Source organism: Rhipicephalus sanguineus, chromosome 9 (assembly GCF_013339695.2).
Source record: "Rhipicephalus sanguineus isolate Rsan-2018 chromosome 9, BIME_Rsan_1.4, whole genome shotgun sequence".
NCBI lineage: Eukaryota > Metazoa > Arthropoda > Arachnida > Ixodida > Ixodidae > Rhipicephalus > Rhipicephalus sanguineus.
In genome coordinates, this window is record NC_051184.2 from 119,173,280 (window position 1) to 119,742,605 (window position 569,326).

General features: G+C 48.0%; 6 protein-coding genes and 1 long non-coding RNA gene across 10 annotated transcripts; 5 read left to right on the forward strand and 2 right to left on the reverse strand.

Annotated features, from left to right (window-relative positions):
- Window positions 1-175,325: 175,325 nt before the first annotated feature.
- Window positions 175,326-177,780, forward strand: LOC119405829 (uncharacterized). The gene is made up of 3 exons (XM_037672658.1): window positions 175,326-176,688; window positions 176,745-177,061; window positions 177,103-177,780. The coding sequence occupies exons 1-3, from the start codon at window positions 175,326-175,328 to the stop codon at window positions 177,778-177,780; spliced, it is 2,358 nt and encodes a 785-aa protein (XP_037528586.1).
- A 21,365-nt stretch (window positions 177,781-199,145) lies between these two features.
- Window positions 199,146-201,826, forward strand: LOC125759769 (uncharacterized). Its single transcript, XR_007417404.1, has 4 exons — window positions 199,146-199,194; window positions 199,291-199,410; window positions 200,459-200,536; window positions 201,676-201,826. It is a non-coding gene; the product is annotated as an uncharacterized LOC125759769 (long non-coding RNA).
- Window positions 201,827-217,712: 15,886 nt separating this feature from the next.
- Window positions 217,713-438,577, reverse strand: LOC119406069 (DNA-directed RNA polymerase I subunit RPA1). Of its 3 annotated transcripts, none has more exons than XM_049419296.1 (31): window positions 438,289-438,577; window positions 431,056-431,183; window positions 415,200-415,476; window positions 406,438-406,633; window positions 404,939-405,221; window positions 395,700-395,864; window positions 368,977-369,120; window positions 363,228-363,448; window positions 354,370-354,589; window positions 349,676-349,929; window positions 343,196-343,304; window positions 337,871-337,954; window positions 327,840-327,980; window positions 326,867-326,986; window positions 319,908-320,125; window positions 317,583-317,667; window positions 311,868-312,068; window positions 311,282-311,410; window positions 300,604-300,768; window positions 293,225-293,424; window positions 281,686-281,956; window positions 274,272-274,496; window positions 271,533-271,582; window positions 269,164-269,331; window positions 264,625-264,848; window positions 257,118-257,269; window positions 240,745-240,825; window positions 237,616-237,783; window positions 229,560-229,670; window positions 221,957-222,149; window positions 217,713-217,934 (listed from the first exon to the last, which is right to left on the reverse strand). In XM_049419296.1, the coding sequence occupies exons 1-31, from the start codon at window positions 438,449-438,451 to the stop codon at window positions 217,810-217,812; spliced, it is 5,271 nt and encodes a 1,756-aa protein (XP_049275253.1). In that variant the 5' UTR covers window positions 438,452-438,577; the 3' UTR covers window positions 217,713-217,809. The 3 variants fall into 3 exon arrangements, with proteins under 3 accessions (XP_049275253.1, XP_049275252.1, XP_037528855.1); XM_049419295.1 differs by lacking the exon at window positions 368,977-369,120 and adding an exon at window positions 388,875-389,018; XM_037672927.2 differs by lacking the exons at window positions 363,228-363,448; window positions 368,977-369,120 and adding exons at window positions 383,147-383,367; window positions 388,875-389,018.
- Window positions 438,578-438,892: 315 nt separating this feature from the next.
- Window positions 438,893-457,197, forward strand: LOC119406071 (2-(3-amino-3-carboxypropyl)histidine synthase subunit 2). The gene is made up of 6 exons (XM_037672928.2): window positions 438,893-439,159; window positions 444,548-444,660; window positions 447,084-447,304; window positions 450,215-450,868; window positions 452,759-452,947; window positions 456,707-457,197. Exons 1-6 carry the CDS (start codon window positions 439,001-439,003, stop codon window positions 456,844-456,846), a joined length of 1,476 nt encoding a protein of 491 aa, XP_037528856.1. The 5' UTR covers window positions 438,893-439,000; the 3' UTR covers window positions 456,847-457,197.
- A 17,002-nt stretch (window positions 457,198-474,199) lies between these two features.
- Window positions 474,200-510,224, reverse strand: LOC119406072 (NAD kinase 2, mitochondrial). 2 transcript variants are annotated; one of them, XM_037672930.2, is made up of 9 exons: window positions 509,571-510,224; window positions 507,397-507,485; window positions 504,533-504,703; window positions 502,139-502,222; window positions 498,305-498,547; window positions 483,343-483,494; window positions 478,435-478,575; window positions 475,166-475,205; window positions 474,200-475,081 (listed from the first exon to the last, which is right to left on the reverse strand). In XM_037672930.2, exons 1-9 carry the CDS (start codon window positions 510,093-510,095, stop codon window positions 474,943-474,945), a joined length of 1,584 nt encoding a protein of 527 aa, XP_037528858.1. In that variant the 5' UTR covers window positions 510,096-510,224; the 3' UTR covers window positions 474,200-474,942. The 2 variants fall into 2 exon arrangements, with proteins under 2 accessions (XP_037528858.1, XP_049275254.1); XM_049419297.1 differs by having other exon boundaries at window positions 504,533-504,699; window positions 507,393-507,485; window positions 509,571-510,223.
- An 8,295-nt stretch (window positions 510,225-518,519) lies between these two features.
- Window positions 518,520-557,784, forward strand: LOC119406073 (zinc transporter 7). Its single transcript, XM_037672932.1, has 11 exons — window positions 518,520-518,781; window positions 524,344-524,445; window positions 530,280-530,393; window positions 533,649-533,736; window positions 536,915-537,029; window positions 539,302-539,433; window positions 542,823-542,885; window positions 547,540-547,675; window positions 548,960-549,050; window positions 553,999-554,148; window positions 556,488-557,784. Exons 1-11 carry the CDS (start codon window positions 518,699-518,701, stop codon window positions 556,533-556,535), a joined length of 1,122 nt encoding a protein of 373 aa, XP_037528860.1. The 5' UTR covers window positions 518,520-518,698; the 3' UTR covers window positions 556,536-557,784.
- Window positions 557,785-562,141: 4,357 nt separating this feature from the next.
- On the forward strand, window positions 562,142-564,500 carry LOC119406074 (nucleolar complex protein 2 homolog). The gene has a single exon (XM_037672933.2). The coding sequence runs from the start codon at window positions 562,205-562,207 to the stop codon at window positions 564,461-564,463; it is 2,259 nt and encodes a 752-aa protein (XP_037528861.1). The 5' UTR covers window positions 562,142-562,204; the 3' UTR covers window positions 564,464-564,500.
- The last annotated feature ends 4,826 nt before the right edge of the window (window positions 564,501-569,326 follow it).

The following is a 569,326-nucleotide window of genomic DNA, read 5'->3' on the forward strand; positions in this document are numbered from 1 at the left end:
AACAGGTGTGACACCAAGACAAACCATAACTCTGGTTAATATCCGCAAAGCAATAATGTAGAAAGGTTCATTTGTTAATGAAGCACGCGTTCTGGCCTTTTTGTTGCGACCGCAAAAAGTAATGGATGCTCCGTTGCCAGCTATGCCATTTGCTTTACATTCTGTGGCCCATGAATGAACGTGTATAATTCCAGCAGAGCTCCTGTACGGCAGGCATTGAGCTCACCGCCTAAGCTCTTAAGCTAGTTAGTGAGAACAGTGTTGAGAAGGCGTGAAGAATGACTGGCTCGCCACGTATGCGTGTGTGTGGTTCGCAGAATAAACGACAGAACATGCACTGGCTCGTGTGACGCAAGATTTGAAGGGAACCTGAAGCATTTCAAAAACTGACTACACTCACTGAAAAGATCGAGTAAAAACGGCGTCTTTTTATCTAGCAACAATATTCGTCATTTATTTTCCTTTCCTTTCCTTGCATTGTCGCCGCGCGTCCGGCTCTTTCTGGTCACGAATGACATGTGCGCTATCAGCGTGACGTAGCATTATTGGCAGAAAAGTGGCCAACGCTGAGCTTTCAAGAAAGAAAACGCAAGCAAGCCAGATGACGATTATTGTTGCCGGACAAAAAAAAGGACCTTTTCACTCGATATTTCCTGTGAGTGTAGGGGCCATTTATTGACAGCTTGATCCCTGCTGAGTTCGAAAAACGACGCGAGAGTTCTCAAGAGTGAACGTAAGCAGTATTTCTTGTCGCAAAATAGCTGCTGCGGCCGCAGGGCTTCTTTAAATGCTGATGGTAGCTCTATTGTTCCGCCAGATACAAGGGCTACCCGTCATTAATTAACTGATCAGCGCAAAACTTTAAACACAATACACACAGAAAGATGAGAACCAGCGCAGCTTTCAACTGATTTTTATTACAATGACGCACAAATATATAGGCTACAGACAAAGATAAGATCACATGCTTATCCAAGAACACAAAACCAAACAAACTAAAAGGCAAGAAGGAACCTCCCAAAAAAAAACCAAGAGATCACCCTGGAATACCAACTATCCCAATCCCACGCTTTATTTGACTACCAGTCCCCGGCACAGAGGCCTAGGTGACAGAGGCCAGCACCTCCGCAATTAAAGGGACACTAAAGGCAAATAAGAATTTATGTCAGAGTGAAAGCTAAGTGTATCACAACTTCTAAAACAGCAATATTATCAACAGCAGTGCCCTACTTACCGAGAAATTAAGCTAAATGTATCACATGATGAGCGCCACGAGTGCGACATTTTCGAAGTGATCCCGATGACGTATGAGAGTCTGCCTACAATAAATCACTAGTAATCAAACTAGCAGCTATAAAAAAATGCCCCCACCTCCCCGAAGGGAATCGTGAGGAAATGCGAATGCATTTCTTGCGCCGAGAGTACACGGCGTAGCAATTAGAGACTTTGAGAATTGGGGCCCCTAGGAGCTTGGGGACCCAAGAAGCTTGCTAGCCACCAGGGCGCATGCGCAGAACCCAAGCCACTATTGGGCTCTTGCGCTCGCGTTGACCCGAGACGCAAAAAATTGAAAACCAGCGTGGGGCCCCAAGGCGTCTTTGGTCACCAGCGAGAAGACACAGACGCAGCGCGGGCCACGGCGCAGTATGGTCCGCGTCTCGCATGATTTCAAGTTTCGTCACTCGTGGCGCTCCGTGCGCTTGGCCCAACGCAGCCTGCATTGGCCCAATTCTCAAACTCTGCTGATCATCCGAACGCAAGAGTACGCTGCCCAACGCAGCTTGGGAACCCAGCGTCTTGGGTCCCCAATTCTCAAACTCTCTATTGTAATGGCGTAAATTATTGAGAGGCGCCCAGCCAGCGAACGGTCGAGAGTGAGGCGCGAGCAGACGGGAGAGTGGGGCGCCAGCGTTCTCGGCTCGGCGTTGGCGATTCACAGCGGCGTCTCGAGCACACATTTCCGAATGTTCTTGAGAGGCGCCCAGCCAGCGAGCGGTCGAGAGTGAGGCGCGAGCGGGCGGGAGAGTGGGGCGCAGTGAGGCGAGAGAGTGAACGGCGAGAAAAGGAGCGGCGAAGCACTGCGCCTACCCTCTCCTACACTCTCTCGCACCACATGCTCCGGTGGCTAGGGCCGAGGATAAGTGCGCGCGTCCGCAGCTGTTGCTAGGAGAGAGGGAGTGAGAGCGGAGAGATAACACCTGCCGGCGCGCGGACAACGCCGGATGCCTCACCAAGCCCGACTAAGAAATGCATTCGCATTTAAAAGAACCTTCCGTGCATCAAACGACGTAATAAAATGTTGTTTATTCGTTTCCGTTTGAATAATTTTAAAAAGAATCTCTGTGGCGTTGCCATGGGGAACGGCGCGCGTGGTTCAAAAGTTCCGTTTTCGCCGAACTGCGCTTTGCCCGGCGCCATGCTTCGCTCACGCCGTCGCGTCTCAGTGGTAGTTTCCGAATCGCGTGCTGCCGCGTGTGTTTTGCGCGCTCGTGAAAGTCGCTCTCACAGAATGTTCGACAAAGTGCTGAAATGCAACGACGCCGGCACTACGAGCCCTCAGCAGCATACAGCGTTCATCGGGGCTCAAGTCGCTGAATTGGAGCCCAGCGTCGTGAGCCATTGTCTCGTTGTCAAGTTCTCCGTCGACATCCATTGCGGCGATTGAGGCAAGCTTTCATGGCTTCGATGGCCGTTGTTGCTGCTGTGGGTCCCGCTACTTTCGTTCTGCTGCTACTAGTTTCGGCGGCCGCGCAGTAAAGGCGGGCAACGTTGGGCACGGCAGCAGTGACGCATGAAAGTCGGATTTCAGGCGGGTGATTTGAAGTGCGCTAACGCGATGCGGACCACTAAAACGTGATTTTATTTCAAAATAAGCACTTCCTTGGCATAAAAGCAGCACTACGAGGTTTCTGGACCGCTATTTCAACAATCAACATCGACTTAATATTTGCCTTTAGTGCCCCTTTAAAAGGAAACAAAGAGGTGGAAAAATCCCAGCACACATCTCCATTCCTGGCGCCGAGGTGGTTCACGTGTTCGCCCGAGCTCTCTACTGCCGGGTGACTGTGGAGCAGCCCGATGTTCGGAACATGGACGAGCGTCTGCAAAAATTTCAGAAGATCGTCCAAAATTATCGGTTATGCAGGAGACTGGTGACACCAGCGGCTAAAAATCTAAACAACACAGAGGCAGTCGCAAGGCGGCGCTACAATCTGTGAATATTTAGAGTTACTGTATATGCTATCTTTAGGTAGCAGAGTTGCGCATCTGTTTTCCAACGCCGCTAGCAACCATGCATTGCGGAGAAGCTGACGCTCGGGCGAATTTTTGTATTTCTCGACGCCGCCGCTGCAGCTCACTCAATTAACACTAGTCATCGACAGCCAATGTTTATCGTCGGCCTTCGACACGCCAGAAATGTTTATCGGCGACGCGATAGGCATGTCGCCTGCAAAAATGCAGTGCGACTTCACTGCAGAGCTGCGGTTGCTAGCTGGACCTATGCGCTACTCTGCTACCTAAAGGTAGCATATACAGTGACTCTAGGAATATTGTGAGTCTAGTCTGGGCATATCGTGTTCAGATAAATACTACAAAAAACAATAACTGCAAGCACTGCAGGGGGAGAGGGACCCTGGACCACATAATCTGGGAGTCCGATAGCTCCCCAGGCGCCAAAGCAAATATAAATTGTAGAGAGGCCTGGCAAACCCTCTTAGGAGCTACGACCCTGCTCATGAGATGCTGAGCTAACATGGTGCGTGATCTTCGGAATGCCGCGTCACCTGCAACAGCAGCACTATTGATGCGTTGCCTCCGCGATTAGCTCCGGCAACGGCACCCATCCGGAATCAGTCACGGAGGCCAGGGTTGAAGATACGAGAGACTTCAAAAACATTTGCTGGCAGGCTAGTTGGTGATGCATAGTTCATGGGTAAAATACAGCACAAACCAGACGATTAACACAAGGAAGACACGGGACAGAGTGCTGACTTCAACTAACAGTTTATTCTTGGGCGAGCTTGCCTATTTATGAAAAACGATCAAAATCGGACAAGATATCTCCCAAAAATAACAGATCAAGAAAAACAAAAAGGCCCTTACCACAAACACGTGCGCCACTGCGTCATCTCTTCCAGAACATAAAATTCATCCCCTACGAGCTGACAAAAATTCAAGTTCTTTTTTTGATAATAAGATCGAAGGAGCGCTTACGCACAACGAACCTGCCTTGTCAATTTCCCGAGCCTCAATTATTTCGCGCGCTGTCTTATCCCGGCATCTGCGCACCACGGAAGTCTGCTCAAAGATAGGTTTGCAGCGACAATCCCGGCAGTGTATAGCCAAATGCCCTGCCAGCAGTCTCGTCACGTTATAGTGATGCTCCTTAAGCCTCTCATTCAGGCACCTGCCCGTCTGGCCGATATATCTTTTTCCACAGGTCAGCGGAACGGAGTAAACCACTTCATCCACGCATTCCACAAATTGCGAACGGTGTTTTGTCGTGCACCTAGGTGCAGGTTCAGCAGCGTTTACTACCTTGCATATCCGAGACAGTTTTTGGGGCACGGAAAAAACCACTTGTACACCTGCGCGATTACCCACTTTTTTCAGGTTGTGGGAAATCATGTGGCAATATGGAATGACGGACACATTCCTCGTCCCTTTCACTGGGGATTCGGCCTCGGAACACCTAGCTTTCTTAAACTTCTTCAGAAGGCTTTCAGCCACTGCTGACAGAAGAGGCGTAGGGTAACCGGCATTTGTGAGACGTTGTACTTGGGCACCGAGACTGCTCTCTAATCTATGAACACACGACTTACTCAGTGCGCAGGACAGGGATGACTGAACGATGGCCCTCTTGACCAGTTTTGAATGAGCCGATTTAAAAGGAAGTAACGGCTTCCCAGCGCGTGGCTGAAATTCCCAGCAAACGTGTTCGTCGGCAAAAAGCACAGCTAAATCAAGAAACTTTATGCTGTTGTCAACTGGTACCTCATGCGTGACTACCAAAGGATGTAATGAGCTCGAGAACACTGACAAGGCAGAGGCTAGGTTTTTGGTGACATCATCTTTAGGACACTCTAGAAAAACCATGAAATCATCAACATATCTGAAAACTTTCACGACACAGGTGTCTTTAAGGCGTTCACAAACACGCCTGTCAACTTTTGAAAGGTAAATGTCGCTGAGCACTGGGGCGATTGAAGAACCTATACAAATCCCGTTCTTTTGTAGAAGGACATATTCATTCCATTTAGCATAGGTAGACTTCAAATAGGAAGAAAGCAATTCTAGAAAATCTGCAGAGCGCATTCCGGTCTCATTCTGAAAGCGAACTTCACCATAGGCTTCAATACATTCCTGTACACTTGTCATTAGGCCATCCTGTGGTAAAGAATAATAAAGATCTTTTATGTCAACTGAAAAGGCTGACGTCAGACGGGTCTGTTTAGTTTCTAAGAACTGCATCACTTCTTCGGAATTTTTTACCCTGAAGGGGTCGTCGATCTTTAGAATGGATAACTTAGTAAGAACTTGGAAACGAGCTGTTGCCAAGTTCCCCTTTCCGAAACTATTACCCTGAGAGGGCAGTCAGGTTTATGAGTCTTAGCGGTAAAAAACATATCTAAAGTCAACTTTTTTGTTTTTTTCTATGGCACGGGCGAGCTTGTCCAAGCCGAGATCATTGCAAAGTTGTTTTGCCCTGTTTTTTACCTTTGTTAGGTTTACACTGTTGGGCTTGTCGAAAATTAAACTAACAGCTTCAAGGCCTCTTCGAACTAACTCGCCTTTAGTCAAAATAGTAAAGCCACCTTCTTTATCTGTGGCCAAGATAGCTAACTTGTTCTCCTTTAGGTACGCTATGGTGCTTCTGACTGGAATTTTTTCACGCGACCTATTGTATCTTAGCAGAACGTCCACACCTTCCGAGATGCACTTTTCGGTTTCTGAATCGGGCGCACGAGCCGAAACTTGCCTCACCATGGCGAGTAGTTCAGCCGGAGAGTTTTGAGGCTCGGTGGCAAACTTGGGCCCGTTGCTCAGAACCTTTTTGACGACATCGGGTACCGACACGTCACCTAGCACATGAACCCGGTTCCCTTGAGTAGAAGTCTTTGTCGGAACACGCTGCCGAAGTAGCGGAAGCGCTTGTGTCCAAAGGAAATCCGTGGTTTGGTTGATCATCTTGGAGAACGATTGCCACTGTTTGGCGACGTTCCGGTGAGAAGGCTGGGCGCGTAGGAACAGCCACAGGTAGTCCTTGTAGAGGCGACTCTGTCGTTGCCATTCAGAACGAAGTAACTTGCATAACCTGGCTGCATGACCAGGTGTAGGTCCGAACCCTCCGAACAAAACTTCTAAATCGGGAGGTAGCACTTTTTTTCTGATACAAAATGCTAATGTTCTGGCTTTGAAATTTGCAATGGCGATCACGGGAACCAAGCGGAGCGGGTCACACAGAAGATAGGACGGACAGCCTGCAGAACTGGATACGAACTTCAATAACATTTGCTGGCAGGCTAGTTGGTGATGCATAGTTCATGGGTAAAATACAGCACAAACCAGACGGTTAACACAAGGAAGACACGGGACAGAGTGCTGACTTAAACTAACAGTTTATTCTTGGGCGAGCTTGCCTATTTATGAAAAACGATCAAAATCGGACAAGATATCTCCCAAAAATAACAGATCAAGAAAAACAAAAAGGCCCTTACCACAAACACGTGCGCCACTGCGTCATCTCTTCCAGAACATAAAATTCATCCCCTACGAGCTGACAAAAATTCAAGTTCTTTTTTGATAATAAGATCGAAGGAGCGCTTACGCACAACGAACCTGCCTTGTCAATTTCCCGAGCCTCAATTATTTCGCGCGCTGTCTTATCCCGGCATCTGCGCACCACGGAAGTCTGCTCAAAGATAGGTTTGCAGCGACAATCCCGGCAGTGTATAGCCAAATGCCCTGCCAGCAGTCTCGTCACGTTATAGTGATGCTCCTTAAGCCTCTCATTCAGGCACCTGCCCGTCTGGCCGATATATCTTTTTCCACAGGTCAGCGGAACGGAGTAAACCACTTCATCCACGCATTCCACAAATTGCGAACGGTGTTTTGTCGTGCACCTAGGTGCAGGTTCAGCAGCGTTTACTACCTTGCATATCCGAGACAGTTTTTGGGGCACGGAAAAAACCACTTGTACACCTGCGCGATTACCCACTTTATTCAGGTTGTGGGAAATCATGTGGCAATATGGAATGACGGACACATTCCTCGTCCCTTTCACTGGGGATTCGGCCTCGGAACACCTAGCTTTCTTAAACTTCTTCAGAAGGCTTTCAGCCACTGCTGACAGAAGAGGCGTAGGGTAACCGGCATTTGTGAGACGTTGTACTTGGGCACCGAGACTGCTCTCTAATCTATGAACACACGACTTACTCAGTGCGCAGGACAGGGATGACTGAACGATGGCCCTCTTGACCAGTTTTGAATGAGCCGATTTAAAAGGAAGTAACGGCTTCCCAGCGCGTGGCTGAAATTCCCAGCAAACGTGTTCGTCGGCAAAAAGCACAGCTAAATCAAGAAACTTTATGCTGTTGTCAACTGGTACCTCATGCGTGACTACCAAAGGATGTAATGAGCTCGAGAACACTGACAAGGCAGAGGCTAGGTTTTTGGTGACATCATCTTTAGGACACTCTAGAAAAACCATGAAATCATCAACATATCTGAAAACTTTCACGACACAGGTGTCTTTAAGGCGTTCACAAACACGCCTGTCAACTTTTGAAAGGTAAATGTCGCTGAGCACTGGGGCGATTGAAGAACCTATACAAATCCCGTTCTTTTGTAGAAGGACATATTCATTCCATTTAGCATAGGTAGACTTCAAATAGGAAGAAAGCAATTCTAGAAAATCTGCAGAGCGCATTCCGGTCTCATTCTGAAAGCGAACTTCACCATAGGCTTCAATACATTCCTGTACACTTGTCATTAGGCCATCCTGTGGTAAAGAATAATAAAGATCTTTTATGTCAACTGAAAAGGCTGACGTGAGACGGGTCTGTTTAGTTTCTAAGAACTGCGTCACTTCTTCGGAATTTTTTACCCTGAAGGGGTCGTCGATCTTTAGAATGGATAACTTAGTTAGTAAGAACTTGGAAACGAGCTGTTGCCAAGTTCCCCTTTCCGAAACTATTACCCTGAGAGGGCAGTCAGGTTTATGAGTCTTAGCGGTAAAAAACATATCTAAAGTCAACTTTTTTGTTTTTTCTATGGCACGGGCGAGCTTGTCCAAGCCGAGATCATTGCAAAGTTGTTTTGCCCTGTTTTTTACCTTTGTTAGGTTTACACTGTTGGGCTTGTCGAAAATTAAACTAACAGCTTCAAGGCCTCTTCGAACTACCTCGCCTTTAGTCGAAATAGTAAAGCCACCTTCTTTATCTGTGGCCAAGATAGCTAACTTGTTCTCCTTTAGGTACGCTATGGTGCTTCTGACTGGAATTTTTTCACGCGACCTATTGTATCTTAGCAGAACGTCCACACCTTCCGAGATGCACTTTTCGGTTTCTGAATCGGGCGCACGAGCCGAAACTTGCCTCACCATGGCGAGAAGTTCAGCCGGAGAGTTTTGAGGCTCGGTGGCAAACTTGGGCCCGTTGCTCAGAACCTTTTTGACGACATCGGGTACCGACACGTCACCTAGCACATGAACCCGGTTCCCTTGAGTAGAAGTCTTTGTCGGAACACGCTGCCGAAGTAGCGGAAGCGCTTGTTGCCAAAGGAAATCCGTGGTTTGGTTGATCATCTTGGAGAACGATTGCCACTGTTTGGCGACGTTCCGGTGAGAAGGCTGGGCGCGTAGGAACAGCCACAGGTAGTCCTTGTAGAGGCGACTCTGTCGTTGCCATTCAGAACGAAGTAACTTGCATAACCTGGCTGCATGACCAGGTGTAGGTCCGAACCCTCCGAACAAAACTTCTAAATCGGGAGGTAGCACTTTTTTTCTGATACAAAATGCTAATGTTCTGGCTTTGAAATTTGCAATGGCGATCACGGGAACCAAGCGGAGCGGGTCACACAGAAGATAGGACGGACAGCCTGCAGAACTGGATACGAACTTCAATAACATTTGCTGGCAGGCTAGTTGGTGATGCATAGTTCATGGGTAAAATACAGCACAAACCAGACGATTAACACAAGGAAGACACGGGACAGAGTGCTGACTTCAACTAACAGTTTATTCTTGGGCGAGCTTGCCTATTTATGAAAAACGATCAAAATCAGAAAAAAAGTGGTATCAGAAAAAAAGTGCTACCTCCCGATTTAGAAGTTTTGTTCGGAGGGTTCGGACCTACACCTGGTCATGCAGCCAGGTTATGCAAGTTACTTCGTTCTGAATGGCAACGACAGAGTCGCCTCTACAAGGACTACCTGTGGCTGTTCCTACGCGCCCAGCCTTCTCACCGGAACGTCGCCAAACAGTGGCAATCGTTCTCCAAGATGATCAACCAAACCACGGATTTCCTTTGGCAACAAGCGCTTCCGCTACTTCGGCAGCGTGTTCCGACAAAGACTTCTACTCAAGGGAACCGGGTTCATGTGCTAGGTGACGTGTCGGTACCCGATGTCGTCAAAAAGGTTCTGAGCAACGGGCCCAAGTTTGCCACCGAGCCTCAAAACTCTCCGGCTGAACTTCTCGCCATGGTGAGGCAAGTTTCGGCTCGTGCGCCCGATTCAGAAACCGAAAAGTGCATCTCGGAAGGTGTGGACGTTCTGCTAAGATACAATAGGTCGCGTGAAAAAATTCCAGTCAGAAGCACCATAGCGTACCTAAAGGAGAACAAGTTAGCTATCTTGGCCACAGATAAAGAAGGTGGCTTTACTATTTTGACTAAAGGCGAGTTAGTTCGAAGAGGCCTTGAAGCTGTTAGTTTAATTTTCGACAAGCCCAACAGTGTAAACCTAACAAAGGTAAAAAACAGGGCAAAACAACTTTGCAATGATCTCGGCTTGGACAAGCTCGCCCGTGCCATAGAAAAAACAAAAAAGTTGACTTTAGATATGTTTTTTACCGCTAAGACTCATAAACCTGACTGCCCTCTCAGGGTAATAGTTTCGGAAAGGGGAACTTGGCAACAGCTCGTTTCCAAGTTCTTACTAACTAAGTTATCCATTCTAAAGATCGACGACCCCTTCAGGGTAAAAAATTCCGAAGAAGTGACGCAGTTCTTAGAAACTAAACAGACCCGTCTCACGTCAGCCTTTTCAGTTGACATAAAAGATCTTTATTATTCTTTACCACAGGATGGCCTAATGACAAGTGTACAGGAATGTATTGAAGCCTATGGTGAAGTTCGCTTTCAGAATGAGACCGGAATGCGCTCTGCAGATTTTCTAGAATTGCTTTCTTCCTATTTGAAGTCTACCTATGCTAAATGGAATGAATATGTCCTTCTACAAAAGAACGGGATTTGTATAGGTTCTTCAATCGCCCCAGTGCTCAGCGACATTTACCTTTCAAAAGTTGACAGGCGTGTTTGTGAACGCCTTAAAGACACCTGTGTCGTGAAAGTTTTCAGATATGTTGATGATTTCATGGTTTTTCTAGAGTGTCCTAAAGATGATGTCACCAAAAACCTAGCCTCTGCCTTGTCAGTGTTCTCGAGCTCATTACATCCTTTGGTAGTCACGCATGAGGTACCAGTTGACAACAGCATAAAGTTTCTTGATTTAGCTGTGCTTTTTGCCGACGAACACGTTTGCTGGGAATTTCAGCCACGCGCTGGGAAGCCGTTACTTCCTTTTAAATCGGCTCATTCAAAAACTGGTCAAGAGGGCCATCGTTCAGTCATCCCTGTCCTGCGCACTGAGTAAGTCGTGTGTTCATAGATTAGAGAGCAGTCTCGGTGCCCAAGTACAACGTCTCACAAATGCCGGTTACCCTACGCCTCTTCTGTCAGCAGTGGCTGAAAGCCTTCTGAAGAAGTTTAAGAAAGCTAGGTGTTCCGAGGCCGAATCCCCAGTGAAAGGGACGAGGAATGTGTCCGCCATTCCATATTGCCACATGATTTCCCACAACCTGAAAAAAGTGGGTAATCGCGCAGGTGTACAAGTGGTTTTTTCCGTGCCCCAAAAACTGTCTCGGATATGCAAGGTAGTAAACGCTGCTGAACCTGCACCTAGGTGCACGACAAAACACCGTTCGCAATTTGTGGAATGCGTGGATGAAGTGGTTTACTCCGTTCCGCTGACCTGTGGAAAAAGATATATCGGCCAGACGGGCAGGTGCCTGAATGAGAGGCTTAAGGAGCATCACTATAACGTGACGAGACTGCTGGCAGGGCATTTGGCTATACACTGCCGGGATTGTCGCTGCAAACCTATCTTTGAGCAGACTTCCGTGGTGCGCAGATGCCGGGATAAGACAGCGCGCGAAATAATTGAGGCTCGGGAAATTGACAAGGCAGGTTCGTTGTGCGTGAGCGCTCCTTCGATCTTATTATCAAAAAAAGAACTTGAATTTTTGTCAGCTCGTAGGGGATGAATTTTATGTTCTGGAAGAGATGACGCAGTGGCGCACGTGTTTGTGGTAAGGGCCTTTTTGTTTTTCTTGATCTGTTATTTTTGGGAGATATCTTGTCCGATTTTGATCGTTTTTCATAAATAGGCAAGCTCGCCCAAGAATAAACTGTTAGTTTAAGTCAGCACTCTGTCCCGTGTCTTCCTTGTGTTAATCGTCTGGTTTGTGCTGTATTTTACCCATGAACTATACGAGAGACGCTTCTCCACGTTGCGCTCGGCTCTTTTAAAGACGATAGTCTTTCTTGGGGAACTTAAACGCAGAAATTTTGGTCTGTCTCTCTGTGTTTCTGTTTGTCTGTCTGTCACCCGATTTAGCCACCCGGCCAAAGTTGAACCACTTTCCGAACGCCCAGCCATCTTGAACTGGTGGCTAGGTTCATACTTGTGTACATTGTCGACCAAAAAGCAACCATTACGCATATCTGAGGCGCAACATCACTAGGTAAGTAATAGGTGGTGTGTTCCTTTAATAGAAAATACATAGATACGTAATTCTAAAGACCCTAGTTTCTTAAGCTGCGCTGTAAATGCGGCTGCGCTGAAAATGCTCCGCTTTGCGCGCCGACGAAAGCCATCTGCCACGGAGAAAGGAAAGAACCTCCTTCGTGCCCTCTGCACAACATGGCCTCCGAGATGGCGGGCGTGAAATCCGCCACGCGCCCGCCATATCGGAGGCCATGTGCACAAACACATGTTTCCCGACGTATTGCCAGACGGCGCCCATATATCACGCAGTGCTAATCTATCGTCTTTCGGCAACATTTGCAGCGAAGGACGCAGATACGCGGCCAATTGTTCCGGTATGCCAGATATACAGGGTGTTTTTAATACATATTTTTAATCAAATTTCTATGACAACTAGGCTCCTCTTGCTTTCGGGAATAAACTCTATGTCGAGGCGGAAATACTTTCGCGCAGCTACAATGACATTCACACGACTAATTAACAAAAAGTCGTAAATTAACTTTTTTTATTATTGATTAAAAGGCAGTGGTTTATATTAAAACTCACGCCATATCAACGAAGTGAATAACGGTAGAGGAGCTTGCTCGGAGATGATCGAGTAACCCGTGAATCCTCCGTTAAAATTTCTCTATCGTCACAGCTGTTCCAACGTTTCGAGAAGTCGGTCCCACTGCAGTTCCGCGGCAGAAATCATCAAGAACGCGTGGGGCTTACCCAACTGGCGAATCATAGCGAAGAGTTCTTTTCGACGGTCTTGCCAGTATTGAATCGTGTTGGGTATGCCCCACATGAACGTCAGGTTTCTGTTAGTACGTTGTCGAGGAACTCGCGTCCGCCCGTCTCGAACTGCTGCCGCGTGAATGCACTGGTGGCTGCGTTAGTTTTAAACGTCATGGTCTTCTCGGAAACGTTGTGCCTCATTACTTTTATGGCCATGGAGAGCACGTGCTCCAGTCCCACTCCATGCCGATCGGTCCGACGGATGCCGCTGCTCGCCTTGGTGAATGGTGTTGGTCGAGGCCCGTGAATTAGACGAGGTACGCCCAAATAGATTTGTGGGAAGGACAGTTCTTCGGTGTACTCGTCAAAGAGCAGCGACATTGGCGTTTGACCTTCGCCGGGTGCCAGATGGAAACCGTGAGTGCCTGTCATTAACCCGCGCAGTTGTTGTTGTTCGTCTTCGACGCCAGGAGCACGCGCCGAGCGTGCAGCGGTGTGTGCCTCTAGCGGGAGCAATGAGAACTAGCGGATACGGCGCCATGGACAAGGCGCGAACATAAGGAGCAAGCTTCTAAAAGCAGTAGTGCGTGCCAACTTATTGCATCCCCGTTTTTGTAGAAATAGCGAACGTTGCACGTCATTCGAGACATTCATCATCAAATTTCTAGCCCGATACCGAAGCTGACCGCGCTCGGGGCGCAGGAGACGCAACCGTTCCGTCACGTCAGACCGGAACTACCCGCGACAATGAAGTTACTAAATTTAAATCAAGACATAACGAAGCAGAATCTCTTCAGGAAAATCAGCAAGTGTAGTGTATCAGTGGCGCCATCCTTCGGAGCGAACGCTCACTGGGTGCGCCTGCGTGTTTAGAGTGTATTATAGATATCGTTAATGAGCAACACACGTGATTGGAGTCAGCCAATCCCGTGTGCACGCGTGTCTTCGTGTGTTATCGAGAACAAGCGGCCACTCGTCGGCTCAGTCATTGTTTGGGCTTCAGTGGGTCACGACTCGCACTCTCTCTACCCGTATCGCGAGCCGTGCCAGCGCCCGTCGCGTGTCGCGCCAGTTGCCGGGCCCTTGCCCTCGGCTACCGCCCGCCGACAAAACAGCAAGCATTCTGAAATACACGAGCAAACATCTTATTCTTGCGGCGCCATGTGTGGTGCTTATCTGTTTCCTTCTTAAACTACAACCAGGTGCGAGAAACTATTTCGCCTGGCTGCACGACGCGTTGCAGCGGCTTCCCCTGAATTTTATGCTTCAAAGGGAAATAAAAGGTTTATGTAACTGCTGTTTTTTTGCGCATTGCTCGAAAGAAACAGATAACCCCCATACACCATACGCAATGATAAGGCGATCCACTGGCGCAACAGAGATAACTTCCTGCTTTTCACGAAAAGATACGGCCGGGACGCGCCTTCATTTAAATTTCATTACTTTTTTGTCACGTGTACTTGCGGTCTGACGTAACATAGTGGTCGCGTGCCTCGCGCACCGGGCACGGTAAGCTGCGGTGACAGGGCGCGGTCGATCACATGCGATTTCTAAAATATGGATGTCCCTTAAAATAACACGCACTGCAACTTTCATATATGAGCAACTGCCTTCAAGCCAATACTTAAAAAGCTAATCAACAAGTTTCCGCTTAATGATTAGGTCAGTGTTATTTTTGCGGCAGAAAAGTACTATCGCCTCCACACAGAGTTCAGGTGCCAAACGAAATGAGCCTGGTTGCCATAGAGCTTTCCATAAAAAATATGTGTTGTCTAAAAACAAACACCTTGTAGTAGTCCAGCTGCAGACCTTTCAGCTTCTCTATACGTTCCTGAGCCTCCGGTACATGAACAGCGCTCTCTCAGTTCAGATCAGCGAGCGGCGAGAACCTTCCATCGCAGTGCCACACGGCTCCGCCAAAGGAACCGAAGATGACGCAAGTTTTCACGCTCACACCTACCGTACGCTCGAGTGGACAGAGCAAGAAAAACTTTTCATTCGCGTGTTCTATAGCTCCTCCTGCAACAACCACGCAAAATACTACGGCATCGTCGGCAGTAATGTCGGTCCGTGCTAACCACGAAATTTTACCGAATTCGAAAATTCTTCAGATTCTCTTTAGCGTGACGAAGGGCGGGACACTACATTTGTGAGCTGCACGACATAAAAAATTGAAGGACACTTCGTAAATTCCAGAGGCCACAGCTGGCGCCATGCTACGGCACGGGCGGACACCGCCGGACACCGCGAGTATAAGACATTTACGGCTTTCGCCTTAAAGCATACACAAAGCTTAATACGCATAAACTACACACGAAGTCCCAGCGGCGGAGTGTTCGAGAAGGAGGAAAACAACGTCTGATAGGTTCGACGGTGATGACGTCTTCAGCAGACGCGAATCTTGAGGAGCCGCGATGATTCTCGCAGGCAAGCCAAGGCACGCAGGCGACACTCGTCCTACGTGTGACCTTTCCACAAAGGGAAGGCCTCGGTTAGCTCTGGTACCCGTCACTGCATTACACCGTCCCAGGAGGCGGCAACGATCGGGAACCGATCGTCTCTGCTCCTCACGTCCTCACAGCACTAGCCAAACCCAGAGTCTGCAACACCAGGCAGGCACCTCGGCCCCTGGGCCTTGCCAGTAACCACCCGCAAGAGATCCAGGGACCGCACAGTATTTATGCCTCTGTTACGTTGTCAAGCTTGTCCAGCTCCTTTGTGTGATCCACACGCGCCTCTCTCCTTGTATTTCTTTGTTTTGTGTTTCTTTTCTATGTTTCGCTCTTACCGCGGCCGCGCGTGCCACCTGCCCCGGGCTGGCTTTTGTTTGTCTCCTTTTTCTTCGTTCTTCATCCCACCTGCACAAAACTCATCAAGTGGCCTCAAAAAACTGACAGAAACGCCAATTATCCTCATGAATTACGTTCATGCACTACAATTATCTACTCACTCAAGTTGGTCCGACAACTTCATGCATGAAGCCAAAAACAGAAATTTGTACAGTTTACATGGTTTAGGACGCATTTCTCTGTAGTTCACTGTTTGCTCTATGGTACAGCACAATGCAAAGGTTCCACAAGATACCTATGGGTGAACGCTCACACGTGCCAAAGGTAATCAGAGCCATGTTGTGAGACCCTTTTACAGCGAAAGCTGTTATGAGATCATTTCACCGGCCGTTTTTGGCGCCGTAGTTGTCCGCCGCCGCCGCCGCCGCTGCCGCCGCCGCCGCCGCCGCTGCCGCCGCCGCCGCCGCCGCCGCCGGTGTCCGTAACCAGTATCGCTCGAAATAAGAAAAAAAACTAAATATGAAAAAAATTCCAGGATGGAACGAGGTTCGAACCTGGGTCCTCTGCGTGGGAGCCCAGTATTCAACCTCTGAGCCATGCCGGTGCTTGAAACTGCTTTGCTAAAAGGTCCTATACAGGCTTCATGTCGGGAAGGAACCACATTAGCATATGCAATATAGCGTGGTAGAAGAGTAAAATAAGCACCAAGCGTAGCACAACGCGAATTCTGTAACCAGGCGTCACACAATGCGAATTGCGCAACGAGCAGGTTGTTGAATGCTTCCAACCCATTACAAAGGACCCTGCCATAATTCTTCATCATCAGGCACAGCATCAACAAAGTGCGCATAATGCCTTACATGGGTTTAGCAGGTACCAACGCTCTCCGTAGAATGACAAAAAATGTCAGAGTGCCTGCTGGCCTACTTCTCAAAAGTTACAATTATTTATAGCGTAGTGGGTTCCTCGCAAGTGCACTTGGATTGGTTGCCAAGGAAGCCCATAAGCGCATGATACACTTCCTCTGGGTCTCAGTAAAATTACAATGATTTATAGCGTAGTGGGTTCCTCGCAAGGCACTTGTATTGGTTGCCAAGGAAGCCCATAAGCGTATGATCCATTTCCTCGGGGTCTCAGTAAAGTTCTTCGCTCCCCCCCCCGTCCTTTCCCACGTCAACGTATGTTATACAGCATGACGGGAGAGGGAAATAGCGACCGGGCGTCACCCAATGCAAATTACATAACTGGTGGGCCGTTTAAACATTCCAACCCATTACAAAGGGCTGAGCCATAATTCTTCATCGTCATCAGTCGTCGCGTGAACAAAGTGCACATAATGCCTTACAGACGTGTAGCTGGTGCCTCGCTTCTCCGCAGAATGACGAATAATGGCTTAGTAGGTGCTTCGAAACTTCACAAAAGTTGTGATTTATGGCGTAGTGGGTACCTTTCTAGTGTACTTGTATTGTAGCCCCAAGAGAGCTTAACAGGCTCTAGAAACGCCGCTCTTCCAGCTTTCGCTGTGACTGTGCTGCGGTTTTAGCGCAGGCCTGGCGTTTTTTGCGTATTTGGCCATGAAGTCATAGTGGGTAAGTAACAACCTGCAACTCGACTCTTGATACGTTTAGCAGAGTTTATGGAGGCGAGAGGCTGGTATTCAATCTGCAGCACGAAACGTTAACCAAAGAGGTAAACGTGAAACTTTTCAATAACCTATACAAGGGCAAGTGTTTCTCTATCAACAGTTGAGTACCGGATTTCACGTGGCAGCCGTTTAGGGCTCACTTAGGTCACTGAAAGTAGCACGCCGTCTTGTCGCTGCAATAACACAACTCCAACGCTCAACGAGGAGTCGTCTGATCGCAAAATAAAACTCTCTTGCAAGTCCGGAGCTCGTAAGACCAGAAGGGAGGACAAGGGTGTCAAGGCATTTCAAAAGATTGAAATTCAACACCAGGTCACCTTTTTGACGTCATCTTCCTAGCAAGTTCAGTCACGGCCGGACTGGAGAGACGCTCGCTTACAGCCTTTGCAATGCGTCTGTTTCCACCTCCCGTCACAACACCATGTTGTTGCGGCGACCCTGCCGTTGTGGTCGAGACTGAGGTCCATGCAAAAGTGGACGCGAGCGTGCGCTCGCGTGCTGCTCAGCAAGCAAAAAATTTAAGGGCACTTTGTAAATTTGAATGTTTGTTCGGCGAAAGCCTGTGGCCATTCGACTCATTACGCCATAGTATTGGGGTAATCCACATTCTTGGGCCGCTTCTTGGAACCGCTTGCCTTGGAATCACCACTGGGCCGCTTGGGAGCCATCCGACTAACTTCAGTGGACGCCGCCGCCATGATGCGCACGAGTTGCGCAACGCGCGTTGGAAGGAGCAACGCGCAACTCTTGCTCTTTGCCGCTGTGTCATCACGTGATTGCTGAGAGAGTGTGAAGCGAAAAGGCCACAGCTGACATCGTGCCAGGGCACGGATGGACACCGCGAGTATGAGACATTAGAGGATTTCGCCTTAAAATGCCCATAACTGCGACAGGGTCGCTGCGCAATGCGTCTGTTTCCAGCACAGACTTTCCTACAGTACTTACTGAAGGGAACTCTGGCGCTAATGTCTATGGGCGCTGCAACGCATGGCTCTTCAGCCAGCATGGGAATGATGGGTAGTACACAGATTTGTCTAAACTTCGTTCTTTCGGATCTGTATCGCCTGCATCTGCTTTGTGTCGCAAAACGAAGTTCAGCAAAAGTCAGCAGTTCCATTTCACCACTTTAACTTTTTTAGGCTCACCAATTCAAATCTGGTCATATAGTTCACAACGGCCCATTCTTTTATTCGAAAGGAACGCCAAAACACAGCAATAAACAAAGCCACAAGTGAGTTCGAAGCCGCAAGCACGAAGATTAGGCAAATCCGTGTACTACCCATCATTCCCATGGTGGCTGAACGCTCGCAGCGCTAGGGGTGCTATTCTGTAAGCATTCTGTCACAAAACGGAGGCGGGACCGAACGGAAGAACGAGAGAGAGCAAGCAGCCAATAGCTAGCTAAGGAATTTGGAAATGTTTTCAGCGCACGAAAAAATATGAAATTGGTATAGCTGAACAATAATATTGTCTGACATTGTTTTTCAAAGCTTTCAACTGACGAACGCGATTACTTCAACAATTTGTTAAAGACGATAGTCTTTCTTGGGGAACTTAAACGCAGAAATGTTGGCCTGTCTGTCTCTCTGTCTTTCTGTTTGTCTGTCTGTCACCCGATTTAGCCATCCGTCCAAAGTTGAACCACTTGCCAAACGCCTAGCCATCTTCAACTGGTGGCTAGGTTCATACTTGTGTACATTGTCGATCAAAAAGCAAACATTACGCATATCTGAGGCGCAACGTTACTAGGTAATTAGGAGGTGGTGTGTTCCTTTACTAAAAAATACATAGATACGTAATTCTAAAGTCCCTGGTTTCTTAAGCTGCGGTGAAAATGCGGCTGCGCTTAAAATCCGACGCTATCCACGCCGACGAAAGGCCTCTGCCACGGAGGAAGGAAGAGAAGCACGCAGATACGCGGCCTATTTTTTGTGTTAGCATCTTGACATCGCGCTAGGTGGTGTCACAGTTTCCAGAGACGGTCGATAGTGGCGCTGGCTACCACGCTGTTCCAACCAATGCTTCTAGTATTTGTTCACTTGTAGTAATATTTGAACAGCGCCAGCACTCGAACCGTTATTCAGACGAACGTGCCACCGGAACTCCTATTCAGTCATCACCTCAAGCGCATCTTCTACCTCGCGGCTTCGTTTCTGCGTGACTGTAGCAGCCACGCAGGCGACACGAAATGGCATGAACGAGAACGGAGACACCATTTTCGCAACCTGCCGCGAAAGGGAGATGGCTGAATACCAGTCAGCGCGTAAAGCCGCTCTTCCTCTCCTCAGCCCACGCGCATACGTTTCGATCCAATCCAAGTCGCCACACGAACCAACTCATGGCTGTCCAGAGGGCCCGTGTGGCGGCAGAGGGGTTTGGCCTCTCTGTCCCAATATGGGAGCGGCCCACATCAGTCCCGGACTGAATCCTCAGGACATCAATAAGGTTACTCATACCACACGGCTAAAGGCCCTGAATGAAATAAAAGTAACGTCATCTATTGCTATTTACTCCCGTCTTATCCTGCGCGTTCCCTCGATGATCAATGCTGCCATTGGCCGAACGCCGTCACGTGCCCTTCACACGCGTTTTCTTTTGCTTGTTTTTTGTTTCTCTATGGCTCGACTTCCATAGCGGTGCATAACACGGGCAGTTGCGCACGTGTGCACCACGTTTCGCGCCTGTTTTTGCACTTTTACGGCGTGGTTTCAGTCGTTTTGTGTTTGCGGTTCCCCTTTGGTACTGACGGCAAGCGACTTTTTTGGATTCCGTCTGAGAAGCGAGACGAGCCACAGAGGAAGATCTGGCTTTATAGAATCTGCTGGGCTGACTTCAAACTGACGAAATGGTCTCGGCTAACTAACATCGCTAACTTCGTTAGGTTTTTATCCTTCTAGGTGCCGCATATTCGTTTTCCGTTTATTTGTAACGTTCCTCCCCGGCTTCCTTGAAGTAGGTTCCCAACGCGCCTGCTTTCTATCAACCACGGTGTAAGATGCATTCTCTTTACGTGGGGACACTTCTCGGCTTGCATGCAAGGCGCGTTCGATTTGAACGCCGGCGTCCGCCGCATGCCACGTTTTTCGTCAGCGAAAAACACGGCATGCGTTTTCATCTTTAGTATGTCCTCTCGTTATGTTTCGGCTGTCAGTAGTTACGCATCATGAAAATATCTGATCCACCAGCTGACGAGCGCGAGCGATTTGCGGCAACAGCGCTTGTTGCGGAGGGTATGTGCTAGCCAGGCGCCGCGTATCATCCCCCGCGCATCGTATTTTTTGCCCGCGGGTAAAAGCGCGCTCGCGGGGACGACGAACGCGGCTGAAGAAGAGATGAAACGAGCCGACCCACTCCGTAGCATGGAGGGCGCATGCCATAACATCACCCTGCGTACCAGGCTTGCCGTCGATTGCTACTCAAGCAGACGGTGGAGGAGGAGAAAGACTTTATTTATCCCAAGAGGGAAGGGTGCGGTGGTGGAGGGAGCAGAGGAGCCTACCCGGCCTAGGTCTCCGCTACCCTCTTGGCCCAATCCAGGATCTGGTCCTGGACCTCGGGCGCCGAGCTGCACATAGCAGCCTCCCACAGCTCCTTACTACTAATGTGTAGTGAGTTAGGTGGTGGGCTCAGAGTACAACCCCACATGATATGATCGAGATTGGCTCTTTGTTGGCAGAAAATGCATAAAGGGGAGGGATATATCGCAGGGTGTATAAGATGGCGAAAAGAGGGGGAGGGAACGTAGGGATCTGTAACTGGCGCCAAAGTATTTCGTGGTGGCGAGTAGCTCCCCGCTGTAAGGGGGGGGGGGGTATACTGTGCGCTGAAGCCAGTAGTGTTTTGTTATGTCGTGGAAGGTCAAAAGACGATCCCTCGCACTGAAGCGCGCCGCGTGGTCTAAGGCGCCGTCGGTGGCCTGCGCCCGGCCTGTCATTCCTCGAGCACAGGCATGAGCCGCCGCATTGCTACACAGCCCCGCATGCACGGGCGTCCATATGAGAGCAACGTCTTGCGTGGGAGAATGTTTATTAAGAATTGAAAGGGCAGTTTGTGAGATGCAACCTGCACTGAAGTTACGTATGGCAGTTTTAGAGTCACTAACAATTATAGTGATATTAAAACCTAATTATAAACCTAATGCGATGGCAGCCTCCTCTGCCTCCTCCGAGGAGTTGACAGTGACGGATGCCGTTGTGATCGCCTTGCCGTTGGTATCCACAGCAGAAAGGGCATAGGACGAGGAAGGTGGGTATTCTGCCGCATCGACACGTCATTGGCTCCTTGTAAGTTTTTCTGAAGGGCCTTTGCTCTTTGTATTCGACGTTTAGTATAAGTAGGGTGCATGTTTTTAGGAAGGGGCGGTATGAGTAATTGGCTGTGTATGTGGTGGGGAATGTTATGCTTAGCATTGGTGATAGAGGTGAAGTTATTGCGGGTAGTAGCTAAAATGTGACGGCCTGCGCTAGTGGTCGCGAGCCTAGCGTATTGAGCTGTTAAATGGGCTTCAGTAATTTCTGAAAGGGTATTTATGACCCCTGTCTGATGGAGTCGTGCGTTAGAGGCATTGCACGCAATTCCTAGAGCGTATTTGTAAACTCGGCGAAGGAGGGTGTTGACGAAGCCCTCCTCTGCTGGTTTAAGGTGAAGGTAGGGGAGAGTATATGTGATTTTACTAATCACAAAAGCCTGTACGAGACGAAGTAGCTCTGACTCCCGTGGCCCTCCGTTTTTACCCAAGATTGTTCCTGTCAGTGTTAGGGTGTTTTAAATGGTATTGCGTAAAGTTTCGAGTGTGTGCGTATTAAGCCGATTGTTTTGAATAAATAAACCTAGTACACGAATGCGTGAGACTTTAGGAATCAGGCACCCATTTATGTGCACTTCGATCATTGGAACGTGTTTGTTTCGACGGTGAGTTGGTAGAAGGAGTAATTCTGATTTGTTGGGGCTGCAATAAAGATTCATCTGAGATGTGTGTGCAGCTATGACGTCTACAGCTGCTTGTAGTGTGTCTTGAATGTGTCCATCTGAGGCTCCTCTCAACCATAAAGTGATATCATCGGCATAGATGGAAAAGTTTAGGTCAGGGATATGTTGAAGAGCGGTGGCTATAGGTAGCATAGCCAGGTTAAATAGGATGTGAGAGAGCACCGACGCCTGAGGCGTTCCGAAGCTGCCCAGTGTGTAAGTTGGGGAGTGTTCTGGTCCTAATGTTCATGTTGCTATGCGGTCTGTGAGGAAGCTGCTGATGTAAGAGTACATTTTAGAGCCACAAGAAGTGTGGTTTAGGCCAGCATATATAGCTGAGTGGGCTACGTTATTGAATGCTCCATGTATGTCCAGGCCGAGGATCGCCTGAGTATCCTCGCTATGATTAGGAATTATGATGTCGTGTTGAAGTCGAAGCATTGCGTCTTGCGCCGAGAGGGAAGTTCTAAAGCCAATCATTTGTGGAGGGAGTAGCCCATTATCCTGCACATGCCTCCGGAGGCGTGCAAGTATAACATGCTACCATTTCCGAGGCACGATGTTAGGGAAATGGGCCTAAGATTTTGTATTTGGTGAACTTTGTTTGGTTTGGGTACAAATATGACTCTGGCGTCTTTCCACGAAGGTGGAACGGTGCCCGTGTAGAAACAGTGGTTAAAGTATTCAGTCAATGTTTTAATTGAAATGGGGTCAAGATTTCTAAGGAGTTTGTTGCTAACGCGGTGGGGGCCGGTGGCCGACGTGGTACGGAGTGTTGCGAGGGCGTGCCTAACTTCTGCGTCCGTAATTGGTCATCTATAAAGAGGTTTATTAGCGGCGACGATACTCAACAGCGACAGTCAAGGCGGGGCCGACTCTCAGCGCGAGTTGCGTTCTCTTCGAAAGGAGCTCTTCAAGGACGACAACCAGCATAGCGCATGATGGTCGGTGACGACATCAAATGGGCGACCATACAAATAAGGTCGGAACTTCGTAAGGGCCCAAATGATTGCCAGGCATTCTTTCTCCGTAACGGTATAGTTGCTCTCAGTTTTAGTAAGCGTATGACTTGCATATGCCACGACGTATTCTGGGAACCCAGGTTTGCGCTGCGCAAGGACAGCGCCGAGGCCAACACCGCTGGCGTCCGTGTGTACTTCTGTAGGGGCCGTGGGGTCGTAGTGGCGTAGTATCGGAGGAGACGTCAACAAATTACGGAGCTTTGCGAAAGCGTCATCGCACTCTGACGACTACGAATTGAGGGGCCCGTTGCTGCCAAGGAGCTTCGTCAGCGGCGATATAATAGTCGCGAAGTTGCGGATGAAGCGCCGAAAGTAGGAGCATAGGCCTACGAAACTGCGCAGTTCTTTGACCGACGTAGGTTTGGGGAACTCTGACACGGCCCGAAGCTTGGCTGGATCGGGGAGAATTCCGTCCTTGGACACGACGTAGCCCAGTATTGTCAGCTGCCGTGCTGCAAATCGGCACTTCTTTAGATTCAGTTGTAGCCCGGCGTCGCTCAAACGCGTCAACACATCCCGTGGGCGTTGAAGATGCGTGGAGAAGTCCGGGGCGAAAACTACCACGTCGTCGAGGTAACACAGGCACGTGTACCATTTCAAGTTGCGCAGAACGGTATCCATCATGCGCTCCAAGGTCGCGGGCGCATTACACAGCCCAAACGGCATGACGTCGAATTCGTACAAGCCATCCGGCGTGACAAAGGCTGTTTTCGGTCGAGCGTCATCAGCCATGGGGACTTGCCAGTACCCTGAGCGCAAATCAAGTGATGAAAAGAATTCTGCTCCTTGCAGGCTGTCAATGGCGTCGTCTATTCCAGGTAGAGGATAAACGTCCTTACGGGTGATCTTATTTAGCCGTCGGTAGTCCACACAGAACCGCAGAGCCGTCCTTCTTCGCAACAAGAACGACCGGAGACGCCCACGGGCTGTTTGAGGGTCGAATAACGTCGCGGCGAAGCATGTCGTCGACTTCCTCGTTAATTACACGACGCTCTGCTGGAGATACGCGATATGGACGTTGCCGCAGTGGTGGTTGAGCGCCAGTGTCGATGCAATGGGTGACAGCAGGCGTGCGGCCGAGAGGAGTTTGCGCGACATCGAACGAAGAACGAAATTCTTCCAACAGGCATAGAAGCTGGGAACGCTCGACCGACGTAAGGTTGTCAGCAATCGAGGAACGAAATACATCAGCGGATGACGAATCACATGTGGAAACAGCACTGAGCGTACGGGAGCTGGCGCAGTGCGTGTCACCCGGTGCGTCCATAAGTTGTGCGTCTTCGAGGTGTTCCGCTCTGCTGAGACATTCCCCTCGCACCAACGTAACCATGAAAGGGGATGGGTTTGTCACAAAAATATCCGTGTCGCCCTGAGTGATTTCCACGGTCGCAAATGGCACCAGCAAGCCTTTCCTAGTGAAAACGCGGCCACATGGAGAAAGAAGTGCAACGGCGTCGCAGAGACCGGTGCAATAGACTGACACCGCCGTTGACGAATTCGCAGGAACTGTGATGTCGTCTTTGACGAATACCTTGGTCGCAGCCGATGAACTGTCTGCCAGCGTCAAATGTGAGAATGGTGAGAGCTCTAATTCGGCTGGTGCGCAATGAATGACGGCGTCGTGGCGGGCGAGAAAATCCCATCCCAGGATGAAGTCGTGAGAGCATGAAGAAATTATGATGAACTCGACGGCGTACAGAGCGTCCTGAATGATGACACGGGCTGTGCATACCGCCGTCGGGTGAATACTTTGGGTGCTGGCTGTACGGAGGGAGAGCCCGGAAAGCGGCGTCGTCACTTTTCGTAGCAGGCGGCTTAGTTTAGCGTCCATAACGCATACGGCGGCTTCAGTATCGATAACGGCAGATGCGCGAACACCGTCCACAAAAACGTCTATCACGTTCGATGGTCTTCGCTGAGGGCTTTCGCAGTTCGACAGTATCGCAGCCCTTGCCTCGTGGACTGTGACGACTAGTTTTCCTGGTCTCGTGGGACCAGAGGTGGCCGCATCGGTGACAGCGAGCGGCGTCGTGGTGACGGTGAACGGCGGGTAGATGCAGCTGGGCGAGACGGCGGCGATGGAGGCGTAGGTGGGTCGTAATACGGCCGGTTCGACTGGATGGTGGCAGGCGACACGTCTCTAGGCGGCTGCACGCGATTGCAATAGCGCGCCACGTGGCCGGCGTAACCGCATGCGAAGCATATGGGGCGGTTGTCAGGTGTGCGCCATCGGTTCGCTGGGGCAGGGCCCGCCCATGGTGCAGGACGGGATCGACGGGGCGGCAACTGATAGGACTGCATGGTGGGCTGCAGTCGTGGCCTCTGCGTGACGTCGGCGTAGGCTACTGGTACATCAGCTTCGAAAGAGTGAGGTCGAGTGGAGGCTTCGGCGTAGATGTGTGGGGCAGCCGTAGCGATTGATGGGGGCGGTCTTGCGACAACTTGGGCGTAACTCAAAGCTGCAGGTACCGGATGGTGCTGGTGGTACTCGGGCATGACCTCCGCAATTTCCTGCTCAATTGCTCAAAGGAAGGGAGGCAGAAAGGTGGTCGACGGCTGTTGAGCGTACCGAGGGCGAGCAAAGTCCAGCAGAGAGAACTGGCGCGCGATTTCCTCGCGCACGAAGGTCTTTATCTCTGCGAGCAACGCGGAGTGGTCGGGTATGGTCGACAAGCCAGCAAGCTCGGCGTCGCGTGATGGAGAGCGACGGGTCATCGATCGCTGCCGGCGCAGCTCCTCATAGCTTTGGCAGAGCGTTATGACCTCTTCCACTGCGCTGGGGTTCTTGGCGAGCAGCATGGTGAATGCGTCGTCGTCGATGCCTTTCATGATATGCCGGATCTTGTCAGATTCGGACATGGTGGCGTCGGCTTTCTTACAGAAATCGAGGACGTCTTCAATGTAACTACGAAAAACTGCGCAAAATAAACAGGGACAAGTGAGACACACGCACAAGCGCAGACTAGCAACTGGAAGTTTATTGAAGGAAGCACAAAAATATAAGTAACAAGAAAAACCACGTGAACGATTAGAGGTTGGCGGTTAGATAGTCTATCTCTAGTTTGTGTAACGTAAGCGAAGGCCTTGCAACGCACATGCTGCCATACTTGTGGATGTAGAATGCCTTAGCCACTTCTCGCGCTGTCCTATCTTTATGCCTTGACAACACCTTTGTTTCCTGCAACAACGGGTGACATTTGCAAACTTTGCAATGCAAGCACAAATTTGATGAAGGCTGAGCTTTCAGCGAAGCCCTGTGATCCATTAGACGATTGTTCACACACCTCCCGGTTTGTCCGATATAGCATTTTCCGCAAGACAAGGAGATGTGATAGACAACACCCTTGCCGCATGCAACTAACGCCTACCGATGATTAACTTCACATTCATTCCACTTCTTTCCTTTGCCTTCGACTTTCCTATCTACTGCTGCGCAGACTCGGCCCAACTTGTTCCTAGAAGAAAAAACCACCTTAACACCATACCGGTTTCCCACCTTTTTCATACGGTGGGAGAAAGCATGAAGATACGGGATGCAGGCGATGGGCATATCTTGATCAGTGGCCACCCTGTCGCCACCGCCCGTTCCTTCCTGTTTGAATTTATTCAATAATCTTTCACTTATACAGGCTAAGTTTCCTTCCGGAAAGTTTGATAGCTTAAGTCTTTTGATCTGGTTATCGAAAGTAATGGAGTACCAACTCGCGCAACACTCAGTCCTTCAATGTAACTGGTGAATGATTCACCGGTCTGCTGAGCGCGTTCACGTAAGCGCTGTTCGGCCTGGAGCTTACGAATGGCAGGTCGGCCGAACACGTTGATAATGGCGGTCTTGAAGTCGGACCACGTCGTAAAATCGGATGCGTGGTTGTTGTACCACAGGCCCGCCACACCCGCGACGTAGAAAACCAGGTTAGACAATTTTCCGGCCTCGTCCCATTTATTGGGGACACTCACGCGCTCGTAAATCGCGAGCCAGTCCTCGACGTCGGTGCCATCTGCGCCAGTGAAGACCGGAGGGTCGCGGATACGAGGGACACCTGGACATGAGGTCGGTGTAGGGAGGCGTCTTGAGGCATCGTAGGCGGCAGGGTACGCGATCGAAGAGCCAGGGGCATCGTATGAGGGCCGAAGTTGTTGTGAAGGCTCAGCACCTCCACCAAATTATAAAGAGGTTTATTAGCGGCGACGATACTGAACAGCGACAGTCAAGGCGGGGCCGACTCTCAGCGCGAGTTGCGTTCTCTTCGAAAGGAGCCGAAGAGGGCGACCCACCAGGAGGTGTTCGAGAGGACGACCCATTACCAAGTTCGATCGCTTCGCTACACATCTAATGACTCATTAGGTTCCCCTGTATAAGAGGGTACAATATCCTTGCGAAATTGGGGTCAGTGCAACGTGCGGAGGTTATCGAAGAGCTGTCCTAAATTGTCACAGTGCTCGTGTAGCAGTTTGGTGATGGCGTGGCAGTGTCGTGTGCGAGAAGTCGTGGGGTCGAGCAGATGCCTAAGGAGTTGCCAAGTTCGTTTATTACTGAGGCTGTCGTGCATTCCTGCACAAAGCTGACCCCATTGTTGCGCAGCCAATTGAGTCGCGTATCGCTCGATTTGTTTGTCTAGCTTCGCTATCCTTATGCGGAGTTTCCTGTTGTGGCGCTGGTGTTTCCATCGTCGCAATAGCGATTGTTTTGCTTCCCACATATGGAGAAGCGTAGAGTCCAGAGTAGTTATTGGGGTATCTGGGGGTACAGGTTTGGTGTGGATTTCGACGTCTTTTTGAAGCTATTGAGTCCACTCCGTAAGGTCTGCAATGCGTGAGGGGCGGTGCTGTTGCGGGTCTCTCTAAACTTGTCGCAATTTGTGAGCGTCAGTGGTTTGGGTGCAATGGGTATGTGTTTTAGTTTCAGAGTGATACTAATAATCTAATGATCGCTCCCAAGGTTGGTTTGGGTGTTAGTCCAAACCACCGGGGGAGCATTGTGAGTCAGGGTGAGATCGGAGGACGTAACTTTGTTTACATTATTTCCCTAACGAGTAGGCATCTCCGGGTCGTTGTGCAGTGCAAAAAGGTGTGCCTGGATATGGGACCAAAGGGCTCTCCCTTTCGGTGTAGATGTGGTGTAACCCCACGCTGGGTGGGAGGCGTTGAAATCCCCTACTATGAGAAGGGTGTGTTTGCCTGCCGAGGATGTAGCTCGGAAGAATGGGGTATCGAAACGATGGCTTTTATGTTGTGGTCGACTGTATACGTTACGAATGTAAAGAGTGGCGAGTTAAGTTTGTGAGGTAGTATTTGGAGAAAGTCGTGCTGAATGTCGATGTCGGCAAATTTCGAATATGTAACTGTAAGGTGCTTCTGAGTTAAGACGGCGGTGTTAGGTTTGTCATCGGCCGGGTTTTGACGCGTTCTATGGCCTGGCATCTGTACACCACCATTTGTTTCTTGTAGCGCAATGATTGGGGGAGGGGTAGTTTGTGATTTGATATACTGCAGGAGGTTTGCCTTTTTTCGGCGAAACCCCTGCAGTTCCATCGCCATACACAGAGTTCAGTGCGGTTACGAGGTGCCATTTTCAGTAGGTGAATTTGGCTTGGGTTGGGCAAGCTCTGGATGGTTAGCGTGGACCGTGTCGATCCACTGCGTAACTCTAAGGTTTGCTGCATTGGTAATAAGGCTTGTTGCATCCAGGCTACGAATTCATGGAGTTTCTGCAAAGAGGCTGTGGAAAAGGCAATAAAATTGTCTAGTTTTTCCTCGAGATTGCTTACTTTTTCTTCGACTTTGCCAACCCTCTCCATTTTTGCTTCGACTTGATCGACTCGCTCTTCGAATGACACTGTGGAAGTCGAGGCTTTGCGCTTTTGCGCAGGTGGTTGAGCGGGGTCCCTGGGTATAGGGGTGGTAGAGGGAGGAGCTGGTAGTGGTGAGATTGGTGTGGGGTTGGGAGGTGAGGATGGGGGGTGTGTGGAAGTGGATTGTCACAAACGAGCGTGTTATAAAGCGCGCGCGCGGCCGCTTTCAAACAGCTACGAGACAGAACGGCGCGAACCGCTCGCCCAAGAAGCGCAAAAGACGAAAAAACAAGCATCAAAACACGCCGGCGCGCCGCATTCTCCTCCCCACCCGAGCCAGACGCAGTCAACACGATCGAACGCCCGGCAAAGCCTGGATCTTTCTAGAAGGAAAGGGTGACGCATCCGCGAGCGATGCCGCCGCGATTCGAACCTACGAGAAAGCTCTCGCCCTTTCTCTAGTCTCAGCTGTATTGCACGCCGACGAAACCTCCCGACGCTTCTAGAAACCGGGGAAGAAGGGATAAAAGCGTGCAAACGACGAGGGTCGGACGGTCAGTGAGTGAAGTCAGTGAAGGAGTGAGTCAGTCGGCCCGGTGATGGTGAAGTTATGCTACGTGTGGCTCCGTTGGCCAAGGAAGACGTGTTTATGATGGTGTGCGGTCAGTCGATTGTCGATTTGGAAGAATCCGATGACGACACCGTGTGAGCCGTGACAAGTCACGACGACGGTTGAGCTACGACGATCAACGCTGGAGCTGGCGTGAGTGTTTCCTTGAAGAGAAGCATTCGATTACCGTCCAAGTATTGTGGACTGGATACGCTATTATCTATTCAGGACTTTAACTGTCGTTGAATGGTTGTAATGCATGCGATTGCATTCGTAGCGTGTGATCTGTTTGTTTAGCTCCCGTTGTGTAAACACTATCTGAATTATATTGTGAAGTTGTAACTGGTACCAGCCGAGTGTGCATGTGTTTGTATTATTTGCATTGCCTTAACTGAGAATATATTTCGTTTTCGTTTGTGTTATCGACTCTAGGCTCTGACTTGGTCTTTGGACCATAACCGGCGTTCGCTGGCGCACCAAGGGACCAATTCTAAATTGTCCGCGCTTTCGTGGTGCGTTTTCGGAGGGCCTTGACGCCAGCCCTTGGAATCCGCCCGGCGATTGCCGAACCCGATTAACGGGACAAGTGACAATTATTCTGGCGTCCGCGACACAGGACCTTTTTGGTGCAAAAGTGTGTCCAAAGTAGGGAGAAAGAGCCTTGAGACGTTGATAGTGCTTGCGAACGATTTTTGTGTGTTGCACCGCGTTCTCGCTAACCTGTGTGCAGAGAGTGGTTGGTATTCGAAGTTAGGCAGATATTTTGTGCACGCGGCTAGGTTTTGTTAGACGGGCATCATGGATCTTGAGAAGTTAGTTGCCCTTGGTGAGAAGATGGGTTTGTCTGGGGCCGAACTACGGAAGTGGGTCAGCCAAAAGGAAAAAGAAGAAACAGAAAGAGCTAAGGAAGAAAGAGAGATGAAGGAACAACAGCTGAAAGCAGAGCTCGAACGAGAGAGGCTAGCAGCTGAGAGGGAGAAAGAAGAAAGAGAGGCGCAGATGGCTGAGAGAGAAAGGCAACGACAGCACGAATTGGAACTTGAACGGATCCGTTTGCAGCAGCGCATAGAGACTCCCGTGCAAGCTAGAGTGGAGAGCAGTGAAAGGGAAGATCATAACTTCCGATTGAACCCAAGCAAACTGCTTGTGGCGTTTGATGAGAGGAAAGATGACCTTGATGCATACCTGCACAGGTTTGAGACAATAGCTAGAAGCCAAAATTGGCCCGAGCAGCAATGGGCAACAGCTTTGAGCACTTGTTTGAGTGGCGAAGCGCTCAGTGTGTATGGTAGGATGACACCTACCGATGCAGCTAATTACACGAAAGTGAAAGCTGCTTTGCTGAAGCGATTTCGATTCACCGTGGAAGGCTTCCGCGATCGGTTCCGTACGGGAAAGCCAGCCGATGGCGAGACGGCAACGCAGTATGCCGCGCGACTCAGCCATTATTTTGACAGGTGGATCGAACTTTCAGAGACGGCGCAGGAGTACGGTGAGCTTAGAGAGCTTTTAATCAGAGAGCAATTTCTCACCAGTTGCCACCCGAGCCTGTCGCTGTATCTGAAAGAGAGGAAAGCTAAATCGCTTGAGGACATGCTTGAATTGGCCGATCAATTCTTGGAAGCGCAAGGTGGCACGAATTTGGCCAAAGTCAAAAAGGTGGCTCACGAGGAGTCGAAGAAATCGGCACCTGAAGAAAACAAGCGTGCACCGGAGAGTGTTCCGCGATGCTTTCTGTGTAACCGGGTAGGTCATCGCGCCAACAGTTGTCGGACCAACTTCTCACGCCCCAGTATGATGAAGTGTTTTAAATGTGGTCAGACTGGGCACAAAGCAGACGCATGTCGAAACGATGCAAGTAAGGCCCACCAAGCAGCTTGTGCGTATGCCCCGCCAAAAGAGGAAGCGGAAGGGACCAATGATGAATTAGCCGAGCTGAAAAGTGGGAAGAAGATGCATTTCATTGGTGCTGCGGTGACAACAACGAAAGGAATGCCGACACTTAAGGGGAAAGTTGGTGGAAAGGAAGTCACAGTACTAAGAGATAGTGGATGCACCACGGTTATCGTACGAAAGAAATTGGTCCGAGAGAGTGATTTCACAGGCAATACCCAACCGGTTCGCCTGCTTGATAGTTCGATTCTAATGCTTCCTGAAGCCACGATTGAGGTTGAGACCCCTTACTTCAGCGGGAGAGTTACTGCCCTGTGCATGAATAACCCCCTGATTGACCTAATCATTGGAAACATCGCCGGAGCGCGAGGGCAGGACGATCCTGAACGTTTGGGAGAAGCCCCGAAGATAGAGCCCTCGTCCGCTCGGGAACCGCGAAGAGAAGTAACCGCGGAAGAGAATCACAGGAAAGATGTCGCCCGAGCTCCAATTCATGCCGAGGCGTCAGAGAATGGCAACCATGGAGCACCAACGGTCGCTGTACCGCCAGTGAAGACGCGCCGAGCATGTGACATTGCAACTGAGCGGCCACCGTCATCTGCGGCTCAAAAGATGACGAAGGTGGTCTTGCAATCAAAACACCACGACGCGCAGAAGTCGGCGAAGCACCGCGAACGTTCTAACGAACGCGACCACGCCTTGCTAGCGTCGAATGTGTCGACGGCAGCAGAGACGCCCCCTCCGGCACCGTCAAATGGAACGGCTCGCAAGAAAAAGAAGAGAAACAAAAAGAGAACGAGCGAGCACCGAAAGAAGGGGCGCAAGCGCGAGTCTGAACAGGACAGGGTGTTGGGATTGAATTTGTTTGAAGTGTTTTGAGGTTGAGTGAGTTGTGTTATTATATCCTGCGGGAAGTGTGTATGGCTAGTGAGCCCAAGTGTCGTTTGCGCAACCTTATGTGTACAATGTTATGGATATAATTGTATAAGCGCTGTAAACGAGGAGCTTTGTTTTGTGCTTTTGCATTGTTGATATGAAATATATGATACTGTGTTGTACTTATGTACTTGTGTTTATATTGTGATATTGAAATGCCCTGTGAATTATATTAGGAGCTCTATTGTGAATGTGACGCGCATTTTGTGTGGACTGAGTTATGGACTCTGTATCTGGGACATTTTTGGATGTGTATGTGCGCGCTCGTTTGTGTTGTTTGAATATTGTGTGATAATATTCTTGAAGTGGGGGGCAGTGTCACAAACGAGCGTGTTATAAAGCGCGCGCGCGGCCGCTTTCAAACAGCTACGAGACAGAACGGCGCGAACCGCTCGCCCAAGAAGCGCAAAAGACGAAAAAACAAGCATCTAAAGACGCCGGCGCGCCGCATTCTCCTCACCCACTCGAGCCAGACGCAGTCAACACGATCGAACGCCCGGCAAAGCCTGGATCTTTCTAGAAGGAAAGGGTGACGCATCCGCGAGCGATGCCGCCGCGATTCGAACCTACGAGAAAGCTCTCGCTCTTTCTCTAGTCTCAGCTGTATTGCACGCCGAAGAAACCTCCCGACGCTTCTAGAAACCGGGGAAGAAGGGATAAAAGCGTGCAAACGACGAGGGTCGGACGGTCAGTGAGTGAAGTCAGTGAAGGAGTGAGTCAGTCGGCCCGGTGATGGTGAAGTTATGCTACGTGTGGCTCCGTTGGCCAAGGAAGACGTGTTTATGATGGTGTGCGGTCAGTCGATCGTCGATTTGGAAGAATCCGATGACGACACCGTGTGAGCCGTGACAAGTCACGACGACGGTTGAGCTACGACGATCAACGCTGGAGCTGGCGTGAGTGTTTCCTTGAAGAGAAGCATTCAATTACCGTCCAAGTATTGTGGACTGGATAAGCTATTATCTATTCAGGACTTTAACTGTCGTTGAATGGTTGCAATGCATGCGATTGCATTCGTAGCGTGTGATCTGTTTGTTTAGCTCCCGTTGTGTAAACACCATCTGAATTATATTGTGAAGTTGTAACTGGTACCAGCCGAGTGTGCATGTGTTTGTATTATTTGTATTGCCTTAACTGAGAATATATTTCGTTTTCGTTTGTGTCATCGAATCTCGGCTCTGACTCGGTCTTTGGACCATAACCGGCGTTCGCTGGCGCACCAAGGGACCAATTCTAAATTGTCCGCGCTTTCGTGGTGCGTTTTCGCAGGGCCTTGACGCCAGCCCTTAGAATCCGCCCGGCGATTGCCGAACCCGATTAACGGGACAAGTGACATGGATGGTTGTTTAAAGAACTGGAGCTCTAGACGTAGCTTTGCATTTTCTGCCCTCAATTTAGCCATCTCATCCTGCATTTGTTTGAGCTGCTTTTGAATGAAGGTTTCAAGAGAGGCTGCATCAGCCCAGACTACCTAATGTCCAGGGCCAGTCCGGGGGGCGGGGTCTTGATGAATGCTTTTGCTTCGGCTTCGGCTGCGGCTTCGGCGTTTTTGTCTTGTGAGACTGGGTAAGCGTCCTCTTTGGGTGTTCTTGAAAGATGTGCTTGGGTCGGAGAATGGAGCGGTATCTGGGCTGAACGGTGAGGGTGGATGCTTTGGTTTGGGCTTGTAGCGTTGCGGGCGCTGGGGTGAGCCGGTGCGGTGGTCATTATGGCACACCACACACTTAGGTTGACAGTCGTGATCTAGTAGTGGGTTCGGAATTTCACACATTGGACACAAAGACTGAGGGGCACCTGGGCAGACGTCTAGGCTGTGTCCAAGTTTGCGGCAGAGAGTACAGGCTTCCGTCTTTTGACGATAGGGTACGCGTCGGGTGATGCCACCCTGGTAGCTTATGCAAAAAGGCACACGGGTACCCCTGAAGGTGACTAAGATGGAGGTTGTGGCACCCATGCGACGTCCGGTCAGAATGAGGCCTAGTCTGTCACAGTCCAACAGACTTGACAAGATGGTTTCAGCTGTGTGTTCCATAGGAATATTACGAATGACCCCTCTGCAGGCATTTGAGGGATCCGTGATGTGGGTCACTACTTCAAAGCTGCGCTCGTCCATCTTGATGGTCTTGATTCGAAGGTACGCTTCTGTGCGTGCCGAGTCCGGCGTGCTAATGAGCAGAATGTTGCTTACGGAGTTGACACGGTATTGGTCATGTAGAGAGCTTGTGAGCGCTGCCGCTTGAAGGACTGCATATAGAGCTTCGGAAGTGGAATGTCAACACAACTCAGGCCTCCACGTATTCGCAGGACTATCTTATAGTCATCCGCTGGAAATGGAGGCGGTCTGGGGGCATTGCGACGAGCCGACGGGAGGGTTTTCTGTGGTTGTTCTTTGGAAGCGTTGACGTCAGGTGTCGTTTTCTGCGGGGATGAAGCGGGCTTTCTGGCCCTGGCATAGACTTGACGCCAGCTGCCTTCACCATCTTCGAGAATTTCGGCAGGGGGCAGCTCCTGTCCTTCTACTTCGTGGATGATCATGTCGGTAGGCCTAGCCGCTAGGCCCACTGAGAACTAGTGGAACGGTGCCAGTAAGTCGATCTTCGTGGACGAAAAATGCGAACGACTCACTTGAAATCACTTCGGATGATGTAGATGATTCCGTAGGAAACTCCGCATTCATTTGCGTGGCCATTGATAGACTTGTGCAGTCAGAAACAAGAGATTTGCCGGAGTGCTTGGAAAACGCGTCCGCTCCCGGTGGCGTCTACGGCGCGTCTCCCTCCAAGCAAACGGTACACGTCCCGCGCGTCTTGAAGGAGCCTGAAGGAACGCGAGGAGGGGAGGGACGAGATGTGTCGCTCGTGCAGCAATTGTGAACTTTGATTTCAAAGGCGAGTTGCAACACTTTTGCAGCGTGGTCAGAAAACACTGCTGATTGGTAATCGAGGCACCTGAGAACACGCGAGCCAAACATCATAGCGCAGCAGGTGGCCTGGAATTTACAATTATTTCTGAAAGTCAGCTAGAAATCGTTCCTTCTTCTTTCTGCAAATCATGCCATATACCCAATGTACTCCCAAGTTCATGGCCATATGATGCTTTGAGCATCGTGGGTGGCACAGTTACCGTGGCCGCCGCGGAAGGCCGCCACGCGCCCGCGCACTGAAAGTAAGCCGCGCGGGAACGTGGTGGACTGAAATTAAGTTGCTAGTTCGAAGGAAAAAAAGAAATGCTCAAGGTCATCGAGAGCCCGTGACGTAACTTCTTTCCCCCGCGCCACCCCTCCCTGCTTAGCTCCAGTGCGCTCGTAGGGACGCGAGAAGATAGAAAGCAATTACAGCGCGCGACAAATCTCTCTAACTCCGCTCCTGCTTGACGGATTCTAAAAAATTTTTGCGGTAGTTGGTTCGCGACGCTATAAACTCCTTTAACGAAGCCCATTCGATGATTACTTGGAATCGTATACTCTTCCACGTGCTGTGCTCTCAACGCGAAGAGACTCTGCGAAAAGTGATTCTCCCCCTGGAGCGGCCGTACTCTCTTACACCAGCGTTTTGTGCAGTTCCGCGAGATCGGATTAAAAAGAGTTAGCTGTCATCCTTACTTCGCAACATATCACAATCTGTCGCTATCGCATTCATTGGTTCACCCTTGCGGTGACCCTGTGATTTTTTTTATTTTTATACACGGTTAAGAGGGCGTCTTAGAGCGCTACGTATAGGTAGGCCGCGAGTGCCTGCCAAGAGCTCTTGGATTACCGGAAGTTAATTTTGGAAATGGTAAGCTCAGTCCCTTAACTTCCCGAGGGGTTTGATTCACGTGTGTCATATCACACGGACCTACTCAATCCTGCGCACAGCACTTCATGATGTTGAAAAAAAATTACAGCATATCCACGTGGTGAATGATGATGAGTGGGGCGAAGCGAACTCGTGCTGCAGCATGGCGATGGCATTGGCGCGAGCGTGGTCCTTCTTGATGGAAGATATTGTGACTAGATTGTTTGAGAACCACAATCCAACTATGGCCGAAACACCCGCAACTATGGCCGAAACTGTTATCAAGGAAGTCCCGCTGGAAGCGCGCGTCGGCGTCTTCGGGCAGAGCCCGCCTGACGCGTTTTGCAGCCACTTCACGTGCTCGCACAGCCTCGGGCTCTGCCCGCCGGCACGCGCGCTTTCTCGCCGCTTCACGGTCATTCACATTTTGAAGATCCGATTCGCGCCGCAGCCGTGCAGCTTCGGCCTCGCGGGCTCGAACGGTGGGGTCTTCGCCCCGCAGCTGTGCAGCTTGTCGAGCAGCTTCGGCCTCGCGGGGTCGAACGGCGGGGTCTTCCAGCGCCCTCTAGAATATTTTCAGGCCTGCTCACTACTCCGGGCATGGCCTCTGACCTCAGTCATTTTTGACCCTCGTCTCCGGCCGAGTAGACGTGCGCATGCATGCTCACGCCGTTCGAGAGAGAACGATTGCTAGGCCTGACGAAGCCTGCCGTGGTATACTGTGGTCTGCGTTTGTGAAGTGCTGCGTGGTGATGTCATGCGCTTCGTTCACGGAATGTTGTACACCTGCAAGCTCTCCCAATGGAGCAGTGCTGTGGACCCAAGTGTCGCCGATATTGGCGATGTACCGAAGGTTCCAGTGGTTTCGTTCTCCCAAGGCGACCAAAAAGAGAAATGAGAGCGTGCCGTTCATCGGGATGACATCGACATGCATTCTCTCCGTGATTCAAAGGTATGTGTAGTCTATGCTACTTGCTTTTCAGATGTTTTAAAGGCACCACCTCTAACACGTTCAGTTATTTCGATAAAATAATGTCGTGTGCACTTCTGGCTTGTTAGCGTAAGCCTTTACATCAGGCACATTTAGCTAAGCGTCGCAGACACTCACCTCCGCGATGATTTAGCGTCTCTAGAGAGTGCATAGATTTCCCGTTTTTGACGAGCGCGTCTTGCCGAGACGCGGTGAGCTTGGCTGCAAAACGACGGCGAAACGAAGTAGACGCACCTTCATGCTCCAATCAAGCGACTTTTTTTTATTGGCGCCAGTATGCCCTACGGCATAAGTTAAATAAAAGGAAAGAGTTCAGATTCGCTGATAAAGGCCAGGAGCGGTCGATGCAACGGCCCGTGCGTCCAGCGCGTTAAGTCGGGTGGTCGACCGGGGCGGTAGTCAAGGCCTCGTAGGTGGCGGGTGCGAGCCTTGTGAAGGCCCGGACAGGTCCCAAGTAGGTGATCGATCGTTGCCTCTGTGGCTGGAGCAACGCAGAAGGGGCATGTCGTTGGGGGAGGCTGTGCACCGGATGTCCATGCAGCCCGGATGGCAGGAGTCAACGCGGCGCCCACACGAATCCTCCTGAGCGCAACCTCCTCTCGGCGAGTTAAGCCGCCGGGAAGGTCCGATCCACGCGGAGGAATGAGTGCACGCGTGGAGCGCCGGAGGGTTTCTTTGTGCAGGAGCAAGCTGTCCTTTGGGGACAAACGAAATAGAGGCAGCGGGTGTTGAACTTCCGCTGGATGGCAAGCGGCATCTGCGGCCATTTGAGCCAGTGTAGACCGACGGGTCCACAATACGCGGACAGGGCAGGCGCACGAGTAAATTAGTCGGTGCACATCGGAAGCTATATCGAGGGAGCTGCTCACTTTTCGCAACTCTCGAACTGCCTGCGTGGAGTCCGTATAGACGAGCAGCCTATTGAGTGACAAGCAATCCACCTTGGGTATCATGAGTGTTAAGCCGTCCCGTATAGCTGCGAGCTCCGCCAACACTGATGGAAATGGTGCCTCTGTAACATAGGAGCATGTATGTTGCGTTTCAGGTAACGTGGGGCATACGAGGCTGGTGTGCAAAACGCAGCTATCGATAGCTGCATCTACGTATACCGCTAGTAAGTCGTCGATGGTAGTGACGACGGCTTCCTGTTCCACTTGTCGGTTGGATTGTCGCAGGCGAGTCAGTGGTCGGTTGTCGCTGGCCTGTGCCTTGAGCCATGGTGGAATTTCTGGAAAGGGTGCAGCAGGCTGTGGCAGCGTTGAATTATAGTAGTGAGCTAGAGCCGCCGCCGCAGGAACAGCTTGACTTTTTAGGTGGCGAGCCATTCGACGCTGGTGTACGATTTCGTCGGTGGTATTGAGCTGCGCTTCCGACTGGAGGGTCGCGATAGGTGTTATCCGAGGAAGGCATATGATCGCCCTCATGGCATCTCGGTTGGCAGTTTCGACCAAGTCCCAATCTCTCAATGTGAGGCGTTGAAACTGAGCTTGATAAACAAGCCGAGGTTGCAGGATCGACCGCACTAAAACACGGGCCATTCGAGAGCAAGCACCTCCGGTTTTTTTAGAAATACGTCGAATGAGATGGAGGGTATTAGCACTCTTTCGACGAGCAGAGCGAACCCATGCACTCGCGGAGCAAGATGCGTCCAGTTCGACTCCGAGCACACGGATAGTGGATACAGTGCTGAGGGCTTGGCCATTTAGGCTCAAATAGGCGTCTGCAGAAGGCGACGGCGACCTCGTCTGTTGGTGATAGACATGAATGCCGTCTTCGTGGCCGATAGTGCGAGTTCTATGCGCGCACACCAGTCCGAGGCCTTGTCCAGAGCACTCTGGAGTGCATGCTGCTGGCGTTGCAGGTCTGGATGTAGTGTCCACACAGTCAAATCGTCCGCATACAGGAGGAAGAAGGCATCTGGAATGCTTGCTAGTTGCCACGCGAGGGGCAATAGGGCAATATTAAAGAGTATCGGAGCCAGCACCGAGCCCTGCGGCACACCCCTTTTCGTGACAAAGTGCCCGGTTCTTTCCTTGCCGACTCGGATGCAGAAGGTATGGTGTGCCAGAAAAGACACCACGAAGTCGCACACACGAGGCGGAAGTTGAAGCCATTGCATTACGCGAATGATGGCAGAGTGGCTGACGTTGTCGTAGGCCTTATGAACGTCCATTGCGAGAAGGGTTCGAATGCTGCTTGTTCTCCCTCCCACGAGCACCATTGACGTCATATTGTCACGTGGTCGTGACGTCGACGAAGACAGCAGTCGGCGTTTGCAGGATGAAACTGTTTATTTGGCCGAACTTGTGGCCGGAAAATGAGAACTAGAACTACAGCAATACACGCTGTACAAAGATAGCGGCGAACAGGGCGTCGTCCGTCGACCAACTGACAAGTGGTGAAGCGCGTCGGCTTTTATACAGGCGCTATCGAACTTTCCAGCGATATCGCTGCTTGTTGCGCAGGTTCTAGAATAAGCTCGGGCGTTCGCATCTTGCGCGCAATCTTAACAAAACGATCTACTAATCTCGCGAAGCTTCTCGAACACTGAGGCGTGGTTCGCGCTGAGCGTTGTTGGCAGTCTTTCTGGGCGAAAACGGAATAAAACAAAAGTGATAATAAGGAACGCGCGTGGCAATGCCCCCCACTGAAAAAGCATCGTCCCGATGCTTAAAACAGAACATGGGGGGGTGGGGGTATGGTCAATGCATGCAATAACAATAAAAAAAGAAAGTACAATAAACAATAATCGCAAGCGAGAAAGTACAACAATAAAGGAAAAGTACAGCCTTCAGATCACTAACGCGCGTAATATGGCTTGAGGCACACGACATGGACGACTTCAGGTCGTGCACGGCGCCGCTGAGAGTTCGTAATGCCGTCAGGGACCCTCGTAGTCGAGTGCGCCGAGGCGTCGAAGTACCCTGTACGGTCCGAAGTATCGTCGAAGAAGCTTCTCACTAAGTCCCCGTCGGCGTATTGGCGTCCATACCCACACACGGTCACCGGGTTGGTATTCCATGTGGCGTCGTCGAAGGTTGTAGCGGCGGCTGTCAGTCGTCTGCTGATTCTTAATCCGCAGGCGGGCGAGCTGTCGTGCTTCTTCGGCGCGCTGTAGGTAGGTGGTCACGTCGATGTTTTCCTCGTCGGTCACGTTTGGTAGCATGGCGTCGAGCGTCGTTGCCGGGCTCCGTCCGTAGACCAACTTGTATGGCGTCATCTGCGTCGTTTCCTGTACGGCCGTGTTGTACGCGAAGGTCACGTACGGAAGGATGGCGTCCCACGTCTTGTGTTCGACGTCGACGTACATGGCCAGCATGTCGGCGATGGTCTTATTTAGACGCTCGGTGAGGCCGTTGGTCTGTGGGTGGTACGCGGTGGTGCGGCGGTGGCTTGTGTGGCTGTATTCCAAGATCGCCTGAGTTAGGTCAGCCGTGAACGCCGTACCTCTGTCGGTGATGAGAACCTCTGGGGCGCCGTGCCGAAGGACGATGTTCTCAACGAAGAACTTGGCTACCTCAGCGGCACTGCCTTTGGGCAGGGCTTTTGTTTCGGCGTAGCGGGCGAGGTAGTCTGTAGCCACGACGATCCACTTATTTCCGCAAGTCGACGTTGGGAACGGCCCCAGGAGGTCCATCCCGATCTGCTGGACTGGTCGCCGAGGAGGCTCGATCGGCTGAAGGAAGCCTGTTGGTCTTGTGGGCGGTGTCTTTCGTCGCTGACAGTCTCGGCACGTCCTTACGTAGCGAGTGACGTCGGCGGCAAGGCGCAGCCAGTAGTACTTTTCCTGTACTCGTGCGAGCGTGCGGGAAAGTTCGAGGTGTCCAGCCGTCGGGTCGTCGTGCAGGGCATGCAGAATTTCTGGTCGCAGTCCTGAAGGTACAACGACAAGGTAGCTGGCTCGGGCAGGAGAGAAGTTCTTCTTTACGAGGACGTTGTTTTTCAAGGAAAATGATGCCAACCCTCGCCTGAATACTTTTGGGACAACGATGGTCCTGCCCTCCAGGTATTCAACTAGACTCTTCAACTCCGAGTCGGCTCGCTGTTGTTAGGCGAAGTCGTCGATACTTATGGCTCCCAAGAAGCTGTCATCATCGTGGTCGTCGGGCGGTGGTGGGTCGACGGGGGCACGAGACAAGCAGTCGGCGTCGGAGTGTTTCTTTCCGCACCTGTAAACGACGGTAATGTCGAATTCTTGCAGTCGTAGGCTGCAAGAATTCGACATTACCGTCGTTTACAAGGGTATTAGTTACTTTCTTTGGCAATGAATTCTTGTGCTCAAGAAGCCTCACATTAATGCACCGCCATGTTTGCTCTATGTATGTACGGCCGCATGACAAGGGTATCTGGTACACAACGGCGATTTTGCACGGAACAAACTTGTTAACATGTTTTATTGGGCAGCCTGAGCTGTCACAGATCTTCGGACAACAGCTGGCCAGAAAGAACGCACGAGGCGACAGCGTTACACATAACTATTTTAATTACACACAAAAAGATAAAACACACGTTATCCCAAACCACTGCAAACCTTAAAAAAGAACACACAAAAATAAAACTAGCGCTAAACACAGTTATCAGTTGAGTAATGGAAATAAACAGTTAAAAGTACGAAGCGTTCATCGTTTACACCACTCACGGCGTTCTATCCCGTTGGAAACGCCAGGCGTTGCGGGGGCACAGGCGTTGAAGTCGGCGTCCGAGTCGATGCCGCAGGCTTTAACTGTGGCAGAATGCGGACTGGTGTTGTAGTTGTGGGTGGGCAGCACAGGGTTCAGTGACCTGGTCGTCGCAGGTCCTTGAGATGGCCAGCGTCTCCCGTGAAGAGAAACTGGCTCGGGGGAAGCCTACGGAGCGGTGCCGTAGGTCGGTGCGCTCGGGCCAACAGCCGATGGCGCGTCCTGGGCGTTGCTGGTAGTCCCAGGTCCAGGTCCGTAGACGTGTCCTCGAACAGGCGGTGACTACGGTACAATGCCGTAGCACGAGGAAGAGCCGGAGCGCCCGGAACACAGCCCGCGAAGCTCGTCCCCAGCTTTTCAAGCTCACGCGCTGCCGTTCGAGCACTCACGAGCCCCTCTGGCCACTTCACCTTTTTTATATCGCCCACTTCGTTCTCCTCTTCTTCCATCCTCTTCGTTCGACGTCACTCTACGCTTGATGTCTTCCTCTTCTTTTCCTGCGTCTTTGCTGCCACCTCTTGCATTTGATATCCCGATGCCTCTATCTTCCTTTGAAGTGCGGCTCCCACCTTGCCCAGTTAATACGAGCAGAGAACAGCACATTAACACCATATTTGGCGCCTACTTTCCGAAACTAATGGGAAAGAGAATGCACATAAGGCATTACGGCTACATTTCGATCACGGTCATTCATATTACTGAGCTTCTTTAGGTCGCGTTTCGACGGTTTCAATGTTCTCATTAATTTACTCACACATTATACAAAACCGAGTCTTTGAATCCGGCTTCCTTGCAGCGACGCACCTGGGTCTCTAGACTAGCAATCATCTTGTGAGCACAAGACTTCTTTACTGCCATTCCTAGGCAGCCCGAGACCACGCCGTTTTTCACAAGTTTGGAGTGACATGACTTGTAGCTCAGCAGAGGCTTCTCACCCCTGAGGGCATACAGCCAGCATAGGTGGTCTTGTTGAAAAGTTAGTTCCAGATCTACATAACGCAGTCTATGATGCTCCGGTAGTTCATGCGTGAAATTGAGTCCGGATCCATTTTTTTCTGAAGATATCAAGCACAGATTGCACTGCTTCTGGGCCGGGGGACTTGACAATGTGGAGGAGATCATCAACGTACCTAAATATGCGGATACGATTACCAGCTAATTCATGCTCTACTCTCTTGTCAACCTTGCTACGAAAAATGTTACTCAGCACGGGAGCCACCTTTGCACCAATACAAATGCCTTTCTTTTGCATGAATGTTTGTCCTTCCGAGACAACCTATGTATCATTTAGGTAGAAAGACAGGAGTTCCAGAAATGACCCAGTAGGGATACCAGAAACATCTTGAAAAAGGCGCTGAAAAAGACACATGCTGCATGAGTGTACCCTGCGAAAGAGAAAAAAACAAATCTTCAACATCAACGCTGAACCCGGAACGTGTTCCTGGGTTATCAATCAATAGGTACCTAGTGATTTGATCTGAGTTTGGAACAATATACGGATCTGTCACAATTAGTGCAGGCAAATGTTTGTTAAGGTACGTGGAAACAACCAGTTGCCACGTGTTGTGCTCGGACACAATTGCCCTGAAGGGAACACCAGGTTTGTGGTTTTTGGCCGCAAAGAAGATCTCACGTACCGATAGCTCAGAACTTTTCGCCTTCTTCGCAGGGCCTTCGAAATTCGATTCTAACAGCAACGACACTGCGTTTCGTTTAACTAGGGACGGATTCACTTTGACAGGCCGAAAATTCTTCAAAACTCAATCTAGGTCTTTCTCGGCGTAGAGTTCCTCAGGCAAGACAACAAAGAAGCCTTCTTTGTCCGACTGGACTGCGCGTAAACGTTTGTCACATAAATATTTAACCAGGGAATGGAACCGTTTTCTCTGTCCTTTAGACGACCCACTACTAGCAAATAAATCGACGCAGTCTGACACACATCGCGACTTTTCCTCTTCTCAAAGTTTGGCAGACACAACCCGAGCGTAAACAAGTTTGTCCACTGTCTTCACACTTGTTTTCAGGCAGAACTTTGGTCCTAAACGCAGTGTCTTTTCCTGTTGGGCATCCACGTTGACGTGCCTTGGACCAAGAGCTTCCCTTCGGCAGGCTGTCGCTTTTCTCCTTTTGGGAGCGAACGGCGAACAATATTCCACAAGAAATCCGTGGTTTGGTCTGTCGTTCTACACCACTCACGAAACGTGCGCTGGTTGGGGCGTGTATTGCCGTCACAGCACTTGGTCCGAAGAATATCTTTGAACAGACTGGCCTGGCGCCACCATTCACTTTGAACTATCTTGCAGATTCTCTTGGTGTGGCCCTCGGAGGGGCGCACAAATTTGCAGAGGGCTTGTAGTTCCGCAGGGCAGGTTCCGTGTCGGCAGTACCAAGAGGCAATGTGAGCTCGGCAGATGCTCACAGCAATGAGAGACAATACCGCTGGGTTTGACAAGTCGAGGTTGGCACACATAAAAGACGCCCAAGTAGTAGAAATAAACTTAAGAAGACACGCAAGTTGGGCGAGTTGGTGAGGTTCCATGGTAAAAATGTAAAACAGCGCTTACTTAAACACAAGACGAAGGAAGAAGAGACACACACGGCGCTGAACTTGCAACTGGTTTAATGAAAAAACAAGACGCACTTTTCAAGGCGAGCGCGCATGCTCATTGTAAAAGATAAAAATACGCGTCAAACCATAGGGCAAAGCTTCATGTGAGCTCCCTAGTCACCCCTGGTTAACAGGCACATTTCCTTCGAAGATAACGCCAGGGAAGGTTGGCTAACGCAATCACTTGGCTTCCTTGACATGTGAAATGCCTCAGCTACTTCTCTAGTGTAGGCTGCCCAATGAAACATGTTAACAAGTTTGTTCTGCGCAAAATCGCTGTTGTGTACCAGATACCTTTGTCATGCGGCCGTTCATACATAGGGGCAAACAGGGCGGTACATTATTGTGAGGGTTTTTGAGCACAAGAATTCATTACCAAAGAAAGTAACTAACTTGTTCAAGTACTGTTTTGAGTGTCAGTGTGTACCGTTTTTTGTTGACCCAAAAATCTTGTTTGTTCATAATGACAGCTACACTAGAGGAGTAGCTGAGGCATTTCACATATCAAGGAAGGTAAGTGATTGCGTTAGCCAACCTTCCCTGGCGTTATCTTCGAAGGAAATGTGCCTGTTAACCAGGGGTGACTAGGGAGCTCACACGAGGCTTTGCCCTATGGTTTGACAAGTGATTTATCTTTGACAATGAACATGCCCGCTCGCCTTGAAAAGTGCGTCTTGTTTTTTCATTAAACCAGTTGCAAGTTCAGCGCCGTGTGTGTCTCTTTTTCCTTCGTCTTGTGTTTAAGTAAGCGCTGTTTAACATTTTTATAGGGGTGTGCGAATATCAAATTTTTCGAATACGAATCGAATACGAATATCGAATCGAATATCAAAGGAAAAATGCCTCCACAGTAACAATATTTTATTTAATATGTAGCTATTTGAAAAAAAAAGACATTAACAGCCTGACTGGCAACACAACATACACTGCTATCTCCAGAACAATGTCCAGGCTAGCACAATGCACATCACAACACAAGCAAATATCACGGCACAATGAAAGTAATGACTAGATGTTATCATGAAGAAATATGAGTTGCTCCACATGATCAGGCAGCAGGCGCTCCCTTCTAACAAAGACAACTACCCCCCCTGCCACTGCAAAGGCACGCTCACTTGGAACAGAAGTGGCTGGTATAGGAAGGTACTTACATGGGGCAAAGCTTTGCCAGACTGGGGTGTCTGAAGGTGCCTACAGTCCGCCACCAAGTGGTCCCGCACAGTGAACGAGTGGTAGTGCGGCACGTTACGGCCGCATAATATTGAAAATGTGTGGTTACATGATCGCCAACAGCGCTGCACGTCGGAGATGCACCAGCAATAAATCATACATATTAGGACGCTCGTCGCAGGCAGATATCGTGCCTCCGTGTACTTACGATGTTTATCGCTCCTCTCGGCAACGTATTTAGCTATACTAACGCAGCAGAAATGTGGAACACGAGTTATTTTATGCATGATACTCGAATCGCATATTCGAAGTTATCGAATATTCGAAACTTTTCGAAATTCACGATTTTCGAATCGAATACGATTATTTCGAATGTAATATTCGACGAATATTCGGAGCTTTCGAGTAATCGCACACCCCTACATTTTTACCATGGAACCTCACCAACTCGCCCAACTTGCGTGTCTTCTGTTCTAGCCCACCGGTCTCCTCTCGTGAAATCAATGTTTTCAGAGTTAGAGGCCGCCCTGGAGTTGAACGCCATATGGCTCCAGGAATGGAAATGCGATATCCTGTGTAGCGGCATCATCATCATCATCATCATCCTTTTTAACACTTACGCGCCGCGCCTCTCGCACAGCCCATGCTGGGCTCTCGAGGCGCGAGCAATTAGAACGAGTGGTCGCTCCTGGCGGTCTGGACGCCTGCAGCCGCCGCCGCTCTGCTAGAATCGTTCGCCTCCCAAATAAAGTGGCGAGATCCCGGCACGGCCACGTCGGCCGCTGTCACGACGTCTTTCTCGTCTCCTCTCTCTCCCTACAGCTGTGACCCGGAACTGCCACGCCCTTCCACGAGCTCCCTGCTGCAATGCTGTCGCGACTGTGCCCGCCGGTGAAGCCGTTTGCCCCTGGCTACCCACGAGCGTGGTTCGTACAGCTCGACGCCACACTCGCGGTGAATGGCGTCACCGCGCAGCCACTGCTGCACGACATCCTGTTTTGCGCCCTCTCGGCTGAGCTGCTTCATGTCTCCGCCGCATCGCCCTCCAGCGCACAGCCATATTACGACCTCTGCGCTGTGGTGCTGGCCCGCTACGGCGAAACGTACCGCCTGCTACCGGGGACCGGTGAGTCGCGAGTTTCCCCTGCGCCAACGTGAGCGGTACCAACCGGCACGCGGCCCTCCTTTGGCAACGACCGACCTGCGCCGGCTACGTCTCTTTCCACCTCTCGTACGGCCACCAGCGCAGCGGTTCCCGCACCCGACGACCCGCCCGGCGATGTTCAGGTTCCGACGCCCGAGGTTCCAGCGCCCGACGACGTTGCTGCTGCCATCCACCAGTCCTCCACGAGGTGCGTTTCTTCGGCGCCCTCGGCAGACGGTCCAGCTGGCTTGCCCGCCAACCGCCCGTCGTCCCTGCCCGCGCCGTCTCACGACACGTCTCTAACCTCAGCTTCCACGCCGGCTACCTTGCCGCACGACCTGAAATCTGGCACGGACATCATCTCGTCCACCATTCGCCCCTCGCTCGCGGAGGTTTCGCCGTCGACGATATCCGAGCGCGACCTTCCATCGACCTCAAAGCTTTGCTTTTCTTGCCAGCAGCGACCAGCACCTTCCTCGACGTCTCCCGCAGCAGCAGTTCATGCCCCTCTCAACTTCGGCCGAACGTGCGGGACGCGGCAACGAAGACGGAATCGCCTGAGGACGACATGCCTGTTTCTCCAAAGGCAGCACAGCAAGCAAATGTCACACCTCCCACGACGGCAGCCGTACATCATCCCGACCTGTGCACGGGCCCTCATGTGCCGTCTACCGTAGATGCTTCACCGAGTGCAGGTGCATCATCAGAACCTGCAGAGACTACGGGTTTCCTACGGAGCGCTTGACGCAGGACGCCGCCCATGCGACATCTGAGCACCATCCAGGCGTGCTGATCACAGCGCCGACGACGACCAATCGCACTACAGGCCGGTCATAGTCTACCACTCGACCACCTCATAGGCCGGTCATAGCCATTCCGGCGCCTTTCTCCCCAACATCCACAGTCAGCGACACTGATGACGCCGCAGGTGCAACACCGGATACTGCAACCCGCGGCCTTGTGTTTGCTGCAGTCATCTGTTCTCTAACGCCGGCTAACATGAGCGCGTTAACGGCTACAGTCGCGCCATCCGATCCGCCTGCAGTGTCTGCGCCTTTCTCGACACTGTCAGCGGCCCTCGACACCACTGAGGCCACGGACCCGGCGCCTACCCTCGCGCCGTATGCCACGGGTCAGTGTCGGCCACCTTGTCTTCCTGCCCCAGAGCTGGCGTTTCGAGGTCTGAGACTGGGATACCAACTAGTCAGTCAGCCGAGGCCTATGGTTGCATCGCACGGCACAGACCGGCAGTGCCTGTTAACCATTTGACTTTGCATGCTGCCTGCTCTGCTGCTTATTCTAGTTCCCAGCACAGCGAGTGATAGAAACGTGCGTTGCGTCGCCGATTCGTCAGGCCCTCTTGCACTCTTGACGACCTCTTGGCGACCTCTTGTTTTAACTGCGTCGTCGAACACCCGTATCGGCGTTCCGTTGCTATCACCATCGCGACCGCTGCCAGGAGCATGCCTTCGTCGGGGCCTCCGCCCGCCAGAACTGTTCAACACCGTTACGCGTTGGATCTGGATGACTCGGACTGCCCCACGGGCATATGAACTGCCGCTCATGTATATAGTGTCTGTTTGCTTTACGCACCTCTTGTGTCTATATATTTTAAATCCCGCAACGCGCTGTGGGGGGTGGGGAGGTGGCGTGTAGCGCCGCAGCCAGTGGTGGCAAGCCGGCCCGAGCAAAAGATGTGTGCAGCGTGGCTTCATGCGTGAGACAGTTGCAATGCTCGGGCTTCAGCTGGATCGACGCCACGACTGTCGCTCCACTTTCGTCTCTCGGCCTAAATAAAGCAGTCACGAAGTCACGGTCTCGTCGGCCGCCGTTACGTGGCCTCCTCACCTGGAGATCTTCATGTGCTATTTTACAGGTGTTTTGTAATCTCTCTTGTAGCTCGAGGACATATCCGCGTGTAGTCATGGTCTCTGCATCCAGGTTGTCATTTGTCCACAATTCGTTGAGAATACATATCCGTCCAAGCATGAAGCATCCGTACATGAGATCAAATGGTGAAAATCCGAGACTTGCTTGTGGGACCTCCAAAGAGGCAAAAAGTAACGGATCCTAGGGCATTCCTGACGCGTTCTTGATATAATTTGTCGAGCGTTCTACAGAACTACTTAGCAAGCCCATTGGCCATGAAATTGCAAAGCGTAGAGCGCAGTTGTTGAAATACAGTAGCCATGCCAATTCTTCGATGAGTCTGGATGTGAGACCTACCATGGTCACTCACTAGTTCCAGAGGGTCCTCAACGCGAGAGAAAATTTCTAGTAGCGTTTCCGCTACCCACACCATTTCAGTACTTGGCAAGCTTACCGCATCTAGGTAGCGCATAGCAGCCTGTCATCGTCAAGACATATCTATTTCCTTTTAATTGGTTGGGGACAGCGGACCGATAATATAGACCGCAGCTCGGTAGAATGGTGTTCCGATGAAGGGCATATTCATCAAAGGCACGCGACCTACGATGTGCTTCGGTACCGTTCTTTGACATATGTCACACGATTTTAGATACAATGTGAAATCCGCTAATACCCCAGGCCAATAAAATTCATCAAGGACACGGTCGATTGTCCTCTTAGGAGCCCTTAATGCGCAGCGACTAATTTCTCGTGTGTCATTTTCATTACTATGTCCCGTAGCTTCTTCGGAACCACCAGTTGTTCAAGCTCTCGCCGTTCTGCAGTCCGATAGCACCGGAAGACGATGAAGGGATGATCACGAACTCGTTACGTCTCGTTTCGTGCACATGGTTACTTTGTGCAAAAAAAATTGGGGCAGCCATGCACCAGCAGCGTGAGGATTAGGGAAACAGCGGAGATGGTGGCTTTCCCCTCCTCCTTTCCATCTTTCTCATCCTCACATCACTTCTCATCGTCACTTTCATTTTCCAACCCTTGCTGTAATGTACTCTGCATAGCTATGCTTTACCATCTCCCGTCCTACTTATTCTCAATTCCCTTTCCCCACCACTTGCTGTGCCATAACATACAAGCCATGCTATGATATACCTTCCTGCTCCTCCTAATCCTCGCTGCCCTTTCCCACCCCTTCCTAAAGTATACTTGCAAAGCTGTATGCAAAGCTGTAGCCCCTCCTCTCTATTCTCTCCTCCTCACCCTCGCATCAATCCTCCTCTCTCTCACTACTGTTAGTGACGTTGAAGAAGGGAGCAGTCGACATGTTTAAGACGAAACACTTTATACGGGTAAACTTGTGCCCAGAAAGAAAATGAAGTGACACGCTCCGTGCAACGAGAGCTTCGAGCACAATCGTCGGTCGTAGGTTAGCGAATAATCTGTCATCGGCGGAACGCGTCCCTCTTTTATACATTAATCATTGAACCTTGTAGTGTTATCGCTGGTGCTCCCGTAAGGTGTTATAAACTTGACTCTTCGCGTCCTGCGCGTAATCTCAACGGATTGATCTCAAACAACCGCCAAGCTTCCCGAACACTGCTGCGCGCTCTGCGCCGAGCGTTGCAAACAGTTTTTGTGGGTAAAACCCTTACACATCAAAATAAAGCAACAACGCTCGTGGAACGCCCCCTCTGAAAAAGCATCACCCCGAAGCTCAACACAGAGCATGAACATGGAAAAATGCATCCAACTCGAAAAAGCAGTGATAAAGCAAGCAAGAATGAGAATACCCAAGTTCGTTAACACTTTTGTGACCACGCCTCTTCTCATCGATAGTAGGTTATCAATGACTTCGTGTTGAAATTTCGGCACTCTCTGCGCGCTTCTGTACAGCTAACGCCATTTAAAAGGTAAAAGAGGCAGTGTTTTATCATTTTCCCTTTTGAGTTTCATTTTTTCCACCGCGGGGGTGGGGGGGGGCGGATTTTTAAGCTGCTTTGCAGTCGGAGAGGTGAGCACTCGTGGTTTCGGTTATGGCGTCGACGTCGCTCGCGGATGCTCCATGAAAACGGCAAATTTCCACGGATTCCGGTGAATCTGAGCGTCAGTCTCGGGATGAGATTAGAAGCACAGACGCAGAAGACGACTTCAGTTCGTCAGACTTTTGTACGGACGGTGATAGTGCGTGAAACTGCCCCCGAACATCACCATGTGGCATAGGTCGGCAAAAAAGTTTGAGCTCACTCAGACTCACTCAACAAATATATTCTACTCTGAGGGCTTACTCGGACAAAGGCTCACCAAAATTTTCCTCAACCGGACTCCCTGGGACTCAAACTCACCAACATATTACTCAGCCGCACTCACTCAGACTCAGACTCATGGTTCCACTTGAGTCTCAGTGAGTCTGAGTGAGCCTGAGTGAGTCGACTCATGATTCCGCGAGCGTAAAACTACCTTTTTTCGATCTTAATGTCAATGCTCTTCAATGCCAATATTTCACATAATCGGAGTTCTTCGATACGCCTCTTGATCTTATACCTTCAAATACGAGTTATCAATAATCCAGTAAGGACATTTTTATGAAATGCCCGGTTCAAACGAGATATTTGCATCAAGAACTTTCTGTGAAAAAGCTTACAGGGGGAAGTCATGGCACCCCTTCCAATTCACGTCTCTGACCAATAAATATTAAGGTGGCGCGTGAACGTCAGTGCGTTGAGATATGTGTGAATAGATTTGAGTATAAACGTAAGGCGATATGATTGTGACAGTAATGCTGAAGATGAGTAGATAGGGCCATACGTCGGCAATAAAAGGTGGAGCTCATTCAGACTCACTCAAGATATATAATTTGCGCTTTCGGCTAACTTGGACTCAGACTCACCAATATTTTCCTAAACCGGACTCACTCCGACTCAGACTCAATAAAAATTTCCTCAACCGGACTCACTCGCACTCAAACTCACCAAACGATAATTCACGCGGACTCACTCAAACTCAGACTCACGGGCCGATATGAGTCTGAGTGAGTCTGAGTGAGTTTGCCGACCTATGTCCCTGCGGTGAAGTGTAGGGACGCGGTGGTTTCAGTGAAGTGTGCCGGGTGGCCCCGTGTGCATTGTGAGACGCGTTGGGAGGGAACGACACCGATGCCTCGTGATCGTGCGGAGAAGAGGAGGCAAGTGTGACTTTTGACGACGTTGTCGTCAAAAGTCACACTTGAAACTAAGGCCCGCCAAAAGAACAGAAAGTTCGCGGGAAAAGGAATGGCCGCGGGAAAAGGAATGGTTTCGCGGACCTGAACGCGAGAAGTCCGACAAGGTCAGGACGCTCCAGCTGCTCCTGATGCACTCGGAGGTACGTGGCATCAAGGTGTGCCGGCCGTGAGAGTCTTAGGTCGTGTCCACGCTTCTCGGGCCACGGCTCCGGACCTAAACCGCCTGGGGAAGGCGGGACTTCCTGAGTGGCTTTTCCTGCTGGGAACGAGTCATTGCGAAGCTTCAATTAGAGCTTAGGACCAGCCGCAGTTATTGCGTGAGCAAGGAGCCTACTGTGTCTTCCATTGTGCTCCGACGTGCTGGTGGGCACGTTACGCCGACGAATGTGACTTCGTCAGCATCGCCGCCTCGTCTCACAGCAGCCTACGGAGCCATCACTGTCATCAACACTGCCAGAGACCGTTTCTTTTTGCGATAAGTTATAGCGGCACCTTATAAGAATTACTGTAGTTTCTAACTTAAGGTAGATTTTGTAGCTTGTAATTCGTTTGTTTTCTTTTTCGTTTTTACTTAAGGTTTCTTAATTTTTTTTGTATCTTTAAACCGGCTTCGTCATTTCTTTTCCTGAGGCTTTGCCTCAGGGCATCAACATAGAGTACCTTAAACCTTCATGACCTTAAACGTGCATGATCTTAAACCTGCTTAAGCCTGTCCAACCAGTAATCAAAGTTGCCTTTCTTCCCTGTGACCATGAAGGGTCCCTTCCAGGGCATCAGTAACTTGTTTTCTGTATTTGGAAGCAGCATGATGGCCCGATCGCCAATGTTCAGCCGGTGGGTTTTACTTCCTATGTGATAATAGTTCTTCTGGGTCGCTTTAGCGCGTGACAAGTATTTTTGTGCCAACAATAATGTCTCCTCCAGACGACCTCCGAGGTCGAAGACGTATGCATACGTGGTCTTTATTTCTTCGCATATGTGATCTCTCTCCAGTCCATAACTCTGAGTATGCTGAGCGGCCCTCGAACATGTCTACCGTACAACTCGAACGGCGACCACCCCATGCTTGCTTGCGCTCTTGGCGGTGCGCAAATAGAAGGGGTGCCAACAATAGATCCCATGACTTGGGTTCTGCTTGACGCAATTTCCGTAGCATTTGCTTCAACGTGCCATTGAATCGCTCCACCCATTACACCATTACACATGGGATGGCAAGGCGTCGAGCTGAGATTTTTGATGGCTAGCAAATCATTCACCTCTCCTATTAGTTCAGATGTGAACCACGACGCCCGATCGCAGCGTTTCTCGCGCGGGAACCCAATGCGAAAGAACATCTCTATTTTTCCTACTGCGGTGGTAGCGGAATAGATTGGCGGCAGAGCTACCGTATCTGGGTATCGAGTGGCGAAGCCTACAAGAGTCAGTATGTACCGGTTCCCCATATGTGTTGTGGGCTTTAAAGGGCCCCTCACCAGGCCACATAGCAAATTTTATTTAGGCGCTGGAAGTTGTTGTGTGCCAAATGAAGAGCAGTATGCCGCAAGAATTTTTCAAGTCGGTTGATTACAAGCTGAGAAAAACAATAATTTGTAGCGGCGCGAAACCATGACGCGAGGAGGCGAGCTTCAAACCCTTGCCACTCGCCCCGTGTAGCCTTCGCAAGCCTTCGCAAGCCTACCCTGCCCCCTTCACTTAACACATATGCATGAACACGTCATGCGCATGCATGGTCACGTGCGCATGACGTGCCCGAGCCAGCCCGAGCACGCGAGCGGCGTTGCACGGCCGCTACCTTCTTTTTATGTAGCGGCCATGGGCGTTTTGTCGGCGTTCTCTGTGGTGTACTGCCTATTTCTGCGGGACGGGCATGGAAGTTGAGACATTTGTACGGGCACGAGAGTGGCGTTATCATCAACCAGTGCCGCATTAAAGTTTACTTGGACGCGGCAGAATAAACGAGCATAATGAGTGCTCGAACGCGCCAGAACATTACTTTCGTTTCCAGGGCTGGCGTCTGCTCGATGCGCTAACCGCGGAGACATGAAAGCATGGGAAAGGGAGGCACATTAGCCCCGCCACTCGCTGCAATTCACGAAAAAAGAATGAAAAAGACGCACACATTCCCTTTGTGTGTCTCATTATTTCTCTCAAGTTTTATTAATCTATTCAAGCAACAAATTGCACAAACTACACATGTGTCAAATAATTATCGCAGCGTCACGTGCTACTGTTGGCGACATCAGAGCACAGTCGTCTACGTATAGGAGCGACGTCACAGCACTACCATCTACGTAGGGTCATTTTCTCGTGTACGTCAGCCCTTCATTCTCTAAAGCGCGCGCCCGCGAGAGGAAGGGCAAGCAGCGTTCACCTTGAAATTTGAGCCGTTTCCGCGGCGCGTAGCGTTGCAAATTTTGGCAGACGTGATCGTGAACGCTCAGTGTATGCATTGCGCTCGTTAGCTCAAAATTGTCAAACCTGGTGAGGGGCCCTTTAAAGGTCCGATGATGTCCACCGCCACTCTTTGAAGTGGAGTGTCAATTCAAGGCATGCGACTGAGCGTTGCCTTTCAACTCTTGTTTTCAGGATAAGTCCGCTTGCATATACCGCACGAGCGCACACATCTTTTCACTGCCTCTTTGACCCCAGGCCAGCAGAAAGCTCCTAGAGCCCCATCGATTGTTGTTTTCATTCGCTGACGCGCCGGCATAAAGTTTTCGTGAGTCAAAGCGAGCACTTGACCATGCTATTGTTTGGGTAGCACCGCTTTTTGGGTCATCTTGTCTGGGGGTCCCCGGTACTAGCGGTATAGAACTCGCTTTTCTATCTTGAACGAATGAGAGGCTAATCTTCCTCAAAACTCTTGGCCCACTTTCTTCCTACGTGAATCCAAAGTCTTGTCTTCTTTTTGAGCTTTACTGAGATCTTCTTTGGTCATATTCAAGGTGCTCACATCGGCCTTGCATAAGCTCGACCGTTCTCGGCCCTTCATGCCGAACACCGCAGAATCTGGTGCCCTTTCTTCTCCATTCGTTTCTCTTTCACGGGCTAAATTGTCCGGTTTGGAATTACCTACCATACCTCCTCTCTCTTTCCACTTATCATCGGGGTTTTCAACTTCCCGTGCTCCTAGGCCACTACCGACGATAACGTCGTAGAAAGGTCTTAATATACATTTGACCGCTGAAATTTCCGAGAAATAAGGTGAATTAATTTCAACGATTGCCTCCGGAACGGTAATGCTACTGCCATCGGCCAGGAACAAGGTAGCTGTAGTACCTGTAAGAGCTCGACCCGGCACCAGGAATCGACGGACTACTAGCGGGCTGCTTTCTGCGCATCGCAGGACTGAAAAAGTCTGGCCGAATACTAGGCCCTGCAAGACAGTCATCTGTCGTGTCGCAGCTTTTGGGTGAGTTTTCACCGCGCTAGCAATGTTTTCCTTTTCGTTGGATGGTGTATTGGCACATTCCGATGGGTGCTCTTCCGGAGACAACAAGCAAGACGTTTTCTTTGTCGAGCCGTCTCTTTTTGTGCAGACCTTAGTCTGCACACCTGGCTTGTGGCAATATCCACAGTAAGGTTTTTTTTTAAGGTTGGTTCGGCAATCTAACGCGCTGTGACGTAATTTGCCACATACAAAACACCTTACTGCCGTTTTTACGGACAAACTTCCGCTTTTCTCCGTGCACTAGTGTTCTCCGTTTTCTCACAGAACAGTAGGAAGTTAGGCTGTCTTGGTGCCTCTAAAAAATTGTCTACGGCTTCTGTCTTATCATCAAGCTTGCTGTGTTTCTGTTCACGAAAGAACAGTGCTACCCGGTGATGACAGTTGCTCACAAATTGTTCCGGCCCTATTAGATCGCGTATGGCCAAATACTTCTTGTTGGTCATTAACATTGCAACCCATCGATCAATGAAACTCAAGAGCCTCGTCATGTACTGTTGGAACTTCGTGTTCATCAATCTAGCAGACGCCGTTTATCATCATCGCGATTGCTCCTCACGAGCTCCGGCTCACTCGAGAGCACGAAGCCATCTGTTCTTTTTTATTAATGTTCCATTAAAAGTGTTCGTTCGGACGCGCCGCCTGTTTTTCTACACGACAGTCTCGTAGCCGGCAGACCTTGAGGTCTACCACATGGTGCCGAAACCCAGCGGGAACTTCTTAACGACGCCTCATCGATTCAAGGTGTCGCATTGCGACCCCTGAGCCTTGGCGAAGAGTTCCCGGCTGCCGACTGACCCATGGAACGGCTACTCCGACGACACAAATGCCTGCGCTCGCAACTAGATGGTATCGTCCAAGAAGCCGAAGGCCTCCTACGAGAACAGGAGCTGTCATCACCACAGGTCAGCGTTTCAATTGACCGAATCAACGCGATCTACGCACAGATAACGAAGGTAGATGAAAGCCTAATACACGAGACGCCTGACGAGCTGATCGAGGCAGAGATTATAGACGCGAGCAAATGTGGGGACAAGATTTTCACATTGACGGCAAAGCTTCCTTTTGCGATTTTCGACAACCAGGCGTCTCAATCCTCGCGCTCGACGACGAGCCAAGCTTCCGTCAGTTTCACGTCGAGACTGCCGCAACTAGAACTGCAGAAATTCGACGGCAATCGACAAAAATTGCTTTGATTTTGGATGCAGTTCTAGACGGCAGTGCACAACAACGACGACCTCAGCGCTACCGAGAAGTTCAACTACTTGAGCACGCTTGTCACTGGAGCTGCCGCTGCAGCCATATCCGGACTCCAGGCAAAGGAAGAGTGCTATGAAGGCGCAATAGATATCCTCAAGAAACGCTTCGGGGACGAGAGGATTATCGTTCAGGAACATCTTCGAAGCCTCTTAGATGTCAGGCCAATCTTGTCGTTTTTTAGCACCACCGAACTTCGAGACCTCTACGACGAAGTACAAGTACATTGGAGGAGTCTCAAAGCGCTTGGAACAAGCCCCAATACATACTGCTTCATGCTACGGGAGATTCTCTTGCGAGTCATACCATCCGACTTGGTGCTTAAGTATCGTGAACTTCACAAGCCGACGACAACTGTCGTATCAACGATGCAAGCGCAAAGGGACCCACAGAACAGGACGACCGAGATCGACAAAGAGCTGCAAGATCTTCTGGGCTTCTTCGAACATCACCTTCATTGCAGAAAAACTCTGGCGGTGTGTGCGTCCCGAAGAAGACCTGAAATCCGTAAACCAACTGGAGAGATGCCGCGACGAATTGGGCATCGTACCATGTAGTCAGCAGCGCCTCTGCAAAGCGTGCTGGGGAAGCCTGATTCATGTCTATTTTGTAAGTCGACGAAGCATCGTGCCAAGTCTGCGACGACGAAACGAATTTGGCAGTCAAGAAGCAGATTCTTGCCAAGGTCGGGCGATGCTTTCGTTGTCTCAAGCGAGGTCACATGGCAAGAGACTGCAGGGGAAGAAAAAATTGGCCGCGTATATGCGTGCTTCGCTGCAAATGTCGTCTAAAGACGATAGAAGAGGCGCTGCGTGAGATATGGACGCCATCTGGCAATACGTCGGGAAACATGAGTGCTGTGTGGCGGGCTGGTTGTCCCGGCGCAGCAGCAGGCGAAGACCAGCGGTGACCAACGCGACCGGTGGGGACACCGACCAGCCCGAACACGTGGTTTTGCGCGTTGCGCTGAAGCAGAAGAAACGTCCGCACTCAACGAGTACTCTCCACACACTCTTTTATTTACACGTCGCCTGCGTAAAACAGGAATGCCAGAGCGGCGCCCCATGGCATTCGTACAGGACCTAAACCGAAACACAACAATGAGCTCGTGCAGAGGGCACGGAGAAAGGCAAGTTTCAGCGCAGCTCAAGAATGTAGGGTCTTTGGAATTACGTATGTATGCATTTTCTATTAAAGGAACACACCACCTAATACTTACCTAGTGATGTTGCGCCTCAGATATGCGTGATATTTACTTTTTGATCGACAACGTTCACAAGCATGAACAGCCGTACCAGTTCAAGATAGCTGGCCCTTGGGCAAGTGGTTCAACTTTGACAAAGTGGCTGAATCGAGTGACGTGCCGACAAACAGAAAGACAGACAGACCAAAATTTCTCCGTTTAAGTATGCCAAGAAAGACTATCGTCTTTAAAAGATGGTTGATCCCTCCGGCATAGGAAGCGGAATAACACAAAAGTAAAGCGTGCCCTTACAGAAGTAACTGAATGTTTACTGTACATTGATATAAGAGAGTTTGCACAATGTATACTGATGTCTGGCAGCTATAGCACCGTTTAACGTGGATGCACCCACTTTGATGATTGGTGATACATCTTCGTCCCGACGACTAACGTCCATGTTGAATGATTAAACAAACCCTTGTGGTAGCTGTAGTAGTTAACGGTGAAAGCGTAATCAGAGAACGAGGTGTAACAGCCAGTAGAGCGTCCCATGTTGGACGCAGAACTTTGTCGCGATTTCGCGGCATGTGAAAATGTGATTGAACACCACGGCTGGACTACAGGGAAGCGCAAAGCGCGTCGTGCCGCCCCGGTAGCCCGGCCGCGATTGTTCTCGGGGCGAGCGCCAGGTGAGCCAGGTGACGCCGGCGCGCGTCGCAGAGCTATTTTTGGCTTGTATTAGCGTGATGTTATGAGCGAGGCCGACGCTTTTACGACGCTAGGGCGAAGATCGCCACCGCGCGGTGTATTAAGGCATTGACCAAATTGAACTTCTATTGAAAACGCGCCGAATGAGACGGACGTGTAACGCGTTGCAGGTGCGAATCACGGAGGCCGCATTAATGAATCACTTTACCGCTCCTAGAGGGCAACACCAACCCACCGACCGGGAGAGTGGTAGATATAAAAGGCGCGTTTGTAAAGCCTCTACAGTCTGTGAAAAAATAAAGTGACTGTGGCGCAGTGGATAGCGTGCCCGGCATCTGTTGCGGCCCGAGCGGTCGTGGGTTCAATGCCCACTGGCGGAACTTTCTTTCTTTGCCATCTGATCGTGTAACTTTTTAGACGTCATTTCCGTGACGGAAATGCGTCACTGAAATGCTGCTGGGCCCCGGCATAAAACACTTTCGTGGTAAAAATGCGACAGATGCTCTCGACGACATGTAACATCCACGTGTGACCCAGACTTCCGCTAGAAAGCAAACGAGGCTTCTGCGACAGCATCTCGGAACAAGCGAGCCCTGTTGTATTATTACAGTCTTTGACAGCCAAGATAGCAGGCACGATGTCTTCAAGGTGGAGGGAGTCAGCGGAGCTTCATCACCATCAAAGCATCTCGCCAACTTGGCTGCCAGCTGTTGCAAGAAGAAACGGTGCCAGTTGGAGTTTTCGGAGGTCACAAGATGCAGAAAACAATGAGAAGAGTCCGTGTCAGACTTTTCAAAGAAGCCACGAAGGGACCGATAACAATCGACGCTTTAGAAGTAGAGGGCACCTGTAGCGAGCACATTTCAATTCCAGGCGAAGAAGTCACAAAGAAGATGGAGGAAACTGGATTGGACACGCGAGCCCCTTGTCTAAAAGGAAAACCGAAAACTCCATTTCCTTGCTCGTGGGGTCAGACTACTACTGGCGTTTTGTGACCATTGACGCGAGAAGCGTGTGCAACAGATGGAAAGATCTGAAGGCTGTGCACACTAAACTAGGATGGACTGTTCAAGGGACAATTCCTTTGGCAAGCAACACCGCTAACTGTTCCATAGTCATTGTACTTCAGGCATGTGTAAAACAGGACTGTGCTTCTGACGCTCTCACATATTTGGGATCCGGAAAGTTTACGTGGTGAAGCTGATGAAAAAAACTGTTTGACAACGAACTGAGGGCACAACAGTTCGCTAGAAATCACACGAAAGAGGACGGCTGCTATAAACTTTGAAGTTTGATGCGCAAGTTTGACAACGGCCACTGTCACTTTGAAACGAAGAACAAAATCATTCGTATATACGTGGATGAAGGACCAGCTGACAGATTCCACAACTACAGGACACATCAAGCATTGAACAAGAAAGACCTTCTTCGGGAACCGCGTGGCCAAAATCTACAAGCCAACGGAGCCTTGTTGCGGCGCTTCCACCGAGGCGAAGAAAATTCGAGAGTCTTACAGACAAGAGACATATCAGCAGACAAGCTACAGCAGAGAGGACTGTGGTGGCATGAACAAAAATTGATGAGCAATTCTTCAAGGTGACCAGAAGACTGGTCAAGACATGCGAGCAGAAGTACCAGAATGTGCCACTACATTAACTCACGCTGTCAGCACGGAACCACCATTAGAACGTCTAATTGACACGGAGTTGTTCAGTTCTCGTATGAATGTTCTACGATTCACCTGGTGCCTAATGAGATGCAAGAAAGCTGACAAGAGAGCCGACGTCGTCACAGGGGCGTTTTAATGAACTTCAAGAGACTCAATGCTACCCAATACATCTCAAACTAAAGACACCTCGTCCACAACCTCACGTGCCTTCAAGAAAGAAGGCCTATTCATGTGATGACCCAGGTTAAGTTCATCTCGACAAGGGCAGACGAATTTGTGTAAAAGGTTTGCTCCTGTTCTATTCATCTGCCTGACCGCCAGTCAACCGCCCTGTTCAGCTGCTATACCCATTCTTAGTCGAGGTCGAGTAATGCCATCTGCTGGGCGCGGGAAGATGCTGGAACTATCATCAACCTATCAGACGCCGTTTATCATGATCGTGATTGCTCCTCACGAGCTCCGGCTCGCTCGAGGGCACGAAGCCATCTGTTCTTTTTCATTAATGTTCCATTAAAAGTGCTCGTTAGGCAGTGCCGTCTATTTTCTACACGACAGTCTGGTAGCCGGCGCACCTTGAGGTCCACCACATGCACTGTTTTCCAGGCTCGCCATCTTGGGATTTGCTTTGGCGGAACTTTTCCCTGTAGCCCTCCGCGGTAAACCTAAAACGCTGACGCAACGCTAACTTGGCCTTATCGTAGTCAAGGGAATCTTCAGGAGACAACCATCCGAAGACCTTTAAGGCCTCTCCGCTCAAACACAGCCTTAAAGCTGTGGCCCATTTTACTTTCCACCATTCTTGTCCGCTGGCGACGTTCTCGAACCTCTTTAGGGTGGCATCCATGTCGTCCTGGTTTTCATTTAATCCTAGAATTAGACAGTCACGGTTCACGTGGGAAACAGCGCTCCCTCCAGATCCTCGGTCAGCCATTCTCGCCTCTCCATGATCGCCTTCCGATTGAGCAACCCTTAGCTGCAAATGCAAATTACTCTTCCTTCTTTCTTCCAGTTCGAGTAGCTCCTTTCTCGCTTCTCGTTCTGCAGCCCGTTCCTCTCGCGCCCATGCCTCCTGCTCCTCTAACCATGCTTTCAGCTCTGCGCACACGAGCCCCATGCGTTCTGCCAAAGCCATTATATCTGCTCTTAGGCTCGCTATATTATTAAAGGGCCCCTCACCAGGCCACATAGCAAATTTTAGTTAGACGCTGGAAGTTGTTGTGTGCCGAATGAAGAGCAGTATGCCGCAAGAATTTTTCAAATCTGTTCATTACGAGCTGAGAAAAACAATAATTTGTAGCGGCACGAAACCATGATCCGAGGAGGCGAGTTTCAAACCCTTGCCACTCACCCCGTGTAGCCTTAGCAAGCCAAATCCCTTCCCTGCCCTCTTCACTTGACATATACGCATGAACACGTCATGCGCATGCATGGTCACGTGCGCATGACGTGACCGAGCCAGCCCGAGCACGCGAGCGGCGTTGCACGGCCGCTACCTTTTTTTATGTAGCGGCCGTGGGCGTTTTGTCGGCGTTCTCTGTGGTGTACTGCCTATTTCTGCGGGACGGGCATGAAAGTTGAGACATTTGTACGGGCACGGGAGTGGCGGTATCATGAGCCAGTGCCGCACCATGGATGAAGGAATACTAAGGAGAGGCCCTGACGTCACATTCATGAAGCCCCCACATCGCAAACACCCGCATCGCCTCCTAGCGAAGGCGCAGCGAAACATTTCGCGATTTCCGTTGCGACGCTTGCAAGCGCATGCGCGCATCGCGAAACTTTGCAGCCTTTTTTTGTTTGTTTGTTTTTTGCCGTGCAAACGGTGTAGTCGATTCACGCATGCTGCTCTTTGTGTGTGTTCTTTAGGAAAGCTACGCAATGCCCAGCTGTTGCGTATACCCAGTGCAAATCGCGTGCACTGCGGACAGTACCGGGTGTCACTTTTCATGTGTACGTATACGTTCGCTTCATTGCTGATCACTAAGGCGCGGTATTTGCGTGCGAAGCTCTCGGATGTGCGCTCTGTTGCTTGTTACTCACTCTGTCAACTCGGAACTCATGTGAACTTTTGTTTTTGGCGTCTGACGCGCCGTACATAACATGCGCTGAAGGCATCGTACGTTTTAGAGGCTGTGTCGTTCAACGAAAGGGCAATAAACTTTTGTTGTTATTATCAAACTACGTGATGTATGTATTGTGCGGGGTGCGCTCGCTGCGTGCTTGTGTTGTGTGCGCACAGGTATTACAAACTTTATATGCACGATCGCCTATACAACACAGCGGGGTCCTCTTTTCGACGTGAAGTTACGTCAACGCTCATTCCATATACACGAGCAAAGAACCGCTAATCGGGCAATAGATCGGAAAATCGGGCTACGAGAAAGGAAAAGAAAGATCTAACGCCCAGCAGAACGCGTAAGTCACTGCTAGGTGAGTTCGCATACGGTGATGTAGGGGCTGAATGTTTTTGATTACGGCACGTACCGGTACTTTCTGTACTGCTGCACAAAAACGCTCCACGAAGAATTTCAGCACACAGTGCTCGGGCCTGTCACGCACGAACAGCCTGGTAAACGTTTGCTTGCAACGTTTTACTACGTGCGAACCGCACAATACGCGCTAAGTTTACGCCGGGACTACAAATCTGAGCAGAAGCGAACCACCGCGGAGAGCACGCCGAGGGGCGTCTGCTGTTTTGTTTGCCCCATACCGGTTTGTTTGCCCCATAAATCTGACGTCACTTCCGCTACACTTTTCGCAATGCATTGGGATACGATAGGGCCTCTCCTTAGTTTTTCCTTCCCCCATGTGCCGCACTAACGTTTACTTGGACGCGGTAGAATAAATGAGCATAATGAGCGCTCGAACGCGCCAGAACATCACTTTCGTTTCCAGGGCTGGCGTCTGCTCGATGCGCTAACCGCGGGGACACGAACGCATGGGAAAGGGAGGCACATTAGCCCCGCATCTCGCTGCAATACACGAAAAAAAAATGAAAAAGATGCACACTTTCCCTTTGTCAAGCAACAAAGGGCCCCTCACCAGGTTTGACAATTTTGAGCTGACGAGCGCAATGCATACACTGGGCGTTCACGATCACATCTGCCAACATTTGCAACGCTACGCGCCGCGGAAATGGGCCAAATTTCAAGGTGAACGCTGCTTGCCCGTCCTCTCGCGGGCGCGCGCTTTAGAGAATGAGGGGATGACGTACATGAGAAAATGGCCCTACGTAGATGGTAGTGCTGTGACGTCGCTCCTCTACGTAGACGACTCTGCTCTGACGTCGCCAACAGTAGCACATGACACTGCGATAATTATTTGACACGACATGTTAGCTTGTGTAATTTGTTGCTTGAATAGATTAATAACACTAGAAATAATGGGACACACAAAGAGAATGTGTGCATCTTGTTCATTTTTTTTTGTGTATTGCAGCGAGATATGGGGCTAATGTGCCTCCCTTTCCCATGCGTTCGTGTCTTCGCGGTTAGCGCATCGAGCAGACGCCAGCCCTGGAAACGAAAGTAATGTTCTGGCGCGTTCGAGCACTCATTATGCTCATTTATTCTACCGCGTCCAAGTAAACGTTAATGCGGCAGTGGCTCATGATACCGCCACTCTCGTGCCCTTACTAATGTCTCAACTTTCATGCCCGTCCCGCCGAAATAGGCAGTACACCACAGAGAACGCCGACAAAACGCCCACGGCCGCTACATTAAAAAAAGGTAGCGGCCGTGCAACGCCGCTCGCGTGCTCGGGCTGGCTCGGGCACGTCATGCGCACGTGACCATGCATGCGCATGACGTGTTCATGCGTGTGTGTAAAGTGAAGAGGGCAGGAAAGGAATTTGGTTTGCTAAGGCTAGACGGGGTGAGTGGCAAGGGTTTGAAGCTCGCCTCCTCGCATCATGGTTTCGCGCCGCTAGAAATTATTGTTTTGCTCAGCTCGTAATGAACCGATTTGAAAAATGCTTGCGGCATGCTGCTCTTCATTCGGCACACAACAACTTCTAGCGTCTAACTAAAATTTACTATGTGGCCTGGTGAGGGGCCCTTTAACACTCCTAACACCACTATAACGCTACCGGCTTCCACCTGTCGTGGACGCCAATTTGTCATGCAGGTTTAAGGAACTCTATGTTGTTGCCCTGAGACAGAGCCTCAGGAAAAGAAATGACGAAGCCGGTTTAAAGAGAGACAAGAAAAGTACGAAAATTTAAGCCGCAACGAAAAACAAAACAAAGGAATTACAAGCGACAAAATCTACCATAAGTTACAAACTACAATAAGTCTTATAAGGTACCGCTATAACTTTTGCAAAAAGAAACGGTCCCTGGTAGTGTTGATGGCGGCGATGGCTCCGTAGGCTGCTGTCAGACGAAGCTGCGATGCTGACGAAGTCACATTTGTCGCGACAACGTGCCCACCAGCCTGTCGGAGCACAATGGAAGACACAGTAGGCTCTTTGCTCACGCGAGAACTGCGACTGCTCCTAATAGAGAGTTTGAAAACTGGGGACCCAAGACGCTGGGCCCCCAAGCTGTGTTGGGCAGCCTGCTCTTGCGTTCGGATGATCAGCAGAGTTTGAGAATTGGGCCAACGCAGGCTGCCTTGAGTCAAGCGCACGGAGCGCCATGCGTGATGAAATTTAAAATTATGCGAGACGCGGGTCATACTGCGCCGTGACCCGGCTGCGTCTGTGTCTTCTCGCTGGTGACCCAAGACGCCTTGGGGCCCCACGCTAGTTTACGATTTTTGCGTCTCAGGTCAACGCGAGCGCAAGAGCCCAAGAGTGGCTTGGGTTCCGCGCATGCGCCCTGGCGGCTCGCAAGCTTCTTTGGTCCCCAAGCTCCTTGGGGCCCCAATTCTCAAACTCTCTAATCTCTACCCAAACCTTCGCAATGGCTCGTTCCCTGCAGGAAAAGCCACTCAGGAAGTCTCGCCTTCCCCGGGCGGTTTAGTTCCGGAGTCATGGCCCGAGCAGCGTGGACACGACCTGGGACAGTCACCGCCGGCACACCTTGAGGCCACGTACCTCCGAGTGCATCAGGAGCAGCTGGAGCGTCCTGACCTTGACGGATGTCTTGCGTTCGGGTCCGCAACCCGACATAACGGTCACGCGACGCCACCGACCGTCACTCTAGAATTTCCCAACGCCTTCTGCCCTCGACTCTTTGCCGAACGTGTCTCCTTCTTTATTTCTTTTAGCGGCGAAGCTCCTTAAGGCGCCACCCGTTCGTCCCTCGTAGTCGTAGTAGTGCGTAACCAGTCGTAACGCTAGTACCAGATCTTGACCTCCAAGGTGGTGCCGGTGGGAGATTTTTCCTGTGCGTTGTAGAACAATAAAAAATTCGCAGCGTGCGCGTTAACTAAAAGCCGAATTCTTCTGTCTCTCATTCCCCATTAGCAGCCATTGGCATGTTCCAGTAGGAATCGTTAGTAGAAGTAGAAGTGTAAGTGTTAGCTAAAAGCCGACTTCTTCTGTCTCTCATTCCCATCAGCAGCCATTGTTTACCTCCAAGGTAGTGCCTGGTGAGATTTCTCCTGTGCGGAAGGTACCTCGCGTCGTGGAACGCTGTACGGACGTGCCTCGCATGGGCGCCGTACTTTTTCGCCCGTTTCACCGCAACTCTTCGCCCTTTCTTCGCGAAGCTTCTCCAGCGCATCCGTGAAGGTGAGCCGATCCGTTTGACACCTTCGGAGCCCAATTACGTCCATTTTCGACCACTTTGAACCGTTTTTGTGCTCTGCCACGCCGCCGATGCGCTGAGGCTCTCGTGCGACGCTCGACTACGCGCCCCTGCGCAACGCGCAGCTGCGTTCCAAGCCATACAGGCGGCTGACGCCGCTCGCGTTTCGTCGCCTCCGCCGAAACTGCTCGCAATTCTCCAAGCCGCCGACATGGCGTACCAAGTCGAAGGCGAATTGATCACCCCTGCTGAGTTTGAAGATGACTCACGCTGGATCCGTGCCGTGAAAGCACACCGTGCAGCCGCGGCCCACCAGCCCATCACCTCGACGCCGCCTGCCTCGACCCTATCGAACACGCCTGCTCTACCGCCGAACACCACCCCCACTACTACCACGCTTCGTCGTCACGCTCCTCTTCCTCGACTCCCAGCGGAGGACTTCAAGATCGTCTTCAGACCGGGAGGGGGGTTTGACCTCCGCACTACAACTAACGGTGCCCTGCTCCAAACACTCTGCACTCTTGCCACCATCGACTACGCCACCGCCCGAGCCGCTGACCGTGTACGAATCAATCCGTACAACAACTCACTTACTGTCAGCACCCCATCTGAGTCACACGCACGCCTCTACCTCCGTGTATCGGAACTCCGCCTGGGTTCCATCTCTTACCCCCTACGTGCCTACATGGAGGCACCAGACAACGCCCTCCGCGGCATCATCTAAAACGCCGTGGACTCCCAGACCCAGGAAGAGATCATCCAAGATCTCCAGTCCATGAATGTCAACACCCCCTACGCCATCGCCGATGCGCGCCAGATGGGGCACTCCAAATCCATCCTCATCACCTTCGTTGCCACCCTCCCCTCCTCGATCGTCTTCAATTGCGGAGTCTACCGCTGCCACCCGTTCCGCCCGAAAGCCGAGGCCTGCACGAACTGCTGGACTCCTGGCCACCGCGCGGACGTCTGCATCAAGCCCAAGTCCGCCCTCTGCTGCCGCTGCGGCCAAGCCCACAATACAGTTGAGCCCCCGACCTGCGTCCCATGCTGCATCCTTTGCAAGGAAGCCCATCTCACAGGCTCGCATCCGTGCAAGCTCCGGTTCGACCGGACCGGCCCGTCACCCTCGACCCACTCTAAGCCCCAGCCTCCCCCACCAGCGCCACCCACCGGGCCCATCCTCAAGAGCTCCCGGCCTTCCCGCCCCCGCCGCCGATCTACATCCCGTGGTGCCCGTTCTACCAGCCGCCACGGCTCCGTCTCTTTCCCGCCCCTGCCCAGGCCGGAGGCGTCCACCACCCCCACCATCGCTACCAACACCACAGCCAAACCACCGGTAAGCTCGATAACGCAGCCTCACACGTCGGACTCCAAAATCGCGGCTCTCGAGGCCACTATTGCTGCCCAGCAGCTCCAAATTCAAGAGCTGTCGCTCCAGCTGCAGGCCGCGCTGGCGCGTCTGTCCTCTCCCGCTCCTCCTCCTCCTTCACCAGCCCCCGCACCTACACGAACGCCATCTCCGCCGGCGCCAGCTGAGGAGTCCATGAACACGGCACCCTCGGCTGCGTCCTCGCGCGCGTCCTCCCCCACCCGTCGTCCACCGCACAAACGCCGATCACCCTCCTCCGACGCCATCGCGCCACACGAGCGTGACGTCGTTCGCGAAACAGCCTCCTTCTTGGAGGCGTTCGAACAGCGCTTCATGGCCCGCTTCGCACGACTTGAGGAGCGCGTCGTCGCTATCGACACGCGCGTGGCCGCCATCGAATCCCACCTTACTAGACACCAGAGTTGCTGCCTTAGAAGCCCGCCAGAGCGCGACTGAGGCCACCCTCGCGCACCTTTCGCTCCCCGCCCCACTCACACTGGCACCTACTCCAACTCCGCCCGGTGTCCCTGCCATTCATCATGGCCAGGCACTACCCGAACCTTAATCTCTGGCAGTGGAACTGTCGGGGGTTCCGCGGCAAGCGGAGCACCCTGCAGCTCCACCTCCAGGATATCCCCCCCCCGACACTATTCCCTCTATCCTAGCACTCCAGGAACCCCTAGCTCCCGTAAAACTGCGCGATTACACCTCCTTTCATCCGTCTTCTGAGGCCCACCCAAACGTTGCGACGTTGGTGCACCGCAACCTTACTGCCGTGCTGCACCAGCTGAACGTTTCGGACTGTGCACATCTGCTCCTCGAAATCCTTCCCCGCCGTCGCACTGAGGCAAGCCTCTTTGTTCTCAATGTGTACAGCCCTCCAAGCCGCTTCAGCCCCTCTACTCCTCGTCCTACGCAAAGCGCTTTCCTGCGCTGGCCGCAACGCCCTAGTCATTCTAGGCGACTTCAACGCACCCCATACCAGCTGGGGCTACCCCCAGAACACCCGCAAAGGCCACTCACTCTGGAATTTCATCCAAAACGAGTGTATTTCAGTCCTTAATGACTTCGCTCGCCCTACCAGAATCGGATCTAGTGTCCAGCGAGACACCAATCCGGACCTTGCCCTCGCCAAAAATGTAGCCGATCCAGTCTGGACTAATACGGGTGTCTCCCTCGGTAGCGACCGCTACGTTCTCTGCACCACTTTCCCACTCCCCTCCCTTGCTCGCACCTCTACTCGTCTTACCCAGATAGTGGACTGGGACCGCTTCCGCTCCATTCGTCTCACTCATTCCTCTTCTTCTGTTATCACCGACCTCTCTGCCTGGACTGAGAGGTCGGTGATAGCAGACCCTTTTGGCGGACGTCCGCACTGCCACATCCACAATCCCTGCAGCGCCCCACTCCTCTACGGCAGACAGCCGTCTGCTGCACCTCTGGGAGGCCTATCACGCTGTCCACCGCCGGTGGCAGACCCAGAAGCACAATCGCCGTCTACGCCTCCGTTTGGCTCGGCTCGCGTCGGAAATGGAGGAGCACTGCTCCTCTCTTCTACGACAACAGTGGGGTCAGACCTGCGACCGTATGGCTGGCAACCTGGGCCTCCGCTACACGTGGTCGCTTCTCAGGGTGCTGTTAGACCCCACACTTTTTTTTTCTTTATTGCTGTTAGACCCCACACACACCAAAGCTTCCCAGCGCAAGTATATCTCCCATCTCCTTCACTCTTCCCCGCTCACCGATACTGAGTTCCTGGCGGCTCTCCGGGACCGCTACCTCTGTACCGACCCCCCTATTCCTCTTCCCGCTTACACTGGCTCCCCCAACCCCGACCTTGATGCGGACATCTCCTTGGGCGAGGTTCGTGCTGCGCTACTCACGCTCCGCACGACCTCGGCCCCCGGGGCGGACCGCATCACCAACAAGGCACTCCGCAACCTGGATACCCCCTCCCTTGAAGCCCTTACTGACCTTCTCAACACAAATTGGCAGGCTGGTACTTTTCCCTTGTCCTGGACCCATGCACGTGTCTCTTTCATCCCCAAACCTGGCAAACCTATTTCCCTCGAGCACCTCCGCCCCATCTCTCTCACCTCTTGCCTCGGCAAGCTGTTCGAGCACGTAATCCTGGCTCGCCTCCAAACCTATTTGGATGACCATGACCTATATCCGGACTTCATGTTCGGCTTTCGTCTCCAGTTGTCGACCCAGGACGTCATGCTCCAGCTCTCCGAGGACGTCCTACACCCCTCCCACCACAAACGCACTCGAGCTATCCTGGCGCTGGACCTCACCAAAGCATTCGACAATGTACACCACACCGCAATTCTGGACGCTCTCTCTTCCCTTGACGTCGGACCCCGTGTACATGCTTACATCACCGCTTTCCTCGCCCACCGCACAGCCGAAATCTCATACGGCCCACTTTCTTCTCCTTCTTTCTCCCTTGGCAACAAGGGTACTCCCCAAGGCTCTGTCCTGTCACCTATTCTTTTCAACATTACCCTCTTCCCACTCGCACGTGCCCTAAGCACTATTCCCGCTCTGTCACATGCTTTCTATGCCGATGACATCACCCTTTGGGTGACCACCGGCAATATTGGCGACATAGAGGCCACCCTCCAGGCGGGTGTGGACGCGGTGACGACTCACGCCCGAGCTATCGGGTTGAGCTGCTCCCCGACCAAATCGGGGCTTTTGGTCCTTCTGCCTCGGGGGATGGCCCCCCTGTCGCCTTTTCCACTCACCGTCTTCGTTGACGGCACACCCCTTCCTCTCGTCTCTATCCTACGGATCCTCGGCCTCTTTCTTCAGTCCAATGGCAAGCACACTACCCTCATCACTCAACTCAGCAACACGGTACACCAGACCATGCGCCTCATACGCCGCATTACCAACCGTCACCACGGCATGCGCGAGCACGACCTCCGCCGCTTGGTCCAGGCCTTTGTTCTCAGCCGCTTCGTCTATTCTCTTCCATATCTCTTTCTTTCTCGCACCGAGGAAGACAAAGTTAACAGCCTTATTCGCCAGGCGTATAAGTCGGCCCTGTCCCTTCCCACATCTACCTCAACGGCTCGGCTACTGTCGATGGGCGTCCACAACTCCCTCACGGAGCTGACGGAGGCCCATCGCACGGCCCAGCTCCTTCGTCTCTCCCGCACCCGGCCTGGTCGCGCACTTCTTTCCACCCTTAAACTCTCCCCTCTTATGCCTCTTCCCACCTCCCTGCCCATCCCTTCCCACATCTCCTCCCTCCTAACCGTTGATCTCCTCCCTAAGAATATGCATCCTGAGCACCACCCTTCCCGTAGAGCCGCGCGAGCCTCCGCGCTCTGGCGTAGGTTCGGACGGCAACCTGCCGTGGCTTATGTGGATGCCGCCCCGTACCGCCACTACACAGCCCACGCTCTTGCAGTCACCGACAACTCCCTCCGACCCACTATTACGGCCTCCGTCTGCACTTCCACCTCTGTCGAGGCCGAAGAGGCAGCTATCGCCTTGCCATCACACAAGCTTCCGCGGAATACATTTTCTGTGACTCTAAGCCTGCGGTATACAACTACGCAGTTGGACGGGTGGCACCCCCGGCCGCCGGTATCTTGCGTTCTGGCACCACTCCCTCTCGCCCCATTTATATCATCTGGGTACCTGCTCACGCGGGTCATCCTGGCAACGAGGCGGCCAATTCCATCGCTCGCGATTCGACTGACCGAGCAAGCCCGCCCCCGCCGGGAATGAACACGCGCGACGCGCTCCTCACGTACCACGACATCACGCTGCACTACCGCCTCTCTCGCCTCACTTTGCCCCCACCGCACAAATCCCTTTCCCAGCATCACCAACACTTGTGGCGCCAACTGCAGGCCCACACCTTCCTTACTCCCGCACGTCTTGCCCTCTTCCACCCCGGGACGTACTCGCCGGCCTGCCGCTTATGTGGCAGCTCCAACGCCAATTATGATCATATTGTAGAGAAGCAGCCAAAGAGGACGACCTACTAGAAGGCGCTGGAGAGGGTAACCCATTACCATGTCCAATATCTTTTTCTCATGTCCGGCACACTTGCCCCCTGCCTCTTGGCACTTAAGAAGTCCGCAGCAGTGGGAGGCTGCTTTGTCCAGCACCAGTCCGGATCTCGAACTTCGGCTGGTGACTTGGGCGGAGGACGTCGCGGCTAGGCACTACCTGGACGCCACAACCGGCAGCCTGAAGGCCGCCCACAACGCTGCTTTTTAATTTTTTAAATGTATCTTTTTACCTTTTGGCCTTCTCAAAAATAAAGTTTTTCACCACCAGAACCTGTGCGTGATTAAACAATAAAAATTTTGTTCAAGACGCCGTTGATTGATGAAATAAACCAACGAAAGACGCCAGATGTTTTCTAAAAGCAAAACGAAAGAACGCCAGATGTTTCTAAAGCAAAACGAAAAGACGCCAGCTGCTTAACGAAAGACGGCAGGTGTTTTCTAAAGCAATGGTTTTCTGAACAATGAAAATTCACAGCGTACATGTAAAATTAAAGTGAGCTGCAAGTCGTCATAACTCATCGAACCTTTAGTATAAACGCGCCCGATCTCACGTCGGTGATGATGTACTGGGTAGAATTCACGGAAGATTCACGGTTTACCGATGAACCTCCGCAGCTTCGCCCAATCATCATCATTCACTCCGTGGATATGCTGTGATTTTTTTCTTCCGTGTTCTCTTCTCACTGCTCGTCTTTTGGGTTGGTTGGTTGGGGGGATCGGCCACGAATCGTGCGGCAGTAGAATTTGTGAATAAAAAAAAGATAATTCTAAAGAGATAACTTGTAGGTAAGCGAAAATAATATTTGTGTTTGCGGTTTCCCAATTTAATGCTAAAGAGACAGAAAAAAGGAAGAGAAAGAGTGAGTTAAATAAGAGAATTAAATAAAAAATACCGATAAATGAAATAAATAAAATAAATATGTACTAGAAATATTAGCGTGGCAGACTTTTTGATTCTTTTATATAGTTAAATACCGCCTCACATATGTCCCTGTCTTTTGGGCCTCGATCATGCCTTTTCCCGTGAACATTCTCTTCTTTTGGCGGGCCCTTCTTTCACGCGTGACTTTTGACGCCAACATCTTTGTCTTCTCTTTTCGGCACGATCACGAAGCATCGCTGTCGTTGCCTCGAAACGCGTATCACAACACGCGAAGCAATTCAGTGAAACCCCCACGTCACTGCACTTCACCACACACCCCCAAATACTTCGGCCGGCAAGTTTCGCTCTCTGCTCGGGCCGTTTTATTGTGGCCTTTTAACGCGCGTAGATGTTAGCGTCTCCGTGGTGTACTAAAGGTCTGGAAGGTGTCAACTTCGTTCGGGAGCATTTGGCACCGGCTGCAGAAAGAGCGGAGTTCTCTCCGCGAAGACGGCGTAGAGTGAACCTTCACCTAGCGCTCCGGAGTGCCGCCCAGTGACTTTTTCGTGTTCACGGCAGAAATCGTCAGGGAGATATGCAGACCACACAAATAAATGCGTGATTGTATATTGTGGGAGTGCTATCACCCCCTCTGAAGCCGTCTGCGCCTCATGGCGCACGTGCATCTCGCGGATTAGCCGCGGTTAGCATTAACAGCCGCCGAGCGAGGGATGGCGCTGCGCTCGCGCGATGTAGGCTTAAAGCGGTGGGGCTGTTATCGCCGCCGAGGAGGTGGGGCCGGCGTACAGAAAACAGCTGCCACTCTCTTCGGGGTTTGGTACCTGGCGTAGATGGACGTGTCTCCGGCGGGGGCTCCGTGGGGGACGATAGACGGTGGCGCCAGATTTCTTTCTAGGTTATTGTAATAAACCCTATCGTTGACGCCCCACGTGCATATCCCCGGCGTACTTCGTCGCGGCGTCCATCGCCAGCGCTACTTTCACGACGTCGTCCAGTGAGGTGTCGGGAAATTTCAGGAGTTCTGTCTTCATTGCGGGGTTGTTTATGGCTCAGACGCAATGGTCCCGGAGCATCGAGTCCATCTGGTCTCGCTAAACGTTGTGGCGCAGCGACGAACTGCCTGAGGGTGATACCACTCCGTTAGCGCTGGCGATACCGGGCTGAAGTGCGAGCGCAGCATGGGGAGCAGCTCGTGGGCGGTGTGACCGGCTTTAGGAGGTCGAGCTGGAAACTGAGTACTTCGGTCCCGCAGCTAGCCAGGAAAATATCCCGCTGTTTCTCCTGAGGTGGGTTCTTTGCCCGTAAAAACACGTGAACTTTCTTCTCGTAAATTGGTCAGGCGGACTCATCGCCTTTCTTCTTGCACTTCCCGCATGGGGACGTCTTCGGTGCGCTGGATCTGGCCCAGTAGTCGCAAGCTCTGTATCCCAGCTTTTCGCAAACGAAGCAGAGCGGTATTTGCCTATTTGTTTTATTTCAGAATACTGCAGGCAAGCACGGCCCAGGCAGCAGTAGGAAATACAATGTAGTGAGAATTGAGAAGGCACAGAAATAATTTCTAACAATATATGTACCACGTACAATGCGGCAGTTTCGCTAGGAAAATAGTTACCAAAAGGACTAAAGACGTCACACGTTGATATAGTGGCGATTATGGTCAAGTTGTTGTCGAACCACGAACGGTCGCCGACCTTGCAGCTGTGGCCGAACGTGTGGTCGTTGAAATCGCGGTTGAAGCACACGTCGGCGCCACCAACTTAAGGTAACGACCGCTTTCGGCGCTTGGCTGCTGCATCCCGCGCCCGTACCTCTTCGACGCTCCCTTCCCGCCGCTTTTGCGCTGCTTCGGTTTCGCAATGCTCCTGCCTTGCGAGCCCTCCGCTCCGCCGCCTTGTCTTCTTTTATGTTATTAGTATCGAAGCGCTCTGCCGGAGTGGAGCGCGCGCCCCAAGCTACAATTGGCTATGCTATATGTGGTTTCGCCTGCGTTAATATCATCATCAAATCTCTCGAAGAACAAGAGGAAGATGACTTCTCTTTCGCGCGAGCGTGCGCATGGCACAGTTGGCTATGCTATATGTGGTTTTGCTTGCGTTAATAACATCATCAAGGCGCTCGCAGAAGAGTTCTATTTCGCACGAGCTGCGCCGTAGCGGTCACCTCTGCAGTTAAGGTCACGCTTACGGCGCGGGACTTTGCCCCAGCATAGGAACCTGGCAAGCCAGCGCCTAAAAAGATAATGGATGACGATGGCCAGTTAGGGAGGTGATTACATACAGACCCGTCAAGTTGGCGAAATGTTATCACCGTATATCAGCAAGGGCCACATCATCCCATCGACGGTGATCACAATCACAGATGCCTTTGCAAGCTTTCGTTTTCAAAGCAGTTTCAAAAATGCCTATGTGAGAATTTACGATATGTGTGCCCCCGATCTGGTATCACCAGAAAGGGTAATTCCTAAACACTGATACTGTGTCACTTATTCAATGTGGAAGCCATGGATATAGTAGGTAAGCACACTAGGATTAGTTTTCAGCGTTATATTTAAGAGCACTATTTTTATCAGCGTTCCACTCCATGTCGTATGCTGCGCGCCAGCATTAAATGTGGCAAACAGTTTGCTGTAATATGTTATTGTCTTCAGGGCAGGTTATTTCTTCAAAAACCACACAATCATCCGCAAAAAATTTAATAGACAATGAGTCAAGGATGGTTCGCACTATATCATTTACATATTGTCACGTGGTCGTGACGTCGACGAAGGCAGCGTCGGCGTGTCGAAGATGAAAACTTTATTTGGCCGAACTTGTGGCCGGAAAACGCAAAGTCTAACTACAACAATACACACTGTACACTGATAGCGGCGAACAGAGAATCGGCCGTCAAACTGATCATGGCTGGGGCACACCGTCTTTTATACATCACGCATCGAACTTTCCAGGCTTATCACTGGTGGTTGCACAAGCTCTGAAATAATCTTGACTATTCGCGTCATAGTGCGCAATCTTGACAAAATGATTCACTACAACCTAGAATGTTCCCAGACATTTTGGCGCGGCCTGCGCAAGACAGCGATCACATGTGCAACGGACCAGTTAAAAAAACAGTAAAAGAAAGCGCGTGGCATTCCCCCCCCCCCCCTGAAAAATCATCGTCCCGATGCTCGTAACAGGATATCGAAGGAGAAAGAAGTGCATACACAAGTAAAGTACAATGATAAAGAAAAAAGCAGTCCAAGGTTCGTTAACGCGTATAAAAAGGCCTAAGGCGCACAACGTGGGCGGCTTCAGGTCGTGCGCGGCGCCGCTGAGAGTTAGTGATGCCGTCCGGCATGGCCTCGTAGTTCATAGCGCCGAGGCGTCAAAGAACCTTGTATGGCCCGAAGTATCGCCGAAAGAGTTTTTCGCTAAGCCCACGTCGGCGTATCGGCGTCCAGACCCAAACATGGTCGCCGGGCTGGTATTCCACGAAGCGTCGTCGAAGCTTGTAACGGCGGCTGTCGGTGGTCAGCTGATTCTTGATGCGTAGGCGGGCGAGTTGTCGGGCTTCGTCAGCGCGCTGAAGGAAGACCGTCACGTCGAGGTTTTCTTGGTCGGTGACGTTGGGTAGCATGGCATCGAGCGTCGTTGCGGCGTTTCTTCCGTATTACAACTTGTATGACGTCATTTGCATCCTTTCTTGCACAGCCGTGTTCTATGCGAAGGTCACGTACAGAAGGATGGCATCCCACGTCTTGTGTTCGACGCCGACGTACATGGCCAACATGTCGGCGATGGTCCTATTTAGACGCTGGGCGAGGCCATGGTCTGTGGGTGGTAGGCTGCGGTCCGGCAGTGGCTTGTTTCGCTGTATTTCAAGATCGCTCGAATAAGGTCAGCAGTAAAGGCCGTACCTCTGTCGTTGATGAGGACTTCTGTGGCGCCATGGCGCAGGACGATGTTCTCAACGAACTTGGCTACCTTGGTGGCACTGCCTTTAGGCAGGGCCCTTGTTTCGGCGTAGCGCGTGAGGTAGACGGTAGCTTCGACGATTCATTTGCTTCCGGAAGTCGACGGCTGAAGAAGTCCGGCTGGCCTTGTCGGCGGTGTCTTCCGTCGCCGGCAGCCTCGGCAAGACTTTACGTAGTTAGTGATGTCGGCAGTGAGGCGAGGCCAGTAGTACATTTCTTGTATTCTTGCGAGCCTGCGGGAAACACGGAGGTGTCCAGCCGTCGGGTCGTCGTGTAAAGCTTCCAGAATCTCTGGACGTAATGCTGGAGCTACTACAAGTAGGTAGTTGATCCGGAGTAAGGAGTTTTCCTTTAGGAGCACGCCATTCTACAAGAAAAGCGACGCCAGTCCACGCTCGAATACCATTGGAACAACGGTGGCCATGTCCTCGAGGTATTCCACAAGAACCTTGAGTTCCGGGTCGGCTCACTGATGTTCGGCGAAGTCATCAGCACTTAAGGTTTCCAAGAAGTAGTCACCATACTGATCGTCGTGTGGAGGTGGGTCAACGAGGGCATGGGACAGGCAGTCGGCGTCGGAGTGCTTTCGTCCGGACTTGTAAACGACGGCAATGTAAGCGACCTGAGGGGTCCTTCAAGTTAGCCAGCCAACACAAGGTGTGGTGGTCGCTCACAACTTTGAAAGGCCTGCCGTAAAGAAGGGGCGAAACTTTGATGTAGCCCAGATGATGGCAAGGCACTCCTTTTGTGTCGTGGATAGCTGGCTTCCGCCTTCGATAGCGACCGGATAGCATAACTGACAATCCTTTCTAGTCCTTCAGTGCTCTGCACTAGGGCGGTTCCAAGCTCTACGCTGCTTGCGTCGGTGTGGATTTCCGTGTCGGCGTATTTGTCGAAGTGAGCAAGTATCGGCGGCGTCTGCAGGCGTGCTTTCAATTCTTGAAATGCTTCGACTTGTGCCGTTCCCCACTTGAATTCCACGTCGGTTTTCTTAGGGTGCTTTAGCGGCTCGGCGATCCTTGAAAATCATTTGACAAAACGCCTGCAATAGGCGCACAAGCCCAGAAATCCACGTACGGCCTTCTTGTCGGTGGGCGGTGGAAAGGCAGCGATGGCAGCTGTTTTACGCGGGTCCGGGTGAACTTCAGACTTGCTCATCACGTGGCGCAAGAACAAGAACTCCTCGTACGCGAACCAGCACTTTTCTGATTTTAGGGTGAGTCCAGAGGTTTTGATTGCTTGAAGTACAGCCTCAAGGTGCCGGAGATGCTCGTCGAAGGTTGAGGCAAACTCAACGATGTCGTCCAAGTACACGAGGCAAGTTTGCCACTTCAAGCCTTCCAGTACTGCATCCATAACGCGTTGGAAAGTCGCAGGCGCCGAGCAAAGACCGAAGGGCATGACTTTGAACTCGAATAGGCCGCCTGGTGATATAAAGGCGGTCTTCTCTCGGTCTCTCTCGTCGACTTCGATTTACCAGTAGCTGGTCTTGAGGTCCATCGACGAAAAGTACTTCGCTTTGTCGAGTCGATCGAAGGCGTCGTCTATACGTTTGAGAGGATACACGTCCTTCGTTGTGACTTTGGTCAGGTGACAATAATCGATGCAGAAACGTAGGGTTCCATCCTGCTTTTTCACTAACACCACGGGTGACGCCCACGAACTCTTGGACGGTTGGATGATGTCGTCGCGTAGCATTTCGTCTACTTCTTTCTTTACGGCCTCGCGTTCTCGCGTCGAAACTCTGTAAGGGCTCTGACGGAGTGGTCTGGCACTTTCCTCTGTAATGATGCGATGTTTTGCGACTGGGGTCTGCCGAATTCCTTACGACGATGAAAAGCAGTCCTTGTATTGTGAGAGAAAGGTTTTGAGCCGTTCTTCCTTATGCTTCGGAAGGCTAGAATTGACGTCGAAAGCTGGTTGAGGAGCTTGGTTTCCTGTATTAGGCTCGGAAGAATTGGCGAAGGTGAAAGCATTCGTCGCTTCCACAATTTCTTCGATGTAGGCGACCGTTGTGCCTTTGTTCGCGTGCTAATACTCGTTGCTGAAATTTGTGAGCATCACTGTTGCTTTCTATCCCCGCAACTCGGCTACTCTCTGGCGACGCAAATCTCGCGGTTAATCAACTGGTGCTGGTCGCCTTCAATGACGACTTCCAAATCTGCTGATTTCTGCGTGCCGACGGAAACGATGACGCTGGAGCGAGGGGGAATCGTGACCTGGTCTTCCAACACATTCAAGGCATGCTTTCCTGGCGGAGTGCGCGGCCGTAATACTTTTTCTATGGATAGTGTTATCGACTTGAATCTCAGGTCGTAGCCGATCCACTATCTATATTCATTTTATCGCATCAACAGTTCCGCAGCACCCATCGGCGGATCTCGACCGACCGCTTCACATTACATATATACATAAGCTGTGCTACAGCTGGCAGTCACGTACTCTGTCTCTATCATTCTTCCCAATTTCCGAACATAGCCCCCTATTTCAACCTTCTCTCCGACAAGCAACGAAGTCATGACAACCCTGCCTGTACTGACACCACACTCCTCCACCATCATCGGACGTTAACTAAGCTCGGCCGGCACAACTCGCACAGTTATCAACTTCAAAAACCAGGCGGAACCCTAAACCACAATAATGAAGCCGACTATTCACCTCAATTAAAAAAGAAATCTCTAAAACAAGTCAAGTCTAAAGGTCAAAGCAAAAACAAAACCGACAAGAGCCAAATACTTCGACACAATGTCTTCTCACAAAAGAACTAAAAGTAATATATGAGAAAAAATCATGGAAGACAACATGACGGCCAACACTATGGGCATTCATGTCCCCGACATAGCACGTAACCAGCGGACCCAGCGCTTCTCGTCACGAAAGTCTTCTAATTACCTGTGCGTCTGTCCTCTGGTTGGGCTACCGCTACACTCTAACAAGTAAAGGAGGAAAAGGGGTATCGATATTGCTGCTTTAGTGGAGCAACTGCTCTGCCACACCTATTCCTCCTTTTTGGGGGTAACTGCGAACGGACGAACTGTTACACCCCAGCGCGGCTACTCCTTTCCAGTTGCTCCTTCCCGATACTCCTCAAGAGAGCAACGGATGCTCCCTTCCAATACTCTTCAAGGGAGCAACAGCTACTTTTCGGCGCAAAAAGAAACAGTTTATTGTTCATTTATCGAGATATTTGATGTTTATACAGGCACGTTATTAGATGTACGAACGATATACAGATATCACATTCAGAAATAAGTTCAAGAAAATTTGCAGCAAACACAGGATTCGAGCTATGATAAGCGCGTATGATAACCACTACACCACGGCACGCTATGGTACCTTGTGAACGGAAACGGGGTTATATAGGTACCAATGGGTCGTTGCGCGTTCTGAAAGGTGTAACGAGCATAGGCGTGCACACAGGGGAGACAGGTTGGGGGTGGGGAGCTTGCTTCCCTAGTGATCTACAAGGGGGCGCCAATTCTGCCCCACACCTTTTCTCACTTAGACCTGCCACGTCATTGTTTAATGTTCAGGGTTATGGCAACGCAAGTTTTTTGACGATAAGGGCGGCCGAAGAACATTGATGTTGCATTCCACGGCAGTGGCGTAGCCAGGGAGTGGCACACCGAGCCCGTGCCCCCCCCCCCTCCCCCCCACAATTTTTTTTCTCCCGTGAGGTACAGAGCACGAAATGACACTCGACCACACTTACTTGCCAGGAGCCCATGCGGGATCATGGGCGCGCACCGCCCCTCACCTTCCCACCCGAAACAAATTTCTACCTACGCCACTGTTCCAAGGGCTGTTTACTTCGAACGTTTACGCCCAGAAAGTCGGGGACCGATGACACGCCGCTGTGAAAAGCACGTTATCACTTCATTTATTTTTTTTAATTCATTCGGGACCTCGTTTTCTTTCGGACTCGACCAACATAGGAGGGGGGAGTGCGCTGCGGTAAACCTTGTCTCCCCCCCTCTTCCGCAGAACACTACGCATGCCTATGGTAACAAGATATTACACGCCAGCCTTTACTGATTCACAATTAAGTGTTTTTCATGAGGTTCATGAAAAGCTGCTAAAGTTCAAATTCATGCAGCAGGCTTTCAGAAGTGGTGTGCCGTCGTTGTATTCGATATTTGGTCTTACTCCATAATTACAGTCATTATGCTTGCATGAGATCTGTGTGTAATAGGCCCAAGTAATCATGCAGAGGGAGAGCTACGGTGTCCTCACATCCGCAGATTCAACCACAGCGTACATGTCAATATGTAGACATGTAGTAAATGTTTATACAATCATATGTCGGCGATATGCTCGGTTCACATGCGAAAATAATTAGTGAATAGAAATATTTCAAAATGCCCGCGTGGTTGTCTCTATCAGACCTCTCCGGAAATTAGTTGCTGCTTCTTGCTGCCTACACCCCCCTCCCCAACCACACTTGGACCCGCCCAACTCTTCGATCGCTTTACCCGTTCCTCTTTTTACGACGTGGGACAAAGGATCCACCAACGAAAATTTGCACACGGCACGTACATTTCTGCAGTTCACCCGAAAAAGGGCGCTTTACTCCCCACAAGGGAGGAAAGCGCCCTTGTTGCTGTGCCGTGTGCAAACGTTTGAACACAGTTCGTGCCTTTCAGGTGGAAAACGCCCTTTTCGGGTTAACTGTGCAGTTACTCCCGAAAACTTTTTAAAGTGACGTATCAACCTAAGGCGGGTCAGGCACGAGCCCGCGTCGTGCCCTTGGCTCTAGCTAATCCCCGAGCGGTCTGCGTCTACCTTGATCTAGACCTCTTCCCCGACTCTGAGTTTTGGGTCTTCGTTGAAGGACGCAAACCCCCACTTACCTAACTCAGCTGCGGAGTGAAGCGCGGGCGAAGCTACTTTGAGGCCGCTGTTGCCTTTGCGTGAGCTCGGCGCGGTGTTCGTCGAGTCTGCTGCAGTTACCCCTTGGTTCCACAAAAACCACCCCATCTTGGCATTGTTCCGTCATATCTACCCTCGCTACCGTTTGTCATACTTCCGTGTACACCAACGCGCCGACCACTTTGTCCTCAGTAAACTGGATCTTCTTTAACTTCAAATCTGCCATTCCGACTGGTAATGCCACATCATCTCGAGGAACCATCAAGGTAGGAACTGCAGCCAACCCGTTTGTCTCCAAGCTACCGAACTCGACGCTCCCTGTCTCGACCGCGGGCACAGGCACGCAAGCTTTCCCAACGAACACGCAATCGCTCAACGGCAGAACGACAGCCTCCTCGGTCACGGAAATCACATTGATCTCATTTGCTCCCCGGCGATCTGTTATTCATTTTTAGGGAGCTCCTTTCCTCACGAATATCTGCCACTGATATTGTCACGGTGTCATGACCTCTACGGAGGCAGTAGTTGGCATGTCCAAGATAAAACTCTTTATTCGGCCGAACGTGGGGCCGGGAAACTGGAAGTCAAACTCCAGCAATACACACAGTACACTGATAGCGGCGAAAAGAGTGTCGGCCGTCGAGAAAACTGCTCAGCGGTAAGGCGTGTCGGCATTTTTACGTGTGGCATTGAACCTTCGATCCTTATCGCTGGTGGCCGCATTGGTTCCAGAATGAACTCAACTGTTCGCGTTTGCGCGCTCAATCATATAGGAAGATTCTGAAATAATCTGGACGGTTCCCAGACATTCGGGTGCGGTTCGCGCAAGACAGCGATTATACGGGTAACGGGCCAGTTACATAAACATAGCAAAAGAAGCATGCGTGGCATTGCCCCCCTCTGAATAAAGCATCGTCCCGATGCTCGTGACAGAACACAGAAGGAAAAAAAAACAAGTGCATACACAAATAAAATAACAAAGGAAAAAGTAGAGTCCACAGGTTCTCTAACGCGTAAAAATGGCTTGAGGCGCACGACATGGATGACTTCAGGTCATGCGCGGCGTCGCTGGGAGTTCGTAATGCCATCCGGCATGACCTCGTAGTCAAGAGCGCCGAGTCGTCGAAGCGCCTTGTATGGCGCGAAGTATGGCCGAATAAGTTTTTCACTCATACTACGTCGGCGTATTGGCGTCCAGACCAAAACGCGGTCGCCGGGCTGGTATTCCACGAAGCGTCGTCAAAGATTATAAGGGCGGCTATCGGTCATCTGCTTATCCTCTTGAGTCCCGGCTATGGGGTATTGTCCAATATATTGGACAACTCAATGTCGTCTGCTCCAACCCCAGCACCCAATATTTGCCGTCGAAAACTATTTTTTTTAGTTTTTTTCAACGTCTACTAGCGCCCTCTGACAAGTGTGGGCAAAATCGATGCAGCGGCGCGCCTGGAATACTAGTCCAAAATGGCAGCGGTCAGCAGGCGTGCTCTACGGCCGCACTCGTCAAACTACCTAATTTGACTTGCCTTTCTGAAGTTTGTTTGCTTGCTTATCATTCTTAAGTACCTTATCATTTTTAAAGTACCTTTTAAGTACGTTATTTTCGCCGTGTTATTTGGTCCCGATCTCCAATATATCGGACATCAGGATCAATTCAAGCTCTGGTGTCCAAAATATTCGACATTACACCACATACAAACCTCAATTTTTACTAAACTAAGCTTTAACACTTTTTCCCTACGGGGTCTGTTCGAGCTATACTGAACTTTCTGAAAAACATTTGTGCACCTAACTTTAACCCGGGACTCGGGTGCATTATTGATGCGTTGGCGGGCGAGCTGTCGGGCTTCTTCAGCCAGTAGTACTTTTCCTGTATTGTTGACATAATTCGGGAAACACCGAGATTTCCCGCTGTCGGGTCTTCGTGCAGGGCCTGGAGGACTTCTGGTCGCGATTCTGAAGGTACCACGAGAAGGTACTTGGCTCGAGGTGGTCAGCATATGTCAGCATAAGTCGGGACGTCACATAAGTGCGCCCAACTTGCGGCTCTCAGAGAATGGTACATTTTATAAAAAAAAACATTCAACGCGGCTCTCAGAGATTTAGGTTCCTTTTCGCTATTTATAGCTACCTGCTAAGTAAGGAATCAAGCACGCGCATGCAGTGCACTCCTTCAGTGAAGCTTCCAAAGAATATAGGCTTTACTGAAGCGACAGCTGCTGTTCACGAATGCCTCCCTGTGGATATTCCACTGCGCTTATTAAAGAAACACAGATGAATGAATATAAAGCTACAAAATAATTTATCTGGAGTCCTAAGTGATTTCTGAAACAAGCGCTATAACATTTCATGCAAGTTAACTGGCCTCTGAAAAAATAGGTGCTGGTACACTATCGGATGGAATATTACCGCATCAGTATTTTTTCCACCCTTTTTAAGCATTATTCTGTGAACCAGACCAGTGAGCGGTTCTGTGCACAGTGGCGAATCTGACCGTGAAAACTGTCTTTCTCGGTTGGTAAAATGTATTCGCTATAACGTGCCCACGAACCAAAATGTGCGCGCTAGAGAGCTAAAATCACACATGAAGCTATGCATTTTACGGCCCGAAGTCTTTCATCCGCGCATGCTGGGTGGAGAGACCGACTACTTACGTTTAAAATCGTAGACAATGCAGACCACTTTGCAAACGTATCACCCGCATCAATGCCTCGCCGCACGCGGCAAAAACAAAACGAATGTGGCGTCATGGGTTATAGCTAAGGCTCCGTGATTTCGGATAAATTCAAAAAAAAAGATCCGATAAACACTCGTTGGTAAGATTTTTGACAATTCAGGTTTATCCGATAAACTCCGATTTTGACGACCAATATTACTCTGTTCTGATCTTTATAGAAAGGGCATGTTCTAAGCGGTCATTGATACATCGACCAGTGTGGCCGATATAAACTTTACCTCACGTCAAGACCACTTCGCAGGCCGCACCCATCGCACATTCAGCTAAGGACTTTTAACGCACGGAGCGAGACATGTAGCGCATGTAGTGCCCCCAGGAGCGCGAGACGGCATCTTGATATACGGTCCCCTCGCGCCACTGGGGAACGCGAGACGACATCGAATATGCGGACCTTGTAAAGTACGTTTCCGTCTGTTACAACAAGCTTTAAGATTGCAATGCGCACAAACGTAAGTGTTTTGTATTCAAGTATATGTGCGCATGTGTATATGTGTTTATGCGCTCAAACCTTCCAGACAGTAACGTAGCCAGAAATTGTCTGCGGTGAGGTTTCAACCATACATTGTATATGTTCGCGCGCACCTTTGCATGTGGATATATACACATGCAAAGCCGAAAAATTTCGGGGGAAGCGATTTTGAAAAGTCCAACCGCCCTTGGCTACGCCACTACTTCCGAACAACTAAAATACGCTTCGTGTATTTTTATGTTTTCTCTTCAGATATAATTTGATGCACGATATTGGAATGCTGAGAATAGTGGAAAATTGGACTCCAACTTGCGGCGAATAAGGAATTTCCGAGAAATAAGCTCCGACAAACGCCGCATTTCCGCCCGGAAAATAAGCTGCGAAAAACACCCTCCCAAATTCAAGATAAATAATTTCCGAGAACACGGCGGCCTAGTTATAGCGGACGTGACATCATGGGTTGCTCGAACTTTTTCAGGCTTCACTGTCTCCTCCGACTAAGGCGCACGAGAGAGTGCCAATTCAGTGACTCTGGTATTTCGGGCCAAAATCGACCAGTTGTGGTAAGGTGCATTTTGTTGCCTCGAGCGCCCTCATGGCAGGGTTGCTAGGTCGAAAAGAGCAAAAATAGCTAAATTTAAGGAAAACTAGCTAAAAAGTGGCCAACCTTAGCCAATGGCTGCAAAAGTAGCCAAAAATAGCAATGCTGTGTTAAAACTCTTGCAATGTTTTTATTTAAGTGAGTAAATGCAGAGCCCTTTTGGCGAATATATTATGAGTACAGCCTGAACTTTTCGCAATTAGGATTTCTGATATTCAAGCATAATTTTTTTACTTTAGCGACCCTTTCGCCTAGGACGACGAAGTCTCTTACGTTGTTGTAAAAATGACAATCTGAACGTGTTTTGCGTGATCTTTCACAAAATGACTAGAGGTATCAGCCATATTGCGACAACAAAATGAATTGGGCATGACTGTGCTCAAAATCACAGTTGCGGAGTTCTAATCATAAATTGCTGTGATTTTCACAATCATTTTTTGCGAGATGCCGAAGTACGAGCCGTTTATATTCCTGAGTCACAGGCCGTACTAGATATTAAGAAATGACATTTGGATGTTTAATGACATTGAGGGCAGAGAGCCCAGGATACGGAGCGCTTTCAATTACCCTGTTCACGTCATATTACCGTTTAAAGTCGCTTTCAGCAATATGCGAGGTCTACAAACCTTGGCTGTGTGCAACAGTTTTCCTCGAGTCCCCGCCACGTATTCAAACGTCTTTTTTATGTATGGATATAATGCGAGCATCGAGGAATAAAAAACCTCGGAGGGAGCGGCACGTAAAAATTTTGAAGCCCAGCCATTAAAAAAAATGAAACAGGAGCATGTTGGGAATTGTGACCAGCGCATGGAGAACGAGGGGGGAGCGGCGTCCGAGAAGGTTTGCTTGTGAACGCTAGGCGCGCTCGCTCGTCAATTTTTGTTTTTGTTCATGATCCTACCAAAAAAAACAAATGAAACAGGAGCATCATGGGAAATGCGACACGGAAGCGAGGAGCAAGCGGCTTCAGAGGAGGTTGCGAGCGCCGAAATAAATTTTGATAGCTGGAACCACGCCTTCGCCGCCTTGTTCGACACCGCATTCTCGAACGTCAGCGGCTGCGAAATCACAGGATACTAACAGTTTAGTTAAAACAATAAAGTAGCCAAGAAGTAGCCAACTTGTAACCCCGCAAAGTAGCCAAACCTTGTAACCCTGCCTGGTGGGAATCTATTTGATTGGATCTGTTCAATGTGAGTCACACAACCTTCAGTGGAGAGGGAGCGTCGTCCGCCTGTGTTAAAACGGGCTCCGTGTTGACGTGAACTGCGCGACAAGGTTTACCTCGAGCTTTATTTTCTCGGACAACATGAGCTACCCTAGCTGCGTTGCATGCTGCAAATCTAGCGACTGGTGACTTGTAAAGCTGCTAGATCAAGTGAGGCATGTAAGGCAACCGGCGAGCGCAGACGCTTGAGCTCCTCGCCATCAGATCAACGCCAGCATCCACGCGTCTCCGGCTGTAACTTCACCCCTGAAGACACAACCACATGTCTGAGTTTACGCTTACTGGTAATACATTTTACCTACGGAGCTGTTTAAGCTTGCCAAAACTCCGTTGTTAATGAGCAAAGAAGAGCCACGTCAAGCGAGGAGGAGCCCAGTCTATCTGTGCCAACGCACGCAATGCCAAGGACCATAGCAAAATATAACAAGCGGTGGGAAAAGTCAGCTAGGGTAAGGAGAAATGATGTGAGGGTGAGAAGCAAGGAAAACAGCAGGGTGAAGCATAGCGTAGTTTCGTATGCTATGCCTCACCCTCACCCCTCCTGTTTTCCTTACAAGGTGGTGAAAAAGGGGAGCAGTGATGTGAGGGCCAGGAAGGGGGAAAGGAGGAGGGCAGAAGGTAAAGCGTAGCACGCTTATGTCTAGCAGGCCCACGATGCGGCCGAGAGTCTTGGCCTTCCATTGCCTACGTGAGAGTGGCGCACTGCGCGTTTAGACACGCTCTGCAGGAGCCCAATAAAGTTTTTGATACCATACCATAACAAAATTCCATGATGGCAATAGGTCTCGTAGTCTGTTATAATACGTCCCTATCGAAAGTCATATGTAAAATCCATATTGCTTCCTGTGCGTTCAATTGTTTTCTTACGCATCCTCGAGTGTTCTGCTACCGGGTATCTACCGTTTGTATACACTGTGAATGGGGATACGTGCGTGTTCACTTTCGTGGGTACAACCACAGGCCAAACAAACCTGAGGGGGTGACGACCAACATTTCGCGGTTTACTTGTGTGACGCACGTGTTAGCATCTGCTAGTAAAAACGAACGCTCCAGAGTCAAGGTTTCCACGGTTATCCGTCAGGGCTACGGAAATAAACAGCACCAGGGCCAGATTATCACGTTTTCTCATGCGACCGGCTATGTCGAATGCGCGTAATTCGCTTACCCAACACGTTCAACGGCTCTTATTCAGCGCTGTCGTCTTTCTTCTTACGACAGCTATAGGAACCTGCAAAACTGAACGTTGTTATTTTGTCATTTATGTCGGTGGCAATACAAAAAGTAGATTGCGGCTGTTCTTCGTAGCGTGCGGAGCTGTCGCGTTTACTTTTTTTTCGGCATCGCTCTGGTGTCTGATTGAACAAGCAATTCACGGCGGCTCGTGGGCGCGTCCGACTCATGGAAAGAAATTCATAGCTATCTTTCTTAGCGTTAAATACTCAACAAATAATAATAATCATCATCATCATCATCAGCCTGTCTACGCCCACTGCAGGGCAAAGGCCTCTCCCATGTTCCGCCAATCAACCCGGTCCTGTGCTTTCTGCTGCCACGTAATACCTGCAAACTTCTTAATCTCATCTACCCACCTAATTTTCTGTCTCCCCCTCACGCGTTTACCACCTCTTGGAATCCAGTGAGTTACCCTTAATGACCACCGGTTATTCTGCCGACGTGCTACGTGCCCGGCCCATATCCATTTCTTCTTCTTGATTTCAACTATGATGTCCTTAACCCCCGTCTGTTCCCTGACCCACTCTGCTCTCTTCCTGTCTCTTAAGGTTACACCTATCATTTTCCTTTCCATCGCTCGCTGCGTCATCCTCAATTTAAGTTGAACCCTCTTTGTAAGTCTCCAGGTTTCTGCTCCGTAGGTAAGTACCGGTAAGATGCAGCTGTTATATACCTTCCTCTTGAGGGATAGTGGTAGTGGATTATCAAATCATGAATGGTAATCTACCACTGAACAAATATGTAATATTAACTTAAATCGTTGTTTCGCACTGGCTACTTGCACCTGGTTCCACAGCAACCTTAGGAAGGGAGTCGGACTTCGCACTACTCAATTCCTTCTTTCTCGCTCCGACAGGTGGCGCCACACATCTTGCGAAACTCCAGAGTCTGACATGTATGGGAGAGTAATCGGAATGTTCTCCCGATTCAAATGTCCCGAAATAAATCTTTGATTTTTGCCGTGTGCAATAGGCGCTACTGGTTTCAGAGGCAAAAAGAATGAGTTGCCTGTGCTCGATATAACTAGATTCTTCAGCAAAGATAGGGCGTCCTAGAGGGCGCAGAGGAACTGTATTGAATGACACTCACTCGCGTTCTAATAGTCATGATGTCACCAGAGCATCATTAGCAATGACAGCGAGCTGACGGTATTCGGGCGCACAAACAACAAAGATGACCTCCAGCTGCTTTCCAATATGCGTATCAACAAAGTATACGAGCAACAGTTATGTGACAAAAAAGCAAGGACACCCACAAGGAACGAGCAAGACAGCACGGGCGCATTTTTTCTCGCAGTTTCAACCTCAGTCAAAGTATGAACGAACTAGCACGGAAGAACGTCCTTCTAAAATCAGTGTATACTTAAGTATGTTTCCGCTCAAACAATTCTTTAATAATGGTTTTGGGCCTGTTTTCATGTTCCTATTTAGAAGGCGGGAGATTTATTAATGCACACTTCGCCTATCTCTCTCTTCGCAGCCAGAACATTTCGACATACCCGATTCTCAACAACCTCCAGGATCCAGCATGATTAGCAAACTTGAGCTCAAAGACGAGAATGCGGCGTGAGTGTTTACATTATGTAAAAATTATAATTTCTAATGGTGACAAAGAAAAGACCTCGGTCGCAATACAATCCTCACACAGAGGCTTTCAGAGTTGTTTTATTGGTAATGTTTTAAAATGCACGTTTTATTGCGATAGCAATTATATGGACAGTCTCGCTGGTTTTTGCCGTCGCCGTCGCCATCGCCGCCTTCATGCTGCGTATATATATATATATATATATATATATATATATATATATATATATATATATATATAGATGTATATATATGTCCCAAAGGAAAATAATTCCGAAAAAAAATTCCGAAGCGCGGAATCGAACCAGCGGTTTCTCGATCCGCAGCGCGTGGCTCTAACCACTATGCCACAAAGCGCAGTTCGTCGTCCAGGTGGCTAACGGCGAGTGTTATATACACACCCTTTACAGCAGCACTCAGAGACGGCAGGCGCTTATAAGCGTTTCTTCATTACCAGCGACATGGCGCTGGGAGCTCAACGGGCGCAGAGCCGTATATGGGGAGAGTCTGGCGAATGGGTGGGGCAGTGACGTCGCGGCGCGGCGACGACGCCGTTCAAGTCACCGCCACGCCTCCGCTCCGGCGCCGATCGCCATATATAGTCTTTCCGCGCGACGGGCGCACGGCTGTGGCTGTGTACGCGCTGTTCATTCGTGAAATATAGCGCTGCTAAACAAATTGCGAAAGCGAAATTGTCAAAGCACATTGTTACACAAGTTTAATGGCGAATATGGAGGTAATTAGATGTGTCGAAATCATCGAGAAACTGATTTCTAGAGTTGTGTACGCCGATTCGAGTCCACGACGTTCAACGATACGCACTGTGCTTCCTGCGTTGTCCGGCATAGCCGTTGGCGTCGTAGGCGTAACCGATAAAGCGAATGAGGATGAAAGACAGCGAACGCGGAGTCTGTCGATATCACGAGCCACTGGCCTCTAACATCGCTTTCTTCCTCTGTCACGCCGCTCGCCCTTCGGGCGGAGCTCGTGCGCATGAAGGGCTGGCGGGTGCAGTACGACTGTCTCGCTTGTCGTGACGGGGACGTCGATGTCAGCGTTTCGCTTGCTTCGCGACGCCTGCAATGCACAGAGTGGTGTGCGTAGCACTCGAGCACTGGCAGTTTCTGTGGCAATATGTAAAGAATCTTCCAATGCGGATAGCCAGAACTTCAAAGACAGTTGGCGTTGCCTCGACACAAAGCAGCACTCAGAATTCGCGTGAGGGAGTATTTTTATCATCGGTGAGTTTACGTGCTATGAAGACCTGTGGATTTGCGTCTATTCTGGTTCGTTTTCTTGATTATTTTCTTTGAAGCTTAGGTTCATTAATAACGACGCTTGGCAATGTTTCTGACGCTGAAGATGTTTAGTACAGTTCGGCTGGTGCTTCTATGCACAGTGATCTTGTGAGAAGTTTTTCGACCCTGCGATGATGGTCGCTCCGAACTTGGAGTGGAACCGTTGAGTGTACTATATATAACATTGATTTCTTTATTTGCTTCGTGAGCGGAGTACCGGCGAGTGCGCAAGATCACTACAGTAAGAAATCGGATCTCCCATACTAGCGCTTTCAACAGTATGGAGGTGTTCATGCAAGCAGAATTTGTGCTGTCGAATGTCATGGACATTAAAACATTGCTTTAGGGCGAACGCCTTAGATGCCTCATGAAACGCGCGAATTGACTGGAGTCCCCAGGCTTCACCGCCAACGCGAGTGAGGCAAAAATCATGTGATGACGTCACCAGGACGACATAGATAGCAGGTACCAGGGCTCTAGGGCGGAGGCCCTAGAGCCCTGGTACCCGCTAAACACCTGTAAGGCATTATGTGCACTCTGATGATGCTGCGGGTGATGACGATCAATTATTATGGCAGAGCCCTTTGTAATGAGTTGGAAGCATTCAACAATCCACTCGTTGCGCAATTCGCATTGTATGACGCCTGGTTAGAGAATTCACGTTGTGTGACGCCTGGTTGTTATTTTACTATTCTATGACACTACATTACGTATGTTAATGTGGTTACTTCCCGACAATAAGCCTGTATAGAGTCTTTTTGCAAAGCAGTTTCAAGCAAGGTATTGGCTTATGCAGATGACGTAGTTTTCTTTTGCTCAGACAAACGAAGTGTTGAGAATGTGGTATCTACAATGTGGCATCTACCGGTATGGCTCTGAGGTAGAATACTAGGCTTGCACGCAGAGGGCCCTGGTTCGAACCTCGTTCCATCTCTGATATTTTTTTCTTATTTAGTTTTTTTTTTATTTCGCGCGATAGTGGTTACGGATACCGGCAGCAGTGGCGGACAACTACGGCGCCAAAAAGTGCCTTTGTTGTGATCTCATAACAGCTTTCGCTGTAAAAAGAAATTATACGGCCATGGCACTTTTTCCTTAGACGTTTAGAGTCAAGTCCACCATGCCGCTGGAGCATCACCCGCCGATTAAGAGGCGAGGCAGCTAGCTGAGCTTCAACCACTGTGAAGCAAGCTGAACTGCTCGCTTTGTTTTTTCGGCTCTCGCGTCATGCTTGCATGCTTGTACTTTCATTCTGTGAGGATATCGACTTTACAGAACCTGCTGCGCGAACGTGGCTAGAAAATCGCAAAAAGTCAGAAGGTGGCTACTACAAGGTGGCAATTGCAAAGCATCTGTTAAGTGCCAGTTATATTTACCTGCTTAAATACATACCACCCTAATAAAGTGACAAAAACAAGGCAAGCCAGCAGAACGATGTCAATGTTTGCTGAAAATGCACAGACCTCCGCTCCGGCGTAATAAAGCAGCCTTGCCGACGTTTAAATTGCAGGCGCCGAACTTTCGACAATGAGCCGAGTTCAGTTGAATTCAACCAACCGTGCAACGCTAACGGTATAACGCTAGCCTGAACGTTCAGCAACGACGGGTAGGTCTCACGAACACGGGGAATCAAAACATAAAGTTGTTTCACTTACAACCGTAACTGGACTTTCACAATGCGAGAAGACAGCGTGTAATCATTACTGTAGTCACTGCGTGCATGCGCCGCGTTACCTACTGATTCAGGTAGTCGAAACGAACGAAAGCGATGAATTCAGACAGCCAAAACAGAAGGCGAGACAGGGCTGTCAGCTAGAACATACTTGATTTTCCTTACTGCGATGATCCGCGCTTGTTGCCTTTATTTCTCGTGCGACATGCCCGGGAACCGATACAGCTTCACACGTGAATCACGTGTCTTGGTGTTGTCTGCACTGTTGTGACAGTCCACGATACAGCAGTACTTCGGACCTCGCTTCCGCTTCCGTGGGTTCGCTTCTTCCAACGCGGAAATGCAGCTTCGCACAGCAAGCATCTCGGTTCAGCTTGCCAAGCTGTCGGCACGGTGCCCCAGTTCCCCGCATCGACACAGCAACGCGCGCGCGCGCGCGTTCCCGCTGCCGACAAACAGGCTGAGTCGGCTGCGCCTGCCCCCAATTTAGCCAGAGCTTCTCTCCAGAGCCACAGCGCCGCGCGGTCGTCGCGCCGTAAGCTTGAACTTGGGCTCCCTATATTCGTCGAACCGTCTTACACCGCCATACCAATTTCGGTGTACACCAAGTTAAGGAGGCGATCACAAGAGCAACCGACCAACCACACGTACGCGGCTAGAGTAGATAGATAGATAGATAGATAGATAGATAGATAGATAGATAGATAGATAGATAGATAGATAGATAGATAGATAGATAGATAGATAGATAGATAGATAGATAGATAGATAGATAGATAGATAGATAGATAGATAGATAGATAGATAGATAGATAGATAGATAGATAGATAGATAGATAGATAGATAGATAGATAGATAGATAGATAGATAGATACGCTCAAAGTGCCTTTGGTTCGCTAAGAAATGCTTCACATATAAAAGTATATCACGCCATTTGGTACTGAAATCCTGTTTCATTTGTAGGATTCATACTTCCTGTGTGCGTTCACCCTGTGTGAGTGTTCCTTCTTAGTCTCTCTCTTTTAGCGTTGCATCAGGAATGCATTTTTACCAACTAGCCCAACTTTCTATCCTGTAGTTGGATTCATAGCCTGTAAACTTTCAATAAATGCCTGAAAACAGCTTATTTTGACTGATTATATTGGCCAGGAGAAAACTTTTTAATATTGCCTTACTATTTTTATTGCGAACAGTCTCGGCTGGTTTTTGCCGTCGCCATCGCCGCCGTCATGCACCGTATATGTATAAGTATGTGTATAGATATAAAAGTCCCAAAGAAGTATAGTTCAGAAAAAAGCTTCCTAACCAGCGACCGCTCGCTCCGCAGCGCGTGGCGCTAACCACTACGCCACAAAACGCAGATCCTCCAGGTTTGTAACGGCGAGCGTTATATACACACCCTTTAGCGCTGGCAGGACTCAGAGACGGCAGGCGCTTATAAGCATTTCTTCATTACCAGTGAGATGGCGGGAGGAGCGCAACGGTCGCATTTAAAATTCGTCGGACAGCTCGCTCGCTTCTTCTAATATTTGCGCAGGGAGAACCTTGTCCTTCCGTTGCCTGCTGTCGCGGTAGTTGCTGCCGGGGGGGGGGGGCAGATTTTTCTGCAGCGTAGCAGCACGTCCATCACGGGCCGTTTTTCTTGCTATCGCATTCATTGCTTCGCCCTTGCGGCGAAACTGTGACTTTTTTAAAATGATGAGCGCATCTTGGTACAGCAGTTATATTCATAGCACAGGACGTTTTTGCATTTGAGGCGGCGGACGTACTTCAGTAACCTTGACCGAAAGATATGGGGAGATTGATCGAGGGTTTGTTCCTTTTTGTTAGACACAACCCGATGAAAACAACAGACAATGAAGCTAAGGAAGGTATAGGCGATGTAGGCAATAGAGTGCGACACTCAATCACACTACATAGTAATTTAAATTTTCTACTCAGACTTGTGACAACATGGCGATCGGCGAGAACGGCACACTTCGCGCGCACCCCACTTCGATGTCCCCCTCTTCTTTCTTCGAGGCGACGCACAGGAAGAAGTAGTCGCTACAGTGCCCTCCGCCTAGTGAGGAAGCCGTGAGGCTTCTGAGCGGTACTAAGAAATCAAGGCCGTATCTGTAGCGAAACGCAGTCTGGGACGGCGATACGTGGGTTCGAAAGCGTTTGCGGTTGTGTTTGGGCTGGTCGACTCGTTTTTCAAATGAGCCGGTTTAAGACGGTCAATGGACACAGTGTATTCGCTCCCGTTGGTCAACACTGTAAAATGCTTCGGTGTTCGGTGGAGTACCCAGAAGAGGCCATCCTATGGTGGTTGTAGTGCAGCACGGACTGCGTCGCGGCGTACGAAGACGTGTGTGCAGACGCTCAGGTACGGGCGGACAAGCGTGTTCTGACGAGTCGGACGAACAGGTGGTGAAACAATGGAGTCCATCAATGCTCGAAGCCGACTTGCGTAGTTGGTGGTTTCAAAGGGGGAAGGTGATGACTTGGTACAAAAGAACTCTTCGGGCACGCCGAGAGTTTTACCAAAAACAACTTCTGCCGTAGTGCACTGTATGTCACTCTGCACTGGAGTTTGGAAGCCGAGGAGGAGAAGAGGAAGTCCTTCCGTCCAGGGTACGGTGCTGTCAGAGACCTCTAGCTGTCTGTGAAAACGTTCTACCATTCCGTTGGATGCTGAATGGTAGGCACTTGTCTTAATGTACGTGATGACTAGCGTTTTGGAGATATTGTGGAAGATCGCCGACTCAAACTGACTACCGCGGTCGGTTGTTGTAGTAGACGGCACGCCATATCTACTGACCTAAACTTCGGCAACAGCCTGAGTGACTGCGTCTACGTAGCATTCATAAGTAGAGCAGTACAGGACCAACAAGTAAAGCGGTCTCTTGCACAGGTGGCAAAGGGCCGACGATGTCTATGTGCATATGGCCGAAACGAGCATCAGGAGGGGCAAAACTTCCCTTTGGGTCGATTGTGTGCCTAGAAAGTTTGACCTGCTGGGATTTCAAGTAAGTCCACTTCTGAACATCGGCTTTCATATAGGGCCACACTTATTTAGAGGTTAGTAGTCGTTGTGTAGCTCTCGTTCCCAGGTGTCACAGGGAGTGTAGGGCCTCAAAAACGGCTCGGCGAGATGCTGGTGGCACGCATGAACGACAGCGGCCATTTCAAGTATCACAGATAATGTAAGCGTCACTGCCAGGCATTCAAACTTCTTCAAGCACGATTGAAGTACTTGTTGTGCGGAGCTTGCGGAGATCGTGGTCATCATGCCAAACGCGTGAAATCCACGTGGGGCCTGGTGATGGAGGTCGAGTCGACGTGCTGCCGAGATAGTGTATCGGCGACAGCGTTGTCCTTTCAGTTGACGTGATGAATGTCGCTGGTAAACTCTGGTATGTACGCTAGGTGTCGAAGTTCCCGGGGAGTGTATGAGGTACCGTTCGAATTCCGAACGTGCTTGAGTGGCCTGTGATCAGTCAGAATGAAGACCTGACGACCTTCGAAGTAGTTGCGGAAGTGTTTGACGGCAAGGTATAAAGTCAGCAGCTTACGGCCAAAGGTGCTGTAGCGTCTCTCTTCTGGTGTCATCTTCTTAGCGAAGAAAGAGAGAGGTTGCCAAGTGCCAGAGACAAACTGTTGAAGGATAGCCCCAACAGCCGCATCTGAAGCATCGACTATAACGGAGGTGAGACTGTTGGGTATAGGTTGAACCAGGAGCGTCGCTTTGGCGAGTTCCTCTTTTATGACATCGAAAGATTTGGTGGCAGCTTCTATCAAGGTAAGGCAACACTTGGTCTCATGTGGGTACCCAACAAGTCATGAAGTACCTGCAAGATTGTGGCGTACAGTGGCAAGAACCTTCGGTAATAATTTACGAGTTCAAAAATCTCGCGAAGTTTCCGCACTGTTGTCGGTCTTGGAAATTCGGAGATGGCAGTGAATCGGCTAGGAAGTGGTCGGATACCATGATGGTCGACACGAAGGCCAAGGAAATCTAACTCTGGTACGCCGAATTTGTTTTTTGTGGCGCAGTCGCTTAAAAACTTGGCGCAGGTGATTCTTGTATCCGAGTGCACTGCAGCTGAAGACAAGGATGTCATCTAAATAGACGAAGCAACAGCTGAGGCCGCCAAGTACTCCGTGAACAAAATGCTGAGATATCTGGGCCGCGTTGCGTAGTCCGAACGACATACCAAGGTACTCGAACATGCCAAAAGGAGTGATCATAGCAGTCTTCGGTAAGTCTGATGGCTCGAGCAGGATCTTTGTTCATACGCTTTTACCAAGTCAATTTTGCTGAAAATTGTATAGCCGTGAAGTGCTGCAGTAAAATCCTGTATATGTGGGATAAGGTATCGGTCTGCAATGGTTACTCTATTCAGAGCGCGATAGTCACCGCAAGGTCCCCAATCACCTCTTTTTTGGGGCACCATATGGAGCGCTGAGGACCACGGGCTGGATGAAGGCCGCACAAAACCAAGTTCAAGCATGTACTCAAAATCTTGGCGAGCAATACTGAGGCGGTCTGGTTCTAGGCGACGAGGTCGCGCGGAAACCGGCAGGCCTTTCGTGACGATGTGATGTGTCACTTTATGTACAACAGGTGCGTCGTTGGAGTGCAGAAGAAAAAGGTCCAGAAATTCCGCAAGAACTGCTGACCGAGATGTTCGGACACTGGAGTGCGAGTGGAGGAGCTTCAGTGGTGGAATGTTTGATAAGATGCCTTGGACACTCGAGTGGGCTTCTGCGTTGATGAGACGATGTTGTCTGACGTCAACGAGCAGCTCGAAATGCAACAAAAATTCAGCTCCAATGATAGGAATGTGAACGTCAGCTACAAGAAAACACTAGCAAAGTTTCTGTGTCAGTCTGATGCCCAGTGTGACCGATCGTTGACCCTAAGTTTTAGTGGTTGATAGGACTTTTGGGGGGCCTAGTTGGTGCATACTGACAAAAATTACTTAGGTCTTGTCCCGTGTGTACCTTCCTTGTGTGCCGCGTTTTTTATTGCGCTAAGTAATTTTTGTAAGTTTAATGGTTGAGCCATTGACGGTGGTGAGAGAAGGCGTAGAATGGTCACGTCGTTGACGGTTCGTCGACGTAGGCGGAATGACGCGAATTTCCGCGCCGGTGTCAACGAGGTAGCGAACCTTGGTCACGCGATCGGTCACGTGCAAGAGACTGCTGGTTCTGGGGCCGACAACACTGGCCGTCCTCAGTGCTCGTCCCGGTAGTATCCCGTGAAATTGCAAGGCGGACGGCACTGTACCGTAACGTGCGTGGTACCAGCAGATTGAAGTCGACCTAGGCCGTGAACGCGGAACTCGGCGGTTGCGCCCATTAACTCATGGCTCGGGTAGTGAACGACGTGCGTGCCACCCATTTCGGTGGCAAGCTTCTCGACATGTTTCGCAAGGCTTGCACTCGACTCAATGATTCGCTTGAGGCGGGCTTGAAGAGATGGCGTATCAGTGGCAACAGCATGACCACGGCGGACAGCAGCAGTGCCTGGGACGCCAACTTCCATATTCTGTCTGCCTTCTCAGTTAACCTTCAAGCGAGTCGGTAGACGATACACTTAGAATCATGCGTACCTGGTGAGGCAGTCACCGAAGAAACAGCTCTCTGAAAATGGCAGTGTCCGCCGACGCTATCATTGCCAAGAAGGTGTCGCATACGATGAAGCAACTGCGTTGGCTTTTGATCGGCGAGTTCTGCCGAGGTGAGAAGAAGTTGCATGCGATGTTGGTCAGATTCTGTCGTGCGGCGAAGAAGTGCTGCCTTCAAGGCGTCGTACGGATTCTCGGCCGGTGGCTGCACAAGGATGTCACGCACCACGGAGGCGTGCGAAGTTGTGAGAGCGCCGATAACGCAGTCGTACTTTGACTGCTGCGAGACGATACGATTTCGCCGGAAAAGGCACTCGATGATGGCGAACCAAAGAGCAGGGTCTGCCAGTCAAAAGTCCGGAAGCTTCATGGTTGCGACGTCAGAAGCGGCGGCGTCTCGTGGATGCGGCGTAACTTGCCTCCATGAATGAAGAGTGTTACAGAGGAATTGAAGTGCGCGGTGCGGTCGCGTGGCAGGTTGCAGTTAGAAAACGTCCGAGGTCACCACTTGTAGGTGATTGAGCTACACACTCAGTCACACTACACAGTAATATATATTTTCCACGCAGTTTTGTCAAAACAGCGATCGGCGAGAACGGCACACTTCGCGCGCACCCCACTTCGTCGTCCCCCTCTTTTTCCTTGTAGCCGACGCACAGAAAGAAGTAGGCGCTTCAGGGACATTACTACCACGTTTCAACGAACCAGTACACATAGCGTACTGTACAGTTATTATGACATAAGTGGAAAGGGATTTAAGCGGATAAAAAATGAACTTAACGCAGTTAGGGAGCGAACCTACAACCTTCGCATAACCCGTCCGATGCTCGACCGATTGAGCTACAGTGGCGGTCGTTTTCCCACTCACTTTATTGGACATTTATGTTTGTGTAGTCCTGGGAGTGTTAGCTAGCGCCACTCGCAGCCATGATGGCGAGTGTGGAATACTATTTTGCTGTCAGCTGGTGTCACGTAGCAAGCAATCATACTGTGAGCTAGAAGCTGACCAATGACCCACACGTACTACCTAAGGCGTCAAGTCTGCGAGTCACCTTAAGTTGCTTGTTCGACTGAAGCTGCAGTATAAATGATCGTTAGTTGGGCTCTCGTTAATACCGACAATGAGGTAATTCTGACGTGTTTTGTCGTCCCAGCAAGCTTGTGCATTGTTCAATCACATCAAGCTTTCGTTAATTTGGCCATATTTGTCTGCAACGCGGTTAATTCGAATGATTTATGGAGCGCGCCGAGCGCCCCTGGTATGCGACGCAGAAGAGCCAGAACGGCGTTCACGGACGAACTATACGAGACGGCGCAGTCCGCATCACCATCGTCATCTGCGCGAACCGCACGGTAACGACAGCAAAGCCACTATGCTTCATGCCTATTTCTGTTTACCACTGCATGTGACACCGCGCTGGCCGCGGCCTTCAGAAACGCGTAGTTGCCGTCCACACTGCTGATGACGAACGCTTCAGAGGCTGCGGCAAACTTGTTTCGTTTTCGTTTTTACTCGGCGCACGTGGACTGTGCGCAAAACGAGTATGCTTACGTCGATAGCAACTGCGCTATCGTACTCAGCGGCTGGTACATGTAGGAGTTTGGCTTTCACCGCGTGCCTTCGCAACTGCTTGGTCGCCATCCACGACCGCATAAGCAAGCCGAGCTTTCTTTTTAGGGGCGAAGCTCCTTAAGGCGGCACCCGTTCGTCCCTCGTAGTCGTAGTCGTAGTAGTCGTAGTGCGTAACCAGTCTTACGCTTTGACCTCCAAGGTGGTGCCGGTGGGAGATTTTTCCTGCGCGTTGTTGAACAATAAAAAATTCGCAGCGTGCGCGTTAACTAAAAGCCGAATCCTTCTGTCACTCATTCCCCATTAGCAGCCTTTGGCATGTTCCAGTAGGAAACGTTAGTAGAAGTAGAAGTGTAAGTGTTAGCTAAAAGCCCACTTCTTCTGTCTCTCATTCCCATTAGCAGTCATTGTTTACCTCCAAGGTAGTGCCTGGTGAGATTTCTCCTGTGTGTGTTTAAACAATAAAAATTTTGTTCAAAACGCCGTTGATTGATGAAATAAACCAACGAAAGACGCCAGATGTTTTGTAAAAGCAAAACGAAAGAACGCCAGATGTTTCTAAAGCAAAACGAAAAGACGCCAGCTGCTAAACGAAAGACGCCAGATGTTTTCTAAAGCAATGGTTTTCTAAACAATGAAAATTCACAGCGTAGATGTAAAATTAAAGTGAGCTGCAAGTCGTCATAACTCATCGAACCTTTAGTATAAACGCGCCCGATCTCACGTCGGTGATGACGTACTGGGCAGAATTCACAGAAGATTCACGGTTTACCGATGAACCTCCGCAGCTTCGCCCATTCATCATCATTCACTCCGTGGATATTTCTTTTTTTTTGCGCCGTGGTCAAATTGCGCCGTGGTCAAATTGTATACAAAGCCAGAAGATGAAGAAAAATGCGCTTTTTACACTGCTTTTATGCCAAATAAGTACCGTATTTGCGTATTCATGAAGAAAATTATATTTCATTTGCGTAATATAGACAATTTTTTATTGTTTTCTTGATAATTTTAATATTTCGACATTCGGTCAATTTGGGCATTTTTCCGGTCCATTGAAATTCGAATTAACGATATTTTACTGAATGACGCATGAAAATGACTAAATTAAAATCTTAACTCGTAGTACATGTCGATAGCCCTTTTTTCCTTTGCCTGCTTATGAAATAACGACCAAATGACATAAGCTCTAAACCAATTTTCTAATTCTTTTTCTCAGCATAGAGGTTGGCATAAACCCTGGAAACGGTAAAAAATGGGAGAACTACGGAATAAGAAAAGATCTGCAAACGTATGCTTTAATTTATGTGTATATCCGGAACTTGCCAGATCGTTACATGATAACGACGAACTTCGACCCGCAGCCGAGAACGATACTGCACCAGGAATACGGGAAAAGAAATATCTGGTTTCACCGAGGAGGGAACTTGATAACTTTAAGTACTACACACGTGAGTAATTTCTAATGTGCGGTCCAACTTAAAACGTACTATATGCAGTACTATTTCAAATAGTAAGCTTGACAACTGAGCCATTTTCCCTAAATGTTCTGAGAGCTTCAAATTTCCCTTGTTCTCTTTAGATAGAAGAAATTAAATATATTTCCTGCTCAGTTAACAATAATGAATGAAAGTATGTGTCCATCATTACAAGGAGACGGTCCCCCTTCGCGGCCGTTAGGGAATAGGTGAGAAAGGCGTCTTGATTAGGGGAATGTTGATTAAAGGGCAACTTCATATCAGTAATTTTTCCTTCTTACTCTAATGGCCTATGTAGACTTCGGCTGCGCAAATTCATAATTATGGTTATTATGCACGAGACACTTGACATACCCTCAAAGGTCAAGAAAGGGCACTCTGACTACCGTAAGTTACGAGGGCTTTGTGTTCCTAGTTATCAGATCGTGTGCAAAGCTCGCAGCGTTATCATGCCATCATGTGGCAGATGATAGATGTGGATCTCTTTTTATACAAAGCGACGCAGCCCTAAATTCGTGTCCTAACTCAGCTCGGCATGACGCCTGACATCATGTGCATCTGGTCGAAGGACTTGCAGTCATAGGTTTGCTTACTATGTGCCGTTGATCAGGTATGCCTGGGCAGTGGCTTGGTCCAGAAAGATGGCTTGTCGCGTCGTCAACCCACCCTTTCTTTCAACAACGGAACGTTGTTCGCGACAAGGGGGGGGGGGGGGGGGAGGGCAGGTCCCGTCCCGCCACGCTGTAGGCCATATATATATTGCCACGCCCACTTCTTGTTTTATTTTGATGTATTCCTTTTTGACCAGCAGGGACGTTTATCAGCGATCGACGCTGTCCGCAAAGCAGTCTTCGAGAAGCTTCGCGATTGTAGTAGATCGTTTTGTTAAGATTGCGCGCCGCCCGTGAATGTTCCAGCATTGTCGAGAGATAATGCCGCCTCCAGCGATATTGCTGGAAAGTTCGATAGCACCTGTATAAAAGCCGACGCGCTTGACCGCTTGTCAGTTGATCGACGGTCGACGCTCTGTCCGCCGCTATCATTGTATTGCTTTTGAGTTTCCTGGCCACAAGTTCGGCCAAATAAAGAGTTTCATCTCGGATACGCTGTCTGCTGCCTTCGTCGACGTCACGACCACGTGACATCTGGTGGAGGTGCTCCCCGGTCCATGTACCGAACGCCCCCATCCAGCCGTGAGCCGAGCCCTCGCCGCGAAGAAGACACCGACAACATAAGCGACAGTCGAGCCAGCCGCAGACTGAAAGGACTACCCCCCAATACGGACCCCTACCGGACAAGACAAAAGCCACGGCGACAAGAACAACAGGCACGATGACGGCCGCAGCGAACCCTGCCGCGATAGTGATGCAGCCGCCCTGGGAGCCGCCGATATTTCGTGGTTCGCCATGTGAAGACCCCGAAACCTGGCTGGAGACGTTCGAAAGGGTCGCAACATTTAACAACTGGAACGCCGACGACAAGCTGTGCCACGTGTACTTCTACCTGGAAGAAGCAGCAAGGACGTGGCTCGAGAACCGGGAGTCCACACTTCGAACCTGGGATCTCTTTCGCAGTGCTTTTTTGGAGACGTTCACGAGCGTCGTCCGAAAGGAAAGGGCCGCAACCTTGCTGGAGACACGGGTTCAGCTCCCGAACGAAAACGTGACCATCTTCGCGGAAGAAATGACCAGGCTGTTCCGCCACGCTGACTCCAACATGCCTGAAGAAAAGAAGGTTCGTTTCCTCATGCGTGGAGTAAAGGAACAGCTCTTCGCTGGACTTATGGGGAATCCGCCGAATACCGTCCAAGAATTTGTCTCCGAAGCAACAACAATCGAGAAAACGCTTGAGATGCGAACACGGCAATACAACCGCAGCTTCTCGACCACAAGCTACGCCGACGCTCAAGCACTAGGATCCGACGACCTGCGTGAGACGATTCGAGCAATCGTGCAAGAGGAGCTGCGAAAACATCTACCTTCGTCGCAACCTCAAGTAGATTCCATCGCCGACGTCGTGCGCCAGGAGATCCAGAATTCACTCGGTGCGCCTCAACTAGTAGAGCCGCAGCCGCAAGCTATGAGCTATGCTGCTGCAGCCCGCCGTCATGCTCCTCCTCCACGCCCACGCCTAGACGACACACCGCCGCAGTACCGTCGCCAGACGCCGCCGCCGACGCCCTACCGTCCACCTGTCGGCCAGACGCCGCCGCCGCCACCGGCGCCCTACCGCCCACCTGTCGGCCAGCGCTACATTCCGAGGAAGACCTATGTCTGGCGCGCCCCTGACAATGGGCCGTTCGCAGCACAGTTGAAGAAAGTTAGGACTGCTTGGGAAGGCCCCGAGATCCGGACCTCTGGAGGAAATCTGCTAACGCCGATTGGTGTTTGCACGGCGCGAGTCACCATCTATAACCGGACTTATCCTGCGAGCTTCGTAATCCTACAAAACTGCTCCAGGGATGTGATACTTGGAATGAACTTCCTAAGTAACCGCGGCGCCGTCATCGACCTGAGGTCTGAGTCGATAACACTGACCTCAGACAAAGCGCTCCCACCCCATGCGATGCCAGGCAACCATGCATTGAATGTGATAGAATAGCAGATGACCATTCCGCCGCGCTCCAGCGTCATTATTTCCGTCGGCACCGAAAAACCTGCGAACCTTGAAGGCGTCATCGAGGGCGATCAGCACCTACTCCTGAACCGTCAAATTTGCGTCGCACGAGGTATAGCCGAGCTGCGTGACGGTAAAGCAAAGGTAGTGCTGACAAACTTCAGCCACGAATATAGGCACCTCAACTTTGGTACGACGGTTGCCTACATCGACGAATGTGTAGCCGCCAGCGATGCTTTCGCCCTCTTCGATGCTGCCGAACCTGCTTCGACGAATAGAGGTCCCGAACCGGATTTTGACATCAACCCGAGCCTTCCGAAGGCCAAGCAAGACCAGCTCAAAACCCTGCTCCTGCAATACAAGGACTGTTTCTCGTCGTCATCGCGGGTCCGACAAACGCCCCTTGCGAAGCACCGCATTATAACAGAAGAAAATTCTCGACCACTCCGTCAGAGCCCCTACAGAGTTTCTACTCGAGAGCGCGACGCAATAAAGAAACAAGTCGACGAGATGCTACGCGACAACATCATCCAGCCGTCCCAGAGTCCGTGGGCGTCACGTGTGGTGTTAGTGAAGAAGAAGGACGGGACACTGCGCTTCTGCGTTGATTATCGGCGCCTGAACAAAATCACGAAGAAGGATGTGTACCCCCTCCCACGAATAGACGACACCCTGGATCGACTTCACAACGCGACGTACTTTTCCTCGATGGACCTCAAGACCGGCTACTGGCAAATCGAAGTTGACGAGAGAGACCGAGAAAAGACTGCCTTTATAACACCAGACGGCCTGTTTGAGTTCAAGGTCATGCCTTTCGGTCTTTGCTCGCCACCTGCGACGTTCCAGCGTGTCATGGACACCGTACTGGCCGGATTGAAGTGGCAGACGTGCCTTGTGTATTTGGACGACGTCGTCGTGTTTTCCTCGACCTTCGACGAGCATCTCCGGCGGCTTGCGGCAGTACTCCAAGCAATCAAGGCCTCTGGACTGACCCTAAAGCCAGAAAAGTGCCGATTCGCGTACGACGAGCTCTTGTTTCTGGGTCATGGGATCAGCAAGTCTGGAGTGCGCCCAGACCCGCGGACAACAGCTGCCATCGCCGACTTCGCGCCACCCACCGACAAGAAGGCCGTGCGCCGATTTCTCGGCTTATTCTCGGCCGTGCGCCGATTTCTCGGCACTCACTTCGACGGACTGCTGGTGGGGCGTGACATCGCTGCCGACATGTGCTTACCTCGCCTTTTCGTGCAGGTCCTTTTCGGGACCCTGCTGCTACCGTTTCCTGGATTCTTCACTGTGAGCGGAGGCGCGTCATCGCAGTCTGATTCTACGCCGAATAATGCGTGTGAACCCATACCGACGTCGTTTCTTCCGGAAAACAACGGTCGAATTCCAACGTTGGATTCTTCAAGCATTTGGCCTGGCAACCACCTTCGTCAACTGATACTGCTGGGGCGGATGCGCTATTTAAACATCACTTCGACGGACTGCTGGTGGGGCGTGACATCGCTGCCGACATGTGCTTACCTCGCCTTTTTGTGCAGGTCCTTTTCGGGACCCTGCTGCTACCGTTTCCTGGATTCTTCACTGTGAGCGGAGGCGCGTCATCGCAGTCTGATTCTACGCCGAATAATGCGTGTGAACCCATACCGACGTCGTTTCTTCCGGAAAACAACGGTCGAATTCCAACGTTGGATTCTTCAAGCATTTGGCCTGGCAACCACCTTCGTCAACTGATACTGCTGGGGCGGATGCGCTATTTAAACATCACTTCGACGGACTGCTGGTGGGGCGTGACATCGCTGCCGACATGTGCTTACCTCGCCTTTTCGTGCAGGTCCTTTTCGGGACCCTGCTGCTTCCGTTTCCTGGATTCTTCGCTGTGAGCGGAGGCGCGTCATCGCAGTCTGATTCTACGCCGAATATTGCGTGTGAACCCATACCGACGTCGTTTCTTCCGGAAAACAACGGTCGAATTCCAAAGTTGGATTCTTTCAAGCATTTGGCCTGGCAACCACCTTCGTCAACTGATACTGCGGGGGCGGATGCGCTATTTAAACATCACTTCGACGGACTGCTGGTGGGACGTGACATCGCTGCCGACATGTGCTTACCTCGCCTTTTCGTGCAGGTTAGTTACCGAAATCCTGCGTCTTGTTACCGATGTTCTAATCGATGCTTGATAGCGGTGTCGTGCCCCGACTGCCTATTTGAGTGCTTGAAAAAGTGCATGTGTTTGCGTGCGTTCACAACTCGTGTCTTTGATGTATTGCTCTTACTACTCTCCGGAGACGTGGAACTAAACCCTGGCCCTGGTTCGGCTACCAGAAGCAAAAGCGAAAGTGCTAGTCTCGAAGGCATCTATGATATCGTTCGCAGACTAGAGCAGGGTCAGACACGTTTGTTCACTGAGCTAGAAGAAGTAAAGAAACAACAGTCTGCTTTTGCTACTTCGCTTCAGGAACTGCAGAGTACCGTTGCTGCTCTTCAGGGTGATCTTCTTGCAGTGAAAGAGAGCTCATATGAAAATCGACAGAGATTGGATGACGTTAGGGCGTCACTCGAAGATAGCAGCAACAGGTGCCGCAGGAACAACTTGCTAGTCTTTGGATTGCCTGACCATGCAAATGAAAGCTGGCGAGAATCCGAAGAAACTGCTCTCGCGTTTTTTAAGGGAGAGCTTGATCAGCAAGTCACAACGCAAGATATTGAACGCGCCCACAGATTGGCAAAAACCGACCGATTATCATCTCATTTTCGAGATTTAAAGTTAAAGAACAAATTTTGTATTCCAGATTTAAGTTGAAGGATAAAGACTATGTAATTCGCGAGGACTTCTGTCCCGCTACTAGGCGTGCGCGCTCTAAACTGACTGAGTATGCTCAAGGTTTGAAACTTCCTTTCAAACTGCGCTTAGATAAACTTCATGTGGGAAATAAAACGCTTGTTTATGACAGAGCTGAAGACAAGGTGACGGAACTCAAGAGATAGCTACGCAGCAAGCAACTTGTTAACCAAAGAGGCGCAAGTGCGAGTCTTAAATGTGTATCTTCTCGTAGTCTCTCCTTAACTATATTGTTGGTTAACTGTCGCAGCCTGAAAAATAAGGTGGACGAATTTGCTGCTTTGCTGTCTGCAACACAACCTTCCATTGTAGTTGGAACTGAATCTTGGTTACATGAATCCATTGATAATTTTGAAGTTTTTCCACGTGGTTATGATGTTTACCGATCTCATAGAAACACACAAGGTGGCGGAGTTTTCATTCTTATTAATGAACTTCTCCAGAGCGGCGAAATATCCGCTACTTTTCATCATTCTGAGTCCGTTTGGTGCAAGGTCCGACTGAGCAATGGAAAGTGCTTTGCAGTTGGCTCGTTCTACCGACCTCCCGGCTCAACTAACCCTGAATCCTTCGACGAGTTATCACAATTTCTAAATACTATAAACTGCGACTTTATTTTTGGAGGAGACTTTAATATGCCTCTAGTAGCCTGGAAGAATGGCAAACCCGAGTTCTCCGGCTCCGGTTCACTATCCTGTTCCTTCTCGGAGCTTGTCATGACTAATGATCTCACCCAATTTGTTTCTGAGGGCACGAGATGAGGTCATTCTTCTGCCAGCATTCTGGATTTGGTTTTTGCTAACTCTGAGTCGTTGCTCCGTGATGTAGTTGTAATCCCAGGTATTAGTGATCATGACTGCGTCGTTGGTACTTGCAATATTACATCACTAAGAGCAGCTCACAAACAACCCCGAAAAGTATCCTATTATGACCGAGGTGACTATGCCTCGTTATCTCAAGAACTTTGTCGTTTTTATCCAGATTTCTGTAATCTCTCCGAGTCGCTAAACATTGATGAATTGTGGTCTGCCTTTGCAGATAAACTGATGACCTTAGTTGAAGAATACATTCCTTCCAAACTCCTGACCAGTCGTCGCCGTAATTACAAACCATGGATAAACAAGGAAATTCGAACTTTGATTAGCAGAAAACGCCGCCTATATGCCGCGTATTTAAAACATCGCAGTCAGACTGTTTATGAAGAAATGCGTAACTTAGGCTACACAATAAAGCATGCGATTAAAGTGAAAAAACAGATATACATCGCTTCGCTCGATGTAAGGCTCAAAGAAAATCCCAAAGACTTCTGGAAATTTATTAAAGTTAACAGCAAGGAGGTCAGCGCGATACCCAATCTATTAGTCGGCATCAAGCAGTCTTTGATGATTACGAGAAGGCTTGCGCTTTTAATTCCTACTTTAAATCGGTATTTTCCAACATGTCCACTAATCTACCTCCTGCAACGCCAGATTTACACTAGAGAATATGCCCATGGTTACTGCAACGTATAATGGTATTCTTAAACTGCTTAATAACCTAAAAAACAATTCATCTGGAGGCCCAGATGGCATACCAACCAAGGTAATTAAGGCATGCACTGAGGAAATTCCCAATTTCTTAGTCATCTTGTGTAACAAGTCTCTACACAGCAGTTCAGTCCCAACCCAATGGAAAGCAGCAGCTGTTGTTCCCATTCACAAAAGTAGTCTCAAACATTTATACAGAACTACAGACCAATCTCGCTTACTTCTGTTTGCTGCAAAACATTAGAACACATAATTTACAGTGCTGTGATGAAACACCTCCAAAACAATAGTTTCTTTTCATACGCTCAACATGGTTTTAGGGCTGGCTTGTCCTGTACAACGCAATTGGTTGAATTCTGCCATGATCTGTTTTACTCCTACGACTCTGGTTTTCAAGTAGACTGCATTTTTTTAGATTTCAAAAAGGCTTTCGATACTGTTCCCCATGATTTGTTATTGTATAAATTATCATCTCTTTGTATTCATCCTACTATAGTAGCTTGGATTAGAAATTACCTTTCCGGAAGGACACAGCATGTGTTGATAATTGGTGTTAAATCAACTGAAACAACCGTTACCTCTGGCGTGCCACAGGGATTCGTTTTAGGACCTCTGTTATTTCTGGTTTACATTAACGATATCGTACAGGGTCTACAATGCAGTGTCAGATTATATGCAGATGACTACGTCATTTACAGGAATATAACAAACGAACATGATGTTAATAGTCTGCAAATCGATTTAAACACAATTCAAAATTGGTGCGGCAAATGGTGTATGTCTTTGAACAGTGCTAAATGTCAATTTATATCTTTCACCCGCAAACGTTCCCCTGTGAGATCTGTCTATTATTTGGATCATATATCACTTGAACGGGTGCAACACTATAAATATCTTGGGGTTTATTTTTCAGAAAATCTGACCTGGACTAGACACATTGAACATGTCGCTTTAAAATCTTCTAGGATGCTTAACCTCATTAGACGCAATTTTTACAATGCCCCTAACAGTGTTAAAGAACAACTATATAATATGTATGTTCGTCCAATTCTTGAGTATGCTTGCGCAGCATGGGACCCCGACACCTCATGTCTTATTGATAAACTTGAGCGTATCCAAAATCGCGCAGCCAGGTTTGTCACTGGTAATTTCACCTATAAAAGCAGCATTTCATTAATTAAAGACAACCTTTGTTGGAAAACCCTATCTCGACGCCGCCTAACCATTAAATTGGAACTTTTTTTCCAAATTTACTTTGATCTCACAGGAGTGAATAAAAACTTGTATATTCCCCCCCTCACTTCATCTCTACACGTAGTGATCATGAATGTAAGGTTTTGGAAATGCGCTGCCGCACGAATGCGTTTCAATGTTCTTTTTTTCCTCACACCTCCATGTACTGGAACAGACTTCCAAAGGGTATATCTCATTGTAAAACATTATCCGAATTCCAATCGTTTTTACATTCTGATCTCCCGTGAGATATTAATTACCTGTCTCCCTGCTTTTGCTGATGCTTTTTTTTCGTTTGCATGTGTTGCCAATTTTTCACGCGGAGTCCATCGCTTGCTCACATTTTCATGTCTGTATGTGAATTTACATATATTTTGCTATTGTATCTATTTTTTCCTGAATTGCCCCCCTGCAATAATGCCCTCGTGGCACTGCAGGTACTTGTATAAATAAAAAAAAATGCGCCTATTACAGACGCTTCGTCAAAAGCTTTTCACGGATCGCCGAACCACTGACGCTTCTCATGATGAATAACGTGGAATTCAGGTGGGAAACGGCGCAAGTGCAAGCCTTTCAAGAACTTAAACGACGCCTGAAGACGCCACCCATACTTGCGCATTTCGAGGATTGCGCCGATACGGAAATACACACCGACGCAAGCAGCGTAGGATTCGGTGCCGTCCTTGTGCAAAAGACTGACGGGCTCGAAAGGGTTATCAGTTATGCTAGCCGGTCACTATCCAAGGCAGAAGCAAACTATTCCACAACAGAAAAGGAATGCCTTGCCATGCTCTGGGCTACGTCAAAGTTTCGCCCCTACCTCTATGGCAGGCCCTTCAAAGTTGTCACTGACGATCACGCCTTATGTTGGCTAGCTAACTTGAAGGACCCTTCAGGTCGTCTCGCACGATGGAGTCTGAGGCTTCAAGAATTCGATATTACCGTCATGTACAAGTCCGGACAAAAACACTCTGACGCCGACTGCCTGTCTCGTGCCCCCGTCGACGCGCCGCCGCAAGACGACGACGATGACTGCTTCCTCGGAACTATAAGTGCCGATGACTTCGCCGAAAGGCAACGGGCCGACGCGGAACTGGGGGGCCTTATTGAGTACCTCGAGTGCAAGACCGCCGTTGTTCCGAAGGTATTCAAGCGAGGACCGCCATCGTTTTTCTTACGGAACGGGGTTCTCCTGAAGAAGAACTTCTCGCCACTTCGAACCGACTACCTTCTCGTCGTGCCCTCATCATTGCGACCAGAAGTCCTACAGGCCCTACACGACGACCCGACGGCTGGAGACCTCGGTGTTTCCCGCACGCTCGCCAGAATACAGGAAAAATGCTACTGGCCACGCCTTGCTGCCGACGTCACCCACTACGTTAAGACTTGCCGAGATTGCCAGCGATGGAAGACACCGCCGACTAGGCCAGCGGGACTTCTGCAGCCAATCGAACCACTTCACCGGCCGTTCCAGCAAATCGGGATGGACCTACTGGGGCCGTTCCCGACGTCGACTTCCGGCAACAAGTGGATCGTCGTAGCAACTGACTACCTCACCCGCTACGCCGAGAGAAAGGCCTTGCCCAAAGGCAGTGCCGCCGAGGTAGCCAAGTTCTTCGTGGAGAACATCGTCTTACGTCATGGCGCCCCAGAGGTCCTCATCACAGACAGACGTACCGCCTTTACTGCGGACTTAACTCAGGCGATCTTCATATACAGCGAGACGAGCCACCGCCGCACCACCGCCTACCACCCGCAGACCAATGGCCTCACCGAACGTCTAAATAAGACCATCGCCGACATGCTGGTCAGGTACGTCGACGTTGAGCACAAGACGTGGGACGCCGTCCTTCCGTACGTGACCTTTGCCTACAACACGGCAGTTCAAGAAACAACGCAGATGACGCCCTACAAGTTGGTCTACGGAAAGAGCCCGGCGACGACGCTCGACGCCATGCTACCGAACGTCACCGACGAAGAAAACCTTGATGCCGCCGCTTATTTACAACGTGCCGAAGAAGCTCGACAGCTCGCCCGCCTGCTCATCAAGACCCAGCAGAACGCCGACAGCCGTAGCTACAATCTTCGAGGACGCTTCGTGGAATACCAGCCCGGCGACCGTGTTTAGGTCTGGACGCCGATACGCCGACGTGGGCTTAGCGAAAAACTCCTTCGGCGGTACTTCGGGCCATACAAGGTTCTTCGACGTCTCGGCGCTCTTGACTACGAGGTCATCCCGGACGTCGTTACGAACTCCCAGCGACGCCGCGCACGACCTGAAGTCGCCCATGTCGTGCTACTTAAGCCGTTTTTTGCGCGTTAGCAAACCTGGGCACTCTACTTTTCCTTTGTTATTGTAATTTGTTTATGTATGCACTTGTTTTTTTTCTCTTTTCTTTGTTCTTTCACAAGCATCGGGACGATGCTTTTTCAGACGGGGCAATGCCACGCCCACTTCTTGTTTTATTTTGATGTATTCGTTTTTGACCAGCAGGGACGTTAATCAACGATCGACGCTGTCCGCAAAGCAGTCTTCGAGAAGCTTCGCGATTGTAGTAGATCGTTTTGTTAAGATTGCGCGCCGCCCGTGAATGTTCCAGCTTTGTCGAGAGATAATGCCGCCACCAGCGATATTGCTGGAAAGTTCCATGGCGCCTGTATAAAAGCCGACGCGCTTGACCGCTTGTCCGGTGATCGACGCTCTGTCCGCCGCTATCAATGTATTGCTTTTGAGTTTCCCGGCCACAAGTTCGGCCAAATAAAGAGTTTCATCTCGGATACGCTGTCTGCTGCCTTCGTCGACGTCACGACCACATGACAAATATATATATATATATATATATATATATATATATATATATATATATATATATATATATATATATGTGTGTGTGTGTGTAATAACAATAATAATATCTGGCGTTTAACGTCCCAAAAACACGATATGATTATGATTATGAGTAGTGGAGGGCTCCGGAAATATCGACCACCTGGGGTTCTTTAACGTGCACCTAAATCTAAGTACACGGGCCTCAAACATTTGCGCCTCCATCGAAAATGCAGCCGCCGCGGTCGGGATTCGATCCCGCGACCTTCGGGTCAGCAGTCGAGCGCCATAACCACTAGACCACCGTGGCGGGGCTGCGTGTGTGTGTGTGTGTGTTTAGGTCGACAAACGTGCACAACACAAGTTTTCCTAACGTATCGGCAGGCGGGCCTGCTTTCGTCAGAGTGAAGTTGTATATATTATAAAGGCGTTTATTGACGGCACTAGTCGACGAAGCACAACGGCGACAGTCAAGACAGAGCGCAGACTCTGAGCGCGAGGAGCGTGCTGTCAGAAAAGAGCCGAAGGGGACGACCCACTAGAAAGCGCTCGAGAGGGCGACCCATTACAGACTTCAAACGCTTCGCTACAATTACCCCGGGTACGAAAAAGGGAGCCGCCTGGCGACCTAACTGCTTGTCACTATGAGCGGGTCATGATAGGGCTTCAGACGCTCCACGTTGACAATGTCGCGCCCTCGACGGCGCATGTCCGAAGATGGTTCAGTGGGCTCGATCAGGTAGTTGACCGGGGATGTGCGTTCGACGACACGGTAGGGGCCGTCGTACTTGGGCAGCAGTTTGGAAGAGAGGCCAGGTGCAGTAGTAGGGACTGAGAGCCATACGAGTGCTCCAGGGCGGAACGTGGGCGCAGAAGTGGTGGTGTCACCGCGAATGCTCTTTTGCCGCTCTTGGTCATGCGTAGTAAACGTCTTGGCAAGCTCCCGACACTCCTCAGCAAGTATGGCTGTGGCAGAAATAGGCGCACACTCAGACGGATCCGGCTTGTATAGAAGGATTGTGTCGATTGTGTGCGACGGGTGTCTGCCTACAGTAGGAAAAAGGGGGAGAAACCAGTAGTGCTCTGAGGGGCGGTATTATAGGCGTAGGTGACGAAAGGCAGAATCGCATCCCAATTGGTGTGATCGGCGGCGACGTACATCGAGAGCATCTCGCCGAGCGTGCGGTTAAAGCGTTCGGTGAGACCATTCGTCTGCGGGTGGTAAGCAGTAGTTTTCCGGTGAACAACGTTGCACTCTTTCAGGATGGCTTCGACGACTTCCGACAAGAAGACACGACCTCGATCGCTGAGCAGCTCCTGGGGTGGACCGTGGCGCAGCATGAATCGGTGCAGCAGGAAGGAAGCAACATCGCGCGCTGTAGCCGCTGAGAGGGCGGCAGTTTCGGCGTATCGCGTAAGGTGGTCAACAGCTACGATGGCCCAGCGGTCCAGCTACGATGACCCAGCGGCCCAGCGGCAAGGCAGAGGTTGCAGACCTGCCGGTGACAGGTGCGTTGATGTTTTGCGGCGCTGACAATCGATGCAGGAGCGAACGAACTTCTGCACGTAGCGGTACATCCCTCGCCAAAAGTACCGTTGGCGAATGCGGTGGTAGGTTTTCGATACCCCAGAGTGTGCGCACTGCGGATCAGAGTGGAACGAGTCGCATATGTCAGAACGCAGACTGCGGGGTATTACGAGTAGCCACTGGCGGCCGTCGCCGTAATTGCGTCTGTGGAGGAGGTCCTCGCGAACGGCGAAATGGTGGGCTTGACGACGCAACGCGCGAGTGGATGGTGTTGCCGATGGATCAGTCAGCAAGTCTATCAATGAGGCGATCCAGTGATCCTTGCGCTGTTCAGTAGCGATGGTGTGAATGTCGATAGACGAAACGGCATTGTGAGCCGCTGAGCTATGGGTATTGTCGTCAGGCAAGGGGGAGCGCGAGAGTGCGTCGGCGTCAGCATGCTGACGTCCATTGCGGTACAGCACGCGGATATCGTAGTCCTGTAGGCGAAGTGCCCAGCGGGCGAGGCGACCTGAGGGATCTTTCAGTGACGACAACCAGCATAGTGCATGATGGTCGGTGATCACATCAAATGGGCGACCATACAAATAAGGTCGGAATTTCGTGAGGGCCCAGATGATCGCCAGGCATTCCTTTTCGGTTACGGTGTAATTGGTCTCGGCTTTAGTAAGCGTACGACTTGCATATGCCACGACATATGCAGGTTTGCGCTGCGCAAGGACAGCGCCAAGGCCAACACCGCTAGCGTCTTTGTGTACCTCTGTAGGAGCCGTAGGGTCGTAGTGGCGTAGTATGGGAGGCGACGTCAACAAACGGCGGAGCTTTTCGAAAGCGTCGTCGCACTCGGACGACCATGAATGGAGGGGCCCGTTACTTCCGAGGAGCTTCGTCAGAGGCGATATGATAGTCGCGAAATTTTTAATGAAGCCCCGGAAGTAGGAACACAGGCCTACGAAACTGCGCAGTTCTTTGACGGACGTAGGTTTCCGGAACTCGGTCACGGCGCGAAGATTGCCTGGATCGGGGAGAATTCCGTCCTTCGACACGACATAGCCGAGGATTGTCAGCTGCCGTGCTGCAAATCGGCACTTCTTTAGATTCAGTTGCAGACCGGCATCGCTCAAACGCGTCAAAACATGCCGTAGGCGTTGAAGATGGGTGTAAAAGTCCGGAGCAAAAACGACGACGTCGTCGAGGTAGCACAAGCACGTGTGCCATTTCAGGTTGCGCAGAACGGTTTCCATCATGCGCTCAAAGGTGGCGGGCGCATTACACAGCCCAAACGGTATGACGTTGAATTCGTACAGGCCGTCGGGCGTGACAAAGGCGGTCTTCGGTCGAGCATCGTCAGCCATAGGTACTTGCCAGTACCCTGAGCGCAAATCGAGAGATGAAAAGAATTCGGCGCCTTGCAGGCTGTCAATCGCATCGTCTATTCGCGTCAGTGGATACACGTCCATACGAGTGATCTTGTTGAGTCGTCTGTAGTCGACACAGAACCGCACAGAACCGCCCTTCTTCGCAACAAGAACGACAGGAGACGCCCAGGGGCTGTTGGAGGGACGAATAACATCGCGTCGAAGCATGTCGTCTACTTGCTCGGTGATTACACGGCGTTCTGTGGGAGATACGCGATATGGACGTTGCCGCAGTGGCAGGTGGGCGCCAGTATCGATGCCGTGCGTGACGGCCGACGTGCGGCCGAGAGACGTTTGAGCGACATCGAAAGAAGAGCGAAATTCCTCCAACAGGTCCAGAAGCTGGGAACGCTGGACCTGCGTAAGGTTGTCAGCTATGGTGGAACCAAACACGTCAGCGGGTGATGAACCAGACATCGAAACAGCACTGAGCGTACTGGAACTGCGGCCGTACGTGTCATCGGGTTCGTCCATAACTTGTGCGTCTTCGAGGGGTTCCACGCTGCCGAGACATTCACCTCGCACCAACGTAACACTGTACGGGGAGGGGTTGATTACAAAAATAGAGGTGCTTCCCTGAGTGATTTGAACGGTCGCGAAAGGCACCAGCAAGCCTTTCCTCGTGCAAATACGGTCATATGGCGAGAGGAGTGCAATGGTGTCGGATAGACTGGGCCAGTAGACGGACACCGCCATTGACGAGTTTGCAGGCAATTTGATGTCGTCTTTGACGAGTACCTTGATCGCAGCCGATGGACTGTCTTCCGGCGTCAAATTAGAGAATGGTGACAGCTCTATTTCGGCTGGTGCGCAATGAATGACGGCGTCGTGGCGGGAGAGAAAATCCCATCCGAGGATGACGTCGTGAGAGCAGGCAGGAATTATGATCAGTTCGACGGCGTACATAGCGTCCTTAATCATGACGCGAGCTGTGCACACCGCTGTAGGGTGAATACGTTGGGCGCTGGCTGTACGGAGGGAGAGCCCGGAAAGTGGCGTCGTCACTTTGCGCAGTATCGGCTAAGCTTTGCGTCCATAACGGATACAGCGGCTCCAGTGTCGATAAGGGCAGATGCACGAACACCGTCTACAAACACGTCTATCACGTTCGATGGGCTTCGCTGAGGGCTTTCGCAGTTCGATCGCGTCGCAGCCCTTGCCTCGTGGACTGCGACGACTAGTTTTCCTGGTCGCGTGGGACCAGACGTGGCCGCATCGGGGACAGTGAGCGGCGTCGTGGTGACGGAGAACGGCGGGTAGAGGGCGCTGGGCGAGACGGCGGTGACATAGGCTGCGGTGAATCGTAATACGGGCGGCTCGACTGGCTTGGCATGGTTGAGGCGACTGGAGGCGACTGCACGCGATTGCAATAGCGGGCGACGTGACCGGCGCAACCGCACGCAAAACAGATGGGGCGGTTGTCGGAAGTGCGCCATCGGTTCGCCGGGGTGGGTCCCATCCATGGCCCAAGACGCGGTGGACGGGGCGGCGGCTGATAGGACTGCATGGTGGGCTGCAGTCGTGGCCTAGGAATGACGTCGGCGTACGCAGCCGGCACACTCGCCTGGAATGCCTGTGGTCTGGCGACGACTTCGGCGAAAGGATGTGGGGCAGACACAGGGATTGCTGGGGGTGGCCTGGCTACAACTTGCGCGTAACTGAGTGGCGCAAGCGCCGGAGGTGTCTGGTGGTATTCCGGCATGACCTCCGCGATTTCCTGTTGAATAGCGCGGCGTAAGGGAGGCAGCAGTGTGGTCCAACGTTACTAGAACAAACTCAGTTTAAAAGCTCCGCCGGAGAGGTGGTCCGCGTGGCGGTCATGAGAACTAGTGGCGCTGCAGTCACGTCTAGCTCCCGCGGCTGGCGCTTGTTGTGATCTGCGCCGCGGATGTACGAGCGCACGTGGGTTACAGCGTCGTCTGCGCTTTGTTAGCTCGTCATTTTTGAGACTGTTCTTGACCAGGCTTAGCGTCTTGTACGAAGACACGTGCCTGATGTACGAAGCGTAACGAGGGCGAACAGATTAACAGTGCGGTATGCCGACTTGCTTTGCGCCGGGCTGCACGACGACTCCGCTTCACGACACTTCTGCGGACCTCCAAAAGACCCTACGCCAATCAAGCTTCGCATCGCAAAGATAGAAAGCTTACTGCGAAATGCAAGGTCTGTGACGTTCATTTTGAGAGTGACGACATTGTAAAGCACTATCGTCGTGTCGTTGCGGGACAAGAAGTTTTGATCCCACATGGAAAGTGGGAACTCGCGCCCGGTGCCGTGCCCATAGGCGTGCGCAGGGTCGCCCATTATGGGGGGCAAAGGTTCATCGCAGCGCCCCCCCCCCACCCTACTAAGTCAATGTATGGGGCAGATTTTGCGCCCCCCCCCCCTCTTAGGTGACTAGAAGGATCAATGTACGGAGCAGATTTTGCGCCTTCCTCTTAGGTGATTAGGGGGGGCGGCCGCCCCCCCCCCCTGCTCCCCCTGTGCGCACGCCTATGGCCGTGCCGCGCTTGTTCCCAGCACTTCCACCCCACATTTCAAAGCCAAAATGTTCGGGGTTTAGGCGTAAATCCCCCCCCAAAACGCACCGTGTCCCGCGAAAGCCCAGTGCCCAGTTTGGAGGAGCCGCCAGAAATAGAACAGCAAAACGAAAGGCAGGCTATTACCTATATACGCTACCGAGACTTAGAGTTGTATCACACTTACATTCGATCAGTTGTCAGCTGTCGCTATGCCTTCAAAGCAGTGGATTTTCGAGATATTTTACGACGAGGTATTGAACAAGATGTGCGGAATATTTTGCACTCGCCGGCGTGAGAACGGGCTGATCAGCGCAAACATTTGACACGGTCCGAGGTACCTGCCTGAGGCTACCGGTACAGGGCGCGGCTCCTGCTGTGTCGGCGGGCAGGCGTCACGAGTTCCAGAACACCGTCGCCACCTGGGACGGCGCAAGGCCGTGATCAAACGGGATGCCTTGCGCTTCTTTAAAGACGAGGACCAGCGCTGGTCCTCGTCTTTTTATGTGTACCGTGTCAAATTTTTCGCGCTGAGCAGTTTAATAATGGAATACCAATTAGCCCAATCCCACACTTTGCTTCGGGAACAGAGACTTACTTGTGCAAAAGATAATTGTGCAAAAGATAAGGCGAGCAGTTTAACTGCGTAGTGAACGGCTACAGCACGAAACCATCGTCTTCGACTGAACGTGGCATACGCGAACAGTTATTTGTACCGCATAGGGCGCACCACTAGTCCCTGCTGTGATAACTGTGGCAGCATAGAGACAGTAGAGCACATATTACTGGACTGCTCCGCGTACCGCGATGACAGAGCATTGTTTGAGAGACAAATGGACATGATTTGTCACGATCAATTAACGTTGCCCAACATATTAGGCCCAGTGCCCGGCCCTTCTAAACAGCGACGGGTTTTACAGTCCCTGTTTAATTACTTGTCAAACATTGGCCTAGTAGGAAAGCTTTAATGATCGCATGATTATTTCATACAGCAAAGGCTTCACTTACCTGACCCACTCGATGTAAATATTTTGTATCAGGTTCACTTGCGCATTTCATTTTTTTATATTCTTTCTTTTTATTATTATTTCCTTCCCTCTCTTCTTTAGTCTCTCAATCCCCTTCCCCATCCCTACACAGAGTAGCATGTCAGCGGTTATATACTGACGCCGGCAAAAATCTCTGTTTTTCCAATAAAGAGTATCTCTCTCTCTCTCTCTCGCAAACGGCTGTCGTACAGTGTAAGAAGTGCTGCTGGCATGGAACACCTGCTTGGTGAAGTTGAAAAACTGAAGTTGAATACTGACGACTCTTCTAGCGACAGAGTACGCGCGAATAACTGCTCGGTGCTCACATCACGGTCGATCTGTTCGAATTGTTAAAGGCACCGTAGAAGGATGCGACGTAGAAAGATGAGACACCGAAAATGCAACTATCCGCTGAAAAAATTGCTCAGAGACGACATCTATTCGATGTAAGCGCACACTGAGATTTCATTTACCGAGTTCTCGTAAAATTTACGAGTTCTCGTAAAACAAGAAGTGGGCGTGGCAATATAGACCGAACATCGATTCTTAGCCAATCAATGAACAACGCACGCGGGCCAATGCATACAGACGACCTTATGCATATCCGCCTAAGTATCCACCTAACTAGCAGAATAAGAAAGTTGCCTCACAATTGCCGCGAGCAACTGCGCGGCGGACCGCAGCGTTATGCCGTGGCAGCAGACGACGCGCCGATAGTGGCGCAAGACGGAACTGCAGCGCCGCTAGTTCTCGCGACCGCCGTTCGGACCACCCTCCTCCGCTGGCGGAGATACGGAGCTTTGAAACTGAGTTTGTTCTAGTAACGTTGGTGTGGTCGACGGCTGTTCAACATGCTGCGACTGAGGCAAGGTCAGTAGAGAAAACTGGCGAGCAATTTCCTCGCGCACAAACGACTTGACCTCGGCGAGCAAGCCCGAGTGATCAGAAATGGCCGACAAGCCAGCGAGGTCGGCGTCGCGTGATGGAGGTCGACGGGTCAGCAACCGCTGCCGGCGCAGCTCCTCGTAGCTTTGGCAGAGCGTGATCACCTCTGTTACGGTACGAGGGTTCTTGGCGAGCAGCATGGTGAAGGCATCGTCGTCGATGCCTTTCATAACGTGTCGGATCTTGTGAGACTCAGACATGGTTACGTCGGCCTTCTTGCACAAGTCGAGGACGTCTTCGATGTAGCTGGTAAACGACTCACCTGTCTGCTGAGCTCGTTCACGTAAACGCTGTTCGGCTTGCAGTTTACGTACGGCAGGTCGGCCAAACACGTTGATGATGGCGGTCTTGAAATCAGACCACGCGAGGAAATCGGTTGCGTGGTTGTTGTACCACAGGCTGGCCACACCCGCGAGGTAGAAAACCAGGTTGCTCAGCTTCCCTGCCTCGTCCCATTTGTTGGGTATCCTTACGCGCTCGTATATCGCGAGCCAGTCCTCCACGTCAGTGCCATCCGCGCCGGTGAATATAGGAGGGTCGCGGATGCGGGGGGAACCGGAGCATGGTGTCGGTTCAGGGGGAAGCGTTTGCTGGGCGGCGTCTTGAGGCATGGTAGAGGGCACAGTACGGGATCGAAGCGCCAGGGGCATCGAACGGACCGAAGCTGGTTGGACGGCGCAGCGCTCTCCACCAAATTATAAAGGCGTTTATTGACGGCACTAGTCGACGAAGCACAACGGCGACAGTCAAGACAGAGCGCGGACTCTGAGCGCGAGGAGCGTGCTGTCAGAGAAGAGCCGAAGGGGACGACCCACTAGAAAGCGCTCGAGAGGGCGACCCATTACAGGTATCAAACGCTTCGCTACTATATATATATATATATATATATATATATATATATATATATATATATATATATATATATATATATATATATATATATATATATATGTATATTGTCACGTCGCTTCAGAGGTCCAGGCAGCGTTTATTTAACGTAGAGTAACAGGGCTCTTGCCAGACGCGTCGGTTGAGCTTGTCCGCCAAAAGGGACATCGCGCGCACTTCCTTTCGTGGCCTGTGCCTCTGCCTCTGCATATAACCCACTACTACAGGTGGCATTATTCCCTCCTCCGCGAAAAAGAGCATCGGCTCGATGCTGCAAGGTAGTTGTAAGAGAAAAAAAACAAAGCAGCTTACACAACGCGAATGGACAATGGTGAAATGTTACGCGCGCAGTCAATGAACGGTGAGGCGATGCTAGTGGCACAAATAAAGGAAACAAAACAAATGAACGGTAGAAAAATTATGAACGCGCAAAATAAGGCTTCATGCGCACGACATGAACTATGTCGGAGCTCGGTTGTCTTTGTTGTGTTCCAGTTGACGACGCAGTGTCCGGAACCACTTCGTAGTTTACGTCGCTCACGCGGCGTAGCACTATACGGACCGAACTATCTGCTCAGCAACTTTTCGGAGAGGCCACGGCGACGAACAGGGGTCCACACCCCAACTTTGTCTCCTGGACTGTTGGATACGTCTCTGTGGCGGACGTTGTAGCGTCGTGCATCTGCCTGTTGCTGCAGACCGATGTGCAGTCGCGCGAGCTGGCGAGCTTCCTCTGCACGCTCTGCAAATTCTTCGGCGTCAGTTGTTAAATGATCAGCGTCTTGACAAGGAAGCATAGCGTCCAACATCGTCTGAACCTCACGGCCGTAGAGAAGGCGAAATGGTGTGAATCGCGTTGTCTCTTGCACGGCGGTGTTATAAGCGAACGTCACGTAAGGTAAAATCCGATCCCATGTTTTGTGCTTGACGTCGATGTACATGGAGATCATGTCTGTGACGGTCTTATTTAACCGCTCGGTAAGACCGTTCCTCTGCGGATGGTAGGCAGTCGTCTTTCGATGTTTAGTGTTGCTTAATCGAAAAACTTCATCCATGAGCTGCGCAGTGAACGCTGTGCCTCTATCGGTTATGACTGCAGAGGGAGCACCGTGACGCAGTACGACGTGGCACATGAAGAACTGTGCTACCTCGGAAACCGTGGCTCGTGGGACCGCCTCCGTCTCGGCATACCGTGTCAGATGGTCAGTTGCGACAACCACCCATTTGTTGCCGTCGGTAGACAGAGGAAAAGGGCCGAGAAGGTCCATGCCAACTTGGTCAAATGGCTTATGAGGAAGGTCAATTGGTTGAAGTAGTCCAGCCGGCTTACGGGATGGTGTCTTCCGGCGCTGGCATTCACGACAGCCTTGGACGTACTGCTTGACGCTTGCCGAAAGTCCGGGCCAATAGTAAGTCTCGCCTACTCTAGCGAGTCTTCGTGAGTAGCCTAGGTGGCCAGATGTGGGCTCGTCATGACAAGCGAAGAGGACGTCGTCCCGCATGTCCCTTGGAACCACGAGGACGTAAGCGCGGCTCGTAGAACGAGTGTTTTTCTTGTACAGGACATTGTCTCGGAGGCAGAATGATGTCAACACGCGGGATAGATGGCGTGGTATAACTGCGCTACGACCCTCTAAATAATCGATGACCGGTCGAATTTCCTCATCGTCTCGCTGCCGTCTGCTCAAGTCCGATGAGCTAAGGGCGCCCAGGAAACCGTCATCGTCCTCTGCTTCTTGGTTGACGAGATGAATGGGTGCACGCGACAGTGTATCAGCGTCTTCGTGCTTCCGGCCAGACTTATAGACGATGGTTACATCAAATTCCTGTAGGCGCAAGCTCCACCGGGCCAGTCGTCCTGAGGGATCACGTATGTTTGCCAACCAGCACAGGGCATGGTGGTCTGTCACCACATTGAATGGACGACCATAGAGGTAAGGGCGAAACTTGGTGATCGCCCATACGACTGCGAGGCATTCTTTCTCTGTGGTCGAGTAATTCGCCTCGGCACGGGACAGGGAGCGGCTGGCATAGGCTATTACTCTTTCCTCTCCGTGTTGATGCTGGACGAGCACTGCGCCGAGGCCGATGTTGCTGGCGTCAGTATGCACCTCGGTGTCAGCATCATCGTCAAAATGTGCAAGAACGGGTGCTGATTGCATGCGCTGTCGTAGTTCGGCAAAAGCAGCCTGTTGCTCGTTATCCCAAACAAATGGCGTGTGGTCTCTTGTAAGGCGAGTCAAGGGTTCCGCTATCTTGGAAAAGCCTTTAATAAACCGTCGATAATAGGCGCACAAGCCCAGGAAGCGTCAGACAGCCTTCTTGTCGGTAGGAGCCGGAAATGTTGCTACAGCGGTAAGCTTGTCAGGAGCGGGTCGGACTCCTCTGGCGCTCACTACATGGCCGAGGAACTTGAGCTCTTCATAACCAAAGTGACACTTTTCTGGTTTGAGTGTGAGATCTGCCGATCGAATAGCCTCTAGGACACTACGCAGGCGGTGGAGATGTTGCTCGAACGTTTCAGAAAAGACGACTACATCATCAGGTACACGAGACAAGTCCGCCACTTCAGTCCAGAGAGTACAGTGTCCATCATTCGCTGGAATGTTGCCGGTGCTGAACACAAACGGAAAGGAAGTACTCGAAATTCATAGAGGCTGTCGGGGGTCACAAATGCCGTCTCTCTCGTCTACCTCGATCTGCCAATACCCGCTTTTTAAATCCAGGGAGGAAAAATACTGGGCACGGCGTAGCCTATCTAATGAGTCGTCGATACGTGGCAGCGGGTACACGTCTTTTTTAGTCACGTTGTTCAACTTCCGGTAGTCGACGCAAAAACGTAGCGTTCCGTCTTTCTTTTTGACTAGGACGACCGGAGATGACCACGCGCTGTTGGAAGGTTCGATGATGCCGTCGTCAAGCATTTCTCGGACTTGCGTTCGAATCGCTTCGCGTTCTTTTGTTGACACGCGGTAAGGTTGCTGGTGTATCGGGCGTGCGTCGTCGTAAGTAATTATCCTGTGCCGAGTGATGGAAGTCTGGCGCACCTTAGAAGAACTGGCGAAGCATGACTGGAATTCAAGCAAGAGCCTCCGCAGTGCTGTCTGATTATCGGACGACAGGTCAGAATTTATATCGATATTGGCCAGTGACGTATCTGCGGGCTCGACTGCCTCAGATGTGAAGCAGTTCCGAACGTTTGCTATTTCGTCTGCAAAACGCTAACGAAGTGCCGCGCAAAAGGTGTCGATGTTCGTTACTGAAATTCGTAACAAGCAGTTGAGATCGGCCATTACGAAGCCATATGATACTCCGAGCCGCACAAACACCTTTTGTCAGCAGGTGTTCGAGGTTACTTTCTGCGAGCGCTTCACCATTTCGTAATCCACAGCATGCGACGTCGACTATGACACTGGCTCGTGGCGGGAGCGTTACACTGTCGGCAGAAACGCGAAGAACGTCGGCACGCCGTTGATCGTCCTGCCCGTCGATTGCTCGGTCGACTGAGAAAGTGATACGACACTCTTGGAGATCAATAACAGCCCCATACTCCTGCAGGAAGTCGACACCAAGAATGACGTCGCGGGAACATTCGCGTAGCACAAGGCAACTTGCTACGAAGGTAGAACCGCAAATCCGAACTCTACTCGTGCAGGTTCCCAGCGGAGTGACGACGTGGCCACCAGCCGTTCGGATCTGCGAGCCATGCCAGGGCGTCATTACCTTCTTCAAAAGTGTGGCCATTTTCCCGCTTAATATCGAATAGTCAGCCCCCGTATCCACTAAAGCATTAACCGCATAACCGTCAATCAGCACCGGTATATCGAGAGAACGCCGGCCATCCCGTTGAATCGTATCTGCACCCTTTCTTGTTTGCGTCGATCGGAGGTCTTCAGCACGTCGACTGCCAGCGACCTCGCCTCCAAAGGTCGCTTTAGTTAGTTTTCCCGGCGGGGACTGGGGGACCGAGCGCCAGCATATCGCTGGGGCGGAGATGAAAATCGCCTCGGCGACGGTGAGCGCGACTGCCGCCCGGCAGGCGGTGGCACGCGCTGCTGAGCCAGGTAGTCCTCAATGTCCCGGGGTCGCTGGCCATACCGGGGAGAAGGCGAATATGCAGAAAAGCCCCGCAGTCCGAGGCGCCGGTATGGGCACTGGCGGTACAAATGATCTGCTTCACCGCAGTGGAAGCACAGAGGCCGGTGATCTGGAGTGCGCCAAACATCGGATTTCCGAGGGGACGGGCGTCTATCGTCGATGTAATGTACTGGTTGTTCCGAACGATGTGCAGCAGGACCGGCGTAAACGAAAGGTGGCGATGTACGTGTATCTTCGCAGTACTGTAGCTGCTGCGCCGACTGGATAAAAACTGTGGGAGGTGCATGTACGAATAGCGGTGGAGAGGAAGCAGGGCGCTTCAAGGCTTCCGCGTAGGTCGCACGGCGGTATTCAGTCGGCACTGCCGTGGTGTTATCGAGCGTCACAGGATCCCGGAGGGCCTGGTGTAACTCGTCCTTTATGATGCTTGCAATGGAGCTCACCGTAGGTGGGGGTGGTGCGGCAGCCTTTTGCAGCTCCTCGCGTACTACAGAGCGAATGAGTTCTCGCAGATACTCGGTGTTGCTCCCGATAGCCGTGAAAACCTCAGCACCGGACGTACTGTTGACTTGCCGCTCGTACACGGTGGACCGATGCTGAAGCATCTCTTCCATTGTGACGGCCTCGGATAAGAACTCGGCGACCGTCTTCGGAGGGCTCCGTACTAGACCAGCGAAAAGCTGCTCCTTGACTCCTCGCATCAGATGCCGCAACTTCTTCTCCTCCGCCATTCTTGGATCAGCTCGTCTGAACAGGCGCGTCATATCTTCGACATAGGTCGTCACAGTTTCGTTGGGCATCTGGATGCGGGCCTGCATCGCTCGTTCCGCTCGCTCGTGGCGATCAGCACTGGTGTAAGTGTCTAGCAGCCGACGGCAGAATTCGCGCCACGACGTCAGCTGTTCCTCGCGGTTCTGGTACCACGTACGTGCTCCGTCCTCCAAGTAGAAGTACACACGTCGTAGTTTCGCTGCGTCGTCCCATTCGTTCAAGGCAGCCACGCGCTCGAAGTCGACCAACCAGTGTTCGACGTCTTCGAGCACGGTGCCATGGAATGGCGTCGGAACTTGTGGGCTCTCAAGTGTGTAGCGATTCACCATCGTGCTTTCCGTACCGCTTGGGGTGGTTTGAACGGAAGTGCTGGTCATACCGCTCGAAGTGGTACGCACCGTAACGTCCGCTTCGGCTTCGGGAGGCAATCCCCTGATCCTGCGGCTGGCCCGATGCACGGGAGTGTTGACTGGCACTGGGCTTGTGGTGCGACTTCCAGGAGGGGTCTGCAACATTCGTGAGGGCTACCCAGCACCTCCACCACTTGTCACGTCGCTTCAGAGGTCCAGGCAGGGTTTATTTAACGTAGAGTAACAGGGCTCTTGCCAGACGCGTCGGTTGAGCTTGTTCGCCAAAAGGGACAGCGCGCGCACTTCCTTTCGTGGCCTGTGTCTCTGCCTCTGCGTATAACCCACTACTACAGGTGGCAATATATATATATTGTCAAGACGTTTATTAGCGGGCACTCGGTGACGGCGACAGTCAAAAGCGGGGCCGACTCTCTGCACGAGGAGCGTGCTCTCAGAGAAGAGGCGACCCACTAGAAGGCGCTCGAGAGGACGACCCATTACCGACTACGAACGCTTCGCTACAATTACCCCGGGTACGAAAAGGGAGCCGCCTGGCGACCTAGCAGCTTGTCAATATGAGCGGGTCATGGTAGGGCTTCAGGCGCTCCACGTTGACAATGTCGCGCCCTCGACGGCGCATGTCCGAAGATGGTTCGATGGGTTCGATCAGGTAGTTGACCGGGGATGTGCGTTCCACGACACGGTAGGGGCCTTCGTATTTGGGCAGTAGTTTGGAAGAGAGGCGGGTTGCAGTGGTCGGGACCGAGAGCCACACGAGCGCTCCAGGGAGGAACGTGGACTCAGAAGTGGTGGTGTCACCGCGAATGCTCTTCTGCCGCTCTTGTTCGTGCGTTGTAAAATTCTTCGCAAGCTCGCGACATTCTTCAGCAAGCCTAGCTGTGTCCGAAATAGGCGCACATTCAGATTGATCTGGCTTGTAGGGAAGGATGGTGTCGATTGTGTGCGACGGGTGCCTGCCGTACAATAAGAAAAATGGTGAGAAACCAGTAGTGCTCTGAGAGGCGGTATTGTAGGCGTACGTGACGAAGGGCAGAATGGCATCCCAATTTGTGTGGTCGGCGGCGACGTGCATCGAGAGCATGTCGCCGAGCGTGCGGTTAAAGCGTTCGGTGAGGCCATTCGTCTGCGGGTGGTAAGCAGTAGTTTTGCGGTGAACAACGTTGCACTCTTTGAGAATGGCTTCCACGACTTCCGACAAGAAGACACGGCCTCGATCACTGAGCAGCTCCTGGGGCGGACCGTTGCGCAGCATGAATCGGTGCAGCAGGAAGGAGGCAACATCGCGCTACTGACGGATCAGTCAGTAAGTCTATCTGTGAGGCAATCCATTGGTCCTTGCGCTGTTCGGTAGCAATGGTGTGAATGTCGATGGAAGAAACGGCAAAGTGAGACACTGAGCTGTGGGCATTTTCGTCAGGCAAGGGAGAGCGCGACAGGGCGTCGGCGTCAGCATGCTGGCGTCCGTTGCGGTACAGCACGCGGATGTCGTAGTCTTGCAGGCGAAGTGCCCAACGGGCGAGACGGCCTGAGGGATCCTTCAACGACGACAACCAGCACAGTGCATGATGGTCGGTGACAACATCAAATGGGCGACCATACAAATAAGGCCGAAACTTCGCAAGGGCCCAGATGATTGCCAGGCATTCTTTCTCCGTGACGGTGTAGTTGGTCTCGGCTTTAGTAAGCGTACGGCTTGCATATGCCACCACATATTCTGGGAACCCGGGTTTGCGCTGCGCAAGGACAGCGCCGAGGCCAACACCGCTGGCGTCCGTGTGTACCTCTGTAGGGGCCGTTGGGTCGTAGTGGCGTAGTATGGGAGGAGACGTCAACAAACGACGGAGCTTTGCGAAAGCGTCGTCGCACTGTGACGACCACGAATTGAGGGGCCCGTTGCTGCCAAGGAGCTTCGTCAGCGGCGATATGATAGTCGCGAAGTTTCGGATAAAGCGCCGAAAGTAGGAGCATAATCCTACGAAACTGCGCAGTTCCTTGACGGACGTAGGCTTGGGGAACTCTGTCACGGCCCGAAGCTTGGCTGGATCAGGGAGAATTCCGTCCTTGGACACGACGTATCCTAGTATCGTCAGCTGCCGTGCTGCAAATCGGCACTTCTTTAGATTCAGTTGTAGCCCGGCCTCGCTCAAACGCGTCAAAACATGCCGCAGGCGTTGAAGATGCGTGGAGAAGTCCGGGGCGAAAACGACGACGTCATCTAGGTAGCACAGGCACGTGTGCCATTTCAAGTTGCGCAGAACGGTATCCATCATGCGCTCAAAGGTCGCGGGCGCATTGCACAGCCCAAACGGCATGACGTTAAACTCGTACAAGCCGTCGGGTGTGACAAACGCTGTCTTCGGTCGAGCGTCATCAGCCATGGGGTCTTGCCAGTACCCTGAGCGCAAATCGAGCGATGAAAAAAATTCTGCTCCTTGCAGGCTGTCAATGGCGTCGTCTATTCGAGGTAGGGGATAAACGTCCTTACGGGTAATCTTATTGAGTCGTCGGTAGTCCACACAGAACCGCACAGAGCCGTCCTTCTTCGCAACGAGAACGACAGGAGAAGCCCACGGGCTGTTGGAGGGTCGAATAACATCGCGGCGAAGCATGTCTTCGACTTGCTCGTTAATTACACGACGCTCTGCTGGCGATACGCGATAAGGACGTTGCCGCAGTGGTGGTTGGGTGCCAGTGTCGATGTGATGCGTGACAGCAGACGTGCGGCCGAGAGAAGTTTGCGCGACATCGAACGAAGAACGAAATTCTTCCAACAGGCATAGAAGCTGGGAACGCTCGACCGATGTAAGGTTGTCAGCAATCGAGGAACCAAATACATCAGCGCGTGACGAATCAGATGTGGAAACAGCACTGAGCGAACGGGAGCTGGCGCAGTGCGTGTCACCCGGTGCGTCCATAACTTGTGCGTCTTCGAGGGCTTCCGCTCTGCCGAGACATTCCCCTCGCACCAATGTAACAATGAACGGTGATGGGTTCGTAACAAAAATATCGGTGTCGCCCTGAGTGACTTGCACGGTCGCAAATGGCACCAGCAAGCCTTTCCTGTTGAAAACGTGGTCTGATGGAGAAAGGAGTGCAACGGTGTCAGCGAGACCGGCGCAATAGACTGACACAGCCGTTGACGAGTTTGCAGGAAGTGTGGTGTCGTCTTTGACGAGTACCTTGGTCGCAGCCGGTAGACTGTCCGCCGGCGTCAAATCTGGGAATGGTGAGAGCTCTATTTCGGCTGGTGCGCACCGAATTACGGCGTCATGACGTGCGAGAAAATCCCATCCCAGGATGACGTCGTGGGAGCATGAACAAATTATGATGAATTCGATGGCGTACAGAGCGTCCTGAATCATGACACGGGCGGTGCACACCGCTGTCGGGTGAATACTTTGGGCGCTGGCTGTACGGAGGGAGAGCCCGGAAAGTGGCGTCGTCACTTTTCGTAATAGTCGGCTAAATTTAGCGTCCATAACGGATACAGCAGCTCCAGTGTCTACAAGGGCCGATGTGCGCACACCATCTACAAACACGTCTACTACGTTTGATGGGCTTTGCTGAGGGCTTTGGCAGTTCGATAGCGTCGCAGCCCTTGCCTCTTGGACTGCGACGACTAGTTTTCCTGTTCTCGTGCGACCGGACGAGGCCGCATTGGCGACAGTGATCGGCGTCGTGGGGATGGTGAACGGCGGGTAGATGAAGCTGAGCGTGACGTCGGCGACATAGGCGGCGGCGGGTCGTAATACGGGCGGCTGGACTGGTTGGTGACGGTTGATCCGACTCGAGGCGGCTGCACGCGGTTGCAATAGCGGGCGACGTGACCGGCCCAACCGCACGCAAAGCAGAAGGGGCGGTTGTCGGCAGTGCGCCATCGGCTTGCCGCGCTAGGTCCCATCCATGTCGCAGGACGCGAGGGACGGGGCGGCGGCTGATACGACTGCATGGTGGTCTGCAGTCGAGGCGTATGAATGACGTCGGCGTACGCAGCCGGCACACTCGCTTCGAAGGCCTGTGGCCTGGCGACGGCTCCGGCGTAAGTTAGCGGGGGCACCACAGGGAGCGCTGGGGGCGGCCTGGCTACAACATGCGCGTAACTGAGAGGCGCAGGCGCTGGAGGGGCCTGGTGGTATTCCGGCATGACCTCCGCGATTTCCTGCTCGATTGCCCGGCGTAGGGGAGGCAGCAGTGTTGTCGACGGCTGCTCAACATGCTGCGGGTGAGCGAAGGCCAGTAGAGAAAACTGGCGGGCAATTTCCTCGCGCACGAAGGACTTGATCTCGGCGAGTAAGAGGGAGTGGTCCGACGTGGCCGACAAGCCAGCGAGATCGGCGTCGCGTGAAGGAGGTCGACGCGTCATCAGCCGCTGCCGGCGCAGCTCCTCGTAGCTTTGGCACAGCGTGATGACCTCTGCCACAGTGCGAGGGTTTTTGGCGAGCAGCATGGTGAAGGCATCGTCGTCGATGCCTTTCATAACGTTCCGGATCTTGTCGGACTCAGACATTGTCGCATTGGCTTTCTTGCACAGGTCGAGCACGTCTTCAATGTAGCTCGTGAAAGACTCGCCGGCCTGCTGGGCTCGTTCACGTAAACGCTGTTCGGCTTGCAGCTTGCGAACGGCAGGGCGGCCAAACACGTCGATGATGGCGGTCTTGAAAGCCGACCACGTAGCGAAATCGGATGCGTGGTTGTTGTACCATAGGCCGGCAACACCCGCGAGGTAGAAAACGAGGTTGCTCAGTTTGCCTGCCTCGTCCCATTTATTGGGGACGCTCACACGCTCGTAGATCGCGAGCCAGTCCTCGACGTCGGTGCCATCCGCGCCGGTGAAGACAGGAGGGTCGCGGATGCGGGGGACACCTGGACATGGCGTCGGTGCAAGAGGAGGCGTTTGCTGGGCGGCGTCTTGAGTCATGGTAGCAGGCACGGTACGGGATCGAAGCTCCAAGGGCATCGAATGCGGACCGTAGTTGTTGAAAGGGCACAGCACCCTCCACCAAATTGTCAAGACGTTTATTAGCGGGCACTCGGTGACGGCGACAGTCAAAAGCGGGGCCGACTCTCTGCACGAGGAGCGTGCTCTCAGAGAAGAGGCGACCCACTAGAAGGCGCTCGAGAGGACGACCCATTACCGACTACGAACGCTTCGCTACAATATATATATATATATATATATATATATATATATATATATATATATATATATATATATATATATATATATATATATATATATATATATATATATATATTATATATTTATAATATATATATATATATTATAAAAACGTTTATTAGCGGGCACTCGGCGACGATACACGACTGCGACAGTCAAGGCGGGGGCCGACTCTGAGCGCGAGGAGCGTGCTGTCCGAGAAGAGCGGAAGAGGACGACCCACTAGTAAGCGCTCGAGAGGACGACCCATTACAGGCTTCCAACGCTTCGCTACAATTATCCCGGGTACGAAAAGGGAGCCGCCTGACGACCTAACTGCTTGTCACTATGACCGGGTCATGGTAGGGTTTCAGGCGCTCCACGCTGACAATCTCGCGTCCTCGACGGCGCATGTCCCAAGATGGTTCAAGGGGTTTGATCACGTAGTTGACCGGGGACGTGCGTTCGACGACACGGTAGGGGCCGTCGTATTTCGGCAGTAGTTTTGAAGAGAGGCCAGGTGCAGTGGTAGGGACCGAGAGCCATACGAGTGCTCCAGGGAGGAACGAGGGCGGAGTAGTGGTGGTGTCACCGCGAATGCTCTTCTGCCGCTCTTGGTCATGCGTAGTAAATGTCTTGGCAAGCTCCCGACACTCCTCAGCAAGTCTTGCTTTGGCAGAAATAGGCGCACACTCAGACAGGTCCGGCTTGTATGGAAGGATTGTGTTGATTGTGTGCGACGGGTGCCTGCCGTACAATAAGAAAAAGGGCGAGAAACCAGTAGTGCTCTGCGGGGCGGTATTATAGGCGTAGGCGACGAAGGGCAGAATGGCATCCCAATTTGTGTGATCGGCGGCGACGTACATTGAGAGCATGTCGCCGAGCGTGCGGTTAAGGCGTTCGGTTAGGCCATTCGTCTGCGGGTGGTAAGCAGTAGTTTTGCGGTGAACAGCATGGCACTCTTTGAGAATGGCTTCGACGACTTCCGACAAGAAGACACGGCCTCGATCGCTGAGAAGCTCCTGGGGTGGACCGTGACGCAGCATTAATCGGTGTAGCAGGAAGGAGGCAACGTCGCGTGCTGTAGCCGCTGGGAGGGCGGCGGTTTCGGCGTATCGCCTTAGATGGTCAACAGCGACGATGGCCCAGCGGTTACCAGCCGACGTTAGAGGAAGTGGTCCATACAAATCGATGCCAACGCGCCCAAACGGCCGGTCAGGGCAAGGTAGAGGTTGCAGACCTGCTGGCGACAGGTGCGTTGAAGTTTTGCGGCGCTGAATATCGATGCAGGAGCGAACGAACTTCTGCACGTAACGGTACATCCCTCGCCAAAAGTACCATTGGCGAATGCGGTCGTAGGTTTTCGATACCCCAGAGTGTGCACACTGCGGATCAGAGTGGAACGACTCGCACATGTCAGAACGCAGACTGCGAGGTATTACGAGTAGCCACTGGCGGCCGTCGCCGTAATTGCGTCGGTGGAGGAGGTCGTCGCGAACGGCGAAATGGTGCACTTGACGACGCAACGCGCCAGTGGATGGTGTCGCCTATGGATCAGTCAGCAAGGCTATCAGTGAGGCAATCCAGTGATTCTTGCGCTGTTCAGTGGCGATGGTGTGAATGTCGATAGACGAAACGGCATTGTGAGACACTGAGCTGGAAGTATTGTCGTCAGGCAAGGGGGAGCGCGAGAGTGCGTCGGCGTCAGCATGCTGGCGTCCGTTGCGGTACAGCACGCGGATATCGTAGTCCTGTAGGCGAAGTGCCCAGCGAGCGAGGCGGCCTGAGGGATCCTTCAATGACGACAACCAGCATAGTGCATGATGGTCGGTGATGACATCAAATGGGCGATCATACAAATATGGTCGGAATTTCGTAAGGGCCCAGAATCATCGCCAGGCATTCCTTTTCCGTGACGGTGTAATTAGTCTCGGCTTTAGTAAGCGTACGACTTGCATATGCCACGACATATTCAGGGAACTCTGGTTTGCGCTGCGCAAGAACAGCGCCAAGGCCAACACCGCTAGCGTCTGTGTGTACCTCTGTAGGGGCCGCAGGGTCGTAGTGGCGTAGTATGGGAGGCGACGTCAACAAACGACGGAGCTTTGCGAAAGCGTCGTCGCACTCTGGCGACCACGAATGGAGGGGCCCGTTACTTCCGAGGAGCTTCGTCAGTGGTGATATGACAGTCGCGAAATTTCGAATGAAGCGCCGAAAGTACGAACACAGTCCTACGAAACTGCGCAATTCTTTGACGGACGTAGGTTTGGGGAACTCGGTCACGGCCCGAAGCTTGGCTGGATCAGGAAGAATTCCGTCCTTGGACACGACGTAGCCGAGGATTGTCAGCTGCCGTGCTGCAAATCGGCACTTCTTTAGGTTCCGTTGCAGACCGGCGTCGCTCAAACGCGTCAAAACATGCCGTTGGCGTTGAAGATGCGTGGAGAAGTCCGGAGCAAACGACAACGTCGTCGAGGTAGCACAAGCACGTGTGCCAATTCAGGTTGCGCAGAACGGTATCCATCATGCGCTCGAAGGTCGCGGGCGCATTACACAGACCAAACGGCATGACGTTGAACTCGTACAAGCCGTCAGGCGTGACAAAGGCTGTCTTCGGTCGAGCGTCATCCGCCATGGGTACTTGCCAGTACCCCGACCGCAAATCAAGAGACGAAAAGAATTCGGCTCCTTGCAGGCTGTCAACTGCGTCGTCGATTCGCGGCAGCGGATAAACATCCTTGCGAGTGATCTTGTTGAGCCGTCGGTAGTCCACATAGAACCGCACGGAACCGTCCTTCTTCGCAACGAGAACAACGGGAGACGCCCATGGGCTGTCCGAGGGTCGAATAACGTCGCGTCGAAGCATATCGTCGACTTGCTCATTAATGACCCGCCGTTCTGCGGGAGACACGCGATATGGACGTTGCCGCAGTGGTGGTTGGGCGCCGGTGTCGATGCGATGCGTAACAGCGGAAGTGCGGCCTAGAGAAGTTTGCCCGACATCGAAAGAAGAACGAAATTCGTCCAGCAGGCACAGAAGTTGGGAACGCTGGACCGATGTGAGGTCGTCAGCAATGGAGGACCTAAACACATCAGCAGGTGACGAATCGGACGCGGAAACAGCACTGAGCGTACCGGAACTGGGACAGTGCGTGTCATCGGGTGCGTCCATAACTTGTGCGTCTTCGAGGGGTTCCACTCTGCCAAGACATTCCCCTCGCACCAACGTAACAATGTATGGAGATGGGTTGTCAACAAAAATAGCCGTAATGCCCTGAGTGACCTGGACGGTCGCGAAAGGTACCAGCAAGCCTCTCCTTGTGCAAACATGGTCCGATGGCGAAATGAGTGCAATGGTGTCGGAGAGACCGGCGCAGTCGACTGACACAGCCGTCGACGAGTTTGGAGGCACTTTGGTATCGTCTTTGACGAGGATCTTGCTCGATACCGATGAAGTGTCTGCCGGCGTCAGATCTGAGAACGGGGAGAGTTCGATTTCGGCTTGTGCGCAATGAATTACGGCGTCGTGGCGGGAGAGAAAATCCCATCCCAGGATGACGTCGTGAGAGCATGCAGCAATTATAATGAACTCGACATCGTACAGAACGTCCTGAATGACGACGCGAGCTGTGCATATTGCTGTAGGATGAATACTCTGGGAGCTGGCTGTACGGAGAGACATCCCAGAAAGTGGCGTCCTCACTTTTCGTAGTAATCGGCTCAATTTTTGGTCCATAACGGATACGGCGGCTCCAGTGTCGACAAGGGCAGATGCGGGAACACCGTCGACAAACACGTCTATCACGTTCGATGGGCTTCGCTGAGGGCTTTCGCAGTTCGATAGGGTCGCAGCCCTTGCCTCCCGGACTGCGACGACTAGTTTTCCTGGTCGCGTGCGACCGGACGTGGGCGCATCGGCGACAGTGAGCGACGTCGTGGAGACGGAGAGCGCCGAGTAGATGGAGCCTGGCGTGACGTCGGCGACAGAGGCGTAGGTGGGGCGTAAAATGTGCGGTTTGACTGGCTGGTGGCGGGCGACACGACTTGAAGCGGTTGGACGCGGTTGCAGTAACGCGCCACGTGGCCGGCGTAACCGCATGCGAAGCATATGGGGCGGTTTTCAGGTGTGCGCCATCGGTTTGCTGGAGCAGGGCCCGCCCATGGCGCAGGACGTGATTGACGGGGTGGCGACTGGTATGGCTGCATCGATGGCTGCAGTCGTGGCCTCTGCATGACGTCGGCGTAGGTAGCCGGCACAGCCGCTTCGAAGGACTGATGTCTAGCGGCGGCTTCGGCGTAACTGTGTGGGGCAGCCGTAGGTATTACTGGGGACGTCCTGGCGACAACTTGGGCGTAACTGAGTGGTGCAGGGGCTGGATGGTGCTGGTGGTACTCAGCCATGACCTCCGCGATTTCCTGCTCAATCGCTCGACGGAGGGGAGGGAGAAGAGTGGTTGACGGCTGTTGAACGTACTGAGGTTGAGCAAAGTCCAGCAGAGAGAACTGGCGCGCAATTTCCTCGCGCACTAATGACTTCACCTCCGCGAGCAAGGCGGAGTGGTCGGATATGGTCGACAAGCCAGCGAGCTCGGCGTCGCGGGATGGAGAGCGACGGGTCATCGACCGCTGCCGGCGCAGCTCCTCGTAGCTCTGGCAGAGGGTGATGACCTCGGCCACTGTGCTGGGGTTTTTGGCGAGCAGCATCGTGAAGGCATCGTCGTCGATGCCTTTCATAATGTGCCTCATCTTGTCAGATTCCGACATGGTCGCGTCGGCTTTCTTACACAAATCGAGGATGTCTTCAATGTAGCTACTAGCTGGTAAAGGTTTCGCCGGCCTGCTGAGCTCGTTCTCGCAAACGCTGTTCGGCCTGCAGCTTACGAACTGCAGGGCGGCCAAACACGTTGATGATGGCGGTCTTGAAGTCGGACCACGTCGTGGTCCGACTTCAAGACTGGATGCGTGGTTGTTGTACCACAGGCCGGCCACACCCGCGAGGTAGAAAACCAAGTTGGTCAATTTTCCCGCCTCGTCCCATTTATTGGGGACACTCACGCGTTCATAGATCGCGAGCCAGTCCTCCACGTCGGTCCCATCTGCGCCAGTGAAGACTGGGGGGTCGCGGATACGAGGGACACCGGGACATGAGGTCGGTGTAGGCGGAGGCGTCTGCTGGGCGGCGTCTTGAGGCATGGTAGCTGGCAGGGTACGGGATCGAAGCTCCAGAGGCATCGAATGGGAGCACAGCACTCTCCACCAATTTGTTAAGCGGTTTTTTGGACGGGACTCGGCGACAATTCGCTATGGCGACAGTCAGGGCAAGAGCACGGGCTCCGAGAGCGAGCGGCGTTTATAAGAGGACGACCCACTAGGAGCCGCTGGAGAACGCAACCGTTAAACAGTACGAATTGCTTCGCCACAACGGAAATAACGGTACTGTTCATTCTAAAAAGACAGGGCGTGCAAACACGGACACAAGAAAGAAGTCAGGACACCACAAACGCCGACTAACAACTGAAGAGACGCACAACGGCTGAAAAGAAAGAAGGCACGAAAACTTATCTGCGCATGCCCGTGCAACAGGCGAACCTATCGATCCGGCACGCGTGACGGTCTACGTGGAAGATAACTGTTAAGGCATTTGATTTCATCTTTATGCAAGTTAATCGACGGTTGGCTCACGCATGCGCTACCACTATTCTCGATATGCCATGCTTCAATCATCAGGCGCGTTTCTTCATTTCTATGACGGTACAACACTGCGCATTCATCGAATTTTCGCGTGCACTTACAATCTCGACAATGTAAAAATAGATTAGAAGGTGAGCCTCCTGTTAGCGATCTCTTATGTTCCAACAATCTCTGGTTAATGCATCGGCCCGTTTGTCCTACGTAGAAACGGCCGCAGCTGAAAGGGACCTTATACACCACACTCGTACGGCAATCAGTGAATTTGTTGGTGTGTTTTACGAAACAAATATCGGTCCGCTTCTTGTCTTTTACTCGCTCATTCTTCCTTTGCACAGCGGCACAAATCTTACCTAGCTTATTGGCCGCCGTGAAAACAACATTAACGCCGTATCTACTTCCTACTTTCTTTAGCCTGTGAGATACGCAATGAATGTACGGTATACCTACGACACGTTTCTTCCTATCGCTAAGTTTTCGTGCCTTCTTTCTTTTCAGCCGTTGTGCGTCTCTTCAGTTGTTAGTCGGCGTTTGTGGTGTCCTGACTTCTTTCTTGTGTCCGTGTTTGCACGCCCTGTCTTTTTAGAATGAATACTTACCAACTAGCTCAGCTCTCTGTTATTCTAACAGTACTGTATTGAGGGAGAAACACTTAACGTATCACTTGCTGCGATGCCAGGTGCGTCTGTCCAAGTGGTCTGTCCCCAACGCATCTCTCGCTTTGTTCTGAAGTCAAGTCAGAGGAGCGTGACGGTTCATTGCCTTAGCAGCCGATCTGAACGAGTTTTGGCAAGAGGCTCTTACCCGAGAAAATATGAACTCTATGCGATTTTCTGCACTGGCATGCGATGCTACATCTATCCGTAGCGGTGAGTGCACGACGCTCTGCTAAAGCTGTCAAATACAAGCTGTGAAGCTGCAACGTCGCAGCAAACCAAGAGCTCTAGCGGCCTTCAGCCTCTTGAAACAACAAGGGCACTGCTTGAGTGCTTTGCAACGCACCCCACTGCCCACGCCTCTCGAAGAACGAAACGGAAACTGTAGAAAAAGATCCGTAGACAGTTCGCTAGCTATCGCTATTCAATCCGAAGCCTGTACTTCCCATGATTCCCATGGTGGTTTAACGATCGCAGCGCCAGTTTGCTCCCTAGGTTATGGTATGTGTAAAGGTGTCATGTAAGCAATTTAGCCTTCTTGACATTACAAGCTATTCTCTCAAGGTTATGGCTTAACAAAAGGTCGACAGCACGTTGGCTAACTACCGATGGTTTAAGTTTTACCGTCCTATAATTCTTTTTCATGGCTGTTAATGCTTTTTCTGAGAACATATCGTCCGGCGTAATTACAAAATACCCTTCCTTATGTGAAGTTACTGGAGTGTCCTGATCCTATTTGGCCATTGGTTAAGTGTTGTGCGGAGAAGAAACTCAGGCCAGTGATTTTCGATGAATGCGCAGATTTGCACCGGCATAGGAATGAAAAGCGCGCCTCATGATTCAGCCATGGCATATCGAGAATAGTGGTAGTGCGTGTGTGAGCCAACCGTCGATTAACTTGCATAAAGCTGAAATCAAATGCCTTAACAGTTATATTTCACGTAGACCCCCACGCGTGCCGGATTGATAGGTTCGCCTATTTCATTGGCATGCGCAGATAAGTTTTCGTGCCTTTTTTTCGCCGTTGTGCGTCTTTTCGCTTAGTCGGCGTTTGCGATGTCCTGACTTCTTTCTTGCGTCCACGTTTGCACGCCCTGTCTTTTTACTGTCAAAACTTACCAACTAGCTCAGCTTTCTGTTATTCTAATCTGACATCATGTCATCTGCTTCAGCTGTCGAAGCTCCAATCGTCTCTCACGGCAACGGGCGGTCTGTCTTCGCAAACTGCGTCACACAGCAATACAAGGGTTCCTTCCAAAGCCCACCTACCTTCGACGGCACAACGTCGTGGTCTGCTTTTCGCGTTCAGTTTTTGTGCCGCTGCACTCCGCTCCTAGTTACCGCATCACAAAGCCCAAATCCTCGTGGCTCAGCTTCGTTCGGCAGCTGCGGAACTTCTCGAGTCCCTTTCAGGCTCCGATCGTTCCAACTACGAACGTCTAGACTCGGCACTCGAGTGGCGCTATGGTCAAATCAGTGCTGGGCAGTATCGAAGATACAGGTATCTTAGATACAATATTAGATACCCCTTGGGTGTCTTGTATCTGTATCATGATACGTCTCGTAATACGTGTATCAGTCAGTGCTGGGCAGTATTGAAGATACATGTATCTTAGATACTGTTGTGGCGGCGTCACGGTCGTACAACAGCAGCCAGACACTCTTTACCATCTTTGAATGTCGGTAAAACCTTATCGCGTTGTGTGCGAGAAAGGTAAATGGTGCGAGGGTGCGCAATCGAGCAGCAGAGCTGTACGATCACGGAAATAAACTTAGGTGTTCTTTGTTCCTAAGGGACCCACTACTCCCTTCTATCTGCTGATTCCCAGCCGCGCTCGCGTCCCGCACAAGAAGTTGTGACCCGGACGAAATTCGAGACCTGTTGCTTTCCCCACCAGCAGACAACGTTTACGAGGCGTTCAAGGCAACCCTCGTTCGCAGGGTTACGCCCCCCGAAAGCCAACGCCTGCGACTTCTTCATAAAGCCAACCTCGGGGACAGAACGCGAAGCCAGCTGCTGCGACATATGCAGCAATTATTGGGCAACAAAGCGGATGGTCTTGACAGCGTGCTGCTCCGACAAATATTTCTACAGAAAACTCCCCCGAACGTCAGAATGGTCATGACGTCCTCAAATGCAAACGATCTATCCAAACTGGCCCAGTTAGCCGACAAGCTCATGGCGGTAGCTCCCACATCTGTCGCGGCCGTCACAAGCGAACCCTCTCTATTTGAGCAGCTTCAAGAGATGAAGGACGAAACCTCGCGTCTCGTGGCTGCCCTCTATACCGCGTCACGGTCAACCAGTCAGAGCGCTCCGCAGTCACCTATGAAATGCCGAGAGCTCTGTTGGTACCATCGCAGGTTCGGCAATCATGCACGCAAATGCGTACCACCGTGCGAGCTCTCGAGAAACGCCCCGGGCAGGCGCTGAGGGCGACCAGGGCAGCCGCCATAGAAGAAAGTCGCTCATCAGTCTGCTTCCTAACCGACCGTAATAGCGGCTTGCGCTTCCTCGTCGACACAGGCGGCTAAGTGGGCGTTCTCGCAGCATCGCCCGTGGGCCGCAAGCGCCAATACACATCGCCTCTGCACGCAATCGACAACAAGGTCATTGCCATGTACGGAAACCGCTCTCTAACCGTCAGTTTGGGCCTGCAGGGAACGCTACGATGCATCTTCATAGTAGCTGACGTGAATTTCGCCATTCTCGGGGCAGAATTTCTGCGCCGCTTCGGACTGCTAGTTGACGTGCGTAACCGCAGGCTAAAGGACCCTGCGTCACAAAGCGATGTAAAAGGCAAGCCTTCAAGACATACGCCGCTAAGCACTGCGTTGATCAAGCCAGCAGACCCGTTTCGTTTAACCTCCATACACAGCTAATTTTCTGACATGAGACATCAGCGCCAAGTGGGATCCCTAGTAAAACACGACGTGTTTCATCACACCACCACTACTGGACCACCGGTTCACGCTCGACCACATCGATTGACGCCTGAAAAACTGGTGGTGGCACGGCAAGCATTCGACTATATGATGGAGTTGGGCATCATCCGACCGTCTCCCAGTCTTCGGGCATCTCCCCTGCTCATGGTCCCAAGCGGTCATCGGGCGACTTGCGCCTTTGCGGGGACTATCGAGTGCTCGACAGTGTCACAACGCCCGACAGGTACACCGTGCCACATATTCACGACATATTGGCAGAGCTGCATGGAGCCACATTTTTTTTGAAAATTGATCTCGTGCAGGCATACCACCAGATACCTGTGTCACCGGAAGACGTTTCCAAGACTGTTATCGCTGTACCTTTTGGTTTATTCGATTTCCTGCGCATGCCATTGGGCCTTCGTAACGCACGTTAAACGTTCGGAACGTTTATTGACGGTGTTCTACGGGGCCTCAATTATTGTGACGCCTACCTGGACGGCTTGCTTATAGCGAGAACCACCCCAGAAGAGCAGGAAGAGCACCTGCGGATTGTTTTTCGGCGTCTATCTGAGCACGGCGTTATCTGTCAACGCGGCCAAGCGTGAACTCTGCGTGCCCTAGTGTTGGAAATCCGGGACTCACAAGTCACAGGATAGCTTGGTAATATAAAAATGGTTTTAATAAGTTGAAAAAAAATGCTCACACGAAGGAACACACGTACTGAAATTCTTCGCACGGGGGGACACACATAGCGTCCGTCGAACTCACACTCACGGTCTCGCGCTCACATACGCACAACCACGCCGTCGCACGAACGCGCACACTCTCAAAAGACAATCCCACCACCAGGCTAGTCTCAAGCCACACCGCTGATCATGGCGCACAGGATAGATGGCGCTAGCTGCCCGCTAGTAAAATAGCTAACACTCGGCCGTCCTGAAACCTTAACGTCCTCGTTAAGGTGGTTGCAAATGAAAAAAAGCGATAGCTGTTTTACAGCACACAGTCGCGTAGTCTGGCAGGTAGTACCCGTTGCCTGCGTGGGCATCTAACGGCCAAGGGTTCTTCGCACTGATCCTGATCCGGTTGGTGCTCAGATTCTTCGTCGTCGTCTACATGAGACGCATCATTTGTTGCCGACCACACCTTCAACCGTGAGATGTGCTTTCGCACGTAGTTGCGCATCCTAGGGAACCAGAAAGTCTCCTGGATCCTTGCCACAGTTCGGTTCACAGAAAAATGACCAAGCAGATCATGACATCAGACCACAACTGCTTTCCTCATGCACTTCGGTAGCACAAGCCTCATTACCGTCTCTTTGTCAGAGTTGACGATCCGCATGAGTCGACCATCCTTGAGTACATAGTCCTTTCTTCTGTTCTTGTCTTCTCTCGAGCGGTCACGTTCCGGCTGTTCAAGTATTCGTACAAGTTCTCGTAACTCTTCGTCTCCTCTTTGAGTGGCAACTATCTGGTCTTCCAGACTACAGGTCAGGCACGCCTCACCGCGTCTCTCCAAAAGATCATCCATAGTATCAGTCGGACACTCCACTGGTTCTCGACTCAGAGTCGACATGCTCCATCCGTGTACCCGGCCGATGCCTTACTGTGAAGTCAAATTCCTGAATGAGGTCATACCATCGTGCAATCTGCGGTTTCTGTGTTCGCTGTGCATTCAAATAGATGAGGGCCTGGCAGTCTGTAACCACCGTGAAATGTATGCCCAAGAGTAGGAACCGCAGTCGATCAACACACCACACAATGGCCATCAGTTCCAATCTTGTGGAATGATATCTGCTTTCTGATTCAGTTGTCTTCTTGCTTACACAGTACACAAGGTGCCAATTGTTACCCTTTTTCTGGAGCAACATTCCTGCTAACCCTTTGGAACTGGCGTCAGTGTGCAATTCGGTTTCTGCCTTTGGATCAAACAGCTGCAACACTGGCTTTGACGTAAGTTTTTCCTTCAGATCTTGGAAACTGCTCTCTTGGTCCGACTTCCATTCAAATACTGCATTTTTCTTGGTTAGTCTTGTGAGTGGCTCAGCAACCAAGGCGTACTTGTGAATTAACTTCCTGAAGAATCCACTCAATCCGAGGAAACGCCTCACCTCATGCACATTCCTTGGCCTTGGGAACTCGGATATTGCCTTTGTTTTGACCTCGCCTGGCTGTACTAGTCCTCCCATCAGATGGAAACCCAGGAAGTCCACATGGTCGTTCGCAAATGAGTACTTGCTGAGTCTGAGTGTCAAACCCGCATCTCTGAATGCCTGCAGGACTCAACGCAATCGCACGACCATTTCACTCCAATCTTTTGCCGGTATGACGATGTCGTCTATGTAGCACCGCACGATTTCACCCCTCAGTGGTACGAGCACTCCATTCATAAGCCGTTGGAACACGGCAGGCGCATTTGTAAGACCAAAAATCACTGTGCACCTTGAAGTGCCGGGGATATCTAAAAAGGCAAGCCTGTCATCTGCAGCCCTCAAGCAGATCTCACTGGACCTTTTGCATTTGTCGTATGCTAACCGAATACATATTTACACAGACGGTTCGGTTTCGGGAAGTTCGACAGGTGCATTTGTGATACCATCTCGATCAATCACCGTCAAGTTCAAGACATCACACGTCACGACATCTACGGGCTCCGAGCTCGCCGCTCTTCGAGCCGCTATAGAGTTTGTTATGCAAGAATCCCCTAGTAGATGGGCCATATTCTGCGACTCCAAGGCAGCCCTTCAATGCGTGCGAAGTCTACGACGTGGAAACTACCACCAGTTGGTGTCTGATATCAATGCAATTTGTCATCACGCCGCTAATCAAGGACACGACATTGTTTTACAATGGCTGCCGGGTCACTGTGGCATCAGTGGTAACCACCTCGCTGACGACGCTGCCCGATGTGCCCACGATGGAGCGCCCACACTGTTCATACCCTTGTCGAGAGTAGATGCAGCTAGAGAACTTCGTCGCATCGCGCATAATACCACGCTTGCGCACTGGAATTCTCCGCTTAACTCCAATCCTCGCCCTAAGAACCTTGAATCATTACTCCAGCTACAACTGCCATCCAAGATTTCTCGACGTGACGCTACAATGCTGTGCCGGTTGTGGATCGGTGTAGCGTTTACTAACTCATTCAGCCATCGCATTGGCATGGCCGATTCATCCATGTGCGAAAGCTGCAATTGTATAGAGACTACTGAACATCTCTTGTGCCACTGCGCCCAATTTGATGAAGATCGCCGGACTCTCCAGTGTGCCTTGGATAGACGGATGACCGTCCCTTTAATGAAGCAAAGATCTTAGGAGCCTGGTCGCGCAGCATATCAGCCCAGAAAGCCACACGAGCCCTACTGCGGTACTTGAAAAGAACCCTATTGAGCGACCGCCTGTGAAACTCGGCACTGTGTGTGTGATGTGACATGTGTCTATCCTTCTCTCTCTCTCTTTTACTCCCCTATTCCCCCTCCCTATGTGTAGGGTAGCAAACTGGACGCATTGTCTAGTTAACCTCCCTGCCTTTCCTACATTCCTTCTCTCTCTCTCTCTCTCTCTCTCATTCTTTCGAATTGACCACTTTCGTCTGGAGTGAGGAACACCGTTTTCTTCTTGGCTTCTGTCAAGTGCACTTGCAAGTAGCCTTGAGCCAAATCCAGAACTGTGTAGTAGGTAGCTCCCGCGAGGCCTTCGAACTGATCATCTATGTTGGGAAGGGGATACTTCTCCTTCATGGTTTGCGCGTTAAGCCTTCGGTAGTCGATAACAAGGCGCTTTTCCCCATTCTTTTTGTCTACTACGAGCACAGGGGTGGCATAATTGGAGTTCGTCTCGGTCACTATGCCGAGGTCCTTCCATTCCTTCACAATTCTTCAGATTGTTTTTCGCCCTTCGGCGTTTGTCCGATGTGGACGCAGTGCAACAGGGGTGCTACCCGGCACTTCTACAATCTCCATCTTCAGCACACTTGTGCAGCCCAATTCTGCTGGGGTCATTACAAAGCATTCTCGGAATTTGTTCAAAACATCTACGAGTTCTAAATACTGGGACTCTCTCACAGAGGGTCCAACGTTCACGTCTCAGCGTCGTATCGGCTATCGTTTAGTTGGCACAGGCGCCTCTTTCACCGCTTTCTTTCCCTGCTCCGCGTCATCCAAAATGGACCTTCGTGCAGAAACATGTAGTACCTCTACTGGTGTAGCTCGTCCAAGCGGTTGACTCTTTTGTATGAAGGCCTGTCCGTCACCCACTGGGTGCATAGGAACAGTAACTTCTCCGAGCGTCATGTCGAGCAGGACATCTTGATCACGGTGTCTGTATACGACGGGAGTGCTGATCGTTTGCTCCGTGCACAGTGTAACCCAGTTTACGGCGTCCCTCTGGAGTACGCATTCCTCCTTGGCTCTCAATGGCAGTCTTTGGTGACTTTCATTAGGCTCCAGATGAGCAAACGGACAGTCACTACAATGCCAAAACCGCAGAGAACCTCCCATTCTTGCATACGTAATGTAAGGCAACTCTGTGAATGTCCTTCCGACCAATAAATCGACAGATTGAGCTTCATCTGGGACTACGAGGATGGGTATGTCCTTTGCCAAAACACCATCGATGCATAAATCGGCCTTGCATCTTCCAATAGTTTTTGCCGCAGGCAAGGTGCTATTTCCAAAACCATACAGGGCTGTTGTCTCGGGAACGATTTCGAAGCCACATCGCGCTGCTGCGGAGGCACGCAGGAGACAGCCAGAACTGCCTGTGTCAATGAGCCCAACGACAGTGAACCTTCCATTCATAGTGACTTCCTTCAGCAACACGCTTGGGCTCTTCATTTCACATACTGGCTCAGTTACTGTGTTTGCTTCATTGCGCTGCAGTACCACATTGCAGTGACGCTGTGTGTGGTCTGTTCCATTGCAGCCAAGACACTTCATCGGCCGTTTTGGTTGCGGACAGTCTCTCGCTATATGGCCGTTGTAGCACTTTCGTTCTCCCTTTTCATTAGACAGAGGGGGTCGCCTGTCCTTGGTACTTCCCTCGTCGACTGATTTTCTTGCATGCAACACGCTGGCATTCTGAGCACGTGTTTCGTCGCTCGCCGCTTTACGGTCACGTGTTCAACCGAAAAACTCTTGCCTTTCACGCTCAATCCTTTCGAACTCTTGAATGTCGTGCAAGATGTCGTCGTCTTCATGACTTTTTCCGAGCAACATCGTGCTGAGTTGTTTCGAACGTAGTCCTGTGATTATCTGCTCACGGGTGTCCCAGAAATCCAAGTTCGCCTCCTTGCACAACCGCACCTTGGCCTGGAAATAGACCACTGAGCTTTCGTTGCGCTGTTGCACGCGCTCGTGCATTTTGCGCCAGCGTTCCGCCGCGCGCGTATGGCTCACAAAGGTACGCCGAAAGCGCTCTTCAAAATCCTTCCAAGTTTTCATTGCGGACCTCCTCGAACGCAGCCAGTCTCTTGCCGGTCCGGTCAAACGGGACTTGGCGGTCTCAAGCATGAAAGACTCAGGCCAGCTGTGTAGCGTCGCAGTTGTACGGAGACGTTCAATCCAATCCCTTGCTGAGGGTGCGTCCTCGCAACCTTCGAAGCTTGGTATGTTGTTGCTGAGGTCGGGCATTACCTGGAACGCAGCGATTCCACCGGGCGTTCCCACGGACGCGGGCTGTGGCGTCGCTGACGGAGCCAAGCGCTCGAGCAACGCCGTTAAGACGCGGTCCTTTTCCATAAGAGCGTTCAACAGTTCGCGCACGGTAACACCATCACTTTGGCCGGCACCCACGGGAGAATGCGCTTCAAGCACAGTCTCACCAGTAACACCACTCTCGTTGTCGCTGTCGACTCGGGCGTCTCCACTTCGAACGTCCTTGTTGTTCATGGTGCCGCTCAGTTCGTTAGGCCTTGTAAACCAATCCCACTTCTGAGATGTTGGAAATCCGGGACTCACAAATCACAGGATGGCTTGGTAAAATATAAACGGTTTTAATAAGTTGAAAAAAAAGAAATGCTCACACGAAGGAACACACGTACTGAAATTCTTCGCACGGGGGGACACACATAGCGTCCGTCGAACTCACACTCACGGTCTCTCGCGCTCACATACGCACAACCGCGCCGTCGCACGAACGTGCACACTATAATGTACTAGAATTATTCTAGTACACTATAGTGCACACTCTCAAAAGACAATCCCACCACCAGGCTAGTAGTCTCAAGCCACACCGCTAATCATGGCGCACAGGATAGATGGCGCTAGCTGCCCGCTAGTAAAATAGCTAACACTAGTTATCATTTCTGGGCCACATTATTTCGAACTCGGGAGTACGACCTCACCCATCTAAAGTGCAGGCCATGCAAGACTTCCCACTGCCATCCACGAAGCATCAACTACGTGAATGTCTCGGATTGCTAAGTTCCTATCGCCTCTTAGTGTCTAAATGCGCCCATATTATACAACCGCTTCACGGATTGCTCGAGGCAACGCGAGGATCTTCAAATGACCTGCCTTGGTGCGAAGAAACGAAAATGGCTTTCAACCAAAGCAAGCAGGCCTTGGCAAGTGCTGCTCTCCTGGCATACCCACGGCCAGGAATTCCCCAGTGTTGAATGGTCGATGCCTCAAACATAGCTATCGGTGCCGTGTTGCAACAGCTGAGAGACAGTACAGCACCTTCGGGCGCGAACTGTTAGCCGTCTACTCAAGTATACGCAACTTCCGGCAGTTCTTGGAAGGCGTCGAATTCTTCATTTTAACCGACCATAAGCCGCTCACCTATGCTCTTCGCTCTGTGCGTTCGGACGGTGGCACGCATATGGCCCGCGAAATTTGGCAACTGGCGTATATATCCGAGTTCACGACAGACATCCGCCACGTAAAAGGGAGCGACAACGTCGTTGCCAACGCCCTGTCGCGGAGCGCTATAAACGCCGTCAACGATCCAGACGGAGTTAACTTCGACGCGCTGGCAGCAGCCCAAAGAGACGAAGCGCTAAAAAGCCTTCTAACAACAAAAACGGCCCTCAAGCTACAGTGGACGCATATTCCGGGATCAGGCGACCAGATTTGCTGTGACACCTCCACAGGCAACCCACGCGCCTTCATGCCTGCCAATCTTCGTCACCGCATTTTTCTTTCTGTTCACAAGCTATCGCATCCTGAAATCAAAGCACGCAAAAGTTGCTCACAGCAAGGTTCATCTGGCCAGGTATCAACCGAGTCGTGCGTTGCTGGGCAAGAGGATGTATACCGTGTGTGAAATATTAGAAGAAAAGGACGACGATGGGACTAGCGCATTTTCGAGCGAGTGGCTTGTGTCTCGCGCGGAACTGAATTTGGAACGGCCTAGAATGGACGTGTTTCAAATGTGCTACGGGCAATAAAGTCGCCCCTTTTTTCACTTTTCTACGACCAAGCTTCCTTTCTTCTACATTTTATGGTGCCGAAACTCGGGACCTAAAAAAAGATTTGTGAAAGATTTCAGTGGCGTTAAGGTGTACATAGCGTTCTTCTAAACATGAAATCCCTGTTGGAGCTTCTCAAAGAAAGGAACGACGCAAATAAATGTGTCCTCCAGACGACCGCGCGGTTTTTCGACCCATTAGGTTGGCTATCACCGTTCATCATTAGGATGAAAGTGCTCTTTCAAAGATGGTGGAAGCACGGCACAGCGTGGGAAGAAGATATGCCTGAGCCACTAAAAATGAGTGGGAAACTAGGACCAACGAACTGAAAGGATCTCAAACCTTCTCACTTCCCAGGTGTGATCTCAAGTTATTACTTAACAGGCCTACAATCTCACAGCTTCATGTATTTGTGGATCCCAGCTCTTGTGCTTACGGTGCCGTCGCTTATTTGAGACTTGAAGATCGATGCGGTAACGTGGGCGTTCAGCTTCTCTTTTCGAAGTGTAGAGTGGCTCCAATCAAACGAATCACGTTACCACGTTTGGAACTGGTAGCCGCTGTTCTGGCTTCTAGAGTCCTAAAGTTCTTGCAGGAAGCTCTAAAATCGAGGCACTGGGAGATGGCAGAGCACATGTGGACGGACTCTACTGTAACGCTTTGTTGGGCCCAAAGCTCAGCAACCAAGTGGAAGCAATTTGTTTCTAATTTGTTTCACTGTCCGAGAACACAAAACCCAGCCGATCTGCTGACGCGGGGACTTTCAATAACAGACCTTCGCAATAGCCAGCTCTGGTGGGAAGGACCAGACTGGCTTCGACGTCCGGCATTTAGTTGGCCAAGACCGCCTGACAATCGAGATTCTGGAGCTGTAGACGAACAAGTTGCGTTCAAGTTAAAGACAAGCGTCCCAATACTATTGAGCGTCACAACAAAGCCACTTTTCAATGTCGACAGATTTAGTTCTTGGTTGCGGATCACAAGAGTCACCGCATGGATAAAGCGCTTCGTGTACAACTGTCGATCGCCCATGTCTCATAGGGAAGGAGGGCTTACAGCTACTGAACTTCAAGAAGCAGAGAACATCTGGTTCAGGCAAGCGCAGACAGAAACTTATGCCAAGGAGAGAGCCCAACTTGAAGTTGGGCAAGACCTCGACAAGACGTCCTCAATAAGAGACCTGAATCCCTTCATCGATGAGAAGGGCGTCATGAGGATCACAACTCGCCTTCAGAACGCCGACGTCACGTACAACGAGATGACGCTGGTGCTACTGCCTTGCAACCACGCGGTCACGCGCCTCATCATTTTAGGGGCGAAGCTCCTTAAGGCGGCACCCGTTCGTCCCTCGTAGTCGTAGTAGTGCGTAACCAGTCGTAACGTTAGTACCAGATCTTGACCTCCAAGGTGGTGCCGGTGGGAGATTTTTCCTGTGCGTTGTTGAACAATAAAAAATTCGCAGCGTGCGCGTTAACTAAAAGCCGAATTCTTCTGTCTCTCATTCCCCATTAGCAGCCATTGGCATGTTCCAGTAGGAAACGTTAGTAGAAGTAGAAGTGTAAGTGTTAGCTAAAAGCCGACTTCTTCTGTCTCTCATTCCCATTAGCAGCCATTGTTTACCTCCAAGGTAGTGCCTGGTGAGATTTCTCCTGTGCGTGATTAAACAATAAAAATTTTGTTCAAAACGCCGTTGATTGATGAAATAAACCAACGAAAGACGCCAGATGTTTTCTAAAGCAATGGTTTCTAAACAATGAAAATTCACAGCGTACATGTAAAATTAAAGTGAGCTGCAAGTCGTCATAACTCATCGAACCTTTAGTATAAACGCGCCCGATCTCACGTCGGTGATGATGTACTGGGCAGAATTCACGGAAGATTCACGGTTTACCGATGAACCTCCGCAGCTTCGCCCACTCATCATCATTCACTCCGTGGATATGCTGTGATTTTTTTCAAGCGCATAGAACTGTGCTCCATAGGTCGGCGATACCTTAACTGAGCTCCGCACCCGGTTCTGGGTGCCCAGAGCGCGACAAGCAGTGAAGCGCGTGCTACGAAAGTGCGTGATTTGTGCGCGGTTCCGAATCAAGGCTGCGAGTGCACCGGTAGCCCCACTTCCCGGTGATCGTGTGTGCTATTCGCGCCCTTTTCAATTTACGGGAGTTGACTTTGCAGGGCCAGTGTTCGTGAAAGATTTCACTGGCGTTAAGGTGTACATAGCGTTGTTCGCCTGTGCAGTTGTCAGAGCAATCCATCTTGAGTATGTTGTTGGACTTACCGCAAACGCTTTCGTCATGACATTTAAGAGTTTGTGCAAGGCGGGGAATACAGCGAATAGTGTACTCTGACACCGCTACCACATTTAAGAGAACTGCACGTGAATTAGCTTACATGCACCAGTCATTGAGGAAAGATGAAGTCAGCCAGTTTTGCTCCACCCACAGCATAACGTGGAAATGTATTGCAGAGACAGCTCCTTGGTGGGGTGGCTTTTGGGAGCGGTTAGTTCGTATTGTAAAAATGTGTGGAAATGTATTGCAGAGAGAGCTCCTTGGTGGGGTGGCTTTTGGGAGCGGTTAGTTCGTATTGTAAAAGTTCGTATTGTAAAAATATTGTCTTCGCAAGTCGTTGGGAAAGGCGTCTGTTGATGTACAGCAACTGAGCACTTTGCTGTTCGAAACTGAAGCTGTTGTCAATTCCAAACCAATATCTTACATTTACTCTTCCTCTAGCGAGCCAGAAATCCTGACTCCGTCTCATTTTTTATTAGGTAGCCGTCTCTTCTCAAAACCTAAAGCTTCAGACGAACGGGGAAAACGAATACTGAGCTGCGCAGTTTGTGGGTCCACAGGCAGCTAATAATGGAACAACTGTGGAAGCGATGGCTTTGTGAATATCTACTCACACTCCGAAGCGTTCATTCGAGGAAACCGTCAAAGATTCACAGCATAAACAAAGGGGACGTGGTGATTCTTCACGAGGACAATGCTCCCAGACTGTTCTGGAAAACTGGTGTAGTAAGTGAATGCGTTCAAAGTAAAGACGGCATAGTTCGTGCGTGTAAAATTAAAAATTACACCATCTCCCGCTAAAGGGGACCACGAGGCGATGCGAAGCCGGAGCACTTGCACGATCGCGTTCCGTTGGCGTTCGTTGGGCATGCTACCGACCTCGCGTCGTGGAACGCGAAGAGGGACGCTACGCGCGTCCTATCTTCCATCTAGCCTGGCCGTTAAAGGGCCCCTCACCAGGTTTGACAATTTTGAACTGACGAGCGCAATCCATGCACTAGGCGTTCACTATTACGTCTGCCAAAATTTGCAACGCTACGCGCCGCGTAAATGGGTCAAATTTCAAGCTGAACGCTGCTTGCCCTTCTTCTCGCGTCCACGCGCCCAGAGAATGAGGGGATGACGTGCATGAGAGAATGGCCCTACGTAGATAGTAGTGCTGTGACGTCGCTCCTCTACGTAGACGAGTGTGCTCTGACGTCGCCAACAGTAGCACGTGACACTGCGATAATTATTTGACACGACGCGTAGTTTTTGTAATTTGTTGCTTGAATGGATGAATAAAACTTGAGAGCAATAATAAAACACACAAACGGAATGTGTGCGTTTTCTTTTTTTAATTTTTACTGCGAATCGCAGCGAGATTCGAGACTAATCTACCTCCGTTTCGCACGCGTTCGTGTTCTCGCGCTTTGCGCATCGTGCAGACGCCACCCTTTACAACGAAACTAATTTTCTGCTGCGTTGCAGCGCTCATTAGGCTCATTTATCCTCCCGCGTCTAACTAGATGTTCATGCGGCACACCGCTAGTCTCGCGTCCGTACAAATGTTGCAGCTTTCGTGCTCAGTAATAGGTTGAAAGCCAAGTGATCGGCGAGGGCGCATTCGGCATAACTTGCAGCGATGAAGCGCAAAGAACGCCGCCACAACACCGCTCGCGTCTCGGGGGCTCGGGCTGGTTCGGGCGCGTCATGCGCTCGTGACATTCTGCGCGTATGACGTGTTCATGCGTATGCGTTATGTGATCCTTCCGCTCGCGTGCCGAAGAGGGCAGGGAAGGAATTTGGCTTGCGAAGGCTACGCGGGGCGAGCGGCGAGGGTTTGCAGCTCGCCTCCTCGCATCATGGTTTCGCGCCACTACAAATTATTGTTTTTCTCAGCTTCTAACCGACCGATTAGAAAAATTCTTGCGGCATAATGCTCTTTATTGGGCTCGCAACAACTTGCAATGTATAACTAAAATTCGTTAGGTCACCTGGTGAGGGGCCCTTTAATTCTCACAGGGCGAGCGGGGAACGCGGTCGACAGGGGGGCAGCGTAGGAAAGGAGAGAGAAGGGGAGAGGACGCGTATGCGCTCGAGCTCATCGCGGCGTTACGCAGGAGAGAACTTCGGCATGTCTAGCCCGCGTTTCAGAGGAAGAGTGGAAAGGGGGAGGGGAGAGGGGTATGGGAGAGGGGGAGAGGAGAGGGAAAGTGAAAGAGGGAAAGTGGAAAGAGAAAGTGGAGAGGGAAAGGGGAGAGAAAAAGTGGAGAGGGGAAGGGGAGAGGGTGAGTGGAGAGGGTATGCGCATGCGCAGTAAGGGTGGTCACGCCGCACACCACCACCACCGGATTGAGCTCGGCCTTAAGATACTTCGCATCTAAAATACCCAATGGCTCGCAGCTGTTCAGGCCTGTGCTAAAATTGTATCCTCTAGAACTCGCCACCTCAGGCCCCGGAGTGTGAAATATTAGAAGAAAAGGACGACGATGCGACTAGCGCATTTTCGAGCGAGCGGCTAGTGTCTCGCGCGGAACTGAATTTGGAACGGCCTAGGATGGACGCGATGCAAATATGCTACGGGCAATAAATTCGCCCCTTTTTCCACTTTACTACGACGAAGCTTCCTTTCTTCTACACCGTGTCAGCGTGCCAAAATTCGTCGGCATACTGTGACCCCGTTGGCAAAGTTCGCGCCTCCAGACGTGCGCTTCGACCACGTACACCTCGACATTGTCGGAGTTCTGCCGCCTTGCCAAGAACATGCCTACCTACTAACGCGCATTGACAGATTCACGCGCTGTGTGGAGGCCATACCTATAGCGGACATCACTGCTGACACGGTTGCCCGCGCTTTTTTGCACCGCTGCGTTGCTCGTTTCAGTGCACCATCCATAATAACAGCGAACCGTGGAAGGCAGTTCGAATTGTCACTTTTCGCCAGCATTACACGTTTCCTTGGTGCTTCTCGCATCAGAACAACCACCTACCACCCGACTATCAACGGCATGGTGGACGTTTCCACCGCCAGCTGAAGTCTGCGGTCACCGCAACAGAAGAGCGCAGATTGATGGAGACACTGCCACTTATTCTCTTGGGAATCATGACAGCTGTCAAGACCGACATCGGCTGCAGTGCGGCTGAACTGGTCTACGGAACGACACTACGCCTTCCAGGAGAATCGCTTTGACCCCATATTCACCAGCATCATCGCTCCTTTGACCAAGCTCCTCGCTGGCATAGTCTTCCCCTTGTGACGACGCTTTCAACAAACTGCGCCGCCTCCTATTTTGCGACACTTTGACCCGTCTGCACCCACTGAGATCCACACTGACGCTAGCGGTGTCGCGCTAAGCGCTATTCTTGCGCAACGGAAACATGGAGTCCAAGAGTACGTCGTTGCCTACGCAAGCCGAACTCTTAGCAAAGCCGAAAGTAGCTATCCTGTTATTGAAAAGGAATGTCTTTCCATCGTTTGGGCTACCGAGAAATTTTGGCCTTACGTGTACGGGTGCCCATTGACTTAGTGACTGACTGACCACCAGCCCATCACTGCCCAGAGTTATTCACTACGTATTTTCCCGAATACTTCGCCTATCACAACAAAAAATCCTATTCATCTTGTCACGGAGGGTCCGGCATCAGCACGAAACACGCAAAGTCGCAGCGATTCTTTGGCTGCACTCTGTCGTCTGCTAACCCTTTTCCAGGGGGTTCTCCTGACATCTCCTTGGTAGCATGACAGACCACGGGCACTGCTAAAGGAAGAGCATTGACTCACGGTAGAAACGAATCCTAATACGCGCAGGGCACCAAATTCTGGTGGACGTGAGTGAGCGGCGTGCTTATCGCCAGAGATTAATGACGATTGACGTGATGTTGGAGGTTGGTGCTTTCTGCTAGATATCGCGTGGCCACGTGGCCGTGACGGTGCAGTATACAGAACTTGAGCCGAATGAACTTGAACTATTTATTGGACAAACTTGTGTCCAGAAAAAGAAGTAACAACCGAAGTGTACGCCGCCGCGGCTGTGGTCACTGCTGCGGATCGGCTGCGTCGGCTTCGCTGCCGCTGGGCGGCGGCACTCACCAGCGACAAGCTGACCGACCAACTTTCGGCCGTCCGGCACGCCGAAGATGCTGCCCGGGTCCAAGGGCTTCAAGCCGTCAACTGACGGCATCATCATCGTCATCATCGACGGAGAGTGGGACGGGACAGGGCTTAATCCCCTCTTCCCCCCGCCTCGCCCGGACTTTTAATAAAGTTTATTCATTCATTCAACCGAAGTGTAACGATACCGGCAATCACAATCCTCAATCGTCCAGAATCGATCAGCGGCTAAGGCAGGTGTCGAAATCTGGACCAGTTGGTTCATGTTACTTGCTACTTGTTACAGCGTGGTGGGCGTTTGCTTCTTTCTCATGTCCCATGAATTTCCGGCTTTTCTTCAAGAAAATTGCTTGTCTTCCGGCTAAGGCACGTCGGCGTTTTTACATGTGGCATCGAAGATTCTAGCCTAATAAGGTGAACTTCTTGGCTAGTTTCTTTAGCATCCTGAGTCTGAAAACAGCACGCTAAAGATGAAGACGAAACAGAGGCACGACCAACACGGCGGTCGTAACACACCACGGCGTTTCACGTGGTGAGTTGTTGGTTCCATTGCTTAGTCTTCGTCTTTACCGCGCTGTTCTTTGATTCAAGATTCCAGCGTTATCGCTGGTGGCAGCTAGTTCCAATGTAAACTCGACTGTTATTGTGCGCGCAAGCTCATCAGAACGGTGTAAAATAGTCGAGTAGGTTCCCAGTCATGCCCGCGCGAGATGTGCTGAGCGGTGGTTGCACGCGTAACAGGCCAGTTACATAACAACAGAAAAAAAGCGTACGTGGCAGTATGCACCGTAACCGACAGCGACATAGGCAGCGGGAAATTGCTTGTCTGCCGTAATGGCTGCCTTTCGGGAAAGCAAGAGATTGAGTTAATTCATGGTGTTTTTATGAAGCTCCGGAGCACATACGACGGTTGACCCACCGTGGCTATGTACAGGTAGCATGAAATTCTTCTCAAATAGGAACTTGCCCCAAGGAGCTCTCATTCGTACAGATTGCCCAAACGCTTGCAAAAGGAATCAAAGAGATACGTAGACGAGCTTCTTGAGATGCAAGTGATCTTTTCAGGCGAGAGCCCTTGTGCACACTGCTGTGCGGCCCAGAAGAAGACAGGAGCGTGCGCCTCTGCGAATATTTTCGGTCGCAGGGTGCGGGAGTAGTGCCTGACCCGTACCGAATAGTCCTTCATCAGGGAATAATCGTGAATGTAGAAAAGGGGAAGTATGCCGCGCTTGTAGATCTTGCCCAAACGCTTGCAAATGTGGTCATCGGCAGGTGCCGCGGGATGTACCTGCTAGGAAACTGACCCCGTTTGCATGCACTGCAGATGTTTCGCCTCGACAGCAAACAGTTTGGGTCATATGTAGATAGATATATTGCTGCCCACAATATGTGTTTCTGCGCCTAATTCCATCTAAAATGTTTCGAAAAAGCGTAGCATGAAGTAGAATTTATCAAAGGTGTGGTGTTGAAGTTGAATTGCAGTGTAATTATGGATTATATAAATGCGGAAACCAGTGAGGCTGCTCCCGCTGTGTGCACATGAAACAATAGCACAGAAGACATACAAACATGCCATTTTAATGCACACAAAAGCACATGTTAATTCACGTTGCAACAAAGTGAGGGTCTATTCTTTGTTTCCAGATCATCAGAGCTATGAGTTCTTATTGTGCAACTGGTCATGGTATAGTGGTTGAACAATACCAACGATGCGTTATTTTTTTTTCAATGGATCCGACGTCAGAAAGCGGATATGGCACATTTATAAGCCCTCTATATGTTTTCTTCTAGCGCAAGGTTAGCGCAAGGTTAGCGCAAGGTTTTGTTCAGATCGACTTTTTAGGATCTGCTCTACGTTATAATCTGTTCGCGTTTGTAACGCTCTAAAATTATCTTCGAGAAATAAACAGCAGTGCCCTGACTCGTTGTTTTTAATATTTCAGTATATTTTATGGGACCAGTAAACTCAAATCGTGCCACAGTAAACGATACACTCAATCGAAACTCCGTGCTTTTGGATTTTCTTCAATAAACTATATTGAACACAGGCAATTTCTGCTAAATACAAAGCATTCCTTGGCGAACCAGACACACTTTACCTGTGTCTGTCTGTCCGTCCGTCCGTCCGTCCTTACGCCCTCCTCTCCGTCCGTTCGTCCGTGTCTGTCCATCCGTCAGTCTGTCTGTCCATACATCCCTACAATGGAAAGCTGAACACACCCGCGATTGAAATAAGTAAGAGACGGTTAGAGTTGTAGCGAGCGTTGATGCCGGTGACTACAGTGCAGATGCCGGAATTTTATTTTCTTTTACTAGGTCTTCTAAAGTTTCTTTTATCTTGGTCTTGAACTCTTCGGTCGGGTCGTAGCTCAAATGTTTGTAAAATGCATGGTCATTCAGTTGTCTATAGGCCTCACGAAGGTAATTAGTTTTGTCCATTGTCTATAGACAACTGAATGACCATGCATTTTACAAACATTTGAGCTACGACCCGACTGAAGAGTTCAAGACCAAGATAAAAGAAACTTTAGAAGACCTAGTAAAGGAAAAAATAAAATTCCGGCATCTGCACTAAAATCCCTAGTCCCCTTGAGCCCGGTAGCTGGCCGATTTTATCTGCTCCCTAAAATTCATAAAACAAATAATCCTGGCCGACCAATAGTTTCAGGAATAGGAACTGTCACGGAAAACCTGTCCCGCTACGTACATACCATAATCAGTTCCATTCCTCCTAAGTTTTGTACATATATCAAGGATACTAACCACTTTCTGTCCGACATAGCTGATTTGCATGTTCCAGATGGTGCTCTTCTGGTCACACTGGACGTGGCGTCACTGTACACGAACATTCCCCATGCAGATGGGATTCAGTCTGTACTCCATGATTATAACGACTCCGTAGATGACAAACCCATCGACGATACCACCCTAGGCATTATTTTAGCACTAATCCTCGAGCTTAACAACTTTAAATTCGACGGCGAACATTACGTTCAAACCAGCGGCACCTCGATGGGCACAAAAATAGGTCCAAACTATGCGAACATTTTCATGGGCGTGCTAGAAAACGATTTCCTCGCCACTCGTGATCTTAACCCGCTTTATTACAGACGCTTCATCGACGATATTTTCTTAATTTGGCACCACGGTGAAGCTGCATTACTGTCTTTCATTTCTGACTTCAATGACGTAGAACCATCAAATTCCTTTTCCCATTCTTATTCACCACTCAGCATAAACTTCCTTGACGTCACTGTCTCTTTGTGCAATGGTGAACTGACTACGAATCTTTACAGAAAGCCCACTGACCGACAGCGATATCTCCATTTTAAAAGCAGTCATGTCAAACATTGCCAAACGAGTATCCCTCATAGCCAAGCTATCCATTTCAAAAGAATTTGTTCGGACGACAGTAAATACACTCGTAACTGTGACCAGCTACGTAAAGCACTAACAGAGCAGCACTATCCTTCACGTATAATTGACGGCGCTCTCGAGCGGACCGATTCCCTAGACCGTAAAGATCTCATCAGCACTGAAAAGCGATTAGCGCCGACCTCACGAACTAACCTCATCCTAACGCATTCCGCATCTATTCCTAACGTGTCGCGCATTCTCAGTAAGCACTACAACTTACTGACACAGAGCGATCGGCTTAAGAACATTTTTCACGGAATCACCAAGGGTGGTTTATCGCCGATCAAGGAACCTGCGCGATATCGTAACTTCATCCAAGACTAAAGCGATAGCTCCTGTTGGTTGTCATCCTTGTAACTAACCACGGTGTAAAGTTTGTACGCATATGACCACTGCAAGGACTGCTAAAAGCACAGCATCTAATTTTTCAGTTAAGATTAACGGAGACTTCAGCTGCGACAGCACTAACGTGATCTACTTACTTGAATGCTCAGTGTGTCACATGCAATACATCGGTGAGGCCGAAACATCATTTCGTATCTATTTCAACAATCACAGAGCGCACGCCAACAGTTTGCCACATCTTCCATTGTCTAAACATGTTCGGCTGCCAAGTCATTCATATGACAAAGTCATGGTGACGCTATTACAATCAGGATTCAAATCGCACAATGATCGCGAAGTTCGAGAATCCTTTCTGATCCATAAATTTAACACTGCATTGTCCGGCATTAACGAGAGCGTAGGAAGAGTGTCGTGTCTTTTTGTGATGTCTTGATGTTCGAATTTTTGTCATAACTTCAATGAAACACGCCTAACGCAGCTGCAAAAAAAAAAGTTTCATTATTGAACAATCGCTATCGTCTTGTCTCTTCACGTGCAACTATCGAGACTAGTGCGGTCAATGGCTCATGGTTATAAGCGCTTGTTCATGGCCTTGATGCAGCTTGATGTACCACATTTGTTTTATCATTGTTTTGTAAATTTTGTACATTCACTTCACCCACGTGTTGATGCCCCTGTACGCTTGTACTTGAGTTCATTCTGAAGGAGGCTGTGCCACGGCCGAAACGTAAATGAGTAAAAATAAGCAATTTTCGTAATACTATGTGCTCCTTCATTTCTTCAGCTATATATATATATATATATATATATATTGTTAAGCTGTTTATTGGACAGCACTCGGCGACAATGAGCTATGGCGACAGTCAAGGCAAAAACACGGGCTCCGAGCGCGAGCGGCGTTTAGAAGAGGACGACCCACTAGGAGCCGCTGGAGAGCGCAACCGTTAAACAGTACCAATTGCTTCGCCACAGTTACCCCGGGTACGAAAAGGGGAGCCGTCCGGCGACCTAACAGCTCGTCACTATGAGTGGGTCATAGTAGGCCTTGAGGCGCTCCACGTTGACTATGTCGCGCCCTCGACGGCGCATGTCCGAAGCTGGTTCGATGGGTTCGATCAGGTAGTTGACCGGGGATGTTCGCTCGACGACCCGGTAGGGGCCTTCGTATTTTGGCAGTAGCTTTGACGAGAGACCAGTTGCAGTGGTAGGGACCGAGAGCCATACGAGCGCTCCGGGGAGGAACGTGGACTCAGAAGTGGTGGTGCCACCGTGAAGGCTCTTCTGCCGCTCTTGCTCGTGCGTTGTGAAGGACTTTGCAAGCTCGCGACACTCTTCAGCAAGCCTGGCTGTGTCAGAAATTGGCGCACAATCAGATGAATCCGGCTTGTAGGGTAGTATCGTGTCAATAGTGTGCGACGGGTGCCTTCCGTACAACAGGAAGAAGGGTGAAAAACCAGTAGTGCTTTGAGGGGCGGTATTATAGGCGTAGGTGACGAAGGGCAGAATGGCATCCCAATTTGTGTGATCGGCGGCGACGTACATTGAGAGCATGTCGCCGAGCGTGCGGTTAAAGCGTTCGGTTAGGCCATTCGTCTGCGGGTGGTAAGCAGTAGTTTTGCGGTGAACAGCATGGCACTCTTTGAGAATGGCTTCGACGACCTCCGAAAGGAATACACGGCCTCGATCGCTGAGAAGCTCCTGGGGTGGACCGTGACGCAGCATGAATCGGTGTAGCAGGAAGGAGGCAACATCGCGCGCTGTAGCCGCTGGGAGGGCTGCCGTTTCGGCGTATCGCGTTAGATGGTCGACAGCGACGATGGCCCAACGGTTACCAGCCGACGTCAGAGGAAGTGGTCCATACAAATCGATGCCCACGCGCCCAAACGGACGGTTAGGGCAAGGTAATGGTTGTAGACCGACTGGTGACACGTGCGTTGAAGGTTTTCGGCGTTGGCAATCGAGGCAGGAGCGGACGAATTTCTGCACGTAGCGGTACATCCCTCGCCAGAAGTATCGTTGTCGAATGCGCTGGTAGGTTTTGGATACCCCAGAGTGCGCGCATTGCGGATCAGAGTGGAAGGACTCGCATATTTCAGCACGGAGACTTCGGGGTATTACAAGTAGCCACTGGCGGCCGTCGGCGTTGTAATTGCGTCGGTGCAGTAGGTCGTCACGAACTGCGAAATGGTGGGCTTGACGCCGCAACGCGCGAGTGGCTGGTGTTGCCGACGGATCAGTGAGCAAGTCTATCAGCGAGGCGATCCATTTATCTTTGCGCTGCTCGGTAGTGATGGTGTGAACATCGATAGAAGAAACAGCAATGTGAGATACTGAGCAGGAGGCATTGTCGTCAGGCAAGGGGGAGCGCGAGAGGGCGTCGGCGTCAGCATGCTGGCGTCCGTTGCGGTACAGCACGCGGATGTCGTAGTCTTGCAGGCGAAGTGCCCAGCGGGCGAGACGGCCTGAGGGATCCTTCAATGACGACAGCCAGCATAGTGCATGATGATCGGTGACGACATCAAATGGGCGACCATACAAATAAGGTCGAAATTTTGTAAGAGCCCAGATGATCGCCAGGCACTCTTTTTCCGTGACGGTGTAATTGGTCTCGGCTCTAGTAAGCGTACGACTTGCGTATGCTACGACATATTCGGGGAACCCTGGTTTGCGCTGCGCAAGAACAGCGCCGAGGCCTACACCGCTCGCGTCCGTGTGTACCTCCGTTGGGGCCGCAGGGTCGTAGTGACGTAGTATGGGAGGAGACGTCAATAAACGACGGAGCTCGGCGAACGCGTCGTCGCATTCGGACGACCACGAATGTAGGGGCCCGTTACTCCCAAGGAGCTTCGTCAGCGGCGATATAATGGTGGCAAAGTTGCGTATGAAACGTCGAAAATATGAGCACAGTCCGACGAAACTGCGCAGTTCTTTGACGGACGTAGGTTTGGGAAATTCGGCCACGGCCCGAAGCTTGGCCGGATCGGGAAGGATTCCGTCCTTGGACACGACGTAGCCTAGGATTGTCAGCTACCGTGCTGCAAATCGGCACTTCCAGCACCTCCACCAATTTGTTAAGCTGTTTATTGGACAGCACTCGGCGACAATGAGCTATGGCGACAGTCAAGGCAAAAACACGGGCTCCGAGCGCGAGCGGCGTTTAGAAGAGGACGACCCACTAGGAGCTGCTGGAGAGCGCAACCGTTAAACAGTACCAATTGCTTCGCCACAATATATATATATATATATATATATATATAAATCACAAAAAAAATATTTCAGAGAAACATTCCGACGCGCGGAAACGAACGAGCGACCTGTCGGTTTGCAGAGCACGGCGTGGACGGTTAGGCCACCAACAGCTCCGTCTTTCAGCCTGCTAACGGCGAGATATTTATATACACCATTTACTTGAGCATGCTTTAGTCACCACATAGATGGCGCGATGTCTGCGCATGGCGTAGAGTGCCTCGATGCGCACGCGGAGCGCGCGGGCATCAAGGCACCCTACACTCTAAGAAAAAAAAGAGTATGCGTGACTCTTTTCGGAGAGTTCTGGCTTGCCACGTATAGGACTCTCTTGGTCGGTCAGGGTCGGCTCGCTCTAAGAGAGTCCCCTGACCCTCTAGGAAGAGTGCAAAGACTCTCATCGGAAGGATCACGTTACCACTCACAGGGAGTCAGACGACTCTTGCCGGTAACGCTCCTAGGGGGGGTCAAGGGACCCACACCGAAGCATCAAGCGACTCCACAAGTATTTTAAGCTACTCATTTGATCCTTGCTCTACTTTTGCGCGACTACTGTAGAAAATAGTGGAGTATTCGTTTTAAGCATGTCCAATAATACTTGCCGTTCTGCCCAGCGACTGTAAAAAAAGAATAGTTCAGTTTTAGCATTACTTTAATAAAACTCGTCAAAACAACACATATTTTCCAGCAAAGTTATATAGAAAGCGCGAAAAGATGGTCTGTGATTTCCAATTAAAAAGTTTGGGTATTCCTCATTTACATGCTTTTATGAGTATAGCCAACTAAAATGTGTGACTCTGATGTGCACAGTGTCATATGGTGCTAAATGAACAGCAGAAATCGCCATGATGTTTCCATATTTATTCCTTGTGATTAAGAATAAATCGATAAGTGGTGACGGCTTGAGGCATCAGACTTGTGGCTTGCTAGGTTGTCGCTCCTGTCCAGCGTGAGCACATGAAAAACGGTATCTGAAAAGCAGAACGTGATATTATGATGAGAAAATGAAATTGCAGTGAAGGTTTGCAAAACCTACACAATAAGTGGTTCACACAGACATAATAAAGGCTAACAACAAAACAACAAAGCACATCCTCCGGCAGCCAGGGGCATACCGTGAGCGGTTATTGACCGCATGTTTTACAAACGTAACCCCTCCTTAAATACTCAGATAAATAGATGCGAGTACTAGGGCCCGAACGACACCCAGCGCGTGCGTACGCCGTCTACGTCGAGATCAGACATGTCATATGCTAGAATTAGCGCACATAACTCCAACAATCACGTACACTCACTCGATTCTGTTATAGCGCCCAACGTCATCGCAGTATATGCAAACCACGAAAACAGCAAACAGAAACGAGGGAAAAGACTGCACACCGGCGGCCGCAACAACGCGCGCCGTCGAAATTCTAGAGCTTTTTCACTTGACCGGCGAGGCGTGTCCAACTTGAATGACTACCGCGTACGTTCTGGAAGCCACCGTACTATATCTGCACCTCAAACTACCGTCTTTAAGCCAACAAAAACCATTACATATAGTGCGTCTGAGCGTTCTGTACACAGGCTTTTTTTCACGTTCCCACGTGTGGAAGCACGCTGCACACTCAAGGTCGATGGAAATGTTATTATGAAGAGACTAAAGTGCATCTCAAAACGACATCTTGCACCTTCAGTAGTGCAGACACGACGTGCGATCAGCAAGAAATGACCCTCGATTATTGTTTCCATCGCTCACTTTATGGGAGCTTGTACAGCAACGCGCATAACGTGGCAACTCGTTAACTGGCAGCTTTAGTTGGGCATCCGCAACAGCCCCGCGGATACAGGCTACTGTTGGAAATGGCTGGCAGGTTCCACAGAGCTGCTGCAGACGCCCAGCTAAAGCTGTATAATTAGTACCTACGAAAGCAGTACACTCACCGTTAACTGGCGCCCGTTGTCGGTGTCCGCAGCTCCATGAATATTCCGCCCTCCAAGCGTCACTTTGTGCACGGCTCGAGCCGGCGTCAACACCACCGAAGACGCGCAACCTACGCAACCACGCAGCGCATTCCAATAGACCAGGAGACTGAGACGACTGAGAGAGGAGAGCGGAGCGCCACCCCGGCGCCAACCCCGTCTACGTTGCCGAGCAAGGCTCCACTACGGCGCCAAAGGGCGAGCGTGCGATATGTATGGCGTATACGGCGGCTCTTCCGTATACCGAAGCCAATCGAAACGCGCTTCAGGAGGGTCCAGTGACTCCTTCCCAAATGCGAACTCTTTTTCTCTGCCTGTACCTTCCAAAAGGGGTCAGATGAACACTGGAAGAGAATCACGGTTCCATGACCCTCTTTTGACTATCTTTTTTCTTAGAGTGTAGCGTGGCGCGCTTTAAAGATCGTCGCCCCCTCCTGCGAACGCCGTTGCTCTTCGCCCTACAGGGCGTGGTCGCCTTCGTGCACTTACCTCGAGCAAAGAAAGGGGGGGGGGTGTATGCGAGGTGTTGTATGCCTTGTGCTTGCCCCGCGATGTGCGCGCTGAATTAAAGGGGCCCTGCAACGCCTTTCTCAGTTATATTGGAATAGTCTCATTATTGACGTATGACTCTTCACGAGTCATATGCCGCAAAAATTTTTTGAATCCGTCAAGTCTAACTGGTGTTACCAAATTATACGCCTTGTGCACCGCCTATTGAGGCGCCACTGAGAGCCACCTAGCGGGCGCCGTCGACAGTACGTGCGGGAAGCCGAGCAGACGACAGCGCTTTGCTCAGCTTTGTTGTGAGGAGATGAATGAAGTTCGCGGCTGCTATTTCCCCTTCGTGCGGGCGCCAGACAACTAATTCTGCACTGGCAGCTGCAGGAAAGGCGCGCGCCTTTACGAAAGTGGACTTGTGCATGATGTTTGTCACGAACGAGCGCTTAACTAAGCGCACGTCGCCGATTTCGAACGACGGCATCAAAGCGTGGCGCTGACGGTTCGTGCGCGACAGAGCGCGCGCATCGAAAAAAGACGTATAAAAAGGCGCCGGGAGCGCGCCCACGCGCCTCTTACCCTCTCCGCAGAAGACCCCACCGACACAGCCAACGAACGCGAAAGATCGGGATATTAGAGAAAGCAAAGCCGAACCAGCGGCGCCGTCTGATTCCGCAGACGAATCGGTGAGAGGATCTCGCCCTTTCCCTAGCTTTCGCTGTGCTACACACAGACGAATCATTCGCACTTTCCCGAACCCAGGCTCGAGCCGATACAGGCAATGCAAGCGCAGCAAGCGCGCGGGGGCAGAGTTAGTCAGTGAGGAGTTAGTCGGCGAAGAAATTATGTCGTTCTAGTGATAGCATCGTTCGCTCGATCGCAGAAGACGTGTTGTTTGATGTTCTAGTGCTGTGAGTTACGTATCAAGAGATGACCATGAATACCATAGCCGACAAGTTCGGCGTCAGTAAATCGACGGTGCACGCCGCGATTCGCCGCGTTTTGGACTTTCTGCTGTCCATCAGCGAAAGGGAAATCCGCTGGCCTGACCGCGAAGAGGCTGCTCGAAACAAGCGCGCGTTTCGCGCGCTTGGTCGTTGTGATGGAGTCTAGGCTGGCCTGCCAGATGTCGTCGGTGCCATTGATGGCTGCCACGTTCGCATCACACGACCTGCCGAGTGTGAGGAAGACTACTACAACAGGAAGAAGTTTCATTCCATCATCCTGCAGGGAGTCACTGATGCGGACATGATCTTCATGGATGTCTTCGTGGGCTTCCCAGGCAGAGTGCACGACGCCCGGGTACTGCGGGTGAGCTTCCTCTTCGAAGAGGCAGCGTCGAAGTTTAAAGGTGAGCAAATTACTGATATTCACTTAAATGAGATCTCAACTTCGGTCAGTTTTTGTAGTTAACAATTACCTTGGTTATATTTTGTTGAGCTGGACTTGCACATTCAACATTATAGTGCTGTTGTAAAGTGTAGGCATTACAATAATGTCAAGAGTGCACACTTTCTGTATGCCTAATAAGTAAATACAATTGGCACTTCGAAGTACACTCATAATTATAATGGCCATGTACACTTGCAGGTGGGTATCTTTTGGGCGATGCCGCCTATCCTCTGCTCCCGTGGCTGCTGCCACCTTACCGACATGTGACAAGCACCTGGCAGCCATGGATGAGCACCTTCAACCGTGTCCACTGCAAACAGCGCGTTGTCGTTGAAATTGCCTTTGGCCTGCTCAAGGGGCGTTTTCGGCGACTCGAGAAGATCGACGTGAACAGCATTCCACAAGCTGTGGAAATCGTGATGGCAACCTGTGTGCTGCATAACCTTGCACGGAGGCATGCTGACATCCTGGACGATATGGACACAGCAAATGGCGATATCGGTGTCTTCTCCAGCGAGCCAGTTGAAACCGATGAGCCGTCCGCCATGGCAGCGACACTGCGGGATCGTGTGGCACAGAGCATACCACTGTGAATGTGTGAAGATCTGCTGCCTCTAATGAACATTTATTTTTTTTCGCGTGGCCCGTAGGCAGCAGCTTATTCATTTGGTTACTGTTTTTGGTATGTTTTGATGAGGACATCTGCTGTTTTTGCATCAACCTTGGCAGTGATGCTGCGGGATTGTGTGGTGCAGAGTTGGCCGTTGTGAATGTGTGCACTGCTGCCTTTAATGAAAATTTCATTAACTTTTTTCATGTGACCCGTTGGAATACATGTCAGCAGCTTATTATTTTGGTTACTGTTTTTGGTACGTATTGATGAGGACATCTGCTGTTTTTTCGCGATGAAATGTTCACTTCTGAAACGTATTCTACTAGAGCAGCGATTGCAAGCACAGGAGATCGCTGCGCAGAATTTAATGTCCAGTTTTACGAACATTCAAGATCTTCCCTATGTCTCACTTTTGACAGGCGTATTGCTTGCCATATTTATTTTAATAAGACGCACTGCAGGTCAACGTTTATCTATTGATAATGTGAATCTGAAGCAGGTTATTGTATAATCCTGCTATGTGCATGGGGTCTATAAGCATGTCTATGTTTTAGAGAAACTGTGCTGTTTATGCTTCAGAGGACATTTTTATTGAATGTGGGCTTTCGCGTGTAATACTTTCAGCCACACCATTCCCGTATGAGAATTTTCGTTTTTGCATACTCGCTCTGACACCGGACAACTTACTTTGTTTTTATGTTTTCTGCTAGTGCCCTTCTGGTTGGCTACATGATAGCGGAAGGCACATTATAAATAACTTGCAAGTGACGTCAGTTCCTGTCTTCTGTCCGCCATCACCGAGCACATACGTCTCAGTGACTGCGTTGTGTTGACGTTCGTGCGCGGATCGTTCGGCGTAGTGCGCGTGTTTTGATCGTTTGCCTTGCGCTTATGACGAACGAGAATCGTTCAGGGCATTATGCAACCTGCAGTGTCGTCAGAGGTGTCGCACGTAATGGTTGAAACAACTTCGCACGAGTCACCTACAGCAGCGCTCTTCACCGCCTGCAGTTTTGCGGCGCTCAAACTGCACAGATTTCTTCGCTGATTGCTGCATAAAACCGTGGCCTAATAACATGCTTGGCGCCCAGTCGGGGTTCGTTTCACCGAACAGCTAAGAGGGCCTCCTGAAAACCAAGGCGCGATCGCTGTGTTCAGTTCGGTGCTTCACGTTTCGACAAAAATTGACCTCGCGCATAACTCGTCGTGATACACTCGGCGAAAAGGTGAGGAGATTCGGAAGCATAACTTGCCTGTTATGAAGTGACACCCGCACAGACAAACGTTGTGCAACGTCTGAGGTCCTTCCTGTTTACACGTGCATAAACCATGTGCTCCGCTTCTCGGACAGCTCTTTCGTGCGGTCGCACGAGTTTGTGATCACGTTTGGCAAACAGTACGTGCCCGCGTCTGGTCTTTTTTTTAATGATTTAAACTTCTCGTGCAGCAGCCAAATATCGCACAAGTCGCCGTTGCGATGTGCAGCGTTGACGGGAAATGCGAGAGCCGCACAGCTTGAATCGGTGTTGTCTGCTGCATTGTGCTCGTTAATGGCGGCGCATGCCGCGAAATCGTATCCCAGAGTCTCGCGGTGTGACGTAGTTGCAAGTTATGTATAGTGTAATATCAAACTCACTTTATGTGGGCTCCACAGTGAGCTGCAGTAATACCGTGGCTATGTTAATTCCAGTAAAGTTTAGGCAGTGGACTAAGGAGCACACATGATATTCAGGAATGTTAGCTATGTTCAGGTTTGAATCTCTTATTATTTTTGTGGATGTGGTTTGAACTACTTACAGCAGCTTGGTTCACCAATGCAAGATTGCATTTTTAGTAATAATATTGATCACATGTGGATTACTTGTAAGTGGCGCTATGGAGTGCTGATTTCGTTTGTATTTTTTTCATATTGCTGTTTAGCATTATATGTATTTTTGGTCACATTTTCTTGCCCAAAAGCAGCCCTTTTTGAATGTGTTGGTCTCATGTAAGAGATGCGAACTACTGCGAATGTGCTTTAGTTCAACTTGCCCCTAGGGATTTTTGATGACCCCCCTAAGCAATGCCTTTTAGGGTCTGCAAATTGCTCAAAAATAAATGCGATCTTTGTTTCTACTTTTGCCAAAGTTCGTTGGGGCCACCCTGTGTATATAACAGGGTGGCCCCAACGACGTCACAACCACGTGACACCCTGTGTCACGTGGTTGTGACGTCGACGAAGACAACAGTCAGCACGTCCGAGATGAAACTGTTTATTTGGCCGAACTTGCGGCCGAGAAACTGAGAACTAGAACTACAGCAATACACGCTGTACAATGACAGCGGCGAACAGGGCGTCGTCCGTCGATCAACTGACACGCGGTGAAGCGCGTCGGCATTTAAACATGTGCCGTCTATGTGCCGTCTAAGCAGCGCCAGTCTATGTCGTTTGTGTGTCTTCTCTTGTCTTCGTACCATTGCGCTGCACATACTCAGTATATTTCAAGACATGTACCAAATCGCACATCAACGGATCCTTCATGTGCCGTCGAATATTCCAGCGTTATCGCTGGCTGTCGCGCAAATTCTAGAATGAGCTCGAGTGTGCGCGTCTTGCGCGCAATCTTAACAAAACGATCTACAATGATCGGGAAGCTTCTCGAATAATGAGGCGCAGTTCGCGCTGAGCGTTGCTGACAGTCTTTGTGGGCGAGAACCGAATACAGCAAAAGTGATAAAGAAACGCACGTGGCAATGCCCCCCTCTGAAAAAGCACCGTCCCGATGCTTAAAACAGAACAGGCCAATGCATGCAACAATAAATAACAAGAATAAAGCAACAAAGTACAATAAACAATAAGCACAAGAAAGAAAGCACAATAATAAAGCAAAGTGACAGTCCTCAGATTCGCTAACGCGCGTAATATGGTTTGAGGCGCACGACATGGACGACTTCAGGTCGTGCACGGCGCTGCTGAGAGTTCGTAATGCCGTCAGGGACAACCGCGTAGTCGAGTGCGCCGAGGCGTCGAAGTACCCTGTACGGTCCGAAGTATCGTCGAAGAAGCTTCTCACTGAGTCCCCGTCGGCGTATTGGCGTCCATACCCATACACGGTCACCGGGTTGGTATTCCATGTGGCGTCGTCGAAGGTTGTAGCGTCGGCTGTCAGTCGCCTGCTGGTTCTTGATCCGTAGGCGGGCGAGCTGTCGTGCTTCTTCGGCGCGCTGTAAGTAAGCGGCGGCGTCGAGATATTCTTCGTCGGTGACGTTCGGTAGCATGGCGTCGAGCATCGTCGCCGGGCTTCTTCCGTAGACCAACTTGTACGGCGTCATCTGCGTCGTTTCTTGGACGGCCGTGTTGTATGCGAAGGTCACGTACGGAAGGATGGCGTCCCACGTCTTGTGCTCAACGTCGACGTACATGGCCCGCATGTCGGCGATGGTCTTATTTAGACGCTCTCTGAGGCCATTGGTCTGTGGGTGGTAGGCGGTGGCGCGGCGGTGGCTCGTCTCGCTGTATTTGAAGATCGCCTGAATTAGGTCCGCCGTAAAGGCGGTACCTCTGTCTGTTATGAGGACCTCTGGGGCGCTATGACGCAATACGATGTGCTCCACGAAGAACTTGGCTACCTCGGCGGCACTACCTTTGGGCAAGGCCTTTGTCTCGGCGTAACGGGTAAGGTAGTCAGTTGCTACGACGATCCACTTCTTGCCGGAAGTCGACGTCGGGAACGGCCCCAGTAGGACCATCCCGATTTGCTGGAACGGCCAGTGAGGTGGTTCGATTGGCTGCAGAAGCCCCGCTGGCCTAGTCGGCGGTGTCTTCCGTCGCTGGCAATCTCGGCAAGTCTTAACGTAGTGGGCGACGTCGGCAGGAAGGCGTGGCCAGTAGTATTCTTCCTGTATCTTCGCGAGCGTGCGGGAAAAGCCGAGGTGGCCCGCCGTCGGGTCGTCGTGCAGGGCCTGCAGAACCTCTGGTCGCAGTGCCGAAGGTACAACAATGAGGTAGCCGGCCCGGACCGGAGAGAAGTTCTCCTTTACGAGGACGTCGTTTTTCAAGAGAAATGACTCCAATCCCCGCCTGAATACTTTTTGAACAACGGTGGTCCTGCCCTTGAGGTAGTCCACAAGGTCCCCGAGTTCCGGGTCGGCTTGCTGTCGTTCAGCGAAGTCATCGGCACTTATGGTTCCCAAGAAGCAGTCATCATCGTGGTCGTCCTGCGGCGGTGCGTCGACGGGGGCACGAAACAAGCAGTCGGCATCGGAGTGTTTTCTTCCGGACTTGTAAACGACTGTAATGTCGAATTCTTGAAGTCTTAGGCTCCACCGTGCGAGGCGACCTGAAGGGTCCTTCAAGTTGGCTAGCCAACACAAGGCGTGGTGGTCGCTCACAACTTTGAAGGGCCGGCCGTAGATGTAGGGGCGAAACTTTGATGTAGCCCAGATGATGGCCAGACACTCCTTTTCTGTTGTGGAATAGTTTATTTCTGCCTTTGATAGCGACAGGAAGGCATAACTGATGACCCTTTCCAATCCGTCGGTCTTCTGCACAAGGACGGCGCCGAGTCCTACGCTGCTTGCGTCGGTGTGGATTTACGTATCGGCGTGCTCGTCGAAATGCGCAAGTATCGGAGGCGTCTGCAGGCGTCGTTTCAATTCTTGAAATGCCTGAACTTGCGACGTTTCCCACCTGAATTCTACGTCGGCCTTCGTGAGTTGCGTCAGTGGCTTGGCGATCCGTGAAAATTCCTTGACGAAACGTCTGTAATAGGCGCACAAGCCGAGAAAACGGCGTACGGCCTTCTTGTCGGTGGGCGTCGGGAAGTCAGCGATGGCAGCTGTTTTCCGCGGATCCGGGCGAACACCATCCTTGCTGATCACATGACCCAAGAACAAGAGCTCCTCGTACGCGAAGCGGCACTTTTCAGGCTTCAAAGTGAGTCCGGAGGTCTTGATTGCTTGAAGTACAGCTCCAAGGCGCCGAAGGTGTTCGTCGAAGTTTGAGGAAAACACAACGACGTAGTCCATGTACACGAGGCACGTCTGACACTTCAAGCCGGCCAGTGCTGTATCCATAACCCATTGAAAAGTCGCAGGTGCCGAGCAAAGACCAAAAGGCATGACCTTGAACTCAAACAGGCCATCTGGCGTTATAAAGGCAGTCTTTTCCCGGTCTCTCTCGTCGACTTCTGTTTGCCAGTAACCGGTCTTGAGGTCCATCGACGAAAAGTACTTTGCGTTGTGTAATCGATCCAGGGTGTCGTCAATCCGGGGAAGGGGATACACGTCCTTCTTCGTGACTTTGTTCAGGCGACGATAATCGACGCAAAAACGGAGAGTCCCATCCTTCTTCTTCACTAGCACCACGGGGGATGCCCACGGACTCTTCGACGGCTGGATGATGTCGTCGCGTAGCATTTCGTCGACCTGTTTCTTCACGGCCTCCCGTTCCCGCGTCGAAACCCGGTAGGGACTCTGACGGAGTGGTCGAGCATTTTGTTCTGTTATAATGCGGTGCTTAGCAAGGGGCGTTTGTCGGACTCGCGATGACGACGAGAAACAGTCCTTGTTTTTCTGCAGAAGGCATCGAAGCTGTTGCTGTTGGCGAGCGGGAAGATTTGGGTTTACGTCGAAGGGTGGCTCAGCTGTTGGGGTAGCCATCGTAGCTTCGTCGTAATACGAAAAGGCAAATGCATCTCTGACGGCCAAGATTTCTTCGATGTATGCAATCGTCGTGCCCCTGCTCAGGTGTCTGTATTCTTGGCTGAAGTTCGTTAGCATCACGCTTCCCTTTCCTTCGTGCAACCGAGCAATGCCACTTGCAACGCAGATATCACGGTCTAGTAGCATACGCTGATCGCTCTCGATGACAGCTTCGATGTCTTCAGCTTTTTCGGTGCTGACGGGAATTATGACGCTGGAGCGTGGCGGGATAGTAACTTGATCCTCGAGCACGTTCAGGGCATGGTGACATGGATTCGTATCCGGCGGTGTCGTTTTGTCCGACGATAGGGTTATCGACTTGGTTCTTAAGTCAATGACGGCGCCATGATGGTTTAAGAAATCCCTGCCAAGTATGACGTCCCTGGAGCAGTGTTGGAAGATTACGAAACTCGCAGGATACGTGCGATTATTGATTGTTACTCTTGCTGTGCAGACTCCAGACGGCGTTATTAGATGGCCTCCAGCGGTACGGATTTCGGGGCCTTCCCAAGCAGTCTTAACTTCAACTTCGTGGCGAAAGGCCCACTGATGACGCAATAGTCGGCTCCAGTGTCGACGAGAGCGGTGACGTTGTGGCCGTCAATGAGAACGTCGAGGTCGCTAGTTCGTCGTCTTGCGTTGCGGTTGGGTCGCGGCGTCGGGTCACGGCTACGTCGGTTTGTTCCGCTGCTTCGACGTGGCGTCGTCAGGTCTTCCTCAGGCCGTGAAGTTTTGACGTCAGGGCTTCGTTCGGTCGTCGGCGGCGGAGGATCTTCGGTAGTTCGTCGTACAGCAACCGCACCTCCATCGATTGCTGCCATTAGTTTCCCGGATACATGCTAGGCGACCGGCCCCGATTTGGGCCAGTGTACTGCCGGCGGTGCGGTGACATGTAGCGGCCCGGCGAAGGCGAGCGGGAAGGTCGTCGTTCTTGCCACTCTGTTACGGTGAGGTAGTCGTCGATGTCGCGAGGCCGTTCGCCTGGCTATGGGCGCGGCGCGTTGACGGCGAATCCTCGAAGCCCCATCTGTCGGTACTGACAGCGGCGGTACGTGTGGCCGGCCTCCCCGCAGTGGTAGCAGAGCGGGCGGTTGTCAGGGGCGCGCCAAACGTCGGTCTTCCTTAGCGTGTATCGCTGGCCGGCTGGTGGGCGGTATGAAGTCGGTGGCGGCGGCGGTGGTGCCTGACGGCGGGACTGCTGGGGCGGCGCGGCGTCTTGACGTGGGCGAGGAGGGGGGGCGTTGCGTCGGGCTGCAGCAGCGTAGTTCATGGCTTGCGGCTGGGGCAGTGGCGCTTCAAGGTTGCCCAGCGACTGCTGGATTTCTGATCGAACGACCTTTGCGATCGAGTCCACTTGAGGCTGTGGTGAGGGTAATAGCTTGCGCAGTTCCTCCCGAACGATCGCTCGGATCGTTTCGTGCAGGTCGTCGGAGGCGAGGGCATGAACAGCTGGGCTGTCTTCAATCGTACGGCGATTGTACTGGCGGGTTCGTATTTCCATCGTCTTCTCAATCGTCGTCGCTTCTGAGACGAATTCTTGGACTGTCGAAGGTGGGTTCCGCATCAGACCAGCGAAGAGCTCTTGCTTTACCCCTCGCATGAGGAAGCGGACTTTCTTGTCCTCGGGCATGGCGAAATAGCGTGGCGAAATAGCCGGGTCATTTCCTCTGCAAAGATCGCCACGCTTTCATTTGGAAGTTGGACCCGTGTCTCCAGCAAGGCCGCGGCCCTTTCCTTTCGGACGAAGCTTGTGAACGTCTCCAGGAAAGCGCTGCGAAAGGCGTCCCAGGTTCGAAGAATGGACTCCCGATTCTCGAACCAGGTCCTTGCTGCATCTTCCAGGTAAAATTAGACGTGGCGCAGCTTGTCCTCGGAGTCCCAGTTGTTGAACGCTGAGACCCTTTCGAAGGTCTCGAGCCAGATTTCCGGGTCTTCGACTGACGACCCGCGGAAAGTTGGCGGCTCCTTGGGCTGCCGGAGAAGTATCGGCGCAGGCTGCACGGGGTCGGTCATCGTCGCTGTGGTCGGTGTTGGAACCTGGGGCTGCCTGGTGTTTTCGGGAAGGAGCCCGTGCTCTGGCTGCAGTCCCTTCTGCCTGCGGCTTGTTCGACGATCCGGGTTTTCTTTGCCGTCCTCCTCCTCGCGGCTTGGGCTTGGGTCAGCGCTTCGCGGGGGCGTCCGGATCATAGAAGAAGCAGCACCTCCACAAGATGTCACGTGGTCGTGACGTCGACGAACACAGCAGTCGGCGTTTGTAGGATGAAATTGTTTATTTGGCCGAACTTGTGGCCGGAAAATGAGAACTAGAACTACAGCAATGCACGCTGTACAATGATAGCGGCGAACAGGGCGTCGTCCGTCGATCAACTGACAAGCGGTGAAGCGCGTCGGCATTTAAACATGTGCCGTCGAATATTCCAGCGTTATCGCTGGCTGTTGTGCACATTCTAGAATAAGCTCGAGTGTGCGCGTCTTGCGCGCAATCTTAACAAAACGGTCTACAATGATCGCGAAGGTTCTCGAACAACGAGGCGCGGTTCGCGCTGAGCGTTGCTGACAGTCTTTGTGGCCGAAAACCGAATACAGCAAAAGTGATAAAGAAACGCACGTGGCAATATCAAAGGTGCGTCGCGCAGACCAGCGTAACAAGATCCAGCTATGAGGTGCAGCTCGTGGTGAACATCCGCTTTGTTTTGTTAACAAAGGTGACGTCTCAATCACTTCTTTCTGAAGTCAACAATTGCTGCATTTCTGTTTCTGTAAATAATAAATATATAACTTAGCTTGTAATAGCGCGGTACATGTACCGCGCTAGTGCAAGCTAAGTTCATGGATGACCAAGTCGCCCGAACTACAACACTTCTGAAATATAGAACGTTTGAGCGAAGTGCCCTGCACGGCGGTCGAAGAGAACCAACGCATGCTCAGGCTGATAATTTTGGTCGTCTACCAGTGTCAACATGATCGAGTGCATCCAGCGAGCACCAATATGACAGAACGAAAGCATTAGAACAAGAAGCGACGTGTTAACCCGCACAATGACGAAGCGGCTCGTCTTTGCCAACGAACAGCGGCGATCCATTGCTTCCGTCGCTCTTGCTCAGGAGGCCTTGCGGTGAGTGAGTAAAACCATGTTCCGGGCGCGTTTTTGAAGGTTTTTGAGCACTCCACTCCACAGCAATTGTTATTCGACATCCCTTGAAGTTTCAACCACCACACATACGACGAACGTTGCTTATTTCTCTACGGAAACGTGAACAACGCGGAAACACACGTACAACGACGTAGGAAACCACGGCGGCAGTCTGCTTGCTTTCCCGAGAGCAATGATTGAGCTCGCCGCCTATGACGCTTCCGTCGGCGCGCACTAGGCGTATAGAAATCACGTTCCGCAGTTTTCTCCCTCTGCTCAACGCCGCCAGCGCGCGGAAAGCTGCGCGGGGCGTGGAGGGAGGGAGCGCGGAGGTGCGAGGGTGCGAGGCTCCGCCCAAGAGTTACGTTAGCACCGGCGGTATTTTTTTTCTTCATTTTTTTCTCTGTGGCGTCTGGGCGCATCCACGTGGTCTGTGGCGCCAGTTCCGGTCGGCTTGCGTGGTCCTCGTCGAGCGGAGCCCATCGCACCGTGTATCGCGCGTGCTTGAAAACTGCGAGTCGGTTTGGTAATGTTCGGTGTGCACCTCGAACTGCCGTAGTGTTTTCATCGCTCTGCCAACCATGGACGCAAACCTGCGTGCGCGTTTGGAACGAATGACAGCTGCGATGGGTTTCGACCCATACTCCGATACACCACCTCGTCGCACTGCTCGCGCTTCAATCGTATTCAACACGGCAAAGCTGCGTGCACCCTTGTCCCAGTGGTTGTACTGGATTGACAGCATTTAAGCCGGTGGGTGGGCACTTCGATGACCCTTCGAGTGCTGTGCCGTCCGCATACGCCTCGACGGAGAGGACACCACTGTGGCCAGCGTATACATCCGACCCTGCCAACCCTGGGACCCCAGCTGTCTCCGACAGCTTGCGCACCGACTCGGAAAGGAATTCCTGCTTTGCGGCGACGTCAACGCCCATCACCCGGCCTGGGGCGGACGCAGGACTGACCCACGAGGCAGAGAGGTCCGGGACATACTGCTGCAGCTGGGACTGGTGATACTCAACACCGGGGCCGTCACCTATCTCCGTCGCGGAGCCCGGGCCACCAGCACAGCCATCGACCTCAGCGTGGCCACGGAGGGTTGCCGGTACGCCTGGAAGCCGTTCACAGACACTTGGGGCTCGGACCACCTACCCATCCTGCTGACCCCTTTTCGAGGCAAGGCCCCTCGGGACCGGGAGTACCGTGTGGTGGACTGGCGGGTCTACCGACACCTGTTCAGGCAGGACACAGGCAGCAGGGACCTCTTGCAACAGGTGGCCGACAACGCAAGGGCGGCAGCGGTCATCGCCAAGGTCCAGCAGGGGCAGCCTGCCCCAGTTATCCAGCACCTAGCCTTGAGGGCAGCGCGGAGGCGAGCGGAACGTCAGGCCCTGAGCAAGGCCCAACCGGAGCTGTGGACAGTGTTCCGGAGGGTCGACGCCCTCTGCAGACGCCACGCACGCCGACGCAGGAACCAGGGCTGTGTGAGCATCTGCGTCACCATCGACCGATCACGTGACGGGACCCGAGCCTGGCGCCTGCTGAAGTGCCTGCTGATGGTGCCTCGGGCATTCAACCAAGTGCTGTCCTTGGCTGTTCACCTCACCATCGAGGCTGCGGACCTGGCGGACCAGCTGGCCGACCAGTTTGCGGCCAGGGACATCACCCAGCTGCCCGCTGCGCCACCACCTGCCGCCCTCAGTGCCCTGCCTCCTGCCACCATCCCGGGTGGATAGCCGCGCAGGTACAGGAACTGTGCAGCGAGCCCATCGGGATGCACGAGCTGGAGGCTGCCCTCGAGGGATCCAAGCGACGAAGTGCTTCAGGAGCCGACGGCGTCTCCTTCCAGATGCTCCGCAACCTGGTTGGCACCAGCCGTCAACGACTGCTGGAGTACTACAACGTCTGGAACACCGGGGTCCTACCGGAGTCCTGGCGGACTGCGGTCGTCGCGCCAATCCTGAAGACCCGGAAGAAAGCCATGACCCTCTCCTCGTACAGGCCAGTCTTTCTCACCTCTGCACCCTGCAAGGTAATGGAGCAGGTGGCCCTGAAGCGACTGGAGTGGATTGCCGACCAACTGTACTTCTTCCCCGTACAGCAGACAGGCTTCAGACGCCACCGGTGCACAGCTGACTCCATCTCGGACGTCGTCGTCACCCTCGAGGATGCGAGGAGCTGCGGGGACGTGGCCATGCTCCTCCTGCTGGACGTGGAGAGCGCCTTCGACGGTCTACCACACGAGGTCGTCGAGGGAGCCCTGGACCGACTTGGCATCAGCGGGAGCCTCCGAAGCTTCGTGACCGCCTTCCTGTCCGGGAGGACCTTCTGCGTCCGTGTTGGAAGGGAGACCAGCCGACCCAGGCACATCACCGCAGGTGTACCACAGGGCTCCGTGCTGAGCCCCTTCCTCTTCAACATGGCGATGGCGGGACTCCCTGCTTCTCTCCCGACAGGCACCAGGTTCCCGACCCGCTGCTCCGTCTACGCTGACGACGTGGCACTCTGGGCCCGGGGACCAAGCCAGTCCATACCAGCCATCAGGAGGTCACTGCAGGCGGCCCTGGATGTTGTGATTAACTACCTCAGAGGCACCGGACTCAAGGTCTCCGCCACCAAGACCGAGGCCCTGCTGATCCACCCGCTGGCGGCGGCACGCGCGTACGTGAAACGGCTGAGGGTCGGCAACCGCAGCCTGCCATGGAAGCAGACGGTGAAGTACTTGGGGCTCACCATCGACCACCGGCTCACCTGGATACCAGCTGCCAAGGCCGCCGCCACCCAGGTCACACGTGTCCAGGGAGCCATCAACAAGCTGCAGCAACGTGGCCGGGGGCTGTTCCACCAAGTGGGCACTACGGCTCAACCAGTCAACCAGGCTTCGGCGTCCTCGGTCCTGCTGTACGCATTCCCACTGGTGACCCTGACCCTGGCCAGGAGACTCCACGTGGAGGGATTTCACAGGAAAGCGCTGAGGGCCATCCTGGGGCTCCCCAAGTGCTCCCCCGTGACAGCGACTCTAGCCGAGGCAGGAGAGTGGCCCCTGTCCCTACGAAGCGTGCATTGGGGCACATCGACCGCCTTCACCGTGCAGCCGACGGCAAGACCCTCCTGGAGCGCCTTCGCAGCCAGCCAAGGTCACGGATGGGCGGAATCTGTCAACTCTACCACCACATGGTCCCGGGTCCGCCAGTTCCGGTTGCCCGTCCGCCGCCCCATCACCGGCCACCCGAGGTCCACCTGTCCTTGGATGGGTCCACCAAGCGCCGCACAACTGCGGCAGCACTGCAGCAGGCTGCCACCTCCAAGCACCAGGAGCAACTGGAAGGGCGGCTACAGGTCTTCACCGACGGATCCGCCATTCCAGACGGGACTGCAGCGGCGGCGTGCGTCATCCCGTCCAAGGCCGCCAGCAGGCAGTGCCGGCTGCCCTTCCCGGCGAGCTCCACGGCAGCGGAGTTGGCCGGACTTCACCTGGCGGCGGACCTGCTGGCCGAGGACATACCAGCCGTACCGATTGCGGTCCTCTCGACAGCAAGGCGGCACTGCAGACGCTGGCCAACCATCGCCGTGCCGGGCTCACTGGAAACCTCGTGGCAACCAAGTTTCGGGCCCTTGCGGCATCCGAGGCATCCGTCTCCTTCCACTGGCTGCCCTCTCACGTCGGCATAGCTCGCAACGAGGAGGCGGACAGACTGGCCAAGGCAGCACACCAGCCAGGCATCCCCATCACCCAGGCCGTGGCGGCAAGGGACTACTCGCAGGCCCGCCTCAAGAAGCTCCTCGTCACAGTGCACCAGGACCGGAGGGTAGCCAACGGGCGGGAACCAAAGCTTCTCCCAGAGACGGGCCTCACCAGGAGGAAACGAGCCTCCGTGCTGCGACTGCGGACCGGCTGTGTGTGGACCGCGGCCCGCGGCCCGCCGCTACCTGAAGGGTCGCTGCGCCTCCCCAGCCTGCAGCCGCTGCGGCGACCCCGAGACCCTCGAGCACCTCCTTTGTACCTGCCCCGGATTGGCAAAGGAACGCTCGACAGTCACCACAGCCTACCGGAGGCAGGGCCTTCCTGCCACTGCCCTGGAGCACCTCCTCTTCCCATTCCGTCCCCATCTACCAGCGCTCCGGAGCCTGGCGGGTTTCCTCGGGGAGACGGGAATCGCGGCCTACCACTGAGACCGGGGCTCTTGCCACCCCTATCCTTGCTGCCGGCCTGCTGCTCTTCGTACTGATGACCTCTGTGCCTCCATTCGCAATGCCCACGGACTATAGGTGGCGCGCCGTGCTTTTCAAGATGGCGCCAGGAGGAGGGTCAACCCGTTTATTAGCATAGGAACAGATAGGACGTGCGAACGTACGGCCCGTGCCACTTTCACCGGATGAAGTCATGAGCCGCGCTGAATTGGATATGAGACTAAAATACTTTTCCAAAAACCATGGAAAGTGCAAAGTACCCCCCACCTAATTATTTGCTGCGGTGTGAAAGGTTATATTTCAGCTCCGTTACCGTGCATAACGATGGTTTGCGATATCCTGTGCGTGCTACATAAAACTGCATGAACTAAAATTGACGTATGAGCTGAACGGCACACCGAGGTAGTACGTACCGAACCTGCCTGACGGATTTGCCGCAGTAGTAGGCCGCCAGCGAGTAGCGTCATCGCGGCAGCACGGGACCGCACGTCGTCATTACTTGCGCAGTCGGGAACGCGGTATTACGTCTTCAACGTAACGCGAGCATTTAACATCCCATTCAGTAGCGCTTGTGTCACAGCCATGCTGAGACTCTAGCCGTGTGCAGTTCACTTCACTCGCATGTTGCAGATTCGATCAGCCCGATCCAAACATGAATATGGAAAAGAATGCACACGTATGCTTTTCGCGGCGTCGAAGAAGTTAGCCGAGAGGCGTAGATTGTGGCCGTGACTGCACGTTCCATCGCTCTAACCATTTCGCTTCGCTGGTCGAGCTCGAGCGTGTTGGCGGCATGCGGCGCTCCGTAATATCCACAATAATTGTGATACATGCAATGCACAAGAGGAACTACGCTTTTATTCTGATCTCACTCAAGGATATTATACGTTAAATACAATCAAAGTGACTTACGAGCGTGAAAGAACATTAACGCACGAGGGGACGTGAAGTGCAACTCGCTCCTGGTGAGTTCAGCTGATCGTTAATCGTCGCTGTCACAGCTGTCACTCTCGGTGCTTTCACAGTCTTCAATCTCAAGTGAAAAATCCTCGTCGTCAAGATGGTTTCTTTCAACATCACTGCTGAAAGCAATCCGAAGAAATTCCTCCGCCGAACGACTGCGACCACTCCGCGTCACCACGTTTACAATTAGAGAGACGTCTGGGCGCGAAGAACATTATGCTCTCGGATCGGTCAATGAGCAAATCGCTTGCAGTGTGCTGCCACCTATCAACAAACGTACAAAAACAAACGGCGCAGCGCTGGCTATGAAACCAACACCAACACACTGGCGAAGGACGGTGTGGAAAGCGTTCGCTCCACGAAAGGCGTGGAGCAGACGCGTCCTCGAATGATTGAAACGTCGCTCGCACGATTAGTAACAGCGCTTTGCTGACAAAGGATAGAGGCCCTATTTTAATGTATCGACAACTTGAGATCGCTGAGTTTTACAAGAGCACATCGCGAGCCCGCGCGACTTCCCGCGTAGTGTTGGATTCATGCTCTACAAGGAACACTGACCGATGCTATATGCAAGTAAAACAGGGTGAGATTCAACTGAATATGTCAGACGATAACATTTAACTAACCTACGTGGCTACGGAAAGCCTCGCGAAGCTGATAGTATGCGTACGCTGTGGGCTAGCATTGAAAGCGCGAGTTGCCACGTATTTTCACGAAAACTTCGCGTCTCGCAAGAACGAATCAGATTTCTCATGTCACGGAGGGCCCGGTTTGTTCACTGATGCAGGGAACGAGCAAAGTCGTAGTGTACCTTCCTTGCCAATGCGTTAACACTGAGGTTAGCAGCACAGCCGAACAAGGGAGAGACTGCGTAGTGCTGCCATTTTATCGTCTACTAACCCTCCTCGAGAGGACGCTCCTGAATTCCGCTTGGCGGCGCGACAGTCTATGGGCATTGCGAATACCTTCTCTCTCCTATCCACTATCATCCCATCTCCCTTTCCCGCAGGCTTAGAATAACAGAGAGCTGAGCTAGTTGGTAAGTATTCATTCTAAAAAGACAGGGCGTGCAAACACGGACACAAGAAAGAAGTCAGGACTTCTTTCTTGTGTCCTGACTTCTTTCTTGTGTCCGTGTTTGCACGCCCTGTCTTTTTAGATTGAATTCCCGCAGGCGCTGCGCCGTGCTCCCGACCGGGCTGCAGAAATTAGGCGCCTTTTATTGCGATAGCAATTATATAGACAGTCTCGGCTGATTTTTGCCGTCGCCGTCGCCGTCGCCGCCGTCATGCTGCGTATATGTATAAGTATGTATATATACATCAATATCCCAAAGAAAAATAAATCAGAAAAATGCTTCCGAAGCGCGGAATCGAGCCAGCGACCTCTGAATTCGCAGCGTGGTGCGCTAAGCACTACTCCACAAAGGGTACATACCTTTGGCAGCTAACGGCGAGCGTTATATACACACCCTTTACCGTTTGCAGTCCTCCGAGACGGAGGCGCTTACAAGCGTTTCTTCATTACCAGCGAGATGGCGCTAGGAGCGCGCGGGCGCACTTAAAGGCGTCGGCCAGCTCTCTCGCTTCGTATATTTGCGCAGCGAGAACCTTGCCCTTCCGCTGTCTGCTCGCGCGGGCGCTCGAACAAACTACCGCAGTGTTCATGATTCTCAGCAGATCGAGCTACCTGGTAGCTCTCACCGCGCGTCGCGTGCGTGTAGCTAAAAGCGTTTCAGATGTCGTGCACGTAACGTACGTGTACTTTTCACGTTTGCGTATGAGAAGTCCCTACGTACGTGAAATTAGTAAAACTGTCTAGTAGCTGCCGGGTAGTGATGGACGCACGGTAGTCGCAGCGCGTCCATCACGGGCCGCTTTTCTTGCTATCGCATTCATTGCTTCGCCCTTGCGGCGAAACTGTGACTTTTTCTTCTTCAAACCACTACCACCACCACCACCACTTCTATGCTGTTTGCTCTTCGAATGCAGGCGCACAGCGAGTGCGGGCTGACAACAAAGAACTAAAGACTAGAAGAAAGGATCGTGAGGCATCGGGCCGGCGCGGACCCATCCCTCGGCTGTCTGCAGCTACCGTGAATGCGAGTCTGCTTGGTTGCTGTGTCGCTGTTTCTCGGGAACGTGAGACTACGGGGAGGATACGCCGAGGTACGACTCGATGACATACTGAACAGACAACGAACGGGACTCTAGCCATACAGCGAACACAGGTATCCTAAGCTAGCCGGTGCCAGCATTGTTATCGCAGAAATCCTGCACCCCTGCCTCGGTCGGTCGTGAGAACGTGCCGACGATGCAGTTTCCAGCTGACGAGGCAACACTCGAACGGCTACCACTCTCAACGGCAACCGGCGATGGTCAAAAGCACAGAAATATTCACGATTTCAGCACTGCGCATGGTGAAGAAAACGCAACCACGCAACTACGAGCAGACGAGCTGTCGGTGAGACCGGAAGTGCTAATATTAATATTTGTTCGGTGTTTTAACGGCATAACACAATATAAACATACATATTATCTGCTTATTGAACTCAAAATTAACAATGAAGGTAATAATGAGGGTGTTATAGTGATTATAACATCAGCCAATGGTGGAACTGCCGACAATCGCGTCATATATTGCGGACTAATTAATAAATACATCATTTGTCGAGAGAAGAGGGAGCGATTTTCAGCTGACTTTGAGAATTTGTTGTAAATTCCAGGCCTCGCGTTTCGCTATAATATTTGGCTCGCGTGTTCTCGGGAGCCGCGACTACCGATTGGCAGCGCTTTTTGACCCTGCTCAAAAAGTGTTGCAGGGCCCCTTTAAGTCACAGAGCGCACGAAGGTCGCTTCGCTCGCTGCAGCGGCCGCGTTTGCGAAAGGAGCGCGCTGTTCAAACTGAAATAACTAACTGTGACAGTTCGCGCTCGTCCTGTGTGTACCTGTTCGTTCGTTTCGTGCGTCCTGCTTTATGTTTGAGCAGTGCGCTTCAAGTATTGAGCTGTGACGCATGATAGTTCGCGCTCGTCCTGTGTGCGTTCTTTTCGTGCGTCCTTTGGGCTCGAGCGACGCGCTGGCAATTTCGAGCTGCTTTCCATTCTTCACGTTACATTCCAATTTATTGCTATCGCATTCATTGCTTCGCCGTTCCGGCGAAACTGTGACTTTTTGCATAAGGTCTATACATGACATCACCCTGTGGGCCACGCGGGGTCTCTGGCCAGCAAGGAGCAGACTCTGCAGGAGTCTGCACTGGCCGTAGAAAACTTTGCCAGAACCAGCGGTCTCAATTGCGCCCCCGAAAAGTCGGAGGCGATTCGAATACATAGCAAACGCTATAAAAGGAACGGTAAAACAGACATTGAAATCGAAAATAAGAAAATTAAAGAGGTCACCGTCGCTCGTATACTGGGCTACTGGGTTCAGAGCAGCGGTAGGGCAAATCACACCCCAGGTACCACAAAACGGATAATTGACGTTTTATAAACGTTTATCCGAGACGATAAAAACGTTTAGAAAACGTCAAGGAATAGAAGCTAAAGGTCTAGAAAACGTTTTATATCTCGTCTAATGTCCGGCTAGAATCCGTCTTTAAGACCATCTAGAAAACGTTTTCAAGACGATCTAAAAAACGTTTTTAAGACGATCTAGAAAACGTTTTAAAAACGTTTTGAAAACGTCGCAAAAATCACATTTTTAAAACAGATAAAAATATTCCATTGCATCGTCTTTGAAAAGACGTTTTCTAAACGTTTTTAAGACGATCTAGAAAACGTTTTAAAAACGTCGCAAAACATCCCATTTTTAAAATAAAAATATCTCATTGCATCATCTTTGAAAAGACGTTTTCTAAACGTTTTTAAGACGTCATGCAGGATCTCTTTTATTTTAGCTGTTTTGTTTTTGCGCATGCAATTATAATAGTGCACGTTTTTAGGAAGCCCTCTCTGTTATAGTGATTACAGTTACTTTATTCTGTAATTACTATTACAGACTGAGAGCTCAGTAGATTCACAAACCACGAAATGAGATATAGCATGCGACTATATAACATTATTCAGAAGCGGCAAAAGAACGCAAAATATCGCGGTAATTAAAATGCAGCTATATAGTATTAAACCTTCAAGAACACTTTTTGTTGCACGATTCATCATTCGCAAAATTGTCAAACACAGTGTAATATGACAAAATTTAGGATCTGGTACAGCCATTCTGCAATATATAAGCGTCGTCTATATAGCTTTACTTAATCAAACGCAAGGATGAAGTGAAGAGAAATTGTCGAAAAGGGAATGTCGCTGAAGCCAACGACTCGACAAGGGGACTAGTTTCCGTCAGGCAGGGGCGTAGCCAGAAATTTTTTTCGGGGGGAGAGGGTTCAACCATACTTTATGTATGTTCGTGCGTGCGTTTGTATGTGTGCGTGCATATAAACGCGAGCACAACTGAACATTTTCGAGGGGGTTTGAACACTCCCCCCCTTGGCTACGCCCCTGCCGTCAGGGCCCCGACGAAGACAAGCATTCAGGATGAAACGTTTCCTCAACTGCTTCATCTTCCGCTAAACTTTTTATTCGTAGGAAGGAGAGAGAGAGAGAGAGAAGGAACAGAGGATAGGCAGGGAGGTTAACTAGCGTCCAGTTTGCTACCCTACTCATGGGAGGAGAATGAGGGAGTAAAAATAGAGAGAGACACGTACATTTCACAACACACACACAGCGGAGTGTATCACAGGTGGTCACTCAATTTTGTTGCCTTGAAGTACTGCAGGAGGGCTCGTGTGGTTTTTTGGGCTGATGTGCTATGAAGACAGACTCCCAAGATCTTTCCTTTGGGAAAAGGCCGACCGTCAAGTCTCCTGAAGGCACACTGGCACACTGGAGAGTCCGGCGATGTGTTTGAAATAGCATACAGCGGAACAAATGATGATCGATAATCTCTACACAGTTGCAGTCATCGCACATTGATGAATTTGCCCTACCAATCCGATAGGTGAATGAGTTAGAAGGCGCTACACCGAGCCACAGCCAACACAGCAACAGAGCAAAAAGACGTGGACAGTAGAAGTGGACAGGACAGCGCTTACACCTGTCCACTTCTACTGTCCACGTTTTATTTTTTTTCAGTGTGCTTCAACCTAATTTTCCAAACATGAACGTAAACCAACAGGCCCAACTCGCCATTTTGCTCCAACACAGCATTCTTAGCAGGAAAGGAGCGAGTGTCCTGTCCTTCCTGTTTCTTTTGTCCCCGTCCAAAGTGCGCTACCTAACCATATAGGTTAGGTAGCGCACTTAACCATATAGTGCGCTACCTAACCATATACCTAACCATATAGGAAAGGAGGCATGCATCAAGCACCTGGTGTGTGTCTCCCTTCGTTTGAAAACAATCGTTCAGTAGCGCTACTTAAGACCACAGTTAGTGGAAATCGACTCCAATGTGTTGAAATCACTAATAACAAAACAAAACTGCAAAATAATATTTGGCCCACCCAGCCAAGAATGCGTAATGAAAAAAGAACGTAAATTGCTTGCAAAATCACTGTTGCTGAAGTTTATTGCTCACAAAATGAAACTTTTAGGAACGTTCTTACAACATGCCTCTGTTGGAACATTTCTCACTGAAAAAATGTTGGAAAAAAGCTCTGGCATCATTACAGAAGTAAGGCTAGACGTTGGGAACAAAAGGCGCCATTTTAGACGTTAGCTAAAAATATTTGTGGATGCAGCATCCGTGTTTCAAACGGCACCCACTAAAGAAGTAACGGTTTCAGGCTTCAAAATGCAGCGTACAAAACTTGTCACAGAAATTATGGTCTGACATCCCTAGAGAGCACACAGTTAAGCTTAAATGTGTCATGCCTAGCAGAAAATATGAACACTGTTATATGTCGCTGAAATTACAGCGACATATAACAAAAAGTACAACTAAACCAACTGTAGCGCGAAAACAAAATGTATGAACAGAAAACTAATCGAAACGCCCACAAAAATTACAATGAATGAGCCACTTACTAAAATGAATAAATAAAAATTAGGAATATGAAAATACCAGCCTGATAAAAAAAAACATCTTTCTTTTATGATGCCCAGTATTAGAAAATGTCAGGCCAAAAGAACAAATAATATAATAATAACACACATCAGCTAAAGAAATTGGGACTCTTCCCCATTTTTTACTCAATAAGCACACAGCTGTAAACTCAGGATTGTCAGAGCCAGATCAGGGTATTGCACTTAGTAAATCACATTGCTCAGTGTCAAAATATCACAATGTGTGGCAACTCAGTCTGAGCACATGGCTTCATGACAGGTACTTGATAGAAATCACTAGGCACATCCGGAAGTCTGCAACGAACGCTACAAATAGCATACACACGAAAGTTGTGCAATTAGCAGCATAAGGCCGCATTCCACGTCAAATATATATTAGCACAATAGCCCTAGTGCGGTTTCTTGAAGATGCCGACAAACAAAGACGCTCAAAAAAGTTAACTGCTTTACAAACTGTGACTTTTTGTTTTTGAAAGTTTCCAAGGAAAAGAGAAAAATGTCAATCTCTTGACATCCATCCATCCGTATACTAAAACCTGTCAGTCAGCCCATCAAAAAGAAGAAAGTAATAATTTAGTTGGTGTAGCCTTTGTTTCTAAACACCTAGGGCAAGTACCATCTGCAATAAATAGGAGAAAAGATCGTTTCATTATTTCTTATTATACCTATTGGCCTCGAGATCTTGGAGTGGCGCCCTCTCGCGTGTGACGTGAGAGCGGGGACTCCGCTCTTAACCGCGCTGCAGCATCCGCTGCTCCTGTATGCGGATCGTCTGCTTCAGTCGGGAACTTTGTCGAACGAACAGCCTCGCGACGGTCACCTAACGCCTGCGACGAATGTTTTCGAGTGTAATCTTGAACTTGTTTTAGTTGCGGCCTAATCGACAGGGCAAGAAATCCTCCGGATGGCCGACGAGTGCGCCGATGCCACCGACCGCACTGCTGGTAAGAAAGTGAAACTATGTGTGAGTGTTCTCGCTCGTTATCTTGTTTCCGCCGTACGATACTAATTAGTTTCAGTGTCTCTTTCGATATTTCAGTAAGCGTGACGTTCTCCAGCATCTACAAGTATGTAGATGAAGCTTGTGAAAGGTCGCGGTGCCTCATCGAAGGCGAGGCGGTGTACGACGCAGACAACGTTGTTGAATGCGCGGTCGAGGCCGTCGACGGCGATCGCATCACCGTCGCAGCTCTCGTGCAAACAAGTGCGCAAGTGCGGCCTTGTTGCACACCCTCCTGCTGATGCCCATGATCGCAGTTTGTCCCGTAATGTTGGTTCAGTGAGAACGATATTACGTCGTAGTTCATATTAACACCACACAGGGTCGTCGCATGGGTATTAGAATATAACAAATAGTTAATCGCTGATTATACCACGCACTGGGCTATAGGCGTGCGCAGGGTTCCCCATCAGGGGGGGGGCGAAGGTTAATCGCAGCGCCCCCCCCCCCCCACCCTACTATGTCAATGTACGGGGCAGATTTTGCGCGCCCCTCCTCTTAGGTGATTAGGGGAGGCGGCGCCCCCCCCCTGCCTCCCCCCCCCGGGCGCACGCCTATGCACAGGGCCACAGAGATTAACGTGGCAAAAGCAATCTGGGTCGAGCTTCACGCCGCGCAGCCTAACGAAAAGCTTAAAGAGCTCCGCTTTTCAAAAAGTGTCTGCACTGTCTCAGGTGAATACTTTTAGAGAATGTGCACTAAACAGCGCCAACAGGTTCCGCTTATGAATTTATGATAAACAGTCCGCTAGGCGCGCGATTGCCTTCATAAGTAAAATACGTATGTACACCATCCAAATGCAGCCGTAGCCTCAGATATCCTGCGCCGCTCAGCTGAGCTCACGAGGCGCGCTTTCCTGCGAGGCGATTCGGAGGCCGCGTCGTCGGCTCCTTGTCTAGGGGCCTTCGCGGCAGGTTGTGGGACGGCACCGCACCTGGTGTAAGTCGCCTATGCTTATAGCCTACGTGCAATAAACGGCTTAAGTATTGGCGAGGCGCTTAAACGCGGTCACAAGCTTACGTAAGAGTGGCGCGCACGGTGGGTACCAGAAGTCATTGTCCGCGAAGTGCTTGCTGCACACGGTCGATGAAGGCGTGGGGCGCTTTCCCATTCTGAGCTTGACTATCCACTTCTTCTTCAGCTTTGGGTCCTTATGATAGTTGTGAAAGCTTTTCACGAGAGGATGAACTACACTGAGGCACAGAGCAGTACTTCACCATTGCGCAGCACTCGCCGCGGAGACAAGCGGCCGCAGTTTTAAGAAACAAAGAGCCGTAGTTCTAAATGAACGTTAAAAGCAGACCCACGGTTGTTTGAATAGCGTCAGAGGCCACCATACGCCAGATAACCAATTGAAATGTTTTTTTGTTGAAATTTACCACAACGGTGTTTTCAACACGGCGCTGGGCCTAGGTAGCAGACGAAAGCGCGCGAATCCCCGCTCTGACGTCATACAGGCGCCGTTCGCAGCGCCGCCATCGGTCGCACACCAGGCCAATAGGACGGTGTGAAAAGTTGAAAACTCGATAACACCGTACGGCGACAGAGAGCGAGCCTGCTATATTTAACCAGGCACAAGAGACGCGCAAGATAACCTCTTGGTTCTGCTAAGAGCTGCAAGCTTTACCGAGAAAGGAGGAGGCTAAAAGAGTAGAGGAAACATAAATCACAAGTCCGAAAGCGCATCGAGATAGTCAAGGCAGCACTGAGAAAAAATGCCGAACTCCTCCCCGTGAAACGCGTCTTTGACTCTCATGCCCTCAGAAATTCGCAACTAACAGAAAAGCGTGCCCAGCCCACGGAGCAAGAATTCTTGAGGAGGCGAAACTGCGCTCGCTCGGGCGTCCTAATAAAGTCACGAAATCGGGCACAGCGCTCACGCGCCCTCTGTCGTGAGAGTCCGCCAGCAGAGAAGGAAAAATGCGCGCGTCCCTCTCACCGCGCTCTCCGACGAAGCTCGTCGGTTCAAGGCCATTCGTCGCCGATTCGCCGTTCGCGCCCGAATGGATGTGTTTTTGTGCGTCCTCGCCGGCTCCATATTTTAACGCGACAGCGTTAAAGAGCCCGTTTCGCAGAAATACCGGTGTCGGCGTCCTTGTCGGTGAGGCTAGCAATTGAGAAGGCGATGCGCACGGGGCCCGATTACGCTATCGCGTTCTACTCTTAAAGGCGAAGCTCAAGCGCACTCCAAGTTTTTTCAGTAAATTAACGAGAAAAATGGCGTCACATACAGGAAAATTAGCAGCGTGATATTTTTTGTACAACGCGAAATCTATAATTTTTGATAACGTCAACTCAATGATTAAGTATAATTTATTTCAACGAATGATGGGACTTACCCTACATGCCATCAATTCAGGTTTAGGTTGTTGCGGCGGCCGCATTTAGATGGGGGCGAAATGCTAAAGGCCCGTGTGCTTACATTTAGGTGCACGTTACAAAACTCCAGGTGGTCGAAATTTCACGTTGTATTTTTTTGAGAACAGCAGACAAGCATCTGGGACAGCGCGCGGAAAGATTGAAGGCACGGCGTCTCGTAACAACACTGGCCGTTTCGGTTGGTCAAGGATAACTTCGCCACCAAGTTCGCCATAATAGCGCCGCCTGCCTATGTCACTGACCGAGAAGTGCTTCTCGCAAACGTAGTCACGAGGTGTCAGCTGTCGGTCTTTTCTTGGTATGGCGCGAGCCCACGCTTCCAACCTCACTGGGTCACTAGGAACTTCGATGGTAATTACCTTCTCCTTGCAGGACGCGTACCCGCTGCTGCAGTTCGGCACGACACATTTCCGTCCCATCCTGGAGAAGCACTGGTCGAAATCTGCAAAGCACTCTCTGTCGCGGCGTGAAAAGCGCGCGCAAACATCGAGGAGTCGGCGCCGCCGGCGCAACGCGCGGAACCCACTCAGAGCGCTAAAGAGAAAGAAACCAGCAAATCGCGAAGGGAACTTTCCGTCCCAAGGCCACCTACGCATGCGCGCGCACAACATGCGAGCGAAGAGCGAGGGGAGCGTGCATGCGGCGGCAGACGTCGTCTGCTCAGGGGCCACTACTAGCAGTTCGTTTCAAGCGCTATACGGCCTATAATTCTGGCAGTATCGATTAGGAACTGCAACTAAAATATATGTCCTATCTACCGATTGATGTTACAGACAGAAATCTTAGAAATTTTACAATGTACGAGGCGCTATCACGATTTTTATGCGTCGCGTCCATAGAAGAGCATGTAAAAGATGGCAACAGGCCGAAAGCGTCATCTGTCGGGCTTCGGCGTAACCGCATTGCGCCGTGACGCTATCGCGCCGCCCTCGCGCGCTTCCGCGGCCGAGAGATTCTCCTCCTCAAATACTTCTTTCTCCGTGGCCCAGCCTCTCGTTAAATGCAGCTAGTACTGTGGAAGAAACCATGAACCAGTACGCTGTCGCTGCAAAGATTCTCTCATCCACAAACTTCAGTGACACAATAAAACAGATGACACATGCCGTAACTTCCAACAATGCAGTTTTAAAATTGGGCGCGCGAAGCTTTGCGTTCGTTCATCGCCATTGCGCATGCATTATAGGCTACGTACGCAACAAACGCTACTTGCGTATCCCATTGTAAAACTGGCTACTCCGCATGTGTACGTCGTACGCCATCCTCTTGCGTACTCACGTTAAGTGGCGGAAATAGCATATGCGCCCAATGAACGCTATCTTTGCGTACCCTATTCTAAAACTGCTTCTTACGCGGCACACGTAGCTTAAGCTAATGTGTATCTTGAAACTACCTCATCAAGCGGCCAAGAAAAGACAGTAATTTTACTGAAATTAGGTTAACAAATATAAATATGGTTTTCGCTCATGTTCGTTCGAGCATAAACGGAAACTATGACGTGTATTTACGTTTAGACAGCTTTATCATGTATGCTGAATAAATTCCGCAGTAACGTACTGCTGAAACATGTCGCACATGCAGCCCGTGATGCAATGGAACACGCTTTTTCATTTGCCATAGTTATCAAATACTGAGCGCAAATGCAGTAAAAATGAACTTACCTTCAAAAATGACAGAAGCCCATGGTTTACAGTATCCGTAAATTCACATAAAACTAATCGCACATCAAAGTAACCACGCCCGTCCCTCGAGCATAGAAGAAAGGAAGTTTCGAGAGCGTCCCGCGCAAGCTGATGAGTGAATTTTTCCGCAGAGAATCTTACGGGACTCTAAGCGTCAGTCAGTCAGCGAAACAGTCGCTCCACAGAGACATACTTACATTCGGGTCCACAAGTTTAACACGCAGCGAAGTATAGTTTCTTCACAGCTGCGTTTATAGCCTCCACGAACCACTACACAAGCACGAAATATAGCAAAAGAGTGCATGACCGGTGAGCTCGACCGCCCATGCGAAATCGGCGAGCTTAACTGACATTGCAGAAGCAACGGCCGCGCGGATGGATACCGTCAGCGCTAAGGCCTTGGTGCGGAAGATAGACGGTTATCGCTGCGAGTAAATTACAGTAAATTACGTAAAGTTAACTGGTTAACGAACTTTGAAGTCTTCATTATTGCTGATGCAATGAAGACACCATACGCCTTGATTCTTTTGCGCGTTAATTTCTTTATCGCAATGAGAGATGGCGTGCGCAGGCTCGAGTTCAAATTTCAATTCGCGGTGGTTCAGGCATGCCCATGCATGCAATGGCCACGCGGCGCGCGGTCCGCTGCTGGGCGACAAAACGTCTTATAAAGTGCGTCTTCTAGACGTCACGAACAAGACGTTTTTAAAACGTCGAAATTGGTTTAGGATCGAACAAACGTCTTGAAATATACGTTTCAGACCAAAATGGTCTTTAAAAATGCGTTTTCTGGATGTTATCAAAAACGGATATAATACGGATTTTCTGTGACGTTTTTAAAACGTCGAGATTGGTTTAGAATCGAACAAACGTCTTGAAATATACGTTCCAGACCAAAATGGTCTTAAAAAATACGTTTTCTCGACGTTATCAAAAACGGATATAATACGGATTTTCTGTGACGTTTTTAAAACGTCGAAATTGGTTTAGAATAGGACAAACGTCTTGAAATATACATTGCAGACCAAAATGGTCTTAAAAATGCGTTTTCAAGACGTTATCAAAAACGGATATAATACGGATTTTCTGTGACGTTTTTAAAACGTCGAAATTGGTTTAGAATCGAACAAACGTCTTGAAATATACGTTCTAGACCAAAATGGTCTTAAAAATACGTTTTCTAGACGTTATCAAAAACGGATATAATACGGATTTTCTGTGACGTTTTTAAAACGTCGAAATTGGTTTAGAATCCGTTTTATCCTATTTATCCCTAGAAAAACGTTTTCTAGACCATGTGTGCTACCTGGGACTATCGGTCTCCTTAAATCGGCAGCCAAACAAGTGGCTAGGATGATTCAGAGGATCACCTTCCACAAAAAGGGCATGAAAGTAAGCGACACTGTGCGTTTAGTGCAGACGCTCGTAATGAGCAAGTGGTTACAATGAGCAAGTGGTTACGCTCGTAATGAGCAAGTGGTTACGTTTTGTTTACTAAACCGGCATAGAGCAGTGGTAAATCAGCGGGCATGAAAACTGTGTCACATGATCGCCGGCGCGCTACGAGCCACGAATAAAGCGCCGAGGTGCCCGTTAATGTCGTTTGAACTGGTTTGAACGCTCACGAGCATGAATTAATTACCAGCGCTCCGCGCATTCTGTCACCACGGGTCTGCATATCGTGCCAGTTTCATGGTGCGCACTAGAAGACGAGTCTTTAGTGCTGCTACCACTTGGGTCTCTCGCTGTCTCGCGGACACCCGATGAGTGGATGCGGCGTGCGATGGCTTCGTTAAATGCAAAACGCCATGCAAATTTGCTTGTCTACAATAAATAAATTAGTTACTAATAGGGGTAGAACGGCAGCGGGTTGCATTCGTTCTGGCCGCTCGCGGAACCCTGAGATGTCCTTCACGGAATCCCAGTTTCAGAACACATGCGCTAGAGCAGCGCGAAGACGCGTCGCATGCAGGAAGCTAGTTGACGCAAGAAAGTACTCTCCCACGGCAAACGCGCGTGTATGTGACCACACGCATCAGCGTCGACGTGAAAACCGCAACGACCGGAGCAACACGTTACGCACAACAAACAACGTGAGAGTCAACCCCACTACGCCTGTCACTCGATAGTTTTTACAATAGCGCCGGAGCACACAGCTATAGCGAGTAGAAGCAGCACGCTTGGGGCACGGCAGCACATTTCTGCAGGGCCACGCATATTTACAGCAGTCCAGATGAAATTATGGCGGCACCATATGGGAGCCTTCATTAGAAAGGTGCATAGAAGAAACACGCTTGGACGCGTCTATGTCGGCGAGCGTCTTATTTTCATGGTATTCCTGGCGCTGCTTGGACAATCCTGTTGTCAACTCAGCCTTTTTAGATGCGAAGCATCTCTAGCTCGGGGGTGTGTCGCGGCGTTGGCCTGGTAGTCGGCACTCACACTACGCATGTACAACTCTGCTCCTTCCCTCTCTCCAACAGCTGCGCGTTACTCTCTCCACTTCCCTACCAGCATCTGCTTGCGCTTCTCCTGCGTTCTCGCTTCTGCTCTCGCGGTGCATGCGCTACTCTCATCCTCTAGTCTCCTCTCCTTCAAGTGGTAGAGCTCTGCGCGCGTTTAGTCAACACCCTCTAAAAATTCTTCAGGCCTCTTCACATCCTCCTTTCCCCGCGTGCTACGTCACGCCAAGTGTCCGACAGAAAAACCGGAAAAACGTCTGGTTACACTGAGTCTGGCTGCACGTGTGTTCTCGGCGTGCTTGCCCAGGCAGGTCACTGCGTGTGCGCCAAGCTGCTGCACATTTTGTTTTCTTCATGCCGTGTTTTCTCGCTCAATTCGGTGTTCCTCGTGTCCGTGTGAGTGTTCTTTTTCGGCGTACACGTGTTAATGCACGATGTGACGTTTGGTGCGAATTGCGTAGCATCGCATTGACTGCAAGTTCGTGCAACATGGGCCGGTGTTGTGTTCCTGGGTGCCGCGGAAACTATGACAATGGGCCAAAAGTGCACGTGTATTCATTCCCAAGTGATGACGCGCAGAAGAAAAGCGTGGCTTCGAGCTATCCCACGGAAGGATTTCACGCCAACAGTGCATTCGAAGGTAAGGAATTGTAACATTGCTTTATCGGGCGTGCGCATCTTCGTTCTTAGCTGCAACAGCTGTAATTGTCGAAAGGGAATACTCTTTTCGTACATAATGAGCATACTTCAACACAACGATGAAGAAGCATGCATTTCTCGTGAATATTCATTGAGCAGTGGGGTGCATTTGTAAATGAACAGTGCTAAGAAAGATATCCTTGTCACAGTATAGTTAAAATAACTTCTATTTTGCTCTTACAGCCATAAACTACGCCTGGTTTGGTCTCTGTGTTTTGTTTTCTGCATGTTGATGTGTGCAACCATCCTCCGATGCCAAGCGTGTTATGTAGCAAGTTATTGCGACAATAAAAATGGCATTCCCGTGATGCGATGCAAGAAATAAAACATTAGTCAAAAACAATAATGTAACTTCCTTTCATTGCAGATGTAAAAACCCTCCTGTGAAGGTGGTTTTATTTTTCCTTTTCTTGCTTTCTTTATTTTTTTAATGGAGAATCGTAGGCGCAGTACTTGCCCGGCCCATGGATCACAAACTATATAGTGTCGCGTTAAAAAAAAAGCTACGTTTGATCGCTACGCTACGCGTATCACTGTGGCGTTTCTTTTTTTTTTTTCTTTCTGAAGAAAAAGTTATGTTCTAACGAAATAAAGCTTAGCTGGTGTCGTATGGCTTCTTCTTACGAGAGTAAAACTACGTGTAGAATGCTTCACTTGTGCCCGAGAAAGCTTCTCAAAGACATGACATAGTATTTTGCACCCATCACATACTCTTACAACACCAGTAGAAGCGAGCGCGACGCTCCGGAATACCGGAACGCAGCACCCGCGCAGACACATGGGGTGACGTCACGCAATCATCGGAAAGGAATCTAAGGGGTGTTGGTTCAGTCGAGCGCTTGCTTCGGTTGACTCCTCTGAAATGCAGGCATGCAGGCTCGACATGCCGAAATTCTCTCCTGCGCAGCGCCGCGATGAGCGCCAGCGCATGCGCGTCCCCTCCCCCTCTCTCTCTTCTCCTACGCTGCCTCCCTCTTGCGCGCCTGTTGACCGCGTTCCCCGCTCGCCATGTGAGAATTAACGGCCAGGCTAGAGGAAAGACACGACGCGCGTGTTCTTCGCGTTCCACGACGCGAGGTCGGTAGCATGCCCAACGAACGCCAACGGAACGCGATCGTGCAAGTGCTCCGGCTTCGCATCGCCTCATGGTCCCCTTTAGCGGGAGATGTAATTTTTTTTCGCTACTGAAGCTGACGCAGGCATTAAAATTCTTCCTTTTGAGGCTGTCTTGGAGCAGTGCAGAGCAATTTCCGCGATTTTTATGCTTTAGGAGCAGCCAAATTGTGTTTGCAGGCGCGTCAAGCCTTCCGTAAAGGCGCCTATAGTCGGATGAAACATAAGAAGTCAGAGGCCCCGCCCAGACAACCGAAGCGCGGCAGCCGATCGCCTCCGCGACTGCACGCGCCGATCTTCTCCGAAGGCGGAGCCACCGCGGCCCTCCCGCTCATGACGTCGGTCCCGAGTGCGCGCCTATTGGTGCAGGCTTGTGTTCATCCGCCTTTGAGAAGGAAATGCCGCCGACTTCTAAAGTTGTATCCGACTATAGACCAGGGTTACCAGATTGGGCTATTAATAGCCAAATTGGGCTACTTTTTGTTCGAGTTGGCGTCGAATTTTTCTCTTTGGCTATGTGGCTATTTTTGGGCTACATTGCTATCGACTAGGCAAGAATTCCAAAAAGCTACAAAATGTAGATAATTTTAGTATCGGGGACCCCAAATGGCTTACGCACACACGCTCTTGCGGTCATTTGTACCTCCAGCTGCTGGAGACCCCCCAGCAGCTGCACCCACGGAGAATACAAAGAATACAAAGGAAAGCAGGAGCGTGCGTACGCGAGCGTCTGGGGGTCCCCAGCACTAAAACTCTCTAGTAACTCTAATGCACCTTGTCATCGAAGGCCCCCTGGCTGCCGCCATAAGGACCTTTGGGCTGTTGTTAACATGCATGACCCCCCAGAAATGCAGTACCGAGGCGCGACGTCAGTTTTTGTACTCCACTGCAGAAGCCAAGAAAGGTGGTGATCGTTCTCTCTGTTAAAAAGCTCTATACAAAGAACGCCAAGGCTTACATGCGCATGCCGCTAATGCCATCAAAACCTTCCAGTGTGTTGAACAATCCCTCCAAGGGCGTAGCCCTTGCAGGGATTGTTCAACACACTGGAATGGGGGGGGGGGGGTTTCAACCCCCCCCCCCCGAAATTTTTCAAGTTTGCTTGCATATATATACATGCACACGTACAAACACACGCACGAACATACATAATGTATGGTTGAACCCCCCCCCCCCGAAAAAATTTTCTGGTTACGCCCCTGAATCCCTGCACCTGGAGACGTAGCCCAACAAAGGGTTTCACGTGTCGTCAGTTTGAAACCGTGTTGAGGGCTCACGTTTTCTCTAGACTTTCTTGGCTTCTACTACCGTAAAATGCCGAGCAAGCACCCCCCCTTCCCCCCACCACACAGTGAAAAATAATAAAATATGTGGAGGGGGCCCTCTTGCTCAGTCCCAGACCAAAATCCAAGATAGCAGCGGAAGTGCCTCTAAGTTGTGGGGATCGAGAGCGTCCTCCTACCTGGCGCCTCGTTCCCCAGCTGCCGCCCGCGGGCCGGCCGCGTAGCCCGGGCGCACTTAGGCACCGGCAATCGCCAAGATGGCGGCCAGGGCGCCTCTTTGTCTGGGCGAGCCAAGCGTCGGCTCCGTCCCGCGCTGGCATGTCCGGGCACGCTACGCTGGCGCGCTGCGCGGGCCTACGTCACAACGCAGCGCCATTCCCCATTGGGCCGCTGGTGACATCCTCCTCTCCTACGAGCTAAGATGCGCCCGACGATTCGCTCGTGGCGGCAGATGCTCCCAGGCTCAGGGTTGCCAGGTTGGGCTATAAATAGCCAAATTGGGCTACTTTTTTTTCGAGTTGGTGGGATTTTTCATCTTTGGCTATTTGGCTATATTTGGGCTATTTTCTGGCTTCGTTCAAAAAACTCGTATTTCATTGTCTTTTCTACCCCTTGGTGGTTGATGACCGGCAGAGCGATATAAGCAAGAAAAAAAGCAATGCGTGTTTTACACCTAAAGAAAAAAAGGAAGAAAAGGGCGAGGGGAGGGGGGTGCTGGGGTCGTTGTGCATCTTGTCCCTCTCTCGGAAAGGATGAAGCGGGAACGAAATGTGCGACCGCGGGCTTTCAGTAGTCGTGTTGTGTGTCTCTCTGAGCCGTGCCCCCACAACGAGAAGCACTTCCTTTTTTTTTCTTATCTTTACTGAACCATAGTAGCGACGGCCCCACGACATAGTTACGGGGGGTGCGGGTGCAAGGGAGGGAAGCGTGAGTCCTTTTGTCGATGCATCGGGACAGCGCACAGCTTGCTCCTCGCTGGGGAGGGAACAAGAGGGCCTTTTCGAGCGTGCGTGAGTGTCAAATCCTAGTTTTGTGGACAACAAAAAGGAAGGACTTTCTTTACCGGAAACTGACTATGACATTGTGGCCCCAGTTAAAAGAAAACAAATAAATCAACAAACACTACCAACAACAAGACAGAAGACACGAATACCCGTGCATTCTCAAGCAAGCAGCGTGTGTAATTGCGTGCAAATGGGCGGCTCACTGCAAAAGAGCGCCTTTTCTCTGCCCACGCCTTTTGTATCTTTTGACCATCGCCGACGCCGCGGAAGGACGACAATGCAAGACCGTGCAACCTGTTGCGGGCTGGGTAAACTTAAGTGCCACCTTCCTAGCCGACAGCACGCATACAACTTTAGAGGCATGCACACATGTTGGAACATTTGTGTAGTGCACAAGCGACGGTTCTTTTACTTGCGCTTAGAAGAAGTGTTAGCATATGTGTGGCCACCCACAGAGGATGGAAGCGAGACCATTTCTATGTGTGTGTATGGGGCGGTCTGCCTCTGCTTGTAATTAAACGACTCTCAATGGCCGCACCGTCTTCCGATAGCTCCACCTTTCTAGCCGAAAGCGTGCATACGAGGCATGCACACATGTTGGAACATTTGTGTAGTGCACAAGCGACGGTTCTTTCACTTGCGCTTAGAAGTGTTAGCGTATGTGTGGCCACCCAGAGAGGATAGAAGCGAGACCATTTCTATGTGTGCACATGGGGGGGGGGGGGTCTTAACTAAAGCAACGTTTAAGTGCCTCCATATTCGCACCACCTCTGTAGAGTGTACTAGAACTTCTAGTACACTCTAACCTCTGCTTGTAATTAAACGACTCTCAATGGCCGCACCGTCTTCCGATAGCGCCACCTTTCTAGCCGAAAGCGTGCATACGAGGCATGCGCACATATTGAAACATTTGTGTAGTGCACAAGCGACGCGGTTCTTTCTCTAGCGCTTGGAAGAAGTGTTTGCATATGTGTGGCCACCCAGAAAGGATGGAAGTGAGACCATTTCGACGTGTGGGTGGGGTGTCCTAACCAAAGCAACGTTTAAATGCCACTCGACAAGTTTTTCATGTAACCATATTTTTTTCCCTTGCACTTGTTTTACATGCTTGATCTCTTTCTTAATACATTGTACATTCAGTTTTTTCATGTACAAACTCGCTCTGTGTCAGTAAATAATAAATAAAGACGTTTTGTCTGGATTTATTGTCTTTGGCTATTTTGGGCTATTTTTATGGGCTACGTTTGGCTACTTTTGGGCTATTAATGCGCCATAATTTGGCGGGTTGTTCTTCGAGTACCTGGCAACCCTGCCCAGGCTAGCACGAGAGGTTGACGCGCTGCTCTAGCAGGCGGCTTCTCGTTCGTGTGCTCGACTGCTGCCCTTTGTGTGATAGTCGTAGCGCCGCTGGCAAGCGTACTCGATCGGTCTTGCGGAGTTCCCTTCACGGCCTGCAAGCCCGTGACTGTCGTACTGTGCTGCATCTTGGGTTAATAAACCCGTGTTGTTTGTTGACCTCCTGCCTCGAGTGCCTTTTTCTGCGCCGTGCCGGAGAATCGACGAACCCGGCCGTAGCGTCTTTGTTCGCTGCGGCAGTGGAGAACGTCGCGTCCGTTGCCGGTCGCCTCGTAGGGTAAGCGTCTCGCAAACCTATCTCCACAAAGTAGAATGCGCACCTGTGTTTCTTATGAAATGCTTTGTTGAATACGCGTGCATTTACAGTTTTTACTCAATCGGAGAGTGCCCGTCTGACATTTCGCGTGTTATGACAAGAGTGGAATGGCGTTCTTCAAGTGCCCCAACAATTTGCGACAACCCGGAATGCAACCCCATTTGTATGTTATCAAGTGGCAATAAACTTTTTTCTACCCAGACAACACACTACATCCCAGGGACTTCCCAAAAAAGTCCAAACGTCCCACATCCCAACAAGGTGGTTTTTAGGATGTCCTTTAGACATGTGCATAGGGATCATTCCTAAAACATCCCTTCTAGGATCTGATTGGGACTTCAAGTTAGCGGTGAAATAAGCTACTGTGTTGAAAATTGGCGATCCTAAAGAATCGGAAACAGCAACTCCGCCGAAGAGCATGGTTGGCGCGCGTGCACAATTGCATCTACATGCACATGAAAAACAATATATCCGCGTTTTTTGTGAAAGTGTTCGTTTCTTTTTTTGTTTCTTTCTAAATGTCGCGCCGTTATGAGGACGAGGGATCGATTGCTGTCTGCGTGAGCAAGTATTGCACTTGGTAAAGGCGGTACGACACACGTACTCGCGCCACTGTGCTCACTGCTCACGCACGCCGTGCTTTGCCGCACTGCACGAGCGGTGGTGTGGTGGTGTCGTATTTATAAAAACACCGACATATTAACTTTAGAAGAATTGAATGAAATATTGTATTTTATTGTTTTATTCTTAGGTTTAATACGCAATTGTTCTTTAATTGCGCTTACTGCGAGCCAACACCTGCTCAAATAATTTGCTGCGAGCACTGCGCAGACATTGCCATCGCCATCATGGCGCCCGGCGTGTTTGGAGTTCGGACAGATCAGACTCTTCGTTGGCCTCGTTTTTAGGTGTTTGATCCGTGACGTTTCGTCGAAAAATCACAAGCGCGCATGCCGTAGGTGTTTGCCTGGTTGCAAGATCTTGCCGATTTCAACGTTTTTTCCACCTCTTCGGTAAGTACTTGACATGCCTGGATTACTGCAATCAGCACGTTCTTAGCACTTTCTTCTTGGCTCCCACCGCGCGCAGGTTGGCGTACGCTGAGCTGGACCCTCGCAGCAAGAATGGCACGTGGGAGTAAGTTTTTATTTGTGACGCGATTTGGTTTATCTTCCGCAGAAAACTGTTGAGCTCACAATGCTGATATGTTGTTGTTCTCGGCCACGTGTGTAGATTGACACCGCGATCGTGGAACACATGGCTGATCTGCCTCGAATAACTGCAAGCCGGCGCGTGCGTAGTGCCGTGGAGAACGATCAGAAGTCCTGGACGACAAAGAAAAAAACTTCAAAGGTTTGTTGTACATGTTTTCCACGGCAACTGACATAAACGTAAAAAAAAATTGGAATGGTCAAATGCATGTGTCACGTTTATCCATTTGTAGTGGGCTGTGGACATGAATTAAGCATTGCTGCACACAAGACTGGCTTGCCCTCAGTTTATGCCCAGCACCAAATTTTTTGCTCTCATTATGACACCATTTGTAAGAAAGCCAGAACTTATGTTCAAACCAGCGCATATTCATGCTATTCTTTTATTCAGTTGCATGTGTGAGTCCTGCTGCTGGCCATCAGTTAGCCGGTTATCAGAAGAAAAGGGCACAGCCCAGTTTGTATTGGTACATACCGTATCGTTTGTGATTATGATCATGATTTTTGTCTTACTGAAACAAGAAACTGAAAATGTATGTTGGTGTTTCTGCTACATCTCTATGAAGCAGCAGAACCTGTTGCTCAGTCACTTGGTGCATATTAGCAACTGGCACCTTGTCTGGCTTCCCTATACCTCCGCCTTTTTTCAGTGCATGTTGTTTTCATCCTTTACCAGCAGTCAAGTAGTTTCACACAACCGAAATGACCAACTAGCCCACTTTGTTTGTCAAGTAGATTTGTGATATGCACTGTTGCTCAATGATATTCTTTTTGCATGTGCTATCTGTGTACACATATTACATGATCTTTTTTTCTTTTTTCAGCTGGTTCTAGTAGTGGTGCCCCTGGTGTGCACCTTTACCCCAAATGTCTGCACCTTTGCCTACCGGTAATGACATAGAAAGTGCTCAGCTTCCTGGACATAGGCATGCAGGTTACGAGACGGAAAACGTGCAGCTTAGACTTAATGCTTGTAAATGCGAAAATCGTAACTGACATAATTAGAGTAAGCTAAAAGGAGAAATTTCTGCTTATGAGCAAGTAATTATGAAGCAGGTTTTACTCCTCTTAAACTAGCAGACATGCAACAACACTGTTGTGCTATGTTTGTTTTGTGCGCCATTTTCATGCACATTTGTGCTTGCAGTGGATATGCATATACATGAAGGATTTGTTTTTGTTTTCCTCAGCTGCCTCTGCGAACCCCGCTCCTGGACAACAGCTGGGAGGCTCTGTGTTTAAACGCGTGCACCTTAGACGTCATGCTCGTAAATACCAATTCCTTTGTCATTCCTGGCATGAATTTTGTTGGTAAAGCAATAGGTAAAATTGTGCATTGTTGTTTACAATCACTTCAGTATGAACCAGGCTTAAAGGAGAAGGGACCGACAACTGGCCAGAACTTGATTAGATCCTGTCAGAAATGAAAATACCGCGCTCTATGCTGACATATTCCAGCATCCTTTTCGCGCTGTGAGTAGGATTTATATCTCTAAATTGTGTTTAAAGTAACAAAAAAAGGTATGTTGTGCAACCTATCGCAAGAGCCTTGAAGCTAGATTGCCGAGTTGATCACTTTGCTGTACAAAGTCACGTAGTCTGATACCGTCATGTGTGCCATTATTGGTCCTAAAAATATTAGTATGTATATTACTATCCATCCCCGCTCTATTCTGTGCTGCTTATGAGGTAAAAGGAGTTGCATGGTGACAAGAAACGGCGCTGCCTTCGCGGTAGCCAGTGGACCATGTCGAGCCGCAGCACATGCGCGCGAGTACACACACACGCAGTAAACCGCCGCGCTCGAACACGAACCGCTGTCACGCTCACTGTTTGCAGCATGCCTTGTTACGTGTGTATACAACTTCATATCCGTCGCAGATAGAAAAATTCGAATTACAAATGTTTCACGGCATTTTCCACATCACCATTCCTTGATTATACACTCTTGACTGGTAAGCTTTCTGTCGCGCTAAAGAAAATAGGTACCATAAAAGTTGGTTGTCGGTCCCTTTAACCTCTTAACACACACAGGTCAAAATAGGCATGCTATATCCCCGTTGTGCACCATCTTTGTGCGTTGTGTGTGCAGTATGGACATGTACATTAAGGCTTTGTTTTGTTCTCAGCTGCCTCTGCAAGCCCTGCTGTTGGACGCCAGCTGGAATGCTCTGCGTTTGAAAGCGTGCGCCCCAGATGTCATACTCATAAATACAGAGTTCTCATGATTCTAGTGTTGAAAAAGCAATAAGTAAAAGCAGGCACTTGTGCATCTGGAATGAGGTTTAACCCTGTCTCAGGAGACATAAGACAATATAGTCATGCTATGTTCCTGTGTTCACCATTTTCATGCATGTTGTGTGCAGTACGTATACATACATGCAGGCTTTGTTTTTGTTGCCCTCAGCTGCCTCTGCAAGCCCTTTTGCTGGACGCCATGGAAGGCCCTCCACTCGAAAGTGTGCACCTTAGACTACACGCTCATCAATACCAAGTTCTTTGTCCTTCTCGGCATGATTGTAGTGCCATATAATAGTGAGGCAATAAATCATTTTTGCTGGTCACTTGATGTTCCATGCATGTTGCTTGGTTTCTGAACACTTGACTTGGTTTTAAGTTATCTAGTTATCTATGTGAAAAAAAAGTGGGTTGGTTGGACGAGGAATATGCTTTCCTGGAGAGGCAACTGGCTCTCTCAGTTAGGGGGTGGTCGAGCGCGATAAAGCAACTTAACATGTTATGGGAGCAGATGTTCCACCCTTTTGAAATAATCCTGCAGTAAAAAGTGGCCACATGTCCCAATAACATCCCACACGCATGCAGTTTTGGGACATCCCAAAAAGGTCTTTTTTTGTATCACTTGGGATGTTTTTCCACCTTGTGTGGGACGTCTTTTGGATGTCCCGAACTCCCAAAAGGGATGTCATTTGGATGTCCCTAGGATGCCTTTGCGTTGTCTGGGTAGATTCTGCAGCCATTGCTCAATTATGAATTGAATAGCAAAAAAAAATATGCAATACAACGGATTCACGCATACATTTGCTGATTTTGGCTATTTTTGGGCTACTTCAAATTTTCGCGTTGGGCTATGTTTGGGCTACCTCGGAGTCCAATTTGGCGGTTTGAGGCTCGCACCATCTGGTAACCCTGCTATAGACGGAGTTGCTCGGAGGATTTCACGCGAGATGGATGTGTCGCCCGCGATGCCCCGCTCGCCCGTTCAGGACGCGCTCGTGGCTCTCGCCGTTGACGCTCTGTGACGGCTGCCTCGACCGCCATGCCGTGCGCCTCTCATCGGCGGGGCCTTCGCCGCCTCGTCACCGACGTTCATCGTGCCCCTGGCTGAATCGTGGTCCCATCCGTGAACTCCTGTGACCGGCCCCCCAATCTTTCCTGTCCTCTTCTCTCTTCGTCGCGCCTGTCGAGTGTCGACTTCCGATCACTTCCTTTCCTATTTCTTTCTACTTTTCTTTTATGCCCCCTTACCCCCCCCCCCTATAAGGCACTGCGCCGTGTCGCCTATAGGCAGACAAATTAGGTGACTTTTTCCTTTTCCTCCCGAACCACCAAGAAGAAGACTATAGACGATTTTCCACAGCGGCGCACGGGCGCTGCGGTGTTTGATCACGTGATCGTAACTGGCCTTCCCCCTGCCATTTGCCCCAGCCACAGTCTCCTAGATTTCCCTTGCCTGCCGGATTATCGGCGGTCACGTGGGAAGCGGCCGTCGTCGGAATTGCGGTGGTGGCGCCACTTACGTAGGGTTGTCTTCAAATAAGTTTTTAGGCTTTTGGATCTTATATGCAACAAAAATAACCTAAAATGTTTTAAAAAGGCGTAAACGCAATTATAATTTACTGTATTATTAATTCAGGGAAAACAGTAAAACATTCACAACGTCGTTTCATCGCTTCTGCGGTTTTCAAAAAAATCGTCTGCTACTTCAGTCGTCTGCTGCGGCTGAACCATAGAGTTTCCTACACTTACCTAGAGGGAAAAGTGGCGCTGCGAGCTGTTGGACGCATGGGAATGCCGGGATATGTGAGCTTCGAACTTGACTCGGATTCGTATCCGTCACGTAGAACCCAGAAACCTCGAAGACGCGTCTGGCTTCAACGCGTTCCTTGCGTCGAAATGGTTGATTTCTTACTGAAGGAGCACGTAGTGAGCTATTTGTTTTTTATTATTGCAGAAAAACAAGTTTTATTTAACATTGGAAACTTCTGCGTCGATGTATAGGTTTACGAGGCGTAAAAAGTAACCAACGGCCGCTAAACTTGGCAGGCAGACGACAAAGGCAGCGTTCTCTCTGCCACTGTTCGTCGTCTGTTTCTTTCTTTCGCCGTTTGGTTATGCCATCAAGGTGAGTGGACGTTTATCTTAAAATATAATACGCGTAAATAACATCCGCTTATAAAAGTTTTGTTTTAGAGAAGCTTTATTTGCGCAGTCGTATCCGCTTTTGAGTCGAAGCCTCGCACAACACCAGCCAACACAAGCCTCGCAGGCACATATACCGTCATTCCCAGCGCTCCAACGGCGGCCCTTAAGAAATTCGCATAGACGGTGGCGCCAGATTTCCCTCTAGGTATTCTTGTAAGAAACTCTATGGGCTGAACTGCTCCGTGGCATGGCTGCCGTAGCGCCAGGTGGCGATTGTCGCTTCCCTTCAATACAAGGCATGGCCTCCGAGATTAGCAAACGCCGCGGTTGCTAATCTCAAAGGCCAAGTACAAGGACCCTAACCCTACATAAGTGGCACCGCCATATACGACGGGCGTTTCGCGCTCATCCGGCAGGCAAGGAAAATATAGGAGACCGTGCCCCAGCCAACGCATTGGGCCAGCGAAGCGGCCGTACCGCACAAGCTGGTTGCAGCAGGGTGTAGGCAAGTCACATGCTTGCGCAGTAAAACATAGTTCTACATGTAATCGCCTCAAAGTTGGAAAGGTTGAGACATTTGCGTTTGTTTGGTACGTGCTACGCCACAGCGATAAGCGATATGTTTAATCTACTTCGTATTTATGGTGTATGCCTTTAATTGTTCAACCGCCAGTAGCTGGGGTTACAAACCAACATGGCAGCACCATGGCAGCATGGGTGCTGCTTCGATCCGAACTCGCGCTTGCTACTTGCCCACTGTCCTCACAGCAATAAATAAATGGCAAAATCGGCCATCGCTTTATGTCAGCTCACGCTGGAGAAAAAGCGTCAGGTATGCTTTGTCTTTATTATTGCGATCAGCAGTGTTTATTTAGCCATGCCTGCTAAGCCTTATCTCCGACAATATGAGAATGAATCTTGGAAACACTGCAAAATACCGACGAGTATACATTGCTCTCGAAGCTTCAGGACGCGAATATAAAGCAAATAAATACGTAGGTTTTGAACTTACGGGCCACACAGCGCAGGACGACGACGTCATAAATTCGAGGCGGAAGGAAACTGCATCCACAGGTGCCGCCATGTTTACTTTTCCGACGCTGCCGTCTGCTCGCTTCTACTCGCGTGCGCGCGGACGCTATGACAGCTATGGGAACGCCGAGAAGACGACGTGACGCGGATGGAGACATATTGAGCAGCGCTGCCAAAGGCCACGGCAGGGGGATGGCCATGGAGACGGCCACGGTGCGGTGGCGCCATCAAGTTTTTATTGAACCAGCTGCGGAAAATATTATAGATGCGCGCCAGCCTGCTGGTGGGTGGAGGACGCGCGCGCGCATCAGCTGAAATGACAGAAAAGGTTAAAAACATGTATTTTATCTGCAAATATTGAGAAAAATGGCTGCTTAATGTGCCAAATGAGAAGTTTAAAAGATAGCCATGGAACCAAGTGGAAATTTTCGTTGCCAAACGGGGTCATAAAGTAGCAACCAACGGCAACCCTGGTACACTCAAGATCACAGTAGCTGGGATCGAAGCTTTTCTTATTATAAACACAATCCTAATATCCCACGCATCAGCAAACAAATATCTAAGCATTAATCTTACATCAAGCCTTTCTAGGTCCTCTCATATGACAACCATTTGTACCAAAATTTCCAATCGCTAAGGTACATTTGTTGAAACTTACGTAACTCCCTGTCTAAGATTAGAAAAACAGCGCGAAAACAGGACACACAGGAAGGAACGCACACAGCGCTGACCCTGTCTAACGTCCGCAAATTAGCAGTCTAAACATTGTTGAGCTCGAGTTTGCAACCTCAACACCGTCTTCCCATCACGAGTTCTTAATCCACTTGTTAGAAATGGATGTTAGAAGTGACTTTTGTAGGAAGTGCACGTTTTCAGTAGCCATGCGGTGTATTTCCAAGTACTCCGTGCCGCAGCGTATTGTGGTTGTATGTAGGCGCTCGCCTGTGTAAATATGCCGCCCAATCGGGCATAGTACGCATTTCCTGCCGAAGGCACACGCAGCCCCCATCTCCGGCTCCTCTCTCTATGCACCTTTCACACGTGGAGGCAGCCGGCTCGTTCTGATCCGCGTTGGCCAGCAGCACTTGCACGCTTCACTCACACAAAGAACATACAGTGATGCTACTGGCTTAGGCCACTTTGGAGCAGCTTTTGGAGCAGGCAAAATTGCGTTTTGGAGCAGCAAAACCAGCTTTTGGAGCAGGTGCTCTGCCTTCAACAATTCATTCTGAGCCGAAGAATTCTTAAAAAAGTAATAAACATCGACCACAGCAGCGTCGGCATCCGAGCCAACAGCACTCAAGCCGCCGGCAAATGAGTTGTGCACTTTGTGCAAGCAGCACTCTCCTACATCTATGATGTCAGGGTATGCTTCTCGCATCTTTTTTCTGTATCTTTTCATTGCATTAGGGCCATCCGTAGAAAAGCAAATGACATTTTTCTGCGGCAGGTCCATCATTGCTCTCCGCACTTCACTAGCCAAAATTTCCGAAGTCGCAGAGCCCAGCCGGAAAGACTGCAGGTGTTCCACAACTCGCATCATGTTGTTGGAGAAATGCCTAACTACAACATCAAGTTGTTGGCACCTCTGTTCAGGAAGAGGGGGTCTCGTCAATGCTAACAGATAAAACCACATCCGGCTTGTTCAGCTCGTCAAGCACAAGTTTCTTGAAATACGGCCCGAGGCCATCACTAACTATGTAGGATGCCTTGAACCTCTTACAATTAAACTGCGATCGCTGTTTCGGAATCTCCAAATAACTTGGGAAACAAGACAGTTGCTGTGTCGGCCAGAGTTGCCAATGGTGGCTACTTTTCGCCAAATTGGCGAATTTGAGAGGTCCGTGGCGACCTAAAATTATGAATGGCGACATGGCGAATTTTTGGCGATTTTCGGCTAAGGTCTCCACTGAGTTATGCATCCTAAGCTCAGTGTCTTCCCAATGAATGAGCGGCAACATTTTCTGTATTTTTCTTGGTTTTAGACCCACGAGTAGGATGTGCACATTACGCGTCATTCGTTATGTCCGTCCTGTAACTCCTGTGTGTCTCCTCAATTAGATGCAGGAGGTACTGAAATGTCCCCCAGCGACATCCTAGCAAAATGTAAGTCAGCGGACTGCCTTGCAAACCGCTCGGGGGGCAATGTTTGACTAAGTTTATGGCTTTAGGTGCTTTAAGCTTCTCTAAAGTTTTGCTTCTGAAGGGGCTAGACGACGGGTTGGCCGCGTGTTCCGACCATTTGTCCCGCCAAAGCTCCAACTGTTCTGAATAGCTTGGCTACCTATTCACTGTTGCAGTACCCCCAATTGAGCTCGTAAAGACTGTTTTGGAATAGCGAAGAGAGGCGGATACGCGGCTATTCATGCAATAAAAATATTCATTGAGGCATTTTCCACTGTTCTCGGTGAGCGTGTGCAATGAAAACAATTGCTATATCACATTCTACATTGTCTATCTGATCATTAATAACGCATCCGATTGACGCGTGTAGATACCCTAGCAAAAATGCCAATAGAATTTTCTATTGGTCTTATAGAAAAATCTTATTTGTTGTATAAGTGCTCTATTGGAGCTTTATAGGTCTGATTAGAATTCTATTGTCACCAATAGAGACCAATTGACGACATCTATTTGTCACCGATAGGACCAATAAATTTTTTATTGGTGCCTATAGCTGGCAGCTATTTGTCACTTATAGAACCAATTGACACGTATTGGCACCAATAGGGTTTAATAGGAGACATCTATTTGTCACCAATGGAACCAATAGGTATATGTTAGTACCAATAGGTGGCAGCTATTTGTCACTTATAGAACCAGTAGGCACCAATAGGCTTTATAATAGGCGACGTCTATTTGTCACCTATAGAACCAATAAATAGCAGCTATTTGACATTTATAGAACTAGCAGGTGTGAATTGCCACCAAAGTCACAGGGTTATGCATGGTATTAAAAGGCCACCTATATGTATTTAATTCACTTACAGGGTCATGCAGTAGCGAATTCAGCCAAAAGGCAGTTTTTGATTTGTTCAGTATTTGAGCAAAGTGGCAGCTGTTTTACATAACAGTGTTCCGAAATATCGCAGCCATATTTTTCATAAATCTCACCAAAATAATTACACAGACGCCGTAGCCAGGGGGGGGAGGGGCGCCCCCCTTCCAAAATTTTTATGATACATGGTGTTTTACCGAAAATAAATATTGAAAATAGGCGTTTTTCTCAAATAGTCAAGGCTTTCAGCAAGTGCCCCCCCCCCCCCCCGCGAAAAAATACCTGGCTACGGGCCTGCAGACGCCTGTATATTTGTGCAATTTCATTCTATACTCAAGGTTATGGCTATGCATTATATTTGTGGGATAAACCCGCAAAAAGACAGGTTTCCAGAAAGAGAAAGTGATCATAGTTGAAAAGGGAACGCGAGAACATTGAGTACCCAGTTTTGGGTACTCAATGTTCTTGTAAAGGCAGCAATTTGTACTCTGCTATCCTTGCATGGTGCAAACGGGGTGGGAAAATAAGCTGCTAATAAAATAAGCGAAGTGAACATGTAAGGTAGAAGTCGTCACTTCCTGCTTGAATGTGTGCACATAATGTATACATCGTTCTTTTCAGCCGGTGGGCTATTGCGATTCCATAGCGTGCTGTAACAGCACGCTGAGCAGTACGGCATCTACCAGCTCCGCTGGTCGCATTACTTTTCGAAACAGTTGTAGCCTGGCTGGTAATAAGACAAGTTATCTATGATAAATTCACGAGACTAGCGTCTTTTTATTGTCGCCAAGCTAAGAGCGCGGAGAAGACAAATGCGAACAGCGCTGTTCGCGTTTTTTTCGTCGCCTTTGTAAGTAGTAGCTAGGTGGTAGGTTGCAAGTGCAAGCTCGCTCGAGCGCTTGCACTTCTTACGACGGTGAACATCGCGTTCGCTGCCGCAGGTTACTGTACCTGCGGGGTCACCCTTAATGCGCATCAAATAAAAACGAGAAATATTTGAAGTTCGGAACATGCAGAAACACGATAACGACAACAAAATCACGAGCAACCAACCAAAGTGATACAGGCTTGCCAAAAAAGCTCATTGAAGATAACAGCTGTCGCGAGAGGGCGCTGTATGTCTTCTATTGGACTGTGAATTTATATTTTTGTTATAATAACATAGATTTAATCAATGTAGATAAGGCATTAGGACAACATGAAACAAGGAAGTTTTTTTTTCTTTTTTTTCTTTTTTTATCCTTCGAGCCTGGTGGCAGACATGTCACCGCCCCGTTATAAAGGGGACGCTCATAGCATCCATCCATCCATCTATTTTTATTTTTGCAGCTGAAATTTCGGTTCGCGCTTTCCATAACCTTCCTTCCAATGTGTCAGCAGCTGAATATTTTCGAGGGGTTGGAAATAGAGCAATATATTGCAATACAGTAGAAAAAATTAAAATCTTGTTTTTGTGGTATGGCCACGGCACGAGCGCCAGCCAGCAAGCGAGCCGACTACAGCCAGCCACAGCCGCAGCGGATGTTTTCGGCATGGAGGAAGGAAAAACTAAGGAGAGGCCCTATCGTATCCCAATGCATTGCGAAAAGTGTGGCGGAAGTGACGTCAGATTTATGGGGCAAACAAACCGGTATGGGGCAAACAAAACAGCAGACGCCCCGCGGCGTGCTCTCCGCGGTGGTTCGCTTCTGCTCGAATCTGTAGTCCCGGCGTAAACTTAGCGCGTATTGTGCGGTTCGCACGCAGTAAAATGTTGCAAGCAGACGTTTACCAGGCTGTTCGTACGTGGCAGGCCCGAGCGCTGCGTGCTGAAATCCTTCGTGGAGCGTTTTTGTGCAACAGTACAGAAAGTACCGGTACGTGCCGTATTCAAAAACATTCAGCCTCTGCCTTATCGTATTCGAACTCACCTAGCAGTGTCTTACGCGTTCTGCTGGGCGTTAGGCCTTTCTTTTCCTTTCTCGTAGCCCGATTTCCAGATCTATTGCCCGATTAGCGGTTCTTTGTTCGTGCATATGGAGTAAGCGTAGTAGCTATTCGGCGCAACGCCAACCTAGTTGAACTAACTTCACGTCGAAAAGAGGACGCCGCTGTATTGTATACGCGACCGTGCATGTAAAGTTTGTAATTCTAGTGTGCACACAACACAAGCACGCAGCGAGCGCACACCGCACAATACATACATTATGTAGTCCGATAACAGCAACAAAAGTTTATTGCCCTTTCGTTTGAACGACACAGCCTCTAAAACGTACGATGCCTTCAGCGCATGGTATGTACGGCGCATCAGACGCCAAAAACAAAATTTCACGTGTGTTCCGAGTTGACAGAATGAGTAACAAGCAACAGAGCGCACATCCGAGAGCTTCGCACGCAAATACCATGCCTTAGTGATCAATAATGAAGCGAACGTATACGTACACATGAAAAGTGACACCCGGTACTGTCCGCAGTGCACGCGATTTGCACAGGGTATACGCAACAGCTGGGCATTGCGAAGCTTTCCTAAAGAACACACACAAAGAGCAACAAGCGTGAATCGACTACACCGCTTGCACGGCGAAAAACAAACAAACAAAAAAAGGCTGCAAAGTTTCGCGATGCGCGCATGCGCTTGCAAACGTCGCGACGGAAATCGCGTAATGTTTCGCTGCGCTTTCGCTAGGAGGCGATGCGGGTGTTTGCGATGTGGAGGCTTCACGAATGTGACGTCAGGGCCTCTCCTTAGTATTCCTTCCTCCATGGTTTTCGGCATGGTTTTCGGCCGAGGTTAAAGTGTTCTAGAAAGGGGTAGTGGGCTGACTGGAGGCCGTGCACTGACGCACTTTATGTCTCACCTGGTAGATGGCGCCACCACCACCTGCAATGTAAGCGACGCGTTGCTGCCCTCAGCGCGAAGGTTAGTTTGCCAGCGCTTCAAGCACAAACTACTCTTGTGCAACCCCTGTACATAGCCATTTTCGTTGCTTTTTTTTCTTTTGCGTGAGCATATTCTTGCTTTGGCCGTTGTTCTGGCGCATGAAGTATCGCTAAACATGTGCGCGTCATCAGCGGGCGCCGGATGCAATATATGCTGTAAACCGCCAGTTTTGTATTGCAGTAGCGAGCTCTCGCTTTAAAAAAAAAAGATCTCGCAGTTTTATTGCGTTTAGATAATTAATTAATTTATGGGGTTTTACGTGCCAGAACCACTTTCTGATTATGAAGCACGCCGTAGTGGAGGACTGCGGAAATTTGCGTGAGCATATTCTTGCTTTGGCCGTTGTTCTGGCGCATGAAGTATCGCTAAACATGTGCGCGTCATCAGCGGGCGCCGGATGCAATATATGCTGTAAACCGCCAGTTTTGTATTGCAGTAGCGAGCTCTCGCTTTAAAAAAAAAAAAGATCTCGCAGTTTTATTGCGTTTAGATAATTAATTAATTTATGGGGTTTTACGTGCCAGAACCACTTTCTGATTATGAAGCACGCCGTAGTGGAGGACTGCGGAAATTTCGACCACCTGGGGTTCTTTAACGTGCACTTTGGTGAATCTTGACTGTTTGCGCTAGCTTTGCAGTCGGTGTTCAGGTTCACTGCGCTCGATAACGTTATCGAACAACATCGAGAACATTCAACATTGCGTCCTTCGACTGATCGCTGACACATAGCTTGCTTGCGCACCGTGCTTGCTGTTCAACTGGTTGATGTGTGTAATAGAAGTTGTGTGTGTGTGCGGTAATTGGAAGTTGTGCGCGACGTCTTGATTCGGAACGCCAGCAGCCGAACGCACGGGCGAATCGACGTGCGGTAGGTAAGGTGCATCTTATCTTGCGATACGTAGAAAATAGGCCATCAAGAATGAATGACATCACTACTTAATTGTTTCATTTCCTATTTCTTGTCGCCTAAATACTCCTAACGTTGCAATGAATTTGCAAATATTTTGCTATGTTCCGACAAACAGTTCATTTTTTTTTTCTTTTTGGCATTGCCAGCGCGTAAACAGCTGGTGTTCGGTTTCTGTACTGCTGCACTTTTTCTTTCATAATGCACTCTTATTAAAACTTCCTCGGCATGGTGCTTTATGTTCTTTCGATCAGAAATAGCACATCCCGGAATTTTTCAAGCGCATACTACTGCAACACAGTATGTATATAGACCTAGGGCTCGCATAAAATCGACTCCCTCGATGCGTGCGAACTGCTTTTTTTTTTTTTTTGCTGTGACCATTTCTCATTAACTATACAGTATTTTAAGGGTACGCTCGGAGCAATGCAGCATTAGCAGCATTTTTTTGCAACAAATTTAAAAATACGCTTGATAACATTGCCTCAGGGCTGGGCAGTATCGCGATACAAGAGTATCGCGATAGTATTTCAGAGATACTTTTGAGTATCTGTATTTCTGTATCGAGATACATTTGAAAAAATGTATTTGTATCTCAGTAGTGAAATACATTTACGATGTATCGCCTGTATCGCGATACTATGCAGGACACGGGTATCTCGTTACATTTTTTTGTGTGTCGGAAATGAGTTGAGGCGTGTTTCCAATGGGGAAATGAAGTTTTTTTTTTCTTTTTTGTGCCAAGACGAGCAAAGGCGCGCCGCCGGTCGCCGATAGATAGGGCGGCGATGGTTTCCCCTCAAGCACAGAATGGTCCATGTGGTAAAGCGCGACAACGCAGACGGCAGAATCGCGGGGGCAGTGTTGTCGGCCTCTGCCGACGAAAGTCGCTGTCTCTCAAGGTCAGTGCAGCAGGCCTAATTTTTTTCGGGTGGCAAGCCATTACTTCGCGACCCCCCGCGCGGATACCGCCTTGGAACAGGCTTTGCAATGCTTCGCGGGCGTTCAGTTCTCAAAGCGGCGACACTTCCAAAAGCAGTTCCCGTAGTCGCGGCGGAAGTGATTAGAAGATGGCTATCTCTGACGCGCTTACAGCCACCTCTCCAATGTCAGGGTGCGTTCCTAATTGATGACATGCGTGAAACGGTCTTTGTGGTAGCAGGCTCCCCCACCGCCGGAGCCGACTTCGCCTGTTGCGGCTTTCTAAAATGTGTGCTGGTAGCGTCGGTGGTGGTGACAGCTTCATTGAAGCCGACAGGGTCAGACGGCTGAGGATTCCGAAGATGGGGACCGACTTCGGATTCTGAACAGTCCGAACAACCTAAGTGAGGGCGGAAGTGTTTCGGTATCTAGATGACCCGAGAAGAGATATCGCCACGCAGGAGGGCAATCCGGTTATGAAGGCGGTATTTATTCACTATAACACGAATGTGTGCTCGCCTTCAGCGGTAGACACACTTTTTTTTTCGTGAGTATTGTGCTGAGACTGAACCGACGCTGTTAAAAGACAGCCTATTTGAGAAGCCTACACAGCAACCTTCTTAGCAAAGCAGATCTTGAAAATAAATGTGTGCTTTTTCTCAATTCACTGAGGTTCATTAGTGCACTAGAAGAGATTCATTAGTGATTCGAGTGATCTGCTTAAAGTGTGCTATTTCTAGCATAGCTTAGTTTGTTCGCCAAGTATGTCGATTTCGGTGTCCAATCCTTGTTACTGTTGCTGTGAAATAGTGTATTTTTATTGCAATTGATACTCGTAATTATGTCATTATTACTAATTATGTACTTTGACCGCCCCTCCCCTGCAATGTCTTAATGGCGCTGAGGGTACTGTAATAAATAAATAAATGAACTGAACGTTTCTATTGTAAAGGCGTTTATTGACGGCGGCGATGCGCAGCGACGACAGTAACGACAGAGCGCAGACTCTCACGAGCAAGAGCACGAGGGGCGTGCTCTCCGAGAAGAGGCGAAGAGGGCGACCCACTAGAAGGCGCTCAAGAGGACGGCCCATTGCAGCGTTCTAATGCTTCTGTACACTATGAACTTTAATTACAACATCATGCTGCACTAATAAGTGTCTTTGCGTAGTATGAGCATCCTTGAAAAAAAAAAGAGTATTCTGGTATCTGTATCGCTGTAACTGTATTCCGGAATACTTTTTTCGTCTTATTGCAAAAGTATCTCCGAAATATCCCGTTACGTTAAAGGCAAATGTATCTCAGTATCTGTATTTTAGGCTTCCAGTTCATGTATTTCGATATCCGTATTCCGGAATACTTTTCTGAGTATCTCTGCCCAGCCCTGCATTGCCTTATACGAAGTTTATCAACAGAGTTCCACGCTTCTGTTTTGTGCAATGTCAAATGATCATGCCACAATTGCCTTCAAAGTATATCAGTAAACAGTTAAATAAATCTTCGATTTCGCTCTCGTGCGTGACATGCTTATAACTCGGATGGCATGCGTAATCTGTTCAACAGATCGAGATATAAACAGCCGAGCAAATAAAGAGGTATGTAGTTTTCAATATCGCTGGCCATAGCGAACCGAAAAGGTGAAGTATCCTGTCGCATAAGATCTTTTCCAGCAAAGTTAGTGTAGTTCACTGCAGGAAGGAGTGTTATTCGAGGGGGGTGAATTCGTTCGGGCCCACTATGCAGCCACGTAGAACGGCGCTCTTTGACACTAATTTTTCCCACACAGCAAACGAGATTCCCAGAGTAGCTCACCAGTAATGTTCAATTGATGGTGAGCTACTCTCTTCTGACATCTGCATGCAGTGGCGTAGCCAGGGGGTGGCACACCGGGCCCGTGCCCCCCCCCCCTCCCCCCGAAAATAATGTCTGCTTACGCCCCTGTATGCATGATGTGTTTAAAAAAGCGACGAAGTACTTCTGGGGAGCGTGGTACTGCTAAATGTCCGGCCACGCTTGAACGCGCCTGCACCCAAAGCGCTTGGAAGGGATATGGCGGCGAGAGGTCACGTGATGCAAGTAAGCCAATCGCGTCGGCGGCGGCGCGCGGAAAACAGATGCGATACTCTGAAATTTTTCAAGTGACTCTAGGGTCGAATAGACCAGCACGCCACCTATAGACCCATACGATACCAATAGACCAATATGTTCAATAATCCGATAGGCTATTGGTTTTTCTATGGGTGATTTTTGCTAGGGTATAGGTGACTATAAGAAAGGTTCGGTGGTGTCCGTTATCATATTAGTTCACAATGAAAAGTTGTCAGACTCACTAGTGATCGGTTCCTGTAAGAATTCTGTCGTGTTACCTTCAATAAACCTTTCAATCTTTTTAATTCATATAAGGGTACGTAAAGCTGTCTGCATACAACGCTTTCACGGTTTTCGCCCAAGGTTTACCGCACTTTTACCTTTGAAACGAGTGGACAGGGATGGAAGGATGTCATGAGCGTTTCATTCATTCACCCTTGCGCCACCACACACATGTTGCGGATAGTCGGAGAAGCTGCACCATGCACTCCCATGGCGAAGTGGCCGATGCCACTCGTATTGAGAAACGTGAGTATAATTTCAGGGTCTTGGATGGTACTGTATTCTACGGGGCTACACGTGAGAGCAAATTTTTATTACTAGGTATGCCGCACATATATAGAATGGCGACTTTTTTGGCGATATTTGTAAAAAAAAATGGCGACTTTTGGCGACTTTTTGCTCGTCGTTTGGCGACATTTACTCGGAAGTCAGTGGCAACCCTGGTGTCGGCCCACGAGTAGGGGATGCCCTTGAGAGTCATGCCAAGCACAAACAGTCTCTGCGTTTGTCACGCAGTCACACTGCAAAACGTTCCATGCACTGCCGAATTCCAAAGTCGGCTGGATCGTTTTCGGCCGCTGCAGTCCACCTGAAGCGTCTCAATGACGACTGGTTGCATCAATGTGCCGTTTCATGGCTGCATGTCGCTTGACTGCTGCTACGCCGTCTTGCCTACAGTTGATGCTTTGATTACAAAAAAAAAAACGCAGTTCCTTCGTCCGCTTGACAACACCATATTGATACAGTATAACCTCATTACAACAGACCTTCATATAGTGAAGAGGATTTTGGTCTGAATTGTAAAGGGAGTATGTAAAATCCAAGTACTGTTACAACAATTTCATGTAAACACTGAATGGGTCTGTTATAACCGGAGAGAATTACGAGTCACAAACATGGTCTTATTTTTAACGGGGGACCAAAAAAAATGCGATTTTTGGAAAATCGCATTTTCAGTTTCTGTAGCCCATTTCTATCCGATTCCAAAATATCTTCAATAAAAACTACGCAGAAGTGCTATAAAAATTTGTTTTGCGTCTGCCGACTTGGCGAAAATTGCGGAAATATAAAAGAAAGCGTTTTTTCAAAATTATAGCTCGGCAACGGCGCAACTGGGCGCCACCATTTTGGGCTCGTCGTAAAGAGCATTTCTCCGCGTTCAAGTTCTCCGTTTCAGCTGGCTCCTCCATTCAGTAAAAAAAGCGTACGAAAAACACGTTTTGGCTGCTTCTGCGGTATTACCGCAGAAGCAGCCAAAACGTGTTAATGCTCGCTTCGGGATCGTTGTCTGCTGCTTGTGCGTCGCGAGGTCGTGGCTGTCGAAAATTGCACTACTTAGTGACGCGTTCGCACTCGTTCTGTGTTTACGGGTCGACGATAATTTGGAACGCTTTAGTTGGGCAGCTGCAAGCGGAAGCTCAATCATCAGATTACGATAGCGCGCCGCACTCGTCGCGAACATCGCAGACGTGCGACTAATAGCGTTGACTCGTTGGACCCGCTGTTCGAGGGTCTTCTTATCAGCACTTCGAAGCTTATGACGAAGACCACCGCGGGACAACTCCTTGTACTCGCAATCGAGCATGACGTACTTTGAAACATCGCACACCGCGGCCACGCATATCGCAACCGAGCTTTCTACTAGATGTCGTGGTTAGGCCTAACTCCGTTCACGGTGCCGATGTTCGAGCCAAATCCGAACTTTGCGGGCAAGAACATCGCGCTGGCGGACATGCTAAAGCGAAGAAGCCGTAATGTCCTTCGTCTCAAGCAACGAATCGCATCGCCCGCTGGCTCCTCAGAACCGCGGATGGGCATTTTGTGCATCGGCAGCGGACCCCCCGGCCAAGCTCGCCGCGCAGCGACCGCGCGCAGAAGCGGTGGCAGCGGCTCGCAATTTCGCGTGCCAGCGTCCCAAAACGCAACACCAAGCACGCTGCGCGCCGTTTTTTTGTCGCTACAGCTAGGCATAGCTGATCATTGACAGACCGGGGATCGGCGGCCTTCGTTCTTAAATCGGTACGTCGATATCCGCGGTGCGCTGCTCCCGTCCCGAAAGTATGCTAAGCGATGTTTCAAGTCGGAAGTTAATGACCGTGGTAGAAAAGTCCGCTCTAAAGGAGTCCTGACCACCTTGCTGGCCTGAAATTTTAGTCAATTATATCCGAATGTCCGTTGTACCAGAATCCGTTGTAAACGAAGCTCAATCAATGGAACTAATACGGAGGTCGGCATAACGCCGCAAATTGGTATGTAATATCCGAATGTCTGTTGTAAACAGATCCGTTGTAACGAGGTTATACTGTATTTTGTCTCCATTTTCATCACTCTCATGGAGAACGTCCGCGCACAGCGCGATGTCGCTCTCAATAGGGGAACTTCATGTAGTTAGTTTCATTTCTGAAAGTCAGAGTACACCCCTTTGGCGCAGGCTTGGCGCAGAATCGCCAAATTTTGAGGAAATGTAGCAGGTTGTAGCAGCCAGGGCACTTTGGCGCAATTGGCGCAGCGGTAGCATCACTGAACATAGGACGCGCGAGGCGATGTTGTCCATTCGGACTTTATAGGGAACATGACGGCGACATCGACGGCAAAAATGCACATGAAGTGTCCACATAATCGCTATCAGAATAATACTGAAAGCAAGAAAGGACAGGCTTGCACCTCTCTCAGTTGAGGTAGCAAGTGTCACGATCTGCCCCAGGATCGCGGACAAGGTGGGGGCAGAGGCACCCGCGTTTAGGAACTTTTGGAGGGGCGCCACATGCTCGTAACAGCAGTTGCTGACGATTTCCTATCTGTGCACAGGCTGTGAAAGACAGCGCTTCTGTGTTCACATGGTACAGGTGGTGAGCAGCCATCACTGACCACTAACAGTGAATTGAATGGAAGAAGCAAGTAATAACACAGGAGGGACTGCAAATAAACAAGCAAACCAGTTTATTAAAACAAAGTGTGAACCCGATGCAGACACCATTTTCTGCAATCGCCCTACCAGTCCAGCGAAGTGTCTAACGAGAGCGCAGCTTGAAGTTCGGAGTCTGGGGCTGCCGCAGCTGCATGCAACCTGTGCCCAGAGGCACCACCCGGCCCACCACAAGACGAGCGGATGGGGAGTTGAGGTGGTCTTCCGTACCTGAAATGATAGAATTAGTGCAGATGTTGTTCTATCCAGCCCAATGTACAATATATCTAAGGTTGAGCCACACAATAGCGCATTCAAGCTGAAAAGAGAACGCAATTTAAGCCAAGTGTAGCAAGGCATTTGTGACTTCTTCCCATGTCGTGCTCAAACGAAGCGTGCATAAATCATTGGCCTGCTTACTCCTTTTTCTTTCTTTATACAAACGAGCTAATGTAATGCACTATCCTTTCATGCATGCCAGTGCAGTTCTGAAAGGTTTCAACTGCAATGTGTGCTGGTGCAGTTCCATCCTGTCAACTGCACCACTCTAGTTTTCAGTTCATTACTAACTTGTATATTTGCGTGACTGGGTTAGCTCTTTCAGAATCAGATTCCTTTGACCAGAACAACTATTTACTTTACAGAGCTTGTTACATGTACATTTTATAACTTATTGTTTCAAACTGCACTTGAAATGACACCGAAAGTGGTTTGTCACCATTCTTACACTGCATTAACTCCTCCATTGTAGTCGCCATTTTGTGATCGCAATGTCAGCCTAGCTCTGATGTCAGTGCAAACGCAGTTTTACTTTTGTGTCAAATTGCATCGCCCTTGAAATTTTCGAATAACTTTCTCAAGAAATAAATGCTGCAATAATTCATTCCAAGTTACAGTTCTTGTGTTTATACATCGCTGCGGCAGATCAAAATTGCTGAATTAGACAGGAGTTGGATGCATCCACTGTAATCTAGGTGCCGCAATGTGGGATGGTACTGCTGTGCTGGAACCATTATTGCTATCACTTTATGGTCAGGCACATGCAGCGCGTTTTGTAACATTTGAGTTATACGGTAAAGGCTAATTTCAGGATTGAAAACGGGAACGTTTGATCCCATATACAGTAGACTCTCAGTAAACGGAAATCTCTTAAACCGAACTGCTGCTTAAAAGGAACAACTGCATCTAACACGATTGGTTTCATACTTGGATTCTGTCCCCCTGTTCATCTCTCAGTAAACGGAACTCCTGTTAAACGGAATACATTTTCCTGGTCCCTTCAGGTTCCGTTTAATGAGAGTCTACTGTACATGCATGGGGCGCTGGCCAGCACATTAAGTCGAGATCAACAACTGAAAAATTTAAATAACCAGAATTGCACTAACAAAAGTCTACTGTACCACAGGACTCTCTCAAGAATGGCATCAATTCCCAATGAAAGCAATAGGAACTAATGGCCACTTTTACGATAAATGAGTCTTTATTGCTCAGTGAATTCACTGCATTGACATTTAGTAGTTCACCGATTTCTTGGAGCTGCTCACATTAACTCGTTGCACTGTTATTAACAGAACTTCCATTGAACTGATGCATAGCAGGGACCGAAATTCGCAACACCATACCGGCTATTGTTCAATTCTCCCGACACCGCACGCACACAGTGTCGTAAAATAGAAGTGGCCACCATGACATAAGGTAATTCAGGTTGTTGCCTTACTTCCATACCAACTTAAACTGCAGAAGTGCACCTAACTGGGCCAGTTGGCACATCACTAAGACAGGAACAAACAGCACCGTACACAGGACGGTACTAGAACGACAGTGCCCTGTTTTGTCACCGTCCGGTGTCTAGCACTGTTTGTACCAGTCTTACTTAGACCGAAGCTGTTGTTTATATGCAGCACAATGGTTTTCAATGCTACGTGTTCATCATACTGGGTGGAAAGCAAGGGGCTCAGATCAGTGTCATAACACTCTGCACAACAATTTAAACTTTTTTAGCGTGCACAAAAGACAAGGACAAGAAAGAGACACACAAGCGCTAACTCTCAACTGTTTATTTTTTCAAAGGAACGATACATATAAATACCCAAAAACCAGCGTAGAGCATGTGCGGCGCAAGTCATGTGACACACTGTCAGTGCTCGTGTGTCTCTTTCTTGTCCTTGTCTTTTGTGCGCGCTAAAAAAGTTTAAATATGGATACATACCAACTTGCCCAGTTATCTGTCTTACTACTCTGCACAACACCCAAGGATTTGACATAAAGCTGCGGCAGCAGAATAGGTGCAATACCTTCACTTACAATAGTTACATGCATCACTAATATGCATATGACCTTTGTGAAAAAGACTGCTTGTGCAGCATCAAGTCGTGGTCACCACATCTCGGGTTCATCAAAATTGATTTTTAATGTTATTCAAATTAGTTTATGAATGACTCAACAGTCGAATTTCTTCATGTCCGCCGACAGGAATCCCCTAGTGCCCCTAGGAAGCAGTGAAAGAACTAATGTATAAGAACATTTAATTCCGTGGCTACGCAGTAACTGCCACGTCTGCACTCTGCGAGGACGTGTGCCTTCGGGCACCAGCAAAAAATTAATAAAATAATAAAGAGAAAGTTCTGGGGCCTCCGCATTCCGGTATAAGACGGCTTATACGCCCCTGGTAAAATGTCCTCCCAGCACTGCATCTGTGTTTAAAAGTGAAGCAGACTTTAGGAGATCAGTGTAAGCTGGGCCTTTGTAAGCTGGCTTTCCTAAATTGCATGTTGCAGTGAAGCCTACTCACATCGATGCATCTGGAGCGACTTTCAGATAACAAAAAAAAGAGTCGTTTTTGAGCAGGCTTGGAAGAGAAACAAATGGAATTTGGGATCACTTGGAGCAGTACAACAGTATAGAACTGCAACTTTTCAGTGCACATTCTTATTAATTTGCAAAGAGGAACTGCTGCTCTAATGTAGGCAAGAAGAGAATACCAACAGAGAGCAGCAATTAATCAGGCTGTTCACAAGTAATAATTAGGGGAGTGCAAATATTTGAAAATTTCCAATAACGAATCCAAGAGCGCATATTCGAACTATAAAATATTTTTCTAATACTTTTCGAATAATTAGCACCGACGGGAAAACCTCAACGGAAGAAAAAGTTGGAAAAGCGAAGGATCGTATTTCTTGCTTTAATTACTGCACTATGAAGATGCATGCAATTCAAGCTTGTAAGGGACTATCGAAACTTTACTTTCTGCTTTAAACTCCCATTTCGCTGAGGCGAATGTGTCCTCAGTCCACCATCATTAGCATGGGATTAATGATGATGTTCAGTCATGAAACATTAGTGTATATAACTTTTGGTCTTAGTGTTATTTAAAAGCTGATGACAAAGCACAACCTCGAATACTGATGTAACCGCTGTATTCACGCTACAGCTAGTGATACCTCAAAGGCTCTGGCTGCTACTGTATACGAGCTTACCTCAGTTTACAGCAGTGTGGTATCTTTTGTAGGTTAGATGTAACGGCAATGTTGGCAATCATGCTTTGTTGAAGTTTATGAGAATGTTTGTTTGGAATAAAAAGTCGTAGAGTTCTAGGCCTGTCTTGAAAATGGTTGCCTTACTATTCGAAAACTATTCAAATAGTATTCGATACGCATTCATATTCGATTCGGTATGATCAATATTTGATTCGTATTTGATTTGGTTCTAACTTTTGCTATTCGCACGCCCCCTGTAATAATGTCATATGCTGGTCGCACCGCAAAATACAAGGTGTGCATTACAGTGACACATTAGTGACATGGCGAGCATGGCACATACTGCTCATGCGAATAACAGGTGTCAAAATGTCATTCCCTCACAGTGTATGAAAGGGGGGGCGTGGTCGCCCCTACAGACACCACCTCAGTGTTCTCAAACAGGGTTCCATAAAAGAGTATTAGGGCTTTGCGAGTGCTGAGAACCTGTTAAACTATATACCATTTATTCCCCACTATTTACACAGTTTATTAATTTAGCAAAATAATTCTGCATTGCAATTTTGGAATTAAGAAAGATACTGCATACAGCATTCGCACTTATGTAGTTTGTGAACAGCAAGAAACCCCAAGCCGCAGCAGCGCTCAAGATTTGCCACTGTGCGATTTGCGGACATGCGATGGCTGCGCTTAGCACGCCCGCAAGCGCAGTTTACAACAACTGGTTGGTAAACGGGTGGGAAGTTTTGCAAGCTGAGAGTGACTTGTATACAGTACCGGCCAGGGTAGCCGACTTGAGAAAGTTCATGGTCGTCTCGAAGGTCATCTGCTGCAGGGGCGAGGCGTTGTTCTCCATGGCAATGCGGTTGCACGCACGGTAGCTGCCGTCAAACGTCATGTAGTCTGCGACAAGCAGCAGGTGCCTCGGATCTACCTCAATGCCATACACGGCAAACACGTTGGCCACCTCCTGTGCAGAGTTTGTGAAAGCCATTTCTCACAGACTGCATGGTTCATACTGGCACTCTAGTGAAAGACATCTCTAAGCGTAAAAAGCAGTGGTGAAAAATCAACGAACAGGACATGTCACCGGAGCCGATATTTCAACGAGTGGACTTGTCTCCGTCAGGGCCACAACCGCCTTTCTTCGTAGCAGCGTGTTAATGTGCGCTATGCTCACTCAACCTCAAAAGTGGGAAGGAGGAGGGGACTAGAGAGGTTAGTGTGTCAAATGGAGGTGGTTCACTATTGTACAGTAAGAGAGGAAAAGATAAGGAATAAAAATCGAGAAGGATAACTTGGCCAAGGTGGCCATGGCCCAGTTGACAGGCGAGGCGTTGCCCCGAGTCATGATTCCACTGGGGTTGAAGAAAATGGTGCCGCTGCACATTCTCCGAGAAATACATCACAGAGCAGGCAGCTGCTGAAAATGAGAATTCCACAGCAAGATGAACTCAAACTTTATATACTTCGGTCAAATTTTCGGCCTGCCAGAGAAAGAAAATATAGTCATGTAGTCATATCATAGGAAGAACTAACAGACAAGGAAGTCCAGGAAAGAATAGGGGATGTTATCTGTAGTAATTATGATGTAAGTGTGAAGAAAGTAAAGTGGACGAAAAGATGACTTGCCGCCGGCAGGGACCAAACCTGCGATCTTCAGATAACGCATCCGATGCTCTACCAATTGAGCTACGGTGGTGGTCATCCCCCCGTCCACTTTATTCGGTATATATGTGCATTTAAACCTGGGAGAGTTAGTCAGCACCGCTCGTTAGCCATGACGGCGAGCAAGCTAACAAAGCAAAAACGAGCCCACAGATTTCTTCTTTCATTCATATCATAGGGAGCCGTATATAAAAGTTCAATAACATCAAAAACTAAATTTTCTGAAAATTTCCTCTTTTTTTAATATAAGAAGGTTTTACCTTAATCCGTTCAACAATTATCAGCACCTTTTCATCCCCACTCCCCCCCAAATGCATCCAAAACCGGAACTAAAAGCTTAAATTCAATAATGCATACAACTCATCAGAAATTCCGTGACATGTGGAGATTATGTTATGACATTTTCAGTGATGCTACCGAGGACTTCTGATTTGGAGCAATTTTTGGAGCAGCAAAATTTCCGTTTTGGAGCACTTTGGAGCAGCAAAATTTTCATCTTGGAACACTTTGGAGCAGATAATTTTGTATCTGGGAGCACTCTGGAGCAGCAAATTTTGCATCCTGGAGTGCACTACAGAAGCATATTGCAATAAATTCAAGCACCGGAATATTACTATGGGGCTCTTATGAAGGCTAGAAATATTTCGATTCATTGCAAATCTCATGGAAAAAGTCATCTCAGGAGAACACCATACTTCACTCGCTAATGAAAAAATAAGGGCTCATGCAGTTGAGTGTTCTGAATTAACCTCTTCGGCGATTATTTTCGACACTAGCAAATAAACAGAATACCAGATCAATAAAATTGCACTTCAAGAAATAACACTCTAAATACATCTATGTGATTATCAGCAGACATTGTAGACAAACGCCGTGACGTACAGCAGTGCCTCAATGCCAAAGAGCCACACTGTCCCTAATGCATTCCCCTAAGAAAACTCCAAGGCGAAAGCCAGGTTCTTTTTCTTCTCGATCGACGGGTTGATCCTCCCCCTCCTTCTCTGCAAGCTTTCTGCACCTCACCTGGTTTTGCGCTAGCTCCATGATTGGCGCACCGATTACGGAAGCAGTGTAAAGCGACGATGTCGGGATGGCGTCATCACGTGACATCACGATATATGACGCCATGATGACGTCACAAGTTTTGACGATCTATGACGTCGTGATGGCGTCATCACATGATTATTTTTTGCATCGATCGATTGACGCCGCCGACGGTCAACTTTCGTGTTTGATAAAGCATCTGATGCTTTCGCATTAATATTGCGTATTGAACGTTAACAGCCTGGCCTTACATACCAAACTGTCCTCCACCATGTCACCTCCTTGCCATGCGCGAAACAGCTTCGCTTATCATCCACTTCACAGAGTGAAATGGCTCCTCAACTTTTTTAAAATGTTTATTGTGATAACAATTATATGGACGCTCTCCGCGGATTTTTGTCGTCGCCATTGCCGTAATTTTCTGTATAAAGATCAAATTAATAACATCACCGCGCGCATTCTAGCCGCGGGTAAAAGCTCGCGAGCGCTGGTGACGAACGCGGCTGAAGCGGAGATTAAGCTAGCCGGCCGTCTGTCTCCGTCGCACGGACAGCGCATGAGATAACATCTTCCCGGGTGCGGGCCTGCCGTCGATTGCTCATCAAACAGAGAGGAAACGCCCCGCCCGTCTTTCGTAAGGAGCATGAAAGGACGCCAGAGGAGCGCGGGGGGGGGGGGGGCACATCGTTCAAAGGGCGCAGTCGCTTGCGCGCGCGCCATCTCGAGGCATCAGGAGACGGCTCGTAAACTTGCTGTGCTCTCAACGCTTACTTCGTGTTTAGAGAACTCAGAGCAAGAAAACGCTTCGGTTCCTGGAGCGGCCATATTCTCTTAAACCAGTGTTTTGTTGAGTTACGCGAGATCGGATCCAAAATAGTTAGCTGCTAGCCTTACTTCGTTTAACAATACAATTTGTTGGTATCGCATTCATTGCTTCGCCCTTAAGCGAAACTGAGTTTTTTTACCCGTCATCTATTGACGCCTGAAAGCGAGGGGCGGACGTGTAACATGGGGTAGCCGCTTCACTGTGGGCCGTCAGTGACGGGCCCGCTACTGACAGCTGCGTATTTGCGGCTGCTCCGACCAGGATATATGCTTTTATTAATGACATGACATTTTTAAAAAGCAAGCAACAAATTCGAATTGGAACCCTAGCACGTGAGCTCGAAAGGGCAGGGCCTTTTAGGGGGTATTCACCGCAGAGTGATTAAACTCGAACGTGCTGGTATAAGCAATTACGAAAAAGCTCTTCCTAATGAAGATCCATGGACAAAGTATATCCTAGGAAAAGTGTGAACGCGTTTCCACCTTTCGCGTGCTCTTCCATAAACGCGAAGCAAGGAAAATTCGATATTGTTCCATATATATACTGCTAGCGATCCCAGATTTCATTCCGCGATGTCCGGAAACAGAAGTGACAGACATTTTAGCAGCACACATGTAGTTATTACTGAACATTGCTTTCCTTACGTGCCGTGCGACGCTTGAAACGAGCTATCAGCAGCGTTTCTAGAACAGACGACGTCCGCCAATGAATCGCCATCGCACTTTCTCGCTACCGAGAGGCCTAGACGTCACGAGCCTCTGCGGAGAGCGCGTTTTGCTGTCGAGCCGACTTGCAGAACAGAAGCTGCGTCGGCACCGTGCTTGGCATCGTGGCTTATGCGGGACGCACGCGCGAGCGCTATTTATTCAGCGGAATAATTCTTGGTCCATGGTTGCGACTTTGGCAGCCCCAAGATCAAGCTGCATATGTTCTGACGCGCCGGCCGTGCGATTGCCGGTGATAGACGCCCCCAAACCTAAGAATTTGGCGCAGTTTGGCGCAATTTTCGTCGATATTATCAGGATGGCGCAGTAAATACAATTTGGCGCACTTTGGCGCAGTTGGCGCAGGAGTGGAATCACTGCATTTTGTTGTAGTAACTTATAAACTCTAAGAGAAGCATTAAAGCCTGATGTGCTTAAATTCAATAAAACTCCCAGGGTCCCTTATGCATTCGCCTAAGATGACTCAAAGGCAAAAGCCACCTTTTTCTTAGTTGATGCAGTGATCCTCCCCTGGCCCCCTCCAAATGCTTTCCACATCTAACGTGGTTTTGCATTGCCTCCAGGATCAGAGGCGTTGCAAGCTATCTGCAGCTAATCGGATTTCACGCTGCCTCCATGATCGCCACACCTCTGCCCAAGTGACGATGTCATGTGATGGCGTCATCTTGCGACGCCACGTGATGACGACTTTCTGCATGACTTGTGTTGATGACGTCCGTCAATTTCCATGTTTGATGAGGCATCTAAGGCTTTTGTTCTAATAAAACATTCTATTAGAGGGTTATGGGTTGGCCCAGTGTATCGTTAATGCTAAAATCTGTATATTTAACCGTACCAATTTGTTTATTTTAATATTAGAATGCTGTAAACTAAGTTCAATGATGGAAACAGAGGCATACTTGACTTTTTGTATCAGGCAGGCATCAAGTCTCGCTGCGACACAGCTGAAGTCTGCGTGCTAAACCATTACAGGACGCTAAACAGGTGAGCTTTAAAAAAGTGTGCTTCAGCTCACATACGAACAGAATGTACTGCTTCCAAAAAGGGCCCTACTTAAGATTTTGATCTATTTTAGATGTACTGAGTGTGTTTTATTACCAGCACATTCACTCACAAATCTTTAAACCCATTTTTCTCAAAACCTGATTTTCTACGCTTTTTTAGGACCCTGTTTTATTCTATGCCGCATGATGAATTGTTTGCATGTGTCAAGAATTGCATAGAAGAGAGTGGTGCTGTTGCCTTTCAGAATGCCGCGGGCATGACCATAGAAGCTTTTATGTCCCTTCTCGAGTTTTATCTTAAAGTCACCTTCATCAGTTTTAAAGGAGATTTTTATATACAAATACAAGGCATTTGCATTGGCTCCTGTGTCGCTCCTGTGTTGTGTAATTTGTTTTTGTGTTCTAGTGACCATGCCTTGCACCAACATTTTAAAGGGGGGGGAGGTTTTGAAAGTTTTTAGATATGTTGATGACTTTTTGATCATTTTAGAGACTCTAACCACCACTTCATATCAGCCCATCATTAACAACGTTTTAGCGGCCTTTTGCCGTCTCGGGAAGGGTTTGGTGTTTACGCACGAGTTGCCGACCGATGCTGCCTTGCAGTTTCTGGATTTGAGTATCAACCTGCAGGAGCGCCACGCCTGTTGGCTTTATTCGCCTAGGTCTAAAAAAGAATTGCTGCCATTCGAGTCGGCGCATTCCAAGACCGTGAAAAGGGCCATAGCCAAACACTGTCTAGAGTCTGCACTAACCAGGTCGTGCCCACACGTCATGCAGAAGGGCTTTCAAAACCAATTGGATCGCTTGATCTTGGCTGGTTTCCCTCGCACGCTCATTAACGCCGTCGCCGAGTCGCTCCTCCAGAAGTTCAAACGTGAACACCACAGTGCTGGGGTTGAGCAAGAGCGAGGAACGGTGAGACCTGAGGTCGTCCCGTATATGCGCCGGATCTCACACAACCTCAAGAAGGTTGCAAACAGGCACGGCGTGCCAATTGTTTTTTTCCACGCCACGCAAGCTATCTCAGCTTTGCCCGCGTATTCTAAATGGCAGGAACAAGAAAAGTGGCTGTGGCAAGAAGCACGCAAACTCATACACAACATGTGCCACCGGTGTTGTTTACGAATTTCCGCTCTCCTGCGGCAAGACATGTCGGCCAGACGGGAAGGTGCGTGAATGAGCGTGCGCGGGAACACGAGCTGTCACTAAAAGGTAAAGATGGGGCACATTTGCCGGCCCACTGCAATTCCCACAAGTGTGAGCCGTATCTGCATAAAATTCAGATTCTTGGGAGAAGCAGTGACAGCACTGCTCGGAGCTGTTGGAAGCTTTTCACATAAAAGCACGAGGTTTATTATGCATTAGTGACACTTCATTGTTCCTTTCGCAGGCAGAGAGCACGTTCTTGCATCGCAGGTTGTGATTAAGATGGTATCTGATTGTTGTGAGCCTGCCCTTTTGCGCATGTCTATACCTCTGTATTGCATTGCACAAAACGTTATCTGTTCGTTGTTTGCCTCGCTTTCTGCGCATGCGTTTGCATATAGATATACTACTGCAGTAAATTTGGAATAAACAGTCGAAAGTTTGTGCTCCCCTTAACCCTCCCCTTGTGTCTTCTTTGCGCGAAATAGCCACTTCCGTGGCTTCCGAAAGAACATGAACCGACTAGCCCAACAACATGTGCTTTCTCTATTACAACTGTCAACAAGCTTCCGGCTTCTTACTTTTACTATAATTATATTTCAGGCCAAGGCTTAGCTACAAATCTAAATCTGGCCTGTTGTTTAGCAAGACACACTTACCACTCATGCATGCTGCAAGCCCATGCAATTTATAGCTTGTAACTAGAGCTGTGCGAATAGCAATATTTTGAGTGCGAAGCGAATTCGAATATTGAGGTGTGAGTGCGAATCGAATCGAATACTTTTCGAATATTTCTCGAGTATTTCTAGAATATTGTTCAAATACTTCGAATCGAAATTGAAGAAAAAAAAGTTACGAGGATTCCTAAGCATATTCTTATGAGATAGCAACATGAAAGCGTTTCTTTTCGCTAGGTTGATGAAGCACTGGCGGGGTGATGTTTCATAGTTTTCTTATCAAGAATGAGGCAATGTAGAGGCCGAATTCTATTTATGTACATGATTTGGTGCAACCAAAGTGGTGCCGACAACACTTTACACGTGATAGGCAAAGATGCCATTTCCTCAGCCTCTCCTCCTCTTTCAACTTCTGTGGAAGCCCAACTGATGTGGCGGAGAAGGGTGTGCTCCCTTCAAGTCCGGGGTTCCAAATCTGCCTCGTAGACGTCAATATATAAGAACATCTAAAATTATGGATGCTAAAAAGCTTCAGCGTCCGATTTTTCAGACTTTCTGCCCAAAACAGCATTAATTTAGCCCCCAACTCTGCCACATCTTTCATCTCCATGTTAGAACCAGCGTTTTCTTGAGTTAATACATTTGCGACCGTAGCGAGGCTTGAAAGGCAGCTTTGCCGCAATACCGGGGTGTGATGAGGTGAAGCATATTGAAAATCTAGGGACCACTTCCAATCGGACGTTGACTCTCTCTTGACAAAGTTCGACTGTAACGGATCTTGAAAGGCAGCTTTGCCGCAATACAAAGTGTAATGAGGTGAAGCATATTGAAAATCTGAAGGGGTCACTTTCAATCGGACGGTGACTGTACTCGTTTTTGGGAAGTTCGAATAATTCGAATAGTAAAATTCCAGTGCGAATTGAATCGAATAGCAAACACTATTCGAAAAATATTCAAAATTTCGAATATTCGCACACCCCTACTTGTAACCGTTGTAATATTCTCTCCACAGCATATTAAAATGGTTCAAAGAGCCCCTAAACCACCCCGTGGAGGTTGCAAGGCTCTTTGAATCTGAACCAAGGGGCAAAGGGTGATCTGTACAAGTAACATCAGCTCGCCTTCATGAGTTTGAATGACTGGGTATTTTCAAAAAGTACAAATGATAAAACCACATCCTCTATCCTAATTAACAGGTAGTTAAAATGAAACGAGAATGACTCAACGGGATTCCCCTGTACAAGAGCAGCCAGATATAAATGTAGGTAGTTGTAAGGTTAAACTTACCCGAGCTATTGCTGTTCTTGCAGCTTCAATTCCAAATGTGTTGGCAATGGCATGAATGTCGTTGCTGTAGATGCGCTTCAGATCAATTATTTCGCCATATCGGAACATCTCCTGCAAGACACAATGCACCACTATTACGTTTAGTTCCAGTGATGGAAGGTGCTCCGGAACTGCTCCGGGAGCAGTAAAATTGCTACTTTGGAGATGACAAGCATTTTGGAGCAGCTCCGTAAAGCTAAACATGAATGAGATGCATGATGATTAAGAAAGGGCATCCTTTACTTGACATTGCAGAACACTATACAGTCAAACCCCGCTACAACGAAATTGACGGTGCTCGGAAAAATGTTCATTGAAGCGAACATTTTGTTGTAGTGAAATCGAACAAAATATGGCTGACCTGAGCTAGTAGAACAGTGAAACTTTTATTTCCAAAATTCAAAAAGTGTCTGCTGCTTCCTTTGCGTCCCCAGCAGCGTCACGATGCGATTCTCATATATGCATAGCGACGCCACTTTGAAAAGCACGCAGAAACAATGCACACGGCTTCCGCGAATGAACCAAACAGAGGCACGGGCGCGCAACACGAACTGCACAGTTGAACTAATACGCTAATACAAGCTATTCGCCGACAACGGCGAGATGCAGGAGTGCTATCGCGGAGCAATGACTTACGCCTTATTCTATGCTATCCTTATCCACCACTCGCGGCTAGCTGATCCTGTTGATAACATGGACGAATTGTTGCTCCGACCACCAGTCACACTGGCCAAGCGCGAAAAGCACGAAAAGCATTGGCATTGGAAAAGGCATCGTTCCGCGACTGCACCCCAGGGCTGCTCGCGTTGATAACGCGGATGTACTGTCGCTTTGACCACTAGCGAAGCACGAAAAGCATTGGAAAGGCATCGGAAAAGGAATCCTTCCACGATTACACCTCAGTGTGGACAACTGAGCTTTGGCTTTGGATTGTCTGCGACTAAGAAGCAACTCAAACCAGTTGCGAAAGCAGGGCAGTCCGATCGCCGTCACGTGCGTTTCTTTATCACTTTTGGTGTATTCGGTTCTCGGCCACAAAGACTGTCAGCAACGCTCAGCGGGAACCACACCTCATTGTTCAAGAACCTTCGCAATCATTGTAGATCGTTTTGTTAAGATTGCGCGCAAGACGCGCACACTCGAGCTTATTCTAGAATTTGCACGACAGCCAGCGATAATGCTGGAATATTCAACGGCACATGTTTAAAAGCCGACGCACTTGACTGCTTGTGAGTTGATCGACGGTCGATGCTCTGTCCGCCGCTATCAGTGTATTGCTGTAGATTGACTTTCAGTTCGACGGGTTTCGACGCGGGAACGGGAGGCCGTGAAGAAAGAGGTCGACGAAATGCTACGCGACGACATCATCCAGCCGTCGAAGAGTCCGTGGGCATCCCCGGTGGTGCTAGTGAAGAAGAAGGATAGGACTCTACGTTTTTGCGTCAATTATCGTCGCCTGAACAAAGTCACGAAGAAGGACGTGTATCCTCTTCCCCGGATAGACGACACCCTTGATCGATTACACAACACAAAGTACTTTTCGTCAATGGACCTCAAGACCGGTTACTGGCAAATAGAAGTCGACGAGAGAGACCAAGAAAAGACTGCCTTTATAACACCAGACGGCCTGTTTGAGTTCAAGGTCATCATGCCTTTTGGTCTTTGCTCGGCACCTGCGACTTTTCAACGGGTTATGGATACAGTTCTGGCCGGCTTGAAGTGGCAGACGTGCCTCGTGTACTTGGACGACGTCGTGGTGTTTTCCTCAAACTTCGACGAACACCTTCGGCGCCTTGAAGCTGTACTTCAAGCAATCAAGGCCTCCGGACTCACCTTGAAGCCTGAAAAGTGCCACTTCGCGTACGAGAAGCTCTTGTTCTTGGGTCATGTGATCAGCAAGGATGGTGTTCGCCCGGACCCGCGGAAAACAGCTGCCATCGCTGACTTCCCGACGCCCACCGACAAGAAGGCCGTACGCCGTTTTCTCGGCTTGTGCGCCTACCGTATATTGCCGCATATAAGTCGACTTTTTTTTTAAAAATCAGAGCGCCAAGTTTAGGGGGGTAGGCTTATATGCGGATTCCTACATGAAAAGGGGGGGAGGGTAAAAAAAAAAAAAAACGTAAGGTGACCAGCGTTTATCAAGGTTATTACTATTACTTTACGCCTTTTTTATATTCATATTATAGCAAAACCAATTAGAAGAAATATATTTTACCCATTTTCTACGTACGGTACTAAATGCTCTGTTACGGTACGGTGGATCAACACGGCGAATGCAGCCTCCAAAGATCCGATCTTGCACGTGCGAATCTCGGAGGCCGGACGGAGAGCTTCGGCTTCGGCATGGGCTTTGGATCGGCTCGTGACCTGCGTCGGAGTGCATTGTGGGCCTGCGCCCCTGCGCGTTGATTCGATCTGCTCAGGCGTAGCTCAGGCTTAGCAAGCTCTCTGCTCCTCTTTCGGTGGTTTTCGCCCTCGTCGACAGATCCGCGCACCGAAATGGCACCTGCTCATCGGCGCAGCTATAATGCCGCATTCAAGCGAAAAGTGATTCTTCACGCCGAATCGTCGAGCAACCTGTCAGCGGAACGTGAATTCGGCGTCTCGGAAAAATGTGTGCGATGCTGGCGCCAACAAAGAGATAAACTTTTCGCGTGCGCTGGATTGCGTAAATCGTTCGGGGACCGAAGGAAGGGAAGTACCCTGCCATCGAAGAGGCTGTCGAAAAATGGGTCAGCGAACAGCGAGACAAAGGCCTGAGTGTGTCCTACGAGGACATTCAGGTGAAGGCGCGTAGTGTTGCGAGCGGTCTGGAGATCGCCCGCAGTGAATTTAAGATTTCTAAGAAGTGGGTGACAAATTTTATGAGTAGGAACGGGCTGAGCCTAAGGCGGCGCACGACTGTCTGTCAAAAGCCACCCGAGGAGTTTGAAGAAAAAAAAGAAGCCTTTTTGAACTTCGTGAGTGAACGGAAGGCGCAACACGCCTTCACGCTCGGCCAGATCGGCAACGCCGATCAGACACCTGTCTGGTTCGATATGCCGAGCAAACGGACCGTGTCGGCTAAAGGTGAGCGGCAAGTGCGCCTGATGACGACGGGCAACGAGCACAACCGTTTTACGGTGATGCTGTGTTGCACCGCCGACGGCCACAAACTGCCACCTTTTATCGTCTTTAAGCGGAAGACGATGCCCAAGGAGAAATTCCCCCCAAAAGTCATCGTTCGCGTCAACGAGAAGGGGTTTTTCACCGAGGAGACGGTGCTTGAATGGTTCCGCCTCGTCTGGCTCCGGCGCCCAGGCGGTCTTCTCAGGCCCAAGAGCATGCTTGTGCTTGACTCGTTCCGGGGTCACATCACGGAATGTGTGAAGAGAGCCGTGGCTAACGCGGATTGCCAGTTGGCAATCATCCCGGGTGGCTTGACTCCTGTGCTCCAGCCGCTCGACGTGGCACTGAACAAGCCATTTAAGGATCGGGTGGCGTCACTCTACAAAGACTGGATGGACCAGGACGACAAGCCCCAGACGCCGACGGGGCGTGTGAGGCGGGCTCCTTTGAGCACTGTGGCACAGTGGGTGTCCGACGCTTGGTATGGGCTGCCAGACAGCATGGTGCGCGAAGCTTTCGTGAAGTGCGCGATCACGACTGCCACATGAAGGCTTAAACTTGTAATTTGCTGGCAATAAGTTTTTTCTTTGTCAATGTGGCCAATTTTTCAAATAATTCATTTGCAGTTTTTTTCCGGATTTCGGGGTCAAAAGTTGGGGGGTTCGTCTTATATTCGGAGTCGACTTATACGCGGCAATATACGGTATTACAGACGTTTCGTCAAGGAATTTTCACGGATCGCCAAGCCACTGACGCAACTCACGAAGGCCGACGTAGAATTCAGGTGGGAAACGTCGCAAGTTCAGGCATTTCAAGAATTTAAACGACGCCTGCAGACGCCTCCGATACTTGCGCATTTCGACGAGCACGCCGATACGTAAATCCACATAGACGCAAGCAGCGTAGGACTCGGCGCCGTCCTTGTGCAGAAGACCGACGGATTGGAAAGGGTCATCAGTTATGCCTTCCTGTCGCTATCAAAGGCAGAAATAAACTATTCCACAACAGAAAAGGAGTGCCTGGCCATCACCTGGGCTACATCGAAGTTTCGCCCCTACATCTATGGCCGGCCCTTCAAAGTTGTGAGCGACCACCACGCCTTGTGTCGGCTAGCCAACTTGAAGGACCCTTCAGGTCGCCTCGCACGGTGGATAAGACTTCAAGAATTCGACATTACCGTCGTTTACAAGTCCAGAAGAAAACACTCCGATGCCGACTGCTTGTCCCGTGCCCCCGTCGACGCACCGCCGCAGGACGACCACGATGATGACTGCTTCCTGGGAACCATAAGTGCCGACGACTTCGCTGAACGACAGCAAGCCGACCCGGAACTCGGGGGCCTTGTGGAATACCTCAAGGGCAGGACCGCCGTTGTTCCAAAAGCATTCAGGCGGGGATTGGCGTCATTTCTCTTGCAAAACGACATCCTCGTAAAGAACTTCTCTTCGGCCCAGGCCAACTACTTCATCGTTGTACCTTCGGCACTGCAACCAGAGGTTCTGCAGGCTCTGCACGACGACCCGACGGCTGGCCACCTCGGCTTTTCCCGCACGCTCGCGAGGATACAGGAAAAGTACTACTGGCCACGCCTTCCTGCCGACGTCGCCCACTACGTAAAGACTTGCCGAGATTGCCAGCGATGGAAGACACCGCCGACTAGGCCAGCGGGACTTCTGCAGCCAATCGAACCACCTCACCGGCCATTCCAGCAAATCGGGATGGACCTACTGGGGCCGTTCCCGACGTCGACTTCCGGCAACAAGTGGATCGTCGTAGCAACTGACTACCTCACCCGCTACGCCGAGACAAAGGCCTTGCCCAAAGGCAGTGCCGCCGAGGTAGCCAAGTTCTTCGTGGAGAACATCGTCTTGCGTCATGGCGCCCCAGAGGTCCTCATCACAGACAGAGGTACCGCCTTTACTGCGGACTTAACTCAGGCGATCTTCAAATACAGCGAGACGAGCCACCGCCGCACCACCGCCTACCACCCACAGACCAATGGCCTCACCGAACGTCTAAATAAGACCATCGCCAACATGCTGGCCATGTACGTCGACGTCGAACACAAGACATGGGACGCCATCCTTCCGTACGTGACCTTCGCGTACAATACGGCCGTACAAGAAAGGACACAGATGACGCCATACAAGTTGGTCTACGGACAGAGTCCGGCAACGACGCTTAACGCCATGTTACCAAACGTGACCGACGAGGAAAACATCGACGTGACCACCTACCTACAGCGCGCCGAAGGAGCACGACAGCTCGCCCGCCTACGGATCAAGAACCAGCAGACGACTGACAGCCGCCGCTACAACCTTCGACGACGCCACATGGAATACCAACCCAGTGACCGTGTATGGGTATGGACGCCAATACGCCGACGGGGACTCAGTGAGAAGCTTCTTCGACGATACTTCGGACCGTACAGGGTACTTCGACGCCTCGGCGCACTCGACTACGCGGTTGTCCCTGACGGCATTACGAACTCTCAGCAGCGCCGTGCACGACCTGAAGTCGTCCATGTCGTGCGCCTCAAACCATATTACGCGCGTTAGCGAATCTGAGGACTGTCACTTTGCTTTATTATTGTGCTTTCTTTCTTGTGCTTATTGTTTATTGTACTTTGTTGCTTTATTCTTGTTATTTATTGTTGCATGCATTGGCCTGTTCTGTTTTAAGCATCGGGACGGTGCTTTTTCAGAGGGGGGCATTGCCACGTGCGTTTCTTTATCACTTTTGCTGTATTCGGTTCTCGCCCCAAAAAGACTGTCAGCAACGCTCAGCGTAAACCGCGCCTCATTGTTCGGGAACCTTCGCGATCATTGTAGATCGTTTTGTTAAGATTGCGCGCAAGACGCGCACACTCGAGCTTATTCTAGAATTTGCACGACAGCCAGCGATAACGCTGGAATATTCGACGGCACATGTTTAAAAGCCTACGCGCTTGACTGCTTGTGAGTTGACCGACGGTCGATGCTCTGTCCGCCGCTATCAGTGTATTGCCGTAGATTGACTTTCAGTTTCCCGGCCACAAGTTCGGCCAAATAAAGTTTCATCTCGGACGTGCTGACTGCTGTCTTCGTCGACGTCACGACCACGTGACACTATCAAGGAATGGCGGCCCCCATACTCAATCAAGAGCGGCGGTTTCTGGAGGTGCCAACATGCGATTTAGACTTTGAATTCATATTTTTATGTTCTAAAATGCATCAAAATGTACGAGATTGTGTTTATGGCACAGTAAATTACATTTTTGATCCCGGAATGGCATGGTAAATTTCGTTGAAGCGGAACGGCAGCAGAAAAAATGTTCGTTGTGGCGAGCATATTTATGCATTGACTCCTATGGACTGTTGACGGGGAACCGAGAATTTTTCGTTGTACCGGAAATTTCGTTGAAGCAGAGTTCGACTGTAGTGTTTCAAAGCAACAGTGTTCTCACTAAATATAGCCATAAAATTTTGAAAAAACAAACCGAGAGCTTAATATGAACGGTGGAACTTTCATGTTGATAGGCGCATGAGATTATTTTGTTTCTTTGTTGCTATAGTGTTCAGGTAACCACAATATTCAAATTTAATTAGCAAACTTTTCATAACAGAATCATTACACAGGCAATGGAGAGGTTGCAGAGAACAGCGATAAATAATAGATGACAATGTTTAAAGCTACCGCGGTCTTGTGTTGTCGTTCATTCTGAAAAAAAAAACATCGAGCATTTTATTGATTTCTTGTTGATTGATTTCTTGTTGAGGATGGCAGCGAAGATAATGCCAGCAGAGCCAGCATACGCCACAGCCCCAGACAGAGTCCAGATACTCCAATGTAGAGATGGTGGCTGTCCGAACTATTGGTTGTCTTAACGCATTTTAAGCCGTTACATTAAAGTGGGTACATACAGTAGAACCCCGCTGTTACGTTCCTCACTGCTGCGTTTTCCCCGCTGTTACGTCGTAACTGTCGGACCGTTCCCGTATGATACGTCGCGAAGTGCGCTCGGAGCTGATCGAGTGGCTACCAAAGAGAGCGGCCATGGTGCATTTTCACGCAGCTTGGCCTCGTTTGACCGTAATATTAGCCGCATGAGAGGCGCAAGCAACAGAATCTTTCAATTGATGCAAACAAAAGCATGGCCTTCGAGATTCAAATGGCAAAGATGGCGTCTATGACGTAACTGCTCGCGAAAGCAAGGCCTTCGAGATCGGCATTTACTATTGACAAAAGCATAGCCTTTGAGATTTGTATTGCACAAACATGGCGTGTATGACGTAATTGCTTGCGAAAGCAAGGCCTTCGAGATTGGCATTCACTTCTGCCATCGCGTTGGCGTAGACTCATCATCATCGTTATTTGTCGGAGAACGGGAGGAGTTCGAGCAGTTCGAGCTGGTTGGAGCTCGCATGGTCGTGCGTGCGGTTCGCGGTCGGACTCGCCGCGCCGGTCGTGATTGCGTGTGCTTAGTTCTTTCATGCCTACAGCTGTTGGTGTTAAAAAAATCACATCCGTTGATTACATTTCTGTGGATGAGGCCGTCCTAAGCTCCACGTTTCTATCCATCGACTAGATCGCGGCTGAGCGCGCCAATTTTCGTGCTGCTCGTAAGAATTGAAATAAAATTCTGTACCACTAAATATTTTGCCGTTTTTCCTGTTTTTCGGCTCTTACGTTTCCCGTCTCTTACGTTTATTTCCTACAGTCCCTTCAAAAACGTATCAGCGGGGTTCTACTGTATTAATGAGGTTTTACTATGTGGCAACCAAGAATAATGCTTGTGTTATACCCCATTATGGCCAGCACATATGGTTCAAAGTGCAATTGCAGGAGCATGTCGTGTATACTGCAATTTCTTCAACATGGCTGTCTTCTTCCACAAATGAACACAAGTGAAAGGAGAGAGACCCACCACAAAGTTGACACCTTCCGTCTGGAGCATCTTCCCGCACCCCGACTTGTCCTTGGTGTCCTTGACTAGGAAGGCCCGTGCAATGTTAGGCACGGAATGGAAGACTGCCTTCGCAGACTCTTCTTCCACCAGTGAGGCAAAGTCAAACTTGCTTCCTTTCAGCTCAAGCTGCGCCAGAAGGACAAAAAGCGTCTGAACTCGGTTCCTTACAACAGATGCACTGAACATACTACAGTAAAAGCTCGTTAATTCGACACCCGTTAATTCGGAAATTCGGATAATTCGGACGGCTCTATTGGTCCCGGCCAAAGTGCATGTTAATCTATGGGACCAAACCTTCGTTAATTCGTCAGAATTGGGCTTCGCACCGCTTAATTCGGACGAATGCTGACGGCTGCCGCTACACAAAAGTGTGGTAAAGCAGCGCTGGACCACTGGAGCGAAACCGAAACCTGAGTGACATCGCCATCGTCATCAACTAGTGGGGGCGATCGCAGCGTCACCGAACGTCGGCGTCTCCTTTCTTCGCTCCACTGCGCCTCCGACGCCATTTTCCCTTGTGATGTGTCGGCACCGTCGCTTCATGCGGAGTTCTTTTTTTTTGCCCGTTGTGACCGTGTTTACATGTGAGGCTCGAGCATGCAGCAGTAGCTGACGATGGCATCGACGATGTGTCAGCCGAGTCCACCGACGATGGCTGCCCGACCTTCGATGCTGTCCTTCCCACAGATATGACCCTCTAGGACTACATCGTGATTCATGATTGTGTCGCCACGACTGGTCTCCTGCCCGATCAAGAAATTAATGATGTCGCGATCTCATCGCACCTCACGGGAAGTCTCGGAGGCGCTTTTGATATTAGAGGACGTTTGCCTGAGCACTTCCGACAGTTTGCGTGCTGTTGGCCATTTGGAAGAGTTAAGAAACATTGTAATGTAAGCCGGAATCTGTGCGAAAACGCAGACGACCATTACAAAATACTTAAGCAAATAAAGGTATGCTTCTCCAACTTGATTTTAATGTTGTTTTTCCTGTTCATTCGTTAATTCGGCATTCGGTTAATTCGGACATTTTTTCCGGTCCCGTGAAATCCGAATTAACAAGCTTTTACTGTATGTGCAGACAGAGTTTACATTCCCTTTATTTCATTGCCCGTAATACACTCAGGCATGCAGTACACCCAGCGGGAAGTTGCAAATTCGATGAGTGTAAGGGCAAGACACTGACCTCCTCTAAACACTAACAATGACAGAAGACAATTTCACAGCTGGTAGAGTGTTTTATTGTTAAAACACTCGGTTGCCAGATTTAATTGTCACGACCAATAGTAATGCAACACTGGAACTTTTTATAGTACACTCTCGATAATTCAAACTCAAGCATACCCTAGGATTTTGTTTGAATTATCAGAAGTTTGAATTATCAAAAGTTCTCATCCATATGACTCAGGCCAACATACCAACTAGCGTAGTGGTGTTTATTGTTTCTCAGGGCTGCAGCAACATCTAGACAGCTGTGCATGATTGCCAGTAAAGTTTTTTACACGTCAGCGATCATACTAATTATACTTATTATGGTACTCATTATACAGCGCATGCACACACATGTAATTAAGGGGCAAAATGTGATGTGTCTCGTGACAGCTGGTAGCCCCTTCCCAATCGCACGCTTTTCCTCATTGCACCAATGTACAGCAGCAGCAGCAGCAGCAAAAGTGACTTGAGAAGTGTTCCGCACACGATAGACCAAGATTAGACCATCTCAAGGTTCTTTTTCTTTAATTTTTAAAAAATGCCACTAGGAAGTGTCTAGTGCCACCTCCTAGTGGCACTACATGTGCAGGTATGCACAAGCCAAAACAGTGCAGGGAACTCTCGCAGTAGTGATTGCATTTCCAATATTGAAAAGTTGGAGGACGCTTGAGCTTGTCCTCAAGAGTAGAACGCGATAGAGCAATTGGGCCCAGTTCGCATAGCCTTTTCAATCGCTAACCTGGCTTCGCTTCTCGATGGACACCTCAACCGTGCCACAAGGAGAGGAGCGTCTGTGCGACGTACATTGGCCGTTTAAAACTACACTCAAACCTCGATATAACGAACACAGATATAACGAATTATCGGTTATAACGAAGTAAATTAAGAATAGTCTTGTCATAGATACAGTGTTAAAATAAACGTTTATAACGAATTTTCGGATATAACGAAGTTATCTTCATGGCAGATGTGTCTTTGTTATAATGAGGTTTGAGTGTATCCTATGATGCCTACTGCAAGTATAGTTGTAAAGTGCCCACCGCGCCATAATTCTTCCTTGCGCAAATTCACAAAGTACCACTATGCATCCATAACGCAACACGCACACCTGTGCACTTTGTTGATGCTGTTGCTGCTGCTGACAAATAATTAATTAATTATGCCTGAGTGCATTGTGATGGGTGGGCTTCTAAACCACCAAATCATTGCGCAATTCACATGTTTTGATGCCTGATGCGATTGTATGCTTGTGCTACGCAATATTACATGTGTTAAGGAAACTCCTCACACTACATGACATTCGTATATAGTAGGGTTTTTTTTCTGAAACGCTTTCAAGCAATGGCGTTGCTCTGTGGTAGAATGCATGCTTGCCATGCAGAACACCTGGGTTCGATTCCCACTCAAGCTGAACATTTTTATTTGTTTGCATCTATTTCAATTTCTCACTCACAGACAATGTCAATTTTTTTTTGCTCACAATGCCAACATTGACACTGGAATTTCGCAGAAACTAGCTTTTTAATGCTATCACGTTAATGCTGGGCTGTTTGGTATGGATAGAGCATGACGTACTGCAATGCAGCAGACACAAAAGACAAGGGTAAAGCACCCAAACAAGGCACTCTGCCTTGTGTAATGTCTGTTGCATCGTAGTACACTGTGTGCACAATCAGCTATCATAACAGCGTGCAAGCCACCAGACAGGATGAAAAAAGAAGCCTGCGCATGTCCACCCACGGACGGACCACCCTGAATGCTCGACCAAAGAAAACTTGTTATTTGAGTTCTGTGGCCTTAATTCACCATAAACTGAAATGAGAAAGACGGCAGACCGAGGCAAAGTGAATGCCCGTAGCATTAAAACCTGGCTCACCTGAAATGTAAACGTACACCACTCTTCCTTGGCATCGTCATAGTCGTACTCCAGGACCCAGGTGTTGTACTTCACCACTGACTGTTACCAGGGCAACGTGTAAGAAAGAGAAGAAACTGGCGTTTAAAGAACTTGCTCATATGATATCAACGACAATTTTGTATGCATGTTAAGTGAACATCTAAACATGACAAACACTACAGAAAAAAAAATGAAACACCAGCAAGCATCAGTGTTTATTGATTCATTTACTATAACACCTGTTCTTACAAATCCATTCCCAATCAGAGACGCTTACCAGCAGCTGGTGCTCCAGGAGGCCTCACGGAAGTATGTCACGATATCGACAACTATGGGGCTTTTCCAGTATACGCGTTTACCATTCGGCGTGGCCTCGGCACCAGCCATGTTTCAGAGAGAGATGGACAACCTCTTCAGGGGCATGAGGCACGTGGCAGTGTACTTGGACGACATCCTCGTCACCGGTATTGATGACAGAGACCACATGCAGAACCTGCACAACATTCTGGCCCGACTTCAGGATGCTGGTCTCAAGCTCAAGCGGGGAAAGTGCGTGTTCATGGTTCCCAGTGTAGAATACCTGGGACACGTCATCTCCCAGGCCAGCCTGACTCCGGCCCCCCGCAATGTTGAGGATGTTCTGATGGCGCCAAGGCCCCGAAACAAGAAACAGTTGCAAAGCTACCTTGGTCTCATCAATTTCTACAGGAGGTTCCTGCCCAGCCTGTCTGCACATCTAGAACCACTGCACATTCTGGTTCTAGATGGTCAGCATTGGGCGTGGAAGAAGGAGCAGGACATGGCCTTTCAGCACAGTAAGCAGCTAATCACCAAGGCACCGGTGCTGGTGCACTTCGATCCAGCCAAGCCTGTCGTCCTCACTGTAGATGCATCACCATACGGTGTAAAAGCCGTCCTAGCGCACAGAGACAAGGATGGTCAGGAACGCCCGGTGTCGTTTGCTTCTCATCGTCTTCACACAGCAGAGCAGCATTACAGCCAGCTGGACAAGCAAGGCCTCGCCCTCATGTTTGGCGTCGAGCGTTTTCACCAGTACCTGTGGGGCCGAAAGTTCGAGGCAGTCACGGATCACAAACCACTTCTGGGGCTACTGGGGCCAGACAAGGCGGTCCCCGTGCAGGCATCACCTCGAGTGGTACGATGGGCCTTGAAGCTGGCGGCCTACAGCTACCAGTTGGTGTACTGTCCAGGAAAAGACCTAGGGCCTGCCAATGCCCTGAGCCGGTTGCCGCTGCCAGAGGTGCCTGCTGCTGTTCCAGAGCCAGCTGAAGTGCTCATGCTCCTGGAGCATGCGTACCCAGAGGTACTCTCCAGGTCTGCTGTGTCGCAGGCGACCAGTCGAGACCCGGTCCTGTCCCAGGTGGTGAAGGCAGTATCCCGAGGGGTTGGTGCAGCAGCCCTACGCTGAGCTGAGCCTGGAGCAGGGCTGCCTACTTTGGGGTTCCAGGGTGGTGATCCCACAAAGTCTCTGGTCCAGGGTCCTGCAGTTGCTGCACGCAGCGCATCCCGGTGCGGAAAAGACAAAGATGGTGGCCCGGTCCCACGTTTGGTGGCCTGGACTGGACCAGGACATCACTCACATGGTGCAGAGCTGCCAAGTCTGCCAGGAACATCAACGGGCCTCGCGTCATGTGGAGATCACCCCATGGCCATTCCCACAGAGCCCCTGGTCCCGCCTTCACGTGGATTTTGGGGCCCCTTCAAAGGCCACTACTTCCTGGTGGTGGTCGACGCATTTTAAAAGTGGGTGGAAGTTCTACCTGTCGCCACTCCATCAGCAGGTGTGACCATTGCAGCACTGTGGCAGGTCTTTGCTGCCCAGGGGCTGCCGGACATCATAGTCTCCAATAATAGGCCCGCTTTCGCCAGCGCAGAGTATCTGGCCTGGCTGACAAAGAACGGAATCTGCCAAATGATGGTTCCTCCGTACCACCCTGCTTCAAACGGTGCAGCTGAGTGAGTGGTACAGACTATTAAGGACAAACTTAAGAAGAGCCAGGCTGGGGATTTCCATGCGCAGGTTGCCCGCGTACTTTTCCAATACCGGACTACACCCCGTGATGTCACCGGCCATGCCCCCTGTGAGCTCCTGCTGGGACGGATGGCGAAGACACTGTTGGACATTTTGCATCCAGACTTCCGGTCCACAGCGCTCCTCAAACAGCTGAAGCAGAAGCTGGCTGCTGACAAAGGGTGCCGTCCTGGGCCGTTGCCGGAGCCTGGAGTGCCAGTATTCGCCAGGAATTTCCGTTCTGGCCCACCTTGGTCTGCTGGACAAGTGGTCTCGCATGCAAGCTCCTCCTCTCTGCTTGTACAAATGCAGGATGGAACCACATGGCACCGGCATGCTGACCATGTGAGGGCTAACCGCGGGACCCGGCTTGCATCCACAGCAGCACCAGCTGCGGCCAGTGAGACAACCACTTCGCAAGGGACAGGTGCCTCCGGTTGTGCGCCACTAGTTGGGCCACCGCCAAGTTCAGTGCCATCTCTGTCAACCACGGCAGAGCCTCAGGATGAATCAAGCACGGCTCAGGCAGCACCTGGTGCTACCACACCTAGTCCCTCAACACCTGTACCCAGGCGGAGCACTCAACGACAAAGGGCACCACACCGCTTTTCGCCTACCTAAGCCAACGTCGAACCGGCTGGGACTTGTATTTTTTTATTTTGTGTGCAATAACTGGGGGTGAGGGATGTAACAAGCGCGTGGCGCCCTGCCTAGCTTAGTTTCGTTACCTCGCCAGGTTCGGCAGGCAACCTTGGTCGCGTGTGAATAATAAACACTCACGAGTGCACCTCGGCAGTCAGTAGCTGGTCACCCCGCCATGCGTTTGGGTCGTCCTTGTTAGAGCGCGGGTGCCTCGGCCCCCCCTCGTCCACGGTCCCCGGGGCAGATCATGACACCTACTAAGCTCACGGCGTCACTGTAAGGGCGCTTGCTGTACCGTACGCACGTGTTTGCTATGAGTGTTCATTGTGCTAACTCAGTTCCTGATCACAGAGGGGCGTGGCGATGGCAAGCTGCTTTCACTTTTGAAAGGAACGGGTCTCTGCGGCACACTTTGTGGCCTCCTACAAAGAGGCAGCAATGAACAGCAGTGCAGCGCGTTAGGGTTGTCGCCTATGCATTATGCTTACAACTGCTCTAGGCCTCATGCCCTACTGAGCAGTTAGCTGAAGATGCTTATCGCAATAGGGTTTTCAGCAATTAAATCGTACTGGTGTGATTGCTGCCTGCCACCATCACGTCTCCGTGCATTTCCAGTGCTTATTCATAAAGGCAGTGCTGCACTACGCAGTAAAAGTGGTGCCTCCAGATTCTCGGTATGCTTCACCCCATAACCCCTTGGCATTGCAGCAAGGCTAACTTTCAGGACCTCACAGCCTGCAAGAAAACTCGCGCTGTGTGTGTTGCGTAAACAAAATAAAAACTGAGATCACACTTCCAACAGATGTCCGACGGCAAACAAAACGAACTGTGTCAAGCATGCTATTTTGCAGGGCGTGCCTCCACACACGTCTACCATGTCACATAATGTGCCACACGGCTGGCTTGAGAACGTTATTATGCCACTGAGTTTTGACTTCACATTCGGGGATAGCATACGCTTTGTAGGCGCGGCAGCCTCGCGCAAAGCTTGTGACACAGTCCAGTAGTGAAATTTTTATTCTACTCACAGTCATGATTTTGAGATATCTGAAATGTGGTCTGAAAATACTTCCGCGATAGTGGGCAATAAATACGTGGGACATAACAAAAACAGTTCAATGCCGCGACAAATTTCGACTTAGCCGATTTTTTTACCATGTGCGAGTTTGAGTTAATGAGGCATCACTGTAACTGCAATTTCCCTTGATACAGCAAAACCTCATTAATACGTACACGCTTTAAAGATACCAACGGTTAAAACATAGTTGTGGCGAATCCCCGACCGAGTCTCATAAAGGCTAATGCATTTGCTGACCGTTTAAGCTGTAGTGGTTCGTCATATGCCTACCGGTTAGTGTGTACTCTGCTTACGATGACTTTTTGTGCCATAAATGTTTACTGTGACGCTTAACTTGCTGACTCCACCATGTGCCACTGTCACATGTAAGAGGTGGCAGGAAAAATGTGATAGAAGAAGAGGAACACATCAAGCGTAGAATGACGTTGAATAAATAGGATAGAAGAAGAGGAGAACGAAGTGGGAGGTATAAAAAAGAAGGTAACGTGGGCATAGGGGCCCTGGGTGTTCGATAGTGAGCGCATGAGCTGGGTACGAGCATCGCCGGCTTTTGTTCCGGGCGCTCCAGCTCCTTCTCTTCGACAGCATCACACCGTAGTCTATGGCTTTCCAAGGACACTTCCAAGCAACCGGATGGCAGGCACGGAAACCTGCAGCGGCCAGGGAGCGTCATCGGCTCGAGTTCCGAGTGCACCGATCTGTGGCACCGCTCCATAGCCTGTGCCAGAGCCAGTCCCTAATTCTGGGAAACTCCATCCGCCTCAAGTACCTGAGACGCCCAGGTCAATTGAGACGTCCCCCCCTTGCTCTCGACCGCCAAAGAGGGGGAAGTCACTAAATCCCTTTACTCGACCAACGCTAAAGTCGCCAGTATCTACTCTCGCTCACCCCTCTTGGCCACGCATCTCAACAACTTCTCCTCGAAAGGATTCGTGCTGGGGCCGGGAGGGAAGAGAGGCAACGAGCTTTCCTTGTTTACTAACAAATTATTTATATTACTCATAAATGACATAGGCACATGCTCTCCGCACACAATACACGCTACACAAAATCACAACAAAAGAATACGACACTCGCGACAAAAATTGCAGAATACAGGATAGACATCAATGACAATAAAACCACACAATTAGCACGAGAGGGCGAAGATAATAATTAGTCAAACTGCGCAACGTCCCAACTCGCTGCTTCCCGCTTCGCAAAGTTCGTGAATATAGAAAGGGGTGTAGCTCATCTCACGAGTAAGTCCATGATGTCGCAGGCCTAGGGGCTCGTTGTTCGGGTCGAGGCTCATGAGTTGTCTTCCGGGTCACTGTCCCATTCATCCAGCTACTCGCGACTCTCGATCTCTTCGGTCCTCATCGTCTCCATCATCCCCTTCATCGCCTCCCTCAGTCATCATCTCGTCGTCTCTACTCTCTATCTCATTCCATCCTCTGCCTTGGTCCTCATCTCATCGTCTCTCATCTTGATCTCATCTCCTCGCATTCCATTCCGTCCTGATCGTGGTCCCGCGGCCGCTTTTCGTAGAGCCTGACTCCACCCCTCCGTGACACCCAACCAATTGTCACCCGTTGCGCAAAATATTTCCTTGTCGGTCAGCTTGTATCAGCCCGACAACAGCCCCCATAGCCCACAGCCACGCAAAACCCTCTCCTGAGGCAAAACAGAGCAAAAAATGCACAAGCGCAAAACTTGGAAAGGGCAACTGGAAAGCTTTCCATAGATGCGGGGGCGTCCAGGAATTTCAAAGTCCAAACAAAGCGCACCGCCTCTTATGTCCAACTCGCAGTGTTCTGAGTGCCGTGCACAAAAGCCTCTGGCCGTTCCCATCGCTCCAGTTTCCCCCGCGCCAGACGACCAGATGTCAAGGTCGTGTTCCAACGCTTGTAACAGGCATCTTCAGTACGGTTGCCGCTTCTTCTCCACGAGTGTCGCAGGCGGTCATTCACGGAAGACACGGTAATGAGCCCCGGGAGCAGTGGAAGGATGGCTGGCCTGGCCCGGCAGGCCCGGCACAGGGCTACGCGAAGTCGCATGAATTAAATCAACAATAGGTGCTCCGCTTTTCCCACGCCATAAAACTGAGGGGCGCGCATGGCACCTCGCCGCCGCAGTGACCGCTGCCCGAGGACGCTGCCACCTATCCTGGTATTTTGCGTGGTGGGCCCCACGAGGACCATTGATAAAAGCTTTCAAGAACCCCGCTTTGTCGCCTCCGATGAGAAGGGTAAGGGGTCTTCTTTTCTTCGAGGCGTCGGTTAAGAGAATGGGTGTAAGCACTTTACGAGGCCGGGGGTCCGGTCAGCCCAAGTCGGACGTCACACAATGAACCCTGTGCCTCCCAGCGTCAACCACAATGCCAGCTCGTGTTCTGCAACAGATCGAACACCCAGGGCCCCTATGCCCATGTCACCTTTTTTTTTATATCGCCCACTTCGTTCTCCTCTTCTGTGTTCCTTTTCATGTCGTTCTAAGGATAATGTGTGCTTTTCTTTTGTGTGTAATTAAAATCAGTGTATCTAATGCTCTCGCCTTGTCCGTTCCTTCTGGCCGACGGTTGTCCGGAGATCCGCTGCAGGTTTCCGTGCCTGCCATCCGGTTGCTTGGAAGTGTCCTTGGAAAGCCGCAGCCTATGGTGCGATGCCGTAGAACAAAAGGAGCCGGAGCGCCAGGAACAAAAGCCGGCGACGCTCGTACCCAGCTCACTGTCGAACACCCAAGGCTCCTACACCCACGTCACCTTCTTTTTTATATCTCCCGCTTCGTTCTCCTCTTCTTCTATCCTCATCGTTCAACATCACGCTACGCTTGATGTCTTCCTCTTCTTCTATCACATTTTAAAGACAATAGTCTTTCTTGGGATACTTAAACGGAGAAATTTTGGTCTGTCTGTCTGTCTTTCTGTTTGTCGGCACGTCACTCGATTCAAGTTGAACCACTTGCCCAAGGGCCAGCCATCTTGAACGGCTGACTAGGTTCATACTTGTGTACATTGACGATCAGAAAGCAAACATTACACATATCTGAGGCGCAACATCACTAGGTAAGTATTAGGTGGTAAGTTCCTTTAATAGAGAATGCAAACATACGCAATTCTAAAGACCCTAGTTTCTTAAGCTGCGCTGAAAATGTGACTGCGCTGAAACCTGCCTTCCTCCGTGCCCTCTGCACGAGCTCATTGTTGTGTTTCGGTTTCGGTTCTGTATTGCACTGTACAAATGCCACAGGGCGCCGCTCTGTCATTCCTGTTTTACCCAGGCGACGTGTAAATAAAAGTGTGTGGAGAGTACTCATTGAGTGCGGACGTTTCTTCTGCTTCAGCGCTTCGCGCCAAATTTGCGTGTTCGGGCTGGCTGGCGTCCCCGCCGGTCACGTTGGTCACCGCCGGTCTTCGCCTGCTGCTGCGCCGGGACTACCAGCCCGCAACACAACACTCATGTTTCCTGACGTATTGCCAGATGGCGTCCATATCTCACGCAGCGCCTCTTCTATCGTCTTTAGACAACATTTTCAGCGAACCATGCAGATCACTGCCACCTCTTACGTGTAACAACCACAAAAGGTCTTCCACCTTACTAGACGTGCAGAGATCAGTTGATCTCTAGCGGCCATCGTCGTCTGCATCGGCTGACTATTAATTATGGCGCGCACAGGCGCATGTGCATGCGCACGCTCCTCGTTCCTCGTGCTGCGGGCTGCGAGAAAAAGAAAACGAAAAATAAAGAATAGTCTTCTTCTGCTCCTGCCATCGGTCTGAACGGTTCCCTGGTTTTTACGCTCACCGCCACACGCATTGTTATAGTGGACCCAACCTCAGTCCCTATAACGTGGTGACCCGGACGTGATCGCAGGGCAAGCACTACATCATGGACGGGACCACAAGCGACAGACCGACGATCGGCGCAGAGGGCATCGCCACGGTGCAGATTCACCTGCCGTCGTTTTGGCCCCAGAATCCTGCAGCCTGGTTCACGCACGTGGAGGCCATCTTTGCCCTTCGGCGCATTACCTCGCAACAAGCGAAGTATTGCCACGCTGTCTCCGCGCTCTCAACGGAAGTGGTTGCAGAGTTTCACGACCTTGTGTGCACGCCCCATGAAACCACACCTTATGACCACTTTAAAACGACGGTGCTGCAACGCAAGTCTGTGTCTGTGCGCAGGCGTCTCCAGCAGCTTCTCAACGAAGAGGAGCTCGGCGACCGGCGACCGTCAGAACTGCTACATCGCATGCAGCAGCTTCTCAGTGGCTGTAAGTTGGATGTAAACAGCCCGCTGCTGCGAGAACTGTTTTTCCAGCGCCTGCCACAGAATGTAGTCCTTGCCTTGGCTACCGCACCTGACGACCTGCCCCTCGACAAGCTGGCGGAGCAGGCCGATCGCGTCGCTGACTATGCAGTAGGAGGTACTGTGGCTACTGCATCTAGCGTTCCGTTGTGCAACTCGAGGACCGGCAGTCTCGCCTGGAGCAACCGATCGACGACCTCGCCGAGACGGTTAATGCCCTACGACCACCGTCTCACCCCCGTCGACGAGACCGCGATTACCGTCCCAGATTGTCTCCGAGGTCTAGTTCCCGTTCCGGTCCTCGTCGACGCGTCTACTGCTGGTATCACAGCAACTTCGGTGCCAGCGCGCGTCAGTGTCGTCCTCCTTGCAGCTGGCAGGGAAACGTACCGCAGAGCCACTGATGGCGGCCAGTGACTCTTGCCATACGACAAGCCGCCTGTTCTACGTCACTGACAGGATTGCCGGACATCGATTTCTCATGGACACAGGTGCAGAGGTCAGTGTCGTTCCTGCCACACGACTCGACCGGCAGCGCTCTCCGCAGACTGCTCCCCTTCAAGCAGCCAACAACTCTGCCATCAATACATATGGTCAGCGCTCTCTCACCATCGATTTGGGTCTCCGACGCACCTTCCGATGGGTATTCGTTGTTGCAGATGTACGCATGGCCATATTGGGTGCTGATTTTCTGACCCACTTCGCCCTCAGCGTTGACCTCCGGGCACGTCGACTCGTCGACACAACGACCAGGATGTCCATACAAGGCATCCTCGCACCTCCAACATATACCACTGGAACGGCGCCACAGATACCGGCATCTATGTTCGCCTCAATTCTAGCAGACTTTCCAGCCATCACGAAGCCTTCCAACCTTGAGCTGCCTGTACGTCACAACGTCACGCATCATGTTGTCACTACTGGCCCTCCAGTATTTTGCCGACCCAGGCGCCTCGCTGGGGACCGCCTTGCCATCGCGAAAAGAGAATTCGACCACATGCTGCAACTGGGCATCATCCGCCCTTCGTCGAGCAGTTGGTCGTCAGCTCTCCACATGGTCCCAAAGCGTGATCCAGGGGATTGGCGCCCCTGTGGTGACTATCGAGCCCTCAACGCGCGCACCGTACCTGATCGCTATCCCCTCCCTCACATTCACGACTTCTCTGCCAACCTCGCGGGAGCGGTGATATTCAGCAAAATAGACTTGGTAAAGGCCTACCACCAGATTCCGGTCGAGCCAGCGGACATCCCGAAGACTGCAATTGTGACACCATTCGGACTTTTCGAGTATGTTCGCATGCCGTTCGGATTGCGAAACGCTGCTCAGACGTTCCAGAGGTTTATAAACGAAGTAACTCGTGGACTTCCCTTCGTATTTGCATATCTCGACGACCTCCTGGTGGCTAGTGTTTCCCCCGAACAGCATTGCACCCATCTGCGTCTGCTATTTTCTCGACTCCAGGAACATGGCCTCCTCATCAACCCCGCAAAGTGTGTCTTTGGTGTCGACGACATTGAGTTCCTCGGACACCGTGTGACAAAAGAGGGAATCAGGCCGTTGGACAAGAAAGTTCAAGCCTTGCGCGACTTCCCTCGCCCAACATCACGTCCGGGTCACCACGTTATAGGGACTGAGGTTGGGTCCACTATAACAATGCGTGTGGCGGCGAGCGTAAAAACCAGGGAACCGTTCAGACCGATGGCAGGAGCAGAAGAAGACTATTCTTTATTTTTCGTTTTCTTTTTCTCGCAGCCCGCAGCACGAGGAACGAGGAGCGTGCGCATGCACATGCGCCTGTGCGCGCCATAATTAATAGTCAGCCGATGCAGACGACGATGGCCGCTAGAGATCAAAGATTCTGACTTTCACGCAATTGTGGTGACGTCTTTGCAGGAAAGAAGGAAAGCGAGATGGCGGCCGCTGACAAACGCGCCAGTATGACTTATCACCAACAATCTTATCACCTTCAGCTACATGCTGAGGCACGCATGTGTTGTGTCGCGCGACCCCTGGTGACATGCTAAGACACCAGTGCTGTTGTGCTCTCTATTCATGCTACTGGGTGGAGCTGGGTCTCTTCCATGCCTCTTTGCTACCACCAATCCGGCGTGGCCATGCCGGTCATGTGACCCGTGCCTCGCGGACCAATAGCCATTCTTCCCCCTCCTTAAAACCACCTGCAATAAACGCGGGAGAGCAGTCTCCCGTCAGTCTCGCCGAAGCTTGGTCTCTGCGTCGTCACTTTACGCGCCCTCCCGTCGTTCGGCCTCTCCGTCGGCCCGCCGCGGGTTACCCCGCGCTCCTGCCCTACACAACACATGGCGACGAGGTAGTTGAACCGCTACGCTACTACGACAGGTGACGCCAGGAAGAGCACGATGTACGTGACACTATGCTACGAGTCAATTTTTCTGCTGCGCATCGGTGCTTTGGCTTCCTGCACGCTACAAGCGCGTCGACCTGACTTTTCTTTGTTCCGGCTCCCTCTATAACGCCACCTTCCTGCTTGAGCCTACTGCCTACGTCCTGCACACATGGCAGCCCTTTTTGCAAACCTTCCTCCGTTCCTCAACTTTCCCAGCAAGCCCCCCATTCCTGGCATATATGGCAAAAGATTTTCCAGGTACACCTGAAGGCGGCCGGCGGAAGCGGCTGGGAGGACGAAAGACGTGTGTCAGCGCTCCTCTGTGCACTCAGCATCAAGGACCTACGCAAATACTTCGCCGCGCAAGAGCAGCTTGAAGCGGAGCCGGATGGCGCAGTTACGGCATCGGGTTCGGGCATGGTGCCAAAGACAGAAGCGGCGACGGCAACGGCGTACGACACGGTGCTCCAGTTTTTAGACGGGCTTTTTGCCGAGACAACGAACATGCTAGCCGAGCGGCACCTTTTCACGAGCCACAAACAACTGCCCGGCGAAACGTTTCTCGACTTCGCCACCGCGCTGAAAGAAAAGGCCCTGTCATGCAAGTTCGGAGCTACCTACGACGACAGAATGTGTGACCAGATAATTCATGGGGTCGCCAATGCACATGTACGGGCCAAACTTCTGTCCTACGGGGAAGCCCTTACGCTGCAAAAGGCAGAAGAAGTTGGACACGACTTGGAGGCGCTCAACAAAGCCAACGCCAACGTTACTAGAACAAACTCAGTTTAAAAGCTCCGCCGGAGAGGCAGTCCGCGTGGCGGTCGTGAGAACTAGTGGCGCTGCAGTCACGTCTAGCTCCCGCGGCTGGCGCTTGTTGTGATCTGCGCCGCCAATGTATACGAGCGCACGTGGGTTAGAGCGTCGCCTGCGCTCTGTTAGCTCGTCATTTTTGCGACTGTTCTTGACCAGGCTTAGTGTCTTGTACGAAGACACGTGCATGATGTACGAAGCGTAACGAGGGCGAACAGATTCACAGTGCGGTATGCCGACTTGATTTGCGCCGGGCTGCAAGAGCGGCTACCGCAACGACGACTCCGCTTCACGACACTTCTTCGGACCTCCAAAAGACCCAACGCCATTCAAGCTCCGCATCGCAAAGATAGAAAGCTTACTGCGAAATGCAAGGTCTGTGACGTTCATTTTGAGAGTGACGACATTGTAAAGCACTATCGTCGTGTCGTTGCGGGACAAGAAGTTTTGATATCCCACGTGGAAAGTGGGAACTCGCGCCCGGTGCCGTGCCGCGTTTGTTCGCAGCACTTCCACCCCACATTTCAAAGCCAAAATGTTCGGGGTTTAGGCGCAAATCCCCCCCAAAACGCACGGCGTCCCGCGAAAGCCCAGTGCCCAATTCGGAGGAGCCGCCAGAAATAGAATAGCAAAACGAAAGGCAGGCGATTACCTATGTACCCTACCGAGACAGAGTTGCACCACACCGACATTCGATCAGTTGTCAGCTGTCGCTATGTCTTCAAAGCAGTGCATTTTCGAGAGATTTTACGACGAGGTATCGAACAAGATGTGCGGAATATTTTACACTCGCCGGCTCGGGAACGGGCTGCTCAGCGCAAAAATTTTCACGGTACACATAGAAAAGGCGAGGACCAGCGCTGGTCTTCGTCTTTTCTATGTGTACTGTGTCAAATTTTTTGCGCTGAGCAATTTAATAATGGAATACCAACTAGCCCAATCCCACACTTTGCTTCGGGAACGGAGACTTACTTGTGCAAAAGATAGTTGTAGTTGACGAGCAGTTTAACTGCGTAGTGAACGGCTACAGCACGAAATGCAAACGGCTGTCGTACAGTGTAAGAAGTGCTGCGGGCATGGAACATCTGCTCGGTGAAGTTGAAAAACTGAAGTTGAATACTGACGACTCTTCTAGCGACAGAGTACGCGCGAATAACTACTCGGTGCTCACATCACGGCCGATCTGTTCGAATTGTTTAAGGCACCGTAGAAGGATGCGACGTAGAAAGATGAGACACCGAAAATACAACTATCCACTGAAAGAAATTGCTCAGAGACGACATCTATTCGATGTAATCGCACACTAAGATTTCATTTACCTAGTTCTCGTAATATTTTCCAATTTTGGGTCAGTATCCCTTTAACCGCCGCGAAAACGTGTCTTGTAAACATTGCAAAGCATTGGTGATGTTTTTCGAGAAAGTTTTTTTCAATAAATTGTAGAAACATGATTACTGTTTTTCTAGAACGTTTTTGTATCTCGAGTAAGTACGCTTCCTTGTACACTATAAAGGATTTCACAAACGGGTTGGGTTGTTCTTGGTCTACATAAGACGGCAGCGGCTAAAATTGTGGTGGTAGTTATAAAAATTACGCTGAAAATCCTCATTCGCTTAGAAACACCTATATTGTCACAGGGTCGTGACGTCGTCGAAGGCAGCAGTCAGCAGGTCCGAGATGAAACTCTTTATTTGGCCAAACTTGTGGCCGGGAAACTGAAAGTGAAACTACAGCAATACACTGATAGCGGCGAACAGAGCGTCGACCGTCGATCAACTAACAAGCGATCAAGCGCGTCGGCTTTTATACAGGCGCTATCGAACTTTCCAGCGATATCGCTGGTGGCGGCGTTATCTCTCGACAAAGCTAGAACATTTGCGTGCGGCGTGCAATCTTAACAAAACGATCTACTACAATCGCGAAGCTTCTCGAACACTGCTTCGAGGACAGCGTCGAGCGTTGATAACCGTCCTTGCTGGTCAAAGCCGAATACATCAAAATAAAACAAGAACTGGGCGTGCCAATATAGACCGAACATCGATTCTTAGCCAATCAATGAACAACGCACGCGGGCCAATGTATACAGACGACCTTATGCATATCCACCTAAGTATCCACCTAACTAGTACAATAAGAAAGTTGCCGCGCAGTTGCCGCGAGCAACTGCGCGGCGGACCGCAGCGTTATGCCGTGGCAGCAGACGACGTGCCGATAGTGGCGCAAGACGGAACTGCAGCGCCGCTAGTTCTCGCGACCGCCGTTCGGACCACCCTCCTCCGCTGGCGGAGATACGGAGCTTTGAAACTGAGTTTGTTCTAGTAACATTGGCCAACGCGGCGTTCAGAGAAAATGAGCGGCTACTCGGCTCGCACTCCGGTTACGGCGGCAGCATCCAGTGCGTCACAGCAGCGGCTCAATATGGTGGGTCGGCTGCTTCGCTGGCCCCGCATCTGACTCAACATGGCGGCGGCTTCCCCCCCAAGTCGGGCGGCCGCATCCAATATGGCTGTGCGCGGGCTCGACGGCACTGGTTCAAGACTGCGTTCGCTGCCAGCAAGTGCAACAGCTTGCGCCCAAGTCTCAAGTCGGCCCCTGTTTTCGCTGCGGCAAGTTAGGACGTTTGGCGACTTCAAGAAATTGTCCGGCCAGAAAGAAAATTTGCCAATTTTGCCGTATCAAAGGGCATTTGGTGGCAGTCTGCCGTAAGTGACAAGCGTCGGTACAGGAAGTTACCCCCGTTCAAGATGCTGACTCCGGCACTGCCACAGTCCTATCCGTGCAAGCTGCGCCAACTAGCCCAAGGGACATGCGCATCCCTGTTGTCGTCGGAGGACATAGCCACATGGCATTGTTGGTGGACACCGGAGCCACAGCATCGTTGATGACGAAGAGAGACTTCGACGCGCTTTTCGCTTCGAAGCATCGCCTGCTGCGAGCGTCAGTTCACTTGAAGAATTTTAAGCACCGCATACCGGTCCTGGGCTATTTCCGCACGGACTCGCAGCACCATGGCAAGCGCGCCTTTGTCACCTTCTACGTGACAGCACATGGCACTTCACTGCTGGGGCTCAACGCCATCCAGCAGTTGGGACTCCTGATCGATGGCGCAACATTGACATGTCGTCTGGCTACACCAGTTTCCTCACAGCTTCCTCCAGGTGTACCTCCGGGGTTCGAGCACCTGCCTGGCCGGGCCAAGAGGCGGCAGCACATCGTGCCAGTGTCTGCCAAGCTGCGTCGGCTGCCTCTGGCGCTACAGCAGCAGCACGCCAGCAAGCTGCGCCGGCTCCAGGACGACGACGTCATCATCGGCGGCCGTGTTCAAGATTGCACATCAACAACCAGGTGTTGCCTGCGCAGGCCATTCGCGGTGGCCCTGCTGTCCAGTGCCATCTCTGCATCTGCTGAAGCACAGCTTCAATTGCCTGCGGCCCAGGATCACCCGTTGGCACTTCAGGAGGAAAGTCCTGCGTATTCCTCCCCACCTACAGTAAATGCACCAAATTCCAACTCGGGGGAGGGAAGTGATGCGGATGGGTTTCGAAGTCGGCTCACAGCAGCCGCAATCCGCCAGGTTCTTCTAGGAGACATGGGTATGGGTCTTCGAAGTCGGCTCCCGACAGCCGCCATGCGCAAAGTCCTCCCGCAGGGCCTGGGTCACGTCGCCCACAGCAGACGCGTAAGCCCCCAGCCACTTCAAGGACTACATCACAGACTAAGAGGTCTAGTGCGCGTGTGTGAATGCTCAGTGAACAGTGCAAGCTGGCACTTGTGGTAGGTGTCGGTGAACGTAATTTTCTTTTCTTTCTCTATCATAGGTTGTGATGTGTGACGTGCCTCTAGGACTGAAGTGCGTTATTGCAGGCCTCATCTCGATCTGAACTCCAATGTGGTTTTTTTTGTGTTTACGGATGTACAACATTTGTATAAGGATGCAATTCTTCCCAGGGCGGGACGACGTTGTGTCGCACGACCGCTGGTGACATGCTAAGACACCAGTGCTGTTGTGCTCTCTATTCATGCTACTGGGTGGAGCTGGGTCTCTTCCATGCCTCTTTGCTACCACCAATCCGGCGTGGCCATGCCGGTCATGTGACCCGTGCCTCGCAGACCAATAGCCATTCTTCCCCCTCCTTAAAACCACCTGCAATAAACGCGGGAGAGCAGTCTCCCGTCAGTCTCGCCGAAGCTTGGTCTCTGCGTCGTCACTTTACGCACCCTCCCGTTGTTCGGCCTCTCCATCGGCCCGCCGCGGGTTACGCCGCGCTCCTGCCCTACACAACAGCGTGTGGTGTAGCGATACTTTAAACCTAGTGCACAGTTTTCATAGGCAACAGCCTGAGCGCACTGGGTCACCAATCGCTGCCACTTTCTTGTGTGGGACCGCATTCATGTGCGCACCACTTTGTAGAAATGAAGGAAGCTTGCTGTTGCTGAGTTAAGTGTCGCGGGCACCGAGAAACCTCGTTGCACTGACACTGTCACACCAACTGCACATGTACAGTACAGGAAGCACAGTGCTATTGTAACCATACTGCGCTCTTTTATTAGGGGCAGCCCAAACACGCCTCTGCCCACTGCCAGGACCACTAGAACATCACGGGTACGAGTTACATCGCCTGTAGGAAGCTCATTGTCGCCGCAATAACACAACTAGCTAATCGCCGCATCTGTGCACAATCTAGAGCAAAGTGGGTACTAAGAACACTCCCACGGCAAATGCACACATATGGTGCAGCAAGCGACCCAGCAGCGACGGCGTGAGCTGAGAAGGCGACGCAGTCGTCAGAATCTTTTCAGTACTTCAGCAAAAAGAAAGAAAAGGTTTTGTGATGGGTGCTTATTATATATTACTTATATTTGTTTTAAAGAGATTTCACTACATTTCCACAGCGAGAAACGCAGTACGTGAAGGTGCATTTTACCAAAGTAAGGTGATCAAGTCACTAGATATGATGAACTAAATTCATTTCTGAAAGCCCAAAATGCTCTTGATCCTTTTTGCCAAGCAATTAGGACAGGAAGAACAGAAAATGTCTACAACGAAGTAAGTCCGACTCCCTGTTCAACATCGTGATCCGAAGGCGAAACAGTAGCTTGACCAATTAATAATCAAAGAGTTTGGGACTTACAAAAATCCTGGCTTGCTTCAGCTTCTCGGCCTTCTCATCACGAACCGTCTCTTGGAGCGAGACAAAGATGTCATCGGAAGTGGCTCCTTCTTCGGCTGACAGCAGAGAAGACTCAGCAGGGGGCACAGTCTCGCCATCAAGCATCTCTTCATCTGCAACACCCAAAAAAAAAAAAAAAAGATCACTCAGGCTATTCATTACGATACAACAATATATTCGAAAAGTACACACCGGGACAGGGGAAAAGCCACATGAACACGCACAGTTGTCAGCCATTGTTTGAGAGATGCCGAAATACTCGCAGATACAAGAATCCACATACAAGGAAGATTATCTATGCTAAAGGGATTGAAAAGGTTGGCGACTTGCATGTAAGCATGTCCTGTATCATGCTAAAAGAAAAAAGAAGCTATTTTTCCAAGTGTGTTTGTCATGAGTAAGGGGCACGAGACATGTGCCAGCCGACGAAGAAGAAGCGATGATGATTGGAAGGGATAAGTACTCACTGGTGTGCAATAGAGTGGAAAAATAGTGAATGGTGTGCACAACGCATACATGCGCCCGAGGGCGGAGAGATAGCTCCTTGCACACGATCCGAGCTGTGATCAAGAACTTGACAAGAAGCAGCTGGCATTTTCTGCAGAGCACCGGTCGACAAAGGTGGTCAAGCCAGCATCGCACTGGTGACAAGAGCAGCGGGTGCTGGGTCTGAAGGATGCTGTGCTAGGTGTCCGTGATGTGGACGTTGAACTCTGCAACAGCCGCATGAAGCTCCTTGGACTCACAGTAGCCTTGTTACAGCAGTTCCCAGTGCACCTGCGATGCTCCGCTTTTGACGACAGAACAGGATCGACCCGCAGGACAATCCCCAGATACCTCGTCGTCATTTGGGCCAGGATGTCACTGGGAAGCAGTGGCCGAGTGTGAGCCTAGGCATAACCTCCAAGCTTCAGTGACGGCTATGACGGAAACCGGGAAACAGGCAGCGGAAACAGGAGGAGTTCTTAGCAGCTATATGTGGATCGTCAACGATGAGAGGTCGAGCTTCGACAATCTTTTCAGCAGTCGCAAAAAAAAAAAGGCAATTGTCAGCCTGGAAAGTGGCCAAACTAGCCAAACCGCGTGCACTAACAATTGCGTATTGACTGAGAAAAAATTTTAAAAAATTTGGGGAGGGGTGAAGCATGTAGGGAAGGGTGTTTCAGCTCAACTGACGTGAAACCTGTGGAGAGGCAAAGCATGCAGTGTGTGCTGATGTTTCCCACAGCAAAATCACTGCTGATGGGCAATGAGAGACAGAAAAAAGATTAGATACAGAGACCCGCAGTCCGCTTTTAGTTAACGTGCACGCTGTTGTGTCATGCGACCCCTGGTGACATGCGAAATCACCGGTGCAGTGAAGGTCCCTGTTCATGCCACTGGGTGGAGCTGGGTCTCCCCCATGCCTGTTTTCTGCCACCAACCCAGTGTGGCCACGCTGGTCATATGACCCGTGCCTCGCTGACCAATAGCCCTTCTTCCCCCTCCATAAAACCACCTGCAATAAATGTGGGAGAGCAGTCTCCCGTCAGTCTCACCGAAGCTTGGTCTACGTGTCGTCACTTTACGCGCCCTCCCGTCGTTTGGCCTCTCCGTCGACCCGCCACAGGTTACGCCGCACTCCTGCCCTACACAACACACGCTGCAAATCTTTATTGTAGAGCTGTGCAAATAGCAAAATTTTGGGTGCGAAGTGAATTCGAATATTGAAGTGTGAGTGCGAATTGAATCGAATATTTTTCTAATATTTCTCGAATATTTCTAGACTATTTTTTGAATACTTTGAAGCGAAATTGCAGAAAAAAATCTTGGAGAGGATTCCTAAGCATATTCTTATGAGATAGCAACATGACAGTGTTTCTTTTCGCTAGGTTGATGAAGCACTGGCAGGGTGGTGTTTCAGAGTTGTCCTATCAAGAATGAGGCAATGTAGAGGCCGAATTCTATTTATGTAAATGATTTGGTTCAACCAAAGTGTTGCTCACAACACTTTACACGTGATAGGCAAAGATGCCATTTCCTCAGCCTCTCTTCCTCTTTAAACTTCTGTGGAAGCCCAACTGATGTGGCGGAGAAGGGTGTGCTCCCTTCAAGTGCGAAGTTCCAAGTCTGCCTCGTAGACGTGATATATAAGAACATCTGAAATATTGGATGCTAAAAAGCTTCGGCTTTCAATTTTTCGGACTTCCTGCCCAAATTTCAGGCCCAAAACAGCATTAACTCAGCCCCCAACTCTGCCACATCGCTGATCTCTATGTTCGAACCAGCGTTAATACATCTACGACCGTAGTGGAGCTTAAAAGGCAGCTTTGCCGCAATACGGGGGTGTGATGAGGTGAAGCATATTGAAAATCTAGGGACCACTTCCAATCGGACGTTGTGTCTTGGCAAAGTTCGACCGTGACGGAGCTTGAAAGGCAGCTTTGCCGCAATACCGGGGTGTGATGAGGTGAAGCATATTGAAAATCTAGGGACCACTTCTAATCGGATGTTGACTGTGTCTTGGCAAAGTTCGACTGTACCGGAGCTTGAAAGGCAGCTTTGCCGCAATACCGGCCGGGGTGTGATGAGGTGAAGCATACTGAAAATCTAGGGACCACTTCCAATCGGGCGCTGATTGTGTTTTGGCTAAGGTCGACCGTAACGCAGCTTGAAAGGCAGCTTTGCCGCAATATGAGAGTGTAATGAGGTGAAGCATACTGAAAATCTGAAGGGGTCAATTTCAATCGGACGTTGACTGTATTTGTTTTGGGGAAGTTCGAATAGTTCGAATAGTAAAATTCCAGTGCGAATCGAATCAAATAGCAAACACAATTCGAAAAATATTCGAAATTTCGAATATTCGCACACCCCTACTTTATTGTTCAACTACACACAAGAGAAATCTCCCAGCGGCACTACACTGCAGGTCAAGATCCAGTGCCTAGAAATACGGGGTGCCCGGTGAACGGTTGTGCAGCACAAGCAGTCGGTTTTTTCAATCAAGGAACTCGCTAGCAGACACTGCCTGCGTCAGCGTTGCCTCTTGCAGGTGCATTCTCGTTCATCACGAGCTGGTAGTTCAGTGTTCATCAGTGAAAGAGCGTTTCCATTGTCAATGCGTGCCGTTCGCTCTCTCTCGCCACACAGCGAGAGCTGAGGCAGTGGCGCCCTCTCTTGCGCTCAAGCAAATGGACAGGACATGACGATGCAAGCAAGCAAATGGGTCACGACGATGCACGCAGCAACAGCAGACGACGATGCACCGCCGACAAGCCGAGACCCTAAGGTGCTTCGCCCCTAAAAAACGAGGCAGTTTGGCATTGGTAGATAGCGTGCCAAACACTTCTTAAGGCACTTTTGCCACAGTACACTAGTGTCATGCGGAAAAGCGTACTCGAATTGGGAAGGGGCAATCTGCTGCCACGGGACACAGCCCATTCTGCCCTTAAATTACACACATCTGCAGGCTCAAGATGCCAGATGCAATTCCCACAATTTTAGGCAGTGCCAGAGAGCAAAAAGACAAATGGTATACAGACATTATCACAGCATCATCGAAGCAACATGAATAGTGAATGAACTGGAATAGTATGACTCACATTTTAGACATTGTCTATAAGCTTTTAAAGGGGCAGTCTTTGGAAGCGAAAAATGGCAAAAAAATCCTTTTTTTTTTCAGCAAGCATTTTTCTATCAGTCTCAAAATTTTCACGCTCGAGGAAGCCGTAACTTTTTTGTAATATCATTTTGACTGCCCAAAATCTTGGTGTCGCCAATATGCAGCAGCATCTTTATGATTTGCCAGCACATGTATCCAGAGCTCTGGTACCAATTTATGAGCACCTTGTCAGAAATGTCAATTTATGAGCACATTACCAGAGATGTGCCAACAGGGTTAATGACAGCTTTCATTGACTTATTTGAGCTTTGGCATCTAAGAAACAACTATTTATGGTTGAAACTGCAGATGCCGATGCAGTAATGAAGTTAAAATGCGGCAATTTGAGAACCGCATTAGATATCTTCGTGGAACCCAATCCAAGACCCAGCCTCCCAAGCATCAGATTGATAAGTGAAAAGGATAAGCACTGAGCGGCTGAGTCCAATCGCAATCATGACGCAGCCAAGAGGGTTCAGCTGGCACTAAATAAGGGCCAGTACAACGCTAACCAGCAGTGAGATTATATTCCTGGTGTCTCTTGGTGTCAGCTTTACAAAATATGCACATTATACTCGTCATTTTTAAAATAAACAACATGCTATTTCTTGTATTGCGATAGCAATTATATGAACAGTCTAGATGGGTTTTTGCCATTGACGTCATGTCCCGTGTAAAGACCAAATTGATAAGATCCCCCCGCGCATCGTATGTTCTACCGCGGGTAAAAGCACATGAGCGAGGGCGACGAATGCGGCTGAAGCAGAGATCAAACGAGCCGGCCCATTTCCGTCGCTCGGAGGGCGCAAGCGATAACATTACCCCGCTCGGGAGGCCTGCCGTCGAAGCAGACAGGAAACGCCCCGCCCGTCTTTAAAGAGCATGAAAAGACACGAGGGGGGGGGGTGTCGCTCGAGCAGCAACATTGAACTTTGATTCTAAGAGTGCTGGTGCTATCTCAGGAGCCATTCGCTGGAGGCTAGTGTACCCCTTCTATGTGCTGCGCTCTCAACGCAAAGTGACTATGCGGAAAGTGCATCTCTCCCTGGAGCGGGCGTATTCTCTTACACCAGCGTCTTGTAGTTACGCGAGATCGGATACAAAAAAGTTAGCTGCCAGCCTCACTTCGTATAACACTACAATTTGTTGCCATCGCATTCATTGTTTCGCCCTTGCGGTGAAACTGTGACATTTTTTTTTTTACTTTTCTCAAATGACTGTTCAATTTTGAAGCCCATATCTATAGCATCTAGAGCAGGTACATAAATAATTCTTCTTGCCATGGAAATGTAAATAGAGTCAAACCTCGTTAATACGTACCCGCTTTAAACGTACTAACGGTTAAAACGCAGTTGCGACGAATCCCCGACCGAGTCCCATAGAGCGCAATGCATTTGCTGACCGCTTAAGCCTTAGTGGTTCGCCCTATGCCTACCGATTAGTGCGTACCCTGCGTACCGCGATAACTTTTTGTGCCATAAAATTTTACTGCGCCGCTCAACTTCCACACGCCACAATGTGCCACCAAAGGTCTTCCGCCTTTTTGAGAAGTGCGGAGATCAGTCGATCCCCGATTCCGACTTCCACGCGATTGTGGCGACGCCTTTGCGGGCAGCATCGGGAAAGAACGAAGGCGTGCAGCGCAGCGCTACTTTTTAAGCCTACTGCACGCTTTTATTAGGCGACAATCTGAACGCGCTGGGCCGCCGATCGCTGTCGCCTCGCTGTGCGGGGCAGTCTTCAAGGCTGAAGTTGAATTAATGGTGCAAATGCTCGGACAGGGACGAAGAACTTCAGCCATGTACCAACTAGCCCGACAGCAAACGCTACTAAGCCGTCATCAGGCGCGCACCGCTTTGTAGAAACGAAAGCAGATCGCTGTTGCGTAGTTAGCGTTGCGGGTCGCGGGCACCGAGAAACCTCGCTGCATTGACGCTATCACACTAAATGCACGTGTACAGTACAGCAGTAATGTAGAGAGGTGGGCAAGTTGGAACTGATGCATTTTGAAAACTTTTCAGTGCGAACTGGACGGAGCACAAAGAAGAGGACACAAGACGAGCGCTGTCTAACAACTGAAGTTTATTCAAAGAAAATTCGCTCGTCTTGTGTCCTCTTGGTGCTCCATCCAGTTCGCGCTGAAAAGTTTTCAAAATGCACGGTGCAGCAAGCGTAGCGCGGTTGTAACCATACTGCACGCTTTTATTAGGCGACCACCCAACGCGCCTCTGTCCGCTGCCAGGACCGCTAGAGCATCGCGGAGTGCGCATCGCTTGCATGAAGCTCGTCATCGCTGCGTTAACTGAACAAGCTACTCGCCGCATCTGTGCACGATCTGGAGCGAAGTGGGTACGAACAACATTCCCACGATAAATGCGCGCGTGCTGCACAGAAGCGGCCTGGTAGTGACAGCGTGAGCCGAGTAGGCGACGCGCTGCACGCAACTAGCCGGGAGACGATCAGCTCCACGCGGCCGTGCCGCGTTTCACTGGAACTGTGTCAGTTTTCGTTTAGTAGCAGACCGCGGTTAGACGCACACACATATACCGCGGAAAGCAGACACTGTCCATTCTGTCGTTATGTCAGTCACTGTGTTGACCACATATCCCGGACCCTGCAAGTTTCAAAATACTCTTCAGCATCGTCATTACGCGCCATCGGGCGGTCGTGCGAGTGTGCCAGGATCTTTTCTCCACTTTGGCAAAAAGAAAGAAAAGGCTTTGCAGTGGGTACTTTAGGCAATATTTGCTGTGGCACTCTATTTATTTGCTGGCGGCGATGGCGTACGCTAGGAGATGCAAATTTGTACTTGGTGTTTAATGCATACTACCGTTTAGTGCGTAGTTATGCCACGTTTCCGGCAGGCACGTATTAACGAGGTTTAACTGTATGTAGAGAATCTAAGTATGGGAGCAGAATTTTGAGCACAAACCTTTTTAATTAATGAATCATCAAAATTGTAACAGAATGCCAAGTGCTTTTCAGAATGTAAAGTTCATTCTGCTGTAAAATATTTAAGGTAAAGAAATACTGCTTGCATTCTTTCAATCCATAGTAATTAGTGAATGTTGCCACATCTTAAACATTGCTTTTAATTCAGCACTTTAATTTCTATCAAGGCCTTAAATTGCAGGGAGTGGACCTAAGTTATCTCAGGAACTAGATGAGTTAGAGGAAAATTAATTACATATATGAGCTCAGCAGAAAAAGCTGCACAAACCTGTGCAGGTTCATAAAAATTTATGAAAAATTAACAAAAAAAATGTCTAAGATGAATGCCCCCTTAGAAAACGAGCTAAACAAATTTGTTGGAGATGAAAGTTAGCCATCAACTCTAAGCCATTTTGCTTGGACGTAAGTTACTGAGGAATAATGTATACAGTTTAACCCTTTTCTAAGAGACATGCACTGGGGAACTGTTCTTATTCCTCAGATGAAGGGTCTCTTATAAGCAGAGTACCACATTATCATTTTCTGAACGTAGGCACACTGGGGTCTCGTATACCCAACTGTCTCTTATCAGTGTCTCTTATAAAGGGGTTCAGCTGTAGTTCACTCCGCATAGCTTCAGATGCTTGTTTTTTTTGTTGTTCTTTTTTTCCTTTTTCCCCTCCTTTAACTACAACAGTAAAACCTCGTTTATTTGGATTTCATGGGAATGCAAGAAAAAGGTCTGAACAAACCGAATGTCAAGTTATGCAGTGTACCAAGAAGACAATAAACAAATGCTTGCCACAACTTATTTTCAATGCTGTAGGGCTCTTATAAAGAATGCCTTTAACAGTTCACGAAGTTCCAAGGGGGTCAATCAGAGGGCCCAGTACCCACCGGATAGGGCAGCGACGCGCTCTTCCTCTTCGGCCTCCTCGTACTCCCTCTCCTGGGTGTGGCGGGCAGCAGCCTGTCGGGCCACCGTGTCGCCGTCCCCTTCGCCCTCGTCCGAACTCTCACCTCCCTCGTCTGCATCTGGACACGGTGGCGCCATGCCAGCGTCCTCCGCCAAGCCGGCCTCCTCACCCCGACGTTCTCGAGCTTTGGTCGTGCGTGTCACCCTGGTATGGTGGCAATCGCAGTCACGCTTTACTCATCTCTTATTGTATTTACATTGATGTGCAACCACCACTGCAAAAAAGTCCCAGAGCGCATAAGTGAAACGGGAGCTCTTGTCATCTATTATGTGAAACATGACAACCTTAATCCTTCGACTCTAGGGTCGTTTTGTAAAAAGAAAAGGCAGATGATATTCACTGTATTGTTTTACTGTGGCAATATACAGCATGTTAAACTTCAATGTTGCAAGGTTGATGATGTAATAAACGTTTTTTTGCTACAGTTTCTTGGCTCCTTTGAAATGCATGCATTTTCCCCCTCAATTTAATTGCACCACAGTTTCAATAAAACAGAGTTCTGGTGAGCACAAAACGAAGATTTGGACAAATATTTCTCGTTTAAATAGCCAAAAAATCATGTACTTATCCGAACACACAAAATAAATCTCTGTTATGAAGATAGTATATAGTGGTCCTTTGCCGGAAGGCACAAGGAAAACATTTCAACATGCTGGTACAATGCAGAAACCACACCTTCTGAGATGAGATGGTCATAAGCGTGACTGTGACAATGCCAATTTGCTTTGGGAAACAAGAGACATGATAGTTAAGCTTTATCACTTTCGGTAACATTAACCCCCTCATATAGCAACCCAGCATTAATCACGCATTCAACGGCAAGTCACAGTCAAGTATATTGTGTTGTTTTTTTTTTCCCACACACACTATCCAGTCCTGTCAGCCTGCAAGGAGGACATGACAATTCACATGGTTGCTTGAAGCAATCAGCAGACAGCATTGCTGGACTACGGTTTTGCATTCGGTAACAGTGCAGACACCGTGGCAATCACTGCAGCATCACGATACTCCCCTGTGGCTATGCACCACTGACTAAGCATATCAAAAGATACTGAGATACAGCACAATTTCGTCAGAAAGTTCGAGATGAATAATAATACCGTATTTACTTGTGTAATGATAACACTTTTTTTCTAAAAAAAATTGACTGTGAAGTGGGAGTGTGATCATTATGTGGGGTAAAATTTTCGCAAAAAGAATCAAGCTGCAGCTTCGAATTTTTTCTATGCCTACTGTAAGCAGAACGAGAGAATCAGGCTGAAGAATGCCTATATGCATTAAAAACACACGTTCACTTCACTTTGCATGAATTGCTGCACAGAGAGCACGCGAAAATCGCAAGAAGGTAGGGGGTGGGTTGGGGGTAACAAGAACCCCCCCCCTTCTTTTTCCCCCCCCATTAGGCTTCAACACACAGGAGGTGCGGTGCCAGTGATGCTTTCCACTCCCGCACGCGAAGCTCACACCTTGCCCCACACCCTTCTGCCCACTTTTAGCTTTGCTCGTCTTGGGAGTTTGATCTGCCCATCACCCATACGTCGCAAATGTCTCTTTCATTCAGGGGGAAGTTTGATGTCCCCCTGAATGAAACGAAGTGACCTCGCCAAGGAGTCAGGTTTCACACCTTCCACTCTGTGCAGGATTAACCACCAGTGTGACCAGATAATGAAAAGCATGCAATGTTAAAGAAGCAAGAAGTGCACATAACATGCAGCTTCTGCTATGCGAGATCAGAGCAAAGCACCGGCTGCTGAACAAACACGGGTGATAACAGAAAGAAGGGACAAGCGAGAAGCACAATTTGGCCCTGCATCTGGCTGCCGGCATGTCAAAAGCCAATGCTACCAACACAAACTGTATGCAGTAAGCCTAGAGGTACTGGTATCCAGACAGGCCCCACTGACCCCAGATGCGTGGATGCACAGGTGCACCGTGAACTTTCGCAGAAGTCATGCATCATGGTTCATCTTGTTTATGAGGCAAACAAGGGTCGCTCTCTCTGAAATCAAATTATAGTCAGAACAATGCAAAGTGTAATGCAATTACGGCATCTTAGCTCGTGATAGCCACATTGTCCGTCTTGAAAGAGCACTAGTACATTAACTCTAAGGATCGAGGAAGACCAGGTAAGGCATTGTGAATTTCAATCAACGCTATGCATTGGTTCAACAAAAGGATTGCAAAATGGCTTTGCCACAAAACACCCTTAATTATGCATAGAGCTGGTAGCAGTGCAGCGGGTAAGAGCAAGCAGCACAAAAAAAAGGCTAACAACTTGGAAACTTTTTCTAGCAGCGTGCTTGCAAAAACAAATTAAAAAATGCGGAAAGTTAGCACCAAGTTGCACAAAGCTTGGCACAGCGAAGCTTGGTAGATCCTCAGCTCACCATGCTGCAGCACGGGAATCGAAACGCCAGTGGCGATTGGGTCCGGTGTGCTTGGCCGAAGAAGTGGCAGCCAAGAGACAGCGATGGGGGATCCGAAATACACGCAAAGCATTCCACTCTGAATGTGTTGAAATTGCTGTCCCTGAGCCACGGTGTAAGAAATTGTGGCAATTGCTATGGTGACGGCTCGGCGGCGACTGCTGCTGCTTGGCGCGACGGCGTCTTGGCTATTTTTAGCACAGGTGGGACGCAGCTGTGGAGGTTGCTATGGCAACGGCACAGCAGGGTTTTTTTGCTAACGGATGTCTTACTGCCAGCTTTAACAGCTTCGCCAATAAAACAACGTTCACTAATGATAAAATAATCTGTTTTAATTGGTTTTGCTGGAAATTCTTCCTTTTCTTCAGCAAGTAAAGAATGGCTCTTTTCAACCTTGGTATCCTGTAGAGTAAGCTGTGCAATATCTCGAAATAAGTGGTGACATCTTTTTTTCTCTATCACTGAGATCGCATGCAAGAGGATAGCCTTGATGGCCACATTCACTTACTGAACGATCACGACTACCTGCAAGATAAGTGAGAAAGCTCAGTAGAAACAAAAAGTGCTGTATCAAAGAATTGGACGAGAAGACAGTGATGTTCGAGTGAGCCTTCGAAGTTCAAGTCGGTCTCCTGCATTTTCAATAAGCTCGTTATGGTACTACCAGCCCTACAGTTACTCATGCCTCTCACCTGACACATGGTGAAATACCAAATTGGTGCTTACACAAGATACGGGAGGAGGAGATTGAATACACAAATATGGCAGTTGAGTGCAAAATATTATGAGAGAGGGTACACATGTTCATGCTGTCTGTCTACTTCACTTCAGAGGCAATGAGGCAACAATTAAGGTTAACCCTTGTCCAAAAATGTTCTCTGTCTACTTCACTTCGGAGGCAATGAGGCAACAATTCAGGTTAACCCTTGTCCCCCAAACCATTGCCGGAAAAGACACTGTTCTACTTTGATGGCTGCCCTACGTCGTGCGGCATGCAGTTTGATGAACACATTTGCAGAAGCAGCTTTTAGTTTAGCCAGCTGACCACTGGCAATAAACAGAAGATCAAATTTCTTGCCTCAATGTTCCTTTGCGAGAACGGTGAAACTTCTTGGTATTGATATCGTGGATTACCATGTTTTGTTATAGTGAGGTTAAAAATATGGGGTCTTTTGTAGACATAAAGTTTCATAAAGTTAAATACTTAGTTATGAAAAGAATGTTATTATACTGAAATTTCTTATATCGAGTATCAAAGGTGAATAAACATATCAAAACCTTTCTTTTTTTTTGTAACCCCAAAGAAGTGTGGTTACATTAAAATACGATAAGACAAGCAATACATAAGTGTGTTTCAAAACAACAACAAACAAACCTTCTTTCTGTTTTTCTATGTGTGTGCGGTAACTGACATAACCATTCACGCACGCTTCATTTTTTTGCCTTGTAGGCATACGCGTTGCGTTCTTTAACTTAGCCATAGCAGCACCGTAATCACGCAGGTAGTGCAATGTTGACTTCTACTTCAATTCAGCCGCATACAACCATTCAGTTTAATTATAAACCCGGTGATATCAGCTCACGAGACAAACGATACAAGGTGCCAGAAGCAAACGGCAACAAAACGTCTGATGCACTACATATTAACCATTCAACGCAGAAATTCAGGCTAGTTGGTGGGTGTGGAACTTGTGCATGAAAAGACAGTGATGTTCGAGTGGGCCTTCGGAGTTCAAGTCGGTCTCCTGCATTTTCAATAAGCTCGTTATGGTACTACCAGCCCCACAGTTACTCGTGCCTTAGCAAGTGCAATGGGACAAACACAGAAGAAAGAGACACGTAAACAGGAGGGATGCTTTCTTCTGTGTTTGTTCCGTTGCGCTTACCAAAATGCACAAGTTCTACATATTACAAACACCGCATGCTGAATCTGTGCGTGCTCCTCATGCAAGCATTTTCTGCAGCCCCTGTAATATTAACAATTATGTAATATGAACAAACACAACTATGCCTGGTGCCATAAAGAAACTCACCTCTCTGAAGAGACTTGCTCCATTTTGCGCTTGATGGCATCGATGAGCCGTCTGAGGAAAGTGGTCTCCATGTAGCGTAGGATGCGAGCTGGCGTAGCCTGCAGCTTCTTGCGGTATGCTCGCCGGGGCAAAAATTTAAAGTGGACCCGGTACCTACGGTACCGTTCCCTGCAGGGAGGCAAGAAAAGCACAAAGCCATAACACGGTGGTGTCCCATGCAAACACTGCAGCCAAATTCAAATATGCAAACATGGCTTTCACTGCTTCCATGACACTAGCTTTGGCTTACAAGTGTTGCACAGGAATTTGATTCACTGCAAGAAATGAAAACTATCTGAACACAAACAATCAAAGAATCGTTGACAGGTGAAGTGTCATTTAACGTTTCAACGTTGCGTCGCTATTGCAAGTGTCCTCCAAACTGTCGAAACTGTGAAGTTCTGGACACATGAATAAAGTGTGTCTTATCAACATAGGTCTCATTAAGCACTAATAGCAGTAGCAAATGCGTAAGTCATCCCTTGATTATTTTGATAGCGTGACAGACTGCAGACCCCCAATTCCATCCTTGTAGAAAAGGCACTCACATAGTGCACAAGGCAAATATTACTATCCAAAAAGACAAAAGAAAAAATATGCAAAGCGACTATTACAAAAATATGCAAATAATACACATAGAAAACACTTCATAAGGCTGCATAATCTTAAGTCATCTTGCATAAAGAGGAACCATTATGTCTAAACTGTGGCTGTGTCACTGGCTTATAGGCTGGTGCTGCCTTTCCCCTTTTCAATTCAATTCAATTTCCGTCACACAGTAAGAGGCAGTGTTCAATGAATACTGCAGTGAAACCTCAACGAACAATAACATGTTCTGTATTGAATGTCGTAAGGATTCCTTGAAAATCCTACCACTACGCATACACCAAACTGCCATTCACCTCCTAACTGAATACACTCAACATTATAACGAAGTTACATCTAACACGAAAATAACTTTGTTATATCCGAAAATTTGTTATAAACGCATATTCCTAACACTGTATATATAGCAAGACTATTTTTCATTTACTTCGTTATAACCGATGTTTCGTTAAATCTGTGTTCGTTATGTCGAGGTTTCAATGTATAAAGAACACTGCACTGTGCTCCCACTAGAGTGCTTCTTCTAACCACCTTAGGATCACTTGCGTCATGGGAAATACTCGAGCCAACAATATGACCGCGTTTAGGAAGATGCTTCGAAACAAGACACTGATTCCGAAGGAAATTACATGCCTTGAAAGAAAAATAGTCCAGCCTTGTGTCTCAACATAAGGATGGGTCATTCAACGAGGATTTTATTTGACCTCCATAATGACAAATTCGCTTTAATAAGATTCACCGCAGTAGTCGTATTCTTTTCCCAGTGTGCATGTTTTATGTGCCTGCCTAACTTCCCAAAGCAATTGGAGGGCTTTGATGTCATCTCAAAGGGCGTCAGGTACTTTCCACCACATGGTTTCTTTTGCGTACACAAAATGTATGATGTGCAAGAATGTTATTGCAGTGCTTCATCAGACTGCAGCTCTTTTGGTGAAGAACCAACATTGTACAGCAGCTAAATGTCCCAGCCATTGAGCTACTGCTGCAGGTAAAACAGGAATCATTCTAAAAGTTTCATAAAAGTTACTTCAGGGTCCCATAGGCTTGTCTGCGAGAGCAACATATCTGCGCATAGCGGGGCGCACATTTGCGGCCCTGAAAACCTTAAAATTTGGAATTTATTGCAATCATCACAGCAGAAAAAACACAGAAACATTGTGAGAGCAATTCAAGATTATTAACTTAAGACACTTGATTGCTACTAAAAAAGCTTTCCGGCTTTCTTTTGTAAAAATGGCTGTCAACAGACCTTCAGCTCGTTGTTGCCGGGATCAAGCAAGCCACAAAAAAAAAAAAAAAGCAGGTATGTTTACAATATTTATATAACATAACAGTTGCAATCGGATCTTCTTATGAGGCTCTTTCTGCATTTAGGCTCAAAATACAGGGCTTTGAAATATAGTTCCATAGGTATCCTTACAAAATAATTTCTGCCATAAACTACCATGCCAAAATAAAAATCGCAAAATCATACATGTTGATACGACAACTGTTAAAAACATCTCAAATTCTGTCATTTAGCAATAAGATCATAAGAGTTGGCAAGCACGAGAGGGTGCGCAGTCCATTGATTTGGTTATGCCTTTCTCTAGAAGACGCACACTGTTCATGACAACCATGCCTCAGCTGTACGAGTGAAATTGGATCCCTACTACTGTTGGGTGGGTGCCCGAGGAGGATAGCAGGACTTCATCAAAAAGATAACATCAAAGAAAATTACTCACGACCGTCCCTTGACGTGCAGCATCTCCTTGACGGACACTTCCTCGAGCACCTGCAAAAGGGGCATTGCCAAAGAGAAGGAAAAGCCTGAACACACAGCGGAAGAGTTATGGCAGAGAAAACAGCACACCACACAGTCAACACCACTGAAAGCAGCACTACCGGTGTCCCCTCAACTAGTGGGTCGTTTAAAGCTTCCAACCCATTACAAAGGGCTCAGCCATAATTCTTCATCGTCTCAACCGTCGCACCAACAAAGTGCAAATAATGCCTTACAGATGGTACCTCACTTCTCCGCAGAATGACGAATAATGTCGTGGTGGATGCTTCCCAACTTCGCAAAAATTATGATTTGTGGCATAGTGGGTACGTTGCTGTGTACTTGTATTAGTAAACACAATAGAGTTAATAACGGGCTCTAGAAATGCCGCTCTTCCAGCTTTCGCTGTGACTGTGATGCGCTTTCCGCGCAGGCCTAGCTTTTTTTTTGTTGTTGTTGTTCTTTTCTTTTCATGGTGCTAGCACCTAGTGACATTAGGTTCCTTGCTCAGTGACTACTAGTCCACTTCTTGTCAACAAGTTGAGATTTTCTACACTGTGCCTCAAAACCGCGAATAAAATAAAACTCATATAAAAAGAAGTTCATGGTTCACAGTCACAAGTGGTATAGGATCGATATATATCGTACTCGTTCTCCCCTCCCTCCTCCTAAGCCTCACTTCCCTTTCCCACCCCCAATTGCTATACTATACTATACAAGGCTATGCTATGCTCTGCTAGCGTGCCTCAATAGCCGAGTGGTTAGGACGCTCTTCTTCCGATCGTGGGTACGCGGGTTCGAATCCCGCCTCGCCAACAAATTTTTCGCCAAGAATCTCTCTCTGTCCCTTTCTTTCCCGATTTCTTTCTCTCTCTCAGTGCTGGTTCTCTCGCCCACCAGAGTTCTTGCGTCCCACATTGGACAAATCGGCGCATGTGTTCATGATGATGATAATTTCCTGTCGACGACACACATGGCAAACCTTAAGCCTAACAGCTCTGCTGTAAAACTATAACGAACTCCATGCACCACATGTACTTTTCGAAATGCATATTAAACAGCCGAAAGCAAGAAAGAAACCATTTGTTATAGTAGCATTATTTCCATATATCAGACCACTGTTTGTATACACAGTCTATAGTGCCGAAGAACTTTTATATTTATTAATTTTTTGCTGTGTTTCTTCTTTGCTTTTACTTTTATTATTTACTCACTTCCCTCTGTAATACTTTTGGCCTTGAGGGTATTAATAAATGAAAATGAAATAAGTTTTTTGTGGCATAGTTTAAGCTCATTTCTTCACATTATTGTGCGAAAAGTCAAATTATCAAGAGATTCCGACTGTAAGCATGCCATGCTCTGTTGCAGATGATATCCTGCCGCGCTACAGTTTCTTGAACTGCTTGCACTAGCCGCAGGGGAAGCACACAACCTGCCGTGCGAATTGTGAAAGCATCGGCAGTAGTAGTTCTCAGACTTCCACCACTGGAACAAATTCGGGCGTCTCTGCGGACTTCTGCAGAATGAACATAGTTGTCCAGCTCGTCGCTTCATTTCTCTTGTTCCCAAACGTCGTGCCACTCTTCAATATAATCTATAGAACTCCTCATTGAGGGCTTCTCCTTGCAGGTTTCTGCAGGGTATTATATTACGGTGTGTGCCTTGATAACGATGTTGAACTGGTAGAAGGTAGCGATTGGACTAGGCATGTAGGACTTGCAGGAGGTGGACGAAGAGATTTGGATCTATTTTCGGGGTTCGTTCCAGTTTGGTAATAACGGCGTGAAGAAGGGTACATCACCTGGCACGGGATTCGCAACTGTATTTTTTCAAGCTAGGTATAGTTAAGTGAATATGGTTTGCCCCGCACCTTGTTTCTTGGACCTATGCTATTCTTGCACATTCCAACGCTGTTCTGGCAGTATCACGTAGCTCTCGCACCATATTGCGGAACATGACGAAAGCTCAGACGTTAACAATGTGGCCACACAAAACAGGCTGCACGTCCACGTCGCGTCACATGACCACTGGGAGCCATGACGTAGCCACTGAAAAAAAAACACGTCTTTATAGTGATTCTACGTAACGAGACTCCGCGCAGACCTTTCGTATTAGTGGACTGCGGGAACTTTCAAGAATGTTGCCCTGCTTTGGACCTCTGTGATCGCTCTTCCGATGATAAATTATAGATGTCACTTTAGTATATAAATTTATGATATTACATTTATGGCTGCGATTACAAAATAACATTTCGGATATAAAATAAAAGCGAATGCAATTAATAAAGCACAGAATATTTTGATCTGGAAAATCTTTATTACACGAAATAGGGAGATGTTAACTATATAAGCGCCTAGTCTATCAAGTACATATGCAAGTAGCAAAAGGAATTCAGTACTTGTTTCTCATAAAACTTCAAATAGTTTTCCCTACATAAAAGAAAAAGCTTTTTCGAGATTCAATATGTGGAACATGCACAACGAATGTGGAACCATCTTAAAACTGAGCAACGTCCAAGCCCGGCCCGACCCGAGCCCGCCACCTCAAACCCGGGCCCGACCTTAAGTTCGGATCTTCAAGCCCGAGCCCAGCTCCGGCCTGCCGTGAAAACTATAGTACCTGGCCCTGCCCGGGCCTGGGTTTTCGGGTAGGCCCAAGCTTGTGCAGTGCTCTAATTTGCACCACGTAGCTTCCTGGGTACCTGTGAGAGGTTGACAGCGGTGATCTTGACCCGAAGCTCTTCAGCGCGCTGCTCAATGTCTGGCTGCTGTAGCAAATGTAGATCCATGGTTGGCGTGGCAATGTTGGCACTGGCTACCATGAGGATTTCCCTCATCCGTGGGATCCCCAGAGTCACGTTCATCTCGCCTCGACCCGCAAAGTGAAACGTGTTCAGCGTCATCTGTGTCGAGGGCTCACCAATGCTCTGCACAAGCAAGGTTCACAACAACCATTACAAAAAACAATCTGGGTGTCTTTTAAGAACTTAACCCCTTCATGCAAAGTGCCTGCATACGTGCAAACAACATGCTTTTGCCACCTCCTTTGGCTAGTGGACAAGACAGAGAAAGATACATAGCGCATAGGACGAAATGAACCTGCTACGAAGTCATTGCGTCTTCATTAACTTCAATGTGCTTCTCATGACTGGAGCTGACCACAGTGGTGAAGGTACTAAAATGTTCAATGGATTGTTCAATGTGCTGCATTCCAGGAGCAACACCAAAGTACAATTTTTCTTTGCACATGCATTCTGAGCCTTCGATTTGATTATATTTACACAAAAATTAAACATGATTGAATGAGTTATTAAATGAACATTTAATTACAAGCTAATAAAAATTATTTACTGAAACTTGCACAGATCCACACAATACCTCCCTTTCTTCCTTGAAATATAATATCGAGTGCCTAGAAATACAGTAGAACCCCGCTGATACGTTTTTGAAGGGACCGTAGGAAATAAACGTAAGAGACGGGAAACGTAAGAGCCGAAAAACAGGAAAAACGGCAAAATATTTAGTGGTACAGAATTTTATTTCAATTCTTACGAGCAGCACGAAAATTGGCGCGCTCAGCCGCGATCTAGTCGATGGATAGAAACGCGGAGCTTAGGACGGCCTCATCCACAGAAATGTAATCAACGGATGTGATATTTTTAACACCAACAGCTGTAGGCATGAAAGAACTAAGCACACGCAATCACGACCGGCGCGGCGAGTCCGACCGCGAACCGCACGCACGACCATGCGAGCTCCAACCAGCTCGAACTGCTCGAACTCCTCCCGTTCTCCGACAAATAACGATGATGATGAGTCTACGCCAACGCGATGGCAGAAGTGAATGCCAATCTCGAAGGCCTTGCTTTCGCAAGCAATTACGTCATACACGCCATGTTTGTGCAATACAAATCTCAAAGGCTATGCTTTTGTCAATAGTAAATGCCGATCTCGAAGGCCTTGCTTTCGCGAGCAGTTACGTCATAGACGCCATCTTTGCCATTTGAATCTCGAAGGCCATGCTTTTGTTTGCATCAATTGAAAGATTCTGTTGCTTGCGCCTCTCATGCGGCTAATATTACGGTCAAACGAGGCCAAGCTGCGTGAAAATGCACCATGGCCGCTCTCTTTGGTAGTCACTCGATCGGCTCCGAGCGCACTTCGCGACGTATCATACGGGAACGGTCCGACAGTTACGACGTAACAGCGGGCTTCCCAATACATTGTATCCTATGGGAGCTATGCCGGGACCGGCGGAAAACGACGTAACAGCCGGGAAAACGCAGCAGTGAGGAACGTAACAGCGGGGTTCTACTGTACTGTTGTATGAATTTGACACGTATCCAGACAGTCCATCATAATTTGTGCCTAAAGCGGTTACTAAGGCCCAGCAAAGCATTTCCAAGGACCGAAGCAACGTTACATCAGACACAGTCCAAAACACAAACAGTGTCGGGCATCACGCAAACAACATCAAGTGAGCAAGTTAGGCTTTAAAAATTAGACTACTTAGCAAACACCCATCACATAAGTTAATTAGGTTTGATTCAACACTTAGATATAAATTTCAATTTTGCCACAGAGAAATGGCAGCATCTTCTGTAACCTCTACAGTGGCAGGCATGCTTCCCTGTAGCGCTACCGGATGCAAATAAGACACTTTTGGTGAGTTGTTGCCACAGGCAAACCACACTTGGGCTTTCTGGTAAATATGACAGGCAAGCAATGGTCACAAGTAAGTCAAAGCATCAAACTTCACCTATAGCAAAATGCTAACTCTGCACTCAATTAGAAAAAAAAAAACACCAACCATAAGTTTACCAAGAAGTTTGCCATGCATGCCTGGGGCTCTTACTAAATCTAGACAAAACAAAGTGAAAAAAATCAGCAGTTTATCCCTCCACCAAAGTTTCATTATATTGAAGTTTGGCCTTTCATACAATGTATAGTCACCAATGCATTGTTCTTTACAAGAAAGGTGCTGCAAAGATGTTCGAATAACAGGACAGCACAAAGGAAAAAAGGGACTAATTTCAAAGAGATCTAAAAAATCAATTTTGACAAAACCGAGATCAGGCTACCAAACTTGATGCCACGGAGACTAAGTCCTCTTCACAGCAGTCACACATCACACATGCAACCGAAAGGAACATGTGACTAACACACTGCGGTAATCAGCGTAAACAAAGCTATCCCACCTATTCTGCCACTGTGAATTGCCATCAAAACCAGAGGTGCTGCCCAGGGTTGTACAACACCAATCCAAACCACCCGCTCCACATTTAACACGCAACATCGAAAGCCACTGCACCCCAAAAAAGCAAGAGCTTCAGTCTAAAACTGCATCAATGAAAGACGAGAACCTGAGTTATAGAGCCTCTGTTTACGATGGTAACATTTTCTCTTTTGCGACATCATGTGTACGATATGTCAGAAAAAATCAAAAAAGATCAAGTACGATGTGAATTACGATTGCCACTATACACCGATTCAACGGAAGTCTTGCACCAGGGCGTTATCACAAAACACCTACAGAATTTAATACAACTGACAGCAGTGCAGGGGGCCACTGTAACTATGAACAATTCCAAAAGTTGCTTGCAGAAGCGCATTCATTGCCAAAACTACAACTGCTTTTGCTATGAATTAACCCCTTTCCTTCAGCAAGTGAAGAACAGGTTCTTCTTACTTCTGGATGACGGAGGGAGAGCTCTGCGATAAACCAAAACAAGCGGCCTCATCTTCTTTCTTGACGACTGAGACCACTTAACTGACCAGCCTTGTGAGCCAGATCCTTCGGGTGAAGAATCTAGCTAGACTGCACGGTAATTGAGAGCTCCTCACGTTTAGGTCTACTACCTGCCATGCTTGTCAGTTGACACACGGCCCTAACAAAAATATTAAATCGGTTGCCGACGCAAGGCACCTGTGGAGCGAAATAGAGAACTACATGGTAGCAGAGTGCAAAGTATGATGCACTAGCACAGGGGTTCTCAATCTTGCCAGCCTTGAGGAATCTTCACAGATATTCTAGAGTGCCTCGGAACTGCTCCCTTCTTTCTACCAACGTGCTTTTTTTTGGAATATGAAGAATGAAAGAAGATCGGGGTAGAATGACAACGCTGCTTTTACAGGGACCCTGCAACACATTTTTAACATGGTCGGGAAATGCTGCCGCTCGGTAATCGAGGCTCCTGCGAACACGTTAGCCAACCTTTATAGCGCAGCAGGCACCATGGAATTTACAATTAAATTTCAATGTCAGCTACCAAATTGCTTGCTCTTCTCTCGACAAATGATGCCATGTACCTATAATGAAGTGCATCCTCCACCCAAAAAGCCCATGCAGACGGCCATAGGCTGATTTGAGCATCGCATAGTTACCGCCGCCGCTGTGGTGTGCCCCGACGTGCTCGTGCACAGTGTTAGCATTACACAATAGAATTAACACCAGTGCGCTTGTGATCCCACTGAAAGTGAGCGCAGATCACTTTCAGTGTCTCATTTCCTTTCTACATCTTTTTTTCTCCCTCTCACCCATCAGAGTTATTGCACGCCAGGCCAGACAAATCCTGCCTCGTCCATGGTCAGGGAGCGAAGTAGGAGTTATGATAGTTTTCAGGCCACGCCATGCAGTATAACGAAAAGCTTAAAGGGCCCTGCAACACTCGTCCAAGTAATCATCAAATGGCTTCATTAAAAGGGCTTACTGCCTCACGAATTGACTGCCGCAAAAAGTTTTAGAATCCGTCAAATACGAGCAGAGTTACAGTAATTTGCCGTACGCTTTAAGGACCTTCTTTCTCCTTTCGTAAAGCGTGTGTGCTGAAAGGTACGCACAAAAACGAGGCAAGAAGGTACGTCCATTCGTCATGACCTTGTGCATGTTTTTTTTTTTCTTTTTTTTTTCTTCAAATGCACGGCTAACTTTATTGTGAGCACGTGCGTGGGCACGTCGCGGCATACCGTAGCGATCACGGTAACTACGCAGCTCACGATGCTCAAATCAGCCAATGGCCATGAACATTGGGTTTATGGCACCATCACTTGGGTTTATGGCATCATTTGTCGAGAGAACAGGGATGTGATTTCTAGCCGACTTTGAGAATTCATTGGAAATTCTATGCTGCGTGTTGCGCTATAATGTTGGCTACGTGTTCTCGGGAGCCTCAACTACCGATCAGCAGCATTTTCTGACCGTGCCCAAAAAGTGTTGCAGGGTCCCTTTAACAGCTCTGCCGTAAAAGTCAGTCCGAGAGTGATTTTCCCGCAACACGGTAGCAGAACGCCTTTCCGCTTAATGGGAAGCCGTACCGGCCGTATTTCAGCAACACCTTCTCCATAGGAGGTGTTGTCTTCGGCTGCACTAGCATGTAGATCAAGTGATGTAAACATCCTGCCGCAAATTCAATACGGCGGCCAAGGAGTCGGCGGTGATGATGGTGGTGACTCTCATCGGTGCAATCACAAACTACCAAACTACCTGTGCTGCGCGTCAAAACTCACGGCCTCCATACCAACACATTCCTCAAGATTCTCATTTAGATTAAGATAACAGAGAAGACTGGAATCAGCAGAAGGTGCAGCAGCAACGATTCGGTGTGCCTCAACTAGGGATGAGCAAATATTCAGGTACTTCGAACATTCGAACGATTATTACAGTATTCGAATTCACTTCGACAAGAATGTATATTATTCGAGCGCATATGTCACCCCTGTAAAGGTGGTTTCACTGCAGCTGTGAAACCATGTCCTGTCTCTCGTTCTGGTGAATTGCCTTGTTTTTGCGCGCAAAATTTCTCATCAACTATGCACCATCTCGCCCAATTTCAAGTTTTGTGAAATCAACCCTCCAGGGGAAATCCGCACTGTTGCAATGCTACACTTTAAGGTTAAACGTACATATTACCTCCAGCTCAATTAATTATTTTTTAAATTTAAAAGTGTGTTATGCAGGCTTATATGTACTAAGCATAGGATTTTTAGAACGTAACGTATTGTACCAGTTATTGCACCCTACTGCTATACAAATCTTCCTACTATTCAAAGTTGCTTCCACTTCGCTTCGAATCAAAAAAGTGACATTCACCATTCACACATGCCTAGTTCCAATTCTTTAAAATATTGTGCAAGTTCGATGGGCCATGACAAAAATGCTAATTTTTCTTAATATGTGATACACACTATTTCAACTAAGTTAAACCTGGATATAACGAAATTGATAAATTCCCGAAAAAATTTGTTATAAACAGGTTTTCGTTATATCCAGTTTCAGCACAAAAATTCGGAAAAGGAACGCACAAATGAAACATAATGGGAATTGAAGGCAGAGCTCACCCAAAACATTTATTTAGAGGCAAAAACTGTGTTATTTCGCTCTATTGCTTGTTTGTGATTTTCGCTGCCGACAACCTATGAAATTTTGTCCCAAATTTTGTTGTTTTGGCCCGAGCAGGCGATACTGAACGTTTGTAGGACATCAATACAACGCTGCTCCGTCGTCGTCTAGCCATGGCCTCCGAGATTGGCTCCGGCAACACGCCGTCGCATTGCCGAAGCCAATCTCGGAGGCCACGGTCTTGCGAACCCGTGGCGCAAAACTGCAAAGCGCGTGACGACCGTGACGAGTCGACCTCCGAAGATCCTTTGTTATCACCGTGGTCGCGGACAGTTTCCACCAGCGCCTAACCTGACATCTCCTCCGTAGTGGTGACATAGTTGTCGGCATTAAAAAAATCGCAAAGCTGCACGTTGTCAGGGGCTGCTCCATGCGTGCGCAGTTAAACTACACACGCGCGCACGGTGTCAAAAACGAAGAGCGAACTCCATATGTGATGCGAACTCGAAGCGTAACGACACAGAGCACGGATATTTTTTTTAGTGGCATCACTTATTGTCACGTCAACGAAGTACAGTTCAGAGACTGTTTAACTGTTTGTTTCATTGTACCCACGCACTTGTTGCAAATAATGCTCACAAGCGCGAATCAAAAGTGTTTGGCAAGCAGCCACTACAAGTTTCTTAACTGCAGAAATTTCAAGCTGCACATTACAACATCAAGCCTGGACATCACCTCCCCGTGAAAGATTTAATTTCACCCTTGACAATGCTGCTGCATGGTCGTTTGCTGCTCAAAGATTCCCGATGAGTGGATACCGCATGTGAAAGTGCAAAGCAAATTTGCTTCTCTAAATCAAGAAATTGTGTTTTAATGGGGTCAAATGGGATTGGTTCGTATTCATGGTGACCGCTGTAAAGTAGACTCTCGTCTGTACAGTGGACTCTCCTCAAACGAAACCTGAAGGGACTGGGAAATTATATTACATTTTACAGGAGTTCCGTTTACTGACAAATGAACAGGGGAGAAGAACTGTAGCATGAAACAAGTCATATTAGAAGCAGTTCTTCCATTATTATTATTATTACTGTTATTAACACTGTAGCCACAGCACGAAAGGCATTACAAAGGGGGGAGGGGTTTGCAATCAGCTTGAACAGTTGTATTTTTATACACAAAGCGTGAGAAAAAAAAGAAACGGCGAGAACAACAATAGCTACAGCAGATTGACAGCAAGATAAGTTATGCAAGAGATATTACAATAAATATACCGAAGAACACTAGAAAGTTGAATCACCTCAACAGGGCTTAAGATAAGTGACCTGATACGGGAGTAGCCACACTTTTCCTCTGCATAACATGTGAGGCAGGAAAAAAAAACGATAACAACAACAGATGCAGCAGTTTCAAAAACGTGATAAGTACACATGGGTCATGAAGAAAGAGAAAGATCAAAGAAACAAAAGTCACTTTAACAGGCACTTTGAGCAGCAATTCCGTTTAGGACATTTCCATTTACTGAGAGTCTACTGTACATACAAATCTTGCCTTGCAGTGGTGAAAAGTATTCTCTGGGAGACTTTTATTACTCAACCACAAAGCAAGAGAGCAGAACGAAGTCATTGGTCTCACCCCAATCGATGCCAAGCCCCAAAAGATTCCGGCCAATGGTTAGGGGAATGAATGGGGGGCTGAGCCTTCTCATCTGTCATTTTTGACGGGTACGAACAAAAGTTATTTCTCCCAATGCCCCTGGTCATGCCCAGTATCAGACTCACCTGAGCAGCCAGCAGGCCCACCGGTTCACCCGGGTCACAGATGGCTTTCATGTTCCGCATGTAGACCAGTTTCCGGAACTCATCCGCGGTGACAGTCTTCTTCTCCATGCCTTGCCCTTCTGATTCATCTGCCAAGAGCAGGCCATGAGGATTTCTCTCAACGTAGTCTTCGATTAATGTGTCCAGCCGTTCAGACACAGCCCCAAGATGAACGTCGCTCCTCAGCTTGGAACAGACCGGGTCTGCACGCTTCACAATGGATTTGTTGAGCCTGGAACAAATTGTTCTCGATCTTCAGTTCTGTCCATAGATTTGCATGGAAAGCTTGTAGAGATCCTACACAGAAATCAAATGGACAATGCATTTGAATCTAAATGTTCAAAAGAACATTCAGACATGAAGCCATCAGTAGTGGTCATTCAAACAATGTTGCTGGAGCCAATGTTTCCACAAGTAGTCCTGTTTCAACAAGGGTTCCTGACAAAGGTAAATGACCCCCCCGCCCCTTCTTTTTCTTCGCTTATTTCATTTTATGACTCTTGAGACAAATCAAAGTCCAAAATCATGGGTTTAGGAACTGAACAAGACAAAAACAAATCATATTATATGTATGCACAAAAAGAAATATTCCAACACCTCTCAAAATGCTTGTACACATTGTTAATGGCATCTCTCGTGACTCCAACGTTATATTTTGTCTTTTGTGATAAACCGAAGAATTGCATTTAACACACTTCATTTCCCCTACTTGCACAGATTTCCTTGTGAGGTTTATAAACAGGTTTACTGTATAACTTTCTGTATATCTATATCTTGCATTCCAATAGTATCTAAGTTATCTTGTTCAATGCTAATGAGCACTAACAGACAATAATGCCAAGGAAAGTATAGGGGATGTTTTTAGTAGTAAATGTAAGGTAAATGTGAAGAAAGAAAAGTGGACGAAAAGATAGCTTGCCGCGGGCAGGGACCGAACCTGCGACCTTCGAATAACGCATCCGATGCTCTACCAACTGAGCTACCGCGGCGGCCATCCCCCCGTCCACTTTATAGGGTACATATGTACATTTGAACGTGGGAGCGTCAGTCAGCGCCGCCAGTAGCCATGACGGCGAGTGTGGAACACTCTTTTTTTGCCTGTTGGCGTCACGTAACACGTGAGCTTATTACGAGCTGGCAGCTGACCAATAATCCCTCGCATACCACCTGAAAGCATCAAGTCTGCCAGAACGAGACCCTCGCTATGAATGAAGGAAAGAAGTGTTAATTTCTAAGGGCTCGTTTTCTTTGTTATACACAATATTAATGAGCACTAACAGACAATAATGCCAAGGAAAGTATAGGGGATGTTTTTAGTAGTAAATGTAAGGTAAATGTGAAGAAAGAAAAGTGGACGAAAAGATAGCTTGCCGCGGGCAGGGACCGAACCTGCGACCTTCGAATAACGCGTCCGATGCTCTACCAACTGAGCTACCGCGGCGGCCATCCCCCCGTCCACTTTATAGGGTATATATGTACATTTAAACGTGGGAGCGTCAGTCAGCGCCGCCAGTAGCCAGGACGGCGAATGCGGAACACTCTTTTTTTGCCTGTTGGCGTCACGTAACACGTGAGCTTCTTACGAGCTGGCAGCTGACCAATAATCCCTCGCATACCACCTGAAAGCATCAAGTCTGCCAGAACGAGACCCTCGCTATGACTGGCGGAAAAGTCATAGCCGGCCGCCTTCAACCGAGCGATTTGCGAACGGAAACTTAAATCAATTGAATGATGACAGGATTTTACCAAAGCATTATGCAAGCCACCATAGGCAATTCCTCTTTTGATTAGTTTCGAATGGGCCGACGCATATGATAACAGAGGCTTGTGTGCACGTGGCTCATACATCCAGCATGCATGATGCTGCAAAAGGATAGCTTCAAATCTAAGAACCTAAGCACACCATTCGTCGGTAGTTCATGTGTAATTAAAAAAGGGTTGAGGCATTCCTGAAATAAAGCCAATGTCTGATGAACGGAGGTTTCAAGAGAACGGTCACCACAATCAAACAGAATTAAGTAGTCGTCTACGAAACGAAAGCATTTCACAATTTTTGTATCGCACAACCGAGAGTCGATGTTTCTGTTGACATGCGCCAAAAACAAATCACTCAACACGGGAGCGATGCAAGACCCGATACTTATACCACTTTTTTGAAGAAAGAACATGTCATTCCACTCGGCGAAGTTTGAGGTGAGGTAAAACTGAAGCACTTTTATAAAGTCCGACGTAGAAACACCGCACTCGTTTTGAAACGCTACAGCGTCAAACCTTAAGATCGCTTCTTCCACAATTTGCAACAGTTCCTGATGTGGTATAGAATAATATAGATCTTTGATATCTATGGACATAGCGTGAAATGTGACATTGGAATTTTGAGACAGGTATTGAGGTCGATGACCCATTTCTAGTCAAAGGTTCTTCCGATGTCATTGAATACCTGTCTCAAAATAGCGAGGGTCTCGGTCATAGCGAGGGTCTCGTTCTGGCAGACTTGATGCTTTCAGGTGGTATGCGAGGGATTATTGGTCAGCTGCCAGCTCGTAAGAAGCTCACGTGTTACGTGACGCCAACAGGCAAAAAAAGAGTGTTCCGCATTCGCAGTCCTGGCTACTGGCGGCGCTGACTGACGCTCCCACGTTTAAATGTACATATATACCCTATAAAGTGGACGGGGGGATGGCCGCCGCGGTAGCTCAGTTGGTAGAGCATCGGACGCGTTATTCGAAGGTCGCAGGTTCGGTCCCTGCCCGCGGCAAGCTATCTTTTCGTCCACTTTTCTTTCTTCACATTTACCTTACAGTTACTACTAAAAACATCCCCTATACTTTCCTTGGCATTATTGTCTGTTAGTGCTCATTAATATTGTGTATAACAAAGAAAACGAGCCCTTAGAAATTAACACTTCTTTCCTTCATTCATAGCGAGGGTCTCATTCTGGCAGACTTGATGCTTTCAGGTGGTATGCGAGGGATTATTGGTCAGCTGCCAGCTCGTAATAAGCTCACGTGTTACGTGACGCCAACAGGCAAAAAAAGAGTGTTCCACACTCGCCGTCATGGCTACTGGCGGCGCTGACTGACGCTCCCACGTTCAAATGTACATATATACCCTATAAAGTGGACGGGGGGATGGCCGCCACGGTAGCTCAGTTGGTAGAGCATCGGACGCGTTTTTTCGAAGGTCGCAGGTTCAGTCCCTGCCCGCGGCAAGCTATCTTTTCGTCCACTTTTCTTTCTTCACAATTACCTTACATTTACTACTAAAAACATCCCCTATACTTTCCTTGGCATTATTGTCTGTTAGTGCTCATTAATATTGTGTATAACAAAGAAAACGAGCCCTTAGAAATTAACACTTCTTTCCTTCATTCATAGCGAGGGTCTCGTTCTGGCAGACTTGATGCTTTCAGGTGGTATGCGAGGGATTATTGGTCAGCTGCCAGCTCGTAATAAGCTCACGTGTTACGTGACGCCAACAGGCAAAAAAAGAGTGTTCCACACTCGCCGTCATGGCTACTGGCGGCGCTGACTGACACTCCCACGTTCAAATGTACATATGTACCCTATAAAGTGGACGGGGGGATGGCCGCCGCGGTAGCTCAGTTGGTAGAGCATCGGACGCGTTATTCGAAGGTCGCAGGTTCAGTCCCTGCCCGCGGCAAGCTATCTTTTCGTCCACTTTTCTTTCTTCACATTTACCTTACATTTACTACTAAAAACATTCCCTATACTTTCCTTGGCATTATTGTCTGTTAGTGCTCATTAATATTGTGTATAACAAAGAAAACGAGCCCTTAGAAATTAACACTTCTTTCCTTGTTCAATGCTGAAATTTGTCTTATATGATGCTATTACTGTACAAGTTCCTGATCTCTTTCCTCTACTAGTATACATGTAGCACATTGTGCTAGGGAACTATTCAAGTGGCTCATGTTGTCACCTTTAACAGCAGAGACCACTTATAATGCAAGTCGCCAGAGTCACGAAAATCCACACTATAAGTGGTACTGCATTATAACCAGAACAACATTTTTCAAAGGCTGCAGATATGCAATACATGTTGAGCAAGCAGCCCCGCGTATTCAAGAATTGAGGTTTGCAACTGAGGTGTCCGTATCCGTAGAAATTTATACATGTTAAAGTGTTAACATCTGAGGACCCGCAGTGCCAACAAAACAAATGCCCAAAAATAACAATGCAGGGATAAATCGGCAGCTAATTTTTCAGACCTCCGCGATTAAGCAGACTTTCTCGTGGAACCGCACAACGTAGAAATTATTTCAATGGTAAATGATATTTCACACACCATACGGTACCTAATTTGATTTCTCTGGCACAAGAGTGAAGTCAAAAACATGGCGACTGCAAATTGCCATTTGAGTGCTGTACATGCCATCTATGCTCTCACTTCTGTTGACAAAGTAATTCTGCCTTTCCCAATGCAGCCATTGCAAAGCGTTTTGTTGACTCTAAGAAACTTGTCCTAGACAACATGGAGATCAAGCATACAAGAAATTACGCTCAAGGGCTGAACCATGCATAAAAGCATCATCAAAGTATGGGTTCGCGGTTGAGATCACTCGTGGCAACAATCCTGCAAAAGCCTACCAAGCCTCTAAGTTTGCATACTGGTAGCAAAGACGAACACTATGGTCATAAAGCGGTAAAGTATATGAATTTGTGAAACAATGCTTGTACTGACCGTGGAGTCAAGACTGCCCACACTATATCCGTACTATATGATGATGCAACTATCAATTTTCCGGAGAACAAACTTAACAGCCAGACAGCGATACTGTTCCCTTGATGCAGACTAGCATTTGGTGCGAAACGCGCTGCCAGCAAGTGGCCAGAGCAGAGGCTTCTCTGTCGCCTAGGCAACAGCCCCCTCACTCCCTCCCCGTGCTCGTGATGCACTGCTGCTGCGGCCTTTGAAGCACAATGGCATTAAAGGGCCTGTGTCGCAGAAAAATGCCATATTGGTGACGGCATCAATGGTGTTGTGCATGAGCGAAAAATCTCAAAAGATGGATGGATGGATGGATGGATGGAAGAACTTTATTGAGGTCCAATTGGTCGCACTAGTTTCCTATCCCGAAGCAGGCTGCTCCCGCAAGAATAAAAATCAGAGTTGAAGCCAGAATCAAATCCAGACATTCTGCATGGCAGTCAAGTGTTCTACCACATAGACGCGCCAGTGCTTCAAACTGCTTTGGAAAAAGACCCTATACAGTCATTAAGTCAGGCAAGTAATCATTTTAGCAGACATAATATTGTGAGCCAGAAGTGTAGAATCACACAGGGCATCACACCATAACAATCATGAGCCTCAAGCATTTTTGCCTCCATCAAAAATGCGGCCAGGATTCAATCCCGCGACCTTCGGGTCAGCAGTCGAGCACCATAACCGCTAGACCACCGTGGCGGGTAGGCGTCACGCCATGTAAATAGCACAAGGTGCTCGCCCATTACAAACGACTCGGCAATAATTCATCATTGTTGTCCAGCACAGCATCAACAAAATGTGCAGCTACGTAGGTGCACGTATTGCCTTACAGACACATAGCGGGTACTTTGCTACTTCACAAAACGGTGAATAATGGTGCAGCGGATACTTCGCAACTGTACTTGCAGTAGGTGTCATGCGAGACTTTACAAATGCCACGCGCACAGACGTTCCTCACAGCACAGCTGAAGTATCCACCAAAAAATTAAGCATGGCAAGCAAATGAGAAGGTGATATGAACGGGACCTGAAAAGCTATTGTGCTCTGCCACCTTAAGGGGTATTGACACAAAAATTTTGGCCTCACGTTTTCTTGCTGCAATGTGTTGCTGGGGGGCCTGTTAGTCATAACACGGCACATCGTTTGCTGCAGCGCGCAACAGATAATTAATTACAGGCTCCTCATTATTGGCCAGTGTCAGTTTCGGTTCCAAAAACAAAAAGAAAACGCCACGCCTGCGTGGAAAGCGCAGCACAGTCACAGCGAAAGCTGGAAGAGCGGCATTTCTAGAGCCTGTTATAACCTCTCCTGTGGCTACTAATGCAGGTACATTAGCAACGTACCCACTACGCAACAAAGCGTAATTTTTGGGAAGTTGGGAAGCACCCAGCACGACATTATTCGTTGTTCTGCGGAGAAGCAAGGTGCCATCTGTGAGGCATTATGTGCACGTTGTTATTGCGGTGGTTGATGACGATGAAGAATTATGGCTGAGCCCTTTGTAATGGGTTGGAAGCTTTAAACGACCCACTAGTTACGTAATTCATATTGTGTGACGCCCGGTCATTATTTAACTGTCCCACCACGCTTTATAACATACGTTAACCGGAGAAACGGAGAGCAAGAGAGAGAAGGAATTAACTTAATTGAGAGCCTGAGGAAATGGATCATGGGAGCCTTATGGGCTTCCTTGGCAATCAATAGAAGTGCACTTGCCAGGAACCCACTACGCTATAAATCATCATAATTTTTGTGAAGTAGGGAAGCAGCCACTATGCAATTTTTCGTCATTCTGCGGAGAACCGTGGTACTCGCTAAACACCTGTAAGGCATCATGTGCACTTTGTTGATGCTGTGGCTTCTGACGATGAAGAATTATCGCAGACACCTTTGTAATGGGTTGGAAGCACTCAACAACCCACTCGTTGCGCAATTTGCATTGTGTGACGCCCGGTTACAGAATTCGCATTTGTGTGACGCCTGGTTGTTATTTTACTCTTCTACCACACTACATTACATATGTTAATGTGGTTCCTTCCCGACATGAAGCCTGTATAGGGTATTTTTGCAACGCAGTTTCAAGCACCGGCATGGCCCCGAGGTAGAACACTGGGCTCCCACACAGAGGGCCCAGGTTCGAACCTCGTTCCATCCTGGAAATTTTTTCTTATTACAGCGAAAGCTGTTATGAGATCATTTCACCGGCCGTTTTTGGCGCCGTAGTTGTCCGCCGCCGCCGCCGCCGGTGTCCGTAACCAGTATCGCTCGAAATAAGAAAAAAAACTAAATAAGACAAAAATTCCAGGATGGAACGAGGTTCGAACCTGGGCCCTCTGCGTGGGAGCCCAGTATTCAACCTCTGAGCCATGCCGGTGCTTGAAACTGCTTTGCAAAAAGGTCCTATACAGGCTTCATGTCGGGAAGGAACCACATTAGCATATGCAATATAGCGTGATAGAAGAGTAAAATAAGCACCAAGCGTCGCACAACGTGAATTCTGCAACCAGGCGTCACACAATGCGAATTGCGCAACGAGTAGGTTGTTGAATGCTTCCAACCCATTACAAAGGGTTGGAAGCATTCCCATAATTCTTCGTCGTCATCAGGCACAGCATCAACAAAGTGCGCATAATGCCTTACATGTGTTTAGCAGGTACCACGGCTCTCCGTAGAATGACGAAAAATGGCACAGTGCCTGCTGCCCTACTTCTCAAAAACTACAATGATTTATAGCGTAGTGGGTTCCTCGCAAGTGCACTTGTATTGGTTGCCAAGGAAGCCCATAAGCGCATGATCCATAACCTCGGGGTCTCAGTAAAATTACAATGATTTATAGTGTAGTGGGTTCCTCGCAAGTGCACTTGTATTGGTTGCCAAGGAAGCCCATAAGCGCATGATCCATTTCCTCGGGGTCTCAGTAAAGGTCGTCGCCCCCCCCCCCCGTCTCTCTTCCACGTCAACGTATGTTATACAGCATGACGGGAGAGGGAAATAGCGACCGGGCGTCACCCAATGCAAATTGCATAACTGGTGGGCCGTTTAAAGCTTCCAACCCATTACAAAGGGCTGAGCCATAATTCTTCATTGTCATCAGTCGTCGCGTCAACAAAGTGCACATAATGCCTTACAGACGTGTAGCTGGTGCCTCGCTTCTCCGCAGAATGACGAATAATGTCTCAGTAGGTGCTTCCCAACTTCACAAAAATTGTGATTTATGGCGTAGTGGGTACCATTCTAGTGTACTTCTATTGTAGCCCCAAGAGAGCTTACAACGGGCTCTAGAAACGCCGCTCTTCCAGCTTTCGCTGTGACTGTGCTGCGATTTCAGCGCAGGCCTGGCGTTTTTTTCCTTTTTTTTTCTTATTTCGTGCGATAGTGGTTACGGACATCGACGGCGGACAACTACGGCGCCAAAAACGGCCATTGAAATGATCTCATAACAGCTTTCGCTGTAAAAGCCTCCAGGTGCAACTATCCCCACCTAGCGGGTGCAGCGCTCGATCACGTCAGCACACAGAACTGTGACGCACTTTCGCACGGTTCACGAGCAGCTTCAGAGAAGTAGGCTGCTGCAGCGAACGCGGCAAAAAAAAAAATTGGACCATCTCCCCGAAGGGAACGCTGATGGGATGCGAAGCAGCAGCGTTGCGCACTGGTGGCGTCACGGGTTGAACGGCGCTAACGCGGGTGCTGCGGTGAGCGCTGGAAGATTCGTTTGAAGCGAAACTCGGTGTAGCGTTTACTGGTGTAAACGTTTGTTTGAAACGCAGACACTTGAGGCGAGCGGGCGTTGGAGCCGGCAGCTGCGGGCGCTCCGGCGGGTGAGGGAGAGAGTGACATACGCGTGCACCTGCGAGGGAAGCGTGCGAGGGGTGCGTGACGTCAACGCCCAGCTGCGGCGTGACCTACTTGGCACCACTCCAACCCCTGCGCCGAGGGAAGCGCGTTGCCTCGCGTTTGTGCGGACAGAGGGACAGCGTTACACAGGCTAGTGAAAGAGCTGCTTCGCATCTAAAAACATGGCGACTATGACGTCATCATAACTTGTTGCAGCGTGGTCACGTGAGGGAAGTAAGGGGTTCCCAAGGGTCCCCTTTGAGGGTGTCAGTAGCGCGAGGATGTCCATCGCTCATGCAAACTTCAAAATTCATTTAAAATAACTTCCAAGCTATATTCACTGTTGGTATTGTGCAGATGATATACGCATGTTCACTGGAATATTGTGTCAATACCCCTTTAAGGCCAAGACATAGTACAAGGTGTTCGGCACACCAGGCCATACACGGTGAGGACTGATATGCACAGCCAGCGAAAGCAGCCACTCAGTTTGGCACACGCAGGCGCGCATGGGGCGAGACAGGTATGTAATAAATAAATAAATAAAAAACCATGACAGCACTTTCTGAGCACGTGCCACGCGCCGCCATTTTGCCAACTGCCGCTGCAGCACACATTGCATTGTGGTCTAGCAGCGGCAGTGTGGAGCAGGTGAAACAAGAAATGTTCTAGGTTCACGCCAGCAACGCAAAGCACGCCCAATGCCACCGGGTTCCACAGGAAGTAAACAGATAATGAAGCCAAGAAAGCCTTAGAGGAGAAGTCATGCATAACTTCAATGATACATGTGACACGTGGGAAATGCAGTCACTGATGTGTAAAAGTGAACAAGGGTTTGATGTGTAGTGATGCAACGATAGCTGGAAAAACAATGCACCACCCAAATTATGGACACATACACCGGTTGGCTCAATAACAACCTGAACAAGCTGCACTGAAACCTGCATGCAATACTTATCCGAACATGATGCAACACAAACAATTGAAAGACATGAAGGAAACCCCTTGTCAATGCATAGTAAAACTACTACAGTCGAACACGGATATATCGAACTCGAAGGGGATCGCGAATTAGTTGGATATATGAAAAATACGATATAAAAAAATACAGGTCCCAAGACCTTACCAGTGGCGGACGATCACCTACAATCAGCGCATTCAAGAATGACAACTAATTCCGCACACACGATGCAAAAATTATTTGCGTGAAAAAAATCGCTTATCTTGGCCTGCTTCTTTGTCTTCGAAATGAAGTTGAAGACACTGGCCTCGATCTTTTCGAGGCTGTCCAGGTGCGACAGCCCGGTCCCCTCCATGTCGCCGCAACCATGGCGAATCAAGCCGAACGCTGCTGCCACTTCAGCGGCGGAGTACGCGCGTGCAGCCGCCGCCTCGTCCGGACGATCTTCATCGCCACTTGAGCTGTCGGCCTAGGCATCCTGGGTCCCTGCGACCGCAGCTACAATGTCCTCATCAGCGAGGCTCGCGACAGCCTGAACATTGGAGTCCGCTTCCACGAAATAGTCCGCAGACACTTCGGGCAGTACGGCAGCCGTGAAGAGGGACGACAACTCGCGAAACGCGTCGTCTATGCGCTCGTCGTCTGCCTGCCTTCCGGAAGCAGCTGGCCACAGTGTCCGTCTTCACGTCTTGCCAGGCGCCCGTCATGATTTGAATGACACCAAGCAGGTCAACCTTCAGCTCGGTGCCCATGCATAGAGTGCCTGTTCAAGAACCAGGCAGAGAGTGCCTGTTCTACTTTCCCATGGGCAGGAGCGCGCACACGACAGGCTCCCGACGTTCGCTGCTCTGCCGCCTTTGCTTTGATATCTGCCTTGTTCTTCAACAAGGTGCTCAGCGTGCTCCGTGGTATCCCGATGTCGTCCGCCACCGCCGAACTTTTTTCGCCCGCATCAACACGCTGTATGGCTTTCAACTTCGTCGCAAGGTCAAGGTTCTTGTGCTTCTTGACCCTGGCCATTGCTACACGAGAAGTCGAAAATTCAAGTACATAGTCCGCAGTGCCTTTGCACGGCTCGCACAGCACGCATGCAAAAGAGGAATGCGGTGGTATGCAACAACTACGGAAGTGGACTTCGCCAACAAAGCGCTCGCGATCTGTCGCGATGGCGGCGATGGCTACCCGGGCGCCCGGGCTACTGCGAGGGCAGCAGCGATGTACGAAAGGCGCGAGCTGTGGTTGGCTGAGCAAATACGAAAGGCGCGGGCTGTGGTTGGCTGATCAAAACTCGCAAAACACCAACAAAAAAAAAGGCGAAAGGAGGAAGCCGCCGGCAACACGGAGAAAGCATGAGAAAGAGAAAAAAAAAGAAAAAAAGCCGTTCCGCAAGTTGGAGAATGCGCCCAATAGGAGTACAGTCTGAGCCCTCTCGCCCTCACGTTTTTCGAGCGTATCGGGTGTCGGCGGAGGCGCGGTGCCGTGAAGGTTGCGGGGCGCAGCGAGTACCGACGCGCGCCTTCCAGCTCGCGCGGTGATCGATATATACGATGGCGGATAAAAATGCTGTTCGATATAAACGTGCCAATTCCTATACTTTTACAGAGGATTTTCAAGGGGATAATTTACGAGTTCGATATAGCCAAAAATTCGATATATGTGGGTTCGATATATCCTTTGTCGACTGTATAAAAACAAGAATACAAGTTATTTCCAAATAAAAGTTGGAAATATCTCATTTCATATACTGGTCTTATAGACAATGCAAGACAAGACAAAAGAGGTGGGAGAATATATCACCATTATTGTTGTTATTGTTAAAAATGCACAAGCTTTTGAGACAATGTGCAAACGTGCCTTTCTACTGTCTAGAGCTGCAAAATTAGTAGGCTGCGATTTGACATAATTGCTGCATTCAATTTTCTTGTTGTTGTTTTATTGAAAAATATTCTCCCACAAGTAGACATAGAACCTTACTTGTGATGTGTCCTTTCGTCAAGGTTGAAGTAGGCCTCCAAGATGGCCTGACGAGCAGTCTCGGAAGTTGCATTGTGGAAGCGGCTCAAGTGCTCGTCACGCACTAACGACCCTTGGGTTTTAGAGAAGAGGGTGAAAGCACTCTGCCTGCGCGATTCGCTTTCAGCGTCTTCGTCCACTTTCTTTCTCCATTTGCGCACCTAGAAGAGGACACGTCTCTCGCTTTAAACATGGCAACCGGTGCAAAAACAAAGCTTTCTTTTAAAGAACCCCCGACACTAAACTTTCAAATTCACAATGTTAGTCCTGTTTCATTCTCTTGCTTCATACAACTTATGAAAAAGATGGCAGCTCGGTGCGCCTGCCCTTCACCTGTGAAAAGACAGTCCTGCTAGCTGGTTTCCACTCGAACCGTAAGTACTCTTTCTCGGTTAAGGTAAATACAACGCATATTAAGACTTAAAGGTTTGTCATTACTGCCTAAAAAAATTACGTTTGGCTAAGAGTCCCTGACGAAATCTATCGGGACATTCAAGTTTCCAAACTAAAATCTGCGACACAGACGTGGGTGTGTAATGGGAAAGTCAGCTATCTGAAATGCTAGAGAAGTGCTTGACGTCACAAAAACAAGTATGCACTATCGGACGGAGCACTTATGCAAATTCTCTGTTGGAGAGACAGCGACGGCTGTGGGCAGAGCTGGCTTTTTTTTTTTTTTCTTGACTGAGTAGTGGCAAACGTAGCCTCAAACATAACTTAATATGGTTGTAAAGCAAGCACAAGTGCTTAGCTGAGTTGGCAGCACCTCGCAACATGATCAGCAAAGCAACATGTTTAGCGGCTCTTCGGGCTCCCTGCGACCTTTCACAAGTTCTGCAAGCATTGTTGATGTCACAGACAGACGAGTTTTCAGGTCACACACAACACCACCTAGTGTGGCGCTTAACAGCGGCTATCATCCCTCGCCTCCTTCGCTCTACTGTTGAGCTAGGGTGGTTCTGGCTGCTTACCACAGCAGCATTTGAAGTAGCACGTGAAAGAGGTACAACCTTCTTCACTGTGGAGTGAGTGCTGGGCAGCCAGGTGTGCTGAGTGTTGTTTTATTATTGGTGTCCTATAGTAGACACAAATTTTGCCAGGAGAACATTCCTGGTGTGTTAACACCCTGGCTGATCTGCAGCATCCACGTCATCTAATTCTTTCTCGCACATGGGGCCCTGATCCACAAGATACACTCACTCTCAACATCACTGAAGTTCAAGTGCATGTGACCTGACAGCACTCCACCACTGTGGGGCAGTAGTTTCTTATATAATTTCTGGTGGGCGTGTTGAAGTGACTGCGAACTCCATCGTAATTAACAATCCTAGCAATAATTGTATGCTACTCTAGAACACTTTTGATTCAATTTTATGGTTATCAGACCACAGAAGGACTCATTAAATCCCAATGGTCACAAGCACAAATTTGACAGCCCAGGGTCCTTTAAAAATTAAATAGCCACATTCATAGTGATGCTACTGAAGTTTAGAATTACCAATGGGAAACATAATCCCGTTACATTTTTATGTCCTTGTTGCATGGTTATCTGGAGCTTGCCTGGTCATTCCCGACTGTGATATAGTGCAAGCAAAAACCAGTGATTTAATTTTCTTTTCATGCGCATCATAATCCTAGATTGTTATGCAGTGACCTTCCAAAATTTGTTCCCAACAACTTCTAATATATGATGGCCAATGAACGCATTCGTATGACAATTTTTTGTGCTTACAAAATGACCTGGTTGGCAGCAAACTTCCCGGTTCATCATGATGCAAGTGAAGCATGTGAGTACAGGGCTACAAGCATGGAGACAAGAGAATAAACAACTTTCTTTTGTGAATGAAGTTTCAGAGAGGCATCCTTAATCCAGGATTATGTCGAGCTCGGTCTGCATCCTGGGCTATCGTGGCCATTGAATATTCACCCTTTACCACATATGCTGACCGCCACGGTGGTACTACAGTGGTTACGGTGCTCGGCTGCTGACCCGAAATTTGCGAGTTCAGTCCGTGCCTTGGTGGTCACATTTTGACAGAGACGAAATGTAAGAGGCCCGTGCACTGTGCAAGACAGTGCACGGTGAAGAACATCAACGTATGCAACAGTGCACAAAAGTGGAAAGGACGACGACAGAGACAGAGCGCTGACTTCCAACTGTTTATGTACACTGCAGTGATGTGATTGACTGAAGCTGTTTTGGAGCAGGTTTTTGGAGCAGCAAAAAGTGCGTTTTGGAGCAGGAAAAAGGACTTTTGGAGCAGCCAAGAACGCGTTTTGGAGCAGGGAAAACAGCTTTTGGAGCAGCTAAAAACTCACTGCCAAGTGGAAAAATGGACCGTGTGAAGCAAAACAGTCAAATAAGGAGGAACGCTTTTGAAATAAAGTGTTCTGTCCAATAATGGGTGTTTGCATAACACCGCTGGATCACCGAACAGCCCCGTAAGCGTAAACATTGGCGTTGCAGTCTTACAATGGCTTAGAGTGGCCGAACTAACAACGCAGGTAGGGTTTCCCAGCTAAAGTTGAATTTCGGTGATACGAATCTGAAGGGGGAGCAATCCTATTGCCCAAACTTTCGTATCACCAAAAAACTAGCAAAACCTGTTTTCAAACCACGATATACGCACAAAACATTTATTTCCGTCAAAAGAAGTCGCGTACGACTTTGTGGGACACACGTGAACGGACCAATAAAGGACGGCGCAGCTGGCTGCCGCGAAAGCGCGCGTCAAAGCTTTGCTTGAGGCCAATTGAAAACTATAAGTGCCAAAGTCCGCTCCACCATAGTGACAAGCGAAGATCGACACGAACGCCGAAAGGCTTTGTGCCTTTTTTTACGACTATATTGCCTTTAATCTACCGCTGCGTTAGCCGCGTACCTTCGGAGCTCATAGTCGCTATCTATGATCGCGTTGATAGCGACCGTGGTTTCGTGCGCGGCAGTTGCGGCAAACGGTAGTTCCGTTTTCAATCCGCGTGAGCTGGCCGCGCACGTGCCTTCAAAACTACGTCGTTTGTTGCTATCTATGATCGCATCTGCCGCGGTTTTGTCCGCGGTGTTTGCGGAAAGGAGCGTCGCTTTGACTGGGTGAGCGTTGGATGCGCGTGCACTTTCGGAGTTCCGTCAGTTTCGTCGTCCCCATACATGATCGTGTCAAGAGCGACCGCGGTTTCGTCCACAGCGGTTGTGGCAAACGATAACCACAGTTCTCACAGCGTACGCGGTGGCCGCGCACGTACTTCCGAAGCTTCCAGCATTCTGCTCTCGGCCGTCGCTCGACGGATTCTGTACCAAAGTTCGTATCACCCGCCGCGACGCGGAAAGGTGTTCGGACCATCCGAATTTCGGCCCATTCGACACAGTGGAATTCCGCTGGGGAATTTCACGAATTCGTATCAGCCGCTTACGTTTACATCAACCCCTCCTTAATTGGTTTACTATGGGTTCGCAAAAAGCCTGGATCGGATTGGGTTGCAATTTTTGTCAATGTGGCTAGATCACGCACAGAAATTTTGATTTGCAGATTTTCCCGCCACCGTACAAACGTAAGAATTGGCCGAAATCCGGGAGACTTGGTAGATATGCACTATGTAGGAGACTTCCGTTCGTTTGCAGGAAAACTGTTTACGATTTCGGAGTCCGTGAACATCCTCGGAAATAAAGATGTGGCCGTATCTGCCCAAGAGAAAAATTCTCATAACGAAGAGTCTCTGCACGAACCACGCGGTCGCCTGAGAACGTAGCTGAACACTGCGAGAAGCCCAAACACGTCTGACATGCAGGTCTTCCACTGCCATCGCTGCCTTGGCGACACCATCTTCGTCCATCTTGTTCAGGATGTCGACATTGAACTTGGTGGAACAACCTGAGGCTCTGAGACGGCGACACATGCACGAATAATGCGAAAAGCAATTCCCCTCAAGAAACGTGTAGCGATATACGCTTTTTGCTAATCCCGCCGAGGACGGAATCGTCTTTGTTGCTAGCCGTTCCACGGCGAACCTAGTTTTCCACGAGTTTTGCTCCCCTACTGGAGTCGCGTTCCGTGAAAATCCTCAAACAACACGAAGCTGCCAATTAACTGCGCCAGTTCACGGCTGGTGTGATGCTTGTCCGCCACCTTTCCAGCTTCTCGGTTTGCGATAACCGCGGTTAGGAGGCTAAAGGGCGAGACAGACGGTACGATTTTTCATGCGATTCGACGTCCGACACGGCGGAGGGGAAACCGGAATGGTGACCTTTCGTAGCATCGTACAGCCACCATTCCCTCTCTCCCACCGCCGCGTCGGCCGTCGGATCGCATGGAAAATCGGACCGTCTGTCCCCCGCTTAAAGCGCGAGACAGACGGTACGATTTTCCATGCGATGTGACGGCCGACGCGGCGGTGGGGAAGGGGGAATGGTGGCTGTCCGATGCTATGAAAGGTCACCAATCCGGTTACCCCACCGCCATGTCGGACGTCGCATCGCATGGAAAATCATACCGTTTGTCTCGGCCTTAACTGCTGTTATGTCTGCTGTGTAGCTACCCCTAACCGAGGTTAGCCGTAACGGTAGTCAGCTTAACCACGGTTGTCCGTGTGACAAGGGTGTAACACTGGTTCGAGCAACGGAACTTAAACAGTGAGGCATAAACAAGACACACAAGGACGTCGCTGTACTAACAACTGAAATTTTATTTCTATGCTGCTGCGGTGGTCACACCAACTCGCGGCGAGCCACTCCTTCCAAGGTGCATTTTTGGGGGGTCACGCCAATTTACAACAGTCTGGAGAGGATTCTGTCGGCCCCCAAAAGCCTGAGCAAGCCAAACCAGTGCTTAACGAGCCTTCCCATGAATCTGCGTCCGGTCAGGTACCCCAGAAAGCGCCGGGCGGCGTGCCACGAAAAATGATGCACGAACCCAGTGCTCTTGCGGCAGGAAAATTTTGCCGCGCGACAGCTTTGGAGTGTCGTGTTTTGCCGCCGGCGGCACGCTGCGTACGTTTTTACGCTAGTGTGCTTATAGTTTGGCGCAGTTTTGGCGCAGAACAGTGGAGATGTAGCAGGATGTAGCAGGTTTCACGTCTTGGCGCAGTTTGGCGCAATTGGCGCAGCTATCACATCACTGACACTGAAACCTCATTATAACAAAGTCGCAATAACTTCGCTATATCCGAAAATTCGTTATAAGCGTACATTCGAACCACTGTATCTATTACCAAGGCTATCATTCATTTACTTCGTTATAAATGATAATTCGTTATATCTATGTTCGTTATATCAAGGTTTGAGTATTCTGCTGACTCCGCACTGTCGTCGTCCTTTCCAGTTTTGCGCACTGTTACATACGTTGCAATGAACCAAGTAGCCCAGCAAACAACCATTCTTGAAGAACATCAGATGGTCGAAATTATCCAGAGCCCTCCAGTACAGCATGCTTCATAATCATATCATGGTTTTTCCACATAAAACCCCAGATTATTACCACATATGATGTGTTTGCAACTTTGCACATGCACTGTGCCTAGTGAAAAGTAAACTACTGCTTAGGCAACTGCTATGGCTGAAACTGTGGTCACCATGGCAACTGCCCAGCTCTGTAGTCACGTGGACACCATGCCATCATGCATGGCGCTAAACGCCCAATAAAATGTTTTTAAACACTCAAAAGGCGCAAACAGGCATGAGGCATCCCAGCACTCTCTGTACTCCTTTATGGTATCCACAAACAACTTCAGCAATGTGGACTCAGCCATTTAATTTCAGCTGAACACTAACGTAATAATTGTTCAGGTTTTGCCTCCCAAAACCACGACATGATTATGAGGGATGACGTGGTGGAGGGCTCCAGAAATTTTGACCATCCGGTGTTCTTTAACCTGTTTTGTTTAGGTACAAACAATTGTAACAGCAAATTAGTGCTGTGATAATGGCAGCTTTTTCTGTGGCCATAGCCTTCACGGCCTCCACACTGACTGAACGAAAGTAGCCGATATCTGAGGCCCTGGTCACTCCACTGTTGTGACAAGATTAAATTTCATTTTACGAATGCTGATGCGCACAGTTTATCGTACTCGAGGATAAAATATGCACACATTGGTCACGCAATATACCATAAAAACCGGAATATAGGTCGAATTTTTTTTCAAAAAACAGCCCTAAAATGTCGACCCCCATCTTATATACTGGTCACCGGCAAAAAAACTTCGCAAGTCTGTCCACTATGGGCAACTAAAGTCAACACCTCCATCGCAATCATCGGCGTTGCTTTGTTTACTACCAGCCTTGTGCCGGTGGGCGGTCTCATTTTGCGCTTTTGTTGTTGTCTTGTGAATGTATTTGGGCTGCGAGGTGCTTTTTTTTCTTTTTCTCGACTGGTGGCCGATGACAGTTCACCGTAACGTTCAAGAAAACAGCGATCAAGTTCATGAAGGCACGAAGGAATCTGGTCTTAAGTGTGTGAAAGGTGTGCTGGGATGCTAGCGCACCTGAACGCGAGCGGGAGCCGTGAGTCACAAACAATAACTGAAAGTTTATCTTTGTACGGGAATTCTCGCTGCTCCAATCTCGTCGGATACTGTTTCTTGGTTGCTTCCTGTGATGCCGGCAGCTCTGATTAAAGCGGCATGTATGGTTATGATCCAGTGCACCACAGAAGCATTCTCTACGGGTGGACGCTGAAGGATCACATCACGACACGCAGCGATCAGAGGAAAACTTTATTTCGGCACCAGACTGCAGCGTATCTAGAGCTGAAGACGAAGGTTGCACAGTTTGACTGGGAGCCATGCTCACGTCGTGATTGCTACAGGAGACCTCAAAGTGCATCCAAATTAATGCTGTCAAGACGGCTGTGGCGTTTTACGAAGATAATGCTTGAGCCCATCTTTTGGTTTTCAGCCATGTGGAACATAAGTGTAAACACAAGTGTAAATCAATGGTATTTCCACTGTGCACCATTTGAAATTGTGCTAGTTTCATGGTAAAGGTGCCTTCTGATACTTTGGCTGCTCCGTTACATTTTTTTTTTTTTTCAATTTTCAGTAATTAGAATTGAGGGGGAGGGGAGCTATATTCCGGTTTTACGGTAGCATTACTTTTTGCATATATGATGCACCAGCAAAAATTTAGACAAAAAGGTGCATGTCATACACTGAAAAATGCGGTATTTGTTTTTTCTACCACAACATCATTACACAGGCAAGGCAGAAAAGAAGCAACACTGACACAGTTATTCAGCACCATTCTCATTTTCTTTCTCTTGTCCCTGTGTAATGTGATGGTGGCCAAGCCAGGTGCATGCGCGCACCTTGCACTTGGCACAAGCAAAGTGACAACAGACTGTGATCCTTACCGCTCTCTTCAACCTGCGCAGTTCGTCATGGTCAGTGGCACGTTCGCATTGCTCAATGTCGTCCCTGTTGATGACCGCTTGGCTATTCTTGATGAGCACGGGAAACTGGCTTGGCTTGAGCATCTGCATTTTGAGCACATCCAGGCCGTCTTCTCCGTATTGGAACTGCAGCAGAGGTAGAAAAGACGGCCACACGTCGTATGAATGGAAGTTCGTCAAAGTGTGGTGGCACGTGTCTCATCACAAAGGTCCGGCTAGCACGTTGCTATTTCAGCAAAACTATTCTAGAGTAATCACTTTTAACAGGGCAGTAACCACAAGCATATCTTGTCAATGCTTACAATCACTCTTTACAGTAGAACCCTGCTGTTATGTTCCACGGTGCTATGTTTTCCTGGCTGTTATGTCGTTTTCCACTTTTCACAAAAGAATAAGAACAGCACTTAGGGCAGACCTTCCCGAAACACGACAGACAGTTAGTTTACTGCTGTTCTGAAGCGAAAAGTATGGGATCACTGCATGCTGCTAGTTCTAACATACAGGGCTGAAACTTGGAGGATAATAAAGAAACTCGAGTTAAGAACCATGCAACATGCGATGGAGCGAAAATGATAGAAGTAACATCATTGGGTTGGGAACAAAGCAGAGTGAATCGGAGACAAAGGGAGGTAGCCTACATTCCAGCTGACAATAAGAACAAGTAGACCTGGGAAGTTCATGTAATGTGAAGGACAGATACCCCATGGCCTGTTAGAGCAATGCAGTAGATACCGAGAGATGGGAGATGTAGCCTACGATGGCAGAGGGTCAAATGGAGTGAAGAAATTAAGAAGTTTGCAGGCATAAAATGGAATCTACTCGGACAACATATCGTAAATTTAAGATCATTGGGAGAGGCCTTCGTCCTGCAAGAGAGATAGAATTCAAAAAATAAATTGAGCCGATATGTCACCTAGCGAAGAGTGCACAATACAGGCTATCGAGGTCTATGTAGCAGACGACATTCCCATTTGCATGTGCAGTAGTGGTTCTGGCGGATGGATTCGATGTGAGTAAAGAAAAAAAACTCATTGAGAAGCAGTTTTTCTGTGTTTGGCTATGCACTTCAGCGAGGCAAAAAGATGGAATAGTATCTTTTCACAAGTTTCCGTTTTCTGAGTGAACGGCTAAGAATGGCTTAAAAAACCAACCTCCACATCGGCAAAGTTAATCCAATGATGGTTGTTTCTTCTCTGCATTTCAGGAACAAGTAATATGTTGCTGTGCTAAAAATTTGTTGCGCTCTCGAATGACATCAACGAATCCTATAGATAACACAGCTGGAATGAATTAGAATCAGTTTATGGGAGCGACCCGAAGCGGCTTGAGCTATGAGAGACAGCGTAAATACTGGAGGGCTCCAGATAATCTCGACCAGCTGGGCGTTCTGACATCGTACAGTACGCAAGCATCTATCATTTCGCCTCCATCAAGATGCAATCTCCGCAACTGCGTCTTTCGGGCCAGCCGTAAAACACCTCAAGTTACATTGTGGTGCTTTAAGCGAAAAAAACCGAAATCTTCGTAGTTTTTATGTCAGCGTGCTTGCTGAGTGGCGTCAAATGTCTCATACTTGCACTGGGGATGGCATCAAGGCAAAAGATGGTTGCTATATTAGGATGTATAACAGCTACAGTACTACGCGTATTTGGAATTAAACTGCCCGTATCTGTTCATCTTATGCATACAGCGTTCACGTGAGTGGCCCAAAACCCCCAGACAATGAGCTTGCCCCGACAAATGACATGGACTCTGAAACTGTCATGCTTGACGGTTTGCAAGCTTGAAATCTTCTCTCGAGGTCTTTTCTTCAGAGATGCCAAAAGCCCACACACACATTCCACCCTTAATGTGTCAATGGTACGGGGAGATACAGTCGAACCCGGGTATATCGAACTTGCCAAAAAACGTTTATTAGTTCGATATATGGCATAATTCAATGTAGGCCCGCTATAGGATTTGATGACACAGGGGCACATACCAATAAGAAAAGTACTTTATTAATATGGTGGCTTACTTGCGTGCCCTACTTTGGAACAAAATAGTCCGGGATTTTCTTTTGTTTCAACGACTTCACTGCCTACGACAGCACGCACGCCTTCACGTTGTCCAACGAGTCGGAGCAGCTGAGGCCGCAACCTTCCACATTCACGCAATAGCGCCGGACCAACGCAAGTGCACTAATCACTTCGGAGGATGTAGGCAATGGGCCATCGTCAATTTCCTTATTGCTGTCGCTTTGGCTCGTGGTCGGCACGACGTCTGCAATGTAGTCCTCATCTTGCAGCTGGCCCATGATGGCAACATCATCTTCCGCACTGACGAACTCGTCGGATGTCGGTCCGTCGATAGCACCTGGGAGCTCTGCCAGCTCGCTCCAAACTTCGGCGGAAACACCTGCGGTGTCTTCCGTGCTGTCATCGGAATTTGGGGTGTCATCACCAGGCATGCGGAAGCTGGCATGCCAAAAGCCGTTCTGGATTGTCTCCTTCATGACATCTGCCCACGATCTACTCAGCATAGAAAGAGCTCCGAGCAAGTTGATCTTAAGCTCCCTGCTTAAGATCGACTTGTAAACGGCCACTTCGACATCTTCGTACACAGCAGTGTGCACACGTCGGGTGCCACGGGCACCTGGCATTTTGTCCGACTTGGCCCTGATGTCTGCCTTGTCCTTCAGAATAGTACTCAAGGTGCTCCTTGGAATCTTGTACGCGGCGGCGACGTCGGACTTCTTCTGACCGCGCTCGACTCTATTTATGATTTCGAGTTTCGCGGCGAATGGCAAATTCTGCCTCTTTGCACAAGCCATGACGACAGCGCGCCAAGAAAGTTCACAGAGCGCCAACAGGCAACACCACCAGCACGAACCATGCTGAATGAGGACTCGAGGAAAAGAGGCAGCAGCAGGCACTCAAGCATAAAGAAAGAAAAAATGGCACTCACTTGTACCGCCTCCGCGCCTCGGAGAAAGCACGACGGCCTCTGATTGGCTGTAAGCGCTGCGAGCAGGCCAGGATGATCATTTTTTGAGGCGGAAGGGGGGGGGGTGTTTGTCCGTGCACAGTCGGGTCTACACCACTTTTCCTAGGGTGACACCGGCAGTTTTCCCCGCCACCACGAGGGAAAGTCAACTTGCTGGTGCACTTTTGAGGCACACAGAGTTTGATACAGTCGATCCCGGATATATCGAACTCGGATATATCGAATTATTGGCTATATCGAACAGTTGAGAAATCCCCTTGAATTTCCCATGCAAAAGTATAGGGCTGGTGCACACGTATATCGAACTCCCGCACAGCGAAACATCCGCTATATCGAACGCTGCCCCGCGCCGAAGCCCAGATAGTGCATTTTTTCTAACAAATATTCATCATTTTTCGGCCGCATTCTTATAAGTTCCAGTCCCTCGTCGCGCACAGGTGACGAAATTGCGTTGCTCTAGTTCGTTGCGCAGCGCTTGTCAGTTCACCTGTATATTTGACGCGCGATCCGCAGGTTTTAATGCATGGGCTAGTGTTTTTCAAAGAGGCTGATTGCCGAGGGCACCAAAATGAGAATTTGAAGTAACTTGGCAGCCTTGTTGTAATGTTTGCATTCCCTTCCTTGTCCGCGCACGATGGCATGCAGGCCCGCAAAGCATGGCCTTCTAGATCCGCAACCTCGTGACGTATTTCTAGTGTTTTTGGTTTTAAAATACAGATCGCAGAGGCTACGCTTTTTTTTCGCATTTCTCGCCAAAGTAGCGGCTGCCTTCTACAAAGCCACAAGTGCCATCGGTATCGCCAACATGTCGACGGTGGAGAAATGTTTCTTCGTGCAGCGTTGTTAGCGTTGTCTCTTGTGGCATGTGTACTTCTCGCTCCGTTCTTGATAAATCGTCATTCGGGAGTTGAACTAAACATTGTCCCACTCGTAGCGATAAAAATGATGACCTATGCTTGGAACAGCGTCAAGTAAAGCACCGTCGTGCACTGTGTCCTTACGGGCCTTGGTGCCAGGTGACGACTTTGGGCGCGTCATGCCCGCCGACTACGGCGTACGGTGCGTCAGTGAATTTTGCGACTTATTAGCGTTTCCGGGCGCCGTATCGGACGGGAACACAGCAAGTGACTTTATCGGTGCAGATAATGATGTAGCTGTTTCTGATTGCATCGATGCCGAGATCATAGCTGACGTTGCCGGTGCTGTGGAAATAGACCCGTGCGGCTGGAAGATGCCAGCTGCCGCTGCCACCGCTAAACCCTTTACCGCGCTACAGAGCTCGCATCAGCGTTCAGCGTCGATCACCGCTGTTGTGGCCGAAGGTGTTGAATTTACTTATCTCGAAAGCTTCAATGATATTGACAATGACTTGATAAATTCACGGCGTGCAAGAAGCAAGACAAGTTTATAGACTATTTGCATGCGAAATAAAGTGCGCTAACTTGCAAAAGAAGTTCTCGCCTTGTTCTTTAGCATATGTGAGTGAATCGTTATTCGCACTTTTTACGATTTAGGAAAACTGTGTCAAGGCCTGCAGTGCTTTAATTAAAGCCCTAAATACGCATATTTTGTATTTCGAATTATCGATATATCGAACTATTTCGCGGTCCCCTTCGAGTTCGATATATCCGGGATCGACTGTATATCAGTTGTCGTTGCTATTTTCATTCGATGTAGCAGTAACTTTCGCTATATATTCTCAATGTAAATTTACCGTGTTTAGAAATTGTTCGATATACGGGATAATTTGATATAAACGGGTTCGATATAGTCGGGCTCGACTGTACTCCGATGTGATTGCTCGCAACACTCAGTACCTTCCAGACAGACTTTGCCGGGAAACGCATCCTGGTATGGGGTTGCACATTTGCAATTACTTGCTTAGCATGCCTCGACAACTTTGATGAACAAACCTTCGAAAAAATGCACACAGAATGCATGCCCAAGGACGCTGAGCTGGAAGCCATTTCCTCAAAATTGAATATTAGGTGGAAAAAAAGGACGACAAAATACAATCTTCAAGATTTTCATTGTTTTGCCAACAATGAGAGCACTTTTTGCCCAGCTGGTGAGGAATGTATTATCCATTAAGCCTGCTGGCAGAGCATTTATCATTTCTCAATCACCACAGGTAATGCACTACTTTTTGGTCGCGGAATTAGACAGCACAAACAGGGGCATTAGCTTTCAGTGTTGAACCTCATGTATAAAACAGAGTGTAAGTGACTTGTGTTGTTACGTTTCATGTGTTGTATTCCTTTTTTAATATTTTTTTTTCGCCCCGTATCTTGAGCATGTGTGTATATATGCCTGCTCTTTCAGATAAGTCCTCAGTTGACAAATTGCACTGCATCTGAGTAATTGTTTTTCTTAGTCTGTTATATTGCGCTGCCTCCTTCAAGGTCAAAGTACAGGCTACAGTCAAATCCCACTACAGGTCAAAGTACAGGCTACAGTCAAATCCCACTACAGGTCAAAGTACAGGCTACAGTCAAATCCCACTACAACAAAATTTATAATATTCGCAAATAAGTTCATTGTCATGAAATTTTGTTGCAGCAAAATTTAACGTATGGCCACAAGTTAGAAAAATCTGTTGATTGCAAGTACTCCTTCGGTCCTGGCAATGTACGCATTATTTTCAGACATATTTGGCCACACACGAAGGTGCCATATCTTGTCATGTATAATATCCACATAATATTGTTACGGGGAAAATACAATACTGAGTCAGTAGCAAGCCACGGCACAGCTCACAACACAACGTCGACTTCTTCACCTCTTTTCCAGCTGCCTTTTCAGGGTACACTCAAACCTCGTTATAACGAACACGGATATAACAAATTATCGGTTATAACGAAGTAAATTAAGAATAGTCTTGTAATAGCTACAGTGTTACAAATAAACGTGTATAACGAATTTTCGGATATAACGAAGTTATTTTTGTTGCAGATGCGACTTTGTTATACTGAGGTTTGAGTGTATAATCCCACTATGCCCTATTAGCGTAGGTAAAAACCACGCAACACAACCCCCGGCAGCAAAAGCGCCGACCCGGCGCGTCTATGGGGCCACAGCAGAAGGAGGGTGGTAACACTTGAGCCCGGATACGTGGACGACGTCAACGGATAACAGAGCAGAAGAGTTTGTGGGATTAGCCGGGACAATTTCGTATGTAATGTCTGTCACTTGTCGAAGCACGCAGTATGGGCACGTGTATCGAGAAAGCAGCTTCTCAGAGAAGCCGGCACGTCGCGTTGGGGACCAGAGAAGAAAGAGGAAACCCATTGGAAAACATTCGTCAGGATGCCGCTCGTCGTAACGGTGCTTTCGTGTTTCTTGAAAAGCCGTCAATCTGTTGCGGGCAAGCTGACGGCGTGGTCAGCGTGGGCAATAGCGTCGCATGCGTATTTCGTGGTCGACTCTGCAGCAGCCGGAAGGAAGGTATCCAATGGCAACGTTGGTTCGCGTCCAAACAAAAGGTAAAACGGTGAGTATCCAGTGGTGTCGTGCCGGGAGGAATTGTACGCGAACGTCACGTAGGGCAGTGCAAGGTCCCAGTCACGATGGTTGGTCGACACGTATTTCGAAAGCATGTCTGTCAGGGTCCGGTTTAAGCGCTCTGTCAGCCCGTCTGTCTGGGGTTGGTAAGAGGTCGTGAGCTTATGCTGGGTGGAACAGGAATGCAGGATATCGTCAATCACTTGAGAAAGGAAAGTACGGCCTCGGTCTGTCAACAGTTGTCGTGGGGCACCGTGCACTAAAATAAGATCCCGAAGTAGCGCAGCTGGTTGGCAGGGCTCGCGTGATTGCGTAGCGGGTCAAGTAATCGGTAGCAACGGCAACGTACTTGTTTCCTGAAGTGGATGTTGGAAAGGGACCGAGAAGGTCCAAACCAACTCGGAAGAAGGGCTCCAGTGGGATGTCGATAGGCTGAAGATACCCAGCAGGAAGTCCCGACGGCTTCTTGCGGCACTGACAATCTTTGCAGGCGTTGACATAACGCCGCACAGAGTGTGCAAGGCCAGGCCAGTAGAAGCGGCGGCGCACACGGTCATACGTGCGAGAAACGCCAAGGTGACCAGCGGTTGGGGCATCATGAAGCTTGTGGAGGACTGTGGAACGCAGGTGCTTTGGTACGGCCGGCAGAAGATCGGGTCCGGTGGGTGACAAATTACGCCGATATAAGGTGTCATCTTTGAAGGCAAACATGCGTACAGAGGCGTCGTGCGGGGAGGATCGCAGCCGTTGCATTATTTGACTGATATGCGGATCCCGATGCTGCTCGTCACTGAGGCAAAGCAGCTGGGAGAGGGAAAATATGCAGTCGGTCGAGGCAGTGCTCGTAGAGTGCCGGTCAGCCACAGGGTAGCGTGATAGGCAATTCGCATCTTGGTGCAGTTTGCCACTCTTGTACACGACTGTGTAGGCATACTCCTGCAAACGGAGTGCCCAGCGAGCGAGACGACCTGTGGGATCTTTCAAAGAGGCGAGCCAAAAAGGGCATGATGGTCGGTGAGTACTGTAAACTATCGGCCGTATAAATAAGGGCGAAATTTCGCAACTGCCCACACCAGAGCGAGGCATTCGCACTCCGTGATTGAATAATTGCGCTCCAAAGTGGACAGCAGCCTGCTGGCATAAGCTATCACGTGATTCTGCCCACGTTGTTGCTGGGCCAACACAGCGCCGATTCCGTAACCACTGGCGTCAGTGCGGACATCGGTTGGTGCGGAAGTGTCAAAGTGGGCCAAAACAGGGGAAGATGTGAGCAGTGTTGCAAGCTTGGAGAAAGCTGCTGCTTGCGAGGGACCCCAGTTAAAGGGCGTGTCTTGTTTGAGCAGGTCCGTGAGAGGTCTAGCAATTCGGCGAAGTCTTTGACAAACCGCCAAAAGTAGGAGCAGAGTCCCGAAAAATTACCCTGCACCTCCACCAAAAATGTTACGGGGAAAATACAATACTGAGTCAGTAGCAAGCCACAGCACAGCTCACAACACAACGTCGACTTCTTCACCTCTTTTCCAGCTGCCTTTTCGGGGTATATCCCACTATGCCCTATTAGCGTAAGTAAAAACCACGCAACAATATACAGAAAATTCAGAGCTAACATTGGAATGCGGGCTACATGCGAATTTTAGTGCGCAAGCTAGCTTCACAGCATGGCTTCATGATAAAGCAAAGAAGGTACTAGCTTCACATCAATATGCAGGGATTTTCTTTTTTTCCTGCGGTTTATAGGGGGGGTGCAGGTAATACGAAGTGCAGGATATAGACGAGAAAATACGGTATTCAGATAACCCTTGCAGTGTGCCAAGCCAAGAACAGAACAAGAAGTAAAACTAAGTGCAGAGAAAGCAGTGAGCAAAGACACTGGTTGTCGGTAATCTGATGGTTGGCAGAACGCATCATCTTTTATACATGAGTGATCAAAGATTCCATCATTATCACTGGTGTCCTGCACTCGTGTCCTGCACGTGATCTTATCAGAACAGTCTAATACAATCGAGACGTTTTCCAATTATTGCGACGCAGCCTGCACTGAGTGTTTGTAACAGTTTTTGTGGTTAAAGCCCAATCACACTAAAATAGAAAAATAAGCATGCATGGCAATGCCCCCCTCCTATATAAGTAGTCGACGTCCGATTTCCCGGACGCCTGAAATTCCGGACATGCCTGATTTCCCGGACTCATCTGTGGCACCGTCAAGTTCCCCGTAGAGTCAATGTATTAAAAAGTCCGAAATTCCGGACGCTTATAGCCTTCGCCATCCGATTTCCCGGACTTTTTACTGTTAACCGCCGACCCAAAGTCACCAACGACGCCGCCATTTTGGTTGTTTTCATTTTCATATCCTTGAACCCGCGCATCAGCAGCAACGCCGCACCGCGCCGCGGCTGCCGTAACCTCGAAACCGCACGTGTCAATCCGTTGCCAGCCGTAGCTTAGCCAAGCCAAACCTCACTGTGTTCGTTCACGTGTTTTGTCAGCTGTGCCAGCTCTGCGGTCGTGTCTGTGGTTGATCGTTTGCTGCTGCGCGCTACCTTCCGTGATCACGTTTCCCGACCTTCAGCATCCACCGAGTTCCTAGCTGTTTCGTGCTGCGCTTTTCGTCGAGCGGATTCGCCGTTTACAGCAATGGCACCGACTGCTCCTTCGTCTTTGTCCGCGCCTTCGAAGCGCACAAAGCCACCTCGTAGGCTCACGATGACGAACTGCCATCCGCGGACGTTGCCTTCGACGATCTGCGCGCTGGCGGCGTGTTGATTCCAGCCGAGATAACCCTTGAGGGCTTCGCCGACGCTGACAAAGACCTCGAGCTATGTGCGGAGTTGACCGATGACGAAATCATTCATCAAGTTACGGAGGATTCCGATGCCGACACCGAGAACGAAGAGCCAGCTCCTACACAGCCAACGAACACGGAGTTGACGCGAGCACTGATGACACTGTCATTGGTGTACAGCGGAAACATGACGTTGACTGAAATTGAGGCAGACATAATCGCGGGCAAGTGGACCGTGCAAAAGAAAATAAGCGACTTCTTTGCGCCCAAGTGCTGACCTATGAGGTAGTGCCGGCCACGTCGTATTTTTTTTTTATAAACGGCTCTTTTCAGAGCCACCTAAACAATGCATTGGCTGAATTGCTATGGGAATCTTGTACTCCGGCTGTGACCCTCTCCGTCAGCGAAAAATACCTACCAAAAATGTGCGTTTTCACGTGCATTCGTTTTTCCGGACTGCCCGATTTTCCGGACGTTTTCGCGGTCCCTTGAGGGTCCGGGAAATTGGACGTCGACTGTAGCACTCCAATGCTGCAAACACAACATGTTAGTATGAAACAAAGATCCACAGTCCATCAGCATGCACAGTATACTGTTTGAAATGCAGTTGTATGTGCACGATTTTGGGTCGTGCATGGCGCCATTGGGAGTTCATGATGCTGTCAGGGACAACCTCACAGTCCAGTGCGCCAAGGCATCGAAGTACTTTGCATGGCCCGAAGAAGCATTTCGCTGAGGCCATGTTGGTGTATCAGTGTCCAGACCCAAACGTGGTTGCAGGGCTGGTATTCTACATAGCGTCATTGAATGTTGTGACGACAACTGTCTGCTAATTCTTGATGCATAGATGGGCGAGTTGTTGGGCTTCTGCAGCACGCTGAAGGTACAGTGCAACTTCTGCAACGTCCTCGTCTGTCACGATCAGCAAAATGTCCTCAAGCATCGTTGTGAGGCTCCTTCTGAAAACCAGTTTGAATGGCATCATGCGTGTCGCCGTGTTGCAAGCGAAGGATATGTACGGAAGCATGACATCCCAGGTCTTGTGTTCGACGTTTATGTACAAAGCCAGCATATTAGCGAGGGTTTCGTTCAGACACTCGGTGAAGCCATTCGTCTGCGGGTGGCAGGCAGCTGTCCATCGGTGACTAGTCTGGCTGTATTGCAGGATCTCTTGCATTAGGTCTGCCCTAAAAGCCGCACCTCTGTCGGTGATAAGGACTTCTGGAGGTGTCCGTTATAGTGGGATTTGACCATAGTGAGAATTGTTTGGCAGGGGTGCGCAAAAAGCAGTTCTGTGACAGAATTACACTGGGCATAACAAAACACTCTAAGACACTCAATGTTCCACTTTATGACAAACATGCCATGTACCTGTATGACACTTCCATCACTGTCCCTGACCGTCTGATCATAGCAGACCATAAGCCCCTCGAGGTGCTTAATGAGGCAGCGTTGCAGGTAGCCACTGCGGCTGGTCTTCACAGCCGTGTCCACCAAACCCTGCATAACACAGCACGGCATCACTACAACTGATATGGCCTTTGTCATTCGACTTGCTGATGCGTTCATTGTGCCCTTAGCAAACGAAGCATTCTTGTGCAACTGCTACCGTTGCTAATCACACACTATCTCTGATGGTTATATTGCACTTGTATCACACACTTCAAGCACCTAATACTGCAGGGCATTTTCAAAGAAGCACTGCTTGCACACCGTGCAACACAACAAAACTAGCACTTTTGATATTTTTGAAAACCCCACACGTTAAAATTATGGGCTGCCAAGTTGAGGGTACTTTCTTTTCACATTCCTGAAACACTTCTTTATGGCTTTCTGACAGTCATCCCAAAGACATCACCTAGGCATACGATTTGTGCAGCCAGTACATGCCACACGAGAGTGCTTGAAAACAACACAGCCAACAGGCATGCATGGCAATGACAGCAGATGGGCTCACCTCACGTCCGGCCATGCAGTGGAAGAAATACTCCTGTGGCCGGATGCCCGTCAGAAAACGGCCGTCCACGAAGCCACCTGCCCGTGGTGATGTGTCGTAGTGCAGAAAGGACGGCAACGTGCGTCCACTGAGCATAAGTGGCACTCGGCGCCCTTCCAGTTCAATCTGGCCCAGCAAGCACGAGATCTGCATGCAGTTCACCTGCAACGACACCAGAGGGCACACCTCACACTCTCACTCGTTTCCATTAGGCTTGTGCGAATAGTAAATTTTAGGTTCGAAGCGAATTCGAAGTAATGATTTTGGTCGAATAATTTCAAATCGAATTCGAATAGTATATATCACATGTTATAAAGAAAAGTGAGCATATTTGTCATGACCCAACCAACCTGCACAACATTTTTTTTTTAATTGTAACAAGGCATGTGCAAATGTCATTCTCTTTGGTTCAAGGGAAGTGCAAGCAAAGTTTAATAGTAGCAGGATTTGGCTTTCAGTAGAATGCAAATGATGTTACGTTTTAAAATTTACTATACTTGGAGCATATAAGCCGTTATAACAAGTTTTTAAACTTAAAAAATGATGAATCGATGTGAGGGAATATGTTCATTTAACCTTAAAATGGAGCTTCGCTGCAGTGCGGATTTTTCCTGGAAAGGTGTATTCACTGTACAGCACCCCTCCACTGCAATGAAACTACCTTTACAGGAGATTACAAGCGAACAGCGCGGATTTTCCTTGGAAAGGTGTATTCACGGTATAGCACCCCCTTCACTGCAGTGAAACCACCTTTACAGGGGGGTTATTAGCGGACTAATATACACCTATTCGTTCATTTCGAATACTTCGAAATTTTCAATAATTTAAATTCGACTCGAAGCGAATTCGAATACTGTATTATTCGTTTGAATATTCGAAGTGCTCGAATATTTGCACAAGCCTAGTTTCCATACTATTTTCTTGGTTGAGGCAAACCATACTTTCAGCATAAAGGTTTGGCTGCTGCCGTCATGCTGTCGGCACGTTTACGTGCATTCTGGCTAACACTCCCAGTGCTCAATTTTGCAACCTTTGGGCAGCTTTGGGTTGTCTCAGCACTACAGCACAGTGGAACGTGAAGGTGTTTCCGATCCGTATGATAACTAAAGAAATTGAAGAGGCCCAGCACAACACTGCACTACTGTTTACTGCTAACTATACCCAAGAGCAGGCATTACATTTTATTATTATTATTATTGTTGTTGTTGCTGTTGTCGTTCCTATGTGTGCATTAGAAAACGCACAATACCACATGGACACTGCAGTTTCTGCTGCTTGCAGTTAGTACGAGCTTTGTGAGGCAGCAAAACAAGCAAAGCAGTAGTCTTGTATGGAAAAAGGTCATGCCGCAAAGGCAAAGCAATGAATGCAATAGCACCGAATTGGAATGTTGTATGAAGCATGGCTAGCAGCTAACTCCTTCAGGAAACGCAGCCACTTCAGCAAGTGAAGTGACTTATGCATTGCCTATGGCTTCAACGCAAACTTTGCAATGACAACGCAACATCTACAAAGCTATGAGCCATCTGCTAATCATCTCTAAAAATACGACAACACATGCAACTGCGGGCAACCACGCCCAGTGGTACAAAGTACACATTTCCTGCCAGACACGTAAAGCCCCCCTCTTGGCTACTGTCTCCGTGCGCCTTTGGCACGACAAAGACAGTCAGCTCGTTTCATCTCTGCATGAGGTACCCACATAGAACATATGGCATGCAGGGTGATATTATCAAATTGCACTTTATACGGAACATGACAATGGCAGTGACATCAACAGGGATGGCAATGGCAAAGACGCACCTGGAGTGTCCATATAATTGATATCACAATAAAACAACTATTATATATGGTTAGTGCTTTAAACTGAAAAGGATTTTTTCGAAAACTCCACTTCCATCAATTTCGCAAATAACTAGACGCTCGTTGCACTCAATTTTGATTTCGTAACGCTTACAGCAAAACTCCAACATCTTCTATGTGCTAAACGCTCAAAAGAAATTTTCTGCACCAACAAGGCCAGAAGACAAGCCTTGTTCATTTCATTTCTGCCTATGGCATGTCAGTGTGGCATTGCAAATTCGAAAGTGTCTTTTCAGAAGGTTGGGCTAGTGCAGTGCCGTAAATATTTTCGAAACTCGCAAAGTTCAATCTTTCATCATCATTAATGAAATGCGACATAGCTCAACAAAAATATTTCAGCTTAGGCCAGGTGGTAGCTACTGTAAATGTGGGAACTTGAAGGTAACCACTTCCAGACCTCTTCTATTTATTTGTATGACTTTTTTCGCTTATGGTAAGCATAATTACAGCTCAGCCCTTCCTGGTCAACTAGACCCTGTATGTACAAATCAAAATGCCACATTCCACTGGAAAGACTTCTTTCAAGGCATACTGAGAAGCAGCAAGCAGGCACAGCTCCACTGCGTCCTTAACTAGACTGCATGAGAAACAAGGGTCAGCGGCAACAACATATAGCATGAACGGCAACAACATATGGCATGAACGTAAGCTAACAAAGGGGGTTCTATTATCATGAATGCAAAATATGAAGCCTAACACCACTGCAAGAAACCTAAAAATCCGCAGCCACATAAACAATTAGCAAATCATGCGGCAACACAGAAGGCCTCGAAACACAAAACTGACCAGACTTTTTAATGAAGAATGATGCGGTGGCTTCCCGAACAGTTTTATCTTTGTGCTTCAATAATATCTTTTTACTATCGGACAGCACCAGCTCACACTTGCATTTTTTGCAATGCAGTGAAAAGTTAGTTCCTATATACAGAATTAAAGGTGAACATTTGACGGAGTTCTGTCTGGTTGGGAAGCAAATATCATTGGAAAAGTGACACCAACCAACGTATTCATTAAAAGTAAAAACTTCTTTTACTTAAAAAGCCCGACGTTTTGGGTCTGACTCGGACCCTTCTTCAGGGGTGACTGTGGGGCACCAGAGAGCATCAGAGTTTATAAAGCCTTCTTCTCTTCAAGTCGGGGGTCACGCTTGTTTTGAGTGACGTGCCGTAGTCCATCGAAATAGACACTCGGTAGTGCACCTGCAGACTACTCTAATGAATACGTTGGTTGGTGTCACGTTTCCACTGCTACATACAGAAGGTCAGCGTTCTCATAAAGGCCTCTGATCAATTAAGATGGTTATTAAGAGACCTTCCTGTCTGGCCAATGTACATACAACATCGCACATGACAAGGGGACTACCTTACGCTCCACACCCTTCCCTCACTTAACCAACTTATCACAGTGATTAACCTTGCATGCCAGTAAGTTTAGCCTTCAATATTTCGAGATACTTCGGTGGAGTAGATAGAAAAATAGAAAAAATTTCACAGGTGTTCTTAATACAGTAGAGTTTTGGTGATACAATCACAGCTCATATGAATCTTGGGGTAATCCAAGTTGCAGCAATCATAGACGGGCGCGAGAAACACTAGCACAAGCTAAGTGCGGGCGTGCATGCCGCAACACCGGTTTTGGCTGGCTGTCAGCATCGCCCATCAAGTGCATGTCATAACCTCAGAGGGTAAAGCATAGCATAGCCACGTATAGTATAGTATAGCAAGGAGTGTGAAAGGCAGGTGAGGGTAAGGTGCAATAATATGAGGGTGAGGAGAAAGGAGGGTATACAGGGGTGCGACAGCTGAAACTGAAGTGGGAGCAGTCTTTGGAGCAGCAAAATTTCAATTTTGGAGCAGAAGAACCTTGATTTGGAGCAGTTAGCGGCATCTAATATGTCACCTTAGGAGCTTGAAAAAACAAATTTGTCGCAACTTGGAGGGACAAGCACATATTTTAATCTGTTTAGAATACACATAATACTGAAACAGCCTTTGTAAGAAAGTTTTTTTCACAGATTATCACCAAGCATGAACTGCACTACTTTTTTACATACCTCGCAACCTATCTAGCCTGTGTAACAAACATATGAAATAATTGAAAAAAGGTTCTGAAAACTAGGTTCACCTCAAACATTTGGAAAAAAAGAAAACGAAAAAGCATCACACTTGTCAAAAATTTTAAAAAAATGTGATTACACAAGAACTGTAGTTACATAGCAGTAGGCTTCTGCTTAAGATCAGTGATATGACTTAGGTCTGCATATTTAGGTTTTCAAGCTTCCCCAGAGCTTCCTGCAGGTCAGTATTACTCTTTGTCAGGAGAAGATCACAATAAGCGTGCCTTCAGCTATATGCTCGGCCACGCAGCTGGTGCAGCATCAAGTGTACTGCACACTTTTAACTGGCAACAACAAAAGCGCACAGCACCGCAGTTCACTGCTACCTCGTGCGGCACCGTTTTCAAGAGTGTGGCACGGGCCTCGCCACACTGACTTTCTCAACAAGCGTGTGCTACTGCAAGCGTAGTGCCATTGTAAGCGTACTGCACGCTTTTATTAAGGGACGGCACAAAACACACTTTGCATTAGTCCGCTGCCACCTTCTCGTGCAAAACCAGTACAGCATCGCAGAGACGCACCGCATGCAGCAAGCTAGTTGTCGCCGCATTGATGCAACAAGGTACTCGCCTCACCCTTGCATGAGATGGGGCGTAATGGTACGAGCACTCCCACGACAAAGGCATGCATAGGAGACCACACGCAGCAGCATCGACACAGCAACCGCAGCGACCGGAGGAATACATTACGTGCAGCAAAGAACCTGAGAGTCAAACCCACTACACATGCCACTCGATAGTTTTCGCTAAGCGACAGTAGCGCCACAGCACACAGCCAAGCGAGTAGAAGCAGCACGCTTGGGGCACGGCAGCACATCTTCGCATGGGTCACGCATATTTACAACAACCCAGAGAAGATTATGACAGCACCATGAGAGCCTTCATTAGAAAGGTGCATAGAAGAGACCCGCTTGGGTGCGTCCATGTGTTCTGCAAACGTCTCATTAACTTGGTATCACTAGCAGTCCCTGGGCACTCACTGCTTGGAAAATCATGTTGTCAACTCAGCGCTCAGCCCTTTTTCTCTCGCAGAAGCTGACGTGGGAATCAAAATTCTTGCTTTTGAGGCTGTTTTGGAGCAGTTTGGCACAATTTCTACAATTTTTATGCTTTTGAAGCAGCTTGGCATAGGAAAACGGAATCGCATCAAAAATGGGCAATAAGCACAGCTGTCTCGCCCCTGGGTATATCATCTTTTAGCGGAGGCGAGTGGAGTAGGGAGGCAACTTGGAGGTTGCAGACAAGCTAGGGAAAGCTACCAACTCTGCTGTTTCCACAGTGTTTGCACCACTAGTAATATTTTTCGCGACCCTGTGAGAGTCGTATCATAGAGATTCTACTGTAATTTTAATCAGACAATGTGCATGATGCAAATTCTGGAATCATTCACGAATGAATGCAAAAAATGGATATAACATGCTGCAATGCACCGTGACTCCTATATACGAAATAACGAACATGTTACATCCAAAGATCACATTTCATTGATCCATAACTGTGCTCATCACTACTGTTTTACTCTGAGTGTTACTTGCACAAGTTTCCTCAAGAAAGGGTTTGCTCTTATGCTTTGTAATCGCATTATTCATAACCACAGCAACAACATGACAATGCACTATTAAGAAGAACATCTCGATATGGTGCCTGGTTCTAAGTGATGTATTTGAGTGATGCTCAATGTGAGGAGAGACACCGTACCATTCCTCCCTTGGCCCCAGACTGCACCATCAGCTGTAGGTTGTTACTGGGAAACTTTTTCAGCAGGCCATCTGGAATGCAGGCCCTAAGAAAAGAACAAGACAGAACAGCCTGCCACATGAGTGAACCAAAATGAACCAGCCAGGCATTGGTTGGCCACTTAGAGGAATACTGATAGTGTTTCTGCCATGATGGAAGCCCACATTATGTGCCCATTACAGGGGTTCAATGAAAATGAGGCCCACGATGATGCAACAATCATATTCTTTTCCTTTCTACCCCAGTTAACCTTTTTCTTCTAGTAAACGTTCTTTCCTAGTTCAACATGCTGTGTCAAACAGAATCAGGTGAAAGTACACTTGAGTAGCATTGAATCCATTAACCCTAAGTATAAAGGAAATGCAGATGAGTGAGGCAACTAGCTGTTTGCGCAGGGCCGCAATCTTGTGTGTGCCAATTATAATAGACTGTGTGAATGCGACTCGTACATTGCTATTAATCTTAAAATATTAAAAATAAAGTCACACTATGATAACCCAAATGCAACAAGAACTGTCACAAGAAAGTAAAAAAAAAATTTGAGTCTGAAAGTCAAAAGTCTGAAACATTACGCTAGCACATGAAATCATCATCACATGAAACATGAGCATTAGCAAATGCAAGCCATTTTTCTTAAATCGTCTCTTTCAGGGGATAACATTCAATCACAAGCAATAGGCACAACAAGCATCAACATTCAGGAACAACAGCATTGTTGGCGTAGCGCCAATTGCACTCTTGTATCTTATCACAGTGCAGAATGCACAGCTGCCCATCGATGGTTCCACTGCTAGTCAGACCAAATATCACAAAAGAAGAGTGTGCCTTCAGAACTGACTGTCTTGGAACACCACGTTCATCGAAGCATTGCCGCATCAATTTACCCTAAACATTCTGTAGCGATGCATTGTTTGACACTATTCCCTCCTATGCTTTCTTCATCTATGCTTCCTCTGTGGCCACAGTGAGATTCCACCCATGTGATCAACAGAATCAGTCAGCCATGAATCAGTGGCAGAGGATGGAGCAGCAGGCATCCCTACAAAATCATGGCCCATATCTTGGCCACGATGATGCTGGCGCAGGCACACACACACCAAGCTTCGCTTGGTGTGTGTGCCTGCGCTACTATTCGTCACATTCCTTCTATCACATTGCGCAATGCTCCCTCCTGTCTTTTTCTTTCCTCGACGCTGGGAAGTGGACCTTCACCCACATGCTTAGCAGTGCGACACTTCAGTTGCTACAAGCAACAAAGATGGTCAAGCGCTCACATCCAGGCAACAATGAAATGTGGCACCGTGAAATGACAAGCGACGTCAATAAAAGATCAGATTGCCATATCAGAAACAGATTATCGCTGACAAGCCCATGATCAAGAGAACATCAATTATTGGAAAACGGCGCTCACAAATATGCACATGACTGGCGCACGTTCGAAGGCCGCATTTCTATACACCCACTAGCGCCAGTTTTTTGATGTGCAATACTGCCACCACCGAAATCCTTAACTCATAACAAGCTTTACTTGAAAAAGTTAAAAAATACAGCTACTTAATTATCACTGCTGGATGAGGTCTGACATATGCCAGCAATTCCCTGTCTCCACTGTAACACAAAAACATGATTTTCTTAAAATACACTTGAGATGGTCACCAGAAATGGCTGGCACATTTGGCACTTATGAACCTGCACTATAAGCCAATGAAAAAACTCCATTTGCCACAGTCGCTGTGGACAACACCATAGTCACAAACAAAACTTCTCTTTTCTGGGATCGCTGCTGATGTGCCCTAGGTCACTAAGAATGTCCGAGATCATGGAAGGCAACCATTCTGAAGACACACGACCAATGCCATGCAGCATATGGTGGTAAACGTAAATAAGCACAAAATGTTCCAATTTCCCATGTGGGTCTTGGCCTGTACGGTTTATACTGATAAATATAGCGATGCGGACTGCATTGCTTCATTTTGGTGGAAGCTAGTTACAATTTTCACTCCTTTGCAAAGCACATTTGTGGTGCTTCGCTCTCGGTGCACAGGAAGGATTGTATGAATTAAACAAGGTGTGGCCAAACATAACCAAACTAATGAGAGTTTGATGCCATTGAAAAACACTCAAGCCTGCTGGGACCAGATGAGAAATCTCAATTAAGTTCTCCAAGTTAATGGAGTTTAGACTAAAGAAGTTTTATTGTAATGAGGTTACAGCATACAGTTTGTTATGTCCATGTTCTGTCAAGGTTTCACAGCATAGCTATCCCAAAAAGGAAGGGCCACCGACCTGTTGATCTGATTGTTGACATCGTCGGTGACCGACTTCATGCTGGAGTCGAGCTGCTTCATTTGTCGGTCATTGCGCGCCACGTGCGCCGCCCTCAGCCTGTCCTCCAGCTGGATGGCATCCAGCTCATCCTCGTTCTCAAGTCCAAGGGCCTTGATAGCCACCTCATCGCCTTGTGTCTTGGCCTTCTTCATGATGCGCTTGCGCTTCCTGTCAGCCTGCACAGGTCACCAAGAAGAGATAACATAGACAACTCAAATGGTCCTCCTCATTTCAAGGGACTGACAACCAGCTAGAAGGTGTGATTAGATCACAGTGGAAGTAGAAAGACTCAATTATGGTGGCAGAATCAAGCATTCGTTTTGCTATTTGATATGACTGATATTTGATATTTAATATGATTTCTATTTTTAAATTGCATTTGAAAGTCAGAAAGACCAATATGTCGTGCAGCATGGTGACAAGCCTTGGAACTCCACAGAGGAGTTGTTCGGATTGCTCAATGTAGTGTGTTGTTGTTTAAGCGCACCATAATTCAGTGCTTAAATTTACAGTCTGTATACTGTTACACATCCCCCGCTTTGTTCTCTGCTTACAAAGAGGGAAAAGGAGAAGCCCCTCTGCCTTCACAGCAACTAGTGGAACCGAAAGCCTATGACGAGCTGCGGCGCGGCATGCCACAGCATGCTAACACAAGCTGCCTCAACATAAGCTTCAGTGACGCAGCCTGACTTGTTTGCCAGCATATAATCGTTATCGCGCTCACCTAATATTGCAGCATGCGTTGCATGCTTCTTCAGTGCTGCAGCTCAATACATTTGGATAAAAAATATTTCATAGAATTTTCCGCGTTACCATCTCACGATTAAACACCCCGGCCGGTAAGCCTTCCGCTGCCCTAAAGACAGGTACCGTAAAAAGTGGTAGTCACTCCCTTCAGGTCCTCACAAGCTTTCCAGAAGTGCCTTGTCGTGCCTAGGTATGCACACCCTGGCATATCTAGTATGTGGTACAGTTGAAACCCGCAATAACGAAATCGGCGGGGAAAGCACAAAATTTCGCTCTTGCGGGAATTTCGTTGGCGCGAGAATGCGGCAGAAAAGACATGGAATTTACAAAAAACACACATTTTATTTCCAAAAGTCAGTAAGTTTGCTTTGGCGGGCCTTAACATGCAGCAGTTTCATGCCTCTCGATCGGGAATCTCGTTTGCCACGGCACAAAGTTCACCCCATGCACTGGTCAGTGGCGGAGGCACTGCGCTGTCACCAGTACCGTCATCAAGTGCGCCTACAGGCGAACCTTCTTCCGGCTCCGCTGGATCAGCGCGGATCAGCACAGAATCGTGCACAGCGAGCTGCACACAACGGCGAATTCTTCGGCGATGTCCATTTTTTTCCTGCCCTTTTCCACTTCACTGATGACTGCAGCCTTATCTTCCAGCGTGATGAACTTCCGCTTTTTCGTTGGAGGTGGCATCTTCGCAGGCAGCGAAATCGGACGAAGCAATCGCAACACACAGTTCACGTTGCACTAAGCGACCAAGCAAACGCTCCACAAATGGCACCACACACGCGACCATGTGCGCGCAAAGCCGACAAAGCCAAGCACAGAGCCAAGCCAACGAACGAAACTCCATGAGGAATGTGGATTTGCCTACGTAGTTCGCGATAACGAGCAGGCGTTTCGGCAAGCCATCATCATCATCATTGTCGCCAGCTTTATGTTTTTTTGTAAACAATGATGGCAGCTGCTTCTCAAATGCACTGTAGCGGTAGTTTTGCACAAGTTAAGTGTATCATAAATGCATTTCAGCAGTTTTCGAATGTAGTTAATGTTGCGAGAGTAGACTATTTTCGCACTCGTGTTTCAAAAATTTCGTTAATGAGGGACTGCGGTATGAATATCTTTCGTAGTCGCGAGTTACGAAATGCATTGACTCCTATGGGTGTTCGCCGGTGCTCCGAAAATATTTCGTTGCGGTGAGAATTTCGTTCCCTCGGGATTTCGTTATCGCGGGTTTCGACTGTAGTACTTTACGTGGTTTGATGAGGGCCATAAATTTCTTCAATGACCTCAAATGGCAACATGCACACCTTCATGCAATACATGAGTGCACCACTGACAAGGATCCTGAGGTGTGTGCTGTTGGTTTTAAAACATTACAGAGCGTAAATCACAAAAGAGTAATAATAACAGCAATAGAAATGACAATGACATTTATTATGCATCATTTAAGGTTGGCCAATATGTGACACCCAAAAAGTGAGAAATATTTCACATGGATCCCATCTTCTTTACAGCAAGAAATGGCAAGGAATGCCATATGTACAGTAAAACCTCGTTAGGTCACTATGACTGCAAAAAATATTCGAATTAGCAGATCATACTAGGTCAAGAGAACATTATAGTATTACTGAAAGTAATAAAAGACAGCCATTTGTCATGTTCACTAGTTTGGGCTCCAAAGGCCATGTCTTTTAGCAATAGGCGATGCTGCCACAAACCCAAGGAAATGAAAATTCTTTGGAGCCGCAAGGCAATGGCAGATAGCAATGCTAATGAGAGCGGCGCAATGCTAACGACAAAAAAAAACTGCGTATGTTTTCATTGTTTCTCAGGGCCACAGAAACTTCATCGACATTTTTGAATAACGTCATACTGGTACTCACAATTACACAGCGTGTGCACTTATGTAAGAAACAAAATTTTCTGTGTCCTGTGACAACAAGTGGCCCCTCAGCCGTATCAGACACTTTACCGTGCGACAATAATGCATCGCGGCAAAGTTTATTTAAACACCGTTCCAATGGGCGATATACGATGCAAAAGATACACGTTTTTGCTTACAACAGTTTATTTGCATGAAGACACTACTTACATTGTTCAGCGCCCAAAACACCTGCCGTAGAGCAGGCATGCACTGCAGTACACCGTGGAAAAATATTGTTTGCCTCTTTAAGTGTTACTGCAAGTTCCTCAATGAGGTTAAATGCACCAAACCGTAATTAACAAGGCCATATGCAAACGCAGCGGCAGAACCAAAGGCGCCCTTCTGCCATCAATGAGAAGAATCCTGCAGCCCCTCATAAGGCTGTTGAGGTTCCTTACGCAAAAAAAATTTTGAACCACTGTCCTTTATTATCATTCTTTTTGCGGTGAGGTTAGGGCCATTCTTAGGAAGATTTATGGCTGTGCCTGAACAATCAAGATGATTCGGCAGAATTCAGGAGTAACCCGTGCAAACCTAGAGAGCTGGTAGGTATGCAGATCATCTCATTATGAAGTTCTGACACTGTGTGCAGGGAACACGGGACACGCTGCTTACGCATGACCGCCACGTTGCCGTGAAGCACGTCTTCTCCTCCACAGGTGCATATTTCCACTGCACGCGAGGCGTACCATAAACCCTTCTCTTTTATTTTTGGTTTCTGTTTGTTTGTTTTCGTTTTTTCGTTCGCTGGCAGCAATGAGGCCGGGATGTTTCACCTATCAATCAGCATCGCTATGTGGCATTGCCTTGTGGGTCCATAGTGCTGTTGATTTCTCAGATTTTTGGCAAAACTTGGATTGCACATTTCCACATAGCACCCAAAATATTCGAAACATGAACATGGCTGATGCAGTTTGCCATTTCAAATTATCAAATCAAGTCTACCTTAGAAAATACGGGGCCGCAGATAGTCTTCTAATTAGGGAGGATATCAAAATAACCAAATTCGAATTATAGAAGTTTGACTGTATTGTACGAACGCGACAATAAGCAAACATTCCTCAAAAATAATATGAAGAAAACCAAAGGAGGTACAGTTACAGCCACTTATAGCAACCTTTAAGGGGGGACGCGGGTCTTAGAATAGTAAAAAATGGACAGAAAATCAGTTTTGAGAAAAACGCATTTTAGGCATGTTTGCACCCCTAAGCAGCTGCCCTCAAAATATTATCGCCGATTTCACCCGGGAAATGGGTTAAAACTTATTTTTAAGACGCCACGGGAGCCGCAAAATGCATCTCAACAGGCAAAATTTGTTCAAACTTCCCGCGCGCGCCGCGGGCGCAGCAGCTGGCTGATCGCCGCCATCTTTGGCTTGTTTTGAAGCTGTTTTCTTTGTGTACATTTTGCGGCGTTTCAAAATGGCGTCGCTGCAACAGAACGGCCGCTATCGGCGCTTTTCCGAAGGGTGGTTGTAGAACGCTCATTGGCCAGAGCGCGCGCGCGCGAGGCGAGCCCCTTCTCTCGCGCCTCCCATTGGCTGGCGCAACCCGAGGCGGCCATTTTGTTTTTGTATTTTTGTTCTGCGCTCACGGCTGCCGTGTTGCCGGTGTCGTGTGCTCGTGTGTTGTTACAAGTGTCATCTTCCTCTGCTGTCATCTTCCACGGAAACTAGCCAACCGGAACTAAGTCATCCTCAATCCGTTAGCGAAGCCATGAAGCACTCAAAAAGAAGGTTCCCACCACTGACTCATCCAAACTGACTGCAAGAGTGCCGTTTACGTAAGCAGGTAGAGAGAGGCTCACAGTTCTGCAGCTGGATTACAATATCTGCCATAACTACAAACAGTCAAGCGCAATGTGAACAAGTGCCCTTCGCATCTTCAACTGTGACCTCTGCAATTAGCTCTGGCAGAGGAGCGCAGCTGGAGCTAATTGCAGAGGCTACACTTCAGGAATGCGCAGGTTGCTGAAGACACGGCATAACTGAGGTGATGTCACCGTGATCGCTCAGTCTCAAGACACGCCACAGCCACTGTTTTTTGCCAAAAAACGCCATATGCAATCACTTTTGAGAACTCTCACATTCAAGTTCAGCAGTCAACGAACTGTGATTACACACTCTAAAATCTTTCTTCTTTTTTTAAGTACTTTGTGTTTGTCAACTATACTCATGCTCTCATCATGAGCGGCAAGCAGTGACTGCATTTTTAAAAGCTGGAATACATGGCTCATCCAGCCTCTATATTCCCCACAGATTAGCGCTTTCTCTTCCACTACAGTAGACTCTCGATAACGCAAACTTTTGGTTAATTCAAACACATCTGAAAGTTCTGGTTGGTCCCATTATATTTTCAATGTATTTTAAAGCCACATAATTCAAACTGCTCCACTAGGTATGAATTCGGTTAATTCATACTTGTGCTTGTCTGTGCTGGAAAATATCTGCTGCCTTTGTCACTTCAAGCTGAACATTAGCATTCTTATATCCCTAACAGTCGCAAATAGAACCGATTGCCTCAGCTTGGCGAATTGACCCGGCTTCCCGAGCTCGCAGTTCGGAGTCAACTTCACGAGCTTGCAGTATGGAGTGACATTAGCACGATGATGACGTTAGCACTGCGAGTCAAACTCAATGACACCCATCCGATTGATTATGGATGAAAAAAACACTCTCTGAACATGAGTACTAGTAGCATAGCTACAAGTAAAACGAGGTAATGTGCAGCCAGCTTCATCAGCCGCTGTTTATTCTGATGTTCTACAGTATGGCTGCAGAACATCAGAATAAATGTGTTCAGCAAATGTGTTCCCACAATTCCTGACACGACATGCTTCTCTTTACACACGCCCAGATATGCTGTTTCAATGCTAAACCATCCCTGCTTTGGGCATAAAGCCGTGTTCAGGCTAAGTCTGCAACGTACGGATCATCGGTAAGGATCGTGACCGTAAATGCAACCAACGTAGTGAGCTTGTTCAGACATTGTTGTATTTAGCGTAAAGTATGTATCGTTTGGGGCATAAATGTTGGCGGGCCCGCGACTGTTACGACAACTACTGATGCGACCGTTACGTACGACCAAGGGGCAAAGCAGTTTCTGTTTTGATTTTCCGATCACGGAGCTTCCGTCCTCCCCAGATTCCGCGTCTTTATGCACGTCTTGAAAGTCATGCAGTAGCGTGTCTGTGCAGTTGGTTTGCCGGTGTTTATTGTGTTGTGTGCCCGCGGCCACTAACCATGACCCCTGCGGAAGCGTCTTGGCTGTGAAGCGATGAAATACTCATAGAAGTGCAGCAAGGCCCGCACTGTATGACCAGCGTCTGAAATCGTACCGTGACAAGCAGCTGCAGAACGACATCTATCTGGAATTTTGAGAGGTATGTTACAAGTTGCTTCATGAAGGCAGAACAGGCGTTCATAGCAGCCAAACTGGCCGCCCTAACCACACCTCGGCCAGACTAGAGGGCAGACGCGACATGCATTAATGAGAGCGCACGTCCCGTATTCCCTTTAGTCCAGCCAGCCCATCCAAGGCCAAACGCGCGAACCTTGCTAGGCTGCAAGAATTGTACCGAGGACACAACACACTTTCAGAACGGGGATTGGCACGTCGTAAAACACTTACCTTACCGAAAAGCTCAATGTGAACATACTAGGTCGTTAGCAATGCAAACGGACGATGCAGCTGTTACGTGATACGACACTTGTGACAGATGTGACTGTAGTCTGAACCCGGCTTAAGTGCATTATGCGTTCCAAGCAAATTACATGGTACCTCATTACATGAAATGTGGTATGCTCGAAAGTTGATTTGATAGACCTACGTTGCATTTATGTAAGTGCTGCTAGTAAGCAAGAATATGTAAACCAATTTTCTGTGCTGCTACAGCTGTAATAAATGTTGAACTTGCATTTCTGCATTAGAAATAGCTGTATGGCAGCACTTAGAAAATGCACCAACTAGAGAGGCTATAGTTTTCTTTTTGGCACAAAAGAAGCAATAAATTTTAAGTTTGCCAGCATCTCGCACTACTGTCAAGGTTTTATGCAAATTCCACTAGTCAAACCGTTCACTTCAAGATTATTCTATACCAGTTTACTTTGCACTTTGAATTTGCTTTGTACCAATAAACATATTTGCACAAGCCTAAAGAAACCCTGGGGCAAATGAGAAGCCTCTGTCAATGCATGTACTAAATGGCAGTGAACGCTAGCACAAACGAAGGAAGAGTCGTGACACACTTTGTCGGTGACCAGGATGTCTTCAATCCCGAGGGTGAAGCCAGAAAAAATTTGCAGGTAGTGCGTGAACAGCCTTGCAAAAGCACTCAGCACCAAGCTGGATACCGCACCTCCGTACAGCTGAAAAGAAAAAAAGCAAGGCATCTGCGATGGAAACATGGGCTTGCACTACACCTTCACATGACAGCGTACTATTTAAAGGGACCAATTTCTGTAGCTATGCAGCCAAGGCTACAGCAAAAGCGCACATGTGTCTTGTCCACAAGTGCCGCGCCACAGCATTTTAACATATGACCTGGCACTGATAGCTATGCCATTCTTGCATTCATTATTGTGAACTTTACAGTTTGATAATGGGCCTTGCAAACTTCAGCTACGGCTCTCAAGGCCTTTTGCAAGCCAGTCTACACTGATTGCCTTAACAAAATATTTGTGGCAGAACTGAGAACGAGGAAGAAAAATGAGAAAATACAGGATAGGGTGCCATTTTTATTCCCCGTTCTCAGTTGTGCCACAAATATTTCATTACGGCAATCAACTCACCCAATGTTACACTCTGCTGATTGCCTTACATGCCGACTTCCTATTGACTGTCTGCATGTTGCCATGCGTGCTTCTTTTGTTATTTTTACATAACTAGTTCGTTGCACGCGTAGCCGCTGCCTTGCGCAAGCCGCGCCCTAATGTCCAGGAAACTTCCAGATTATTTTGTAATCTTCCGATAGGCTTGAGCGCGCAAAAACGAACTGTTGAGCTTATTCCGGAACTCCCACGGCCACCAGCGATAAGGTGCAAACGTTCGATGCCGCATGCATAAATGCTGACGCGCCTTACCGCAGATCAGATCAACGACGGCCGACACTCTGTTCGCCGCTATCAGTGTAAGCGTGTATTGCTTGTAGTTTGACTTCTCGTTTACCAGGCACGTCATGACGCCATGACAATATTGAGCAGAAATGTGCGCTACACTTACCTCGTAGCAGACATGCACCAGACCGAACTGGGTTGGACCGTAGTGAGCCTTGTCGAGGATGCCGCAGAGAAGCTCGCCATCTCGAATGACCACGTCACCTTCGTTCATGTTGGCCTCAGCTTCGCCACCTTTCGGCCATGCCTGGAAGGAGAGAGCCCAAAAATTAACTTCAACATTCTATGACTCAAATGGTGAGTAGCACAAATGGGGTGTGTATACATATGAATACCGGAAGACATAAACTAGAATTGGCACGTTTACTCGATCGTAATGTGACCGCAATCGTAACACGTGGACTGATAATTGAGTCAGATCACAACAAAAAGATATCATTTGAAACGTAACGAGAAATCATCAGCAGAAAGATGTTGCTTTTATGTACGAAATACCACAGCCGAAACGCGTGCTTTCTGAGCAGTGAGATCGCTTCACTCGCCTTCATTGGAGTAAGTGCCCACTGGTTCTACCACCCAGGAACTGTGAATTCATTTTATCAAGACACTTTGCAGCTTCACAATTTCAGAGCTTTTATACCATCAAAATGGCTTTCTGTTGGAAACGGGTATTGTTCTGGGTGCAACACAAAGCCAATATTCTAGAGCTGTGCGAATAGCAAAATTTTGGGTGCGAAGCGAATTCAAATAATAAAGATTGAGTGCGAATCGAATCGAATAATTTCGAATAATTTTCGAATATTTCTCAAAAAATTTTCGAATAATTCGAAGTGAAATTACAGAAAAAGTTGCAGAGAATCCCTAAGTATGTTCTTGTGAGATAGCAACATGAAAGTGTTTCTTTTCGCTAGGTTGATGAAGCACTGGTGGGGTCATATTGCATAGTTGTCTTTCTTATCAAGAGTGAGGCAATGTAGAGGCCGAATTGTATTTATGTACATGATTTGGTGCAACCAAAGTGCTGCCGACAACACTTTACATGTGATAGGCAAAGATGCCATTTCCTCAGCCTCTCCTCCTCTTTCAACTGCTGTGGAAGCCCAACTGATGTGGCGGACAAGGGTGTGCTCCCTTCAAGTCCGGAGTTCCAAATCTGCCTCGTAGACGTCGATATATAAGAACATCTGAAATTTTGGATGCTAAAAAGCTTCGGCGTCCGATTTTTCGGACTTCCTGCCCAAATTTCAGTCCAAAACAGCATTAAATGAGCCCCGAACTCTGCCACATCTTTCATCTCCATATTGGAACCAGCATTTTCTAGTGTTAATACATTTGCAACCGCAGCAGAGCTTGAAAGGCAGCTTTACCGCAATACGGGGTTGTGATGAGGTGAAGCATATTGAAAATTTAGGGACCACTTCCAAACGAACGTTGACTGTCTCTTGGCTAAGTTCGACCGTAACGGACCTTGAAAGGCAGCTTTGCCGCAATATGGGGGTGTGAGGAGGTGAAGCACATTGAAAATCTAGGGACCACTTCCAATCAGACGTTGACTGTCTCTTGCCTAAGTTCGACCGTAACGGAGTTTGAAAGGCAGCTTTGTCGCAATACGAGAGTGTAATGAGGTGAAGCATATTGAGAATCTGAAGGGGTCACCAAAGGAGAGGGACACAAGGCCCTGGAGCGATTACTACACACCTACCCAGGCAGCCAACAAGACCTCGTCGACGCCATCAAGGCCAAATGCTATGGAGATCCTGCTCCCTCAGAGCCATGCACAACATCATACGTGGGACAACCGAACCCAACAATGGATGAACCTATAACTGAAAATGAAATGAGAGCGGCCATCGCAGCTACTACCCGTAACACGGCAGCGGGCACAGACCGCATCACAAACGCCATGATAAGAAATCTCAGCGACAAGTCTATCTCTGCACTCACGGCCTTCATCAACCAACACTGGGAACAAGGCACGGTGCCAGCGATGTGGAAACACGCAAGAATAATGATGATCCCCAAACCAGGCAAGAAGTTGGCAATCGAAAACCTCAGACCCATTTCGCTGACATCCTGCCTCGGCAAGGTGTACGAAAGAATCATAAACACAAGAAAGCACTTGGAAGATAATAAGCACCTGCCCGACACCATGTTCGGTTTCCGTGCTGGCCTGTCGTCACAGGACGTACTACTACAACTCAAGGAAGAGGTTCTCAGCAACGTTCCCCGCAACGGTGAACACGTCCTCTTAGCCATCGACATTAAAGGGGCTTTCGACAACATCAGCCACCAAGGAATACTGGAGGGGCTCGCAAACACCAACTGTGGTGAAAGAACGTACAAGTACATTCAGAGCTTCTTAAGCCAACGCACAGCGGAGTTGAAGATCGGAGAGCTCCAGACTCCTGCATACCAACCTCCCAACAAGGGCACGCCGCAAGGAGCAGTAATATCACCCACACTCTTCAACGTAGCCATGGTCGGCCTTGCCAGAAAACTGCAGGAGGTAGAAGGACTCCGACACGCCTTGTATGCAGACGACATGACACTCTGCACCACAAAAGGATCACTCGCTGAAAAGGAAGAGCGCGTGCAAACTGCAGCTCACATCATCCAAGAATATGTCAGCCAGCGGGGTCTACAGTGCTCCCCAGAGAAATCTGAAATCTTACGTGTATGGCGAAGCAGACGTAACCACGCAACCTCCACAGACCCATCACAAAAACTTGAGGTATACCTCAATGGAAACCTCATACCAGAGAAACCATTGATCAGGATCCTGGGCATGTGGCTGCAGAGAAACCAACGAGCCAGCCACACCCTTATGCTCCTCCAAACCAGCGTCAAGGCTATATCATGCATGATATCTCGGGTGACATCTAAGAAAAGAGGGATGAAGGAAGGAGACACCCTTTGACTTGTTCGAAGCCTGGTGGTAAGCCGAATAACATATAGCCTACCTTATTATAATCTCACACAATCTGAGACCAGAAGGGCCGACACCCTCTTGAGAATGGCATTCAAGACTGCTCTCCGTCTGCCAACGAGTACATCCACTGAGAAATTGATGGCACTGGGGCTTCATAACACCCTCAGCGAACTTGTTGAAGCCCTTCACGTCTCACAACAACAGACTTGAGCGTACTCGCACGGGCCAGCAGGTCCTAAAAACCCTAGGATACCAAGCCTCGACAACGAGAGCCCAGGAAACCTGCGAGATACCTCGTCATGTCCGGGAGGGCTATCACGTTGCCCCAATTCCACGCAACATGGACCCCAACCTACACAGCGGCAGAAGGAGAGCAAGGGCCCAATACTTCCAGAAAACCTATCGATTCCAAACTACAGCCCGCTTTACGGACGCGGCCATGTATGGGACGACGACTAAAGGAGCAGTGGCAGTGGTATGCGACCGCCGAGGCCACATAACCTCTGGAGCATCTGTCCGCCCTTGCAAGATCACAGAAGCCGAAGAGCTGGCCATCGCACTTGCCATCCGCGAAGGCCTGCATGCAAACAAGCTGCTGACAATACTCACAGACTCCCAGCAGGCCTGCAGGAACTTCCTACAGGGCAGAATTGGTGTGCCTGCGGCACATGTCCTTGCACAAATACCAAGGGAAGGCAAGGACGACTCCTACATACAGACCGTCATATGGATACCAGGCCACTCTGGCATCACGGGTAACCTGCACGCCGACCGGGCAGCTCGAGGCTTCGTACACAACCGAGCGCTCCTTACGTCGACTGCAGCGGACCCGGAGCCAGTTGACCTCCAGTATGCCACAATACTGAATTACCACAGAGGGCGACGCCTACGGTATCCACCACCTCATCAAAAGCTTGCGACAAAGGAGGCCACTGCATGGCGTAGACTCCAAACCGGAACCTACAAAAACCTACACACACTACACCGCATGCACCCCACATCTTACAGGGATGAATGCCCATGGTGCACTCCCACGTAATGTGGTACAGGGGCCACACCAACCCTGTACCACATTACGTGGGAGTGCACACTACACGACCTCGAACACCACAACATGAACACCTCATGTGAGCAATGGGAGGCACTGCTGTCCAGCCCGGCCCTCGACGACCAGATCAGGCTCGTTCAGAGAGCAGAGCGGATGGCAAGAGCCAGCGGAGCCCTGGACTAAGGGCCCCGACCATCAGCAAGGCCCCTACGGGGCAATCCACAGAAGCTTTGCCTGTACATAAATAAAGTTTGTCATCATCATCATCATTTCAACCGGACGTTGACTGCATTTGTTTTTGGGAAGTTCGAATAGTAAAATTTCAGTGCGAATCGAATCGAATAGCAAACACTATTCGAAAAATATTCTAAACTTCGAATATTCGCACACCCCTACAATATTCTCAAAATAACGAGCGAATACCAACAGCACCTCTAGAACACACACCAAAGGAATCTACAAAGATACAGTTCCCAAAAGACAACAAAAAAAGGATCACTCGTGATGGGTTCTCATAAGAATATTCAGACTACAATGCACGTGCACATGTCGACATGTTCAAGGTCTTGATTCCAATTAAATGCAGTGTGCCATACTTTTTTGGGGGCTAGTACTCGATTGTAACATGACATGATTTCAAGTGACAAAAATTTGGAGCAGACATGCTATATCGAGTAAATACAGTCAACGTCCGATTTTTCGGACTCCCTAGGGACCACGAAATCGTCCGAAAAATCGGGCAGTCCGAAAAAACAAATTCATGCTTTTTTATTCTGCTCAAGCGGTCAAATCGCCACATCTACGTACAAAATAGCTTTAATGCCTCCCAGTACACTTATCAGGCATTTTGGTGTGTGCCCAGGCTCTCGCAAATACATTCGGTACCTGCCGCGAACCCCGCTTAACTACACGCCAACTGCCACTTGCAAATTTGCATTTCGTGATGAGCACCGCAGATACCAGCAAAGCGCGGAATAGATTGCAGCTCACTCGCATGGAAAGTTTGGAAACGATGACACAGAACACAAAGACTGTGGCGGAAGAGCGATGACTCGTCCGGCTTTCCCGAATGCGTGTGCGCACGTAAACGATGCGCACACACATCGCCGAATCTCCACCGATACGCAGCATTTGCTGCCGTGTGAAGCCGATTATTTCTAGTTTTGTGCAGCACATCGCCAACTAAGCTGACGCCGTCACTGTACTGTGCGTGTACCATACGCATGCATTTGTGATGACGCGTCTGTGCGGCGCACTTAACGGTCTCGCACAAAGCGGCAGCATGAATGGCGGTGCGGCGAGTTTGGGTTCTCACCTACTAAATGCGTGCAGTACGCATGCAACTGCGCTAGGCCACATGCACTACTGAGCAGTTAACTGAAGATGCTTATCAAAAGGGTTGTCAGCGATTAAGCCGTACTGGCATGTTTGCCACCTGCCGCCATCACGCCTACGTGCATTTCCGCTGCTTATCCGTAAGGACATCGCCGCACGGTGCCGTGATGGCGGCCCCTGTGAATTTCTGGTCTGCTTCACCCCACAACACTTTGGCATTGAGGCGAAGCCGACTTTCGGACTCTGGTACTGTCGCAAACAGATTGACTCGCGAAAGCGCTGGTTCGAACCTACAAGATGATAGATGCAGCAGAGGTGGGGGCTCCAATTATAGCCTTTCGGACCTGCAATATGGGCAGAAAGTCTGAAAAATCCGACGCCGAAGAGTTTCAGCATCCGAAATTTCGGACGTTCTTATATATAGACGTCTATGGGGCTGGTGACGGCGCCGCGAAAACGTCTGAATTTTCGAACATGTCCGGAAAATCGGACGTCCGAAAAATCGGCAGTTGACTGCACGCTGTATGAGCCCACACATAGAAGTACAGACAGTTATAAGGGGTTGTAATCCCATAGCACATGCCTGTGCTGATTATCTCTCCCTTTCCTGTTCAGTCTGCAGACTGTCTGCGCATCATTTAGTTAGCACCTTTGGAGGGGCCCTGCAATACTTTTTGAACATGGCCAGAAAATGTTGCCGATCACTAGTCGAGGCTCCTGTGAACATGTGGGCCAAACGTTAGAGCGCAGCACGTGGCAGGCAACTTACAATTAAGTTTCAAGGTCCACTAGATATAGCTCGCACTTCTCTCAACAAATGATGCCGTAGACTCAAGCCCAACTGCATGTAGTAAGAGACTGTTACCCACAACTGAAAGAGAAAACAGAACCGAAGAAGCCATAAGGAGTGCACGAGAGAGAGAGACGAACGTGAAGCGCGTGAGCTTCGGAAGGTCAACGGGCTGAGCGAGAATGCAGCCAGCTTGCAAGAGAGCAGTACGTTTAGCCTGAGGGACCAAAACAGACTGAGCTGGTGCCACCAGACGAGCTGGGACGAGCTTGGCGTGTCCCTCAGGCGAGTGAGTGCTCTGGAGCAAGCCTAGCGTGCTGTTCCTGTGGTGGACGAGTGTGCGGGCCAGGGCGAGCAGCTGATCCTGTTCCAGATTCGGGTTCAGCACAACCAGTTGCTGCGATCGTGGTCATGGTGCCACGTCTGAGTGGGTCCAGCACAACCAGTTGCTGAGGGCGTGGCCTTGGTGCTATGTCGAGCACAGCGTGAGCCTGTGCGTTCTTTAACAAGCAGTTCCTGGCCTGCTTGTGCGTTCTCGCACAACTTGATCGTGCACTTTCCCTGACAAGTTTGCACCTAGCCACGGTACTGTGCGTGACGTCCAACTGTGAGAACGCACCGAGTACTCGCATGTGCATAGTTGGGGGACTGTAAGGTTTAGGACTTTAAGTAGAGTAATTGTATTGTTTGACTTTTCAGAGAGAGAATTTAACTGTTATTTGTGACGTCGATAAATGTTTTTCTTGTCCTTGACTTGGCTGTTCATGTCTGAGGGCCCAAGAACCACTACACTGCATCATAAGCGCGCGCACAAGGCCACTGGCTGATTTAAGCATTCGTGTGCTGCATAGTAACCGCAATCGCAGCAAAGTGCCACCACATAGCCACGCCACGCTTTATAGTGCCAGTATTACATGTGATTACACACAATTATACACAATTTAATTAGCTTCTGTTACAAGTTCCTTTAATGCAAAAGAAATGCGTTCCAGTTCAGTTCAACCATGGATGAACCCCCCCCCCCCCCCCCCCCCCCCCCCCCCCCCCCCGAAAAAGAATTTCTGGCTACGCCCCTGGCGCGCCGCACTCATTGCTAACATCGCAGACGTGCGTAGAACATCGCAGACGTGCGACTGTAATAGCGTTGACTCGTTGCACCCGCTGTTAGAGGTTCTTATTCTTATCAGCACTTCGGAGCTTATGACTAAGACCACCGCGGGACAACTGTTTGTACTTGCAATCGAGCATGACGTACTTTGAAACATCGGGACCGCGGCCACGCACATCGCAACCGAGCTTTCTACTCGATGTCGTGGCTAGGCCTAACTCCGCTCATGGTGCCGATGTACGAGACAAATCCGAACTTTGCGGGCAAGAACATCGCACTAGCAGACATGCGAAAGCAAAGAAGCCGCAATCGCAATGTCCTTCGTCGCAAGCAACGAATTGCATCGCCCGCTGGCTCCTCAGAACCGCGCAATGGGCACTTTGCACATCGGCAGCGGACCCCCCGGCCAAGCTCGCCGCGCAGCGACTGCTCAGAGAAGCGGTGGCAGCGGCTAGCAATTTCGCGCGTCAGCGTCCCAAAACGCAACACCAAGCACGCTGCACGCCGATTTTTTATCGCTACAGCTAGGCATAGCTGATCATTGTCAGGCCACCTTGCTGGCCTGACATTTTAGTCAATTATATCCGAATGTCCGTTGTACCGGAATTCGTTGTAAACGAAGCTCAATCAATGGAACTAATACGGAGGTCGGCATAATTCCGCAAATTGGCATGTAATATCCGAATCTCTGTTGTAAACAGATCCATTGTAACGAGATTATACTGTATGTAGAACACCTTGCTAACAAGCCTCAAGCAGGTCCATGTTTCTGGTGCGTCCAGTTAGGCCATTTAGCTTCGGCGAGAAATTGTCGGGCCAAGAACAAGATGCCTATGCTATTTCTGCAATATCAAAGGGCACTTCGCGGCTTCGCCGCAAACAACAAGCATCGGTCCATGACATTGCCCCATTTCATGACGCAGGCTTCCGACGTGCCACAGTTCTGTCCATGCAAGTTTCACCTACAAGCCCAAAGGACTTACACATCCCTGTTGTCATCAAAGGACACATTCACATGCCACTGTTGGTGGATACTGGAGCCACTGCATCATTAATGACGAATAAAAACTTCGACAGGCTCTTCACTTCGAAGCATCAACTGCTCCAAACGTCCATTCACCTGCAGAATTTTTCCAAGCATCGCATACCAGTCCTAGGCTGCTTCCACACGGACATGCAGCATCGCGGAAAGCAAGCTCACATCACATTTTACGTGATAGTGTACGAGACTGCGCTGCTAGGGCTCAAAGCCATCCAGCAAACGGCACTCCCGATCGACGGCGCAACTCTGACGTGTCGTCTTGCTACACCACTTTCTTCGCAGCTTCCTGCAGGTGTACTTCCAGGATTCGAGCACCTGGCTGGTGGGGCCCTGGGTCGCGTCAAAGACTACGTCCACTGGGTCAAGAGGCGGCAGGACATTGTGCCAGTGTCCGCCAAGCTTTGTCAGCTGCCTCTGGCGCTATGGCAAAACAGGTCGCCAGCGAGCTGCGCCGGCTCAAGAACGACGACGTTATCGTCGACAACATTGATGGCCCTGCTGTCCCGTGCGACTCGGAACCTGCTGAAGCACAGCTTCAATGGCCTGCAGCCCAGGATTGTCACTGGGGACCTCAAGAGGAGAGTCCTGGGCATTCTTCCTCCCCGCTGGTAAATGTGCAAAATTCCAACACAGGGGAAGGAACACATGGGTATGGGACTTCTAAGTCGGCTTCCGACAGCTGCAACGCTCAAAGTTTTTCTTCACGGTCTGGGTCAAACCGTCCACGGAAGGCACGTAAACCCAACCCCACCTGGACTATGTCATAGACTGAAGTAGTCCGTGTCTTCTGGTGCTGTACTGCTTTAGAGGTCCGCAGTGTAGCCACAGAGGACTTAGTGTGTGTGTGCGTGTTGAGTGGGACAGTGCAAGTGAGCACTTTTCTTTGTGTACTGTATTCTTACTTACTCGTACTTTTTTTGTTAGATTCACAGTTATGTTACTCTAGTCCCATTTAAATGCAGGCTGTTCGTACACTAAAACATACAATTAATTGCAGGTGTAAATACTTATAACATAGTCTTGGTACATATTTCAAGGTTTCATTTATAAATACATAAGCATGTAAATTCTCCCAGGGGGAGACGATGTTGTGTCGTGCGACCTCACATCAACACACCAGCTTGCACTGTGTTTCCTGTCAGTGCCGCAGGATGGAGCCAGGTCTCCGCTAGTGTTTGCTTTTCTGAATTCTGTAGCCAACCCGGCGTGGCCACGTAAGTCATGTGACCCGTGTCACGCCAGCCAATCACCCCCTTTCCCATTCCTTAAAGTGTGATGTAATAAACTTTGGGCTCCGTGTCCGTGTCACCTCTCTGCGCGCACCCCCACCCCCCGTTGCTAGGCCTCTCCGTCAGCCGACCGTGGGCTACAATGCACGCTCCTGCTTATGCAAGACACGGCGCCGATATAAGACTACAGAGTGCTGTATCCGCTGTGGATGAAACAGCAGTCACTAATGACACAATCACAGGCAGCGTCCACGCAGTTCTGAAGGCACATGCGTGGCCTACGCATACAAGTGAAAAAAACACTACTGAGCGCCACATCTGCAGTGGACGGAATCGTAATCACTAACAATGCGATCATAGCATCCACACAGTTCCGGAGGCATGCGTGCAGCCTACATACACAAGTCAAAATGAAACTGAGCACTGCAGGCGGAACCGTGATCGCCAGTGACGCTGTCATAGCATCCACTCATTTCCGAAAGCATGCATGCGGCCTACGCACACGAGTCGAAATGAAACTGCTGAGCACCACACCTGCCCAACATTTTCACGCCCACACTTACCTTTAAGTTGACTGTTGGGCGAGTTGGTGTTTTGACATAGAAACCATAGTAAGTAGCGCAACTAGACAGGACACAGAGCAAGGACACACTTACCTTGGCTGGAATTTTGGCCTTGCCTTCAACTGTAGGAGGTGGCTTGCCATGTGGTATGCAGTTGAGCAGCACAGTTGACAGCACCTGGCCAAGCAAACAAACAAATAAAATGTCTTGAAAACATGGACCCAGTCAAAGGTGTGGCACTGTGAATAGGACTTAGATCTATTAGCCTCGAATACAGCCAATGGTGGCATGAAAAGCGGCACTTTGGTGGCATGAACAAGAAGGCTAGCATTTGTCATCTGCTACTCTGTGGGTCAAACTGCTCCTGTTCTAGTCACCTGCTCCCGTGCTTAATATCAACACTGGCACTCTCAAAGTACTAGCCACTTTTTTTCGTCACGTGTCAACTTTTCAAAGTATGCACCAGTATCAGGCCAACAAAAGTTCGATTTTGATATCTTACTTCCAAGAGCTATCACAACCAATAAGGCCAACGACAATATTATTCAACTTGGGTGCAACATCCTGCAAAACGAGTCACGAGAATAATGCAATCCAGAGAGCTAGCTTTTTTTACTTGTCGCAGTGATGCGGTCGATGAAAGCCACTTTGGCGCAACTTCTATAGCAGCTAAAACCTCATTTTGGAGCAGCATAACAACTTTCTGGGGCAGTTACCAAGCACACATTTTCAAACGCAAATATTTGTCTCTAAGCTGGAACAGTTGTACCACACGTTTAACTCTAAGCTGGAACAGTTGTACCACACGTTTAACAAAATCGATTTATGCACAAATACATCCATGTTTACTTAGAATGTCCCTAAAGATAAAATTAAGTTACTGCTCTTCGTTTTTCTGAAGACAGCCATAAGTTTCCTTAGTCCCGTGACCTAGGCCACCTAACATTTTCCCAGAACCCACTTCATACTTGTACAGTCGCCGACCGATAAATCGGACACCGATAATTCGGACATGCTCGGTAATTCGGACAGTCGCGCGGCACCGCCGATGATCCCATAGAAGTAATGTATAAAGACGACCGATATTTCGGACAGCTGCGAGATCTACATTCGATAATCCGGACCCTGTCCGAGACTGTCGCGCACGCCGAATCGCCAGCCATTATCTCCTCCGGCACCCGTACCATACAAAGTATGGCCTCAGAGATCAAAACGAAAGCTAATTGGGGATCTATGAGGCTCTATTTCGATCGCTACTTTATGCCTCAGATTTGGGATTGGAAATGCTGATCTTGGAGGCACTGGTCAACTGTGGGAAATCGTATCAACATCGCGAACATCCTACATTCCGGTTCCTGTATCCCCGCGCTGCGCTGCTATCGCCGCCATTTTGTCGAATGCGTCTGCAGTAAAGCGTTCTGGGCGCGCGTTCATTTTTATCTTGAGACTTGCTTTATTTTTCGCTCTGTTGTCTCAAAAGATCTGAGTTAAATGGTGCCAACGGTGCCCTCACAGCCAGCGCCGAAGGCCGCGCCGACGACAACGAAAGGCGACAGATACATTCAACTGCCAATTTTTCGGACGCCCGATTTTCCGGACATGCTCGAAAATTCGGACGCTTTCGCGGCACCGTCACCAGCCTTATAGACGTCAGTGGTCAAGAACGTCGGAAATTTCGGACGCTAAAACTCTTCGGCGTCCGATTTTTTGGACTTTCTGCCCAAATTACAGGTTCGAAAGGCAATAATTGAAGCCCCCATCTCTGCCGCGTCTATCATCTCGTAGGTTCGAACCAGCGCTTTCGCGAGTCGACCTGTTTGCGACAGTAGCAGAGTCCGAAAGTCAGCTTTGTCGCGATGCCGAAGTGTTATGGGGTGAAGCGGACCGGAAATTCAAAGGGGCCGCTATCACGGCGCCGTGCGGCGATGTCTTTACGGATAAGCAGTGGAAATGCACGGAGGCGTGATGGCGGCAGGTGGCAAACATGCCAGTACGGCTTAATCGCTGACAACCCTTTTGATAAGCATCTTCAGTTAACTGCTCAGTAGTGCATGTGGCCTAGCGCAGTTGCATGCGTACTGCACGCATTTAGTAGGTGAGAAACCAAACTCGCCGCACCGCCATTCATGCTGCCGCTTTGTGGGACCGCTAGGTGCGCTGCACAGACGCGTTGCCTTCACGAATGAAACCAGCTCGTCATCGTACAGCGATCACATTACACTGGCGGAGATACAGGCGGACTTGGTTGCACGTAAGCGGAAGTGCGGGCAGCAACGCATTGACAACTTTTTTCGGCCACCGGGACATTGAAGTGTCAATAAAAGTATTTTTTTTCTGGCACATTCGTGCGCATTCGTTTTTTCGGACATTCGATAATTCGGACTTATTTACGTTCCCCGTGGAGTCCGAATTATCGGTCGTCGACTGTAAATGAATATGACTTTCCCTCATGCTTTAGTTACAGTACTGCAAGCACAAGCTGTGTAAATTTTCCACGCATTATGTTTACTATACAGAAGAACTATTCTGATTACGTTTGTGCTTCCAGAACAACCTAGACTTTCGCTGGGTGGTGAAATGCCTGCTGTTGTGCTTTATGAACAGAATCATTAGGGTTCTGGTTCATAGGAAGTTGATAAAATACAGGGTTTAATAATTGGTCCTTTGTGCCTGAAATCTAATTTGTGTTCCATGAAATTTGCAGTAATGGAAGGCTTCTTATACCCCTGCCACACAGCACATGCAATGTCATTCGCAGTAAATGATATTCAAACTGAATGTTATCGTGACCTTTCATTCTTCGTCTACACGGATGTACAAAAATGGCATGCGCCATCGCTATCGATGTTTGTCGCCAGTCCAATGCGCTTTCCGCTTGTTATTCTCCGCTGATGAAACTGAAGAGTTTGCTTCTATGGCTGGCGAATAAATAGACACCGCGTGTGGAATTCTGACCTTGATACTGCGACGCCACTTTACCAAAACAATGCGGAGGAATCGAAAAAGAAGAAAGAACAGAAGAGCATTTGTAAACGTGGCCAACACAAGGCACTGGCGACAAGATGGAGTCTGGGAACGAGAATATAGCTGCACAAGTTGCTTCAACTATTGTGCTGTATGTCAGAAAGGTATCAAAAAGTTAACAGCCATTAACTCTTTCATTACTGAGGGAAATGGCTAACTTACAGTTTCCACAAAAATGTTTTTTTTTTCTTGAACAAATGTAAGCATTTAGCATTGCCATACATCAGATCGTGGCTTCTTCATTTGGCTTTCCTTATGTAAAGTGCAGTGAGGGTTACAATAAGTGAAAGTCTATTTGTCAATTAAAGAAAGAATTGCAAAAAAAGTGCAAACACAACAAAAGTGAGTGAGTATGCTAACCAGAAGATTATTTTTGGAATTCTCAAATATACAAATTGTTCCCCATTCCCACAGCTATCAGTATATATATGCATATCAACCCGGTGCTCCAAGTACTGCATTCTTGGCCTTGACTGCTGTGCCACTCGGCAAAGCAGTCACGCAAAGGCACAAAACAAAGGTAAGTTTTGCAGGTGGAGCAGTAGACACTTGTTCTGTGCTTTTGTTTTCTCATAGTAAATCTTACAGTTTCTTCTTTTGTCCATTCTTTTTAGAGCTGTGCGAATAGCAAAATATTGGGTGTGAAGCGAATTCGAATATTGAAGTGTGAGTGCGAATCGAATCGAATATTTTTCGAATATTTCTCGAATACTTCGAAGTGAAATTGCAGAAAAGAAAGTTAGAGAGGATTCCTAAGCATATTCTTATGAGACAGCAACATGAAAGTGTTTCTTTTTGCTAGGTTGATGAAGCGCTGGCGGGGTGGTGTTTCATAGTTGCCTTATCAAGAATGAGGCAATGTAGAGGCCAAATTGTATTTATGTACATGATTTGGTGCAACCAAAGTGTTGCCAACAACACTTCACACGTGATGGGCAGAGATGCCGTTTCCTCAGCCTCTCCTCCTCTTTTAACCTCTGTGGAAACCCAGCTGATGTGGCGGACAAGGGTCTGCTCTTTTCAAGTCCAGAGTTCCAAATCTGCCTCGTAGACGTCGACATATAAGAACATCTGAAATTTTGGATGCTAAAAACCTTCGGCTTCCAATTTTTCGGACTTCCTGCCCCAATTTCAGGTCCAAAACAGCATTAATTGAGCCCCCACCTCTGCTACATCTTTCATCTCTATGTTGAAACCAGCGTTTCTTGAGTTAATACATTCGCGACCGTAGCGGAGCTTACAAGGCAGCTTTGGCGCAGTACCGGGGTGTGATGAGGTGAAGCATATTGAAAATCTAGGGACCACTCCCAATCGGATGTTGACTGTCTCTTGGCCAAGTTCTACTGTAACGGAGCTTGAAAGGCAGCTTTGCCGCAATACCGGCCGGGGTGTGATGAGGTGAAGCATATTGAAAAATCAAGGGACCACTTACAATCGGACGTTGACTGTGTCTTGGCTAAGTTCGACCGTAACGGAGCATGAAAGGCAGCTTTGCCGCAATACGAGAGTGTAATGAGGTGAAGCATATTGAAAACCTGAAGGGGTCACTTTTAATTGGACGTTGACTGTATTCGTTTTTGGGAAGTTCGAATAGTTCGAATAGTAAAATTCCAGTGCGAATCGAATCGAATAGCAAACACTATTAGAAAAATGTTCGAAATTTCGAATATTCGCACTCCCCTAGTTCTTTTTGGTTGGTGCCGCTGCGGGAAACATCAGCTATCCTTCCTTGATCTCGGAAACCTTTTACAACTTGCGTCACTGCCAATTTAGAAGTGCCGTCCGGCAGCATATCTCCTTCTAGAATACGCCTTCCACAACGAGGCAAGCTATCCTCTTTGGTTCTCCGGATCGCAAGCTGGCATGGTCAGAGAACACGCACAAACATCAATTCTGGTCTAAACAGCCAAGTGCGGCAAGCCCCAATTGAGTCGCAATAGCAGCTTCACAGTGCTTGTCTTATCAATTTGAAATATAATCCAAGCTCGACAAGTACATCCTTAGACATTTATTCAGATAGTGCGCCAAAGACGCTCTGGAGCTCCACTATCCATCGAACATCCAAGCAGACAAGCGGCGATGGTGACAAGGCGCTTCGGCGGCTGCCACAAGTGTCAAAAACGCATAAGGGGAAATGGAGCAGCGAGACATGTCCGATAGTGAAGATAGGACATGCATGTGCAAAGCGCACTAGCCACGGAAGCCTTGACACCATGCTGCCCGACGGCAGGTGGCACGGCAATGCAGTTTTACGTCGCTCCGCCACGCGCTGGAGACATTTTTGCGGCCGACAGTACATTCCATAGCTAGAAATAAGTGTGAGCAAATATTTCCTTGATGTGGATAGAATAGTGCTCAGGGTCTGTGCCCTACACGGACCAGAGCGATGCTTACCTGCTTGCCTGTCCACAGCATCTCTGGCTTTTGGATGGCCGGTGGCAGGAGCTTGATGCCTATCTTGACAAAAGTCAGGGCTCCAAACACAAGCTGGTTGTAGTCCTCTCTGCCACAAACACATACACACACCATTACGTGTTACGTCAATGAGCACATCTATGCAAAATGCACACACACAAGCTTAAATAACCTAAATTCCGGGTGTACACTAATTTCTTCCATGTAGAGCTGTGCGAGTAGCAAAATTTTGGGTGCAAAGCAAATTCGAATACTAAAGTGTGAGTGTGAATCAAATCGAATATTTTTCGAATACTCTTTGAATACTTCTCCAGTGATGCTACCGAGGACTTCTGATTTGGAGCAATTTTTGGAGCAGCAAAATTTCCGTTTCGGAGCACTTTGGAGCAGCAAAATTTTCATCTTGGAGCACTTTGGAGCAGATAATTTTGCATCTGGGAGCACTCTGGAGCAGCGAATTTTACATCCTGGGGTGCACTACAGAAGCATATTGCAATAACATTCAAGCACCGGAATATTACTATGGGGCCCTTATGAAGGCTAGAAATATTTCGATTCATTGCAAATCTCAAGGAAAAAATCATCTCAGGAGAACTCCATACTTCACTCGCTAATGAAAAAATAAGGGCTCATGCAGTTGAGTGTTCTGAATTAACCTCTTCGGCGATTATTTTCGACACTAGCAAATAAACAGAATACCAGATCAATAAAATTGCACTTCAAGAAATAACACTCTAAATACATCTATGTGATTATCAGCAGACATTGTAGACAAACGCCGTGACGTACAGCAGTGCCTCAATGCCAAAGAGCCACACTGTCCCTAATGCATTCCCCTAAGAAAACTCCAAGGCGAAAGCCAGGTTCTTTTTCTTCTCGATCGACGGGTTGATCCTCCCCCTCCTTCTCTGCAAGCTATCTGCATCTCACCTGGTTTTGCGCTAGCTCCATGATCGGCGCACCGATTATGGAAGCAGTGTAAAGCGACGATGTCGTGATGGCGTCATCACGTGACATCACGATATATGACGCCATGATGACGTCACAAGTTTTGACGATCTATGACGTGATGATGACGCCATCACATGATTATTTTTTGCATCAATCGATTGACGCCGCCGATGGTCAATTTTCGTGTTTGATAAAGCATCTGATACTTTCGCATTAATATTGCGTATCGAACGTTAACAACCTGGCCTTACGTACCAAACTGTCCTCCACCATGTCACCTCCTTGCCATGCGCGAAACAGCTTCGCTTATCATCCACTTTATAGAGTGAAATGGCTCCTCAACTTTTTTTAAATGTTTATTGTGATAACAATTATATGGGCGCTCTCCGCGGATTTTTGCCGTCGCCATTGCCGTAATTTTCTGTATAAAGACCAAATTAATAACATCACCACGCGCATTCTAGCCGTGGGTAAAAACTCGCGAGCGCTGGCGACGAACGCAGCTGAAGCGGAGATTAAGCTAGCCGGCCGTCTGTCTCCGTCGCACGGACAGCGCATGAGATAACATCTTCCCGCGTGCGGGCCTGCCGTCGATTGCTCATCAAACAGAGCGGAAACTCCCCGCCCGTCTTTCGTAAGGAGCATGAAAGGACGCCAGGGGAGCGGGGAGGGGGGGGGGACCGCATCGTTCGAAGGGTGCAGTCGCTTGCGCGCGCGCCATCTCGAGGCATCAGGAGACGGCTCGTAAACTTGCTGTGCTCTCAACGCTTACTTCATGTTTAGAGAACTCAGAGCAAGAAAACGCTTCAGTTCCTGGAGCGGCCATATTCCCTTAAACCAGTGTTTTGTTGAGTTACGCGAGATCGAATCCAAAAGAGTTAGCTGCTGGCCTTACTTCGTTTAACAATACAATTTGTTGGTATCGCATTCATTGCTTCGCCCGCGAAACTGAGTTTTTTTACCCGTCAGCTATTGACCCCCCGAAAGCGAGGGGCAGACGTGTAACATGGGGTAGCCGCTTCACTGTGGGCCGTCAGCGACGGGCCCGCTACTGACAGCTGCGTATTTGCGGCTGCTCCGACCAGGATATATGCTTTTATTAATGAGGTGACATTTTTAAAAAGCAAGCAAAAAATTCGAATTGGAGCCCTAGCACGTGAGCTCGAAAGGGCAGGGCCTTTTAGGGGGTATTTACCGCAGAGTGATTTAACTCGGACGTGCTGGTATAAGCAATTACGAAAAAGCTCTTCCGAATGAAGATCCATGGATAAAGTATATCTGAGGAAAAGTGTGAACGCCTTTGCACCGTTCGCGCGCTCTTCCATAAATGCGAAGCAAGGAAAATTCGATATTGTTCCATATATATACTGCTAGCGATCCCAGATTTCATTTCGCGATGTCCGGAAACAGAAGTGACAGACATTTTAGCAGCACACATGTAGTTATTACTAAACATTGCTTTCCTTACGTGCCGTGCGACGCTTGAAACGAGCTATCAGCAGCGTTTCTAGAACAGACGACGTCCGCCGATGAATCGCCGTCGCACTTTCTCGCTACCGAAAGGCCTAGACGTCACGAGCCTCTGCATGCGGAGAGCGCGTTTGCTGTCGAGCCGACTTGCAGAACAGAAGCTGCGTCGGCACCGTGCATGGCATCGTGGCTTATTCGGGACGCACGCGCGAGCGCTATTTATTCAGCGGAATAATTCTTGGTCCATGGTTGCGACTTTGGCAGCCCCAAGATCAAGCTGCACATGTTCTGACGCGTCGGCCATGCGATTGCCGGTGATGGACGCCCCCAAACCCGAGACTTTGGCGCAGTTTGGCGCAATTTTCGTCGATATTATCAGGATGGCACAGTAAATACAATTTGGCGCACTTTGGCAAAGTTGGCGCAGGAGTGGAATCACTGCTTCTCTAACACTTCCAAGCGAAGTGAAGGAAAAAATGTTGCAGGGGATCCCCAACCATATTTTTATAAACTGCCCATTCAGAGGAAATATACACTGCCACAAAGCCACATTTGAAGGTCAAATGTACCCCGACTGAAGGAAAATACTGAAAATCCCACAAAAACACCGAAGTTCAAAAAAGTGGCGGCTGGAAAGACGACAGACAAGTGCTCCCATCTTGATGTGCTTTGCAAACTCATTGTTTCGCCTTCCAACCTTCCTTATGTGCAATTGTTACATATGAATACAAAAAATGAAAAAAAAAAATGACAAGGTCAGTATGATGTAGTCTGCTATGAATACCGACCGGATTTTAGGTAAATGCCTATTTTGTTCCTTGCATTCCTATCGCCTACCGGCGGCAAGTTATCTTTTCGTCCACTTTACTTTCTTCACATTTATATTCTAAATACTACAGATAACACCCCCTATACTTTCCTTAGCGTTATTGTCGGTTAGTTCTCATTAATATTGTGTCTAACAAAGAAAACGAGCCCTTAAAAGTCATCTCCTTTCCTTCATTTATAGCGAGGGTCTCGCTCTGGCAGAATTGATGCCTTCAGGTAGTATGCAAGGGATTATTGGTCAGCTACCAGCTCGTAAAAAGATCACGTGCTACGTGATGCCAACAGGTGAAAAAAGAGTGTTCCACACTCACCACCATGGCTGCGATTGGCGCTGACTAACACTCCAAGGTTTAAATGCACATATATACCCCATAAAGTGGACGGGAGGATGACCGCCGCCGTAGCACAGTGGTGGAGCATCGGACGCGTTATTCGAAGGTCGCAGGTTCGGTCCCTGCCGGCGGCAAGTTATCTTTTCATCCACTTTACTTTCTTCACATTTATATTCTAAATACTACAGATAACACCCCCTATACTTTCCTAGGCGTTATTGTCGGTTAGTTCTCATTAATACCGCCTCACTTTGATATACAGTCAATGTCCGATTTTTCGGACGATTTTTCGGACTCCCTAGGGACCGCGAAATCGTTAGAAAAATCAGGCAGTCCGAAAAAAGCAATTCATGCTTTTTTTTATTCCACTCAAGCGGTTAAATCACCACAGCCAAGTCCGAAATAGCTTTAATGCCTCCCAGTACACTTATCAGGCATTTTGGTGCATGCACAGGCTCTCACAAATACATTCGGTACCTGCCGCGAACCCCGCTTAACTACATGCCAACCGCCAATTGCAAATTTGCGTCTCGTGATGAGCGCTGCTGATACTAGCAAAGCACAGAATAGATTACAGCTCTCTCACATGGAGCATTTGAAAAGGATCACGCGGAACAGAGACTGTGGCACAAGAGCGGACGACTCGTCCGGCTTTCCCCCGATGCATGTGCACACGAAACCATGTGCACACACATCGCCAAATCTTTGCCGATACGCAGCATTTGCTGCCGTGTGATGCCGATCGTTTCTAGTTGTGTGCAGCACATCACCAACTAAGCTGACACCGTCACTGTACTGTTGTTGTACCGTATGCACGCATTTGTCATGAAAGGGTTCGTGATGCCTACTTCGTTCCTAACCGCACGCGGGCGCGAAAATGGCGAGCTGGTTTCGTTCATGAAGGCAACGCGTCAATGCAGAACAATTGGCGGTCTCACACAAAGAGGCAGCATGAATGGCAGCACGACGCGTTTGGTTTCTCGCCTATTAAATGCGTGCAGTACGCATGCAACTGCACTAGGCCACATGCACTACCAAGCAGTTAACTGAAGATGCTTATCGTAAGGGTTGTCAGCGATTAAGCCGCACTGGCGCGTTTGCCACCTGCCACCATCACGCCTACGTGCATTACCGCTGCTTAAGAGTAAAGACATCGCCGCACGGCACCGTGATAGCGGCCCCTTTTAATTTCTAGTCTTCTTCACCACATGACACTTCGGCACTGCGGCAAAGCTGACTTTCGAGCTCTGCAACTGTCGCAAACGGATCGACTAACGAAAGCGCTGGTTCGAACCTACCACATGATAGACGCAGCAGAAGTGGGGACTTCAATTGATGCCTTTCGGACTTGCAACTTGGGCAGAAAGTCCGAAAAATCGAACGCCGAAGAGTTTGAGCGTCCGAAATTTCAGACGTTCTTATACATTGCCATCTATGGGGCTGGTGACGGTGCCGCGAAAGTGTCCGAATTTTCGAGCATGTTCGGAAAACCGGGCTTCCGAAAAATCGGCAGTTGACTGTATGAGCATGAATTAGAGGTTAAGAAAGGCTTTTATAGTGTTTTTAAAGTGCCTATAAATGCCTATTTTTGGCGTTGCATGTAAATACAGTACTTCTCAGCGCCTCATGCAACAGCCTTTTTGATTGCATCCTTCCGTCCAAATGTGCTTGGCTTGTTCATTTTCCTACAAAACTGAACACAGCATTACCAGCATCCCTTCCACTCTGATTTTGTTCCCATTTCTCAAAATTTCTCAAAGAGTTCAAAACTTAGTTGCTTGAAACCACACAATATGGTTCTTGCAAACACAATGCCTATTCAAAATGACAGCAGGCACATACTTCCCTTAAGCCAATTTGAAAACCCCCACTTTAGTAATGTTCTTCAAGTAAAAAGTAACCTACAGAACTATCCAGTGTACATCATTTCTGTAGCAGAACAAAGAGTGCAAAGAGATGTAATGAAGACACAAGCCCAGTTCAGTATTCTCCTGAGAAGCCTTTCTTGTAGCTCTTTCTTGTAGCTCTCACATTGCAGAAGGGCTTTGGGATTGCAAAAACTGATAATTCTGCAAATACAATATCTGAGCCAGTTTTCAATCACCCTAATTAGAAGTACAATGAGTCTGATGAACGTAAAGAGTCATGTAACACAAAATGGAACATCTTGCAAAACACTCAAATGCAAGTTACATTCCAGCATTTCCAGCGCACTGCAACACACTGGCCAAAGCTAGCTTCAGTGACAGGGAGCAGGGAAAAAATTGGACGCCCTACACAAAAACCAGCTGCAAGAGCACTGACAATGCACACTGGCAAGCAAAAGCCTGGTGCATGCGTATGAAGGTGCTGCGAAAAGCAGGTGCGGAGATTGCAACTAATAATAATAACTGTTGGGGTTTTATGTCCCAAAACCACAATGTGATTATGTGAGATGCCATAGTGAAGGGCTCCAGAAAGTTCGACCACTTGGGGTTCTTTAACGTGCACCTAAATCTAATAGCATGGGCCTTACCATTATGCCCCCGTGGAAATGCAGCCGCCGCGGCCGGGATTCGATCCCATGATCTTCAGGTCCGCAGTCGCGCATCATAACCACTGGAGCACCTTGGCCGGTACCACAATAGCAACCATGCGATGATGCTTCTTGAGATCATTAAGCCAGAAATTCTGGGATAAGATCGCTGATGCAGCTACTATTCGTGCACCAGCAAGGTTGGAATGCCTCCAGTGGCCCCAGACACATCGGTGGCATCATGTCGTCAGAGTATAGATGCCATTTGTTGGCCACCGTGATGCTTTGGAGCCCAATGCATACGCATGCTTCTGCATCGCGTTGGCGTAAACCTTAACAAGTGAGAAATGCTGCTGTGATCACCTGGTGAAGAAGCGCCCCTGCATGGTGAGGAGAGATCCCCCAATGACGTGGTCTTGGATGAGCCCACTGAGTGGTGTGCCGTCCTTGGGCACCAGGTACTGCCGGTTGACGCTGGCCACCTCGGAGGCCTCGGCTTGTGCCAGGGGACTCTGGGGCAGGTGGGCATTCATCTCGTCCCCGTCAAAGTCGGCGTTGTAGCACTTGCAGTTGGCATAGTGCAGCCGTAGGGTCCGCTCTCCTGGCAGCACACGTGCCTGCAACGCACAACAACCAGAGAGATATCTTGCACACACACACACTGGCTTAAAACAACATGGTTCATACTGCTGCTCTTACAACACTGTTCGCTTATTTGGCTTTGATGGCACAAAAGTATCCTAGGCTACAATGTGCCAGACACGAGGTATGATAAATAAAAATAAAGAAACAGGAATGTAAGCATGATTTCAAAATAATGTTTGAAAGTGCTTCCACTGGGACTAGTTGATATGGCATTGTAACGATGCACTGCATAGCTGAACAGAGAAGAATCACCCAAGAACACAAAACAGACAAGGACCTTGCGCACTAACAACTTTTATTCAATCACTTTCGCTCGTCATTTGCTTCATGTCGTCAAGGAACGTGCTCACTGGAGCTGTTGCATCACACTTTCAGGTTGATATTTCACACTTTCTTGTGTGATTGCACAAGTCACCTTTCATTTTCTATGTACACTCAAACCTCATTATAACAGTCACATCTGCCACGAAAATAACCTCGTTATATCCGAAAATTCGTTATAAACGTTTATTTGTAACACTGTAGCTATGACAAGACTATTCCTCATTTACTTCGTTATAACCAATAATTCGTTATATCCATGTTCGTTATATCGAGGTTTGAGTGTATATATATATGACGAGCGAAAGTGAATGAATAAAAGTTGTTAGTGCGCAAGGTCCTTGTCCATTTTCTGTTCTTGTGTGAGTCGTCTCTGTTCATCTATGCAGTGCATCGTTACACTTCAGAATGATTTCAACGTTTACTTAAAGCACTTATTTCATCTAATAACGTAACAGTCACACCTCCATATAAAAACATCAATTTAATAAAATTCGTAAAGTTACAAACTACAGTTGAGCCCCACAATAATGAAATCAGCGGGAAACCCAAAATTTTTTGCTATTGCGAGAATTTCATTATCACGAAATAACACGGTACAAATAGACAAATGGTCAGCAAAAAGAAATTTTAATGCCGAAATTCAGTTAGCCTGCCTTGTCAGCCTTTACCATGTTGTATACATGTAGATCTTCCATCGCAATGCAGCAAGTTGCCCATTGGGACATCATCATCGTGCACAACGAGGAACGACCAAATCGTGTCGAAAGCATCCAACACATCTTGTGGTTTGGTCGTTTTCTCCCTGTGGCTTGTGCCCTATTCCACAGTATCGTCGGTTTCACTCACGCCGCTTATGATAGCCTCGTCGGTCAACTCACGGTTGGACATGTGGGAGCCGATGTTGCACGACACGCCACTCGATGCTAAGTGCGACACACAACACTTCACAAAAGGAGCACCACCCAATGTGTGCATTATACACAAAGTGTAATAGCGTGATCACATGTATCCCCTACAACGCCGGCGGCAAGCCCACCACCACAAGGCAACAACTTGCGCCCAGTGTCGTACAACGCCGACCGCGCAAGAGGTGCCCAAAATGCACAGCAAGCTTCGCCAGTATGGCAGTCATGTGACTCGGCAAGACAGCGCGGAGCAAACACTGAACTATGGACAGAACTGAGCAGACGAGAGAGCGCGCCGATGAAACCATGACACCCACTCTTCCTCCGTTGCAGTGCAGCTGCTGCACCGTTGCACCATTTTAGCGACAATCCCGGTGTGCCTATCGCTAAAATAGGTCCCGGACTTATTGTTCGAACGCCGAGAGAAACTTGATGTGTGCGAGCAAAACCACCTGTGCACGGCAACCAAATAATGGCCAGCGAGCCGCCATGCCACTAGTGTGAATGGCAATACCGCTGTGCATAAAAATAAGCAGTCTAAACAAGGTGCATGGCGGCAGTAACAACATTTGGCATGTGCGACCGCTTCCAGGACTTCCAGGCACGAGTCATCGCGGTGTCTCTGGCTGACACCTGCTTTATCACGGGAGAGGCAGGGTGGTTGGGACACCTGTGCAATGTTCTGTGAACAAGATTATGAGCAGGCTCGCGCTGCCATTTTGCTAGACCAGACAGCACCACTAACGAAAACGAGAGAGGGAGAGAGTGGCCCACTCTTGGGGACTCGGCAACCAAGTAGACACGTGGCACCCGTGCTTGTCATTTAATGTCTTCACTTCGTCTCCGTCCTTTTAGCGTCATACCTATTTTCTTCATAGTAAATGAACCACATCTAAAAAAAAAAGTTGCGAGTAAAGGGAAAATTCTTTTTTTTTTTTTTTGTAAAGTGACGGTGATGTTCATCTCTTTCTGCAGAACAGATCTCGTGAAGGTAGTCTCGAGTGTATTTTAAGCAGTACTGTGCTCTTCACCAATGCTCCTGGCATAAACAAGTTGTCTACGTAGCCCACCGCTACAGGTGCACATCTGGGTGCTGGCTTCAAAGTTTCATCTTCATCAGATTCCTCTGCAAAAGCTAGCATGCACAAAGCAAGCCATAAATGAATAAGCGGGACACGCATAAAGCAGCAGTGTCCACACAACTTGCAGCAGTCCACCACAAATCCAGACGGGTGCAGAGTGGGCACTGAAGTGACTAAACACACTGAACTATGACTGAACTCTGAATTATGCGAACCCCAACTAACAACACAAAGAAACAGCTTGGCCCGTGGCGCAAAATGCCAGCAGTGCGACTTGTGGTAGTGATGTTGAACTAGTGTGACGCGTGCAGCGAGCATTATTTTTTGCCACACTCGCCTGCTCCGCAACCCTCAGCCCCAAACATGGGTGCAGCAAGGAGCAAAAGGGATCGCTGGCATGGAGGGAGGCAGATTCCGGCTTCTCCCATCTGCTGCTGCTTTTTTCCTACCCTCCTTCCTCCGTGCGCACTGGTGATGGTGATAGTAAACGGAAAAGATCGTCCCCACAAGGCATGGCCGCTGTGACTAGGGCTGCACGTCAGTAGTTTGCTCTAAGTGGAGCGAGCTATCAGTATGCGTGGAGTAATGCGGCTTAAAATGCATGCGTTTGGGTCAGGGCTAGGGGAAAATTTCGATTACAGCGATAATTCGAGTAAAGCGATTTCGTTCCGATGAGAGCCTTGCTTGGACTTTGCTGTATTGGGTAATGTTCATGAGTTCTCCTACTTTACTTTTCGAAGTACAGTAGACTCTCATTAAATGGAACCCGAAGGGACCGGGAAAATATGTTCCATTTAACAGGAGTTCCATTTACTGAGAGATCAACAGGGGTGCAGAATACAAGTACAAAACCAATAATGTCAGAGGCAGTTGTTCTATTTAAGCAGCAGTTCCGTTTAACAGATTTCCGTTTACTGAGAGTCTACTGTACTTCACAAACGTTTGCACAAATGTAATTCCCACACAAGGGAGATTGCAGGAGCATTTTCTATCTGCAGAAACATTGACTCGCACATAATTACCCCGTCGGTAGCACTGCTAGACTGTGGAGCCACATTTCTGGACAACACGTGACGACTAGGGCTGTGCGAATAGTGAAATTTAGAACCGAATCGAATACGAATCGAACAGTGATCATATTATATCGAATACGAATATGTATAGAATACTATTCGAATAGTTTTCTAACAGTAAGGAAACCATTTTCAACACAGGCCTAGAATTCTACGACTTTTTATTTCAAACAAATATTCACAAACTTTAACAAAGTAACATTACCATCACATTTAACCAATAAAAGATACCACTATTATGTAAACTGAGGTAAGCTTGTATACAGAACGACTAGACCGAGCATGCGAGGTATTTTTTAATTGTAGGATGAATAAAGCAGTTACTTCAGTATTCGACGTGGTACTTTGTCGCCAGCTTTTAAATAACACTAAAACCTAAAAGTTAAACAATATTTCATGAATGAACATCATGAATCTCATGAAAATGATACTAGTGTATTGAGGGGACATTCGCTTTGGCAACACTGAGGTTTAAAGCTAAAATTCCTTCATCCGATGATGAGTAAAGCTTCGATAGTCCCGTAAAAGCTTGACCTGCATACATCTTATAAATTCACTAATTAAAACAACAAAACTGATCCTTTGCTCTTCCAACGTGCTGTTCATTTGGGGTTTTCCCGTTGGTGTTGATTATTCGAAAAGTATTAGAAGAATAGTCAGTAGTTCGAATATGTGCTACTTGATTCGAGTAGCGAATCAAATAGAATGTTATTTGATTCGTTATTCGAAATGTGCGAACGTTCGCACACCCCTAGTGATGATGCCTCACAGCCTCTTAATTTGTAATTACCGGTACATTTAGCATGCACTGACGTTTCCTCTATTTCCATCTGAATAAAGTATTCGGTTAGTTGGTGGTTGCTCATGCAGCCTCTTTTTTATCTGATCTTCTGCATTGTTTTAATACAAGTCCCGACCATTACTCTTTCGCTGCTGCTCCAAAGCCACAGGTGCAAAGGTTAGCCGCCCCAGGTGCACGAAAGATTAGGTTGTCCTGCATAGGCAATGGTGCAGAAGCATGCCCTCACCCTGTGAGCCATGATGCTGGGCTTGTGCAATGTCGGCTGCCGGTTGAGCAGCAGCATGTCGCCCTGCCGCAAGTGCCGGTGCACGATCTTGGAGCGGGCGAACGTGCGCTGGGGTGCCTCGGTCGGAGTGAGCAGCTGCTTGGCCACTGCCTCCCGCCGCGTGCGATTGGTCGGGTCCAGTCGGATCACCCCACCGTCCTCACGTTCCACCAGCAGAGCCCTGTTGATGTTGGCATTCAAAAGGGAAAAAGCACTCAATGTGGCAAGGATTTTTGTCTCAAAGCTGCAAGCATTGTCCGCTTGCAGCTTTGAGCCTACCGAAGTTACTGGAGAAAAATCTGGCAGTAATGTATACGTAATCAACAACTTACAGCACTAATTAGACGAGGACAGACGAAAGATCGCAACACGAGCTTCCTTCATCTGTCCTCATCTAATTAACGGAGTAAGTTGTTGAAGATGTGTTACCGCCCACTCACCCAAGCTTCTCTTCTGATGTATACATGACCGAGTTTACTTTCCAAAACCACGGTACAATTATTAAGCACACTGGAGAGGGGGGCATCGCATTAATCTTGACCAACTGGAGTTCTTTCATCGTCACTGTCAGCCCGTCTTATGCCCACCGCACGACAAAGGCCCCTCTTAACGATCCCATTTTACGCCTGCAAACTTCTTCATATTGCCTATCCACTGAACCCTTTGCTGCCCTAGGCTGCGATTCCCATCTTTTGGTATCCATTCCACATACCTGCCAGCCTAGGGACGTCGAAAATCGGGAGATGCACAAAAAAAAAGTGGGGAGTGGGGACGACAAAAAAGAAAAACACATACGTCTTTAGTTTCTTGCTTCTCAGGGCCGGAGTAACGTCACGCCAGCTCTGAATAGCTGCAGTAAAGTTTTACATGCTGGCGATGATACGGCTTCTCACAATTGTAGTGTGCATGTGTAATTACACACACACACGCAGAACAAAACCTGCTATGACCTACAAAACATAGTAGCCTTTTCCCGCACTTAGCCCGCATCACCGCATAACATTGTATGCTGGCGAAGCTAACTTTGCATGCGCTGCAGTGAGATGTTGTAGCGAGTTCATCGTCGAGATAAAGACAACATGCCAAAATGTAAATAACCAAGGCCACACACAAACGCGGTGCCTCCCCTCCCTTCACATCGGTGGGTAGAAAGGAAGGTCCCACGGCCAGCTGTTCTGGTTCCTCGAGGTTAGAAAACTTTTAGAACCATTGTCAATAGTTACTTTCATTCTAGGTGGCTGTTTATTGGGAGATTTATGGCCACACAATAGATGTACATATAGATGTACATGCTCTTCCACCGATTCTAGAATTCAGTTGTCTATCGCAGACGCTCGCTCTTCCACCAGATCACCTAGCATTGCTATTTTTGTCTTGCACATATTCAACGTCCGCCCTACTTTATTGCTTTCTCTGTTTAGGGTTTAGGTCTTCAATCACTTTTTGCAATTCATTGTCATCGTTGCTGAAATGCACGATGTCATCTGCAGGCCATAAGTTGCTGAGGTATTCTCCGTTAATCTGTATTCCCATCTCTTCCCAATCTACAGTAGACTCGTGACAATTCAAACTGTCATTTAATTCAAACAAATTTCAAATTTCAAATTTTTGTCTGGCCCACTATGTTTTCAATCTATTTTACAGCCACTTAATTCAAACTGCTACAGCGCATAAATTCGGTTAATTCATACTTCTTGCTTGTTCGTGCTAAATAATACCTGCTGGTTTCGTCACTTCTAGCTTAACACAGTGATGTTACCGAGGGCTTCAGATTTGGAGCAATTTTTGGAGCAGGAAAATTTTCATTTTGGAGCACTTTGGAGCAGCAGAAATTTCTATCTTGGAGCACTCTGGAGCAGGTAATTTTGCAACTGGGAGCACTCTGGAGCAGCCAATTTCACATACTGGAGTACGTTGCAGAATCAAGTTGCATTTACATTCAAGCACCTGAATAATTATTATGGGGCTCTTATGAAGAGCTAAAAATATTTCGATTCACTGCGAATGTCATAGAGAAAATCATCTCAGGAGCACTTCATAATTCCCTCAATTATGCAAAAATAAGGGCGTATTGCAGTTAAGTGTTCTGGAATAACATCTTCAGCGATGATTTCAGCGACTTTAAGGCGAAAGCCATCTTCGCTTTTTTTTTTCTTCTGACTCGATGCAGTGATCCTCCCTCGTCCGTCCCCCCCCCTCCCCCCTCTGAAAGGTTTCTGCACCAACGTGGTTATGCACCGCCTCCAGGATCGGAGGCGTTGCAAGCTTTCTGCACTGCTCTTGGTTTTTCAGTGCCTCCATAATCGGTGCACTGATCACGGAGGCAGTGCAAAGCGACTATGTCATGTGATACGTCATGATGTGACGTCATGACGTCGCCACAAATTTTGGCGATCTGTGACGTCATGATGACTCCATCACGTGATGATGATTTTTTGCATCGCTCGTGTTGACGCCGACGATTAATTTTCACGTTTGATGAGGCATCTAAGGCTTTCGGATTAATTTTGCGTATCGAACGTTAACAACCTAGCCGTTAACAGCCTGGCCTTACATACCAAAATAGCCTCCACCATGTCACCTCTGTGTCGTGTGCTGAACAGCTTCGCTGGTCATCCACCTCACAGAGTAGAATGGCTCCTCAACTGTTTTTTTCTTTTCATTGCGACAGCAATTATATGGACACACTCGACGGGTTTTTGCCGTCGCCATTGGAGTCGCCGTCACTTTCCGTATAAAGACAAAACTGATAACATCGCACCGCGCGTCGTATGTTCTACACGCGAGTAAAAGCTCGCAAGCGATGGCGACGAACATGGCTGAAGCGGAGATGAAACGAGCCAGCCGTCTCCGTTGCGCGGAGGGCGCATGCGATAACATCCCCCCACGTGCTAGGCCTGCCATCGATTGTTTATCAAATAGAGAGGAAACGCCCTGCCAGTCTTTCGTAAGGAGCATGAAGGGAGGCCAGGGGAGGGTAGGGGGCTGCGTCGCTCAAAGGGCGCAGTCGCTGGCGCGCGTGCTATCTCGAGGCATCAGGAGAAGCACTGCTCGTAAAGTTACTGTGCTCTCAATGCTTACTTCGCGGTTAGAGAACTGGCAGCACGAAAACCACTTCGGTCCCTGGAGTGGCCATATTCCCTTTAACCATCGTTATGTTGAGTTACGCGAAGTCGGATCCAAAAGAGTTAGCTGCTAGCCTTACTCCATATAGCAATACAATTGTTGGTATTGCTTTCACTGCTTAAACTGGCTTTTTTTTAACCGTCGGCTACTGACCCTGGAAGGCAAGGGGCGGACGTGTAACATGGCGTAGCCACTTCACAGTGGGCCTTCCGACGCTAAGGCCGTAAGCGGTGGGCCCGCTACTGACAGTTGCGCATATTAAAACTGAATTTGACAGCTCCGACCAGGAGGCATGCTTTTATTAATGAGATGACATTTTAAAAAAAGCGAGCAAAGACTTCCAATGGGACCCTAGCACTCACGAGCTAGAACGGGCAAGGGCCTCCTCAGGGGCACTTCCTGCAAGAGCGATTACAAATCCGGGAGTGCTGCTGGAAGGAATCACAAAAAAAGCTCTTCTAGGTGACGATCCATGAATAAAGCATACTTGAGGGAAAGTGTCAATGCGTTCCCACCAGGGCTGGGCAGTATCGCGATACAAGAGTATCGCGATAGTATTTCAGAGATACTTTTGAGTATCTGTATTTCTGTATCGAGATACATTTGAAAAATGTATCTGTATCTCGGTAGTGAAATACATTTACGATGTATCGCCAGTATCGCGATACTATGCAGGACACGGGTATCTCGTTACATTGTTTTTTTTTTGCGTAGGAAATGAGTTGAGGCATATTTCCAATGGGGGAATGACGTTTTTTTTTGTGCCAAGACAAGCAAAAGCGCGTTGTCAGTCGCCGACAGATAGGGCAGCGATGGTTTCCCCTCAAGCACAGAATGGTCCATGTGGTAAAGCGCGCGACGCCGCAGAAGGCAGAATCGCAGGTGCAGTGTTGTCGGCCTCTGCCGACTCGCTGTCTCTCAATGCCAGCGGAGCACGCCTAATTTTTTTCGGGTGGCAAGCCATTACTTCGCGACCCCCCGCGCGGATACCGCCTTGGAACAGGCTTTGCAATGCTTCGCGTGCGTTCAGTTCTCAAAGCGGCGGCACTTCCAAAAGCAGTTCCCGTAGTTCCGGCGGAAGTGACTAGAAGGTGGCTATTTTTCACGCGCTCTCAGCCGCCTCTCGACCGTCAGGGTGCGTTCCTAATTGATTACATGCGTCAAACGGTCTTTTGTGGTAACAGGCTCCCCCACCGCTGGAGCCGACTTCGCCTGTTGCGGCTTTCTGAAATGGGTGCTGGTAGCGTCGGTGGTGGTGACAGCTTCATTGAAGCCGACAGGCTCAGACGGCTGAGGATTTCGAAGATGGGGACTGACTTCGGATTCTGAACAGTCAGAACAACCCAAGTGAGGGCGGAAGTGTTGCGATATCTAGATGACCCGAGAAGAGATATCGCCACGCTGCAGGGTAATCCGGCTATGAAGGCGGTATTTATTCACTATAACAGAAATTTGTGCTCGCCTTCAGCGGTAGACAGACATTTCTTTCTTTCGTGAGTCTTGTGCTGAGGCTGAACCGACGCTGTTAGAAGACAGCCTATTTGAGAAGCCTACACATCAACCTTCTCAGCATAGCAGATCTTCAAAATAAATGTGTGCTTTTTCTCAATTCACTGGTGTTCATTAGATTCGAGTGATTTGCTTGAAGTGTGCTATTTATAGCATAGCTTAGTTTGTTCGCCAAGTATGTTGATTTCGGTGCCCAATCCTTGTTACTGTTGCTGTGAAAGTGTATTTTTATTGCAATTGATACTTGTAATTATGTCATCATTACTAATTATGTACTTTGTCCGCCCCCTTCTCCTGCAATGTGTTAATGGCGCTGAGGATACTGTAACAAATAAATAAATGAACTAAACGTTTCGATGCGCTGTAACTTTATTACAACATTATGCTGCACTAATAAGTATCTTTGCGTAGTATGAACATCCTTGAAATAAAAAAAGGTATTCCAGTATCTGTATCGCTGTAACTGTATTCCGGAATACTTTTTTCGTCTTATTGCAAAAGTATCTCCGAAATATCCCGCTACGTTAAAGGAAAATGTATCTCAGTATCTGTATTTTAGGCTTCCAGTTCATGTATTTCGATATCTGTATTCGGGAATACTTTTCTGAGTATCTCTGCCCAGCCCTGGTTCCCACCGCTCATGCGCTCTTCCATGGACGCGAAGCACGAAAAATTCAATATTGTTCCATATATCCATTCCTAGCATTCCCAGATTTCATTCCGCGATGTCCAGCAACATAAGTGATACGTTTTAGCGGCACGCATGTAGTTATTATTGAACATTGATTTAATTACGTGCCATGTGACGCTTGAAACGAGCTACCAGCAGCGTTTCTAGAATAGACGATGTCCGCCGATGAATCACCGCCACACTTTATAGCTACCGATTGTCCTAGACATCACGAACCTCTGCGGAGAGCGCGTTTTGCCATCGAGACGACTTGTACAACAGAAGCTGCATCGGCAATGTGCATGGCATCGTGGCTTACTCGGGATGCACGCGCAAGCACCATTTATTCTTGGTCCGTGTTTGTGACTTTGGCGGCCCCAAGATCAAGCTGCTCATGTTTTGACGCGCTGGCAGCACGATTGCCGGTGGTAGACGCCCCCATACCCGAGACTCTGGCGCAGTTTGGCACAATTTTCGTCGATATTATCAGGATGGCGCAGTAATACAATTTGGCGGACTTTGGCGCAGTTGGCGCAGGAGTGGAATCCCTGTGAACATTTGTGTTCTTATATCCTTAACGGTAGCAGATAAAGCCAATTGCATGTCTGTAAAGTGGTCAAACTAGTCGCAGTGGCCGCACGAATAATGGCACGTTGATATAGGAAGAGAAAAAAAAATTCGGTCAGTTCAGCGGCTTGAAAACCATCAAACGGCAAAGCTTACGCATGCAAGTGGATGTCATTTGCAGAGAACGCTTCGTATCAAGGAATTTGCCGCTGGCACAGCCAGAATCCTGCCAGAATCCTGCTATCTACATGACCTTCTTACATACCCAGGTGCCATGCCTTGGTTATTTAAAGTTAATGTAAGTCTCTATTTACTGTAATTAATGAAAGTGTAAATTGCTTTAAAGTCTTCATAATTTAAGTAACGAAAGTGCTAATTGCTTTCCCAGCATTCTGCACTGAGTCATCATCATCATCATCTCATTTACGTCTTTATTCACTCCACCTCTCCCTCTGGTCACGTGACCTGTGTGACGCCTCCTCCTCCTCCTATAGTACTACTACTACTACTACTACTACTACTACTACTACTACTACTACTACTACTACTACTACTACTACTACTACTACGACGACGACGACGACGACGACGACGACGACGACGACACCATAGGGCAGAGTAAGAAAACTTCACTGTAAAAATCTCGAGACAATCTAGCGTGCCGAACGCTTAAAGGCCAACTCCGGCGATTTTTCGAGGTCGATGGATCTCAATGAAATTCGCTGTGTACGTTCCTTTGCACGTTTCCGTCATTTATGCCAAATTACAGGCTTGAGACATGCGCATATTGTTTGCAAATGAATTTTAAAGACTGTCTGCAAACACCCTCCTGGCTTCCCACAATTATTGGCAACATTGTGTCTGTGACGTCAGTATTGGGAAGGCAGCGGAAGTGACGCAGCCGAGGGCACCGCTAACTTCGGCGCTTCGGCCGCTACAGCGAGCGTCTGCTGTGCACAAGGCGACAGACAGCGTTGGTTTGGCCGGCGCTTCGCTGGGTCCCGGCTGTCACAGTTTTCATACTCCGCGCCGGCGTGACCAGCATGCCTTGCACGACTTCCGGTTTGTTCGTAACAACGTCTACGTCATACATAGACAGTACACTCGGTTGGGTTTCGGTTTCTGTGTTGCGCTTTTTTGCTTATTTAAAATTATTCTCCAATTTGCCGAGTATTTCTGCTATCGGGCCCGTAACAGGAGCGTCTCAGGAACATAAAAGCATTTTGACATGGCCAAAAAATCGCCGGAGTTGGCCTTTAAGCCACTTTCACCGCAGTACACTGGTGTCATGCAGAAAAGCATACTAAGATTCAGAAGGGGCTACCAGTTGTCACTGGATATGGCACATTGTGTTTCTTACTTACACACACATGCCCATGCTGTATAATAACGAGTACCAGTATGGTCGCTGACATCAAAAACCTTTACTGGAAATCATGCAGAGCTGTCTGTGATGTGCTGGGGCCCTGAGAGAAGTGGTTTGTTGAGGAAGGAAGTGGCACATTTTGTGCAGCCCTTAGGGGAGCACTGGTTGCAGAAAATTTCTGATATTTCAAACACTCCTGGGGTGCCCTCAAGTTTGAATCATTGAGAACCAACTGTAGGAATTCGTTCGGGACACAAGAAAGGAGTCAAGTGCCATGACTTTTTTCGTGTGTCCGTGTTTGCATGCCCTGTCTTTAAGAACGAATACTCACCAACTAGCTCAGCTCTCTGTTATTCTAAACAACTGTAGGAATCAAGTAAAAGTCATACAAGGGTTTCCAATCTTCAATTTCACAACTATTTTAGCCTTATGCTGAATTGTGACAATCACTGTTACACAAATTTGTAACAAATGCAACACACAAGCACACATGTTTTCATCTAAACCAACCAAGCAAATTAAAAGCTCTGCTTGCTTTGATTCACAACCAAACCAAAGCACCACTGATGCATGTCACCAATTGTATTTTCTCATTGGCACATTTTGCCTGTTTTGCATATTGTATTTTTCTAGATTCAGCAGTGTGTTTATGAACACTATGTGATGTAAAATAAAGGGGCCCTGCAACAGTTTTCCAAATAATCGTCGAATGACCTCACTATTGGAGTTGATTGCCTCACAAATCGACTGCCACAAAAATTTTTAGAATCCGTCGAGTACGAGCAGAGTTACAGGGATTTTGCACACACTCTAAGCACTTTATCTTTCCTTTCATCCCAACGAGCACGCTGAAACTTACACAGGGGAGATGCCAAGAGGGCAAGAAGGTATGTCTGCACGTCAGTGCACGACATGACCTTGAGCGCTTCCTTTTCTGTTTTTTTTTTCTTCAAATGTGCAGCTCACTTTCAGTGTGATCACAAGCGTGCTGGTGTGACTCCATATTGTGTGTAATTCTAGCACTACAGAGTGCAGGAGGGGCACTACGCGGTACCCTGCAGTGGTTGTGGTAATTAGGCAGGTCATGATGCCCAAATCCACCAATAGTCGTGTCCAAGTGCTTACGACGCAGTAAAAATGTGCTTATGGCACCATTTGTTGAGAGAAGAGCGAGCTATATCTAGCTCAACTTAAACTCAATTTTAAATTCCCTGCCACATGCCGCGCTATAACGTTTGTCTCACATGTTCACCTGAGACTCAACTACCGATCGGCAGCATTTTCTGACCGAGTTCAAAAAGCATTTTAGGGCCGCCTTAATGTGCATCTAATTGGTATGAAGGAGATCCTGGCACTATGCACTATGAGAGAAAAGATATTACGCTTCACTCCTGCGTCAGCACTCCCACAGTAAGTGCAACCTACGCTCTTTCACATAGTGGCTAGATAGAAACCTTAGTAGTAGAAACATTTGCAGAAACCCTGAAAAAAGAAATCATACGCTAGTCTCGTACGAAAGAAATTGCAATAGCTGTTCTTGCCTTTGGAAGACTGAGCTAAATCCAGAACCCCTTCACTCACCCTGGGTAAACGTCCGGGCCATTGATGACCGCTCTTCTCAACTCGGCTATGTTGCGCTCGGTAACGGGCTCCGGGTACGACAGCTTGGTGGCAAACACCATGGGCACACCGATCTCCTCCACATCAATGTATGGATCTGGCGAGATCACCGAGCGTGCCGCGTAGTTGACACGCTTGCCCATCATGTGCTTACGGAACAATCCCTCTTTCTTTTCCAGGATCTGCAAGAGACAAATGCAATAATGCCAGCACCTTCCCATTGCTAAGGCATCAGCTGTGACTGCTGCTGCGGAAGTTTTACATGCCAAAGCCATGACATGATCACAAGGCACATCGTAGTGGGGGACTCCAGATTAATTTAGACCACCTGGGGTTTTTTAATCTGCACCTAAATCAAACCATACGGGTGTTCTTCCCATTTCGCCCCCAAGAATCATCACTGTCAGCCACACGTACACGACAAGGGATGGCGGCCTAGATGATGGCAATGACAAGGTCCAACCACAAAATGCTCCATAAAGTTTAGCTTAGTTCTCCCCAAACTATGCCAGTACCAAGGTTTGACAATATGAGAGGGTTGATGCGAAAAGGTGAGAACTACAGTTAAACCTGCCTATAACGAACCTCCATACAACAAATTCCTCGATATTACGGAGTTTTTAACACAAATGTGTTTTATGCCGGGGTCCACCAAGACTTTCATGACGTATTCCCGTCAAGAAATACGTCAGCAAAATGAATGGCATCAGATGACAAAGAAAGAAAAAACTAGAAGAAAAAGTTCCGTTGACGGGAGTCGCCTTGCAGTCGCCAGGGCTCGAAGCTCCGGCAACTGCAAGGCAAGAGCGAGTGCTCACTTGTGCGTGCAGGTTCTCTGGTGCAGGTGTGCACGAGGAGGGGGGCCTGCGCCCCTCGAGCCGGCGTACTTGCCACCGCGGGCACATGTGCAAGCGTGACCCCCCTCCCCACTCCCTCCAAGCCTCATGCTAATTGGGCCGGCTTTCTTTTAAAAAAAAAGGCTTTTGCATTGGCAGTGCCACTCTTTGGTTGTTGCAGAAGTCTCTGAGCTGCACTTCGTTACGTGACACCTGGTGACACCACTAAAAAAATCCTTGCTCAGTGTCGTTACGCAGTTACGCTTAGAGTTCGCGCCGCATATGTGGGACCATACCGTGGTCATATAGGTGTTCTGTGGCCGTGCTAGTGTAGCCGCGCCGCACTTGAAGAGTGCTTTTTCAAATATTCCGTGGTATCCATGTCGTTCCTCCTCGTTTTCGATGTCATGCACACGTGCGTGAAGTACACGTTGCTGGGCTAGTCGGTTCATGTCTAAGTGCAAGCCACAAAGTATGGCTGTTTCTTGCGCGAGGAAATAACGAGGGAAGGGGTCCAGGGGAGCGCAAACTTTCGACTGTTTATTCAAGAGACAGTGCAACCAAATATATAGGCACAGACATGCGCAGCAAACTACGCACACAGCGAGCGTATACCACCCTAATCACAACCTGTGATCTATGAACTTGCGCTCTGCCTGCGAAAGAGACAATGAAGTGTCACTGATACACATGGAACCTCGTGCTTTGATATGATATGCCTCCAACAACTCTCGAGCCGTGGTGTCCCCGCTTCTACCCAGAATATGAATCTTATTCAAGCACGGCTCACACTTATGTGAACTGCAGTGGGTCGGCAAATGCGCCCCATCTTTACCTTTTAGTTAAAGCTCGTGTTCCCGCGCACGCTCATTCACGCACCTTCCCGTCTGGCCGACATACGTCTTGCCACAGGATAGCGGAAATTCATACACAACACCGGTGGCACATTTTGTGTACGACTTGGCATGCTTCTTGCCGCAACCACCTTTCTTGCTCTCATCAGATAGGATACGTGGGCATAGCTGAGACAGCTTCCGCGGCGCAGAAAAAACAATTGGCACGCCATGTCTGTTAGCAACCTTCTTTAGGTTGTGTGCCACCCGGTCGCACTCCTGTGGCAAGACGTATGTCGGCCAGACGGGAAGGTGCGTGAATGAGCGTGCGCGGGAACACGAGCTTTCACTAAAAGGTAAAGATGGGGCACATTTGCCGACCCACTGCAGTTCACATAAGTGTGAGCCGTGCTTGAATAAGATTCAGATTCTGGGTAGAAGCGGGGACACCACGGCTCGAGAGTTGTTGGAGGCATATCATATCAAAGCACGAGGTTCCATGTGTATCAGTGACACTTCATTGTCTCTTTCGCAGGCAGAGCGCAAGTTCATAGATCACAGGTTGTGATTAGGGTGGTATACGCTCGCTGTGTGCGTAGTTTGCTGCGCATGTCTGTGCTTATATATTTGGTTGCACTGTCTCTTGAATAAACAGTCGAAAGTTTGCGCTCCTCTGGACACGTGCGTGGTTTCACTGAGCGCACATGAAGCAGCCCCTGATGACGTGCAGCTTTGTGATTTTTTTTTATGCAGACAATGTGTCGTCACTACCGCGGAGATGTCAGATTAGGCGCTGGTGGAAACTGTCCGAGACCACAGTGACAACAACGACGGATCTTTGGGGGTCGACTCGTCACATGCTTTGCCGTTGCAAAGTGGGTTCGCTAGACCGTGGCCTCAGCGATTGGCTCCGGCAACACGGCAATGCGTCGCCAGAGCATTGCCGTGTCGCCAATGCGTCGCCAATCTCGGAGGCCACGGCAAGCCAATGACAGAGCAGCGTTGTATTGATGTCCTACGAACGTTCAGTACAGCCATCCCTCACAGACAAGCAATAGAGCAAAATATCACAGTTTTTTGCCACTAAATAAATGTTTTGGGTGAGCTCTGCCTTCAGTTCCCTTTTTAATTTGTGCGTTTCTTTTCTGAACTTTGATGCTGAAACTGCATATAACGAAAACCTGTTTGTAACGTTTTTTTTTTTTTTTTTGGCAATTCGTCAATTTTGTTATATCTAGATTTAACTGTATATAAGTGCATGTGGAACTCTTACAAGCATCAGATAAGCAAATGTAGTCAAAGCTTGCATGAAACTAACATGTAAATAATGATTTATTGTGAAGATAATATCATGCTTTCTCTCCGAACCTTAACATAACACATGTTCATTACAAATATTACATGCGATAATGGGACAATAATTTTTCGAGTCACATACTGCTTTGTTAGGCTTTGTGGGAAAAAGGTTTGAGCACTCAAGTTTATTTCAAATTACATATCTACATCACACCCAAGGCACTGTACAGTCAAACACACCAACTAAAAGCTTCTTATAGCCAATATTTGTTCTCAAGCATATATGCTGACGTCGAAGTAAAAAGAAATTGTAGTGAAGAATAGTGGCTGTGCCTCAGCATTAAGACTTATTCAAGAGTTATTCTACATATATACAGTTAAACGTCAATATATCAAAGTAATTAAAATAAGCAATTTGCTTCGTTATATCGAAACTTCATTGAAGTTGTACTTGTTATGTACCACAGGATTAATTTTTACCCAAAAAGTGCCCCAGGAATGCCCCGAATAACAGGGCAGTTCAGAAAAAAGCTTATTTTTGTTACATTAAAACAATTTTGTTGAACCTGAGAACTGGCAACCACTATGTGGGTACCGCACTGGCGAAGCCCTCTTTACAGCACCAGTGCGTCACATCTAAATCCAAAAGAACCATTGGTGAAACACACTGTGATGAAATATGATTGAAGCAAAGCTATCGCATCTATTCTGCCATAGCAGCTTGTCAACAAAGCCTGGGGTTGTTGCCCGGAGTGGTGCAATGCCGTTGTTATTGTGTTCACCGAACCAAACCACTTGCTCTCCATTCAATCTGACACGCACAGCATCGAAAAACGTCTCATGCTGCAAAAACAAAAGAGCTGCGGTCTAAGATCACTTGCAAGTGAGGCGACCACCTGAACCGACTCATTCCCCATTTTGGACGAGCTCAGCTCATCCTTGCCAAACTGTACCTAGACAGTTTAGGACGAGTGTAGTTTGTACGCTTGATGGAAAGGCTTTTCGCTGATTATGACTAGATTATGGATGCCATCATGGATGGATTATGGCTACCAGTAAGCTAGGTAACATATGTGCCGCCGTACAGGGAAAGAATGAGCGGGTAATAGACAAGAAGCGGAATGACATTTGCGTTGTAAAACACACCAACAAATTCACTGAGTGCCATACAGGTGTGGTGTAAAAGGTTCCCTTTAGCTGCAGCCACTTCTATGTAGGACAGACGGGCTGCTGTGTTGACTAGAGATTAGTGGAACATAAGAGATCGCTAACCGGAGGCTCATCTTCTCATCTATCTTTACATTGTCGAGAGTGTAAGTGCACGCCCAAATTCAATGAACGCACAGCACAGTTTTGTGCCAGCAGAGGAATGAGGAAATACGTCTAATGATTGAGGCATGGCATATCAATAACAGTGGTAGCGCCTGCTTGAGCCAACCATTGTTTAACTTACATAAAGAGGAAATCAAATGCCTTAACAGTTGTCTTTCCCGTAGACCTCCACGCGTGCCGGATTGATAGGTTCGCCTACTGCCTGGACATTCATAGATAAGCTTTCATGTCTTCTTTGTTTTCTGCCCTCGTGCACCTTTGCAGTTGTTAGTCAGTGTTTGTGGTGTCGACTTCCTTTCTGTGTCCGTTTTTGCACGCCCTGTCTTTTAGAATGAATACTTAGCAACCAGCTGAGATCTCTGTTGTTCTAAGTTTTACTCTTTGCACCCTCTTGAGAGAATTTCTCGGCACACCTAGAAATGCAACTATTCTTGCAGAACTTGGCTGCTTGAATACATCCAAGTAAGTAAACGTTCAGTTGATGTCTAGCGCCCATCCTGTTCACGTGCCTCTTCCTTCTGTGATTCTTGCTTTGCGCTTGTTAAGATGCACAAGTTCAGTGAGTCATTGTGGTAGCAATATCTCTGTGATACGACCACGGCTCGTGTGAATTCGGCGATGATACAAAACTTTTCTGTGGTCCCGGCCAAGGCCCATTAGCCCACAATGAGATGGAGTACAGTTGTAACAAAACCGCCATTTGGGCTAGTTGTTATCGATTCATCTTGAGAGTAAGGAAGGGGAGGTGCAAAATAAAACAGTTGCGAGTGTGCGCCTGTGTTGTCGATCTCCTCTGTATGTCCCGTTTTGTTTTGCGCCTCCCCTTTACTCTCAAGTAGAGTACAGTTGTTGCGAACCAGTTTTTCCCCCGCAACATTTTATACCTATGTACACTGCTCCGCAGGTATTAACAGGTTTCGCCCACGCAGCTGCGGAAGTCATGGCAATTACGAGCAGGCGCAAGCATGTGTGTCATACCATCGGTTTGGTTTTGTTGCAGTACACTGGTGTTGTGGGCAAAAGTGTACCAACAATGAGAAGGGGGCGACCAGCTGTCACGGGACACAGCACATTTTCTCTCTTAATTGCACACACATGCATGCGGCGTTTCATTACGAGCATCAGTATGATCACTGATGTCTAAAAACAACCCGCAAATGTTCGCAGTGGTCTGTGGAACTGTTGCGGCCCAGAGAAACAATAACACAAAATGTACGCATTTCCTTTTGTTGAACACTAAGCATACAGCAGCATACTAATTTAGTCCACTAGTTCCGCGTTTTTCGGTGATACGAATATTTTTCGTGGCCCAGCAAGACTTGTAGCATCGAGATTCCACTGTAGTTTGGAGCAAGAAGTAGGCAAAAATTAACAACACCCTCAAAGTAGGGCCTGCGTTGTTGTTGCTCCCACCTGCTTGATGCCTGGTGTGCCCTTGTTGGTGTTGAGACGATCAAGCTCACTGTCCACGACGACGTTGACTGCCACTTGCAGTGCATTCCAGGCAAAGTGCATCTTGGCATCCAAGTCCTTGCCCATCACTTTGCTCACCAGTTGCTGCATCAAAACAATCCACTCTTTTTCCTTTGATGCTATAAAATGTTTACACAATGACTGTAGTAGTGACCAATGGCCATTTCCCTATTTGAAACAACCTACGATTACAGTCAACGAAGTTTGCATCAACACTGAAGCAGTGTATGAGAAAACCGCATCCATCATTAAATCAATTTATTGACTACCACTGCAACTACAACTACAACTACTACTACTACCACTGCTAATAATAATAACAATAATAATAATAATAATAATAATAATAATAATAATAATAATAATAATAATAATAATAATAATAATAATAATAATAATGATGATGATGATAATAATAATAATAATAATAATAATAATAATAATAATAATAATAATAATAAAGTTAGAATCTCGATTCAAGGTCTCTGATGTTGAGATGACAAATCATATGAACTGCATGACTGAACCCAGCAATGCTTTATGTATTTGGACAGGAAAAAAACTAGTGAATTTAAGTGCATAGTTACGCTGCATTCCTGGCAATTATAAATGTTTTATTGGACAGTCAACTACCAATTTTTCGGACATGCCTGAAAATTCCGGTACTTTCACAGTACCGCCAGTACCCCAGAGGGTCAATGTATAACGTCTGAAATTTTGGATGCTAAAACTCTTCGGCATCCAGTTCTTCAGACTTTCTGTTGAAGTTGAAGGCCAAAAACGGCATTAGTTGAAACCACCACCACTGCTGCGTCGATCATCTCGCAGGCTCAAACCAGCACTTTCACAAGTCAATCCATTTGCGACTGTAGCAGAGTCCAAAAGTCAGCTTTGCCACAATGCCATATCTTAGGCAGTGAAGCATACCAAGAATCTGAAGGGACAATGCCTTTACGGATAAGCACTGGAAATGTACAGAGGTGCAATGGCAGCAGGCGGCAAACGTGCCAATGCAATTTAGTTATTGAGAACCCTTTTATGATAACTCATCCACACCAGCATGATGCCATCTGTTCACCTTAATCTAGCTCATTGAACTTCACGCTGACTACATAACAACTTTAGCTTCTCACGCATGTACGGTGAAACGCTTTGAACCTTTCGGCTCTTCCAGGAGCGATTCGTTTGTGGAATGACCTACCAGATGATCACGCATCAGAGCGAGATCACGCAATGTTCTTAAACAATCTAAAAAAATATTTATGCACCGAAATTTGATGTATGGCGTTTTCACATTCACCAGTGCCTACACACTGTTACCGGTATGTGTATTTTTTTATTTTTTCACCTGTTTTTATTTTATCCTTCGTGTTCAGTTATTTGCGAAAAACTCTTTCAGCAGTTTTCATTTCTTGTTAAACTGTTGGTGTTTAAATAGTTACTTTTGTATTATCTTTTGTGCAACGCCTTCACACACTATACTTTGCTTTTTTTAGTATATTTTGTGTTTCTATGTTTGTGTGTTCACTTACATCTTGTAATAATCAATTTCACCTATGTATATTTATCTCTATTTTGTACATGCTGTATTGCCCTCCTTACACAATGCCCCACGAGGGCACTGTAAGGTACTCATAAATAAAATAAGTGTCTTGAGCTAACGGCTTGGTAGCACATGTGGCCTTGTGCAGTTCTAAGCGTACTGCACGCTTTTAATAGGCAACAAAAATGCACCGCATTGCTGTTCACTGCTGTCTGTTTGTGCGATACCGACAAGTGCACTGCAAAAACGTGTGGCTTTCAGCAATGATAGAAGCTCGCCATCACCGCACTTGTGTGCAGTCAGAAACGGAGTGGGCATGACAAAGCTCATTCCGAACGCATGCACGGTACAGCAAGAACCCTGGTAGTGAGGGCGTGAGCTTAGCAGGCGACGTGCTGAACACAACTAAGAACAATCGGCGGCTCGCGCCAGCAAATGCTGTGTTTCATTGAAGCAGCGCAGATTTTCGTTCAGTAGCACATTGTTTCAATGTCCACACACATTGGGAAAAGCCAGACAAGTTGTCTGTTCTCCCACCATAGCCTTTGTGTTCCGCCCCACTGGTATCGTTAGCGCTCGTCATGATACGCGAGTTAGTGTTTGCCGGTTGGCACATAGTTAAGCGGGGTTCCCGGCAGGTACTGAATGTAATCATGAAAGCCTGTGTGAGCTCAGAAATGCCTGATAAGTGTGCTGGCATTCCTTTAGAGCTATCTTGGACGACGTAGCTGTGGCAATTTGACCACTTGAGTGAAGTAAAGAAGTGGAATTTGTTTTTCAGACTGCCCGATTTTTCTCACAATATCGTGGCCCCTAAGGAGTCTGCAAAATCGTACGTTGACTGTATTCCCTTAAAGATATGCATAATGCCTGCATTACTTCCTGCTGAAGGCCTATGCAAACACTGGCTAATCAATGATCTCCGCTTCAACCTCGTGCTGCACACCTGTATAACGGGAGCAGGTCTTCTTTTTCCATCATCTTTCTTCTGTAGCTTTTATACAACACAGGTTGTACTTTACTGTTCTATGAATAGTTGCAATGAAATAACCATCAAGAATGTTACCTAAACGACATTTAAATGTTTCAAATCTGAAACAGCTCTGTGGCAACAATTACACTGCGTCCCGCCACCTACATTACAAGTGAAGGGTCCTTCCCAACATGTGTGTTGTTACAGCACGTGGAGAGCGCTTACTTTCGGGACATGTCGGACCGTTAATTTCTCTGCATAATAACTTTTACAGAGTGCAATACCATAAGTCTATTCAATGTGCTGCATCCTATTCAAATTTAGTTTCATTAATTTATTTTAAGAGTAATTCGGGACGTTTTACCATTACACCCATACAGTGCAGACCACTTATAACGTAACCGCATATAGTGCAGGACCGGTTATAATGCGGTCTTTTTCGACTCCCGTTTACCCTCCCATAGAACCGCATGTATACGCATACCGCTTATTGTGCAGTCCCCCAAGATGAAATACCGTTTATAATGCGGTTGCGGGAAAATATTTCCGACAAACGCGGTAGCGAGTGCGGTTCTCAAAGGAGGTACGCCGCTGGGGAGGGAGCGACGAGGTCGTTACAAAGGGCGAGGGCACGCACAGTGAACGAACGAGGGGCGGAGGGAGGAAAAAGATCGCGGCAGCGCTGTGCGGGCTCACCGAGTGGGGAAGGATGGTGGTTGCCTAGGCGACGGAGTAGCCTTTGCACCGGCGGCGGCAAGGCTCCGCGGCCGCTTGCCGGCAGTGCGTTCCGCGTGCAACGTACGATCGCGTCCTCATCAAGCGCGCTTTAAAGCAAGTTTCCTGTCGGGAAAAGCGTCGTCGTTATCACACTTGCTACAGATATCGCGTTTGCTACCTCGTCCGCAAATTGAAAAGTTTTGCGGCTTCATGACACGGGCTTTCGCCTTTTCTGCCAGTGCGCGGACTTAAACCTTGGCGGGCTTTTGTCGCCGTTGATCTCCCGGCCACGAACACTAACTTTGTATAGGGCTGACGTGCTGGAGTTTTGAGTACTGTGGCGGAGCCTGGTGGCGTGCGCCGAAGTTGCTTGGGTAGTCAAAAATGGACGCCGACCGGCGAGTTGCGCAGTTCTCAGTTGCTTTAAGCGTTTTACTTAATTTTGCGCCTAGTTTTCAGGCTCAAAAAGTGCTTAAAACGTACGCAGGAACTTGTCCGCTATGCCTGCAGAGTCTGACATGTTTGACGAGCGATCCCTGCTTCAACAAACCGTGCCGAAAGCAGGTGGTCTGGGCAACGGCTCTGAGCAGCGCGCGGTCCCGAAGCGCGGTCGCCGCCGTTATTGTTGCGTGGTTAATTGCCTCGAACATGGGGGTAAGGATCCTAATGTGCGGTTTTACTGGTTCCCCTGAAAGCCGTACGAAGTGGAGCGACGGAACCGCTGGATACGTGCCGTCCGACGCGTGAAGTGAGTACGCGAGCAAAACGTGGTTTGCAACGTAACGTGCTGATTACTTTTCGTACGCGCGTGCACGCGTTTATATATGTATATATTCCCTGTGTGCAGTCCAGACGGCACGCCGTGGCTGCCGACGGCGATCACGAGGATATGCAGCCGGCATTTCGTGCGAAACGAGACAGCCGGCTGCTTCCAGCGGCCGGCTGTAAACATTGCGCGCCGTCGCTTCTCGACTGCCACCGCACGCTGACAGAATTTGACGAATTCCCTAGAAGCAAATGTTGAAAATTACGACCGTGCATGGGGGGGGAGTGTGTTTGCGACTGAATGCGGCAGAAAACGGCACACGACGCGAATGCGCTCATTCGGGCCGCCGACGGCTAGCCTTCGTCACTGCACCTTTCTTGATTCCGTTTCGTCGTGTAATGCAAATCATGTCGGCTTTCTTAACAGCAATCTTTTCGTTTATGCACTGTCGTTAATCGCGCGAGCATGCCTCGTAAAACTTAACTCGAGTTCAACGTCATATGAGATTCGCTGCACTTGCGAGTTGCAGCGCGCCGAAATGGTTCCTTCAGTCTCTTGCACGTCGTAAACATACTTGACGTTGACGAGCTTCTTGCGTTTACGCAGATTGCTTGGCCTGAAGAACTCAGCCACGCCAGAAATTGGCCGAGATCCAAAGCGCAGCACAACCGACAGCGACGGCTCCATTGCGCATCTGAGCTTAGTGGTGCATGCGGCCGCCTGTCTGACTACTCGAAACCTAAGAACTTGTCGTAGGGGGCGCTTTTTAGCACCGTTTTCGCAGCGCCGCCTGGGCAGCCAGTCAGGCCTATCACGCGCGCTGTTTTTGGGTTAGTGCTTGAGTGCGATCTTTTCGACCTCCGATCTTCTTGTCTTGGACAAACTTCCCGCGACTACATGCTGAACCGCAGGCTAGGCCTAATCAGCGTTGGTTGCTTTTCGGTAGCGGTCGCGGGCGATAAAAGTTGCGGTTTGGTGCGGAATCAACGAAACTTTTTGCGATGGCTGCACTTGAAGGGAAGGGAATCATATCGTTAATGAAAACGAGGGCATGGTTGGCACATGCAGCTCTCGAATGGTGGTTACGGATTCGATTGCAATGTCTTGGACATCGCGTGCGCGCCCGTGAAATCGAACGATCGGTACCGCTCAGCACGTGAAATTTCGGTCGCGATTCGACATGGTTTCGGTGTAATGCGCATACGTCGAGGTAGTCGGCGAATTTCCGCGATGGCACTTTGTTTTGTTTGCTTTTTTCCCCGTGTTCATTTCGTTGGCAATGCGGGACTTTGGCGGTTCATTTTTGAACATTCGGAGATTTAAGTGGTTGTAAGCGCCCCAAATCGCATATGTCGAATGTCGGACACGCGAGGCTACATGCTCAACACGTTTTGCGCAAGTGCAGACTTTGAAAAAGGTTGTTTTGGTTATAGTGCGGTACCGCTTATAGTGCGGATATTCGCGACTCCGGCGACTTACGTTATAAGCGGTCTATACTGTATTCGATATTAGATTCAAAATTTGGTTCGATATTCAGAGAAAACTTTTCATCTTATTTGTGTTCAAAATCTTCAATATTTGCAAACTTTTACTTCGAAGGTCCAAGGGTGCTTCCCTCTCCCTTTCCTCTTCCTCGTTCACAAAGATGCCGGAAGAGCCCCATGGCAACTGTCACACGGCCTTTGCCACATGGTCGACGAAGGCCCTGTACGTCACTTCAAAGGTTCCTCTCTCTTCCATTCTTTTATTCCCTCAGCTCCACACAGTGAGCCATGCCACCTTGTTGTGTGCAGATGATAGCTTCCTAACGATAACCACCTCCTCTACAGCCGGCTGGCACACTCCCACCTTCTGCAGCCAAGCGCAAGCGCTTGCCTCTTCTTTACTACGATGCACTCGCCTCTAATCAACAACCCCCAACCCCTTGTGGGATAGAACGAGCACCAATTTCCTTTCCTTAACGCTGGCACAACCACGAATTAGCGGCGGGAACAAACAGGCCACGTGGAGAGGGAGCATCGTTGCCCCTTTTCTAGGAACCCCTTCAATCCCGCCGTTCGGCGCTGCGCGCAAATCCTTGTTTCCCTGTTTGTGGGAAAGGGCACTCATCTACTGCGAGGAAAACAACCGCCACGGGAGAAGGAAACAAAAGGTGATAGCGAACCGGACAGAGTGACAGGCTCTCTTGTGCCAGCGGTTGCAGACATCGCCCAAGGAACCTGCAAGCTGCTGTGTATCAACCAAAGGAGTATGCCTTACCCTTAGTTTTCTACATAGAGTGGACTATCCTTCTAAGCGACATTTTCGTGTTATTGCTACTGCAGCAATAAAGTGTTGTTTGTTGACCTAGCCTGTTGCTGCCTTATTCGCCTGAACCCATCGTAGCTGCAATTACTTGCGCTACGAGAAGGGGACGTTGACACATGCCCAGTACAACTGTGTGCAGCTGGAACCAGAGCTGGGCTTCAGCCCCAGCTGTGCATAGAGCAAACTCCTTCAGCCTTCAACAAATAATGCCTGCGCAGGCTTACCTACCCATCATATTGGAGCTCACAATGGTGTCGCAGGCAGTAACCGTGCAGAAATGTGGCTAACGTCAGTGAGCACTATGCAGCTCTCTCTAGTATAAACTCAATTTTATTTGAACTAATTTCCGGTCCCAATACAATTAAAATTAAAGGTCCCACAATACTACTACTATTAGTTCTCATGCAAATTTCATGCAAGAAATGGGCAAAGACAATGAACATCTTCACTAAATGAATGCATTCTACGAGCAGTAAAGTGTATTTCCAACCTCAAGCCGTTCAGTCTCCATCTGGTCTTCGGGCCGTTCAGACTGGTCTGTGCCTCTGCGCACAAGCAGCTTGAGTACTGCGCGCAGGTGTCACAGCACTGCAGCACTCGCGACAGGCTCACTGTCTGCGCATTCTCGTACTTGCGGCCATTCATGAAGTTCATCTGCACAGCAGGATGAGAACACTCTTAGAAAATGTGTGCCCATGAAGAAACAAAAAATCACAGCATATCCACGGGGTGAATGATGATGAGTGGGGCGAAGCTACGGAGGGAATCGTCTGTAAACCGTGAAACTCTTCCGTGAAATGCGCCCAGTACATAATATAAAGAGTGTGAAACATCGTGTATATATTAAACATCAAACTTTATTGTACTGTTGGTTTACGTGGTCCCTTCATTATCACTTGTGATCGGTGAAATGCAAGGAAGAAGTCCGCTCCCGAGCGAAAGAGCGCCAAGAGCGACCGCATTCCCCCGCTCGCCCTGTGCGAATTAAAGGCAAGGCTAGAGGGAAGACAGGACGCGCGTTCCACGACGCGAGGTCGGTAGCATGCCCAACGAAAGCCAACGGAACGCGATCGTGCAAGTGCTCCGGCTTCGCATCGCCTCATGGTTCCATTTAGCGTCCCAAAACCAAGATATTGCTCAAGGTGTGCCTTGCGTTTTTTCGTAGAAATAATTTCTTTATCATGTACATTAAGACGAAAAGTTGAAAGCTCACTAGAGTGTATCACCCGCAAAGTATGTCTTTTAGTGTGATTTAACTCTCGTACGGCAGGGTCCTCGCGCCGTTGCCGGTCCACCTCGCCCGTTGACGATCGGGCGAGGTGGCTACATACAACTACTACTACTACACTTTAAGAAAAACATCTGGCGTTCTTTCGTTCTGCTTTACAAAACATCTGGCGTCTTTCGTTGGTTTATTTCATCAATCAACGGCGTTTTGAACAAAATTTTATTGTTTAATCACGCACAGGAGAAATCTCACCAGGCACTACCTTGGAGGTAAACAATGGCTGCTAATGGGAATGAGAGACAGAAGAAGTCAGCTTTTAGCTACACTTACACTTCTACTTCTACTAACGTTCCTACTGGAACATGCCAATGGCTGCTAATGGGGAATGAGAGACAGAAGAATTCGGCTTTTAGTTAACGCGCACGCTGCGAATTTTTTATTGTTCAACAACGCACAGGAGAAATCTCCCACCGGCACCACCTTGGAGGTCAAAGCGTAAGACTTGTTACGGACTACTACGATGACGACGACTACAAGGGACGAACGGGTGCCGCCTTAAGGAGCTTCGCCCCTAAAAAAAAGGATTGTAAAATTCAAGTGATCAGCCCAGAGTGTCAGGGAACGGCATTCTTCACTCGGCTAAGTGCCGGCACCAAGATGCCATGAGAAAAGGGGAAATTTACGGGTACCATACACTGCAGCAGGATGTGAAGCACGGTATGTGGTTCATCGCATTTTCTCACACATGGGTGCGCCACTACCGGACAGAAGGTACGCATGTGTGCTCTGTGTGTGTCCCGTTCTTAGTCTGTTAAGCGTTACTTCTGTGCAGCGTGACTTCGATACTGGTGGCCAATTAAGTGTGGCTTGATAGGATGCAGCTTATTTTGCATTTTCCCATACCATAAGCATTGCCAGTAAGCCCCAAGCTTTCGTACTAGGAAGGTTTATAAGTCTAGTGGCAGGAACAGCTATGGATACACCAGCAGCATTTTCGTGGAAGCAGATAGCTGGTCCACCAACACATTTCCTTTGATCTCACAGTGCCCTGGTACCCAACATACTACAACATACTGTTTGAGCACGCAAAGGATGCATAAGCGTGAATAGAGCAAGACACGACCGGATTTATATGTTTTTTCAGAGTTTTCAAAGCTTTTACGACGCTTAAAGAATCTGTGTATACAATTGAATTTTCTAAATTTAAATTCTTAAATGTGTTTAATGGCCACACATTTCACACAAGCTACCGCTGTGAAGATGCTTGTACAGTGAAACTTCACTTGAACGAACTTCAAGGGACCCCAGGATAAAGTTTGTTAAAGTGACAGTTCGTTGAACTGAAACAGCTATGTTGCAACTTGTCATAAGGAGCTAAAGAAAACATCAGTTGTAGAAATGAAATTTGAACCCTTTTATTTGCAAGGCTGCTTACTTGAATGCGAATTCTGCTATTTGGCATGTTTTAAAAAATGCAGTAATCGTTTGCAGCACGTGCGCACTTAGGAATGCAGTGGTCATGAATTGAGCCACTGTGCCCAAGCTCTCATACACCTCAGGCACAACATTATGCTGGGCAGCGAACACACTTCATTTTTTCCAAGTAAATCAGTGCTTCTTTAGCTGAAAAATGTCATGGCAATCACATGCGGGCCAGAAGAACTCAAGTGCAAGCATGCATGCTGCACCGGCAGTTGGTTTCGCCACAATACACTAGTGTTATGCAGGAAAGTGTACCACAACTGGGAAGAGGCAATGAGCTGTCACGTGACAGCATGTTTGGTCTCTTAATCACTACACACCAGCCGCGGCATTTACTTACAAGTACCAGACTGACCACTGACATCTAAAAACTACTCGCAGTCATTCAGAGTGGTCTGTGACGTTGCTGCGTCCCTGAGAAACAATACAGAAAATGTACGCCAGTTTCCTTTTTGGCGCACTAGGCATACAGCAGCATAGTAACTTGTCATGTCCTGGTGATATTAACACGCCTAGAGTGGACTCTGACTTCCCTCCTTTTGGTGGTGATAAGTGCTGCCACCTATGGACACAAAATGTTCAAATCTGAGTTGCTTTGGAGCTGGTGAGCCCCTCTTAACACACGCCTGCACATGTGAGAAGCGAAGGACACCCAGACACGGAGCCTCCCATATATGGCCGAAACAGACGAGGTAGACAGTGATGTGAAGCTATGACATGCTGCCGATATGCAAAGATGGGGAGAACGAATGCAGTGGCTGTGCAAGCAGGCAGCGCAAGATCATTTTCATCTGTTGTATGAACCATTAAATAACAAAAGTAACCACCATGTTCCTGTGGGAGCAGTTACAGGGACAACAAATCACCACCACCCCTAGTGTGATTTAGTATGCACAAGCGCTACCAACTGTTAAGTCCACTGTTCCATGCTTGGGCGTGATGTGCAGCCTCGTCAAAACAAAACTAAGGCCGTGACTAGGGCAGCTGGATGTTAACGTTACAATGCACGCCCGCATGCGATAACATTACAATGAAAGCCTGAGGACAAACCCGTCTGTGTCAAAATTTGATAGAAATCACTGCATTTTTACTACTCATTTATCTCCAAAAAAAACTTTGTTAAATCAGGTCTAGTGCCATGGTGGCTTCATTAGCTCGAGTTGATGACAACATTGAACCCTATGGATACTTGAACGCTATGGGTACTTCAAAATTTGCTTTTCGTTAGATCAAGTTTCAAGTGTAGTTGGGTTTCGCTGTAGCAAAAGGACAGTTGTGAAGAAATGTGGAAAGAGAGCGCCACTTTAGCATGTGGGACTGTTTCGATGAATTCTGCTGCAGGAGAGCCACGGCTATAGCACAAGGTATCAGTTCCTGAGGTAGACAACAATGACTGGATAAATTTGGATAAAGCCTATGAATTTGATGTCTCAGTCAAATGACTGAATGAATAAGCTGTTTATTTACAAAACGAGATGGTCCACAGGCCTAGGCATGGAATGTGACAAAAGAAAAATGAAAGCCACAAAGTAAATGCAACAATGGTAATCTTTAGCTCTAGCAAGTTCATAGAATCAATTCAATTTCTACCCTAAGGTATCACAATATGTACACATTCCTTAGCAGCAACACTTTACGTTCCATTTTGTTCAGAGATAAGAATACATCTAGTGTAGTCAACTGCCGATTATTCGGCCATGCCTGAAATTTAGAACGCTTTCAAAGCACCATCACAAGCCCCATAAAAACATAAGAACATCTGAAATTTTGGACACTGAAAACTTTCAGCATCCGATTTTTTAACTTTCTGCTCAATCTGCAGGTCCAAACGGCGTTAACTAAAGCCACCACCGCTTCGGCCTCGATCGTTTCGCAGGCTCAAAGCAGCGTTTTCGTGAGTCGATCTGTTTTGCAGCTGCAGCAAACTTCAAAAGTAAACTTTGCCACAATGCCAAAGTATTATAAGGTGAAGCATACCGAGAATCTGAAGGGGCCACTGTCACAGTGCAAGTGCAGCAATGCCTTTATGAACAAGCACCGGAAATGCGCAAAGGCGTGATGGCCACAGGAGGCAAACATGCCGGTACGACTGCATCATTGACAACACTCTTACGATAATCTTAAACATCTTGAAAACAGCGCAAAAATGACACTGACAAAAGAAGATAGATAATACAAACACACTTAAATACTGACAACCTATCACCCATGTGACCACTCCACACAACGTCACAAGCACCATTCTGAATCCTAAAAACCAACAAGCATTTAAAAACCAATCACTTCCACATGAACAGCCATGGAACTATTACCAACAAGCCTAGCTATCAATTCGTCTATTATAATAAGTATCTTCAGATAAATGCTCAGCACTGCATGCAGCCTAGCAGAGTTGTGAGCACACTGCATGCTTTTAATGGGCCCAAACGCGCCGTGCTGCCGTTCACTGCTGTCTCTTTCGAGACCACTAAGTGCACCATACAGACACGTTGCTTGCAGGAACATAAGAACGACGCACCACTGCGCCTGGGTGGGCACAATTCACGAATGTAGTGGGCACGACAAACACTCTCACGGCAAATGCGTGCATAGAGCACAGCAAGCACCTCTGAAGTGATGGCCAGAGCTTAGTAGGCAACGTGCTGCACACAACTAGGAGCAATCAGCTTCACGCTGCAGCAAATGCTGCATTTCAGTGAAGCATCGGAGATTTTCTTAAGTATCAAATCGTTAAACGCGCACAGGCATTGGGGAAAGCCAATCGGGTCGACCGCATTCCCACCACAGCCTTTGTGTCCTGCGTCACTGTTTCAAAACAGCCGTAATTTTTTCAGCGCTTTGCTTATATTGGTGACACTCGTGATGTGATTCAAATTTGCAAGTAGCGGTAAGCACATAGTTGAGCGGGGTGCCAGGCAGGTACCGAACGTATAGATCTACCACGCTCAAGTTTGCGCTCCGCTGTCCGCCACCCCAGCAGAGAGAGGGGGAATCTCCGGTAGCTCGGGCGGGTCGCGCTTGCTTGGTTTTCCCATTGCACACGCAGCAAGAGGGGCTCTCCACGCTTTTCTCTCGCGTTTTTCTGGCTATGGCTGTTGCCCCTTCATCGTCTTGGAAAGCAGGCACATTCCTGCAGCATTGTGAACTGTCACAAAGGTTTAAAAATACCGAAGAGCCAAAAACTGCCCGTCGAGTTCTACGATTTCCAATGGAAGCAGTTCGAGGAGCAAAGGCGTCAAGAGTGGATTATGGCAGTTCACCGAACTAAGCGATGCTTTCACGGTCTTGTCACCTTGAAGCAATTTTTGTCGCACACAATTTACCAATTATTAACGGGAAGGAACGCGATGGCCATGTTCATTTGAAAGGGAAGTGTGTTTGTGAAGCGAAGCTACAACAAACAGACAGATGCTGTACATTTCAAGATTGCGCACTGGCTTTCAGAGTAAACCATTTGTAAGTGACAGGAGCGGAGCATGTTAGCTTGATACACCACATTTTAAATACCGTACCGTGAGTACTACAAGTTGATGGCGGCACATTTCCCGTCGTGGCTGAACGCAAACAGAATTAAGCTGCATGTCTGCACTGAGCGTTTATATTGGCCTTGCATGCGACACGCTGTGATTGCTTAGCAGGCTGAGGCATTGCGCTGCTAAGATCGAGGTCCTGGGTTCGATTCCCGCATACGACAGCTGCATTTCGATGGAAGCGAAATGCAGTAACACCGGCATACTTAGATTTAGGTGCACGCTGAAGAACCCCAGGTGGCTGAAATCAATCCAAGGTCACCCACCACAGCGTGCCTCATAATGATATCATGCTTTTGGCTAGTGAAATATAATAGCCTTGCATGCGCGTGAGCCGCGCCGATATACAGCTGCCGCTTTGTAAACGAGCTAAAAAAAGAACCAAGGCAGCAATAAAATTTTCTATGGCTTCGCGAAATCAGCTCAGTTATCATCAGGGACAAATCTCGGCATAATCATAAACATGCACGACCCCAGTGGGTATTGCATAGTATGATGCTGACCAAGCGAGCTGTCGAAACAACCAAAGTGACATTCGAATCAGCGAACCCGTGTCAAGCGTCGATATTATTCGAAATGAAACACCCTGGTACAGGAAACAAGGAGGCATGGTCGAAGTGGGCATGAAAAATTTTTTTGCACCGCATCATTATGCTCTTAATGGGAGCTGTAAAAAAATCCAAGCTGGCATTAAACTTACGATCCGGTGTTCTTATCATCCAATGCAAACCTCGTCAAAAGTGAAACTCCCATGAAATTGAACACTGCTCATTGCATTGCTGCCAGCAACTCAACAGGGCAGACGTAAATTTATGCTCTTCACACTGAGCTCATAATAAGTTTAAAGCCGCAAGACAAACTTGGTATCCAAACAATCGAAAGTCTAGTGCTATACTAACGCACGCGAAAGCGTGGTGGTTGTTTGATGAAAGCTCCGAGCAGACAGGACTGCTGCAACGAATGTCATTTTACTGGTAACATAATTACAGAGCCCGCGCAGTCCCATCGACACGCACGTAGCGCTCGCACTAACAGTATTGTCCTTGATGACCTGCTCGGTCCCGCAAAAGTGGCCGATCAACCGCTCTCCTCTGGTGAGATTCACACCATGAAAATGTTTTATCCACCTCCGATTCTTTTTAAACCTTCAGAGAAAGCGACATGTGAGGCTGCACGTGCATGATGAGCAGACAACAGTGCATGCAGGGCACATGAACGTGCTGGGAGAGCGCAGTCAAAAGGCGGGAGCAAGGAGACAAGCCACCGGTTTTCGCCAGAAAGGCGGCGAAACACGTGCGCGCAGCACCCTCTGACCGAGCTTGGGAGGTCTATTCGCAAAAGCCTGTACGAGCAGCAAAATGCCTAATAAGTGTGCTAGCAGGCCCTGAAACCTACAGTCGAACCCGCATAGTGGCTGCATAGAAACCTTAGTAGTAGAAACATTTGCAGAAACCCTGAAAAAAGAAATCATACGCTAGTCTTGTACAATAGAAATTGCAATAGCTGTTCTTGCCTTTGGAAGACAGAGCTAAGTTCGGACCCCCCCCCCCCCCCCCTCACTCACCCGGGGTAAATGTCCGGGCCATTGATGACCGCTCTTCTCAACTCGGCTATGTTGCGCTCGGTGACGGGCTCCGGGTACGACAGCTTGGTGGCAAACACCATGGGCACACCGATCTCCTCCACATCTATGTATGGATCTGGCGAGATCACTGAGCGTGCCGCGTAGTTGACACGCTTGCCCATCATGTGCTTACGGAACAATCCCTCTTTCTTTTCCAGGATCTGCAAGAGAGAAATGCAACGATGCCAACACCTTCCCATTGCTCAGGCATCAGCTGCCACTGCTGCTGTGGAGATTTTACATGCCAAAACCATGACATGATCATGAGGCACATCGCAGTGGGGGACTCCAGATTAATTTAGATCACCCTGGGGTTCTTTAATCTGCACCAAATCAAACCATACAGGTGTTCTTCCCATTTCGCCCCCAACAATCATCACTGTCAGCCACACGTACACGACAAGGGATGGCGGCCTAGATGATGGCAATGACAAGGTCCAACCACAGAATGCTCCATAAAGTTTAGCTTAGTTCTCCACAAACTATGCCTGTACCAAGGTTTGACAATATGAGAGGGTTGATGCGAAATGGTGAGAACTACAGTTAAACCTGCCTATAACGAACCTCCATACAACAAATTCCTCGATATTACGGAGTTTTTAACACAAATGTGTTTTATGCCGGGGTCCACCAAGACTTTCATGACGTATTCCCGTCAAGAAATACGTCAGCAAAATGAACGGCATCAGATGACAAAGAAAGAAAAAACTAGAAGAAAAAGTTCCGTTGACGGGAGTCGCCTTGCAGTCGCCAGGGCTCGAAGCTCCGGCAACTGCAAGGCGAGAGCGAGTGCTCACTTGTGCGTGCAGGTTCTCTGGTGCAGGTGCGCACGAGGAGGGGGGCCTGCGCCCCTCGAGCCGGCGTACTTGCCACCGCGGGCATATGTGCAAGCGTGACCCCCCTCCCCACTCCCTCCAAGCCTCATGCTAATTGCGCCGGCTTTCTTTAAAAAAAAAAAAAAAAAAAGGCTTTTGCATTGGCAGTGCCACTCTTTGGTTGTTGCAGAAGTCTCTGAGCTGCACTTCGTTACGTGACACCTGGCGACACCACTAAAAAAATCCTTGCTCAGTGTCGTTACGCAGTTACGCTTCGAGTTCGCGCCGCATATGTGGGACCATACCATGGTCATATAGGTGTTCTGTGGCTGTGCTAGTGTAGCCGCGCCGCACTTGAAGAGTGCTTTTTCGAATATTCCGTGGTATCCGTGTCGTTCCTCCTCGTTTTCGATGCCATGCACACGTGCGTGAAGTACACGTTGCTGGGCTAGTCGGTTCGTGTCTAAGTGCAAGCCACAAAGTATGGCTGTTTCTTGCGCGAGGAAATAACGAGGGAAGGGGTCCAGGGGAGCGCAAACTTTCGACTGTTTATTCAAGAGACAGTGCAACCAAATATATAAGCACAGACATGCGCAGCAAACTACGCACACAGCGAGCGTATACTACCCTAATCACAACCTGTGATCTATGAACTTGCGCTCTGCCTGCGAAAGAGACAATGAAGTGTCACTGATACACATGGAACCTCGTGCTTTGATATGATATGCCTCCAACAACTCTCGAGCCGTGGTGTCCCCGCTTCTACCCAGAATCTGAATCTTATTCAAGCACGGCTCACACTTATGTGAACTGCAGTGGGTCGGCAAATGTGCCCCATCTTTTACCTTTTAGTGAAAGCTCGTGTTCCCGCGCACGCTCGTTCACGCACCTTCCCGTCTGGCCGACATACGTCTTGCCACAGGAGTGTGACCGGGTGGCACACAACCTAAAGAAGGTTGCTAACAGACATGGCGTGCCAACTGTTTTTTCTGCGCCGCGGAAGCTGTCTCAGCTATGCCCACGTATCCTATCTGATGGGAGCAAGAAAGGTGGTTGCGGCAAGAAGCATGCCAAGTCGTACACAAAATGTGCCACCGGTGTTGTGTACGAATTTCCGCTATCCTGTGGCAAGACGTATGTCGGCCAGACGGGAAGGTGCGTGAATGAGCGTGCGCGGGAACACGAGCTTTCACTAAAAGGTAAAGATGGGGCACATTTGCCGACCCACTGCAGTTCACATAAGTGTGAGCCGTGCTTGAATAAGATTCAGATTCTGGGTAGAAGAGGGGACACCACGGCTCGAGAGTTGTTGGAGGCATATCATATCAAAGCACGAGGTTCCATGTGTATCAGTGACACTTCATTGTCTCTTTCGCAGGCAGAGCGCAAGTTCATAGATCACAGGTTGTGATTAGGGTAGTACACGCTCGCTATGTGCGTAGTTTGCTGCGCATGTCTGTGCTTATATATTTGGTTGCACTGTCTCTTGAATAAACAGTCGAAAGTTTGCGCTCCCCTGGACACGTGCGTGGTTTCACTGAGCGCACATGAAGCAGCCCCTGATGACGTGCAGCTTTGTGATTCTTTTTTTATGCAGACAATGTGTCGTCACTACCGAGGAGATGTCAGATTAGGTGCTGGTGGAAACTGTCCGAGACCACAGTGACAACAACGACGGATCTTTGGGGGTCGACTCGTCACATGCTTTGCCGTTGCAAAGTGGGTTCGCTAGACCGTGGCCTCCGCGATTGGCTCCGGCAACACGGCAATGCGTCACCAGAGCCAATCTCGGAGGCCACGGCAAGCCAATGACAGAGCAGCGTTGTATTGATGTCCTACGAACGTTCAGTACAGCCATCCCTCACAGACAAGCAATAGTGCAAAATATCACAGTTTTTTTGCCACTAAATAAATGTTTTGGGTGAGCTCTGCCTTCAGTTCCCTTTTTAATTTGTGCGTTTCTTTTCTGAACTTTGATGCTGAAACTGCATATAACGAAAACCTGTTTGTAACGTTTTTTTTTTTTTTGCAATTCGTCAATTTTGTTATATCTAGGTTTAACTGTATATAAGTGCGTGTGCAACTCTTACAAGCATCAGATAAGCAAATGTAGTCAAAGCTTGCATGGAACTAACATGTAAATAATGATTTATTGTGAAGATAATATCATGCTTTCTCTCCGAACCTTAACATAACACATGTTCATTACAAATATTACACGCGATAATGGGACAATAATTTTTCGAGTCACATACTGCTTTGTTAGGCTTTGTGGGAAAAAGGTTTGAGCACTCAAGTTTATTTCAAATTACATATCTACATCACACCCAAGGCACTGTACAGTCAAACACACCAACTAAAAGCTTCTTATAGCCAATATTTGTTCTCAAGCATGTATGCTGACGTCGAAGTAAAAAGAAATTGTAGTGAAGAATAGTGGCCGTGCCTCAGCATTCAGACTTATTCAAGAGTTATTCTACATATATACAGTTAAACGTCAATATATCAAAGTAATTAAAATGAGCAATTTGCTTCGTTATATCGAAACTTCATTGAAGTTGTACTTGTTATGTACCACAGGATTAATTTTTACCCAAAAAGTGCTCCAGGAATGCCCCGAATAACAGGGCAGTTCAGAAAAAAGCTTATTTTTGTTACATTAAAACAATTTTGTTGAACTTGAGAACTGGCAACCACTATGTGGGTACCGCACTGGCGAAGCCCTCTTTACAGCACCAGTGCATCACATCTAAATCCAAAAGAACCATTGGTGAAACACACTGTGATGAAATATGATTGAAGCAAAGCTATCGCATCTATTCTGCCATAGCAGCTTGTCAACAAAGCCTGGGGTTGTTGCCCGGAGTGGTGCAATGCCGTTGTTATTGTGTTCACCGAACCAAACCACTTGCTCTCCATTCAATCTGACACGCACAGCATCGAAAAACGTCTCATGCTGCAAAAACAAAAGAGCTGCGGTCTAAGATCACTTGCAAGTGAGGTGACCACCTGAACCGACTCATTCCCCATTTTGGACGAGCTCAGCTCATCCTTACCAAACTGTACCTAGACAGTTTAGGACGAGTGTAGTTTGTACGCTTGATGCAAAGGCTTTTCGCTGATTATGACTAGATTATGGATGCCATCATGGATGGATTATGGCTACCAGTAAGCTAGGTAACATATGTGCCGCCGTGCAGGGAAAGAATGGGCGGGTAATAGACAAGAAGCGGAATGACATTTGCGTTGTAAAACACACCAACAAATTCACTGAGTGCCATACAGGTGTGGTGTAAAAGGTTCCCTTTAGCTGCAGCCACTTCTATGTAGGACAGATGGGCTGCTGTGTTGACTAGAGATTAGTGGAACATAAGAGATCGCTAACCGGAGGCTCATCTTCTCATCTATCTTTACATTGTCGAGAGTGTAAGTGCACGCCCAAATTCAATGAACGCACAGTTTTGTGCCAGCAGAGGAATGAGGAAATACGTCTAATGATTGAGGCATGGCATATCAATAACAGTGGTAGCGCCTGCTTGAGCCAACCATTGTTTAACTTACATAAAGAGGAAATCAAATGCCTTAACAGTTGTCTTTCCCGTAGACCTCCACGCGTGCCGGATTGATAGGTTCGCCTACTGCCTGGACATTCATAGATAAGCTTTCATGTCTTCTTTGTTTTCTGCCCTCGCGCACCTTTGCAGTTGTTAGTCAGTGTTTGTGGTGTCGACTTCCTTTCTGTGTCCGTTTTTGCACGCCCTGTCTTTTAGAATGAATACTTAGCAACCAGCTCAGATCTCTGTTGTTCTAAGTTTTACTCTTTGCACCCTCTTGAGAGAATTTCTCGGCACACCTAGAAATGCAACTATTCTTGCAGAACTTGGCTGCTTGAATACATCCAAGTAAGTAAACGTTCAGTTGATGTCTAGCGCCCATCCTGTTCACGTGCCTCTTCCTTCTGTGATTCTTGCTTTGCGCTTGTTAAGATGCACAAGTTCAGTGAGTCATTGTGGTAGCAATATCTCTGTGATACGACCACGGCTCGTGTGAATTCCGCGATGATACAAAACTTTTCTGTGGTCCCGGCCAAGGCCCATTAGCCCACAATGAGATGGAGTACAGTTGTAACAAAACCGCCATTTGGGCTAGTTGTTATCGATTCATCTTGAGAGTAAGGAAGGGGAGGTGCAAAATAAAACAGTTGCGAGTGTGCGCCTGTGTTGTCGATCTCCTCTGTATGTCCCGTTTTGTTTTGCGCCTCCCCTTTACTCTCAAGTAGAGTACAGTTGTTGCGAACCAGTTTTTCCCCCGCAACATTTTATACCTATGTACACTGCTCCGCAGGTATTAACAGGTGCCGCCCACGCAGCTGCGGAAGTCATGGCAATTACGAGCAGGCGCAAGCATGTGTGTCATACCATCGGTTTGGTTTTGTTGCAGTACACTGGTGCTGTGGGCAAAAGTGTACCAACAATGAGAAGGGGGCGACCAGCTGTCACGGGACACAGCACATTTTCTCTCTTAATTGCACACACATGCATGCGGCGTTTCATTACGAGCATCAGTATGATCACTGATGTCTAAAAACAACCCGCAAATGTTCACAGTGGTCTGTGGAACTGTTGCGGCCCAGAGAAACAATAACACAAAATGTACGCATTTCCTTTTGTTGAACACTAAGCATACAGCAGCATACTAATTTAGTCCACTAGTTCCGCGTTTTTCGGTGATACGAATATTTTTCGTGGCCCAGCAAGACTTGTAGCATCGAGATTCCACTGTAGTTTGGAGCAAGAAGTAGGCAAAAATTAACAACACCCTCAAAGTAGGGCCTGCGTTGTTGTTGCTCCCACCTGCTTGATGCCTGGTGTGCCCTTGTTGGTGTTGAGACGATCGAGCTCACTGTCCACGACGACGTTGACTGCCACTTGCAGTGCATTCCAGGCAAAGTGCATCTTGGCATCCAAGTCCTTGCCCATCACTTTGCTCACCAGTTGCTGCATCAAAACAATCCACTCTTTTTCCTTTGATGCTATAAAATGTTTACACAATGACTGTAGTAGTGACCAATGGCCATTTCCCTATTTGAAACAACCTACGATTACAGTCAACGAAGTTTGCATCAACACTGAAGCAGTGTATGAGAAAACCGCATCCATCATTAAATCAATTTATTGACTACCACTGCAACTACAACTACAACTACTACTACTACCACTGCTAATAATAATAACAATAATAATAATAATAATAATAATGATGATAATAATAATAATAATAATAATAATAATAATAATAATAATAATAATAATAATAATAATAATAATAATAATAATAATAATAATAAAGTTAGAATCTCGATTCAAGGTCTCTGATGTTGAAATGACAAATCATATGAACTGCATGACTGAACCCAGCAATGCTTTATGTATTTGGACAGGAAAAAAACTAGTGAATTTAAGTGCATAGTTACGCTGCATTCCTGGCAATTATAAATGTTTTATTGGACAGTCAACTACCAATTTTTCGGACATGCCTGAAAATTCCGGTACTTTCACAGTACCGCCAGTACCCCAGAGGGTCAATGTATAACGTCTGAAATTTTGGATGCTAAAACTCTTCGGCATCCAGTTCTTCAGACTTTCTGTTGAAGTTGAAGGCCAAAAACGGCATTAGTTGAAACCACCACCACTGCTGCGTCGATCATCTCGCAGGCTCAAACCAGCACTTTCACAAGTCAATCCATTTGCGACTGTAGCGGAGTCCAAAAGTCAGCTTTGCCACAATGCCATATCTTAGGCAGTGAAGCATACCAAGAATCTGAAGGGACAATGCCTTTACGGATAAGCACTGGAAATGTACAGAGGTGCAATGGCAGCAGGCGGCAAACGTGCCAATGCAATTTAGTTATTGAGAACCCTTTTATGATAACTCATCCACACCAGCATGATGCCATCTGTTCACCTTAATCTAGCTCATTGAACTTCACGCTGACTACATAACAACTTTAGCTTCTCACGCATGTACGGTGAAACGCTTTGAACCTTTCGGCTCTTCCAGGAGCGATTCGTTTGTGGAATGACCTACCAGATGATCACGCATCAGAGCGAGATCACGCAATGTTCTTAAACAATCTAAAAAAATATTTATGCACCGAAATTTGATGTATGGCGTTTTCACATTCACCAGTGCCTACACACTGTTACCGGTATGTGTATTTTTTTATTTTTTCGCCTGTTTTTATTTTATCCTTCGTGTTCAGTTATTTGCGAAAAACTCTTTCAGCAGTTTTCATTTCTTGTTAAACTGTTGGTGTTTAAATAGTTACTTTTGTATTATCTTTTGTGCAACGCCTTCACACACTATACTTTGCTTTTTTTAGTATATTTTGTGTTTCTATGTTTGTGTGTTCACTTACATCTTGTAATAATCAATTTCACCTATGTATATTTATCTCTATTTTGTACATGCTGTATTGCCCTCCTTACACAATGCCCCACGAGGGCACTGTAAGGTACTCATAAATAAAATAAGTGTCTTGAGCTAACGGCTTGGTAGCATATGTGGCCTTGTGCAGTTCTAAGCGTACTGCACGCTTTTAATAGGCAACAAAAATGCACCGCATTGCTGTTCACTGCTGTCTGTTTGTGCGATACCGACAAGTGCACTGCAAAAACGTGTGGCTTTCAGCAATGATAGAAGCTCGCCATCACCGCACTTGTGTGCAGTCAGAAACGGAGTGGGCATGACAAAGCTCATTCCGAACGCATGCACGGTACAGCAAGAACCCTGGTAGTGAGGGCGTGAGCTTAGCAGGCGACGTGCTGAACACAACTAAGAACAATCGGCGGCTCACGCCAGCAAATGCTGTGTTTCATTGAAGCAGCGCAGATTTTCGTTCAGTAGCACATTGTTTCAATGTCCACACACATTGGGAAAAGCCAGACAAGTTGTCTGTTCTCCCACCATAGCCTTTGTGTTCCGCCCCACTGGTATCGTTAGCGCTCGTCATGATACGCGAGTTAGTGTTTGCCGGTTGGCACATAGTTAAGCGGGGTTCCCGGCAGGTACTGAATGTAATCACGAAAGCCTGTGTGAGCTCAGAAATGCCTGATAAGTGTGCTGGCATTCCTTTAGAGCTATCTTGGACGTAGCTGTGGCAATTTGACCACTTGAGTGAAGTAAAGAAGTGGAATTTGTTTTTCAGACTGCCCGATTTTTCTCACAATATCGTGGCCCCTAAGGAGTCTGCAAAATCGTACGTTGACTGTATTCCCTTAAAGATATGCATAATGCCTGCATTACTTCCTGCTGAAGGCCTATGCAAACACTGGCTAATCAATGATCTCCGCTTCAACCTCGTGCTGCACACCTGTATAACGGGAGCAGGTCTTCTTTTTTCATCATCTTTCTTCTGTAGCTTTTATACAACACAGGTTGTACTTTACTGTTCTATGAATAGTTGCAATGAAATAACCATCAAGAATGTTACCTAAATGACATTTAAATGTTTCAAATCTGAAACAGCTCTGTGGCAACAATTACACTGCGTCCCGCCACCTACATAACAAGTGAAGGGTCCTTCCCAACATGTGTGTTGTTACAGCACGTGGAGAGCGCTTACTTTCGGGACATGTCGGACCGTTAATTTCTCTGCATGATAACTTTTACAGAGTGCAATACCATAAGTCTATTCAATGTGCTGCATCCTATTCAAATTTAGTTTCATTAATTTATTTTAAGAGTAATTCGGGACGTTTTACCATTACACCCATACAGTGCAGACCACTTATAACGTAACCGCATATAGTGCAGGACCGGTTATAATGCGGTCTTTTTCGACTCCCGTTTACCCTCCCATAGAACCGCATGTATACGCATACCGCTTATTGTGCAGTCCCCCAAGATGAAATACCGTTTATAATGCGGTTGCGGGAAAATATTTCCGACAAACGCGGTAGCGAGTGCGGTTCTCAAAGGAGGTACGCCGCTGGGGAGGGAGCGACGAGGTCGTTACAAAGGGCGAGGGCACGCACAGTGAACGAACGAGGGGCGGAGGGAGGAAAAGATCGCGGCAGCGCTGTGCGGGCTCGCCGAGTGGGGAAGGATGGTGGTTGCCTAGGCGACGGAGTAGCCTTTGCACCGGCGGCGGCAAGGCTCCGCGGCCGCTTGCCGGCAGTGCGTTCCGCGTGCAACGTACGATCGCGTCCTCATCAAGCGCGCTTTAAAGCAAGTTTCCTGTCGGGAAAAGCGTCGTCGTTATCACACTTGCTACAGATATCGCGTTTGCTACCTCGTCCGCAAATTGAAAAGTTTTGCGGCTTCATGACGCGGGCTTTCGCCTTTTCTGCCAGTGCGCGGACTTAAACCTTGGCGGGCTTTTGTCGCCGTTGATCTCCCGGCCGCGAACACTAACTTCGTATAGGGCTGACGCGCTGGAGTTTTGAGTACTGTGGCGGAGCCTGGTGGCGTGCGCCGAAGTTGCTTGGGTAGTCAAAAATGGACGCCGACCGGCGAGTTGCGCAGTTCTCAGTTGCTTTAAGCGTTTTACTTAATTTTGCGCCTAGTTTTCAGGCTCAAAAAGTGCTTAAAACGTACGCAGGAACTTGTCCGCTATGCCTGCAGAGTCTGACATGTTTGACGAGCGATCCCTGCTTCAACAAACCGTGCCGAAAGCAGGTGGTCTGGGCGACGGCTCTGAGCAGCGCGCGGTCCCGAAGCGCGGTCGCCGCCGTTATTGTTGCGTGGTTAATTGCCTCGAACATGGGGGTAAGGATCCTAATGTGCGGTTTTACTGGTTCCCCTGAAAGCCGTACGAAGTGGAGCGACGGAACCGCTGGATACGTGCCGTCCGACGCGTGAAGTGAGTACGCGAGCAAAACGTGGTTTGCAACGTAACGTGCTGATTACTTTTCGTACGCGCGTGCACGCGTTTATATATGTATATATTCCCTGTGTGCAGTCCAGACGGCACGCCGTGGCTGCCGACGGCGATCACGAGGATATGCAGCTGGCATTTCGTGCGAAACGAGACAGCCGGCTGCTTCCAGCGACCGGCTGTAAACATTGCGCGCCGTCGCTTCTCGACTGCCACCGCACGCTGACAGAATTTGACGAATTCCCTAGAAGCAAATGTTGAAAATTACGACCGTGCATGGGGGGGGGAGTGTGTTTGCGACTGAATGCGGCAGAAAACGGCACACGACGCGAATGCGCTCATTCGGGCCGCCGACGGCTAGCCTTCGTCACTGCACCTTTCTTGATTCCGTTTCGTCGTGTAATGCAAATCATGTCGGCTTTCTTAACAGCAATCTTTTCGTTTATGCACTGTCGTTAATCGCGCGAGCATGCCTCGTAAAACTTAACTCGAGTTCAACGTCATATGAGATTCGCTGCACTTGCGAGTTGCAGCGCGCCGAAATGGTTCCTTCAGTCTCTTGCACGTCGTAAACATACTTGACGTTGACGAGCTTCTTGCGTTTACGCAGATTGCTTGGCCTGAAGAACTCAGCCACGCCAGAAATTGGCCGAGATCCAAAGCGCAGCACAACCGACAGCGACGGCTCCATTGCGCATCTGAGCTTAGTGGTGCATGCGGCCGCCTGTCTGACTACTCGAAACCTAAGAACTTGTCGTAGGGGGCGCTTTTTAGCACCGTTTTCGCAGCGCCGCCTGGGCAGCCAGTCAGGCCTATCACGCGCGCTGTTTTTGGGTTAGTGCTTGAGTGCGATCTTTTCGACCTCCGATCTTCTTGTCTTGGACAAACTTCCCGCGACTACATGCTGAACCGCAGGCTAGGCCTAATCAGCGTTGGTTGCTTTTCGGTAGCGGTCGCGGGCGATAAAAGTTGCGTTTTGGTGCGGAATCAACGAAACTTTTTGCGATGGCTGCACTTGAAGGGAAGGGAATCATATCGTTAATGAAAACGAGGGCATGGTTGGCACATGCAGCTCTCGAATGGTGGTTACGGATTCGATTGCAATGTCTTGGACATCGCGTGCGCGCCCGTGAAATCGAACGATCGGTACCGCTCAGCACTTGAAATTTCGGTCGCGATTCGACATGGTTTCGGTGTAATGCGCATACGTCGAGGTAGTCGGCGAATTTCCGCGATGGCACTTTGTTTTGTTTGCTTTTTTCCCCGTGTTCATTTCGTTGGCAATGCGGGTCTTTGGCGGTTCATTTTTGAACATTCGGAGATTTAAGTGGTTGTAAGCGCCCCAAATCGCATATGTCGAATGTCGGACACGCGAGGCTACATGCTCAACACGTTTTGCGCAAGTGCAGACTTTGAAAAAGGTTGTTTTGGTTATAGTGCGGTACCGCTTATAGTGCGGATATTCGCGACTCCGGCGACTTACGTTATAAGCGGTCTATACTGTATTCGATATTAGATTCAAAATTTGGTTCGATATTCAGAGAAAACTTTTCATCTTATTTGTGTTCAAAATCTTCAATATTTGCAAACTTTTACTTCGAAGGTCCAAGGGTGCTTCCCTCTCCCTTTCCTCTTCCTCGTTCACAAAGATGCCGGAAGAGCCCCATGGCAACTGTCACACGGCCTTTGCCACATGGTCGACGAAGGCCCTGTACGTCACTTCAATGGTTCCTCTCTCTTCCATTCTTTTATTCCCTCAGCTCCACACAGTGAGCCATGCCACCTTGTTGTGTGCAGATGATAGCTTCCTAACGATAACCACCTCCTCTACAGCCGGCTGGCACACTCCCACCTTCTGCAGCCAAGCGCAAGCGCTTGCCTCTTCTTTACTACGATGCACTCGCCTCTAATCAACAACCCCAACCCCTTGTGGGATAGAACGAGCACCAATTTCCTTTCCTTAACGCTGGCACAACCACGAATTAGCGGCGGGAACAAACAGGCCACGTGGAGAGGGAGCATCGTTGCCCCTTTTCTAGGAACCCCTTCAATCCCGCCGTTCGGCGCTGCGCGCAAATCCTTGTTTCCCTGTTTGTGGGAAAGGGCACTCATCTACTGCGAGGAAAACAACCGCCACGGGAGAAGGAAACAAAAGGTGATAGCGAACCGGACAGAGTGACAGGCTCTCTTGTGCCAGCGGTTGCAGACATCGCCCAAGGAACCTGCAAGCTGCTGTGTATCAACCAAAGGAGTATGCCTTACCCTTAGTTTTCTACATAGAGTGGACTATCCTTCTAAGCGACATTTTCGTGTTATTGCTACTGCAGCAATAAAGTGTTGTTTGTTGACCTAGCCTGTTGCTGCCTTATTCGCCTGAACCCATCGTAGCTGCAATTACTTGCGCTACGAGAAGGGGCCGTTGACACATGCCCAGTACAACTGTGTGCAGCTGGAACCAGAGCTGGGCTTCAGCCCCAGCTGTGCATAGAGCAAACTCCTTCAGCCTTCAACAAATAATGCCTGCGCAGGCTTACCTACCCATCATATTGGAGCTCACAATGGTGTCGCAGGCAGTAACCGTGCAGAAATGTGGCTAACGTCAGTGAGCACTATGCAGCTCTCTCTAGTATAAACTCAATTTTATTTGAACTAATTTCCGGTCCCAATACAATTAAAATTAAAGGTCCCACAATACTACTACTATTAGTTCTCATGCAAATTTCATGCAAGAAATGGGCAAAGACAATGAACATCTTCACTAAATGAATGCATTCTACGAGCAGTAAAGTGTATTTCCAACCTCAAGCCGTTCAGTCTCCATCTGGTCTTCGGGCCGTTCAGACTGGTCTGTGCCTCTGCGCGCAAGCAGCTTGAGTACTGCGCGCAGGGTGTCACAGCACTGCAGCACTCGCGACAGGCTCACTGTCTGCGCATTCTCGTACTTGCGGCCATTCATGAAGTTCATCTGCACAGCAGGATGAGAACACTCTTAGAAAATGTGTGCCCATGAAGAAACAAAAAAATCACAGCATATCCACGGGGTGAATGATGATGAGTGGGGCGAAGCTACGGAGGGAATCGTCTGTAAACCGTGAAACTCTTCCGTGAAATGCGCCCAGTACATAATATAAAGAGTGTGAAACATCGTGTATATATTAAACATCAAACTTTTATTGTACTGTTGGTTTACGTGGTCCCTTCATTATCACTTGTGATCGGTGAAATGCAAGGAAGAAGTCCGCTCCCGAGCGAAAGAGCGCCAAGAGCGACCGCATTCCCCGCTCGCCCTGTGCGAATTAAAGGCAAGGCTAGAGGGAAGACAGGACGCGCGTTCCACGACGCGAGGTCGGTAGCATGCCCAACGAAAGCCAACGGAACGCGATCGTGCAAGTGCTCCGGCTTCGCATCGCCTCATGGTTCCATTTAGCGTCCCAAAACCAAACATATTGCTCAAGGTGTGCCTTGCGTTTTTCGTAGAAATAATTTCTTTATCATGTACATTAAGACGAAAAGTTGAAAGCTCACTAGAGTGTATCACCAGCAAAGTATGTCTTTCAGTGTGATTTAACTCTCGTACGGCAGGGTCCTCGCGCCGTTGCCGGTCCACCTCGCCCGTTGACGATCGGGCGAGGTGGCTACATACAACTACTACTACTACACTTTAAGAAAAACATCTGGCGTTCTTTCGTTCTGCTTTTACAAAACATCTGGCGTCTTTCGTTGGTTTATTTCATCAATCAACGGCGTTTTGAACAAAATTTTTATTGTTTAATCACGCACAGGAGAAATCTCACCAGGCACTACCTTGGAGGTAAACAATGGCTGCTAATGGGAATGAGAGACAGAAGAAGTCAGCTTTTAGCTAACACTTACACTTCTACTTCTACTAACGTTTCCTACTGGAACATGCCAATGGCTGCTAATGGGGAATGAGAGACAGAAGAATTCGGCTTTTAGTTAACGTGCACGCTGCGAATTTTTTATTGTTCAACAACGCACAGGAGAAATCTCCCACCAGCACCACCTTGGAGGTCAAAGCGTAAGACTTGTTACGGACTACTACGATGACAACGACTACAAGGGACGAACGGGTGCCGCCTTAAGGAGCTTCGCCCCTAAAAAAAAGGATTGTAAAATTCAAGTGATCAGCCCAGAGTGTCAGGGAACGGCATTCTTCAACTCGGCTAAGTGCCGGCACCAAGATGCCATGAGAAAAGGGGAAATTACGGGTACCATACATTGCAGCAGGATGTGAAGCACGGTATGTGGTTCATCGCATTTCTCACACATGGGTGCGCCACTACCGGACAGAAGGTACGCATGTGTGCTCTGTGTGTGTCCCGTTCTTAGTCTGTTAAGCGTTACTTCTGTGCAGCGTGACTTCGATACTGGTGGCCAATTAAGATGTGGCTTGATAGGATGCAGCTTATTTTGCATTTTCCCATACCATAAGCATTGCCAGTAAGCCCCAAGCTTTCGTACTAGGAAGGTTTATAAGTCTAGTGCAGGAACAGCTATGGATACACCAGCAGCATTTTCGTGGAAGCAGATAGCTGGTCCACCAACACATTTCCTTTGATCTCACAGTGCCCTGGTACCCAACATACTACAACATACTGTTTGAGCACGCAAAGGATGCATAAGCGTGAATAGAGCAAGACACGGACCGGATTTATATGTTTTTTCAGAGTTTTTCAAAGCTTTTACGACGCTTAAAAAATCTGTGTATACAATTGAATTTTCTAAATTTAATTCTTAAATGTGTTTAATGGCCACACATTTCACACAAGCTTCCGCTGTGAAGATGCTTGTACAGTGAAACTTCACTTGAACGAACTTCAAGGGACCCCAGGATAAAGTTTGTTAAAGTGACAGTTCGTTGAACTGAAACAGCTATGTTGCAACTTGTCATAAGGAGCTAAAGAAAACTTCAGTTGTAGAAATGAAATTTGAACCCTTTTATTTGCAAGGCTGCTTACTTGAATGCGAATTTCTGCTTATTTGGCATGTTTTAAAAAATGCAGTAATCGTTTGCAGCACTTGCGCACTTAGGAATGCAGTGGTCATGAATTGAGCCACTGTGCCCAAGCTCTCATACACCTCAGGCACAACATTATGCTGGGCAGCGAACAACTTCATTTTTTCCAAGTAAATCAGTGCTTCTTTAGCTGAAAAATGTCATGGCAATCACATGCGGGCAAGAAGAACTCAAGTGCAAGCATGCATGCTGCACCGGCAGTTTGGTTTCGCCACAATACACTAGTGTTATGCAGGAAAGTGTACCACAACTGGGAAGAGGCAATGAGCTGTCACGTGACAGCATGTTTGTTCTCTTAATCACACACACCAGCCCGCGGCATTTAATTACAAGTACCAGAATGACCACTGACATCTAAAAACTACTCGCAGTCATTCAGAGTGGTCTGTGACGTTGCTGCGTCCCTGAGAAACAATAACAGAAAATGTACGCCAGTTTCCTTTTTGGCGCACTAGGCATACAGCAGCATAGTAACTTGTCATGTCCTGGTGATATTAACACGCCTAGAGTGGACTCTGACTTCCCTCCTTTTGGTGGTGTATAAGTGCTGCCACCTATGGACACAAAATGTTCAAATCTGAGTTGCTTTGGAGCTGGTGAGCCCCTCTTAACACACGCCTGCACATGTGAGAAGCGAAGGACACCCAGACACGGAGCCTCCCATATATGGCCGAAACAGACGAGGTAGACAGTGATGTGAAGCTATGACATGCTGCCGATATGCAAAGATGGGGAGAACGAATGCAGTGGCTGTGCAAGCAGGCAGCGCAAGATCATTTTCATCTGTTGTATGAACCATTAAATAACAAAAGTAACCACCATGTTCCTGTGGGAGCAGTTACAGGGACAACAAATCACCACCACCCCTAGTGTGATTTAGTATGCACAAGCGCTACCAACTGTTAAGTCCACTGTTCCATGCTTGGGCGTGATGTGCAGCCTCGTCAAAACAAAACTAAGGCCGTGACTAGGGCAGCTGGATGTTAACGTTACAATGCACGCCCGCATGCGATAACATTACAATGAAAGCCTGAGGACAAACCCGTCTGTGTCAAAATTTGATAGAAATCACTGCATTTGTTACTCATTTATCTCCAAAAAAAACTTTGTTAAATCAGGTCTAGTGCCATGGTGGCTTCATTAGCTCGAGTTGATGACAACATTGAACCCTATGGATACTTGAACGCTATGGGTACTTCAAAATTTGCTTTTCGTTAGATCAAGTTTCAAGTGTAGTTGGGTTTCGCTGTAGCAAAAGGACAGTTGTGAAGAAATGTGGAAAGAGAGCGCCACTTTAGCATGTGGGACTGTTTCGATGAATTCTGCTGCAGGAGAGCCACGGCTATAGCACAAGGTATCAGTTCCTGAGGTAGACAACAATGACTGGATAAATTTGGATAAAGCCTATGAATTTGATGTCTCAGTCAAATGACTGAATGAATAAGCTGTTTATTTACAAAACGAGATGGTCCACAGGCCTAGGCATGGAATGTGACAAAAGAAAAATGAAAGCCACAAAGTAAATGCAACAATGGTAATCTTTAGCTCTAGCAAGTTCATAGAATCAATTCAATTTCTACCCTAAGGTATCACAATATGTACACATTCCTTAGCAGCAACACTTTACGTTCCATTTTGTTCAGAGATAAGAATACATCTAGTGTAGTCAACTGCCGATTATTCGGCCATGCCTGAAATTTAGAACGCTTTCAAAGCACCATCACAAGCCCCATAAAAACATAAGAACATCTGAAATTTTGGACACTGAAAACTTTCAGCATCCGATTTTTTTAACTTTCTGCTCAATCTGCAGGTCCAAAACGGCGTTAACTAAAGCCACCACCGCTTCGGCCTCGATCGTTTCGCAGGCTCAAAGCAGCGTTTTCGTGAGTCGATCTGTTTTGCAGCTGCAGCAAACTTCAAAAGTAAACTTTGCCACAATGCCAAAGTATTATAAGGTGAAGCATACCGAGAATCTGAAGGGGCCACTGTCACAGTGCAAGTGCAGCAATGCCTTTATGAACAAGCACCGGAAATGCGCAAAGGCGTGATGGCCACAGGAGGCAAACATGCCGGTACGACTGCATCATTGACAACACTCTTACGATAATCTTAAACATCTTGAAAACAGCGCAAAAATGACACTGACAAAAGAAGATAGATAATACAAACACACTTAAATACTGACAACCTATCACCCATGTGACCACTCCACACACAACGTCACAAGACACCATTCTGAATCCTAAAAACCAACAAGCATTTAAAAAATTCCAATCACTTCCACATGAACAGCCATGGAACTATTACCAACAAGCCTAGCTATCAATTCGTCTATTATAATAAGTATCTTCAGATAAATGCTCAGCACTGCATGCAGCCTAGCAGAGTTGTGAGCACACTGCATGCTTTTAATGGGCCCAAACGCGCCGTGCTGCCGTTCACTGCTGTCTCTTTCTACGAGACCACTAAGTGCACCATACAGACACGTTGCTTGCAGGAACATAAGAACGACGCACCACTGCGCCTGGGTGGGCACAATTCACGAATGTAGTGGGCACGACAAACACTCTCACGGCAAATGCGTGCATAGAGCACAGCAAGCACCTCTGAAGTGATGGCCAGAGCTTAGTAGGCAACGTGCTGCACACAACTAGGAGCAATCAGCTTCACGCTGCCGCAAATGCTGCATTTCAGTGAAGCATCGGAGATTTTTCTTAAGTATCAAATCGTTAAACGCGCACAGGCATTGGGGAAAGCCAATCGGGTCGACCGCATTCCCACCACAGCCTTTGTGTCCTGCGTCACTGTTTCAAAACAGCCGTAATTTTTTCAGCGCTTTGCTTATATTGGTGACACTCGTGATGTGATTCAAATTTGCAAGTAGCGGTAAGCACATAGTTGAGCGGGGTGCCAGGCAGGTACCGAACGTATAGATCTACCACGCTCAAGTTTGCGCTCCGCTGTCCGCCACCCCAGCAGAGAGAGGGGGAATCTCCGGTAGCTCGGGCGGGTCACGCTTGCTTGGTTTTCCCATTGCACACGCAGCAAGAGGGGCTCTCCACGCTTTTCTCTCGCGTTTTTCTGGCTATGGCTGTTGCCCCTTCATCGTCTTGGAAAGCAGGCACACATTCCTGCAGCATTGTGAACTGTCACAAAGGTTTAAAAATGCCGAAGAGCCAAAAACTGCCCATCGAGTTCTACGATTTCCAATGGAAGCAGTTCGAGGAGCAAAGGCGTCAAGAGTGGATTATGGCAGTTCACCGAACTAAGCGATGCTTTCACGGTCTTGTCACCTTGAAGCAATTTTTGTCACACACAATATTACCAATTATTAACGGGAAGGAACGCGATGGCCATGTTCATTTGAAAGGGAAGTGTGTTTGTGAAGCGAAGCTACAACAAACAGACAGATGCTGTACATTTCAAGATTGCGCACTGGCTTTCAGAGTAAACCATTTGTAAGTGACAGGAGCGGAGCATGTTAGCTTGATACACCACATTTTAAATACCGTACCGTGAGTACTACAAGTTGATGGCGGCACATTTCCCGTCGTGGCTGAACGCAAACAGAATTAAGCTGCATGTCTGCACTGAGCGTTTATATTGGCCTTGCATGCGACACGCTGTGATTGCTTAGCAGGCTGAGGCATTGCGCTGCTAAGATCGAGGTCCTGGGTTCGATTCCCGCATACGACAGCTGCATTTCGATGGAAGCGAAATGCAGTAACACCGGCATACTTAGATTTAGGTGCACGCTGAAGAACCCCAGGTGGCTGAAATCAATCCAAGGTCACCCACCACAGCGTGCCTCATAATGATATCATGCTTTTGGCTAGTGAAATATAATAGCCTTGCATGCGTGTGAGCCGCAGCCGATATACAGCTGCCGCTTTGTAAACGAGCTAAAAAAAGAACCAAGGCAGCAATAAAATTTTCTATGGCTTCGCGAAATCAGCTCAGTTATCATCAGGGACAAATCTCGGCATAATCATAAACATGCACGACCCCAGTGGGTATTGCATAGTATGATGCTGACCAAGCGAGCTGTCGAAACAACCAAAGTGACATTCGAATCAGCGAACCCGTTGTCAAGCGTCGATATTATTCGAAATGAAACACCCTGCTACAGGAAACATGGAGGCATGGTCGAAGTGGGCATGAAAAATTTTTTTGCACCGCATCATTATGCTCTTAATGGGAGCTGTAAAAAAATCCAAGCAGGCATTAAACTTACGATCCGGTGTTCTTATCATCCAATGCAAACCTCGGCAAAAGTGAAACTCCCATGAAACTGAACACTGCTCATTGCATTGCTGCCAGCGACTCAACAGGGCAGACGTAAATTTATGCTCTTCACACTGAGCTCATAATAAGTTTAAAGCCGCACGACAAACTTGGTATCCAAACAATCGAAAGTCTAGTGCTATACTAACGCACGTGAAAGCGTGGTGGTTGTTTGATGAAAGCTCCGAGCAGACAGGACTGCTGCAACGAATGTACATTTTACTGGTAACATAATTACAGAGCCCGCGCAGACCCATTGACACGCACGTAGCGCTCACACTAACAGCATTGTCCTTGATGACCTGCTCGGTCCCGCAAAAGTGGCCGATCAACCGCTCTCCTCTGGTGAGATTCACACCATGAAAATGTTTTATCCATCTCCGATTCTTTTTAAACCTTCAGAGAAAGTGACATTTGAGGCTGCACGTGCATGATGAGCAGACAACAGTGCATGCAGGGCACATGAACGTGCTGGGAGAGCGCAGTCAAAATGCGGGAGCGAGGAGACAAGCCACCGGTTTTCGCCAGAAAGGCGGCGAAACACGTGCGCCGCAGCGCCCTCTGGCCGAGCTTGGGAGGTCTATTCGCAAAAGCCTGTACAAGCAGCAAAATGCCTAATAAGCGTGCTGGCAGGCCCTGAAACCTACAGTCGAACCCGCATATAACCAATTATTGCGTATATTGAACTGTTGAAAAATCCCCACAAAATATTTTCAATATATAAAATATTTTTTTATGTCGAATTACCTATGGTACATAGAACTTTTTTGTGATCCCTTTCAGGTTCGATATATCCGGGTTTGACTGTATTTCAGCGGGTGATTTGGCGATTTGACAGCAAAGTAAAAAGCATGAATTCGTTTTTTTCGGACTGCCTGATTTTTCAGACAATTTCGCGGTCCTTAGGGAGTCTGAAAAATAGGACACTGAAGGTATTTAGATTTAGATGACAGCCTTTCTCATATAGTAGCATTTGAGTTCATTAGTGGAAAGTTTCAGTTTTCAATACCATAGAAGTTCACGTAGAGTCTTGGGCAAATGAAATACCAACAAGTTGTGGTTAGCAAAAATGTGCTAGTGTTTCTTTCTTGTTACTGCCAGTATGCATAACAGCAACACCACTACAGCTAGCACAGCTAACCCGAGGCCTCGCTAACCCGAGGCATCTTTGGCAACCACGTAATAAGCATTCCGAAGTAGTCGGAAAAAAAAAGTTGTCAATGCGTTGCTGCCTGCACTTCCGCTTCCGTGCAACCAAGTCCGCCTGTATCTCCGCCAGTGTGATGTGATCGCTGTACAATGACGAGCTGGTTTCGTTCGTGAAGGCAACGCGTCTGTGCGGCGCACTTAGCGGTCGCAGAAAGAGGCAGCATGAATGGCGGCGCGTTTGGGTTCTCGTCTATTAAATACGTGCACTACGCATGCAACTGCACCAGGCCACATGCACTATCGAGCAGTTGACTGAAGATGCTTATCGTAAGGCTCGTCGGCAGGTGGCGCGTTTGCCACCTGCCGCCATCACGCCTCCGTGCATTTCCACTGCTTATCCGAAACACATCGCCGCACGTTGCCGTGATAGCGGCCCCCTTTGAATTTCCGGTCCACTTCACCCCATAATACTTTGGCATCGCGACAAAGCTGACTTTCGGGCTCTGCTACTGTCACAAACAGGTCGACTCGCGAAAGCGCTGGTTCGAACCTACGAGATGATAGATGCGGCAGAGGTGGGGGCTTCAATTATTGCCTTTCAGACCTGCAATTTGGGCAGAAAGTACGAAAAATCGGACGCCGGAGAGTTTTACGTCCGAAATTTCCGACAATCTTGACCATTGACGTCTATGGGGCTGGTAACGGTGCCGCGAAAGCGTCCGAAAAATCGGCAGTTGACTGTATTTGCCGCATTTTGTTGTCGTCGGCGCGGCCTTCGGCGCTGGCTGTGAGGGCACCGTTGGCGCCATTTAACTCAAATGTTTTGAGACAGCAGAGCGTAAAATAAAGCAAGTCTCAAGATAAAAATGAACGCGCGCAAAACGCTTTACCGCAGATGCATTCGACAGAATGGCGGCGATAGCAGCGTAGCGCGGGGATACAGGAACCGGAATGTAGGATGTTCGCGATGCCGATACGATTTCCCACAGTTGACCAGTGCCTCCAAGATCGGCATTTCCAATCACAAATCTCCGAGGCATAAAGTAGCAATCGAAATAAAGCCTCATAAATCACCAATTAGCTTTCGTTTTGATCTCTGAGGCCATACTTTGTATGCTACGAGTGCTGGAGGAGATAATGGCTGGCGATTCGGCGTGCGCGACAGTCTCGGACAGGATCTGGATTATCGAATGTAGATCTCGCAGCTGTCCGAAATATTGGACGTCTTTACACATTACTTCTATGGGATCATCGGCGGTGCCGCGCGACTGTCCGAATTACCGAGCACGTCCGAATTATCGGTGTCCGATTTATCGCTCGGCGACTGTATAATGCACTGTGTAGGTCTAACAAAACAGATGAAAAAACACAAAAATCAAACACTCAAGGTGATATGCAACTGATATGGTGATTGCAACTGATATGTGAGATGACACGCACATAGTCTTGTGCGTGCAATTGCATTTTCCTCAAGTGTCTCGTGAAATCTATGCAGGGCAAGTTGGAACCAGCAATCCATTTGCACCCACATTTGCACTTGCATTCACTTCAAGGTGAGGACTCACCGGGCGAAACCGTGTCGGAGGCACGACCAGGGCCTCGAGGAAGAACATGTCGACGGGGCTCTCGTGCGAGCTGGATGCAAGGGCGAGGATGCCAAACAGGTTCTGCAGCAGAGGCCGCTCCTTGGTCCACAGCTCGCGCAGATGGGCACGGGCCTCCACGGGCGTCAAGTACGACAGGGCCCCGCTCACTGCCTCCTCCTCGGCCCGCTTCTGCTGGGCCTGGCGCTCCTCTTCTTCCTCGGCCACAACATCGTCCTCTTCCTCAAAGCTGTTGTGCGCACGCCTGCAGACAGAGACGTCTAAATTGTCTCCTCATACGTCATCCAGGCACAGGGGAAGAGAGCAAACTAGCAGGGAGAATCGTGTCACTAGGCCAGGCTTTTTAAGCCAACCCTCTAAGCAAAGTCCCCCCCCCCCCCCCCGGAGACACATGCCTATGTTGAATGCGGGTTGCGACTCGCAAACAGAGATGCATTCGGGAAAACAGCCAGGGTTCCACAGGGATGACCCGTAGTATCGTCCCCGCAAAGCTCCCAATCACGCATGTGAGAGTCAACTGCTCCCAACCAGCTCCAAGGACATAGAGAAAGATTGCCATTTCTTGATGTAGAACAGCACAAAGGACAAGGGATCATAGAAAAGAGAACAGGACAGGTGTTACCTTCTACCGTCCCTTGTCCTTTGCGCTGTTCTACATCATGAACCAGTACCAACTTGTCCAGCTTTTCACTTTAACGCTGCTGTTTTTCATGGCCTCGCGTATCCTTGCCGTCATGTGGCACCACTGCACGAACGTGGCAGAAACACTGATGCCCTCTCAGCTTGGTCTGTCATACAGTGAAGCCGGCTTACAGAACAAGCAGTTGCTATGCAATGAAAACAACTTATCAGGGGATTTCAGCAATGCCCGTAGACTCTGTGTCACGCATAGGGATGCTGCTGGCAAAAGTGATTATCTCAGAATACGGTCCCAGCATGCATGGTTCCCAGCAGGTATGTAGGAACTCTGCGCATATTATGCATATTTTTTCCCAAGATGCTTTCCCAAGAGACACATAGGTACTTTACGATTCGTTTCCACTACTTTGTGGGAGCCATTGCTGAAAGAAACGAAATGAACACCATATTTTGTAGACATACAAACATTCTTTGATTACAATGGACTTTGGGAATATCGATTAAAAACCCACAACATTGTACAAAAATACAAGGCCAATGTTTAACGTTATCCAAGCTTTTGCAGAAATGCGTGTTACCAACAACTCTTCATGAGCACACGTACTGGCAAAGTGCGCAGACATTAAGTGCCACATTTCACCTTAATATTCGCTAATAAACAGTAGTCAGTAGCACGTGCCTTCGTCTTCTTTCTTGTGTTCATCGGTTTTATTTGCACTAATATGTCTCAGCCAATTATTCACCCTAATGTTCCCACGAAACGCTTTGCTCAAACAGACCTCTTCCCAGCACACTGAATCAACGAATGTGTGGCAACTCACCTAATCGGCACAGACAGGGTGGGTGCTTTCACAATCGGTCGGATCTTGCTGGTGTACACAAAGCGGCTGTTGTTCTGGATGGTCATGGCCCGGCGCAGCTCACCGCAGTGCGGGCACTTGCGTGGCGCTCCCATGAGGTGTTCGCGGATGAAAGTCTTCACGATGCGTTGTCTACACTCCACAACATTCTTCACGCCTGCAGAGCATCATCAGATTTTTCAATCAACAGTGATCATACAAGCAACGTCACTAAAGCTAACAATTTCACACATGGGCTCTTGCCTTCATCTAGGCAGCAGTTGGTGTTATAGCTGTTGCCCTAAGAAAGATTTAGCACATAGGCATCTCTTATTGTGCAGCAGCATAAGGTAAACATCCCACGCTACAACACCATCACATATTCACATTAATTTCTTACCCAATCGAGCAAAGGTTGGAGTAACGTACCTGCCTCACTTACAAGCGTAACCGGCACCAGTAACCTTAAAACTGCTCTTCAAAGCTTTGAAAGTTATCGTTGTGACTTGCTGCATATTCAGTATAATAACTAAAGCCGCTTTTCCTTATGCAATGTAATTTTATTTTTCTGTTAAATTACTGATCTAACACTCCCACGTCAATTTTTATTGCTTATAAACTGACTTCCACGCATTTGCCTTTGACTTCTTGGAGTGTTTAATCGTTTGTATTTTATAAAGTATTGTATCTACAGTTCGTTTTTTTCATTCACTTTTCTTGCTTCACATTTACATTACATTTACTACTAATAACGTCCCCTATACTTTCGTTGGCATTATTGTCTGTTAGTCCTCATTAATATTGTGTATAACAAAGAAAAACGAGCCTTTAAAATTTCCACTTCTTTCTTTCTATCGTAATAATGAATGATTACTACCTTCTTCTTTACCAATGACAAGTATCGTCGTCCTCAGAACTTGTACCAAAAAAAGAGCTGATGAGTACAGCCATCATGACGTGCTTCAATAACACTCAGAAAAATTCGGCATACCAAGGCATGAAAGCGTATTAAAGCAACTGCTCCTAAGGAGAGCAACCACAAGGATGGAAAAAATTCTCTCACACAATCAAGTCATAACCTAAGGTACCAAACAACATTTCAAAACCATGACAGAAAACATTGTGGCAAAGCAAATGACTCGTTCAACACAGAGCATTGGCGAGCTAGTTGGTGTGAATCCATAGTGCTTCTTTAGCGCGAAACAACACCACAAGAAAGAAGACAGGACAAGCGTGTCCTGTCTTCCTTCTTGTGGTGTCATTTCGCACTAAAAAAAGCAAATGATTTATCCAGCTTTTGCCACTGTGCGTGTGCACATTTGTACAGCAATCTGCTACACTGTGAAAACTAGCACTGATTAAAACACAATAGTTGCTGCTGTGCGTGGCACCAATCCTTTCAAGGAATTAGCGTGCAGTGCCAGCAGCACTGTCACCATGCTGTACCATACGTACATGTGTGTTTGCCATGGCAGTGTATGCACTGTAAGGAGAGAGGGAGGAGAGTGCCGACATAAGCAGACCAATCCCAGGAGGGCAGGATGACAGGTGGTGAAGAATCTGCATGTGTTGGGCGCATGTCTCGGAGGATGAGTGTGTGGTTGTCTCGAACAAGATGGCACGAGTGTGGAGCGAGCAGTGAGGGGGCGCATGTGGATGCGGGTATGCGCGAGAACAGAGACGAGCAGAGTCAGATGTGTGGTGCATGGTATAAAGGTGTGTGTTTGGAATGCGTTGGTCTGTCATCGAATGTGACAACGGTCAAGTTTTCTTGTGCCTAGATCACTTCTAACTGTGCACAAATGTGGCTTGTAATTTGTCGACCAAACGCAATGAAGGTGATGCTGCTTTCATTTCTGAGAGCGGGTGACAGCCCTAAACTTTGTTTTGGTGCTTTCAGCAAAAGCAAGACCTCTGTGGCGACACGGTTGCACCAACAACGACGAAGCGGTGAGGGGTGCGAGCAGAGCAAGAGCGTGGGCTGTAGAATAAAATTACTAGCTGGTTTTTGTATATCAACGTAGCGGCATCCTTTTCTCCTGCCTTCTTTTTTTTTTTTTTGGACGAATTCCTTTTCTTGACGTCCTTGAGGAGAGAACCTCTGGGTGCTTAAAAATAAACGCGTACAGAAAGCCAACGCACACGAGAAAATACCTCAGCTTCAACTCGGCACACCCCATCGGACAAAAGAGATCCATTGCAGCAGCACTCTATTCCCAAGCATTCCGTGTCTGCTTCAGCCCTACGAAACGTAAGCAAGAACTGCAGATTGTGAGAAGGGACCTGTTAATGAACGGTTAACCTAATCAACTGCTCAGGACTCAGGAGCACAATGCAGCTAAGCTCTGCCGTAAAATGGCAAAAGAAAAAGAAAGGGCGAAGCGCGCAGTGATTCCTTACACAGCGGGAACAAGCGAGGCGCTTGCAAGAATTTTCAAAGGCTATGGTGTTCAAATAGCCCACGTGCCTACTGGAAAACTACAACAGCTTGTTCACACAAAGGATCCTTTGAAGCGCATGGACTTCCCGGGAGTTATCTAAAGATACCGTGCGGGGAATGTGATGTGTCACACATCGGTGAGAGCAGGAATTTCAAATGGCATTTGAAACAACACCAAAATGTTGTCGCCAAGGGCCACACAACTGTGAATGCCTTGGCGGAACACCACAATGAAACTGGCCACAGTATTGACCGGGACGCAGCAGCTATCATCGCAATGGAAAGACATTTATCTGCCCGTCTGCCTTTAGAATCATTTTAAATTCAGCCGACTAACTGCACGATAAAGAGGACAAAGGGCAATCTACCACAGATATACACCCGCATGTTGCGCAACCTGACCCATAAATAGCTGCATGCCCATGCTGACATCTTCTTTGTGATCAAGAAACCCGTACGGGCCCCGAAACGTCAATGCCTTGTTTGTTTTTATTTTAAACTTGGCGAGTGTATGTTTACTGCACAAGTATGTTCCCTCACCAGACAATTGTTCGTGAAACGCTTGATTATATTTTCTCCTGCCTCTACCACTACGGTGGACCACGGACACTGGACCATGGAGCAGTGCGTTCTAGAAGCTACCACCATACACCCGCACCAGCTCAACCAACATCAGCGTCCTGGAAGTGCCGCAGTTACCAGAGCTCTGGCTCCTCAAGATGGAGCCTGGTTACTACTTCCGTAACACCATCTCGCAGCAGGACAAGTATGCCATCACGATAGCCATGCTTCCTCCTGCTCTGTACAGTCCCCCAAAATAGCTAAAGTAGCGCCATTCGTGTCAGTGTACAGGCACCTCCTCTCCCGTGCACTATGTATAGATAGCAAATGAAGTTAGTTGAGCTGCGAAGCTCGCGGAAAATGGCTATTGGCTGGAAAGAGGGGCTTGTGCAATTCTTCTGTTAGAGTACCTGAGAACGCTGCAATTCTAAGTGACGCAGTGTGAAAAGTCCACAATATAAAGAGTATGAAAAATAGCAATAAATACAACAATGTAATGCATACAGAAACAAGTGACGTATTTTCATGGTGTCCGACAGTATAGAAATGTACGGTACATAATCTGTTTGTGCACGGAAGTGCTCGCTCCTGATGGCAGCACCACTGCAAACTCCACGTCACTAAGAAATCGCTAGTTTTTTAGAGTGGCACACTAGTTGTTTAAAGCACCGCGCTGCGGAGCGAGGGATCGAAAGTTCGTATCACGATGACGCGCTTTGGAAATTTTTTTCTTCAGATTTATTTTTCTTTCTGGCTTTTATTTATATATACATATCCGGGACATGACGGCGACGGCAAAAACCAGCTGACAGTGTCCATATAATTGCTATCGCAATAAAAGTAAAAAAATATAATTGCATTGTCGTAGAGTGCAGATACCACATGTGTGAATGACTCCACAGTCTAGGCAGTGTTTCACAAATTTAAAGTCTTTATGGCTATGTTGCCTGAGCTTTCGCCTTTGGTATCAGTACATGGGCTCACAAGCTTGGCAGGCCTTCGCAAGATAGTTTCTGTGGCTGATCTCAGAGTCACGAACAGTTGCACGTGCGTTACCCTTGCTTCAGTGCGTGAGTGCGATCTTTTTGACGCCCAAGCTCAATGTTTTCGCAAGTTTCCCGCGACAGCACACCAACGCACATTCTCGGCGTAATGAGTGCCAGCTGCCTGGTTGGTAGCGGCTGTTAATGTTGCAGTTTGTTATCAAGTCAACAATATACTTCGTGGTGGCCGCAACACTCAAATGACTGTTCACGGTTGCCATGTTTTGGACATAGCACGCGCGCCCGTAAACTTGAACATAGTGCACGTCGTGCGTAATTTTGGCAGCCACTTGACACTGTTTTTTTTGTAGCGTGGTTCCACGTCTGCGTAATGAAGGAAGTCTGAAAGATCAGTCGGTCACTGTTAGCAATACAGTCAAACCCCTCAATAACGAAATCACCGGGGAAGTGATTCTTGTTCATTCTCGCGAGAATTTCGTTGTCGCGAAAATAAAAAAATATGCACATCAATTACTTTGCCCAACCAAGATTTATTTAAAGAAGTCGCTGATCTTGCTCTGTTTCACGTTGCTTTGACAGAGCTTGACAGCTTGAGCCTCGCAGCTTAACACTTTCGTGACCGCACCTATTCCCATCGATAGTATGTTATCGATGACTTCAAGATCAAGTTTTGGCACTTTCTGAGCGGTTCTGGACAGCTAATGAAATACAAAGGGTAAAATAACCTGTCTTTTATCAGTTTTGTTTGTGAGTTTCTTTTTTCCACCATGGGGAGATTTTTAAAGCTGGTTCGCAGTCGGGTAGGTGAGTGTTTGTTGTTTCAGACTTCGCGTCGATGCCACTCGCGGGTGTTCCACGGAAACGGCGAATTTCGACGGATTCCGATTAATATGAGCGGGAATATCTGGATGATAGTAGCACCACAGTCACGGAAGACGACTTCGATTCGCCAGGCTTCAGTACGGACGGCGAAAGTGCGTCGAACCTCCCCGGAACATCAGCAGCTATCCGCCGGTAAGTTTCGTCTTCTCCTCGGGTCGTTTTATCGCTGCCGCGCGTCGATGTAAACGTATCTGGTGCGTTCTAGAAATAGCAGCTCTTATCTGCAAGGTGTTAACTTCATTCGGGCGGGAGCATTTGGTGCCGGCTGCAGAAAGAGCGCAGTTCTCTTCGCGAAGACGGCGCGGAGCGGACTTTGACCCAACGCTCCGGTGTGCTGCGCGGCGGCGTCTTCGTGTTGTTTTTCACCGCAGAAGTCATCAGAGAGATATGCAGCCACACAGATAAGTATGCGTGGATGCATACTTTCGAAAAGCCAACATACAGTGAGAGGGACGGATCCATGGACGGAGGTTACTGAAGAGAAGATGAGCAAGTTTGTCTCACTCCATGTATACACGGTAATCGTTGAAGTCCCGCGCTTGCACTGGTGTTGGTGTCGATGACACATATTTCCAGGCCTTCGTCCACCGTCAGTGATGCCACGGAAAAGGTTCAAGGCTTTTTGAGTGTCTCTGATCTGAAGAAGACGACCGTCGCATCCCATGAGAATCTTCACCACGTGTGTTCTCTATTAGAACACATGAACGATTTTTCTACGCTATCTTCTAACCCCGTCGGAACTTTTCAGTGGATGAGAAAATGGTGAAATGTGAAGGTCGCTTTGGTATTTGGCATTACATGAGCGAGAAGGAGGTCTAATGAGGGTACAATTATGGATTTTTGCAGATTTAGAACAGGCTACACTGTTCATTTGAACAAATACAAAGGAAAATTGAAAACTACCAGAACTGCAAACTATGCTAGGAAAGGTGAACAGAAAAAATTTTTTTTTTTCCCGAAACATGCGCATCCAGCCTTTGTTTCACCGCGTCGAGAACCTGCATCGCGCGGTGGCATGATATGCACTAGTGCCTATATTCTTGTATTTATGTAAATAATCTTTGTACTTACAGACCTTATATTTCCACTATTATTCTACGAGGGCTTTGCGTTCAAAATGTATATTTCGATTTTTTTTAATGTTTAACCTTTGCAGAGTAGAATTGATGTTTTTATGAATCTTTCATTCTTTTTAATGCATTTTTCTTTGATAATTTTTTTTTATTATATTTGGAATATATCCGTTGTTTAGAATTATACTGTTGGAAAGACCAATTCTTCCTCTATCATTTGATACCCTACACTTTAGCATCAATTATATTCTGTGGCAGCAAAAAAATATTTCCTGGACTAGCCAAAAACAGCCGATTTTTCCGTGGTCACGAAAGTGTTAATAAGCTTTGCATAGCTTCATCGTTGTCGTGGGCACTGAGGAAAGTGCGAATGATGTCAAAAGCATCAAGAACTTTAAGCGAACTTATTTGCCTTTCTTGCGTTTTGTTGCTTTCCTCACTCTCGTCGCCACTCTCATATTTTTTGTGCACAGTTTCAACGATAGCGTCGTTAGACAGTGTTAGGAAGCAGTTAAGCAGCCTACAATGTATGTCAGTATGACGTCACCTTCGTAGGTGTCGTCACTTGAAACGTCATGTGCTGACGTGGTTGCCAACAGAGACGGTTAGCAAAAACTTTTCTTACCAGAAACTTTAATCTTTTAACATTTGAAAACTTAGAAGGAGCCAAATACCCCGGTTTTGAGTATCAATTCTTAGACACGTGCCACTGCTTGCTCAGCATGTTTTGCATTAATGTAGCCTTTGAATAAAGTTGTCTTGGTTATAATGCAGTACTGCTTATAGCGTGGATATTCACGACTCCGGCAACTTATATTATAAGCGGTCTTAACCAATGACTGCAAGAACAGCACAGTTAATATAGAAGTAGCATACATACAGCATTCAAATGCTTCCAGATTTCCTAAACCATGGATGAGGTTAAATCCGTGTCACAAAGGTGTGCTTGATGACTGGTTTGTTTTATACTAGGAACTAGAGGGGGTAAGGGCTGCATGAAATTTTAACCCACCCTTTTGCAGCACCAGCGAACCGATCCTACAGCTAGTTCCTTCAGAGATGTTTCCCTTGAAGGACCTCTCTCAGTACAGCCACCCCTGATACTAAACGACATCTTCACAACACGAATTAATATCCTTATGATGTCCTATGACTGTGCACAACTGGACATACAACAGTGCGTCTGTGCCAAAGACATTTCTACATATCTGCCAAGTTTGGAGAAACGGAATCCGGGAGATCTACTCAAAGGGGGGGGGGGTACGAAGTATGCCGACCGCGGGGGGGAGGGGAAGGGGGTACTGCGATAGCAATTATATGGACACAGTCAGCGGGATTTTGCGGTCGCCGCTGTTCTGTACAGAGTCCAAACCGATAACATCGATTACGCATCGTCTGTTTCACGTGCGAGTAAATGCACGCTAGCGGACGAACGCAGTTGAAGCAGAGATGAAACGACCCGGCCGTCATCGTCGCGCGAAGGGCACATGCAATAACATCGCTCTGCGTGCGAGGCCTGTCGTCGCTTGCTTACCAGTTATTTCGTCAGGCAAGGGACCATAAGGGGCGCAGTTGAGACGGGGACAGTCGCGAGCGCTGGCGAACACGCTATCTCGACAGACATCGGTAACGGCTACCCTTTTAAGTGCTGGGCTCTCCACTTAAAGCTGTAGTGACACAAAATTTTGAAGGCGAGATAACTTGTGGGATAGATTTGTGTGTACACAAACGCATCATATACGAAATATTAACGGCTGATATAACCTATAACACATTTAGGATAAATTTTTAAATTGCGTGTAGCGCATCTGTATGCGAAACGTCCCACCTCGCGTCACCGTGATGCGCGGAGCGCGCAATGCACTGGACGCACGGGGCAAAACTGGATTTCCGGGAGATTTTCCTATGACCCGTACAACCGGGAGAAACGTTCAAAATCCGGGAGTCTCCCGGGTAATCCGGGAGACTTGGCAGGTATGTTTCTATACAAGAGTGGTAAGACGTCTTACGAAACCACATCTGACCTATAACACATTAATAAGGTTGATAAGGCACCACATGCAGTCTTGTAGGTGCTACATGCCCAGTTAGTTGGCTGGTAAAAATGGAAGGGGGGCAGCTTGAAAATGCTACACTCGTTTAAAACAGCCAGTACGAGCCGCTAGGCCACGCAACTGCTCCACACTGTGGGAGAGCACACGCGCCCATTTCCTTTCCTTAAGGCTGGCGCGATCGCGAACTGACGGTGGTAGCCAAGGGACCACTAGGAGAGGAGCACCGTCGCCCTTTCCTGCTGGACAACCCCTTCTTCCCCGTCACTCCACGCGCCAATCCTCGCTTCCCGGCTCGCGGGTAAGGGAACTCGCCCTGCGAGGGAAACAACCCTCGTGGTGGGGAGGGAGACGGGAGGTGAATAAAACAACCGGGCATACGAAGAGACGGCCTCTCGTGCCCTGCTGACCTGCGAAGGAACATCTCACCGGCCCGAGACCCGCGAGCCGATCATCGACCGAAGGTGTAAGCGTTACCCTTTGTTTTCTACGAGAGCGGACTATCCCTCTACGCGACATTTACGCGTTATTGCTAGCGTAGCAATAAAGTGTTGTTTGTTGTTCTAGCCTGTTGCCTTATTCGCCCGAACCCGTCGTAGCTGCGATGACGCGCGCTACGGGAAGGGGACGTTGACACGGTACGACTATTTGCGGCTGGGACCGGAGCTAGGCTTCTGCACCAGCCGTGCATAGAGCGGACCCCCTCAACACTAAAGTCTCAACATCAACGCACCTGCTGCACGACGAGCCTCTTCCATGTCGCCAACACCGTCGATGACCGATGCCACGCACTGCTCGATGCGTCGCTGAAGTGCAGCCCTAATGGCTCCCCGGTGAGTGAGCCGACCCTTGTCGTCGTCGTCGGCCATGGTCTCGTTGGCAATGTCCTGCAGTTCTTGCACTGTACCAACTGCGCCGTACTGGAGCACCTGAAGCTGCGCCAGTGTCACCTGGCAGGCAACCGGAGGCGAAAGCAAACGGTGGCAGGAGAAGCAGCTGCCTCGGAGCAACTGCACGGAGCAATTCACACAGTCAGCATACGGACAGGGTCCCAGGCTTGACTACCATTTCAGCTATATCCCCTTGAGATTGTACACATCAACTGAAGAGGGTTACCATGCACCGTGCATTACTTCAACTGGCCTGAAACGTTTATGTGCACATTTGTAAACACCTCATGAGTGAACAACTAGCGTTGACCAAACTTAATTGCACTGCGTAGTGCCGCAGAGGATCACCTTGTTGAAGCCCCGTTCCGAGAGCCATGCCAAAATTGTAATTTTTGTTTGCTTTGTATGGATATAAGCGATAGCCAATTGCTTATGCATTTCAAGCCCGAGGGTTCATGGTTTTCATACAAAAATAGAACGTAACTCACTTCACAATAACTGGATATTTAATTACCAACTAATGGAGTTCAATTAGTGATTAAATGCAAAAACCAACATACTAACATCTTCCCTTTTTTGCAATAGAATATCAAGTGCCCTCGAATAAAGTTGTGTAAATTTGACGCATATACAGACAGTCCATCACAATTCGCACCTGAAGGGGATATTACGCAATTCCAGGAAGGCTTAAAGTGTCTTCTCTCAATGCATGCACTCACAATAAAAAAAAAACTTGGGGTTTAAATTTTTAAATTTTGGATGTGTATATATACATGCCCACAAACACATGCACAAACATGCATACATGATGGTTAGACCACCCCCCCCCCCCAAAAAAAAATATTCTGGCTACAAGTTCTAGCATAAAAACTGCAAAAAAGATCTGTTCATAAAAATGGACTGTTGGGTGAGTTGGTAATTCGTTATAAAATAAACCACGAAAAATGAGGAACTACACAGACGAAGGTGACAACACACGCGTTTGTGTTGTGACCTTCGTTTCAGTAGTTCGTCATTTTTAGCACTTAACTTTAGAAGAAAATACACGCAGATTTCCCAGAAAAAAAGGCTTTCCACTGATGGATAATTTGTCCCGGTCAAGCGCCCTTTCGCAACCCTTCTTGAATCATGTGTGATTTTGCAGAACTAGTACGGCATATTCAACGCCCTCTGCTCCAAGTAGTAGTCGATTAATCAACCATCACGCTGCCGTTTGCTACCCTCATGGTCAGCTCAAGTAGTAAAGTGACCGCCAGGGAAAGGTGTGGTAACGGGTTGAGGCATCGGATCAGGACAAGTTTTTCACCAACTAGGAGTAATTTCTTTCTGATAAGTCTATACCAATTTTTTCGTAACTTTGTGCTATGAATGGGTTGACGTCAATTTTCCCTTTCGGGAGTTACATCATTTACGTTCACGTAATGTTAAATCTCATACTTTAAACACTATATTGATGCCATTATTATAAGAAAGTCATCCCAGATATAGGTCCACTTACAGCCAAACATGTAGCGACCAGTGCTGGGCAGTATCGAAGATACATGTATCTTCGATACTATCTTAGATACTCTTTGGGTATCTTGTATCTGTATCGCGATACGTCTCGCAAAACAAGTATCTGTATCTGTATTTCCGATACATTGAAGAATGTATCGTGTATCTTAAGATACAAGATACTACGATTGCACCACCACCATGCGAAGCAATGAACGTTGGCTGAGCTCCGCTTCTCAAGCTGATACTGCTGTCACTAAGTCACCAGAATAAAACTAAAGGCAGTGACATTATTTTACCATTCTGCAAGTTTTCCAACGAGGTAGGCGATAAGCTCTGAGCGTCCCTATATATTGGTTGAGCCGAGTTACGAGGTGGCGCTCGCGTCGTCTCGACAGACAAACTCGCGAACGTCTGCGCCCAGCCGAATTTTTGTTTAATCGTTTTTTTTAGTTTTGTCAGTGCCATGACACTTGACACTTAGCCACTCTCCTGTGCCGCGTACTACAATGCGTGCGGCGTCTTTCGCACACATGCTGATGCCTCTGCAAAGTCATTGTCGAAGTTCCTCTTGTGCGATGCTTCGTTACGCAGTCTGAAGAATGCAAGAATGGCGGGTTGCTTTGCCTGTCGCGGCTTTCACACATCAGTGATTTGAAGAATCTCGTGGATGTAAGTTTGCATTTTATGCAAGGATTTAACAGAACAAGCATTCACCTAACAGACGCTATCTTGGCGTACGTCTGTTTTTCTTTTATTCAAGGAGTTTTTAAAATCATAACTTGATTGTCAGGAGTTCTTTCTTTGCTGTCCTTCGTTTCCATCACCACACATTGCCTATGCCTCTACATTTTTTTTGTCTCTTACTTTAACGTGCTGCCAAGGTAAGCTCTCTGCTTTATTCTTATTTCTGTCTGCGTCATCTCTGCTACTGTTCTTCTTCAAGTGGAATGTAAGTTTACATACTGATATTCCACTTGAATTTACTGTTATGCAAAGGTTGATGTTGAGAACAAATATATAATAATCCGGGCGCGCCTGGAGTATACAGTAATGATAATTCTGATAACTGCTGAGTAAAATAGCAAAATTGAGTTTGCATTATAATAACGTAAATTATTGGGCGCCATCTTAAATAAGTTCGCAAAGGTATTCGAGAAACACTGTTATACCAAATGCTCCGTTTTTGTCATAAGCATCCCAAACAGTCGTTTTGCGCCATTTTCCATAGGCACTGAATTTGATTGTCGTAGCTATTAGGCGTTACCTGCCGCGGTGGTCCAGTGCTTATGGCACTTGACTGCTGGCCCGAAGGTCGCGGCAGCCGGATTTCGATGGAGGCAAAATGGTAAAGGCCCGTGTGCTTATATGCAGGTTTTAAAACCCCAGGTGCTCAAAATTTCCGGAGCCCTCCATACAGCATCTTTCATAATCATATCGTGGTTTTTCGACGTAAAACGCAACAATTATTAGCTCTTGGGGGTGCCTCCTGTATCCTGCTTCTGTGCTTATTCTCTATGTTTGACACGGAACCGCTTTTCTATTTTACTTGCATATATTCGCTTTTGTTGTTTGGGCCTCCCTGAAGTCTTTTACTGTTGCTACTCACCAGGTCATCGGATCTATAAGCGGCAATAGTGCGAATAGCGGCTGTGTCCTGCAGCGCTTTGCGCAACAGTACAATACATCTGAAACGTTTCTGGGCTGCACATGTTCTTGGTGACGTACACCTGTCCGGTGACCCGTTATTACGAAAACCATAATATAATAAGGTCGAAGTCTGGGTCAGTTGGTACATGACGCTGAGGCAAAAACCAGTCAAAAAGACGCCGGACAGCATCCCCCATGGTGAACTGTTTTTAGCTGTGCGTGAACTGATTGATCAGAATGGTCCTGTTTCCTTTCAAAATGCCTGTAGGTTGTCCGTTGACGCGTTCCTTGAACTATTAACTATGTATCTTTCTTCCACGGTCGTGGAATTCAATGGCTCGCAGTTCTTACAGAAAAAAGGAATTTGTATTGGGGCGTGCGTAGCACCGATTCTTTGCCAGATATTTTTAGCCAAGTTTGACAACCTGCTTCAGGGCTCTCTTCATGATTCACGTGTTTGTCATATCTTTAGATATGTTGATGATTTCTTGATCATTTTAAAGCTATCATCTAATGACACCGTCACACTGGCGGCAAAACAAGTTCTGAGTTACTTCCGAGGTTGCTCTAACGCCCTATCTTTTACTCATGAACTTCCGGTTGACAATTCCATTAGGTTTTTGGATCTTTTGCTTACTTTTAGGGACGATGGACATTTGTGCTGGTGCTTTTCTCCCAGAAGCAAGAAATCCTTGTTACCCTACTCGTCCGCGCACTCAAAAATTGTTAAGAGAGGGATCGCGAGTAACTGCTTCCGTAATGAACTGCAGAAGAGTTGCCACCACTGCGTTAAGTCGAGTTTTGACTGTCAGGTTGAGCGCTTGGAAGCAGCGGGTTTTACCAGGCAGGGTCTTGACAGCTGTAGCAGAAACGCTGCTGCAAAAGGTGAAAAGGCCGGCGAATAGACGTCCAGAACCAATTAATTCCCAGCGGAAGAGTGTTGTAGTGATTCCTTAAATACATAAGTTTTCCCACAATGTGAAAAAAGTCGCTTTGAGACAGGGCGTAGATGTTGTCTTTTCGGCACCTTGCAAACTTTCTGCGCTGTGTGCACGTGTTGCTCGCGGAAACACTAGTACTCCGGTGTGTTCTATTCGGCATAAAACAAGTACACTACCTGCGCGAAACATGTTGTGTATGCGATTCCGCTAACATGCGAAAAAGTATACATCGACCAAACTGGCCGATGCTTGAATGAACGACTGCGCGAGCACCACAATTTGTTGAACACGTCAGACGGGGCTAATCTTCCCCGCCACTGCCAGATCTGTGGTTGTGTGCCGCTGTTTTCCAATGTTAAGATTTTAGGTAGAGGGGGGGGGGGGGCAAGGAGGAGCGCGAAATCCTTGAGGCTTATCATAGAAACACGCACCACGATGATTGTGTAAGCAGTACGTCTGTTTCATTACTGCAGAAGGAATGCGAGTTCCTGTCACTCTGGCGGTAGATTCTTGGCCGTTATGTAGGCCAATTTCTGCTTTTGCTTTTTCTTGTTTTGGCTTTTGACTTCATGGTTTTACGTGATTAGCGCATGCGCCGTGGTTCTTCTGGGAGGTGCTGTCAGCTAATAAAGCACAGTTGCTAGTCCAGTCCTTGTGTGTGTCACTTCTTCCTCTTGTCCGGCGTCTTTTTGACTGGTTTTTGCATCAGCAAACCATAATATGTTTACCGGCAGGGTAGAACTCGACAGCGGTATTTGCACCATTCTGCGGAGGCTTCTTATTGAAGTTCATATGGTTAGTTGACAACCTGCTTGCTGGTCAGCAAGCAGAAGAGCGACTATAGCTCCCATCAATTACAAAAGCTACAAGCAAGAACCGCTATCAGCTGTCATGTTAAGTAGCTAAAACAACGCCAATAAGTTGTTTCGGAAAGAAACAGATATACCTTGAACAAGACGTACAAAACTTTTGAGATACTAACAAGTTTTCATTCAGATGAAACACAATTGGTCGCAGGTAATAAATTTTCCAGTGAAAATTTATGTGCTTAGGCGTTTAATTTTGCATTATATAGATATATATTAACAAATTTGATAATTGTATCGAAGTATCTTAAGATACAATTGGAATGTATCGTATCGGATACAATCAGTGTTGCAGTATCTTTTATCTGTATCTCAAATACTTCTTGCCTGAGTATCTTGTATCGTATCGCGATACAATTTCAAAGTATTTTTGCCCAGCCCTGGTAGCGACATACCGAGCAAGCACCCCACCCCTCGGGAAGCTGAAATTACTGACAAAGCAGAGAGGGGGTGCTTTCCCAGAAGAGAAAAAATGGAGTACACATGGGCCTCCTCAGAAGTCTGATGGTTCTTGTTTGTGGCATGGTGGATTACAACGACGACTCACAAACACAACACAAAGAAAACGCAGCCAGACTAAGAAGCAAGCTATGGAAGCACCTCCAATGAAGAGCCCACACAAACACAAGAGCTCTGGGCAACAAATGCAGATCTCGGAGGCCTTACTTTTGCTAATTATATGCACCATAATCTACAATTGTCACAGGTACAATTTTCGAATTGAATAGACAGATCTCAAGGGCCACGCTTTTTCTCACAGGAACCTGAAAATCATCATGCTTGTCGTGCGCCAAGTTCAGGTTGCGATCATTACGCGGTAAAAAAAAATTAATTTTGACAACAAATTTCAGGCGCAGGCGCTTGAGATTGGGCTGCTAAGCAGGAGTGGCTCGGATTCAAGAAGGCCAGTGTTGTCTGGATGCAGTGTATGATAAAGGCGCGAAGAGGCAGGGGGGTCGGAGTGCTTTCCCAGAATGGCACAGAAATTCGAAAATGGCAGAATGGCTGACGGTGCGAGTTGGTGATACATGACACTGCGCCCCTGCGGGGATGAAAAATTTGTACCACTTTGTTGACAAACTTCACTTTGTTGACGGCTCCAGCAATTTGTTGCTAGAGCTGACTGCAATGGCTTGGCAGATAAGCACTGTCTTTAGCGGGAAGGGAAGCCTTGTGTTCCCTGAGACAATTATTAAGACAACAGCCAGTTCGGCTGATGTATGCCTTGCCACACGATAAAGGGATGTGATAAGCCACATGTGCAGCACAAGGCACAAACCTCAAAACATGATTTGTGCCACACGCAGCCCTCCTCCGCGCATGCCGGTTGATGCGACTGCACAGACCACTCAACTTTCGCGGGGCCGAGAACACCAAGTGCATGCCGTGTTTCATCACCACCTTCTTGATATTGCCCGGTAATTTATATTGTCCGGTATGGCATAACCAGAAAATTATATTTGTTGCCCGAAGAAGCAGAAGCTGCTTCTGCCCTGCGTGACCTTTGTGCTCTTTGAGCAGCTTCTAGGTAACCGCTTTCGTCACATGGTCTGGAAACCCAGCTGATGTCAGTCTACTCGCTTGTTACTCTGCACTCGCCTGTATCGTGTGAATGCAGCTCCTTTGCAATGCGTTCTTATTAGTATTGCAACGCCCCTTTTTGTGGCATGAGCTGTACAGCAGGATGTCTTTTTTAGAGTGTGGTGCATACGTCAATAATTTTTGGTGCTTGTTAATTTAGAATCTGTGGCCCTGCTGTGTCCCTTCGTTTCACTTATGAATTACTACAGAGTAATTCTATTAGGTTTTTAGAATTGGAAATTTCGTTCCGTGTCAACATGCATGTGTGCTGGACGTATGAACCACGCTCTAAGAAGGTGGTGACTACACAAATGAGGTGCCACCATCTCATTTCTGCAGCCGGAGTGTCAGTCATTCTCCCACGCTCCATCACATCATACGTCATGTTGACTTTCGATTGGCTCTTGGCTTGACTTCGTTTGTGTCATGCAGCTGCGGCAAATCGTGCAAGATGGCTGCACTTGTATTCTTGGACAGCACCTCCTCTATTTCTCAGTGCCTGGGCGAACGCTCTCCTCGGGCCATCGAGCGCGCGCTCTGTGTCTGCTCACTGCTGCCGCGTGGTGGCGATGTGCAAGTAGGCTATGGGAAGCTGGCGCTGAACAGCCGCGCATATCACGAAGCTCACGAATTCATGTTTGCATCAGAGTTTAATTGCATTTGTGCTTCTTGGAGGCTTTCACAGGTACAGGGGGATGGAAAGAAACGCGAACATAGCGGCGCGCTGTTTTCATCATGCTCTAACCGTGGTGGCAATAAAAAGATGCTAGATGGCCTTTTATTGTGTCATGGATGATGTCGTCTCTTCATCAATCATCCAGGCTATAACCACTTGAAAATAAATGGGAAACAGCAAAGAATGCAGATGCCGCATGTTCGTGTGCCTTTCCATACCCGCTGTACGTATTCTGAAGGCAGTCGGCTGGTCCGTGCTGCCGGTTTGATACTTGCACTCGACTTTGATAGTATTCGCGTTCTATTTACTATTTAAGGCTATTGCAACCGCCCCAATGCCTTAGTATGTCATACTGTTGCGTTCCACTCTGCAAATGGAACTGAAAGAAATCACAATTGTCTTTTTTTTTACTTCCCTTTATTGATAAAGAAAAAAAACCTCACAGGGTCCCTTATACATTCATCTAAGACGACTGAAAAGCGAAAGCCATCTCCTCTTTCTTCCAGTCAATGTATTAAAGATTCCCTGCCTCCCTCCAAGATATTTCTGCGCCTAACGTGGTTTTCTTACAGCCTCAAGGATCAGAGGCAGTGCAAGCTTTCTGCACATCAGCGGAGGCATGCACTGCCTCCGTAATCGGCCCATTTTGACCAAGCGAAGATGTAATATGACAACGTCACGATGATATCACAAATTTTTATGATCTGTGACGTGATATGATGACGTCATCACGTAATTGCTTTTTGCATCACTCGTGCTGACGCCGCCGACGATCAATTCTCGCGTTTGATGAGGCGTCTAAGGCTTTAGCCTTAATACACTGTTCGGCTGTCGTTCCATAAAATTCCAGCTGCCGCTGGTGTTCGGTAGAGGTGGCTTGCAGTAATTAGGCGGGATAATTGGTCTCCTAATACATCTTCAAACTACAGTAGAATATGCAGCCGTCGTTTACGAGGCGAAGATTTCATAGAATATAAGAAGCGGCGGCTTAAGAAGCATGCAGTAGCATCACTCTTTGCACACTACCCTTCACGTTTGCAGCCCAAGGTAGCAACTGAACAAAGCATGGCAAGTATCCCTAAACGTGACCGTGTTGCGTCCGAACAGTCAACCAATGCATGTAGTACCAGTAGCAACGCTGCCTCGCGATCGCTGCCACGTGCATGCAGCGCTGACATTTGGTCACGAAGCTGAAGAATCGAAGCCCATGGACACCACATTCGCTACCGGCGAAACAACCGACAATCATTATGTGCAGTGTCACAATGAATGCGTGCACAAGGCTGAGCAGGCTGCCTCATGCGACAAGAGCGTCCAAGCCGACAGCCATTCGGCCTCTACTTTGCTCACTACCGAAAAGGGCAAATGGAAGAGAAAAGAAAGATACCTGAGGAGCCAAATACTGAGGCTACAACAATCCGTCAACAGATAAAAAGACGAGCTCAAGCAACTGACAACAGGCCGCGCCATTTTTCACGCCTTTCACAATGGCTCAAGTTGAGAGTCGGCACTACGACTTTATACTTGAACGACAGCGTCTGTTCACACACATCGGTCAATGTTGCAGGAAGCGCGGCATATGTAGCTGGTTTTGTTGGTTTTTCGTACCACCACGATTTAACTGGTTTAAGCTCTGAAATGGTGGAATCACTTGGCATAGTTCCTCTTTTTCTGGCACCAGCTGTTGCTTTCTCCCGGTGGCAACAAATGTATTTCTCAAAAGCTTTACGAAGGGAACGGGCGATCATGTATATCCCTGGAAACAGTCTAGTGATATTTCATGCTATTGAGCGCATGAACTCCAGGCTCGCGTATAGTGTGCTACACTAGTAGACGGTAGCACGCATTGGGGAACTTTAGCGCCCAAGCATTCAGTATTAAATCTTGGCAAATGCTGCTTTCGAAAATCGACTTTTAGGCAGTCAAAAACCTAATCTCAGTGAAGCGAACGTAACGGTGACAAAACAATTTTCCGCTCATCACTGGCATATGCACTCTGGTATCAGGCTAGCAGACGACACGCGAGCGTCTCGATCAAATAGCCGCAAAAGACACATGCCTTCGAAATGGGTTGGTTGCCCCACAGAGCAAGAATTCTTGAGGAGGCGAAACTGCGCTCGATCGGGCGTCCTAATAAAGTCACGTAATCGGGCACAGCGCTCATGCGCCCTCTGTCGTGAGAGTCCGCTAGCGGAGAAGGAAAAATGCGTGCGTCCCTCTCACCGCACTCTCCGACGAAGCTCGCCGGTTCAAGGCCATTCGTCGCCGATTCGCCGTTCGCGCTTCACGCCCGAATGGATGTGTTTTTGTGCGTCCTCGCCGGCTCCAAATTTTAACGCGACAGCGTTAAAGAGTCCGTTCCGCAGAAATACCGGTGTCGGCGTCCGTGTCGGTGAGGCTAGCAGTTGAGAAGGCGATGCGCACGGGGCCCGATTACGCTATCGCGTTCTACTCCTAAAGGCGAAGCTCAAGCGCACTCCAAGTTTTTTCGGTAAATTAACGAGAAAAATGGCATCACATACAGGAAAATTACCAGCGTGATATATTTTGTACAACGTGAAATCTATAATTTTTGATAACTCAATGAGTTAGATGCAACTTATTTCAACGAATGATGGGACTTACCCTATATGCCATCAATGCAGGTTTAGGTTGGCCGGTGGCCGCATTTAGATGGAGGCGAAATGCTAAAGGCGCGTGTGCTTACATTTAGGTGCACGTTACAAAACCCCAGGTGGTTCAAATTTCACATTGTCTTTTTTTGAGAACATCAGACAAGTATCTGGGACAGCACGCGGAAAGATTGAAGGCACGGCGTCTCGTAACAACACTGGCCGTTTCGGTTTGTCAAGGAGAACTTCGCCACCAAGTTCGCCATAACAGCGCCGCCTGTCTATGTCACTGTCCGAGAAGTGCTTCTCGCAAACGTAGTCACGAGGAGTCAGCTGTCGGTCTTTTCTTGGTATGGCGCGACCCCACGCTTCCAACCTCACTGGGTCACTAGGAACTTCGAAGGTAATTACCTTCTCCTTGCAGGACGCGTACCCACTGCTGTACCCACTGCACGGCACATTTCCACCACATCCTGAAGAAGCACTGGTCGAAATCTGCAAAGCACTCTCCTTTGTCGCGGCGTGAAAAGCGCGCGCAAACATCGAGGAGTCAGCACCGCCGGCGCAACGCGCGAGAGCCACTGCGAGGGCTAAAGAGAAAGAAACCAGCACATCGCGAAGGGGAACTTTCCCTCCGAAGGCCACCTACGCATGCGCGCGCACAACATGCGAGCGAGGAGCGAGGGGCGCGTGCATGCGACGGCAGACGTCGTCTGCTCAGGGGCCACTACTAGCAGTTCGTTTCAAGCGCTGTACGGCCTATAATTCTGGCAGTATCGATTAGGAACTGCAGATAAAATATCTGTCCTATCTACCGATTGATGTTACAGACAGAAATCTTAGAAATTTTACAATGTACGAGGCGCTATCACGATTTTTATTCGTCGCGTCCATAGAAGAGCATGTAAAAGATGGCAACAGGCCGAAAGCGTCATCTGTCGTGCTTCGGCGTAACCGCATTCCGCCGTGACGCTATCGCGCCGCCCTCGCGCGCTGCCGCGGCCGAGAGATTCTCCTCCTCAAATACTTCTTTCTCCGTGGGTTGCCCAGAACGACAAGTGCTTCATGATTCCAGTTTACAAGTTTTCATTATACTTTAAACAACGCGAATACAGCCGAAAACTGAACCATATAGCATCTTCGAATGCAGCCACGGCATTCGTTTACGCGAGCGAAGACGCGACGGCAGGTCTACTACGGTGGCGGCGCCCGGCGGTTAAAAGCCGCACTAACGCCGACGGTCGGTTCCCATTGCAATCCGCTCCTTCGCCCAGGCACAGAAAAATAGAGGAGGCGCTGTCTTGGAGCAGCTTTTTAGTGATGAAAAAATTATTTTCGAGGATACACATATGTTGCATGCAAGTTTTTTGATAAATTTTAATTTTTCCCGAATTCACGGCTCGAGAGGGCTAAGGTCATGGACATTACTTTAAAATGATATTTATTTTTGTTGCACGACATCAGGAAGGTAAAATGACATTAAGTTTACCTAATGTCATTCATTGTAAATGATGTTAGGTTTGCCATATGACAGGAGTATTATTCTCTCTCACAATGTACACAGTTACTCTTTTGGGCCTCCACCCACAGTTCCTGCAGCCTCCTACAGGAACACCTCATGACCAAAACAACCAGCAAGGCCTCATCCAATCTGTTTCGTGTGTGACCTAGTTGCTTTGCTATTGTGCTTTTGCTCCACAATTACTTTTTCTTGCGCAAGTTGGTACTGGCTGAAAGACATGATATTGTAGCGTGAAACTAGGGCAGAAAGACGAAGAAGCAGACTTTCCGACTTTCTCCCTCCTAGTGTTTCTTTTCGAGTTTTGCAATACAGTGTCAAGTCCTTCTTTCGCTTCAAGATGGTTCAAATGAAATGGAAGACAACAGAAATGAAGATATTGGTCAGCAATCTACTCCATGAAGAGGGAGATGTGATTCCAAATGGCATGGCATAAGACCAGCTATAAAGAAGCTAAGAAAAAGAAGTGTTGAAGGATTTTTTGGTGGCCTTCGATAAATGCCAAGAACAAGAAACTGCTGCCAACAGTCCAGAAGGGTGCGCCTGTTGCCAGGAGATGCCACTCGCTCTACAAGCCTTGTGATCGTCATTAAGCCCATGCAACAACGGATGGCAGCAACGAAAGCACAATACTTTGTTGCAAAGTATTCGTATATGGTTCATTCACTACCATTTAGACTTCTTTTTTGTGTAGCCAATTCAAGCCCAAATGAAATGTTCCAATCTGTAAGAGCCAAATTCGAATTTTACTGCTGAATACCAATAATACTGGGCCATATACATTTTAACTGCAATATAGGTTTTAAGTCCTGATATGAACGCACTGACCAAAAATTGTTGGAGCACGCTCTACCATAGTGTCAGCAGCAAACAAGTGAGTTTTTCTCAGTTTTGCTTAAAGTGGACATAGCTCTTTTAGAAAAAAAAAAAAGTTAAGGCAGCTTTGCACTAGGGGTGCCAAGCCTGAAGGAAGTGCAGAGCTGGGCAGCCTTCTTTGTTTCTCCTTATTTCTCTCTGTTTTTTCTGCCTTTTTTTCCTCTTTATTTCTATTTATTTATTTATCTCTCTCTCTATTTCTTTTTCTTTCTTGCTCTATTTTTCTTCATATTTCTTCCCCTCCTCACTAGCTTCCTCTTTCTTTCTATTTTTCTTTGATTCTCTCTCTTCTCTTTCACTTTCTCTCTACATTTGTTTCTCTGTATCTCTCTCTTGATCATTCTGTCTATGCTTTACTCTCTCCTCCACCTCACCCTCACATCTGTCCTCCTCACCATCATTTCACTTTATCACTCTCTGATCTGTTTGTCACCCTCACTTTCTCTCTCTCTTGCTCTTTCTTTATCTTTCTTCCTTTTCTTTCTCTCGCTTGTTTCCTTTTTATTTCTATGTTTTTTTTTTCTCCCTTTCTTTGATTCTTTCTAAGAACGGGAAATAGACTTTTTTCAAACGATCCCAGAACCCCCCGCGGGCGCGCGAAGCACAATGGGAAAAGTGTGTATGGCGAGCCCGCCGGCTGTTTCGTCGCTCGCTGCTCGTTGGCGCCGTGGGAGCACCAAACAAAAAAAGCGCGTCACCGCTGGTTGACTATTATTAAATCCTAAATACTACACGTCTGAATGCACCTGCATGTATCTCTACGCATGAAATGCGAAGGGAATGATGCAGTCAGTGTAGGTATTTTCGAGCGGATGTATACTGGATGTAGCAGTTAAGCGGCATGCGAGTTATCATGTGCCGATACATGTAGTCAAAATGTGCTATTGTGAGCAATGTGAGCTGGAACACCGAATTCTTATTTATTCAAAGATTACTTCTTCACAAGCCGCTATGGCAATTAATGGCATAGCGGCTCGTGATCGGGTTTAACCAAACTGTAGAGAGGTGTTACAGTGTTCAGGTATACAGATGATTATTTGATTTTAATTGACAAGCCACGTGCTGTACAAAGAAGTGAGCCCATTCTAAACGTGTTTAAAGAAAAAGGGATGGGACAAGAATTCACTTGCGAGATGCCTTGCTCAGGTAACTTGCAGTTTCTTGATACATGCTTTTAAGTTTCAATGCGGAGCATGTTTGAGGGCAGTATAGCCCGCATTCAGCGTAATCGGTGTTTAATTTCGCGTCGGCGCATTCGAATATTCTTAAACGAGGAATTGATATCATGATTACGCACAGCATTGGAAAAAAACTTGCGCACATAAGATGAGCAGCAGTTTCCAGCTGCAAAGTGATCAAAAAGGCGAGATATCCTGCGTATATATCGCTGTATCGGTTTGTGAAAATCGGTTTGCATGGCAAAGAAAGATTAACACGGACGTCCTCCGTGCGTAAATAATGAAGTAACTAGAAATATTGCAGTTATTCCACATATGTGCAAGAAGTCGCATGGCCTGAAGAACGTAGGGAAGCGATGGGGGGGGTGGGGGGTGAAGGTTGTGTTTGCCGCCCCAAATAAGCTTAGTCGCATTAAGGTCGCAGGTGTCTGCAGTGGGCAAAGAAAAATACGGTCAGAGGCATGCCAATTGTTTTGTAAATTGTGTAGGAGTTAGCCGCAAATTTCTCTTTCTTGTGTCCACATGTACATCGGCCAGACTGGTCGATGTATTAATACGCGCCTCAGCGAGCATCGAAATTCATTGAATAGAGCCGTGTCATCTCGCATCGCTATGTCAGTCATGAAAATGTAATCCCATCTTCGAAAGCACAGTAATTTTGTACCACAAACCTAATCGGACAACGCGAGAAATTTCGGAGGCATATTATGTCACAAATAACGCCACACTTTGTGTCAGTCAACCTTCTCAGTCGTTACAAGACAAGGAATTCAGCTTTATTAATCGACTGTAAGCACGCACCTTCGTCGTTCGACTTTTTATGCCTCTTTATGACACGCGCGATGCACTCCCATTTTTGTATATATGCTTTTTTTCACGCGTGCAATAAACTTTCAGTTGTGTGTGAGCGCTGCTTTGTGCATTTCCTTCCTTGTACTGCTCCTTTCTTTTTTCACTGTAAGTGTTATTCCAACCTGTAGTTATAGCACCAATGAAGGTTAGTAGGCACTTATCGTTTGTTACATATAGGGTGCAAGCGACGCAATGAATGTATCTCAGTTCCCCAAATGCCTATTACGCTTTCTAGTGTACGCTTTAAATATCAGAACCTCACACTGTACTCGTCGACAGTGTCGATGGACGTTTATTCCAAATGCATCCGCGAATCATAGACCGCTCCTGCACTTCATAGGCAACCGAGTTGTATATCTTTTCTTTTTTTCATTTATGCCGTAAGGCACACTGGCGCCAAAAAATAAATAAATAAAGGTGACGCTTCTGAGCCACTCAACTGGTCCAACAGTGGGACAGATGGAAATCGTAGAGAGGCCGTCGCAGCTACACTGAAGTTCGCGATTGAATTGCGCAGTAACATGTTGCACCTTGCCAAATTCACTGTGTCTAAGTCCTGGCACGACGCAAGCGGAAAGCTACAGCGCGAGGCCCGTGCGCTCGTCGCGGCGGCTGCTGCGGCGTACACACATTTTTCATGAGCGCTTGCGCGCCCGTTGGTGGCGCTCGTGTGCTTGAAAAAGGTCTATGGACAACCACCGGTTTGTAGCACAAAGCCACAAGGAATTCCGTACGCATTTCTCAGAAAGAAATCTTCTTAGTTGCCGAAAAATTCGTGCTGGTCTGGGGATCGAACCCTCTCCGGGGCAGTAGCTCTACCAATTGAGCTAACCAGGAAGCTAGCGATTGGCAGTGCGAGGGTGAATTCATCGACAACTCAAAGCAGATGGACACATAGTATTGCAAATCAGTGCAATATGTCCCGGGCTCGATCCCCAGATCAGCACGAATTGTTCGACAAATAAGAAGCTTTCTTTCTGAGAAATCCGTATGGAATTCCTTGTGGCTTCGTGCTACAAACCGGTGGTTGTCAATTTCCCTTTCTTAACCCTTCCGTCACCTTGCGGGATTCTGTAGAACTGATTTGCAATTTAACTGACTTACTTTCTATTTCTCATTCTTTCTATGCCATTCTTTACTCTCTTCCCTCCTCCTTTCCTTCCTTTTCACCTTCACTTCCCCCTTTCCCACCCCTAATTGCTATACTATACTATACAAGGCTATGCTATGCTCTGCTAGCGTGCCTGGATAGCCGAGTGGTTACGATGCTCGACTTCGGATCGTGTCCAAAAACGCCTCACATGTGCTCAGGTCCGTGATAATGGCCCAGACCGCATGTGAGCAACATTAATGTTGTCCTTGCAGATGCTGTTTATAACCTGCATACTGAAGCTTCGAAGTACCAAAACTTGGCAATCAGCCAATCAGCACGGCTTCAGAGGTGTAGGTACTACCTGATAGAGAGTCCTGAGGAACACAGGATTGAACACAAGCAGGGGCAGCTTGATGTAACCAATGTGACCAGGGCAGTGAGTGAAGCCAAGGCCACAGGTGGCACACACTTCATCACGATCACTGGGCCCTGGAAAAGTGAAAAAACAGCACACATCTAATGAATGCCACACTGGAAATTTTTCTGCTTTAACTCATTTAAGAGGACTTGCAGCGCCTTTCAATAAGTGTTGCACATGTCTTAAAGGGGCCCTGCAACACTCTTCCAAGTAACCATCGAATGGCTTCACTAAAGGAGTTTATTGCCTCACGAATAGACTGCCGCAAAAATTTTTAGAATCCGTGAAACACGAGCGGAGCTATAGAGATTTTTCGCACGCTGTATTTGCTTTCTCTCTTCTTTCATCCCACGGTGGAAGCTAAGCAGGGAGGGCATGGGAAAGAAGATACATCACGTGCACATCATGACCTTGAGCAGTTTTAAGTGTGGAGCACTTCAGGGGCCAGGCCTGTCGTACGCTGTCATAGCTTGGCGTAACGCAGGCAAAACCACGAATAGCATAGCCATCTGTAGCATATTGAGCACGCGCTCACACCAAGGAGAAGTCTTCTTCCTCTTCGAGTGCCTTGACGTGATATTAAGTGCGGAGCACTTTAGGGGCCCGGGCTGTCGTATGCTGTCGTTGCTTGGTGGAACGCAGGCAAAACCACGAATAGCATAGCCATCTGTAGCATATTGAGCGCGCGCTCACACCAAGGAGAAGTCCTCTTCCTCTTCAAGCGCCTTGACGTGATATTAGGTGCGGAGCACTTTAAGGGCCCGGGCTGTCGTTGCTTGGCAGAACGCAGGCAAAACCATGAATAGCATAGCCATCTGTAGCATACTGAGCGCGCACTCACACCAAGGAGACGTCTCCTTCCTCTTCGAGCGCCTTGACGTGATATTAAGTGCGGAGCACTTTAGGGGCCCGGGCTGTCGTTGCTTGGTGGAACGCATGCAAAACCACGAATAGCATAGCCATCTGTAGCATATTAACCGCGCGCTCACACCAAGGAGAAGTCTTCTTCCTCTTGCTCTTCGAGCGCCTTGACATGACATTAAGTGCAGAGCACTTTAGGGGCCCGGGCTGTTGTATGCTGTCGTTGCTTGGCGGAACGCATGCAAAACCACGAATAGCATAGCCATCAGTAGCATATTGAGCGCGCGCTCACACCAAGGAGAAGTCTTCTTCCTCTTCGAGCGCCTTGACGTGACATTAAGTGCAGAGCACTTTAGGGGCCCGAGTTGTCATATGCTGTCGTTGCTTGGCAGAACGCAGGCAAAACCACGAATAGCAACGCCATCTGTAGCATATTGAGCACGCGCTCACACCAAGGAGAAGTCCTCTTCCTCTTCGACCGCCTTGATAATGACATAGCACTCTGAAACGCGGTTTCGAAAAGACAGCGCGGTTTATTAATGCATCTGATGATGATGATGATGATGATGATGATGACCTCTTACTAGTGGCGCTTACCCACAAAGGGGGATGGGCCAAGAACCGGGCGTTTCTGCCATCGTTCCCGACTACTACTTCTTTCTCCTCAGCAGACTACCCACTACCAGTTCATGTCCCAAGTGTGTCGTGCCAGAAGAAGAAGTATGGATGGATGGTGGAACTTTATTAAATATAGTCCTGAGAGACGCGACTAGCGCGCAGTGGCCTTCTCCCACGTTGGGACAAGCAGGCTTAGCCTGACCGCCGCATCGTGGGCTCTCTAGACGGCCCAAAGCTGATCCCCCTTGTTGGGGCTTCTGATGGCGGAGCTCCACTTGGCTGGGTCGGCTTGTTCACTGCCCAGTAACGAGGGGCATCGCCAGAGCATGCCACAATTTATTTTATTTATTTATTTATAAATACTGCGGTCTAACTTAGACCATAGCAGAGTGGTACATAAACATAAGAAACGTACATTTGGGCAAAAAAGAACAACAAACAAGTCAATGCAGTCTGAACAGGTTACAGAATCCTTCAGATCAAATGCTCTTCAAAGGATACCAAAGATTTTGGGTCACAGCTTCGTTAGACAGGTTCTTCCAATCGTTTATTGTGCGAGGAAATAAAGAATATTTAAAGGAATCGACTCTTTGCATTAAAGGCTGGATTGTTTGTGAATGTCGGATTCTAGTCGCGTAACCTGTATATGGAATCAAGATATGTGATGTGTTAGTTTTGTAATGACCATTTACCAAGTGATAAAAGAACTTCAGTCTACAAACACGGTTTCTTTGAGTAACAGGTGGCAAATTACCTTTTTTTACCAATTCGTTAATAGAGCTGCGACCATATGAGTTGTAAATGAATCTTAGAGCCTTTTTCTGTATTCTTTCTCATTTTTCGATGTTTGACTTTGTGCAGGGGTCCCAAATTACCACGGCATACTCTAGCATAGGGAGGATAATTGATTTGTAAGCAAGCAAAAGCACTTGAGGGGTAGCTAACTTGAGTGTACGCCTTAAAAAGAACAACTTCCTCAGGGCATTGGCTCCAATGTTATCTAGATGTGTGTTCCAGGAGAGTTTGTTAGTAATTAGCAATCCTAAGTATTTGTAGTGCTCAACCTCGGAAAGAACTTGGTCACCAGTAGAATATGTAAAGGGCAGTATCTTCTTTTTGTTAGTGATTCTCATAAAAACAGTTTTTTTCAAAATTGATAGGCATTTGCCACTGCTCACACCATAAAATAATCTTCGCAAAATCATCATTTAACCTCGCCTAATCCTGTACAGAACTCACAGTTTGATACAAAAATGCAGTCATCTGCATGCAACCTAATATTCGTTGAAATGTCTTTAACAATGTCGTTTATGAACACTAGAAATAGCAAAGGCCCGAGAACGGACCCCTGGGGAACGCCAGAATCAATTGACACACTTTCGGAAGAAGACTGATTAAACGATACAAACTGGCCGCAATTTGAGATATAGGCCCTAATCCAATTTATTATTTCTTCATTGTTGATAATATGGCTTAGTTTATGAATCAATTTTTTGTGCGACACTTTATCAAATGCTTTTTTAAAGTCCATAAAGATTGCATCCACCTGCTTTCCTTTATTTAAAGCCTCTGTGAAATCATGTATAATATCAACCAACTGGGTAGTGGTAGAATATCCCCGTCGGAAACCGTGTTAAGCATTTGTCAGTACTTTATGTTCTTCAAGGAAAGTCGTTATGTGTTTATGAACTATATGTTCTAGAATTTTGCATGCTGCTAAGGTTAGTGATATTAGGCGGTAATTTGTAATACATTTTTTTTGTCACCGGATTTATGAATGGGCTTGACTTGGGCAGTTCTCTAGTCGTTCGGCAGGACACCTTCTTTTAAAGACCTCGTGAAAAGCACACGCAAAAACTTGAGAGCACCATTCCGCGTACCGCTTCAAAAAGGCGTTAGGTACTCCGTCAGGTCCAGCTGACTTTTTAACATTCAGGTTTAACAATAAATTTAGGATGCCTTGTTCAGAGATTTCTATATTAGGCATCTGAGGTACTGACATTGCAAATTCTGGCAGAAGTCCGTTGTCTTGAGTGAAGACACTTTTGAATTCGCTATTGAAAGCAGAAGCAATGACATTTTCGTTGCTTTCAGATCTTCCTTGTATCATAAATGTGTCACTGGGATTAGAATGTTGTTTGATCGTTCTCCAAAATTTTTCGGGAGATGATTTTATGAAAGCTGGGAGAGTTACCCCAAAATATTTTTCTTTATCTTGTGAAATGTGTTCTTTTAATTGTTCTGATACCTTATGTATGTCATTCTTAGTTTGACGACAGTTTGGTTTTAAAGACTTTTTCTTTTTTAACCTTTTAAGTTTGCGCTTTAGATGTATAGTGTCTCGAGTAATCCAAGGATTCCTGTGCACAGATTTTTTAGTTAAGTTAGGCACAAACCTCTGTATACAATCTTGTACAATTTCTTTAAAAAGAATCCACAGCTCGTTGACACTGCACGTATTGTTTTGAAAACTTCCATACAGAAAGCTCAACTCATCAATTATAGATTCATTCTCTGCGTGAGCAAAATTAGGGAATATTTTGTGTTCATAATGTTGACGTAATACTGTGCTTTTTTAAAATTAAAACAACAGCCAGGTGGTCTGAGATGCCATTCGTTACTTGAACCAAAGTATCATTTGCAATGTTGCCACTTACAAAGAATAAGTCTAGCACCAATTCAGAGTTATCGTATTTTCTCGTAGGCTCATTAACAACCTGTAGGAGATCGAACTCATAGGCAATGTCGAGTGCTTCAGATTCAGGAGATTTGGAAGACGGAGTCGTAAAAGTAACGGAGTCGTAAAAGTAACGTAAAAGACGGAGTCGTAAAAGTAAGGTTAAAGTCACCCCCCCTCCCCAGTCAGGATTAGTCTATCTTCAATTTTAACATGACAATGCATATAAGATCGAAGTTTTTCAAGACCATAAGCCGAAGAGCCAGGGGGTCGATAGTAAGCTCCAAGTACATATCTTGCGTTATTCACATAAACTTTACAAAACAAAGCTTCTACATCCGGTACATCGGGCATTCTAAGCAGCTGAAGCGAAGCTTTCAATAAGATCGCGACTCCCCCGCCTCTTCTGTTACGATCCTTACGAAATATTTTGTAATCTTTTGGAGTTATTTCGCTGTCGAATATATCATCAGCCAACCAGGTTTCTGTTAGTACGACAAGTTCAGGGTCATGTAGAGCCAAAAGAGTTTCAAGCAGTACTACTTTGTTGACAACACTTCGACAGTTAATATTTAAAATTGTTGTGGTTACGTTTTTCTGCTGTGGTCAATTTCCTCTTCTAGTGATTTTCTGACGCTTGTCAGTGGCTTCATCCCAAGCAAACGTGGCGTCGCCTATGATCAATTTATCAAAAACAAGTTTTGCCTTGACTCCATTCTTTCTCTCCTTGACTGAACTCTGCCACAATTTTCTCCTAATTTCTCTAATTCTTGTTGAAAAATCTTCAGTGACTGAAATAGCAGTACCTTTTAATTTAGAACATGCTTTCAATATCAATACCTTTTCGCGATAATCCAACAGTTTTATAATGACCAGCCATCCTCGATTTGCCTTCCGTTTTCCTAGCCTATGGCATCTTTCTATGCCGTTAACAGAGATTTCCAGTTTTTTCTGGAGCAGATCATCCTTTATTACACCGAGAAGCTCATCCTTGGATTCACCACTGGGTTCATCAATGCCATAGATGACTAGATTGTTTCTTCTGCTTCTGTTTTCTTGTGCATCATTTACTCGTGCTTATTCAGAATTACTCTTCTGAAGCAATAGTACCTTGGATTTGAGCCCCTCGACTTCGCTTTTCAACGCGTTAATGACTGACGCGTTTCATGACAACGCGTTTTCAACGCGTTTCAATGACAACGTGATTTCAATGACAATGCGTTTTCAACGCGTTAACAATGATTAAGTGCACAGCACATTAGGGGCCTGGGTTGTCATATGCTGTCGTTGCTTGGCGGAATGCAGGCAAAACCACGAACAGCATAGCCATCTGTAGCATACTGAGTCCACACCAAGAAGAAGTCTTCTTCCTCTTGCTCTTCGAGCGCTTTGATGATGATATTAAGTGCACAGCACATTAGGGGCCCGGGCTGTCGTATGCTGTCGTTGCTTGGCGTAACGCAGGCAAAACCATGTATACAAATAGAAAAAATGAGGAAGCAAGCGAGAAATAGAGAAAGAAAGAGAAAAAATAGAAAGAAAAATAGAAACAAATAGAAATAAAGAGTGAAAAAAAAGACTGAAAGAACTGGAAAAGAGAAAAAGAAAGAAAGAGAGGAGGATAAAAGAGAAAACCGAAGAGAAACAATGAAGACTGCCCAGCTCCACACTTCCTTCAGGCTTGGCACCCCTACTGCAAAGCTTCCTTAATTTTTTTTCTTCGAGCGTGCGGCTTACTTTCAGTGGATCACGGGCACGTGGCGGCCTCGGTAACTATGCAGCCCGCAATGCACAAATCAGCCAATGGCCGTGAATTTGGGTATATGGCATCATTTGTGGAAAGAAGAGGGAACGATTTCTAGCTGACATTAAAAATTACAATTGTAAATTCCGGGCCACGTGTTGCGCTATGATGGGTGTTCTCAGGAGACTCGACTACCCATCGGCAGCATTTTCTGACCATGCTGAAAAATTTTTGCAGGGCCCCTTTAAAGGGCACCTCCTCACGACTTTATTTCTAAGAAAAGTCTTTTTGAGCCTTTAAATAACTTTTCACGAATGCATTCACTAGCAGGCCTACAGGAAATAAAGCCTGCCATGTTCCAGCCTATGTGTTGACGGCATCTCCAAGACAGTGTGGATTTCTGAGGCCACACTATAATACCGATGCAGCGACTTTACATGACTATTAGTCATCAAAATGTTCCATAATTGATTATGCCCGAGACACTACCTTGCAATGACATTCTGAAAATCTGGCCAACCGCTTTAGCGCTTATGAGCAGGGATTACGGAATGTTTACGGGAGAAAAGCAGAATGTCCTGCAGTCACCCATTGGCACAGATGTACGCGCCAGCTAACGACTAAAAGGGTACTGAATGTTAAGTTGTTGCAGCGACCCTAAAAGTGGTAAGCAAAAGTTTTGAATAACAGAGAGCTAAGCTAGTTGGACAGTATTCCTGTTGAAAGGGTGTGCAAGCACGCTCACAAGAGAAGTCAAAACATGTAGACTTCTCTCTGGTGTCCGTGTGCACACCCTGTCTCTTTAACATGAGCAAATGTTTTTCAGCATTCTGACTACATGGTGGACTTATCGAAGAGTAATGTCAGTTGCTTGCAATTAGCAGAAAGAGCACCCTTGTTACGACATTGCATCCGATGGCGCACCTTATAAAGCCATGACATGTGTTTAGGTGGATCACCTGTCAAGCAGTGGAAACACATGTCCATGGGATCGGTAACTGCACTTTTTTTGGTGACGTTTCCTGCAATTAATTTCCTTCAATGTCGCGGTCGAATGTAGTGCGGCGAGTTGGTGGTAATAGAGACCCACAAGCACGCTAAAAAGAAAATGAAAGCCAAGCTACAAGGCAGTAAGCGATAGATTCAAGGCAGTCATGCTTCAGCTGCATCTCAGATCTCAGTTCGGCTAAAGTAGTCCGCAAAAATTCACAGGCAAGCTAGCGGTCATGCCGTGAGAGAGGCGAGTTCAGATATACGACCGCATCCCGAGTCTTACCAAGCAGGGCATCGTGGAGGCCGCCTTTCGTCGGGTGTCCGACGATGTCGAATGTTTCGGCGCAAGTCACTTCGAGCACGCCTTGTCGCAGCAGCTCTTCGGTGCTGAACACGCTAAAGCTGATGCCGTCCACAAAGCGGTGAGGGATTTTCTCGAGATCCATCGCCGAATGCGAGCTATGCTCGCACAGTTTCAGCGCCGTGTATTCGCAACACTATTTTATCACTTCCTCAAGATTTGAAGCACACCAGCACCGTAAACCACACGGAGCACATGGCCGGCGGCGCCACAATAATAAGCGCGTTCCTTTTATCGCGCTTCGTAAAGTTGGCAACTTTTGGTTTCGTCATGATATTTGTTGTTAATGACGTCACATAAATTGACTATTATTTGCAAAACTCGAACAGCACCTGACCAAGTTTTCTCTAAACTCGTCTTTCTTGGCTTTTGACCATTTATTAGCTGGAAATTTATTTCTTTCGGTGTTTATTTTTAGAGCAAATGGCTACATTTGGAGTTAATATTGAAGCCAGCGGCGATGTTCACTGAACATTCTGGCAACTACAATAAAACACGTGTCTTTGTTTACATCCACGAAATACGGCAGCACATGCGACAGTTTGAGACACGTGTGTGGTAAACTACATTTACATAGGCACATTTTGTGGATGTGTGTGCACCGCAGCATTTTGTAGCATCTCGAGTTGGAGCCATGGCATTGGCCTTCAGCAGCAGTGATCAAGCCGCCATCGATCGCACCGTTGATCTGTCCACCGACGATGTCAAACCTGCGGCTGACGATTCGGAACTCGAGTTCAAGTACGAAGTCAAGCGTTCTGTAGCCTGGATCTGCGAAAACGGCTTCAGGAAGGTAATAACTTCCCCCCCCTTGAAGTGAGTTGCATCGTTAGATAGAATTGGCGGATTTCCAATGTGTTAACAGCGATCCCCGTTCACTGAGGCACGAAGAAAAGTACCGTACGCATGTGTGCTTCGTCGTAGGAACAGTTGCTTCCATACGTTTAGGCAGCACCGTGGAAATTAGCCGCGACGCGTGGAGTGTGGATTTCATGAACTGCATACATCCTCTCTTAGACAAAACAAGTACTTGTTGCGGGACAAGTTGCCAACAGGCGTATTGTAGCGCTGAAGCACGCTCGCAAAAGAAACACAAAGAAGACGGGGCAGGCGCTGCAATATTGCTACGGTATCCTCGCAGCACTTCCCCCTCCCCCCAGTGAACGAGTCGGACTGCAAGCTTCGCAGTGGATGCGAAAATGAAACTGAACCGTGACGTGCTGCTCACAACGGCCTGCCTTTGGTCCTCGACTTTCTGGGAGTCAAAAATTGGATGTAAACGATTCTTGCAATGCGACACAAGGACTCTTGGCCGCCACTAACCACATTGCCATAACCCTGCACATTCAGCAATGACAACAATGGAGAATTGAGTACCCACAGAACCACTATCTCGTATGTGCAAATCCAGAATTTCACGCAGAAGAGGAAGAAAGCAAGAGTCAATGTTGGAATGAACATGTGAAAGCAGCTTGTCAGGAGCTAGGCCCACAAGTTGAATTTGTCTGGGCAAAAGACGTACAAGAGTGGACACTACACGAGGGAAACAGCACAGTGGTTGGGGAATAAGCTTAGGCACTGAATATGCGTTTTTTTAGGGATAACCTCACCAAGGGTGGAAAGGAGGGCTCGCCCACAGGCGGGGATGAGAACCCCACAGTCCAACAAACAGCTGATTACAGCAATGGGGGAGATCCTGAAACAGATGGGCCCATAGATGTGGAGACATGGCAGCCTACCAACCTTCACATTTGCTGAGGATAGGAAAGCGTGTAGATGGTCAGGATGTAGCTTTGATGGCATGGCAATGGGTCAGAACAGAAAAGGGAGACGTCGTAGGGGCCCTCGTCGGACTAGGCACAAGCAGGATACGGGCTGCATTTGGCTTCCTCAAATGCAAGGAGGTCAAAGTTAAATAAAGTGGGAGGAGCTCACCAAACAGATTATAAATAGGGCTCCGTGTTTTCAGTGTTTATTTTTCTTGAAAATCGGCGAGTGTTTATCGGAGTTCACATTTTAGGCGGAAATTCGGCGTTTATCGGTGTTTATTTTCGTAAATCCCGAATTCTTCGGAATTCGGAGTTTTGCATTATTCTCGAAACCCCAAAATCTTAGATCAATTCATATCTGAATACTGAAACATTAAAACACACGAAGCAATATTTTTTCTATTAGGTTTGAATGCACGAAAACGCACTAGCGAAATACTTGAACACAAAACACCTGTATTTGTGCGTATAACCGTACTTTGCGACGTTGCTGTCAGTGATCGAAGCACGCTCCTTTCTATTGACAACTCTGAGCTTTGAAAACGCCCTTTCAAGGTTAGCGCTAGAAACGGCAAGCGCCGGAGGACGCAGCGCGCAGCGAGAAAGCACTGGCCACGGGAAATTGTGAAGTCTCGAAAACGACAGGAGTGCAACAATGTTACATATTTCGTAGCACTGATAGTTCACAAAACCACTCAGGAGCTAGCTCATGTCATCAGTTTCAGTTAGCACTAATTGAAAAATAGGCGCATAGGTTTCGAACGCGCAGGGCAGCTCATGCTTCACATTTGACTTCACAATTTGAACACAGTACCAAAACGATTTTTTGGGGTACTGTATATAGTTGATCGCACAGGTTCCTCTCAGACGTCTGTCACCACTTTTCGACGACAGCAGCGTAGTATCCGTGAAAGTCTGTGACAGTCGTTAAGCGGTCAATCTCGTCAAGGAGGTCCAACAGACTTGTGACATCTGATGCAAGGACCTCGGTTGGATCACGCCATTGACTGATAAGTGCGTGCAAACGAACCCCCAGTATGGGATTAAACTTGGTGTACCATGCAGAGTACTCTCTGCCTCAAGTTCTTTGATGATTGACAGCACGGCACACGAATTGGTCTTCAGAAATCTCATCTTAACGAGCAAGTCGTGCACAGCTTCATGTGATGAAATAAGACTCTTGAGCTTCTCACGCTTCATTCCCTTGGCTTCGTCGCTTCTCAAGAAAGACAAAATGACGCGCCAGTTGTCCAAAATATCTTCTAGAGTTTCATAAAAAGAGAACCACCTTGACGGACATACGGTTTGCAGCGACTTGATGGACGTGCCCATGGCTAAGCACACAAGACCAACCTTACGGCGCAGCTCCCGTGACGATTTCAACAGAGCAGGAAAGTGCGCAACAAAATCGTGAACTACGTCAAACGAGCTCGTCCTGATTCCACCCTCCAGAGCGTTGTTGAGTAGGTGGCACGGATCTTTGAAGTGACGCGTCTTGAATTCGGGATTGGAGAGTTGCAAGTCCTTGTGAAGCTTCTGCATGTAGAAAGCTGAGTCGGAGCACAATACAGCTACATCGCCTAATTCAGCTACGCGCGGTAAGGTTTAAATCGGTCAAACCAGAAGATGTATCAATGAGCGCTTAGAACTTGCCCTTTCGATGAAGAACAGCACCAGGTCATTCTGGCCCTTGAAATCAGAGTTTATCGGATAAATCCGAATTGTCAAAAATTTTACCGGCGAATGTTTATAGGATTTTTTCGGATAAAACCGAAAACACGGAGCCCTAATTATAAAACGCCAAGTGTCAGTCTTTGCTGTGACAGAGACTCACTTACGTGAGGAAGAAAGACCGCCAGTACGTCCAGGTCTGCATTGGGAAGGCTGCAACAGACAGAGCACAAAACGCTGGGGCGGCGGCATTGGAGTGATGGGGAATGAGGAGCAGTGATGGACACGGGTGCTCTTAGACTGTCAGGAACACGTGGGTAACAGGAAGAATAGCCGGAGGTGAGGTGGCACTGGCAGTGGTCTATCTCTGGACAGGAGCCCAAGAAGATGTCAACAATCGCATATGCACATGCTTGAGAAACGACATTCAGAAATTCAGACAGCATTACAAAGTGATGATTGCGGGAGATTTTAATGGTCATACAGAGGATATTGATGGGAAGACAGATGCCAATGGAAAGTGGTTACTCGCACTTGCTGCAACAGAGGGATTAGTACTGGTAAACACCTCCGAGAAATGCCATGGATAGATTACTTGGGCGAGGCGGGACCAACACACCTGCATAGATTACGCATTGGTATCACCCAGAATATTCCAGGCCTTGCGAAGAATGGAGGTGGATGAGGACGGATCGGGCAACCTCGATAGTGACCATAATAGGATACGCTTGTTCTTTGGTAGTGCTCATCGGTATGATGAATGACAGCATAGAGCAATGAAGCGAAGGCCAACGGATCAGGAATTGGAAGATATGGCAGCAGAATTAGAAACTAGGGTACAGAAGGTGGACACATATGAGGCCCTTATAAAGGAGATTCAATGGGTGCTGAACCAAAAAACTATGAAGTCTGTAAAACGATGGAGGGATAAACAGTGGTGGACACAGGAAATAGCAATAGCTATAAAGGCCAGACATGAGGCCAACCGAATCCATCGACAAGTAAATAAAGATGGGGATGAGAAGATCATTGTCCAGGCATGGGACACTTACTTGTGCCTGACAAAGGATGCAGCCAAGTTTGTACAACAAAGCATAGACCGGGTCAATCTTCAGTTCATGCAAGAACTGAAGGCTGTAGGTTGATAAGCATCACAAAGATTCTGGCGATACATTTAAGCAGGGCAAATCAGGGAGCAGCAGCACGTACTACGTGCAACATAGGAGGGAAATAATATCGAAGGAATGGCATGCCTGCACCTGCTGGAGGAATGGCTGTGTAATATACAGGGCAAAGCTCAAGATAGCAGAGATGTTGAGGAGGCTCAAGCATTCATACTACCGACCGGTGAGACAGAGCAGAAGGCAGAACTTTAAATAGCACCCGCAGCTTGATCGTGCAGCAGCTGGAATGGATGGTGGTACTGCAGCAGGCCGGGACAGCATCCCAATGAGTCTAGTGAAGGCTGAAGGTGAGGAAACACGCCAGACCATTCGAGAGCTCCTCAAGCAAATTACGGTGAACTCTGAAATCCCGGAATCATGGAAGGAGAGCAGGGTGATGCCTTTGTACGAGAGGTCAGGTGACAAAGAAACCTGAAGAACTACAGACCCATTGCAGCGACACCAGTTTTGCGCAGAATGTTTACACAGGTGGTCAGGGCAAGGTTACAACGATGGGCAGAGCTAACAGGTGTGCTCGGAGAGTTCCAGATGACCTTTCGCACGGGTAGATGCATTGAAGATAATTTATTAATTATGACACAATGCATTGACATTTCTGAACAAAATCAGAGCCCATTATTGGTGGCTTTCCTGGACATGTTAAAAGCATATGACTGTGTGCATCCGCCAGTGCTCAGGGATATTCTGCAACGGTTCGGTCTTGAGGAAGAGGACCTTGATCCTCTTAGGTCACTGTATGAAAGTGTAACAGCCAGGGCGGACTGGGGGGACCACATGACAGCATCTGTGAATGTGAAGTGCGGACTTCGGCAGGGGTTTCCGTTGTCGCCGCTGCTCTTCATGCTTTACATTGTAGGTGTAAAAGCTGGAAGGATCAGGGTGCGGGTACTCACTATGGCACAAGGAGCCTGGGTTCGACTCTCGCTTAAACTGAAGATTTTTATTATTTATTTATTTGCATGCATCTCGAATTCTCGCTCACAACCAACGACACTGGAATATCAGTGAAACAAGCTCTTTAATGCTATCACATTAATAGAAGGATGTTGCGGCAGAGTTCAACATTCCCCGAGCACTCTGGCCACCATATTGGGTGCAAGGGACAAGTAGACAGCCACATCCAGTACACATTACTAGGTGACCGTAAGCGAGTTGGGCCTTGCTGCCGCCCAGATGTAGAAACAGCTTTGTTTTCATTTAAAAAGATAAGGCCACAAAACTTCGCCCATTTCTGACTTTTTAGAGTCGCTTTTCATCTGCACGGTTACACTGAACATTAAATATAACGATCTAACTTGTAGTCCTGACGTTACTTCGCTTAAGTGTTGCAAGCTCGTGTGACAACAGTGCACAATCAATAGTGGAGCTGTTGTTTCATGCACATCCAGTAAAAACACTGTCATACTCACCATTGCCTCAAATGTAGTGCACTGCACTGCAGAATAAAATGCATAACCATGTGAATATGCAAAAAGTGTAGTTTGTTGGAGCTGCTACTTATTGCTTGTTAGCAGCATAGTCATTCTTTTTATTCACGTAGTTCTTATTTGCTTCCAGGTAGCACTGCAGTTCCCTGATGAAATGCTGGTCGACTCTGTGAGCGTCACCCTGGCACTTCAGGCTAGTGTTCCAGCTGAACTCTTCATCCTAGGTGACACATCCTACGGAAGGTGCGTGATGGATTCGCTAGGCTTGGCTTGGCTTTCCTTCTTACACTTGTGGAGCTGTGCAAGACATTGGGTCTCACTAGAAGTATTACACAAATGTAGGTGGTATCCAAAAGTTACCAGACTAATCCTGTCGACTAGAAACCACGTTACTTATCTGCGTATGCACATTGTCAGATTGAAAGTAGTGCCCTTATGCAGCAATGCAGCATTCTTGCCACCTTTGCTGTGTGTCCTGGAAGTGCACTTCTTTAATTAAGCATGTCAAGCACCTTCTGTGATTCACACTGGATCTCTGTGAGACCGTCAAAATGGTGATTTTTATTCTGGCTGTTCGACTTCGTGAAGATGGTCATGTCCACACCAGACAAATCTGAAGAGTACGACCCATGCAAAAGGGGCATAATGTTATGTCTCACGAAAAACTCAACTTTGAGAATAGACATTGTCATTATGGGCCATCCAGGCCACAGATCTACTCACCGTTTCCAAATATCCTCGCTCAGTTGCGCTAAAACCTGGCAGTAAAACTCGCTTTTGATGGTCTCACAGCTGGGGACGACTTTTTCATGCACAATGCCGTGAATGTTGAGAAAGTGATGAGCATGCATGGAAGCAGCAGCCTTTTTCACCGAGAAGACTTCTTCTCAGGGTCATACCTGTAGACTGTGGGGTCTGAAAGAGCCACGCTCATGGTACACGCAACCACAGTAGACACCGCCAGGCAAACGAACACGTGGACATTTATTAACCGCTTTTACATCGCAACGAGCTCGCCAGCCACATCTAATAAACAACTAGTAGTAAGGCAAATAATCACAACATAATGCCAATGCAACACACACAAAACAACATAACACATACAATGTACCGCGAATGCGGTGTCGCCGACGTTCGACTCACCGTACGAGTCCGCGGGACCGAACCACGGAATCACCTCCATGAACTCGCGCGCGGGAAACATCCGTCCACGAACACTGCCAAACCCCCAAAAAGAGAGCGAGAGCTCTTTCACAAGCACCCAGATAACCTCGCTTCCCGCCAAGAGGCGCTGCCAGTGCACCACGCAATCACAGCACCATCTCTTGCGGTTGCAACTAACCACACTAACTACTACGCACGGGCACCATGAGGCAAAAACGAACTTACAGGGGGTGATAGCACCCCCACAAGACCCAAGCTTTGTCTCCAGTAAAGATGCTGAACATGAAGGTCGAGCCAGTCATGGCATGGCAAGCTGGCACAGTTCTGGCACACGTGAGGATTGACTGGACTGTCTCGTGTGGCACGTTAACATTGGAAGCAATGTCGTGTATTGCTCTCCAACAATCCTGGTACACAAGTTGCCGAATGGTTTCATCTTATTACAGCATTGAGCTCATCATTCACTTCATCATCATTGTACAGGGATGTTCGTTCACTGTTACATATTTGTGACAGATTGATGGCGCCAGCTAGACCAAGTGATTTACACTAAATAAAGAGTGATAGGGCCAAGGTGGGCCCTCGGCAGTTCACCGCCACCAAGTACGACTGTGTGTCCTGTTTCTCTCCGGTTGTGCACTGAGAACATAACACTGTCAAAGCATGTGTGCCATTCAAAAGACCTCACACAACTCATAGCAATATGCCGGTAAACTTTCTGCATCGTGTTCAACATCTCTGTGGAAGATGTGCAGAGTTTCACATAAAATTTTACATTCGCTCATTGTTCAAGCTCATTGTTTACGTGGGAATTACCGAAGTGGCAACATACAAAGTCACAATAGCACAAGCTGCTCCTGGCACACTGACATCCTAAGAAAGTAGGCACTCCTTGTAGGCCAGGAGGCCCTGCTAAGCCAGCCTTGTGCTGCCATCTGTCGGCTTGTTGGTTACAAAATCATGACTATTTTTTCCTGTTGGTTCTGCATCAGTGACAATTTGTAGCACAAATAACGCAGACACAAAAGAAGACACAAGACGACTAACAGTCACTAACTACCACTTTTCACAGCAACTAATAGAATGACAGCCGTGGCATCCCTGATTGCGTGTTGGTGCACTACTTGTGCAAGTTTACAAGCAAGTAAGCAGAGTTCACTGGTCTGTATCCTTATGAGATACAAAAAGCCAGTGACTCATTCTGCCACAACTGGGTGCCAGCAACACATGAATAGCACTGGTGGCAAATCCTATTACTTCCTGCAATACAGAGAGTATAATCACAATTGCATTCACCTATCACTGTTTGCAGTGCACAAATTCATTTTCCCTGCAGATAAAATTTCAAGAAAAATTTCCACGGCACTTTTCGCTTCACTATAGTATGATTGGACACTCTGACCTGCAAGCTTTCAGTTGCATTAAACGAGACATATGCTGTAATAATTGGTTGTCGGTCCTTTTAACAGGTTTCTTACTTTACGTGGATAATGTAATTCCAGTTGCTGTGTCGACGAAGTCGCTGCGGAGCACGTTGGGGCGGATGCCATCGTCCATTATGGCCACTCCTGCCTGAGTGTGCCATCGAGACTTCCGGTGCTGTTCATCTTTGGAAGATTGCCCTGCACCACTGAGGGATTGGAGCAGGGACTGCATAATGTCTTTCCTGACCCCGATGCCAGGATAGCTGTGCTTTTCGATACGCAGTACGACCACTGCAAGTGTAAGTCATGCTTTTGCACAAGCTGATGACTGCCCGAGAATGCACCGGTGAATACAAGGTGGTGGTCTTGTATTTGTAATTTGTATATGTGTACAAGCCAGCTGTGTTCACTAATTTCTGTGATGCTATTGCAAACATGTTCTATGTTGGCATCATTTGGGAACTGTTTACTGATAGCACAGTTTTGATACAGTTACTATGTGGGTAGCTCTTGTTCTGGATTCTTAGATGATCGTGTCTAGCCTAGCTGGTGTGTCTTTGTTGGAAAGCTAACAACGTGGACTCAAAAAATTTAATCAGCATACTTGTAATTCTTTTGTGTTTATCATATTATTTACAGAAAATTGACACAAAAATGCAGGTTTTCTACTGTCAAGTACCTGCATTAAGGTTTCTTCATTCTAATAGCTGTTTAAGCTTTTATATCTGTCAGGCTTGGAATGGCATATGATGTGAGAAAAAAAGTAATGATAAACTGGAGAGGAACAGTAGGATGACACTGGACCTAGGATGGTCACATTAGAAAGGCGGGCCGAGCTGCAAAATGACATTCCCTCAACAGACCAGCGGTTAGCCAGTTGGTGCAGTCTACTTTCCCATGTATAAGTGTTACAAGTGCCACACCAATACAACATAAAGCTACTTGTTGCTGGGATGGTTTGTTCATGCCTAACAAGGTGTAATGAGAAGGAAATGAATGTAAAAATCCTTTCCTTCAAACCACAGTGCTTTGCATAAGTGTCATTGAAGGAGCCACAGCCTTTCCACCGTTATTCAGTATACGTTTGCAGGTAGCGTTTAACATTCTAGACCAAAAAAGGATTACATTGAGGATCAACTGGGCATACCTCGGCGTGCTGTAGTTGACATGGTGACACTGTTTTGTTGAGCAATGGCAAAGATGGCGTGCAACAAACTGCTTAGAACGTGAATGAGCAAAGTCTAAAGGTGGGTTCAAAGATTGCAGCAAAGAAGTAAACGCAATGTTCAAAAGCCTTACAAAGGACCAAGACTTACAAGTAGACTTGTCTTCGTCAGGACAGGAGTGTGTGTGTCTCGACCGAGTAGTTGCATGCAGCTTGGATCATAAGAGGGAGATGCTCTGGTTGTCATACACTTGCTCTGTCTGTGAATGGCAGGGGCCTAGACATGACAGGCTGCCACTCAAGCCTGCTGGTGTACCGTAAGTACAGATCACATGGCAATTGTTAAATAGGAAGGATTGGAGGCGTCCAGAGGCAGCCAACGGCACCTTTATTGAAGCAGCGTCCAGAGACCAATCTTGTTCATGTCTTCTGTCCCTGCCATTCAAAATGAGCCCTCACTTTGATGATGGTCATGGCTCATCACGTCAAATAGGCATGGAGTTATTCCTCCCTCCCTAAAAGTGTTATTCCTCCCTCCCACTTCATCCTGATGCTAAAACATTCATTAGCGAAGTGAAAAAGACAAGAAATAGAAATGAAATGCCAAGAAGCGCAATGGCAACATCAAACTCTTGAAATTGGCAACTCCATTTAGCTGGAGGACAGGGGGATCTTTTAGTCTCGTTAGCCAACAGAGAAAGTCGTCACCTGTGTTTTGTGTTTTATGTCTTATTTTGTCAGCTTTTGTGGTTCACACATTCACCCATCCGGAGTGACCGATAACGTCCTCAATGTAGCTTGTGAAACTTTCACCGACTCGATCATTGTCCACGCAGGATGTGTCCAAACAAAGCTTGCCCGCAACAGAGCCGATCAGGTGGTAATATCGGCTTCGTGGTTATTGAACTTAAGTCGACCACATTAGTCAGGCAAAACAGGACATTATAGTCAACACTGACGCATTCATGCTGTGCCAGCCAGTCTTTGACATCACAACTGTCAATGCCATTGCATACTGGAGTGTCACGCTGATGAAGCACACCAGAGCACATGGTAAATGTCGGTGTAGGAGAGGCTTGTGAGGGGTCGGTGTCCTCTGTCATTGCGGAAGCAGATGGTGGTGTACAGCTGCAGAGTTCCAGGATGCTGACGGGGATGACCCAGCACTTCCACCAAATCCAACAAGTGTGTTCTTTGAGATAAGCTTCGTATGGCACTTGACAAAACGCCAGTTAAGCAAGGTGGTAAATGATGAAAATTGACTGAGTGCAAACCAGACGGACATTAATGTGTTCTACTTTAGCACAGAGCTGGTGCTGATGCGCTCCGGTACAGTTTCCGTGTGCGCACCTACATATGCGTGTGACAGAGAGGAAAAAATAAGGAGAAAGAGATGTGCTAGTTGTCTGGTTGCAGCTCCTCCCACCTTCGGGAAAATGAAAGCTCCTTGCGTGTGCATGCAGGTGTCTCCTTCAAGCATTTCGTGTACAATTGTTCATGCATAGACAGTGCATCAAAGCCAATAACACTGTTTAAAAATAATAATATTTACACCTTGCTGCATTTATCTTGGAATGCTTCTCATTTGACCTCCTAGTAACGGGTTATAGCACATTGTAATAAGATGAACTGGAAGATAATGATTGGATAATCACAGTATCGGTTTGGCAGCATCTATTATGCTCACTTTAATTGTTTTTTGCTATGTGCCTCTATCTTTTTCATTATTTATCATATTTTTCAGATGGTGCTTTTTAAGTATGCAAGACATAGTAGAGTCAAAGATGCCATATTGGTGGTTCCTGCATGGAGGCCCCATTCTAACTCACACAATGGATCTGTTTTGCAGCTGTGCACCTCTTTATCAATCTGGAGACACAGGAGTTGTGGTGAAATCAAATTTTCAAGAGACAAAAGTAGCTGGCACTTGAAGGAGATGGCTTTATATATGTGTACTATCTCTTGCATAACAGAGCCAAGTTGCATAATCTGCACACTTTTTTGTTCTTCAATTTCCGAATCTGCCTTTCGGGCCTTTCTGCAGGTGACGTTTTTGCCAAGATCTCAGCCCTGTTCAGAAATGCTGTCTGCTCTGAACTGGTCATACCGTCTGTGCAGCAGGATGTGAAGAATTGCAGCAGAGGAACACATGTTATAACTAAGTGCTCACGGACGTTTTGTATCCCAGAAAACACCAGCCTCGAGGACCACTCTATATTGTTCATTGGACCCGAGAACAGGACATTGACAAACATTGTGTTCACGTTTAACAATTGTGCGTGCTACTCGTACGACCCAAAGACTCGGGAGACTCGTCGGGAAAGCCTGACAGTCAACCGGCAACTCATGCGCCGTTACTACCTCATTGAGAAAGCAAAGGATGCCAGCATCGTGGGGATTCTCGCAGGCACCCTGGGGGTTCAGAATTACCTCTCGGCGATAGGCCACCTGAAGAAGCTGATCCGGAATGCGGGGAAGAAGCCGTACACTCTCGTTACGGGCAAGCTCAACGTTGCCAAGCTCGCCAACTTTCAGGAGATTGACGTTTACGTGCTCGTCGCGTGTCCCGAGAACACTCTGCTCGACTCCAAGGAGTTCTTCCGGCCGATCGTGACCCCCTTTGAGCTGGAACTAGCCCTGAATCCCTCGAGGCAGTGGAGCCAGACATTTTCAGCATCGTTCAGTGACATCCTACCAGGCAAGTGTCTATCGTTGTTCAAGTTTATGGCATTATGGTCGCGCTGGTTCGGGTTGTTAGCACAACACTCGTGCAGCGACAGCTTTAAAAGATCTTGTGTAACATTACACGCAGATGCATTTTTATTTAAAACTCTAGAAAATTAGGTGCACGTTACATTCGATTAAGTACAGTTTTAGCAGACTGCTGTGCTTCGCACTTTTACGCTGCACTCTTTCTAGTCTGTGCACAGTCATCGAGCTACCTTGTCTAAAATAGTGTCAGGGTGTGGTGACGGCCGTTAACCTTTCGATAGGCCAAAGTTCACGAGCAGAATTGGATTCACATGCATCATTTAGAAGCACTGTGCTTTTATTTTAAGCGAATGAAACCATATACTTATTTTCTGGAAGCTCGAATAGTACTTTGAAAAATACTGGTGCGAATCGAATAGCAAACACTATTCGAAAAATATTTGAAAGTTTGAATATTCGCACACCCCTAATAACAATAGAGTTCTCGTAGACTATTGTATCAGTATAAACTGATTCTGTGTTTAACTTCAGTGACCCTTTGAAGGGACACTAAAGAGAAACAATGAATCGGCCTAGATCGATAAATTTTGCCCTGAGAACTCTAATGTCGTTAATGTCACCATCATAGGTTTAGTTATAGAGGAGAAAATCAAGTTCAAAGTATCATTTCTAAATTTAAGTTTCACTTTTAAATTTCGCGCCGAAATCTCCCTGCATGACGCCAGGGATTTCAAAGTGTATATATCGTATTTTGGCACTATTGGCTCAACAAAATTACCCCAAACTTGGTATGTTAAGTCTATGGCCCCCTAAAAGTACAATGTGCTTCATTTTTACCGATTAGGAACTGCATAGTCCCTAGTAGGCGCCGTCAAAACATGTGACGTCACAGCGAATGGTGCGGAAACTTCAAGGTGGCGTTGCCACCCACATTTTGTTTTTGCGCGTTTTCTCGCTTACTAAGTGCCTTCTCGCAGCAAGCGTGGTGTTTTTGGTATCGTGAAAGGGTACTTTACTAATATATGAAAAATCGTTTTGCTCTTTAGTGTCCCTTTAAGGGTTCTGCATGACTCGACTTGAAAATTGCCAATGCATCTCCATCTCCCAAATCCATGCCTGACATTTCTCCCAGTTTGCCCGGGAAACTCCCGATTTCTGACCCGTTTTCCCAATTGTGCAATTGTGGCCATAAATTTCCCGATAAACTGCCTCAACCTAATTTCGAAAAAAAAAAAACTACTGTAAAACAAAATTTGGTGATTAAAACAAGATGAACTTATTTATGTGACACACCGAAGAAAAGGGAACGTCCACGCAGCTCGGAAGGTTTGCTGGCCACTGCTGTTTCCTGTCGTCCACCGGGCTCTCCTCCTCTCACTAGAAACGCACAAACACACACACACCCCATCCACTGACACTGGTGGGCATGTTCCCCGTTTTATGGCCCAGTTTGAAGAGGGCACAGTGACAGTGTTTCAGCCAGGCTGCAGGCCCGCTTCGAATGTTCCAAGGCCACAGGTGCGGACAATTTTGTCAACTGATCACAGGCGTCACCTACAACTATTTTTTCTCCCCCCCCCCCTGTCTGACAGCAAGCCTCCAGATTTCAGAATTCCTTAGATTGGCAGGTATGCAAATCACGTTACATGTTCACTTTCATGCCTCTGCTAGTGTCAGAAAACTAAATGTTGCTTGTGTCCATTTAGTAGCTGAAGTCTGTGTAGACAAGAAGTCTGGAATATGTTGAGAAGTGGCCCATGTTGGATGAGACTGCAATGGATGTTGTGCGGTAATGCTATTGACATTTCAGTGCGCACGGTGCTTTATTGTACATGTGTGACTACCATGCCTGCTGTCTTTTCCTTCCTACTGGCAGGTGGTGAGCTGTACTTGGAACTTGAGGAGCAGTCCTCGCAGCCAGAGTACGACGTCTCCCTGGTCACTGGCAAGATAAGAAGCCTCGGCGTTGAGGGCAAAGCAGACGACGAGGGCAGCACCACTGGTGGCACACTCGTGGCTAAAGAAGGCACGGTAGCCGTGCCCCAACTCCACATTGCTGCCGCAGGTACAGAACAACTGCAGCACCGCTGCATGGATGCTGCCAGCTTCGAATGCATGTCTGTGTCGAGCATTTTTTTCTTGGGCAAAATGCCGAGTAAACACAGAAAAGCGCCATTATGACTTCCTAGGTAAATTCGCCAGCAGTGCTTTTAACAGAGAGCGCAAAGGAAAGATTAGAATCTGTGATAACTCATATGCAGCTTATTTCAGTCAGTGAACGAATATTGAATGCCCAGCAACTTTTGAAGAATGAAGGCTGCAATACACTGGATGCCTGCACATAGTGTATATAAAGCGTAGTTAACCACGTTTCAAATTACTTTCAAAATATTGTTAGCTAACTGGCTATAATTCATGAGCCTCACATGCTCAGAGATTGTGAACGGCAGCAACTTGCCCTTATTTCCACAACTAAATAATACACTCAATACCTCGATATAATGAACACGGATATAACGAATTATCGGTTATAACGAAGTAAATGAAGAATAGTCTTGGTCATAGCTACAGTGTTACCAATAAACGTTTATAACGAATTTTCGGATATAACGAAGTTATTTTTGTGGCATATGCGACTTTGTTATAATGAGGTTTGAGTGTATTCTCTTATTTGGGATCACCGCAAGTGAGGAGAAGACAATGTTTAGTTGTGGAAATAAGGGCTAGTGAAAACCATGGGTGATCTTGGAGCTCATAAAGCCCCACGCTCACAGTCACAATGAGCACAACTGTACATGTACCTTGTATGTACATGTGTGGTGCTCGTGGATTGAAATGTCACATCAATTTTTTGTTTAGTATAACGACTGGTATGCACAATTTTTCAACATAACCACGTCGTTTCACTATGAAACTGGCCTATAAAGGTAATGTTGGCTCTGATGCAAGTGTTTGGATCCTTAGGAGAATGCTAGTATGGATCCATGTAACTATAACATACGTAAATTTACAGGTAGGAGACAGAGTTATACAATAATTTAATGACATGAGATTAGCATACAGAGCATAATAAAAACATCTAACTCGTATACACGAAAGAAGGAAATTTTAAGGGCTCGTTTCTTTCTTTGACGCAACCTTAATGAAAACCAGCAGGTAATAAAACCAAGGAAGGTATAGGGGACGTTAATTGTTCTGTTGCAACTCTATGGTAGTAATTGCAATGTATATGTGAAGAAAGTAAAGTGGATGAAAATACAACTTGTCGCCAGCAGGGACCGAACCTGCAACCTTCAAATAATGCATTATAGCGCGTTATCCAGCGTTTCGTTGAGTTACACCAGGTCGAATGCTAAGGGACTTAGCTACTAGCCTTACTTCGTATAAAATTCCAATTTGTTGATACCGCATTCATCGTTTCGCCCTTGCAGCGAAACTGTGACTTTTTTTTGCTATGGTAATCACAGTGGACATTTAACAAGTCTCCAAAAACAGAAACCATTCCTTCATTCAAGAGTGATGGAACTGGTAACAGAACTGACTTAACTAATTATACGACAATTTATTTCACTCCCCACTTGTGCAATAGGTTGGAGCACGTAATCTAGCAACATACGTAATGGATTTTCTTGAGCGTAACAATAGTTCAGCTGATGCTCAGCATGGCTGTAGATGTGACTTCAGCGTCGTGAACAATGCTGCCAGCACTGATGCGAAGTCTGGAATTTCTTTCACACAGGCTCTTAATGCTATCGCGTTAAAAGCAGTGCCAGTTATTGAAACGTATTTATTCAATAGATTATATTTAACCAGAGTAACAAAGCATAAATATCTTGGCGTAATCTTTATTCATGATCTCTCGGGGTCTGGACACTTTGGAAGAGTTCAAAGCAACTGGGATGACTGCTTGTACTATGCATATTGTTCAAAAGGATGTTCAACTTTTAATGTCACAAATCTCTTGTTTGCCTCATTATCAATTATGCTGCCATTGTCTGATCACCTTAGAAACAACTTAACATAGTCAAGCTGAAAATACCAGTTCGGAAGAAAGCCGCACATTTCATCCTTTTCAGCTACCACGGCTCTTCCTTACCATCATCTGCTCCTCGTGTACTGAACTTAACCCCATTTTCTGCACGTCATGATGTGGAATCATTAAAATTTTTGTGCAACAAGCTGCATCTTGCCGGTACTAACATATGGACGGAAACTCTGAAGATAGAGAAGAAACTTCAGAAATACTTGAGGACAACACAGCATGCAGTGGAACAGAACATATAACGTTAAGAAATCGACAGAGTGCAGAGTGGTTCAGAGAACAACGAGGGATAGCCAATATTCTATTCATTCTAAAAGACAGGGCGTGCAAACACGGACACAAGAAAGAACTCAAGACACCACAAATGCCGACTTCTTTGTTGTGTCCGTGTTTGTACGCCCGGCCTTTTAGAATGAATACTTACCAACTAGCTCAGCTCTCTGTTATTCTAAACCAATATTCTACTGAACATTAAGCGAGAAAAATGGACCTGCGCTAGCCATGCAATGTGTCGGGCGGATAACGGGTGGTCAGTTAGAGCAACAGAATAGATACCAAGGGTTTAGAAATGCTACGAAGGATGGCCGAGAGCTAGGTGGGGCGGTGAAACTGAGAAGTTTGTGGCGAAATCGGCTTGTCAAGGAGAGAGTGAATTGGAGGTCACTGAGAGAGGCCTTCGTCCTGCAGTGGGCATAAACAGGCTGTGAATCATGATGATCGCACCACACAAAAAAAAAAAGTTAGTACAGGTTGCGCTAAGTCGCGCAAGGCTGAGTCACAGCAGAGCTGGTGGGCACCTAGCTGGTCCTGGCTTGGCTATAGGCTTCTACCCTCTCACCTCTCTCTTTTCCACTCCTTGCTATACTATACATGGCTATGCTTGCTCTCTTTTTCTTTTTGTCTCTGTTTATTTCTATTTCTTTCTTGCTCTTGTTTTTTTCTTCTTTCTCTCTTCCTTTCTATCTCATACTCTTTCTATGCTATGCCTTACTCTTCCCCTCCTCCTTTCCCTCACTTCCCTTTCCCACCTTCTTACTATACAAGGCCATGCTATGCTCTGCTAGCACACCTGGATAGCAGAGTGGTCACAACGCGCACTGTTGGATTGTCGGTACGTGTGTTTGAATCTCTCTTTGGCAAGAAATTTTTTTCACCAAGAATTCCCTTTTCTTTCTATCTCTGTCGCCAATCAGAGCTATTGCATCCCACGCCGAACAAACCGGTGCACATGTTGTGGGAGCAAAGCAGAAGAGTAAGAAGGGGAAAAGTTGAAGAACAAGATGAAGAGAGTGTGTGCCGATTCATAATTGTGATAATTTTCTTTTTTATGACGCATGGCAAACCTCGAGCATAACAGCTCTGCTGTAACATAGCTTCCTTATCTCTCGCAAAGCCTTCCACCATGCATAACTTTCAGACCTAATCTTGTCCCTTCTTTTGCCTGTGCAGGTGTCTTCAAATAGTTTATTTCCCCGCAATAGGACACTATTCCGTATGCAGCTGCACTTGTTCACTTCTTTTAGGTGACTTTGACAGTGCTCTTGAAAACCAGTGTGTGTAGTAATTCAAATTCGAACCCAGAACCCAGTAAAAGCTTTTTTTTTTTTCCTCTTCACTGCTGCATTAACTCACAGCTGCAACAGCCCTCTTTTGGGGCTACAGTACATACAGATAATCAAAATGCACTGAAGTGAAACATTAAGGTAGCATGACACCTGTTTCAATGAAAATGCAACCAAAGTTGTGGTAACTAAGAGGTTGCATGGTCTCCTTGTTGTGCAGGCGAATACCTCATGAACAGGACATGGCAAGGACTGGAGACCCGTCTGGGCCAGACACCGGCAGCCACCATCAGCAAAGGGCAGGTGGGGCTGGCCGCTGGCTACGTAGGCGAGGGCGAAGGAGGACACGCGCAGATGTAGCTGCTTCAACTTGCTCCACACTGAAGCCACTGTTTGAAGAACAGATGGAAGCAACATTCCCCATGCTGTGGCTCGCCTCTGATAACAACCGTGCAGACCACTCATAGCCACGCTCCTCTGCAAAGGTCCCGTGAATGCTCTCGTGCCGTTTTATGGCCTGACAAGACGGGATCACTGGAACCTGGAGACTCGAGGTGATCGGCAGCGGCGATCAACCAAAAGACGCTGCCAGAAGCAGCGTTTCGATAAAGGGACTTAGTACCTGCATTCCGACCGAGACAAGGCCAGAGCATTGCTTCCGGCAGCCTTGCTTGTTTGACTGCTGCTGAATATTTGAAAGCCTGAATTAAACTAATGTGAGTTGACTTGCGTGCCAGTTTTGTTGCTCTTGGGAGGGGGCCTATCTTCAAATTAGATTCCCTGGCTGTTTTCACAGGCTGAAGAGGAAATTGGGTAGTATGCAGCGACACTTATGCGTCCCCTACTCCGGTGTTGATGGCTATCGAGCATGCCAGCTCTCGTATACGTTGCTGACGATAGGGGACTCGGACTGGAGTAAGCACAGTTTGTTCAATGCACGATGCGTACTTGGCAAGTAGACCTGGTTATAAGACAGTCACAATTTAGAGCAGGGGTTCTTAAAGGGACACTAAAGGCAAATAACAATTTATGTCAGAGTGAAAGCCCAATGTATGACAACTTCTAAAACGGCAATATTATCAACAGCAGTGCCCTACTTACCGAGAAATTAAGCTAAATGTATCACATGATGAGCGCCACGAGTGGGACATTTTCGAAGTGATCCCGATGACGTATGGAAGTCGGCCTACAATAAATCACTAGTAATCAAACTAGCAGCAGTAAAAAAACATTCCGAGCATCAAAAAACGTAATAAAATGCTGTTTGTTCGTTTCCGCTTGATTCATGGAAAACAAAACCACCGTGGCGTTGCCATGGGGAACGGCGCGCGTGGTTCAAAGGTTCAGTTTTCGCCGAACTGCGCCTCGCCTGTCTCAGTGGTAGTTTCGGAAACCGGTGTGTCTTTTCACTGGGTACCGCGGAATGAACTCTTACGCTCAAAGTGGCTTAGTGTCATGCCATTGCGCCAGTGTGCTAAACAGTCAAAACCTCTGCGTGTGTGCTCACTGCACTTTCGTACTGAGGATTACAAGACCAACTGCAACTTGGTGAAGGCTTTGAATGTGCCCATCCGAGCAAGTCCTTGCCGCAGCGCCATTGTTGCTACTGTGGGTCCCGCTACTTCCGCTCGGCTGCTACTAGTGTCGGCGGCCGCGCAGTAAAAGCGGGCAACGTTGTGCACGGCAGCAGTGACGTAGGAAAGTCGTATTTTCAGGCGGGAGATTTGAAGCGCGCTAACGCGATGCGGACCACTAAAAACGTGATTTTATTTCAAAATAAGCACTTCCTTGGCACAAAAGCAGCACTACGAGGTTTCTGGACCGCTATTTCAACATTCAACGTCGACTTATCCCACTAAGCTCCATTAAATGCCAAGGAACCTCTCCCACCTCCCCCCCTTTCATGCAAGAATTTTTCATTCGGTTCACACTACATTCGCATGCAATAAATTCAAAAGCAAGGGTATGTAAAAAAAAACTATTCACTGACATGCAACTGAACTCTCTTTCCTTGCACATACAAATCAATGCGGAGGGCCAGCCGATTCCTGTGCTTATTTTTCAGATAGGCTAGTGTCGAGAATGCCTGCTCACAAGCTACGTGTTGTTGCAAATGGCAGCAGCATGTCCACTGCCTTATCAAATCGCACCTCAAGTACGCTTCTAAGTGATTTGGCAAGTGCAGAACCAGGGAAAATTTATCAGTGGCTCACGGAACCCCGAAGAGGGGCCTGTGGAGCCTCTAGGTTTCGCGGAACCCACTTTGAGAAACCATGATTTAGAGCAAAGCTTCCTTTTTCACCAGTTTGACACCACTTTGGTGTCCGTTTCTCCTTATGACTGTGCAGGCGCACACAGAGGTCAGTCTTTATTAGCTCGCCACACTTTTGAACTAACTTTCGTGGATATCTTATCAGCTCTGATCAACAGTGGCATTTCACTAAATGTTGTGTAAGGACCAAGCCGAATTTCGTTCAGGCTATTCGACAATAGACCATATTCACATTATCAACCAAGTGTCGGAAAAATGTGTGGAATACAGTGCAGTCCACTTATAACGATATCCAAGTACCAAGGAAATCCCATCGTTATAACCGATAGTTGTTATAAGCGGGCTGAGAAAAAAAAAAGACCTGGGAAGGCTGCTCAACCTCGTCGTCAGAGTCGTTGCTCTCACCGCTCTCCACAGCACATATACGCGCAACGATCGCCTCATCACTGAGGCACTCGGACATCATCGTCTTCATAAAGAAAGTTGTCCAGACCCGACGCATCTTTGTTAAGCACCGATCACAACTCCGGCACCCCTTGACGGGACGGCGGGATGTCCTCTATGACATCCCGACGTCCCATCCGCGGTGAAACGTAAAACGGAGGCAGTTGTAGGGAAAGACGGTCAAAGCACTGTCCACACAACAGGCGAGTGAGTGAGCGAGCGAGTGAGCGGTGTGAGCCAATGTTGGTGCGACGGGCCGCACGGACAAGGCCAAAGCGGCGGCTCTGGGAGGGTAGTTCAGAAGGAAAGCTCCTTCTCCTCTCGCTTCCTCGTAGACAGCGCAGTCGACTCGTTTTCTGAGGGGGTGGACAGGGTTCGAGGAGCATCGTGGCACATGCCGTCAGCGCATTCAGCGCGGAGAGCCATTTTCGGCACTCACTGTAGCCGGATTCAATCACTATGTCTGATATCACAGCACTGGAGCATTGTAAGAAGCGGTTTATTTTACAGTCGAACCTCGTTAATACGTACCCGCTTTAGGCGTACTAACGGTTAAAACGTAGTTGCGACGAATCCCCGACCGAGTCTCATAGAGCCTAATGCATTCGCTGACCGCTTAAGCCGTAGTGCTTCACCCTACGCCTACCGGTTAGTGCGTACCCTTCGTACCGCGATAACGTTTTGTGCCATAAAATTTTACTGCGCCGCTGAACTTCCCGACGCCACAATGTGCCGCCAAAGGTTTTCAGTCTTTTAGAGAAGTGCGTAGATCGGTCGATCACAGATTCCGACTTCCGCGCGATTGCGGCGATGCCTTTGCGGGTAAGCATCAGAATGAAGGTGAGGCGGCGGCCACCGACGAACGCGCGAGCATGACTTATCGCCAACAACCTTATCACAATAAGTATCTTCAGATATCTGCTCGGGCACGCGTGCGGCGCAGCACTACTTTAAGCCTACTGCACGCTTTTAACAGGTGACAACCTGGACGCGCTGGGCCGCCGATCGCTGCCGCCTCGTTGTGCGGGGCCGTGTTCAAGCGCGCGCCGCTTTGTAGAAACGAAAGCAGCTCGCTGTTGCGGAGTTGAGCGTTGCTGGTCGTGGGCGATGAGAAACCTCTTTGCATAGACGCTATCACGCTAAACGCATGCGTACGGTACAGCAAGCGTAGTGCTGTTGTAACCATACTGCACGCTTTTATTGGGCGACCACCCAAACGCGCTTCTGTCCGCTGCCAGGACCGCTAGAGCGTCGCGGAGTGCGCATCGCTTGCAGGAAGTTCGTCATCGCCGCGTTAACTGAACAAGCTCATCTGTGCTCATCGCCGCATCTGTGCACGGTCTGGAGGGAAGTGGGTACGAAGAACACTCCCACGACAAATGTGCGCGTGCGCTGCAGCAAGCGGCCCGGCAGTGACGCCGTGAGCCGAGAAGGCGACGCGCTGCACGCAACTAGCCAGGAGACGATCGGCTCCACGCAGCCGTACCGCGTTTCACTGGAACTGTGTCAGTTTTCATTTAGTAGCAGATCCAAGCAGATCGCGGTACAGACGCACACACATATATATCGCGGAAAGCCGACACTGTCCGTTCTGTCGCTACGTTGGTCACTGCGTATACCGGTCCCTGTTATAGTTCCGAAATGCTCCTTGGCGTCGCCACCGCGCGCTATTGGCACTATCGGACGGTCGTGCGAGAGTACCAGAATCTTTTCTCCAGTTTCGGAAAAAGAAAGAAAAGGCTTTGCAGTGGATACTTTAGGCAATATTTGCTGTGGCACTGTATTTCTTTGCTGGCGACGATGGCGTATGCGAGGAGATGCAAATTTTTACTTGGTGGTTAATGCGTACTACCGCTTAGCGCGTAGTTATGCGGCGTTCCCGGCAGGTACGCATTAACGAGGTTCCACTGTACCATGGAAAGCATACAAAAGTGGACGGTGCCATCGCTGTTCATTCTTATATCTGATATATTGTTATAAACGGTATCGTTATAAGTGGACTCGACTGTATAACCAAACCGTATACAGGGTTTTTATTTTTAGACAATAGTTTTTTTTATAAAGATCCTATGACAGTAACGCTCCTGTTTGTTGTCGCACACAAACTCCACGTCAAGGCGGAAATACTTTGCTGCAGCTAAAATGACACTGTTGCGACTAATTAACAAAACCCGTCAATTAACTTTTTAATTATCGACTTCAGGGCAGGTGCTTGTATTACAAAGTTGTAGTTCGTGCCAATTTATGGCATACCTATTTTTTAGAAGTCACAAAAGTTGCACGTGGTTCGAGATATTCGTCACTGAATTTCATGGGTGAAATCAAAACTGATTACGCAAGGCGCACACGAAGCGCGACCGTTCTGCTACGTCAGACCGGAACTACCCGTCACGAGGGAGTGACGAAATTTGAATAACGGCGCACCGTGGCTGTATGTTTTTGTAAAAAGCTGCAAGTCATCTCACTTGTGCCCACGCATCACTTTACTTTTGCACGTAGTGTTGGTGCTTATCTGTTTCTTTCGAACTGTGCACATGAAAACCTCAATATCAACCTTTTCTATGTCTGGGAAGCATAAAACTCAGGGGCAGCCACTGCGGCGCTTCTTGCAGACAGGCGAAATAGTTTTCACACCTCATAGGCACCATCCATTGCAGGCAAACGCTAAGCTGTCTACTAGCGTATTTCAAAATGTTTGCCAATTTTTCTGACCAGATTTTGCTTTGGCATGCCTTCATTCAAATTTCATCACTTCTCTGCCACGTATAAGTTCCGGTGTCCCACCACGCTTTGTGCACGCCGGGCGCAATCAGTTTCGATTTCACCCTTGAAATTTGGCAATGAATACTATCACTATGGTCCCTTCTATCACAGACTATGTGCAACTTTTGTGATTTCTAAGAAATAAGTAAGCCATAAGTTGGCACGGACAAGAACTTTGTAATATAAACACCTGCCCTCAAGTCAATAATTTAAAAGTTAATTAACGGGTTTTTCGTTAACTAGCCATGTCAACGTCATTTTAGCTGTGGGAAAGTATTTAGGCCTCAACATAGTTCATGTGCGAAAACCACAGGAGCCTGACTGTCATAGAATTTTTATAAAAGCCTTCAAAGAGCACGAGAAAGCATTCGATTCTGTCAAAATCACAGCAGTCATGCTGGCACTACGGAATCAGGGCAACCATGAACCATATATAAAAATACTGGAAGAAAATGATGGGACAAGCTGGGCACATACAACAAAATGTATACTTGAAAGGCTAGCTTATAGTATACTACATTTTATTCAGCTGTGAGTGCCAGCTTCTCCCATTATTTTCTTTTCACTGTGTCTTGTGTTTCCCGCTGGATTTTATCCATTTCGGCAATGTACCAACTAGCCCTGTCCAACACCTTGGTATTGGAAGAAATCTACAGCCACCATAGTCCTCTATAAAGAAAGCGACAAAATTTCAATAAAGAAGGGTGTAAGAAAGCGAGAGACGATCTCCCCAATGCTATTCACCACGTGCTTACAGGTTTTAAAAGCCCTAGATTGGGAGAAGCTAGGGATACGAGTTAATGGAGAGTACCTTAGTAATCTGCGATTTGCTGATGACATTGCCTTGATGAGTAACTCAGGGGCTAAATTGTAAATTGTGATTACGACGAGGAAAGCAGAATGGTAGGTCTGAAAATTCATATGCAGAAAACTAATGTGCAACAGTCTCGGAAGAGGACAGTGCTTTGCAGTAGGTAATAAGGCACTGGAAGTGGCAAAGGAATACGTCTACTTAGGACAGGTAGTAACCACGAAGCCAAACCATGAGATTGAAGTAACTAGAAGAATAAGGATGGGATGTAGCACATTCGGCAAGCATTCTCAAACCATGAATGGTAGTTTACCACTATCCCTCAAGAGGAAGGCATATAACGGCTGCGTCTTACCGGTACTTGCCTACAGAGCAGAAACCCTTGCAAAGAGGGTTCAACCTAAATTGTGGACGATGCAGCAAGCAAAGAAAAGGAAAATGATAGGTGTAACCGTAAGGGACAAGAAGAGAGCAGGGTGGTTCAGGGAACAAAGTGGCGTTAAGTACATCTCAGTCCAAATCAAGAAGGAATGGGCAGGGCATGTAGTGTGTAGGCAGGATAACCGCTGGTCATTAAGAGTAGCAGACTGGATGCCAAGAGAAGGCAAACGCGTGAGGGGGAGACAGAGTGTTAGGTGGGCAAATGACATTAAGAAGTTTGCGGGTATGGCCACAGCAAGCACAAGACCAGGTGGATTGGCAGCACATGGGAGAGGCCTTTGTCCTGCAGGCTGATGATGATGATGATGTACTACGTGTGCTCCTTCTCTTCTAAGAGGGAGCAAGATGCCACTCAGGGTTAAGTTTGTCTAATGCAGTTCCCTACCTGCTTTTACTTGCCAGATGTACATTTGAGAATCCTGGAACAGCATGCTGTGCATTGCTCAGAATTTGGCACGTTTTAGTAGCATGGGACTCCAAAGGTGACGCTGCTTTCTGCAGCCCATGCTACCTCCTTTCTGCTCGATGCATTTGAAGCCTTGTTGACTCTCAGTGGCACCATTATAACCACTAGAGCCACTAGGCATGGAGCATCCGCACAATGAGCCACATTGTGTCTGTCAAACAGCACAAGAGAGAAATCCACAACTAATAATAATAATACTTAACTTCCTAAAACCATGATATGATTATGAGGGATGCCGTAGTAGAGGGCTCCGGAAATTTCGACCACCTGGGGTGCTTTAACGTGCACCAAAATCTAAGTACACGGGCCTCAAACATTTTCGCCTTCGTCGAAAATGCAGCTGCCACAGCCAGGAATTGATCCCGCGACCTTTGGGTCAGCAGTCGAGCGCCATAACCACTAGACCACCGTGGCGGGGCACAAATCCACAACAGTTATTTGGAATGACTAGACACATATCTTTGTCTTCATTCACTTGCTTGGGTGCGAGGTTGTGACATTCTTTTTTTTTTTTTTGCACTGGAGCTCTTGAGAAAGTCGAAACAGTCTTTGCACAGAACCGAGTCAATGTGCCACATGCCCACACAGTGGTATAGGTGGATTATTTCATTGCCGAAGGTTGTGTTGTGGTAGTGCCAGCAACCATCCTCCACTTTCTTGCTTTGTTCAACTGCACAGAACATAATCGCTTCTATAGACATCAGGCAATGAAAATGCGCAATTAACACATACAGCTCACAGAGTGAAGAATACTGGGAGAATAAGACAAGTAACAAACAAAAAGAAGAAGTCTATGAAACCATATTACACATCATTTCATCACGCACTTGACTGCACCGTTAAATAGTACTGGTTCAATAGGAATACAGCACAAAGCACCGCAGCAAGGCTGTGTGCCTGCTCTTAAAGGGGCCCTGCCACAGTTTTCCACGTATTCATGAGACAATTTCGCTACAACAGTTTATTGCCTCACGTATCTCCTGCCTAAAATTTTTTTCGAATCAGTCAAGCATAAGTGGAGTTAGAGACATGTCACACAATTTAAGTGCTTTCTCTCTTCTTTCATCCTGAAAAGTGCACGTGAAGCTACAAGGGGAGGAACGACAGGAGGGAAGGAAGCTACATCAACGTGTGCCACAGCATTGAGAATTACTGATCACTGCACCAGCACATGGTGGCACCCAATGGCAGCTGTGGTACCCGTGCAGCACAAGTAGCATAACTGTCGTGCTAAAGTCTAGTTGAGCTTTGTGAGAACCTGGTGCACATAGACTTTGTCCTGTGTCGGCTTGATTGATGGATAGCGGCCAATTGCGAATTGTGAAGTGTTTTCTATTAGCTAAACACCAAGTGATATCTGCGAAGGCGTGTAGCTCGCGAGGCACAAGGGAGAAAACAAGCGTGCTCTGGCAAACATAGCAGTGTTTTCTGAAACAACAATGTGCATATGTAAGTAGAGTTGTAGCGGCCTCAGTACGAGACAAGTGAGAGACACAGGCACGTATGGTGTTTGAAATAGCATGGGTGTACTACACCAGGTGCCGCCTCAAGTGAATGTAGGAGAATACAAAACACTAAGCAGACGGTCGTCGATCGAGACCAGAAGTGCAAAGATGAGATATTTTTTGGTGTTTTTGAAGATGGGAACATACATGTTTCTAATCCACTGAACTCAAGAAAAAACAGCGCAAGTACTATCACTGAGGGTGTTGTCACGATCATGAAATCAGTCAATGGCTGTGTGCCTGCCTTCTACAACACAGTTTGCCAAGAGGATCAAGCAACTTTTGGTCTTCTTTGATACAAAATTCCGAATTCCCTGCCGTGTGCAGTGATATAACATTTGGCTCACATGTCCACAGGAGTAATGGCAGTGTTTCCTCACTATGTTTAAAAAGTGTTGCAGAACAATGACTGCATGAAGAATGTTTCCTTTCTGGAAAACAGGTGAGAACAAACTGCGAAGGGCTTACTGATCATTCTTATGTCCTGTACCAAAAGTAATGCACACAGCTGCACATTTATACATGCGTCATCAAGTCTCCTAAATAGTCACAGAAACAAGGGTCGATTTTAGTGTGTGCTGCAACCATATATAGGAGCACCTAAGGACAAACGCAATGGGCCCTGTATCTCTGGAAAGAGTAATTATGACGTTCAAGAATTACACATTCTCTGATATTGCAAGTGCATTCTCGTGGCTGCAAAGCCACTCGGCAAAGTCAAATTAAAAGGGACACTAAAGGCAGATATAAATTTATGTCAGAGTGAAAAGTCAATGCTTGAGAACATCTAAAATGCCAATATTATGCGCAGCAGCACCTTAGCAATCAAGAAATTAAGGTGAACGTAGCACACGATTTGCACCACCAGTGGGACATTCTCAAACACAAGCCCAATGACATAGTAGGGTTTCAGTACATTTTAATCCAAGTGCTTATGCTACCCGTAACAGAAAAGAACATTTCAGTGCATTAGAAGACGAATTAAAATGCAACTAGTGCATTTCAGTCTCGTTCATTTACATGTTGCAAGTTACATTTTTGTTGGGCTGTGCTCCGCTAAAGCACCCTGCTCCATTACGCCGGCTGTCGGGCAGCAAAGCAAGTAAAATGCGAGCATGGCTACATCAAAGGGCCGTTATCGTAGGCAGGTGGTTTGAATTATGCTGACAGTGTGCGGACCATTAAAATGTGATTTTCTTTCAAAGCTAAGCATTTCTTTCACATGAAACTAGCAGTACGAGGTTTATAGAATGCTATTTCAACAAACCCTCGTCGACTTATTATTTGCCCTTAGTGTCCCTTTAATGCAAATAAGACTCGGTGTGCAATATTTTCATTGACACTCAAGTTCAAAGAAAGTGAGGCATCAAGGAGCAATACATTTCCAGTTGGTGTCCAACAACACGTTCGGTGACCAACAGCAGGTTGTTATCCTTCAGAACAGTCGACTGAGAAGTGATTACTCCTAGTGTATGTTGACAATTTCACCACCCTGTATTGATAAATGCACCGTTGAAAAGACTAATTACCTTGTAAGCTCTCACAACATCTGTTCTTCTCAGTGTCTTCTTCCCCTTCCTCCCCTGCTTGTTGACCATTTTGCGGCACTTCTTGGCGAGGTCTTTCAAGAAAATCTGCTGAACCAATTCCATCTGAAACATTTGTGAGCAGAGCATTGTGGGACACAAGGGATGCTCCTGTGACATTTGGCAGCAGAGGCTGTCAGCCACAGGCTGTGCACAAAACTGCGTAGAAAGAATTGCAAAAAAGATGGCTACAAAAAGAAAAAAGTGGCTTCAAGTCAATCCATTCAAAGTCATACGAGTCAATCTGAAAGCAAAATGATTTAGAACAGCAAGACCAAATAGGAAAAATGAACGTGAGGTAAAATTAGTGAGTAATCCATTATAGAAATGTCACGTTAGCAGACAAGAGTCGCAGAAGAGTTGGTTCCAACAAAGAGTTTATTTGACTGTGTGGCTGTGCTCTGCTGTTTCCACCGAAACGCGATCGCAGGTAACCACACAAAGACAATGCAGGCCCCAGTTGGCCTAAGGTGATTGTGTCAGTAAAACCTCAACTGACAAGAAACTGCCACACCAGAAGTTTGAGCGCAGATGCAGTTGGCACGCTCTGCAGACAGCTGTTCGTCCACGTAACAAGTGATTGCAAGAGCAATAAGGAGCAGCTCATGAGAAAAGTGCAAGTATCTGAAGCTGTGTGCAAAGTGCCATAGGCCAGTATTAGATAAGCATACTGAACTTGCTATAGACAACTCGCACATGTAAACCTTCGAGATGTATGTAGTTTATACAAATGTGCATCGCTGCTTCAACGCAGCAAAGTGGCCAGGAGTGAAGTTTGGCGACGAGTTCACCGGGCATTTCTTTCTGATGTTTTTGCACAGGCTTTTATTTCACTTAATTTGCAGTGCTGCGCTTTCTAATGCAAAGATGACGTTTTAAGCTTCACTTTGTAAATTGCACGTTGCACGTAGAGTTTCTACCAGCATAAACATTTGCCAGTAGGTCTTTTAAACTTGTCAACATTGTAGATACGCTGGCTCTGTGAACCTGTCTGCAAGTCAGGCGCAGCCCGTCAGGGACACACGTAGACTGCACTTGGGTAACTGAGTAGAGCGCGAGGGGCCGGTGCGGTCGCAAGGATCATTTCACTCGATTCTGTTCCTTTCTGATATTTCTAATCAGTCGCGATTCACTACCCGCCGATCCAGGAGGCGATAGAAATAACTAAGCTTCCGGGCACGTAGAAAAAAGCAAAAATTTCTAGTCGCGGGGACCTTCTTATCAATTTCACCAGTCAGTCGGATAGGCGCGAGTACCTGCTGTAACTTGAAATGTGTTTCAAACGCCACGTATTTGCAACCTAATCGATTATCGAAGTGGCAATATACGAAGCCATCCGCAGGCGTTCTTGTGACAAAGGGGAAAACAACGTCTCATGTTAGCGCAAGAACCGACTAACCAAAAAGGAGGTACGAGGGTTTCACCTTGACATAAACTCGGTTTCAAAATGCTGGCATTTTCGACTACTTACCCACACAGCTGCCTTCTTGGACACTTCGTGCGTCGTTCTACATTTGGCCCTGTATGCTTTTCGAGTGAGTGGCATCGCGCAAGATGCGTTTCCGCGGTGACGGCTAGACACGCTGTGTGGTACGGCTGCGTCTGATGCTTCGACGACAGCACAGCAGAACACCTGTATGCCGGTTTTGAAGCGAAGCCAGAGAACATGCGAAGCTAGCGTTTCAAATATGGAGGGCGGGAAAAGGTTTGAAATCTCCCTTCGATGATGATGGTGTCTATGGCAATCGTTTTTTGAAGTTTCGTTTTCCAGTTTGAGTCGTGTTTGCCGCTGAAGAGCGTACGTAAGTCCCGTCAACTTCAAACGCGCAACTCAAGAAGAATGAATTTCTTATGCGCACCAAACGCTGTCGAAGCGAAAGGATAGCGCTCTCCGTTTCTTATTTTTCCGTACAAGTTCAAGTACGACAAGCCAACTCGCCCAATCTTCATCACTTCATGCCTGCCTGGCTCGTTTCTTCGCTACCCTTATGGACCCACTTCACACCTGTATCGTTTTAGATGCGAAGTATCTCTTGCTCGGGGGCATAGGCGTGCGCAGGGTTCCCCATTAGGGGGGGCAAAGGTTCATCGCAGCGCCTCCCCCCCCCCCCCCCACTCTACTAAGTCAATGTACGGGGCAGATTTTGCGCCCCCCGCCCCCTCTTAGGTGATTAGGGGGGCGGCCGCCCCTCCCCTGCCCCCCCTTTGCGCACGCCAATGCTCGGGGGTATGTAACGCGGCGTGGTAATCCGCACGCAGCGTAGTAGTCCGCACTCACACTACGCGACTCTCCTCCTTTCCTCTCTCCAACAGCTGCGCGTTACTCTCTCCACTTCTCTACCAGCACCTGCTTGCGCTTCTCCTGCGTTCTCGCTTCTGCTCTCGCGGCGCATACGATATACTCTCATCCTCTAGTCTCCTTTCCTTCAAGTGGTAGAGCGCTGCGCGCCTTCAGTCCGGCGCTTGCCTCGGTTGACTCCTCTGAAATGCGGGCTCGACATGCTGAAATTCTCTCCTGCGCAGCGCTGCGATGAGGGCCAGCGCATGCGCGTCCCCTCTCGCACGCCTGTCGACCGCGTTCCCCGCACGTCCTGTGATAATTAACGGCCAGGCTAGAGGGAAGACACGACGCGCGTAGTGTTCCTCTTCGCGTTCCGCGACGCGAGGTCGGTAGCATGCCTAGCGAACGCCAACGGAACGCGATCGCGCAAGTGCTCCGGCTTCGCATCGCCTCATGGTCCCCTTTAGCGGGAGATGGTGTAATTTTTTTCCTATCACGGCTCGTTCTGCGTCGTCCTCATTATACAAGTATACGGTAACCCATTTCGATGGCCTATCCAGTGGTTTCTGCCCCGAAGGTTGGGTCGACAAGGGCGCAGTAGCGGTTACATATACGTTCAGACTGAGTGGTTTTTATGAGCATCTATATACAGGGGCGCTGAAATGAGAGCTGAAAACATCAGCTGTGGAATCGGAATCCGTGTATCTGTTTTTGTTAACAGCTATGGTAGCTGGGTGTGATTTAGTCTCATTGGTGTTAAGAAATTCCTTAATTACTTGCCACTTCTGCCTTGTGTTGCCATATTAGCATAAGTTTTTAGCCGACACTTCAGAAAATGATTGAACAGTTCTGCCTTGACCTTTCTGCGAAGATTCTCTTTTTTTCGTAAAAAAAAAGCATTCATATAATGCTTTTATTAATCACATTAGATGTGTACATCAGTTATGTCATAAAGGCAGGGCCCCGTAACTCGCACAGGAGTTGTGAAGGGGGCCCTTGTGTCACATGCTGTTATACAAACACGCGCGTGAGAAAAAAGTATGAAGGCAGGAATATGGGACATTCTCATCAGAGAAGTGACAAGAGTATAAAAGAACATAGGTTAGTTCTGTAACAGGTAAATGGCTGTGGTCCTGTTAGGTCTGTGGGTAGCTTGTTCCAAAGATGTGATGCAGTATATGTGAATGTAAATGATCCATATTTAGTGTGAGATTTCGGTATGGATAAACTATTGGGGGTCACTGATCGTATCGGGTATGGGGTATTTTGATAAGCAATTTTTACCGAGGGACACAGTATGATTTTGTGCATGATTTTATACAACAAAACGAGAACGTGGTAATCAATGCAGCGTTTCACAAAAAGAATGTTAAGTAATACAGGTATGCGAATGAAATCGAATCCGTTCTTTTTAAGGAGAGAATCGCTCGAAGCACTGTGCTTTGTGTTGCAATAATTGGCAGTAAAGTGGAGGGGTATGTGAGGCTATATATGGTAATGGCATGTGTATTGTGTGACTGTATAAAACTGATGGAAAGAGTCCAGAGGGTGTGCAAAGGAAAAATGTAATGCAGTTTATACCATATTGGGATTTTCTTATAGATGGATAGTGTTGTTTCATGAATATGTTTATGCCACTTTAGTTGACTGTCTAGGTGGACGCTGAGAAATTTCGTCTCCTTTACTTGTTGCAAAGGAAAGCTGTTCAAGTCCAACAAAGTAGCATTCATTATAGTCGGGTGTTTTTGGCAGTGAACACTATATAGTTACTTTTCTTAGTGTTTGCAAGAAGACAATTGGTTTGGAGCCAGTTGGATAGCTTTTGCAAAACATCATTTCCTTTTTTGTAAAGCTCTGTTTCCGTTTCAGCTGTCGGGAAGATATTGGTATCGTCCGCGTATAAAATGCAGTCTTCCAAGAGAGAGTCAGGCAAATCATTTATGTATGTCAGAAAAAGAAAAGGGCCTAAAATGGATTCCTGGGGAATTCCTCTGTTATCATTCGGGATGGTGTCATAATGTTGACCATTACATACTGCTGCCGGTTTCTGAGATACGTGCCAATTAGGCCTAATGGTGCTCCACGAATACCATACTTTTCAAGCTTTTGCAGCAATATGTCATGGTTTACAAGATCGAAAGCTTTGGTTAGGTCCATGATGATACCCATAGTTAATCATTTTCTTTCTAAATTTATTTTTGTTTTTTCACGATGTTAATGCTGTCTCAGTAGACTTTCCTTTTTTATATCTGTATTGTTCTTTAGCATAAATGTTGTGCACTGTCAAATACTTTAGTTGGGTTAGTGTTACCTTCTCAAAAACCTTAGAAAACGGGGACAATACGGATATTGGTCGGTAATTTGACATATTCATCTTGTCTCCTTTCTTAAATACTGACACAACTTTGGAAATCTTTAATGGCGTCGGAAATGATCCCGAAATAAAGACTTCATTAATGATATGTGACAGGGGCTCGCAAATAATAGTCGAACAGTGTTTTAGTAAGGATAGCAGCACCGAGTCTAGACTCGAAGTACTTTTTAAGGCAAGAATTACATTTCTCACTTCATGTGGATCGGTGGGCCTGAGAAAGAGAGAACTGGAAGGGTTGCTTGTTGCAATTTGTGAATTATTTACAACTAAATTATTGGTCATTGTTGTGAAGCAACTGTTGAAGCTATCAGCAATAATAGAAGGGTCACTCACAATTGTGTCATTCACCAAGATTCCACATATGGCGTTTGTATTTAGGACGGTATTTATCACTTTCCATGTAGTTTTTGAGCCGCCATGAGCTTGTGTAATTAAAGCATGAAAATAGTTTCACTCAGAAATCACGATTAGACTTTTTCTTGTATGTCCTGTACTTGTTTTCTAAACTGACATTGTGTGGTTTCTGCTTTAACTTCCTATACATGTTATCCTTGCAATTTATAGACTTTAAAATGCCAGCTGTTAGCCATGGTTCTCGCTTTCTTTCTTTTCGATACCACGGAAACACGTTCACCTAGTTTTTTACACTTATTAAATATGTTCATGAAATGTCATTATTTTTTGTCAGTAGTATCTGTTGAATACACAGAGTGCCAATTTTCCCTCATTAAGGCATTAAAAGTGATGTGATTGTGTGTTATTTGCTTCTGTGGAATAATTGAATGGTTACCAGATGGGACGGCTGCGAAGATTGCCAGTAATGTCAGATGCCAGTGTTCCACTTGGGAACTTCATGTCTGGTATGTTTGTGATTATGTCATCTAATGTGCTCTGTCTTGAGTCAGTAATACGTGTTGGAGATTTAACTGTTGCAACCCATAACTTGTTAGCAAGTTTGTGTAGTCATAAATTTCGGTTCGATTAATATCAATGTTATCACCCAATAAAATAATTTGAATGCATTTATAATGCAATTATGCAATTTATTGAATGCATTAGTGCCTTCGTGATCCAAGGATTCCTAGGCACACGAAACCATTGCTTAATTGAAGTTTCAGAAGAAGACTGACCAATACAGTCTCTTACCTTGGCTGAAAGAGAATCAAATGCAGTTTCAACATTATTTTCCTGATATACATCGATCCATTTTGTCGTCTGAATGGTGACATCTTGCCAAGATCTTGATGTGAAATTTGTCAGTGCCTTGACAGTGACAACTGTGGAAGGTGAGATGTCCAGCAAGGGTGAATTCTTCATAACGATGCAGCATGCTCTTTTCCAGTCATTGAGACACCTGGCCGTTTGTCCTATATGTATCGTAGGCCGCATGATAATGGTATGTCGTAGATGACCCCAGTTCTGCACGCGCTGTACTTTTCTTGGTGTTTGTTGTCGTATGGATGTCTTTCACAGCTATCATTGACTTGCGCACATGTTGAATATGCCTTGTTCTGAGTGGAACATACAGTTGCGATTCCTTCTATTGCGGCTATTTTCTTTTATTTTGTGAGACAGTCCATGTACGTATGGCGTCGGCGTTTTTCTTCTTCTGTTCAGTATTTTCTTCTTGACCAGTGTTTCTCCAGGATTTTATATTCTTCAGCAACCCTTCGGTGAATGCTTTGACGAGGCCACCGGGGCAGCCAGGATTGTTTAATCGGGTGACCTGGTGCATAAAACTTTCCCGAATCCCATGGTGGCACGATTTTCTTAAGGCAGAGTTAAGAACAACCATCCCGATGGCTTGTTTTACATTCTTTTGAGTGACCAGAATTGTAGGGAAAAAAAACCACTGCATGAGGATGTGTCATACCTCCAGCATGCATGTTGTTCTTTCAAGGTTAGAGTTAGATCAAGGAACCTGATGTGCTTTTTTCTTGCATTTGGAAGCCTGCTCCTTAAAAAAAAAAACGCCATGTTGTGTATATCAGTGAGACGTCCGTGGTTCTGCACAGCACTGAATATGAATTTTGTCGTTCCCTGCTAGATTAGAAACAGTTCTGCTATGGCCTCGTGTCTAATGTGATATATCATATATGATTATGTGAAGCAATGTGGTTTGTGCATGTGCGTCACGGCTACATATTAGCTGCAACGCACATGCGAGTGATGCCCCTTCTGTTTCACTAGTCTTTTTCCTATGGCGTTGGTTCGGCATCTAGTTCATTCCAAGTAATAATGTACCAACCAGCTCAGCAACGAATTCTGCTAAAATAGCCCAGTTTTTCATGTTTACACATTTCTGCCAAGGGCAATTCTGTTACAAGGGTGGCATTCATGTTTTCCGCTTATTTGTTCTGTCATTAGACACGCTGCCACATTTGCTTCAAACCTCTGCATTAAAGTGTAGCAATGATCCTGGCAGACCACAGCATAAGCACTTCCATGTTAAAATGCTTCAGCTGGAAAAACTACCCTTTAATTGCTAAAGAAATCGACGGATCACACTAGAGTGCCACCAAACGGTGAAAATGCCAAAAATATTGTCCCAGACTAAGGTAATTACGCACTGTACATTTGGCAACAGTGGCAAGTCGAGATTCGTTTGCATTTGAATTTACGCTTATAACATCAGATGCTCTTGTCATCCTAGAGCTTGAACTGCTAAGGAGTATTGCCGTTGTCTTGTTTACAAAACTACCACAGACAGACAGGCGTGCTAAGGTGCCCGCTGCCAGGGCAGTTTTTCTCAACGCTTCAATAAGGCAAATGTACGTATAAAAATATATTTATTTTTACTAATGACTTCAAGCCGGCATGAGATCCGACAAACACCGAAGAAAAAAAAAAATGCGCCGAAGGGAAGAGGATAGATGGAGCAAGTCCCAAGCATTGTTAAAAGAAATTTAACATCTGTATATACATAGGCACAGGCAAGAAGAGAGAACGCAAGATTTCCAGTTGCACCTCAACTTCAGGAAAGTAAGGAGCACTCCACACAAAACACCTAGAAAATAGAGCTACAATATGCAACAAACAATCTATGTATGATGTCCTTCCCGATACTCTTCTGCGACGGCTTTTGGAAAGAAACGCATGACGAGGTCAAAAAAGAAGTCCAAGAGAAGGAGAAACCACACCTTATTTAAGCAAGAAATTCATTTAGCTAAAAAAAAAATTCATTCAGCACTGAGCAGCAAGAATATAAAGATACTTTAGACAACAAGAATGATGTCCTCGCAATGCTTAAGACAGTCAAGATACATAAAACAAATGTACTAGACGTATACATACATATTTGTTCCGAGTTATCTAAAGGCACTTGTCAGAAATGGTGCACTGAAGAAGAAAAACAGCTTGAGCACACACGGCTCTTTCGCAATGATGCACTGAAGTTCAGCTGACAAAACTCTCCGCTCTCACCAAAACTGAGCTGCAACTGGCAAAAGTTGCGTATTTAGAACACAGCCTTCGCAGCTAAAGAAAAAAAAAAAAGAAAAAAAGGAGAGAAAATCAGTCGGCAAATTGCACTGTCCGCAAAGCGTCCTCGTCGAAAATCTCGAACACTGCCGTCGCACCATCGTTGAAGACGAAGGATAAGCCGCCATCAATGACGAGACAGGCGTCAAACATCCTCGACTTCACCTCAATCCTGCAAAAAGACAAATCTCTCTATTAGAATAGTTTCTATAAAAACATTTGATGGACACGCAATGGCCAGCTTCACATTGCTCACCTCTTGGCAAAGCCACGGGGTTTGCTGTTGAAGTCGGTTCCTGCGAAGACAACAAAAACGGCGTTGACTTTGTGTGACTCTCGGTAACCCTCGTTTGCTAACCCACAAATGTCTTCCGTCTCTCTCAGCTTTGCACTTTTAACTTTTGTAACTTTGCTCATTGCTTTGTTAACTTCCAAGTTTCCACCAAATACATTTGAACTAATCGAATGCAATGATTGTAAATTTCAAAGAAGATTCGTCAGCGGCCAGTCATGACCAAATTGTGCCTGGCATTGACCATGGCCAGTACATAGAAGCTCTACCCCACTTTGCCTTTCTTATGAGTTCACCACTGGCCCTCCCCAATTGATCAAACTGGATGAAAATTTTAGGGCTACTGAAAACCATGGAAACCTATATGTCAAAATTAGGAGTACAAAAACCTTATGCTAATTTATGCTTTACAAACAAGATGATCTGCTGAAATAGCTGGCAAGTGCCTCCATTCCAAATGGAATAGAAAATGGCGGAGGATACCATTTGCGAAGAAAAACGGTGTAGTGGCCATTATACAACTACGCAACGTAGTGTCATGCATGCTTCTTTTTCTATGTTTATGTAACCGACCTATTACACGTGTAACCACTTCCTTGCGCACACCATGCCCGAATGTCGGGGAACCTTCACTAGGTATTATCTTAGAATCTTCTGATAAGATTGCGTGCACAACTCAAACAATAGAGCTTATTCAGGAACTAACTTGCCCACCAACAATGCTGGAATCTTCGATGCCACATGTATAAATGCCAACGTGCTTTTTCGACAATTAGATATCCGACGACTGATGCCTGTGCTTGCCGCTGCTACTACAGTCGAACCCGTTTATAACGAACTTGAAAGTGTCGTGAAAAGTGGTCGTTATATCAGTAGTTCGTTATATATGGACTCGCCCTTAAAAACGTGCGCTTAGCGGCCAAGCAGTTTTTTTTTTCTTTGCACCTTTACTAAAGTGCTAACAACCCCTTCGGTGACAAGGTAAGCCTTTTCGCGTCGTGAAGCGACGCCTGCTGCGTGCTCACGAGTGAATTAACCGCCTTTGCAATGAGCTGACACCATTTCACCGAAGCGCGGTACCGCGACGTGGAGCCGACCATCCCTGGCTAGTTGCGTGCAGCGCGTCGCCTACTCGGCTCGCGGAGTCACTGCCGGGCCATTTGCTGTATGCCGTATGCGCGCGTTTGTACGTTCTTCGTGCTTGCTTCAATCCGGACCGTGCACGGGTGCGGCGACTAGCCTCTTCGTTCAACGCAGCGAAAACAAGCATTTTGCAAGCAACGCGCACACTACGTCTCCGCGATGCTCTCGCGGCCCTGCACGACGACCCGCGGCGCACTTGAGTTGTCACATAGTCAAACACGCAGTATACGCTCGCTGTCAGTGCATCGACGTTTCTCGGTGGCCGCGCCGCTCAGCAACAGCGAGCTACTTTCGTTTCTACAAAGCGACGCGCACTTTAAAGCGGTCTCGCACGACACAGCGGTGGTGAACTTGCGAACGGCAGCATGGCGCGCTCGTACCACCGTCAATCCGCAGTGTACAGCGTACGCCACACGCGCAGCCGAGCAGATATCTACAGATGACTGTGATAAGGTCGTCGCCTATAAGTCATAATGGCACGTTCATCGACGGCTGCCACCTCGCCTTCGCTCTTTTCCGATGCTTATCCACGAAAGCATTGCCGCAATCGCACGAAAGTCGTAATCACCGATCGACCGGTCTCTGCCGTTACCGAAACGACGGGCGACCTTTTGCGGCACATTGTGGCGTCGACGAGTTTAGGGACGCAGTGAACCTTTATGCGATGGAAAGTTATCACGGTCATCACTTCTTGCATTTATGCCTTGTGTAATAGATTGAGCGCAAATGGACGGGACACAAGAAGACAAGACGACTAGACCCGTCCATTTGCGCTCAATCTATTACAGAATGAACCAGCACGCCCAACAGAGCATTTTATTAGGTAACATTTATGCCTTCTTGCGTTCCAAGGTTCATCGCAGGCAGTCGTAGCTGCAGAGAACGGCGTCAGGAAAGGTTACTGTGTGAAAGCTGACCGCAAGGCTTCATGCTGCCTACTATTTTTTTTTTCATCACTGCCATTCTGCCACTGAAGGAACGCCTGGAAAGGGAGCGACCTCGCTCGCAGCATCCGAAATTTGCGTGCGGTGCTCGCCGATCTGGGATATCTTAGTCGTGAGTAAACTGGAGCAGGGCACGCGCGAGCGCGCGCCCCTGTCACGCTTTAAAAGGCATGTTTTAACTTTTTTTTTCGCTTCGTATGCGCCATATTTTTACCACGACCGTGTCTGAAGTGTTCGTTGTAAGAGTAAGAGGCTTTGAAAAATGTTCGCTATATGTGGACGCAGCTTCAATGGTTAGCATAGGAAAATCGTAAGTGCACGCAAATATGGTCGTTATAACCGATAGATCGTTATATGTGGGATCGTTATAAGTGGGTTCGACTGTATTTCTACTGGGCACAAGTTTGCCCAATAAAGCGCTTCATCTTTACTGGCTGCGTTTTGGTTTCTTCGCCGTCACAACACGAAAATATGAGAATACACAAAAATAGGTAAGTTTACTTGCAGCGAGTGCAGAGCTCCAGGACAACTGGCATGCAGCCATCTTCTACTCCATTTGGAATGGGGCACTTTCAAACTATTCCAGAAAAGTTTCAATTTCGATCGGCATATTGATGCGATGGAATACTTTTGCAGTTTTTACTCTACCTTGTGACAAAAAAGCGCAATGGGCATGGCCCAGGTTTCAACCAATCACTGAACGCGACTGGAGGATACGGAATAGAAATATACGGGAATGGCTTTGCATTGTCACTCCATACATGGTCAGCATCAACATTTAATTTCAAGTGCCGCGAGGTAGCCAAGTCCTTTGTTCAGAACATCGTCCTGCGTCATGGCGCCCCAGAGCTCCTCAACACCGACAGAGATGCCTTTACTGAGGACCTAATTCAGGCGATCCTGAGATATAGCCAGACACGCCACCGCCAGACCACTGCCTACCACCCACCTACAAATGGCCTCACCAAGGGTCTAAATAAGACCATCGTTTACATGCTGGCCATGTACGTCGACGTCGAACAAAAAACGTGGGATGCCATTGTGCCGTATGTGACCTTCGCATATCGCAATGCTGTACAAGAAACAACGCAGATGACAAAAAATTTCGGACACAACACTTCCATACAAAACAATGTCTGTGCTCACCGAAGACAACAGGATCCCGTATGGTGTACGCCATGAGGCACTTAGAGGGGTCGAAGATAAGCGAGTTGTTGAAATTCGTCGTGACGCGCTCGATGAGTTTCGGGTCCCGCGTTGGTAGGTCCACGCCAGTCTCTGCAGTCACTGTGCAGTGGAAAAGGAAGTGTCGTTAAGACGCAGCGCATTAAGCAGTAGCAGCTTCAAACTTGTCGCCGTACTCATCCGTTCTACACACACGGTGTCATATTAGTACAATGCTGCATTCTGATGGGCATCCAACAAAGCAACGAGAAATGGTCAAGTTTTTACCAATCACAGTCTCCAAGGCACCCAGGTGATGTGTCATGTGCGACAATGTGGCCAAGTGCATTTTCACAATTTTGATTACGTTGAAATTTTTTACAGCTTTGAGTTCACGGGGTTTTACTGTATGTTATTACGCAATAAAAAAAAGGAGGTAGGGAAAGTGGCTGGTGCTGCATTTCGATGTGTATTCACACAAGACAAAGTTGTGACACAGCCAGGCAAGTGTCATTGTAATGCAGCAAGAGCAACTAGTCCATCCAACAACATAGCAGTCACTCAGTGCAGTCAATCGCGATCCCATCTATTGTGGGAATCTAGCCTCGATTAAGGGGAGACGCGGGTCTTGGAACGGTCAAAAATGGTCAAAAAATCGATTTTTCGCAAAGCTTATTTTCGAGGCGTTTGTACTTCTGAGCACCTACTCTCAAATTGCTAACGCTAAATTCGGTCGGGAAACGCGATAAAATCGGCTTTCAAAGCACCCCGGCAGCACTAAAATGTCCCCAAAAGGACGAAATTTGTTCGAACTTCCCGCGCGCGCCATGAGCGTTGCAGCGGGCCGAGCGCCGCCATCTTGGGCTAGATTTGAAGCTGTTTTCTTTGTGCACATTTTGCGCCATCTCAAAATGGCGTCGCTCAAGCAGAACGGCCGCCGTCGCGGGTTTTCTGGAAGTCGTTTCCAGGCCACTGATTGGCTCTCACGCGGCGCGCTTTTCAAGCGCGCCTTTCCGAGTCTCCCATTGGCTGGCGCGACCGACACGTCATTTTTTTTTTCTTTGTGTTTGGTTCTCCGCCGTGGCTGTCCGTTTGTGTGCGCCTGCTTTTGCGATCGTGCGTGTTTCTCGACGGACCGTGTCTCTACTTTGTGCCGGTAGTTTTTCCACGCGATCGAGATGCCTGGAGACTCTCGTCTGAAACCATTGACGCAACGAGCTTTTGGAAGCCGTAAAAAACGGGCTTGGAACAAGAAGGCGCCGGCTACAAGTGCACCGTCGGCAGCGGAGTTGGAGTCGCGGCCGGACCCTTTGGACCTGCCGGGAACTTCAACTGACGACACCGTGGGACCAAGTTCGACTAGCGAAACACTTCGGGTTGATGCCGCGTACTACTCAACGGCGGAGCAGGCGCAGCGAGTTGAGAGATCGGCGCAAACGAAGACCGTTCTGTCTGGAAAGTCGGCTACCCAGCGCAAGTTCGACCTTCTTGGAGTAAGCGCGGAGTGCCAGACCGGTGACGCCGGGACCGATTTTTGCTCGTCGATATGAAAGTTTTGAATAACTTTTTTGCACAAGCGAAGTGCGACAAATGCGACGCAAAAAGTCTCAGCGTGAGGAAGGCAACGGACAAGGAGTACGGCCTTGCGGTAAAGCTTATTTTTTCTTGCAGCAGTTGTGATTTCGAGAAGAAGCAATTTTCTTCTCCGAGAGTGAGCGGAACTGCCACCATCACTCCCTTCGAAGTCAACATGAGGGCCATGAAGGGGATACAGATGATAGGCAAAGGTGTTACTGCCCTTTCGGACTTTTGTGCGTGTATGAACCTTTCGCACCGAGGCTTGCACCACAAGACGTTTCAGGGACACCTAAAAAGTTTAGTGAAAGCCTGCGAAAACACAGCGACTGAAAGTGAAGCTGCTAGTGTGGCAGTAATAAAAGAGCTGTATACAGACTTCCTGAACCCCATAGGGAACATCGATGTTGTGTTCGACGGCTCATGGATGACGCGAGGTCGGAGCTCACACATAGGTGTGGGCTGCATCATTGAGCTCTACACTGGCCTTGTAATTGACCATGTTGTTTACTCAAACTTTTGTCTCGGCTGTGCCCTGGGACCACAGCCTAGAAAAAGACTCTCTGCGTTTACGCAAGGCAAATGCAACTCATCTGAAGAGCACCAACACAAAAAAGACTCTTGCAAGGAGACACAAAACGGGTGCAACTGAAGATTACAGTCCTGGACTACTTTGAAGGTATTCTCTCAAGCATAGCAACCTATTACCCAGGGTAACATGCTGCCTAACATCTAGAAGGTTCTTCCTAAAGACTGAAAAGACATGAGCAGCCAGTCGCTTGAGCCTCATACCCCATGGCTTTTCCAGAACCCCCCAGCCGCTTGTCATGGTGGGGTTTTGATCATGCTTTGCACATTGGAAAATTTTTTTAGATATGATTCCTTGGGTGGAACAAGACACTTTCTGTTTTGTTTTGAAGGGAAACAGATGGGGAACATGTGAATAAAATTTATGGTTAAAGGTTCCTTTTAGAAATTTATACAGTGCGTGTCAATCTTCAAACGCGATTTTCTCAGCTTCACATTTTTTGCCAACTTGACCAGCCTTACGGATCTTTTCATTATGTTTTTGTAAGGTAATTTTGATAAATTTTATACCGTTGAATTCGTAAGAAATAGGACTGTGGAGCTATGCTATTTTTTTGTGGCTAAGATGAACATATGAAATTTTGTGAACAATAATGTGAGCTAATTGCATTTCAAGATTACACAATGTCAATACAATTGAAAGTTCTTATATGATGATATATCTCAGTGACAATATAAATAGCATAGCTCCACATGGCAGGTCTTTGGCTACAGCTGCATCTTAAACAGAACCTAAAAATACTGAGGGAAAGTGTCTTAATGACCCGTAAGAAATTACCTAATTAGATTTCACTTATGCTCTCACAATTTGATAACTAATTGAAGTACATGAAAACTAATTATATTTTTGAAAACAGGAGGAAGAAATACATATACACACCCAATTTCATTACAATATCTCCAATAATAAAACTTTTCGTTTCGAGACCAGTGTCTCCCCTTAAAACTGGCGACTACACTAAAATTCACTGCACTTGCATGTTACAAAAACTGTTGTGTTGATATTTCAACAACTCTGCAGCCTTTTCAAGAGCAATGGTGAGCACAGGCTAGATTGGCCGCTTTGCCAGTTTGCTATACGATGCAATGCTGACAATGCGAGAACAGACCCACTAGTTCGGCCCTTTTGAGTCTTTTTTGAAAGCAGTGCCAATGTATCACCAATGTAAACAGCAACTTGTTCTCTTGTGATGTTGTGGCAATGGCATTTGACACTGGCTCCAGGCTTATGTGAAGAAAACTTTTAGCACCATTCCGAACAAAAAGGTGAGCACATTAGAATGTGGCAAAAGCAGCGCTTGTTAATAGAGGGCTGCCAGTGAGGCCAGAAATTGTGAGAACAGGCAAAAACAGCATTTTCAGAGGAACTCTGCAAGTACTATCTGACACGTACGGTGCCTTCCACTGCAGCCAGTAAAGTCACTAATTGACTAAGCATTAGGGCCAGGCACATGTACATTGACCAATGAAGTACAAACTGTCTGGCAAGAGCCAATTTCATGAAAGGGAACCTTTGTGCATACAAAACGTACGGGCACTAATGAAGGTCTTCGGAAGGGATCAATGTACAGTAGGAGCTCTATAAGACTGTGGTTAAACCAAATTTCCCAATGATGCAATGACACGAATCCTGGAAATGTCCCGGACTGACTGTCGTACATAATACACTACGGTTCGGGCTTACACGAACGGTTTCTGAATCCATCGCAGGTGTTACCAGTGTGCGAACTGTTTGTGCAAGCAAGCAGACCACAACGGCAGGCCTTGCAGAGAAAGAGGAGCCACTGGCCCTCCTCTCGACTGCTTCCAACCTCCAGTAGTGTTGCTAGACGTGAGGAGAGGAGCAGAGCGCCTCTGCTGAAGGCCTTGCATTTTGCTTTCTGCACGCACGGCGTGGCATGACTATCACTGGTGGACTACACTTGCCAATGCGAGTGTCCCCTGCTCCAGTGTTGTTTTCACTAGCTTGCCAGTGGGCTGGTAAGATAGCACGTCGCTGCCGCCGGCAACACAAACACACTGAAAAACCAGCAGGCGACGTAGGAAGCACTGGACAAGCAGCTACTGCTTCACTGTCCCCGGAAAAATTGCCAATTAAATTTTAATTAAAATTGGAACTAATTTGCATATTTAAAAAATAATTGCCCATTTGGAAGGAGCAAAGAAAACTGGAAAAGACTGTGCAGTTTCATTAAATTTGGTAAAGGAGATCTTGACTTTAAACAACCCAGTTCCTCCTTAGAGATACACTCAAACCTCGATATAACGAACATGGATATAACGAATTTTCGGTTATAACGAAGTAAATGAAGAATAGTCTTGTAATAGACACAGTGTTAGAAATAAACGTTTATAACGGATTTTCGGATATAACAAAGTTATTTTCGTGGCAGATGTGACTTTGTTATAATGAGGTTTGAGTGTAGAAAGACAACAAAGAGGTGTAGCTGATATTCTAGTTTGCTGGGCCAGCCATGTAACGCATTGGTCAGAATGACGGAGTGGACACCTAGGGAAGGGAAAAGAAGCCGAGCACGGCAGCGAGTTCGATGGATTAACAAATAAAGAAGAAATCAAATAGAATGAGCTCGCGCAAGACAGGGCTAATCTGAGATCACTGGGGGAAGAGGCCTTTGTCCTGCAGTGGGCACAAACTTGGGCCGAGTACGATGAATAAGCGGAGTTACTAGGTTACAGCTGTTGCTAGTAGCCATGGTGGTGACGTACCAATGTCGAGGATCCTCTGTATGCATTGAGGCGTGACCTTGTTGATGTTGAAGGACCACGAGGTCGACCCCGTACCCGAGCAGATGGTCAAACCCGAGCTCTTGAGCTTCGTCCGTGGCGAGCCATCCACCGAGAGCTCGTAGTAGGACACTCTGCGAGCAAAAGAAAGAAATAATTACTTCACAGAACAGTTTCAACAAAGCTGCCTCTTTCCTACAGTCTTCAGGCATGCAGTGACACAGCAAGCAATACTGACACAAAAACGTGCACTTATTCATTTTTGCCGCATTTCTGCCAGGCAAGCAACAATGGAGGTCTATTTCGTAACGACGTCCGTTTTGTTTGGTTCTCCATATTTAGTTCCGCAGAAGTAGTACATACATTTTCATATTTAGGATTGTTTAGCCTATTTCGTACACTTTCAGCTTCAGACTGGTTCTGCATTTGCCCTGCCATAAATTTTATCAGCTAAATGTGCCACGCCCCTACCTACTCAATGCCCCTGTGATAGCCTGTGGGTAATATGAACCTCAATACAATAACTCCCGTGGTGTTTACGAATATCAGTGACGGGACCAGCGCAGTCCTAGTGTACCCAAATTGAGACCTGGGTCTTCCTCACTCCAGGGGCCAAACGGCAGCATCACCATTTGTGCTCTGTTCATCATCGCACAACAAATGATGGAGTATAACAAAGCAAGTCTAAAATTTTTCCCCCAGATAGTGAAACCTCGTTAATACGTACCTGACGGGAACGCGGCATAACTACATACTAAACGGTAGTACGCATTAACCAGCAAGTGCAAATTTGCGTCTCCTGACGTGCGCCATCACCGCCAACATAGAAATAAACACAGTACCACAGCAGAAGTACCCACCACCACGCCTTTTCTTTCTCTGTGTGCAGAAAAGATTCTGGCTCTCTCGCACAACCGTCCGATAGCGCGCGGTGGAGACGCCAAGGCGCATTTCGAAACTGTTGCAGGGTCCACGATAGGCAGCGGCTGACATAGCGACAGAGCGGTCAGCTCTCCGCAGTACATGTGTTCGCGTCTGCATCGCGATCTGCCACAAAGCGAAAACTTCAAGTTTTATTGAAACAAGGTACGGCCGCGTGGAGCCGATCATCCCTGGCTAGTTGCGTGTAGCGCGTCGCCTACTCAGCTCACGCCGTCACTGCGGTGCGGGGCCGCTTGCTGTACCGTACGCGCTTGCTTGCCGTGTGAATGTTCTTCGCACCCACTCCGCTCCAGACTGCACACAGATGCGGTGAATAGCTAGTTGGTTATCGCAGTGGTGACGAGCTTCATACAAGCGATGTGCCCACTGCCCCGTGCCCTAACATTCCTCGTAGCGGACGGAGGCGCGTTTAGGCGGCCGTGTAACAAAAGCGTGCAGTATGGTTACAACAGCGCAACGCTTGCTGTACCATACGCGTGCTTGGCGTGAAATTGTCAATGCAGCGAGATTTCTCGGTGCCCGCGACGCTAAACTCGGCAACAGTAAGCTGCTTTCGCTTCTACAAAGTGCCGCGCACTTCAACGCCGTCCCGCACAACGAGGCGAGTGATCGGCGGCCCAGCGCGCAGTTGTCGCCTATCAAAATCGTGCAGCAGGCTTAAAGGGGCACTGACACAAAATTTCGCGGCCGAGATAGCCTGCTGGATCGATTTCCGTGTACGTGCGTGTACCATCTGCAAAATATCGACAGCGAATAAAGCTTGGAAGGTATTTTATATGAATTTTGAAGTTCGCGTGCGCGATCGAGCATTATAGGCCGCACCTGTTGCATTGACACCCTCAGAGGTGACCCGAGGTGACCCCCCTACTTCCCCTACGTAACCGTTGTAGCCGGTACAACAAGTTATGATGACGTCGTAGCCGCCATTTCTGTTTTGACGCGCTCGCCGCTGCGCTGTTGGTGTCTCAAGAAAATTGTCGCCAAGAGGCGACGATGAGGAGGACGACGACAACGAGGACGATGGTGGCGACGACATCGCGCAGCACATGCGGCAAGCGTGCGAATGCGAGGAGACGACGCGAACAGCGCGGAAGTGCGTCACACTTCTGTGTGCTGACGTGATCGAGCGCTGCAGCCGCTAGGTGGTGATGGTTGCACCCGGAGGCTTGTCGTTTTTGAAACCGAAACTGACACTGGTCGGTAATGAGGAGCCTGTAATTAATTATCTGTCGCGCGCTGCAGCAAACGATGTGCCGTGTTATGACTAACAGGCCCCCAGCAACACATTGCAGCAAAAAAACGCGAGGCCAAAATTTTTGTGTCAGTACCCCTTTAAGGTAGCGCTACGCCACACGCGTGCCCGAGCAGACAGCTGAAGGTGACAGGGTTGCCGGCGATAAGTCATACTGGCGCGATCGGCGGCAGCCACCATCACGCCTTCGTTCTTTCCCGATGCTTATCCGCAAAGGCGTCGCCACAATCGCGCGGAAGTTGGAATCATTGATCGACCGATCTCTGCGATTCTAGAAAAGATAGAAGACCTCTTGCGGCACATTTTGGCGTCTGCAAGTTCAGCGGCGCTGTAATCATTTATGGCAGAAAAAGTTATCGCGGTACGCGCAGGTACGCACTGACCGGTAGGCATAGGATGAACCACTACGGCTTAAGCGGTCAGCGAATGCATTAATCTCTATGAGACTCGGTCGGGGATTCGTCGCAACTACGTTTTAACCGTTAGTACGTTTAAAGCGGGTATATATCAATGAGGTTTGACTGTATCAGCTTCCAGCAAGCGTTGACAGTGCAGCTTCAACTCCAGAAGCTACGCAGCCTAGTTTTACGGGGACATAAGGCAGCGGCTAAATGGCGGCGAGGGAGAGAAACGACATGTGGGCAAATGAGAACGGCTGTAAGGCAGCGACGATGAGAAGCTATAGTCTTCATATTTCAAGGATGTGTTCACTATGTGGGACAGACTTGCGAGAGTGCATATGGTACCCTAATAATATCTGGGGTTTTACGTCCCAAAACCACGATATGATTATGAGAGACGCCGTAGTGAAGGGCTCCGGAAATTTCGACCATCTGGTGTTCTTTAACGTGCACCTAAATCTAGGTACACGGGCCTCTACCATTTCGCCTCCATCGAAATGCGACCGCCGCAGCCGGGATCGAACCCGCGACCTGCGGGTCAGCAGCCGAGCACCGTAACCGCTATACCACCGCGGCGGACTGCATATGGTACCCTGTCATCTCTATGCAGCAGCAGTAAATGCAACAAGCTCTCAGTTGTATTAAAGCAAACGCAATTGTACAGGAAATGCATGTCACTGACAAGGCTGGTATCTTGGAAGAGATCTCGATTGGTAAGAAAAAAAAGTTGCTTGGGAAGGGTACACTCAAACCTCTATATTGTCACGGGGTTGTGACGTCTACGAAGGCGGCAGTCGGCGTGTCGAAGATGAAACTCTTTATTTGGCCGAATTTGTGGCCGGGAAACGGAAAGTCAGACTACAGCAATACATACCGTACACTGATAGCGGTGAACAAAGCGTCTGCCGCCGATAAAACTGACAAGCGGTGAAGCGCGTCTGCATTTATACATGTGCCGTCGAATATTCCAGCGTTATCGCTGGTTGTCGCGCAAGCTCTAGAATAAGAAGCGTGCAAACTTGAGCTTGTTGGTACACATTCATAGTAAGGAAACAGTGCGAAAACACAAGGACGAGACAGATGAAACGGGACTAGCGCTCTAGAATAAGCTCGAGTGTTCGCGTCTTGCGCACAATCTTAACAAAACGACCTACAATAATCGCGAAGCTTCTCGAACAATGAGGCGCGGTTTGCGCTGAGCGTTGCTGACATCTTGGTGGGCAAAAACCGAATACAGCAAAAGTGATGACAAGAAACGCACGTGGCAATATAACGAACACAGATATAACAAATTATTGTTTATGACGAGGTAAATAAAGAATAGTCTTGTGACAGATACAGTGTGACAAATAAATGTTTATAACGAATTTTCGGATACAGTTGATCCCGGATATATCGAACTCAAAGGGGACCCCACGAAATAGTTCGATATATCGATAATTCGAAATATGCGTATTTAAGGCTTTAAGGGGAGACGCGGGTCTTTTTTTTATTTCTTTTATTAGCTGGGTGAACTGAACGAAATTTAACAAACTTATCCCATTTTTTCTGCAGATTCCAAATCTCTAATTAGATTTTTGGTAGCTGCATTAGTAAAAAGACGTGCAATCTCTAAAAGCATATTTCTTAACGGGAATATTTGGCAACTTTGCTTTGTCAAACACGGAAACAAAATATGTGGCAAGGCTGCCAGAGAGCTGGTGTCGCCGGTGATGCTAATCCGATTGTCTTCAACAAACTTTCAATGCAAAATAAATAGACGTAAATGTGAGTGAAATTTTTTTGCTGCATACTATTTCTGATAATTGAGAATTATAATTTGGTGAACAACATTATAAGAAAATAAATAGCATCACCGGCTAGACCAGCTTCCTGGCAATCTTGCCACATACTTTGTTTTTGTGTTTGACAAAGCAAAGTTGCCAAAAATCCCCATAAGAAATATGCTTAAATATGTGTTAGAAATTGCATATCTTTTGTTCTAATGCAGCTATTAAAAATCTACTTAGAGATTTTGAATCTGCAGAAAAAAGCTGAATAAGTGTATTAAATTTCATGCCATTCACCCAACTTTTAAAAAACCATTTTTTAAGACCCACGTCTCCCCTTAATTAAAGCACTGCAGGCCTCGACACAGTTTTCCGAAATTGTAAAAAGCGTGAACATAACGATTCGCATGCATATGCTAAAGAACAAGGCGAGAACTTCTTCTTTTGCAAGTTAGCGCACTTTATTTCGCATGCAAATAGTCCATAAACTTGTCTTGCTTCTTGCGCGCCGTGAATTTATCAAGTCATCGTCAATATCATTGAAGCTTTCCAGATAAGTAAATTCAACACCTTCGGCCACAACAGCGGTGATCGACGCTGAACGCTGATGCGAGCTCTGTAGCACGGTAAAGGGTTTAGCGGTGGCAGCGGCGGCTGGCATAATCAAACCGCATGGGTCCATTTCCGCAGCACCGGCAACGTCAGCTGTGATCTCGGCATCGATGCAGTAAGAAACAGCTACGTCGTTATCTGCGCTGATGAAGTCACTCGCTGTGCTCCCATCCGATATGGCGCCCGGAAACGCTAATAAGTCGCAAAATTCACTGACACACCGTACGCCGTAGTCGGCGGTCATGACGCGCCCCAAGTCGTCACCTGGCACCAAGGCCCGTAAGGAAACAGTGTGCAACGGAGCTTTACTTGACGTCGTTCCAAGCACCAGTCATCATTTTTATCGCTACGAGCGGCACAATGCTTAGTTCGACTCCCGAATGAGGATTTATCAAGAACAAAGCGCGAAGTACACATTCTGCAAGAGACAACGCTGCACGCGGCAACGAGGAGGAGTGTGCAATGAATTTTGTTGGTTTTCCTGCGAGACACTGGGCTGTTCGGCACTTGGTGACATACCCCTACAATTCAGGAGATGCTCAGGCGGAACAATTGCCGGCCATGCAGGCCAGGCTAACCCCGCCTGCTGCAACAACATCACCACCACCACACCACCAAAGCTGCACGAAGAAACATTTCTCCACCGTCAACATGTTGGCGATACCGATGGCACTTGTGGCTTTGTAGAAGGCAGCCACTACTTTGGCGAGAAATGCGAAAAGCGTAGCCTCTGAGATCTGCATTTTAAAACCGAAAACATTAGAAATACGTCACGAGGTTGCGGATCTCGAAGGCCATGCTTTGTGGGCCCGCATGCCACCGTGCACGAACAGACAAGGAAGGGAATGCAAATATTACAACAAGGTGCCAAGTCACTTCGAATTCTCATTTTGGTGCCCTCGGCAATCAGCCTCTTTGAAAAACACTAGCCCATGCATTAAGGGGAGACGTGGGTCTTGAAAAGTGTGTTTTTAATAGTTGGGTGAATGGAATGAAATTTGATACACTTATTCAGTTTTTTCTGCAGATTCCAAATCTCTGAGTAGATTTTTAATAGCTGCATTAGAACAAAAGATATGCTAGTTCTACAACGTTTTCTAGCACAGTTCTTATGGGGATTTTTGGCAACTTATTTTCATCAAACACAAAAGCAAAGTATGCGGCAAGATTGCCAGAAAGCTGGTCTAGCCGATGATGCTATTTATTTTCTTATAATGTTGTTTACCAAATCATAATTCTCATTAATCATAAAGTGTATGAAGCAAAAATTTTTCACTCATATTTGCATCCGTTTATTTTGCATTCGAAGTTTGATGAAAACAATCAAATTAGCATCATCGGCTAGACGAGCTCTCTGGCAATCTTGCCACATATTTTGTTTTTGTGTTTGGCAAAGCAAAGTTGCCAAAAAGTACCGTAAGAAATATGCTCTCAGAAATTGCATAACTTTTGCTCTAATGCAGATAATAAAAATCTACTTGAAGATATGGAATCTGCAGAAAACACTGAATAAGTGTATTAAATTTCATTCATTTAGCCCTACTAATAAAAAAAATTTTTTCAAGACCCACGTCTCCCCTTAAAACCTGCGGATCGCGCGTCAAATATACAGGTGAACTGACAAGCGCTGCGCAACGAACTAGAGCAACGCAATTTCGTCACCTGCGCGCGACGAGGGACTGGAACTTATAAGAATTAGGCCGAAAAATGATGAATATCTGTTAGGAAAAATGCACTTTCTGGGCTTCGGCGCGGGGCAGCGTTCAATATAGCGGATATTTCGCTGTGCGGGAGTTCGATATACGTGCACACCAGCCCCATACTTTTGCATGGGAAATTCAAGGGGATTTCTCAACTGTTCGATATAGCCAATAATTCGATATATCCGAGTTCGATATATCCGGGATCGACTGTATCACGAAGTTATTTTGTGGCAGATGTGACTTGTTATAATGAGGTTTGAATGTATCGCAGGGTTCTCTCTCTGTGAGCCTGAACTTGAAAGAAGCTATTGTTGTGTCGTACGACCCCTCGTGGCACGCGGAAACACCAGTGCAGTAAAGGTCCCTGTACATGCCACTGGGTGGAGCTGGGTCTCCCCCATGCCTCTTTGCTATCACCAATCCGGCGTGGCCATGCCAGTCATGTGACCCGTGCCTCGCTAACCAATCACCCTTCTTCCCCGTCCTTAAAACCACCTGCAATAAACGCGGGAGAGCAGTCTCCCGTCAGTCTCGCCGAAGCTTGGTCTCTGCGTCGTCACTCCGCGCGCCCTCCCTTCGTTCGGCCTCTCCGTCGGCCCGCCGCGGGTTACGCCGCGCTCCTGCCCTACACAACAGCTATTCCCTGGCAGGCTGCACCCTGAAGAATAAATTGCCAGCAAAAGCGATCAGAACTAACAGGTGCGTTAGTTACTGTTTATTCATAAAGTGCATACAAAAACGTAAAGCACATTACATTTGTAATTTCATAATGACAAGGTTTGAGTGTATTACATATAGTACAGTTTACAGTACTCTCGATAATTCAAACAAGTCTTAAATTTCTGCTTGATCTGCTATGCTTTCAATGTATTTTAAGGGGAGACGTGGGTCTTAAAAAATGGTTTTTTAAAAGTTGGGTGAATGGCATGAAATTTAATACACTTATTCAGCTTTTTCTGCAGATTCAAAATCTCTAAGTAGATTTTTAATAGCTGCATTAGAACAAAAGATATGCAATTTCTAACACATATTTAAGCATACTTCTTACGGGGATTTTTGGCAACTTTGCTTTGTCAAACACAAAAACAAAGTATGTGGCAAGATTGCCAGGAAGCTGGTCTAGCCGGTGATGCTATTTATTTTCTTATAATGCTGTTCACCGAATTATAATTCTCGATTATCAGAAATAGTATGCAGCAAAAAAATTTCACTCACATTTACGTCTATTTATTTTGCATTCAAAGTTTGTTGAAGACAATCTGATTAGCATCACCGGCTAAACCAGCTCTCTGGCAGCCTTGCCACATACTTTGTTTCTGTGTTTGACAAAGCAAAGTTGCCAAAAATTCCCGTAAGAAATATGCTTTTAGAGATTGCACATCTTTTGTACTAATGCAGTTACCAAAAATCTAATTACAGATTTGGAATCTGCAGAAGAAATGGGATAAGTTTGTTAAATTTCGTTCAGTTCACCCAGCTAATAAAAGAAATAAAAAAAAGACCCGCGTCTCCCCGCTTAGATCATAGGGCCTCACAGCACAAATTTGGTTCATTCAAATTTTTTGCTCATCGATGCCTGGAAATAACTGCTACCTTAGATGCTGCTAGCTGAACATTAGCGTTTTTATGTCGCTAACAGTCGCAGTAAAGCAAACTGCCTGCTGACAAGAGGGCCAAACTAGTCAAACTGCGCACACCAACAATCGCACGCTGACTGAGGAAGCAAAAAAAAAAAAAAAAGTGGTTGATCCCTCTGATATAGGAATCGGTATAGAACACGAAAGTGAAACAGTTGGCACATAAGCGGAAGTCTCGGAAAGACTCGCGACCGGGATACATTGTCCGGAGACACTGCATTGCACGTGCCGGAGCATCGAGCAAATCACAGGTGAACCACAGGTGTTCGCAAACCGTGCAGGCGAAACCGAACGGGTTGTCACTGAATCGTTTGGTGAACTCGCGGTCCGCTGCAGCGACGGGTGCATGATTTGCGGGTCGTGGACCATCCTGTGGGTGTGCTGGGCATCCTGCGTCGTATTGTCGAGCGGCTTCGGCGAAGGTTACGATCATCTCGGTCTTGGTTCGGTGTGTGTCGCGATGCGGTCAACTTCAGGAAAGCGAGAGGCAGAGTTCTCAACTTGAGCCGTGAACGCACGAAGGCCTCCCGCTCCCCCCTGGCGTGTCCATCGCTGCACCAAACTCACTTGCGCGACGTTAGCTTGCCGACGTCGTTGTCTTTCGACGGCGCTTAATGCCGCAGTTCTCGTAATCGGTGCCATCACACTCGTATCAGTAGACAGTGGAGACGGTTGGTGCATATGAAAGCTGCACTACTTTGCACACGCTAGCACAACGCGAAAGACGAAGCACGTAACTGACACACTAATACAACGCCAAAGACAGAGCACGCAACTGAATCGTCACCGAGTCAAATCAGCGCGTATAGCGCGTCGCAATTGCAGCCTCCGCGATCAACTTCAGAAACATTTTCAGAGCGAATTGCGGAGGACACGCTCCGCTGTGCTGCGTAGGGCGAACGCCACCTAGGTGGCGTTGGTAGTGCTTCTTGATGCCAGAGTCCCTTCGAATGCTGGCATCGAGGCGTCGTAGTGCTGAGACCACCGAAGCGTTCACTGTCGGTGCGCGTTAGTGTCATAATGCAGTACTTCTCTTTTCTGCTCGTAAGCGGCGGCACCGCCCCGAGCAAGAGCGCAGGTACACGGAGGAGTGTTAGATATATAAGGCGCGTCTGTGTGGCTCTCTGCAAATGCGTTTGTGGCGCAATGGGTTAAACGCTCGGCGATCTATCGTCGCGGACCGAGAGGTTGTGGGTTCGATTCCCAAATTTCCCATGTGTGGAGAACTGTTTCTTCTGTTTTTTTTTCTTTGTATTTAATGTTCGTGTACATATTAAGAACGTCATATCCGTGACGGAAATACGTCAGTGAAGTCTTGGTGGACCCCGGCATAAAACACTTTCGTGTTAAAAAACGAGGTGGCCTGGCCTTGGTTTATAAAATGCCAAAGGCATCCTAAAGTCACTTTTGCCAAAGTACACTGGTGTCATGCGAAAAAGCGTTCTAAGAATAGGAAGGGGCTACAAGCTGTCGCAGCAGACAACACATTTCATTCCCTTTTTACACTCACGTGCATGTGTTGTATATCATAACGAGTGCCAATATGATCTCTTACGTCTAAAAAAAATCTTTTCACCACAAGGGTGAAGCAATGAAGGCAATAGCAACAAATTGGGCTCTCAGCTAACTCTTTTGGATCGCATAACGCAACAAAAGGCTGGGTTAAGGAATAATGGCCGCTCCAGGGGCTGAAGTGGCTTTCAGGCTGCCTTTCCTCTGAATGTGAAGCAAGCGACGAGAGCACAGCAAGTTTACGAGCCATCTCCTAATGCCTGTCGAAATAGTGTGCATGCCAATACTCGCAACTGAGCCCTGATGAGCAAACTTCACAGTTGCTGCTCGAGTGACGCGTCCCCTCCCTTACCGGTGCCTCTTCACGCTCCCTCGCCCGACAAAAGAGGGCCGGGGCGATTCCTCTCCGCTTGAGGGGCCATCAACTGCAGGCCTCGCAAGTGGGGCATGCACTCTTCGTGCCACAGAGATGGCTCGTTTCACCTCTGCTTCAGCCGCGTTCACCCCGCTTGCACATACGATGTGTAGGACGATGTTATCAATTTGGACTTTATAGGGAACACGATGGCGACGAAAAAAGCCTGCCGAGAGTGTCCATGTAATTGCTCTCACAATAAACCTTTACTGGCAATTATGCAGAGCTGCGTATGATGTTGCTGAGGAACTGAGAAACAAACATCGCAGCACTATCTGGTATGTTGCCCTGAATCATATTTATGAGGCCTTCGGATGATTCAAACAAGAAACAAGATGCTGAGGTGCCCCATACCTGCCAACCTGGCGACATCCAAATTAGTAAAACTTTCATGTGGCGGCGGGACAGGGGGGGTGGGGGTGAGTAGATGTAGCCAACCAACTTTTTTATTGCAATAGCAATTATATGGACAGTCTCGATCGGTTCTTGCCGTCATGTCCTTCTGGTATGAAGTCCAAATTGATAAGATCCCCCCGTGCATTGTATGTTCTACCGCAGGCAAAAGCGCGTGAGCCAGGGCGACGAACGCGGCCGAAGCAGAGTCCAAACGAGCCAACCCGTTTCCGTCGCTCGGAGGGTGCATGCAATAACATCACCCCGCTCGGGAGGCCTGCCGTCGAAAGAGACAGGAAACGCCCCGCCCATCTTTAACGAGCCTTAAAAGACGCGAGGAGGGGGGGTGATGTCGCACGAGGAGCAACTTTGAACTTTGAATCTAAGGGCGCGGTCGCGATCGCTGGCGTGCGTGCTATCTCGACAGCCATCACAGCGGGCAGTGGTATAGGCTTTCCAAGCAACGCTTAGCGGCGCTGCTGCTCTTGACAGGCAGCGCCATCTCTGGCAGAAAAAGAGAAACTGGGGTGTTAGCAGCGCGCGTTTTCCCTTCTCTCCACCGCGTTGCTGCTCACTTCTGTGCACGTGCAGAGCTCTCGCGGTGCACTTTCGGCGCCTCGCAATGTACCGCTTGCAGCGCGGCTTCAAAAGAATTTTCAAGCTTGACTGGCACTTCCGAAAAGCGAACTTGATAAAATGAGAAAGGCTGGTCAATCACCTTAACGGTGAAGAGCAGACGATCGACGACAACCACGCCCGACTCAAAGCAAAATGCATTTCCCAAGTCGCGATTACACTGTGTAGGACGTATACCTCGAGGTAAGTCTCATTCTGTCATGTTAAAGATGAATAATGGTCCACATGCACTCAGAAATGAAGCCGTACACGCTATCGATGTTCTGCGGCATGGACTACGAATCATATGATTGTTGTTTTGATATGGCATGCTTACAGTAGCAGCCATGTACTTTCGTGAACAAACGTTTGCGGCGTGCGAAAAAAAGATTATACGGCCATGGCACTGCTTCCTGAGAAGGTTAGAGTCAAGTCCTCCGTGCCGCTGGAGAATCACCCGCCGATTAAGACGCGAGGCAGCTAGCTGAGCTTCAACCACTGTGAAGCAAGATGAACTGCTCGCCTCGTTTTTTCGGCTCTCGCGTCATGCTTGCAGTCTCTTTTTATGCTATCGACTTGACAGGCGTATAAAACCTGCTGCGTGAACGCGGCTAGAAAATCGCACAAAGTCAGAAGGTGGTTACTTCAAGGTTGCAATTGCAAAGCATGTATTAAGTGCCAGTTATATTTAGCGGCTTAAATATATATATCACCCCAATAAAGTGACAAAAACAAAGCAAACCTGCAGAACGATGTCAAAGCTTACTGAAAATGCACAGACGTCCGTTCCGGCGGGATAAAGCAGCCTTCCCGACGCGTGAAATGCAGGCGCCGAACTTCTGACAATGTGCGGAGTTCAGTTGAATTCAACCAACCGCGCAACGCTAACGGTATAACGCGAATGTGAACGTTCAACAACGACGGGTAGGTCTCACGAGCACGGGGAATCAAAACACAAAGTTGCTTCACCTACAACTGTAAATGGACTTTAACAATGCGAGAAGACAGCGAGTAATCATTACTGTAGTCGCTGCGTGCATGCGCCCCGTTACCGATTCAGGTAGTCGGAACGAACGAAAGCGATGAACTCAGACAGCCAAAATAGAAGGCGAGACAGCGCTGTCAGATATCCACGCTTGCCGCCTTTATTTCTCGTGCAACGCGCCCGAGAGCCGATACAGTTTAACACGTGAATCGTGTGCCTTGTCTGCACTGTTGTGGCTGGCCACTAAACCGCAATACTTCGGACCATGCTTGCGCTTCCGTGGGGTCGCTTCTGCCATCGTGGAAATGTGCAGCTTCGCACAGCAAGCCTCTCGGTTCAACGTACCCAGCTGACGGCCTCCCAGTTACCCGCACCGAGAGAAGAACGCGTGCGCACGTGCGCTACTGCTACCGTGAAAGGGGCTGAGTCGGCCGTGCTGAAGGTTCAGAGCTTTCCGACAGAGCCGCAGCGCGGCTGGCGCGGCGCTGTCGTCACGCCGCAAACTTGAGCTTGGGTTCCCTATTCCCTTCTACGTGCTGCGCTCTCAACGCGAAGTGACTATGCGGAGAGCATCGCTCCCAGGAGCGGCCGTATTCTCTTACACCAGCATTTTGTAGTTACGCGAGATCGGATAAAAAACAGTTATTAGCTGCCAGCCTCACTTAGTGTAACACTACAATTTGTTGTTATCGCATTCATTGCTTCGCCCTTGCAGTCAAACTGTAACTTTTTTTTGTTTTGTTTTTAAGTTCCGAGGGTTTTGCCTGTAGCGACAAGCTTAATCATGTTTTTGCAACCCTAAGTAAAATCGATCAGAGAGTAATCAGCAACAACTCAATTGGGCAACAATTTATTTTTGCAGCAACTTTGCTGTCGCGGACTTTGCCTGCTTCAGAAAGTTCTCCGTGTAGCTTTGCTCAAAGCAAGCTCCACTCTGGTGCCCTTTCATTATCAGTAGGCTCTCGAGAGTTTTTTCACAGACAAGATGAGCGAGACTCCATTCGAGTTTTGTTGACAGTGCTGAATATTCTCTCGCATTCCGCATTACTGTGGGGAATGGAGAGAATAAAATTCTGTGGAACCTTAGCGATCCGTCAACACTTTGAACAGCTCCCAAACGTGCCACTGCACGTCGCGCCTGGGCTTAAACACAGCAGTCCTACAGCATCGGACGCGGCAGCCGGTCATACGAAAAGCGACACGAACAATGCACTTCTCCCCGCCGACCCACGAACAAAGCCCACTGCCACATGTTTGTGCTTTGCGTACGCGCCAAGGCGGTATGGATTCGTAGCCACCCCCCCGAGAAGACGACAGAAGTCGCTAAATGTTGAAGCTGCTGATGATGATGATACAGTCGAAACCCGCGATAACGAAATCCCGAGGGAACGAAATTCTCACCGCAACGAAATATTTTCGGAGTACCGGCGAACGCCCATAGGAGTCAATGCATTTCGTAACTTGTGACTACAAATTATTCATACCGCAATCCCTCATTAACGAAATTTTTAAAACATCAGTGCGCAAATAATCTACTCTCGCAACTATAACTACATTTGAAAACTGCTGAAATGCATCCATGCTACACTTAAATTGTGCAGAACTATCGCTACAGCGCACTTGAGAAGCAGCGGCCATCATTGTTTACAAAAAAAAACAAAGCTGGTGACAATGATGATGATGATGGCTTGCCAAAACACCTGCTCGTTATCGCAGACTACATAGCCAAATCCACATTCCTCATGGAGTTTCGTTCATTGGCTTAGCTCTCTGCTTGGTTTTGTCGGCTTTGCGCACACATGGTCGCATGTGTGGAGCCATTTGTGGAGCGTTTGCTTGGTCGCTTGGTGCAACGTGAACTGTGTGTTGCGATTGCTTCGTTTGATTTCACTGCCTGCGAAGATGCCGCCTTCAACGAAAAAGCTGAAGTTCATCACGATGGAAGATAAGGCTGCAATCATCAGTGAGGTGGAAAAGGGCATGAAAAAAATGGACATCGCCGGAAAATTCGGCGTTGCGTGCAGCTCGCTGTCCACGATTCTGCGCTGATCCGCGCTGATCCAGCGGAGCCAGAAGGTTCGCCTGTAGGCACACTTGATGACGGTACTGGTGACAGCGCAGCGCCGCCATCACTGACCAGTGCATGGGGCGAACTTAGTGCCGTGGCAAACGAGATTCCCGATCGAGAGGCATGAAACTGCTGCATGGTAAGGCCCGCCAAAGCAAACTTACTGACTTTTGGAAATAAAATGTGTTTTTTGTAAATTCCTTGTCTTTTCTGCCGCATTCTCGCGCGTGTGCTTTCCCCGCCGATTTCGTTATTGCAGGTTTCAACTGTAACACGAGTACGTATTGCCCTCCCCTAGCGGCGGAAAGTACCACAACGCCGTTTTCGTGGCTTCCGCGACTGGCTACGGCAATGCGCAGTAGCTGATCGCGAAGGCCACGCTGTTTTAATGAATTAAATATTTTTTTTTTTATTGGAAATGATATGTTTTCCGAAAATTTCAGGTAACATTCGTAAAATCATAAGCAAGGTCGAAATTCGTACATTTTACGGAAAATTCGGAAGAGTTCGCAGGTATGGGTCCCCTCGAGTTCACATAATAGTCTACTGTAGTTTTGTGTAGGATGCGAGCACCTTTCATCAAGGTCTACCCGCAGGAACAGATTGACGAACAAATAGTCGTGCACATCTAAACACTTACCGCGAAGAGAGAGACTCGCCGACAAACACCTCGTTGAGCGATCGCACGGGGAGCACGTGCACGGCATCGCCCACCGAGTGCTGTGTGGCCCCGTCGTCGGTGGTGGGCTTGCGGTGCTGCTCCTGCCAGCAGTCGAGGAAGCGGTACTCGGGGTACTGCAGCTGCTGGTCATGGAGCTCAACCGGTGCATCGAACGCATGTTCGCCTTTGAGGGTCACCCTCAGCCGCTGTCGCCACATCCACCTGCAAGGGAAACAGAATGCTTTCCATCTGCCATGCAATCCGAAGGGCAGTGGGAAAAGAATGGGCAGCATTTCTGTCTCAAAATATTGGCATGTGCACTTCTTTTTCTATTCTCGTGTAACCAACTCGTTTAACGTGTGACCAGCGCCTCACTGGAATGTGGAACATTCCAGATTATTTCAGATTGTTCTAATAAGCTTGAGCGCACGACGCGAACAGTAGTTAACTCTGGAACTAACGCAGCCGCCAACGATAAGGCTGGAATCTTCTATGCCACATGTATCATGTACGAACGCCGACACGCCTTACCACTGATGAGATTACGGGCAGTCGACGACAGTGATTGCCGCTATCAGTGTACAGAGTGTACTTCACTTTTCACTTCCTGGACACAAGTCTGCCCAAAAAAATAGTTTCGTCTTTAACAGCCTGACTGCTTCCTTCTTAATCAAGAATCATGAGAATAAGGATAACTCGCCCACCTCAAAAAAGAATATATTCGATAGCCTGGTGAGAGAAGAAGTCACGGTTAACAACCAGCCCCTAGACTGTGCCAGAATATGCATGCCCCGGGCCAATTAATAACGAGACAGCCTGCTCACAAAAAGTGAATAAATACAGTGAGGAATAAGGACAAGCCGGAGTGCATACAGCAGGCATTCCTAAATCAGAACGAGCAAATTAGGGCAGTCCCTAAAGTGAAAATCGCACATTCATTGCACGTTCCCAGCACTAACACATCGGGCAGAAACAAGGAGAATAAAAAGAAACCTCGAGAAGAAATTAAGGACTGCGCAGCGTACGATAGAATGGAAAATGATTAGCATAACACTAAGAAATCGGAAGACAGCAGAACGGTTTTGCAGTATTTGCAAACATGCGTATGCTACGGTTCGACAATCTTTCAGTTGATTTGGCCACCATTTCTATAGAGTATTTCCACTTTATGAAACAAGGATTTGCAATGGCAAAGTCTATAATGTGCAGACATATTTAAGCTGGCTGAATTTCTGAGAACAGCATTGTGCTCCCTGAGATGGATGTCAAGTCTGCCGAAGTACTTTTCACCACACGGAAGTAGCATGACATACACAACTGCTACTGAGCACAGCACAAGCTGCCTCATGTGCTTGATATGACAGGTAGCACTGGACTGCTGTGTCGTCTGCCTTTGTGCTCTTCGTAAGGATCGTGCTGCCCCATTCACGTACAAACAATCAATTACTAACTTGCCCAGTTTGCTGCTTTACAGCAGAATGAACTAGAGAAAAAAAAACAGGAGTAGCCAATATTTTAGCTCACAAGAAAAACGGACCTGGGCAGGCCATGTAATGTGCAGGACACCGAGGGATGGGGAACTTAGCTCAGGACAGCAGAGGGTTAATAATAATATCTGGGTATTAACGTCCCAAAACCATGATATGATTATGAGAGATGCCATAGTGGAGGGCTCCGGAATTTTCGACCACCTGGGGTTCTTTAATGTGCACCTAAATATAAGTACACGGCCCTCAAACATTTTCGCCTCCATCGAAAGTGCAGCCGCCGCGGCTGGGATTCGATCCCGCGACCTTCGGGTCAGCAGTCGAGTGCCATAACCACTAGACCACCGTGGCGGGGTGGACAGCCGAGGGTTAGGAAGGGACAATGAGAGGCATAAAATAGAATCCACTTGGCAAGACGGTAAATTGTAGATCACTTGGAGAGGCGTTCGTCTTGTATTAGTGCTCATACAATGGGCTCATGATGAAGAGCAGATTAGCTTAAATAAGCTCGAGTGCAACACAGTGCTGTGAATAACAACTACAGTAGAACCCCGCTGTTACGTTCCTCACTGCTGCGTTTTCCCGGCTGTTACGTCGTTTTCCGCCGGTCCCGGCATAGCTCCCATAGGATACAATGTATTGGGAACCCCGCTGTTACGTCGTAACTGTCAGACCGTTCCCGTATGATACGTCGCGAAGTGCGCTCGGAGCCGACCGAGTGACTACCAAAGAGAGCGGCCATGGCGCATTTTCACGCAGCTTGGCCTCGTTTGACCGTAATATTAGCCGCATGAGAGGCGCAAGCAACAGAATCTTTCAATTGATGCAAACAAAAGCATGGCCTTCGAGATTCAAATTGCAAAGATGGCGTCTATGACGTAACTGCTCGCGAAAGCAAGGCCTTCGAGATTGGCATTTACTATTGACAAAAGCATAGCCTCTGAGATTTGTACTGCACCAACATGGCGTGTATGACGTAATTGCTTGCGAAAGCAAGGCCTTCGAGATTGGCATTCACTTCTGCCATCGCGTTGGCGTAGACTCATCATCATCGTTATTTGTCGGAGAACGGGAGGAGTTCGAGCTGGTTGGAGCTCGCGTGGTCGTGCGTGCGGTTCGCGGTCGGACTCGCCGCGCCGGCCGTGACTGCGTGTGCTTAGTTCTTTCATGCCTACAGCTGTTGGTGTTAAAAAAATCACATACGTTGATTACATTTCTGTGGATGAGGCCGTCCTAAGCTCCGCGTTTCTATCCATCGACTAGATCGCGGCTGAGCGCGCCAATTTTCGTGCTGCTCGTAAGAATTGAAATAAAATTCTGTACCACTAAATATTTTGCCGTTTTTTCCTGTTTTTCGGCTCTTACGTTTCCCGTCTCTTACGTTTATTTCCTACGGTCCCTTCAAAAACGTATCAGCGGGGTTCTACTGTACTACTAAGGGAGAAAACTAGCCACAGCCTGTGAAGCATACCACCTGTGGTTGCTGTGCAGCTTCAAAAGCACAAACGGTCTTGTGGTCCCACAGAAGCATTCCCCAGGAAGGCAATAATGAAATGCAAACCAAAGTTCTTCAATCATCCCAGTTGCAAAACTGTGTTTCGAAACCCGGACATGCCAGTGGCTGATTCTGCGGAGGCCTGCAGATTGGCGCGCCATCTGGGAGCAGCGATACAAAACACTAGAGCTGCTCAACGTCACACACAACGCTGGCGTCGTCGCGACTGTTTATTATTATTTTATTTTTTTCGTCAACAGATGACACAACACTGTGGACCCCCGCAATTTCAGCCAATGACGTGTCCGGATTTTGATACATGGGGACTATGGGGAGTTTTGCAACCCGTATGATTGAACTCTGGTGCAAACAACAGCCAAGCTTTTATGTGCTCAAGGCCACCTTGGAGCGACAAGTCTTCATACTTCTGCTTTTCACGGCTTCAAGAAGCTATCGACCTGAGGGGTGTTTGCAGACAAGCTTCAGATATGCATATTTTTCATCTTCAAATTATCGACATATTTAACTACTTTGCAATACCCTCCATGTTTTATAGTATATTCGTGTGCCCCTAATATGACATTTGAATGGCTACACGGCTCGTTGCATAGATGGAGCTTCTCAGCATTTCCACTATGTGGCTGAACAGTACGAAACGAGTCCTACAGTGCTGGCACTGATGCTATCGTGCATACTTACAGAGTCGGAAATGCTTACCAGACAAGAATATGCGGTCAACCTGGAGGACTGCAAGGCGCACCAAAGCAATGGCACAACTCATTCTCCGCAAAGAAGGCAATTAAAAAATGAAGAAAACGACATGATCCTTACTGAAATTTGCCCGTCAGTAGCCGTCTCAGGGCAAGCGGGAAGTTCTCCGTGTAGTGGCCAGGAAGACAGAGGTACCCGACAGACCTGCAAGAGAGGTTATGCACATTCAAGGTACTACTATATACGCTGGGGCCCACCATGGTAGCTGAGCACATGGGGCGTCACGTTGCTAAGCTCGAGGGTGCGGGTTTGATTCCCGGACATGATGGCCAAAATCCCCCCGAAAAACCAAACCAAACGCTGTTTTGTACTGTGCCCCTCTTTTACATTAAGACTGAGTAGAACTAGCTGGCTGCTCCAAGTATACCACAATGGCAGTCACTACAAAAGTTCGTCTAAACCACAAAGCTGTTTCCATCAATTTTAAACTTCGTTGTAGCATGGCAAAGGAGACAGACACACGCTGGTTTTCAATGCAATGCACGTGCTGCACAAATATGGCTGGAAAATGGAAGTAAACCCACTGTTGCAAGCCAGTGTCGCGTGTTGTCTTGCATCTCTTTTTTTATATGTCGGTGTCCTTTGCTGCGCTATAGCATAGTTTACCGGAGCACTGACACGAATTTTGGAAATTTTCGTATTGTTGCTCTAAATAAAAAAACTTGAGGACACCTGAGCTTCACCTTCAAGAGTAGAATGCGAGAGCGTGATCGTGGACCGTTCACATAATCATCTTATTTGTTTGCTAGGCTTCGCTTCTCAGCGGACACCTCAACCGTACCGCAAGAAAAGGGACATCTGTGTGCGTAACATTGGCCGTTACCAACTATCCTTGAATGCATGCATACTGCATATGCAGTTGCAAAGTACCCGCTATGCCACAGTTCATCATTATGCAAATTAGTTAAAAAGGCAACATGCACAGCCGTGCACTTTGTTGAAGCTGTTGCTGATGGCTAATTATGTCTGAGCTCTTTGTACTGGGTGCGCCCTTAAAGAGGCCGTCACACGGTCACCGAACAATTTGCGGTTTTCAGTGAAAAATATAAGTACAGGGTCTATTGTACCTGTACATACATGAAAAATACACTGTACAAGAGCATTTCAGTGTGAAATAAGCCCCAGAAGTCACTGGCTATAAACCCCGCCATTTTGTCAGGGCGTGTGTGACGTCATGTGCTGCATGGAGTGCTGTCATCTTCCACCAAAGTTTCTGCCACTGCAAATCATTCAATCTTAATGCCAAGCTAAAGAAAGCTGAAATCGCTCAATTCCATATGCAGCTGAACACAAAACAAAATCATTTGCCGGAACGCAGACGCCTTGCACAGCAAGCAGTTTGTTATGTCACGACTCAAGAGTGTGTCAGGGTCACCAGACTTTGAAGCCACTTGCGTCTGTATAAAAAAGACTCAATTATAAATTAAGTGCTCGACCAAATGCACAAGGATGAACCCACATAACACGGATTATGATAGAAAATTGGGTGTCATGGCCCCTTTAAACCATCCACTCATTGCGCAATTCAGATGGTGTGATGCCAAGTGGAATTCTACCGTTCTGCCACCCAATACAGTAATACCTTGTCAACCTGAGCTCGCACATGTTGAAAAATTGGCTAAGTCATTTTTCTGCAGCTCCAAACCATTTCCCATGCGTGCCATGTATTTATTGCCCTTTACTTCAAAGTATTTTCAGGTGAAATTTCAGATATCTTTAAGTCTCGACTGACAGTGCAACAAAAGCTTCGCCGGAATGCCTCAAAAGCTTCCCGCGAGGCTGTTGCACCTACAACAAGTGGATGCTGTCCCCAAATGTGAAGCGCGATTGTGATCCCCGAATGCGTCACCCAAATAAAAAGTTTCATCTACCCTCAAACCTCGATATAACAAACACAAATAGAACGAATTATCGGTTATAACGAAGTCAATGAAGAATGGTCTTGTCATAGATACAGTGTTAAAATATACGTTTATTTTTTTTTTGCGTGGCAGATGTCACTTTGTTATAATGAGGTTTGAGGGTAGAACTCGCCAAGTGCTGCCATCTTCAACGTCATGACCATGTTGCAATATCACTTTCGCTTTGTGTATCACGAGTGTGTTTCACTTTTCAAGCTTTAGATTGTGCTGCCAACATTCCTTGATTACCCTTTTCGGCAACTTCTTGACAAGTGGCACCATCATCATCGCAAGAGTTGATGTAATCGCCTTGCCATTGCTCTGATGCGTGCCATAAAAAGGCTTTGCATTCTAAGCAATAAAATACATAGTTGCCAGTTCAGCGCTGTATCTGTCCTTTCTGTGTGTTACGTCTATTTTGCACAGCTTCATCTTTGTTAATGAAGTATGAACCAACTCGCCCAAGCATCAGTTTAAGAAAAAATGGCCCTTTTCAATTGGCTCAACATCGTGTCAGTACTCCTCCAGCATAGGCGCATCACATGAGACTAACCTCGAAGGATCGCTGTTGATGCCTATGATGGGCTTGTCACGCGTGTGGATTTTGCTGGCTGCCATAAGGAACGTGCCATCGCCACCCGTCGTGAAGATGACGTCTGCCCAGTCGATGTTGCTGTCCGTGTAGTCGAACCGGTCCACAAGCCTAGTCTCAATGCCATTCTCCCTGCAACCACAAACAGGACACTGTCAACAACCACACAATACGACCAAGAAAAAGAAGACATTGCGGTTGAACACACTACCTACGACCCGCTCACTTGTGTGCACTAGCCACCTCAGTTCTCCCTGCTCAAACTGTCACCACTAAAGCAGTAAACGCGCACTGTAGTCGCACTTCTCTCGACAACGAGGAAGTGTAACAAGGCAAGCAAGTAAATATGGACAGTCAATGTGTGTGGTGGTGTCTAGAGAGAGAAAGGCCTTTGGTACTTAACCATCAACAATGCTGGCTGCCTTGCAATTCACCATTACAACACTCAACCCATCAATGGCAACATCAGGTAATGCCAGTGCTATACAATTGAACCAGCATATAACGAATTACTGTCTATTTTTAACAGTTGTGAAATCACCTTGAATATGTTTTCGATGTGAAAAATACATTAATGTCGGATTACCTATAGAATGTTTTTGTGATCCCCTTCAGGTTCAATATAACTGGGTTCGATTGTACAAAAAAAAATAAGCGAAGATGCAGACTCCACATGCAACAATGTCCGACATGTCCTGTTGATGCCGCACTAGTATCCAGCTACAAACACCTATCAATATCACTCTCCTTGCCGTTTGACTAAGATGAATGCGTTACTTAACCCTTTGCGGGGCAGTAGGACTCATATGTCCCACTTTTTTCTTCACAATATTCTAATTTTTTTTTAACAAAACCGGTGAGTCAATTGCTTCCAGTCATTTAGTGTGACCGCGTGGGTGTTCTAGAAAGCGGTTTTTTGGTAGTTGTTTTTATGATATTTGCAAGGTGCCAGCACATACCCGTGTTCTAAACGAACCATTCCACTTGCATGCACTCCACCCGATTCAGCATGAGCTGTAAGCTTGAAAAGTTTATTTCATACTCACGAGTTCCTATATCTGCTAATATAGTGGTTTTATTCGTTCCTGCCCAAACAGTTTCCTCAAAAATTTGTGCAATGCAAAGTTGAAAACCTTTCAGTGATATATTCCTGAAAGCGTAGCCAGTCTAACATTGTGTGAAACTGATTGCAGTATCCAATTTTCATTCTGCTTCAAGCAGTGAAGTCTCTTCCAGTGGAGGAAGCAGTTGAGCTTCCTTCACTGAGAAGAATTAGACTGTTGCAGGCATGCCCAGTACCTACATCTGCTGCTCGAGTGCCGTTAGCAAGTGGATGCACAATGGATATTTAGTTGAGTTTTTTTTTGTGATAGTAGGTGTGTGTAGGCTCTGTCCTTTGCGGTTTTGTAAGGCAGCAGCAAGTTTTCATAAAAAAATAAAAGTACATTTTTTTTCTGAACCGACTGTCTCTCAGTGATCAGTGGGACACCTATGTCCCACTTTTTTCTCGAAAACCCTTAACAACAGAGAGCTCAAACTTTGTACATATTATAAGAAGCTGATAGAAATGACAATGCTGCCCTCAAAAGGTGGTGTGCGTTGTTCATAACATTATGCCCTATAACGGATTAAAGAACATTCCCATGGTTTTCTTAACAGACATTAACATAGGCGTGCGCACAAGGGAAAGGGGCAGGGGGGCGCAAAATCTGCCTCGTACATTGACCTAGTAGGGGGGGGGGCACTGCAATGAACCTTCGCCCCTTCCCCCCCTGATGGGGAACCCTGCGCACGCCTACGGACATGAAAACTCAACAAGCAAACACTGCGCATAAGCTGCATTGCAGACTGAGCAAAACACTGACTGACTGACACGCCAAGATAAACAGACGCGATCCACACCCTTTCCATTATGAGCACTTGTCACAAGTGTCGCAGATTGAGACGAAGGACGTGTCACTGATGCTGCATAACAATCGTCTGCGCATACAGCACCGACAGTGCAGCTGTGCAGGCTTCGCTAAAATGAATACCCATACATGCAAGCAGAAACATTCACTGGAATGACTGTTCCTGCTGCACCTAAACATCATTCCAAACGTTACTTTCCACGGTTATAGAGCGTTAATGTTTACTAAAGTGTGCCTGGCAACCACTAAAGACGTGCAAAACAGAAACATTTGTGAATGATAAAATATTGTTTTGAAACTGTTGTTAACTTAGCAGCAACAGGTTGATTACCAGAAAAGAAGACGAAAGCCTTTTGCATTTTTCGAAACTTGCACTAAAATACCTGCACTGCTAGGTTAGTGTGACATAACCAATTTGAAAACATTTTCTTCTGCATTTAGCCACTGTGCAGCAGCACTTTTCTTGAATTAAGCTCAAGCAGATGCTATCAGAATCCACAACGAAAAACTCCGTAAACAGTGGGTGCGTGCTCGAGCCGACGTTTCGACAAGTGGACTTGTCTTCTTCAAGGCTGGAATTGATTTCAGTTCCAGCCTTGAAGAAGATAAGTCCACTTGTCGGAACGTCGGCTCGAGCACGCACCCACTGGTTACGGATTTTTTCATCGCATGCTTGGATCTTCCCCTTCCTGCCGTTTTTAAGAATCCACAATGTCATTTCATGCCGGTGGCATTGCCATCCGTTGTTCTCGTGTTAGTAGCCTCGTCTGTCAATGAATGCCTGCCACAACGTTCAAGAATGTTTTAATGCATCAAGGTGCACCTTGCTTCGCACTAGTCAACGAGAGAAAGACAAAACGGTGCGTGCACGTCCGTAATGAAGTCAAGCCGGAATGCCGTGCCGTGTGAACTTGCCTGAGAGTGTTGACCACCAGCTCCCGGTTCTTGGTGTGGATCTTGTGGTGGTGGACAAGGCTGTTGTAGTCCGAGCCCCGGGACTCCAGCTTTGCCGAAGATGGTGACAGCACGAGGAAGGAGGAGGGATGGAAGAGGGGAAGAGGGAAACAGACTAAACTTGCAGAGCACACCAACAGTGGCACAGGCAGCACAGGAAAAGAACCACACAAGATGAGCGCAGAGTGATCACGATGAGTATCTGATTAAGGGTGGCTCTCAGCACACTAGTGAACACTGGCGTAGGCAGCATTTTAAGCCACTCTGGTGTAGCTGCTGCGGGAACTTGTCTGCAGAGACTTGCCTTTAGCAAGCATCACTTTGGCATCACTTCATCATTGGCAGACTTTCAACCGAAGGTTCAGTAACCCAACAATGAAAGCGTTAGCCAATTCCCCTATCGTAAATCATTGACTGCCCTGCAGTCTGAAGGCACGGCTTTTACCCAATAAACAGTGTTCTTCAACAGTCCCGGGCAGTCCGAGTCAACAAATCATGGGTGGGTTTCTCTTTTCGGGAACTCCCGTGCTTCAGCATGCACGTCATGTGTGCAACAAGAGTGTTGTAGTTTTTCTATTTTGAAGCCATAGCAGCCTTTTTCTGCCACTGGCTTCAAAATGGAATGACTGTTGTGACAGCTCTAGTCAACTACTTCCTTTTGTTTGGAAGGCAGTCAATAACATTAAATCCAGACACCAAGCAAGTGCTCCATGCCTGAATGGATCCCAGCCTTGTTTTTGCAAGAATTAGCAATGGGGAAGGAGACCTAGTGCAAAATGATGTTTGAGGTCAGTTGTCCAAAGCTCCAGAGGCTTAATAGATAGATTCAGCTGAGAAAAGTGAAAACTGCAGATGGTCAGTTTGTTAGCAAAGCTTTGCAGACTAAGCTGGCTGTCCATTAAACGGACAAGCCCACTACACTACATCTTCTACCTCTTTCACCCAACAGGCAGATATTTCCCTGATCATCCTTTTTTTTTTTGCAATTCTTTGTCAATATTGGCCATTTTTGCTGTACCCTTACACTGAAAAATGGCACTAAAGAAACTACTGTTGAGATGTTATCTAAAAATTTTTTTGGGGTTGGCCAGAAAAATGTTGATCAACAGCAGAAAAAAAATAAAAGACAAGGTCTCCTAAACACTGCATGTACTGTGCCAGTGCAACATCATGAATGTTTGATGCACTTACGTGCCAAGAAGAAAGAATTCAAAGCTCGCAAAGCTGAGATTTGGTTTCCACTAGAAAGCAATCTTATCACTGCCTATGATAAGCCATTATCTGGTCCCAAGCAGGTGTCCAAATTCACATTTATATAGTGAGAGGTGTATTTTGTTTTAGCTCATTTTAGACCTTGCAATGTTTCTCCCTTTTTTTTCCCCCCGAGAAGTCTTATTGTCCTGAAACTGGAACACATTCATGCTCATTGCCAGCTGGTATGTTATAAATATGAAAAATCAGTCTCCTCATATTTCTTTGCATGGGATCATTCTCTTATCTTAAATACGGAGATGCAAATAAAAGCGTGGTCGGTGGTCACGTCGATGCTGCATAATAAATTGATATGCGTGCAAGCGGCATTCGAAACAGACTTCACGGGCGATTTTTGCAGCCTGTGGCCGCACAGAAGCGCCGATTTTTCCCGAACGCTCACGGTCAAAATATAAACCATTTGCACGCAGTTCTTCGTGCTTATGCGGCTCGCACGCTTCTCGAAATCTTCCTATGCTCAGACACTGGCTCTAATGGCCGATTTAGCGATGCCTCTCGTTTCTTTTCGCAGGGCGGGTGCCATCGAGGTGCGGTGATATTGCTGGAATTCGCCTTATCTTTCCTCACGCACGCATGACCCCGAGGCAAGCACGAGACATCGAAATTTGAGGTCTTTCAAGCCCGAGCTGACAAGAGGCTTCGTCACAGCGGGGCATGGCAGCGCTACGGTGTCGAGCCATTCTGTAGAGCCCACCGACATCGGAAGGTGGCACGTGAAATACCTCGAAGGGGTGCACGTAGCACAAGCTGGGCATAAGAGCCCGGGTTTGCACAGCGAACCCTCGGATGTAATCGCGTACAATATTTCCGGGTCAACAGCTGAGCACGGCCTTGGAAAAAGAGTCGTCGAGAAGAAGACTCACATCTTGCACCAGCTGCTCTTCGGTGAGGTGCGCGTGGCGCCGCTTCTCGAACTCGTAGCGCGAGAACTTGGTGAGCACCAGAGCACGCCGGGGCCGGAACACGGGCTCCTCTTCGTCGGCTGCGCTGCCGAACTCGGCGGCCGTGCTGGTCGAGAAGTGCATGGCCGGCGCGAGGCGGCAACCACCGTCCAGGCGGCGGCTCGAGAGGAGCGCGCAGCAAGCGGGGTAGTAGGCCGACCGGATCGGGGCCAACCGCAGCAGATTACCGGTCCGGGCGGTCCCGGCGCGATGCCTCACGGACGGCAAACTGGCATGGCTGCTCGCGTAGTGTCTGCGCAGGGCCACTCTCCAGATCTGCTTCATCGCACGCTCGCCGCCGCGCTCACATGTTTCGGCCGGCAGCCGCAGATGCCGGTCACACCACCACCAACGCCCGGTCACTGAGCCCCCGAGCAGCGTGTCAGATGATAGCCGGTTCACGGCCACCACCGCACGGTGAAGAAATCTGTAGGCGCAGTAGCGCATCCCCGAGTCTCGGGCAATGCCGGCCTCGACACAAAGCGCAGACGCTTCAGAGGCATTAAAAGGGGCCCGATGTATTTTAAACTTTAAAGGAAGACAGAGCCCGAGCGTACAAACGCAACCGCCGTCGTGCGAGAAACTGAGAGAATGCGGCTCAGCATCGATGACCAAATCAATCATCGACGTGCTGAGTTATTGGCAGTGTCTCCTTCCACCGGGTGGAAGGAGACGTTAGGTGGGCAAAGCGTTCGGTTCACCCATATAGCCGCTTAAAACCGGCTTGACTTGGCTTGAAGTGTATAAGTAGGTGGCGGCAGAGTAGCGTTCAGGCCCGTTTGTGTGGCTTGCGTGGTGAGTGGGGTGAGTGTTGGCAGAGAAGGCACACTACCGACACTACTGTACTGATGTTGATATTGAGCGTGAACTGTGTGCATTAACGAGAACTGTGTGTGTTGTAGAAGTCGTAGCAAATCGTTGCCGCTTTTGTTGCGATGTCCTCCGGTTCAGTGGACCACTGCCAAATCTATAAGCAATGATAACGAGCTGTACGAGCATGAGATAAAGGCCATGTGTTACGTGATTTGTGAAATGTGTCTGTTTGACGCACAGCTTGTACTGTGGCGTACGTGTATGTGTGGTAAGTGCGTGCTCTGCGTGGCCCGTTTGTGTGGCTTGCGTGGTGGGTGCTGGCAGGGGAGGCACGGCACTACGCACTACTGTACTGGTGTTGATATTGAGCGTGAACTGTGCGCATTAACGAGAACCACCTCTGACCGTAGGGACGTGATCGCGTTGTGTATGTTGTAGAAGTCGTAGCAAGTCGTTGCCGCTTTCGTTCCTGCGATGTTCAGTGGACCATTGCCAAAACGTTCAGTGGACCATTGCCAAATCTGTCAGATATGATAACGAGCTGTACGAGTATGAGATAAAGGCCATGAGTTACGTGATTTGTGAATGTCTGTCTGACGCACAGCTTGTACTGTGGCGGACATGTATGTGTGGTAAGTGCGTGCTTTGCGTGGATCGATCGCTTACAGTTGGAAAGTCATTTGGGCGAAGTGTACTTGAACCATCACTTTTATTTAACGATGCGTCTAGGGTTACGTCCAGACGTAACTGTAGCCGTCGCTATCGTTACGCCCAGACGTAACTGTCCACGGGGTCCACGGTGCAATTCTGCCTCCGTTGTTACGCGTCCTATGCGCAGACTAAAACAACTCTTTGCTGTTTTTAATCTACTCTCCCTGAGAATATTTGACGTAAGTTAGGGGTGGTCACCTTGTGGTCGGTGTGAAAGGTTAGACGTTTGCACCTATCCACTGTAACTGTAACGTTCAGCACGGCCGCTCGCTGAATTAAGCGGCCATACATTCAGTATCACTGTCGTATCACCGATTTGCCAGCATCACTTATGTATTGAGACGTGCGTGGCTTGTTTTGAAGGACTATTTCGCGTATCAGCAGCTCTGTTGTCGAGACAGACCAGCTGACGCACTTTAGGAAGACGTTAATTTCGGCCTCCGCCGGAGCCACGCTGCCTTCAGCCATCGTCTCGGGTGCTGCCTTTTCCTTAGCTTCGTTGAGGCGGTCAACCTCAGTTTGGGGCGATCACGGTTAGTGAAATAAAAGTGAAATAACTGCAGGTCTCCATCGAACTTGATGTAAGTACGGTTTGCGTGCCCGTGTTGATGTATCACACGTCCACTAGGGTTACGTCCATACAATAACAATCGGAACAGCTGCCCCGCGTGTGTACATATAAATGTCGTCTTTAGAAAGCCTCCTTCCGTCCAGTTATGTTGGTGCAGCCTACTTGGCCTACTCGCAACACATTGTTGCGAGATTGGGCTCACCGTCGCGGCGTTAGCAGTGTAGTATCACGGCCGCTCGATCTCCCCTTGATCGAGCGGCCGTGGTAGTATGGACGGGCGGTCGGCGGCACATATCCAATTAAGTGTTGCACATATCCAAGAAAGCGCGTTGACTACAGCCCAATGGTGGTATATACGCCCTCCATTGCCACATTAATGCACGAAGCCGTCCTAACGTTCCTATTACGTGTGTGAGAAGTGCAATCCGCCAATCAATGGGGTACTGGCCTTCGGCGACAGTCGTGTTTTCCACTGTGCTCGATGTTTTTTTTTTTCTTGCTTTATTTTGTACGTGCTTAGGTTGTGTTCTGCCCATACTACAATATAAATGGTGTTGTGCGACTGAACCAATATACTTCTTGCTGTAGCGGCTACAAAAAAAAAAGCCTGTATTTCTGTGTAATTATAGTTGAAGTGGAACTCTGTGCACTCTGCTTTTCTTTTTGCATGATTCCGTGTACCTCTCTAGAAGTGCGTGACTTGAGGTCTTTTTTACTGCTAACCGGCCTTTGCAGACTATAGTTCATGCTTGGTATCACAAGGATTTCTAAATCGCCAACACTTCACGAGATTGCGAACAGTCATTTACGAAAAGTCCTTAAAACACAGTTCTCTCCCGACTGACTGGAAAATGGCATCGGTTGCTCAATCTGGTCCGCGCAACGTTATCAATAACTACCGCCCCATTTCACTCACTTCTGTGTGCTGCAAAATTCTTGAACACGTTTTATATACCGCCATTGTTAAGCATATAGATAGTAATTCTTTATTGAACTCAAACCAGCACGGATTTAGACATGAACTATCGTGCGTCACACAACTGGTAGAGTTGACACATGTTTTAGCAGCAGCACTGGACGATAACTCTTCGGTTGATTGTATTTTCCTCGACTTTCAGAAGGCGTTCGACACCGTTTCGCACTACTTATTACTGCAAAAACTGTCCAGCTTTGACATTAATCCCCAAGTTATTGCATGGGTTGCTGAATATTTACGTGAGAGGCGACAATGCGCAGTTGTAAACGGCGAACAGTCTGCAATAACTGATGTTACGTCAGGGGTGCCTCAGGGATCAGTACTGGGACCACTTCTTTTCTTACTTTATATCAATGAGATTAACGAAAACGTACACTATCATATTAGGCTATTTGCAGATGACTGCATATTATACCGCAAAATTACCTCTGAAACTGACTGATCTGTGATCCAAAACGACTTATGTGCGATACACGCATGGTGTGAGCGATGGGAAATGAAACTGAAGCTTAAGAAAACGGTGTGCATGAGGTTCACCAGCGATACACGCATGGTGTGAGCGATGGGAAATGAAACTGAAGCTTAAGAAAACGGTGTGCATGAGGTTCACCAGAAAAAAAAAAGTCCAGGTGAATTCGAATACACAATAAACTGCTCACCGGTAAAAATGGTGTGCGAATACAAATACCTAGGCGTTTACTTTTGCCCCTCTTTATCATGGCGTCGGCATGTGGATTATACCGTAGGTAAAGCTTGTCGGAGTTTGGGATTTTTGCGACGAAATACACGTGCATTTCCGCAGCAAACCCGGGAGTTATATAAAACATACGTAAGATCAGTGCTGGAATACGCGTGCTGCGTGTGGGACCCTTCAACAGCATCAAACAAAGAAAGATTAGAAAAAGTTCAGTCCATGGCGGCAAGATATATGTGCTTAATATACCCATGTATGACAGACAGTTTAGTTCAACGGAATCTAAGGCGATATTAAAATGGAAGTCTCTGCAGCATGCGAAGAGCGTCATTTCGACTAAGCTATTACACAGCATATATCATTTTCATACTCGAATTCCCCGTGACGTATACATTAACCGGCCTCACTACACATCAGCACGCAAAGATCACGAACACAATTAAGATAAGAGAATATAAATGCAATACATCGTCCTTCAGCAACTCTTTTTTTCCCAGAACTATCAGTCAGTGGAATCGACTTCCTTCCACAATTGTAGGAATTTCGTCTAATGACGCATTTGTAAACTGTGTTGTTTTCTTTTAGTGCTTCCTTTGCATCTTGTGCTGTACTATATATTTACCACTGCCGCGCTTTGTTGTAATTACTGTTCGCATTGCCATTAACTATTATCACTGTGCTTTCTGTTTATTTTGGATTGTTTTCCCAATGTATACGACATTTTTGATGTAGCTGTGTTCGACGCAGCTGTGTACGTTTGTGTCGGCGTAGAATAATCTACATTTTCATTTGCACCTGCAACTTTCATGCTTGTTCTTCTTCTGTACCCCCCCCCCCCCTCCACTCTACGTAATGCCTGTATGGGCGCTATGGGTATTAAATAAATAAAATAAAATAATAATTGTGTCTCAAAAATTCTGCATTCACACCTCCATACCGACACGTGCATGCACTCACTTATTAAAAATATAAAACAGCGCTTTTTTAAACACAAGACGAAGGAAAGAAGAGACGTATGTGTCCCTCCATTCCTTCGTCTTGTGTTTAAAAAAGCGCTGCTTTATATTTTTACCATGGAACCTCACCAACTCGCCCAATTTGCGTGTCTTGCTCACTTATTAGTCTGCATACAAGCCTTGGAAATTGAAATGCTTGTTTATATCGTGCAGACATACGTACAAGCATTTGATGCTGTGCTAACACAACGGAATAGGCTGCCCTCTGAGGACGCGCGCAGGACGTTCGCACACTAGCGAACACGGTGTGGCTAGCAGACGACGCAGGGAGCCATAATCAGCTGCTAAAGTTACGTCCACCGTGTGATTCACAATGCGCACTTAAGTTTAATAATTATCTTGCCAGTCTCAGTGGTTGGCTCCTGTCACTGGGACGCTGTCGCTTCGCGGTGCGCCGTCGTCGCTCCACTATTTTGCTCGAGTGGCCGGTGTCACTACAGCAAGAGTACGGAGCGCGACGTGGGCTGGGGCGTCCACCGCTGCCACCAAGGCGATTTCCTTAAACAAAAAATATTACGGCGCCCGTGGAGCACTTAATAAAAAAAGAGAGAGAAGGACAACAGCGAGGTTCGAACCAACGTCCTCGCAGATCCGAGCACGACACGTACTAGCCCGCTGCGCCACTAGAGCCGATCGGTTCGGTGCGTCTGATCTCACGCTGGACGTAACTTTAAAGGGGTCATGAAGCACCCCTTGGGCTGATTGAAAAAACACATCCTGCGGAAAGCTGACACGGCTATGAACTGCTCTGCCAAATATTACAGTCGTGCGCGCCGCGTAATGGCCACAAGCGGAGCGCGAAGTTGCCGTTTCCCCAGGCACCCTCTTTTCAAACAGAGGCCGGTTCTCACTCTCGTCGGTGGGCGGGGCGTCTGTCCGCTGTACGTAGCAACGTTTATAGAACCAGGTCAGTTGCAAAACTGAGCGATGTTGCGCGGCGCCGCCGCCATCAGCGACAGATGTGGCGCTGCTGTCGCAACAAGATTCACTCACTCCACTCTCTTTAGCCGGCGTTGCGGCGCGTCAGTATCCGAGAAGTCTGCTTTCTGCGTGAACAGTTTTACGCTTTCTATTGTCCTTCGGATGTGCTGCGTGTCTTCACCATGCCGACATGTTTTGTTCCCGGCTGTACGAGCGGTTACATGAATTCTGTGAGAAAATTGTAGCGCAAAACAACACAAGGACCGACAAAAAACACGGAACGTGTTCTTTCTCGTTGCAGCTGGAAGTTGGCGTCAGTCCCGTGTTCTTTGTCGGTCCTCGTGTTGTTTTGCGCTACAATTTTCCCACAGATGTCATGGACCATACTAACCTAAGAAGGCGTTTTGCTAGGTTACAGGAAATCCGAGACACCGCCACATTTCTTTTGTGCCTAGGGTTACCAGCTCTTCAATGAAGGGAGTCGGGACGGGGGAGATTATTTCCTTATTGTTTGGGCCTCTTCAGCTTGCCATGTGCTGCTCGCAATACTTCATCTTGCTGCAGAATGTACCCGTAAAAGCTGTCGCGCTTCGCACAGAAGTTCAGCCAAAGTGACTAAAGCCCTTCGCAGCCACCGCAACGTTGCTTCGTGCGTTCTATTCGTGAGAACTTCGTGTTCTGGAGCTTGACGCGCGTTGGCGGGCGTGCGTTGGATAACCTAAAATTTTCTAACTGGACGGTCCGGAATAAATCCGGCACATATATATACCCCGACAGGGACGGCTCGGGACGCTGTATGAAAAGTCGGGACAGTCCCGCGAAATCCGAGGCGGTTGGTAACCTATTTGTGCCCCGCGTGACGCTGACCAGCGAGCGGCGTGGGATCGCGCCATTCCTCGCGAGGACAAGAAACTGCCCAACACATAACGTGAATGTGATATGCACTTTCATGAGGAAGACATCCTGAAGACATTCACTCACATGGCCAATAGTAAGAATTAAGGTTGAAATCGCCAGCGGAAAGGAGCCTCGTCGAAGGATGCGTCCCAAAGATATTCCCGAACCAGCTTTGACTTGAGTGATTCTAAAAATTGTGCTGTAAATAATTTTTTATGCTTAATTAGAGCTGTTTTGATAAGGTTTAATGCTGGTGATTGTAAATAAATTGTGCCGTTTGTGTGCATCACACTATACATGCAATATCTGAAAACTTGTTTCACTGCACTGCGTGCGTAAAATAAATACAATTTTTCTTTCCGTAGCAGGACAAATTGTGGTGTGCAGTACACACATGGCGATTTTACCGCTCAATAATTAAAAGTAACGACGGCCGCGATACAGAGTGACACCTCCTCACTTAAAAAAAGTGAGAGTGAAGAATTATCGGAAAGAAAACAGTGTAAGAAAAACGGAGCACCAGAAAAAGGAAGACACAAACAACAGCGCTGACTTACAACAGAGATTTATTCGTTAACAACACGCAATACTTGCACAGTCCAAAACGAAAAGAAAGAAGTACCAACATGCCAAGCATTCATTTTAGCTAAAGAATTACGCTACAGGAATGCGCCATATAGTTATATTTCTTATAGGGTAATGAACAGACATTTATGTTATGCCATCAAGCGTCAGTTGCAATCTAAAAAGTCATAGCTTTAATGACTTTGCCTTACCGCTGCTAAATAATACTCAGTTTTACGTTGCAGCGCAACGAAAAATCTCGACAATATACAGTAGGCGATGTAAACAACGGAGCCTTTCCGAACGGCTGCCCCGGCGTCTTGCCACGCAGACTACGCGCTTTCGTCTGCTAGCGGAAGCTTGTTGCGCCGCCAGCGCCACCAAACCGGAAGCTGGCCCGGCGCCGCGCGACGAGTTGGCTGACGCGGGGAGTTTTGCAACTTACCTGGTTCTATAAACGTTGGTACGTAGCAAGAGACATAGCATGCTTATTGGCCGACAGCCGACGTAAATTGAGAGCGGCGTTCGGATCAGATGCGCTTCTTGCCGCGGGGTGCCGGCGCCGCACTCCTCAGTACACGGTAGCCGCACTCGCGCAAGCGAATCACAGCGGGAGAGCGATCGCGTTTCATGACGCGCGCTGGCGTAACTTCTTTCCCCCATGCCATCCCTCCCTGTCTAGCTTCCAGTGCGCTCCCCGGCACGAGAAAAGAGAGAAAGCGCCGGGAGCGTGCGCCAAACCCCCGTAACTCCGCTGATTCTTGACGGATTCGAGAAATTTTTGCGGCAATCGATTCGGGAGGCAGTACACTCCGATACTGAGGCCATTAGATCATTACTTGGAAAAGTGGTTCATGACCCCTTTAAGATTTGTTATTCTTACGTCCAGACGTAACTGCAACGGCTCCTATAGTTACGTCTAGACGTAACGCGCTATACACTCCGTTCTTCCTTTCCATCAAGAACCACTACTATTACAGACATTCACAAATCGCATACACATGGCCTTTATCTCACGCTCGTTATCGTTGCTTATAGATTTGGCGGCGGTCCACTGAACACGGGGACATCGCAGAAACAAAAGCGGCAACGACTTGCACACGAATCACTTTCTACAACACTCTACACAACGCGACCACGTCCCCACGGTAACACCACGGCCAGAGGCGGTTCTCGCGCACACAGTTCACGCTCAAAACCAACACCAGTAGTGCCGTCTCTGCCAACACCCACCACACCACGCAGAAATGAACGACGGCCTGAACGCTACTCTGCCGCCACCTACTTATACACTTCAAGCCAAGTCAAGCCGGTTTTAAGCGGCTATATGGGTGAACCGAACGCTTTACCCCACCTACCGTCTCCTGTCACCCGCGCGCAGGAGACGCGGCCTGAGTTATTTCGGCACGTCAGTTGTTTCGCACAGATAAAATAACGCAAAGCTGCCAAAATAAAACTGAAAATATTCTGTAATTGTTATATGTACACTTACAAACTTATTTTATAAGCGCAGACATTGCGTTATTAAAGTTGTTTGGTTAAATTTGTTGTTCTTATTGTTACACTTGAACCTTAAAAATAATGTAAAACGCTTTAAAATTGAAACAGGTAAATTTTATACGGTTATTTGTAACAATTTTGATTGTTTTTGACTAAGCAAAAAAAGTTCAAAAGCGAAACTGTCACTACGACGTCGGCTGCATGGCGCGCCTGCTCAACTGTAGTGAAAGACGACGGCCGCTGCCGCTGCTGGTCGGTATGTCCTGTGATCGCCCATTCAGCCAGCACTACTGAGGCTGCTGAGGCAACGAGCGAAATTCCGCACTCGTCGGCCGAGGAAAGCTAATACCGAGCAGCGACGGCGACCCTCGTAAGCGGACAGACCCGATGTTGCCTTTACATGCGGACGACAAGGAGTTCAGAGCACGGCGCGGACTACGTTTCAAGGAACGGCTCCAAGGATGGTTCAGGTGTGTGTGTGTACGGTGGCGACGTGGCTTTTGCTCCTCGGTCGTGCTGTGGCGCGCCGCGGGCATATGGTCGGGGCGCGGAGTCACTTTGCCCTCGGGATCGTTGCTGAAGCACATCTCGGAAACCACCGCGGCACTTGTCCAACGGTAGTGCTCTACGCTGCTGACACTTCTCGGACGGAGCGCACCGGTTGAACCGGTGTCAGATGGAAACGTGGTTCCCGGCTTGCCTTGGCCCGGGAAGCGAAACCTCATTCACGACATCGCGGTTTTGGGATTTCACGTGACTTCGACGATGAGATGTCGCGCATTATTGCCGCGACGTATTTTTCGTAGAGGTGGACGTTCGCTCGTAAGATCGTGGCAAGAGTGCGTAACCCGCACGCGATTGCTTCTGTATGTTGTCATTCGTTGTAAAACGAGGCTCCCACACTGCGCAGACATCATTTCCCGGTCTTCTAGGATCTTCTTGTGCATGAAAGTGGGAACAAAATTGCGCGGGTTTACAAGCGCCTCGGTCCACGTCTGCACAGCTCGCCATTGTTTTATTTTATGCTGCTTCAGTAAGATGTCTCCTGAAAAACTGTGGTCGACACGCGAAATTAAGCTGCACTACTCGGTGAACTGACTCACGCAAATGCTTCTTGCCATCACAACAAATTCAAGTACGGACGTCGAAAGAGGTGCACTGTGAAATGGCTCGGCATCTCCTTTCAAATTTGTTGAAAAAGCAAAAGTTCATATAAATTGCATGCTGTCACTGCACGCAATTCCATTCCTGCCCAAATTAAATCTGACGGGGGTGCTGTAAGAAAAACATACTCGGCAAGAGAACACTGTGCTTTCACTTTCGGATATCAAAAGCAACTGATGCACAGTCACTGTCATTGCTGCACAATATCTCATCACAGATTGGCTCCCACTTTTCTGTAGTGCACCTCCACTCTTCTAAGTTGTTCTTGGCAACAGACAACCCCAGCGATGCACATTCTGACATAAATAGTCAGTTGTCAACACACACTTTCTCAGACAATTTACAAACGTGCATGGAGCTTGTAGAAACACCCAAGGCATTAATTGTAAACATAAACTAACAGTGGAGGCCTCTGCTTGGACCCCACACTGCGAAGCCGTTCTTGTTTAACAGCGAACCTGTTCTTGGTCGAGAGAGAAACATTTATTTGTGCAAGAATAGGAGGTCTTCCTCATAGTGTGAAGCCCTTAGTTAATTGACTCGTGCCACTCGACGTGCCCGCTGGATCAGCCGACGCTGCTCCTCCAGCTCTGAGCTGGTTAGCGCAGCCTCCCAGGAGGAAAGTGAGGGTGAAGGAATAGGTGGTGGGTGTGGACATTCCCAGGTGCATTGATACACTGTGGGCTTTGCTCCACAGCAGGGGAAGTACGAGGGATATTGTGTAGGGTAGAAGAGATGAAGTATGAAAAGGCACGGGAACGAATTATTCTGAAACTGCCGGGACTAGTGACGTAATGCGTTAAAGGTAATGAATGGGTATGTGCCACTGAAACTGGGCAAGCCCCACTGGTCCCCTAAAGAGGAAGAAGAAAATGCACGGGCAGCAAACACCAATTTACGTTAGACGTAACCAATCGTTGAGAAAGACTTTAATGAACCGTCGAGATTAACCCATTGAAAAAAATTGAAGCTATGCACTTGTGGTGCGAAGACTGAGGAAGCAACAGAGCTGGTGGCTTTTTCCCTCACTTCCCTCTCCCATCCCTTGCTATACTATACATGGCTGCTATGCTTTTTCTGCCTCTTTTTGTGTATATTTCTTTGTATCTTTCTCACTCTGTCTATTCCCTTCTCTGTATTTCTCTTTCTATTCCTCTCTTTGTCTTTTGCTCTTTCTGTACGCGTTCTCTCACCTTCTTTCTCTCTCTTTAATTACCTTTTCTTTCTCTGTACATGTTCTCCTGCCTTTTTCTCTTTTTCTTTCACTCTATTTCTCTTTCTATCTCTTTCTTCCTCTCTCTCTCTCCTTCTTATCTCACCCATCAGAGTTCCCCTCCGGACAAATCAGCGCGCATGTTCTAGGAGCAAAGCAGAAGATGAAGAGGACGAGGAGAATGCGTGCCAGTTCACGATGATGATAGTTTTCGGATTCAGCAGGCACGTTACCAGAGCTGTTAAAACAGCAGGCTTGGGTGGTCTTCCCGGGACTATCAGCGTAACATGGCTCGTGATGTGGAGAGAATGCAGTCCACGGAGAGGAGAGCAAGCGCATGTGCAGTGTAGTGAAGAGGAGGGAGAGCAGGTACGGACGGAGTGGGTGGAGGTGAAGTCGGGGAGTGGAGGGGAATTGCATTCGGTGGGAGTACACACACCCAACAGGTGGTTTGGAAGAGTGAAAATATAGAGGTGCGTGGGGTCGGCAGTCTTTCTCGAATGTTCAGTGATGGGTAAAGTCGTGCGCTCTCCATAAGAAGGTGCTGCCTGTCGGGAGTGTCGCGTGAACGGCAATGACAACGTTCTTCGAATTCAGAAGCCCATGCAAGCAATGCCAAGTGCAAGCGGAGGGCAGAAGATCGAGAGCTTCGAGTGAGGGAAGCTGAGGTTAGACTTGAACAGCTTGCATTGGACCCTGAGTTTAAAACGAGGCGAGACGAAGTAACGGAGAATGCTTCGCTGTTTCATCGGCCTCCGTGACGATAAGTCGGTGAACAGGACCTAATTTTTTTCCCACTGGTTGGAAGTTTTGGGTCAGCAGGCTGTCCATTGACGACAGCCATGCTTTTGAAAGGAGCACGGTGATTGAGCATCTGTTTTAGATGAACCACCCAGAAACAAAGCTTTTTGTTGCATATAAATCTAGCAAAAGTGAAACATTTGGTTAAATTAGATTAGTGTGTGCAACTTCTGTTCTATGAGCAGATGAGTATAATTTATTTATACGAAACCAGCCAGTGTATGCATGTGTGTATAGTGAAGCTACAGCAGATATACAAGTAATTGAAAGTGCATTGAGTCATCATACACACTTGACAATTGAAGTGTAATGTAATTGATACTGCCCATTTGACACTGCTATGAAAATGTGCAGGAGCTTTTTCCGCGCTCTTTTGTTAAAGAAACTTGAATGAAAAGAGGCATTAAAAGCACACGGCAAGATAGTATAACTCTAACTAGTATAATAAACTATGCTGCTAATACAAAAAAAAAATCTCTTAAACTGGTTGAGGCTGGAAAGATGAAAGAAAAATATGGGTACTTGTAGCGCATACACCAGCTTTCAGTGATGTCATAGATTCTAACACTGTCTGCTTGAGCTGACATTTTTATGAGTAAAGGTGGACTGCATTTCACTTCAAAAGAGCCAGTGACAACAAGTTGCGGCAAGTTTCAAGAATATTTTGTTACTGCACAACACTTTAGATATAAAAAGCTTTTATGTTCATGATGTCTTGCTTGATGTACCAGTGCAGGAGTTTCAACACAGAATTTTCAGAAGTGAAACGTTCATGTTCTTTTGCAGTGATCAGTATCTAATCAATAACAAAAATGAGTTTTGAAAGAGTACTTAGTCATCACAAACTGTTTTGTTGCAAGAAGCATTTCTAAAGGGTATGCAAGAGCACCGTGAAGGTAGCTTTGTCGGATGAAAATTTTTCATGAGGCTCAATTTGGAACTTATTTAGAAAAGGTTGATTGCAACAGCGTGAAAATTATTGGAGATTTTTAAAAATTTTATAATTGTGTGCCCAAACAGTATTTCAAAGGGATATCATGGATTTCAGAGTGCTGTTACATGTTAGAATGCCTAGAAAAAGTCAATATTTCACTATGTTGAGCCCTCGGTTCCTTAAAGGGACACTAAAGAGAAACAGTGAATTGGTTTAGATTGATAAAGTGTGCTCGGAGAACTCTTGTGTAGTTTATTTCACCACCATAGGTTTATTATTAGCGGAGAAAACCATTTTTAAATTTCGCGCCGAACTTTGTCATTCGTGACGTAAAAGGTTTAAAAGATCATTTAACGTATTTTGACGTCACTGGCTCGACGAAATTTCCACAAACTCGTTTTATCAAGTCTCTGGCCCCCTCAGAGGACAATGTACTTCAATTTAACCAATTAGGAACTACGTAGGCCCAAGCAGGCGCCGTCAAAAATATGTGACGTCACAGCAAATGGTGCGGGAATTCCAAGGTGGCGTTGCCACCTGTATTTTCTTTTTGAGCGTTTTCTCGCTTATTAAGCGTCTTCTCGCAGAAAGCGTGGTGTTTCTGCTATCGTGGAAGACCACTTTACTAATGCGAGAAAAATCGTTTTGCCCTTTAGTGTCCCTTTAAAGGGGCTGTGAAAAGAAAACAGAGCTGCGCAGTTGTGATTCTCACTGCTTCAATAAGCATCAGGCTTGCCGATTCTTAAATATCTCAGTGCAGTATTCGAGTCTGTGTTTAATAACGCCCGTTTGAAATCCTGGCTTTCTTGCGCTCCTAAAATGATAATGCGGCAATGCTGGCAAGCCTAGGCACTGACCACTGATGTCATCTTAAGATGTTTGAAGTTGTAAACATATCGTTAGCCTTCATTTACTCTAAAATAATAGATGCATGTGAAAACTTGGAAGTAAAACAGTAACACAGCAATTTTTGAGCTCACTGCTCGAAAGCTGACTCCGTTCTAGCAAAGGACAATGCAGCTCAGGAAAGTAGGCCATTTTGGAATTGCACAGTTTGTGTGCGTGACGTCATAAAGGGGCCGCTGTCAAAGCGGTACGGTGCTCCGAACCTCGGTCAACTATTACTCAACGGGCTTCTATTTGTCACCAAGGTTTGTCGGTGACGAAAATTTTTTATTGGCTGACTAAGATGACGTGAGCTGTAGAGTTGAGGGGAACGCGCTCTGGGAAATCAGAAATGTGCTTTTATAGCTTTAAGGTATATTATTGAATGGACGGCCAGGATTCTGAAAAGAGATATCGTTCAAAATTTTTGGAAGACGTTTCACGACCCCTTTAAAACTGTCATGTAAGTGTCTTTTGATAAACTGTACTTGCAAGCACTTTCTGTCCAGATCTTGTAGCGTCGTAAGAAAACTAATAATACAGAAAGTGCAAGACCGTTTTTTCATTTTTTTTTTCCTTTTATGGCTAGTCAAGGTTCCATTGGTTGTCACAATAACTTTTATTGTATTTAATTAAATCTTAATTATCAGTTACTGTCACTTCAAAGGCTGAATACAACAGGATTTTGGAGTAGTACACAGGCTTTGTTGGGATAGTATAGAAATGTGAAAGTTTACATTGAAAGAGAAATACATCACAGACTCATTACATAAGCTGAAAAACCACACTGAAATCTGAAATTACATATATCTATGTACTAAGCTGCGGTAAGAAATTAAGAAGAAAATTAGATGATTACTGACCCTGGCAGCTTTGCGATGATTGCTTTATATACTTGCAATTTGCACAGCCAGTGTGGTGTTTAGTTGCACTTTGCAATTAACTGGATATGTGTGTTCTCCGAACAGGCTGAGAACTTTCAGTTCAGTTCTGGCGCTGGCTGTGTCACCCACGTTGGTGTGGTTCTTGCTGCAGGTTGATCTTCTCGGACAAGGCGTCACGCAATCTCTTCCTCTTTCTCATCCTCAACTTGTCCTTCGCATTCGTCGAGCTCTTGTACGGAGTATGGACCAACAGGTGAGGCTTTCATTCACTTCTTCGTGCCTGATGACCCACCGTTGGGACTTGGTAGCTACTACGATGTTTCATTTTAACATGGTAAAGAGCTCATTTCACAGAAATTCCGGTGTCGGCGTCATTGAGTGCGAGCGAAAAATCAGCATTGTCTGTGAGTGAAAAATCGAGAAAGATGCAAATATAATAATTAATAAAAATCTTCGGTTTGAGTGAGAATCGAACCCAGGCCTTCTACGTGGCAAGTAGGTGTTCTACCACATGGCAGTGCCATTGCTTGAAACCGCTTCGGAAAGGAACGCTATATGAATGTCATGTAGTGGAAGGAGTCTCCTTAACGCATGTAATATTTCGTGGCAGAAGCGTAGAATCGTGCAGAGTGTTAAAACGTGTATTGCTTAACGAGTCGGTGTTTTAAAGGCCTACCCATTACAAAGCACTCGGACATATTTAATCAGCATCGAAAGCATCAACAAAGTGAGCAACTGCGTAGGTTCACACGTTGCCTTACGGACGCATAGGGGGCTCTTCACTGATTCGCAAAAGGAAGAATTATGGCATAGTGGCAACTCCGCAACTTTACTTGCAGTAGGCATTCTAGGATATATATAGTTTGAAACGGCCATGTTACATGCACAGATGTTTGTCTCCTTGCTGCACGGTTGAGGCATCCACCGAGTATCGAAGCCAGGTTAGCAGATAAGAAGGCGATGCATACGGGGCCCGATTACTCTAGCGCGTTCTACTCTTGAAAGCAAAGCTCAAACGTCCTTCAAGTTTTTTGAGCATGATGGCAGCACAGGCTTTCGCATGATGTGCCGTGCATGCATGTTGTGCACAAAGCACCCTTTTAAGACAAGTTGCCCACACCTCTAGAACATGCGGGAAACCTTGGGATGGCTGCTTTTCACTGCTGCTAACAAGCATTAACATGAGCGTATGCTAGTACTGCCTTGGAAGCAGCCTGCTAGGCTATTATCGATGCAGCTATGCTTTTCTAAGCTTAAAATTAAAGCAGGTAACTGTGCTGAGTGTTATGCTAAACAACTTGGACTATAATATGCAGTATTTCTTCAAAGCTTTAGCAATAACAGCAGAGTGGTGAGCACAAAATCCTCTTATGTCCAAGATTTTTTAAGCGATATTTATGTACGTGTCCCCGTGCCCTCTACATTTCTGAAGTTGAACATTTCGCATGTCAGAAGCATCCAGGTAAGTTTCGTGCATTGGTGGTGACTCAGTGCTTGCAAGAAGTTAACGAAGAGAGCGGTCGAACAAGCTCAGCCACGAGCATAATTACGTAAGCGCAATCATTGGAGAATGTGGAGGCTTGACAATTGGAATGGTTTGCCCTTTCTCACGCTCTGCTACGTTCAAGTAGCGAAAAACTTGGTGGCGCCCCATAATCATCACATCCATTCAATTCACCCTGCACCTTGTGAAGCAAGTCACACCAGTTCAGTGCAAGTCCTCTGCTCGCGCAGAAGGAGTGTGCACGAAGTGACTGTGCACTCATTCTGCACAAAGCTTCTGGCCATATAACATACCTAGTCTGTGAAGTGTGGATGCCAGTACAATAGCGAACCAGCAGCAAGGAGCGAACTTTAGATACAACATTATGCTATTTGTATATAGCTACAGAGAAGCCAAAGTCGCGTGAAGCCAAAGAAAGTGCAGGAAGTGTTATTTTTCATTATACTGACAGAGCAAATGGTTCAGACAGCCCAGATTGGAAAAAAAAAGTAGGGGAGGCTGTTCCAAAACACACAGTAACAGGACTAGATGAAATGCCATTCTGAATAATCAATGAACCAGAGAAAGGAAGCGAGGAGTGTTTGTTGGCCTTCTATCCCACATAGTTTAAAGAATAGCAAAATTAATCCTAAACTCGTAGGCTCGATTGCCACTGTTTTGTCTGATTGTTCCCAATACGTACGTTATAATGCTTCTGACTCCCTTATTACTAATGTTTCCTCTGGCATGCCGTAGGGCACAGTCCTCGGCCCTCTTCTCTTTCTACTTTACACGAAAGACTTGTCACTGAGTATAACCACTAACATGCGTCTCTGTGCCAATGATTGTGTTTTCTACCACAGTATTAACTCTCCTGAAGACCATACTAATTTCAATCATGCAGTCTCGCACGTCTGATCGTGGTGCAACACCTGGCAGATGAGTCTAAGCTTCACCAAAACTGTTTCCGTGACATTTACTAGGCATTTAACTCCTTCAATTTCCTTGGGCTCCTTCAATAACTATTTTCTGCTTAAAGTACCCGAATATAAGTTCCTAGGACTTCTATTCACTCACAATTTATCTAGGAGCAAGCAAATGCTGATGTGAGGGAATAAGGTGGTTTTTGTGCTGTCTGTCGCTTGAGCGCGAAGCTAGCAGTGAGGGCACAGTATGTATAAGGGTATGAGCCGCCTGCTGATCTGTGTCGAGATAGCGTGCGCAATGGCACTCTTTTGATCAAAGTTTGCAGTTGCTGCCCGAGCAGCGCAGCTCCGCCACTGGCACCCCTTCATGCTCCTTCGCATGATGGAACACCCTGGCTCATTTCATCTCTGTTTGAGCCACGCCTGCTGGCAGCCTTTGCAACGTTTCACTCAGACATAGAATATAAGACGGACTGGGCAATTTTATCGATTTGGACTTTGTACGGAACATGACGGCAATGGCAAAAATGTGCCTCGAGTGCCTGTATAGTTGCTATTGCATTAAGAAAGAGCGCGGGGCTCTTGTTTTGAAGGTGCTGTTGCTGCTAGTGCCAGCTGAATGAAGCTAGTCCTCAGAAAGTCGCCCACTATGAATCCGGGGGTTGCACAGCTCCATTGGTTGGGAAAATTTGCAGCCACCGTACATTTGTGCATTCCCCTTAACAGTGGACTGCATCATAGTGTAGAATATTGCAGGGTGGGAATATGAAAGGGGGTGCATCTTTGGTACTTGGTGTTGTTAAAATGCGCACCATAAAAACTGGAAAAAAATGGCAAGTGTTTGTCCCTTTCCTCGTGAATCTTCATTGTCCAGCTTCCATGTTGCTTATTCTAGGAAGAAAACGATGGCAAAACCAAGAAGGCAAATAGAATGAAAAAAGTATAAAGGGTCCTTAACAGATACAGTGGTCTGCTAACAATGCTTGCCATTGTTCGCTTGAACAATTTATTTTTTCATGCAATGTCAACGACACTGTGCTCATCGATAAAGGACCTTTTTTTTAGTTAATACCATAGCCTTTCTTATCTTGCTGATTGCGTTGTTAACTGGGAACTTGAATGCAGTGAATAAGTGTTCGGATAGCTTACTGCCATGTTTCATCTCTCTTTTTTTATTTATTAAAGCAAGTCCGCTTGTTTTGGGGGATGATTATAGAAAGGCCCCTGTGACATTATTCTCACCACCTAGCAAAGTAAATTCAACAAATAATTTGAAGCAATGATGTTATAAGGAAAGAGAAGGCCACCATAACTCCTAGCTAGTATGCACTGTCTTCTTCAAAGTTTTCACCACTGCCATCATTTCTCCAGTGATTCTGTGCACCCATGCAAGAACCCAAGTGTAAATGTGGTTAGCATGACTGGAGGCCTTCAATTGTGCTCCACTCTCTCAGCCTATGTACAATATTAGGGAGTAAGAAAAAAGTCGCAAGGGATCGAGGTCAGATGGTCAGGGCAAGCGGGGAAGCGCTGCGTTGCTTCTGGAATCGAGAACGGTTGAACAGCGAGCTGTGTGTGAGGGGCACGGCTGTGGAACCTGTTGTTTTTTTTGCACTTGCCTCGACATTTGCTCTGAATGTTCTCCTGTGCACTGTAGCCTCACGGTAAAACTTGCTGTTAATGGTTTGTTGAAGAGAAACAAATTTCTTGTGGGTGTGCCCCTTAACTACACCTGCATCCCCTCTCCTACATTGAGTGTTTCTTCGTAGATTCTGTCGCTGAACAGCGCACAATTTGCTTGTATGTGTCGCTTGTTCTGGCTCTTGTCATTTTCCCAGTAATGTGCTAGTGCATTAAATGCGTGCGATGAACCTAGTTTGAATCTAAATAAAACATCATGAATTGCTCCTTCGTGCACATGTATGTACATGCGTGACTATGTATTATTTTACTTGTGTGTACTATTTATGTATCTACCATCATTATTACCCGTCACCTGGGTTAGCAAAGCAAGCTCCATTTTCGGGGTTATCTTTAAAATTTTTAAAATCTATTTGTCCATTCGAGGTAGTGTAGGAATTGACATGTGTACCTTGTTCATATTTTTACGGTGACTGTCTTTTACCAGTTAAATGTTACAGCTATCGTTTGGTGCACCGCGGAGCTTCCTGTAATGGTACACTCTTGAATAACGTCACCAATTCTATAGTGGAGGAATCTCTGTTTTAATTGGATTGTGCACTTGAAGAGAATGGTGGTACAGTGCCGTCCCTTCTTAGGGTGAACACTGCTCAGCGTGTCCACACTCCGCGAAGCACCAACTCACCCGGCACGGCTGCGCATCGAAGCATAGTTGCACATGAGCACAGGGACCTACTGGAGATACTCTGCGTTGTCTCTTACGGCACTGGAGTGTGCTGCTCCGTAGTAGCCACCATGGCTGTGGCGCTGCTCTTGCTTGGCTATAGTACAGCAAGAGCGGCACGCCTGTGTCCACTTTCGTTGTTCAATTCAATGTGCGGCCACGCTGAGCCATGTTCACCCTAAAAGTGCACGACACTGTGCATTTTGGAATTTGTGCAAGCAACGGCAATTACATTTTGTCACGTTTAAATAAATAGCCATCCATGTCCGGTGAATCACATGTAAATAGCCAGTGCATTTGACTGGTTGATCAGATTTCAACAGCAGACAATTGTGCTTGCCATTTTTGTTGCACTTTGTATTTATTTGTATTTTTGTTGCACTTTGCCTTATTTGCCACATGTTCGGCCAGTAAGGGGCAAAATTCTAACTAGTGTTTTTGGCAGCCGTATTGTTAACCATCACTGCACTGTGACAACATAGAGTCGTATCCACGCAGAAGTTTGTTTTAAAGATGTGTGGATGAATCTTCAAAGCCCTTGAAAGAGGAGTGTTGCCGCTATTACCACTCTTTGAAAGTTACGCATTGCTCCACATGCATGACTCCTCTGCATGACCTCCAAGATAGCTCACGTTGCAGCGTGACAAAACATTTAAGAGACAATTTGCCAGTATGAGCAATATCTGTCAACTGCCAAATCATGCATTGTCTTATTAATAAGTATGTGCTGTTTAAGAGCTACTAATGAAAAACAATTACCACCCTTTCAGCATTGCAAGTATGATTTTGTAGTATGTAGTACTACTTATCAATTACTTATTCAGATAAAGGAAATTGCAGTGCAGTTGGGATTTAACATGCATTGTATGATCTGGATGCCCAACCAATGAAATCAAACTTTGTTGTCACGTCTCGCACACACTGCTGTGGTTGATGCAGGCATTGATTGCTGATGCTGCTTACGAAATTTAGCATTTTGGTACTCATGTTTTCACTGCTGCTGGAGCATTGTCAGCTAGCGTAGCAAGCCATTGCAGAAGTCGGCAGTGGGTAAAGGTTCTTGGATGTGAGCGCGAAGAGACACGGACGAAGGGAAGAAGACACACACACTGGCGCATGACAGACCAACAAGCCCGCATCGCTACCCTCGTCAGTGGGTAAAGGCATCTTGTATAGAATGCAGGTCTTGCACCAACCTGCAGGTGTGCCGTCAGAATGCACTCGGTAGTCGGCGAGGATTCGCTCTACTGCTCACACATATGTTCAGCTGCCACGTGATTATCGTGAATTGACACCCATTGTGTTGTTTTCAGCCTGGGCCTGATCTCAGATTCATTCCACATGTTCTTCGATTGCACGGCGTTGCTCGCTGGCCTGGCAGCTTCCGTCATCACAAAGTGGCGAGCCAATGAAAGGTTCTCCTATGGGTGAGTGTTGCTACTGGCTGAACTTGTGTGCTCTGCGAAGGAAATCCCATAAATGCAGCATTTTCTCCATTACAACTTTTATTGGGATTACCTTCCTTCTGCCGATGCCAACTCAGTGGCCCAGTGGTTACAGTGCTTGGCTGCTGACCCAAAAACGCAAGTTCGATTCAGGCTGCATTTCCTTATGCAGTCGTTCTCCTCTCAGTTATTGCATATTCACTGGAGGGTATGGGAAAGTGACGTGCAGGAAAAAAAGAAAAAAAAAGGAAGCTACTCAGCAAACGAATGCCACAAAGAATTATGAGTAATTATGAGAAGTGCATTAACGTCTCAAACAATTGCACGGACTTCTTACTGACTTGAGCTGAAATGCTTGCAGAGCAGCTTAAAAAAAGAAAAAAGGAAACATATGCTGATGAAGAGCTAAATAAACGGACTGCTTGTCTTGTCTGATTCTTTGACTTCCGTCTGTGACTTTTTCGCATTGTTTACACAAAAATTGATGTATACCAACTTGCTCAGTTTTCAGTGCCTCTGAGCTGGAGTGGTCAATAACTGAAAAGCTGCAGAGAAAACAATCTTGCATAGAGTCAAGAAATCACGTAACCCACAGAAGAAATCACAAAAGGATCACCGAGGTGGCAGGTCCTTATTTGGTAGTGGTACCGCATTGGCTTTAACCATGTTTTGGTGGACAGTTGAACTTCAGAAAAGGGGCATGGAAACTAATGCATGGTTTATGCATTCTTCAGCTAAATGCTTGCAGTAATAGCTCTACCAAAAGAATAGGAAGACACGCACCAGCGGTAGCACAGAACACCATCTGATATACAAGATAGTTCACCAATCCAATGAACACCTAGCCTTGCTGTGGTAAAGGCAAGTAAACAAGAGAAAGATGTCACGAAAGTGTAGCTGTATTATTTTCTCCAACGTATCCGTACAAGCGTGGTAATGCTGCTTAGCATTAAATTCGATTTCTAGTCTTTTTCTCTGCTCTGCCACGTTTTGGCGGATGCAAAGCCATTGCAAGTGCCTAGCAACGCTGATTCATTATCGACAAGCTGAAATGAAGAGTTCCATCAAACTTGGCCAGGTGGAGCCGTCAAATTGAATATTTGTACAAACGACAAAATAATTTGTACAAAACCATTTTTGCATGAGTATAACCTTATTCAGAATCGCACCTGCTAAACTATAGACAGCGTATCGCTTCAGTAGCACTTAGTCGAGAAGCAAGACTGGCCAATTGTTGGTACTATAGACGGTTTCGCCAGCGCTTACCGTTCTCTGGCAACATTGTGTGTTCACCGGAAATGCGCCCTAGAAAACTTCCTGTTTACCTTGTTTTAGCGTGGTTTTAGTCTGCGTTGCAGGCCGTGGCTGCTTGTGTTTCAATGTTTCCTGGGGAGTAAATTATTCCGATGAAGTGCTTCGCAACTCGGGCCCTGATGTGTAGTGCCAGGATGCAGTCTGCGACCCACAACTAATTTGCTATCGCAAGTCAAAATGTTCTGTTTCCCGAAAGATGAAGGCACAAAGAGCGCCTGGATTGCAGCGATCAGGCGACAAAAATTCAATTCCCACAAAGAGCGCGTAGAATTGTTCTGCCCACTTCATCAAAGGCAAGTAAAGTTCAATGCATACTCAGACAATGCTCAGACGTTAGTCGAAGGTCCCCAATTACACGGAACACGTCAGACGCCATCGTCTGCCACCCATGACAGATAGCTGCACTGACGCCTGAAGTGGATAGCAAAATGTGAAAGATGGCTAACACCGAAAATCCATCCTAAAGGAGTTTCTTCTAGTTGGAGCCTCATGTGTGTTGTGTACTGTTCGAAGCAACACTCGATGACACCAAAGCAGCTGTGCTCAACATGAATCGCCATACAGTGTACATCGCGGTGCCCACGTTTTGTTGCCAATTGCAGTGACACCACTGCATATGCTTTTTATGGAAGAGACACCTGTGAGTAGGTTCTCATCGGTGCGAGCAAATGACTCATCGACTGTCGTATTGTCGCCAATGGACATTGTTGCAGTCTAGCTAATTTATCTTTCGATCGGAATGTGGACTGTAGGTGTAGGTGGGTTAACTTGAAAGCTTAATACATGAATACCATAATCGTGAGTAAATAGTTCGCGTGACTCAGCCTCACCTGACGTCATCACATAATGAGTACGTTTTATATTTTCTCAGTCACACCGAACACTCTGGATCACGATTGGCACCGATCTCTATGAAAAGTGCCCGGTGTGACACAAGCGCAATAATAACTTTATCGTGACCTTGTGTGCCTAGACCAATCTACATAAATATGTCCGCGGCTGTGACAGGAGACAGGTTTCTAGCTCCAGTGGAAAAGCCGAATTGCACAACTTCCCTATCCTGCGTATCAGGCAACTATTCTTCTCTCCACTGCAGTTTCTGCTTGTACCTCCCCCGTGCGACGTTGTCGAGCCCCTTCATATACTCCCTAGACATCGCTCCAAACACATCTAAATGAATGCGCCAGAAATAACAGAGCAACAAACTTAAACACAGCAGGCAAACACCGCTGGGACCGTTGAAAAAGTATTACCGAAAGTGGCGTACCGGAAGTCTTCTTGGGCAGACCATTCGGCGCATGCCAGTTTGTTTACAAACAGCGAAACCGTCTATACCACGGTGAGCAGCGTTCAAGTGGGAAAGAAACATGTCAACAGCCAGGCCTGACGTGGTCTGTTCTGGTTGTTCTCAGTCTTCCTTTCACAACTGAACACTGCTCACTGCTGAAAGAGTTCATTGATTTAATTAAGTGGATGCTAAACAGAAACAGTAGGTATAGCTGTATTAGTGAGTTGCACCTCTAGAGTAAGAACAAAAAGAAACAAGCAGCTACCACGAGAGGAGGCTCGGGTTATAACCGTTTGCTTGTGCCTATTTAATTAATGTATGCCACTACACTGTCTCTCTAGGGAGCCCAATTAAACTTGAAATTGAGAATTTTCGTCGAGCTAGGACAACCCACGTGCGAGAAAATCCATGACGTCAGTCCAAGAAACTGGCACTGTACTTCTGGCACGAAATAGAAGGAAGTACAACTTCTAGTACTAGTCAACTCTTAACTACCGAATATAACTCGAATAGATATGTAGAACAGCACTTACTTAGTTTTTCTCTTCAGTGTCCCTTATGGTGCTATACTATTATAGTTTGAACCTTTACCTGCCATTGTGAGACAACTGTGGCCCTGTGTGTGTCCTGTGCAGGTACGTGCGTGCAGAAGTTCTGGCAGGTTTTGTCAATGGCCTCTTCCTGCTCTTCATTGCGTTCTTCATTTTCTCCGAGGCCGTTGAGGTGAGACTGCCCACCCCGCCAGCATCTGTTACGATGCTGTTGGGCCAATCGTTGTCGTGCCCGCACTTTCTGGCTCTGCTTGATTTTTTCAATACGTAAAACAAAAGGCACATTGTTCTTGCACATGTTCCCAACACTCACAATTATGAATCTTTACAAATTTATGAGCAGTTATTCGCTCACGATGTCACCATTCTAGCTGCGGTAACACAATCTGAGTAACTTCTTCAAATATCTGTCTTTCAGTTCTTGTTTGGAGCCCTTACTAGGCACTAACAACAGAGATAGAGAATGCTAGGGTTAGTGTATGCCTCACAACCCAGTGTTGCTACCAGAGGCATCAGATATGAGGGGCTGAAATGTGCTCTCTGCACCTCCTCAGGGCCATAGCCTTAGCATCCCTGATTAGCAGCTTCATTTTGTTCTAGACGTAGTACACTGCTGGAATGAACCTTGCGTAAGCAAACTTCCAAATTTTGTTCACTACAGCGACAGCTTTATTTTGTGTGCTGCACTCGGTGAATGTCCAGCTGCGTCGTGCAAGTTGGAGACCTGTGCCTCCGGTTGCTACCATATTTACTAGCATAGCGTTTGTGCTCCAAACTTACTTACCGTTGCGGTGACTGCAGTGGCGACACCATTCATTTGCCATTTTGCGAGGTGACTGCCCCATCCATTGCTTTGACCTTGATTTGTGACATTTTGTCATGAATCCAGTATGCCCTCGAGTACAGAAGCAATGTGTTTACCATGCATTGCCACCCCGCCATTTCTATAACTGCTGCATTAGATACACTGTATCTCAAAGCAAGGCAGAGTCGGCTAGAAACCGCAGCTACATGGAGAGCTGTGGGAACGAACGCCAGCACACGGTCTGTGCTCTCCCAAGTAAAATGGCCAAGGCCTTAGCGGCTGTGTCAAATTTCTTTCGCTTACCGGCGAAAAAAAAATGTATCACCACGTGTGCATGGTGGCAACCACGTGGTGGTGGAGGTACGTAATAAAACCAAAGCACGTTCTGGGCTAAATAATTCATGGGGGTCTTGCACCACGGCTACATTATTAAAGAAGTCACAGGATGAAGATAATTGTGGCTTTTACTCTGTTCTTATACAAAATAAGTACAAAATTTATGTATTCATCCAGAAAATAAACACCAGAAGTGTGTTTATGTGATGGACATTTGTTTAGTTTTCTTGATACTTTTGATAATTCGAACTAATTTATTCTGGTCCTGTGAAATACAAATTAATGAGCTTTTACTGTATGTACCTTTAGCACAATTTTGCTATCCCCCACTTAGGCACGGGGGTCTCCGTGTATGCAAAGCTTTAGCGAGTGAGTGCATTTATTGCAAAGAAAGTCCTTCTACAATCTGATTCTTTGGTTGTGGCCATACTCGTACAAAAATGCATGTATACAGTCTATAGACTGTCTAAACCCATTTTTGTAAAGGTAGTAGCAAGCTTAAGAATTCCACCCTCTAACTTGCTTGAATTCTCGGTACTTCTTAGTTATCCTAAATATTTTAGCTCGCATAATGGCCCCACATCCAAATGTGGATCAACTTTTTTAGAAAAAATTTTCTTAACAAGAAAAGTGCAATCATTGTGGGAGTAAACGTGGTATTTGTATAAATATAGCAGTGTTGGGCATGACAGGGCAGCAAGACGATTACACGTAAACAAAAAAAGGAATGCACAAAAACACTTGAACAGCACAAAAAATAACAAGATAGTCTACAAAAAACACTAACTAGGCAGTTGCGACAAATTACGATTTTCAGACGATTCAGTCCAATCAGCAATTTTTCACGGAAAAATTTAGTATTTCAGGGCACTGATTTGTGGGAACATTGTACTGGATCTCATTGCATATGTTTTTTTCCCCAGAAAAATATGCTAATATGCTAATTTACATGCATTTGCATAAGACTTGAGTGCAAAATCAAGTCTTATGATTATGATCTGACGAGGTGTAATGTGCCTTACACACCTATGTAATGTAAATTGCTGTAAGTTTGTGCCTGTTTTGTGAGTTCATTAGGCTACATATACTCAGAGTTTGAGGTTTCCCCAAAGCCTATAGAGTCCAGCATGCTGCAGCTGATGGTTTCGGTTATTGTTTCAGTACAGCAGCAGCATTACCTTATTTCCGGCAGTCTGGCTTCTATAATGGTGACACATGGCCACTTTTGCCAGCACCTCTAAAAAATCGAAATAAGTGATATGACACAGTTGTTCTGTGATGCTGCTTTTTTTGCGCAGTTCACAGCAGAGTCAATTCGGTACTTACTTGCTGGCTGAAAGCCAATGGGATAAGGCAAGCCAAGATACGAGGCTGGCAAGGCCTGATAAAAAGTGCTTCGACAATTTCACGTTCTGCTTTACAGTTTCCCTTCTTTAAAAATTGGGTGTTCTAAAAAATGGGCACACATCCACACTATTTGCAGTGTTCTGCTAGAAAGCTTCCCATTTTGTTGCACACATTCAAATTGTGTTCCTCACAAGATTTCAATGACTTTGTTGCCTTTTAAGGAGTTTTTGTCATTCAGAATCATACCCTCACCACCTGCACCATTGTGAGCTATGAAAGAACTCAAGTGTCACATGATGAAAATTGCAAGATCCAATGTCACCAGGAGATGCAAGTTTAGTTCAAGTGCTCACTCTGCTTTAGCCTGTCTATAGTGATGCCACGAGAATTACCAAAATATGTATTACTATTGTCGTGTGTAAACCGTTAACACTGTTTGCTGGGCAAACAGCGTTAGGTGGGTAAAAGGTATGAATGTATAACCATAGACACAAGAATTAACAGAACAGGACAAATAGCTTGTGCTAAATGTGGTGCTAAACACGCATGTAGACGTTTGTGTTTGGCAGTGCTTTTGCAAGCTTCGCCACTTTGACTTTTGTACGTATGTCACAATATATCAGCGCACACGTCTGTTTTCTTTTTCTTAAGTTTCCCAGCTGCATTGTCACCTTATAATCGTGACTATACTTTTAATCAAATATGCTTCATCTGCATTATATGAAATACGCGACAGTCTCTGCTTGAAAAGCTTGCAAGTGGAGTGTGCTGACTCATGTTCATGCAATGCCATATGCCGCAAGTTGCTGCCGAGTGCTTGCACGAAAGTTTTGTTCAGCAGAATGGTGCTCTGTTTTTCCAGAGAGCCATCGAACCACCCGAGGTGAAACACGAGCGCCTCTTCATTGTTTCCGTGCTGGGTTTCCTCGTCAACCTGGTCGGCATCTTCGCATTCCAACACGGGCATTCCCACGGTGGTGAGTGCACGTTTATGTTCAACGTGTTCTTACGTGCTGAATTTTTATTGGCTGCCTCTGCTGCGCCGACAATAAACATTCCGCGAGAGGATGGCAAGTGTGTAGAAAGTGATCGGATTAGGTGAGAGTTGGCGAAGATGTTACACATCTGCAAGTTCAACTTGACTTGTAAAGTTTGCCCTGCGGTTGCCTGATATCAACGGTGACCTTTGCCATTAGTGACAGTCGCTAAGAAGCCAGCTGGTACACAGGGCTAACTCGTTTGTAAATTTACCAGCCCCCCTTATGCAGAATGCTGGTAATGTCAGCCATTGCACACCATCTCATGGCACCATCTTATGGCACAGTCTTTAACCATAGAGAACCAGAACTGTTGCTGTAGTAACCTACCACATTTGGTTTAAGTGCCATTCTAAAGCCTCAGCGTTGCTCTAGCCATCAACATTCAGTGTGCTTTAAGTTCTGTTCATTAATAACACTGGCATAACACAAGAATGTTTCAACGGTATTATGGTTCAACAAAGTGTCCCATCATGTCACGGCGAGCATCAGTAAGGTAAAAGCTCGTTAATTTGGCCCTCGTTAATTAGGAAAATCAGATAATTCAGATGTGTTTTCTGGTCCCAGCAAGCATATGCATTCGGATCAAACTCTCGTTAAATCGGTCATATCTGGCTGCAACCCGGTTAACTTGGACGATCCTTGGCGCACGACAAGCACAAAGCGCTGCAAATGTGCGACGCAAAGGAGCAAAAGTGGCGTTCGTAGGCAACCAAAACAAGGCTGTGCATTCTGCATCGCCATCTTCATCAGCACAAACCACACAGTAATGACAGGAAAGCCAGAATGTTTCGTGTGTTTACCACTGTGTGTGACACCACATTGGCCGCGGGTCTTCAAAAAGGTGTGGTCGCCATCCTGAATGACGTTGTTGGGGACTTGGGTTTAACGGCTCTGGCAAACTGCGTTACGTTTTTGTTCTTACTCGGTGCACTTGGACAGTGCGGGCACTATCTACGATCCCGTAGATAGATGACGTCAAAATCGGAAGTGCTTCCTTTAGTTATTAGTTGATGGCGCTATAGACAGCCGCCGCAGAACGCAGTCCACGCACTCGCGTGTTTCCTTTCATAAAGGACGACAGCGTACATTATGTCAGAAGAATCGAGCAGCACCTTGTGTGGTAGGCACTGTTATGTATTGGTTAAACACAAGTTGTGTAAGTTGGTTTTATCACAGAACGCCAACATTTTGGAACCCCTAGTGCTCTCTATGGAGCAGCAAAAGAAACTAATGTATCAGAGTGGAAAACACCTGTCTGTACATGTTTCACCACATCAAGTCGAGTATAGGTTCTGCATTGGCACCGTTATGCATGGCAAGTATGGGTTGACTGCGCACTGTGAGAACACGCCCGAGGAGCAGCACGCTTATGATGAACGGCGATGAGAGCAGAGGTGGGAGTGCGACCGTCGGTGCCGAGCAAGACCCGAGATCCATGAATGAGATGCTCAGCGCAAGTGATCAACGAGTGCAATGCTCAGGGAAACACTGAAAGCCCAGAAGCGAGATGCACAGCGGAAACAACTGGTGTTTTTCACAAACGCACACAGCTTTGAAGTTAAACTCTTCTACGTGCAGCAGAAGAAACATCCTAACAATGCGGTGTCTTACAGCTCTGCCGGTCACCCACCTTTGCAGAGTGGAATGGCTCCAATTTCTTGCAAAGTAATTCCTCTAATCAAATCGTGCAGTTAATGGCATGCAAATGTGACACGATGTGGGACCGGCGATGTTCGACTCTCCAGGCTGGAATAACGAGCAAGTTGAGTTTGCACCTGTCGGAAACACAAGCCTATGTTGCTTGTGGGTCGTGTCTCAAGAGTGGAGGCATGTTAAGGGGAACGAAAAGAGTGTCCGTAGTGTAGTCTCAGTGGAGATTTCCATTGCACGCATAAGTTGAGTGCATGCGACTTGCTCCTATATGCAGTAAAAAGAGCCCCATTTCTCGTGGCCCTGCCTATCCTTACCATCTGGCAGTGCCACCGTGGGAGCACAGGTGCTATCCTTAGCACTGCAGCGCAACTACGCCAACTTCGGCTAGGCCTGTGTCCTGTTGGGAAGCTGGCTTATTGGACACACAACTGCAGTGATAACAACTTATCGGGGGATGCATATATTCCCCCAGAATCTGCACAAGTGACATCAATTGGCGGATTTTTCTTCTCAGATTATGCTATTAGAGCTTTGTTATCTTATCTCCTTATTGCAGGTGAGGGTCATGGGCATTCCCACAGCCATGGCCATAGCCACGGGCACAGCCACAGCCATGAACACAGCCACAACCATGCGCACGGTGATGCTCACTCGCATGGAAATGGGCATGGGCATTCGCATGGATTTGGTGAGTGTAGAATGTTTGGTAGTTTCACGGGCACTGTTATATACATTGCAGGCTGATGAGTTTGGTTTAACGTGTAGTCAATACACTGGACCGATATGCTTAAGACTCGCGCAACTGGTACAGCCTAAGGACCCGACATTCTTTCCTTGCTTAATTGCTTGTCGGTACCAAGTACACGGCATCCCCGATGGTAAACTGTCCGTCATGGCCATATAAAGGTGTTTTTTTTCTTATGTGCATGCATAACCAAAATATTTCAAAATAGGTACTTTGCAGGCATCTCTGTTGTTATGCTGGCGCTTCATTTTAAGCTCACCTGATCGCACACTAACAAGTGATTTGTCTAATTTGCTTGCACAACGTGTGCAAAGTGAAAGACATGTCCTGCTCAAGCCCTATGTCTTAAAGGGCCCCTGACAGCCGATTTTTTGTTTGTGACATTTATGTTGCAATAAGCAGGTCTATGTCTTGTAATAACGGAATGACACCGCAAATGCTCCTACGTGATGTCTAATTAATCCTAGCAGCGTTAATTATGGTCATTTTTAGTGTAGGTTCAAAACGCGCGCCGGAAGAGGATAAGAAACTAGCGCTGTGCCACGGCGGTCGCGCCTCGGGGCACGCGTGATGACGTACGCTCAGCATTGGGTGACGTCAGCCACGCGCTTGTTGAGCTGCCATTTGGAGAAGTTCGTCTGCTCGTCGAGCACGTGGTAGACGATGTCATCGCTGTCAGACGCAGATTCATGGCCCTACTCATCGCCTAACGAGTCCGACGACGGTTCGCAAGTGGCAGACACTGAGGTTGCGAATGTTTTGAATGGAGAAGCCTGGCATTGCAGCGGCTGAAACCGAACACGTCTCCTCGCCGCAAGGATCGCGGCTGCACTTTTTTCTAGCGCTCCGATGCGTTCGCCTATAGTGGACTCACTATGCGTTGCTCTTTTTGTTGCCACCCGGCAGTTATTATTATTATTTTTTACAAGCATCTAGTGCTGACAGCACTGCTTGGCACCGCCGTTGAAGAACGGTGAGACGCCGTGAGCTGGTGTATCACTGGCGTCTGAAATATGGTAGCTGCGCCTTAGTCGAAGCAGCTGTAGTGAAATATAAAGAAAAACATAAGAGTATGATAATAAATTTTAACGATTCCAGTTCACTGCAGACGCCGCTTAGACACCGCAGTTGTACGTCCTCACTCGAAAGCGCTTTAATTTTTCTTTCTTCTAATGTGTTGACCTGCAAATAATAAGGCCGAAAATTATCATCCCCAGCGTATGGTCCACTGTTCGATCTCACGCACTCGCCGCGTGCAAGTTGCTTAAAATTAGAATGAAATTATTCTCAATCGCGGGTACAATTACGTGTGTAAGTTGTTTCAACCTCCTGAAACAGCCGAGTACGATATTCATTGGAAGTTAGTCGAAGTGAACGGCATACATGTTCTCTGTTAAACGCGTTACACAGTTTTATTTGGGCATCTGCAGCTGCTCTGCCGACACAGCCTGCCAGCCATTCCCAATGACATGCTGCGTCCACATATATGTAGTGGGCACTCAACTGAAACTGTCTATTAATGCACGGCACCGCTACAACGACGCGGAACGTGGAGAAATGCACACAAGAAACGCGCGCAAGCACCTACAGCAGAAGGGGCGGTGCGACTAGAAAAGGTTGCACTGCCGCCACCTGGATTTTTCTTCGCCAAGAGGAACGCCTGAACCCTCCCGTTCGCGCCACTAGGAAGTTGGTTCTAGTTCACTATAACCACAGTGCACCGCGCGTATTTCTGTCTGTGACGTCGACAATACTTGCTTTACCTCTGTGATGTCACAAGGGGCCTACGTCTACGTCATACTAGTGGTTATGTTGATAGGAGTTCAAAGTTCAGATGAGCACTCAGGCTTACTTTAAAACAAAATTAAAATATCTTAAAGGCAATGCTAGTCACTCACAATCGGTCAGAAGTGCCCCCGCATGCAGGACTATGAAACAACACAAGCATCTCGTGTTTCCAAATTCGGTGTCAGGGGTCCTTTAATTAATGGAAGAGTTCCGGCATAATTGCAGTCGGGAATGGTGGAATAAAGAGAATCCAAAGTTGAAATAGAATGCTGTTCATCCAGTTCTGTTGGATGCCTTTTCCTAATGATTCCCTAATTCATCCTCTTGACATTTCCCTAGTGTTGCCATTTGTGGGAGCAGGTGGTTTATCTAGTTACCTTCGTGGCTTGCAGAACAACCCATCGAGTGGGATCATTGCCTGTGTCGTCTAGGTGCTGTGCATGTAGGGATGGGCATATAGTAATTTGAGGTTTGAAGCAAATTCGAAGCGAATAAGTGATTTGGTCGAATAATATCGAATCAAATACTAGTTCGTATAGTATATCTCCAATGTTATAAAGAAAAATGAGCATTTTTGTCATGACCCAACTTGCGCAATATTTTTCAGAATTAAAACTGGGCTTGTGCGAATGTGACTTTCTTGGTTCAAAGTGAGGTGGAAGCAACATTGATTATTAGTAGGGTTTTAATAGCAACAGGGTGCAAATTAGAGGTGGTAAAATACATCACGTCTTAAAGTTTGCTATACTTTGTGCATATAAGCCCATATAACGCACTTTCAAACTTAATTGAGGTGCAGGTAGCATGTACAGTACGGTCCATTGTTAAAGGGAACACTCGAATGAGCAACTTTCATTTTGTTGGCCCCCTAACAGCAAGTGGATGCGGAAAGATTGTTTGTGCACCTTACTAGTCTATCGTAAGGGTTCGGAACTGTCAACCACCAGTAGTGTTGTGCAAATCTAAGCCACTATGCTTTTGCAGGAGAGCGAAATCCGGACATACCCGAAACAAAAGTGTTTCCTTTAACAGTGGACCCATCTGTACATATAACCTTGAAGTATGGCTTCATGGCAGAGTGGATTCCCCCTGGATTTCATGGCATAGCGGCCGCACGCTGCAGTGAAACCACTTTCCCAGATGGGTTACATGCGGTCAAATATACGTCTGTTCGTTCATTTCAAATACTTCTAAATATTTAATAAGTTAAACTCATGTCAAAGTTAATTCACTTACTGTAATATAGTCATTCGAAGGTTCAAAGTCCTCGAATATTCGACCATAACTAGATTACAGTTTTAATTCTCAGTGGCAGCAGCTATATTCCGGAATTTGCTGGTACGAGTAAACGTAAGGCTTGTTCTATGAGTGAAAGTCAGGAAAAGTGTATGATGCTCCTTTCCTGAAGTTGCAGGCCCAAAATTGCCAAATGAAATCGGTTACCATTTTCTCATGGCATGTCACAATACTGTCTGTTTAGTCCTGATGTCTATCTCTGAAGCTGTGTGTAAACTTGCACGTCACTCATCCGGTCTTCCTTGCAGGTCTCGAGGCTGAGTGCGACAGCGACAAAGCTCCACCAGCTGCCAGGAGCCAAATCATGCAGGGTATGGTGGTTTAACACTTTATATACCGTCAAGTTTTGTTAGTTCAACCCTCACGGGACCAGTGAGATTGATATTGTTATTCTGTGGCTAAAACTAAATAAGATGCTATGAAGACACAAAAATGCATTGCAAAATTCTTTTGCAGTGTGTTTGATGTTTCCCTGATCTTGATATGCCCCGAATTGGATGGACACCAGCTTTTTACAGGACCTAGAGAAGTAGCGTAGAAATTATGTTAGGGTTTCTATAGAAACATGATAGGCATCCGACCTTCAGGAGGAAAAGCAGACTATGCCAGCAGTTGCCTTTTAAATGTTGTTTGCTGTCGCTCCCATATAAATGTACATCGTTACCAACATCAACACGTCCTCCATAAAGTCCACTGTACATTTGGTGTTCTGCATTCATTGTACAACTCTGCCAGAATCACTGGCGAGATGGTGGCTCTTAGCCATGACATACTGCTGCTTAATTTACATAATTCTGGAGGTCAGGCACGTGTGCTCATCAGTTCAAGGTTATTTGGTCGAGGCCAATTTCAGAACCAAGATAACAAAAATTAGGGCTCATAGATAGATTGGCACTGGCCAAAGACCCACTTGGGATCTATATAAACTCAATTCCCCCTGAAGTTCCGATAGATTCACTGTATAAAATATTCTCTTAATCAAAAGGTTCTCAGTGTGGCTTCTACAGAACCGCGGGGCTCTGCAAAGGGCTCTTTAGTGTTCCACAAGCAGTCAGAATGAATGCAACGCGATCCTTTTTTATTCTCATTAACGCACAATTTCTTGCTTTAGAAAAGGAAATTTATATTGCATTTTGGATTTAGTGAAGTCACTGCATGCCGAGTCCATGCCTCAGAGTCTGAGTAGCAAGAGATTTTCATGGTGCCGGCCTTAAAGGGACACTAAAGAGCAAAACGATTTTTCTCGCATTAGTAAAGTAGTCTTTTACGATACCAAAAACACCACGCTTTCTGCGCGAACACGCTTAATAAACGAGAAAACGCGCAAAGAGAAAATACAGGTGGCGATGCCACATTGGAATTTCGGCACCATTTGCCGTGACATCACATATTTTTGACGGCGCCTGCTTGGGCCTACGTAGTTCCTAATGGGTTAAATCGAAGTACATTGTCCTCTGAGGGAGAGACTTGACATAACGAGTTTGTGGAAATTTCGTCGAGCCAGTGGCGCCAAAATACGTTAAATGCTCTTTGAAGTCTTTTACGTCACGAATTACAAAGTTCGACGCGAAATTTAAAAATGAAACTTTGAACTTGGTTTTCTCCTCCAATAATAAACCTATGGTGGTGAAATAAACTACGCAAGAGTTCTTCGAGCACACTTTATCAATCTAAACCAATTCATTGTTTCTCTTTAGTGTCCCTTTAAGGGGGGACATGGTACCTGGGGCTATCTTGTTCATTTTCTGATTAGATTCAATTAAAAAGCACAGATATATATGTATTTTTTGTGCTGATTATAAAAGTGCAGTAATTTTTTCTTTGACTCAAATAATGATTGAGATAATTAAATGTTAATTACTATTATTTGGTGAGACAATAGATAATAATAAACTTGGCAGAAAGTTATGTTTAATGCATGAGTGGAAAGCAGAATGAATAAGAGTCGAACTGCTGCAAGCAGTATTCAAATCCAACAACAATTAGCAATTTAGCAGCCCACTGAAATTAAGCGTTTACGGTACAGCTACTAACGATCAAGAACAAAGGCAGGTTAAAAAATTATAGAAGAAGAAAAGAAAGAATCTGCTTGCAGCATTTCAAGCTTTATGCATTTAGCTTCATACAGCAAAAAACGTTACAGCTGTAGCTATTCTAGAGCTTGAGCAATTGTTGCACCAAACAAGTGGGGTGAGTAAAAGCTTGTTTTGAGAAAATGCAAGAAAACAGATAAAGCTCATTTTGAACCACATGTAATAGAAGATATTGAAATATTTTTGTTAGATGATTAGTCTCCACCAGGGACATAACCTGCATGCCTACTGCTGCAGCACACGTCATTCAGAGCAGCATGTCAATAAAAGAGGCCATTCTTTTGTGCTTTTTCTTAATCGAAATATAGCTTGTCTTGGTGATATAAATAGCTGTTGGGGCTGAAATATCAATCCAAGATGTAAGAAACTTGGTCAGCACTTGCGGTAATGCCTGTATGCTACAAAAATACTATATTCAGAAAACTGATTTTTTCCATGATTTTTCATCTCTAAGACCAGTGCCCCCTAGGAATCTCGTTCTGCAGTAAAGCCTCATTAATATGCATCTGTTGGGAACATGACAGCAAAAATACAAATGAGCATCTTTTGAGAAGTGCTGCCGATACTGAGCAGCGAAATAAACTGCATACATGTTGCCGAGAGTACCGAATACTACAAGGCTTTTTTTTTCTTTTTGAAAGCAAAAAAATGTTATGGCTCTCTCGCATGATGCCGTGCACTTCAGAGCATTTCAGAACGTTTTGGAACTATGACGGGGAACACACACAATGCCTGACAAGGGAGCACAGCTGACAGACAACTTGTAAAGTTTCCCTGATGTTTAACTTTCCCCAGCACAGATGTGCTACTGAGCAAAGACCAATACCACTTCAGTGAAACACGATACCTGTTGTGTGCAGCCAATCGTCCTTAGGCTTTTCTACGCAGTGCCTGCATAGACCACTGCATTCCTGTGCTGGCTCTATTGAAAACTGCCATTTCTCCTGTTTACCTTGGATATCATGCAGCTGCATTGTGATGATTGATCATGTCAATCTTGCTGCAATTAATTTAATTTTTTTGCTAATGTTCACGCTAACTATTGTTCATGATGTAGCGAAGAGGAACAAACGCTATAGTGGGTCAATACCCAGTAAATGCCTTTGCAATGAATATCTTAAAATAAAACACCGTGTTATTTAGCAGACCTCGCCTAAAGAGGAGAAGGCCAGTGCAGGCCAATTTGCTCGGGGACATTATCATCAATTCAGAATGACATTTGTTGCACACAGTAATGTGGCACCAAAGTGACACCGAGTGCAACTAATCGTGCTCACTTAGAAATACATATACCGCAAGATTCACCACTTTGAGCTATAACATGAGGTAAAGAGATGCTACCAGTAATGCTGAGACAGTCCTGCAACCTGTATTCCGAACTATGCAGGTAGCATAGTTGCATGCAGTGGTTAGAAGTGTGTACCATTTCTGTTTATGATGTTTTTTGCATGGAGAAAATAAAGTTCGGGAGAAACCCCGGCTGTATTGGTTGTTTTGGGGGGCACAGAGAAGGTCTTGCTTCTCTGTGCCCCCAAAGTATCAAACGAAAGTTTACGGCCGAGGCCTTTCTCGGAGCACATCCGGTTCGTATGAGATGAGGTATGCCTGCAGTGTAGTGTGTGGAGCTAAGAATTGCATATTGGGTCTGTGAGCTGTTCCTTGTGTCGGCCAGCAGCAGTGGCTGTCACATGGTCACAATTCGGGAATTCGTAGCGTTTCTTGACGTGCTAAAATTAGAACGTGGGGCAGCATCCATCTAATTAGAACTGTTAGAGAAGCATTGAAGGTTTTCTTCTGATGTGCACGAGCAGCGCGCACTGCTCATAGCTCATCACGATGCATATTTGAAGATCGTGCTCATCTGCTCAGAGTAAGCTGACTGGAGACACAACAGGGGACACTTAGATGGCTGTATGGTACTGCTGCCTTCAACTCTTTACACACCGTGCCCATCGTTCTCAATGGTTTGAATTGCCACTTTCGACACATTCCGTGCCATTCACGGACACGCTGCACCATCTGTCATGAAGGAGAAGAACTATAGTTTTCTTTGTGTAGTTTGTTTTTTTCCTGCTGCGTGGCCTTGATTTTTGAACACGCTCTGAAGTAATGGCCACCACTGGGTGTGGCACACGCACACTTCGAGAGATCACAGATATCGGCATTCGGGTGTCTTTGTGGTTGATTTTATCAATTTAACGAGCAGCAGCGAGTCTGATGATGCTGCCTTTTCATCAAACTTTTAACTCTGAGAGCAACAACAACCCAGAGCAATGGTCAGCTTCGCTTTCTGCTTCGGGCCATCTCAGTTCGCGTTTCAGCACCAGCCTGCCAGGATGGAAACGATTAGAAACTGTAGAAAATGCAAGTGCGACTAGAAAGCCACACAGAAAACAAGTTTGCTGCAAGACATGCAACATTATGCTATCCTTTACTTACACCGAGGAACTGCTTTGCCGTATGCCACGGCCAATTGTACTGCTTACGGTAAGATTTTGTCTGGGAAGTCTTGTTCAATGAAAAAGTTTGAATTTTTCAGAGATGGTGCCTATAGATGGCGTTACATTTTGTATATCTCATAATTTATGTTATGTTTTTTTCTTAGTAGATAGAAGCGTGTCTTTACTAACTCTGTTCAATTTTGTCCCGCAGTCTTGAATTTGGCAATTTATATTGCTCGCATAACAACATCTCGTTAATGAAACTTGACCACATGAAAAGTTCATTCATCCTGCTTTTGTTTATGTATTGCATAAAGCATTAGGGAAAGAGTTGGCCTTACTTTCCTGCATGCCCACTGCTCGGCCTGTTCTTTTGAAAACAACGCAAAGAAAAGTTTACTGTACTTGTCTCATGACTGTGCTGTGTGCAGGTGTGTTCTTGCACATCCTGGCAGACACCCTGGGCAGCGTGGGTGTCATCGTGTCGGCCATCCTGATGAGCCAGTTTGGCTGGCTCGTGGCCGACCCTATCTGTTCCATGTTCATCGCGACCCTCATCGGCGTCAGGTGGGACATTGCTACATTCGTGAAAACCGCAAGTGTGCTGACTTAGTGCCCACGTATCAGGTTGTGGGTTCTATACCCAAGTGCAGTGGCCCTGTTTTCAAAAGATTGGGGGTACAGCGCCAAAGCGCTTCCACACCATTTGCGCATTACAGTGCACTGGGTGGTCAGAATCAATTTTTTGTTACAATGATTCTCGTAGCCTTGGGTTTGCTTTCAAATTCTCAAACCTGCCAATCAGTCTTTCTAGTTGCACAGAGGTGTCTACAAAAATTACCGCTAAATGGAAGAGGTGCAGCTTTCTCATAGTATTCCCAAGGGGAGTAGGGGTGCTGTTTCTTAGGTCAGTTGGAAATTCATACTTGGAAGCGTAGTGCTAGTGGACACGGACTAAAGGAAGGCACACAGACGGAAGCGCTCTAGCAACTGGTTTTTTATTGAAAATCTGCCCTACATATATTCATCGCTTTTATGGCCACGTGACAATTTCAGCGCACTGACGAATTCAGAAATGATGTTCCTGAATTTGTCAGTGCACAGAAGTTTTCATGGGGCCATAAAAGCGATGTATATATGTAGGGCAGATTTTCAATAAAAAACCAGTTGCTAGAGCGCTTCCGTCTGTGTGCCTTCCTTTAGTCCGTGTCCACTAGCACTACGCTTCCAAGTATGGGAGTGGAGGGTAAAGGTAGGGTGATGTTTTAACTGCCTTCAAAGAGGCACACAAATCAGTGACTCGTATTGGAAGTTCATTTATGCGTGGCTAACTTATAGGGGTATGCAAAGATAAAAATTTTTCACATACAAATCAGGTATGAATTGTACCTAGCTTCAAATATCAAATTAAAGACTCAGTAATCGTGACAGGCGCTTCTCTCAGCAATAGATCTTTATTTTTTGCAATATGTTTAGTGCTGCAAGAGATCCTGCTCACGCACCTTGAAGCACGCAATGCTTTTGTTCCTTTCACCTGCTGTTCGTGTTGCTGAAGCAGAAAATAAAGGAAAAAAAAAACAGTAGTAAATAAACAATAAAAAAGCCTTACCAAGTGAATGAGTGCAGTGAAAGATCTGGCTTGCTTGCCTTGAGCCTGTATTCTGTTCTTTTGCACTGGAGTTTGTGTTTGTTCATCCATGTGGTACAATCCATCGGTCTCCTGCTAGCTCAGACATCATGAACACTAGTGCTAGACTTCCCTCTAGCAATTTCGGTCACAGGCTGTGTAGTGCAGGCGGTATTCTTTAAGTGTGAAACCTCTGAGATGCTTATGAAATGCGTCTTCCACAGTGTGCTGCCTCTTCTACGGGATTCAATCTATGTACTGATGCAGCGGACACCTAAGGAGCTCGACACAGCACTTCCAACTTGCTACCAGAGGGTGAGTGCAGCACTTGGTAGTATTGGTGGGGTTTATGCTGCTTGTCTGTCATCGGGATGTTGCTGTCACTGACCAGAAACCACATTTTCTTTAAGTTACGGAAGCCGCAACTGTAAAAGGCTGCTAATAAAATGCTTTGTTGGGCGCGTTGGTTCATTCTGGAATAGATTTGAGCGCAAATGGTGAGACACAAGAAGAGAAGACAACTACACGAGTGCTCTGTGGTCGTCTTCTCTTCTTGTGCCTCGTCCGTTTGCGATCAAACGTAAAAGGCTAGCTGGCACTTTTGGAACTGGAACCTGGCTTAAGAAGAATGCAAAGTATTGTCTCACGGTAGTGATGGTGAAGGAAGTGGTGAAAGTGGCAGTCACACTGGTAGAGATGAAACTCTTCATTGAACAAACGTGTGCCCAGAAAACTAACTCAAAGTACAAGCAGTGCACCCTGTACACTGAAAGCAGCGATCACAGTTGTCAGCCGTTGTTACCGTAAAAATGCGAATGGCCCTGACTTTGAAGTACTGAAAGTTGGAAGAAAAGAAAAGCACACAGAACAGCCAAAGTATCAGAAGGTGCCTTTACCGTGAAACAAACGCAGTTTCAAATGGTACACAGCGATAACGCCATTTATTTACACGTGCGTTTACACGCAAGTTCCACGTGCCAGAAAGCCGAAAGACGGGCTCAAACTTTATCTTCGTAAAACGTCGCAACCATCTTGACAACTTTAATCCTTTGAGGGTCGAATTTTTTCACAAAATCCAGTCCAAAAATGTGTAATTTTTTTATTGCTGAAATAAATTCTTAAGATGATTCTATTTAAGAAAAAAATTGTTTAAACATTTTTTTTCATGACCGTAAAGTGACAAAAAAATCATTTTTGGTGTTACATACTGTGTGGTCTGAGCGATAACACCGCCGCTCTCGGAACACACGGAGACAGTTCACGCGGTCATGCAACAAACTTGGACATTTATTAAACACTTCTTTACATATGGCGAGCTCGCCGGCCGAATTAGTAACACGCTAGTAACACGCTAAAACTTATATGCTGACAATGAATACTGGGAAAACATAACACACACTCAAGACAACATAAGACATACAATACACCATAACATAAGACATAATACAATACACCACGAAGGCGGCGCCGCCGATGCACGACTCACACCAGGGCCCGAGGGAAGCGAGCCGCGGTATCGTCCCCTCTCCGCCCCCCCCCCCCCGGACCCATGCGACAGACGTCCATCCACAGTGCGCCGCCACACCCCAAAATAGACTCCTTGCTGTTTCTATGCGCCGGCCTAAATTCTCCGCGGCGGCGCTGCCGGCGCCATCACGCTAAACTTGTGTTACAGCCATTACAAAAATAAAACACTACGGAGAGACATCGGCGCATGAAAAGAATTCCACGTATTCCCGAAGTGTGGTAGCGCAGGCCAAGCAAGAGAAATGATCGAAAAAGGCGCGCGTTTTAAAAATAAATGCTATGCCGTACATGTACGACGAAAACCCTTTGGTACCAGGAAGCTTCTGCCGTACATGTACGGCGAAAACCCTCAAAGGGTTAATATGGATGCACTCTGACATCTGCGGTAACAATGATAACGCTAGCGCAGCTCCCAGGTAAACTCTGCAGCCTTCACCTCCCGCTCTAGATAAGCTGTGGTCTGGCACCAAAACAAGGTTTTTCTTCTAATTGTTGTGTGTTGTGATGTGATCCTGTGGTGCACCCGATCTCCCCGCTGATCATAGCCATAGCCATGCTGCTGTAACCAGAGCTGCCAGCATCACAGAATGCAACAAAGAAAGAGTATCCGGTGAGATGTAGCAGCGAGAACACCCATGCAAAGATAAAATTGCAGTTGTTGTTTATGGCTCACAGCTGTCGCTCGCATTCGCCTGTGCTACCCAAAACATCTTTCACACACTTCGAACTCATGGTGTGCTACCAGATTTCGGTGTGCATTCACGAACTCGATTGCTGTTTTCTTTAATGCACGGTGAACTGTCGTTGGCCACCGGTCATTTTCACCAAGAACACGAAATAAAAGCAGCTCAGAGCCCAAATAGATTCACAAGACGACAACAGAAACGCAGAATGAGGCCGGCCATGGCACAAGGCTGGCAGTAAACAAAGAGATGCCAATGATTGTGATGGTGATGGAGGCGGTTGACTTCAGTTGACCATAGTGGCCAGTGTTTTGAAGTTTTTCTGCCATTTACCAGTATATTAAATGGGGCTCGATTTTCTGTTGCAGTTTCCTGGAAAAAAAAGTTGGCCTATATTCCGGTTTTTACGGTAATCTGATCGTCAGTGGAACGGGCCGTCTACTATACTCGCGGACAACTTTTCTTGGCAATGAAGGGAAGGCTACGGGGGCGGAGCTGCTGCACATGTACTGCTCCGCGAAGTAGTCCGGTTCGGCGCCCGTTTCGAATTTAGTTTTGGTTTGTGAACCTTCCGTACCTTCTGTGATGGCCATTTGATTATTCGAGTGGCCATCACAGGCTTACACAGCCATTTGTTAGTGAAATTCGTCACAAGCTCCCTCGGCGAGTCGTTGGGAAAGCTGGAGGGTGACGAGTGCTCACCTGAAGACGAAGACGCCATTTTGACTGTGAGGTGCACGTAAAAGGTGCGACGTTTTCACAGGTGCAAAAACGTGAAATGACACTGCATAAAGCAAAACAAATATAAATATCTCCTTGGTGCGGGCTGACCCTCTCTTCAAACAGCGCCCCGTAGAAAATAAAGCAATGTTGTTTTTTTATTCTCACGCAGAAAACACGGACGCAATTGTAGGACTATAATGTTCGGCGGTAGCACACGCGTAGTTCGGCTCTCTAGCCTTCCCTTCATTGCCAAGAAAAGTTGTCCGCGAGTATATGCATCAGTGATCTAACCTTCCAGCGTTATCGCTGGTGCTCGCATAAGCTACTGAATAAACTTGACTATTTGCATCTTGTGCGTTATATTACTAGAACAGTCTGAAACAATTGCAACACTTCCCAAACATTGCAGTGTGGCCTGCACCGAGCAGTGCTAACAGTTTTTTGGGGTGAGATCCGAATGCATCATGTTAAAGAAATAAGGATGCGTGCCAGCATGTCATTCTGTGTCTTACGCCTGGTTTTAAGTGCATAGCACTTTAGGGGCCGCCCGCCACGGTGGTCTAGTGCTTAAGGTGCTCGACTGCCGACCCGCAGGTCGCGGGATCAAATCCCGGCCACGGCAGCCGCATTTTCAAATGGAGGCGAAAGTGCTAGAGGCCCGTGTACTTAGATTTAGGCGCACGTTAAAGAACCCCAGGTGGTCAAAGTTTCCGGAGCCCTCCCCTACGGCATCTCTCGTAATCATATCGTGGTTTTGGGACATTAAATCCCAACAATTATTGCAATTTAGGGGCCCGGCTTGTCGTGCATCCATAGATGTCATGTGGCATGTTCATGCTCACAATTAAGCGCCCAATACAGGCCTAAAACGTGGCTAGCAATGCTCAAAACTGTGTTAAAATAAACTACCGCCTAAAGTAATATAATTAACAGCAATAACCAAGCAGTAATCACTAAATGTGATTCAGACGCGTGTGGTTAACTCCTGCACCCACCGCCTCGCACAGCGCACAATCGCTCCTCCCACCTGCACTTCACCGCCACTTGGTCGCTACATCTGAAGGGAGAAACAACCTGATGGAACTCGCTGCAGGCGACACGTATCTCAACTGCCGTAACAAGCAGGAAGTCGATAAAGTGCAGCAAAAAGCAGCTCGCATGTTGCACATCGAGTTTGCGAATCTCCCTAGCAGGATTCTACTGTTGCCGGGGAAACCGTACGTGCTTATCTCAAACATTGGGGTCATCGACAGTTTGGCAAACAGAGCAGGGAGAACTCTACGAATGGGAATTGCTGCATGACCATGCTACGTACGCACTTCCTTAGGTTTCACAGTAGTGGAGCTGCATTTGGTGTTTTGTTTGGCATCACACTAGAAAAAATATGATTTCCATAAATTTTACTTGGACGTGTGTCCAACCTCCCCCAATAATGAAGAAACTTCTCGAATTCACAAAAAATAAAGCAATCTGCAACAGTGACTGTGTCGACCATTCCGATTGGCCAACTTCACACAGGTGGGCGATCAATGGGAATGAAGAACAGTAAACTGGGCAGCACTTCCCGTACTGCCCATTAGGTGAAGGACCCTGGTTTTGTTGGAAGTTCCTTTCTGCACTATGCAGGCTGCAGGGCACTTAGCCAATCCCTCAGTATGTATTCATCCACTCTGCGTCGTCTCCTCAGCGTATTCATGGCATATGCGCACAAACGTTAATAGAGTAAATGCAAGCACATGGCATTGCCGGGAGAAAAAAATCAGACATGGCGGCAGCTCCCACAGCGGGTGCCTTCTGCCTCAAATTTATCAAGCCTTCATCGTGCGCTGTGTGGCCCATAGGTTCTCAAGTGACGCTCATTTTTCCTTTGTATTTGTTTCTTGATGCCTCCACAGCAATGTATTTGTGACTATATTGCACTCTTTCCGAGACCCGCAGTCATATTCTTGGTCTTGTAGGCTTAGCAGGCGTGGTTGGACAAAACACATCTCACTAACAATGAAAACTCATGCCTGATGCTTTGCCCTCTGTGTGAGATGACAGAGAGTAATTTCCTTCACTATTTATTTAATGCTGTTGGAGCCGTGAGCAAGTAGCAAGTTTGAGTTTGGATTGAAGCGGGCGGTTGCGTTAGCATGGCCACCAACCACATGACGGGCTAATTGCAGTTATGAAGCATTCGTGTTGCTTCGTAGCTGCAATTATTGGTGGTGGCTGACGCCAATATTACCGTTCTCAAGTATGAGTAAGTGACTGACCTGACGTCTGACATGTGCAACGCTAACAAAGAAGTGAGCCGTCAAAATTCCCTTCCTTTATGTGCGACGCAGGTGATGCAACTGGAAGGCGTGTACAGCGTGCAGGAGCCCCACTTCTGGACATTGTGCAGTGACGTCTACATTGGCACCCTCAAGTTGGAAGTGGCCAAGGGTGCCGACGTGAGCTACCTGCTCAGCTGCACGCACAGCATATTCACGCAGGTGTGTGCCAACCTCTCTTTGCATTCACTTGTTGCATTTGTCTGTGCTAGCATTGCATGCTCCCACCACGTGCCGGGAAGTTGATGCTGCATCCCTACACAGCAGGAGTGGTGAGAAAATTAGAACAACCGAAACTTGAGCTATTTGCAAGGGATTTGTCACGAAGAAGGATAAGCCATGCAAGGAAGGACACAAGAGCAGATAACAAGACAACACAAACGCCAGCTGTAGACTGAAGGGACACACTGTGAGAGGAAAAAAGTTGACGCGAAACTTATCAGTGCATTCTCAAATGTCTGCACACCCTACCCTCTGTCATGAGGTTGAGATAACAGTAAAGTGGATAACTGGGCAAGTTGGTACGGATTCATCATTACCAGAGAGTACGCACTCAAGACGTTGACACAGGGAAGAACACAACACAATATGTTGTGTTCTTCTCTCCGTCCTGAGTGCGTGCTCTCCGGTAATAAGAAATCGTTGAACGAGGAATATCACTGGACCCAACACGTCTACGAGGGGAAGTGCCCTTGTCCAGTCATTGGCTGCAGCATTATTCCTTTTTCAGCAATTTCTGATTTCTCCAAGCCTGAAATTCTGTCTTGTTTAGACGCATAGCAGGAGTGACTTAACTGAATGAAGACACCCCCCTCAGTGGACAGTGAGGAGAAACAGTGTTCGCTCAATGTGTCGACAAGTGATGAAGGCAACATTCTGGAACTGGGAATCGCTGCGATTCTCGATGTCGCAAGTCATTTTTGCTTTGTCTCTTTGCAAAGTAGCAATTCAGAAATGAATGCCATATTTGGCTGCACCTCACTTAATTGGGATGATCCTCTGAGTGCGAAGTAGCGCAGTCCATGTTGGCATCATTATCAGCGAAACCTGTCCAAAATAAACATAACAGTCTTGACATGTTTCTCGCTTTTCAGCACTCCCAGGACATGCGAGCATGGCCTTTGCGATTGGTGCACTCTACTCAGAGATGCCATTGCTGTCTGCGGGATTCAAACACCCACTAGTGCCACCCGATCTCGTATGGCTCGTGTGCCTCCAAGCTCAGCGAGCGGTCCTATTTAACCAAAGACCACATGCAACCGAATTAATGAGTTTCGTGCCATAGGCATATGTACATGTTTGACGGCACGAGATGGCGCGTTTAAATTAACCAAATGAACAGGGGTCATATTAACGAGGTTGTACTTATAGGCTAATACCCCTGCCACACTGGAGGTGTTAATGTCATTTGGTTCGAAGGTCATTCGGCGCAACGAATGTCATTCAATATGAGGTGGTGCTACACAGGAAAAAGTAATGTCATTCGTTCGTGATACCAATGTCGATAATTTAGAAAAAAAAAGCCAGAAAAGGTAAATGTAGCGTGGTAGAAAACGTAAGTTATTTATTTTAAAAGACATGTAGGGAGTCGCTTTGCTAAAACAAACACGCATAGAAATTTTGTATTGGAATATTTCTGGCCACTGCAAGCCAACACGAGCCTTAGCTTTTAGCCGCAGCTGATAGAATGAACTATAGTGCCTAGAATATACTATAGAATGAACACAAGCAACATGGCGGACATGGCGGTGCCACTGAACAACGACGCTAAGCTGCAGCAACTAAAGCGTTTAGTTGCTGTCAGAGCAAGCGTCTCCGTCCGGGTACAGTGCGCACGCGAAGCTGATGCCATCGCTGCAAGCACACGTGCGCGTCGGCGTGTGTTTGTTTACATTATGGCCGACCGCGCCGTCGGCCGGAAGCCTGCGAGTGGTCTCTGTACCACTGTGGTTGAGAGTACAAAGTTTTTTGCGACAGCCTTCCACACAACCATAACACAACTGCTCTCGTTAAGATCACAGATGCCTTAAAAAAACTCAAAATTAATAGCGTGTTTGCATTATTTCTTCTCAAATTGAGAATGCTGAGTGCCACATTTCAAGTAGTCTATGGGGTTGAGAGTATACATTCGGTGCTAGTATAGTGCCTAGAATATAGTGCTAGTGTGATGGCGAACGTGTTTCTCGAACTCATTCGATCGCCTAAGTCATTCGGTTCAAATGACATTAAATATCGCTGTGTAGCAGCCGCATAATCTCATTAGGTGCGAATGTCATTCTGTTCGAATGACATTAAAACGTCCAGTGTGGCAGGGGTATAAGCCTCTATCTAGACAGTTGCAAATGGATGTAGTACTTATACTGCATTAAAGATTTAATTTTTTTTGCCCCCACTGCTGGATGTTTTTTGCCATGTGTTAAGTTTTACTCTTTTGCAGGTTGGCGTGCCATGTGTTTTTGTTGTGTTTTTTTTATTCACCTTTTTGTTTGTTTGTCTTTCAGGCCGGTGTCAAGCAGTTGTATGTACAGATTGACTACGCACCAATGTGATCTGAATATGCCACGATGACCAGTGAAAGACGTCTTCCTTGTACATTGACTGCCGAATGGTTTAGCACCAAGAATGGCCGAGGCATTGTGGCTGGGACGAACGGCTCCACTGCAAGACAACCTTGCCGACTGAAATATTATTACAAGCATTCAATACGAGCGTGACAAGTGGTTGTGATGTGGAATACCCCTGTGCACCTCACACATCTCGGTTTCTTGGCAATCAGTGAGGATAGTTAGTTCTAAAGCTGTGCCTCTCTCTATAGCCCTTTTATAACCTTTTATAATATACCTGGTTTTGTAATTTCACTGCGCTTTCACTTTACCTGATTACATTATTTTGCCCTCCCTTTTTTATGTGCACAGTGGTTTCTGCATGGTTGCAACGTGAGGCAATCGGAGGTCTTTCTGAAAGTGCACCCAGTTTTGTTAGGAGCATTTATTTGTCAAAGGGCGCCAAAACAAATGATAGCAAACCTGTGAAATCGTGTTGTTGGGCTCAGCCTTGAGCAAAATGGTGGTGGCGTCACCCAAGGAGAAGAGTTCAAAATAGGAAAGAGCGTCGCGACGCCCTGTTCTCTCCTGAGCATTTTGCCTTGGGTCGGATCGTAACCATTTTGCTCAGGATAGCAAAGCTGGCGGTTGGCTTCATTTTGCGGCACCTACCGAACGTGGAGCAAATTTTGTGCACGCGCATCATCTCATTCTCTGCCATTGCTGGTAAGCCCGACACACAGCTCTCACTGTTTGCCAAGTGGTAAAAGGCGCGCACTCGCTCATTGTTTGCAGGCAGGCGTGCTTCTTCAAGTGTTGGAAAAAAGTGTTCCCAATGCTTCCGGTGATTGCACGTGCTTAATAATAAGACTTTGGTTCTCACGTCAGTCTGCAAGCAAACGGTGCGTCATCACTGCCTCGTGGAGAATGCACCCTTCCTCGTGTCGTATCACTTGATTACATTCAAACGGCGGGTATTGTACGTGCGGGAGGTGGTGAAGGGATTTGGCGCATTACCATGGACTTTTCGGCCGTCAACTGCACCATTGTCATTGCAATCGATGTGTATATTCTGTTGTTGCGCATTGTTTTCTGTAAACTTACTGCGAATGTACAGCTCTTGACTGTGTGCGTGTGTGCGCTTACGAGAAGAGACGCTCGTGCTTACCAAACGGGGCCACTGGCTGTTGCAAGCCCGGTGATGATGAATGGAAAGTGTAAAAAAGGAAGGAATGAAACCTTGACTCAAAACCTAGCCATGGTGGTGTGTGCCTTCATGTTTCTTCAAAGGCCAGGGTGGACCCATATGCATGGGACCGCCATTTTGCCTTGTATTTGTGCAAGTCCAAACTGCCCTTTGCATTTGATGTGCTCTGTGCTTATCCTTTAGGTGACATTGCAAAAGAACCTTTTCAAGGAACACAGCAGGTGAATAGCAAATAACATTTTATGTCGGAGTGAAAGGTCGATGCTTGAAAACGTCAGTATTATACACAGCAGCGCTTTAGTAATACAGAAATCAAAATAAACTTAGGACACTACTTGTGCCACCAGTGGAACATTCTGAAACACAAGCCTGATGACATAATAGGAGCTCAGTACAATTAATCATGAGTACTCGAACAACCCATAGCATGGAACTAGTGCATTTCAGTCCGATTCATGCAAAAAAAAAAGAACTTCTTGATGTTACCTTTGAGAATGAGACTAGTCCAGTTTTCGCCGGGCTGGCTCCACTAAAGCCCCTTGTTCTGCTGTGCCAGCTGTCAGGCAGTGAAGGATGGGCATGGGAAATGCTACGTCAGAAGGCCATTCTCAGAGGTGGGCAAATGGTATGCAGACCACTGAAACATGATTTGCTTTCAAACTAACATTATAAAACGGGGTAAAGCATACAAACATGGACACAAGGTAGACTTTACAAAAGAAGGTAGGGCATGCAGAGACAGATACAAAGCTAAACATTATACAAGAAGGTAAAGCATACATTTAGAATAACAGAGAGCTGAGCTAGTTGGTAGGTAATCACGTGAAAGTTTTAACAGCAAAGCTGTATAAGACAGCTGTCAAAACTTTGATGTGTACAAAATGGTGTGTACGAAAAACACTCGCCGCTGGTCCAATAAAAATAAAGAAGGCAACAGATGGGCGGCAAACACCAATTAAGATTTCTTGACAGACATAACCAGTAATTGAGAAAAGCTTTATTTAACCGTCAGGATTAACCCAGTGATAAACACCGTGGCCACATGTTTCAGCTTGGCTGAAGCATCTGTATGGAGTGCTTAAGCGGTACGGACGAGAGAATACTAGGGAACGGGAAAGGCAAAGGCAGCCGCGAGAAGACCCCGAAGCAATGAAGGCCTACGCAAATGACGCTGTGCCCGTAGACCTATGGGAGGTGTGAACGCTTGGTTTCAGCGTGAGTTTCTGCCTCTGGAGTTTGGACATGCTTGTCGTGTCTGTGGTTTAACTTGAACCTCTCTGCCCTGAGAAGCAACCTAGAAACAACCTAGCATCACCTAGCTGAAGCCTAGCAACAACCTAGAAGCAACCAGATTAGACTTCAGAATCGTCCAGCTTTGCTGTTTCAAGCCTTGCGCGACTTAGTGCAAGCTTCACCTTTTTTTGTGTGTGTGTGTGTGTGTTTACCCTCTTTTTCGCTGCTCTGTGCCTTTTTCAGTTGTTAGTCGGCATTTGTGGTGTCTTGACTTCCGTCTCGTGTCCGTGTTTGCATGTCTCTTTTCAAATAAAGCATACATGCATGGATACAAGAGAATAGCTAAACTCTATAAAACAGGGTAAAGCGTGCATACAAGCATACAATAGAAGACCTAAACTTCATAAAAGAAGGTAAAGTGTGCAAATGTGGACACAACAGAATAACTAAGCATTAGAAAACAAAGTAGAAGGTAAGACTCGGACACGAGAATAAGTAGGTAAGGTGTGCAAACATGTACACAGGCGAAAAGCTAAACTATATAAACGGGGTAAAGCATGCAAACATGGACACAAGAGAATACCTAAACTTCATAAAAGAATGTAAAGCGTGCGACAAGGACGCAATAGAAGATCTAAATACTATCATAATTGAAGGTAAGGTGTGCAAACATGGACAACAGAGAATAGCTAATAATAAAGGAAGGTGAAGCGTGGAAAGACGGACACAAGACCTAAACATTATAATATATATAATTAAGGTAAGGCATACAAACAAGAACGCAAGAGAAGACCTAAACATTACGAAGGTTGTGCACACATGGGCACAAGAGAACAGCCAAACATTAGAAACGATGGTATAAGATGTGCTGACACGAGAAAAGTAAACATAAAAGAAGGCACGATGTGCAACATGGACACGTGAGATTACCTAAACATTATAAAAGAGGCAGGGTAAAGCACGTACACGATGCTGAGCCGTGCTCCCTCATGGTTGCAGAAATATGCGTATTTCTCACGCTCAAACTCGCCGACTCCAGTTGGTCAGGAAAGTTGCGAGTCGACTGCTGTGAATAGGCAGATACAAGTAACTGAAATTTCGCCAATTTTCTGACGTGTTGCAGCTGTTTATTGGCATCTTCAGCGTTTTCTAAAGGCCGTATGTTCTAACCACGGACCACCACTAGTAGAGAACGGCGGTTTTAACTTGATACACAAGCAGTAACCATTAGATGCAGTCCCAGTACCGAGATATCCAAGTGATCGAATCTTCGTTCCCCTCCTTTTGACGAAAGAGCAAGAATATGAGAGTATAAAGGTAATGTGCACTGCTCCTCATTAGCATCTGGAGGACTGCTTATGATATAATTTGTTATTATCCCTTTGTGCTGTAAATGATACATCGGCAAATTACCGTTTTGGGATGCGGAGTCGGTGAAGGACGGATCCCAACATAAAACAAAACGATGTTTATTAACGTAGTAACAGCAGCAGGGCAAGCATGCCGATGCTGCTCTTCGTAAGGTTAGAGAAACAAAACACGAAACCAAGCTTGGTAGCTTGGGTTATATAGCCAGCAGTGGTGACGTAAGCCTCCGGTGAAACTGCGTGGCGCTGCCTTTTATTGTAAGCGTGTTGCAGCAGGTAGCTGTGTCACGCCGGGCTAATCAGTGACGAGACGGAGGCTGCGTGGTGGCTGCGCAGATTGTGTCGCCACATCACCCCCCTGCGGAGTGGAGAGCCCTCAGGGCTTGTAGAAGTCCGGGAGGCGTAAGGAGTTCCACCAGTTCCGGTGGACGGCACTGCGAACCAATGCAGCGGGCGAGGACCACGATGATTGTGCGTGGCTCGCGGCAGCGAGCCAAGCAGATGGATGCGTTGGTGTTGCCGGTGGTGAGGGTGGTCCAAATGCAGTGGTCGACGCAACGCCAACAATAGTGCGTTGGACGCATCACAGCTGACTGGCGCGGGAGGGTGGTCCCCGCCACATGTGTAGCCGGTTGTTATCGGCTGGGGAACAGTTCCGACTGGCCATGGTGCGGGTTCGTCTGCCGTCGCGGGCGGTGCCGGGGGCTCGTCTGCTGCGGCGAGTGCGGGCACGGCTGCTGCGGCGGGTGCGATGCCGTAAAACTCGAGCACGGCGTCCCGCAGATCATCGCAAGGGCGAGGGCACGCCACGCGAAGTAGGTGAGGCTGCGTTTGAGGTCACGCGGAAGGTGGTACTCTAGTACCTCAAACATGAATGCTTGCAGCCAGATGCCGTTAAGCTCCAACGCCGCCGCGAACTCCTCAAACCAGGACTCGAGGTTGTATGTCCGGAACGGTGGCAGAGGCGGGTCGAACTGTGGCTGCCAGGCTTCAGCAGGCTGGACCATGGCTGCGGAGCTCGGTGGCAGCGGTGCAGCGCCGGTTGCGTGTTCGAAGGTCCGGGTCACCAGATGTGGGACGCGGGTCGGTGAAGGACGGATCCCAACATAAAACGAAACGAGGTTTATTAACGTAGTAGCAGCAGCAGGGCAAGCATGCCGATGCTGCGCCTCGGAAGGTTAGAGAAACAAAACACGAAACCAAGCTTGGTAGCTTGGGTTATATAGCCAGCAGTGGTGACGTAAGCCTCCGGTGAAACTGCGTGGCGCTGCTTTTTATCGGAAGCGTGTTGCAGCAGGTAGCTGTGTCATGCCGGGCTAATCAGTGACGAGACGGAGGCTGCGTGGTGGCTGCGCAGATTGTGTCGCCACACCGTGAACAGCGTTCCAAAAGACTGATATCTCCGCTTCCTTCCGTACTTGCAGAGGTTGCACAATATATTCCTTATTTGTTAGTAACACGTACCGTCTACTGAGGACGTCCCGTACCACAGTAACAGGGTTAAATTGTTGAAGACGACCAAGTTCAGTCCAACGTGTACGAATTCGTCGTTAAATTACGCGCCATGGAAATGGCCGCCGCACAACTTCGCTTCGTGCCATAGCTTCGTACTTCTTCGTTAAGCATGCCTCGATTTAACGCTGGAGGACTTTTAATAATACATGCATTTACTTTTATCTATACAGTAAACGTATAAGACATCCGAGCATACAGACTGTGTAAATTTTATTTTTCTGTATTTTTCTTGAGTGATTCATGTGCGCCGTACAAAGCCAGGCCAATTGCGAGCCGCGGCCGCGTGCACGTTGGTAAGCGTCGTTACGTCGTCCTGCACGTGTGTTCAATCGTGTTGGCGGTGCTTTGGGATTATGGCCCCAATGAAAAAGCATAAAATGCGAAAGAAACAGCTCAGCGACGTTAGCGTCGAAGAGTTCATGGAAAGAGGATTTTCCTCGGACTCCGAAGACGATCACGCCGTCACAGCAAGTGAGTCTCTCGGCTCTGGCACGGACCGGCTGTCAGCGGCGAAACCGAAAAGACCTCTCAAACGCAAGAAACGGCGCTCCGACGAAAAGCTGCAGGCAAGTAGTGAGGGCGAAGTGGTGCCGCATAATGCAGCCAAGAAAGAAGCGAGTACGAAGCGTGACTGCTCGGCAGACTCGGACAGTTATTCGGACGCTGAAGGCATGGAGAGCAGCGAAGAAGAGTCCGACGTGGACATCGAAAAGCAGAAGGAAATAGTCCGCAAGCTGAAGGACACCGACCCCGATTTCTACCAGTACCTGGAAGAACACGACAAGGACCTGCTCGACTTCTACACCGCCGAGGGAGACGAAGAGGAGGAAGAGCCCGAGGAAGTGCCCAAAAAGAAGCAGCTGCTCAAACTCGAGGACATCGATCGGTTCGAGAGAGACTTGCAGACAAAGCCTGAGCTGCGTAAAATCGCGGAAGTGGTCAACTGCTTCAAGGCGGCCGTTTTGCAAGCAGAGGGAGACGAGTTGGGTGCAGACTCCAAGAAGCACGCGAGTCCGTTCAAAGTCGAAGGGCAGATCATATTCAATGCCGTCGTCAAACTTTGTCTCAGCGACTTGGTGCCTGCTCTGCACAAAGTGTTGCGTCTACCGGAGCCTGCGGTGGTTCAGGACGAGTCCAGATCGTTTGACCCGACCAAAAGTCACAGCTGGAAGAAGGCCTCGGTTGTCGTGAAGACCTACCTCATGAACGTGGTCAAGCTCATCACTGCTGTGACCGAGCCACAGCTCGTCTCGGTGCTCCTGAGGCACATCCTGTTTTTAGTTCCGTACTACGTCGCCTTCCCGCAAGTCGCCAAGGCGCTTCTCAAGCGTCTCGTGCAACTCTGGTGCGAGGCGGAGGAGAGCGTTCGTGTTGTCGCCTTTGTCTGCCTCGTCCGCACAATCCGTGGTCTTCCGCGCAACTACCACGACACCGTGCTGAAGCACATGTACATGTCTTACGTGCGCAACTGCAAGTTCACCTCGCCCACAACGTGGCCGCTCATCAACTTCATGAAGCGTTCACTCGTCGAGGCTTACTCTGGAGACGAAGGGCTGGCCTATCAGCACGCGTTCCTCTACATCAGGCAGCTTGCCATTCACCTCAGGAACGCGATGACCGTTCGAAAAAAGGACACCTGCAAGGCCGTCTACAACTGGCAGTACATCCACTGCTGCCTCCTGTGGTGCCACCTGCTGGCGACAGTGTCCCCGAGCAAAACGCTCCAGCCCCTCGTCTATCCACTGGTTCAGACCATGGTCGGCACCATTCAGCTGATTCCAGCTGCGAAGTACGTCCCGTTGAGGTTTCACTTGGTTCGCGGTCTCATGCAGCTGTCGTCCGGCACGGGCGTCTTCATTCCAGTCATGCCCCACCTCTTGGAAGTGTGCACGGTTGTCAACTTTGGCCAGAAGCATTCGGCAGCATCCATGCGGCCTCTGGAGCTGAGCTGCGTGTTGCGCGTCTCGCCGGCACAGATGAAAGAGAGTGGCTTCCGCGACGCCGTCATCGAGACGTTTTACGAGCTCGTCCTGGAGTACCTGTCCAGTGTCTCTCATTCGGTGGCCTTTCCAGAGCTGGTTCTCCCAGCCCTGGTCTACCTGAAGGAGTTCTCCAAAAAATGCAAGGTTGCAAACTACACGAAGAAAGTGAAGCAACTCGCAGAGAAGATGGAAGAGAACTACAGGTTCATTGAGAATCGCCGGACCAACTGCAACATCGCACTTGGTGATGCTCAGGGGCTGGACAACCTCGAGCAGAGGTGGAAGCAAGAAGGGACGCCTTGGAGCAGGTTCTATGAGCAGTGGAGCAAGCTGCGAAGCCAGAGGCAAGAGACTGCAGCCCATGGCAAGGTGCTGACAAAGCTGCCGGAATCTGAGTCGGACTCTGACGATGGCAGGCCGAGACGGAAAAAGAAGGGAGCAAAGAAAAGAGAAGACCCCAAACAGAAAGAGACAGTCAAGGAGAAGAGGAAGCAGAATGCTGGTGCAAGGAAATACAGCGAAGTAGCTATTGAGGGGGACACAGACATTGTGCAGGACATGGCTTTGTCTTCAACTTCTGAAGAGGAGGACATGAGCAGTGATGTTGATGATTTTGATGAAACAGATTAAGCACTGTTGCCAGAGTAAATGTCTTTTTTTTTAATGATATCCTTGCGAGTTACTCTTTTGGGCAGGGGTACCATGTGGGCATCTGTGGGCCCTGTACACTTGACAGATTGAACGAAAAAGAAATGTTGCAGGATAATGGGCATTTTTAACCATACATGACTGCAGTCGGTGGGCGAACCAGCAGCCATTACTTGTAAGGGAAATCAAATACATGGTTACCTGCACTAGGTGCACTGCACGTTTCCAACGCTTAAGTGAAAAAGAAAAGAAAAAAGAAACGTGGACATGCACTGGAAATGCGTCAAAGCTCAGTATTCCAACTAACCCAGTTAACTGCCTTAAGTGCACTGCGCTGGCCCGCACATAAATTATGTGCAAGGTAAACCTTTTTTTTCTCGATCCCTACGAAATTGAATGATCTGTGCATGCGTGAACAGCAAAATGAAAAGCGAGCTGAACAAGAAATGTGCAGCTTGCACTAGTAGCGCAAGGCTCAAACCATCAGCGGAGCTAGTGTTCAACCTAGCCAAGTTTTGCTAGTAATGCCAAGGTTTTACTTGAGGTGCTAAGCTTTTGCTACTAGTACTAAGTATGGCTAAACTAGACTAGACTTGGCTACACATGTCACGTGATTACCTGCTACATGATGTGCTTTTAGTCAAGTGACTGGCTGCAACGTGGTTTCTGGTGGGAACATGTCACGTGACTAGCTATAACGCGATGTTGCGTGATTTTAGTCACGGAACTCAGTGTTACATGATGTTTAGTCGTGCGAGTACTTCGTCATGTTACATGATTTTATTCACGTGTCTAGTTACATGATGTTACGGGATTTTTAGTCATGTGACTAGTTATTACATGATTTTGGTCACACGACTAGTTATTACATGATGTTATGTAGTTTTTAGTCGCGTGACTAGTTGTTCCGTGATATGCGATTTCAGTCTCGTAAATAGTTGTTAAGTGATGTTACGTGATTTTCAGTCGCGTAACTGACTCGTCTATCATAGTTTTTGTATTACATGCTGGACAAATCGGCAGATGTGTTGTGTGCCGACTTGTGCCCAGGAAATGAAAATAAGTTAAAGTACAAGAAATACATTGTTACGTTATTGCACACCACTTTGAGGACAAAGACAGAACCACATGAACACAAGTGCAAACTTTCAAATGATTTTATTGGACGGACACACGATGCTTTTATACAATCTCGTATCATAGTTACAAACAAACCCAAAACATTTACAAAAATTGATTTAAAAAATATAAATAGTACAATACTGATAACCACTCATGCCGAGGAAACACGCACCTATCGCATATCCCTGCATTACAAATTCAGATACGTCCCAAAGATGCCATAGTCCCAAAGATGCCATACTGATGGAGTCATCCCCAGGCAAATAATCTCGGACGCCTCAATGATTTCACACGTCATCTGATTATTGTGCCTAGCGACAGCGTTAGTTTCACGGAACTTCGGCTGGCATCCGCAATCTCGACAATGCAAGCCTAGGTGTCCTTGCACCGATTTATGCAAAATGTTGTTGTGCCCCTGCAGTCTTTCATTAAGGCACATTCCCGTCTGGCCTACGTATTTATTTCCACATGTGAGCGGAATCTCGTACACCACTTTTTCGACACAATTTCCAAACTAGTTTCTCTCGTTAGTTGTACAAGCACTTGTTCCTGTCACCTTTTTCTTTCTTAAGCTGCAAAGTGACGACAACAAAGTGGTGCGCAGTAACGCAACAATGAATAAATACCAACTGGCCCAAGCAAGTACCCTTACAAGAAATACACACTGTACACTGATAGCGGCAAGCACAGTAAGCAGCTGTCAAGAAATCTGATCGTCAGTGGAATGCATTGTCTTAAACATCAGTCATCGAACCGTCTAGCATTACCGCTGGTGCTCGCGTAAGCTCTCAAACAAACTTGACTAGTATTCGTGTCCTGCGGGTAATCTTAACAGAATGATTTCAAACAACCTCGAAGTTTCCCAAACATTGTGGTGAGGTCTGCGCCGAGCGTTGCTAACAGTTTTTGTGGGTGAAACCTGAATACATCAAAATAATGATTATGTGTCTACGAGATTGGCCCACGATTTAAAAATAAAAGAAATATTCTGTAGAAGTACCATGTATAAAAAGTCCTTTTTCCCCAGTACAATTACAGCCTGGAATCGGCTACCATCACACATTGCGAGGATAAGTCCAAATGCAGCGTTTGTCCAGGCGCTCCATGATGTTATTGTATAGGTATAACCATGTTGTGATGTACTAGTATAGTGATGATCATGTTGCTCCTTCTATGCATGTAACCTGTATTTTTGCATTATGTACTTTATGTATCCCCCCACTGTAATGCGTATGAAGGCGCTGTGGGTATTTGATAAATAAAATAAATAAATAAAGTAATAAACACGAATGGCGATGCCCCCCTCCCCCCATGGTTAAAACAAAACATTGGAGTGAAAAAATGCATGTAATACGAAAGAACAAAGATAAAGCAAGCAAAAACTAGAGCCCTTAGGTTCCTTAACGTGCACAGAATGGTTTAAAGGGCCCCTAAACCACCCAGAGGTTGAAATTTAGTTGTGGTGTTGCAGTTGTGCATGAGTCTACAATGAACACGTAGCCGCGAGAATTTTTTGGTACAGTGTCGTAATAGCGGAGTTACACGCGTTTGTTGATATGAAAGACGCCCCCTCTCGTGTCGCTCTTTCCTTCTCTCGTCGGCTCGTCTCTCCTCTTGGCTCAGTGTTCCTCCTCGCGTGGTGAGGAGGAAGAGCAGCAAGCGCACGTACCTGCGAGCGGGCGAACAGGTACGCAACTCCCGATTCTGCAGTTTACATGAGAAGTTCATCTTATGTCATATATTACACTCTACCGTGTCACGCAAGCTTTTGTTTTTTCCCCCTTCATGCGAGAAATGTGCCATTCTGTACACTACCATGACTTGCCTCTCTCTCTCTTTCACTGGGCGTTCTTGGTACTTCTTTTTTTTAGCACTGCTGTGGAAGCAGATTCTTGTAGCTTATGCACTGCTCGTTTATGTGCTCAAGTCACGTGCATTTCTTGCTGTTAATTTTTTTTACATGCAAGCAGTGCACCGTTTTTTTTTTTTGTTACCATGAACTTTATTTATTTATTATTTTTCTAAGTATCCTTAGCATTCCTTTCCTACTTTCATTATTTGTAACATGTTTTACCAGCACGTTATTGTTGTGAACATTCTTGGCCGTCATTCTTCAGGGGTCTTTTTGCCATTTGCTCTATGATGCCCTCTTCACTCAGTGCTCACCATGGGGCCTGTAAGGCACTTTGAAGTAAACAGATAAATAAGTCTCAATCGTTGTGGCACAATGACTGAGACATCAGATGACACCAAGGAAAAACTGCTCAACTTATGCAATTGAACCTCGTTACAAAAAAGTCATGTTTAAGACAAATAGTTATACAAGTGTATACTGACAAGAATGTTGATCTATTTCATTACATTCCATGATTTGTCATATCCATGCCTGCACTATCTGTTCATTTGAAGAAAATGGTAGTCAAAATAAACAGCACTGAGCTTGTCCCCATAAGTTCGATTGACACCACAATGCCAGTGTTCGATGCCTTGGTTTATGCACTGCGATAATCTTTGCTTACATTGTTGCACAAAGTTCATTGTGCCCCTTTAAACATCCAAGCCATTTGGCCACATCACTAGCAACATCATCTCCTGTTTATGCCAGAGTGTCAGAATGAAATGTTTTTCGTTTCGGTCTTAGTTTCGTTCCACCGCAAGAAGTTCTGTTCTGCTTCTGTTCCGGAACGAAAAAAAATAAGTGTTCCGCGTAACGGTTCGTAACGTTCTTTTTGTGCGCAAAAATTTCAAGTTAAGGTAATCGTAAAAAACATTGGATTTGTGATGTAGTTACTTGCCCTCCTCTTAAGAAAGTGGGACAAGGATAAAAGACGTTCTTCAGAGGAACAGAAGCAAGTGTACCACGAATTCCTACCAACTAGCACAAACCAGCATTAATTTCAAAGTCATAGTATTGATTTTCTCAAAAGACAAATACGAATTTTTTAGTGGACTCAATGCTTTGTGTCATGGGAGTAAGCACGATCTCAGAAGCAGCACGTCAATGAGTGTACTCTCTGATGTGCGAGACCGCTGTTCTGATAAAAAGATCGTCAGGCCTGCGCGGAACACGCAGCACAGTCACAGTGAAAGCTGGAAGAGCAGACTTTGTAGAGCCCATTGTAGAGTCTCTTGGGGCAACTAATACAAGTGCACGTGCAAGGTACCCACTACGCCATAAATCATCGCAATTTTTCTGAAGTAGTGAAGTTCCCACTATGCCATAAATCATCGCAATTTTTCTGAGGTAGTGAAGTTCCCACTATTCCATTTTTCGTCATTCTTCGGAGAACCGTGGTACCCGCTACACATCTGTAAGGAATTATTACTGTAAGGCATTATGTGCACTTTGTGCCGTGGCTGATGACGATGAAGAATTATGGATGAGCCCTTTGTAACGGGTTGGTAGCAGTCAACGACCGACTCATTGTACAATTCGCATTGTGTGACGCCAGGTTGTTATCTTACTCTTCTGCCACGCTATATTACATATGTTAACACGATTCCTTGCCCGACATGATGCCTTTAGAGTATTTTTGCGAAGGAGTTACAAGCACCAGCGTGGCACTGTGGTGTAATACTCGACTGCCACACAGAGTACGCGGGTTAAAATCACATCCGATTTTAGAAATTTGTTTGTCATTTCATTTTTCCTTATTTCACGAGATAGCTGTTACGGATTCTCGCGGCGGTGGACAACTATGGCACCAAAATCGGATGTCGTGA

What these genes read in the sequence shown, in the direction of transcription:
- LOC119406069 (XM_049419296.1), bottom strand. Translation starts at nt 438,451, where the DNA reads ATGGATCTCGAGAAAATCCCTCACCGCTTTGTGGACGGCATCAGCTTT. An exon ending in CCTCCACGATGCCCTGCTTG is followed by an intron (nt 431,184 to 438,288) that starts GTAAGACTCGGG and finishes TCACTTTTCCAG; the next exon opens with GGCCCAGTGATCGTGATGAA. An exon ending in GGTGTACGTTTACATTTCAG is followed by an intron (nt 237,784 to 240,744) that starts GTGAGCCAGGTT and finishes CTTCTGGCGCAG; the next exon opens with CTTGAGCTGAAAGGAAGCAA.
- LOC119406073 (XM_037672932.1), top strand. Translation starts at nt 518,699, where the DNA reads ATGTTGCCTTTACATGCGGACGACAAGGAGTTCAGAGCACGGCGCGGA. An exon ending in ACACGGGCATTCCCACGGTG is followed by an intron (nt 537,030 to 539,301) that starts GTGAGTGCACGT and finishes TCCTTATTGCAG; the next exon opens with GTGAGGGTCATGGGCATTCC. An exon ending in CGCACAGCATATTCACGCAG is followed by an intron (nt 554,149 to 556,487) that starts GTGTGTGCCAAC and finishes TTTGTCTTTCAG; the next exon opens with GCCGGTGTCAAGCAGTTGTA.
- LOC119406074 (XM_037672933.2), top strand. Translation starts at nt 562,205, where the DNA reads ATGGCCCCAATGAAAAAGCATAAAATGCGAAAGAAACAGCTCAGCGAC.
- LOC119405829 (XM_037672658.1), top strand. Translation starts at nt 175,326, where the DNA reads ATGCACGAGCTGGAGGCTGCCCTCGAGGGATCCAAGCGACGAAGTGCT. An exon ending in CGCCTTCGCAGCCAGCCAAG is followed by an intron (nt 176,689 to 176,744) that starts GTCACGGATGGG and finishes CGGGTCCGCCAG; the next exon opens with TTCCGGTTGCCCGTCCGCCG. An exon ending in TGGCCGAGGACATACCAGCC is followed by an intron (nt 177,062 to 177,102) that starts GTACCGATTGCG and finishes GCGGCACTGCAG; the next exon opens with ACGCTGGCCAACCATCGCCG.
- LOC119406071 (XM_037672928.2), top strand. Translation starts at nt 439,001, where the DNA reads ATGGCATTGGCCTTCAGCAGCAGTGATCAAGCCGCCATCGATCGCACC. An exon ending in GCGAAAACGGCTTCAGGAAG is followed by an intron (nt 439,160 to 444,547) that starts GTAATAACTTCC and finishes ATTTGCTTCCAG; the next exon opens with GTAGCACTGCAGTTCCCTGA. An exon ending in GTTCAGTGACATCCTACCAG is followed by an intron (nt 450,869 to 452,758) that starts GCAAGTGTCTAT and finishes TCCTACTGGCAG; the next exon opens with GTGGTGAGCTGTACTTGGAA.
- LOC119406072 (XM_037672930.2), bottom strand. Translation starts at nt 510,095, where the DNA reads ATGCGCTACTGCGCCTACAGATTTCTTCACCGTGCGGTGGTGGCCGTG. An exon ending in ACAGAGGATCCTCGACATTG is followed by an intron (nt 478,576 to 483,342) that starts GTACGTCACCAC and finishes TCCACTGCACAG; the next exon opens with TGACTGCAGAGACTGGCGTG. An exon ending in ACGGGATCCTGTTGTCTTCG is followed by an intron (nt 475,206 to 478,434) that starts GTGAGCACAGAC and finishes TTGTCTTCGCAG; the next exon opens with GAACCGACTTCAACAGCAAA.